The sequence below is a fragment of the Rousettus aegyptiacus genome, unplaced genomic scaffold, assembly GCF_014176215.1.
Source record: "Rousettus aegyptiacus isolate mRouAeg1 unplaced genomic scaffold, mRouAeg1.p scaffold_m13_p_10, whole genome shotgun sequence".
NCBI lineage: Eukaryota > Metazoa > Chordata > Mammalia > Chiroptera > Pteropodidae > Rousettus > Rousettus aegyptiacus.
Genome location: NW_023416285.1, coordinates 72,466,558 through 72,918,000, shown reverse-complemented (window position 1 = coordinate 72,918,000; position 451,443 = coordinate 72,466,558). Strand labels below are relative to the sequence as shown.

Genomic DNA, 451,443 nt, shown 5'->3' with positions numbered 1-451,443 from the left:
ATAAATTGAGGGCTGAATATATAGTCCAAAAGGAGATGTAATTCAAGAGAGGAATCCAAAACTGTTGGTTGAGCAGGCAGCTGTCTTTTAGGAAGACTGGTTTCAACTGACTTTCTGTGCTTTGCCTGTGGTGTCATTTTAAAATCTTACTGCCAGAAAAGACCTGACTTTTCTGAAGAACCAGAACTAGCAAGGATGGAAGATACAGTTTGATCATCTGTGATGTTAGACTTCAAACAAACAAACAAACAAACAAACAAACACAAACACAAATTCCAGAGCCACAAGAAGGAAAGTTGGTCTTCCCTGTTGAATAGAAATGGAGATGAACTAAATAGCCTGCAAAGTAAGTAATAAAGTTGGCAAAGGAAAATGGCCCCATGTTTCATCCACCATGTTAAGTGGAAATCAAGAAAGAACCAAGATTTGAAGAGGAGCAGTAAAAGCAGTAAGTAGGCAAAGAAAAACGAAAGGGACATTAGCACTTCTTAAGGGCTGTGATGTGCCAGGCAGGTAGCACTTATTTACCCCTCATATCAGAGCTATTATGTTGTTTATTATTATTATTATTATTATTATTATTATTATTATTATAAATTTGAGCTCAAAAGCTTTGAGCTATTATAACAGCCACTTTACAGATGGAAAAATAGAAGCTCAGAGAGGCTAAATGACTAAGCCCAAGGTGCCCAGCTAGTTAGGAATGAAATCTAGGTCTAAATGACAAGGGTTTGAAAATAATCCATGTCCAGTTCAAAAAACAAGATAATCATCGCCATTTGATTTAGGTTGTGTGCTCAAAATAGTCAGGAATCATATAATTACTCAAAACTCTGTGTACATATATTTTTTCCTCCTCTGAGCATTTGCAAATTAACTGCCTTTTGTTGCACCATGAGGTAGCATGACAACTGTGGGAGAAAGAAGGGGGAAAGGATCTTCTAGAGAATTAAGTTTAAAGAGGCCTAATTTTTGGAAAATCTCCAAATTTGAATCTAGCAGTGTGCTTGGGTTAAAGAGGAAGGAAAGAAGGAGGGAAAGAAGGAAGGAAGGAAGGAAGGAAGGAAGGAAGGAAGGAAGGAAGGAAGGAAGGAAGGAAGGAAGGAAGGAAGAAGGGAGGGAGGGAAGGAGGCTGTAAGCATAGGATTTAAATTTTCACTCTTCCTAATATTGGTTATGACCAGAAGGAGACACTGAAATACCATGAGATTGGCAAGTACTGCCCTACTTTCAATTCAGCCCAAAGCAGGAAGGCTTAGGTATGTCACGAGAAAACCTCTTGTTACTGCCTTAAGACCAGAACAAAAACACTGGGAGGAGACTCCCATTTTGACTGTGTGATTTCCAAAGAAGCCTTGCTGGTCTTATGACTGATGTCTCAAGTGTCACAATTGTGTAACCTGCTGATATTTAAAATGATCCTCAAATCCATCTCATGGGATTATGAACATAATGTACATTAGTGTTAGTAAAAGGGTAGAGGAGCAATAACTCCTAAGAACAAAGAGAAGAAGAAAGAAACCTGGACTGGAATCCTGGACATGGGTTCTAGTTCTGGCTCCTTCACTAGTTTGAACTTACAGTGGTAACTTTAACTCTTCACTTTCCTCTGCTTTCATGAAGGAGCTGTGCTAGATGTCACAGAAGAAAACTTCCAGTGCCAAAGATCTAAGAGATTGATTGGAGGCGTTCAAAGAGGTAAGCATTTGAATGTCAGTTAAAGCCGTTAGGCTATGAGTCAGAAACCAATCCAAGGACTATTTTTTATTGCTGTTTCTTTCAAATTCCCTAATTTTGGTTCAACTGAATGAAAGAGAAAGGGGGGTGGGGAACCATCGAGAGGTAAACAGAAAAAAAGGAAATAGAAAATAAAAATTTTTTTAAATAACAAATATATTTTGAGCAAGTTAAATAACAAAACTTGGCATTTTGGTGTACTAAAGGAGTTATTTTGGGTGACAATGTCATACTATGGAAAGAACACAGATGGGTTTTGAATCTAGAAGACCTACAATTGAATCATAGATTTATCACTTATGGCACAAAATAACCTGAATAAATCTCTTTATCTCTTTGAGTCTCAATTTCCTTGTGTAGAAAAGGAAGGTAATTGTAACAACACTATTAGTAGCTACCATTTATTGGGTGATTTATGTACCAGGCACTGAGCTAGGTTCTTTGTATCATGTTCTGAATCTACCCACACTGTATGAATTAGGTATTACTATCCTCATTTTATAGGTAAGGGCATTGGAACTAACCAACTCAAAGAGAAGAGCTGGGATTCATACCCAGTTTGGTAAAACTCTGAAGTTTATTGTCTTATTTACCCTCCTATACTTCCCCAAAGGATAAGAATATGGATTATATAAGGAAATATTTTAAAAGATACTTTGTGAATGGCTAATATTCATTATCAAAACAATGATGGTAATAATGCCATAGTAACAAAAATAATAATGGTGAATTTTCAAATGTTCATAATCAAAGTAAGGATCCAAATAGAAATATGTATGTATAATATATGACTCCACGCTAATCAGACGTAGGAGCTTCCCTCATCAGTTGTCATCATTGAATATCTCAGTTTCTGGGCTCAGAAAAAGAGTTTGCATGAGCAGAAATGTTGATATCTGAGAAACAATGAAGAGAAGATATAGAACATAGTGAAACCTCTTTGTTTTGTACAGTTTTATCACCGAAAGTGCCATCTGGCCAAGCATACCAGAAAATAACCAGAGATTACTAGCTAGCAAATTTTACCTTTTAAAAAATCAAGCAAAGATTCAATAATAGTGCAGTAATTCTGGATAAAATAGGTAGCAAAGTGTACCTATGAGTGATCAAAGCCCACGAAGAATCCCTCTGGCCTTTTAGAACAAGATCACCTTAATTTGAAATTGAATCTTAGTGCAGAGGAACAGTGCATAGTTCCTTTAAAAGAGGATGTGGGAAACTAGATGACTCAAGCAGGTGGCACAGTTGACCTGGGAGTCTCCATCCCACTGAGATATCAGTGCCTGTCTGAGGAACCCTCCTCCCTACTTACTCATTAATTTCTTCAGTTCTCTTAAAAAGTCTTGGCATTTTCAAACATGTTAAACAGAGATATAGAATGTTAAATGTGAAAGGGACCTTAGAACTCATCTGGTCAAATGTTCTCATTTCACGGGCCCAGAAAGGTAAAGTCTGAAGGCCCCAAAGCTCATTAGCAGCACAGGAGAACATGAATCGCCTACTTTCTATACACTGTTCTCCAGTATATAACCCTGTCCCATCTCATCCTTCACCCTTCAGTGCTTTAACACTGATTTTTACTTATGTACCTGCATCTCACTTGTGTATGCACTAAGACCTTCGGTAAGATAATAATCCCAGAGTATTATTCATAGAAGTAGATAGTACTGTCTATGTGCACAATTCTAAGCCGTTTATACATATGAGCTCATGAATTCTTTTACAACCCTATGAAGTAGGTACTATTATTATCCATATCTTACAGAGACACAGAGAGGTTAAGTGACTTGCCTGAGTTCATACAATTAGTTAGTCGTAGAGCCACTATTTAAACCTGAGCCAGTTAGCTCTAGTGTTCATGTTCTTATCTCATACACAGACGTATAGAAATGATTCCTGGTTGCTTCTGGAGAAGAGAAATGGGTGGCTACAGGATCTAGAAGGGGAAGACTTTCTTTTCTCTGTAAACCTTCATGGATTGTTTACATTTTTGCATATTCATGTTACTTATTCAATAAACAAATAAAAAATAACTACTGTGAGCGTCTTTTAAAAATAGTTCTAAAATGAGGAGTGGTGATGGTTGTGCAAAATTGTAGATGTACCTAATGCTGCTGAATCATGCATTTAAAAATATATATTAGGTATATTTTACTACCAAAAGAAAAGTTCCAAAAGCCTTTCTAGCAATGATGAAGAATACCCGGGGAGTGTTTTCCAAGACTACAAGCAGCATGTTTGGCTCTGGAGCCTAAATATTTCAAGATAATTCAGTAAACACTGATTGTATACCTAAGGTATATAAGGCTCTGTGCAAGGTATGGCAGAGTATATAAAAATGATAGCCATAGTCTTTACTCTCAAAAAATAAATGGAAGTCAGCTTAGGTGATGTAAACACAGAGTCAAGAGAAGGAACTGCTTTTCTGTGAACCATGATGCCTAAGGCGCCAAAACGGCATTTTTGTGAGGTTCAAATGAGATACTCTTTGTAATATCCCTAGGACAGCAGCTGGCATATAGTAGGAGTTTAATCAATGTCAACATTTATTATCACTGTTATGTGACTCTTATGAGACTCACTTTCCTTTTTTATAAAATCAAAGGCTTAAATTAGAAAACATACAGGCTCTACAGCCAGGAATAGGGGTGTTCTTCTCTGTTCTGTCAATGAGTAAAATGAGGCAAGGCATGCTAGAATGACTAGTCTCACAGAATGAGAAAATAGAAGTCCTGGATGAGAATGGGTGAAGTGACAGATCTAGTTGAATTAACAGATCAATTTGAATTCTCCTGTGCCCCACATCACACTTAAATTATATAAACTTATAATTAAATAAATTACATTTAAAATGAATTAGCAAATACTCAAAACATTATTTCTTAATTATTTCATTACGTTTTACTATTATCTATTTTTAAGTTTATTTATAACAATTATATTTGAACGGTGGAGTCTACAATGGTGTGCTACCATGCATCTCTTCCCAACTCCTCATTCAAAGATGTCAGATTAGTAGCTTGAAATCAGCCAAGATAGGAATATTTACAGTATGGAAATTGGTCAAGCATTGCAAATCGATCTTCCACCTACCCCAAGGCTGGTTGTTAAACATTTACCAGTGTACCACTGGTTCGAATCAGCATGCGCAATATGGGTCGTTTGGAAGGACCCTCCTGTTACTCTCCAACAGAAGAGTGTATAATTATAATCCTATTGCACATAAATCAGGGGCTCATGAAGAAACAGACTTTCAAACATGGTCCTCTTATTCTGTTTCCTTAACTCAAATAAAATAAATTCTAAGCGTTTGGCCCACAGCCAAGGACCTCTCATATCTGATTCTTCATCCTCTATTTTAAGAGCTAATTACAGTGTGGGGTGTGCAAAGCAACAGTTCTTTGTGTTCAGAATAAAATAATGGCTTAGTCATCCCTGAGAGCATGAAGTCTCTGTACTTCTCAGTGCAGTGAACACAAATCCCAATCTGAGGGCATGTGACTTTTTCTAAATGAATCAGACTTTATGAATAGAAATTCAGCTTTCCTCTGTCCGCTCTGTCCTCAGCATACCAGTTAGCACATTTTCTGTTTTTCTAGTTGAATTGATTCACCAACAGTTTTAGGAGCCTGTCGGTTCAGTACTGATAATATCAAAGGGAGATGGAATCCTTGCTTTGTAAACTCACTGATTATATAGTATAAAGTTGATTCTGTTTTTGTGTAGAGGAAACAAGATCCACTCTTAAGATAGACAACTAAGCCCTGCGATTGGAAGGGCAATTTTTTTTTTCTAGGTTTCTGGATTTCGGTGTTCTCTTCATAGATCCAGGACATAGTTGGGTGGGTTTGAGATGCCTACCTGGCCATGAAGGGACATAGTTTAAGGCTTAAAAGGTCTAATCCTTAAGACCCTAACACTGACAGATGTTGCTGCTTCTCCAAACCATAGGTAATTAAAAATAAAATTTCCAATAACACAAAAGCTATGTGGAGAACAGTGTATCTTGGAAAAAATGCATGAACTCTAGAGCCAGACTGCTTGGATTTGAATCCTGGCTTTCCCGTTTATCAATTTTGTGACCTTGGGAAAGCCACTTAAAATCTATGTTGCAGTTTCAAAAGGGAACCAATAGGGTTGGTGTGAGGATTAAATATGTTAAAATTTGTAACATGCTTAGAGAAGTGCCTGGTACATATTAAGTGCCATATAAATAAATGTTAGCTATTATTTGAATGTTGACATGCCTTCTAATTGTTTTTGGATTGAAAATTTGTACATAGGTTAATTGAAACTGAACTATTACTTATAGTACTTTTTTATACCAGACCCTGTTGTGAGCACTTCATCAATATAGTCGTTAAATGGTGATTTTGGGCGATGAAAAAAATTAAGCCAATAAAAGAGACTGAAAATCTATATGGGAGAAGAGTATGCACAATTTCAGAGCTTGATATTTTCAGCAATATATAACACATAATCAAGCTCATACCATCTTCACACATGGTATAATTCATTTTCATATTTCAAGACTTGGCCCTAGCAGATCACAGGATGCTGACCTAGCATCACTGTATTAATACTTCTTTTAAGGAAGGTTGTTTTTCTCTTTCTTTTGTTTGATATCAACATATTATAGGTAACTCAAGTGAAAGAACCACATACTTTATATTAAGAGTAAATAATGGAAGAATTCAATTATAGCATTTTAAACTATACTTCTCTAATGAAGACTTAAAGAGAGAAAAAAGGAATAAACATTGGATAATAGGTGACATTTGGGTTCTTGCCATTATGCTAGAAACTGTTCTCAGTGCTTTGCATATGTTTATTAATCAAATTTTCTCAACAATCCTATGATACAGTTACTGTTATTACCACCTCCATTTTACAGGGGAGCAAACAAGCGCAGAGGGACTAATTGACTTAACCAACATCAGCGAATAAGTGTAGAGCTGGAATTTGAACCAGGCAGTGTGTCTCCAGGATACTGCATTTCTTCACCCCTACAATATATGTAGGGTAATAACTCTCGAGATTCATATATTTTTCTTTCTCTTAAATATACTATGAATCTAATATATGTATTTTAAATATCCTAATAGAAAATGTTTTTTAATATACCACAAATCTAATATTTATTTTCTACCTCTTAAATATGCTATAAATCAGTATTTCTGGCATTTGCTTTTCCCCCTTTTTAGTCCTTTCAACACCACTGTATCTCTATACAGTCTACTCTAAACCACACTGATTAGTACTATGTCACATATCCTGCCCTGGATTGTTTTCTAATTGATTTATGTGTTGGGAAGCTCTATGGAGACAAGGATCAAGTCTTAGACCTATAGCCTATTCCCCACAGGGCAGAGCCCCAGGACAGAATTAATCTAAGGACTAATATTTTTGGACCATTTGATTTGTGCCTGACAATATTCTAAATATTTCATATTCATCCTCTTACTCATTCCTCAGAACAGCCTCTGAGGCACACACTATTATCATCTCCATTTCACAGATGAGGAAACTGGAATTAAGTGACTGTAGTCAGCCAGCTAGCGAAAGACAAAGCCAGGATTTCTACCAGTCTGTCCAACTCCAAAGCAGCTGGCTCAACCACTAGGTTATACTATATGCTTGCTAGTGCTAAATATATTGCAGATATTCAGTAAACATTTGTTGACTGATCAGTTGATTGGTTGCTTCATTCATTTGTTTATTCTTCTATTATTAATGAGGAAGGGAAGATGGAAAATCAGGAAGATGGAGAAAGAGACAGTCGATAAATGGAAATGGGCAGGAAAAATAAATAACTGAGCTGAGGGCTGGTGACCAGGTAGAGACTGATGCTGCGGAGTGTAGGGAAAAACAGAAAAGACACATAAGAGGGAACCAAGACAGTGACAGCCTTGGCTAATGTCATTATTGGAAGTCGCACTGGCATCATGCAGGGGTTATGCTACTATATCCTCTAATATGACTTAAGACTAGAGACGGCAGTTTCCATATTGTCTCTCCAACCTTCAACAACCTGATATTTTGTTAGTCTTGAAGTTTTATTTCATTCATTTATCTATGAGATGACAGATTAGTTCTAAGCCCTGTAGACATATAAGTGAACAATATAGATACAAATTCCTGCTTTCTCGAAGCTTACATTTTAATCAGGGGGCACCAGACGTTAAATATAATAAATAAATAAACTATATAATAGCTTTAGGGTGACGTGTTGCTGCAGTTTAAAAAAATAGAACAGGGTAAGGGAGACCAGGAATGATGGGTGTTGAGGGGGGTGTGGTCAGAATGGTCCTCACCTATAGGGTGTCATTTGAGCAAATATTTAAAGAAGATGAGGTTAAAAGAAAGATAATAGCAATGGTAGGACCCATATTACTAAATTATAGAAATTAAGAATGAATGTTTTATCATAAAATTGAGTACTTTCGCAGAGGAAAAGTTACGTATATCTCTTCCATACTTCCCTGTGAGATCTCAGAGATAACAAAGTATTTATAACTCAATTTTCATCTCAATTTGTTTAAAAATAAAATTTCCATCCCTGTCTAAGTGGTGGTAAGCATACTTTCGAAACTTCAATTAGTTTCATTTGTTCATGTACATGTTGTTTGTGAGTTTGTACATTAAGTGGTTTGTTCTTGTGAGCATATAACTAACTGCAATCCACAAAATGATAAGGAGAATCACCACAGAATAGCAAGAACTATCTTTCTGTTCATGAATCAAATGAAGTATAAAACTAGTAAATATCTTTCCAAGAATAGACTAAAAATTTGTTTTTAGTAGAAATATACAAAGAAGCACTGCTAAAATAGGAACATATAAAGTTGAATGTTTCCCAATTCTTATTCTAGTATAGCAACTGTTAACAGTTATTGAGTGCCTACCATGTGCAGATATTTTGTGAAGTATTTTGCAAGTATAATTTCACTTAATCTATTCACTCATTCAATAAATATTATTGAGTACTCACTTGTGCTAAGCATCATCCCAGACTCAAGGAACAAAACATAATCCTTGATATTATGGAAATGGATATATAACAGGTCAGGTGGTAATAAGTGCTATAAAGAGAAATCAAACCAGGCTAAATGGCGAGAAGAGTACCTTTGGGGTGGAGGTGGAGCTACTAATTTATTATAGAGTGATCAGAAAAGGTCTAATAGGATGACAATCGTTTTCTGGGAAAAATTATTTCTATGCAGAGGATACAGCAGAAAGTAAGAACATGTTTAGTATCTAACTCAATAAGATAAGTATTATTTCACAGGAAATTGAAGGCTCAGGAAAAAAGAAAAAAATATATATATATATGGCTTTGCCCTTTATTATTTACTTATGTAACATGGATATATATATATGTGTATATATATATATATCCATGTTACATAAGTAAATATATATATATCCATGTTACATAAGTAAATAATAAAAGGCAAAGCCATAACATGACTCCAGGTTTGACCTCAAAATTTATGCCTTACTCTCCCCAAATACAATCAATTTATTCATCCTAACAAAAAGAGTTACTCTTTTAAAAAATTGGCAGAGCACAGGATTATCAGGAATTAATTGGTGTTGCTGTTATTTCTATAATTTACTCTAGCCTTAGGCAAATTACTAACACTTGCTCTTCTCTAGAGCCTATAAAATGGGGTTCAGGTAATTAACAACTCAGAACAACTGTTACAAGAACTAATTAGTTACTGCTTACAAAATAATTTGAACATTAACAATGAGAGTGTCTTCACTCCTAGTAAAACATTTTTCTCCCAATGAGACTCTAGATACCTCTATCTCTGTTCTCCCCAACTTCCACATCCAGTCCTTCTCAGATTTCCCTCTGTTGGCAAAACTAATAACCTAGTTATTAAACCAGAAGCCCAGGAGTCATCTTTAACTCCTTTTCTTTCTCCACATACATCCCTTAGTCCAAAATGTATCTTGTATCCATCCACATCTCTCCATCTTCAGTGCCAACTGTCTATTTCCACCCAGCATCCTCCTTTGCATAGAGGATTGCAATAACTGGTTAATTGGCCTCTTCAGTCTTGCTCCCCCCGATGCATTTGCCACACAAAGCCAAGAGCTACCTTTGAAAACCAATCAAAACATATAATTTCCCTACTGAAAACCCTTTAGTGATGGCCTATTAAAGACAGAGTAAGTACAACTTCTACCATGGCTAGATTGACTAGCTCATCATGTCTTGCCCAGGACTTTCCTGATTTCAGCACTATAAGTCCCACATCCCAGGAAACTACTCAGCTCTGTGTGAACACAGACAGCTGAGCATCCTAACCATGGCCTGTACGGCCTCACTCACACAAAGGGCTCTAGCCTGACACTCATCTCATACCACTGTCCCTTCAATTACTACACTCCTTCCACAATGGCCTTTGTCAGGTCCTATAACATCCTGACCCTTTCCATTCTCAATGCCTTGATGATTGTGCTGGCCTTTCCCTTGGCCTAAAATGCTGTCTCATTATTGGATTTTTCTCATTCATTAAAGTTCAGCTTAAATGCTCCAAAAAAGCTTTCCCTGATTCAAGTTAACTCAATAGTTCTTTTCTGATATTTTTATTATAATATTCATCTATTTCCCTGTAGGAGTTATCATTAGTCTTGATTCATTTTCCTTTTACCTATTTATGTTTGTTTCCTACCATTAGAATGTAAGAGGGCAGGAACCTTGTCTGTAGTGTTTATTGTAGTATCCCCCAGAACATAGCACATAGCAAGTGCTCAGAAAATATTTTTTGAACCAACATTTTAGTCTTGAGCCTCACTCCCACCAAACAGGTAGCCCAGACCCTTTAAGAACAGAGATCGAGGTCTTGTGAAAACCCTGCAAACACCAGAACATCTGGCCTACCCCCCACCCCTATCCCCCACCTGGCAACTGAGACCTGACCTCAAAGGAATTTTGGTTTCTCTGGGGGCCTAGAGTGGTTAAAGCTACACATTCAGTTTACATTTTTTATAGGCAGGGGTAAAAACAATATTTTCTGATTACCTACCAACTGAATTCTAATTTCAAAGGATCTTAGTGTAGGAAAAAAACTCCAGACTTCATTTGCTTTAGCCTTTCAAATAAGACTCTATCCCCATTTAAAAGATAAGGCATCTGGAAACAGGAGAAATAAATTACTTTTCTAACATCACATAACTATTGAAAGGCAAGGACAGACTTCATTGTTATATCACACTGACTCTAGTGTTAATATGTTTTATTCTGTACTTTGTTCAACCACTCAATCAAGTACCTTTTCCATATTGAACAGGTTAACAAATGCTATTAAAAAAAGAGGGTAAAAATTGGATGCAGGGATACTTCAGGAGTGGCAAATTATTTAAACCAATGCATTGCTTTTGTTCCTGATTCATTAATGCAATCAATAAACATTTGAGTTTCTGCTATATGTTGTGAATTTGTTCTGAACACTAAGGATATAGCAAAGAATAAAACAAACACAACCTCTTCACCTTTCTAGAGCTTATATTCTAGTGTGGGAGACCAATGATAGCAAACAACCAAGCAAACAAATAAATATATATATATTTTTTATCTGTAAACTGTATAAGGTTGTCAAAGTGCTAGTAAGAAGAATAAAGCAGGGTAAGTCAAAGAGAGTGACTAGCAGTAAGCTGCTTGAAATAAGATGGTCAAAGTGTCCTCTGGTAAGAATGTCCCTTGAGCAGTGATCTGAGTGAATTAAGGGCAGGAACTCGAGGAAGAATGTTCCAGGCCAGGTGGAGCAGATGTGAAAAGGCCCTGAGGCAGCATAGAGTTTGGCACAATCTAAGGACTGCCCTAGGCCCTATGATTGGAATGGGGTAAACCAGAAAGAGGAAGGAAAGGTCACATATGGAGCTGGGGCCAGATTCTGATGGTAATTGCTCCTCAAAACTCCTCCTTTTAAAACTGATGTGTCTTTATAAGGCTAATATTTATAAAACCAGGCCTTGGAAAGAAAGGTTTTATTGACTGTATTTGTAGATGTTTCAGTATATTAACAAGTACCACAGGATTTGTGTTTTCTTCCCCTAACTGCCTCTTGCTGTTAGAATGTTAATCTGTCTAAATTCATTCAGCTTCATTTGTTTGGAAATCAGTCACCTAGTGCTCCTAGCCAAAAAGGGAGACCAACTAATACATTTAAACAGAGCAGATAGTAGAGGCCACTCTCACAGATCAAGATTACTACAGAAATCTGAGCTATTAGTCAGCCAATAGTTTCAGCTTGGTTTCTAAAAATAAATAAGAATCTGAGTCATCCTTTCCTTCTTTTTACCCTGTGGCTCCTGGTTGGTCGAAACATTACTTAGCGGTGATGTGGGCAGGTCTGTCTGCTCCCTTGTCATAGGTGGTGTGGCAGTGAGGAAAATGGGTGAACTGGCTCTGATGTCAGGACTAAGTCAAATCCTGCCCTCGCCATCTTCATGAGATAGTTTTAACCAATTTATTTAACTTTTTTGAGCATCAGTTTCCTCACTTGTAAAAGGAGGATATTAACCCTTTGATCGTTTTTCTTCTGCTGTGTAACACATCTAGAGGACTGGAAAAAGTCATTTATTATCGCACAGTTCTGTAGGTCAGAAGCCCCAGATGGCATAACTGAGTTCTCTGTTCAGAATCTTGCAAGGCTGAAATCAAGGTATCGGTCAGCTGTGTTCTCACCTAGAGCTCAGGGTCTTCTTCTAAACCTATTCCTATTCTTAGCAGAATTCAGTTCCTTTCAGGTGTTTCTTTGCTGGCTGTCAGCCAAGGGCCTCTTAGCTCTTTAAAGCTGCCCACATTCCTTTTCTGTGTTACTCTCCAACTTCAAAGCAGGATCTGTACATCAAATCCTTCTCACAGTTGTCTCTGACCTCTGCCTTCAGCCATTTTAGGGATATCTGCTTTTCAGGGCTCATGTATTTAGATCAGGCCCACCCGGATGACCTCCCCTTCTTAAGGTCAACTCTGTCATATAACATAGTATAATCACCAGAGTGAAATCTCATTATATTCACTGGTTCCAGGGATTAGGGCAGGACTTCTTTGGGAACCTTCTTAAAAACTTTGCCTTTAACAAGTGCCTTCCTCAGAGAACTTCCTTGAAAATTAGGAATAATATATATGTGTAAAATAGTAGAAAATCATTTTACCCACTGTTACACTTAAGGGACTCCTTTGGTGCAGGGAGCAGATAAATATTGGAGCTACTCAGTAAATCAAATATAAAACAGGACTCCGAAGTATCTATGGTAAATATTATTATCTTTCTCATGTTTATAAATGCTAAAATAGTATTTTGCACATAATAAATGTTCTCTCTTTTAATTGGAGCATTGATGTGATGACTTGATTTGAAAGTTCTATTTGATCTAACTTAACAAGACAGAGATTGAATTTCTCCTTTTTCTCTTAAGTACATTTCTTCTCTCTCCCTTATCAAATCATTTTGGCGAAACTGCCTCTTCTTCCTTCTCATATACCTTGGTGAATTTCATCAACATAGGACTTTGAGCTCAGGCTTTTATTGTATAGACAGCAAAAGAATTCTGAAAATTGACTCAAGTCCATTCGAATGGGGGAAGGAATGGCCTTTCTGGGCCTTATGAAGGCCCAGAAAAAATAAAAAAGGAGTGGAGTGGGGCTCTGAATTAATTTTAGAATATGACTCTTTTGGTTGACTATATTAAAGATGATTAAGGCCATAGTTTTTACATTCATGACATCCAATAGAACCATCTTCAGAATAAAAGGGCCCAAAGTCCATGACATTATGATACACAACACAGCATCCATAAAAAGTATAAATTCTAGAGCCACGCTGCTAGGGTTCAAGTCCTGTCTCTGACAGTTTCTTTCTGTGTGGTCTTGGGCAAGTTATTTAATCTCTCTGTGTTTAGTTTTTTCATCTGTAGAGCATTTACTTCACAGGGTTTTTATGAGGATTTAATTAAATGTTTATGAAATGCTTACAACAAGGCCTGGTACAGAGAAGTACTATATGTGTCTGTTATGCAAATAAATTTTCTCCATCACCACTTTCATCAGAGCTGCTAAGAAGTAGCAAAAAATGAGTCACTTAAGGCTTCTCCATTCTTCCGTGGCCTAGCCTACTCTTTTATAAGACAGTGATATGGATTTTTCAAATTATGTGTTATTTATTTAGTTAGTTAGTTTGAATGAGCAAAATTTGCATATCCTACAAAATTTAAAAGGGTACAAAAAGATCAACAGTAAAAGTAAGTTTTTTTCCAACTCCAGGCATCCAGATACTGAGCTGCTAGAAGCAGTCATTGATACTAGTTTCTTAAGACTATTTATATGATAATATATCATATAGATCACTTTCACAGATATGTTTTTAACACTGATGATAACATTATAGTCTTCAGATGTATCTCTTTGGACAAGGAAAACAAAAGAAAAAATAAACAAATGGGACTGTGTCATGATAGTGCAAATGAATGTACTGCTGCAAACCAGGATCCTTTAAGGCAAAGGCTAACTAAATCTGGCTTTTGTCCCATTCTCTATGGTAAGAGGTTAGCTGTCAATATAAGATTACAAAGACTTCATGAGGACAAAGATTTAGCTATGACCACAAAAGATCTTCCACATTCAAACAATATACCTTCTGCTTTGGCTGCTTAATGCGGATCCTCTAAGGTTCACATGGCATTGGGACATGTAAATGGTGTAGCACTTGCCATTTCTGAATGTAGACTTTGAACCCTTTTAATCTGAAGATGGCTCACAGCAAATACAACAGAGCTCTCTGAGTTCAGAAAGGAGAACAGCCAAAATGCCAAATTGCCTGAGCATTGCCAAACGTGTGCAGAGCCAGTTGGGAAATGCTGGAGTCAAGGAACATGTATCGGTGAACGACGCTTTGTTATGTGTGAGACTGATGCTCCTTGCTGAGAAGGAGCATGTACCTGGGCCTGGAGGGCCCAGTGGCTGCCATTGCACTTAGCTAGTGAAAGAGGTGTTCTTTCTTGGATTAATACTTAAAACTACACATTCCTGGTAATATCATACTTTATGATATTATTCATATGATAGTTGACAGCATGCAATACTATAAAAGTGATTTTATGTACCAGAATATGAACAATCCTGTTTATTTGGGCACATTAGAGAGGAGGGAAACTGCAAATCCAGATGAAAATCTACTTTTTTTAAGTAATAAAGTTTGAGCTATATATCATACATATTGGAATTATATATACCTATAGTTTAGATCTTTTTGTACCTCAGCCTTGTCTGGTAAGGACTTAGTTTTTGGAAAATTTATCTTCAAACTGAAAGTTCATATATTTGTTTTAAACCTTAGTCCAGGTTGGTTGGAAGTCTGATAAACTTCCAGATAAAATTTTGTTCAAATTTCAATCTTCATTAAATAACATGTAACTCTCCCTTCCTCCCTCCTTTTTTCCCATGATGGTGGCATCTAACCTATGAGAACTGATATTATGTCACTGGGTGAAGAATTTGTTTAAAGTCAACCATGCATACAATGTCCGCTTGCTTTTTCCTAATTTGGATGCCAAAAAAACAAAAACAAACAAACAAACAAAAAACCCAAGTGAATGAATTATCTCCATTTGGTTTTATATATATATATATATTCCATATAACAGCCTTGATGTGCTGCTAATTATGGGACACCTTGTTGATTGGAACTTTAAAATGGGCAGCTAGCGAAGTAGCAATATTTAAATCTGCCAGTAGGTGTTCCTGGGACAGTGATTATTTGGTGTTTGAGCTAATGAGTTATCAAAACTGTATAGTCCAACCTACTTTACAAGGTGCTCAGCCTGATGAAATTCTTGTGCTTTTGAGCAAGGGCAGTTTGTAAATCCTACAGAGAAAAAAACAGGTATAGTGTCCCTTATAGACTAAATTGTGTCCCCTCAAAATTCATATGTTAAAGCTCTAACCCCAATGTGACTATATTTGGAGTTAGAACCTTTAAATAAGTATTTAAGTTTAAATGAGGTCATAAGGGTAGGGCGCTAATCCAATATAACCGATGTTCTTAAAAGAAAGAGGAGACATCAGGCACACACACACACAGAGAAAAGGCCATGTGAAGACATAGAAGGAGGCCATCTGCAAGCTGGTGAGAGAGGCCTTGTGAAAAGCCAACCCTGTTGGCACCTTGATCTTGGACATCCAGCCTCTGGAACTGTGAGGAAAAAACTTCTGTTGTTTAAGCAACCCAGACTACAGTATTTTGTTACAGCAGCTCTAACCAACTAATAGAGTGTAACATTCAGGAAAAACTGTACAGTCTGAATGAGTTTTTGAGCCTGAAGAGCTCCTCCTCATAGGAGGTTGTAACCTTTTGGGTGTGCTGACTCTTATTCAATTGAAAGCAGTTTCCAGAGAAGGGGCAGCAATGAGTCATTTCCAGCCAACACTCAGCAGATCTGGGATGAGCACACCAACAGGAAAAGGGAACCTGGGCAGCGACCTATGGTATCCACTACACATAAAATATTAGGGGGGAATTTGGACTTGTTATAAAAATGGTGGCTCAAGAATGAATCTCCTACCTTCCCCTTTCAATCAAATTATCATCACTAAGTCCCTCCTATATAGGAATTATAGATGAACAGTGGCTAGACAAATATGTGCACTTTCCTGATATGTGCCTAAAATCTAATTTTTTTTGAAGAAGAGCAACTGATAAATTACTTTGGCCCCTGGCATTTTCATCTCTTGGAAGATGATGGAACAGGGGAAATACTATTCTGTCCTTAATTTTTTCTGCCAAAGCCAAATGGGACCATGAGAAATAAGTGTGACAGAAAGATACAGAATCCTAGACTTTGGGAATACCTGTGTTCAGAGAGTCCCCAGAAAAAGATAGCTCTGAGTCTCTACTCAGAGACTTTCAAAAGGACTTGTTCAAGAAGAAAGAAAAATTCTAAAAAGTGAAATGCCAATTGTTGACCCCAGTAGATAGCCAGGGGTGATCCCAAGCAACAATGTCTGTACTCTATGTCCTGCCTCCCTGGCCAGAGCTGGTCTAGGAGTGGATAACTGACCTAAGCTGGGTCAATAAGTTTCTGAGTCCAGGGAATCTGGACTGGTGATATCCATGCCCTGGACGGTAGCCATGAACTGCCACTGATTGTGACCCTGCCCTTTCCAAGTTCTGGTGTTCAACTCTTCCTTGGAGCCTTTTAATCTCTTCTGACCAGAGCTGGTTTCTACTACTTGCAGCCAAAAGAGACTTAAGAAATACAGGCTTCAAGTTTTGCCTGTAGAGTGACTATGTTTCATACATAAGTATTGTTTTAAAATGATGTCTGTAGATATCATTGATTAATAATTTACAATTTAATTCTCAATTTTAGGTTGACAGTAACTTTTTACCATTATTTAGTTTTCTCATTCAATAAATGCTAAAAGCCTAAATAAAGTAAAAATGTGTGGTGTTAATAAGGAGATTCCAATAAAGAAGGTTGGAAACCATTGCTCTAGAAACTTTCTGACAATGTAATGGTCCTCTTTGTGAGTAATGACAGTGAAAAGGTTAATGAGCATACATTTAAGGTAGGAAGTCACTGGTACCTGCTCAAAGTCTGGTAATCTAACCAGACCAGCTGCTGGCTCAGTGGATGTCTTGGGTGGAGATGCTTCAAGTACACTTGTAACAATTTTACAGTCTCAATCTGATCTTACCACACAGAGTAAGTTTTGAGTGGAGGATTCAGATAAGTCATGGTGGGGCTGTGCAATGTACTTGAAAGGGTCTGTGCTCCAGTTCAGTGCTTCTTATGAGGGTCTATGTGTTCTGAGAGCTCACTTTTCTTTTTGGACACAGTTCAGTGTGCGGTGGTAGAAGTAGCCTATCCTTTTAAGGTAGAGAGAATTTGCCTTCTATAGAAAAGGACTACTTGGGATGTTGGCTTTTGTCTCTTTTGCTACTAACGAAAGTGAATACTTTGAAGCAAAAGTGGAAATCCCTGTAAAGTAAAAATTAAAAGTCACTAGTGGTTAGATAGGAAGATTTTTATTTTATCATTTCTCTTGAGATTGTAGTTTTAAATGATTATAAATATTGCAACTCATGATCAATCTATTTAAAAGGCCAATCCTACAGTCTTTGCAAAAAAGTAGTCTACATGAGGGACCCCAATGGTCCTCATGCAACAAGTGGTACGTTTTAACCAATGCATCTGTTTAATCAACATAAAAATCTTACTTCCTGCTTTTAGATTATTTGAAATTTTAATATAAATTAGACATTATCATTAAAAGTATATAAAATCAATAATAATTTCAGAATATTAAAAGCTGTATACCGCGGCCCTGCCACTACCCTTACCAAACATTGCCCTCTGCTTGACCTACATGAGTCAGAGAAACAAATACTGAGTTCAGAAGCATTACTAACCGTCCATAGAAACTGTCCCGTATAGCTGTTAATCCTCAATCTTACCAATTTGCTGACTCCTTCCTCACAATGACATGCTCTTAAAGCATAATGCTTTTCAAGTGTATCATGAAGATGGACTACATTTAACTCAGGTCTTTCTTGGAAAAAAAAAAATGGACTTGGCTTAGTTCTCTGTCATAGACAACTCCTGAATCCCAAGCTTAAATCTACCAGTTTCAGCCTTTGGTCTTTCAAAAATTTTGAAACAATTAGAGAATTCTTTGACTTTTTGGGAAAAGTGCTATTCTCAGATAATATTACTCAGAATAAAAATGGTCTTTCATCTCATTCTAAAATTGGAAAAAAGTTACTTAGATTTTAACCTGAAAATACAAAGACACTCAGCTGGAGAAATATACGCCTTGGTCAGAGTAATACTTGACTTGCTTTCCAAGATACCACAGAGCAAACAGATGCAACAGTGCCTAACACAGGAAGAGGACATGTCTAAACTTCATACCAGCAAATAATTCTACAGTCCCTCATTTCTATTTCTGTTCATTCATGTTCATCTAAAATAACAAAGAGTGAGGGTGGCTCCATAATGTAGTGGTTAGCATGTCTGCTTTACACGCAGAAGGTCCTGGGTTTGTGCTCTAGGTCGAGCATGGACCATATCCCCAGTGCGGCAGGTCCCTGGTGCACGCTCCGAATGTGCGTGGGGGGAGACTCCCCGCCTTCAGAGATGCAGTTCTTAAAAAGGGAAACGGCAACATTCATAGATCAGGGGTGGAAATGGGAGGAGGGAATTAAAGAGGGGAAAATAAAATAAAATAACAAAGAGTAATCAGATCCCCTGGTCTATTATCTGAAACAAGTTTGAAAAATGGAAGACCAACAATTATAGTCTCAATCTGAATTGATCGATGTTGGGAACACTTTGTTAATAAAACTTTATTTTGCTATGTGATCTGATGTGGCCTCTCTTTAAAGTATATTTTAGTGCTAACAATAAATAAGCCATATAGTCAGTGTTTCAGACCCAATCTAAGAAAGAAATGACCTTGAAAATTATCTTCTTCAGTTGGTTTCTTATATCTATTCAGTTAGTTCCTTTATAAAAATAAAAATGGACATTTCTGTTCAGTGACCATTAAATGTTTGATTTGTTAGTCCCTCTCCACTGTGTGGTTAGCCAGGTAATATGCACTCCAAGGAGGTGGCTACTGGGATACAAGCGGCCACATTTGAAAAACAGCCTGTACTCCAAACTCATTTTCAATTGAGAGCATGTTTTCCAACAGATGCAATATGCTAAACACTGGATTGGTCTCCTTGATAATTCAACAGACTTATTTAAACCTAAAATGTTGGTGCATGTAGCACATCACATAATATGTTTTTCCAACCAGAGTCAACATGGCTGTGCTATTGCTCAAACTCTATTGTGGAATTTTAAATTTCCTTTTTGAAACTACTATGACTAACACCATTTTTGTCTTTGGAAAGAGGTGTCAAAAAACAAATAATCAAACAAACAAACAAACACATACCTCTGTCCTTGGTGTATGTGAGGAGATAAGTATTTTTGGAGGTGTCCTTTTGCCTTCCCAGATTGAGTTTTTGCGCTTCTCTTTCCCTTCCCTCTGCCAAAAGCAATCACCTCCAACTCCCAGGTCTAAGGACAAGCGCACATTGTTGGTGTCCCATTTTCTTCTCAGAAGTTTTAAAGTCCTGAGTAATGCCTTTCCTTAACTGGAAACTATACTTGTCTCTTTTGATTAGTTTGTTCTTTTTGTTCCTTAGATTCTGCATGTAAGCAAAATCATATGGTATTTATCTTTCTCTGTCTGACTTATTTCACTCAGCATAATAACTGCTATGACCAGCCATGCCATTACAAATGGTAGGATTTCTTTTTTTTTTAATGGCTGAGTAAAATTCTATTGTATATATGAACCATAATTTCTTTATCCAATTGTCTGTTGATGGGCATTTAGGTTGCTTCCATAGCTTCGTTATTGTAAATTGTGCTGCCATGAATATTGGGATATATAGATCTGTACGAATTATTGTTTTGGTTTTCTTTGGATAAATACCCAGAAGTGCAATTGCTGGGTCAAAAGTATATCCATTTTTAATTTTTTGAGAAATCTCCAGACTGTTTTCCATAGTGGCTGTATCAGCTACACTTGTCTCTTGATTAGCTATGTTTTCTTGTTTTCTGAAGACCTAACCTGCACAGACAGTTTCCCCTGTGAACACCATACCTTCTCCGAGACACTCTGGGCCTCTGTACCCTACTCTACACAGATGAATGCAGGTCGATTTATGCCTAGATTTCAAGGTTCCTTACTTATTAATTATTGCATGCCCTCCTTATCTCAACCTCAGCCTTTGTAATGGTTATGAATTTTATGGTGGTAGTAGAGGTAAAAGGTTGTAAAAACTCAACAGAAAAAGGCTATCATTCTTATCAAGAGAGACAATAAAGAGCTCCTAAGAAAGTTACAAATTAAAGGAATAGGAAAAATCTGCCATAGAAAGGGCAGCAATCCTTCTAGAAAAGTGACTATAGATATTCAAACCTACTAAAACCACAATTCGTATTAAAAAAAAAAAAATGCAGCCAGAGAAGTCAAATTAGAAATATATGCTTGAGGTATTTTATCTACTGATGGTTCTTTTCTTGTTACATCAAAAATATCATCATATAAAGGACCTCAGGTAGCCAAAAATGACAAAAAATAAGCTTTTTATGTAACAACTATTACCTCTACTTATTATATTATACTACCATTCATGCGACAACCATAGTATTGAATTTTGGGATCAGTACTGGAATCTTCAAAATAAAAAAAATATTAAGTTACAAGTTACTTAGTCTGCACTTTTATTTTGAAAATCTTTTCTATCTTTAGGTTCTATCATGTCTAAGAAAAAAAGTGGAAACTTTGCCCACCTTGATGTGTCTTTATGAATAAATTGTATGAGAAACAAAATTTTAATAAATATTCATTTATTTATTATTTCAATAATAAAGCATTAAGCACATATTTGGCCCATGCTAGGCACAGTGCTAGGCACTGGGGCTAAAAAGATGAAGAGGACACAAACTTTGCCATTGAGGGTCAATGTGTAATAAAAATAGACAAGCAAAAAAACAATTAGTGCACAAAAGAGGATTGTAACTAACTCTTACTGAATATATCAGGGTAGATTCAGAAGAGGCGGTCTTTGAGCTGTCTTCAAGGATGATAAGCAATTTTCCTTGTGGGTAAGGGAAGGAAGGCAGAGGGAAGAGCATTTGGGATGATATGAATTTAAGAAAGAACATCATAAGAATAGGCAACAATGGTTGCTTAATGTGGCTGGGTCCTAGGAAACCTTTGGGAGATTATTGGGAAATGAGGCTAGAAAGGCAAGCCAAGGTCCAAGCCATGGAAGGTCTTGACCCCTGCTAGGAAACTTAGGATTTATCAAGGTTAGGAGAAGCTGAAGAACTTTAAATAAGGAAATGAAATGATCAGATTAGCATTTTAGGAAGATCGTATTGATGGACTAAATGGGAAAGGGTCAGGGACCAGTAGTTAAGAGATTACTACATGAATTTGAGGAAGAATGATAATTACTAATATATTGAGTGTTAACCATGTGTCAAGCACTTGATATATGTTATCTCACTTAATCCTCACAATCTTCATAAGGTAGTATATTAGTCAGGACAAATTAGGTTATGCTGTGATAAGAAACAACCCCTAAATCTCATGTCACTTGTCCCATGCAAGTTGTCCAGCGAGCTCCGCTCCTCAGTCACATAGAAACACAGTATAATGGAGGCTTTATTTTAGTATATACCTCAGAGCAGTGAGAAGCGATCATTATCACAGCAGTGGGAAGGAAATGTGGTTCGTTGTGTCTGGGCTTTCAAAGGTTCTGCCCAAGTGTCACACAGACACAATCAACCTCATATGGGGCGGTGAAGTGTAAGTCTACCATGTGCTTAAAAGAAGAAACAGAAATATTTAACACCAGCATCAATTACTAACATGCCCTAGTTTTGAATATAGAGTAAAATTGCACATTCCTGACCTACTTTTAAAGTTGGATGTGGTCATGTGACCTAATTTGGCTAATGAAATGAGGGATGCTTCAGAAAGTAGGAGTCTTTAAGAACTAAGAATTAGAACACAATTTGTCAGGCTCTTGTTTTCCCTCTGTCATGGCAACTGGCAATATTCTGTATTATAGCTGCTCCTTTAGTCTGGGTTTCATAGTGAGAACAATACATAGCAGAGCCCCCATTGACTTTCAGTGGGCATGTAGTATGAGTTGCAATTGTAGGTCACTGAGATTTGAAGGTTATCTGTAATTACAGCTTAATTCGGTCCACTTGGGAGCTGTTGTAGAGAAGACAGAGAATATTTCTATGCAATTTTTAAAATTTCCACTTTTTTTTATTATTATTTTTGTTCCAATTTTATAGATCTGGAAACAGACTCAGAAAAGTCAAAGAATGTGCCCAAAGTTGCACTTAGTAATTCCATTGTCTTCTGTTCTCTCCGGTTGCCCTATATGTTACATGTCATTCTTCTCTGGCTGCTTTCAAAATTTTCACTTTATTTTTATCTTTGTATTTTTGTGGTTTTTGGCAACCTGATAATGATGGACCTACATTTGTTTTTGTTTTTGTTTTTTATATTGCCTGGAGCTCACAGAGCTTCTTGGATTTAAGTTGATAGTCTCATCAACTTTGGGAAATTTTTGGTCATTATTTCTTCAATCATTTTTCTGTCCCATTCTCACTATATTCTTCTTTCAGGACACCAATCACATGTCTGATATTATCCTACAATTTGAGAATCTATTTATCCTTCTTCAATCTTTCCTTCTGTTCTTCAAATTGGATCATTTCTGCTGATTGATCAGGTTTACTAACTCTTCTGTCATGTCCCATCTGCTGTTAAGCCTCTAGTAAATTTTGTCATTTTATTTTGAAAAGTTCTAGAATTTGCATTTGCTTCTTTCTTATAGTTTCTATTTCTCTGCTGAGATTCCCTATCCCTTATTTATTTACTCATTAAGACAATATTTTCCTTCATTTTGAATAAATTTACCTTTAATTCTTTGAATATCATTTTATATTTGCCTTAATGTCTTTTCTACTAAATCCAATATCTGAGTAATCTTAAGGTCAATTTCTGGTTACTGCTTTTTTTTTGCCAACTTTTTTTGCATGTCTATTAATTTTTTTATTGTAATGTTGGAGGCTACAGGTGATACGTTGTAGAAATTTTGGATTCTGGATTCTGTTATCTTCCTCTGAAGAGTTTTGACTTTTGTTTCAGTCGACAGTTCAATTATTGTCCGGCCACTTTGAACTTATGTAGGCTTTTTCTTTCCCTTGTTAGGCAGATCTCTGGAAAGTTCAAGATATCCTCCCAAGCCCCTCTAACTTAGTGTGCTCAGCCTTCGAAGCGTTTGTCTGGTTGATCTTGTCAAGGCTTGGTTTTAGGCATTGTTATGGCAGTTCTGGTATAGGTCTTCCTCTAGAGCAGTGGTTCTTGAACTGTAGCATGTATCAGAATCATCTGAAGAACTTGTTAAAACACAATTTTCCAGGCTTCTTCCCTGTGTTTCTGATCAATAGATCTGAGGTGGGGCCCTAGAATTTGCTTCCAATAGTATGTGTAACAAATTTTCAGTTGATGCTATTGCTACTGGTCTGAGGACAACAATCTAAGAGATATTGCTCTAGAACATGGTACTTACTTTTAAACATGACCTTTTCTGGTGTTGCAGCTGGATGCCTGAGGTGTTACTAACAAAGCATTAATATGGCTTTCTACTAAGGCTGAGCCAAAATTCTCAGGATCTCCATCATTGCTTAAACTCTAAAATACCTGCTCAAATTTCAACCCCACAGAAGCTAGTAGCTAGTCATTCTTGAACCTTATACATGTTCAACCTAGCTCCTAGCTGAGTACCCACATGAGACCACCCCCACAAGGATTTTGGAGCACTCCCTCTGCAAAGCTCCCAGCTATTGGGCTACTCCAAACTCCAATCTCTGCCTGCTTGGCACAGCTGGTCCTCCAGCTCGCTGCTTCCTGGTTAGGAAATTGATCTTAGATTTAAAGCCAGAGTGATTCTAAGGCTCACATTTTTTTTTTTTAAATAAACAGAAATTTATTTCTCACAGTCCTGGAGGCTGGGAAGTCCAAGAACAAGGTGCCAGCATGTTTGGGTAAGGGCCTTCTTCTCAGTTTATAGCTGATACCTTTCCCCTGTATTCTCACACAGTAGAAGGGGCTCGGGATTTCTCTGTGGCTTCTTTTCTTTTCCCCAGCTTTATTGAAATATTATAGACAATTAATTGCTCATATTTACATTGTACAATTCAATGAGTTTTTTTCAATTATAGTTAGTATATAATAATATGTTAGTTTTAGTTGTGCAGCATAGTAATTAGAGCTCAAGTGATCACCCTGCTAAATCTAGTTCCCCTCTTCCCCCTTACATATTTATTACAACATTGTTGACTATTTTCCTTATGCTATATTTCATATCTACATGACTATTAGGTAACTATCCATTTGTATTTCTTAATCCCTTTGCCCTTTTTCACCATCTCCCTCACCCCCACTCCATCTAGTAACTCTCAAAATATTTTCTATCTATGAGTTTGTTTCTGTTTTTATTGTTATTGTTTATTTTGTTCTTTAGATTCTGCATATATGTGAAATCACATGGTATATATCTTTCTCTATCTGACTTACTGCATTCAATGAAATACCCTCTAAGTCCATCAAGGCAATATCTTTTCCATCCCCTTCCTTTTAATCTGTGTGTCTTTTAATCTGAAGTGAGTTTCTTGTAGGCAGCATATGTAGGGGTCTTGTTTCCTTATCTATTTTGCTACCCTGTCCTTTGGTTGGAGCACTTAATTCTTTTCCATTTGAGGTATTTCTTGATAGATGTGTAGTTATTACCATTTTTTATTTATGATTTTTATATACGTTTTTTCTTTTTAAGGGTTTCCCTCCAACATTTTCTGTAATGGTGGCTTGGTGTTGATGAATTCCTTTAGCATATTTTTGTCTAGGAAGCTCTTTATCTGTTCCTTAACTCTAAATGATAACTTTGCTGGATAAAGTACTCTTGGTCATAGATACTGTGTTTTCATCACTGAATATTTTGTGCCAAGCCCTCTGTCCTATACGGTTTCTTTTGAGAAATTAGCCTCTAGTCTTACGGGTGCTCCCTTGCAGGTTACTAACTGCTTTTCTCTTGTTGCTTTTAAGATTATCTCTTTGTATTTAACCTTTGGCATTTTAATTACGATATGTCTTGGTGTAGGCCTCTTTGTGTTCCTCTTTCTTGGGACTCTCTGAGCTTCCTGGGGTTGTATGTCTATTTCCTTCACCAGGTGAGGGAAGTTTTCATCATTATTTCTTCAAATAGCTCTTCAACGTCTTGTTTTCCTTCAGGTATCCATATGACACAAATATTTTTACATTTAATTTTATCCCAAACTCCTTAAATTATTATTATATTCTTGGCTTCTTTTTTCTTGCTCTAATATTGTCTATATTGGCGACTCAATCCTCTTCTTCATCCACTCTTTTAACTCCTCTAATATACTCTTCATCTCAGTCTTATTAGTGTGGCTTTGTTTAGTAGGTGTTCAGTAGCACAGTCCTTAGAAGACTTCAGCTGCAGGCCAATTTTAGCTCCAGCCTGTGCCCCTCTGGGGCCACCTGTTAAGCAACCCACAGATGTTGTGCTTATAGTTGCCTCAAGAAACCACACCAAAAACCGAGGCCAGCTGCCACCAGTGTAGGTTTTGGAATTAGCTCAGCAAGTTGCAATGACACAACTGAATGTGGCTTGGATGGGGCCATGAGTTGGAGAAGGCAGAGTTTCAAGGAATCCCCTGGGCGGAGCAACCTCTGTTATCCATTTTGATAATGTCTCAGCTATCCTGGCACTGTGTTTGCACACTGGAAGCGGGGAGGGCTCAACAGAGGAACAATGGATACCACAAGCACTTCTGCCCAGGAGAAAGCCTCCCCTTTGGCCCTTACTCCGAAAACTGAGTGTCCCCCTGTAAAGCCCTGGTGCCCCTCCCTGCAAGCAGCCAACTGGGTACTGGTGCTCAGAGTGAGTGAGTCCATCACCACAGAAGTCTGCTCGGGGGCACGGCCCCTTTAAGAGGCGTCTGCAGCTGCAGGCTGCCACTGCCTAGCCTTTTTCCCATTCAGCTGCTGGGGACCAAGCAGCCTCACATCTTTGCCCTGTCTTACCTACCCCCATTACAGGGTGCTTTCTTTTTCTCTCTCTAGTTGTAGGGCTTCTTTTCACCTAGATCCCAGATGACTCTGCTTGCTGTTTGCTCCGTGTTTCTGTCACAACTTCAATGTGGTCGCAAGAGCAGATGAACAAAGCTTGTATCATCTATGCCATTTTGGCTTAATTTCTAAGGCTCACCTCTTGAGATTCTTTTTACTTATGGACCACAGATTTGTGCTGCCTGGAATAATTAACTCATAATTTTTGTCCAGTTTAATGATTTTTAATAAAATGATGGATGGCTAATCTAGTACCATTTTCCACACCATCATAGCTGTGGGTGGAAGTTCTGGTTTTAAGCCTTTTGAATTTAAGGAGCCTTGGAATATCCAGATAGAGATATCGACAATAAAATGTTAGCCTAGAGATAAAAGTTTGCAAGGCATCAGGGTATATGTAGATAGTAATTGAGACCAAGGGCACGAATCACATAGGTTATACAAAATGAGAAGAGTAGAGGACCAAAGATAGAATCTTGAGGAATTACCAATCTTTCATTGATGAGTGAAAGAAGAGGGTTGGCAAAAATGGCACAGAAGGAATGGTCCAATGGGAGGTAGAAGAGTCTGTCCCAGAAGTCAACAGAGAAGAGTTTTTAAAAGATATTTTGAATTCTTACTATGTATTCCCCTACGCTAAGAGATTTACACATTATTTTTAAATTTGCAATCGACCTAATAATATAGTACTATTATCAGTCTCATTTTATAGATGGAGATGAGGATGCAGATAAAGAAACTAACTGGTTAAGTAACTGGCTCGAGGTCATGCTGTTGGTAAGTGGCAGAGCCAGGACTTGAATCCAAGCATTCTGACTCCAGTAGTCAAATAGCACAATGTTCTGCCTTACCCCCAAATACAAGATGACAAATACTATAGGGCTGTCCAAGAAGCTGAGGATTAGATTAAGAATTAGGGCTACTGGTGAGCTCAGCAAAAACTCACTGCAATAAACAGTAATGCTAATTAACTGCTTGATATTATCAATTCTGGGGCTTAACTATATTTTTGGGCCATCGGCCCCTGCTTGCTTTGCCCTCATCCTCAGAAATCTGGTCCAAGTTTCTGTTCAGAAAGAGGAGACTCACTCCCTAACTGCATTCAGGGAAGACAAGGCCCACTGCTTGAGCTTTCTAAGATGGTAAAGAGAAGTGTGAGATGCCTATTGATAGCCCAGCAACTGCCCAGGCACAGCTTTGCATGTATTTGAACGTATCATAATCTCAATTACCTATAGTTCAGATTAGCCTCAGACAATCTTTAAGTGCTCACAGCTGTCTTCAGGTGTTCCTGGGATTATTATAGAGATGTTAATCAGCTGTTCTTCATGTCTCCCATGGGCAGAACGAGAGGCTTAAATGTTAGCAAGGGATTTAGATGTAAGTGAAAAATCTGTGAGGCAGGGAGGTCCTGTGTACCCAAGCGAGAGTTTCTAGCCTTTCTGTCTCATTTAGCCTTAAATATTCCCTTCCTTATCATGTCATCTCTTTTTTTGTTTCAAAACAAAAAATACAAAAACAATAACAATAACATAAAATGATTATATAGTTCTTACTTTGTGCTGGGCACTCTTATTACATTTTAAAATCATATTCATTCACTTAATACAACATGATGAGATAAATACTATTTCCATCTCTGTTTTACAGAAAAGAAAACTGAGACATGGGGTGAATAACTGTCCGAAGGTCATATACAACCAACAAATGGCAGAGCCAACACTTGAAACCTTGTGCCAAAGTCCAACCTCTTAACCACTATCCTCTACAGCTATTCTGTAGATATTGCACTAGAAGAGAATTCAAGATAAGGGAGAACATGGATAAATGCTAACAAATTGGCATGAGGGCTATAGTAGGTTGATATAAAATAGCCCTAAATGAACTGCGTATCTCTGAATTCACACTCATGTATAGTCAGTCTCCTTCCACACTGAACCCATGCCAGCATAATGACGTGCTTGACTAATTGCATGTGATGAAAACAAGTTTCTGGGATTTCAAGCCCAGGACTTAAGAGGTCTGGAGCTTCTGTCTTCTTTCTTAGGACCTAACTGCCTTGTAAAGAAGTACAGGCTGCCTATCTGCAGCGGGAGGCCATATGCAGAGGGAAGCTTCAGAGGTTGAAAGGCCATGTGGAGAAGAACAGTGGCACCTCAGCTAAGAACCAGCACCAACACAGTAAATGAAGCCATCTGAACTGTCCTAGGAGGTATCACATAGGGCAAAGATGAGCTGAACCTACTGAGCCCTGCTCCAAGTCTTAACCCTAAAAGCGTTGTTTTTAATTCACGATGTGTTTCTTTTTTATTGTGGTGAAATATACATATCATAAAATGTACCATTTTAACCATTTTTTAGTGTGCAGTTCTATGGCATTAACGACATTCACACTGTCATGAATCCATCACCAGAATCCATCTCCAGAACTTTTTATCATCTCTAACTGAAACTCTGTCCCCATTAAACACTATTCTACTTTCTGTCCCTATGAATTTAAGTCAGTAAGTTTTAAGATGGTTTGTTAGGTAGCAACATATACCTTTATGTAGATACTGATAGCTTTAATATTCTGCTTTTAGAATGCATGAATGTATGTGTTAGTTTATTAAAGACCAGAGAGTTATAGAAGCATCAGGAACCCTCCCAGAGCTTTAGATCACTGTGTCACTTCTACATTTAATTCTAATTTGTCACAGCCCACAGTGTTATAGGTAAAATTAAAATTATACCTAACATTTACTTGAAAGTTGAGAAGGCAGTTTCACATTTAATATATTATTTGCCTTTAACAACAGCCTTGTGAATTAGAATTAGATTTTTCATTTTATAGATCAGGGTACCAAGGATCAAAGAGTTTACTTGTTCAAGGTCATAGCATAGAGTAGAACAGGTTGATCTGCAACCATTTATTTATCATTCCTATTTGAGAAAGGAGTTGGGGAAGGGACCCAAAAGGAAATTTGGCAGCTTTAAAGAGGAGGCACAGGCCTGGTCCTCAAAGAGCATTTGCTCTCCTAGGACACACCCATGGATATGACCACAGAAACGCCCTTCGATCATTCTGAGTACTAACCAAGATGGCTTCCAATTAAATGTTTTATAGAGTGTGGCAGAGTCCCACATTAAGAAACAAATATGTATGGCTGTATTTTGGGGACAAATAGCATGAAGAGGCAAACCAGGTACATCCCCGTTAAGTAAAGCCATCGAATTATGTGTCATTCATGAAAGGGACAAAATCAAGGATCACAAACTACATATTTTTTGAATAAAATACAGAATTCATTCATTAAAATAGTAAGGGCAAGTGTTTTTCTGTGGAATATGTTTTATTTATATTGTATAGACATACTTGAATCTTCATAATCATGTTGTTTGGGATTTGGGTCATCAAATGAAATGTATTTATTACTGCAGATGCTAGTGAAAATGCTTGAAAATCATTGCCCTACCTCACTTCTAGCCACAGCTTTTCTCAAATTGCAGAAATATTCTGCAGTCTCTGGGGAAGTACAGCCTATATACATGAACCGGCCTTGGGCAAACACAGTAGAAAAAAGACACATGCTATTTTAGCACAACACTCCAGGACAGCAATCCAGGGGTAAGTATGGAATGATTGAAAATGTTGCATGAAAATTTTTCCCATCGTCCAAAGTGATTTTATGTTATAGCGACATGATTATACAATGCTGAAAGCAATGGGTTAGATAAAGGGAAACTGAGGTTCCAGTCTCAGTTCTCCAACAAATACCTATAATTCCTCAAGATTTTCTGGGCCTTCATTTACTTGTCTTTAGAATAGAGGGATCAAACTGAATTATCTTTAGGGGAAGTTGTCCACCAAGAGAAAGACTATGGGTAAGATTTATGTCACTACCTCCTAATTTTCCTAAGGGGGGGCACTGGGATAAAGAATGCAGATGGAAAGTCAATCTTTTTTTTTTTTAAATGTGTCCAGTTTTTTGTTTGTTTATATTATTTCCGAAGGTGATAGGGATAGATAATATACATTATCTAGTTAATAAGAAAGTTATTGAACATTTCTGGTTTGAGGCAGGGGAGTAACCTTGAGTACCCCACCCAGGTTCATATGTCTATAATCATAAAAATTCCATCATTTTATTCTCATGAATTAAGCAATAAACTGTAATCATCTGTGTTCAAGGTATAACAGTAAAGTCACTGTACTTCATCACATATAAAATTTTGTCCCTATAATGTATACAAGAGAGTAGTTGCAATTCCTCAGAACTTAAAAGCACATGATCATGGTGATTCTTTACCCTGAACTTCTTCTTCTTCTTCTTTTTTTAATTAGGTTTATTGGGGTCACATTGGTTAATGCAATTATATAATTTTTGGGTGTACATTATCATTTGACATCTGTATATTCTATTGTATGTTTACCACCCAAAGTCCAGTTTCCTACAGCTACCATATATTTGATCCACTTTACCCATTTTACCTTCCTCCTAAACCCTATATTTGATCTCCTTTACTCCCTCTACCTTCCCGCTTCTCTGCCACCCCACTAGTAACAACTAGTCTATAGTCCTCTGGTAACCGCTAGTCTATAGTCCATGTCCATGAGTCTCTGTTTGTTTGTCCTGCTGATTTGTTGCTTTTAGGTATATATCCCACATATAAGTGATATCATGTGATTTTCAACCTTTTCTGTCTGGCTTATTCGCTTAGAGCGATTATTTCAAGGTCCATACATATTTTTGCAAATGGCAGTATTTCATCTTTTCTTATGGTTGAGTAATATTCCATTGTATATATGTACCACTGCTTCTTTAGCCGATCATCTATCATAGGACACCGGTTGCTTCCATGTTCTGGCCACTGTCAATAATGCTCCTATGAACTTCGGTGTGCAAATATGTTTTTGGATATGGGTTTTCAAGTCTACCCAATAGAGGGATTGCTGGATCATACAGTAGGTCAATTCTTAGTTTTTTGAGGAACCTCCAATACCACTTTCCATAGTGGCCATACCAATTTGCAGGCCCATCAGCAGTGTATGACAGTTCTTATTTCTCCACATCCTCCCCAAGATTTGTTATTACTTGTCCTGTTGATTACAACCATTCTAACAAGTGTGAGATGGTATCTCATTGTAGTTTTGATTTGCATTTCCCTAATAGCTAGCGATGTTGAGCATCTTTTCATATATTTGTTGGCCATTTGTATGTCCTCTAGGGAGATGTGTCTGTTCAGATCCTCTGCCCATTTTTGATTGGATCATTTGGTTTTTTGTTGTTATTGAGCTGTATGAGTTCTTTGTATATTTGGGGTATTAGACCTTTATCAGAGGTGTTGTTTGCAAATACATTTTCCCATTCAAATGGTTGTCTCTTTACCTTTCTGATGGTTTCTTTTGCTGAGCAGAAGCTTTTTAGTTTGATGTAGTTCCATTAATTTCTTTTTGCTCTTACTTCCCTTACCTTTGAGGTCAAATTCATAAAATCCTCTTTAAGTCCAAGGTCCTTGAGCTTAGTTCCTATGTTTTCTTCTGTGCATTTTATTGTTTCAGGTTTTCTATTAAGGTCCTTAATCCATTTCGAGTTAATTTTGGTGTGTGGTGATAGATAACAGTCTAGTTTCATTCTTTTGCAGGTGGCTTTCCAGTTTTCCAGCACCACTTACTGAAGAGGCTTTCCTTTCTCCACTGTATATTTTTGGCATTTTTGTCAAAAATTATTTGCCCAGATAATTTGAGTTTATTTCTTGACTCTTGATTCTGTTCCATTTGTCCACGTGTTTATTTTTCTGCTAATATCATGCCATTTTGATTACTGACACTTTGTAGTGTAATTCAAAGTCAAGCAGAGTGATCCTTTCAGCCTTGTTCTTTTTTCTCAGGATGGGTTTGGCAATTCAGGGTCTTTTGAGCTTCCCTACAAATCTGATGATTTTTTGTTTTATTTCTTTAAAAAATGCCGAGGAGATTTTGATGGGGATTGCATTAAATCTGTATAATGCTTTAGGCCATATGGTCATTTTAACTATGTTTATTCTTCCAGTCCAATAACAGAGAACATCTTTTCATTTCTTTGTATCTGCTTCGATTTCTTTTAATAAGGTCTCGTAGTTTCCATTATATAGGTCCTTCACATGTTCTGCTAGATTTATTCCTAGGTATTTTATTCTTTATGTTGCAATCGCAAAAGGAATTATTTCTTTCGCTTCTTTTTCTGACATTTCATTATTAGACTATAGGAATGCTATGGATTTTTGAACATTGTTACACTTGCTAGGTCCTCCAATGTTATATTGAATAACAGTGGTGATAGTGGATGGCCTTGCCTTGTTCCTGATCTTAGAAGGAAGGCATTTAGTTTTTCACCATTAAGTATAATATTGGCTGATGGTTTTGTCATAGATGGCCTTTATTATGTTACGATACTTTCCTTCTATACCGATTTCGATAAGCGTTTTAATCATAAATGGATGTTGTATCTTGTTGAAGGCTTTTCCTGCATCTATCGATATGATCACATGATTCTTATTTTTTAATTTGCTTATGTGGTGTATCACATTAATCGATTTGCATATGTTGAACCATCCCCGTGCCCCAGGGATGAAGCCTACTTGATCATGGTGTATAATCTTTTTAATAGGTTGCTGTATTCAGTTCGCTAGTATCTTATTTAGGATTTTTGCATCTGTGTTCAAGAGATATATTGTTCTGTAGTTTTCTTTTTTTGTGTTATCTTTACCAGGTTTTGGTATCAGGGTAATATTGGCCTCATAAAATGAGTTGGGAAGTATTGCCTCCTCTTTGATTTTTTGGAAGAGTTTGATAATAGGTATCAAATCTTCTTTGAATGTTTGGTAGAATTCACTGGTGAAGCCATCTGGTCTAGGATTTTTACTTATTGGCAGGATTTTAATGATTGTTTCAATTTCCATACAGTTGATTGGTCTATTTAGATTTTGCAGTTCTTTTTGATTCAGTCTAGGAAGATTATATTTTTCTAAGTATTGGTCCATTTTTTCTAGGTTATTGAATTTGGTGTTATATACTTTTTCACAGTATTCTTGTATGATCCTTTGTATTTCTGTGATGTCAGTCATAATTTCCCCTCTTTCATCCCCGATTTTGTTTATTTGTGTCCTTTCTCTTTTTTCTTTAGTGAATCTAGCCAAGGGGTTGTCAATTTTATTAACCATCTCAAAGAACCAGCTCTTTGTTGCATTTATTTTTTCTACCATGTTTTTGTTTTCAATTTCATTTGTTTCTGCTCTAATTTTGATTATTTCTTTCCTTCTGCTGACTTTAGGCTTCATTTGTTCTTCCTTTCTAGTTTTTTAAGGTTGTTTATTTGGGCTCATTCTTGTTTCTGGAAGTAGACCTGTAATAATATGAACTTTCTTGTTATGACCACTTTTGCCATGTCCCAAAAGTTTTGATATGCTGTACTCTCATTATCATTCGTTTCTATGTATCTCTTGACCTCTCTTTTTATTTCTTCTCTGACCCAGTTATTCTTCAGGAGCATGTTGTTTAATCTGCATGTATTTCTGGTTCTTTCTGATTTATTTTTGCAGTTGATCTCTAGTTTCAAAGCATTATGATCAGAGAATATGGTTGGTACGATTTCCACCCTCTTATATTTGTTGAGGCTATCTTTGTGGTCGATTCTTGAGAATGTCTGTGTGCACTAGAGAAGAATGTATAAGTAGCTGTTTGGGGATGGAAGGCTCTGTAAATGACAATTATGTCCAGATGGTCTCATGTGTCATTTAAGGATGTTATTTCCTTATTGATTTTCTGTTTGGATGATCTGTCCATATCCGACAGTGGAGTATTTAGGTCCCCTACTAAAATAGTGCTTTGATCTGTTTCTCCCTTTAATTCTGTTAGTAATTGCTTTACATATGTCGGGGCTCCCTGATTGGGAGCATAGATATTAAGAAGTGTTATGTCTTCTTGGTGCATAATTCCCTTTATCATTATGAAATGTCCCTCAGTATCTTTCTTTACCTTTTTTATTTTGAAGTCTATTTCATCTGATATTAGTACCACTACTCCCACTTTTCTCTCAATGCCATTTGCTTGGAATATCATTTTCTACCCTTTCTCTTTGAGTCTATATTTGTCTTTGGAGCTGAGATGTCTCTCCTGAAGGCAGCATATGGTTGGGTTTTGTTTTTTGATCTACACTGTAGCTCTGTGCCTTTTTATTGATGAGTTTATCCATTAAGTTTTAGGGTAATTATTGAAATAGGAGGTCTTCTTATAGCCATTTTATTTTTTGCTTTCTGGTAGTTTGGTGTTTCCATTGCTTTCTTGTCCTTGTGTTTCTGTTTTCTTCATTTTGGTTGGCTTTTGTGTGTTTTCCCTCTGGTCCTTCTTGTTTTATGTTATATACAATGGTTCTGAATCTTTGGCTTTGGTTACCATTATGAATATGTAAAGAATAGTTTAAATACATACATACAGATATGTATATGTATGTATGTATGTGTATATATACATACATATATATATATATATATATATATATATATATATATAGAGAGAGAGAGAGAGAGAGAGAGAGAGAGAGAGAGAGAGACATCTATTTTCTCCTGCTCATGCCTTATCTCCAACCCCTTTGCAGATCTGGATCTTTTAATCCCCCCTTCTCAGTCATTGTTATCTCAATTTGTTCTTATGTATGCTGAACATTCATTACTATCTTGCTATAGCAATTTTCTTCTTAATGTTTAAGCTTGTAATTCCCTGTTCTTATTAAAGATTGTACTCCTCTGCTTCTATTTTCCTGATAGTCACTTTACTCCAAATTATGTTTTTTTGGATTTTTTTTTGTCTTTTTGTTTTAGGTGAACTGACCCATTTCAATATTTCCTGTAGTGCAGGCCTCGTAGTGGAGAATTCCTTCAATTTTTGTATGTCTGGAAAGGTCTTTATTTCTCCCTCATATCTAAAGGAAAGCTTAGCTGGATACATTATTCTAGGCTGGTAGTTCCTTTCACTTAATAGCTTGAATATTTGAATATTTGAGTATTTGATTCCACTCCTTTCTGGCTTATAAGGTGCTGAAAAGTCTGATGATAATCTTTTTCTTCATAAGTTACTGTTTTCTTCTCTTTTGCTGCCCTGAGAATTTGTCATTGATTTTTGGTAATTTTAATACAATGTGTCTTGGTGAAGGCCTTTTCGGGTTGAGATAATTGGGTGTTCTGTTGACTTCTTGTTTTCCAAGCTCCAGCTCATTCCTTAGCTTTGGGAAATTCTTGTCAACTATTTATCTGAAAAGGCTTACTAGTCCCTGCTCCTTTTCCTTGCTTTCGATAATGCCCATTATTCTTATGTTTCCTCTCCTGATTGTATCAGCTAGTTCTTGAATTTCTTTTTCATTATTTTTCATTCTTTGGTGTCTCTCTTCTTTCTTCTGATCTATTTCTAGATTTCTGTCTTGATATCTTTGATCTTTTCCTCCTTTTAGTTGACTCTATTTCCCAAGCTTGCTATTTCATTTTTCAATTCTTGCAGTGTGTTCTTCATCTCCAGAAGTTCCATTTGGTTCTTTTTGAGGATTTTGACCTCCTTGCTCTGCTCATCTAGTCATTTCTTCAATTCCTGAAATTGTTGATTTGAGTCGTTTTGGATCTCATTGAGTTTTTTCAGATGTACCATCCTGAATTCTCTGTTGTTTAAGTTGCATGTCTCTATGTCTTTAAGTGTATTTTCTGGAGATTTTTCTCTTTCTTTCTGAAATGACTTGTGAGCCTACACAGAAGAAGGAGAGCTCTGTGACCACTGGCAGCTCCTGGATGTTAAGCTAGCCTAGACTAGCTAGCTAGACTAATCCTTAGTGGCTGACAGTAACCGACATAGTTGTAAGTAATACAAAAAGCTGCAAAGTGAAAGGCAATTCCAAATAACTTAGGTAAGAAATCCCTTATTTTGAATATGAAAAAAATGGTGAGCAATTTATTTTTGTCAGTAAAAAATCAGTTTCTCTTCTTTCTTGCTAACAGTAAATAAATATTTAAAGAATATTGATTTGAAGCAATACCTGTAGTGCCCTCATGTCTAGAGCTAAATATGTTTACTGCCATTTTACAGATGGGAAAACTGAAACTCAAGGAAGTTAAATACTGTATTTCTTCAGTAATAAGTGGTGGAAACTTTGGATTCATCAGCTCAAAAATTTCATCTGACTCCCTATCAGGCAGAACTGCCTCTGACTCATGCTTGTTCGATTTTTGTGGTTAAATTCTGAATGAAACCAGAATATCAGAACATCAATTTAAAAACCTGAAATAAGACTTTAAAGAAGTAGCCAGGAAATTTTTGATATAAGATTATCTTAGCTTTTGATTTAGAATATTCTTTTTCTTAACCAAATTCATTTTAAATATTATACCTTAAATATGGCAAATATCTAGAATTGTTTTAGTTATTTAAAAGCCTACATATATTTTTATTTCTTATAGTTTAATAAAGCAGGGGTCAGTAAATTTATTCTATGAAGGGCCAGTTAGCAAATATTTTAGACTTTGAAGGCTGTATGGTTTCTGTCAACTACTCAATTTTGTCATTGTAGCATGAAAGCAGCTATAGAAAATACATACATAAATTACTCTGGCTATGTTATAATAAGACTTTATTTATAGACACTGAAATTTGAATTTTATATAATTTTGTATTCCATTAAATATTATTCTTCTTTTGTAAATATAAAAACTACTCTTAGTTCAGGGCTACATAAAAATACATGCTAGGCTGGATTTGGCTTCTGGTCTATAGCTTGCAAATCCCTAGCCCAGAATATAAAATCAAAACCTGGAGAATAAAGAAATTTGTTTAAGAAAATGGAAGACTAGGACCATGCTCTATTTTTTTCTACTTATTCAGCTTAATGGGTTGTATCTTATCATAAAAAATAAAAACAATAAAAGCCAGAAGAAGATAATTTAATTATATGTAGGGAAGGGGCATTTTAAAGCCATAAGTCAAAACTGCTATGAAATCTTTTTAATGAAAGCAAAGCCAGAATGCCTGCCATTATTACTCTACTTGCCTTATCCATAATATGGCAAAAACACAATACACTTTCCTTCCTTCTGCCACAAAATTGTATATTATTATTAATTGCAAACTCTGCAAATATTAAGCTAAAGGGAAGCACGGTAGGTTAAAATTTTAAATTACAATATTTGTTGTCTCAACATGGGATTAATGGATTTAATGGAATTCTTTAATCTTCTCCACTAATGGGTGTTATATATAATCTATATATAATTAATATATTATTACTTTGAATATTTGCTAATTGGACTCTTTTCTTACGTCATTCAATATTTATTAAGGGTTTAACATGTACTAGACACTATATTTAGGCTCAGAGTATACTGTAGTAAACAAATTGTCTTATATCCTCTTTCAGAGGAATGTACAATATGAAGTTCTTCATGTTGACAAATGATGATGGTCCACTATTATCGTTCTTTTTATACGACAACAACAAAGTGGATAAAAAACCACTAATAATAGCTACCTGATCAATTCCTTTTTTTTTTTTGAAGTGTTTGAAACACAAGGAACAATACTAATGTTGCATGAATTCAAATTAATAAACATTCACTTACTATTTGCAAGACAAACTGTAACTAGTAGACATTAAAAATTTGCAATATTATGTCTACCGAGCTTTGAAATAAACTCAAAGAACTTCACACTGATTTTCTCTCTGCCTCTCTCACCTCCTTCATTTTTTCCCACAATCTCTATGTTGTTAAATAGGATGAGGAAATCTGAGCACAGCAAAATACAAGGAGTTGTACAAAGAATCTAACTAGTTTAGGCAGGGGAAGTATTAGGGTCAGAACCCAGGTCTTCTATTATGAAGAATCTTCCTTTACCTATTATCTTCTATTCAAAAAGTTTTAATAAACCACTAATCAGAAAGGCAGCTCTAGCTGCACAACAAACTCTGTTAGTCACACACTTTCTGTTTAAAGTGAGTGAAAACAAGGAAACGTGTCTTTTCTTTTCAGTCTCATTCTACAAATGTAAAAAACTAGAAATACCAGATAGACCTGGAGGTAATTAATGCACAGTAAGTTGAACTTTTACCTGCAAGATCACTTTATATGTGCAATAAACAGCTATAATTGAAGTGTGAAGCTTTAACTAAACAGCTGGGTTAGATGGTTGACTTTTCCTTGAATAAATTGTCATTTTGTCTTTCCACTAATTCAATTCCAGTCTCCTGGTTCAACCACTGAAATGAAATTCCTTGTAAAAGTCATATCTTTATCGGTATGTTTTTTTCCACTTCTGATTTATGGTTTGGGGTGCCCACTATTTTTATACTTTTCCCAAAGCACTTAGTGGCAAACTAAAGGATGAACGTAATGGTGGTGGTGGTGGTGGCGGCGGCAGCAGCGGCAGAACACCACTGAGCATATTCTGACTCTTACCACAATCCCAGGTCTTGCTTCAAGGATGAAAATCTGAAATCAAGATGATAAGGAGCTGGCTAAGGGCCACCCTAGAAGTTTGAATCTAGTTTGAATCTCAGATCCTGAGAACCTGTGTTTTCATGTAAATTTTCAAGTCGACAATAGGTTGTCACAAGAAATTCTCTAGTCAAGGTCAGCTTCTGGACTGGAGCTAACCAGGACCTGGCATTCTAGTGGATACTGAAACTGGCATAGTTCTCTTCAAATATAGGGAGTGAAGAGATGGGGGCATTCAATGACCACACAGAAGCAGCCCCCTTCCCAGAACACATGTCAAGTCCCACTGCACCTAAGCCTACACTTACTGGGTTCCTCAATCTTTTTTTGTACTACAGATCTCTTCACTTATTCTAAGAGTAAAGTTTTTAAAAGAATAAAATAAAATATACATGATTTATAAATAAACTATATTGAAATACTGTTATCAAATTTTCTTACATAGTAATGTATGTGTTTCCTTGTTAACACATTAAATAATAAGATCTAGGTACTAATAAATACATGAATTTGAAGTAGCTAAAATGATATTTCTAAGATATCGGCAACAACCATAATGTGATATGAAATGTCTATTATTTATTTTAGTGAAAAGTCACAGGTACTGCTAATACTAGTGTGGTGTATTGCCTACAATCATTATTGAAGGAAATGCTAACTTTTATTTAGAGGTTGCTGAAAGCAAAAATTTAATATTTTTATTCAAGAGCACCCTGAATAATATCAATGGACCCCAAGCTAGCAATCCCTGTGAGGTTCGAAAACAAACAAAAACCCAACTAACAGAGTTAAAGATTCAGCCACCACCTGACAAAAAATTTCCAGGCTGGGGATGCCCCTTCTTTTCTAACCATTTTACTTTTAAATTTCAGTCCTAGTTATCCAGGAAAAGATTTCTCCTGCCCACTTTGTCTCCCAGATATCTGTTGCTGATGGTTTCAAGTATGTGCTGATGTTTCTGACCATTAGAAAGCACTCAGAGTAGATCCCTTTCTAAGAGAGACATTCCACACAAAGATAATTATTCAGACAATTTACTGTAAAATCTCCAAAATTTAGGAAAAATAGAACATTATCTTACTGATTTACATTATCAGTGATTCTGCTTTTAGTTTTTAATTGTGGAAAAATAGCATCAGTTAAAAGCTCTTTGTATCCTGATCAAGTATTCTTTTGCTGAACCGACAAATAGAGGTGAAAAGATGATGTTCTAGGAAAAACCAGCTTTTGGATGATTAAGATTGGGCCAAAGTAAAAGTCCTGAAGATTATAATCTTGAAGTCATTTTAAATATTAGTTTTTAAAAATTTATTTTATTAGCAGAAATGAAACAAAGAATGGTGAAGACAACTGTTATTATTGCCAGAACTAACAGCATCATCAACAACAATATCAATTAAGTCACTATTGTCAAACAATAAAAATATTACCACAAAGGTTAGTAAAAAGGACTTTTAAAATTAGGCAGTGATTTTTAAAAATAGGTTCAAAAACCTCAATTAATGGATGAGGAAACATAATTTCATTCATATTCTCGATTCAAAAAGAATCACTACAATATACCTGTAAAAGAAATAGCAATATGAAAGTATTATATGTAACTTTTATAAATGATTAGTACAGTTAGTACTGCTAGTAGAGCGACTGTTATAAATGAGTGTGTGTATAACGCTGCAAAAAAGATGTAAATTATTTAAATAGTTTTCAAGGACACAACTGCTTAGGTAGACAAAGGAGTACTATGCTTTATTCTAAAGCAAAAAGCAAGTCCAGAATGTTAGCTCATATCAAAAAATGCTTTTGCAATAATTATCACCCAAGTAAATAAAGCTTCATTTTTTTTAAGGTACTGATGTAAACTGGGGCTTTGTTCTTTAAAAATAAAATCTTGCTTAATCCAAAAAGTTAAAAAAACTATAAAAAATTGTGCTTGATATAAGCCTTGACATTTAGACTGGAGCACTCTGAATTCTAGTTATAACTGTTCAGAATAATAAGCAAACAAGTTTCCAGATATCTACAAGGTTCCTGACAAACCAAACCATTGAGAAATTGCTTGCTTTATAAGTCAATTTGTTAGTTAAGTGGAAACTGTTGATTTCATTTAAAATTGTGACAAAATAAACTTTGCAAATTGTATTTTGCTCTTTTTGTATTACCCTCTATACTCATGCTTTCAATTAGTTGACAAGCCAATGAATTTCCCTGAGAAAACATAACAGAAATAAAATTGGCTCTAAAAGCCACACTCATAAAATTTATATTAATTGAAAATGATTCATTTGTGCCCTCTACTTCAAGCATTTCAAAATGGTAACGTTTTGCAACAATTAAAAACTCTTTTGTTTTATAATTTCCTGATTCAAACACAAGTAAATAAAACTCAATGTGACAAATATGTACATCGAAGTCAAGATCATATTTTTGTTTACTGGAAATGTACAATTTAAAATAAAACGAATTAAGAAATTATTCCATTTCTAAAAGCATCAAAAAGAATAAAATACTTAGGAACATTTTAACAAAAGAAGTGCAAAACTTATACTCTGACAACTACAAAACATCATTGAAAGAAATTACAGAAGATCTAAATAATGGAAAGAAATCCCATGTTCATGATGGGAAGACTTAATATTGTTACAATGAAATATTCTCCAAATCAATTACAGATTCAACACAATCTCTACAGAAATCCCATCTGGTTTCTTTATGGAAATTGACAAGTTTATCTTAAAATTCATGTAAACTCAGGGGACCTGGAATAGTTAAAACAATCTTGCAAAAAGATAAAGTCGAAGGACTCACATTTCTCACTTTCAATACTTACTACAAACCAACATTATTCAAGTGTGGTACTAGTATAAGATACGAATGTACATCACTGGACTAGAACTGAGAGTCCAATAATAAACTTATAGATTGATGGTCAAATGGTTTTTGACAAGTGTGTCAAAACAAAAAGAATAGTCTTTTAAACAGATGGTGCAGGGATAACTTGGTATCCACATGCAAAAAAGTGAAATCGGATCCCTACCTCAAACCACATATTACAATTAATGCAAAGTGGACCAAAGACCTAAACGTAAAAGCTAAAACTATAAAACTCTTCAAAGAAAACACAGGAGTAAACATATACGACCTTATATTAGGCAAAAATTTCTTAGATATGACACTAAAAACACAAGCAACAAAAGACAAAATATACAAAAGTTTAACTATACATCTCCAAAAGACAAAACTTTACTGATGCAAAGGATACTACCAAGAGAGTAAAAAGACAACCCATAGAATAGGAGAAAATATTTTCAAATCACATATCTGATAAGGGGCTTGTAGCTAGGATACATAAAGAACTAAATAATAAGACAAATAACCTAATTTAAAAATGGGTAAAGGATCTGGACATTCTTCAATTGGACATTTCTCCAAAGAAGATATACAAATAGCTAATAAGCACAAGAAAACAGTCTGACAGTTCCTCAGAAAATTAAACACATAATTACCATTTGACACAGCAATTCAATTATTTTTAGGTGTATGCCCTAAAGAAATGAAAACAAATATCCACAGAAAAATTTGTAAATGGAACTTCTGGTCAAGATAGTGAAGTAGAAAAACACTGCACTTGCCTCCTCCCATGACCACATAAAAATTACAATTAAATTGTAGAATAACCACCCTTGAGAACCACCTGAAGATTAGCTGAGCAGATTGCCTGTAATTAAGACTATAAAGAAGAAGTCATGTTAAGACTGGTAGGAGGGACAGAGAAAACAAAATGGGGTGGCCCCACACCCACATGTGGTGATTAAAAATCAAAAGGGCTATCTCGACTGTGTAGGTACCTCCTGAGGATTGAGGTGCCCCAGCTCAGAGCATCAGTATCAAGAAAAGAAGTCTCCATAATATCTGGATGTGAAAATCAGTGTCTAGGTGAGACAGAGGGCTGTTATACACCAAGTATCCTCATAAAGAGCTCAAGCACAGACTCACTTGCTCACGAATATTTGTGTTAAGCTCTGGTGAAGGGACAGCAGCTTGAAAAGCTCCAGGGACATTGCAAAGGAACTGAGTTGTCTGGCTTCAGGGCCTAGCTTTCTCTAGGACTGAGGTGCTAGCAGATACTCTTGTTCTTTTGTTAAGCCTCCCTCCATGCACACACACACACACACACACACAGCTGGCAGGCATAGGTAGAAGTGCTGGCAGGCTTTATTGTTCTTTTGTTGAGCCTTCCCCAGTAGGCACAGGCATGCACAAGATCTGAGTCTCCATTAACCTGGCTAAGACCGCTTGCCCTTCCCTGGTGATTCCCTGGGACCGTACCCCACCTAACATATGGGCCAGCCTGAACCTCTTGCAGTAGCAGTTCCACACAAGCAGCTACCCTTGGCTCACAATGTGGACTTCCCTAAAATCTCTCAAAAGTCCACAAACTCCAAACAAGCAGTGGCTGGCCTTGACATGCCCTGTACCTCTTGCTAAGTGGCCTCAAGCCTGGCACTAGTGGCAGCCAGCCTTGGTTCTCAGCATAGTGTCTTCCAGGTACTTCCAAGCTCAGTACAGGCAAGACCAACTGCAGATCAATTTGCGACTTCTACCAGATAGCCCCAGGCCAAGCACTGGCAGTGGCTAACTTGGGCCTGCAATGGAACACCTCCCAAGAGGCCCCAGAATCAACACACCTGGTGGTGAGCTTTAGACCATTTGTGAGCATCACCCAATTCACTCCACAAACAAATATCCAAAAGGTGGACTCGACAGACACCAGAGCCCCCACTGAAGTGAATCCTACTCCATGAAGTCAGACCTTGCACTACAGCTCATCCACTGTGGTCACAGCTAGTCCTCACAGCCAGTCAGCCATAAGGTCAACCCCACCTATTGATGTGCCAATATCAATAAAGGCTCAACTATAACTGGAGGACATACAGAATCCACACAAAGGGCATACCTTAGCACCCAGCTTAGGTGACCAGGAAGACTGTACCACTGGCCCCATAGGACATCTACTATATAATGCCACCCTGTCAAGACCAGGAGACAAACAAACAGCGAGGCAGCCAAAATGAGGAAACAAAGAAACATGTCCCAAATGAAAGAATAGAACAAAACCAAAAAAAAGAACTAAATGAAATGGAGGCAAGCAATCTACCAGATACAGAGTTCAAAACACTGATTATAAGAGTGCTCGATGAACTTGGGAGAAGAAATCAGTGAGATAAACTCAGTGAGATGAACTCAGTGAGAACTTAAATGAAGAGGCAGAAATCATAAAAAAAAAAAAAACCAGAAATAAAAAAGTACGATAGCTAAAATAAGATTACATTAGATGGAATCAACAGCTGACTAGATGAAGCAGAGGATCGAATCAATGATTTAGAAGACAAAGTAGTGAAAAACATCCAATCAGAACAGCAAAAAGATAGAAGAATTTTAAAAATGAGCATAGTTTAAGGGACCTCTGGGATAACATCAAGCATGACAACATTTGCATCATAGGGGTACCAGAAGAAGAGAGAGTGACACTTAAAACCTTTTTTGAAGAAATGATGACAGAAAAATTCCCCAACATGGCAAAGGAAATAGACATACAAGTCAAGGAAGTATAGACAGTAGCAAACAAGAAGAACCCAAAGAGGACCACACTAAGACACAACATCGCTAAAATGCCAAAGGTTAAAGACAAAGAGAAAATCTTAAAATCAGCAAGAGACAAGCAGTTAGATACCCACAAGGGAGCTCCCATAAGACTGTCAGCTGATTTCTCAACAGAAACCTTGCAGGTCAAAAGGGAATGGCACAAAATATTCAAAGTGATGAAAATCAAGGACCTATAAGCAAAACTACTCTACCCAGCAAAACTATCATTTAGAATTGAAGAAGAGATAAAGAGCTTCCCAGATAAGAAAAAGTTAAAGGAGTTCATCATCACCAAACCAATATTGCAAGAAATGTTAAAGGATTTCATTAAGAAGAAATTTTTTTAAGATCAAAAATATAAATAAGAAAATACAACAACAAAATTCTCAGTGACAAAGGCAAACACATAATAAAAGCAGTGGATCAACCAACTGTAAAGCTAGTAAAAAGGTTAAAAGAGAAAACCAAAAAGATCATATGTAATTCAAACAATAAATTAAGGGATACGCACAAAATCAAACACACACAAAAAAGTAAAAAATAATGATAAAAACATAAAGTGGAGGAGGTGAGTAAAAAAGGTAGTGATTCTAGTTTGTGTTCGAACTTAAGCAACCATCAACTTAAAATAGACCGTTACAAACATATGAAGTACATGGTAATTACAAACCAAAAATCTGCAAGAGATATACAAGAAACAAAGAGAGGAATCCAAACACAACACTATAGAAAGTTATCAACATATCAGAAAGCAAGAGAATAAAAAAGGAAAAGAGAAGAACTATAAAAAAAAAAAATCGCAAAACAATGAATAAAATGGCAATAACCACATAACTTTAAATTACTTTAATTACTTTAAACATAAAAGGATTAAATGCTCCAATCAAAAGACATAGGCGGCTGAATTGATAAGAAAATAAGATGTATACATGCATATGCTGCCTAAAAAAGATCCACTTCAGCTTGAAAGACACAAACAGACTGAAAGTAAAGAGATGGATAAAGATATTTCATGCAAATGAAAATTTAAAAAGCTGAGGTCAGACGAAATAGACTTGAAAACAAAGGCTATGACAAGAGACAAAGAAGGACAATATATAATGATAAAGGGATCAATTCAATAAGTGGATATAACCCTTGTAAATATTTATGCACCCGATATGGGATATAGGAGCAGCTAAATATATAAAGCAAGTATTGATAGACATAAAGAGAGCTTGACAGTAATATAGTCATAGTAGGAGACTTTAATACACCATTGACATCGATGAATAGATCACTGAGACAGAAAATCAACAAAGAAACAGGGACCTTAACTAACACATTAAGTCACATGTGTTTAAATGATATTTTTAAAATATTTTATCCCAAAGAAGCAGAATATACGTTCTTTTCAAGTGTATGTGGAACATTTTCCAAGATAGACCACATGTTAGGACCACATGAAACAAGTCTCAATAAATTTAAGAAGATGTAAATCATATCAAGTGTCTTCTCCGACCACAGTCGCATTACACTAGCAATCAATTATAGGAAGAAAACTGAAACACACACAAACACATAAAGGCTAAATAACATATTACTAAATCATGAATGGATTGACAACAAGATCAAGGAAGATATCAAAATATATCTTGAGAGAAATGGAAATGGAAATACAGCCCCCAATCTATGGGACACAGCCTAAGCAATAGCAATACAGGCTTCCCTGAAGAAACGGGAAAAATCTCAAATAAATAATCTAAACTTACACCGAAAGGAACTAGAAATAGAAGAATACACAAGGCCCAAAATGAGTAGAAGAAAAGAAGTAATAAATATCAGAGCAGAAATAAACAAAGTCTAAAAAACAATCATAAAAGACCAATGAAACCATGAACTGGTTCATTTAAATAAACAAAATTGATAAACCTTTACCAGACTCATCAAGAAAAAAAGAGAAAGGACCCAAATACATAAAGTCAGAAATAAAAGAGAAGTGACAATTGACAATACAGAAATAACAAAGGATTATACATAGAAAATACTATGAACAATTATATGCCAACAAATTGGACAACCTGGAAGAAATGGACAAATTCCTAGAAACATAATTTTCCAATACTGAATCAAGAATTAATAGAAAATCTCAATAGACCAATAGCTACTAATGAAATCAAATCAGTAATCAAAAAACTCCCAACGAATAAAAGTCCTAGACCAAATGGCTTCATGGGTGATCTTTGCCAAACACACAAAGAATTAACACCTATCCTTCTCAAACTATTTCAAAAAATTCAAGAGGTAGGAAGGCTCAGAAACTCATTTTACAAGGCTAGCATTACACTGATTCCAAAATAAGACAAAGACATTACGAAAAGAGAAAATTATAGGCCAATATCCCTAATGAATATAGATGCAAAAATCTTCTGTCAAATATTAGCAGATTGAATTCAACAATACATTAAAAAGATCATACTCCATGAACAAGTGGGATTTATTCTTGGGATGCGAGTTTGATTCAATATCTACAAATCAATTAACATAATTTTCACATTAAAAAAATGAGGATAAAAATCATATGATCATATCAATAGATGCAGAAGACGCACTTGACAAAAGCTAACATCCATTCATGATAAAAACTCTCAGCAAAGTGGGAATAGAAGTAACATACCTTAACATAATAAAGACCATATATGACAAACCTAAAGCTAACATCATACTCAATGGTGAAAAGCTTAAAGTTTTTCCTTAAGATCAAGAACAAAACAATGTTCACTTTCACCACTTTTACTCAACATACTATCAGAAGTCCTAGCCACAGCAATCAGACAAGAAAAAGAAATAAAAACCATCTAAACTGGAAAGGAAGAAATAAAACTGTCATCATTTTCAGATGACATGATATTATAAAGGGAACGCTAAAGATTCCACCAAAAAAACTATTAGAACTGATAAATTAACTCAGTAAAGTAGCAGAATACCAAATTAATATTCAGAAATCAGTTGCATTTTTAAACACAAATAACAAACTATCAGAAAAAGAATTAAGAAAACGATCCCATTTAAAAAGAATTAAGAAAACGATCCCATCAAAAAAATACCTAGGAATAATTTTAACCAAAAAGATAAAAGACTTATACTCAGAAAACTATAGGACATTGAAGAAAGAAATTGAAGAAGATACCAATGAACAGAAGGCTATGCCATGCTCATGGATAGGAAGAATCAACATTGTTAAAATATCCATACTACCCAAAGCAATCTACAGAGTTAATGCAATCTGTATCAATGGCAGTTTTCACAGAACTAGAAAAAATAATCCTAAAATTTATATGGAACTACAAAGGACCCTGAATAGCCAAAGCAATCTTGAGAAAAAACAAAGTTGGAGGTATCATGCTACTTGATTTCAAATTATGCTACAGGGCTATAATATTCAAAATTGCATGTTATTGGCATAAAAAGATACACAAATCAATGGAACAAAATAGAGAGCCCAGAAATAAACCCGTGCCAATCAATCTTTAACAAAGGCGGCAAGAATATTCAATGGGGTAAAGACAGTCTATTCAATAGTTTTGGGAAACCTGGAAAGATACATGCAAATAAATGAACCTAGACCATTTTCTTATGCCATGTACAAGAATAAATTCAAAATGGATGAAAGACTTAAATATAAGACCCAAAACCATAAAACTCATAGAAGAAAACTCATAGAAGAAAACGGTAATATTTTTTGGATACATCTTCTTGGGTAAAGGAACAAAAGAAAAAAAAATAAACAAATGGGACTATATCAAACTAAAAAGTTTTGCACAGCAAAGGAAACATCAACAAAATGCAAAGACAACCCCCTGAATAGGAGAAGATATTTGTAATGATACATCTCATAAGGTGTTAATATCCAAAATGTATAAAGAACTCATACAGCTCGAAAACAACAAAATTTATTTAAAAATGGATGGAAGATCTGAATGTACATTTCTCCAAAGAAGAAAAACATATGGCCAGCAGACATATGAAAAGATGCTCAACAACGCTAATCATCAGAGAAATGCAAATTAAAACCATAATGAGCTATCCTTACACCTGTCAGAATGGCTATCATCAATAAATCAAAAAATAAGTGTTGGCAAGGATGTGGAGAAAAGGGAACCCTCATACACTGTTGGTGGGATGGCAGATTGGAACAGCCACTACAGAAAACAAACTGAAGGTTCCTCAAAGAATTAAAAATAGAACTACCATATGACCTGGCAATCTCACTTCTGTGTATTTACTGGAAGAAATCCAAAGCACTAATTTCAAAAAATATGAGCATCCCTATGTTCATTACAGTAGTATTTACAACAGCCAAGATATGGAAGCAACCTAAGTGTCCATCTGTAGACAAATGGATAAAAAGGTAGTATATATATATAATGAAATATTACTTGGCTATAAAATAGAATGAAATCTTACTATTTGCAACAACATGAATGGACCTAGAGGGTATTATACTAAGTGAAATAAGTCAGACAGAGAAAGACAAATACCATATGATTTCATTATGTGTGGAATTTAAAATAAGTATATAAACAAATAAAAGAGAAATGGATTCAGATACAGAGAATAAACTGATGGTTGCCTAATGGGAGAGGAGTTAAGGGTCTGGGTGAAAAAGGTGAAGAGATTAGGAAGTACAAATTGGAAGTTACAAAATAGTCATGGGGATGTAAAGTACAGCATAGGGAATACACTCAATAATACTATAATATGACTTATCAGGGGGAACACATCGTAAGTTATGTAAATGTCTAACTACTATGCTGTACACCTGAAACTAATATAATATTGTCAACTGTCATTCAAAAAAAGTTTAAAAAAACATATGTGAATGTTTATATTCATAGAAGTGTAAAAGTAGATACAACCCAAATGTGCATTGACTAATGAATGGATAAACAAAATGTGATTTATCCATACAATGCAATATTATTTATCCAGAAAAAGAAATGAAGTATTGATATATGCTACAGCATGGATGAACCTTGAAAACATCATGCTAAGTGAAAGATGACAAAAAGCTACATATTATATGTTTCTATTATTATGAATTGTCCCAAATAGGCAAATCTATGGAGACAGAAGATTAGTGGTTGCTAATAGAGATGGAGAGATTATGGTAGTGATAGCTAAAAATTGCAGAGTTTTTGGAGGAAAATAATGAATATTCTAAAATTGACTACAGTAAAGTTTACCTAACTGACTATATTACAAACCATAAATTGTATATACTTTAAATGAGTGAATTGTGTGGTAGGTAAATTATATGTCAATAAAACTGTTACAAAAAATATAATATGACTTAAATGACTTATTATCTTGAAATCAGATTAGTAGGTTCCTATGAAAAAGATCCAAGGTGCATTCATTTACTCATTCACTAATTCATTCATAGGCATAGAATAGGAAATAGGAGGAGGAGCAATTTTGTGGATAAAATTAGTTTGGGACATGTTGAATGAGAAAAGCCAATGGAATATAATCCAATAAGAGATGCCCAGCAGACAATCAAAGCTATAAATCATCACATCAGGGGAGAAGTCTAAATTGGATTTCTAGATCTGAGATCATTTGCATATGCTTATAGTAGTTAAAATTTTGAATGTGTAGAAAATGTGTGAGGCAGGATTTTTTTTTTTTGTAATTGTGGTAAAATACACATACTGTAAAATTTACCACCTTAACCATTTTTTAATGCATAGTTTAGTAGTTTTAAGTATATCATATATTTTCATGCACCCAATCTCCAGAACTTTCTCACCTTGCAACATTGAATCCCTGTACTCATTAAACAACTACTCCTCATTTCCCTTTCTCCTCAGTCCCTGGAAACTACCATTCTACCTCCTGTTGCTATGAATTTGACTACTGTAGATACTTCCTATTTTTCTTTTGTAACCGGCTTATTTTACTTAGCATCACGTCTTCAAGATTCATCCATGTTGTAGTATGTGTCCTTTATAAGGCTAAATAATATTATTGTATGTACATACCACATTTTGCTTATCCATTTCTTTCTTAGCTATTATGAATAATACTGGATGTACAAATATCTCTTTGAGATATGTTTTTAATTCTTTTAGTTTATACCCAAAGGAATTGCTAGATCATATGGTAATTCTATTTTTAATTTTTTGAGAAACCAGCATACTTCTTTCCATATCAGCTATACCATTTTGCATTCCCACCAACCGTGCACAACAGCTGTTATTTTGTTTGTTTGTTTTTTATAGTAACCATCCTATGTGTGTATGAGGTGATACTTTATTGTTAATTTGCATTTCTCTGATGATTAATAATGTTGAGCATTATTTTCCAAAATCTAGTGTGTATTTTATACTTACAGTATATCTCATATTGGAGTAGCCACAGTTCAAGTGCTCAGTAGCCACTAGCTTCCTGATTAGACAGCACATTCTGCAGTTACGATGGTAAATATAGCACAGCACACCCCTGGTCAGCTTCAGCATCCTTTCTTAATGAGTCTTGGTGTGGTTTCCCAACCCTTGTCAACAGAGCCTGACAGGTAGGCCCTCTATTAGAGTTGACACCCAAATGGAAGTAAAACCCCTATAGAAGGTCAGTTTCATGAGGACAGAGTTTTGGTCTGTTTTATTCACTGCTATCTTGCAATACCTAGAGCAGTGCCTAGAACATACTGAACATTCCATATATACTTATTCAATAAATTGTATCTATTTGCCATCCTATTTGTAGAGCTAGTGAACACAGCTCACTACTAGTAATTATTATTGTCTGAGAATAATTTTAAATTAAGCCTGAACATTATAAAGAGAACATTTTCAAAATCTGCAAATTAAAAGAAAATTCTAAATCGACTTTAAAACTGAAAGGAGCCAATCTCTCTTGTTTCATACTCATAATGTTACTACTGAATATGAATTTTAATTTTTAAAGATTTTCAAGTAGACATTACACTGTGACCAGAAAAAAAGGAAATTGACCATTGACTTTATTTATTACAAAGCCTACAATCACATTATTTGCTGAATATGTTACTATAATACTATATAATAAAATCCAAACATTTTTCAAAGTTCTCCATAATTTCAGTCTATTTCCTAATAAATTCCCTTAAGAAGCACAGGATCAGATGTGCAGGCTCATTCGCAGCAACTGGTCACAGCATTTCAGAGTTAAGTCATTGCCTTTTAGAGTTTGGGAAAAAAGTCCTAATAAAACTTTAATAATTATGATCATTATTATGATTATTATAACTATTCCTTGTTGAGAGCTTATTATATTCTAGAAATGATGCTAAGGGTTTCACATACATTATCTCATTAAAGTCTTAAAATAATGTTAATAGTCACTTGCTTAAAGTCATCCAGCTAATACATGGAATAGACAGAATTAAAACCCTGGTCTGCCTGATTCTCAAGTCTGGAATCTTATACACTCAGTTAGTCTACCCTCGTGTTTTTGTAGTGGGAATACTCAAACCCAGAAAAACTGTATTGTTTACCCGAGATCATATAGCTAGTAAGTGACAAAGCCAAAGCTAAGATCTACATTTCCTATCCTCAGGACCAGATGCTTTTCTATGTAAAACAGTCTGCTTGTAAGCAAAGCATGGGACACGTAATTTATTCACAATATTCTTTTAATCATTAAAATTAAAATTTGACCTTCACATAGAGAAAACTAACGATTTTTAGTCTATTTTGCCATGAACAGCAAAGTATTATATTTAACAGCCTGAATGGGAATTGGGAAAGCAGTATTAAGGCACTAAGTAGAGTACATGATCCTGGTCCCAAACTAAGTGAATGAAGTGAACCATTATCTGTGAAAGTGGTCAGTCATTAAATGTTACTGTGGCATAGCACAGTGGAGGAACTTCACAGAAGACCACATAAAGCCTTAGTCGGAGCCAAGAAGAATGAAATATGATTTCAAGGGGAGAGAGCTATCCTGGATTGCTCAGAGAGGGAACAGTTTCTCCAGATCCCTTTCAAGAGCTCTTTTCACACTTCTCTAAATCTTTGAATCTCCAGCACCTGGATGGCTGGGGGCCAGAGGACAGGGGCGTGTCCCAGCCCTGAGTGCTTTCAGCCCGCTGACCTGAAGGGACAGTTGTGGAAAGCAGCAGATGCCTTGTCAATCTTCATAAACCCAAAGAGAACTTAGAACAATGGACTTCTCAGTCCTGGTAGTCATAGCAGTTTTCCTCAAGGCCGGCTCCCTTACAATTAAGTCCCTTTTTATGGAAGCCAATTGAATATTGAAGCCAATTAAATGCTTTCTTATGTACTTTAAGGGGGCTTGGGCAGCTCCTGGCCATGATTAGATTTTTATGTCACCTGGGCATAAAAGTTTACTTCATTTCCAATGTCCCCACTATTCCTGTAGACGTTTTACTTTGAAGTTCACAATTTTTGGTCAGTAAATTGTTAGATTAAGGGAAAACTACACTGATTCATGGTAAAATACTAGGTGGGTTATACAAAAAGTGCAGTGCAAGTGACATGGTGAGTAAAAATTGTGAAAGTTATACTCAAAAGTGTCTCAGCTCAAACAGCTAAAATTGTTCCTATAACTCCCCTTGCTGGCCAATGTGAAGAGTGGCACAGGAAAAAAAATTATCTGCACACTTTCTTCTCTCCCTTATACTCTTCCTCTTACTGCATATCCAAATACGTCAAGGCTAGAAAAAACAAAACATTAGGGAAAAAAAACGGTAAGAAAAAATCTAGTGTGAGGGGACTAAAATCAATAGCTTTATTTGCTATGTGCTTTAGGGGTCAGCTATTCAAGTAGAAAATACAGTGAGGTAAGAATTACTTTTATGAAGAAGAAAGTGTCTTCTCCTGTATGAAAACTGCATGCCGTTCACTTTCACTTACTTCATAAGAAAGAAGTTATAGTGGACAAGATTTACACTGATAGCACCAGAGAATCGAGCTATTTCAAAGGCATGACATCCAGCTAATCTCAGGGGACTGGGTGAAAATGAATTATACTTGTTGAATCTGGTACTAATCATGATAAATTGTAAGCACAAGAGTATCATCAATTCAGTTATGTCAATGAAATGACATTTTTAATTCAGAAAGAAAAGTCTTGTAACATATACATATTGAGAAATTGAACATTGGCACTACACTCAGTTTACTGGAAGGTAACATGGGAAATGTAGTCCACCAAATACAGAGATTTCTGACAGCTATACTCTTTAGAATGATTTGGAAGATATAGGCAAGTATTGGCTATAAAAACACATCGTCATTTTAAATTAACGTACTAGTTGCTATGCCCTGGAGTCTTATCTTACAATAATAGATTTGTTATTTCTTACGGCTCTGCTATCATTAATAGTCCCATCATTAGGTCTGCCTCTGACCATGCCCCATAACAAATTCTATATAATCCAGAAAGGATTTTCCTCCCAGTGGTTAAACTATTCTAAGAAATAAATGTATTCCAAGGCCATTTTGAGATGTTATGTTAACTCTTTGAAGTTCCCCTGCGTTACTTAGTACTTTTATGTTCTTTTAATAATTTGCAAAATGATATCCTCATGGCAATTATATTTGCTTTTGATAATCTAGAGTGAATTTATATAAGATGTCGATGATTATTTTTGATTATTCATTGGTGATGTTCGTTAGCTAGCTAATGCTGAACCAAAAAGATTTTTGAATATCCAATCATTTCCACAAAAAAGTTTAAAAACTTCCCTATCCTTGCTTCGGCTCAGTTATCCTATGTGGTTAACAATGATTGTCAATTATTCTGATGACACTGGGCATCGCAATCTTTAAAGGATGATGTCCAACATAAGGACAATATAGTCTTTGATTGTCAGACAAAGCTGGAGCATCATATAAGATTTGAGGGGATTGGATCTGGATGCCACATTCTAAAAGTGATGTTGCCAAACAAGAGGGCTAAACTGCAAATATGAGACTAGGATAGTTAGGGGACTCAAAGCATGTGATACCAGGAAAACAATTACACCACCTTCTTCTTACCTATCACCTCTATCTTTACCTCTTTCCCTTTCCAGATTAGGTTGTATGGCCCGTTACTTCAGCTACTTTGTGCAAAGAACTTTATTATCCTTTCTCCATTTAGTTCTTCCATCACTACTGCCAGACAAAAGACTGGCTTTGGATCACACCACTTCTCTGCTGAGAAGCCCAGGCCACTGAGCTTACAGGAGAAATCATAAAACTGCATACACTGATTCCACCACAGACTAATGGTCTCCAGCTGGTCTCTCACTGCAGCCTAGTATTCATTTAGTATTTTCCTAGGTTTTCCTCTGTCTGCCTTGCTTCAAAGACTTCAGCCTCTCTTCAGCCTCTCTGATACCAGCATACATACAGTCTGCCTTCTTACCCAACAGAGAAGACAAGGCTATTCAGACAGTAACCTCACTTTCCTACTCTGACTAGTGGTGTGCTGGTAAATGCCTAATAACTGACTCTTCTGTGGGTTGGGAGAACTGAGGGGGGGGGGTATTCTGTTTATTGTGTTTGCCAATTTCCATGACATAAATATTCATATTGTGGCCAAATTCAAGCTGTTAATATATGTTAGCCAGATCTCAAAATTTCTAGAAATTTAACAATTGGCTCCTGTGAATTACAAATGCTCTTCAGCTCATATTGGGGTTACACACTGATAAATCCATCGCAAATGGAAAATATTGTAGGTTGAAAATGAATTTAATACTACACCGTAGAGCATGGCTTGTTTACCCTCATGATCACGTGCCTGACTGGGAGTTGTGGCTCACTACTACTGCCCAGCATCATGAGAGACTATTGTTACACATAGTGCTAGCCCAGGTAAAGATAAAAATTTTCTGTTGAGTTTCCGTAAAGTATAATTTCTACTGAATGCATATTGCTTTTGAACCATCATAAAGTCCAAAAATCATAAGTCAAACCATCATAAGATAGGAACTATCTGTAGCAGGAGCTGGCTCCAGCACACACTCATAAAGCCCAGAAACTGAAATACATCCAGAACATCCTCTCTTCCATCCCCATTTTGAAGGAAGACACACCTCTTTTATTCTCCTCCTGTCGAATGTAAAAGCCTCCTGTCATCTATATCTTGTTCTGTTTATTAAAATCCTCTCCTGTATCTTCAACTTTCCCCTCTTTATTGGCTAATTCCTTTTAATCATTAAATTTAACTAACTCTCTCCTACCTTTATTGTTTGTTTCTTTTAGAAAAACTTAATTTGACTCCACATTTCTCTCCAGCTAAGTCATAAGTCCATTTCTTTGAGTCGTTTCAATTGTCTTATCTTCAGATCACTCATCTACTTACTGGAATCTGGGTTTCCACTGAAAACCCAAAGTTACCAACAACTTCCTTGTTACTAAATTCAATAGAGAATTCTATCCTTCTCCTACCGACTTCACCTTTTGACACATCTCACCACTTTTTCCTTTCCTTGGTTTCTGTGACACAAAGATCCTCTGATTCTTCTCCTTCCTCTTGGTTTCTGTCTCTTGCTCAGGCTCTTCCCTTCTGTCTTTTTCTTACTTGTTAGTAAGATTCTATCCTGAGATTCTTTCTCTTCTCATGCTTTCCCAGGGTCTCACCTCCTCCCATGTCTTCAGTTACCATCTCTAGGTTGATAACTCATTGGTCTTTGGCTTCAGGCCAGTTCTTCTCTTAAGTTGTAAACATGTACCACCCACTGCCCTCTAGGCATATTCACTTGGATATCTTCAGAGGCACCTCAAGCCTAACATTTCTAAAGTTGAAATCTCCCCAAATCTCCTCCCTTTCTGTGCTCTCAGCTCAGTGAATGGCTCCAGGTTGCCCATGCAGAAACCTTGGAGTAATCTTTAACTCCTTTCCGATACTTCATTCCAATTCACCATAAAGTTCTGCTGAGTCATCTTCCCAAAGTATCTCTTCTATCTGTCTATCTCTCATCATCTTCAGTGCCACCACCCTAGGTCAGTTATACTATCTCTCACATAGATTATCTCTACTAACTAGGATCCTTGTCTCCAAGTGTTCCTCACCCTAATCTATTTTTCATTCTGCAGTGATCTTTTAAAAACTCAAATCAAATCATGTCACTTGTCTCCTTGAAACCTTTTGATGGTTCGCCACTACTTTTAGGATAGAGTCCTCACCCCCTAATAAGACCTCCGAACAAGCCCCTGTTTGGTTTGACCCCTCTCAAGAGTCTTTTTCTCCTTCCTACCTATTTCCGATAATCTAATTTTTTTTTCAGGTCCCTAAACATGCCATGTGCTGTTTCATTTCTGGGCCTTTTAATATATTGTTCACTTTGCTGGGAACACTAATTCCTGCTGCTTTCCATTCCTCTTCCTCTGACTACCTCTTACTCATTCTTAGAAGTTGTTTCCTGTATAAGTGCTGCTGACCCAACTCCCTTCATTTCTTCTACCATTGCATTTAACACACTGTACTGCAATGATTGTTTTACATGTCTGTCTCCCTCATAGATAGTAATTTCTATGAGGGCAGGAACCGTGTCACTGGTTCCCCATCACCCTACTGGTTTTAATCAAGAAACTCCATATCCATCAGCAGTCAGTCCCCAGCCCCTAGCAACCACTAACCTACTTTCTGTCTTTATGGAATTCACCCCTCTCAGGAAGTTGACAGTGAGAAATGTTGAGCCTGGACCAACTACTAACTTTTAAAATACGAATATTAAGTCAGTGACTCATGGCAAACTATTAAACCTTCTTGTACAACATTTTCCTTCACTTTGAAAGGATGCTTACTCATTCAAGGATGCAGGCCACAACACAACCTGCAGTTTTTAATAAACCAAGTATCAGCGACTTTCATATACAATTCTGCATTGTTCAGTTTTCTCATCCACCATTTTGGTCAATTTATAGAATTTCCAATTTCATGAGTATTGGTTTCTATTATGGAAGCAAAGTCTCTTATGCTTATGAACCTCCCATTCAGCCATGGCTGGCTCCTCAGGTCCCTGCCTTCTTCCTAGAGTCCTCTCTGTTCTCTAAACATGAGTTTCTTCCCCTCTGATCTCAAGGAACTTGGGTCCCTACAAACTGACGTTTTGAGCTTGTCTTACACACAATATTACACTGCTTCCATTTGAAACCTAGCTTTTAATTAATACTTCTTTAGGCTTTTCGTTTTTGTGTTCAGAAATATGTAATGAAAAATAATAGTGAGAAAATAACAGACATTATTTTAAGGGAAAAAATATATCTACCATCTCTAAGAATTTCATGGCTGCTTTATGAATTGTAATTGGAGAGAAAGACTAATTAATTAACCTTTACCCCAATAGCATAGTTAACATTAATTAAAGACTATGAGGTACCAGGTCCAATGCTAAAACTATTATTTACATTACCCTTAAACTTAAAGCAACCCAACAAGGTAGGAAATGTTGTTACCTTTTTTTTTACAGATGAGGAAACTGAAGCTGAGAGATTACATGACTTGCCCAAGGTTACACAGCTAGTAATTGAAGGTGAGAACTTTGGTCATTCTCTGACTATAGAATCCAGAATCCACCATGGTCTTTCTGGAGGAAAATAAAAAGTAATGGTAAAGTTAAATGATATCTTAATCTCATGCTGTCTACCTTGAAAAATAGCATTAAATTCTAATTTAAATCTTTACAGCATCCAGTTTAAATATATCTTTGATAATGGAAAAATACAAATATATATGTATGTTTAAACATGGGCCACCTGAGAAACATTCGTTTCCTAACTATAAATTTAATTGCTTCTCCATTTAGATTATTAATATAATTAGCACAGGATAGGACTGAACTGAAAAAGTTCAACAGTGAAACAGACCTGCTATTAAGATGATTGAAATCCTTCTTATTTCATTTCTACAATGTTAAATAAACATAGCTAAATTGTATCTTATTTTCATTTTTGTAGTAATTTCAATTATTGGGATTTAGATGCCTGGAATATAGTAGACACTCACTAAATATCTATTGAATGGATTGATATATTTGCCCCTTTTTGAAACTCTATCACACTTACTCCCTGAAGGACCTACAAAAAACAAAAGTTTGAGAATGAATAGTACTAAGAAACATTCAGCATTGCAATTCTAGGAGTCCGTACATAGCATTCAGTCCTAAAATATATACTATATTTGCTGCTTTAGCTATATTAGTCTTGTTTTCAAGCAAGGACTGTCATTCAATTTTTATATAAGCCCCATGGAGCTTAGCACAGTGCTGGTCTCACACTAGATAATCTACCAAATGCTCATTACTTTCTCTTACAGATGGTAAAGCTTTAATAAATATTTGTTAATACGGTTATAAAAATTATTTTGTTGATAAATTTTGTTAGAACCACCACCAGCTTCTTTTCTCCTACTTTCATAAATTGCAACTTAATTTCCCCTAGGTTAATGAGTACAATAGACAAAGTATAATTTTATACTTAAAATTTTAAGCCAGGTAAATAAATATATACGATGCAATAGCATTATAAAGAATTACTCTGATGTTACCTTTATGTTTATAAATCAGACAAAATTAATTTGATTACATGGTCTATATGGGTTTAATCTCATCCATTCACTAGCCTTTTTTTCTCATACAAATTTTTTATTGAAATATAATTCAAATGGTTAAAATTCAACTTTTTAAAATATATGACTCAGTGGTTTCTCATATATATATGAAGTTGTACAATAATCACCACTATGTAATTCCGGAACATTTTCATTACCTCCAAAAGAAATCTCACACCCATCAGCAGTCATTCCTTACTCTCCCTTCCTCAACTCCTAGCAACAACTAACCTCTCTTTTACCTCTATGGATTTGCCTATTTGGGGCATTTCATATAAATGGAATTATAAAATAGGTGACTCTTTGAATCTGATTTCTTTCATTTAGCATTTAGAATCTTTTCAAATTGATCTATGTTATATAATTTATCAGAACTTCATTCTTTTTTATGGTCAAATAATATTCCATTACATATATGAACCATATTTTGTTTACCCGGTCATCAGTTGATAGACGTTTGGATTGTTTCTGCCTTTTGGCTATTATGAATAGTGCTCTATAAATATTTATGCATTAAGCTTTTGTTTGAGAACCTTTTTTTGTTCTCTTGGGCATATACTTAGAAATGGAATTGCTGAGTATAATGGTAATTTTATGTTTAAGTTTTTGAGGAACTATCAGTCTGTTTTCCAAAGAAAGAGCACCATTTTACATTTCCATCAGCAATGTACATGGGTTCAAAATTTTCTCTTTTTTTAAAAAATTAATTAATTCATTTTTTATGGTGACGTTGTTAACAAAATCTGATAAATTTCATCTGTACACTTTAACAGTAAGGCACATAGATGTTAACACTGTTTGTTCACCTCCCATAGTTAGATTCCTTTCTGTCATCACATGACCCCTTTAACTCCATCTACAACCTCCCTTCCCCTACTCCCTACCCTTTGGTAACCACTAGTCTATAGTCCATCACCATGAGTGTGTGTTTGTTTGTTCTGTTTATTTCTTGCTTTTAGGTTTATATCCCACATATAAGTGACATTATGAGATTTTCAACCTTTTCTGCCTGGCTTATTTCACTTAGTATGGTTATTTCAAGGTCCATCCATGTTGTTGCAAATGGCAGTATTTCATCTTTTCTTATGGCTGAGTAATATTCCATTGTATATATGTACCACTACTTCTTTAGCTAATCATCTATTGTAGGACACTTCGGTTGTTTCCATGTCCTGGCCACTGTGAATAATGCTGCTATGAACATCGATGTGCAAATATCTTTTTGGATATGGGTTTTCAAGTCTTTGGGGTAAATACCCAGTAGAGAGATTGCTGGATCATATGGTAGGTCAGTTCTCAGTTTTTCAAGGAAACTCCATACTGTTTTCCAGAGTGGCTGTACCAATTTGCAGTCCCACCAGCAGTGTATAAGGGTTCCTTTTTCTCCACATCCTCTCCTGTTGATTACAGCTATTCCAACAAGTGTGAGATGGTATCTCATTGTGGTTTTGATTTGCATTTGCCTACTAGCTAGTGATATTGAGCATCTTTTCATATATTTGTTGGCCATTTGTGTGTACTCTAGGTAGGGAGAAGTCTATTCATGTCCTCTGCCCATTTTTTGATTGGATCATTTGTTTCTTTGTTGTTATTGAGTCATATGAGTTCTTTGTACATTTTGGACAATAGGCCCTTATTGGAGGCATTGCTTGCAAATATATTTCTCCATTTGGATGGTTGTCTTTTCACCTTGTTAACAATTTCTTTTGCTGAGCAGAAACTTTTTAGTTTGATATAGTCCCATTCATTTATTTTATTTTTCACTTCCCTTGCCTTTGAGGTCAAATTCATAAAATCCTCTTTAAGTCCAAAGTCTTTGAGTTTAGTTCTAATGCATTTTATCGTTTCAGGTCTTTAACCCATTTTGAGTTAAATTTAGTGTGTGGTGATAGACAACAGTCTAATTTCATTCTTTTGCAGGCGGTTTTCCTAGCATCATGTATTGAAGAGGCTTTCCTTTCTCCACTGTATGTTTTTGGTTTCCTTGTCGAAAATTGTTTGCCTATATAAATATGGATTTACTTCTGGACTCTCGATTCTGTTCTACTGGTTCATGTGTCTGTTTTGCTGCCAGTACCATACCGTTTTGATTACTATTCCTTTGTAGTATAATTTGAAGTCAGGCAGAGTGATGCTTCCAGCCTTGTTCTTTTTTCTCAGGCTGGCTTTGGCAATTAGGGATCTTTTGTGTTCCCATACAAATCTCATGATTTTTTTCTTCTATTTTTTAAAAATTTCCAATGAGATTTTAACAGGGATTGCATTAAATCTGTATAATGCTTTAGGCAATATGATCATTTTAACTATGTTGTTTTTTCCAAACCAAGAGCATGGAATATCTTCCCATTTCTTTATATCTTCTTCGATTTCTTCTAATAGGGTCTTGCAGTTTTCATTATATAGATCCTTCATTTATTTCATTAAATTTATTCCCAGGTATTTTATTCTTTTTATTGTAATTGCAAAAGGAATTTCTTTTTCCACTTCTTTTTTAGACACTTCATTATTAGAGTATAGGAATGCTATGGATTTTTGAACGTTGATTTTGTAACCAGAGATTTTACTGTATTTGCTTATTGTTACTAATAGTGTTCCTGTGGAGTCTGTAGAGTTTTCTATATAAAGATTCATGTCACCTGAAAACAGTAACAGTTTGACTTCTTTGTTTCCTATTTGGATGCCTTTTGTATCTTTCTCTTACCAGATTACACTTGCTAGGTCCTCCAATGTTATATTGAATAACAGTGGCGATAGTGGACAGCCTTGCCTTGTTCCTGATCTTAGAAGGAAGGCTTTTAGTTTCTCACAATTAAATATAATGTTGGCTGATGGTTTATCATAGATGGGCTTTATTATTTTAAGGTACTTTCCTTCTATACTGATTTTGTTAAGTAGTTTGATCATAAATAGACGCTGTATCTTGTTAAAGGCTTTTTCTGCATCTATTGATATGATCGCATGATTCTTATTTTTTAATTTGTTTATGTGGTGTATCACCTTAATCGATTTGTATGTGTTGAACAATCCCTGTACCTCTAGGATGAAGCCTACTTGATTGTGGAGTATAATCTTTTTTAATAGGTTACTGGATTTGGTTCGCTAGTATCTTATTTAGGATTTTTGCATCTGTGTTCAAGAGATATATTGTTCTGTAGTTTTCTTTTTTTGTGTTATCTTTACCAGGTTTTGGTATCAGGGTAATATTGGCCTCATAAAATGAGTTGGGAAGTATTGCCTCCTCTTTGATTTTTTGGAAGAGTTTGATAATAGGTATCAAATCTTCTTTGAATGTTTGGTAGAATTCACTGGTGAAGCCATCTGGTCCTGGACTTTCACTTTTTGGTAGGTTTTTGATGATTATTTCAATTTCCATACTGCTAATCAGTCTATTTAGTTTTTCCAGTTCTTTTTGATTCAGTCTAGGAAGATTATATTTTTCTAAGTATTGGTCCATTTTTTCTAGGTTATTGAATTTGGTGTTATATACTTTTTCACAGTATTCTTGTATGATCCTTTATATTTCTGTGATGTCAGTCATAATTTCCCCTCTTTCATCCCCGATTTTGTTTATTTGTGTCCTTTCTCTTTTTTCTTTAGTGAGTCTAGCAGGGGTTTCTCTATTTTACTTACCTTCTCAAAGAACCAGCTCTTTGTTGCATTTATTTTTTCTACCATGTTTTTGTTTTCAATTTCATTTATTTCTGTTCTAATTTTGATTATTTCTTTCTTTCTGCTGATTTTAGGCTTCATTCGTTCTTCTTTTTCTAGTTTTTTAAAAATGAAACAGGTTGTTTATTTGGGCTCATTCTTATTTCTGGAAGTAGGCCTGTAATAATATGAACTTTCTTGTTATGACCACTTTTGCCATGTCCCAAAAGTTTTGATATGCTGTACTCTCATTATCATTCATTTCTATGTATCTCTTGACCTCTCTTTTTATTTCTTCTCTGACCCAGTTATTCTTCAGGAGCATGTTGTTTAATCTGCATGTATTTCTGGTTCTTTCTGATTTATTTTTGCAGTTGATCTCTAGTTTCAAAGCATTATGATCAGAGAATATGGTTGGTACGATTTCCACCCTCTTATATTTGTTGAGGCTATCTTTGTGGTCGATTCTTGAGAATGTCTGTGTGCACTAGAGAAGAATGTATAAGTAGCTGTTTGGGGATGGAAGGCTCTGTAAATGACAATTATGTCCAGATGGTCTCATGTGTCATTTAAGGATGTTATTTCCTTATTGATTTTCTGTTTGGATGATCTGTCCATATCCGACAGTGGAGTATTTAGGTCCCCTACTAAAATAGTGCTTTGATCTGTTTCTCCCTTTAATTCTGTTAGTAATTGCTTTACATATGTCGGGGCTCCCTGATTGGGAGCATAGATATTAAGAAGTGTTATATCTTCTTGAAATGCCCCTCAGTAGCTTTCTTTACTTTTTTTATTTTGAAGTCTATTTCTCAATGTCATTTGCTTGGAATATCATTTTCTACCCTTTCTCTTTGAGTCTATATTTGTCTTTGGAGCTGAGATGTGTCTACTGAAGGCAGCATATGGTTGGGTTTTGCTTTTTGATCTAATCTGTAGCTCTGTGCCTTTTTATTGGTGAGTTCATCCATTAACATTTAGGGTAATTATTGAAATAGGAGATCTTCTTATAGCAGTTTTATCTTTTGCTTTCTGGTAGCTCTGTATTTCCATTGCTTCCTTGTCCTTGTGCTTCTGTTTTCTTTATTTTGGTTGGTGTTTGTGTGTTTTCCCTCTGGTCCTTCTTGTTTTATGTTATATGCAACGGTTCTGAATCTTTGTTGTGGTTACCATTATGAGCATCACCAATCCTTTCCTCCATTTGGTCAACTATTTCTCAAGCTTGCTATTTCATTTTCAACTCTTGCAGTGTGTTCTTCATCTCTAGAAGTTCTATCTGGTTATTTTTGAGAGGTTCAATCTCCTTGCTCTGCTCATCTTGTTGTTTTTTCAAATCCTGAAATTGTTGATTTGAGTCATTTTGGATCTCATCGAATTTTTTCAGAAGTACCATCCTGAATTCTCTGTCATTTAAGTCTCATATTACTATGTCTTTAAGTTTATTTTTTGGAGATTTTTCTCCTTCTTTTTGAGATGCCTTGTGACCTGGGATGTTCTTGGTGTTTAATGGACTATTTTTCTGCCTGGGTGTTAATGGAACTGTATTCTGGTGTTTTTCCAGAAAGAAGATTTATTATATAAAGGCCTGTTGCAAAGAAGGTGCTTTTAGTTTGGTTTACAGTAGGTGGCGTCTAAGCCTCTTGGATCCCTGCTTTATATAAAGTCTTAATATCCGTTTTTAAATTTTCTTGTAGATATTTAATCACACTTGCTACCCTCAGTTTCAGTCCTTGTTAGTGTCAGTGACAGTCAAGGCAGCATTTGCTCTGATTCCCCTGGGGCTCTACGGTGATCGGTCTTGGAGGGTATGGGGGAAGGGGCTCTCTGAGTTGGGGGTTGGGGGCTTCCGCTCGGCCTCGGTTTTGCAACCACAGCCGGGCTAAATCAACTGTTGTTCCTCTGTGGTCCCGTCCCACTTCTCTGCTTTCTGCCCTGATGACTGGGCCCTGTAGCGACCAGTCTCCGGGAGCTCACAGCTTCCTGAGGCAGGGCTGTTTAGGGAACTCGCCCCTCCTCCTCTTTCTACAGGGAGCTCCGGCGGCTTCCAGCTTGAGAGGCAGCTTCTTTATTGTCCCAGTCCACCACCGGATACTGGGGATTCTGACCTGTGGTAGCTCTTATGCGCAGATCCCATGCTCAGAAATGCTTGTGTGCTGGTTGGGTGGGGTTTTTTTGTTGAGTTTCAGATGTTCAGCTTATTGTTGTTTCAAGGGGAGAGATCTTGAGATGAGTTTCTCCAAAACTCTTGATCTATCTCTTAATTATGACCTATTGATAAAAACTTTGTAATTTGGACCTTGGCAAATTAATTCTGTAGTCATTGTCTTTGTGGCTCTGGTCAGTTCTAACACCTTCATTAGAGAGCTTTTATTTGCAGCAAAGATCAGAACTCCTTTCCTAATTTCTCTATGTCCTCACCAATGCTTATTTTCTGTTTTGGGGTTATTTTTTTTTAAATCATCATTTTAGTGAATGTGAAATGGTATCTCATTGTGATTTTGATTTGCATTTCCCTACTGACTAATGTCAAGCATTTTTTCATATACTTATTAGCTATTTGTATATATTTTTTTTTTGGACAAATGTTTCTTTAGATCCTTTGTTCAATTTTTAACACTTTGTCTTTTTTTCTTGTTGAGTTCTAAGAATTCTTTATATATTCTGCATACACATCCCTTATCAGATATATGATTTAAAAATACTTTTTCCCATTCCATGGATTGTCTTTTTTGTTTTCTCGACAGTGTCCTTTACATCACTAAAATTTTTACTCTTAATGATGTATATTTAAACTTTTGATAAGGTCTAATTGATCTATTTTTTCTTCTGTTGCTTCTGAGTTTAGAAATATACCTAAAAAACCATTACCCAATACAAGGCTATAAATACTCCTGTATTTTCTTCTAAGAGTTTTATAGTTCTAACTCTTACATTTAGGTCTGTGATCCACTCTGGGTTAATTTTGTATAAGATACATATACTAACATTTAAAATTTTCCATATATAATCATGTACATTATCTACTGTCATTTATATAGAGGTAGTACAATTACAGATTTAAGTAGCAGAAAATGACACTTTTCAAGTAATCAAGCTTATAAAATAAGAAGTTACAGCAAATACAGTTAATCCTCACAAAAAATTGATCAAAAATTTTCCTGTCTTGAGAGTAACAATTGAAAATATAATAACAAACTTCCTTTTATGAAACTCAATAACTTTTCATAGTACTTGCTTAATCTTTGTCTGCAGATATTCCTTTTGTAGTATTATGAGCAAGTAAAAGGAATTTCGATAAACCTATCATACATTCTCATAGATTTTCAGAAATACAGCAAATTTTAAGTTGTTCTTTTCAAATTAAGTATAAGTAATGAGGAAGGTTAGAGCTATTTCTTTATTCAGTATTTGATATGGGAAAATTTATTTGAAGCGCAGTGATGTCAGTGCTGTCAGGTAGTGATGTCGCCTGTTCATCAGACCTCTTGAATACCTTTCCAGGACAAACATTTCAATTTGAAAACATTTTAACAGTGTAAACTGTATACCCAGAGGAATGGAACAGAGCAGCAGAATTCAAGAAAAGAACAAAGAAACAAAGATCAAGCAGGTTTGCCAAACAGTAGGTCCCTGTGTTTAAAACAACTGGAGGGCTCTGTAGCAATTGATTTTAGAAGTTTTTGCAACTTTAAAGTTTAAAGTCCAAAGTACAAAGCTGCTTTTAGAGATAAAGAAACTTGAATTATTGAGTTAAATGTATCACAGTTACAGAATCCTCAATAATTAGCACTGCTTATTTTCTACTATTACAATTTATATTAATCCCTGTTAAATCCAAGTTTCTGAGAAAAAAAATCGACAATAATAAAAAAGTACCTTCTCCTGCAGAAGATTTCATTTAAAAAAATTAATGAGCAGAATTAAAGTAGAAAGATTTGCCTGGAGGTCGAGCAGAAGCTATTTTTAGTCCTCAATAAAATTTTTTAAATTGGCTGTAGGGCATTGGTGACTCCTGAAATATAATTTACTTCATGTTGTCAAATGCCTTTCAATAACTGTACCTTCCCTTCACAATAGAAAATCTCCTTCAGCAACTAGAGGTGAAAACATTTTGATACGGCACGCATACAAAAATCACATATAGCACTGTGGTCGTTCACTGTGAACAGTGGCATCCAATCTTTTTCCACTTTCTTTCAGATGAATATTAAAAATGTTTTGTTATCAGAGATTTTTCCATTTAAGTTTGACAGCAAGTTGGCAAGGCTATGGAAGCAAGCCTGCCTTGCTCGGGATGATCACTCTAGGTTCCCTTGCACCATGAAATTTGGTGTGTTTTTCTTTAAATTCTCTGAAACTCTTTATGGTGGTATTTATGTGTGACCTGGAACATACTATGGCTGTGCTTTTTCAATTGAGGTACAAATGTAAGCTTTGTGATAGCAGAAACTGTCTTGTTACTGCCATAGGCCAAATGTCTAGAATACCATCTGGTATAGTGCTCAATAAATAATTATTGAATAAAAGAGAAGAGAGAAGGAAGGGAAAGAGAAGGAGGGAGAAAGAAGCACAGATAATAGCAGCCTCCATGCAACCCACAAAATACCAAATAGCTCCCTCTCTCAGATAACATGAGTTACTACAGATTCTTTACCTTTAGAATTGAACCTGGCTCTAGACTGCTCTCCCTATAATATACCCAGTCATAGATTGACCCTGCATTCTGACAGCACTCAATCCAGAGTGCACCCTGCTTCTGTGGACCCACCCATAAATCACCCAAGCATGGAGCAAATTCCGTAAAAGGTTCTAACACCGCTTACTGCAGACCTCATCCTGTTCCCCATGGTGTGCATTCTCTCTCACTGTAATGAATAATAACTCTAACTTGTTTAACTGCAGGTGTGTTCTTGGTGGCTTTGGCTAGAAGGCATTGTCATTTTCAAATATATTATTTAATGTGAACTTCATAATAAGGGCATAAACCTGTATTTACAGTTGACCTTAAGACTCCTAAAGGTTAATTTAAGTAAGAATTACTGGCAGAAAGAGATAAAGCTGGGATATGAACACAAGACCTTTGAATGTTTCTTACTACTTTGAATGACTAAAGACAGGGAGAAGGCTACTGAGGGGAAAATGTCCAAAAAGAGACAAAATTATTTTTTCCTTTACCTCTTTAACTGTCACTTTCATGGAGCATTATCTCCATCTTGTGATATTTCATAATGCAGGTTTTTAATTAATTAGATTTTATAACCATAGGCAATCCTTCAGATGTAACCAAGATTTGAGAGAGTACATTTTCTTGTTATTTGTTCCTTGGGAAAAAAAAATTAAACCATTAAATTAAAAATCATAGCTATGAAGAATTATCATCTATAGTACTTTTTTTTCCTGAGAGACACTATTGTATCCACTCACTTGAGAATAATGTCCTTGAAGATGACTAAAGATCACATAGTGTATACTAGCTACCTCTGTATCAAGGAACTTTGGGTGCCTGAGGGATAGGGGTGGAGGACTTTCCTCTATAAATCTTTTTGTATTTTTAAAAAAATGTAACACCAAAACAAATTAAAAACTTAAAAGATCAAAAATAAAATATAAATTAATATCCTTTTTACTTTATTAAAGATAAATAGAATCTACAACTAAAGTACTACAGAGAATAAAAATTCTCTTTTAATTTTCATTTATAGTTATAATCGACCCAGATTCCTTAAATAGAAGACTGTAATATAGCAGCATGAAAAAAATAGAGTTAAAGAAGAGCTTAATTAAGAAATATCAAGGAGGCAGGCATACGATAGAGTATGAAAATACAAACACTTGGTATTGGTGCATGTGAGTATAGGAATGAACAGATTCCTAAATAATTATACTATATGCATTTCAAAGAAATCTTTTCTTTGAAGAGTGTAATTGTAAATTTACAACAAGATAGCATTGGCATATGGAGGAAGCATTGTATGTTGAAAAATCATTGGTTGTTTATCAGAAATTCAAATTTAACTAAGCATTCTTTATAAATTATCTGGCAACCCTAAATATATGTCCATTAAAAAAAAAAAAATCATAGACAGCTCATCAATTTACCAGCAGATGGCTCTCTCAATTTAGTTCAGAATGACAGAGTACACTCAAACCTAGTGAGGACTCATTATTGTATTAAGGTTTTTGTTGTCTTCAGTATATATTTGTTTGATTAGTGTGATGTTGTTGGGTTCATTTTTGGAGGGGGAGTGGGAATTTTTTATTGAGTTATATAAAAACATAAAACATCTCCCTTCCCACCAATTTATGACTCTTCGTGATCCTTAAATTTAGAATTAAAATAGAAAGGAAATAGTAATTTAATCTTTAAATATTTTTTATGTATGCTCATGCATTTAAATACTAAGTCAATATGTATCATTTCAGTGTAAAGTGACTGATATTTCATAAAGGAATTCTATACAATTATTCTGTATTCTGAGCATAAGGGTAGGAATCTCCATAAAAAGCATACCTTTACCTCTGCCACATAATCTGATTTGTTAGGATATTTCAGCATTGAGGCATGGCCACAACACATACCCAATTCTCCCAGTGAAATCATTGATCAACAGAATTGTTAGATGTCACAGTTTTACTAAATCTTTGCCAATGCCGGAATGTCTTGATATATTCAAGTTTGAATTTTTTTCTAAGAAAAAAGTATTCTAGAAATAATTGTGTCTTACTGTTTATTTTGTCTGATAATGGTATAGCCATTCAAGCTCTCTTTTGGTTCTAGTTTGTACATCCACAGTTTTCCATCTCTTCACTTTAAACCTGTTTGTGTCTTTGAATCTAAAATAATCTATTTTGTAGCCAGCATATAGTTGGGTTTTTAAATTAATTCTCATAACTCTGCTTTTTAATTGGCATATTTAATCTATTTACATTTACTGTGATTATAGATTAGGTAGGATTTACATTTACCATTTCTCTATTTGCTTTCTGTTTGTTTTATGTCTTTGTTCTTTTATTCCCACATTTCTGCCTTCTTTGATTGAAGTGAACTTTAAATAGACATTTTAAATAGATATTGTTAAATAAATAGTTAAATAGTTATATAAATACCTTTCTCCTATTGTTGTGGTGTGCTCAAATCTAAGACCCACGGAGCCAATTGAAATGAATTGTGAGCCTTTATTAGCGGCCGGTGACTGATTCTCCACCAGCAGGGTCAGAGAATCAGCCCGAGCTTCCATTAGAGGCAGCTTATAAAGAAACAAAAGCAAACAGATTACAGAAGCAGAAGTTGGCCATTAGCATATCTTTGAGATTACCACACCCTGGTTGGCCATTAGCATATCTTTGAGATTACCACACCCTGGTTAACATCAAACAAGCAAGCAGATTACAGAAGCAGAAGTTCGCACACTTGAAAATTTTCCACCCTTAACACTATTGACTGTCAATCTTAGTTTCTTTAAATCTTCTCCACTCACTTTTTTCTTAGTAATAAAGCATAGACTTGAACACACTAAGAAACAAATATAAAACATGAAGAGACTTGCCTGGAGTCATGTAACTAATTCATGACAACATTAGAACTAAAAACCAGGTCTTCTAATTCTACCTAGTTTTAAAATTTCCACTACCACTGTGCCATATAAGTGAACTGAATTCATCTGTGACATAAGATCTTTCTCCTTTCTTTCTCGCCGCTTCTGAATTTTGTTGTATTTTCTCCCTTTTGTTTCAGAGGAAGCATTTTTCCTCTAACTAACTCTTGAACTTAAACCTCTTAATGCAGTGTTTTCTCAAGTGTGTGGCCGGGCACTAGTGAAGGCATGAGCGATGATTTGAAGCGGTATGCAGACTTGGCATTGAATAACATTTAATCACACATTGAGAAAGCTGCTTTATTCAATGCTCTTCTGATCCTTCTGACTAGGAGAAAGTCTCGTTTTTTTTTTGTACCAATGTTTAACAGTTCTCTAACATTGCTCATTTCTCTTTTTAACCCAAAACAGTCCACCTCAGGCCTGGAGCCTTGACACAACTGTTTCTAGCTAGAATTTAACAATACTGTTTTGTTTCTGTTGTGTTTTTTTTTCATTTATGGGAAATCATGCTGATTTTCCATTTATAGTTCTACTTAAGTAAAAAAAAAATAAATCTGATTTAAAATAAAACATTGAGTAAATAATATAAATGGTAGTATATGAAAATGAGGGAGGGAATCTTGAAAGTGGTGCTTGAATAATCGACTGTGGGAAATTACTGTATTGGCGCAATCTATTACAATAATTGTTTATCATAATCCTTGTTTCTCCTGGGCCACAAAGGATGATCAAGGGCTCAAATGATAAGACTTCTGAATCTTCTTTTTCCCATACATCCTAGATAACTCAAATTATTCCTTAGTTGCTGCTGTCATTTTTGGCTTCTAAATCTCAGAACATTATTTCTAATGGCATTGTCTCTGAACTGTTATGTTATAGACTTTTGTTCCTCTCCACTTGCCCCATCCTTCAGGAATGTTCCCTCCTGGTCTTCTGCTGCTTCCAAATTAAGGGAGAGCCTTTCTTTCCCCTTTGCAAGTGGATATAGCTCTTTTGACTAACCTTGGTATTCTTGCGTTAAAAAACCCACCAACAATCATTTTGACTTTCCCAAAGGGATCTTTGAATTATCAGTTTACTATTTCCTGTTATGGGTGGACAATTTTCCAGTAAGCCAGCATTAAGGATTTACTTCTGATTCTGTTAACCAGGGTGTGGTAATCTGATCAAGGATATGCTAACGGCCAACCCCAACCGTTAACCAGGGTGTGGTGATCTGGTCAGGGATGTGCTGGTGGCCAGCTTCTGCTATATAAACTGCCTTTTCTGGGAGCTCCAGGCTGATCTCCTCCAACCCTGCATGGTGGAGAGTCAGTGGCCAGCTGGCTAATAAAGGCTCACAATTCATCTCAATTGGCTCCGTGGATCTTGGATTTGATCGCACCACAACATTTCCTTTTCAAATTGTTTGGGACAAGTTTCCACAAAAACTAGGCAAGAGGACACCTGAATAATGCTACCCTCTATGATTCTTTCATACCAGCTCTCACTTAGCATCACAGGATGATGTTCACCCATCTAGGGTGAGTTTCCTGCCTTCTTGAGTATCTGTCCTTCCTCCCCTCCTTTGGGGAGGAAGAAATTTTCAATTACAAATATTTCAAATACTCTACCCTGGGAGAAAAAAAAAATCATTCCTATAAGTTCCTCTGGCAGAAAGCTCTAAAAACTAACTTTTAATTTTCTACATGACCTCTGATTTAATATTCTGATTATATTACAGAGTGTGACTTAAAGACTACATTTTTTTACTACTCTACTCTCACAACAGTTGAATCCACGCACCTTTCTCTATGGTTGCTTTTATATAATGCTCACTGAGATTTAATATGCTACCCTGGAAAACTCTCCTCCACAATGAGGTCACAAACCAGGAGTGAGAGGTAAGGAGGCAGGATTACACACATGATTAAAGTTAATAGCAACCATAAATTCACTAACCCAAAACTTTTTGCCTAAACCTTACTTTGGGGGTACAGAGTCTCATTAAATCTTGTTTTTAATACAGTGAGTTGTCACTTATATTGATCTATCATAAAAAAACAAGAAGCTCCTCAAATTATATTTTGAAAGACAATAGTATTTTAAGTTTATATCTAGCTTTTGTCTCACATTTTTAACAGATTGTACCATGTACTGTGTATCTTGACCCCTTAAAACACACATCATGACCCTTAAGACACCTTATATTTATAATCTATGTATATGTGTGTACGAAAGAGAGTGATATTTTGCTAGCATCCAGGAATAGAAAGATATATCATAAAAATAAAAAGATATAATAAAACTGTTTTGGTGTGTGTGTATTGTGCAGGTTGTACAGATAGAAAGATGGCAGAAGGAGGGGGAATACAGATATGTATACAAATATTCATAATAAAAATAGAAGTATATCTGTCCCTGATAATTTCTATACATTCATTTTTTACTACCAGGGCTAGCATTTAACATATTCTTGTTTAAATAATGAATGCATGTATGCATTAGTTGGTAAAGAGGTCAGGGGTAGATGTTCGTAGCAGAGACTGCTTGCTAATTGCTCCCCAAAACCCAGTCTCGCCTTCTTTTATAGTAATAGTTCCCTAAGTTTTAGCTGGATACAATTACCAACTTCCTTATTAGGTATGCTAAGATAGGTATACTAAGTTCTGGTTAGTGGAATGTCAGCAAAAGTGATGTGTGCTCCCTTCATGTGATGTCCTTGAAAAGACTCAGCATGCCCTCCTTTCCCTCTTTATTTACCTAAACACTGTCTGGACCAGAAGGTAAGCCATCTTGAACTATGCAGACAAGGGCAAAGCCCTCGGATACAGTTTAAAATAAAAGTCTGGGTGCCTGATGACTTTGTAGAGGAGAGCCATTATGCCAACAGGAGTTTATGTGAGAAATAAAGTTCTGTATTATTGAATCCGGTGGTTATTTTGGGTATCTGTTGGAGAGACTAAATTTACATTCAAATACAAGTATCAGGAAGGTTTTTATAGAGTTGATCCTTGCATTGAGTTTCAGGATTGGGTAGGCATTCACTAGATGGACAAAAAGAGAATGACTTTCAAGACTGAGGAAATATATGTGTAAAGATATGGAAGTTCAGAGAATGATTTTAGGATACCAAGCAATGAAGCTGGAAAGACAGACAAGGGCCAGATCACAGAGTACATTGCCTTGCTGAAAGGTGTAATTTTTTTTTTTTTCTGGTATGTGTGCAGGAGAATGAAAAGATTAGAATCTCACCACTCACATGTGAAATAAGTCAGGATAATTCACCTGTTTTGTAGGAGAGGGACTAGAAATCCAGAGAACCTAAAGGACTTTTCCATGTCACAAACAAAAGTGGAACTAGAACTAGATGTCTTTGAATTATACCAGAATTTTTCAAACTGTGGTCTTTGGGCTGACTGCATCAAAATAACTTGGGTTACCTATCAAAACTGTAAATTCCTAGTTTGGTTCTGCTCCAGGTCAATTGGGAACTTCTAGGAATGGGTTCCAGAAATTTGTATTTTTAACAAGGACTTCAGGTGCTCGAAAGTTGAAAACCACTGAACTATATCTGTCTATCTCAAAATACCTCTTAACATTTATAAACAAACCAAGTACATGGACTCTAGTAAATCTTTCAGATGCCAGTTCAGCAGACTAGCTTTCTCAGTAATCTCATATCTTCTAGGATCTAAAGATTTAAAAGCTACTTTATACATAAAACTTCTAGAGGGGGAAAGGAGCTAACAATTACTGAGCACTTACTACTTTCCAGACACTCTTCTTGGCACACATAATCGAATTAAATCATCACAAACATCCTTAAGGGAAGCATTACAGTTGTATCCTCTTATCTAAGTTTTCGCTTACCCGCAGTCAACAGTGATCTGACAATATTAAGTGGAAAATTCCAGAAATAAATAATTCTTAAATTTTAAATTGCATGCCTTTCTAAATAGCATGATGAAATCTTGCTCTGTCCTGCTCTATCCCACCCAGAATGTGAATCATCTCTTTGTCCAGTAAATTCACACTGTAAATACTCCCCACCCATTAGTCACTGAGTAGCCTTTTTGGTTGTCAGTTCAACTGTCACGGTATTGTGGTGCTTGTGTTCAAGTAACCCTTATTTTCCTTAATAATATAAAGAAAAACACAAGAATAGTGATGCTGGTAATTCAGACATGCCAAAGGGCATAATGTGCTTCCTTCAAGTGAAAAGTTGAAAGTTCTTTGACTTGATAAGGAGTGGAAAAAAATCATAGGTTGAGGTTGCTAAGCTTTATGATAAAAACGAATCTTCTATCCATGAAATTGTGAAAATGGAAAAGGAAATATGTGCTAGTTTGCTGTCATACCTCAAACTGCAAAAGTTATGGCCACAGTGAATGATAAATAATTAATTAAGGTGGAAAAGGCACTACATTTGTGAGTGGAAGACACAAACAGAAAAAAATGATTTAGTACTATATGTTTCAGGCACCCACTGTGAGTCTTAGAATATACCCTCTATGGATAAGGGGGGACTACTGTGCTATGTCCACCTTACAGATGCAGAAACTGAGGCCAAGGATGTTAAGGACTTGCCTAAGATTACACAGATGTAAGTTATCAAATGTCAAAGTCTGTCCCTTCCTATTTAACACATTGAGGGAAGGACTACTAGAGAACACAATTTAGAAGCCCTGAGTGACCATAACTGATCTTAGTGTATATGTAAATTATGTTTATTTTCCAAATTGGACCACTTCTGCAAAGTAGTTGGATTTAACTATATTTGGCATGCTTTTTGCTAAATTTGGGGCTTGTACTTGGCAAGCTTCTCCTATGACTTTGATCTAAGTCCAAAATTGAGAACTTCATTCAACTTGAGGTCTTTAGTTCCTTTTGCCTTATGGAGAAAATGGAGACCAAGTATCTAGCAGAATTTTTCCTTTTAAATACACATTAACATCTATTTTATAGATTTTGAAGATTTTAATGTTTTTTTTTCACTTAAAACTTGAAACATAATTTGTCCAATTTCTTCTATAATCCAATGCCCAATTCTGTTTTACAAAAAGTTTTTCTCGATCAGGCAAGAAATGCCTGTATATACATGTTACATTTCATTACACGACCTTCATGTATTCACATTTGCATTAATTCCTTGAATTTTACTGTAAGAGAAATTAGTGTGCATGCAAACAGTCTCTAGATATTCCTACTGGTATTAAAATCATTAGACTATCACATCTACTGAAATTTACTGGAGAAGTTTCAAAGTGGCAATAGAAAAAAAAGGGCAATGTTTTCTTTTCCTTTTCAGTTTTTGAACATAAACTTTGAAAATAACAAAACAGGTTTAAAAAGGCCATTAATGAAGTGTTTAAAATGCACATAAACTCAATAGAAAACTTACATTTTAGTAATTTGGTTATTCCAGAAATTAATAAAGCATTTTTTCCACTACGTTTAAGAATGAACACAGCGGATTTTTCTTTGATGCAGACTTCGCTCTAGGGCTCTCAAAAATTAGCCATATTAAAACTTTTCGGGGAGGTTTACGTTCCCAGTTCCATTCTATAATTTGGAGGGTGGGGAGAATTCGATTTTTTGCAGCTCCATTTCAGCAACGCCATTCTTCGCGAGCAGCTGCTGGAAAGGAAGAATGCGGTCTTAAATGAGCAAAGATCTTTAAACAACTTACCCCTAAAGAGTCTGTCTAATATGAAATTTATTGTTCTAAAAAATACGGAAATAAAGTAGGCTGGTCTTTTTATTTTTCTCTTTTCTTCAATACTTCTATTCTCATCTGTTTTGACATTTCCTGTGCCCCCCGCTAAACCTGCTAAGTTAGGCGTTGTCAGAGGTAAAAAAAAGATTCTGGCTTTCAAGGAGAACGTAGGGGATGTGTCGGGAAAGAGGGACCACTGTGATTCTGGGGAAGTCGAGGACCCTCCGGACCGTGCGATACTGCAGTACAAACGGTCTTAGACTACGCGGACAAAGGGCGCTAGCACAGGTATCTCCAAAAGAGAGGACCAGCAACTCGCGCAGGGAGAGGCGGCACCGGCCAAATCCCGCGTGACCAGCCTTCGGGCGGCATCCGCTGGGCTCTCCGTTGCCATAGAGACCCGGGCACCGGGCGGGGCTGGAGCTGCCGGAGACTTAAGGGGCCTACCTTCGGCGGCGGCCTGCGCGCGTCCCCCGGCCCCGCGTTCCACCTCGCGCCGCCCGGCTCCGCTGCCGCGTCCGCGGCGAGGGACGGCGCGTGGCCTGGCGAAGCCCTGAGGCGAGTCCTCCTTCCGGGCACCGGAGCGAAGGGAGCGCCGGAGGCCGCCCCCACCCCCACCCCGGTCCCCCGCCCCGAACCCGGCGGGCGGGTGAGGCTGCATTTGAGCCAAACGGCCTTAGCTGGTCGCCGTCGCCGCTCTGCCATCCCGGGGCTCCCGAGGGCACTGTTTCAGACACCAGCCTTCGGTGCCTGAGGTGCAGCGGCCGCCGCGTCTCCGTCCCCAAAGCCCCGGGAAACATCCGGCCTCTGGGGTAAGGGAGGATTCGTGGGAACCCGTGGAAGGGACGCCCGTGGAGCCGAAAACGTGGCTCACTGAGGAGCTCTGCCCCCAAACCGGCCGGGGAAGAAGCGTCCACCGTCGCTCGGAGACGATCCCCAGCCGTCTCCACCTCTCTTCCTTTTTGAATGTGTGGAGGTTTCATTGGGGCTTGTCCAGCTGCTCAAAGTATTTAATGGTGATATGGGCCAGTAAATGCCACCTCTTAGTCGGTAAGGCCACAGTAGAGTGGGCCACCAGGTGTGGTCCTGCGGAAATAGTGATTTACTGAGATAACCTTTTCTTTGAACAGAGACGATGCTTACGGTACAAGGAAAACCATTTCCTGGAACATCTGAATTGTAATTCAAGCTTGAGTTACCGACGAGTCAAAGGGCAAACATGTTAAACTCCACCAATGAACTACAATTTTCCAAAGAAAATACAGAGATCTCCAAACTCGCTTCCCTGGCACTGTCAGATGACGCAGCATCCAGCGAAAAAAACTCACCTGGTGTACTCGAAAAAACTGGTTATCCGGACTCTGTTTACGTCATGGCAGCAAACATTTTTCAGGGTATTCGAATCGAAAAGTCACCAGAGAAAGTCTTAATAAAGTATGGGAATGAACCCCTGCGGTCCTCGTCTGAGTCTGAGGATGAGTCCTTGCAACGTTTGTCCTATGAGTTGGCTTTCAGTGCCCTGAAATGTGAGTAGTACCAGTCTTGAAGATCAGCACAAAGCGAAAATGAGAGGATTTGTGGAATGCAGTCCCCTCTTTCCGTCCCGTCTTACACATCATATTTTGTTTTTAGGCATATGCATATCTTTGGCCAGTTGCAAATGTAAAGGAATTAGGAGAGTTCCAGTGAAACAAGCTCTTTCAAGCCAGAACTGGTTTTCACTGTAGATTTTGCTTAGCACAGTGCCTTGTTCTTAGATGTAATTCACAGCCATTAAATTGAACAAGGAAACAATTCCATTAGCACGAAGTACAAGAATCCATTGAAGTATCCAATTACAGTTTATCTCTCTGTCCTTGGGTTATTTTCCATTCTCTATATTTACATTTTGTATTTTAGTGTGTGAACTTTCACAGATATAAAAACCAGTAAAGGGGCGGGGGAGAGAAACAGATGGCATACAAAGAAAAGGTGCAATATATTTAAAATAACAAAATTAAATCAACCTCAATAAAGACGATCCCATTCATAGCCATTAGCTTTAATTTTGGGAGCTCGTGAATTTATTCCTCCAAACTTTCATAAATTCCCCTTTCTGATTTGCTTCTATGATTTGAGATGCAATGTTTCCGAGTCCCATAATGATAGGTTAATTAATAGCTTCTGAGTGTGGAGCTGACCCTAGGGTAGAACCAAATATTTTTCTAAGAGCAAGCAGTAACATGGCCTGGGGACATTTGTTTTTGTACTAGCTATAATTATACTATATTAGTATAATATAGTACAGTGTACTATAATTTAAATCATAAAGTTCATATTAGTTTGTAAACTGACTCAATATAGTTCTAAAAAGAAGATCCAGAAATGTTTGGAGTATTAGCAGCATATTAAAATGAGCATATGGCTTCTAAAGAAACACCTTGAAAGGGCAACACTCATTTGCATATATATTTTTAGTATTAGTACTTACTGGGCCTCGCCCATCCTTGCACATAGGTAGGTAACAGTTGTTCAGTTGAATTCAAATGTCCCATTAGTTTCTTAGACATGATTTATATTTTTGGTTATCTGCAGAGATGATGTAAATTCTGAAGCCAGGAATTCGTTAACAGAAAACTTTGTTTTATGTTAAGAGGCAACTTCTCTTCAGTTTTCTTTGTTTTCTTTGGCTTGTGATTTTTTTTTCTTTTAAAATCTGTTTTAATCATTTTTCCTCCTCCAATTTAATCTTTCAGATTGTTTCATTCCTTCTGTACACCCTCTTTAAAAAATGTAGTTTTAAAGACCAACCAAAGTGTTGCACTTTAAATAATCAGTCAAATGAACAGATTTCTATTTCTCCTTGCAACAATGAAATGCAGACTGGGCATATATGTTGATTAGTTGGTATTTAATGTTAATGCCAAAACTCTATTATAGACAATTTGTTTTCTTAATATAATATTGAATCTTACCTTTAGAAATCAATTCTAAAAGCTTGAAATTATTTTATGAAAAATTATGTACTAACTAGATGGTTATGCTATGGTCATGTGTGTAGTAGATTTACCTTTTTCTTTCTCTCAATCTTTATTTTTGTTTTATGAAAGGGTCTTATTACTACTTCATATTTTTCAATGACCCAGAAAATCCCATTTAGATAAATTATTGCCTTTACAAACCTGCTTGTGTTTGAAATGTTCATTTTTATAACTTCCAATTCTAAAATAAGTTGGCTTTGGTGTTTACTTGGTACAGATACTTTCTTACAAGAATAATATATTGCTTAAATTATCTGTATGACATCTGAATGTTCAAATGGAATAAAACCAGAATTCCTAAATGCAGTGGTTTTCCAAAATAATTAAGAGCCTGATATTTTGCTTTAAAATATTGGAGGATCTCATTTATTTCATATTTACTTTCTGCATTTATTAGTGTTTTATCAATATTTTCACACGATGTTTTGTTAACTCACATTTGGCTTATACAGTATAAGTTCAGAGAATCACTGTTCAGGAAAAAAAACTCAAGATTTCTTTCCTCAGGTTTTTTTAGGAGCAGTAAAGCTGAAAAGGTTAATGTACAAGTTAAAGAGAGCTTAGGTAATGGTCCCTTTTATTGGTGATTTTGTGAACAGGTAATTTGATCATATTACCATATATTTTTTTTAGGAAATCCAAGGGGAAAAAAAATGACAAAAAAATTCTTATTTAATACAAGTGTTAAGTATATTCCTTTAGTTGTGTTTTATGTTTTTCACTCTTATTGTTTGCTCCTTTGTTGATGTCCTTCTTTGTTTATATGCTCTTTGAAAGCAGAGAGCATATTTATCTGATTAACCTTTTAAAGGTTTAAAGGGCTCAGTATAATGTTTTTTGAAGTAAAGACAGCCATTACTCCTGTTTTACTAAATAGCCGCAAGGTCAATTTTCTGCTAAAGGAAGTAATGAAGAGTAGCTTATTCCTATTTGACTTCTGTAAAGAAGTAAAGTACTAGCAGCTAATTTATTTTTTCAAAGAATCTCTGGAAGTTTCAAGGAATACTAAATATTAAAAAAAAAACTGGCAAAAGGATTTTTAAAAAAATAAATTATGAACAACAAATAAAGGAAAAAATAAAAAAACTTGAGGAAAGAGATGTCCTTGAAATTGTTTATCTTATCCTGGCCTAATTCTTTCTCTAACCTATCTAGTTGTATGTGGTAATTGGTGAACATTCAGTCCCAGGAACTGGCTGTGGCATTAACCTGGTCATTTCAGAATCATCTAACCCGTCAGTGAAAAACCTTGTAAATGCTTAATGTATGGTTTGGTTATGGTTTTAGGATTTAGTAATTGTAGTCGGGAGTCTCTAAGACACCCTTAGGGTCAATGATTTCACAAGGACTCATAGAACTCAGCAAAGATGTTATACTCATGGTTATCACATGAAAGATTAGAAAGTAAATCAGCACCAGGAAAGGGTATACATGGTAGAGTCCAGGAGAGACCAGATTCAAGCTTCCTATTGTCTCTTCTCAATGGAGTTATATGGATGGTGCTTAATTCTCCCAGCAATAATATATGACAACACAAATATTGCCAACCAGGGAAGCTCACCCAAGCTGCTGTCTAGGGTTTTTGTTGAGGGTCAGTCATGTAAAAACAAGGAGAGCCCTGTGGCTGACCTTAAATCTCTTTTTCCTGAAGTCAGACTTATACCACGTTGCCCAAGGCTCTAGGTGAAAAGGACTTGTATCAAATGGCAAGATATTCTAAGGGTTTATAGAGGTTATATCTCAGTCAAGGGCAAAACTGTTTTTTGGAATGTGCGAGGTTTGGCCACCTGGGCCTGCTGAGTTAATTCTCGATTGCACAGTGAATCATTAGAAAAATGATCTAGATCAATAACCTCTTTGGCTCTGGTTGTCATCTAAGAGGTTAAAAGCAATTTTCTTGAATGACAATAATAACTTATATTTACACAGCTCTTTGTAATTCACAAAACAATTTATATCATTTGATATACCAGTCCCTTGAGATGGAGGATTCTCATTTTGCAGGTGAAAATTTGAGGGAAGCTGAAGAAGATATTAAATGATGCACCTGAAGTACTGAGCAGGAAGAATAAAAAGAGAAAGTGTTGTATCTGTTTGAAATGGTGGTAGGATAGCAATCTCATGCCTAATTCTAGTTGTTTTTTTTTAATGTTTCTACATTGTTCCATTTTAACCGTATAATGATTTCATATTTGGTGATGCCAGTTTCTTTTCCCTGGTATTTACTTCTCTCAGATCTTTCAAAAATGTTAGTGGCTCTTACTAATTTTGCCAAAAAGACTTGAATAATTTTGTTAGTTCCCTCCTTCTGTACCTATAAAACCCTATCTATGTCTTACAATCATAGGAGGGCTTTGACATTCTTGAAGTGAAGGTTCTAGAGGTCCCTCCTATGAAGGATATTATGAATACATAATAAAAATAGGGAGAACCTAGGGAAGAGTCAAAAGAAGAAACATCTTCCTTTTTTTTTTTTTTCCAGAATGGAAGGGATGACCAGGTGGACTATGTGAGTTTTAGGGGTCCTATAAATAGCACTCTCCCTTCCAAATACTTGTATTTGGAACCAGTTGAGAGAGGAAAAAGATGTTTGGGGATAAGGCTTTAAATCTCCAATCAAGTGGCTTGCAAATACTTTACACCTGAATTAGAGACTTCCATCTAATCCAGGGGTTCCCAGCGCTGGGGCCTCAGGCCCGTTAGGAACTGCTGCACAGCAGGAAATGAGCAGCTGGTGAGCAAGTGTAGCTTCATCTGTATTTGCAGCTGTTTCCCAGCACTAGCATCATCTCCTCAGGTGTACCTCAGATCATCAGACATTAGATTCTCATAGGAGCACTGGTCCCTGGTGCCAGAAAGCTTGGAGACCGCTGACAAGGCTCAGCTGAAGAAGTGCAAACCCCTTCACCCCAACTTGCACAAGGCACATATCCCTCCTGCAGATATGCTGGCAGAAGGGGAGTAGATGGATGGGAGAGAGAAAGGAAGAGAGGGAAAGAGGGAGGGAGGAAGGTGAGAGGTGCTCTAGTCCCTTTTTCCAGTTTCACCAATCAAACACAATTTTCCTTTCATAGAGAGTGGTAAGGGGATGGAAGAGTCCAGCAATATTTTTCTAGGGAAGGCCTTCCACATTGAAAACATGAGGAACGGGATTTAAGAGTTCCCTTCAACAGAATAAAGAGAAGGGGGGGGGGACAAGGGAAATTGGAGCTATGGAGCCAAGATTTATGATCTTCAGGTAAGTCCTGATTACCCAGATCAGGCATCAGCAGTGTTTTTATTTAGCCGCTCTGGTTTCTTAGAAAAGTAAGATAAGGAAAGGCAGCACTGTGTTATGAAGAGCATGCGCTTTGGTGCCAGATTGTCTGGATTTGAACCACTAATCTGAAACTTGCTGTGTTACTATAAACATCTTACTTCACCATTCTGTGCCTCATTTCCTAATCTGTAAAATGGGTTAATGATGATACCTAAATCATAGGGTTGTTTTGAGAGTTAAATGAATTAATGTATGGAAAGCACTTGGAACAATGTCTAGCATATAGAAAGTACTATTGAGAGTATGTAACTGTTATTAATGTGGATATTACTATGTGAAATTGTACATATACAAAAATAATTCATTCTGTACAATATCAAAGGCAGCCCAAAGATGATATTTGACAAGAATCTGAGGAGGAAAAAATGCAGTGTTGACAAAATCGTGTTTTCTTTTCTTTTCATTCATTCTGCCTCTCCATTGCTCAAAGTTCTACAGCCTGTGCAGGTCTGCTATCTTAGAAGTCTTTCATTCTTATAATGACTCTATATACTGTGACAAAATTGGGACTCATGCTGAGAAACTATGAAGTAGATAGGAATCGGTTTGCAAGTACTAAGGGTATGAAACTTTAAACTTCATTTTCCTTCTAAGTGAAATGGGGATATTATCTTGTACAATATAGCCATAATTGGTAGCTAAAATATGGATAATGATTCCCAAAGGACTTCCTATGAAAACTGGAGTCTGTGCTCACAAGTTAGTCACTTCTTAGTTTTCCCATCCCCTAAATCAAAACTGAAATTGAATGTGCATATGGTAGGTGTCCCATAAATGTTGAATGAATCAAAGCTAGCCTAGCTCACTGTTCCACTGATTAAAGCATTTGTTATGTGATGTATATATAGCTTAAGTAGTTATAACAAAAGGAATACTTGTATCCTGTGGAGATTTTTAAGTATATTTATTTGCTTCTACTTAGTACCTTTGCAATTATCCCTCTGCTTGGAATGCTTTTTACATGGCAAATTATTAGCTCATTGTCATTTGGGTCTTAGATTAAATGTCATCTTATCAGTGTCTTCAGTAGTGAGTTTTACAAACTAAGAAATAATACCAATGTAACATAAACTCTTCAAGAGTATAGAACTTTTCCCACTCATTTTATAAGGCCAGCATAACACTAATTCCAACATTGACAAGGATACTACAAGAAAAGAATTATAGATCAACATCTCTCATGAGCATAAACATAGAGCAAAAATCCTAAATAAAATATTAGCAAGTTGTATCCAGTAACACATAAAAAAGATAAGACATTATGAATTAGATTTGTTTTGATATTTTTCAAAAGACATAAAGGTTGGAATTTCTTTATTAATACTTGAACTATTCAGATAATGTGCCTTTGACTATGATTCCAGGTGGAGCATGGGTCATTAGGATCTAGGATTTATAAAGATTACAAATATTTAATGTCATTACAATTTAAAGCTTTTTGAAGAATCGAGGTATATTTCAGATATGAAAGTAAAAGTGTTTTTATGATATTGTCTAAAGTGTAGTTTGATTCCAAAGTTTTTATTTTCAGCTTTGGTATATTCAGTAACAGACATTTTTCTTGTCTTGCAGATCAAGATATTTTAGAAACTATATTAATAGATAGCTATATCTTCCCAAGTACCACAATAGTAAGTAGACAACTTTTACATCATTAGCTGTCTCATGATTGTTATTTAGAAAGTACTAAAAAGCCTTCAGATTTAAGTCATAACTAATTTGCTTAATGCTGAAACTTCTTCAAAATATATCCTTAACTCTTTCCTACTTGTAATACTTCTAAGACTGACTTTAGTCCTTTCATTTTGATGAACATACCCAAAATTGTCTTTTTTGAAAGGTTAATTTTTTACTGGACTTTTTTTTTCTGTTTTGAAGTATTTATCTCTCGATCCAACCAGACTATGTAAAAATAGTCATATTCCTGGCTCTCTTATGAAAATAATGAAATGGAAATTATTGCTATTTGATATTGTTTGCATACTTTTCTTCATGTGTGTTTCCCCTTGGTAGCCAGATCATTTGAGCAGTCTAATTATTGTGATGCTGTATGATTTTCAAGATAGAAAATTTCAAGCTCGTTTTCTTTCTGATAATGAAGAGTCTGTAGCAGAAGTTCAAGAAGTAGAGAACCTTCTTAACAGGTAACTATAAAAGTGAAAAGGATGTTTTATATGAAATCATTATTAGTATTTTCATTGGTAAAATTCTATGCAGTATAATGTGTAGGTAAGTGGTAAAAGTTATAGAGAACAACATAAAGGTTCATAAGTTTCTTAAGTTCCTTTATAGTTGTGAACAGGTTAAATATTCTGTTTAAAATCAAATCATTTTTGAAATCTTGAATTGCAAGATTCAACTTGGAAGTATTTGGAAAATTATGAAAAATTCCTAGTAATTTTAGCACATACAGAAATTAAACTTCATTTGAAACAACCATTATTTACTTGGCTTTGTTTACAGCTCTTTTTTTAAAAAATGTATCAAATGAGAAAATTCCAAAAGTAGATAAGAACCCACTGCTTTGCCAAATTGAAAACTTTTGTTTAGTTAAGGACAAACTAATGTTTTAATATTGTTTTGTCGTTTATCCTAAATATCAGCAGAAACCTACTATGGTGATAACAATTAAAATTGGTGGAGAGAACTAACTAAATTAATGTATGTAAAATGCTTAGGTTAGAGCCAAACACATAGTGAATGGTCAATGAATGTTAAGCGCTACTGTTGTTAGAGCTTTTGTTATTATGCTGTTGCTTAATGGAACTCACAATATAGCAACAACAACAATATTGTAGGAAGACTTTTACCCAGTGAATAATTTGAAACAGTTGTCAGTAGGATATCGAATTTTGTATTGTTATGGGAAATTCAAGTAGTTTCATTTAAATCATTGAAGGCTCAGACCAGAGGACTCAAGTAATGGAGTAATGTTAATAGTTTACATTTATTGAGCACTTGATATGTATTAATTACTGTTACAAGAAGCTCTTTACATAACAGCCTTATGAGGTTGATACTGTTACCAACCCGTATTTTTACACCTGGGAAAATTGAAGCACAGAAAGGAACCTATCTAATGCCATAGACCTAGAAAGGGGAGTAGCCAGAATTTAAATTTCAGGAAGGCTGACTCCAGTGCCCAAGCTTTAACCATTTATATGCTATTACTCTTTCTACTTAGGATAGTGAGGCTTGGCTGAAGTACTCTGGAAGATTAAAGGTATGACTCAGTCATATCCCATGTCAGTTGTAGCCATGAGATATTTGGGAGATGTTTAAGCTTACGAATTACATAACCACAATTTAACATACAAAAAGAACGCTCTGGCTATATGTACAACAGGAATGCTGGTAAAAGATAATCGAACAACTTTCTATGCTAACATTTAAATTATAACAGGAGATGGACTTCTGGATCAGGAATGTTGGAAAAGCCTATTTTTGCTTCCATTTTTATCATTGCAGTCTGCCTTACAGCTATAGAAGAAGCTTTTTTAGTAACCACGGGATATTTCATTTACACAAGTAATATGTCTGGTTATCCTAATAGCATTTAGATTTGACCTTTGTCTTCAATCTGATATTGTATATTTATATAAAAATCTTTATAAATGTATATATACTTTATTTTTGTGTGATTAAATTATAATAAAATTCACAGTTTGAAATGTTTGCTATCTGGAAATTTTGAAAATTATTTTTTCTTGTACTCAACCCGTATACACAACATGTATATTTTTCTAGGCTTCATACACTAATCTATTTCCTAATTAAATAATTCAGTCAGTAGCATTAATTATGGTAACTTTGAACTACGTATTTGGAAAGACTGTCGAATCAAAAATAGCTTGTACTAGTGTATAATATAGAACAGTAACTCACCTCCTTTGTATTAATTTATTCTTTGATGTGCGTTAATGTATTATGTAATTGTTTTTAGTATTCCTTGCTGTAATTCTGGGACATTAGGACATAGCACTGCACAAATCTTATTTTATTGTAGCCCTCGAAGGCTTAATGTTTGATAACCCTTTCCTATCCTTCCCAAGCACCCCTATGTTCATTCTCTCCCTCCTTCCTTCTCCTCCCCACTCTCCATTCTCTCATACAAGTATGCATATTCACATATTCTTAGGTGAAAAATTCTCATTCTACTGAGTAGATAGATAATAAGGTTGATTTTGTTAGGTTTTCAGCAGCCACATACACCACTCTGATTGTACTTGACTCTTGTGGCATCTCTTTTCCATTTCTCAGTCAAGATTGTCCTTGAGATTTATTATTCAATTAGATTTCTAATGTGAAAATGATAAAATATGGGTTGAGTAAGTCCTATATTCTCATTTAAAAAAATTTGGGCTATGAGATCAAGAAAAATGATTGGGTCTTCATGGCGATGCTAACCAATTCTTGTTTTTCCTTTCTGTTATTTGGAACTTTGAGGCATGAGATTATCAGTACTGGAAAAAGGTTGATACAGTTTCATGAAAGTTCTTTAATCTTATCAAGACTACACTGTTGCCATCTTGAAGTCACACAGCTAGTAATTGACAGAACCTAAATTTAACTTCAGATTTGTCTGACTCTAAATCCTATCTCTTTTACTACATCAGATCTGTCAGTCCGCAATTGATATAAATATCTGAGAAGATGCACAACTATACAGGGGCAGCAAAAACCAAAAATAAAGGAAACAGGATTATTAGATTTCTATTTTCAAATATGGCACATTTTTATTTTAGACTACTAAGATTTGAAATAGAATGACTAAAGGCTTGTTAACAATTGAAATCTGTTAATATTTAATTTGCTAATATTTTTAGTGGAATATTTCAGTCTTGAATGCAGTGTTACCAAGAATGGATTTTCTTTCTCTAGTTTTAAGACAAAATTGGCTGCGGCATTGGCAAGATGTCGAATCAAACATGATGCCCTTTCAATTTACAACATTCTTCCAGAAACAGTTAGGAACCAGGAACTAAGAGCCTCCACTTTACCACTTTATGCTTGGATAAATACTTGTAAAATTAGGTAAGAGTTTAATCAAATTCTTTATTCATATTTCAAATTGCTAACCTTTCAAAATAATGTGGTAAGAAATATTACCTTTTTAATGGGTGGGGGCACATCTGGGGGAGTATTGGAGAACTATAATTTAGCCAAGATCTTACCACCAGATTACCAAAAGTAATTACATAACTATGTTAACTTTTCTGTTTTGATTTTTTAACTCACTATTGGCTAAAATTGTAAGTTCCATTACATGCACTATATGCAGTGACATTTTTATTGTAGGAAAATGATGCTAGTGTTAAATACATTTTTAATGTATTTGTAATTACAACCTAATATTGTATATTTATAGCCCTGAAGAAGTTTATCATAGTTTGAAGAAAAAAGGCTATAATAAAGTCAAATCTGTACTGCATATTGATGATAAAGTCTTTGCTGTGGACCAACATTGCTATGATGTCTTAATTTTTCCATCTCATCTTAAAAATGATCTTGTAAATATAGATCTTTTTAAAGATTATAAACTGATATTTCAGGTAAGCTAACATTTACATTCATTGTGATTTTCAATAATCCTACTTACCCAAAGAATCCCTCCACTTAAACTCTAACACACTGATTATATTGTTGTAGCCACCAGCCCCCAAAAGACACATGGACCACCAGAGCTCAGTAAGTTATAGGAAACACTCTTTATTCAGCCAGCTGGGTCTGCCAGGGGTACGCGGACCCCAAATTAAGCAGCCCCGAAATGTAGAGGTAATGGGTTTTTAAGCCCAAAATCCCTTTCTTCATTCTGTCTGAACACAAAGGGCTATCTTTCTTCTATTCACTACTTGACAACTCACAGGTCAGGTGTGTAAACGGGGTTACAGAAGCAGAAAGCTTGTTTAGAATGTTATGTTCCTATGGATGACAGCCTATGTTCCCATGGACATAGCCAAACAGTAATTTTCCAGCCAGCACAATATTTTTTATAGATTATCAGGGAAGTTTATACAGTCTCATTTTTACCTTGAATAAAGTTAATATTTCTACAAGCAGTGTTCTTATCATACTTTGGCATCTTTGTCTCATGTGAAGTTGTAAAAAACCTATTCTCCCCAAATTTCATTGATGGGAGACTTGTGTTCCTGGCAGCTATATTTTTCTCTCCCAAGGGAAGATTCAAGAGAAGATACAAGAATACCTTTTCTTTCTTCCATCTCTGGAGAAGATGCTAGTGCCTTCCTGCATTTGAAAATGCAGTGTGCAATACTTTCCCATTATCTCTTTAATATAGTCTTACAGCTTTGATTGTAAGAGGAATATAATGTCTATCAATGAGGAAGAAAATGTGAGGTATAATGTGGTTTCAATAAAATGAAAGATATAAGGTCCAAAAATTAAGTTAAATTAATTTCTATGTCCTTAGATTCCAATTCCTATAACATTCACCTTAGTCTTCTAAGGTTTATCCCTTCACTGCACCCATATTCTTTGGCAGAATCTCTTGGCTTTATGTCATAGTGACACCCTATTGAGAACTGAGATCAACTGCAGAATCCCCATCTGTCTAGCCCCTTTTTATACACTTGTCAGCAAGCTTTTAATTTCTGTGAACTAGCAGCAATTTAGATGACACTGTAATGGGGAAGAAAGAATAGCAGTAGCGGATGAGTGGGTTCTCATGAATGGATAAAAATGGGAGCTAAGGCAGGAGATCACTAATCTATTAATCATATATTTTTGGGATTTTGTCATTACCTTATCACTACATAAAAGTTAAATGACAACAGTCATAATTTAGGCTAAATAAAGTTAGGTATTTTGTTTTTAAATCAATTTATATCAGTTTGTTAACATTGTATTTTAACATGTATTAAGATGTTTTACAGTAATATGGGTTAGGGTATGTCTTCAAGATTCCTCCAAGTACTTTCTTCAGCTAAGGCAAAAAGAAATCAGTTCATGCTTTTAGTCAAACCTTTTGAAATTCTAATCATACCATTATCTTGTAGGACAAGTCTCGAAGTCTTGCTGTTCATTCTGTAAAGGCTTTATTAAATATGGATGATGATATCTTAATGGTCAATACTGGTTCATGGTATACAGTTGCCCATATGTCAATCTTAACAAATAATAATACCTCAAAAATATTTGTGTGTGGAGTACAATCACAAGCTAAGCATCCTGACCGGAAGAACCTTTTTACAAAAATGGGATGTAAAAGTATGTATGAATATTTATTTGTTTGATAATTAATGTTTTGAAAGATTTAGAAATATTAAAAATGTTTGAATTTGTTATTTTTTAGTGATGTAAAATTATATATAAAATCTATACTCTTAAAATCCTCACTAATCCATATTATATCAGTCTGTCCTTATTGCTTAATACTGGTTAAACAACTTCAGTTTAGATTAATGAACATATTGGCACTTTAGTATATTTTTGACATTTAGCTACTATATAGTTTTAGGTTCAAACAATTAGTTAAAGCGGGTGGTAGAAATGATCATCTTTTAATAAGTAAGAGCACAGTCATCGCAATGCTTAAGAGACAAAGATAATATCTAGGATTAGAAGCTAAATCCCTTAGGCTTCTTATTTTTAAAAAGTTTTTCATTGGATCATGCTGGTACTAAAGATAACATCTTATTATAGGCTCAATGAGGCTGAAAAACTAAAAAAACTTTTGACAGATTCACAGGGCTAGGGAGAGAAAAAGTAGAATTCAGGGCTTGACTAGGAGAGTTAGACTGGTAAATACCCAGGATTTCACGTGGAGCACAAACGTGGTATAACCTGGATCAGTCCTCCAGTGAATTAAAGCCCAAATGGCAATCATCTCAATTAGCATTGGATTAAAGTGATCTGGGATTGCTAGTGCTCAGATTTAGCTGCCTACCAGAAGCAAAAGAAAATTCTCTCTGGAAGAAAATAACATCATCTTAGGTCTCATATTATCTATTCGGTTTTTCCAAATGCAATTTTGGCACTCAGACAAAAAACCAGACAAACAAGAAGAAAAGATATAACTGAAATAAAGAGAATAACATTGCAATAGAAGCAAGCCCATGGTGGGTCCAAATAGTAGAGATATCAGACATGGACTTTAAAATAACTATGATTAATGTGCTGCAGAGACAATGCCAAGTTTTAGAATTTCAGTAGAGAACTGAAAACAATTTTTAAAAAGTCAAAAGAAAATTCTGGAACTGAAAAATACAATAAATGAAATTAAGAAATAGATTTAATAGATTAGCTAAAGAAAGAATAAGTGAACTAATTAGCCAGAAGAAAAATATAGACTGAAGCACTAGGAGACAAAAGAGTGAATAATATGGAAGAGATCATAAAACACAGGCGATGCAGTGATCTAGTGATTTCATGTATCAATTGTGATTGAGAACCTAGAAAAGAGAAGAGAAATTGAGAGGAAATAATATTTGAAATTCAGGCTGGGAATTTTTCAAAATGAATAAAATAAATTAAGCCATAGATTTAAGAAGCTCTATGAACTCCAAAAAAGAATAATATACAGAAAATATGCAAAAATATTCAGAAAATATACAAGGCACATCATAGCATAATTACTGAAAACCAAGACAAAGAGCAGTATTCAAAGCAGCAAGGGAGATGATGTGTATTACTCTCAATGGAATAACAATAAAACTGAAAACTAACTTCAACAGAACCTGCTATAGTACAATATCTTCATAGTGATGAAAGAAACTGCCAGGCTTGATTTTTATACTTAGCAGAAATATCCTTTAAAATAAAATGAAATAAAGATATTTCCAGACAAAATCTGAGAATTTGTCACCAGGAGACACAATAAAGGATATACTAAAGATTATTGTTTAAATAGAAGGAATATTATATAGAAAGTCATAGATGCTGGGAGAGATGAAGAACAATGGAAAAGGTAAGTACACAGGTAAATCTAAATTATAGCCTAATGTCTTGTGGGGTTAAAAAAATGTGTTATATGTAATTTTAAAAAATTGCAATAATGACACATAGAAGGAATTAATGTGTTCTGTCATCCTTGTTTTGCCCATGATAATTTACTACTTTTAAGTAAATTATTAAGTTAATGGTGTGTGTTATAACATTTGTAACAATTAACAAATAATAAAAGAATGTATAATTAATAGTTCAGGGGGGAGGGAATTGGAATATTGGAATATGAAATTGGAATATCATATTAACACATGTATGTTATATGCAACATATATGTTATATACTAAAGCCACTCAATTAGGAAGGAACCACAAATGGTGCTGGGACAACTGGATAGCCACTTGCAAAAGAATGAAGTTGGACTCCTACCTTGAACCATGTAAATTAAGTCAAAATTAAAGACCTAGGTGTAAGAAGTAAAACTATAAAGCTCCTTGAAGAAAAACACAGGGTTAAATCTTCATTACCTTGGATTTAGCAGTGGTTGTTTGGGTATAACACTGAAAGCACAGCAACAAAAGGAAAGCATAAGTAGATTTCATTCAGGTTAAAAGCTTGTTCTCCAAAGGTCACTATTAAGAAAGTGAAAAGACAACTCACAAAAAGTGAAAAGACAACTCACAGAATGAGAAAATATTTGCTAATCATATTCTGATAAGTGACATATCTAGAATATATAACAACTCAATAATAAAAAGACAAATATCACAACTAAAAATGGTTAAAGGATCTTAATCTGACTCATCAAGAAAAAGATCATAAAATAGTTCTGTGACCAGTAGTAGGTAAGGAGATATCGCTACAGATACTTAATGAAAAGCAATTTAATGCTAACAAACTTGAACATTTACATAACATGGGCATATTCTTGGAACAACACAACTTACCAAAACTGACAAGAAGAAATAGAAAACCTGAATACTCATATCTATTGAGATCTTAAAATTAGTGGATATTAATGTCTTTTGAATTCATAATTGAAAATCTCCCCCATCTACAAAGCAAAACAAAAATACTTCAATCCTAAAGGAAGAAATAATACTTTAATAGAAAAAGAGGGATTCCATCCCAGATTGTTTTATAACCTTGATAAAACCTGAAAAGGATATTAAAGGAGGGAAAATTACAGGCCAGTGTCATGTGACGGGTTGTAAAAAATAAATGCAAGCAAACTGAAATATTATAATAGACTATTAGCAAACTTAAGCAATATATAAGAATGATAATACATTATAAATAAGCTGGGTTTATTCTAGAAATGCAAAGTTGGTTTAACTCTTAAAAATCAATTTATGTAATCACAATAGGAGTAGAAAAAGCATATAATCTCTTTAATAGATGCAGAAAAGAAATTTGATAAAATTTAACATTCACAATATCTATGTAGCAAACATCATATACTTGACAATGCAGAGCATTGAGGAAGTGATGGTCTTTTCAGTAAATAGTGCTGGGATAAAATGAACCTGACCCTTACTTCATACCATATACACAAATCTAGAGTCTCCTAGAATTTATTATAGGAGGAACACTTCATGACGTGGGGTTGGTGAAGATTTCTTAAACAGGACACATAAAGCACTAGTCATCGAAGAAAAGATTGATAAATTAGTCTATAGTAAATTCAAAACAAAACAAAACTGCATTAAGGGAGTGCAAAGGCAAACTAGGAGGGAGCCTATGAACTGAGGAAGAGTTTTTATCCATAGTGTATAAGGAGTTCTTACAAATTAACAAAAAAATATGGACAATTAACAAAAGAGTATATCCAAATGAGAAAAAGTGTGTCAAAGTACCCAACCTCACTAGTAATCAAGGAGATGCAATTAAAATTATGACCTTCCATCATTTGTCCACAGAATCATTAAAATTAATGTATTGACAAGGCAAGGGGTATCAGGAATACTCAATGTTGGTGGGATTAGAAATTTGTACTACTTTGGAAAATTAGTTAATCACTGAAGTTGAACATATAACTTAGATGTCAGGGATTTGAATAAGAGGGATCTAGCAAAGGATCCACTAGAGAAGTGGGATAAGAATCAAGATAAACTGGGTTCAGAAGCCGGCCATGTATTACATTATTGCTTCTTAGCCCCAAACCCACATTTTGCCTACTTTGTGAGACTGCAACCATACTCCGCATACTCCATTTCTCTGTTGCTGCATTAGAAGGTGCTAGAGAGACATTGCAAGACTGCAAGACTGAGGCGGCCATGCAGAAGTCCTAGCCTTGCCCTCTTCTCAGAGATCTAAATCTTAGCCTTGCAGGAGCCCCACTCCTCGGACTTTCTAAGTCCTTCTTCAGTTTTCTCTCAGCCATAGTGGGTAGTGGCTACTCTGCAGTTAATTACCTGTGTACATATTAGAGTTCTCAAAAGTTGACCACCTTTTACCTAGTTAACAAGAGAAAATAAGAACCACTGTGTAACCAAACAGTAGAAGAAAGGAAGTTTCCCCTTTTAGAAGTATTCCAGGTAATAGGTGAAAAAGGGATGATGGAATCAGAATGCAGTAGTCCCCCCCTTACTCATAGAGGGTATGTTCCAAGACTCCCAGTAGGTGCCTAAAACCACAGACAGGACTAAATAAACCGTGTGTATAGTATATTTTCTTATACATTCATATTGATGATAAAGTTTAACTTATAAACTGGGCACAGTAAGAGATTAATTAATTAATAATAAATAGAATAATTATAACGTACTGTAATAAAGTTCTATGGATGTGGTCTCACTCTCTCAAAATATCTTATTGTACTGTACTCACCTTTCCTCTTGTGATGAGATATGAAACGATAAAATACCTCTATTCTGAAATGGAGTGAGATGAGTGATATAGCTATTGTGATGTAGCATTAGGCTACTAACAACCTGGCAATATCAGAGGAGGATCTTCTGCTTCATGTGATCCTGGATCATCAAGCCATGACAATGTCAATGGTTGGATGTCAGGAGCAGATGATGTTGATGGTTGGGGAAATTTAGTATTTTTGGACCATGCTTGACCACAGGTAACTGAAATCGTGGCAAGCAAAACCATGGATAAGGGAAGGACTATCATGTATATTGTAACCCATTTGCTGATACCATGAAGGCAAATTAGTTGATGAATATGATACCACTTGTGAAGTAGTTTTGCTCCCCTTTCCTCACACACACAAAAAGGAATAAAGAAAAGTAAAAAAAAAAAAAAAAAAAAAAAAAAAAAAAAAAAATAACCCCCGAATTTAATTAAGCTTCTCAAGATCCAACTACTAATTTATAGGAAGCACAGAAGACAGGAACATGTGAAACTACACCTTAGGGAAGCAGTTAGCAAAATCCAGACTGTGGGAAACTCTGGTTGTACAAATAACCAAATTTCATTAAGAAATAAATGGTAAGAAAAAGGAACCTATAAAAAGAAGTTTAAAATAAGACATGTCAACCAATTGCAGCATGTGTACCTTATTTAGATCTCAATTCAAACAAACTGTAAAACATTTTTGATGTGTGACTTGGAAAATTTGAGCCATGATTGGATGCTGTTATTTGAATATAATAAGGAATTATCTTAAAAAAATTTTTGTGTGGCTTTATTTGAAATGGAGTTTTTATCTTTTAGAAATATATAGTGAAATATTTATAGATTCAAAATAATATGGGGGTGATGGAAGCAGGTACAGATATAGATGAAACAAGATTGGGCATGAATGGTTCCCTCTTGAAGCTCCATCATGAGTACTTGGGAATTTATTACATATTATGTTTATTTTTGTATATGTTTGAATGTTTCCAATAAAAAGTTAAAAATGGGAAAAAGGAAAAGGCCTACTTGATAAAAAATTTTTTTCAAAAGAGACAAATAGGAACAGGGAAAAATTGACCAGGCAAGAGGAATGGGATTGGTGAAACAATTTCAGTGACTCCTCGGCAGGTGAAGGAAATGGGAGCCATTGTGAAAGTGGAGGGGTGGCCTTAACATAGGGGCATAGAGAATCATAACTTGAGGGAGGGCAAACCCCCTTAAGCTAAATTTCAAGGTCCCTACGGGACCTTACACAGCGCCTCATAAATACTACTGATAACCTATTTTTTTTCTGGGGAGGACAGAATAAAAAAGGGGAGAAAAATGGGAAAGGGAAATAACCATTACTAAACATTTAGTGTAGACTAGGCATCATGCTAAGCTTAACTACTTAATTTCAGTCTTCACCACACTAGGTGAAGTAGGCATCATTATCTCATTTTACGGATAAGGAAACAGAGGCTTTGAGAGATTTAGCCACACAGCTAGTAGATAATGAAGTCGGAATCAAACTTGGGTATTTCTGCCTCCAAAGCCATTTTCCTCCTATACGGCATACTGCTTTAAATGGAATCTGAAGTTCAGAATGGAAAACTTAAATTATATTTTATGTAGAAAATATTTAAACCTCAAAATCATTCTTTCGAGTGAGGGGAAAACACTAAGAATTCATATACTAACTTTGGGAAGTTATCAGAGAAGACTAGTCCTCTTTTCTGACTACATTAAAATAACTTGGTGGTGTTGAAGATTTAAAAATGTATAATGTTAAATAGGTATATTTATATACTGCATTGACTTTTAATTAATATTTTTACATTAATTTTTCTATTTTTTTCCTCCCAGATATTGAAATACTTCAGGAGACATTTCTTAACATTGAATCAAAAGATATTAGATTACAGAAAGTTAAAGTGATTCTGCTGCTACCTCGTTGTTCAGGACTGGGTGTTAGTAATCCAGTGGAATTTATTTTAAATGAGCATGAAGGTACTTGTTTTAATTTTTAATTTCTAAATTATTGAAATTCATTGATAATAATTTAAAAAATAAAATTATTTAAAATTATTTAAATGTATCAGATATATCTGATTTATTAATAGCTTCCATGTATAAAATATTATCATGTACTTTATATACATTACCTTATTTAATCCTTAAACCAATCCTGTGAGATATTGGTTTAGGTTATATTCAAAATATTTAGTAATTGGAATGATGTTGGTAATCAGAACAGATGCTGGCCATTGTGCTATTCAGCACATTCCAGAGTTCAAGATATAGGCATTATAATTTATCAGCATTTTATAGATTGAAAAAACAGAATCAGAAAGATTAATTCATTTTTATAAGGTGAAACAACTAGTTAGTAGCAGAGTTAGAAGTCAAATTTAGAGCTGCCTGATTCTAGAAACTATATTTTAAATACAATCCTAATTGAGTCATAATCAGGTTTTCAAACTCAAGACTTCCTTAACCCCCAGTATGTATGTTTTATGCTATGAATACCTCAGATTAAATATTAAATCTAGGAATATTTTCTTTGCTTATTTAATAAATTTTAAAATATTATTTAATATTAACATTTACTGAGCACTTATATGTAAGGCACTGAGTGAAGCACTGTACTTGGATTATTTCATCAAATCCTCAAAAGAATGCAATGAAACGGTCTTATTATCTCTATCTTACGAATACAGAATCTAAGTCATTTGACCAGTAGGTGTCATAGCCCAGATTTAAACACAACCACTCTGACTTTGAGGCCGGCACTTTGGATCACTATCTTAATCGTAGTATATTGCCCTGCATTAACTGAAACCAATCGTTACTCTAATCCTTTGTTTCTATTGAAAGGCATAGATAGGGTTAACTTGAATATTAGCCAAAGAAGACATTCCACTAATATTCAGAATATGGCGAGTGACTTTTCTGTTTCTAGCAAGGACATAATTAAAAAATGGAGGAAAAAATGGAGGGAAAGGAATTAATATTTATTGAGCACAACTATGTCTTAGTTAACATTGTAGGTAGGGCACATGCACTATCACTTAATATGCACAATAACTTTCTGAGTACAGTGTTATTTTTATTAACTCTGTTTTACAGAGGGGAAAAGTCCAAGACTCAGAGAAATTTAGTAAGTTGCCTAAGGTCATGTAGATAGTAAGTAGGAAAGCTTGGATTTAAACTCAGATCAGTTAGCATATTTTTCCCCCATTGAACTACATTATCTTTAATTGGACTTATACTGTATCATGTGGAATTTTGACCTACTATAGAAAATTTCTTTCCAGTGAGAGTTAAACAGAAGAATAACTAACTCAAGTGGAAGAGTGGTAGGCTGAGAAAATTCCTACACTAATTTAGGATATTATCAGACAATTAGACACTGAAAGAAGAGGGGAAGAAATAGCAGCAGCTATAATAAGCATCACAGTTAAGAGAAGCAAAGCTTAGAACTGTGAGACTCTGGCCTTATCCTGGGCCATCTTGAAATGGGAATGAAGAATTAAATAAGCCATGAGTAAAAATAAACTAGAGGATGGGGGAAAAGCGCAAGGGAAACTACAAATGATGAAAAGGGAGAAAGTAAAAAGTTTCCTAGGTAATGCTAATATATTGAGGTGACAGGATAAGACAAGAAGTGGTCTTTGGAAAACCTGGAAAAAATGATGGCTTTTGAAGGAAACTTACTCTGGGGAGGCAATAATAGCCAGAGCCCTTAAAGAGCTGCTGACTTAGAGACCATGGTGGAAATAGTAGCCATAAACTTAGAGAATGGATCCAGACTTATCAAACTTAGGTACTGGGTGGAAGAGAAGCAACCATAAATTCATTTTGGAAAACATTTTAACATTGAAAACTATTAGAACCATTGAGTAATATATGAAGTTGGTCATTGCTAACAACTTGTAATTATTTTAAAATGGGATGAAAATGTTATTGATATGGTTTTAGAGTATAATAATGTATAGTACTTTAAAGAGTGATGAATAATTTTGTCCTAGAGATAGAAAAATATGAAGTGTAAAACTAAATTGGGAAGAAATTGAGTTAATTAACCTTAGTGATATTACTGGAATAGGGAACAGTTAAATATATGGTAAAATAAAATAAAATAAATAAAAATAAAAATTGGCTCTCATAGTCCAGAGATTTACCAAGAAGCAGAATAATACAAAGGTTAGCAATTTGGGCTCTGTGGTCATATTTCTGAGCTAGAATCCTGGCTCTATACTAGTAGTGATATGACCTTAAGCAAGTTGTTCAATGTAAGTTTCAACAGTTTTCTCAGTGTTAAAAGGGTTGTTGAATGAATAAAATAATCTATATAAAGTAGTATTCAACATGTCTTAGTTAAGATTATTAAGAAATATGTTAAAATCATTTGGAAATGAAATGTTTCTTGATCTGTTGTTTCTTGATCTATTTTGAAGACATGCATTTGCTTTTCTGAATTTTTTTCTTCCAAAATTTCTTTTGTTAAGTTAATGTTTTTAATTATATTCTTTTGTATTCTTACTCAGATGTTACGTACAATAACCCATCAGTTTCTACCTTGGAAAATCAATATCTTCTCTTTTTCTCTATTAGTCTCCAGACCGAATGCATTTTCTCTTCTGTGCATAAATGATTTACTTGGCTAGTTGGATGACTATCTCATAAGAACTTGGAGAAAAAAATAAAAAACAAAATTAAAATTAAAATTACTTTTGTCAATTTAATTTTTAAATATTTAAGTCAGCATTTTATAATACTATACTTAGTTTTAATAAATATTTTTCATGTAAATTCTTATAATAGGGAAAATTGCTGAAAAGTTAAATAATGTGGTAATAGCAATATATGGAAAACATGTAATAGTGATATATTTTAAAGCATTGATTTGCTTTTAGATACAGGTTTACTTAAAGATTTCTCTCAAGGAGGCACATCAGAAGATAAACTTCATGTTCTTGCTCAACAGCAATATGAACAGCTAACACATGCAATGAAATGTAAGTTTGTCATCAGTGCAACCTTAAAATATGTTGTAAACCTTAGAAATATTAATATTTCATTTCTCTATTATATTCAGGTGGTGGGGCGTGAACCATAAGTGGATTTCCCAAAACACTCAATCTTAGCACCTTCAATTAACAATATTTATTTTTACCAATTTAATTTTTCTATAAAAATTATGCTTTACTATCATTTTAACAGAGGCTAGCAAGTATAAGTGAACTAATTATGTACATCCATTATTGTACAGTTTTATTTTCTCTATTTTTCTTTGTTTTCTTGATGTAATTTTTCTGTTGTCAGTGTGCCTGCCCCTAACAACTCTTTTACAATCCAAATTTTAATCAAACTCTTATTTCTCTTAGTGCTAAATTGAGAATAGAGAGATGCAATTACAAATAAAGCCTAGATCTCTTGATTTGGTGTCTGAGTAACAAGGCTCTTTAATAAGTATTTATATTATTGCTTTGATCACTGCATTTAGATTTGAGTACCATTTACTGGGTACCACTGCCTTTCTACACATGGAGATGTAAATCTAGGAGTCTCTGAGAAATTATATAAACTTTTATTAAATCAGTGCATGCTCATCAAATGCCTACTGTAGTTCAGGCATTAAGTTGTATGTTAGGGATATGAGTATGAATAAATCCTGACCTCCAGATGTTTAAAGATAATTATAGAGTATCAATAATTCAATATATAAAGATACAGCATACATGAGGTAGAAATAAGACAAAGTGTAAAGCACAGAAAAGGTCTGTCCTTTTAGTTGGTGCTACTAATAAACATTAATTTAAACATGATAGTGTATATATTTTATATATATATATATGCTATGAAATTAAGTTGGTTGGAAGACTAGGAACTTTGTACATATTTTTTAAATGTTTTCTCTACTTTAAATTATAGTATTGTTTCCAGAAACTAACCATTCTCCATTTGTTTTTCTCTATAGTATTTATCACCTCTTAAAAATATGATGTAATTTTTCTATTTATATCTTATTATGTCAACAAAACATAGAAAATAAGCTCCCCAGGGGCAGGGATTTTTGTCTGTGTATCTTGAATGGCTAGAACAGTGTCTACCACAGAATAGGTGCTTGATAGGTGTGAATAAATGAGTAGCATTACTTCACTTTACAGATAAAAAATCTGAGAGTTTAAGTAATTTTCCCAGGTTCATACAGCAGGAAGTAACAGAATTGGAATTTGCACCTGTCTGTGTTTCCAGAACCCTTTTAACTGGTTATGTGATACAGCTTATAGAAGCATGGATGGAAGTATCGAGCTCATGGTAACCTGTTTGTAACTAGGTTGGTCACGTTGATTGAATTTCCGATTTTCATACAATTCAGTTAGATTTACTTTACTTATAAGCCACAGACTACATTACTAACGCATGCAAGCATCTATGGAAATCATTCCCATAAAAACCATGCAGTATTAGTATAAATAAACAGATGTTTGGAAACATAGCAGATTTGTTTAAGGTTGTTAATGGAGTCATTTTGTTAATTATATCTTCTTTAAATATAGTTACTAAAGCTCAAGCAGTTGTTTACTGTACATGCTCAGTTTATCCAGAAGAAAATGAAGCTGTTGTTAAGAAAGCACTGGAATTTCAAGAGCATGGGATTAAAGTACAACCTTATAGGTAAGAAAGAACAGGATTTCTCTAAACAACTCAGCCAAATATTTTTGATCATGAAAAATTATGATTTTCTAAGTTGTATAAAGACATTCCATTTCCTTTTTGTTAGACTTTAATATCACCAAACGGCCTAACTTGTTACAACTTTAATGTAAGTTCTGTGGAGCTTTCACAATGGTTTAATATGAGCATTCTCTTATACACTAGATTTCTATTGTATTGTTAAAGCTAAATCCAAATCAAATTTTGGCTTTGACTTAATTGGTTTCTAGAAAAATTGAGTCTAAACTTATACGTCTGTGCCTCAGTAGAAAAATGAGTATGTAAAATAACTTTAGAAACTAGAGAGAAAATTGGATGTTTATTATCTGAAAACATACACTTTTTAGACCCTTTTAGCCTTTGGTACCCACAAGAACTGAAGTAAAAATAGCCTAAATAACTTTGTAGCTTCTGGGTAAAATGCTGCAGTAAACTAGGGGTAGAGAAGAAAATCAGTAATACTACATCTGAAATGTGGACATCAAGATAAAGAATAGATCTAAGAATCTGTGACACCAATTAGTTCTTCAAGACTGTGACAATTGACAAGATATTTTAAAATGTTTCCTTCTATTTTTTACTTATTGCTCATGTTCTGAACTTTCCCTTTAATGCTTATAGTAAACTCTTAATATGCATATGGTTTGCTTCCTTCTTTTAATTTGATAGTTTTCCTTTGCCCATTCACAGATGGACATGTTAATCATACCTGTAATTCCCTTCTTACTTTACTTCCTTATTTATTAACACCTGTTGGTGTTAACAGCCAACCTTATTTTCTAAGATTCTCAACATAGCATTAACTAAGTTACCACCTAGTGGCAAAGAAAATGATTACAGTATATAAACAAATTTATCAATGTGGATGACATCATGTGTCAGGAATAAGGTTTCTAAGGTGGCAAGAAATGGAGGAACATTTGTATTTTATTTCATAGAGTTTACTTCAGATAAGCCATGAATAATTATTAACATATAATATGGTATAAAATACACAAGTAATATTTAAGGACAGAATGATCTGGGATTTGGACTCAAATTGGAGAGTATATGTTTAAGAGATTTATAACTACTTTTTGGGGATACTGTCAAAAGAAATTATGAATTGCTTAGAAAAGTACACTATGTGGCTCTAGGAATCATTTCTTAATTCCCAAAGTAGTAGAATTTGTAGTAGGGTCGAAAGCAATATTATAAGCCATCTAATCTAATCATCGGGTGCTAACATTTCCTTTTAATATCCCAGAAATATTCACTTCATTTTGGACTTTAGCCACCATGATACTAACCTATGTCAATGCAACTTTTTTTTCTTGTCCCCTATTGTAAAAACTTCAAACATTACAGCAATACTAACTTAAAAAGAACAAGTTTTACCAAATGTCATCCTTTTAGATATAACCATTCTTAACAGTTTAACTTACAGTCTTCCAGGTTTACCAGCAACCGAGTTTATGCACGTTTTAAGTTTTAATTGGTATTGTCAAATTACACACCAAAATATACACTCTTATAAACCTCTTTCCTGACAGTTTCACAAATGCTAGATTTTATCAGACTTTAAAGTAAGTTTTACCAGTCTGGTGGGTAAAAAGATAGGATCTCATTGTTGACTAAATTTAATTTCTCTGTTAATGAATTTGGGCACATTTGCTCTCCACTGACTGGGTGGCATAGTGTGAGGGCATTAAGAATGAGGGCTCTAAAACAACATACTACTGAAGAATAACTGGGTCAGAGAAGAAATAAAAAGAGAGATCAAGAGATACATAGAAACGAATGATAATGATAGTACAACATATCAAAACTTTTGAGATACGGCAAAAGTGGTCATAAGAGGAAGGTTTATATCATTACAGGCCTATCTCCAAAAACAAGAACAAACCCAAATAAACAACCTAACACTTCATCTTAAAAAAAAAAAAAACTAGAAAAAGAAAAACAAATGAGGCCTAAAGTCAGCAGAAGGAAAGAAATCCTCAAAATTAGAGCAGAAATAAGAGAAATTAAATACAAAAAAAAAAAAATGGTAGAAAAAATAAATGCAACAAAGAGCTGGCTCTTTGAGAAGGTTAATAAAATTGACAACCCCCTGGCTAGACTCACTAAAGAAAAAAGAGAAAGGACACAAATAAACAAAATAGGGGATGAAAGAGGGGGAAATTACGACAGACACTGCAGAAATACAAAGGACCAGTACTTAGAAAAATACAATTTTCCTAGACTGAATCAAGAAGAACTGGAAAATCTAACTGGACAGATCACAGTATAGAAATTGAAACAATCATCAAAAACCTACCAAAAACTAAAAGTCCAGGACCAGATGGTTTCACCAGTGAATTCTACCAAACATTCAAAGAAGATTTAATACCTATTCTCCTCAAACTCTTCCAAAAAATTGAAGAGGAGGCAATACTTCCCAACTCATTTTATGAGGTCAATATTACTCTGATATCAAAACCTGGAAAAGATAACACAAAAAAAAACAAAATTACAGCTCATGAACACAGATGAAAAAATCCTAAATAAGATACTAGCGAACAGAATACAGCAACATATTAAAATGATTATATATCACAATCAAGTGGGCTTCATTCATCCCAGGGGCACAAGGATAGTTCAACATATGCTAATCAATGAATGTGATACACCACATAAACAAATTAGAAAGTAAGAATCATGTGATTATATCAATAGATGCAGAAAAAGCCTTCGACAAGATACAGCATCCATTTATAATCAAAACACTTAACGAAATCAGTATAGAAGGAAAGTACCATACCATAATAAAGGCCATATATGACAACCCCTCAGCCAACATGATATTTAATGGTGAAAAGCTAAACCCTTCTCTCTAAGATCAGGAACAAGGCAAGGCTGTCCACTGTCGCCACTGTTATTCAATATAACATTGGAGGACCTAGCAAGTGCAATAGGCAAGAGAAGGATATAAAAGGCAACACATAGGAAATGAAGAAAGTCAAACTGTTACTATTTGCAGATAACATGATTCTCTATATAGAAAACCCTAAAGATGCCACAAGAACACTACTAGAAACAATAAGCAAATACAGTAAAGTCTCTGGATACAAAATCAATGTTCAAAAATCCATAGTGTTCCTATACGCTAATAACGAAGTGTCAAAAAAAGAAGTGGAAAAAGAAATTCCTTCTGCAATTGCAACAAAAAAGGTAAAATACCTAGAAATAAATCTAATGAAACTTGTGAAGGACCTATATAATGAAAACTATAAGACCCTTTTAAAAGAAATCAAAGAAGATACAAGAAATGGAAAGATATTCCATATTCTCAGATTGGAAGAATCAACATAGTTAAAATGATCTTATTGCCTAAAGCATTATAAAGATTTAATGCAATCCCCATCAAAATCCCATCAGCATTTTTTAAAAAAGAAATAGAACAAAAAATCATGAGATTCTTATGGAAGCGCAAAAGATCTCAAATTGCCAAAGCTATCCTAAAAAAAAAAGAACGAGTCTGGAAGCATCACTCTGCCCGACTTCAAATTATACTACAAAGCGACAGTAATCAAAATGGCATGGTATTGTCAGAAAAATAGACACATGGACCAGTAGAACAGAATTGAGAGCCCAGAAGTAAACCCATATTTATCTGGGGAAATAATTTTTGATGAAAATGCCAAAAGTATACAGTGTAGAAAGGAAAGCCTCTTCAATAAGTGGTGCTGGAAAACTGGAAAGCCACCTGCAGAAGAATGAAACTAGACTGTTGTCTATCACCACACACCAAAATTAACTCAAAATGGATTAAGGACCTGAATATAAAACCTGAAACAATAAAATGCATAGAAGAAAGCATAGAAACTAAACTCAAGAACCTTGGGCTTAAACAAGATTTTATATATTTGACCCCAGAGGTAAAGGAAGTAAGAGCAAAATTAAATGAATGGGACTATATTAAACTAAAAAGCTTATGGTCAGTAAAAGAAACTGTCAAGGTAAAGAGACAACCATCTGAATGGCAAAATATATTTGTAAGCAATGCCTCTGATGAGGGCCTAATATCCAAAATACACAAAGAACTTCATATGTCAATAACAGCAAAAAAACCAAACAATCCAGTAAAAAAATGGGCAGAGGACCTGAACAGACACTTTTCCCTGGAGGCCTTACAAATGGCCAACAAATATATGAAAAGATGCTTAACATCGCTAGTTATTAGGGAAATTCAAGTCAAAACCACAAAGAGATACCATCTCACACTTGTTAGAATGGCTGTAATCAATAGGACAAGTAATAACAAATGTTGGACAGGATGTGGAGAACTAGGAACCCTCATACACTGCTGGTGGGACTACAAATTGGTACAGCCACTATGGAAAGTGGTATTGAGTTTTCTCAAAAAACTAAGAACTGACCTACCAATGATCTAGTAATCCCCCTCCTGGGTATTTACCCCAAAGACTTGAAAACTCGTATTTGAAAAGATATTTGCACACTGATGTTCATAGTAGCATTATTCACAGTGGCCAGGACATGAAAACAACCAAAGTGTCCTACGATAGATGATTGGCTAAAGAAGCAGTGGTACATATATATTACTCAGCCATAAGGAGAGATAAAATATTGCCCTTTGCAACAACGTGGATGGACCTTGAAATAATCATTCTAAGTGAAGTAAGCCAAACAGAAAAGGTTGAAAATCACATGATATCGCTTATATGTGAGATATAAATCTAAAAGCAATAAATGAGCAGGACAAACAGAGATTCGTGGACATGGACAATGGACAAGTGGTTACCAGAAGGATGGGGGGAGGGGAAATAAAAAAATAAAATGTTAAAAAAACCCTATATATATTATGAAAAAATAATAAACTGGCATAAAAAAGAATGAGGGCTCTAGGGTAGTAGTCTGCATACATTTTGCAATGTTGGACAAAATACTTTTTCAAATGCTTCCTAAAATTTTTTGAATAACTACATAACTTCTATATTTTATTTTATCCCTTCCAACTACTTCTATATTTTAAAGTTGACATCTAAGATTTTTCATCATAAGTTTAGACAGTTGAAAAATATGTTATTTTTGGAATATTATATTATAAATGTGATTTAAACATATTTCTGTTAAATCTTTAGGTCTGTAGTTATTCAATTTATGGGAAAATGCTGAATTTGTTACCTATTTTACAAAACTACTTCTCATTGTTAAAACCAGATTGACCTTGTCAGAAAAATTCTAACTTTATTCTTCAACTCAAATAAACATGTTAACATGCCCCCATGATTTTATCTACTTTTAATCTAGGATAGATATGTAGAAATAGGGATGGGAAGGAGAGAAAAGAAGGAAGGGAGTGAGAGAGGAAGGAAGGAAGTTCAAGAACAAAGCTTCTTCAGTGTTTGGTATCCTCTTAAAGATTTCTTACCTAAACTCTGATTTGCCATTGGAGAGGAGAGCCACATTCTTGAGCTGTGCTTTTGTTTAGCATCCTAGGAATTTTTAACACCCTAAGACAATGTATTATAATAAGGTAAGTGCCTTTTTTTTTGTAGGGGAAAGGTGTTGTGAAAGAAGGAAAGGTGGCTGTAACATATATGGATTACATTACCTACCTCATTGGATCTTTATGGGGATTGAATATATTAATACATGAACAGTGCCTGGCACATAAGTGTTCAATAGATGTAGCCTATTCATGTTCTTTACCACTTTTCAACTCTATTATTCATTTGTTCTTTTTAGATGTCTTGTCATTGCATGTTAGGGATATTAGCTATTGTCATATGAGCTACAAATATTTTTAAATAAAAATTTTAATTAAAATTTTGCTTTATAGAAGCAACTAATGAACAGAACAAACAAACAGAGACTCATGGATGTGGACTACAGGCTAGAGGTTACCAGAGGACTATAGAGTAGTGGTTGCTAGTGGGGTGGGGGAGGTGGGAAGAGGTAAACAAGGTAAAGGGAGTCAAATATAGGGAGATAGGGGGAAGAAAAAGGGAGTAAAGAGGATCAAATATATGGTAGCTGAAGGAAACTGGACTTTGGGTGGTAAACACACAATAGAATATACAGATGTGAAATGCTAATGCACACCTGAAAATTGTATAATTGTATTAAATAACATTACCCCAATAATCTTAATTAAAAAAATAATAAAATAAAATTTTACTTTATAGAAATCTCAAATTACTGTGTAGACAGTTGTATCAATATTTTCCTTATGGCTTCTGCATTTTGTATTGTATTGATCCTTGGCTTATAAATTCTTTTACCAGTTTTCCTTTTGTATTTTTATATTTAAATAATAGATTTATCTGCTGTTTATTTTGGTAAAGGAGTAAAGTACAGATCATGCTTTCCCCCCCCAAAATTCTTTCCCCCTCCTCCTACTGATTTAAAATGCCACTGTTTTTATATGCTATAATCCCATATATACTTCTGTGTGGTTCTGTAATTCTATTCTTTTGACGTTTGGCTATTTCTATATTAATATGAAAATGCTTTAATTACTATAATTTTAAGTGGCTTTCTTCTCAAATTTTATTAATTTTTAAAATTGCAAAAACCCGTATCCACATTTGTGTATCAGGGGGGGGGGGGGAAACAATCCAAAGATGCATAATGAAAAGGATAAAAATCCTATATCTCTCCGCCTCCAATCTCGAAGTGTCCAGCAGCTGGAATAGAGTCCTGGAGGTTTCTTAACGAGGCAGATGTAACCCATTTTTCCTTTCTATTATGTGAAGTCTGCTGGGGCACTAGGGGAGCTGGGGCAGCTAGAGGGCATCAATCCCAGAAGTAATGATGTTTTTTACCACTGGTGTAGCCATAGCCATGTGTACTGGTTGAATATCAGCCATATGAATGTGTGTGGGAATTGCAGATTTGGTTCCAGACCACCACAATAAAGCAAGTCATAATCTTTTTGCTAATGGAGGGTCTTGCCTTAAATTTGTAAAAAAAAATGCAACACCTGTGAAGCAGAATAAACTAAAGCACAATAAAACGAGGTATGCCTGTATATATTACGTTACAGATAATATATACACTAAATATATGAACGTGTTCTAACAGGTTTTTAAAATTGAAATATAATTCACAAACCATAATTCATCATTTTAAAGTGTACAATTCAGTGCTTTTCAGCATATTCAGAAAGTTGTGCAGCCATCACCACTAATTCCGGAACATTTTCATTACCTCAAAAAGAAACTTCATACTCACCGAACAGTCACTTTTCATTCCCGCATTCCCCAGCTCTTGTCAACTACTAATCTACTTTCTTTCTCTATGGACTTGACTATTCTAGACATTTCATTTAAATAAAATCATACAATATCTAAATCATCAGCTCAAAAGAAATCTCAAATGTCATCTTTTAAGTTAGGTGTGAGACTCTGGGTATAAACTTATTTTATTATTCAAAGAAATGGACTATAAACTGGGATTTGGAAATCATTGTTATGTATGGGCAATTTCTGTAAGATAACTTGACCAATCTTAATTATGGATTATTACCTCCATTAAAATTAAATAAACATTTATTGAATACCTACTATGTACCAGGCACTCTTCTAGGTGCTGGGAATATATCTGAATTAAAACTGACAAAAATCTCAGCCTTCATGTTTACATTCTGGAGTAAATATGTTCCAAATTGGTAAGAAATATTTTTTTCCAGAGAAATTCTTTAATAAGTGAATTTTTTTTGGGATGATTTCTATTTGTATAGAGAACAAGTATGAAAAGGCCTCAGAAATTCAGTATGTTGGTTACAAGGTTGGTGAGAGGAGCAACTAGGTCTCCTGCCTTTAGAAACTATGCAACTGTTATACTTCAGTTTAGTTCAGCATAAACATTCATTAAAGCCTCACCATTTATCAGACTCTTTGGCATGTCATTTGAAGTCATGTGTGTCTGCCAACATCTTAAGTAACCACTGTATCCCCTTACTCACCTTGTGACCCAGACATAGAAATATTTGCCAACACTTGTGCTTTTGTTCACGTTCTTCTGTCTAGAATCACCTTCTGTACTTTATTGTTAACCGACTTATTTTTTAAGACATAGTGCCAATACTGCTTCCTCTGTGAAGTCTTCATATTTGTTATCTCTCATGGCCAGAGTTAATTGCACCTTATTCTGTACTATTACATAATTTTGTCTCTCCTTGGCTCAGCATTCTTATTCGGGTTCTTTATATTATTATAAACTGATTAGCTTCTCTAACTAAATTGTAAATAATTTAAGATAATTAATATTTTATTTATATGTTTTGCACATAGTAGGCTAACAATGAATGAATGAATATAAATTTTAAATGGTTTTAAATTTCAGAATATAATATACAAAATTATTAAGAGTTCCTGATATCTTATGTGGAAAAGTACTTAATGCTTTGATTAAATATGTTTTAATTATAAAAGCATGGCAATAAAGGGTTTATTATTTATGAATAAACCACTTACTATTGAATGAGAAATTAAATATTAAATAGAAAACCCAAAATTTTATTTTAAACACATTAGTGATTCGAGATTTTTATACTTCTGACACAAAGTCTTTTCTTTGTTATGTACTTTCTTGAACACCACATAACTCATCTATTAATACTCAAAAAGATATTGGGAAGAATAATGTAGTTAAAATGATAGGCCAAATTTTTATATTGTAATTATGTAAAAAGTAACCAAAAGAAGGAAGTCCTACCTTTTATATTTTGACAATATATGGAAGTAAAGTATATTTTGGGTTGTACCTTTGTGATTACTATGTATATTTACCTGTTTTGATAATGGGAGCCTTTTTAACATATTAATGACTTTGAAAAGAATTTTTAATTTGTCGAAAGGTTGGTATTCTTGACATAGTTGTTTAAAGATGGAGGACTTAGAAAGTAGAATAAATATTAGAGTTTAAAAATATAATAGTATTGTACTGCTTCAGCATTTTATCTTTGTGTGGAATTATTGTTTAAGTGATTGGTTAAATAGAAGAAAATTTGTTGCAATTTACTGTCTCCTTTGATTGGCAAATTAGCCATTCTAACTATGAACTGTTTGCCCATATCTACTGCAGGCTTAGTCCTCCTGTCCTTCCACTGTGCTCCTTAAAGGAAATACATTTGTCTACTGATAAATTTTTCAGAATGGAACCATCTGAAATTACCAATGGTTGTTTTCTTTCTGTTCTAACAAGGGAGGTAAGGAAAAAAAATCCCAATGTATATCATACTTTGTGATTAAGAAACGACAAAGCCTCATAAAAAGAACCTAGGAATGTTATAAGCATTTTATAACGGTGTGCTTATTTTATAAATAACTAATGGGCAGGAAAAATTTTTACTGTGTAGAAAAAAAATTCCTATTTTTATCTTTATACTTCTCAGTTTTCCTCCCTTGCCTGCTTTCCATCCCCACCTTTACAAGTACTTTCTCAACATCCAGTTCATCTTTTTCTTATGTAAGAAATAAGTTGTAATTTTTTTTTTGTCAGTTTCATAAATGGGGAAGTACAGAAAAAGTCATTTGCTGAGGCTTATGAGATATATTAAGGACTAAGGCCTAAAAACCATCCATTTCTTTTAGTATAATATGCTTTTATTTTTGCTATATCAGTATTTACACTGAAAAATATTTGTAATATACACACTAATAGTTAACTCCCACATTTAGTAACTGCTTCTTTAATTGTAGCGGGACCCTTCTGAGACAGTGTCTGTGAAAGATGTTTTGGCCCGTGCTGCAGCAAAGGGTCTACTGGATGGGATCGAGTTGGGTAAATCTTCAAAACGAGAGAAGAAGAAGAAAAAATCAAAAACATCATTGCCCAAAGCTTCTACTACTGATAATAACGGCATCCAAATGAAAATTGCTGAGTTCCTGAGTCGAGAAACTGATGCAAAGGCTAATCGGTTAGATACATCAACAAGAAAAACATCTGTTCCACCGAAAAATACAACTCAAGTGGCTTATTCCTCACAGGTCAGAAAACCCAGCAAGCCTGTTACCAATCCTTTAGTGCCTACGTTTATGAAGAACACATCTCCCTCCAGACCACACCAACGCCAAGCAAACTTTGTAAGACCTCGTCCAGAGGACAGAATGGTTGTACTGAAACCTGTAGAGATTGTTTTGCCTCCAGTAATGTTGCCATTTTCAAATCCCCAAGGGATCAGACCTCAGATACCAACTCAAAATTTTTACTGTCGTTGGGTTGGACCCAAGACTATTGTGTCCAGCTACCTTTCTACACCATCAGTATCCAGAAAAGGGGAAAAGCCTAAAGAAAATTTACCTTCCTCCCTACTCAGACGTCCTCGCCCATGGCTTTGACTGTTTTGTTTTTTTACAGGGGTCAAGAGCAATTGACTTTTTTTCAAAGTCTGATATTTCTCTGAAGGTTAGACATCATTACACAAGTAACTAATCTTTTTGGTCACTTAGTACCTTCTAAGAGAATTAAGACAAGTGAAAACGATAATGTAGGTGGTTAACCAAAGCAGAATTCAGAGATTTCAATAGCTGAGGGCTTATCTGTTGTAGAATGTCCACTTGTAGACTCAGTGCCAGCTGTTAGAACTTCTCTCACTCTTTCAGTGTGGACTTAGGACACCACTTTTAAAAGAAAGCTGCAACAACTTTTCCTGAAGGAAAACACTGTCTGGCTTGTAACAGACTTTTTTCAAACTTAATTTGTGAGGCAATTTATTAGAAAGCATAGACATGGAAAAGAGGCTGACCGTCTCGCACTGACGTTAGATTGCTCTTCAGTGTCTACTTAGTTGTCATTTAACATTTTGTCACTACTGAGGTTCATTTTTTTCTTAAATATCAAAATATTCTTTAAGCAGGGGATGATATGAGTTTTATAATGTGGTTAAGGTCGAGTATGAGTAAGAAGAATGGGAAGTTCCAAGTTCCAGGTGTAGGTAGTTCAGATGTCCATTTACAGAGTGAAAACTGTTTCTCATTGGAAAAGCTTCCAGGATCCTGAGCAGACTGAACGTTATCAGTTCTCCCTTCTGTTTATGCCAAATACTGTGGTAAAAAAAGTGACTGTAAGCAAATTTCTATCCAAATAGTAATAATTCTGACAAAGAGGCAAAATTTCTGATTCTATTCAAAGATCAGGTCAAATACTGAAATCTACAAATCATTTCAAATGGCAAATCATTTCAAATTTGGTAAATCATTTCTGATGCACAATTAAAATATATTATAGCACTATGTTAATTATATTAAAAGTCAATTCATCTTGCATGTATTATCAATTGCCTGCCAAGAATTGGTATGATTATCATTTCTGGGTCTACTGATCTGTTTTTCATCATGGTGAAAGAAATTGCTTGACATTAAACTGAGTAAGTTACGACTATAAATCATATTGTTAAAAAAATATACATAGGCACATTCATAAAGTTTGAATTTAAATCTCTATATTCAGAATCCAGTTGTGTTGAACAGTGTTATATAAATTCCTCAATGTCCAATTCAGGAGGCATGATTTTAGTAGAATATTATCCTCTTCATGATGAATGTTTAGATCTACTTCGGCTCTAATATTCTATTCTTTCTCACTTGAAGTGAGGATAAAAAATGGTGAATATCACTTAGTAGTAATAGATTTTTACGTTAGCTAAGGATTTACATTTATCAGTAAACTGCGTCAGTGAAGAAAGGAAACTAAACTTTTTATATTTGAGCCAGGCTTATTATATTTTAAATCCCAAAATAATTCTCATATGTAAATTATGACTTAAAATATACAGAAATATTTTGAATGCTCAGCTTATTTTACTGATTTCAAAAATCAAAACCTATGTATTTCTTTGCTCTAAAATTATAGTGTTTCATCCTCTTACTCCTCCTATCTAGCTTAGATATTGCATGCATCTGGGAAGCCAGTGCAGTTGAACTTTGTTCAGTAAAGAGCTGGGATCTTATCCCAGGAATCCTTCATCTTTTTCCTACCTCCTTCCCCTTGCCCTAGACTGAAAAGTACTCCATTGTCCAAAATTAGCAGGTCTGAGATTTTCTCTTTTTTTGTGATAGAAACTACTATGAAAGTGTTCAGGGGTACTTTTCAGCTCTATCTATAGCAGCATGTGATTCATGCTTTAGCCACTTATATTTATTATCCCATAACATGCATCCTGTCACTAAATAATTTTTCTCTTTAGAAGTACATGGAGATTCTGAATTAAACCATTCACTAATTAATCCTGCAGTTTTGAAAATCTTCTAAGAGTGACATGATCAATTATTTAAATACTTCAGTAGAGTAAAAAGTACTTGGGATTAAAAGTGTGAGAATTCTAGTGGAGAATATTGACAACATTGACATTTTCTTTTCTTGAGCTTCTAAAGTGTTGCAAAAAATCTTAAAAAATTTAATTATTGGTATTTAGATACTCTAAGAGCAAATTCAGATTTTTATTTGAAATTATCACTAAGTAATACCTGAAACCAAAATAAAATTTTGCTCCTTGAGAGTAACTGCCTTTGATAGAAGAGATAAACTACCAGGGGAAATGCAAGATGAGCAAAAAATGGGTACATACTTTAAATTCTATTTATCTTCTTCCACATATCTAACAGTTAAACTAAACCAGATTCAACTGATTTTTCTAGTTATCTTTGATTTGGGATTTTGTGCCTGTAAAACTCTATTTTTCATCCTTTGATGTCAAGTTCTTAAAGGAAATCAAAGATAGCCTATCTTAAAACTAGAAAGACTGCTTACACAAGCCTCAAGTTGGTGACTAAAGAGGCTTGTGGCCACGATGCCAGCTGTCCTTCCTGATCACCAAATAAAGACAGTGTGATAAATTACTCAAAATTTACTTTTGTGATAGAAAACTATTATTTACTTTCTAGTTCTTACCAGGTGGAAATAGGTAATAACTAATCAAAGCAGAATCTTATATTCCTAAAATGATTTTTCATTTGAGGTAAGAATAATTTGAAAATAAAATGACTAGTGTGGAGACAGTAAACTTATATTTCTATTCCTGGATATATATGACTGAGATGTCAGATAAAGGAGTCAAACACTTTATGCAGCTAAGTTTATTCTTACAACATATTACATTTAAATGTGTAAAAGTGGTCAACAGCAAAAGGGGCAGAAAGCAAAACCAAATGTTCTTTCAGGATAAACAAGCTGCTTTGGAGTCTCATTGATAAAGTATGAGCAGTATCTTTTCCCTGAAGCTGAAATAAACCTCATTTTACTGGCTGTATAACACATGTTAGCTGTGTATTAGGTTAAGTAAGCTTGTCAACTAGAGAGCGAATGGTTTTACTAGTTCAACTGCTGATGTCAGAGAAATATTTTTCATGTTGTTTATGAACTCTTGTATTTGTGTTACAATACTTATGAAATGAATGTCATACAAGAAAAGGAGGAAAGATTTAGGGCTTTAGTAAATGACCTTCTGTAGAATTGTCTTACCATTGTCCATCATAAAGTCATAAAGTAGATTTTTAAAGAAGTAGCAGTGCCAACAGTTTATCATCAAGAACTTATTTTAATGGAAATGAGTCTAATGTCCCTTCATGCAGTGAGATAGACACAAACAAAAAACAATGGTCCTAATTAGTTATGGTTGGAAACAAAGGGCATGGGGATTTGTCTTTTAGATGAGATTACATGTGTTGTGAAGGATATAAAAATGAAGCACCAAGCAGGGCTTTTGTTTGCAAAGTAAAAAACTTAAGCGATAGGCATGTTAGTCATTCCCCTTGATGCTGCCAAGGAGCACATACAGGAGGAGGTGGCAAGTCTGTGTCTACCTGGCTGCTTTTAAAAAATAAAAGAAACTTTTAAGCATTTTGCCCTTTCTTCTACATATTCTAATAAAAATGTGACTACAAATCATTATAAAACCACCTTTTAGGCAATGTATAGTTCACTGAGATTACTTAGACCTGGATACATTGTGAGAAGATATCCAGTAAAGATAATACATTAACACAATAATGCAGTGTATTTCAGTAAAAATAGAATAAATAAAATATTTTAAGCTGTATTTAACAGGTTAATTAAAAAACGATAAGACATACAAGGCATAGTGAACGTGGCTGCCCGTTTACCAAATCACAGATATAAAGAATGCATAGATAACTGAAGTGCCACTACAATATCAGGTAAAACACTGGCATTCTTTCACAGAAAAATACACACATATTTTCATACATACTTTTTGGCCACGGCAGAAAGTGTCTGGATACACTGTTTAACAAAATTAATTTACAAAATTAATCGCATTTAGTATGCAAAGCTATCTTCAAAACAAAGTATCTGCAGTAAAGTTTTCAATATGTAAGGTCTATCATTCATCTTAATGTGTCCTTTAATTGCATATATAAATCAGTTTGCTACTTAAAGCTAGCTCAGTGTTCTTGATCCTGAAAAAAAACAACATAAGCCTTAAAAATGAATGGGATTTTAGTAGAGATTGCTGATATAAAAATGGATTATTCATAATTTTGAAGTTTATCATACTAAAACATTTCATTGTGGCCATCAAGGTAAAAGATGATCATGACTGAATTTTGAACAGCTTTCAAAGGGCACAGTAAGGATTTTCTTAATGCAATTTCTTAAGATGGCATTGGTTACTTCAGATAGAAGTACACAGGCTGGTAAAAAGTATAACTCATTTCAAGAGTGGCATCTTTTTCGTTATAACACTAGGGAGCTAGCAACAATTCTATAATTCTGAGAGGGAACAGAGTCAGGAGGCCACCTACTCATTCTGTCATGGTGGCTGAATATCATGAATTAGAAACATTTCTACCACATGTAACATCATCTCTGGAAAATTTGGTTGAGTTGAACAGGCTGTACTGCATGTAAAATCCTGTCCCCTACAACATGTTTGAGGCACACTGCAGAAAAACAGTCTTGGACTGAGAGAAGGCAAGGGTTTATAATTTACACCAATGCATGAGTAATTTGAACATATTTCCCTACTTACACAGGAATTTCTTGAAAATACCTGGCTAAGCCCAGAGTAATTTTGGAAAGATTTTCTAACTGGTATGCAAACAGCATAACTGATAACTGGGAGTTGGGAAGTGTGGAGTCTAGTCCTGGTTTTCTCACTGTTTTGTGGCATCTTAGACTAGGTGACTGAGCCTCTTGGGACTTCATATTTTTATTTCTCAAATGTGTTTAGTACCTTCTCTACCTTATAAGGCTCAAATGTGATAAGAATGTGGAAACCAGTTGACAAGTACATAGCAGTGGATAAAGCAGTTAACTTTTATTATTGGATATTGTAAAATGTTAATTTTGACATTAAAAAGTAAACAAGACTGATATTTAGATTGATCTCCTTAGCAAATTATTTTTAAAATAATGTCAACGAGAGTATAAATCAGAATCTTTACAGCTAAGTTTCTTATCTACAGAGAAAGAAGCAGGAAAGTGCTGTTTTTGGGAAACTTGTTAAATAGTCCATTGTTCTTATGCATATTTTGCTGATAGGAAAATTTTAAATTTTGAACATAAAATGGAAAAAATATAAATTTAAAAATATACCTACTAGAGTCCAACAAATTCCAATATCAAATACATAAATTCAAGGAAGGTTCAATTTAATGTAATTTGTTGCCATGGATGATACATGATGGACAGACATCTTTCTGGGCTAAAAAGCATTGGTGTAAGATTGAACTAGATGCAGAATCCTAGCAGAATGTTTAGGAGGTAGACTAACAAAATAACATGGTGGTAAAGATCTAAAATAAAAATGACATTTTATTAATTCCAAAATGCATATTGGCTAATTATCAAACTAAGGATGAAAGGCTTATGAGGACTATTTCAATGTTTATGTAGAGAATGGCTATACTGAATGATAATTCTCTAGCTGCACTGTATAATATAAGGCAGAAGTTTGAATATGTCCCACCTGAAATGCATTATGATTTTGTTACTCTTTCTTTCTCTTACTAATGAGTTTGAAAACTATCTGAAAAGAAGGGCTATTTTTGTTTGATTTTAATTTCTGAAATTTGGTTTTTCAATTTTGCAGTTTCACTTTTTATCCAACATCCCACAAACAGCTATAGACATGAAATGGTGTCCATGTATCCAAGAGCTCAAAGAAAGCTGCCAGTTGGTTTCTATACTGAAGCCAATAGCCAATTTTGTCAACCAAAAGGTTCAATTTTATGAATAACCGAAAAACTCATCATTCTATTTCTACAGCACTTCAATGGTATCTGGTATACAGTATCTACTCCAATGTGGAAAACAGGGCAAGTGCTGTAGGACTTCAAAGTTGCTTGTGACAGGTCCAGTCAAAGAGACAGTGAAACTAATTCAGGTGTCATTCACTCCAAGGACTCAGCATTAGTTCATTAGGAGGGGTGTGGCCACATTCTTCTCTGTGTGTGTGAAGTAATGTTCACGATATTTACAATAAGACCTTCCACTGCTCATGATGTAATTTACTGACAGCAAAATATGTCATGCTTCTTTTCATATCACATGATGGTGGCAAGACGAGAGAACATGCTTGTCTAACACTGTTTGGTTAAGGATAATTTCTCTGAAGACAAAGCATCAGCAACTGAATGGAAGGTCGGATATCAGTTCATCTTTAGTGTAGCTATTCAATCTTCAGGTAAATATTACAGAATCACTTAATATATGCAGCTATGGCGTTTCTGTGACAGGGCGTTTCTGTTTTAAAGTGTCAATGAGGGATAAGACCCCTCGTTTTACATTGGTTGTGACTCTTCTGGTCACTGAGTCTGCAGGCGGAGGAGGTGGTCGAACTTTCTGGGAAGGTGGCCTGGCTACCAAGCACTTCTGGTATCGTAACTGAAATAAAAAAAACACACACACATTTTATGATTGTTAATAATGTATCATCTCTTCTTGTTTTATGTGATTTTAATTCATCACCAACACATTTACTCCCAGAAGTTGACAACCTAGCTTCTAAAAATGAATCCAAGAGTTTATTTTTTTTTTTTAGAGTGTTTTAAATTCTAAGAGATTATTAGGCTTAACAAAGGTGTTTTGGCTTTTGCCATCCTTTTCTTCCATCCATCTCTACCCACTACTTGTCCTCTATATTGATAGGCAACAATTCACATACCTCATAGTCAAAGGACTAATGAAAGGAAAAAAGGATGGGAAGAGATGGTATTGATTAAATTTTTCTTAGAGACATGTCTGAGAGGTACGTGCTCATGGCTAATTGAGAGACAGCATGATAGAAAGGACACAGTTTGAATTTAGGCTTTATCGCTTATGAATTTTATGTCTCCAAGTTATTAAATCTGAGCCTCAATTTCTTCCATTGTAAAATGGCTGATGAATGGGACTTTTATGGTGTTATGATTAAGAAACAGTATGCCTAAACGAGGCGTAGAAACATGTTTGTTCCTGAGTTCTTGCTTTAAAAAAGACTAACGTCTTAACAGATCTTATGACACATTTTATATACAAGTCTAAATCTTAATAGATTAATTTTAAAAAATCCATTAGCACTGGTACCACAGTTTCTCTGCTTCAGAAATATGGCATACTCTACCTGCTTTTGTATTAATGCAATGATAAGTAATTCTTCAAAATTAGATTGAAAGATTAAAATGCATCAAATGTCTTTTTCTAATCCCAGCACTTTAAAATAATTCCGTGGCTGATTTTTAAAAATCTACTTAAATATTAGTAGGTTCCTTAGGACAGCTGTGAAATAGGCCAATGTTCTCTCTGAGAGGCACAAACCATTTACAGCAAGACTCTGGGTCACAATACTCTGTCATAGCTTGCAGGCCACAAAACAAGCCCCTTCCAACTCAACCATACGAACAACATTTTATCACATGCCTCCTCTGTGTAAAGTATCTTGCTAGATCTGCATTGCAACCCAGTCCACACACTTCTAAAGCAGTTATAAATGGGCAGTTGTAGCAATGTGGCACACTGGACTGGGAATTCCTAATGCTAGTCTTGTATGTCTAGTCTGAGCCAAAGCTGTACTTACTTTATGAACTTCATTAAAGATCCCTCTGTCTTACTCTAAATTTTACCAAAGTATCTTCGGCTAGGCCTCTACCACACAGTTGCAAACTATGCCTAAAAATTAAGTAGATTTAAAAGAAAGTGTTTTCGCCATAGATATTTCAGACAGTATAAATTCGTGCAGATATTTCAGATGGAGTATTATACAGATGTGAATCAAGAGGAAACCTTCTGAGTTAGAAATGCTAGATTCAGAGTGTAAAGAAAGGTCTGATTTTATTAGCACGCCTTATACAGGATTGGCTGGGCTACTTCAGCTGATTGCCTTAATACAATTAAAATAGTAAGCAAATGAGTAAAAATTCCTTTGAGAAAAAAATGGGTCTGAGAATCAGAAAACTAACTGTAATCAGTGATAAAGCTAATCACTTAGTTGTTAGCATTGAAAATGTTTAATTAAGGCTGAAAGCCATTCATTTTACGACTAAAACCATCTGTTAAGATCCTTTTCAATTTCATGAAATACTTAGTCATCCTCCATTTTTGGCTGACTGAACTCTCCCATTTTCTGTTTTCTTTACATAGGCCCTTCATCCAATCCATCCGCCTGATCAGGAGGTTTATCTTGACTCCTCTTCCACCCCTGCTCCCCTCTACCTGACCCTGCTCCTTTACACACAGTCATTTTTGAGTTAGAATTCTGGCTACACAGAATGAGGGGAAACTGTACCTCTAACAAAGGACAGTGGGAAGAATAAGGCCAGATAAGGAGTACAAACCACCAGGTCTTCCCTTCCCTGCCCCTTCCTCCTCCTCCATTTCAAAGTGCCTTTTATGATAAAAGTCAATCACAGCTCTCTTTTCTCATTCCCCACCTTTGCCATCTGCCATCCACCTTATCTTTTCCCCTATCCTTAACCTAGCATTATATTGTGCATAAAACCACAGAACTTCAGTTTCTCTGAACTCCACCTATTTTTGGATTCTTGGCATCTTGTGGCCAGTCTTCAGGTAAATTCTAATCCAACTGGCAGGCCAATCCGCTTCCCCAGGCTCTTAATCTATCACTAAGACCATGCCCAACTATATATATGACCCCATTTCAATCTGGCTCATTCCCTTAGTCTAAAAAATGCAAAAATCTCCCCCATCCTGAAACAAATGAGCAACCCCCTCAATGTTGTGCTTCAAGCTACCCTTCACTACTAGACTTTGTGTGATCCACTTCTTTTTCATCCCAGTCACTTCCCAATCCAGTGCAGTCTTACGCTTTTAGTTATAACACTCCCTATTCTAACCAAGTTTTGGTTTATGTGTCTCTTCCATATACTTGAACTCCATAATGCAAGGATCATATCTTAGTCTTACTTGAATTTCCCAGAGTCCAGGCTATAAAAGGTGGATTGAATTAAATGAAGCACAGGTGCTTCAAAATTTAGCATTCCTCATTCGCCGGCCAGGCAATTCTTTACAGCGTCTCTCAAATCATCTGCTCATAGTTATTCCCACTCCCACTCTCCTGGTTTAGAAGCTCTGCATCTCTCACCTGGCCCAATAACCAGGACTCCTGGCTGATCTCTCCACCTCAGCCCTGTCATTTCAACCCATTCTCCACTTCTTTTCTTTTGTTTTAGAATATACTTTTAAAACCTAATAGAATCAATTCGCTCTCCTGATTAAAAATTTTTGCTGAAGATAAGCACCTCGGCATGACATTACATGCCTTTCATGATATGGACCTCATCCTCTTCCACTTAGTTCTACCAACCCAACCTGCTGTTGCTAGAATATTCCATGAATCAAGTTTTGATGCCTGCATTCATATACTTCCCTCATTTTTCCCAGAACTTTTTCAGTGCCCAGCATCATTGGTGCTCAAAGGATATTTGTGGAATGACAAAATATTTTTGTTTGTTTGAAATCATATATGTGATGCAAAGAGCACTGGCTTTGTTACCCAGAAAATGTTGGGTTGAATGTAGATTCTGTCACTTACCAACTCTGTGCCGTGGAGCTGTTCTTTCCTCTGACCCTCTGTTTTTCGCTAAACGAAACAGAACTAACAACTATCTAACACGGTTGTTGGAAGGATTGAGTTCATAGATACAAAGTAAATAAAATATGTAAGAACGACGCACATCAGCCAGCTATCCGAACTAAAAATCATTCAGTACACTACATTTTAAAAAAATACTAAGTTGGTTCAAATTAGCACCAACTCATGCATGATCAGTATTTCCTGATCACATCCTGAAATTAAATAGGGACCAAGAGTTGAAAATCCTCAGATTTGTGGTTTTCGGCATTACTAGAGTCTTGACAGAATTTGGCTCCATCCAGCCCTGTCCTTTGGCAGGTGTCCTCGCCTCTTAAGATGGGAAGCTAACTGCTAATCGTATTGATCTAGTCACAGGATTGAGGGTGTTATATGGTAAAGCATTTCCTTGAAGGTTAGACTTTTCTTCTTTTAAATTGGTAGTTCTGCTCTGATTTATGGCACATAAAACAAAAGCAGGGGCGTGAGGGTCAAACAGCTCCCCACAGTGGGACTACTCACCATGCAGGCGGCCTGCACCGCCTCGGACACGTTTCCAGCGTTAGGCTCGCACCAGAAAACGTGGCACTCAAAGCGCTGGTTCCCAGTGTCCATGATGAAGGCAAATGTATGGACATCCTTCCCGACGCCCATGAAGGACAGGAACCGCACACGACACTCCACTAAGACTTCCTCTTCACTCTGTAAAACACGCTGTTCAGCAACCCACTCTCTGGGATGCCAGGCAATGGTCACAAACATGTCTGGATCTTAAATCATAGTGTCAAACTTAGAGTGGCCACCTATGGGAACTGGTATGAGAAAGTAGATAGATAGACTGAATTTAGGAAGGACTTGTATGATTCTAGAAAGGCACGTTTCTATGAGTGACCAGGGAGACCATCACTGCTGAGGGTGTCTCGTTTTGGCATTTAATCTTGCTCTGAACCACAGTGCAACCGCGAGGTGTGTTTTGTTCTCCGTCCACTATGCTCCACGTCTGTTAGTTCTCTGAAGGCAGGACGATGTCATGTTAACTTCTTACATCTTGCCCACCTAGGACCCTTAGTGGCTCGAAACCCATTGGCCAGGTGAACCCACTAGAAACAGCAGAGCGTTCAGAGGAAGGGAGCCAAGGGGTCTCTTTTCATCCACTTCCTCTTCCCAAGCTACACATCACAGTAAATCATATTTCACCTAAAACCATGTAAAACAAAAAGTTGCCATATCATTTTTTTTCTTTTCCACAACTGGTATCCATATGATGCAGTGTAAAGAATAGTTCGGAATTCATTCTTATGAATACGTCATTTACAGCAATCATGTGGGTTTTTTAAATTAGTAAACACATCTAGCATGGCAACTTTGGGGTCATTAACATCTTGGCTTATTAAGTATTCACTCAGGTGCTATGAGATTAACAGGTAAATTAAGCTAGTGTTAAGAGAACAGGAAGTTTTCTGGGGAGAAATGATGTTTAAGGTTGAAATCTGGGTAAGACAGAGGAGTAGCACTTGCAAAGAGAGAGGTAGAAAAGGGTTTGACATGTAGCGGCAAACAGGGTCAGTGAGTGTCTTATTCTTCTTTAGAAGGCAAATTGGGCTTGAAGTTGCCTTGCTAGTACACAAAAGTGCAGACCAAGGACTTGTGGTCTATGACAGGTGCTTTACAGAGGTGGAAAAGTGATAGAGTCTGGAGCCAGACTGCCTATATTCAAATCCTGACCCTGCTACTTCTAGATCTGTGAACTTGGGTAGTTACTTAACTTCTTTGTGTCTTAGTTTCCTCAACCACAACACTGGGATAACTTGAATTGACACTAATGCTGCCCTCTCAAGATGACCAATGGATCTCGCTACTACCAAACCACAAGAACTTCCATTATAGAAGCAACTCCTGTGCCCCAATCCCAGACAACAGAGCCCAGTCAATATTGGAGCCCTGAGAGTGACTGGCCAGGAAACCACACCATTAATGAGTCACTGCTGGTGTCATAGTCATCTATGCAAATGACTTCAGTCTCTTGGGCATATGAGGAAGAAGAATCAGGAGCCCAGAATAGAAGCTTCTGAGTTCAGAGGAAAGCAAAGGTGTGCAAAGATCCAGGCACAAAGGGTGAAATCTTTTTTTTTTTTTTTTTTTTTTTTTTAATGTAGGCTATTTTAAACACAAGGAAGCAGAACTCTCCAGAGGTCAAGCCTTGGATATAAATACATATCTAAGTTTCATGAAAGATTACTCTATCCAAAACCTCACTGTGACCGAGACAGACCAACTATGATTCTTCTTACCTTTTCACTGATGACAGTCACAGTAGCATCCGCCACGTTCATGTGCACTGATGGCCAATCCTCCTTGTTGGATGAGGTCATAAGACTTTCTATGGCATTGTTCAGGGTATCCATTCCTGTGGATAGAAGGGATAATTGTAAAAGCCCTAAAGCTATTTACTACTTTCAAATGTGGGTCCGAACTGATCTTTTTTTTTTAATAGCACCGGAAGACATTTCATTCCTTGCATTTGCTTAAAAGAAATGCTAGCTTTTACAGAAAGAAGGGTCATGAGAAGTTCCAGAGATTTAGTGTGTGATGTCCTATCTAATTGGACCATAGTACTCCTTTCTCTCCAAAGGTTCCTCAGGTGCAAGTGTAGAAATAGAACTCAAGAAAATGCTACTCCTTTCTAAGCATGGAGCCTTGGAAAAGGGGGCCCAACAGAAGCCAGCATCCACCAGAATACCCGAGTCTTCCTTCATCTTACTTTGTTACTTAAATAAGGCCAAGTGTGGGTGGCACCTTTATAAGAGTTGTATGTGCTATTCACTGGGGCACTTTTGTTGGGTGTTCCCACAGCTGCTTTTTAGGGGGATGGGGTAACAACTTTATTGAGATATAATTCACATAATATGCAGTTCATTCATTTAAAGTATATAATTAGTCTGATCTCAGAAACTAAGCAGGGTCAGGCCTAGCTAGTACTTAGATGGGAGATCACGTAGGAAGACCAGGTGCTGTAAGCATAAAAAAATAAAAAATAAGGGATTGTAAGCTGATAAGGTCCTTGCAATATGTGAGGTCAAACAAGGGTTGCCTTGCCTGAAAAAATAAAAATAAAAAATGAAGTATATAATTCAATGGTTTTAAATTCATTAAGTTGTGCAACTATCACCACAATCAATTTTAGAAAATTTTTATCACTCCCCCCAAAACTGCCCTATCTTTGAGGATATACCACTTCCTCCCAGCCCCTTAGCCTTAGACAATCATTTATTTAATTTCTATCTCTAGAGATCTGCCTATTTTGGATATTTCACACAAATGGAATCATAGAATATGTGGTTCTCCGTGACTGGCTTCTTTCTTTTAGTATAATCTTGTCAAGGTTCATCAGTGTTGTAGCCTGTGTCACTACATCATTCTTTTTCTTTGCCAAATTAAATTCCTTTGTATGGCAGTATCACGTTTTATTTATCCATTCATCAGCTGGACATTTGGATTGATTCCATTTTTTGACTATTATGAATGATGTTGCTGTGACCATTCATGTATACATTTTTGTATTAACACATGTTTTCATTTCACTTGGGTATATGCCTAGGAGCAGAAATGCTGGATCAAATGGTAACTCTATGTTTAACCTTTTGAGGAACTGCCAGACTTTTTTCTGGGTCACACCTTAAAGTAAAGCACGAGGGCTCCCTCAGCCCTTCCTATCTGTCCACCAGTTGACAAAAACTAAAGCAGGTGCTTTTAGTTTTTTTTTCCAGAGATGGAAGCCCCATCTGAGAACAGCAGAGCCCTTTATAGCCTTGGATTAAATGTCTCTGGAATGCTGGATAAATAAGAAATACGTGTCCATCTTGTTATCACATGCCAGAGCAGTGGCCTAATTCAAGACAAGGAAAGGGGTAAAACAGTAGAGCTATCCTTCTGGGAGGGTGAACACCTCCTATGAGCTCCCAAACACTTGCAAAGTGCAACGACATACATGTTTCACATACCGACTGGTTTGTCTACAGGTAGCATGCCCAAGTACTGCACGTGGAACTTCTGCACCAGCTCAGTCTTTGGTGTTGGAAAATCTACTATAGGGAACAAAAACAACACATCTTTCTCAGTGGTTCCAACATACACCATCACTCTGTGTCATCTGAAATGCACTCCCTTTGCCACAATAGTCCCATGTTTCTAGAGGTAAATGAGGCAATTGTTCTATAAGAACAGAGACATTGAGGTTCTGTCAGTCAAAATCCCATTCAACTTTCATTTCTAGGCAGAAAAACATTTGAAAGCAGGAACTGGAATCTATGTGTTAAAGCTGTTAACTGTATCTTTGATGTGTGTGCCAAGTAACAGCTTTTGGTGTCCTATTTGTTAGGTGTGGTTTCTGCTCGGAGAAATTTAATCACAAAGGGTACAATCAGGGAAAATAACTAAAATATTAAAAAATATACATTTTAACAAGCTGGTCCTTACCCCGGGCTCTACATGAGCTATAAAACCACTAAAGACAGTATTCTTTAATCCTGTCCAACAACAACAAAACTCATCTTGGCCCTTAATGCTTAACCCTATTGACACAAAATTAACTTTATGCCAAGGGAGGGCACCTACTGCATGCTCAGCACGTGTTCGTTGAGTGTAGTTTTTAAGATTAGAAGCACCAGGGAACCACCTGAAACCCTTTGGTTCCTGACTAGGATGGAGAGTGCCATCGTGAAGATGGCTGACCTACCTTGCAAGGGAACATCAAGATTCACATTGGTTCTTTCCTGTAAGGAACTGCAGGCCAGGGCTTTGGCATTCTTTCGTTCCGCCATAATCTGAAGAAAAGACCACTTTAGTTTATGGTTGCAGACTTCCTGTCTTCAGCTATTCGAGCCAGTAAAGTGCCTGAGCTCATTTCACTTCTAAGTTAAACCAGCTAGTTTATCTTATCGCTTGACTTCTCGCCCCTGAATCATTTAGCTGCATATTTTGAGAACTGTGCTCATTTTCTACAGGGTTAAGAGGAAAATGACTATCCTGCATAGTAACAGTATCCAGTCTGGTTAAAATTTATTCTTCCAGTCACTAGAATCCCATCTCTATTAAAGTAAACAGAACAAATATCCCTAGTTATGCGTGGACCTGCTGGCCCATTGTGGTCAGGGGAATGCAGAGCAATGGACTTCCCCCACTGCCTCTGGATGATGACTTTTAGGTACTTTTCAGAGCTCTGAGGACAGATTACAGTAGTCCCCCCTTATGCACAGGTGATATGTTCTGAGACCCTCAGGGGATGTCCGAAACCTTGGACAGTACTGAACTGAATATATACTATGTTTTTTCCTATACATTGATACCTATGATAAAGTTTAATTTATAAATTATACACAGTAATAAACAATAACTAATAATGAAATAGAACAATTATAACACTAGACTGTAATAAAAGTTGTGAATGGCTTTGAGGCCATTATTATTAAGTAAAATAAGGGTTACCTGAACACAAGCACTGTGATACCATGGCAGTGGATCTGATAAACCCAGAGGGCTACTCAGTGACTAGTGGGTGGGCAGCTTATACAGCATGGATACACTGGACAAAAGGATGACTCACATTTCAGGTGGGATGTAGCAGGATGACATGAGATTTCATTATGCTACTCGGAATGGTATACATTTTAAAACTTGAATTGTTCACTTCTGGAGCTTTCCATTTAATATTTTTGAACTGAGATTGACCATGGGTAACTGAAACTGTGGTAAGTGAAACTGCAGATAGGGAAGGACTTCTTACTGTACATGAGTTTAAATCCCACCTCCGCCACTAACTAGCTGGGTGATCCCTTGTGTCTCATTTCCTTCACTGTACATGAGATAATACTAATGTTCACAACAATGTTATATCACTTCTGAGGATTAAATATAAGCACTCAAGAGATATTTGCTGCTATTGTTGTTATTCTCAAACTGTCCAGATCTGTCAGCTGTCTTCCAAACTGTCTCTACTGTTAGAAACAATAACATCTCCTTAAGTTTAGGGACTGAAAGCCCATCCTTCAATGACCCCCAAAAGCAACTCATATCTTCATTCCCAACCCGAGCTTTCTACACCAGGTGGAACAAGAGTTATTTCCTCCCCATAGCTTCATTCTGCCCATCTCCAGATCTGTGTCTGGGACAGTGGCAATATTTATTGAGCATTTACTGTGCCATGCCATGACCTGAGGGCTTTATACTAGAATAAAGGCTCTACGTAGGCAAGGACTTTTTTTTTCCTGTTTTGGTCTCTGTTGTCTCCCCAGAATGAACAGTGCTAGGCACATAAATGGTGTTCAATTGTATTTGTTGCATAAAAGAATGAAGAAAATAAAACCTGGGGAGTGTGCTGCAATCCTGCAAAAGATATAGCCACGTCCCAATCTTATCAATGCAAGCATGTGAGTACGGGTGGGAAACATGTGATCCCCACGCCAGCACCCATACTGTATACCCCTGTCCCGTGGGTTAGAGCAGCAGGCTGGTGGGCTATATCTTTTGGGGCTAGGGACAGTTCCCTGCCCTACCCCTTCTGTAAGAACTGTGGCTTGTACCTTCTTCGCTCCTGCTGCTCAGATACTGGCCTGGACCATAGTGATGGCTGTGGCCATGACTTGGGCTTTTCCAGCTCAGGAGGAATTGTGAGAGTGAGGCTGGGTCAGAACATCAGCACAAAACCAGAAAGGTGATATTCAATAGATGTGATGGCAAAGTCCTGTTTTTAGGTTTGATAAATACATTGGATAAGTAAATTCTGGCTGAAGAAAGTTCGTGACAATGCCCTGGGGGTTTGGCTGCCTGCTATTTGAACACAAGCCAGTTGGTGATGTGGTTGCTAAGAACAACAATCATCGCAGTGTTGATTCTTTGGAGGTCATAAAACAAGGCGGTCTGTTCTCTGCCAGCCCACTTTGGGAATGCTGCATTCGGTCAGGGAAACTAACCAGATTATGCCCAGAGGAAGAAGGTTAGGAGCCTGGTAACCACATGACCTGAAAGTGGCTGAAGAGGCAGGGGTGGGGAATCTGTAGCAGGGAGGCAGTCAGGAGCAGAAAGACTTGACAAGAGACTTGACAAGATACTTGTGCCTGAATGTGCCAGGCACAATGCACAGCCTTAAATATCTTCAAACAACAAAGGGTGGCCCAGCAAAGAGACAAACTAGAGGAATCTTCCTCTGTTTCTTATAGATCACAGATCTCAAGTAAATGAATAGAGGTTTCAGAGAGGAAGATTTCAGGTTGGTCAACACCAGAAAGAACTCTGCAACAGCCAGATCCACTCAAAAACAGAAGAGTCTCCTGAAAAGTATAAGACCTCCACCAATGGAAGTCAACAGAAGTCAGTGGACATGCATGGATGTGCTGGGCAGAGGGTACAGATGCTTGTATTAGGATGCTGTGCTGGAGGGAGTGAGGAAATGGGAGTGGACTGGTGGTGCCCAACTGTTTTCATTCTGAAGCTCTATGACTCTGGTTAAGGAAGCAGGGCCCTTACCACAGCCCTGCCTCACAGCTGGCAGTTTCCATGAGCTGCTGTTTGCCCTCACGAAGTCAGTATATGTTCATGGGAACCCCCAGCCACCGACATTTTCACAGATGCCCCAAGTGGTTTCTCACTCCTCTCCCCTCTGTGTTTACTCTCTCAGATCAGGTGGTCTATTTCCTGGAAAATCTGCCCTAACTCCTTTGCCCTGTTTTCTAGCTGGGCTCCACGTACACATCTCTGCCACTGCACCTGCCACTGTTCTGTCCACCTGTTATACTCCCACTGTGGGTGGGACTAAAGGTCTACTCATTTTGTAGATGGAACACCATTTAGAGCGATGCCTGACACAGTGAGAGCATGCTCGCCATGCTGGCTGAACAAGCGGTCTGTCTGCTTCTCCAGGCCTCAATTTGTAGGTCAGCGGGCCCCCTCTTCTGCCCTTTCATACCCCTTTCCTTGCTCAAGCATTGAGAAAAGAGAGGGATGAACCACTGTGCCCTAACCCACCTTACCTTGGAACAGATTTCGTGGAGACTCGTGGCGATGGCTTTCGCCGGTGTGTCACATCGAAATACATGACATTTCAAAATTCTTGTATCTTTGTCTCTTGCTACATAAGCAAAATCTCTGTGCAAACAAAAATTATCAGGACATTAGAAAAAGGAAACTATCAATACCCAGTAACAGTTTTATGGATATTAAGAACTCATTTGAGTAAAATAACTGCAGACACATGTGTTACATGGCATTGAGTGGCTTTGAATCCTAGTGACTCTGTGAATTAGTGATGCCCACAAGGTCCTGTCCTCAGCGGCCCACTCGGCTCCTGTGGACTCATGCTTATGGCTTCCTTTATGGAATCAAACCATCTCTTATTTGGTCTTCCACATTTCTTGCTGCCTTCTATTTGTCCCAGAATTACTGACTTAAAAGAATCCTGACTTCTCATGATGTGTCCGAACTAGGACAGCTTCAGTTTTGTCATTTTTACCTCCACCGATGTTTCCGGTGTACCTTGGAGATACTGCTGGTTTGGTTCCAGACCACTGTAATGAAGTGAGTCACATGAAATTTTTGGTTTCCCAATGCATATAAAATTAGGTTTATACCATACAGTAGTCTATTAAGTGTTCAATAGCATTATGTCTAAAAAAATACATACATTAATTAAAAACTTTGATAGAAAATGCTAACCATCATCTGAGCCTGTTGGAAAAATGGTGCCTATAGACTTCCTTGACAATTTGTAAAAATGTAAAATATGCGAAGCACCATAAAGTAAAGTGCAATAAAATGAGGTATGCCCATACAGCGTTCCCCAACTCTGGTCTTCTGTACTCTTGGAATCTCTAACCTTAATGAAAACTGAGTTTTAAAGAAATCTTTCTAAAGAAACGACAAACATTATGATTATAAATATTTAGATTATAAAACGGAAAACAGGTTTGAAGAGAATATGATTCAGTATAAATACTATTGTGACAAAGACAGTGGTGTAGTAGAAACAAACCAACAGACTCTGATGTGTAAACATGAGCACAGAGAAGGGATCAGGCCCACAGCTGTTGGAGAAAGCTGACGGGCAGTCACGGGGTGAGCTGGAACACAAAGAGACACCCCAGGCTGAAATCGTGCCACCAGCACGTAGTCCTGTTAAGCACGTCTCGTACTCCGGAGCTCAGGGCAAGGGCAGGATTAGCTCAGACACCACAGTGAGCATGCAGCTGGAACTGGCTTTACTATCTATCTTACTGAGGAAAAGGATACTGTCTGTGACATTATCTGGCTTCAAAAGAACCATGTCAAATTTCTGTTATTACTGGAGAAGAGTGGTTTAAAGATCAAAGTGTTTATAAAAAACAAATGCCTAGATGTATCCATTTCGTAATAGATCACAATGATTTTATTGCATATATTGCTAAGCCAGGACACTGTCTGTAGATATAACTACAGGTTAATTTATTTTTAATTATTTCTCCTAATTTAAGAACTGGCAGTCTTCTCACAGGTTATGTTTGATGCTTTCTCCCAAACACCCTTGGCTTCCTTGGAAAGGCACAGGGATCAATGCACTGCAGGCCATCGGCCATTACAAAGACCCAGCTGGAAGAGCCTCTCCGCTACTCCACCACCCTGCTGCGCCCCAGGCAGTCCTGTAGCAGGGTGGCCCTCAGCCCTGGCCCCAGGTCAGGGGTATCTTTACCTGGCTGCTCCACAGGCCCTTCAACCTTAGCCTGTCCACATCTGGCTCAGTGTCTGCTTTCTACAACCTTCTTCTTCCTCGTGTCCCATCTCAGTCGGTATCCTTCATGTTAGAACCATCCTGACTCCTCACCATCTGTACCCAACTCCCAAGTTCAGCCTATATTACTTCCTGAAAATATCCTGAATCCACCCTTTCCTCACTGGCTCTACCACCATTTGGACATTCTAAGCAGGTTCTTGCCTCCCAGCCTTTGCTCATGCTATTTCCATACTCTTGCCATGGTTTAGGACACAGCTGAAGCTGGATAAGCACCCTTCCTGGTGCTGCATGGTTTCTTGTACACTGCATTTACCACTGGGTACCATAAGTGTCTGTTTATGAGTCTGTCTTCCCTACAACTCCTTGAAGCTCTGTGAAGATGATTTACTCCTTATTCATTCCCAGTACCCAGCCCAGGCCCTGCCATAACATGTATCGAATGTTCCTTCCTCCCATCAGCATGGGGCCTGCAGCACATATACTGAATTCCTGTCAGGAGAGCTGGCCCTTGGTCAGAGGCATGAAAGGATCCTAGGACACTGGGCTAGAGGGTGGGTCTGAGAGAGGAGGTGGGCCAGACTTTGAGGGATAAGCACAGTCTTCTTCCATGCTGTGTTTCTGAGGCCTTTCTATCCTAGTCTTAACTACCAACAAAGCAACATATTACTTGAAAAAGAGATGGAAAGCAGGCATCATCTTTGTAGTCCATGCTCAAGGGAAGCCCTGTTCTTGACTCCCCTCCTTCTGGCTACTCTTCTTTTCTAGATGGATCCTAAAGTAACACATATAGTGTCTGACCACACACAACTTCTTTCCTTCAAAATTCTATGTTCAGCCACAATTTTTCTGAGGTCAAATTTCTTCAAAGCCCTAAGGTCACCCAAGCAAAGTCCTATGTCTGGATTTTAGGAGCTCCCAAATCTGTCCCGTTAACTTTTCCAGTATTGTTCCTCCAACGAAGGGGCTCTCCCTTTCGCTCCAGAAAGGTGGGTCCCTATGTCCACTCATGGCATCTCCCCTCGCTTTGTGACCACTGGCCTCCTTGCCCTGTCTGGACTGCACTATTTCATCTACTCTGTATACTCCAGCCCAGAAGCCTGCCTGGCCCTCAGAACCTTGCTTGTGTCTAAATGTTTACAGCATTTAAATTCTTTTCAAGAGCTGTAGTCACTATTCAGGTCTCAACTGTGTCTGTCCTCTCTCAGAAACAGTAAGGAACAGCCAGAAGGCAATGAATCAAGACTCAGGCCACCTGAATACTAGTCTTACTCTCAATTCCACTGAGGTATGTAACTTTGGACATGGAGTCTAATCTCATCTCTCAGTAAGGGGAATATGCAAAAAAAAAAAAAAAATCATAAAAAACATGATTTTCAATGGCCCTTCCTTGTTCTGACACTGTGGGATAAGCTTCCAGATCCATTGTGTTCTCCTTGACTGCTGCTGGCTGACCTGCGGGCAGACGCTTCCAACGTTGCCAGCAGGCCGGGGGAGACTAGCCCTGATCAATAAGCAGTGGATTGTTCCAATCAAATTTGGCTCTGTGCCCTCTCTGTTCTTTCTTATTTTTTAAAAAAATTATTATTAATCTTCATTTTCTTCTGGCTCAGGAGATAGTGATTAACACCTAAGGCAACCATTTAGAACCTACATCTTCCCCAAGGGAAAGCTCAGTAACTGCAGGCTTTGATAGGGGAATTTGGACAATTTTTTTACTGCCTCATCTTTTCCTGTTCTGTCCCAGGCACCAGGCTAATGATCAGGGAGGTGGAAACCTATATGTCCATGAGTGTGAATAAACCTGATAACTAACTCTTTGTGTGTTCATTTGTTCCCAGGAAAAAGCAAGTCCTCACTATGGAGGTCAAGAGATTTGCATGTCTCTTCTATTTTATTCCCATGAAACATATTGTGTCATCCTAACGTAGCTGAAGCCCCAAACATGGGGTTTTGTTAGAGGTGGGGAGGCCTCTTTTTCAGACAAGTTGAACAACTTCTTTTATGTGCAATGAAGTATATGGCTGATCTAATCTCACCATCATTCAGAATAAAATCCAAACACCTCTTAACTAGTTGTTGCTTGGCTTTTTAGCACATGACTTCCAAAAAAGGGTGTTGTGGTAGACAGAATAATGACCCTGCCAAAATGGTCATGTCCTAATATCAAGAAGCTGTGTATATGTTATCTTACATGGCATAACAAGAGACTTTGTAGATGTGATTAAAGTAAGGATCCTGGTATAGGGCTATTATCCTGGATTATTTGGGCAGGCTCAACACAACTACAAGAGAAAGAGGATGCTTTCCTTATGAATGAAAGAACGGGAGCAGGGTCCACAAGCCAAAGAAAGTAGGCAACCTCTAAAATCTGGAACAAGTAAGGAACTGACTTTCTCTTGGAATCTCTAAGAGGAACGCAGAACTGCTAGCACCATGATTTTAGCCTGTAAGACCCATTTTAGACTTCTAACCTTCCAGAACTGTAGGAGAACAAATGTGTTTCTTTAAGCCCCAAAGTTAGTGATAGGAAACTCACAGAGCTTCCAGATGGCTTTTTGTTTTTTAAAAAATTACATTATAGCATTAAAGACTTATATTTAAAAAAAAAAGTATTCACTTTCACAAATACCTTCTGAGCTACTATGATGTACCAGGTACCAGAGATGCAAACACAAACAAGACAAGGTTCCAGCCTAGGAAGCCCATTGTCTAATTAAACTGACCTTAGTGAGATATGAGTTGCATCTTTAAATATTATAATGACATCACCAGAGTAAGAAGGGCAGTGGATGGTTCAAATGAACATGAGCAAAGGCACGGAGATAAGAAAGCCCACAAGAGTATTTGGGAGAACTCCCAGTCGTCCCATGGTGTGGCAGCTGGGGAGTTGTACAGCAGTCTAGAATCTGTTTGTAGAGCGCCTTGTGACCTGACAAGAGTCTAGTCCTTATTCAGAGCCAACTAAGCCTTGTAACATGGCAAATGACCCCCTCTGACATGTGTTTTAAAGTTCCTTCTGGTGGAATGAAGTGGGTCAAGAAAGGAGACACTGGGGGCTACTGCTATGGTCCAGGTGAGAGTGGATGAACAAGGTGCAGGCTAAGTCAGCATCCTGATAATAGGGTAGAGGAGATAGATGAAAGAGGTACTGAAAGGATGGTGTAGATGAGAGAGAGAATCAAGAATAACTCCGGGGTCCCTACTAGGACAACTAAGCACCCTCCTACTGGGGCAGGGAGCGGAGAGACATGGTGAAGGGAGTTGATGAGCTTCAGGTTGGACAACAGAGTAGGAGGTACTTGAGGGACACCAGGTGGCCAGGCCCATTGATCAGGTGGACATGTAGTCTCTGAAGTCAGGGGAGCAGATGAGAGTGTGGAAAACAAGACAAAACAAGGCCTCAACTCTAAGGAAGAAACTCATTAAAAGGCTTAATTGAGGCTGAGGGCCCAATGAATGGACAGAGACAGAGTGTGGGAGGGGGAAGGCCCAGAGACAACAAAGAAGGGTGTTTTGGAAGTCTCCAGAGCTGCAGAGGCTGAGCAGCAAGAGACGGGCAACACGGAGGTCTGCGGTGACGCTGGCCTCCTGCGCTGTTGCCCTGGAGAATAAAGTTTGAGACCCAGCTTCAGGAGACTAAGGAGCGCAGAAGTAAAAAAAAAAAAAACACACACACAACGAAAAAACCCAGAGGACATATTCCTGACTCAGCCTTTCAGATAGATGATTTTTCCAATCAGTGTTATGATCCTAAAAGACCATAAACTCTTTGCTCACACGTAAGAGCAATTTAATATTTTCTAGAGATTTTCTTGTATTCTGAGAGGGGACAAGAAATTGCTTTATGATAAACCTTCACAGCTAGAGTATTCCTCACTGACTGTGCAAACAGAACTGTCATATGAACCTAGCACCACTCATGTGAATTTGGCGGAAAGCACCCGGTGCCATCAGGTGTCACACAGCCAGTGGCTGTGCCACTGTGTGAGGGTGCAGGTCAGTCCACTGTAGGGCATTTTAGGTGACTTCATCTGTGGAGCCCTCAGTGGTGCTCCCTCATACCTTCACTCCTCAGAGCTGCCAGTGGCACTTGGGCTGCAACTACCTAGATTCCACAGCACCAGGGGTATCCTATCTTGGAGCTGAGATGGGCTCGGATGGGCTTCTACGCCACCTCCAAATGGCCAGATACCCCAGTGGTCACATACCTCCAGGGCCTCAGCATGCTCATCTATAAAACCACAGAGTTGGCCCAAATGACCTCTGAAGTTCCAGTCAAAACACAGGTCCTGTCTTTTCCAACAAATTCTTCTAGATATCTGTCTGTCTGAGACATTCTGTCTGACATTCACTAGCAGAAACCATTTTCGTCCTTTGTTCCAACTCACTCTGTTTATAACACTGGTCCAGGAGCCATCTGCTAAAAGAGGCATTTGCTGGGTGGGTCCCCTGCTCCCCACACATGGAGTTTCATCCCACTGCTTTCTTGAAGTCACGGGAATCACTGAGTTTCTTTTATAAACCAGAAAATGGAAGGTTTACAGCTGTCACTCCTTGTGTCCCTTCTGTAAACCATACCAGAAGCGAGTATCAGGAATCAACTACCTTTCACCATTGGTTTACTGAGCCCTTGTGTTTCCTGCTCTTTTTGTTCTTCTCCTTTTGCTGTTCTCCCTGGGTAATTATTCTGCCAGGGGACCAGCCTCAGGTTCTGCCAGGGAAAAATGTCAGTACTAAGATATCTTCACATGACAGGTTCACATTTCTTAATGGCAAAAAAAAAAAAAAAAAAAAAAAAAAGAGTAGCTTTTACTATTCTCACTTGAACAGCATTTTAATCAACCGTTGGATATTTTAATCCATCTTTATGGAACAAATGAACAATTCTTTATTCAAATGGACTTTATTAAAAAAAAATAGCCAAGAGAGAATTACTCACCCTTTCTCTAAATTGCTCCCCCAGAATTCCCTTATGTAAATGGGATTTGCGTAAAGATTTTAAGAAGAATCTGCAGATCTCTTACTACTTACCTAAGCTAACATTTCAAAGTTTCATCTACTGCAGCCCAGGCAGGTGGTACTGAACATATTTTAGTGACATGAAATCTTACTTAATGAATCAACCTGTTCATTTGTTGGAATGTTCCTGGTAAACCAAAATATATTTTTTTCCAAATAATGAACTGAAACTTGCCTACCTGCAGCTTTTGCTTGTGAGATTGAGCTTTGCTTTCTGGAGCAGCCCAGAACAGGCGATCTCATCAGCCACACAGCCCAGACTTGTCTGGCAGCAATTCCCCCTTCTTTTCTGTTAGACTCCATTCCATTTACTCTCTCACCAAATCTCCTCTGTTAGTGTTCCTTATCACATCTCCTTAATTTGATACCTTCTTCCACAGAATCCACATTTGCTCAGGTCAAATGCACATGTTTGATACTGGGAATTTGTGAAGGCTGACATGTGATAGCCTTTTGATTAATGGTAGTTATTATTATAATGTTGTAAAGAACTCAGAGAAAAAGCCCACTTTGAAACACTGTCTTCTTACCCATGAAGGATGCATAACCAGTTGCATGTCTATGAATTATAAAGACTTGCTGAAATGTACTTAAAGGCCTTTTCCTTCCAGGTTATCTCTTTGTAGAAGCTGTAAGTCACCAGAGTTGTTACTACTACAGAGGGCAGTGTCACCCTACATGCAAATAAGAACAAAACAGCAGCAAAGAGATTTGATGCAAACATCCCATTTCTAGTCCTTTATGATAAAGGGCTTTCTCTTCTCTTTGTTTCACCTCTATAGGGCCTGGAGGGAGGAAGAGTCCTGTTTCAAGACTGCCTGTTCTTCTTTGCCTAACTGCTTTTTTTTTTCTCATTGTACTTTGAAAATCTTGTTTTGGAAATGGAAGGAAGGAAGAAGAAGGTGCTGAGAAATGTTATCTTCCTAGACGGCCAGTTGAGAAAGTTACATACTCACAGACAGCGCTGCCTTTTCACTTTTATCCAGTGGCACAGACACCATGTGCAAGTGTCACTACTTTCACAAAGCTCAGGCTTTAGCTTGGTAAATCAACTCCCCCACCCCCTCCCCGTTTCCTACACGCTTAAGAAGATGCTAAGTTCGTAAACTCTAAAAGATGCATCCCAGGAACTTATCACCTGGGTAAACACACATTCTCCACAGGGAATCCTTCACCAGGCACCCTCATGAGACCACAAAGGCTGTGGAAATAGCAGATCTGAAATTCTAACACAAGCAAATAATTCAGGTGGCTTTTGCGGACCAGAATCTGTAGCCCTCTCTAAAATACAGTCTTACGGTTAATATTCAGAGCAACTGCTACTCAGTGGGGAGACCTGAAGGTAGGAAGCAGCAAACATCTCAAAATATCCTCACTACTGGCTTACACAGGACTTTCCCTCTCTTTAGATGAGGGAGCTCATGTCTGAACACACAGCCCTCATCCTCCAGAACCTTCCACCACCTCCAGAGGTCAACTCTGCAACTCTTAATCATATCTCCCAGAAGACTGAAAGTGTTCACCAACCAGTCTATGCCATCTCCCTTTCCATCCTCACCACTGAGCACAGACAGCAGCTCATCCTCAGGGAGGAAGATGGCTGCCAGCTGGAGATCGCTTGGCCTGCCAGGCGGGAGTTCGCCTGAGATTGGTGCTGACACAAAAAGGTGACTGCCTGTGTTTCTGTCACGCAGTAACTGCAGTCATTCTTTCAAGGAGGAAAACTTAAAAACTTTCTTCTTCCATCAAAAATGGGGGCTTTTATTACGTGACAGAGCTATGGAATAGTGAAGCATAAAGCGCCCAATTGGGCATGCTGACATTCAAAGCACACACATCTGAGGTATAAATGCCTTTCATTTCAGAGTTATATCCTTTCCATAGTTATCTTCTTTCGATGTGGGAAGGGAAAATAATTCCATATATTTTCGCTAATAATGAGATTGAAACTGAGTCAGCCCTTGTAGCTATTAGCCTAGAGCAAAACCTTACCAACAAAACTAGAGAATATATAATGTAAGTAAGTCCTGTTGATATTAATTCAAGAAGTATGAAGTCTCCTTATACAAGGTACATAACCTAAATATTACTATCAGGTCTACTCCCTAACATGCTTATTAGACTTTTTCAGCCATTAGTGAGAGTGACCAAGCTCCTGTTATACTTAATCACACTGCCTATCACCTTCCCCCCAACAGGGTCGAACTCAACAGAGGTTTAAGGACTCAGATGCAATTCCATATTCTATTTTAAATGTAAGACATATAAGAATGATAATGATATAAGGTTAAACATAATAAAGTTCTGCTTTTCAAAGACAACAATGGCTGTGATGACGGCAATATGGCATGAAGAAAGCAAGTGAGCTTTACCAGACACTTTACGACACAAGGAAGAGGGAGACGTGAAAATTGATTGGTTACCTCTCTCTGAATCCAGGAAGGCATGAGGGAACAGAGCAGAAACAAAACATTAGTAAGTAAAACAGTCATGTTAACAGCAACTCTGAGCACTGACATTCCATTTTATTTCCCAACTTTGCTGCAATTAATAGCCCTTCAGTGCTTATTTTAGCTGAACTCTTACATAGAAGTGTGTATTTTGAGCCACTTTACAATGAAGTCAAGAGATGCCAGCTGAGTTCAGAGGCAATATCTCAGCCAGGGGAGGTAATCGAGCTTAAAATAGCAAAGTCAAATACAGGAAACTGTCTGCAGTAAACACTGGCAGAACACTTATCTTCATTTTCCAGCTCCACCTGTTCCCAATAAAAAAACATGGAAACAATGACATGGAAACAGCCTTACCCACTTTACTAACACTCCTGACGTTCTATTAACAGGGCTACAACATTATAATTTAGGTAACTTAATTTTCTGAAATACATCATGAGAGGGCAACAGATAGGCGGGAGCAAAGGCAGAGCAGAAGGTCAAGGGCAGAGGTGGGGAGTGGGAGAGCCAGGAAATGAGCACTCAAAAGGGTGAGGAAACAGACATGTGCCAGGCAGAGGAGCAGCATGTGGAGAGAAGCCGACAGCGATTTGGGGTTTGGGGCTGAACACCTTGAGTTCCACCCCCAGACTGCTCTTGGGCCACCAGGATTACCCTAATGAAGGCAGTTAATCTCCTGAACCAGAGTGTTTATGTCACCATCACCTTCTGGTTTTGTCACAGCCAATTTGAAGGGGCGTGAGAGCAGAGCCCTCAAGTCGGTCACATGCATGCATTATATGTAAAGCAACTGGACTGCAGGGGCAGGAGAGCCAGACAACACGGAGGCCAGGAAGAAAGCCAACTTTCACAGAAACCAGTCTTTCAGGTGCCCTGCAGCCAGGGTCATGGAGCGGCCAGCAAGACCCTACAGATATGAGAGCTAAAAGCATGGTCTGAAATAGCAAGCACACCTGCCAGTGAACCACAGTCATTACATGGGAAGGCAGAGCTGTACATTCTGACATAGAACAGTGACCATGGCATGTTATTAAGTGGGAGAAACCAAATAGGTAAACAATCCAAGTCTGAAAAACAAAGTTCGAGTGTGCATATGCATAGTAAAAAGTCTGGAACATAACATCCAGACTGTCAGTTGTCATCTGGAGGAGGAATTATGGAGGATTTTATTTAGTCTATTTGTTTGAATATTACACAGAAGCACATGTGACTTTTGTAATACAAATAAGTGAACATCTCCACATTTCGGGGAAACCGCTGTGATGAGCGCGCGCCAAGGACCAGGTAACAGCACTGGAATATGAGTGACGACTATAGTCACATTCCCGACAACTACGCTTTATTGAGCTCTGGCTCTGTGTTGCCCTAACAGCAACCTGGCAAGGTAAATATTACTGTTCCCACTGATAGAAGAGGCAAATTCAGAGAGGCTGAGGAACTTGAAGCTCGCACAGCTAGTAAATGGTGAAGTCAGAGTTTGATGGTGAGTCTGCAGTACTCTCTAATTCTAGCCTTCTCAGGATGCACATATGATGGGTATGCCACACTTCTTCATAGCCTTGCAGAACCATCTTATGTTTTGTCTCACAAATGACCCAAGGTACTATGCACAGCTGTTCAAGAAAGGAGCAAAGGATTTGGTAAAGAACCTGGGATTGTAGATGAATGAGGAGCCTCCTTCTCTTTCCTTGGCCTGTGAACTTTTTAGGGGGAGAAAGTGGATGAAAATTCCCGAGAGGCCCTTTGGGCTGAGTAGACAGAACAGTGTTCAAATTCTGCTGGTAGTTGTGTTCCTTTGGGTATGTTACTTATCTTCCCTTTTTTCCTGGGCTTCCTCTATGCACCAGGTTAGATGGTGTCCCTTCTGGAATCTGCTTCTTCATCAATGAAAAAGGGGTAAGGAAAGCTGGCTCAGGGCAATCATGAGAAGAATTATATGTGTAAAAGAGTACCTGACACATAACAAAACACAGTAAGCTGCATCATTATAGTTAGTACTACTGAGTCACCTGATGGTTTCATGTCTCAGCTGAGTCGTGCTGGGCAGGCAACATCTGGGATGAAACATCGCCCATGGAAGGGAGGTCAGCTGGAGAAGGAATTGTGGCCTTCTCCTTGGATTTCCTGGGCAATGTGACCACAGAAGGAGGGGCAGTCACCTCCTGCTCACGTCCTTGTGCACTGCCTCAACCTCTCTATCAAAGTCTTTAGAGGCAATTCAGATAATCGGCAAAGGATCCCAAAACCTGGATTTCCAGTCTAATGCTGAGTAAACACTAGGCAAGTCACATAACCTCTTCCGAGTGTGGGGTTTCTCATCTCAGATTAGTCTAGGAATTGCCTAGTGCTCAGATTTTTATCAGAAAAGGATCTGTTAGGAGCTTCGACTCCTACTAAAAAGATCAGTAGGTGACAATTCTTTCAACTGCTTTTGATATATACCAAATGTTTTTAGTTTTTATTCTTTTGCTTTAAATTTTATTATTAATTTCAAGTATACAGTATGTTGGTTAGACATTTGTATAGTTTATAAAATGATCCCCCTAACTGATCTTTCTTTCCTCTGGCTTGCCACCTAGCCATCATATTAATGCTAACTGCACTGCCTATGCCGTGCTCCCCATCCCCATGACCATCTATCAACCTTGAATTTGTACTTCTTTAACCCTTCACCTCATTCTCCTAGTCCCCCAATGTCCCTCTCTTCTGGCCATCACTAGATTATTCTTTATATTTGTAAGTCTGTTTTTGGTTAGTTTGTTTTTTTGTTCTTTAGATTCTGCATATAAAATATGGTATTTATCTTTGTCTGATTTATTTCACACAGCTTAATAACCTCTAGTTCCATCTATGTTGTTGCGAATGGTAGGATTTCATTTTTTTAATGGTTGAGTAATATTCCATTGTATATATGACCTATAACTTCTTTATCCAATCGTCTGTTGATGGGCATTTAGGTTGCTTCCATATCTTGGCTATTGTAAATTGTGCTGCCATGAATATTGGGGTGCATAGATCCTTACAAATTATTGTTTCAGTTTTCTTTGAATAAATACTCAGAAGTGCAATTGCTGGGTCAAAAGGCATATCCATTTTTAATTTTTTGAGAAACCTCCAGACTGTTTTCCATAGCGACTGTACCAATTTGCAATCCCACCAACAGTGTACGAGGGTTTCCTTTTCTTCGCATCCTCACCAACACTTGTTTTTCGATTTATTAATGATAGCCATTCTGACAAGTGTGAGGTGATATCTCACTGTGGTTTTAATTTGCATTTCTCTGATGATTAGTGACCTTGAGCATCTTTTCATATGTCTATTAGCCATCTGTATTTCCTTTTTGGAGAAATATCTGTTCAGGTCTTCTACTCATTTTTTAATTGGATTGTTTGTTGTTGTTTTGTTGAGTTATATGAGTTCTTTCTATATTTTGGATATTAGCCCCTTATCAGATGTATCATAAGTGAATATCTTCTCCCATTCAACTGGCTGTCTTTTCATTTCATTGATGGTTTCCTTTGTAGCGCAAAAAGTTTTAGTTTGGTGTAGTCCCATATATTTATTTTTTCTTTTGTTTCCCTTGCCTGAGGAAATACGTCCAAAAATAAATTATCAGTAGCAATATCAGAGAGATTATTGCCTATGTTTTCTTCTAGAAGTTTTATGGTTTTGGGTCTTACATGTAAGCCTTTAATCCATTTTGAGTCTACTCTTGTATATGGTGTAAGAAGGTGATCCAGTTTCGCTTTTTTTTTTTTTTTGCATATATCTGTCCAATTTTCCCAGCACCATTTATTTTAGAGGCTGTCTTTACCCCATTATATATCCTTGCCTCCTTTAGTTTTTTATTAATGAAAAGCTTATGCATAGTGTATGGCAAAAACACTGCCCAAATAACCTTAAATCTAGAGTCCTGAGAATAAAATATTTTTCTTTTGTGTATAATTATTATTGGAGCCTTGGATATTTTAAATCAGACCCATTACTAGTGATTCACCTAAGGAAATAACATCAATACGTAACCACCGTGTTTCTTCCCGAAGGCAGAACTTGGAAAAATGACACTACAACATTTTAGCAAGGTTAATTCTTTTGGGGTTAATAGATATGCTTGATTTAAGTGTTAAAGTGAAAATAGGGACTTTAGAGTGATCTTTGAAATGTCATTTAAAAAATGCAGAAGAGTCACAGTGGCAGCCGCTGCACCAATTTGACACCTTATAAATTTGCCAGGGAAAAAACATCAGCCCAGAGCTGTGCTTCTGCCTGAGACACACCATCCTGAGAGTGGAGAAGGCTAAATTTAGAGTTGGGAACAAGCTTACTTCCAGAATTAACTCTACACCAGCCACATACCCAAGGCTGCCTAATCAGTGGTCTGTGTCTTGGGAAAATGAATGTGGGAGTAATTGGCATTGTTTTCATTAAAATAAGCCTGGAATAACAGAACTACCTGGCATGTGTAACTGGGCATCCAAATAAATAGGCTATTTCTCAAAATAAATAGCACACCAGAATGACGACGTCTGTTTTGGCTTTTTGGAAGAGGATGCATCTCCTAATTTCCAGCACAGCCACCTACTTCTTATGCAATATACAACCACAAACAGCTTTCCACAAACAGCTAGAAAAGCAGACTTGCCAGTGTACTTCTCGCTCCATTTTTGCACTGCTTTGTGCTACTTTTTAGATGCTTGTATTTCATCATTGGGATCTTTTGAGCACCACAAAAGCTATCATTCTCCACATGCAAAGAAGTAAAAACTATAAAACTTTTGTGAAAACTCTCATGCCAGCTCCTCTGACAGTTTCCCACACCACCCCCCAGCTTCAAGTGTTGTTGCTTTTTGCCTTTAACATTTATTAGCTGTTTGCCTTTGGTCAAGGCCCTTAGCCTCTTTGTTCTTCAGTTTCTTCATCTGCAAATGGGGATAACAGTGGTAACTCACTTCCTAAGAGAACTGTGACTGTTATGTTTGTTAATTCATGTAAGTCTTCACAGCATGATAGCGTGCAGTGTGGACTTGACAGTGTTTGGTGTGGACCTGATATGCCTGTTGCTAAGCTGTGTGGTGCCCAAATGGAGGTGGAGATCTGCCAAGAGGAAGGTTCCTAACCTGTTTTGGATCATGGATTCTTTTGGAATCGGATGAAAACACTCCAGAAAGAACTGTGCACAGACCCACAAGTTTATGTACAATCTTAGGAGGGTGGGGGCAAAGGTTCAGTAATTCTTGAAACTCATTAGCAGACCCCTTTAGCATCCATACCCTGCAGGTAAAGTCCTCTGACCTGAACTGAATTCTGATTTTATGTATATTCACCATCTGGTGTCTGATGAATTAAAAAAAAAAAAAAAAAAATCAGCTCAGGGAAGGGTTCTCTCCTTCCTACGACCAAACAGCAACAGAAACAATCATCTCTGACCAAGTGTGCCTCACTTTGCAAAGCAAGTTCTCTTCCCTCCTCCCTGCTCCTGTCCCCAGCACCATGCAACAGCCTGTAAATCTGTAAGGGGAGCTGGAGTTCCAACAGGGATAAGAGTGGAGCTGAGAATCTAAAGTGATGTAAGGTTATTGAAATTCAAGGCACACTCTTCTAAACAAAGGACTTTCTCATGCCATTGGAGAGAAGCCACAATAGTTACCACTCAGCTTACTAATGAGAGAGACAAGGATATTTGAGAACAACCAGGAAATGAGTATTTTTTTAAAACTCCATTTGCTAAGAGAGTACAAATTAACGAGTGTCTGCCTTCATCTGTTTGGTATTACAGTTAACAAAAACCAACAATCTTGCTTCTCTGAATATTTAAGTGAGAAGAGAATTCACTCACAATTTATATTTAGTTCTCAAATGAGAAATAACTCATGCCATGTTATGATTTCACGGTGTAATGTTTAGGGTATAATCAAAGGCTAAAATTATGTAAATTATACCTGAATTGTGAAACCATGGGCTCCATTCCTTTCTGAAACTTGATAGCCAGAGGCTCCTATCTGACAAGGTACAGGAATGAGCGAAAGTTTAAAGACTTTGATACAAAGGAGGGAAAGGGGACAGCTCTCTACACTGGGGAAGTGTTCCATGTGAGAAGTGCCATGAGGGCGCAAACCACTGGCAAAGCACAGACAAGACTCGTGGTTAAAACAACGGCGAGCCAGTGGGTGAATTCTCGTCAACTCCATGCACCTGGCCATGTGAAGGGCCTCCTGTGGACAAAGCACATGCTTATATCAGATTCTAAATTTTCAAGAGAATTTAGGATATAACTATATATCCGATTCCCATTTCTTTGTGCAGATAAAAGGAATACTAGTGTAATCCACAGAAAAAGACAAGATATTTGGCCTTCATTTGAATTTTGGAAACTTCGATATAGATACAAGTATTCCTAATATTCTGTAAACTCACAATACCGGAGCAAAAGTAGATGACAATACTAGGATGACTGATTCCAAAAATAAAATAATAGCAGCAGCTCTCATTACTGAATCTGCTTCTCCACCTAGGTTCTGCTCTTGGTGGATGTTATGGCCAAACCACACAGTAACACAGTATGGGAAGCATTTCATGGCTCTCATTTTTCAAATGAGGAATCTAAGGTTCAGGGAACCTTTAAGTTAACATGATTAAAACCCCCACAGCTAATGAGTGGTGGATCCACAAATGGAACACAGGTCTGCCTGGCCTGTCTCTTCTTTGTGCTGTGTTTTTGGGGCACCTGGCACCTACGCCTATCTCTGTCCCAATTAATGGGCTCCTCATGACCTCACCCCTAGATACAGAGAGGTGGCTTCAGCTCTCTGCTCCTGTCTCTGTCCCTATTAGATTTTTGGTTCCACCACTGCTGGATCTGGTGACAAAAATTAGGTGCCATGTTTGATTTAAGTAACTTTCCAAGGCAAAGGCTGAGGATTTAACCCTTTCCGCAGTGGCCTCTTATCCTGTTGCTTCCTGCTTATGAACCCCCTTCCCCTGAACTCCCCATCTATCTCTCTGAACTCACTTCCTGCCTTTCTCACACCTCATGGGCTCCAGCCACACTCAGATCCTTCAGTTTTCCAACACACACAGGCCTGTTTTCAAATTGGAGCCTTTGCTCCCTCTTCTTGCTGCCTGGATTGCTTATTCCCCCAGGTCTCCCATGGAGGACCCCTCCTTATCACCACAACTTCCAAAAGAACCATCTGGACCATCCAGTCACTGACAACACTTGCAGCTATCTAAAACTATCTTGCGTATTTGTTTATTGTTCTCCTTCCCCCCAGAAAAGAGTAAAGTTTGCCTTGTTCACTCACTATTGCCTGGCACATAGTAGGTAATCAAAAATATTTTTGAATGATTGAATAAATAGCTCAAAAGAGTAGACAAAGGACTTTGCACCTTATTCCTGATCATGCTGGTAGGAACCTGAGGGAATGAAGCCCAGAATAATAAGGAGTTGGTCACATTTCTTTTTCTCCTGCTACTATTTATCAGAGACAGCACTTTAAAAATGACTTTAGCTCATTTTTTGTTTTCATGTCATCTAAAACAATGTTAATAAGACATATTTTTCATCTCAATGGGTAGGAGGCAAGTTCTATGAAGATTATTAATCTCTTGTGACTCTCTCTGAAAGCAAAGCAAATCTATACTATGACCATCTCCTGTAAAAACAATATTGTTTCCAGAGCCCCTACTAGATTCCCTCTTTAGAACATCAGTCTAAATGAAAAACAGCTCTCCTGCTCCTGAAGAAATCAATATATAAATTTCCCTTGTATACTGATTTCTATCAATATTTACCAACTCCCCAGATAATTTTCTTTATAATTGTAGTCTTAAAAAAGAAAACTTTTGTGTATCATTTAGGGAAAAGTCCCCAGACAATCCATTTCCACACATGCTGAGGTAGAAAAGTAGAAAAAGCTTTACTCTAAGGCAGCACAGAATACCCCCATGTCCCCGGAGGTACTGCATGACCTTAGTAGGAGTTAACTTCTTGATACAAGGTGAAAAACTACACATCTTTCCTATTCAGAAAGGTTACTTTTTATATGCAGCTAGTCTCCTTGTTTCTGTATCTTTTTTCTTTTCCATCAAATATGAAATCTTTAAAAAAAAAAAAACCACCCCACAATCCCATCATAGTAGCATCCTATTTTTACTGTTTGAATTTATTTTCATTTTATTGTCCATATTGTCCATGTTTGTTCATATTTAACAAATAAACATACCATTTTGAAGAAGCTCAAGTGTGGGCTTGGGATGTTCAAATAATAGTTTGCCAGAGAACAGCCCAATCTTCCAGGAATTCTCTTTAGAGTGTGGTTTTCAGAATACCATAAAGCTGGCCCTGAGGTGACGGAGCTTTTTTACTCTCAAAGGACAAGGTTCCTATGTCAGTTATCACTAGGTTCCATTCAGGTCCTTTAAGTAAGGAGTTGCAAATTATGGCCCCCAATCACAAACCATCTGCCCCGTGACTGTTTTTATAAATGTGTCACTGGAACATAACTACACCCATCCACTTACAGATGTCCACGGCTGCTCCTATGCTACAATGACTACAATGACAGAGCTGACTAGTAAACAGAGGCCATATGGCTCACAAAGTTGCAAATATTTAATATCTCGGCTTCTACAGAAAATGCAGAACCCTGCTTAGAGGTACAATATACAATGTGGACAAACACCAAGATTAGGGCCATGAAATAATTCGTGAAGCCCAGTTCAAAATGAAAATGAAAGGCTCTGTTATGAAAAAATTACTAAGAATTTCAAGGTGTTAATAGCAGAGCATTAAAAGAAGTGTGCACTATACCTAGTGTGACTGGCTGAGATGGTGGAATAATCTTTGTCACAGGTGACAAACTCCAGGTCCATCTAGACGCAGGAACAGGAGTTCTAATTTATAGCTTCTTTAGAACCAAAACACCTTCTGCTCAACTGAGATCTTACATGGATTCCAACATGAGAACCAGAATCAATGTGGGGCTCTGCCCTAGTTGTTTCATTTCAAGAAGGTCACTAGCAGGCTATGACCCTTTTAAGAACATTTAAAGAAGGCAGGGGAAAAAAACACACACACACGACTCCTTGAAAACAGCACTTTCATGTAACCTGGAAAATAGATGCATGCTTTGACTTGACAGAATCAGGCCAAATCAGCCCCATTTGTCAACTGCGCTCTCTGCAGCTTTTCCTCTATCATAATTATTTAAACTGTCATAATTTATTCATCCCTAGAAGAGTTTACATGTTCTACGGTAACCAGTCCAGGTTTCCAGGTCAAAAGGGCTGGCAGCTCCAGTCACTTCTGCTCCTTCTCATCTGCCTAAAATTCTGACTGCAGAAGGAATATTTTCTGCATCAATATTTTTTTTTGCAAGACCAAACCAAAGTTAGTTTCAACAAGAAAGTTCCCTGACAAAGACAGTATAAGCTTTCAAGTACACAAATCTTAAGATAGAAGGAGGGTGCAACGAATCCTATCAGAAACCAAATATCTCATTTCTTTACTTTATAGATACGAGGAAATGTCTTTTCTAGCTCACAAAATGCTCAGTGAATTTCCTGCAAAGTTACTAGGAATTTTACTCTTTCTGATTTAAAATATATGTGGAACAAATTTTATTTATGACAGAATATCAGTTGTTGGAATCATGTAGGATGTTTCATGATAAATATGTAACTTCAAATGCAATTGTCAACGGTTTCTTATAAAACCAGGAGAAAAGGTGGAATCCATAATTCCATAGGATTAAAGCTTAACCCTGTCTTCTTTCTTACTTTGACCATTCAGTTTTATGACAGAACACAGAAAATGCTCACAGGTGTGATAATCAGTTGAGAAGGATAGTCAGGACACTGAAGGGTGAAAATGTCTTAGAAAAATGGCAAAATGAATAGCGTTTGCTCATCCACACTGGAGAATAAAACAAAATTAAGCCAAGGTCTTATTTTTCTTTAGGCAAGGCAACCCTTGGTTGACCTCACAGGTTGTAAGGTCCTTGTCAGCTTACAATCCCTTATTTTTATTATAATTTTTTAAATGCCTAACAGCACCTGGTCTTCCTAGGTGGTCTCCCATCCAAGTACAAACCAGGCCCGACCCTGCTTAGCTTCTGAGATCAGATGAGATCAGGTTTGTTCAGGGTGGCATGGCAGTAAACAAGTTGAGGTCTTGAAAATGAGTTGCTTCATTGCTTAATTATCCTTATATAGTCATTACTTCAATTAATATGTATTTCTAAGAGAAACAATAAATCTACAATTCCAGGTATGGTCCTAGATTCTTCTTTTACTTGCAGATTCTACACCAAGTCCTGCCAGTTCACTCTCTACAACCTGCTTCTCTTCGTCTCCTCTACCACTACTTTGATCTTTCCTAGACCAGGAAATGCTAACTGGTCCCCAGCTGCCACCTCTGCTCCTGACATTCATTCCCCTTAACAGCATTCACTGAGATCTTTTTAATGAAATAAATCGGATCATGGCATTCCTTTTGATACTCCCTTTCAAAGCTTCTCATGGCATTAACAATAGCTAAACTTTAAACCGTGGCCAAAAAGCCCTATAGGATCTTATTCCCGCCTACCTCTTCCACCTCAGCGCATCCCACTCGCCTCCTCGCTCCCGGTTTCAGCCTCGATGGCCTCCTTTCAGATCACTGAACATGCTGAGAACTCCTCTTCTTCAGACCTTCCTACTTGTTCCCACATGCCCAGCTCCTTTTCAACCTCCAAGCTCAGTTCAAACTTGGGATGGGCTCCCTCTTGGTGGCCCCGGTACCCACTGAGCTACTCTCTGTTGCATTGTGTTGTTGATTGTCTTCATGGCATGTATCCAAATCTGTATCATCTTGCTTCTAAATTGTTTTTCTGGCTTATCTCCTGCCTCTTTGAACCTTATATCTTAAGTACCTCAGAAAATGTCTGACACATAGCTGTTCCATATGTGCCAAAAAGCAAATTAATCTATAAATACAAAGTACATGTGATGGTCATAGTTAAATCCTAAATTTAAAAATATTTTCATCTACATTTATTCATCTGCCCATTCAACAATTCAATTATTTGTGGAGAGCATCCTATGCCGGGTAGTATGTTAGGACCAGTGAAATCCAAAGGTCTAAAAATTTCTCAAAGATGTTACATTTTGCATTTAAAACAGGCACTTAGAAAAGAACAAGTCACACTACTATTTAGTATGTTTTCATGTGACCCTAGGGATTTGTAGAATGAAAACTCAGAATCGTAAGAAATTATGTGTCACCAGTACTCTCCCCTAAACCCACGAAAAATAGAGTAAATCAGAGGTTTTCCAACTGTGTTCCAGATCTCTAAACCTAGGAGTCACCTCTTCACGCTTGGGAGACTATGGGCAGATGTAAAGCTTTGCTCATCAGTGGTACAGAATGAAATTCATTTCTCTGAGAGGTTGTTCAAGATGAAACTGTTGAAGTGAGACTAGGAGACTGCATGATGGAGAGTTTTCAAAACAGCCTGAAATCACCACATCCAAATAAACAATGCCACTGCTCAAACTCTTTAGAACTCAGCTTCTGGCCCTGTTTGCAAGTCTTACTACCCTCCTTTAAGAGGTATCCATGATCAAGGTAAGAGGTTCAAGAAAACAATTCCAGTGCATAATGACTCACTGGTCTGATTAATACCTCACACTGCTTCCCAGGTACTCTTCAGTTCAGAGGACCTGAAATGGGCCCTATGCCAACATGTGAGCTCCAAGAAAGCAAAAAGGTATTTATTATATTTACCATTTAATCATCACTGTCAATGTCCAGTACATACTAGGTATTAAATAAATACTTGTTATATAAATCATTCCCATTGTTCAAAAGCTAGGACCTGCTAAAATGACAGAAGTCATAAACAGTTGTCAGAAAGATGGGGTTCCTGACCAAACCAGAACATAGCCCACTCCTTCACTCTGAGTCTCACTCGCCGTGCCAAGAACAACGGCCCCTTCTTCATCAATAATGGTTGATGCTTTGTGGAAAGTCTTTCCCCCATAAAGCTTTTTATTCTAACATTTTATTTTGGCCAATGCAGCCATAGCTTTAAAAAAAAATTACAAAGTTTACAAATACACAGTTAGGGCTGTTTTCCTCACAGTATGTTATGCTTCTAACTTTTTGGGAAAGGTCTTGGGACACCTCAAGATTCCTTTCACAAAACAAATAACTAAAAGGCAGTAACAAAGATCTGAACTTTACAAAGAAAACTTATAAACTGCTTTTGTGTCAGAGCAAACCTGGAGGACAGAATGACTGCTCAATGGTCTAAGAAAACCAAAACGAACAACATGAGAAACGCAATCATAACCCCACTGTTCATGATATAAGTCAAAGCCAGTCTGTAGCTGCAGTTAAAAAAAGACTAATGGATCCATCCTCCTCTACCTTCTCCCACCCAGGACAGTAATGAAGACTCACAGCTAAGAATCGACAGATGTGCCTTCTTACAATATTGGTACAGGAAACAGAAAAGGTACATATTCCTTGAGAATCCAATAAAGCATTTAATGCAATATTTAAATCATGTTTCTTTTATTAAAACAAAACAAAACAAAACAAAACAAAACAGACGCCCCCTTTTCAATGCCAAGAGCAAGCATGTGGAAAGTTGGGTGCTTTTCTACATTCTGGGAATTTGAGGCATTTTCTTACATGAAGTCCCACTAATACTCTAAAGCATAACAAAATTATTTGAAAATGCAGTCTTTCTACACCTGACATTGCTTTTAATAAAAAAATCAGATTACCCAGATCCTGTGATTTCTCACTCCTAATAGACAAGAAGACATAAATGTGATTCACCAGAGGGCATGTGAGATAAATGCACTCATTTACTCAGTCCTGTAACATTGGCCACAACAGAAATGTCCAGTGCAGACCATGTGAACAGGCCACCACAGAACAGCTTTCTGCTCTGCTGGTAAATTGGCATAAAAAGACTCTCCCCCTTCCCCCATTTCACACAGTCCTCGTTCTTTCCTCCACCGAGGCAGAAAGACCACTCCTCAGCCGTCTGGGTCGCCCCGCACCGGGCCACTTTGCTAAGCGCCGATTCAGAGGAAGGAGGGCGCAGCCTTTGTCCCGCGAGTCTCCTGGGCCCACCTCGCCACACTTGCGAGGGAGCTCGGGCCCCGTCCCGGTTCGTTACCTCTGCACAGACCTGCAGACAAAGGGCGCAGCCCTTCCTCAAGTTCCTCACCTTGGTGTCCCCGGGCTTGGCGGGGATGCAGCCCCGGACGCTGGGAAGAGGCTGGGGCCCCGGCACCCGCTAGCTCATAGCGGCCACTCACACCAGCAGCACGTTCCTCGAGTTGAAGCGAGCGGCGTCCGCGCCTCCCGGCGCGCGGCCCGCCCTCGCTCCCCGCCCGCCACAGCTGCTGCGCGTTGGCTGCTGGAGAGGCGCGTGGGACTCCGCCCCGCCCACTCCGCCCGGCGCCCCGCCAGATGCCCCGCCAGATGCTCCCAGCTGCCAGGGGCCGGGCCCAGGGAGAGCAAAGAGAAGGGCGGAATACCCCACCGCCAACACACCCCTTCCTGTGACGAACATTTCCCTTTCTGGACTCCCAGGACTTGGGAAGGTCATTCTAATTCCACAGAACCTCTTTAGAAAGTTGGCATCCCGGGCATGTGTTTCTGGTTTCTAATACAACCATGCCTGAATGGTGCTGGGTGGAGGGTGGGGTAGGGGGAGGTGGACAGGCGAGGGGCGATACTGCAACCCACAGCAAGAAAGCCTCTGCGATACCACCGTAAAGTAGAAGCGAACTGTAGTTTGATCAATCGGGCAGTAAGTTTTCAACTGAGCTGAAGGTATTTCTCACGGATTCCCTGCCAGTTTACACGAAGCCCTTAACAATTGTTCACTCCTATACACCTTTCTGATCACCCATTCCTAAGGCACCTTAGGTTTATAGCTGATCTGAAGCCAAGATGGCTCTGGCACCCCAACGCTGTCATCTTCAGCTGAGAATTCATATACATGGAAGCAGAAAAGTGTCCACTTGGCCAAGCGACAGCATTTTAAATAAGAGTGGTTGCAAGCTACTGGCCAAAATAGAATTTGAAAGGAAAATCTAAGGTCTTTGACTATATACTGTGTGTGCACTGAAAGTATTTCTAATTGTTTCTGGGCAAGAGTAAGTAATTTGAGCAATTGACAAAGTGAAATAGGCAAGAGACATCAGCCACATTTTCTGCTATTTTCAAAGTTCCATACGCTCCTTTTAAAGGGAAATGAACAGAAAAAACTAAATATACATGGAAAATCAAGGAGGTCTTGTCTGAGATTAGTAAAGCACGTAACAGGTGCACTAGAAACTCTAATATTCATGATTTAAAAGAGGATTAAACATCCACTCATTTGTTCAACACTTACTAAGCTCTTCCTAGGTGCCAGGCTCTGTGCTGATAATTTCATATTAGGCTTTTCTGGTTAATGGTTATCTTTCAAAGTCAGGAGGGTCAAGTGTAGGGGGAGAAGGGCACAATTTCATTCATGGTGTATCTGAACCTATGACTAGTAATATTGCAGTTATTCAGAAGAGTTGTTAGCAATGAACTGCTCTGACAACCATAATTGATTGGAACACATTCCAAATTGGAAGTGGGGGTGGGTGGGTTTGAGGCTTGGGTTCAGCAGCTGGAACAGACATCACCAAGCCTGGAGGCATGAACTGATTTCACAGGATTGCACCTGACACCCTTTCAAAGGCTGCCCTTCCTTCCTTGCACATAATTCTAGTCAGTTTGGTTATCTGATTCTCTACCTACTGCTGAGTGGAAGCAACAAGTGAGATGGGGCTGCTAGATGTGCATAGGTGACAGTAGAGTGTGGCAGCTGAGAGTATGCTAGCAGGAAAGTCATGCTTAACAAGTCCTGCCAACTCTACCTCTAACTGTTCTCTCAAACTTATCCCCCTCGCTCCAACTCCACTGCCACCACCCTCGTTCTAGTTGCTGTCTCCTCTTATTGAGATAGCTGCAGTGGTCTTATAACAGTCACCTTGTTTCCACTCTTGTCACTGACTGGCAGGTCTCATAGCCACCCATGTGTTCCTTTGAAAAAACAAACCACAAATCTGAGCATCCATGCTTCTGCTTTAAAACTCTATAATGGCTTTCTATTGACTGGAGATACACCTCCGTAATTGTTTTCAGAGTATCTGAGGACACTTGGGAGTGGGTCTCTCTTTTCCCTCTAGTGAACACTGCAACCACATTCCCTCCTCTTTCTCTCTGCTCCAGCCTCATCTTCTTCCAGTTTCCGGAACATGTCCAAATACTTCTGACCTCATAGCCTTTGCGACAACTCTTCCCTCCTCCTGAAATGCTCTTCACAGCACTACTCACCTGGCTAATCCCTCTCATCCTTTAGATCTCAGTCCATTTCCATGGGAAGATCATCTTAACTGGCAGTACTCCCTCCCCTCACCCCCTAGCATACCGGACTTCTCCTTCATAGGCCTTGTCTCCTTTCACTTTATGGTGAGTTTTATAAATTTATAGTAATGTCTGGTTTTGTCTCTGTATAGTAAGAAATTCAACCTTGACCAAAAAGAGATCTGGCCTTTGCCCTTGGCTTCTGGGAGATCTAAAACCATGGTATGTTATTCTTGATAGTAGTGTTATTTACCTGGGGGTCTTAGGTCACACTAGATAGTCCCACGATGTGATTTAAGATAGGTAGGGATTTGGGGTCATTTGGCATCAGTTTCACCTCTGGAGGGACAAGAGATTGAGATCAGCCATGTGGGCAGCCAAACATACCTTCATGATAGAGCCCTAGTTAACATCCTGGACCCAAAGCTCCGATGAGCTTCCCTGGTTAGCAATACTCCATGCATATTGTTATACATCAAAATTGGGAAAGTTATGCTTTCCATGACTCTATGGGGAGAGGACAACTGAAACTCCATGTTTGGAACTTTTCTGGATTCTGCCCTATGCTGATTTTAATCCCTATCCTTTAGCTATAATAAACCATAATTGTGAGTATAATAGCTTGCAGTAAGTTCTGTGAGTCCTAATAAACTATAGAATCTAAAAGTGGTCTTGTGAACTTTTCCTCAGTGTATTTTTAGCAGCAAGCACATTTCCTGACACACAGTAAGTACTTAATACATTTAATAATGATCGATAATAAATTAGTATTTTTCTATAGGAACTTTAAAAATGAGCATGCAGTCAGCATGCAAAGGCTTTACAACTTCAAGAATAAATTTCTATTTTGCAAACTCCTACTTTCAGTCAAGGTCCAGATCAAATGTCACCTCTTCTATGAAGCCTTTCCCTACTCCCCAGGGCTTGTCATTCTTGCCTTTGTATTCTCTGGCCCATCGCTCTGCATTCACATTGAAACATCTGTTTTTGTGAAGACCCTATGTTAGGTGAACTCTGGATCCTAGCGTCAGGCCTGGTGCTTACATAGAGCAAACAAACAAAAGGCGTTTATAGATTAAAAGCAATTAAAAAAAAAAAAGGTTTGGTTTATAGAAAATAGGTTCAGTTATCTGTGAAAATCTGGTACATATTACAGTTCATTCTCTAAAAAATAAGGTAGCTGTTACTGTAGTAACTGAGTGTTATAATGGTATTCTACTCTATTATTTCCTTTTCTTCATTCTAAAAATAAAAATGTTCCTTAAAATCATTATGCACTTTAAAGGCTTGACATGTTTTAAATAAAAATGTGTAAGTAGATCATCATATTTTTAAAAAATTGTCTCACTCCCTAATTAGAATAAAATATTACAGTTTATTTATATAAATACATTCAGAAAATAAAAAAAGCCCCACCACTAATCTTTCTCTCTTCCCTACAAGCCTCATTAAAAATTCGACCAGCATACCAATAATCTATGATGTCCTCAAGTAGCACAGAAAAATCAATTTTATTTCCTTCAGGCCTGCATTTAAACTGGATAACTGCTATAACATGTAACAGCCATAATCCAATTTCAATTTGTTTGATTAGATGACTATAAATATTAAACAAGAAAGTCACAGGATCATCATAACAATGTTCACACTGTTAACTCATTATAGAAAAAAGCATTTTAATTTGCTCCTAGAAAATATGCTGCCAGAAAAATATATAAATATAAATTTGAACTATTCTTAGACAACATTCACAAATATCTTTATATTACCTCACCCGAAGGTAAAAGCAGTTATGCATGAACTCTTTCTGACTTTAGGATAAAAAAAATCCTTGAATGATTTTTAAATATTTGAGATTGTATTTAAACATTCCTTTTCATTGCACTGTGTAATCACTGAGGACACCAAAGCAGCACCAGGGTCAGTGGTTCTTGAATTATAATGTGAATAATCATTAAGATGAAGATACCAGGGTTTTACCCTCAAAGTATAAATCAATAGGTCTGGCGTGACCCCCTGCTCTTTTCACATTAGCATCACCCCTTCTGATCAAAAGGATTCAGAGGCAGGTGGCCTGTGGACTGTACAAAGAAGGGGACTGGTACTTTGTGTGAGTGAAGGAAGTCAAGTGGCACAGATAAAGACAGTGGACAATATAATGCTGTATCTCTTTCTGTGTCCCCCTACTAAATTCAGAGCTCCTTGAAGGTCAACTATGCTTTATTCAGTTTTGTATCTTTACGGACCAGCTCAGCTTAATAAATAAATGTATATTTCTTAACAAATATGACAAATAAAATAAATAAATTTAAATTAAGTTGATTTGTAGCAAAGTGGCAGGTACCCGCCGCACTCATTCACAGACATCAGGAGAATTTACCAGGGGCGTTATTTCCCCAACTCACTTTAAAGGGTGTGTACCTGATGATTGCTCTTGGAGGAATCCACAACCTGCATTTACAAACAAACAAACAAAAAACACACTGCCCCACAAAGCTAATTGGAAACATCAGGAACTTTGCTTGTACTCACATAAGGATGCAACTTTATTTTAAAAGACCCTCAGGTTTTAACATAGTATCCCTTTAATTCAACTCTAACAAATTTTTTTGAAAAAAAAAAAAATTCTTCTACCCAATAGCCTAAAGTCTTTTTGTTCTGCCCTATAAAACACAAAGTCTATTTAACAAATGTGTACAACAAAAATCTTTGTAAGTGGAAGACATTGTCAAGCTCTAGGGAGGGGGCATGGATTATCTTCTTTATGCAATATTTAACTAACGGAACCTTCCACTAAACCAAAGACAGTGGTCAATTTGCAGGCATCCCTTGTACTATAAAGAATTCGACTTACCCTCCTTCCCCCATTTCACCCAACAGTTCTCATGTTCCCAACTGCTAGGTGATGGGAGATGAGTAAAAATCATTACCCTCCATGATTCTGAACCCTAACAGAATCAGCACAACACTCGATTCTTAAAGGGCATCTGCTTGACCATCTCCCTAGTCACCCCACTGGCTTGCTATCTCCAGAAAGCAGAATCACAGGGAGGTACAGGGACACTGAAAGCCTGAGGAAGAAGACAGAGCCAGGCTGTCTTTGTACCTACCCAGGAACAAAAATAAAAGGCCAAGGGAAATGCCTGCTGTCTAGCAACTTCCATGATTAAAAAGAGAGAAAAATCACGTTTGTTTTTCTATATTAGAAATTCAAGCTTACATTGATACTAAGCCCATGGTTGGGAATGTAGAGGCAGGGGTATGAAGGTGGGGGCTGGCAAAGTGGAGCCAAGAGAAGTGCTTGGAAAAAAACTGTATTTTCTCTCACCTCTAGCCCTCCACTCATCTGGTTTCTGTCTCTATAGTTGAGCCTTTCCTGAAATGTCATTTGAATGGAATCAAATAAATAAAAAGCTTTATGAACCTTGCATCTTTCACTTAGCATAACTGTTGAGTGAATCAGCAGTCCATTCCTTTTAATTGCTGAGGCTATCATAGCATGGAGGGAACGTAGTTTATCCATCTACCAGTTGATAGATATTTATGTTGTTTCTTGTTTGGAGCAAGTATGAGTAACACCAATAATGAGAAAACAATCCAATTTTTTAAATTAGCAAAAAATTTAAACAGTTACTTCACCCAAGAAGATATATGGTTTTCATAAATACATTAAAGATACTCAGTATCATTATTTGTTAGGAAAATGCAGATTAAAACCACTATGGGTTACTATGTCACATTTAGAATGCTGAAATAACAACAAAAACCCACAAAACCCCAAAAACTTTGCAACATCAAGTGGTGGTGAGGATACTGAGCAACTGGAAATCTCTTATACTGTTGGTGGGAATGCAAAATGGTACAGCTTTTCAAAAAGTGGTCTGGCAGTTTCTTATAAAGTTAAACATACTGTTATCATACAACCCAGCAATCCTACTACTAGGTATTTGTCCCAAAGAACTGAAAACTTATGTTCACATAAAAACCTGTACATGAATGTTTATAGGAACTTTATTCATGGTTCATGATTAACCTCCCTTTTCAGATGTACAGGCAACTTTGTCTTTTACTGGGTTTCCTAAAACTCCTTTGGTTTATTCCAGTTTTCCAATGTTCACGGACTTGAGTATATCGGGGTTTAAAAAAAAAAAAACATAATTAGGAGATTACAAAATAGAACCCACTGGTGGTCACAAAACTTCATTCTTACAAGCTTGCTACCGAGGCTGAATCCCAGGGGAGAGCTCACCTTGTCACTGCCACGTATGGCACTGGGAAGCATAAAAAATAAAAAGACACGAGCTGGTGTTTGGACCCTTAACTGTTCTTAATCTTGACTTCCTCCTTCTCCCCACTCTGCCATCCTTAATCCATTTATATGCCCTCATCCCTTAAAGAGATATCGGCGACATGAGGGGACTGTGGAAAGCAAAGTGCATAAAATTTGCTAGCACTTTGATCCTTCAGTGTTGAGTTTAAATAAAAATATTATTTATAATTGCTAGTATTTGTTTTATCTTCATGCTCAACTGGAAGTTTCTAATTTTGAAGAACAGGCATTTTGGTTGAATCTTGGTATATCATCTAGCATAGCTGCCCTTGTTTTCATATCTTTTATATCTTGTCTAGGGTTGCTTTTGCCTAACATTGGCAGTTAAGAAAGAAACAGTGACCCCCCAAAAACCTAAAATATTTACAGTCTGGCCTTTTACAGGAAAAGTTTGCTGACTGCCAAATCTTGCAGAATAGTCCTTAAATCATTTAATTAATATAAGCTATTAGTGTACTATTTCTGTAGCATTGTAAAGCTACTAATTACTAACATTTGTGTAGCATTTTGTATCTTCAGATATAAAAAATTTCCTATCTTCAGATATGAACAAATGTCTGTTCATATTTATCATTTCATTATACCATTAACCCTGTTAAGTTGGCAATTATTATTATTACCATCTCCTTTTTACAGACAAAATAGCTTAGAGAGAATGAGTGAATTTATTTTTAAAAGATGAAGCCAGAACTTGAACTCAACTCTCATTCTTCAAACCTGCTCTTATTACAAATAAGTAAAACAAATAGATAGAAAATAAAATATAGCACACATAGCAAGCTCATCATTTAGTGGGCAAACTAAGACCAACTTGGATTTTCATCTGCCTAAATGCCCCATTGAGCTCATTCAATTAAAGTAAGTCTCACACAAAGATCACATATGTGGCTCATGTCCCATTTACCCTTATCTCTGGCACTTAGGGATTGCTTAACCTGTAAAAATCTTCTTTGTTACAAACTGTATTCCTCTCATATATATTAGTTAATTATATTAATTAATTATCAGAGAGTTGATTCAGATTTTATGGGAGCTAAAGCTTAGACAATTTCTGGGGCCTCCATTAAGAAAAAAAAATACAAAAATATCTTCCTTTTGCAAATTTTGCAAAAACCATGTGAGCTCACTGGGCCTGGAAAGGGGTCCAAAATTTAAGCTTCATCATCATAATAGTAAACCCTCTATGAACTGTCTTTCCCCCTTAGAGAAAGGAAAGCCATATACTTCAAATTGAGTTCCTAGTAGAGAGTGGAACCTTCTAGCTACACAGAATGGTTATTTAAATCTGCCACCTCGTGGTTTTCTCTTAAAGCTACAAGACAAAGCATTCTTGGCAAATTCCTTCTTCAGCCTAGAGCAGTGATTTTCAAAGTGTGGCCCACCGATATAATTAGCTTCATTTGGGATCTCATTAGAAATACAAGTCCTCAGGTCCTACTCCAGATATATTGAATCAGAAACTCTGAAGATGGGACCCAGCTGTTTGGGCTTTAAAGGCAAAGACCCACAGCTGATTCTGATGTGCTCAAGTTTGAGCTTCACTGATCTACAAGACCATAAATTCTTTCTCCACTCATGTAGAATAATTTCTGAGGAAATGAGGAGAAATTACATTATTTAAGCAAGTTTTATTATCTCACTTTAGGAACACAACAATCTAATGGTTGATTTTAACCTTAAGCAATCCCATTTTTTGAATTAAAAAAAATATATGACATGTGAGATGTGTCAGGATTAACCAGAAGGAGAGAAGCAAATGCTCACAGCTCAGTCTAGTTTGATGACTTCTGAGTGAAGTGATGATAAATTAAACAAACTCATGACTTATTGAATAGAAAATGTATAAACACTCCTGATCCAGTCAGAAGACTGAATTAGCAATTCTGAACTTCAAATCATCTTAGAAGTTGAATTACTTAGCTCAAGCAAAATTCTTATTTCAAAGAGCAGTGAGTTTGACAAAATTGATCATTTGAAACACCAAAAATCCATTTTATTATTTTTGCCATTAAAGAGCTCTTACTTTAAATATATAGGTCTTACACAAATAAACTGCTTTGATTTGTCCCCTCACTGCTCTTCTTGCTAATCAAAGTTATACTTAGCCACTAATCACAACTTCTGATCAGCATTAGCTAATAAGTGTTGCCACTCTGAATTGATATATTTTAATTTCCACCAAAAGTAAAGACCCCTCATGTTTTAGTTGGCCTGTGCATCTTCACATTGCACAAATTCATACTTTTTCCTACGTCTTCTTATCTACAAAATGCAAATAAAATATGCTTCCTAAGGCTGTTGAAAGGATTAAAATAAAAACAAACGGAACTAGATATAATGTAATTAGCACTATATTTCACAATGGTAGGCACCCAAATATGGCAGTTGCTATTCCTATGATTACTAATCAGGCTTGAAATCTTGAAATGAGCTCTTTCATTGACACTTGTTGGCTTGTCTGTCTTGGCCCCCTTTTCTGGGGAATATCACATCACCCAAATCCACGTGGGAACAGCAGGCCCCAAACTGACACCTTCATGAAGTGAACTTGGCCAGTTAATTTGGACAAGGGTGGGCATCTGGTCTGGTAGGTTAGAATCTCTTTCCTCAGGAATTTGGAATTGAGAGACTACACTCAGACTGGCTGCAAAAGATATATACACAGCCATTTTCTACCATATGAAGCAGAGAAAAGAATGAAGCCAAGAAGAGTTCATCCTGACACTACTTTTGGCCCTGTTCTGTCCTCCAATCTTAGCCACCCCCTGCCTTGGGGTTCCAGAAGATAACCACATCATCTTTTGCTTAAGATCATTCAAATTGTTTTCTGCTGCTTGTTTTCTTTAACAGCTCTAACCCCTACTGTGGTAGGATCCCCCTCGCCCCATAAAGTCTGAAGTCAGTCCCAATTTCTGTAGTCTATGACTACACTCCGTTTCCTCAGCAGAAATCCAAGAAGACTATCTTCCAATGTGTGGGAATCCACAAAAGAAAGGCAATACGCTGTAAATTCAGCGTAATTAGGGCTGAAGATACCAGCCCATCCAAAGGCTGGGATAAGGAGAGAAGGAGTGAAAAAGGTTTTACGGATCAGGAAAGTGAGACCCAGATTCTGGTTATTTCACCTCCTGAGTCTCAGTTTCCTTCAGAGTCTCCTCTGAAGTATATGAGACAATGTTGACAACAGCAGCAGCAAAGACAACAATAATAACAACAGTAAATGCCTGCCTAATCTTGAACAGTCAGGGCACAACCAGGAAAACAAAAGAGGACATTTAATGGAATTGGTGATCTGGGTGATCAGAGTTAAAAAGCAAACAGGAGCCAGTGAGGCACTCAAAGATTAGCAACCACAGGAAGGGCCCAAAGGGGGCGGGGTGGTAGAGCCAGGGCCCTGAGGTCAAAGCCACCCAGAGCAGCACAGCCAGGAGGCCCATGGAGGGGAGAGAACCCCTGGCGTCTCCTTCCTCCAGCCTTCAGCGCCTCCCAGTGACCAAACCCAGGCAGAGAGAGCCTGGAAATAGCCCACTGGAGTCAGAAGCCAGCAGGGGAGAAGGAGAAATGGAAAAGAGGGCAAAAAAGCCTAGTGTACTAACTAGATATGTACCAGACCCTGTTCTCGACTCTTAGCAAGAGTAACCCTGTTACTCCTAGGAGGTAGGTAATGATGTTATCCGATGAGGAAACTGAGGCACAGGGATAGTCATATAACTTGCCCAAGAACACATAAATAGTGAGCGGCAGGGCTAGAATTCAAATCTAATACGTCTTTCTTTCAGAGGTGTGGCAAACAAAACCAAAATGCCACATTGTTGCAAGCATTATGTGTCTGTTGTTTAGACAATGTAAATACTTTAAATATTGCATAGTAGAACTGCATTTATGCGGTTTATCCACAAATGAACACACTGCATGACATACTAAGTGTTCCTGGTCGTTCTGGACACCACACACCATGCTGTGTCTGGAGTGGCTACAAACTCAGAGCCCTCCTGATTCATAACCTGAAACAGGACCTGAAGATGAGTTTTCCCTTCACAACATGGTCACAGTTTTCTAGGCAAATAAATCTCATCTTCCTTTCTTTCTTCAATGGACATTTTTCAAGAAACGACTAAATTTCAGCTGCAATGGTATTGAGAGTATTTAATATTTCACTTTTTTTCTTTCTTTCAATTTTTACCTTTCCTGTATAAAAGTTCTTGCTAATGGACAACTCTGGGGGCAACCTGACTATGTAAGGGTCTAGATGAAGTACATTTCAATAATCACTTGTTCGACAGTCACACTGTGTCACACCTATGGCCTCTTGTTCCGCATCCATGGCAGACATGGCTTACAGATCACAGAACTCCTCACCAAGCCTGGTTCTGGTCTCATGGCTCTTCTCAACCCGGCACTTCAGGCCCCTAAAGTCAAGTAACCCCTACTTACGATTCTCGCATTAGGATAAAAGTTTCCTAAAAATAAGGCAAATGTCTGAAGGGACAGCTTTTTCAACAAACTAGGCCAGAATTTTTTATTCTGAAGAAGGACAGCGAATGTATGTGAAACCAACAGAAACTTCTAAGAAAAAAAATAGCTTTGATTATTTCCTCGTTCATACCTTTGTATTAGTTTCCTTACCAATTAGATGATTGTTTATTTTTCTTCATAGTTTTAATGCCGTGAAAGTTTATCACCTATGGGATTCATTACTAAACACTTAGTATTTAATAAATATTAAAATTTACTAGAATTTATGTGCACTAATATAGGCTCTACATATTGCTTTAGAAATGGAAAAATATGAGGCCACCCCACTATGCACATATGTATCTCTTAATAGCAACGAAGTGCAAATGAATATGCACTACACTACCTTCAAGTTTAAATGGCAGGGAGAAAAAACATCCAAGTGTCTAAAAATGTGGATACCAAATCATGCTATACATCATTCTGGAGGAAGACATAGTTCCCTGGCAGTAAACCACTCACCCATGAAATGAAATAACCCTTCTAGGAAAGGATGATTAATTATTTAATAAATATTGTGAGTTCTCAACTTCACTGAGAAAAACAAATGCAGGAAGTGCTCTAGGAATCCCAATGGGCAGCACTCTCTGCCTCGACTCACAACATCCAGTGCTGTGGGTGCAGAGGAGGAAGAGCCTGAGTGAGGGACAGTGCAGCAGGAGGGGCAGGGGCCTCTGCCAAGGGCCCATGCCAGGCCTGTTCTCACTTATTATTTCACAGCAAGCTGCATGCAGGTTCTAAAGCCTCCATCTCTCCACAGTAGGATACCGAGCTCTGAGTGAGCAAGCCGCCTGAAGCCACATGGCCAAAAGGCAGACCCAGGAATCCCCTGGGGGTGTGGGGGACTCCAGAGGTCCTTTCTGTACCACCTGGAGTGGAGAGAGGAGGGGGCAGGGGGAGGAGGAGCGTGCGGGAGCAAAGCAGGTGAGAAAAGAGCTGGGCTGGCAGAGGAGGTTCCCACTATCTGGACTGTAGTAGGTTGAAAAATGATCCCAAAGGTATCAGTCAGGTCCTAATCTCTGGAACTTGTTCTACCTTATAAAGAAAAAGGGTCTTTATGGATGTGATTCAATTGATGATCTTGACGTGGGGAGATTGCACTGGATTATCTGGTGGGCTCTAAATCCAATCACAGATGTCCCTCTGAGGGAGGAGCAGGGGGAGATCACATACACAGAAGAGAATGCAATGCACAGAGGGTGCGGAGACCGCAGTGATAACCTCAGCCAAAGATGTCAGCAGCAACTAGTAGCTGGAATTGGCAAAGACCAGATTCTCCCCTAGGGTCTCCAGAGGGAGTGACCCAGGCCAACACCTTGATTTTGGCCCAGTGAAACTGATATTGAACTTCTGGCCTCCACACTATGAGAGAATACATTTTTGTTGTTTTAAGCGAGCAAGTTTGTGGTAATAGTTATGGCAGCCACAAGAAACTAATACACTGATTTTGACTACAGTTGAGACTTATTGCTGTGTACCCTCTCAGCTTTGCTGGGATCCAAATACCAGGAGATAGACCTCCATCCTCATCAGGGGCTTTCAACTCTTTTTCTGAAGCCCCCTTCTCTCTTCTCCCATGTGATCCTCAGCAAAAGAAAAAACTGGGGTGTTCACATTACCAACTAAAAGGGTAGGAAAAGCACTGGTCTAGGATTTAGAACTCATGGTTTCAGACATAGCTCACTCACTTTGTGTGTGTGAGCGTGCGTGTGTGTGTGTGTGTGTGTGTGTGTGTGTGTATGCAACAGTGAGCAAGCCATGTGAAAGTTCTAGGTCTCACTTTCCTGATATGTAAAAGGCATGATATGTTCTTCAGTCTCTGAAATGAGTAAAGGAGATAGCATGCACAGGCCCTTAAGTAAACTATAGACTGTTATAGTAAAACATGGAAAGGATTCTGATTATTCTCCTTCATTCTCTCCTTGATACAATCAAAAGCATTTTAAGTACCTAATATACGAATAGCATCACACTGAGTCACATACAAGGAGGTATAAGACAGAGTGCTGGCTTACTGGTCTACAACATTAAGTAATGACACAAGGTTGAAAAGACTAAATTCCAATAAGACCTATATGAGTACAAAGATAAAAAGAGATCATGGGGCATGGTGCGACTATCTGGTCCCCTTCCTAGGGGAGGAATATATTTCTCCAACCCCTAAACTCAAGCTTGGTCATGTAACTTGCTTTGGCTGATGAAATGTGAGCAAAAGTAGGAAGTGTCATTTCTAGGCAGAAGTTTTAAGAGTCAGTGCATCTTTCTGTCTTGCCACCATGGCTGGCAATACTCTAGTCTCAACAATGGCTGCGCCATCAGACTTGGATGCAGAACGAGGACAACTACCACAGCAGCAGTGCCTGCAGCCAGGCTGCCATGGACAGTCAGTAGAATGAGTGTTGTTTTAAGCTACTGAGCCTTCTGATTGTTACTACAGCATAACCCGGGCAGTGCAGATGGATACAAATGGTGGAGGAAAGGGTAACTAAAGAGGTGAGACCTAGATGAAACCATAAGGATAGCAATATAACACTTATAGTGGGTTTGATAGTTATATTACAAAGTGCTTCATGGACTCAAGGACTCACAATTACTTACTATTCTGCTTAGTACCTCCAATGAGGACAAAGACCATGAAACTTCTTATTTATAACTAGCTATATCCTCGGTGCCAAGCACAGAGGCTGATATATGGTGGGGACTTAATACATGGATTAAGTTCCAAAGAGGGAGGGGCCATACAATAGAAGAAGAAGGAAGAAGAAAAAAAATTCCACAGCTTGAGACCTCAAGGTGGGAATGAGACGATATGGCCCTGGGCATGAGGAAAGCCAACTTGACAGATTACTTAAAAATACAGGTACAGCTATGGTTAAATTACAATTATAAACTTTTTTTTTTTTTAAAAGATGGTGCTCTTTCTGGATGATGACAGCCATTTCTATTCTCCTTCTACCCTGATTAATATACTTCTTTGGTATAACCTGTTCTAATAGCATGGTTCCAAGGCCTAAGAGAACAATTAACAACATTCTGATTAAAACATTTTAAGATACAGACCATCTTCTTTTTTTTTAAAGAAGCACTCTAATTTGTATAATACAGACATACAAACTTTATCTTTAAACAAATTTATCTTGTTTTCATCCTTTGACTTAGTGAATTTAATGAATACGATTTTCTTTCTTAATATCCTACATAGCTTCTCTTATGTAAATAAACAAAAGACAAAGCAACTCTTTAGCTAGAAGTTATATAGAAGATAAATTAAAACATTTTCTTTAGGCAAACAGTAGCATAGTTACTCTAGGCTAGCGGTCCCTAACCTCTTTGGCACCAGAGAATCTAATGCCTGATGATCTGAGGTGGAGCTGAGGTGGTGATGCTAGTGCTGGGGAGCAGCTCCAAATACAGATGAAGCTTTGCTCACTGGCCTGCTCACTTCATGCTGTGCAGCCCAGTCTAACAGGCCATGGGCTGGACTGTAGGTTAGGTACCTCTGCTCTAGGTCATTGAATTTGTGGGGGAAATATATTAAGAAAGTCCACACCTGATCCATTAGATGCAATGCTTTTAGTAATAGCTGCTTATCTTTGTTATGGGATCCTTCATAGGGGAGAAAAGTACTTTGGCAAGTAAGCACTTTTACAGCTAAGGTGGTTTTCTGACACTATTATTCTCTAATTCATGTATAATGCCACAAATGTCATTTGAATTGGTTGACAACTATTAATTGGCTGCAGAGACATATGTTTAATGTTGGTATTGTTTTAGCCACTTAGGAATTTTATACACACAAAATCACCATCTCAGAATGCTCCTGTTGCAGGATACATAGCATTTCCCATGTATTGAATAATAGGGAAGCCAGAGAAAAATCTGCATTTTAACCACTCTTGGTTAATGGAACATTACAGCTAGACTCTGTTTATTGAAATTTGTATCCCAAAAGAATTTGCTTCCCGAAAGTATTAAGTGATTTACAATAAAAGGGATACATTCTGTTGGGGTCTTAGATTAGAAAAGTAAAATTTAAAATCAAGTAGAAAGAAGAAAGAATTCTCTAAATCAATTATGTTAAACATTAATCCACAAATAGGACAGTAATGTAGTTCATTCTGATAGTATTACTGCAGTTGAGGATTTAACTTGAAACCTCCTGGCAAAAAGGGAGACATGATATGTGATGAATATGTAATATTCATCGACTGCAATGAAAGTTATGCTCATAAGAATAAAACACTTCAGTGAAGGCATGGGAGAGTAAAATGTAAAACAAAAAAAAGTCCAAAAATTTAGCTTTGTGGTAACAGAACGTGACATAGTGCTATCATTCAGACTTCCTAGATCAGTGTTCTTTAGTGTTTTCTAACCTGGCAAGCCTGAAAAGTGCTGATCATAGGAAGGTCACTGGTGTGAAGCAAACGATGAGTTTTATGTTTGCAAAGCGTTAAGTGGAGGAGCTCAGAGCCTTTGACAGCTAAGCTGTGTGTGCAGAGCTCTGAGTGCAAGGCATTGCATACGCTGTTTCCCAAAGTTATCTAACCATAGAAACTTTTTTTCTTTCTTTATGCACCAGTTATTAAGCTAGCAGAGTGTTTAGCTCCAAAACTTTTTGGAAAAATTAACCCAGATCAGTGTTATTCCAACTATGATCAATTAGTGGTAATAAGCAACATTTAAAAAGTTAAATAAATAGAATAGAGTAGCAAAGAAAAAAATCCAAAGGGCAGAACACAGAGTGAAGATTAGTGTTAGGTGAAATTTTTGTTAGTGAGAGAGGAGAAGAGGGTGGGTAGGGGGAAATCAGGTGATGTCATAAACTATTATTTCTTATGAGTCATGACAAAATAGTCTGAAAGCCAATGACACAAAAAAATAGATGACTATTAAAAATGTGGGGGTTCATGTAATTTTTAAAAAATCTAATAATTGTCCTTGCAAAATTTATTATGTGGGTAAACATAATCAGCAAGTTAAAGCTTCCTTCAATGTGAAACTATATACATATATATCACACTCACATATGTACATATATGTACATATACATACATACATACAGTGGAATACCATTTGTCCATAAAAAAGATTTTCATATTACCATTTGGGACAACATGGATGGATCTTGAGGGTATTATACTAAGTGAAATAAGTCAGATGGAAAAGAACAAGAACCATATAATTTCACTGATATGTGGAATAGAAAACAAAAAAAAGTAACAAATGAACTAACAAAACAAACAAAGATAAATTCACAGATACAGACAATAGAAGGGTGGTTATCAGAGGGGAAGAAGGGTGGGGAGAGGAGGGCAAGTAAGTAAAGGGGGTCAAATATATGGTGACAGAAGGAAGCTAGATTTTGGGTGGTAAACAGGCAATAGAGTATACAGATACCTAATTATAACGTGTACACCTGAAATTTATATAATGTTATTAAGCAATGTTCCCTCTATAAATTAAAATACATAAATAAATAAAGCTCTTCAGTGGTGCTGGAGTGTAAGTTTCCATGGGCTTTGACTGTGTCCCAGAAGAGGGAGTGGCTAGTTCAACTCAAGGAAACAAAAAGATTTCATAAGGAGGCTTTAGAAAATTAGCAGGCAGGAAAGGGCAGCCAGAGCAAGAGAAATACAGGGTGCTCACAATCCAGTACAGCTGGGTACAAGCACTAGGCCCCATGCTGGATGGAAGGGGGAGGAGCTGGGCGAGAGGCAGCTGGAACAGCAGGCAGGGGTAGTGAGACCCCATGTGTCCAACCATGGGGTCTGGACTCCATCCTGTAAGCAGCAAGGAACATGTCTTTACCTGTCAGAAAGATTACTTGGGTTGCAGTTGGCAGGTTATTTGCAGGGGAGCAAAAGAGGATGCAGAGAGAAGGATGGGGGGCAGAGATGAGGGTGGAGAGACAAGTCTAAGAAGAGATAAGAAAAAAATATCCCAAACTTGATAAAAAGCAAAAGCAGGACTGTATACTTTTCAATGTCATAGTGGAGCAATATTTAACAGGCCCTCTTAGGCACTGCTTAATTCTCTAGTGTTATGCTGTCCAACAGGAACATAATGCAAACCACATAGATCATTTAAAATGTTCTAGTAGGCACATTTTTTAAAAAAGGAAAAAGCAGCAAGTGAAATTCATTTTAATAATATATTTGATTTAATCTAATATGTCCAAAATATCATCATTCAACATGTAGTGTTGTTATGAGATATTTCACATATTTTTTTTTTGCACAACGTCTTTGAATTCTGGTGTGTATATTACCCTTTATGGTGCCTCTCAGTGCAAATTCACCACATTTCAAGTGCTCAGAGCAACCTGTGCCTAGTTGCTACTGTGCAGGACAGTTCAGTTTTAGGGAAATGGATCTTTGACTTTTTACTAGTGATTAGGGCTCAGATTCTGTGAGATTAGTTGTAAATTTGTAGAAGATTAATAAGTTGCAAAAAATTTCTGTAATTTTCTGCAAAAAAAAAAAAAAACCCAAAACCAAACAAAACCCAAAAGTGAAGATTTTATTGCCAGTAAAACATTTTCTTTTTCGTGTGCCTGTTGTAAGGATTTTCTTTATGCCTTTGGTTGCTACCATTTGACTTGAATGTGCTTAGGCAGAGGGAAGTGAGTGTGTGAGTGTGAGAGAGTGTGTGAGTGTGTGAGTGTGTGTGTGTGTGTGTGTGTGTGTGTGTGTTTAATTCATCCTGCTTGAGGTACTTTGTGACTCTTGAAATCACGTGTTTCCTGGTTGCCTGTTTATTGGTTCTGGAAGATTCTTAGTCTTTTATATATTCCTTTGATTTGGCTTTGGTGTCCTGCTGGTTCTCTCAATCATGAGTTAATAAATCTTTGACATATTACTCATTGCGTATTTTTTTAAATTATATTTTAAACAGCCTTATTGAGGTATAATAAAAATACAACAATATATTTAAAACTACAATTTGATGTTTTGATATGTACATATACCCGTGAAACTATCACCACAATCAAGATAGTGAATATATCTATAACTTTCAAAAATTTCTCTTTCCTCTTTATAATCCCTGCCTCCTGTCCCTTTCCAGATAACCAATGATCTGCTTTCCATCAGTAGAGATTAATTTACCATGCATTTTCTAGAATTTCATATAAATAAAATCATACAGTGTATACCCTTTTTTGAGGGAAGTGTTGGGATTTTTTACTTACAATTCTTTTGGGAATCAGCTATGTTGTATATATCAGCAGTTGATTCCTCTTTACTACTGAGTGGTTATCTGTTGCATGGATATACAACCGATTTATCTACCTACTGATGGATATCTGAATTCTTTTCCAGCTTTGCTTATTAGTTACTGCATATATGTCTGTTTTTAACTTTTTAAAAATTATAGTTTTGTCTAAGTACTAAGGAGACAGAATCATTAGGGCTGAACCCTCTCCGTAGGGTAACAGGACCCTCAAGTTGCTGACTCATGCAGCTGATTAGATGGCAGACCCATTAACCCAAGTGGACTCAGCAGGAGTTGAGTGAATGCATGCATACATACAGAAATGAGTGAATGCATGCATGAATCTAGAGCATAGGAGAATGAATAACTTGGAAAATGGGGTTGGGAGTGTGGATGTTTAAAGATGGTACTTTCAGTTTTGACCATATTGAGTTTAACAGATTTGTTTTGGCATTCCAGCAGACAGCTATTACTAAACTAAGAACAAATGTGACTTAGGCCTAGGTTAGCCATGTAGGTTAGGGGTCACATACAACTATCTGTGACCTCATGGTACGCAGTTAGGAGAGAAGCTTTTTTCAAAAGGCGGCTGAAATGGATTTCTGGGTTCTTTGGACTTCAGATAGTTGTTTATGGATTTAGGAACAACTTGTGCCCTCTCATGCTTATCTCAACCCCAATTCCAGTTATGTCCAAAGGCACATGGGTTGGAGGGCTGCTGAGGGCCTGGGGCCAAAGGGGACTGGACACTTTCAATTTGAACTAAATATCTATTTCACAGATTTGGTAATCCAAGAAAGGTTGACTTCAATAAATAAATAAATAAAATGATACTGGTGCCTCTAATGGTGCTATATGTAAAATGCCTGAAAAACTTATCCCACAGGAAGTTGTCCCCTATTTAGTTTGCTTCTTGAGACAGACCTGGTTTTAGTACCCACATAGAAATGTTTGGGTTCTATTGAGTGAAAGACTGAGACTTAAATTTTTCCATCTTTAGAGTTTCCAACAAATGTGTACTCAGGAATTCTCCTTTATAGGGTTGCAGGAAAGGATTTAGGGATCAAAAGGTGAGAGCATGAATGATTTTCCAGTAAGAAACTCTATCATGACCTGTCTCATCCTGGGCTGGGTAGCTCAGGGCACAAGGCATGGGCCCATGAACCCTGCCTGAGGGTGGATCACCAATGAACCTGGGTGCTCTATGCAGGAAAAATGGAGCCCTTGAAAATGCAGCTGTAGCCACTCATCAAAAGAGGCATGGTAGGCAAGACAGGATATGTGACTAGGCCCAGAGAAGCAATTAGAAGCACAAGGCATTGTCTGCAGAGAAGAAGGCAGCTATGTCTGGTCGGCTTTCTAGTGGCCAACCTCCCTCTCCGTTATAAGCTGTTTGCCATGTCTGTAAGCCCTGTACTTGGGCCTTGCTACTCCAGTCTCCTTTATAGCCTTGATTGTGCACCCTGCCCCAACCTGTTTCACTCCAGTATTTTCGAACACTTCCCCTTTGGTATGTTTCTGGTGTAAAATATCTGAATAACAAAATTTTCTAGATTGTATCTCTCTTAACCCCTCTAACTTCTCTAGATATGTGAATGGTGCTAGATCCAGTCTGTTGCCCACTCTATGTTCCCTAATTTATAGTCTAAGTGAGTCTTCCTGGGTTGAGACAGATTTACTCTTTCCATTTTAAATGAACTATTTGGCTCACTTATTTACATTTGGCCCAAAGTCTGATTTGTGTTTCTGTCCTCTGGCTGCTGTTGACCATCATTCAGCTCCCAGGACTTTTACTCTCAGAAACTGGGTCCTTGCTTGAGGATCTTGACTTTAATATCTTAATTCTTGTTTTTTATTCCCTTTCTCTTCTTACCTTTCATAAAGAGCAGTTCTCCAGGGTACTCTTTGGGGAACAGTCTAGAAGAAAAGAATTCTCAGTTGAAGTTATAAGAAAGAAACACGGGACACGGTGCCTATGCCCAAAGGTTGTATGCCACTGAGAGGCAGGGCGGGGAATGTCCCTGGACTGTCTTCTTGCCCAGGGACAGAGGCCAGTGACTGGGAGGAGACGAGAAACACTGGCAGCCGGTGCCACTCAGGCTGACACATTAAGAGAGCAGCGGGAAGGCACGGAACCCTAATGTCTGCACTGAAAACTCAATATGGGATAATTTTCATAAATTCTCCCTTTTCTCTATTATAAAATAACTCCTCCAAACACAATTCATTCCAAGGGTTTAATTCATAGCTGTGATACTTAAACACCAAGCCTTGCTTAATAAGAGGGTTAGAAAAATGCAAAGCTATTTTGGGGAGGTGGGTTGGTGGCTCTATATATCGACATTAGAGGAGAGGTTGTGGGAACCTCAAATTTACAGCTAGTCAGTCAGAGGCATGGGTGGCCGGGATGTGAATGGCATTCAAAGTGGGGGCAATCTTGCGGGACCAAGCCCTTGACCTGTGGGGTCTTTGCAACTCCAGGTATTGTGTCAGAATTAAATTAAGTTGTAGGACACCCAGTTGGTGTCTGCAGAGAACTGGAGAACTGCTGTGTGTAGAAAACACACACATTTGGGCTAGAAGTGTTCTGTGAGTAGAAACAGATCACAGGAGCTATATTATGTTTCCAATCATCAGATTCACCATGAGCCAAAAATCATGGATGATTACATTTGAGTAGAAGAAGGGTTCAAAGTCATGACTTGCATATGAAAAGCAGTGACTGCCCATTCATCTGTATTAACATGGGACTTTTAATGATTCATCAAATACCTAACTATTTATTGAGCATATGCCACAAGCCATTAACCACACTAGGCTCTAGGTTAGAGTGACAACTTTTTCTGCTTAGACACTAATCCATGTCTACGTGAGTTGTTAAGCTATTTCTCACTAAAACTACTCTTCTTTCTGTTCTTGGAATCTTCCATGTTCCAAGAAGATCATGGGACTTTGAGGGCTGACACAGACAATAACGGCCAAGCATGATTGATCACTGGCCTGTTGCATTCACACAGGCCTGTTTCTCATCTGACTTGGGACTCAAGGGAGCTGTGAAATGGAAGTTGTTCAGGGATCAGCACCAGAATTTTCTGCTCTCTCTCTTCACAGGACAACCTCAAGCCTCCACACTTCATTGGCTGGTGCTGAAACATGTTCATGAGAAATACTGGATTATGCACTGAACCAGTTACCAAAATGGATGATGTGATCTTCAGAAGATATTGCTATCTTCATATATTCACGAACAGGGACAGCATCACTATGAAAGATCTGCTTGAAACTGCCTTCATGCATTCCTTTGAGGGAACCTTTTCTTGGATAATTGCTTACAATATCTTTCCTTAAAGGTTATTCTAAGCTGAAAGTATTAGCAAGCCTCTCGGCATGATTAATAGAAGGCAAGAAAGCCACTTCTAAAGAGATAAAATGTAACTAAAGTGTAAGTAAGCAAAATGGTCAAGTAAATCCCAGTACTTCTGTTTATCATGGGGCTGTATTGAAAAGAAATTAACTCCAGAGGTCAAGACAACACTGTAGCATAGGGAGAGAATTAAAGCTTTTTCTCTGAAGGCCTTTCTCCCTGAGGAAAGATAACACATACCCTAGATTAAACTTTTATCAGCCAATCTTGGAATTCCATCAGTCTTTCATTACTGTCTGTCCCGAGAACCCTCTGACTTGACATCATTACGAAACTCTCCACCCTCCACAGGCAACGCCACCCCACCATTACTCCTAGGAAAAGAAACAATGGCAAAGCTAAAATAGAGTTAATTTTCAGATTAGCACAAAAGCCAAGAGGCCCACTATTTCTCAATCCCTGTCACCTAAAACAGCACTGCCCTTTAGTTCCGACTACTCTGCCAATTTAGAAAGGAAGTCTCCTTGGCACAAGAGCTGTTGTGTTACTTGCAGTGTGGTGCAGCTGAATGGGGCAGACAACCACACTTACTCACTTGCCCCCCAAAATCAGCTCTCTCCAATGTCTTCCCTTTGGCAGGCACACTCTGCACTGTGTGGAAGTGGCTGCCTCTCTTAGCACTAATTCAACTGAAAGGTCGACCAGGGAGAGTACAAGCAGGAGAGACAGAAACCACACTGGTTACTTTAATAGAAAAGAAATCATATAAAGAATCATAACTAGGAAACTAAAAAGGCCAAAAGGGAACATGGAGAGGTTATTGCGAAGGTAGTAATTACAAGGTGGGGCTGTGACCTTGAGGGTTGAGAGAACAAAGGACAGAGATGGGAGTTATCAAAACTCAGAAGACTGGAGTGGAGCCCCAGGGAGCAAAACCTCTGACACTGAGCAGGAAGCCTTGCTTGGCAGGTGCTGGGATCTCCAGACTTGAAAAAGGGGCCGCAAAGGCCGAGGACCTAGACCTTTAAAGAGTGCGTGCCAACCAGATCCACTGGTGGCTCTGAAGAAGGGGTGTGATAAAGCGTGAGTGCTGGAAAGACCTGCAAGGTGGAGTCAGACCGATGCAGCAGGATGAAGAAGCTTTTCCAGGATGATGCTCATAGAAACAGGAAGCAAGTTCCTTTTTCCTCCTCCAGCCTCGCAGTCTCCTTCTAGTCAGAGCCAGACAGGCAGCAAACTAGAGAAGGAGGAATGTGTTTTGCAGAGTCCCAGCCCCAGACTCACAAAGCAGAGCAGAGAAGGGCAGGTTTGGAGCTGAGAGACAACAGCTTAACAACTGGCACAGGAAGCTGGTCATGGGCTGGGAAATTGCGGCGATTCATTTCCACTTCAGAATACTAGTTGTTTCATCCCTTCTTTTTTGATAGCAGTTTTAACTTGAGAACTGTCAACCTAGCTAGAGACTCCATTTCCTAGAGTCCCTAGCAGCTACACATGGCCAATGGGGGATGTGAACAGAATGTGAGTGTAATGTGAGGTATGTAAGTTCCAGGTCACCTTCGACTCAGAGACAAGTCCCTTGGCCTGGTCATACTAAGCCCGTGTGTCACAGAGCTACCCCTTCTGACAGCAAAGCTCACTTAAGACTGCGAGAGAACAACGAATTTCCAGTATTTTAGCCAGTGGATGTTAGAGTACTTGGTTTAGCTGCCTGGCCCATACCCTGTTTAATACACAAGGGTTAGCTCTAGGAACAGCAGCAAGGCTGGGCAGTGCTTCCAGGTACTCTGGGTAATGCTGGCAGAACTGGGATACAGGCAGGGAGGAAGGAAAGAGTCAAAAGGACCTGCCATTTCCACAATGAGTTCCCACAGCAGCCCTATCGATTGCCTAATTCTACTCTGAATACATTATTGCTCTAATGGTCTTTCTATAAAGAGGTCGTCGTATTGGGCCACCCATGTCTGCATTCTTTTTAAAATTCTTCTTCTGTTAAACCACTCACTAAAGATTTAAAGCCATGCTTTCAATTCATACCTGTCTTATCTCCTCAATTAAGAAGCCAGATCCTTAAGGACAGGGATCAGGCCATAGAGTCCCATCTCCCTGCCGACCCCAGGTTATTTTAGACTATCCATCATCTCTTGTCAAGATCAACTGAGTAGCACCCTATCTCAACATAGGAAAATAACTGTTGTCAGTTCTTTGCCCTGACATACTAGATGGGTCATCTAAGGTAAATCACACCCTTCTGTCCTCAGCTTCCTAATCTCTAAAATAAAGAGGCTGAAAGACAGTGGTAACTAAACTACCTTTAAATTTAAAAGCCCATTAAAGTTTTCCATATTTTAACTGCAGTATTTTCTATTTTCTCCGGACCTTTTATAAATCCCTCCTCCCAAATTAAGCGATGTTTTCAAAAGGAATCAAAACAAAACAACAAAATCACACTGGTAGGAAAACAAGACTTCTGAAACCACTTAAACCATGGTCTTATGGGGAAAAATAGTTAGGAATATATAGGAGAATAGAAAAAAAATATTCAGTATACTATACTCTTTAAGTAAAAGTTCCCTGATATATTAACCATGTAAAACAATTAAGTCAGAGATAAACTCATTTGAAAATTCATGAATAACTTATCATATGGTAAGCTTTTATTAACAATTGTTCATCAAAAACAGAAAAGAGATGTATAAAACATTTTCTAGGAAGAGAGGTTTTGCTATAAAAACTATAAGCATAAATAATATCACAGGGTCAACATTTAACCTGCATGTTGAATGTCAACTGTAATAGAAAAAAAGTACTTTTTAAAAACACTTCTGCACAATGGCTGTGATGGCTGCAATTAATTATGAAGGAATTGTATATTCATTAGAGCAGGCCCAATGGGATCTCCACTTATTATAGTTGTTTATTAAAAGTAATTCCAATTTTTCTTAAAAGCAAAAATAGCATCCTCGCATTGCCACTACTGTAAACTACCAAGTTGCCTGACCCGAGAGGCACTTCCTAACGCACGTTCCCTGCAGCTGCGTTCCCGCGCAGAAAGTTCCCGTGCACAGAAGACCTCTGGGAGGGTCCAGAGCAGAGGCCTGCTGGGCTTCTTTTTTACCCAGTTTCCCAATTGACCCTAAAAGGCTTTCTCCCCCTCAGGGCGTCTGTGAGCATTTTACCTGATCCGTGCTCTATGGTCCACTCTATGGAAGCCGCATGGGGAAATCCCACTGACAGGGTCTGAAATGCTCTGATTATACTATTCGCTCTTTTCCCTTTCTCATGGGAAACAGGTGGGGTGACTACACTCTACTCTCTGTTGGCAACACACACAAGGATCTGTGTGCCCAGAAAATGGACCCTTACACGCCACAAGGGAGAAGAGAGACCCTGTTACAAGTCCCTGTGCTCAGAAATTATGTTGCTTGCTTCTGAGTCCTCTATAAAGCACAGGGAGGACGTTCTTCCCAGAGCCCCCGAAAGTAAAAAGAGAACCACTGCCAGGAGTGGCCAGGAGTCATGGGCTCCTGAAACAGGCTCCTGAAATCCCTCTACGCCATCCTGGAAAGGCAGCCTGGCAGGCCCCAGAGGCAAGATGAGAGGTGGCACTATAGCCTCTGCTCCCACCACTGGGGGAAAAACGCTGGCTCTAAAGCCCAGAGCCATTTATACCTAGAAGGACAGCCTCCTTTCCAAGAGGGCAGGGTGGAGCAGGTCAATCTGGGTGCTCCCCAGCGCTGCCTTTGATTGGAAATACAAGGATCTGAAAATCCCTTTTACCAATCTCCAGGTCTGAGAGCCTTCACTTGCATCTCACTGTGATCAAAAGGAACCAAAGTTCAGAATAGCCTAGGGAGAGAAGAGGTAGCTGCCCTTGGCCTGCCATAATGTAAATGCCCTTAGGAACAAAACAAAAACTTCAGTTCCATCAAGCAAGAAATAATACCCCCCAGTTGCAGTCTGATGTGACTGCAACTCCTTCTTAATAAAAGGTTTCTCCAGATTAATCTTGGGGATCAATGTAGGGCTAGATCGCCTCTTCACTCAAAGTAAACTTACTCAGTAAGGAATTTCTTCAGAGTAAATCAAAACCATTTGAAAGCCTTAAGAAAATACTAAACCTCAATAACTTTATAAATTCTGAAATTACATGGCTTAGCGAAGCACTCTGAATTTCAAGAAAGATGGTGTACCCTTCAAGCCTCTGGTATACACGCGTTTATTCTTCATTTGAACCACATCAAGAAATCTCCTAAGAGGTTCCATTTTCTCAGCAAGGGAAGTTACAAAAGGGAATGTAAAATAGGCTTGGTTTCACAAGCAAAATGAAACACTTATGTTTTATTCATGTAAAGCTCTTGTAAATTGCTGTTAAAAAAAAAAAAGAATCAAAAGCAAAAGAAAGTTTTTTTTCTTCCTTTTTTTTTTTTTTTTTTAAAGGCAGGAATACAAAAGCTCCTTCTTTAAGGGAATGAAAACTCAGGGGACCAATGGGAAGAAATAGAACCTTTCACTGGCAAACCTACTTTTTAATTTACTGCTTCCAAAAGCAATCCAGCTCAAGGGCCCCCAATTACTCCATGAGCTTGCTGAGGTCCTGACAGCTGACGTGGAACCCTGTATGAATTTCTAAGTTACACTTATCTGCCAACACTGAGTAAGAAAAAGAAGTTTAAGACAGGGATAACATTGCCCGCTTTTCAAAAACATAACCAAGGTAATATAACCTAATTTACACAGACGTACGTCATTGGGGGGCAGGGGGTGTGAGGGGGGGTTCTTCTTTCTTTGTAGGACAACTGAACTCATAGTGTCTGGAACAGCTTCTTGACCTTTGTATCAACTGATTCTTGAAACCTCCCTGAGGTCTGGCCCTCTCCCACACCCCAACCCTGTCTTTGAAAGAAAATCACGTAAATAGTATTCGCTACTGTCTGCCGCTTTAACAAATCAAGAGCTAATATTCATTAAACATTCACCATGTACCCATCACTATGCCAATTAGTAAACATACACTCAGGCATGTATACATATGCTTTGTAGTCCTTATTATAATCCCCATTTCACAGATAAGCGAAACTGAGGCTCAGAGCTTGAATCGTTTTGTCAGCTGGAGTTTGAACAGTTTTTTTCTCCCTGAACATGCAGCATTCGGCCTCACTTTAAAAAGCTGGGGTAGGCTGAAAACCTCATCGGTGAAATTCACTTACAACTTAACTAGTTGTATATGTATATAATGATCTTCACCTTGGCTCCTGACTTTAAAACAAACTTGAAGGACAAGAATCAGAGAAGGATCAAGTAAGCATCTTATACCCTCCATCAAGGCTAAACATTTTTAATGAGCAAACACCATCAGGTAGTTTCCTAGTAAAATTAACCAATTCATTTCAACACATCAACTCCAGAGCTACAGCTCTGCCAAGCAAGCGAATGACGAGTGTGTACCAGTAATCTATCCATTCATTTTCCCCAAGCACCTAGTCCAGGTGTCACCATTCAACACTCTTACAAAAGGTCAAAGACACAACTGTGTTCCCAGGAAGGTTTAATCAATTAGCAGCTCTTATGCTAACCATTACTCCAGTCTGGTTCCAGCAAAAATACTTGTTCCTTTAACTGACATCGATTTCCTATCTGGCTTAGGACTTGGAACTGAATCACTGATGCCCTGTCTTGTTAGAGCTGACATAAGCCAAGGCAGAGCCCTCCAGAGAGGACCACATAACCCAATAAACCAGCATGTCCAAGAATGGAACAAGAAGAGCCATCTCTGTCACTGGGATTTTCACTCACTTTTGTAATGCTCTTGTCCATTCTAAACAAAGTAGTAACCAATCATCCTATAGCTCATCCCTAAATGCTAGCACATCCTCAGGTGCCTTGAGAATCGTCAAAGAAATTATATAGTTGGCCCTTGAAGAATGTGGGGGCTAGGGGCGCCGATCACCCTAGCAGTCAAAAATCCATGTATAACTTAAATTGGCCCTCACATATTCAGATTCCCAGCCATGGACAGAAAATGTAGTCAACCTTTGAACACCATGGGTTGGAATGGCTAGGGGCCACTCATATGCAAACCCAGGCAGTTCAAACCTGTGTTGTTCAAGGGTCGACTATAATTTAAGAGTTAATACATTTAATGTAGCCTAATTACTTAATGATATCCAAGGGCGATATCTGTGATAACTCACTTTTTTAGTTAAGACATATATTTGAAAATCAGAACTTCCTTGTTTTCAGTCATCCTGGAGAACAGAAAATTCACAACACATCTAAGAAGCACTTCTGTAAATAACAAATTCTCAACAGAATTTCAGAAAAATATGTATTGAATAGAATTCTGATATGATCAAATGTTTCAGGTGTTAAAAGAGTTCAAACCACTAAAGTTCCTGATCATGATGACTTAATGATCTAAAGATTGTGACTGAAGGTTATATAACCCTTCCCTTCACATAAGCCCTCTACGAGGAAAATACCAGTAGTAGGCAACCTGAAATGGCTGAGACTCAATTGAATGAAATGGAGGATTAAAACGGACTGCAGAGAAGAGGGGGCGAGAGGTGGGGGCTCAGACAGCCTGGGTGAATTGAGAACTTAGATGAAGAGGAGCAGGAAGAGAAATATGCAGACTTCAAGGCAGGATCCAGAGCTGACAAAAACTTTGAGGTGCACGCATCAGAAAGGGAAGTAGTGTGCAGGGTTTACGAGGCAGGCAAACAGAAATGTGTTTTAGGTTTTACATTTCTAAAAACAGTCTACTGTCAAGTTTCACATTCAGTGAAGTGCAGTAACAGCGAGACCATACTTGAGTATTGAGCTAAAACTGGGGCACCTGGTGAGGTGACAAGCGACCCTCACATCACCCCAGGGCACTCACCGGCCATTGTCACGGCCCACGCCCCACACTCGGATGCTCACGATGGGCTGTGAGTGGAGCACAGTGCGGTCCATGGGGTCCACCAGGCTGAGCATGTCGTTCTCCAGAATGAGGTACATGTCTTTCCCCTGGATTCAATAAGAATACATGTTATCTTCCGCATGAAGCTACACACCTTCCAGTTTGTGGATATCTAGGGATGTCATTTCAATGATCAAAAGGAGCCACCCTTTGGATCTATAATTTGTTTTTCTAAGAGAGGTGGGGTCTCTCCTAACTAAAATCTTCATAAATCTTTCATATTTTCCTCACATACCCAATTTCTCTCTTCCTCTCCAAGTCCTCTAAAAAGTGTCCCTAGCCTGCCTTCTAGCTAGCTCTTATTTTTATTTACACTTCTGAATCTTTAAGGAAAAAGGGTAATGGCAGGTTCGCTGGAGAATCTGGCCATTTACCAACTCCATGCCTGGCATTCTCTCATAGCAACTCTCTCCCCGTTCCTTCACCCCCAGCCAGTCCGCACTGGGCATCCTCCGGTCAGCCTTTCCAGACCCATAACAACGTCCGTCTCTTCTTAACTTCTCAACCACTTTGTGTCTGTGTGATGTGGCTGGCAGATAGTAGAACAGCTTTGTGACATTTCTCGGTACTACTATAGCTAACATTGATGTAACTTTATCGCATCTTAGATATCACGCCACGTGCTCAGGGTACACTGGCTCGTGAACTCTCCAGCTTGCCCTGAGAGCTTGATTTGTTATTATTTCCAATTAGCAGATGGGGAAACCAAGGCTAAAAGGTTAAATCACTTGTTCAAGGTCTGACACAGAACCTGTGATGCCTTCAGCTACATAGGTGTTGTGTTAACACCAACGTAGGGGGAAGCCAAGGTTTCTCATCTCTTACACCAATACTTAGTTTTTGGTCTTCTGTCTCCCCACACATATTGGCTCTTTGACAGTAGGAATGCTAGACTTACACAACTTTATTCCTCTTGCTTGAGGAATTCCTCAAGGATAATTTAAAGACATTATTAAACTTTGCTGTACAACAGGAAGACTGTGTCTCCTGAAGGTCATGGTCAACCCTGATGCTGTGGTGTTGAAACCAGGGAGGTCTAGCTGGGCAGAACAGTGAGTCTTCTTGGTGGGCCTTCAATTCCAAAGCAGGATACATAAAATTACTCTGTGTTCTGTTTCAGGTTCCCATCCCAGGTTCTCAGAGGGAACACAAGCTCTGCTGCTCAAGTGGCAGACATGGGTTTTTCAGTGCTTCTGCTGGCCAGTGTTTAAGCTGAAAGTCTATGGCTGAGATGCAGCAGGATCTGAAGTGTTGCCAAAAGGTAGGAAAGCTATTTCCAGATAAGAGCCCTGGCAGAAAATGCAGCTTGTACAGGCTGTTGTACTGCACAGACTCCACAGAGCCTGGAGCAACAGGCTACTCACCACCTCAGACCTATAGCACCCCCAAATGTCTTTGTTGGGGAATGGTAGCTCATTCCATCTGCTGTGGGATAGGGCTTTTGTCTGTGTACACTTCAAGGTCATAGCTGTGTCCATGTCCAGACCCTGGGCAAAGAGCCAATTCTTAATTAATCAGGTTGCAGTCTAACCGTGATTGAGTTGCAGGTCCTAGAGGAATTCAGTTGCCCAGCACCTCACAGAAGCCAGGTAACTGGTCAGTGGCAGAGCAACAGTTGGCAGAGCCAAGATGAAGAGCCGAGCTGTGGTGATGGGCTGCCATCCGTACTCCGCCCTTCCATTAAAGTCCAAGCTTCTTTCCTCCAGTCTTTAATTGAGAGTTGCCAGGCAGCAGTGCTCAGGAGCTGCACGATCACAGAGCCATGGAGAGGTGGGAACCGGGAGTGGGGCAGGGCCCGAGTCCGCCGGGGCCAACCGGGTGCTGTGCTCTGGGATAACTCAGAGCTGTCTGAGGATTTTCGATGCCTTCTTCTTCTCTGTGTTCCTTCCCACCAGGAATCGAGCACTGAATGCAGCTGAAGGGTGATCTTCAGCCAGACCCAGTAGGGAGTGGCTCCCCATTTGACACCCACTGGGTAATCCCCACCCCCCTTCTGTGCAGGGGCTTACGGAAAACACCTCCCAGGTACTCTTAGACTCTGACAGGCTTGTTTTGGCTGACACTGTTACCTGTTATGTTAAACATGCTCTTCAGGATGTGATCCATAAGAAGGTCAAGACTCCTTTCTCTGAGCTGAGTGATACACTTCCTTCAGGCTGATGATAAGATATTAGAAACCACGCTGGTCCTCACAAAGGCAACAGAGGCCCTGTTAACTGGTGAGGGATCGAGGGCGGTGGATTCTTGTAGCACTGTCCCAGACGCTCCCAAGATGCTTGTTCTCCAGGTCCAAGAGCATGGTAGGAATATGGTTTTTCCTAATTCACGTGATTTTTATGCAAATTTGGTATTTTAATGTATTACTTTCTGAAGTTATCTCAACTAACATTTCAAAATGGAATTACTTTGTTCAAAGTGAGAAAGATTGTATACATATTGATTCCAAAATGTACACATCATGTTGATTTTCAGATTTTAAGTGAAGAACATGTTATAAAAGAAAAATCTGACAACTTTCAGAGCAGGACATCAACATTTTTGTGTGTACATGTGGGGGTCACATTCCACTTTGAGGATATACTTTGAGAGAGCTGTGGGTCTTCTTCCTGGAAAACTGCTCTTATATCCTGGCACAAACAATTCTGAATGCAAGTTTAAGGGGTTTCTGTGCCCTAAAGCAGCGTCCCCAACCTTTTTGGCACCAGGAACCAGTGGTCCTATGAGAATCTAATGTCTGATGATCTGAGGTGGAGCTGAGGTGGTGATGCTAGCACTGGAGAGTGGATGCACATACAGATGATGTTTTGTTCCCTCGCTCACCATTCACCACCTGCTGTGTGGCCCAGTTCTTAACAGGCCACAGATTGGTACCGGTTCGTGGCCCAGGGGTTGGGGACCCCTGCCCTGAAGTCCATCTACGGATCCCTGGGGATTCAGAGATATGATACGAAGTTAGGCCCTGTCACTTAGACACTCAGCAACATTCTCTCCCAGGGCCCCAGTCCTCACTGGAACCTGGCAGCACTAATAGGTAGATCACAGGATGCATCCTGCCTATGCTACCTGCCTTTATGGCAAAATGCACCTGATAAATACCTGCAGTGCCCTGCACTACCACATCCCACAGAGCTCTTGGATTTCCTGAAGCACAGAGGAATGTAACCAAGTCTGCCATTAATTATTTCCACGTGTTACTTACCTCTCCCCAAATACCGACTGTATCCCGGATGTCATTTTTGCAGTAAGAAAGCTGCCTGATGCAGTTGTTGACAGCAACGCTACTTTTACCAGGAGCGAGGTCCTCCTCTGCCATTTCTACCCACCCCAGAGAGCGCACCGCAAAACACTAGAAGACAAAGTCAGAGAACATGAAATTACTCTTTGGTCACAGGTCAATCTGTATCAATTTAAAATCCTCTACGAGGTATACCTAATGAGTATTTAATTGCTACATAATGTTTGGTCATCAATGTTCAATCATCTAATCCTCTATTATTGGAAAATTAAATTGTGACTTTTTTTGCTATTAAAAAGCACAGTGATAAATATCTTCTTGCCTAACTTTCTGTATGTGTGTTCAGATTTTTTTCTTAGAGCAGATTACTAAAAGAAAAATCAAAGGGCTAACAGACATTAAAATTTCTTAGCTCCTTTATTTATTAAAAGGCAGTTTTTCTATAGGAAGAAATTTAATATCCACAAGATCTGTTACTTGCACTTATAAAACGATAATAGGAGAGAGAATGAATTAAATCCATGTTAGGCATCTGTTTCAAAAACAATAAAGCAAATACATTCTCTAATACCCAGACATGAAGGAAAATGGGACGGGGGTGGGGAGAACGTGCTTTCACGCTAACAGATCTCAGGTCCTCTAGCATTTGTTATTAGCACCAAATCCTGAGAAACCTACAGAATGGACAAATTTGTGAGATATCTTAAAGCACAAGTTCTATTTATTCTTTTATCATTTACAGATATTTTATTTGAGATCATGTTCCTTGTCTTCCTTTTTAATGCTGTTACTCAATTTTTTTAAATATAAAAAGTATTATATGCATATTACAAGTAAAAAATCCAAAGATGTATAAAAAAGAAATTCCTGGGACATGTAATGGCAATTAAGCTATAGCATCTTCCCTGCTGTCCACTGCCAGGGTTGACAGGTGGCTGGAACTGGGGTCTCTCACCCCGCTCTGTGGCCTGGGGTCCCTCCTAGCTGCACATCAGTTGAAGAGACCACCTTCCCATGAAAGGAGGGGCAGACAAGATGCTACATTTCCATGGGAGCCAAGAGGCTGACTCTCCAAAAGCATCTCATAAAGTTTCCTAAAGTGAACTTCATAATAAAATGAAGAAATGCATTTTTCAGAGAGCTAGAACAAATGATCCTAAAATTTATATGGAGCCATAAAAAAACCCCAAATAGCCACGGTACTCTTGAGAAAGAAGAACAAAGTTGGAGGTATCACACTACCTGATACCAAACTATACTACAAGGCTATAGTAATCAAAATAGCATGGTACTGGCATAAAAACAGATACATTGAATAATGGAACAGAATAGAGAGCCCAGAAATAAACCCATGCCTATATGCTCACTTAATATATGATGGATGAGGTAAAGAATATATACAATGGGGTGAAGACAGTCTCTTTAATAAATGGTGTTGGGTATGGGTTTTTTTGCATGGTAGGTACACGCAAAAAAAAAAAAAACAAACCTGGACCACCTTCTTACACTAGATACAAGAATAGATTCAAAATGGATTAAAGACTTGAATGTAAGACCTAAAACTATAAAACTTCTAGAAGAAAACATGGGCAGTAATCTCTCAGATATTACTAACAGAAATTTCTTTTCAGATATATCTCCCTGGACAAGGGAAACAAAAGAAAAAATAAACATATAGGACTACATCAAACTAAAAAGTTTTTGTATAGCAAAGGAAATCATCAACAAAACAAAAAGACAACTGACTGAATGGAAGAAGACATTCGCTAATGATACATCTGATAAGGAGTAAATATACAAAATATTTGAAGGACTTATACAACTGAACAACAACAACAAAAAAATCCAATTAAAAAATGGGCAGAAGACCTGAACAGATATTTCTCCAAAGAGGAAATACAGATGGCTAACAGATATATGAAGAGATGCTCAAAGTCGCTAACCATCAGAGAAATGCAAATTAAAACCACAATAAGATATCACCTCACACCTGTCAGAATGGCTATTATCAATAAATCTAAAAACAACATGTGTTGGTGAGGATGTAGAGAAAAGGGAATCCTCTTACATTGTTGGTGAGATTGCAAATTGGTACAGCCGCTATGGAAAATAGTCTGGAGGTTTCTCAAAAAATTAAAAATGGATATATCTTTTGACCCAGCAATTGCACTTATGGGTATTTATCCAAAGAAAACCAAAACAATAATTCGTAAAGATCTATGCACTCCAATATTCATGGCAGCACAATTTACAATAGCCAAGATATGAAAGTAACCTAAATGCCCATCAACAGATGATTGGATGAAGAAGTTATGGTTCATATATACAATGGAACATTACTTAGCCATTAAAAAAAATGAAATCCTATCATTTGCAACAACTTGGATGGACCTAGTGGTTATTATGCTGAGTGAAATAAGTCAGACAGAGAAAGACAAATACCATATGATTTCACTTACATGAGGAATCTAAGGAACAGAAAGAATAAACTAATCAAAAACAGACATGGATATAGTAGACAATTTGGTGATAGACAGAGGACAGAGGGAAGGGGGCTGGGAAAATGGGGTGAAGGGTTAAAGAAGTACAAATAAGTAGATAGTTGGTCACGGGGATGGGGAACATGGCAAAGGGAATGCAGATAGGGTTAATACATTGGATAAGTGGAGGGCCAGGGGAGGGATAGAGCAATTGGGGGGATTGTTTTATAATCTATAGAGATGTCCAACCAATGAACTGTATACTTGAAACTAATTTAAATAAATATTTTTTTAAAAAATGAAGAAATGCAGCAAACTGTCCCAAAGTGACCTAGTTCATGACGAAGTGACTTGTGGTCTAGTTCAACCTTCCCCATCTCAGCCCCCAGGTCCAGACTGGACACACCTCTTTCCCCAGTTGCTAACTGCATTTTCTCAGGGGGCGGTGGGAGGGGGGCACACACCAAAATACCAAGGACAATCTATTTAAGCATGTGGATCCTCATGTCCTAGAGGGGGAAGTACTGAGGTACCTGTGTAATCACCGGGAGCAGCACAGCTGCCATACATTGAGGGTGCACATGGGCTGTTTACAAATACACCAAAAAGAGAAGGTCGTCCTTGTGACAACTGCAAAAGCTCCTCGGGACCCGGTCACCTGGAGAGAGGTTCTGGGAGTCACCTTCCCGTTTCACGTGTGCATGTCTATCTGCTGCAGTGCAAAGGCTCCAAGGTGAAGAGGGTGCCCAGAGGCACAGAGCTGGCTAGTGAGCAAGTGAGGCCTGGCCTCTGGTCAGCAGCTGAGACGTTTCTTTGCTGGTTTGCCTGCCCCTCTGCAGCTCTGCTTCCTTAGCCCCAGACTGACTGTGTTTCTCCAGGTACACACACCAGATGTGTCACAGGTGCACACCATAGTACACCTTCCCCGTTTTAGTAAGACCCACAACTTGATGGGTCTAAGCCCGTAAGTGCCCATTCTCGTGTCCTCCAGGGAACACTGTGAAGTTCACTACCCTCCCTGCCATGCTGGTTCTCAGCAGAGTCCCTAGTCAGTAAAATCATAATGCCATAATCTATCCCCTGGCCTGCCATTTCCATCTTGTTACCTACCAGCTCCACCGCCCACCCCCAACCGCCCCCCACCCAAAGAAATAGAAATTCTCTTGATTTGGAGAATAATTGATTTGCACTAGATAATTGTATTACCTGACCCAGCAAGCAAGGAATTCTTCATATGTCAAAGGTATTAACTCATTTCATCCTCATCTCAACCCTCTGAGGTTGACACTAAGTTAACTGTACCCATTTTATAGATGAGGGAAGTCAGTGAAGCACAAGGCTATTAAGTGGTGGACCTAGGATTCAAACCCAGGCAGTCTGACTTTGGCTCCCACTCCTAATCACTCTGCTTTACACCTGAGGTTTTACTGGAGGCCCAGTGTCAGATGGGGCTAGGCCCACAAAGCAAGCTCAAAAAGACAGTCGGTGATGTCGATAAAGTTTCGAGTATATATGGCTCTAGAGTAGGGAGAGCCTGGATTCAAATCTTAGCTCTCAGATTTATTGGCACTGTGATCTTGGGTAGATAATTTACAAAGTGCCAATTATTTTTTTTTATTTGTGAAAAGAGCAATAACAATAGTTACCTCAGAGGGTTTTCACCAGGACAAAACAATACAGGTAGAGAATCTAGCACACAGAAAACACTCAATGAACATTTGAATAAAAAAGCAAATGAGTACAGTGCCACAAAAATTCACTGGAATCATTAAAGGGGGAAATCATCACAGGGATTTGTAATTAGCTGTGACCAGACATTTCAACTGCCCCCAGGACAGCTCTGGTTTATGTTTGTTGTTCTGGCAACATGATTAATAAGAGGAGCTCCTTTTATTCTCTAGAGCGTCTCGGTTTGGATAATAAATAATTCTAGTCAAAATTCCAATGGATTCTGCCTCTGGTAAGGAAATAGGCTTGGGAAGGATGTTGTGATATGCCCAAGTGGAAAGAGGGTTCAAGGTCATGGCAGCTGCTATGAGCAGAGCATCCTGGAGATCCTGGGTGCTGGAACTGAACTCTAAGAAACTAGCATTTCTAGGGATGGCCGTATGCTCTTAAAACTAGAAGGCCGGTACACATTTTCCTCATTTTCTCTATTTGCCTACTAAAAAATCTACAGCCTGTGAATACTCAAAAGAATTTATTAACAATAAGGAAAGTAAAAAAGCATACTGGCTGGTTTTTGTCCCTTGAGTCCAAGAATATGTGGATTAAAACTAAACCAGCTAACTAAAAATCAAGGGTATTTTTGTTGGCTAAGAAATGCAAATGGCTAACTAACCCCATCACAGCACATTAAGTATATTGTTTATCATGCTGATAAAAATAAAACAAAAGCCCTAAGTATATTACAATGAACTTATTTTAAGCTATTTTTCTTGTACAATCCTGCTATTGTAATTTAGATTCTGATTTGAAAAGCTTCAGCACCAGTCCAACCAACCAAAATAAAAGGAACCGGATGTATGGGGAATGACGAGCTCCACCAAGGATTCTCCCAAATGATTGAGTAGCAAAGAGCAACCAGCAGTGTTTGGTGCTGCCCCCGTCTGGTCAGGAAGTTTTATAACCATCATCATTTCGACATGGGGATTAATGCTTATTGATCAGCTCTGAGAATAATTACTCGTTTTGGAGTATGCAAAGAGCTCAGTATTTAATCAATATGCCTTTAAAAACAATTTTCCAATTTCTAAATAAAGATAAACACTTGCACTTTGATTGATGTCCATTCTTCAACAGGTCTTAAACAAAAGGGCAAAAATGAATAATGGTTCATGGTATGGACTGTGTCCTCAGATAGATTTGGAGTCAAGTCATAACTGCTATTTTTCAGCTAGTAACTTTGGACTTGTCAATTCAGGTCTCTCAGTCACAGCTTCTTCATCTATAAAATGGGAATAATAACAGGGACTAAACTTTATAGTACTGTGGTGAGGACTAAATGAGATAATTCTGGTAAAATAATTAGCATGGCACCTAGAAGATAGTAAGAATTCAAAATGTTTATTATTATTGATAAATGCTAACTCTTTTCTATGTATGGATTTTAAAGACTTATCTAGTTTAACCGATTTCAGCTAAAGTTAGCATGTGGAGGGGATACTGTAGATCGTGGTAGGTGTGAACGCGCCACCCAGAAAGCCGTGGTGAAACACAGAAAACTGGGCCCATCCGCACAGTTTCTAAATCAGTAAGTCAGGGTAGGGTCCAAGAATCTGCATTTCTAACTAGCTCCCAAGTGATGCTGAAGTTGTTGATCTGGGGACCACATTTCGAGAACCACTGCTGTGGACAGATGGCCTCTTTTCCTCAAAGTAAAATCTGAGTTCACATTCTAGGACTGCCACTTACTATTTGTGATCTTGGGCAAGTTTGTTAACCTCTCTGTGCCTCAATTTCCTCATCATAAAATGTAGATACTAAAAATACCAGCCTCACAATAGCCTATCATGTGTTGTGAGGATCAACTGAGATAAATGAGTTTGCTGCTGCTCCTATTGCTGTCATTACTTATTATGAGCATAGAGTGGGACCAGGGTCATGGCTGGATTAGAAGGGACAGTTCTTGGCCTGAGGCTTCCTTCTCTCCCATCTGTTCTTTCTTCCTCCACATTGGAATCAAGTTGTCATATCTCGGTTGGAAACACACAACCTGTTTGAAACTTCTATTTCTCTGAGTCCTATTTTAATAGAGATGTCTGCCTGGAGAGAACCTGTTCCTATAATGTGTGTAGAAAGAACACAGTGCAGAGCTTTGATTTCTATGGCCAGATGGTCCTGGGTTCAAACTCTTACATACCCGTCAGCGGGTGCTCAGCCTCCGTGAATCTAAGTTTACTCAGTTGAAGGATGATTATACTACGAGGCTCACAGAGCTTCCAGAATACCCAGAGAAAGTGAGGAAGGTAAAATGGCTGGCACATTGTAGGCCCTCAGCAAATGTTCACTCTCTTCTCTTCTCTTTGGCTTGAGGATACTGTCTTATTTCGTTATTTGTTTTCCCATGGGCCTTTAGTTTTTCCTTCCCCAGAGCTTTAAGGAGAGCAAGCAAAACAAACGCATGCTGGCAGAAAACTAGGGGGCCTCATCCCTGGACCCTAAGGTAGGGTGTGGGAGGGGAGAGACAAGGGAACTGAAGCTATGGGAGAGTAGGGTGTGAGCCTCACCTCTATCCAGGTGAGCCAGCCCTGGTGCACAGCACCACGGGTGGTGCTTAACTCAGAGCTAATGTCCATGAATTGTAACTATATAATGCTCTATAACCTATTGAGGGATGACAAAAAGGTCATCAACAGTGTTGTTAAAATAGACAGCAACACTAAACTATAGATATTAAAAAACTGAAAGTTCACTGATAAAAACTATAGTTCGGTCTAGCATTACAAATGTAATCCTAATTAACACCCATTTATAGGGATTACTTACCACTTAAGCCTAATTATCTTGCAGCACAATAACAACTGCATATTCAAGTCAATAAACATTTATTGAGTGCCTATTAGTTCCCGGAGACACAGAGAGATGAGTCAGGCAGCGCTCTACTCTGGAGCAGCTTATGATGGAGTAGGCACAAAGTGGGGATCTACAACACGACAAGGTGAAATAAGGGAACAGAGGCACACATGCACGTTGGGAGTGCATGGAAGGAGTTTAACTCACAGAAAGGGAGTTATGGACAGCTTTCTGAAGAATGTGGTATTGAGCTGAGCCTTGAAGAATGGATGGATTCATTCATTTAACAAATACTGATACCTACTATATGCCAGGTACTGGAGATCATCGAAAAACCCAACAGAACAAATCCTTTGCTCTGAGTAGTATTTCAAAAAACTGGAATGGCATATTCATTTGGCTGCCACAGCAAAGGTCATATAGCTCCATCAACATGAACCAAGATGAGTAAGGGCAATGGAATGTTGGGAGGGCGGGGGAGCGAGGGGGGGCGGTTGGGGGAGCGAGGGGGGGCGGGTGGGGGAGTGGCACACAGCAGGAATAGTGGCTGACAGCCCAGGTTCCCAAGTCACTGACCTGGGATCAAAGCCCAGGTTGGCCACTTCTTGGTGCTATGATCTGAGTCAAGTTACTTAATCTTGGAGAGACTCAGTTTCCTCATCTGTTGCAGTGAGGATAATGGTATGGATCTCCCAGGGGACTGGCATGATTAGTGGGATAGCTTATGCTAAGTACATTGATAAGGCCTAGGCCAAAGAGGATGGTTGAAAAAAGCTGGCCATTATTTTCTCAAGATACCCGATCCCTGCCAAATGTGTCAGGATTGGTGAGTGCTGCTAACAGGCAGCCAGTCAATCCTGTTTTGTTTTTCCAACTAGAGATCAAGTGTCACTAAGGATACACCTTGAGTAGCTGGGGCAGGAAGAGATAAGGGTCCTTCTTAGGACCTGGGAGATGCATGAATGGGCTCTGGGAAGTTCTATATGTACTGAAAATATATCCAAAATTGAGTGTGTGTGTGTTTGCCTATTATGGGAAGAAGGTCTAGTGTTTCCAACAGCTTTTCAAAGGCTCTGAGACTATAAAGTACTTTAAAAGAATTCCAAGGAGGTTAGATACCAGAATACTCACTTATCGAGACATCCATTCAGGTACATGGATTGGGGTAGAAAATGCTTACTAGTTGGCATCAGAGTTCTTTCATGAGAAGTGAATGGGGAAATGGTCACATGATCAGGACTTTAGGGGAGAAGAGAAAAGATGAGTAAGAAAGGGAAGTCGGGGAGGGGGGTATGGTGAGAAAGGGCTGCACAGCTCCTGGGGAAGCACAACCTCTGGGGGAAAGGTGTGCCTGAATGACTTGTAAAGATGAGGAGTCCAGTACCCAGTTTTAAAAACCAGGAACTGTTCTGGACACAATGAAAGACCCTTGATATCACCGTTGATGCTCCATCAGAAGCCTATTACAAAGAGATGGTTAACATCACTGGGGGAATTAAAGCAGAAAGGTGTACCCTCCCAGGGGAGATTCTTGACAGAGAAAAAGCAACAGGCAAAAGTCTCAGAGTGGAGAACAGGACGTCAACCCAAGAGAAAAGTATATGTTCCCCCACAAAAAAGGGCAGAACTTTGGGGAGGACCCATGGACTTCCGCAGGACGTGGGACTAGGGTTGAAGTCTGCCTCACCTAGACCCTAAGGACATAGTGATTCTGGCTGCTGCCTGAGTTACGAAGAACTGCTCTGTGGAGACCTGTAGGTGGGAAAAAACCCCACAACATGTATTCTTGCTATATGTGACTATGTAGAAGAATCTTCTTAATAATCATACAACCCATATATGACCAGTGAGAGTACCCTTTTTAAATTTCATACTGGTGACCAGAATAACATAGCCATTTCAGGTACATTTATTATATTTGAAAGCCTGTGTTCTAGAATGTTTCCCTAAGTTTTAAGAACAGCCCTCTGCCCTTTCATTTTCCAGTTACTTTATGCATTGGAGACATGACAGATCTGATTTCTGCCCAGAGGCATGTCTTCTGACTGCCTGTATTTTGCTAAGAAATAAAGCAGCCAGCAAGCAAAGGCTATGACTTCAAATGACTTTCACAGAGTCTGTTCTAAACATGCACGGGCTTTTCAAGGTTCAAAATACCCTCCTTGGACATCACCTCCACAATGGGGAAGTCTTTAGTGAACTAGTATTAGCAGTCATTACATGGAGGGGGATAGATGATTGCTATCATGAACACAGGCTGAAATTTAGGCTATATTTGCTACTGCATTTCTTTGAAACACTAAAATGCTTTCCAAATCCAGCATCTTGGTGGGCTCTGTCAGAGAGGTGCCTGGGGACTCTAGAGTGGAGCCTGACCCAGTTCTCCATCCAGCCGAAGCAGCAAATCAGCCTGATTAATTATTCAGAGTGGCAATGACCTCGGCAGACAGGGAAGACCCAGGGCTTGTTCCTACACTGACTCCAATGAGCACCTCAGCTGCTCCTGCTGCACCCACCCCCAAACCCTGACTGCCTGCAACATGGTAAGCACTCGAGCAGAAAACAAGATGCCTGGCCCTTTGGGGCCCTGAGCCCACTAGTGCCATTTACTTAAAAGTTCCCTTTTCTATTTTTTCAGAGCAAGACGACCCTACTGGAAAAGTAAAATGCTAACATTCTATGCTGACAGGTTCTTCCACAAAGAGCATAGTCATAATAATTGGTAACATCTGTGTAGCACTCACAATGTGCCAGGCACTAAAGGCTGATTATAAACAAGGCATTATCTAGGACAGCCATCTCCTTGTCTGCCTGCTCTCCCGACTGCTGCTGGGGCAAGTATGTGTGTGTATGTGCGTGCGCCAAATTCTTTCACATATCGTATACAATCAACTTAACCCATATGGCAATATATGAAGTAGATGTTATGGCCTGGGTCCCTTCAGAATTCATATATTGTAGCCCTAACCCCCAACGTGGTATTTGGAGACAGGGCCTTTAAAGAGGTCATTAGGATTAGATGAGTGCATAAGGAGGGCCTAATCCGATAGCACTGGAGTTCTCATAAGAAGAGAAACTGACACCAGGAGTTTGTGCATATAGAGAAAGGCCAGGAGAGGACACACCAAGGACAGAGGCCACAGGAGAAGCCAAGCCTGTGAACACCTTGATCTTGGACTTCTAGCCTCCAAAACTGAGAAAATAAATTTCCAAGTATTTTGTTATGGCTGACCAAGTAGACTAATACAGTGGTGCATAAGGTAACCAGCTGGCGTATGGTGGAACTGAAAAATCACTATCACCGTGCCGCGCTGCCACCTAGGGGTGGCAATGATGCCAGTTTTCCTGGGGGAGAGACAGAGAGAGGCAGGCATACCTCACTCTGTGCCCGGGGAACCTCAGAGAGGACCTACAACCCCTCCCCAGAAATTCAGTGCACAGGGTCATGACACTGCCCTTCACAAACCTGAACTCGCCAGCTAGACCAGGCTGATACCAGAGGTCAGGGCGGCCTGGTCCCATTCTAAAGTGGCCCCAGAGAACTCGAGGCCAGGAGCACATGGAGAAGGAAATCTCCCTGGAACAGGGAATAAGTACTGTGGATTCCCCCCAGATCTAGATTCAGTGCTTCCGGCTGATTCTGAGACTTCTCAGAGGTGAATGGGAGGAAGCCTGCACCACAGGCACTAACTCGCTCAGAAGAGCTCTGGGTGCCCTTGTGCGCACTGTCCACCGGGGGCGCCATCTCCCTTTCTTCCTCCTCTCCTCCCTCCCGCCCCAACAGCCCACACCTGGTAACAGATAAGGGAAGGTAAGGAGTCTCCATGGAAACAGAGGAACTACAATTGCAATCAGCTGAGGCCAGTGCTCTCACCACACGCACTGCTCTGTTCTGAGATGGCCTAGCATTGTCAGGTTCGGGGACGACCTGTGGGAGGGGCCAAGGGGCAGCCAGAGTCCTGCTCTTTCTCTTACACAAAAGGCTTTCTGCCGCTGAAAAAAGGCCAGCGCTCCATAGCAATGACAAATCATTTATAATGCCTGGTCCACAATGACGCTCATTAATCTGAGTAGGGTGACTCGGCACCATGTTATAAGCTATTTATAGACATTTAAAAACAAATTTAAAAATGAATAAAAATAAATAAAAAATAAAAATAAAATCCAGAATGTCAACTTGCTAATTTACAGAGAGAAATGTTAAGTCTGACCCGATACTTGTATTGGCTAACAAGAAGCTTAGTTCTCTGGAAGAAATCTACTCCTGTTTTTAATCACCAGCAAAAAATACAAGCAGAGGAGCCCACTTCAACATCATAATGGCAAGGATCCTCAGAGATTCATTGCTAGTGTGACAGAGAGACAGGCCTCCAGGTTGTGATTTAGCATGTAAACAGTTAATTGTATTAGTTACTTCCTGTCCAGGCTGGCATTATGAGGCCTATTTTTATCAATGGAAAAGTTGAACAGAGGTGGATTCAACCAAGAGATGTAGCCCAATGTTTCAAATGTATATGTTCATATTTAAACACAAACTTGCAGGCATATCCCATTAGACATCTTCACATACGATCATCATCACTTTACTAGCAGTGACCATTTATCTAGTGCTTACTCAGTGTTTGGTATTTTACATATAAAATTAAAAGTCTGGATTTGGCAAAGAAAGCATGAAGGAGGACGCTGACATTTATAGATCACTTTCCAAATACTACATGCTGTACAGCATATAGCACACGTTCCCAAAACCCTACAAAGTCTGAGCTACATTTGTCATTTTAGATTCGAGAAACTGAGGTTCAGAGAACTTAGCTGAATGTCAATGTCACACGGTAAATAAGTGCCAGTTAGAGTTTCAACTGAGGTTTAATCCTCAAGGCAGATTATTATCTTGATTTTACAGAAGAAGAAACAAGCTCAGTAAAGTTCAGTAAAGGGGCATAACCGAGGGCCAGCTGGATCCTAAGCCTAGTGTTGATCCCACTATTCTTTGTTCTACAGCGGTTGTTCTATGAATAGGAATGCTCAATCTAAAGGAGGCTCTCTGTGGACCCCTAAAGGCCTATTCCCGAAAAGAGGCCCCAACACAAACTTCGTGCTCAATAACTTTAGTGTCAAATGGAGACAGACCAAGGTATAGTGGCAAGAGTGGACCTGATCTGGTTGGGAGTCCTGGCTGTGTCCTCAGCTTCGACATCCTTGGAGGGACAACCCTGCCCTTGCAGCCGGTGGTGAGGATTAGAGAGGGTGTGTGTCAACCCCGGCAGGGAGCCTGGCACAGCCATTTTTACTTTAGCAAAATGGAGATAACCCGGAGTCTGAAGCCAGAGTGTCCAGGTTTGAGTCCAGGATCCCCACGTAATTCCTGAGTGATACAGGGCAACAGCTGTCCTGCCCTGTGGCTCAGCTTTCTAAGCTGTAAAATGGAGACAATGGCAGTATTTATGTCCTAAGAAACATCATGTACAAAAAATGGTATCATACATCTAATGTACTTAGACTGGTATGTGGTAAGTATTCAGTGTGTGAGCTATTATTATAATTAGCTCTAAATTATCAACAAATCCTGATCTAGGCCATGCTTAATGATATAAAGCACATAAAAATATCCATTTAGCCAGTAATTGGGGGTGGCAGGATCAGGTATCAAGTTAGACCCAAGGGCCTGTCCTTTGGTGGGGCTAGTTTCTGCCTAGTGCCCAATACAATCCTTATTTGGCTTCTCAGGAGCTCCATCTTCACTTCTAGGTGGGGCTTTGACACAGGCTTACAGACTGGAGCCTACGTTCCAGGGTCCTGAGACACCTGGACCAAGAAGTGGCCTGAGCCCTTGCTACGTTTGCAGTCCTTTATCTGAGCTTTCCAGTTGCTTCCTGACCGATACTCTGGGCACCCAGCTGGACCCAGAGTCCTGTCCTAGAACTGAGTCTTCCAGCAGAGCTTTGTGCTAATTTCCTCTCTAGGTGCCAGTGGGATCTAGACATTTAATTCATGATCATGATGTCCCTCCATCCCAACCCTGACTCTGAGCTTCAGGCCATGGAGATGCTCATGCTACAAAGACCTGCTCATTAGATGGGACTGTCTGGACACAGAGCAGGCCTGCTGAGCCTTTGGAGAGTACGATTTGGACCATTCCTGCACTTATCCAAGCAATAAGGGACAAGTATAGAACTCAGGGTTTTGTTAAACTGTTCAAAAAATTCAAAAGCCTCCACAAAAGACTATTTCTTACATAATGTGAAATAGTAGCTCTCTTATGAAGGGCGAGGGTGGAAGAGGGACTTCTTAAACCTGACACTGGACATGTCCAACGAGGGAATCTGTCAAACCCTTCTAGTCGCACTCCCAATCACAACACCTCCCAGTGGTCCCAACCCAAGGACAGCTCAGAGTCACCACAGAGCAACTGAAATAATCATGGTCTAATAGTAGACACGGAAATTTCTCCTGGTGAGACAGTGACATTTTACACAAAAGGGAACTTCTGCTGCTGGAGACACTCAAATGCCAACAAAAGCCTGGTCTGCAGCAGTGAGCATCAGATTCACAGCCCACACTCTCCGAGCTTGAGTAAACAGCCTGTGCACGTCCAGGCCAAGAAGCCAGGCTGGTGGGATGCTACTTCTATTCCTGCCGGAGAGCAGCAGACGTCTTCACCACTGGGAAACCATTCTTACTCCCCGAAAATGTGAATGGTATTGCAGTTTTCCCTTACAGGAGTCTTGGAAAAAAACCGAAGGCAAGTTCAATGGTCACGGGGCAGATTTACACTAAAGATTCTATGTTGGCTGCTATGAAAAGGGTATCTTGATGTCTATGAACGAGTGTGGGCAGATGCCAATCAAAAGTTCTCCTTCTACATAGGGTATCAAGCAAGAGATGGGGCCTCAGAATTATGAGGAGAATCTGGAAAGTGTTAATAGTAAACTTCTTCAGGAAAAGAGATTTTAAAACATAGAACCCCCTACAAAGGGGCCGGTGGGCTCTTATCCCTGGGGCAGAGCTTTACAAACAGCATGTTGAGTTCACTGTCCCTAGTGATCTTCCTGTTTCAACAAAGATGACTAAACCAGAGTCGCTAGGTTTATTCTGTATCTAGGTGATGATTCTGTCACAAAATGCAACGTCTGTGAAACTTATTCCATGACAACGCATTAGAGCCTCAACCACACCATTTAAAAAATTGCTTTGGGAAGAGCTTTTACAGCTTGAAGGAGAGGATGGCAGTTCACACCTGAGCACATAAAAGAGGACACAAAATAAAAATTTTTATGTCTTCAGAACATTTTCACTTATTAATATTGTGATGTGCCCAGTGCAAGCCAGGCCACATTATCTTAATTTTACACAGCTTACTCTGGTGGGAAAGGGGATTAGCTTCAAAAGCACATCAGCACCCTGTCAAACAGTTATTCAGCACTGCCACCCCGTGTGTCTCTGCAGACTTCCCATCATTCACAGAAAGAGGTCCACAAAGAACTCTACAGGAATGGGAAAGTGCTCTGCATGTAATGCAATGCCAAAAACGTGCTGTGGGCTGCTGGGAAATCTCTCAGCTTCCTGAGTCAATCCCCTCTCCCTCGCCACGTTAAATTTTTAATAATTTTTTTTAAAAAAGGTTTTTGGGAAAATGTCTTATTGGTGCTACATCATTTATGAGTAGTCTTACTGACATTGAGTGCCCCCACGCTGTAGGAGGCAGCTGGCCAAGGACGCTGCAACCCCCCTTTTTGACCATCGCTGTTACCCTCTAAAAATCACTGCAAATGCTGGGGAGAAGTGGCAGACCAATGTACGGGGCAAGCAGACAAGTGACAGTTTCCTGAGAAATGGGACAGCTTTGAAGCCAATTAATATTTACAAAGAACTTGGGAATTTTTTAAAAACTAATATACAGCCCCTGATGACTAAAGCCCAAGTCTTTCAACTAGGACTCTGGAGCCTGAAGCCAGCCTGGGTTCAACTATGGGCACAGGGGAAGGAAGATGCAAGGTACCGAACATTTTAATCCATTCATCCATTGACACTTTGGATGCCCATCTCCGCCACTGCTGGTGGCTACTGCCTGTCACCTCACCTGTTCCCTGCCATCTTCCTGCAGGGGAAGAGGGAAGTCTGCCTTTCCTTAATTAGTCTTTCCAGCATCTGCCACCACAAGGTGCAGCTGCCAACATCTGGGTAACAATGCATCTCATTCCAACAGCACGCTTCAAGTCCCTAGGGCTAACATGGCTGCCAATTCCTTGACTGCTCATTCAGGCACGTTTAGTGACCAAAAGTTAATAAGGGAGAGGAAGCCAGGGTTCTGCCAGGAGCACAGCATTATGTCTAGCTGTGCGAGCAAATAAAGGGACGGGAACAGTTTTACAAACATAAAACTTGTCCTCTGAGCTAGGAGACAAACGAGCATCTAAGGCCAACAGCTCAAGAACAGAGCGCGTCAGCTCTGCTCAGTGGAAAATGACGCTGGAGCAGGGTCAGGACACCTGGCTTTAGGCCCTGCTCTTCTGAGACCAGCTGTGCGTTCTTGGGCAGATCACACTGCCTCTCTGTGCTTCTTCTGCTTCTCCGAAGGCTTGGATGAAATGGTCCTTATCTTCTCTTGGTGAATGTCAACCTAAAAGTCATGCATTCTTTCAGGGTTTGGTATGTTTGTCACTGGTTTGCACCTCTGTTTCTTGATTCAATGGTGTTAATAACCATGACCTTCCCTAAGGCATTTTCGTTGAGTGATTTAAGTGTTGAAATGACATTTGTCGCAGACTGTATGTCTCAAAGATAGCTACAAGAAAGCCTCCTATCCTATGTGCTCTCTGCAAAGTCACCTCGCCACTCTCCCTCGAGAGATGGCGTCCATGTTTCCACCTGGTCTGGGCTGTGAGCTCTCTGAACAAAGGAATATGCCCAAAGTCATGTGGTGCCATTTCTAGAAACAGCCTTGTCTCACCTGGCGGCCTCAAATTCCTGCTCCTTGGAAGCCAAACACCACATGGGAAGTACACCTGCCTACCCAGGGACTGCCACTGTGAGAATCTCAAGTCACATGGAGAGGCCCTTGAGGGTGAGATGCCACATGAAGAGAGAAGGGCCAAGAAGCCCTGGGCAGCCCGTCACAGGAGTGAAGAAGCCATCTTGGAAGTGGATTCTCCAGCCCCAGGTGCCCCCAGTGGATCAGAAAAGAACTGCACTCCTGAACCCCTCTCAAATTCCACAAAATTGTGTGTGAAATAAATGTTTGTTTTAATTTATCAATTTTCCACCTGGTCTGGGCTGTGAGCTCTCTGAACAATATGGCCAAAGTCACGTGGTGCCATTTCTAGAAACAGCCTTGTCTCACCTGGCGGCCTCAAATTCCTGCTCTTTGGAAGCCAAACACCACATGGGAAGTACACCTGCCTACCCAGAGACTGTAGTACATAGGATTAGATAGTTACATAGTACATAGGATTAAATAACAAACACAGTGTTACCTGCAGTATTGGACAAATAAGGATGGGCCTTACCTTATCTGTTCCTAAAAGAATTTGCTGAAAATGAACACAAAATTACACATACGATTATTTTTAAATAATCTGCACTTACATTTACAGAAAGGATGAGAATCACTAAATTCAGTTGCAATGCAAGTACACTTATTAGCTTAAGCATCATCTTTTCTTGGGAAACCACATAAGCCGCCCCTGGCACAGCCTCCATTCACGACACAATAGCTCAGCATTTAGCACACTACACTGAATTTGCCTGTTTGCTGCCTGCCCCTTGAAATAGGGGACATATCTATTCTTCTTTGTAATAGGAATAATAATATTGGCTAATGCATAAAGAATGCTCATTATGTGCCAGGGACAGTTCTAAGCACTTGGCACATATGGTTTTGAACCCATGCAGTCTGGGTCCAGAGTCCACGCTCTTGACCATTACAGCACACGGCCTCTTCTTTAGCCTTAGGCATTTGATAAATGTTTTTGATGCAATTCACAAATCTAAAACAGAAATCAAATCAAACCCAAACTTCTCAACAGATCAGGATTTCTGAAATAAAAAACACAAACCTATGCCACATGAATAAAAATTATAAGAACTGCATGCAGACAAAAAATCCCATATAAATACTAAATAATGATAATGAATTTGCTACACAGACCAGAAATAAATTTGAATGAGAAAATATACTCCCTACCCACTTCCTGTTTATCTGTTAGTACTAACTAATTGGTAGCCGCTAATTACTTCATGAAAATCTATGCTAGTAGGAACCAAGGGAGGGTACCGATAGAGCTCACGGATGAATATCAGAATCTCATGTGCATTCACCATTCATTTCAGAAAGTTTCTCTACCAAACCTAATTGACTGGTTTGTATCATCTCCTTCCCCTTTCTCTCCAGCTGGGACAGATTACAACGAACGAGTAAGGAGACAAATGAAGCCTTCACAAAATCCGGTGTTTGAATAAAAAAATCTGTGAGCAGCTGAGGACTGGTTACAAGTTGGAAGGTTTGTGAAGAAAGACTATGCCTACTTCCCCGCAGAAGATACAAGAAAATGATGCCTCGGTGATCAGTTTCAAATTCGTAAGTGTTGCTACTCAAGTTTTTGCCTGTAGAACAGCGCATCAGCAACACCTGAGAGCTCAGCAGAAATGCAGTCCCTCGTCCTGCCCCAGCACAGCTGAATTTGCCAACATGTGCAGGAAAGTGTGAAAGCAACTGCAAAGGTTAACCACATGAATCCGCGTGACACTGAAAAGAAAGGGGGCATCTGTCATGGAGCAGTGACACTCCAGTTCCCTTGCCATGCCTACCTCCAATATCTCTGCTACCTCCACCTAAGTACTCTGGTAGCCAAAGTGATCTTACAGCTTAGGGAAGCCATGACTGGGAATGAATAATGAATGGGTCTCAACATTTTCTTGGTCACGAGTCAAATGCATCTCAGTTCGAGCCTCAGTTCCACCAGTTATTAGCTGTGTGATAAAATGAATTTCTTAAGCTATTCAGAGCATCTGTTTTTTAACTATAATATGCAAGAAATAAAAGTGAACACTTGTATTTGCAGGAAAATTGCATGTAAGTACCTGTGCATAGGTCACAGGCAGACTGTGTTCAGCAGAGAGAGCCAGCAGCCTGTCTCTAGTCCTGGAGAGTACTTCAGAGCAAATTACTCATTTCCTTCTCCAGATTTCACAACGGATCAGGGTGTACTATTTTATCTCCAGATGCCACAGATCAGAATTACTACATTCCATTTTGAATCTTAAAATTTCTCAGACCGTAAATGACTTCTGAGATGATGACACATTCATTTTACAGATAAGGAAGCTGAAACCCAGAAAATTTAATGCTTGGGATAATATAATCTTCCTTATCCAGTTCCTTTATTACAGATTTCACAAACCAGTGTTCTAAATGCAGTTCTAAAAACCTCTTCTCACAAATATCCTAAAATGATTTGTTATTTACTGAGACGAGACAGTGGGAGGGGGGTGGGTGGGTGGGGGAGGTCAGAGGCCCAGGTGACCCACTTTCAAATGCTATCTCCATTACAAATTGTGTAACCCTAGGAGTTTTTACCTCACATTTTCTGGGACTTACTTTTTTTCACCTATATAGGAGGCCTGTTAGATCACCTCTAGCATAACCTTCAGCTATAAGAAATTCAATGATTCCAAACAAAATGTAGCTTTTGCCAATTTCTGTAAAGATGTAATTTACAATATTGTCCACAAGGTGGCAGAACATCTCCTTTACAGAAGTCCAAGCAGAGTGACACAAAGGATGGGAAAGAACTGTAAGAAACTAGGACATATTTTCCAAAGCATTAAATTTTCTACAATTAACTATAAAATTTTATTTTAGTTTTGACCAGCCTAAGCAAGTATTTGGGCAGTAATGCGCCACATGCCATGAGAAAAAAGTGTTATAGAGCTAAATTAGAATTTTAAGGGATTAAAATTGGATGAGCACAGGGAACAGACTGTAAAATAACAGGAATTTAGAAATGCAGGTTAGCTGGCCACCCAAAAATGGCAAGGAGTTTCCTTCTTGACAAATGAAACATGAGAAGCAATTATCTACAAAAGGTTGAATATACAGAAAAATTTACAACACCTTCACATGGGAGTGACACAATATAGAGAAAAAATGATTAGAGAAAAATATTTAAGGTTATAATAATGAATAAATTTTAAAATTCAAAAATGCATAGGGACAAAAATATGTGGTATCCTGAATAATATCTTGGAACAGAAAAAAGGACGTTAGAAGAAAAACTGATAAAATCAGAATAAAGTATTTAGTTAAGTTTTGTACCAATGTTAATTTTAGTTTTGACAAATATACTATGGTTATGTAAGAAAGGACATAAAGGGAAGCTGGGTGAAGGGTAGGAGAACTCTCTGTACTATCCTTGCAACTTTTCTGTAAACCTAAAATTACTCGAAAATAAAATTTAAAAAATGCATAGAAAAATAAGAGCGAAAAATAGCCAAGAAACACAGAGCTTTGTAAACAATATCCTGTCCTGATAATTGAGGAAGGGGACATTTTAAACTAGGAGGTAGTAGTAATAAAACAAAGATGAATAAATAAAGATGACAAAGCCTAGAGTAAAGTGGCTGTGGACAAAGAGGTATATTCTAGGTTATTACTGATGAAATTATATGTTGCTGTAGCCTTTCTGAAAAGCAATTTTGCAATAAGTGACAGAAGCCATATACTGATAGCCTTTGACCTGGTAATATCGGTTTTAGCAAGCTTTAATAATTTAATAGCAGTAATTAAAAAGAAAAAAAAAGTCACCTATTTTTATTAAGTTGCAGCTCTGGTCTATAGCACTGGAAATTGTTCCTATGGCCACTGGATACCTAAACAGCTTATGATGCTATGAATTAAATGGAATATTATAATGGAATTCAGAATGACAAATCTGAGAACTGTGGAATGGAATATATGAAATAATTTTTAAAGAGTTCACTATATGCAATGTAGTATCCTAGATTGGATCCTGGAACCGAAAAACTATACTAGTAAAAAAAATGAGAAAATGTGAATTAAGTCTTTAGTTTATTTAATAACATGGTATCAATATTAACTTCTTAGTTTTGACAATTGGACTATCATTATAAGACAGAGTATATGGGAGCTCAATCTTTGCTACTCTTTTATAAACCTATGTTTATTTTAAAATAAAAGATTAAAATAAAAAGCTCAGAATTATGTACAAACACATATTGCTATCAACTATAAAACATTTATTGTATAAACATTAGATAGGCTCGAAAAACATTTTCAGAGTTATAAAAATACATTGCTTTTTGTGTGGGGCGCTAGGGAGGATACGTGTGAGTGGTATGTGGCCATCTGATGCCACCACTGAACGGATGATTACCAAGATGCCCAGACCCAGAGCGGCTGGAGAGGATTTGGAAGTATCCATATCTCAAAAGGCTAGCAATGATTTTAATTTTTTTAGCAGGTAATTGCTAAATAAGGCAGTAAGGAAGATATTTTCTCTAATAATAATCTTTTTAGTAAACATTCCTCAGGGACTATCTTTAGAATTTCGTAGTACATGAAATTAAATATCTAATATATAAAGGACACTTTCTGCTTATTTTGGGGGGCACTCATGTCCCTGGTCCACAGCAGCCTGGAGAAAGTAAAGGATTATCTAAAGAAGGGCTTTACTTCTACAGAGCTTGAACCTCTGGAAAATCCTTGGTCTCGCCATTTGTCCCTTCTTAGGTGCCTTAGTCAGCAATAAATAGCCAAGGGGTGACTTAAGAGAGTAGTTGGGAGGGGAGGAGAGGGTGGTGGTGATAGGGAGGCTCCTCCAGAGTGGCTTCCTTAAAGTCACTTCTAAACTCACTGACTTCTTCAAAGTTTGTAAAAAATAATTGCATTTAGGGCAATAGGATTTTGAAACAGTTGTAATGCTGAAAGAACATCTTGGCTTTCCCCCCAGGGCTTTCCTTGGCTCACTTCCAATAGGGGGTGGCGTGACCTCGCAACCTGAAGAGAAGCACAGTGAGACACCTCCACTTCCTCAAAGGAATGTCAACCCCACCATCTGCATGGCGGTTCCAAAGTGTGTAGACCTGCCTGTCACCAGCGATGCAGATGATCTCTACTCCAATCCCAGCACCCCACTGTTCAGGGCTCGACTTTTATCATAAGACTTGTTGGTATTACACCACGGAGGGATGGTCTGGAAAAAGCTCTATCCATTCCACTTAAAGATTCCAGAATTATCTCTGCCTCAAGTCAGAACAGAAAGCTAGTCCACGCCATCGTAATCCTTCACTGATTCATTGGAAATTAGTTTTGTTTGGGTGTCTGTCCTTTGCTTCTAATGAGTAATACTATGAAATACTAACTGGAAACGGCCAAATTTCTCTTTATCTATAAATATTTGGAATATTGTTGAGGCCACTAATCACATTATTTGCTGGTGGCCCCTGTGTGAAGCTTCAAGTGAGACTTTTCTCTAGATAGCCTGGTGAACATAGGCACTGGAGCCAGATGGCCTGGATTCAAGTTCTGTGTCTAAAACTTATTAGCTGTTGAATTTTCTAAGCCTCTGTTTTCTCATCTGCAATGTGGAGATAATGATACGTGGCTCACTGAATTTTTGTGAGAATGAAAGTCAACAGAAACAGTCTTTAGGATGATGCCTGGAAAAAAGTTAGCACTCAAATATTAATTATTACAATTACTCTATAACAAAACACTGAAAAACCTATTACGTTCCATAAGGAACTGGGATGCTTCTGTCTTATGCACAATGTGATTCATATAAAGTAGGGTCTGGAAGCTCTTTTCCCCTCCCAACATGCGTGGGGTCCTCAGCAGTGACGGTGACTTTCTGCAGCATGGGAGACCTGCAGAATTCAGAATGGGCGGATAGTAAAGCAGATGTACTTTGCAGAAGTCCCTTCAGGATCCTGAGCTGCCCTTCCATGGATTCCTGCCATTCATCCTCAGTGTAAATACAAAGATGCATTGATTATTCCCTTATATATTCTGAGGCTTTTAAGAAAGGCTTTTTAAAAAAAGCTTTGGTTTTAAAAGTCTTCTCAGACATGTAAATAATGCATGTATTTAGTTTAGAACTAAGTACAATTTCAGTTAGTAACTTATGACAAAGCTCAGCCTCCTTACTAACATGAACAAATTCATAATAGGTATTGGAAGACCCATGCTGGCCACAGAACAGTGGCAGATAAAGAATTCAGTAAGCAATGCAACTGGGACGAAGCACTGATTTAGGTAATATTTCAGCTAGTCCTCCTATTCCTGGTACCAATTCCATCTCCACTCCAGGCATCACCGTCCCCACCCACTCTGTCAATTTTACATGGTGGCTTTACCGACCATCACTGCCTCAGCACCTCATGGGCAGAGAAAGATACTGCTGCTGCTCACCCCGCATCCTCCAGCCTATGCTAATCGCCCTTGTGAAACACCTAGTAGCAAAGCAAATTATTTGCAACCCACCTTCCTGTTATATTGCATCCCTTCCTTGCCATAAAATTTATCTTTAAATGCCAGCATGCTAGCCACAACCCAAGGCCTTGTTCAGAATACTGCTAGCTCTAGAGTGGCCTTCATCCGATCGGGCTGTGCTGAGAATAGAGCTGAGTTGATTAGGAGCAGCAGAGATTTCAACTGCGAGCCCCAGGAGTCTTACAGAACCAATAGAAATATGGCAGTTTCTGGCGAAGGAGTCAAGGTTTTGAACCTGCATGGTATAGCTAGCACTAAGGGAGTGTATTTGCTGGTTTATTCATAGGGTCAGATTTGCTTTGGGCTCAGAAAAAATATCTAGAACCAGCTTCATAATTTGCAAATGAAAATGAAATATGAAAAATGAAAATGCAGGGCCGTTTGTTCAAAAAGCAGGAACAAAATGCTGTAGAAAGCATTAAAACATGAAACTTTTCCCTTTCTTCTGCATTCCCTTTCTTGACTTGTTATGGTGTTTCTGACCTGTTATTTAATGTCATGCCTCCTCAGGCACAGGGATTCTTGCGGGGTGAACGCAGACCTGCACAGGTGCGGAGGGTCCTTACCCATCCCCACAGATCATCGTTCTGGGCTCCCCTTCCCAACAGCTGCTAGACAGATGTACCATGCTCTGGCCAAGGGTGGGAACACTGAGTCAGAATCCCTCTTTTTCATGGATTCGCCTGCCCCAACCCACAGCAGATGGGTGTCTCTCAAGTTTTTTTGCAACATCTGTGTGCCAGGACATGCGAGGTACCTAAATTGAGAGTAGGCAGGCCTCACCCTCCACTGAGTCACTCCCTGGACACCACTGGTGCTATCAGCCTGGCTGGGCAGGCCACAACTCTGACCCTTCCCAAGACACTATGGAGCTTGTATGCCCAATACCAACTCTCCCCATGCTCACCCCGAGGCCCCCACAGGGATGAAGGCTACTGAAGTCATGGGGTGGGAATGGGGGTGGGGAGGTCTGGCAGGGCCTGGATGCCACAGAGCAGGGGAATAGGAAGTCAAGAGCAATGTGAGGAAATAGGGTGTGGCAGGACTGTGTAGAAGCCAAGGCTCCAATGCCCTGGTACATGTTCCACGGCTCCACTGGGCTTCACATAATAAAACACAAAGTCAAAAATAAAATTAAAAATTTCAAGATGGCAACTGCATGGCATTAAACCTCAGGCCTGGGGCCCTGATTCTCAGTATGTGGTCCTATGCAACTGCATGATCGCTTGCCCGTAACCCTGGAGCCCATCGGAAGTCCGAAAGCAAAGGTTCGCTCTCACTTTCCAACATAAATCATACCTTTGTTTATGACAAGGATGGTCAAGAGGTTTTACGTTACATAGTTTGAGGCTGCCCTAGAGAAGGTGGGTGTGAGGGGTCTTGTACTACCTGTTCAGCTCTGCAAGGCTTTAAAGGCTTCTGAAACCCATCCCATCAAATGATAATTTTAACTTATTACAAAGAACTAATGTAGTAAGATACAGGCAGAGTTGTGGTGACTACAGAAATCCTCCTAAACCTGCCTTGGCCTAAGGACTTACTTTAAGTGTTGGGGAGCTCAGGGAAGAGAGAGGATTGAGGGATAATAATAAGAGGCTCTGGGTTGATGGTTTGTAAAAACTGGACCATTATCCAAAGTCATTATTTGATGCAAGACTATAACCTGGTTGCTGAAAGCATGTTTTTTACAAACCTTGGCTTCTGGGTCACTGTTGATACTACAAGAATCGTCATCATCAGCATGTGGGGCATTTCTAGAAAGAAACACAGAAAACTAGACTTAGAATTATATTGCAAACTGTTGGCACAAAGGCACACATCACGGCCAGTCCTTCCGATGCCTACCTGAGTTTCAAAGATGCATAGCGTAGTGTTGCTCCTTCAAACTCTTTTAGACTGGGGTCTGGGTTAACTGTGGCTGCATGCAAATCCTGGAGGAAAACAGATGCCTGTTAATGAAGACTGGGGGAGGGCTCATGACATAGATTCAAATGTCTGGGGCAGAAAAGTCCTCCCAGCCTGAGGCAGAGAGTGCACGTGAGCATAGGCAGAAAAAGGCATGCAGGGGCTGCTGGATGCTGGCTCAGTGCAAGCGCCGCTGCTTACAAGACAACAGGCAACCTGGGGCAACCAGCTTGAAGTCAAAAAAAAGGCAACATGTATGTGAACTGGGCAAGAAGCCCTGTCACTCCATCCCTGCAGAATGCATGACAGTCACAAAGAATAAGAAGGTACAGCCAGAGCCATGCAAAAAGGACAAAACATTAAATGATCTAAAAGCCGACATTGTACTTGCCTTCCAAATGTCACTATTAATCTTTCCCCCACTCAGAACAGCAAAATCACTCCATGGCTGTTTCTAGACATATAATTATTCACATAGGAAAAAAGCACATTGATTTAAAAAAAGAAAAAAGAAAAGGAAAGGGAAGGAAAAAAAGAAAAAAAAAAACACAAGACACTGTTGTTAGCATTGATATTCACAGGGTGGGTTAGGGAATAAATTCACTCTAACTGCAACTTGTAAGCTCTCTCTCTTTAGATCTAGATTATCACCTGAAGACTAGGAAGGAGGAAAGAGATGGCACTTTACTTACCAAAACAAATGACTGAACGTTATTAGCAGATAGTGAAGTTATTTTCTAAATGTGGTCTTGAAAGCAAACAAGATGTTTCCAGATAGTCAATGCCTAGTATACCTAATTCCACAGGAAACTTTTTCTTTCCCATTAACCAAACAGAACTGTTTTCTTGAGGTATGGGGAAAATTAGGGATGATACTTGTTCATGTGCTGGTTTGGAAATAGGAATGTCCATGGCTAAGGGCGTAAAAGGCTGAGGGGTCAAATTATTTTTACGTAAAAGGACAACAAATGGGGATCCAATAAGGAACACAGCCCGACATCAACATCTTGCTGAATTTTAACCTAAAAAAGAAGTCCTGAACAATCTAATGCACATTCCTCTACTTCATAAAAATCTCTACCTCCTTGCCACACAAGTCTCTTAACAAATTAATATTTGATCACAAAATGATTTTCTAAACATAATTATAGAACAAAGCATGAAGCCTTGCCTTGTTAATAGAACTCTTAAAAATAGATCTTTGAATCTAAATACTTTCATTCACCTCAGACAACAAGGAAATGTTTTTTTATTTTCGACTAGATTGAGTGGATATTGACATATCTTTCATCTAAGATTTGGGGAAATGATACTAATAAAACCCAGGAACATCCTTACGAACTTGTTTCACTGATGTCAGGCAAATCTCTTTTCCAGAAAATGACAGCAAATGGAAACTTTTCAAAGTTTTTTGAAAATGAGAAGAGAACATTGACCTATAACTTTTTCTCACATTAATATAATTTTTAAAACCACTCAAAGTAAAGAAGCTAAGTTCAAAATGTCCTAGGTATTGGAAGGTACATTTATCTAACTCTATGAGTGCAAAGTCACTGCAAATTTAGATCCATTATTACTCCTGCACAGTTGGTGTTACTGTTGCTTTCTTTTTTGAACTAGGCACCTGAACTGCAGTTTTTCAAAATAAAATAAAACTTAGACCATTGTATTTATTTATTTTAAATAATCTCTTTGATTGAGGAAAAGAGCAGGGATGTGGCCCAGGTCCCCACCTCTCTCCTTACTCTATCACCAAAAGCAGCGCTCAGTTCACTGAGGAGTAAATTAATAATGTAGCAGAGTTTTAACCTGTTAGCTGAGGGGACCTGCGAACCCCCTGAAATGGGTGTGGGTTCTGTGCATGTGTATTTTCCTGGAGAATACCCAACTTTTCTTATGTTTTCAGAGAAGCCAGTGACCAAAAATGGTTTCAAGTAACCTTTGTGGGGGTATCAAAAAATACTCAAAATAAGGACCTGAAATATCAAGTAGGAAATAAAATTTTAAGCTAAAATTTCTTTTTAAAGAAGAAAATCCTATTTAGTCCCAAGTCATCATCACTGTTTACATGTGAGCAATATTTGGTTTTCATTTAAGTTGAATTTGAAAAAAGATATCAGATAATGAATTAGGAAGGCTAAGATAACTGTGTCTTTTGTGGAAAAAAAATTTTTTTGTTAAATTCCTGACAAAAGGAATCTGAAATCAGAAATTATACTCAAGAGACACTGTGTTGGGACTAAACAGAGCGAAAGAAGGGAATTTTTAAAAACAAGTTCTCATAAAAACATTTAGCACTGAATAAAACAGTTTTCTCTTAGTGTGTGGCTTTAAATTTTTTTAATGTATTTACTCTTTGGGTGAAGAAATCCCTCTCTGCAAAGTGAAAGCTGACTATAGTTCTAAGACTATGAATCCAGCTCTTATGCTATGGAGACATGAGTCAGCTGGCAAACTTCCAACAATCACTTATTACAGATTTACATAAATAAAGGCCCTATCCAGTGATTTTGCAAAAACTTAAAATAACATGGGTACTCCTAAAAATATCAGCAAGGCAAAATGGAAACTGACATTTTATGTTATGATTAGGTCAAAACCTTTTTTCCTTCTATATTTAAAAATATTCTTTTAAAAAATTGTATCTCCCATAAATGACCATAATTTTCTTTTTAAAATTAAAGACAATGAAAGACAAAAATAATTTGTTTTAAATTTTAAGGACTACATATTCTATTTATGTAATTTTTTTTTAAATTGAGCAAATGCAACATCTTAGCTAATTTTTTTTTTTTTTTTTTTTTTTTTTTTTTTTTTTTTTTTTTTTTTAAAACAACCCAACAGAAATTATTTGGTTTTATAGAAAGTCTGTAGCTGCCCCAGTCTTTAGTCTGGGTGGTGGGAGCAAGAAATGAAAGAAAAGACAAAAGACACTGAAAGGCAAAGGCAGGTGGGGCAATATGCCTCAGGAAAGACATAGACACAAAGACAGGGAAAAAGGGTAGTACAGAAAGAACAGAGACCATCTTCCATGAGCAATGGCCTCCCACCTGGTAATCTTTTGGGCAGCGCAACTACAGCCTTGTACAGCTAAGTAATGTTCTGTTGCCAGTTATGGCTGGGGATATACTCTCCTGGTGCTTGTCCTGACCTTGCCCAGGCTGCAGCACCCCTGACCCTGACTGGGTTCTGGGAGAGCCCTGGAGCCTTAGCTCCTCAGAGACAGAGCAGGATGCCCTTCATGACCATACAGCAGGAGCTGTATGAGGGCAGACCCTCTAAGGGAATTCATTTGTATAACCTTAACGACTGAAAGCTTTCTTCTTCTGTCATATTTCTCTCCTGAGATCTTGGAAAGGAATTTCACAAACCAAACAAAAAAGGATGCATTGTCCTACTGCTGGGAAAAAAGCTAATCTTGGAGTTGTTCTTGAAGATGGGTTCTGAGGGGCTAGGAAAGTCCCTATGGGAATTAAGAAAGTTTCTAGAAGTGGTATCAAAATGCAAACTAGAGAGCAAGAGTAGAGGCTTGAACCTGCTGAGAACCAGGCAGAGAGGACAGCACTAGACAGATTGTTCCACAGTGGCTTTGAGAGAAACTATAATCGTAACATCTGACAGAAGTTCTGAAGTGAACGCAGCTTGCTGAAAAGCCTGGGTTCAAATTCTGCCTTAACTCTCATCTGCTCTGTGACCTCAGTTCCTCATATATCCAACAGGGCTAAGAAGACATTCCTTCACAGCACGAACAAAGTGAGATCAAGAACGTTAGCCCTTAGTACAGAGACCGGCTGCCCAAAGGTGCCTAGGAAATGCCAGTTTCCTTACCCTCTACTCTTTCCAAGGGAAAAATAAAAATAAAAATGAAAATGAGGCCATTTGTAAGGATAAAAAGTTTGGGGACCTATGGACTACAAAATGTTATGAATCATGCTTCTTAATTCTCTTTTGTCAAGACTTCAGCCTTGGTATGTGTGGCCCTGATGATAAATAGCAGAGCACCTGGAATTCTAGAATTCTAAGGGATAGGCCAGGCCATGTTAATGAGCTTTGCATCCATATATATGTGTATATTTTTCCTTCTTTTTAAAACACTTTCTGTGTTTTGTTGGGTGCAACACTATAATAGAGTTATGGTTTACCATGCAAACACAATCAAGCAAAGTAAAAATGATCAAACTAGTAAACAGAATGACAAATGTTTGTACAGTAAGTCTCCATGAGCAGCAGCTTTATGTATAAACTGTGACTAGGGCAGGGCTCTCATGCTAGGTTTGCCACCACAGAGGGTTGGCTCGCTCCTTCCGCTATGCAGCTGGTTTATTCCTTCATTCAGCAAACATTTAATGAACTTCACCAGGTACGGTGCCACATACTGGGGACAAAAGGTGAGGGGGATAGGTCCCCAGCTCCCAGGAGGAAGGCTGACATGCCACAAGTAATAATACTGTAAAGAGACACTATGGAATAAAGGGCTTTCAAAGAAGAAGTGTGAGATCAATAATTCTCAGGAAATGCTAGTATGAGGCCAAAAGAAATGACATATATATATATAAAAACAGGGAGAAGTGATTAACTAGAGGACCAGCTTTTATACTTACTTAGCATAGGATCAACTGGAAAGCTTTTGATAAAGGCAGATTCCCAGGCCCCACCCTTAGAAAATCTAGCCTTGCAGCCCAGGACAGGATCAAGAAATCAGCATGTGCTACAAGTCCTGGAGGTCATCCTTGGCTCATCCAGACTGAGAAAGGCCATAGCATTCACAGGCCCTTGATCGGGTCAAGAAGTTCAGAAAATGACAAACTGGCCCCTTTGTGTTAACATCTTAATTTTAAGTGTATATGAAAATCCACAGATTCTAACATAATATATGGATTTTGCCCCTCCTAGAGAGTTAGCTGCTCAGGGCTCCCACAGACACCATAAACAAATGCAACAAGAACAGAGTGAATCATCAAGAAGAGATCACAGTCCTGAGAAACAACTTGGCCTTCTCTCGTTTCAGACCCACTTTCTCCTCCATATTAGGGAACTGGGAAACACCTCCAGTTGGAAAGATTATAAGAAAGACTTGCCTCTGTAACTGCTGCCTATGGGCTAACAGTTATTCATAAAAATATTTTGTGTTGCTCCCTCTTCTAAAATTCAACATCCAAGTCATTTGGAACAAATCAATGGAGTGCGGGGAGATAATCATGGGTGAATTTCAGTAGTAAATGCTTCCTGGCCAGTTTATAAACTTTCAAAAATGCTGCTGGCATGTGCAGAGGAAACATTATCCGCTGTGCTTAACACTTCCCCAGTAAACTTTGGAATGTGATATGTAAAATTTTCAAACTGTAAGGAAGCCTTCCATCCTAAACTTTTGTGAAGCTTAGTCAACAGATTTGGCACTTATTTATTTGATTTTTTTTTTTTTTTAAGCCAGCTAGGGAAAAGCTGAATAAAATGTATATTTTTAACACAACATATTATAAGTTTCTTCTCTCCTTAACATTTTGCTTTTTCTAATGTTTGTAAATTAGTTTAAATAGACTCTATTTAGGGATCGAAGAAATGGTATCAGAAAAATAATTATTTCTCTTCAACTGTTATTAGCACCTGAGACAACATTATCAAGAGAAGCCATTTTCTAGAAGGCTCTGCATGTGACACAGCCCTCCCTTGGAGTGAGGTGAAGAGATTTGAGGCTCTTCAAGCCTTCTGATACATACTATAGTGAAGCTTAGGGTCAACAGACCTTCATTCAAGTCTGACTCCATCACAGATTAGGAGCCTGATCTTGCACAAGCTCCTTTACCTCTACGTGCCTCCGTGTTGTCAAATGTAAACAAATCCCACAACTATAGTACCAGATGCGTAAGGTCTTATGAGGAGCAAGGAGATAAGGCATGAGCCTGGCACTGTATTCATTCAATTACCATTAGTGCCTCTGATTTAATATCTGTTTCAGCATCTGAGCATCCTGGGTTTTGGCAGGTCTTTTCCCCAACTCTTGCTTTCCTCTTTTCTCTACCTGCTTACCCCTTTGCCCCTATCACTTTAATTTATTTCCCTTTAAATCTGTTTGGTTCTTTGACTTAATGGATGGCCCTATGTACAGGAAAAATTTGTATGAACAAACAATTGAAAGGATGATCTAAAGAACATCTAACCCATATTAAAGTGATGGGTAGCAGTCATTCTTGTTCTCTGAAACTTCAAAAGCTATATATTTATTAATAAAGCTCTTTGGAGGGATAAGATTTTTTCAACATAATGGCATAGTTAGCAACAGAAGAGTGGAACATAACCAAAAGCAAGGTGGAAGTTCACATGGTACTGGGCAGACCACAGGATCTGGAGTCAGAGAACTAGATGTATGTTCACCCCAATGCCAGCTGCATGATTACTCAACTCCATAAACCTCGGTGACCTCTTTTCTTAAATACAGAACATAACTGTCTCCTCTGCCACATTAAGAGTCTTGAAGGAACCAAGGAAATGACATTTACAAAAATACTCTGAAAGCCACAAGTCATGGATAGCAGCCTAGAGGCTGAGCGCTGAGGGTACGTGAGGGAAACATTGACCTCTAGGAGAGAAAGTGGGGCGTAAGAGCCACGAGAAAGGACCCTGAGCAGTGGATGGGGAGGGAGAAGGATAGGAAAAAGTGGGCATTAGAAGGAAGCTCAGGCATTACAGGTAGATTCTGCTACCTGACAATTTTCCCGAGAGCCAACTGCCCACTTGTGCTGCATGTTAATCAAAGAAATAAAAATCTGAGCCACATAAACCTCAGGATGCCTTCTTTGGACACCACCACACCTACATCCTGGCACCAGGAGGCAGGTTTTAAAAAGGATTTAATTTCTTCCACATCCAGAGGACAAGAGATTCACTGAACAGAAACAGTATCTCAAAATTACTTTAATCTCCTCATTTCTGGGACAATGAGAAAGCAGAGTAGGCTGAAATTCCAAAGCCAGGGAAGTCAAGTAACATGAACTCTGACCTAGAATTTAGGAAGATTCAGGAACTCTGAGTTCTCGACCCAGTGTTGCTGCTGGTCATTGACCTTTCTGTGACTCAATTTCCCTGTCTATAATGTCTGGAAACTGGTATCAAATGATCCCTTCTCACCCTGGCATTCTCTGATCATAAGTCACTTCCCATTGGTGAAGATAGCTAAAAGGTTGCAACAAGGGAATGAAGCCCTGGAATGGAAAAAGTGATTCTAACAGAGATGCCAAGAGCAAAGATATATACCTAAGGAAGAGAGAGGATGTCTGTGCCTTAGTGAGAGCAGAGGCTGCATCCTGGATGGTTGGCTTCTGGGAGCCCACTCTGTGGCTGGGGAGAAATGCCGAGATACAACTGGGCAGGGCTAGGAAGAGGGAAGAGGACTCCACTCCATGCTAAGCTCCTTGAGCACCAGGGCTGTGCTGGTTCATCTTTATTCCCCAGTGCACCTAATATGAGAGGAATAAATGACTGAGGAGAATTTGCTCAAGGAATAGGAATATGATGCTTCAGTAAAAAGTTATCAAAATTGCCTAATGATAAGCAACAAAATCTTATGTGGTTCAGTGGAACCAAAACATGTGCCTGATTATCAGGGCAGAATACCAACAAACCGAAGCCCGTGTCTACCGATGAAGGTACAGCTTATCCCAACTCATCACTCTAAAGATAGAGAATTTGAGGTCCGGGTAGGGTAAGTGAGATGCTGAAGTCCAGTAATGCAGGATGTAGTTGGAAGGTAGTTTTTACTGACTCCCAGAGAACAGCAAGTAAATAATCAAACATGTAGGGAACAAGCTGTATTTACCTTGTTTCCTACAGGAAAGGTGGTAAAAGTTGCAAATATAGGTAAGAGTTGCAGTTCAAATGCCATCCATGACCCCAAAGTAAAAGAAAATGGGTTGTTTAAAGAAAAAAAGGTTGTGATCAGAAAATGGTAGAAATGTTTTGGTGTTAGCAATCGAACCACTTTTCTCAAAAAGGGCCATTATTTAATTTTGACCTTTTCTAAATGTAATTCTCTTGAATATTTTGTTATCAGGATTCAAAAAGGTTCACTACAGGAATATTAAATTAATAAATATCACAATGGAATGTTTTTAATGCCTCAGTTCTTTGTTTAAACATTCAGATTCTTCCTCAAGGATAGCAAAAATTTATGCTGCTCATTATTTCTAAAATAATGCCACTTTGGCTAAATAAACACATCCTTTAAAAAAAATAGAAATTGAGCACTTAAGGGATGTCAAGTGTTATTCTTACAGACATCCTTTCCATGCAATCAAATAAAGCCAAGAATAATAAGGTATGCAATAATTATAAGATGTCTGGTCAAGAGACATTCTTCTGTGTGTAAATATTCTATGGAGTCAGCACCATGCAATGGCACCCACAGAGTAAAACATTGCCTCTGTGAGCCCTGTGGAAGCTTAACCACTTCTCATTAATCAGCCCCTCTTACTTTCTGTACCTGGAATGATGCTTCAAGAGATGAAAGCCATTAAAAAATGAAAACATCCCTGAAAGATGGTATTAACAATATTTACTAAGAGGAAGCATTACTGAGATTTCAAATGCAACATGCATGATAATCAAAAAGCTTACCTTGATGACCTGTTTGGGCAGAAGCACTGAGTCTAAAGAGAAATCACAAGATACATCCACTCTAAGTCATTAAAAAGACACGCCACTTTACCTCGTTCTCTGGGGTGGGAGATGATGTTAAAGAATTAAGTGACCCTTTCCTAGAGCTCCGAAGATCTGCTGGGATGGAGACAGGGCGTTCCCACTGAGTCGTTCCTGTTGGTATGTGCCAATAATAGGTCCCAGCAATGTCATTGATTCTTTTCCAGCCAGGAGGCAAATCTGGATCAGTCTGAAACGAGTGATCACTCCATATATCTGCTGAGATATGGGGAAAAAGAGAGGGTTTTTTTAAAAAGAGGAAACAATTTAGAATCTCCCAGTTTCAGTACTAATCATCAGAATTCGACAGGTAGATGTGTCCATAGCCCAAATGAGAACTACCACCATCCTAAAGATATGAAATATGGTATTTAAAAAAAAAAAAGACATGGAAAGAAACAAGGAAAGACCTAGAAAAGGAGTTTGACGCTTGAGAATATGCATGTAAATTCCCCACTATCAAGACATCCAACAGCTTCAAGAACCTTATGAACAAGCTAAAGCTCCAATGTTGTTATGACTATTGAGTTGGCTCCGATCCTGGTGACCTTGTAAATGAGTGATGCCCACAATGTCCTGTCCTCAGCAGCACTCATAGCTCCTGTAGACTCATGCCTATCTATGGCTTCCTTAATAGAGTCAATCCATCTCATATTTGGTCTTGCATTTTTCCTGCTGCCTTCTATTTTCCCCAGCATCATTGTCTTTTCCAAAGAACGTTGCCTTCTCATGACGTCCCCGAAGTAGAATAACTTCAGTTTTGCCACTTTTGGCTCCAGCGATGTTTCAGGCTTAATTTGCTCCCTTAGTCAGAATTAACTACCTAAGTGAAATCTGTACAGTTACACACAAAATCTACTGAATCCCATTGTAAATCAGTAAGATTTACTTGCTGGGATCATATAACATTCCTAGCAGTGAGTACAACTCATTTTCTTTCACTGCTTTTTATAAATGAATACTGTATTTATATCTTTCATTTGCTATAACAACTCCTTCCATTTGATTGTAAATAAAGGTAAAGTAGCAATGTCTTTTGTTAATACTCCAGAATTCTAAATTGCACGCATAAGATTCTCAAGGCGGCAGACTGGAAAAGCCTTATTAGAGTTCTAGAAAGGACCGGACTGATTCTATAACCAGGCCAATGATAAAAATATACAAAGTGGGTATGAAATACAACAGAGAATGGTGGGGACTGTGGCAAACTGGCAAGCATGTGCAAGGTCCAAAGGCATTCAAATTCAAAAATAATTTTTTGAACACTGTAGGGTGGAGTAAATAAACCTACTGGACAATTTCAGCCATCCCTGGCATATATTTTATAAGTTTACTAAATAACAATTTGCTCTTAAAAACTCCATTCTTGGCCTTTTTTGAGTTGAATTATGAAATGGATTAAACAGCTAGAAGATAGGAGAGAAAAGAGGATTAGAATAAGAAATTCATAGAGATGAGGGCATCATTGAGGAAATCAATGCAGTCAAGTAGAAAATCAAGAAGCTTGAACTCTAAACCTGGGGATGACTTTATTCTAAGGATTAGGCCCTTTTCTATGCGGCCATTCGGAAGAGGCCTAACTGCTTTACGGCAATTCAATTGAGAAAGCACGTGGGTCTTGCTCTGTGCAAATGCCACTGCATCATGTGGGGCAGCCGACCCTAAGGCTGTTACAGCTGCTACAAGAAAAAACGAAACGAAACAAAGAGGTTGATTAAGACTATGGGCACAGATGTGCATTCATGAGGCATTTGGGATCCCAGCTTCACTTTCTCATTTAAATCTGCCAGAGGCAAAATTGCCACTTGTCTCAAATTATGATGGAAATTTCCCCATCCCCCTACCAGAAATTAAGTATGATTAAATAATTTCAAGTTACCTAAATTTTGCAGAAACAACTTGAAACAAACGTGTATAAACTATGTCCTGTCTTTTCAGGAGGTTGTTTCTGCTGTGATTTTGTTTTAGGCAAAAATCACAGCTTGAAGGCTAAGTCATAGGCTGACAGGGAGTGAGTGGTTCAGTATAAGAGTTGACAACCATAGGTGCCTTTTCAAAGTTGCTCTGTGGCCATTCGTTGCTCTGTGGCCATTTGTTGCTCATGCTTTTGTTCTTTTCTGAGAGAACAGGATGCAGGGCCTGGAAGTCAGAGTGTAAAAATAGCAAGGCCCAGAAAGTCCCACTTGTGCTGAGAGCCTCTTGGGCCAAAAGCAATACTTGGCATGGGCACAAGGAGCCTATCTGTGAGCAGTAAGGACCCACCCCTTCCAGCCACCTCCAGTGTTGGTGTCTGTGCCACTGGTCTGGCTCCACCCCAGCATTTTCGCAGAGACCAGCTCCTGCTTCCCTCCCTGGCGGGGCCTGTGTGTGAGGCAAGACTGCCTCTAATCATCCTCTCCCCTGGGCTCACTTTCAAGAACCCATGGGTCAGATGAAAACAAATTAGAATCTACCAGCAGCAGCTGGAAATTTTCTCTCCTGACCCAGAGGCCACAGGAACAAGGAATGGGTGAACTGGGATTCTAAATTTGGCAAGATCTGCAGTGCCGAGCACAAAGCTTTCCCTCAGGACCATAGAATGGCACTCACTCCCTTCCTCAACATTTGTGTACCCAGTGCCTTTGGTGTGCGAGGCATGGGTGAGAGGGTGGGGAGGAAAGAAGAGACAGATTGATTCATTTGACAAATATTTCCTGCCTACTCTGTGCCAGGCATTGTTTCAGGGCTGAAGATACAGAGGTCATCGGATAGACCTGGGCCTTGCATCAGTAACCTGGAGCAGCAGTTCTCAAGTATCAGAGTCACCTGGAGACCCTGCTAGAACATCGACTGCTGGGTGCCACCCTCAGAGTTTCTGACTCAGTAGGGGTGGAGCAGAGAATATGCATTTCTAACAGTTTCCAGGTAGTGCTGATTTCATGCTGTTGGTTTCAGACAGAAAAAGTAATCATTCATTCTTCTGTATTGAGGGCCTCCTATTAATGTCAAGCACTATTCTAGAAGCCGTGAACATAGTAGTGAGTAAAACCGGCAAAATGGGTAATGTGATCAGTTGTATCTGGGGATGAGGTAGCTCAGCTGTTGCCAACCTTTTTGGCACCAGAGACTGGTGCTCCTATGAGAACCTATCTAAAGCCTGATGATCTGACATGGAGCAGAGGTGGTGACGCTAGCGCTGGGGAGTGGTTGCAAATACAGATAGATGAAGCTTCGCTAGCCCACTGCTCACCTCCTGCTATGCAGATCAGTACAGGTCCGTGGCTCAGGGGTCTGAGACCCCTGGGGTAGCCTACTTCAACAGGCTGGTGTGGAAAGGTCCTGAGGAACAATGTTGCCCTAAACTACAAGGGACCAGCCTTGGAAGAGTGAAGAGAACAGCATTCCCAATAGAGGGAATAACCAGTGCAAAGGCCAACTGACGAAAAGAACCTGTCGTTTCATTGCAGTAAGGTCACCTGAGTGAGGGATAAGGTCTAAGACAAGGTTTCAAAATCAGAAGAGTAATTTGCACAATGCTCCCACTCCTGGAGAAGAAAAATCTGTCTTTCAAAGTGTTAGTTACAGCTGCTGTCAACTACTCTTTTGGGTGATGTTATTCCTGAGGGAGTCAAATGCTTTAATGCAAATGATTTGAATTTAGTTTTCAAACTTTTTTTCCTGAGTACTCAGGGGTCTGTTTCCTTTGCCTCTCCCTCTCCTCGCTCATTATTTATTTTTACTGGATTCAGAATTCAATGTCATAAAACAGCAAGCAAGACTTCATTTCCTCCACCTTCATTATCACCTTTTGAGGACAACAGCACAGAGCCAGAGCACTCTAGGTCTAGATCACTAATTATAGGTTTGCTGAGGGGTCTAAACAGCACGCAGAGGCTGCTCAAAATTGGTGCAAAACTGTCCTCAGCCAAAGGAATTGGCGAAACAATGACTATGGAAGGAAGGGAATGAGCCCCAAAGTGCTTAAGATCTATGAGCTCTCAGAATCCTGGCCCACCAGCCTGCCAGAGGGGAGCAAGGCTCACCAAAAAGTTTCAGTGCCTTTTCTAGTTCTTGATATTTTCAGGGCATAATTAAGACCCTAAAATGTCTGTCATAGCTTTGGAAAAACTACCCGTGTATTCAACTGAGATTTCCTGGGGTAGCATTCTTTTAACAGTTGTGAAAAGACTCTTAACAGTTAATTTCCTAACACTTTTCTCCATAATTTTCTTTAAAAAACAAAACAAAACAAAACAAAACAAAAAAAGAGTTGGGAATGCCCCTATTTTAGTTGAGGATTTTTCTGTTAAAGATTCTTGAGTAAATATTCCAAGAACTCTTTCAATGGGCCTTAAATTTGGGCCTTGAAACACTACATACTTTGTATCTTTTTATCAAGTATTCTGGCATAAGATCCGCAAAGAATTTCTTAATTTAAACTCACTGGAGACATAGTCTTTGCTGGGCCCATGTTACTAAATTTGCTCTAGGACCATGTTACTATCATAGCCAGGAGCTCTGGAGTCAGCTGACAGCCTTGAATCTCAGCTCCAGTGCTGGCTAGCTGTGTGACCTCAGATAAACAGCTTCATTTGTAATGGCCTGCCTGCTCCATGTATGACAGAGCTGTTGACAGCAACTACCTCATAGGGTTGATTGGGAACAAAGTGCCCAGCACAAAGTTGGGCACATAGTAATCACTCAATAAACTGTTATTATTAATTACCTTTTAACTGCTTCATTCGAATGTGGCTTTGGGGAATAATATTCTGTAATGTAAAACATTTCTGAAATGGCATCAACCACAGTACATTTCATTTTAAAAAACTAAGATTTCTCAGAGTTTGCAACTAGTAAATGTGTTTTAACTAAAAAAGTAGTTTTTACTTAGATCAAGAAAACTAGATGGTAACTCTGGCCACTCCCATGGCCATGCAGAAACAATGCAGCCCGTGAGAACACACTGGTTTGAGTGTGTGCTACCTCTTTAACCAGCACGTGGCTGTTTTGTGTCATGGAGTTGAGCCACTAAAGAAGGAGCAATGAAATCCAAACAAAATAGTTTGTTAAGAATGCTGTACTATATAAGACATCTTTCTTTTGCAACTGCTTCTGCTCTACCTCATGTCCTCATGAAAGTATGAAAACAGCAGATCTGATGTTGGTGGAAGATAAAAGGGAAACTGTCTCTCTGTTCAAACACTGTTAACTAAAATCGAAACATAATACAAGAGTCAATGGGACTCTGCAGAGACAAATTTAAAACTAAACAGCATGAGATGTAAGCAGCTAAAAATTATTCAGAAGGAAAAATCGGTATTTGTAAATATCCATCTATACATGCATAACAATACATACATATAATTGAGATTAATCATACCATCTGGCTACAGAATATTTTAAATATCATCAGGTCTCATCTAAACACCTAAATACACAATAAAACAAATGTTTCCTTACAAGTTATGAAAAAAATACTAAAATCTTAAGATGATATGAAATATAGCTTAAGAACACAATTTCCTTTTAGAATGTGCATAAAGTAAAAAGTAGTACAATTTACAACCACTTTTGAGCAGCCATAGGCTTAAGGCCCCCCCGCTTAAAAAAGTAAAAAATAAAAACTTAAAACTTGAGTAGAGATACATATTTTACTTTAAGAAAGCTATACACCATTTTAGTAACTTCAATTTTGGTATTCTAAGAAGTGTTGGCAAAAACCTGTGGTGAAACCAACAAATGTCTGAGTCAAAAAGTCTAATAGTATTAATAAATGGAAAATGGGTACTGTCGGGCATATTCTTAAAATCAGCAATTATCAAATAATTTTAAAAAGTAAAAATCACAACATATTTATGTAAAATTGCTAAGCAGGTTTATTCCTTTTTCTTCCAGTTGTCTGATTATACCACTCACCTAGTGAATGGCAGCAATATATCTTGTTTAACACCAGATGGGATTAACCAGGTTTGGCAGAAAGATAAAAAAAATCGAGCCTAATATTCTTTGCTTTCAAGTATGGGTATTTAATGCCTAATCCTAAGACAGTGTTCCAGGAAGATCTATAATTACATGGAAATCAAGTAAAGGGTAACTGCACAACATCATTCAGAGGATGTGTTCAGTTGCCATATCCTCGGTCAACCCAACCACACAACTTCCTCATTTGATTATCCTTTCACAGTGAGCAGTTAGAGAAAACAAAATACCACCATGAGCATAAATCTTTCTTTGGCTTCCATACAATTAGATAGACAGAATCACTACTGGCACCATGCTCTTTCAAAGTAGACAGGTTTGAAAGTATAGTAAATAGAGCCGATTTTCTTTCCCGTTATTTTGGCAGTGTCTTCAATATACTTTTCTCTTAGAGCTATGCTCCTCCTTAGGCTGGTACACAATAGCAATGATAACAAGGTGGAAACTATTCCAGGAGTTGCCTTGACCAATTTCAAGGTCATTATTATTCTAAATGGTGGCATGCTAGGACTTGACTCCCAGCTGAATTAAGTATAGAACAGAATATGATTACTGAGAATCCAGGAAACAGATACAGTGTTCAGTGACAAACTACAATTAGGCTTTTCATCAGCACGTTAAAAGAGCAAGGTGAAGTGGATGCCATCTTTTCTAAAATAAAAATTTACATGTGGGAGCATATAGAACTATACTCCCATAGATTAAAATGCATATATTTTGTTTCTAATATAAGAACAAGAGTTTGTACTGCTAGACTTTCAAAATACTGTAACTAATCCAATCTCATTTGATCTCACAAAATCTTTTGACACAAGTAGAGAAAATAATATCCTCATTTTACAGGTGAAGAAACAGATTTCAGCAATATTAAAAAACTTGATCGAGGTTTAGAAACTGTTTATGATTGACTGGAGGGAAATCTCAGTGTATTTTTGTTTGGGAATCATTCTATTTGTTGTGTACTTTTAAAAGTCAAGTGTCTTTAAAAAAATCAATAGACTAAAGTAAATTGTTCAGTCTGCCAGAGTAGTTAGTGGACAAACTTTAATATCTAATGTAAAATAGGATTTTAGACTATGGATGGGTAGAGCAATGTAGAGAAAAATGTTTTTTTCTAAGATTTACTTTTAAAAACACATTTAAAAGGATCAGGATAAGAGCTGTTTTATATTACTCCTCTGATATGTTCTCCACCTAATTAAAAAAAAATTCGAAGCAGCTTATGTAAAAGATATTTTATAACCAATAAAATAATATGAAGAATATAGCCATGGAATTGAGAAGAAATTTAATTTTTTGTGTCCAAAAATTTATAAAATTTTAATTATCTAATAAAATAAATTTATCAAAAAAGAAACTTTTTCTAAGCACCAAATCTAAGAGGAACTTAGCATGTGGGAAATAGCACTGGAGGTACAAAGGCAGTAACTGATAATGAAGGTTTCACATTGCATCTGATGGTTTTACTTTGTAAATTTTGTTCTAAATTATCATTATGTTGCACAACAGGTAATTAATTATAAATAATTTTAAACATAAAGTTAACTAGGCAAATCATTCTGTACTTTTCCTTTTGTCTATGAGAAGCCTAGTGTTTGGGTTTCATAAATAAGGTACCTGTAGTAGACATCATAAGGTATTCATCAATATCTGATGTCTTCTTCAAAAACAATAAAACTTTAGATTGGACACATGGCCACCCAGAATACACAATACATTTACCAGCCTCCCTTGCAGCTAGGTATAGCCATGTAGGTAATATTCTAACCACTGGGGTGTAAGTACAAGAACTATATAGCAGCTTCTCAAAGACTTTCTTATAAAGCAGCTGGCAGGCACTTTATTTATTCATTCATTCATTCATTCATTCATTCATTCATTTATTTATCTGTCTGGAACAGACCTGCCACCTTAGATCATGAGGACACAGACTACTAGGCAGGATGGAGCAGGATGGTCAAGGAATTTGAGTTCCTGGGGTCTTTGTGGAACAGAGACACCATTACGGTGGACTACCAGGCTTCTATGTGAAAGGAAATTCAATTTCTATTGTAATAAGCCACTGTTATTTTAAAGTCTTATATTATGAGCAGCTGGAATTGATCCTCATTCATTTATCTTATGGTCAGAAACTGAATTCCAGATCTAGAACCTAGGAAAGAAACAGCTTCTAATGAATTAGTTTTGCAACTCTACATTCAATCTTAAACGACAGACATTTAAATTAGAGTTAAGAAACCCAGACTCTTGACTCCCAAATTCTCTAACACTCTTTCTAAAATGGCATATTGTCAGAACATGTAACTTCGTTGGTTATCATTCTTTCATTTTCCACCTCTCACCAATCTAAGCATCATAACCTCATCTCCAACTCTTGTCAAAAACAACAAATGCAGATACAGTGTTGGGCTTAATTTTCACAAACTTCAAGATATACCTACCAGGATTCAACCAACCACAAGCAACATCCAGCCATTCATTTGATTCAAGGTTTTAGTTCTTTGATCTATACCATCTTCCTCTCCCACCATCTCCAATTCTGGGTCAGGAGAAAAAAAGTAAAGATTCTCCAGGGGAAAACAAAATGGCAAAAACAATTAGCTGCTGCACACCTGTGCAACAGCTTGGTTTTTTGTTTTTTGATTTTTGTTTTTGTTTTTCCTTCCCACCAATAAAAGAGTCAGGGGTATTTGTGGATCCCATCTGCCAGGAATGCATATGTAGAAAGTGTCTTTTTTTTTTTTTTCAATGCTTCTCAAAATAGAATCCAGCATAAGACAATACTAGATAATTGAGTCAAAATTTCAGAAAAGGACAAGTAAACAAAATAATTATTCTCAAAAATCTCTAACAATAAATTAGTGCTCAAAGCTTAGGACTTCTTTTCTGTAAAGATTAGGATATGGAACTATTTGGTGTTTACATCGTGAATCCCCAATAGCGAAAAGTTCAGGAAAAAAAATGTCATAGAGATGCTATTAATCACAAATTAAACAGATATAAGTTCCTTAAACCAAAGCCAGGCTTGTTCCTCTTTTTATATACTCAACCAAGGTACCACAATCATGTCTCATACACAGCAAGTGTGCAATGTAAGTTTTCTGAATGTAAGTGATTATAGTTGGGAGTGGCTCCCTTTTTCATATCTCATTCTCTGACACTATACAGACTGCCTAGATAATACCTATATGAGAGCTATAGGCAAAAAGAGAACAATGAAGGGAAAGGAGGAAAGAGAAAAAAAGAAGGGAAAATGAGAGTGGGGGCATGTACCACTAAGCAGCCTGCCTGCTGGGTCTCAGTTGAGTTCTACTTTGCTATCGCATCCAAAAAGGAACTAGAATTACTGTTTGCTAGTTTTACTGGTTAACCCTCTAGGCCTTGAATTCCAGCCAATATGCTGTAATTATTCTACCAGAAAAATGTTCTTGAAGCATTAAAGATTTCTTATCTGCAGGGTGTCTGGGAAAGAGTCCAACTTTATTATGCTACAGAAATAGTTGTTTTTTTCTTCCCCTTCCATAGCAAAATTTAAGCCTCTCACATGTGAAAACTCTGATTCACACAAAATTTTTGTTCTTGGTTAGCTCCATTTCTTTCTTTCTAGATCTCTTGGTGTTTAGAGACCATTTGTAAATGAAGGTTTATCTGTTCTTGAATTCTGGTATGTTCTAAGCATTCTCCTCCTCAGCTCTTCCCTTTCCTTTCTCTCTGAAAGAAATTACTCTAACCTCGAGGCCTTTGAGGAAAGACTCTGCTCAGCACACACAGAAGATCCTTAGATTTCTGAAGTGGGCACAGAAGAACATTCTTTGGGAGCAAATGATTCAGATGCTGTGTCAAAGTCTTCCTGTTGCAGACAAAACAGTCAGGCATCGGTGGGGTCAAGTGTATGACTACGCGGAAAACTTTGCTCTAGACAGTTGTTCGTGCTTCCTTCTTTGGAGAACAAACTGTGTGTCTTCCTGTGTCACAGATATGCTTTGATGAATGAACTGAGGGCATTTACCCCTCCCTTTAGAAAATATTATCCTGTGGAGCGAGGAGCGGAAAGAAGTTGAGTGAAAGAAAATACTGTGATTTTTTTTTTTTTTTTTTACTCACTTGGGAGTAACAAACGGTATAAATTACTTTTAAAAGTAAGAGTGCATTTTCAGTGTAAATTTCCTATGAGTTTCTTTCTTTAAGGTAGATAACTTTTTTTACTTTCTGCTTCAATGACTAAATCATTTAAAAAATATATTATGCTCTGCTGATAGAGTAAAAATTACAAGTTTTCTTATTTCAAATAAAGGCTATACTTGCACTTGGCCCAGATTCCAACTGGCCACCCTGGAAAAGCTTGACTTCTTTCATGGACACTCAGTCTATTTGAGAAACATATCCATGAGAACAGACTCGGTTAGCTACTCCTAAAAAAATCTGTAAATTGATTTGCCTTACCAATCAAAAGGATCAGATTCACCAAACAACAACTTTATTTTTCACTGAACAAAATTATATAAAAGTGCATTATCCATCAATAAAAATAAGATAGATTTAAAAAAAAAAACAGGAAAATGATATATACCCTATGACTTGGCAATCCTGTATATATTCCACATGCCTTCTCACAAACTTCCATTAGTGGAGAGGTGCAAGAGTGTTCCCTGAGGGATTATTTGAGGTGTGGGGGAAATGAAGGCCCTCTGGGAGCCCAGCATTCTACGAAGGAAAAGGTAAAACGTATTGGATTCATGCTATGGAGCACCATATAGCAGTCAGAAACAATACATCAGATGTACACACAGCCTCATGGATACATACAAAAAACACAGCACATGGGGAAAAACACCCTTTAAATAAATTAAGAGCACACACACACAAGGTGCACATCGCAAGTACACCTTTGAACAAAATGTTATACTTCGGATATACTAGAATGGTTGCCCATGGAAAACGAGTGAAGTAAATGAATAAAAAGTAAATAAGTAAGCACATAAAAGAAGAGAGGTGTTTTATAAGGACCAATGATGAAAATATATCATGAAATGTGGCATATGATTAACTCCACTTTCTGTAACTAAGGTCCAAAACAAACTCACTTTCTCACATTTACGTATCTTTCTTAAAATAAAAACACTAATAAAAAAATCATCAAAGATAACAGCCATTGTTTAGATTACTAAAGTGGCCCAGGGCTCTGAAAAGCCCTAAATTCTATAACTGTGCTGTCCAATATGGCACGGCCATTAGTCTCATGGGGTACTAAGTACATGAAGTGTGGCTGGTCTGAATATGAGTGTGCTGTCTGTGTAACACACATGCTGGATTTGGAAATGTGCAATAAAAATATAAAATGTTTTATTAATAATTTTATATGGATTATGTCAAAATGATATTTCAATTATTATGTTACATAAAATATATGATCAAAATTAATTTTACCTGTTTTTTAAAACTTATTTTAATGTGGCTACTAGACTATTTAATATTACATATGGGGCTCACATTGTATTTCTGATGGACAGCACTGTTCTAGAGGCTTCCAGTGAACCAGAGTTCAACAGGGATCTTTTCTGTAAAAATTTCTTGGCAGTCTCACATTGGAAGGTCCTGAAAAATATAATGTGGCCTTTTGACTGAAAGGAGATAAAAGAAGTTCAAGATTAAATATTAAAATTCTAGGTCAGGAATTACCAACGATTTTGAAGTATTCAACATCTTCTGTTGCTCTCATTTTAAAACTTCTTTAGGATTAATGGCGCTCTTCAGAAATTCAAGTCCAGTTCTTAAAACTAGACTAAAAAAAATTTCTACTATGACTCATTCTGAAGCTATGATTTAAAATAATAAGATTCAGTTGGAAAAACTCGATATAATTTATCAATAGAGGTGCACGAATATATGATGTTAGCAACCAGGGAGGTGCTTTTACAATCAAAATGACCTCGGTATTAACAATTTAGAGATTATGTACTATTCGATAATTCCCAGCCCTACCTGTTCTCTTTCTGTGTCACATAGGGACTATTTTTCCTGCACTCTTTTGTATGGACCAACTGCCACTTATTAAAGGTATGCATGTTCCTTTATAACAAGACCCTTGCATTTTCATCTTTGTATCCCTAGCACTGAGTGCAGTGCTCAGCACATGACAGAAAGTCAAAAACTATCCATCAAGTTAACTAGAAGTAAATGTTTATAGAGGGGCAAATTGAGATGTTTGGTGATGAACAGAATCAGATAACTTACTCTTGTGAGACTTCTTAAAAACTATAAAAAAGGTGCCAAATACTCAGCAATGTTTCACATTTCAGCAACATCAGCATCCACATTAATGTTTACTCAGGAGTTTACCATGTGCCAGGGACTGTTCTAAGCACTTTACATATATTGATTAGTTTTCTCTTTATGAGAATCTTTTAAGGTTGGTGTTATCCCCATTTTATAGATGACGCATAGAGACAGTAGCAGACTAATGGTCTCGGACCTAGTAACAGCAGAGCTGGGATTAAAGGCATGCAGTCCCACACCAGAACACTTGTAAATACACGTTAGTCAATATACAAAATGAGCTCTTTCAGGAACTGGACCCAGAAGAGTACAGAGCTCTCATATTCATGCCCTGCTTTCAAACCTCCGTAGTGATGCATCGGTCCACGCTCTCAAACCTCATTTAGATTTGAAAAAGGTTCATAATCAGTTTTTGTGACAACACTGCTTCCTTTAGTCATACTACAGCTAGTAATTCCCAGAAAACACCCATTTCAATCATTTCTTACCCCCCTTTCTGTATAAAACAGACTTCCCTTAGAATGGCAGTGCATGCGATGCCCTCTTCAATGGCTTCCATTTCCTCTGCCATCTCACTCCCTTGTGCCCATTCCGATCCAGGCCAAATGGATACTCACTGGTCTCACAACATACTGTACATTTCTGCGTCCCTGTGCCATCGCTTATGTTGTTTCCCTCGACTGGAATCTCTTCTCTATTGCCCCCAAACCAAAACTTGTTCATTTGTTAAGGGTTATTTCTTCCATGAAACTTTTCTTAATCATTCATTTTACAAATTAACCTGTTCCTTCCTGTACTTTCATCTTCCTTTAGAAGTAAATTATTTAGGTCAAATTTCTACTTAATATTATAGTTTCCATTGTGAGACACCCATCTCCCTCAGCTCCCAAAGACTGGTTTGAAGGATTGTGCATGGGTGGGATTCACATCTGATGCTGTTGAGAGAAAGTTGAAAGTGAAGTGGAAGCCACTTATCACAGGGCTTCACGACCACATTCATGAGTTTGGTATTCATTATATAGCAACAAAATGCTACCAAAGGGTTTAAGCACGAAAATCCGTATGTTTTGAGAATATCATTGACAAGATAGAAAATAGATGAGATGGAATTGTGTGTATTAGTGTAAAAATTATCTCATAACACATATTCAAAAGTTACATCTCAGTAATAGAAGTGAAAATACAGAGCCAAAATAACATATAATTACAAATTTTACTTTCCTACTTAATTTTGCTATCACTATAAATCAGTAATTAAAAACCCAGTCACTAGCCATTTGAAAGAGTCCTTCCTTCCTGTGTGTAACTGTTGTCATGACAACATGACTTCTGGCTATATTTCTGTGAACAAGCTTATGTTTAAAGGGAGAAGATGAAGATCAATAAGGTTAAATAAAGAATACATTCAACAATTTTGGAATGTAAAGAAAACATGTTTTAATCCAAGGTTATCCAATATAATCTCTTTAAATCTCCTTAAATAAGAGAACCAGGCGGGGCTTTTTGAATCAATAAAATTGTGCTTAGTATCTATATTCCTTACAGATAACAAGAACACACACTTAAGTTCTATACACCAGCCTTGTAATTAGTCAAAGATTTTTAAAAACATATTCTGCCCTTACACTTACTGATATTATCCTATATCTTCCTATGTCAGAGGCCATTCATCTTTCTTCTGTTTCATCCTTTCTGAAGGGTGCACTTTCATTGGGAACTGATTCTCTGATTCAGAGGAGACAGGATGGGGAGTGGGATGGAGGTTGATTACCTCCAATTCATCCAGATTATCGAAATGTGGGACATCTTGTATGACTACACAAATTAATTTGAAAATACTGTGAGAACCAGTAGTTACTTGTGAATAAGAGCCACAAATGAATAAGAACTTAACTGAAAGTTTATATGCAGAATCCACTTCTTTATTTTTGCCACACATTGGATTTTTGATTAGCATTGCCACCTCTTCCTATTTCTCCTTTTTTGGTGCCAAAGACATCAGTGGCATTTGGGTGTTAGTTTGAAGACTGAATATTGCGTCCTACATCTACCTTACTTTAGCAGTTGTTTTGCCAACAGGACAAGGGTGCCCCAACACCCTGGGCTAGACTCACCAGGGACAGTTCCTACCTCTAGGGGGCATTTGGAAATGTATATGAGTGTTTGGGTTCTCGCAGCACCTTGGGGACACCACTGGTGGATGAGGACTAGGGATGCTAAATGTCCTGCAGTGAGCATGGCAATCTAGCAAGGGCAAAGGACTGTCCTGGTTTTCCTGGGAAACCTCCTAATCCCCGTCAAACTGTCACCTTAAGTCTCACACAAATGAAGAACTGTCCCTGACAAACACTAGAGACCTCCTCTTTCATAGACAGTATATATACATTTGCCCGGTCTCCTGAGAATTCCTCATAACTCATCCATCCCTTCTGCCTGTGTCGTTTATGTAGAATTTATATCTCCCAGAGAATTTTCCTAGTTCACCCATGCTACAAGTTCCTAGCATGGGTGAACCCTCAAGGCAGTTTTCGTGAGAGTAATTCACACACCAAGGCTACAAAATGTCTTCTTATTGCTCAGCATATTTCTATCAACTGATAAACTCCAGCACAACCTAAAAATCAGGGGCTGCTGGCACAATTCTTCCTTATGAGACTCAAACTGTAGGAGGAAGGAAATTTTTTTAATCTAAAAAGTCAACCTGTATATTGAGAAACAGACCAGTGCCTTCTCTTATCTTTGGTTTCCTTCATTAATGTTTTTACAAGTATTTTCCTCAATTATTCTTAAACTGAGGAGGCATTTTATACTACTGACAAGTTCAAAAACTAAGTTCTCTACTTATTCATTCAAATAAAAGATACAATAATCAGAGTGACAATCACTAAGGATCACATTCTACATCTTTATGCAGAAATGATAAAAACTTCCTGTAGGGAAATGAGGAAGTCAGGTGTTTTTCATTGTCTTTAAATATTCCCATCCTGAGACTATTAGATGACATGGCTGCTCCTGGATTCCATGATATTTTTCCTAGGAATGTTTTCCTTATGTGGTCACCAAAGGAACAATGATTTCTGTTTAGTAATGGTGCTTTGGAGGTCCCACAGAGGTCATAACCCTAATTAAATACCAGAAATGCTTTAAGAGCAGGGAAAGAAAGTCTATTACACATCTGCTCATTCTGACACCTTTTTGGTTCTTAATCTGACACTAGGTGGCAGACATTTTGTTTTAACATTAAAATTAGTAAAGGTATTTCTTCAAATTGTTGGTCAACATTTAAACCACTGATTTAGATGTTAAAAAAAAAGAGTATAGTGCATAAGAAATCTTTTCATATTCACACTCAAGTTTTAATTTAACTTCAGTACATATTCTAATAGACCAATCAGTTTATGAGAACATTGACCAAAGAAATCAAGAAGATAATATTTAATTTTGATCTCTATAATTGAACAAGAGTGCTCTCAACAAAAACATAAAACTCCCCCAAATTAAGTTATAAAATAAATTCTAGAAAATTTTGTTTTATCATGCTTGCTTAGTAAAAGATTCATTTAAATAATCCTTTCAAATAGTAAAATTCCCTTATAACTTGTCCAATTTTTATATTTCAAGCCACCCACCAATTTTAAGAAATTTCCAAATAGTAAAATGAAAGGGTCTACAATAAGCCACTGAGGCACAGAAATTACTTTGTGCTGAAAGCATGTGAGTTCCTGAATCCTTTATCTGCCTAAAACCAGAGCCTCCCAAAAGAACTTGATTGTCATATACCCCCTTCTGGGAAACAACTCTGATCTCTTCTGGCTGTTGAGAAGTTCACACCCAAATAGACTATCATCAAACTATCCTCTCTCCCACCTATTCTCCCAAAACTCCACTTATCTTTCCAAAAACTCATTTAATTTTCCATAAATGCTCTTTCTCCCCACTTTCTAAAAAAGTCTATGTTTTCCCAAAAGTGCCTCAATGGCCATCCCCATCCAAATTCTAACAGCCTTCTTGCGTCACATTTATTTAGGAACTCTCATGGGTGCATTAGTATGTAATTAAATGTTTTTTTTTTTTCTCTTGCTCTGTTTTATGCCAATTTAATTTGCAGGCCCCAACTACTGAGCATAAGAGGGTTGAGGAAAGGTTTTCCCTTTCTGACAAATACAAAGTATCTGTCTGTCCGTCCATCTATCCATTCATTTGTCCAATCACCAGTTCACTCAGTGAACATCTGCCAGGAGCCAGGCAACAGACCAGATGTCGGCCATGAGACCCCCTCATTGCCCTTGTGAAGCTTGCAGTCTACAGGGGAATTATAGGGTAAGAGCAACATCCAGTAAATAATTTAAAGTTACACTGAAATTACACTGTTATGAGAAAAGTAGAGTCCTACAGAAGTTAATACAGTTGGGACTTGCTAGACCGTCATTTCTATCAGAGTAAGGACAGAGTCTGTTTTGCTCAGTGATATCCCCAGGTCTGTCTAGTATCTGGCATTATAGTAGGTATTAAACAAGAACCTTTTGAATGAATTCCACCGCCTTGAATCTTGGACACCAATATAAACAATTCTAGGAAGCCTCTACCCACAATCACAGTATTTGATGAGAACCAGTGGGATGTACAATACTTAGACATTAGATTCCTTCCTTCTCATAGAGAGCAAATACATTGGAATAGCATATACCCGAATGCGTAGGATATTCCCCAGTTCCCCTTCTAGAGGTACTCTCCACTCTTTCCACCTACCCTAGATCCTAAGAGGCTAAATTCTTGGCAGGTTTGGCTGATGAAGCTCAGCAGGCAATAGGAGGGCAAGAAGAGAAAGAGGTCAGAGTATGAATTCCCCAGATCTCTCTCTCAAGGGCACAGGATGGCTGGGGCCACAGTGAGGACCATCTCCTATACCTGTAGCTGCAAATGTGGCTCTGCTGGGTTCCAGGAACCTTCCCTTCACTCAGCTCTTGGACCTGTTGCTGCCAACCCTGGAAGGCTTCCCCATCCCTTGGACGTTCTTCTTAATCTTGCCCAACACTTTGTGAACAGTGCCATCTTTAAACTCTCTTAAGTTACCCCACTGGAGCGATTATATATTTTCACCTAGAACTCCGATTCATAAAGATAAATATTATAGTTATATTCCATTCCTGGGAGCGCCGTAACAAAATGTCACAAACTAGATGGTTTATGGTAACAGAAATGTACTCTATCATGGTAAGTCCAAAATCAGGTGTTGGCAGGGCCATGCTCACTCCAAGGCACTAGGGGAGGGTCCTTCCCAGAGTTTTCCAGCTCCTGGCAGCTCCAGGCAGTCCTTGGTTTGTAGCACATACTCCAATCTCTGCCTCCATCTTCACATGGCTGCTTTCCTTCTGTGTCTGTGTATTTCTGTCTTCACATGGTGTTCTCCTGTGTGTCTATGTCCAAATTTCCCTTTTTATAAGGACTCCTGTCATACTGGATTAGGGCCCACCCTAATGACCACATCTTAACATTTGCAATGACTCTATTCCCAAATAAGATCATACTCACAAGTCTCAGGCAGTAGGACTTCAACATATCTTTTTTGAGGACATAATTCAACCCATAACCATAGTTAATGTATTTAGAGATAACTTCTAGATTCAGAATTGTTTGAGGACAGGGAAAAATCATCACCTATCTGCATCTACAGAAAGAGCAATAAATGTGTGCTCAAACAGACCCAACAAATTAGTAAATAAGTGAATGGATGGTATACGGAGTTTTTAAAAAATAACTTGTGGTTTTATTATAGTTAAAAAGATCATGTCAATAGAGACATGATAAAAGAACAGAAGCTGCAGAACCATTTCTTCTCTGTTACAGAATTGTGAGCAGGGATGCTGAATTTACAGTTTGCCTAAACATCTAGTTTCAGGCATATCTAATTCTAATATCTCCATGAAGATCTGTCTACAGAAGTAACCCTCTTTAAGACAATCAGAGAACATCTACTAAACAGCTCACTGCTTTGGGCTGGATTCAGATAAATTATGAGGATGCAGATATGAATGAAATATGGCCAGTGCCTTCAAGGAACACATAAACGTGGAGGATCTTTTGCTCATTGGTCATTTCTCTGCTTTATTAAAGGGCTGAAAGCATTAGTTTACCTCTTTTTGGTTACTCAGGGCCATTACTCCAAATATCAACTGCTACAATGAGACATGAAACTCTTTATATCTACTACTGCTAATTGACATATTCTTTAAGCACTTAAAATGCAATTTGGGACCCTTGCCTTCCTACCCTGTCCTACTGCTAAGCTATCACCTTGCTAGTATTGGAAGGCTTGGCTGTATCAGCTTCTCTTTTCTCCTGATCCTTCCTTCTACCATCCAGCCCCCTTCTAACCCACTAAATCTAATCCCTTGTCTACACAGCCATGTTAGAATTGTGTCTAAATTAAAGTAAACAGGCTTGAAGCAAGGGCCTGAAAACTCATCAGTAACTGAAAGTGGCTCAGGTACAGGGATAATGAGGTATCTGTTTTTGGCTTCTCAGAAAGTTTTTGCCCTCATTTCAACTTCTCATCACCAATCTAGTTCTGCTATTACCCCCTATTATCAGGGTGGTTTTCTATGTTAAGCAATGATCACAACTAATTTTGTTTAATTATATTTAATTACTGTCTGACTTCTGCAATAGAATTTCAGCTCCTTGAGGTTATCAGTGGAGTGGATGGATATAATGAATGGCTCTTTAGAATCTTGTGCCATACCTGGTTCATGCTATACATTGTTAATGAATATACCTTCATCTACATAGTGCATATAAACAGTTTTCAGGTAACTAAGAGATTTAAATGCAGCATGAAAAGAAAAAACCCCTACTTTCCCCTAGGTAAACCTTATTCCTTACAAAACAGAGAAACCCATTTTTTTTCTTATTTTTAACTCTGAACTTGGATTGACTCTAATTCTCGGGACTCTCAAGAATATGTTCATTCTCATCTAATTCAAACCAATTAATTTAAGTTACTCAAAGCCTTTTTAAAAACGAATTTTTATCCTTCTTTTTGGCCAAAATTATTAGGAAAACTATCATCGGTAATAAGGTTTATACAAACTCATAAAATATAAACAATGTTTAAGGCCATTTTTATTTCACATAAAGCAGTTATTATTTCTCTCCTCTACAAAATTCAGTGCTACAGTTAACAGTATGTAGAAAATTTACCAAAATTAAACTTTAATTCCAAATTATTTTTCATATCTGGAAAAAACCAATGATGTTGAATACAAATCCAACAATCCCAGTCTCACAGTAGCAAGTCAGGAGTAAATTCAGAATGGTGTTTAATTTCATGTGAAATGTATAATAATTTAGTGTAACAACCAAAAAGTAAAATTAATGGGACTCATTCACTATGAGAATTAGCCAAGATGCTAATTATTAGTTTTTGTTGTTGTTGTTGTTTTTTTTTTGGCTAGCCAAGGAAGATCATTATTTTTATTCCAGTCTCTCCACTCTCTCTCGGCAATGTTCTGTATATCTGTAGGTCTGTTTGTTTTATTTATTCATTTGTTGTTTTTTAGACTCCACATATAAATGAAATCATATGGCATTTGTCTTTCTGTTTGACCTATTTCACTGAGCTCAATACCTTCTAAGTCCATCCATGTTGTTGCAAATGACAAGATTTCATTCTCCTTTATTGCTGAATAATATTTCACTGTGTGTGCACACATACTACATTTTTATTCCTTAACCTACTGATGGACATTTAGGTTGCTTCCATATCTTGGCTATTACTAATAAGTCTGTAATAAACATAAGGGTGTATATATCTTTTCGAATTAGTATTTTGAATTTCTTTGCATAAATGCTCAGAAGTGGAATTGCTAGATCATACAGCAGCTCTATTTTTAAGTTTTTGAGGAACCTCCATACAGACTGCACTAATGTGCAATCCCACCAACAGTGTGTGAGGGTACTCTTTTTTCCACATTCTCCACGGCACTTATTTATTGGCTTATTGATGACAGCCATTCTGACAGGTGTGAGGTGCTAAGTCATTGTGGTTTTGATTCGCAATTCCCAATGATCAGTGATATGGAGCATCTTTTCATATGTGTGTTGGCAATCTGTATGTCCCGTTTAGAGAAATGTCTACTCAGGTCCTCTTTCTACTTTTAATTTGATTATTTGGTTGCTGCTGTTGTTTTGATGTTAAGTAACATGAGTTCCTTCATTTTGGATATTAGTCCTTTATTGAATGTATCATTTGTGAATACCATCTCTTGTTTGGTAGGTTGTCTTTTCATTTTGTTGATGGTTTCCTTCTCTGTGCAAAACTTTTAGTTTGGTGTAGTCCCATTTACTTTTTTCTTTTGTTGCTCTTGCCTGAGGAGACACATACAAAAAGATACTGCTAACAACATCAAAGAATTTACTGCCTATGTTTTCTTATATTTAAGTTTTTAATCCATTTTGAGTTTATTTTTGTAAATGGTGTAAGAAAGTGGCCCAATTTCATATTTTTTGCATGTATCTGTACAGTTTTCCCAATATCACTTATTGAAGAGATTGCCTTTACCATATTGTATATCCTTGCCTTTGTCATAGATTAACTTATCAGATAAGCAAGGATTTATCTCTGGGCTCTCTTTTCTATTCAATTGATCTATATAACTGTTTTTATTCAAGATGCTAATTCTTAATCTGACACCAGGTGGTAGACATTTTGCTTAACATTAAAATTTTTTTAAGGTATTCCTCTAAATCCTTTGGTCAGAGACTAGAGAATCATGTTACTTCGAATTCCCAATTTCTAAGTAGCAGAAAAATATGTACTACACATTAAAGAGTATTTCCTAAAAACACCTACCAGCTATGACCACAGAGCCTCTGACCAGTATCCTGTGTTACTATGTAGGGTCACTCTGTTAAGCAGTGGTCACAGACGGACATAGTCCAAGGGATTGGGAGCTTCCAGTCTAGGGGCGGAGGAGAACATTAATCAGATATTCATTCAAATAATTAATGAACTGAAATGGTTATTAGTGCTACGAAGGAGAAGCTTTCTTTGTGTACCTCACAGAAGAAACATGGGGCCAGAGGCTTGAGACAGGGAAATATCCTAAATACCTCAAAATGAAAAGTACCTAGTTAGATGCTGGCAGGCAGTGGCTCTCAACATGTAAGTAGGAGGGTATTTTTTATTGTTGGATGTCTTTTATTGTATTCTTAGTAAGAGAAAACATTCAAATTATAATGAAGTCAGTGTTACTTGAAGGAACTTGTGTTTTTTCCATCTCAAGAGCATCTAAATACATTTGAAAAAGAGTCAAATACATGTAAAACAATGGGTACATACACAGATATACAAACTCTGAAATAGCTCTGAGGCCCACAGAGTAGAAATTACTATATACTAAGATGTTCTCCAGAAAAACACTAGAGACACTGTCCCTGATCTCAAGGAAACTTCGTTCTAATGGAGATTTAACAAATAAGTTTAATTTAAGGTAGAGTATAAAACACAAATCCCAGTCTCCAGGGTGCAGGAGGTTGTGATATAGTGACAAAGCAAATAATAAGAGGCTTTGTGAGTGGCAGAAGAACTGGCAAAATGGTTGATCCACTCACGTGTATGTAAGAGATGTCCTCGTGTGTACCTGTAATCAGGCTCTGAGATATTGGAAGAGAAGGTTGTTAGAAATAGCCTATAACTGCATTGTGTTCTCAGTCTTGGGAATTTAGTCCACAAACATGCCTTGACAACTTCCAAAGAAGTGTGCTCAGACCCTAGTCAGTGAGCAGTCCATTGCTTCACCCCAAATCACGCAGCTCTGAGCCTGGGCTAAGTCACATATTATTCTAGTCATAATGCAGGCTAAAGACTTTCTATGCCCTCTTGATACATTCGCAGTCTCAGTACTGGGACAATAACTAGATTCTTATTTGGTAGCAGTCCTTTGTAAGCTAAGAGTGAGTCTCTCCACCTGTGAAGTCATTTATTAGTGAGTCATCTAGAGAGGAAGCTTGAATACAAACCACCATAGAAAAACACTGTTTTGCCAATGGTAAGACTTTATTGCAGAAAAAGAAATGTAAAAACATTCAATCATATTTATATTTAGGTTGGTATTTTTTAAAAGCTGCCAAGTATCACTGAACATGGGGTAAAAAGCATGGAAAATTATTATTTAATGAATGGCAATCTAATTGTCAACCATAAAAAAGGACTATGTGAGGCAGTTGGATCATAAAAGCTTTCTCTAGTTTTTATCCCCAACATCAGCTCTACAATTTTTTGACTGTGAATCATCATGTAAACTATGAAGATCATACAAATACAAATAAACAACCAAAAGCTCATTTTATCCAAGATTCCATTTCATTTTTAACTAGTTAGTAAACATATTAAAAGAAAATATGTTCTAATTGACAAGACGATAATGGGAAACAAAACTGTTCATTAATGTCAGTGAGCTCCAGGCTAATAAGAATACTTGGAACTCATCTTAAAAAAAAAAAAAACAAAACAAGCGACACACAAGAAAAGACCTGATAGAAAGGGCCAGCAGACTCCCAGCCTTCCTTTGTTCCATGACCTTGGGAAGTCTCTTCCACAGAGACTTGTTTCCTCATTTGCACAAGGAGTGCAAGTAACTGGATGAGCTCTGGGGTTTTCTAGCAGTCTGTGATTTCAAATTCTGGAAGGAAAGGCTAGATACTTTATTCAGCTTGGCAACATTTCTCCAAAAAAGTTGTAGATTAGAATTCAGATAGAGATCTCTAGAAATTAATATTTTTATAGAGTTTATAACCAATTAAATGGTCAAGATTTCATACCCAACATATAATAAACAATCTCTGGACATGTAATAGGCAGAACTCTAAGATGGCTCCAAGATTCCTGCTCCTTGATGTACAGACTCTGCACAGTTCCGTCCCCCTGATTATGAGCAAGACCTAGGAATATGATGGGTGATCGCTCCTATGATGTTATATTGTAAGGGGAATAGGATTTTGCAGATTTAATTAAGGTCCCTAATCAACTGACTTTGGGTTAATTAAAAGGAAGATTATCCTGGATTGGCTTTACCTAATCAAGTGAGCCATTACAAGACACAAGCAGCAGCAGAGGCTCACCTAAAAGTAAGCCACTGTGTATAAAGGAAGGGGCCGCATGGCAAGGACCTGAGGGCAGCCTCTGAAGGTAAGAGTGGTCCTGGCCAAGAACTAGCAAGGAAACAAACTCTGCCAACAAGCAGTGACTTGGAAGAGGACCCCATGGGCAGATGAGCCTGCAGCCCAGGCTGACTGCTCGACCTCAGCCATTCAGACTCTCAGCAGAGGACCTAGCTAACTCATTCCTAAAATTCAGACCCGTGGAAGCTATTGATAGTGTTTTAAACTGCTATGTTTGTGGTAATTTGTTTATTAGTAATAGAAAATGAATATAGGACACTTAGATTTTTGGAGCTAAGCCAAGGCTGCTCCCCCATTTCACCACCAGCTAGATCTTTCTTGGTCTTCTTCAGTCCTGGAAAGCACTCTCTGCCTCCTCACAATTTTTTCTTCTTCATCTGTTTTGGATTCATTTACTCTTCTACAACCCTAGCCAATCCTCTGTAGGATTTTAAGAAAAGAATGTCCACATATGATGTATGAAGAAAGAGAACAGAGCTCGTGACCATTCAGTTCAAAAATCTGCAATACCAGAGAGGAGAAAGTTTGGGACAGTATAAAAAACAGTAGAAACTATAAACCTAAAGTTAGAGAGATCCCTCTCCATTTTATGCAATCTTATAGACTGATTTATGATCTCATAGCTTTACAGCTGTATATGGGCACAAAATAAAATTCAAATTGTATACCTTTGGGGATAAGAAAAAAAAGGCAGTAAGAATTGTCTAAAATTTACCATTTCTCAAACTCAGGCTTTTTCTCAAGTCCATTCCAGTTCCCAATTTTGTCTCTTCCCATGACATGAGAGATCTCAGATCAGGTTCTCAAAGTGGGATGGGAGGACCCCTGTGTCAGAGTCACTTGGAATGCTTGCTAACAATGGAGATTCCTAGATCCCAACCCTACTGAATCAGAACCTCGATGGGGTGGGGCCCAGGAATAGGTACTTTTTAACACATTGAGTCTTTCTGCATACTAAATTTGCAAACAAATAATTTAACTTGGTCAATCCCATCCTTTCATAGATGAGGAACATGAGGCTAGGCAATTTGTTTATGGAGACATGGTTAGCAAGGAAAAAAGCTAGAACTGGAATCCAGAATATAAAACCTACTGATACAGATCAGGAAGCTAGAAATGAATCAGTGTCTGTGTTTTCCACACTAACATTCCCTCCATTAGTATAGATAATTAAGTAGTGAAGATAAAATGAGTTTGTAGTGACAGAAATATGGAAACACATAAGGAAAAAATACCATTGCGCCAAGGTCTGTGATTAATTAGCATTTTATAATTTATGTAAAATTTGAAAGTACACTATGTTATCACTGAAATGGCCTGTGAGAAAGGTTCTCCTTTGAACTTCCCCTCTCAACTACCTACCAGCTTGAAACAATGCGTGTCTATTCTGGTGGACAATGAAGCCACCATGAGGATGTGTGTAGGCTGCCCTTACTCACTCCTGTTGCAGCCTTATAATTCTTTCACTGCAACTGTCTCATTCTTGTTTGGGACCATGATTCCCTCATGTGCAGACACACAGTAAAGTAGAATATGCCTGTAAATATCTGTCAATTTCACTCAATTTCTAACAATACCTATTGTTATAGACTGAATTGTGTCACTTCAAAATTCATATATTGAAGTCCTAACCCCCAGGATAATGGAACATGACTATATTTGAAGATAGGGCCTTTAAAGAGGTAATTAAGGTTGCATGAGGCTGTTAGACCCTAATCCAATAGGACTGGTGTCTTTGTAAGAAGAGGATGGACATCAGGGATGTGTGTGCACAGGGCAGAGACCATGTGAGGAAGAAGCAAGAAGGTGGCCATCTGCAAGCCAAGGAGAGAGACCTTAGAAAACACCAACCTTTCTGCCACCTTAATTTTGAACTTCCAGCCTCCAGAATTGTGAAAAAATAAATTTCTATTATTTAAGCCACTCAATCTGTGGTATTTTATTACGGAAGCCCTAGTAAATTAACATCTATTTATAGTAACAATTCTCACTAAATATAACATCCCTTGCAAGACAATTAGAATCAACAAATTACCCGTGAGACTGCATTCTAGTCATCCCTCTCTTCAGATAATCAATTGGTTTTCTGATTGTAACAATCATTTTTTTTCAAGATTAGACAACATTTAGTCAATGAATTTTCAAAACTTTGTATTCTTCCTTCAAGTGTTCAAATGTGAGCATTTCTTTGGCCACGAAGTACAAAGAGACAACAAAAATAATGTATATTGATCACTTCTGTTCATCATCTCTTAAAAATAAATCTTAACTTTTAGCAATTAAACCTATACACATATACAGGAGATCAATTCGATGGAGAAAAAAGCAAAATTACTCTCTCCCTCCCTCAGAATGAACTTCAAAACCCATGAACAGAAACGTAAAGACTGGAGCGAACACCACGTGGGCAAGCTTTCTTCCTGCCTGTGCTCCCGCCAAGACACAGACCAGCAGAGGTGTCTCCTCTGCTTCCCTAGAACTTCCAAAAATCCTTCTATTGTTCAAATGCAGTAAGTATAAAAGCAGCAAACCATCCCCTTTTTGGGATCAACAGTTGATGGGTCCCTGATATGTCACTTTGTCCTCTCCAAGAAGCCGGAACTGCCCTTTGTCATGCCGTTCTAGCCTGACCCACTGTACCAGCTGCGGGAGGATAAGGATGGAAGCGGACAAGGGAGACACATTACCTATATTCAGGGTTATAAAAATAATATAGTGGCTGACATTTATTGAGCATTTACCATAAACCAGATATTGTTGTAAGCACTTTTTTAATATTACTCATTTAAGTCTCAAAATGTCCAATTTCATAGATCAGGAAAATAAGGAATAGGGAGGTTAAGTGGCTTGCTTGCCATCATAAAGCTAATAAATGGTGCCACTGCAACTCAAATCCAGATAGTCTAGTTCCATGGCTCTTCACCATTATACTATTTCTCCTAAGAACTGAGGCTAAAGCAAAGATGATTTAAAAGCATTGTTTCAGTAATTTGCCTTCCTGCCCATGCCCTGAAGAGTACTGCTTTTGGAAAAAAAGAATGAAACACACATTTCTATAATTTAAATATGAAATATTGAGAACTAGCAAACATTTCACAGATATTCTCTTCCCTACAATTCTAGGAAGTGGGTAAATATTACTTTTCTCATCAAATGACAAAACAGCTAAGGCTGACTTAGTACAATGTCACAGCAAGTCTGCATCCAGAGTCCTGTTTATTATGATTTTTTGGTCTCCAAGTCATGAGGTCTCTTATAGGTGAGAAAAAATTTTTACTTGCAATGATGCTGGTGAGTTTATTGGTTAATTAAATAATCCAAAGAAAAGCATGGATCAGTAATCATCCAGTTAAAGTGCTGGGGTGGACTATTCCACAGATTCATAACTAAGTTTTTATCCTTGGAGGCAGAAGAAAGCAGCAGTGTACAACAACCAGTACAAGGGATCGCTAGGTGAGGTTTAAAAATTGATGGCCTGTCAGTCCACATAAGTCATAGACACAAGAAGGCTTTCTTAGCACTAGGGCAGTAGTCACGCATGAAACCCAGAGGACGCTGACCTCCTGGGAAGCTGGCCAGTCTCAATACCTTTGGTATTTTGTTGTCTTACAAAATTTCATGTAACTGACCCTAGAACCAGTTACCTTTGAGTGAGTTCAGGGCTTTCTTTCTTCATTTCAGGGATCTTAAAGGACTTAATTTCTGAGAAAATGGAGGACAAAAAAGTTGATTAGGTAAAATAAGCATGGATTTGCAGATTTTGAAAGATAGTATGTGGTCATTAGCCAAAGGAGCTTCTCCACTAAAGCAGACGGCCAAGCAACAGTGGGCATCAGGGAGGCAGAGTTCCCTGATGCCCCCACTCAAGAGCACCTTGCTGAGAAAATAATCCAGGCTAGATGTGGTCATTTGGTTCGCCATAGAATGATGCCATCCAGATCCCTGGAACCCCAAGAAGACGAACAACACTACAAGAAGCAAAGAAGCAATGAAAATCTGCCCAAACAAGGCTGGGAATTCGGTGTGTTGCTGCTTCTTTTGTTTTGGTAAAGAATAGTTTGAGGTAAAGATGTAGTATTGATATTATGGGGAGTATATGAAATTAATAATAAAATATATTTTAATAAATTTAAAAAAAACTACCCTCTTGATGAATACTATATTTAACATTCTTGCTGAGACCCTTAAGTAAGAAAAACAGAGATTCATGAACTAACTGTTAGTCACAGGTTTGTTTATAATAGTAAACCTTTTTGGCAGAGGTATCTGTCAAAAATTCTTTATCTGGGTAACTATTCTGGAAAAATACTTGCACATATGCATGAGATGTATAAGAATATTCACAGAAGACTAGTTTGTCATGAGGAAAACAAGAAATAACCTAAAGGTCCATCAATAAGGAATAATACAATCAATTTAATATACCAATATTCTAAATTCTTATGCAGCAGAATGATGGAGGTCTTTGTACTAAACTTGGAATCCTGAACTAGACTTCTTGTATTTGAATCCTCTCTCTCTCCTTTTCCCTCCCTTTTTTGTATGTGCAGGCGCACACCCGTGCGCGCGCACACACACACGCACGCACACACCCCATTTATCTTTAGGGAAGACAGAAGGTGAAATGGGGAATGGGTATGAGAAGGAATTTTGACTCATAAGCCTATCCTTCAGAGCTGTCTGAATCTTTTAGAACCTGAATCATCTATCTGGCTTTCTCCAAGTTCTTACCTCCGACTCACTGCTAACCCTACATTGAATTGCATTCTACTCATATCACATCCCAAAATACTCTCCTTTAGCATCCCCAAAATTACTCTCCTCTAGTCATTAGTAACCTCTTCATGATAAATTCAAAATATATTTTTTTGTTCTTATTTTACTTCACTCCTTAGAGTCTTTCAACACTATTGAAAATACTCTTTAAAAATGGCTTCCAAGAAACCACATTCTCTTGGCTATTATCCTTCCTCTCACACTCTTCAGTCTTCTTGACTGTCTCATGTCTTCCTCCAAGGCCTTCAGTATTGAAAGCTTCCTCTGCTCACTTGATTCAACTCCTAGGCAACCTTGTCAGTGCCCAAGGCTCCAGTTACCATCTCCAGGAATATCCCTCTCACATTTACACCCCACCCCAGATCCCTCCTCTGAGCTCCTGACAAAATCAACCACCCACTTGGCATCACCATTTGGATATTCTAATGTACTATATCCAAGGCCTGGTCTTCCCACTTCCACCATTCTGTATATCATCCATCTAGTTATGCAAGCCACATACTTAGAGTTCCTCTTGACAAATCCCTCTTCCTCATACCCCCAAATCTAATCCTAGAAAGTTACTGTATCTCTTTCACATCCATCTTCATCCTTCCCTCCATCTCTACTGCTACCATCTTTAGGCTAACACAATATCTCACCTAGGATACTGCAACTGTTTCCTAACTCATTTCCAGATTTTACTCTTGTTTTACTCTCAGAGATTCTTAACCCAGGGTCCATGGATTCCCATCCCAAGAAGTCTGTGGATAGAATTCAGGTGGCCAGTAAACTTGGATGGGAGAGAAAAATTACATTTTTATTTTTATTAATTTCAAGATGAAATTTAGTATTTCACTTAATCATGAATGTCAGCAATAAACCACACTAGTATAAGGAGAGTATTAGTACTCCAAAATTGTTGTGACATTGCCACTAACAGAAATCAGATATTTTTATACCATATGACAGATCTTACTTATTGTCATCACACTTTAAAATTACAGTAGCTATTAGACTCCTCACTAATTCCTATTATTTATTGTGCTAATAAACACGTACAGTACTATATCACATGTGTTTAATATTTTGACAACTATATTTAAATGTAATTGGTCTCCTTTGTAATCCTACATGTTTTATTTTATAGATTTAAAAACATTATTCTTAGATGGTGTCCTTGAGCTTCATCAGATACCCAAAGAGGTAAATGGCACGAGAAAGATTAAGAATTCCTGCTAGTTGATTTTTTGTACTACGGTTACAGTTATTTTCTCAAAATACAAACCCAATATCCCTCTCACATGGCTGCCCACTGTCTTGCTAATAAAGACCAAAGTATTCCATAATCTGGACCTGCACATCTCTCTGGCTTCACCTGGCATCACTTGTTCCCTAGGCTATAGCTATACCAGCCACTTTTCAGCAACTCAAACTTGCCATCCCCACCTACCCAAGGGACTTTGCTCACGATCTTCTCTGCCCACTCATCCCTAGCCCCACCTGTTGACACAGTGAACCTTTTCTCAACCTTCAGACATTCGTGATCATCACCTCCACAGGAAGGCCCTCCTGGGATCCCAAGGCCACACCTTGGCTCTGTACTCTCAGAGCTACCAGAACTTTCCCCTCAAAGCAGATTTCATGATTGGTAATCAACTCTCCTGTGTGGCTATATCAGGTCCATGAGGCAGGGACTGTACTGCTTCGGAGTCTACTGTTGTCCCACGCTAGGAAATGGGTATTTGTCAAATGAATGAGTTGGAAAAAAACCCCAAAACCTAAACATCCAACAATGGAACTAATTAAATAAATTACGGTACTCTATATACAAGTTACTAGATAGGCATTAAGAATGTATAATAAAAGTACATTTGCTACAAGGAAATTTATCAATATACCTAATATTTAATGTAATAAATAAGTGAAAAGGGAAAGTTTCCAAACATTGAGCAATTTCACTTTAATTAAGAAGAGAAAAACAGATACATAAACATATAAAGAAATAGAGACAGTACCATAGCACAAAGTCTGAAAGGATATTCATAAAATATGTTTAATAGTTCTTACCTCTGGGTAGTATAAAGATCTTAAGTTGTACATTTATGTTTATCTATGTTGCCTTAATCTTACCTTCAATGAAAAGGTCCTGATTTATGCAGTTAATAAATTATTAAAATTTCAAACTATCCTCAAGTTAATTATACAACCCATAGATGGTTAAATTGGTTTAATTAAGTTAACTAAGGTCCATTTCAGCAAGATTAACCTTCAGAGACAAGCGGAAATTTCAGGAAGCTATGTAAAGGATTATAGAATCTTAAGTATACACCTGACAGTGAGCACAGTGTTAGCTGTGAGGTAATTGTGACCAGGACAGGTCTTTTCAGGCTGGTATTGATTTCATTATCTTGTAAAAGCTACTTAAGTTATATTGAATTTCATGTTCAATATATTGACTAAGCCACAAACCATAATAAAGGAGAAGATAAAATCATGGCAATTTTATTCAGTATTAAAGGCAGATTTCTTATCAGATACACTGAAATTAAAGTGATATTTTTTCATTCTGTTGCACTTAAACCACATTAAATCTCTAAGTATTAAAGCAATAAAAAGATAATGCTCTCAAATTAATTAATTTGAATTAGAGTGATGCTGGGTAAAACGATGAACATCAGTAACTTCTGGAAAGTCGAGGAAAGTAGCATTTCTAGATAAAAGTCAAACTGTGTGAGAAAAGCATCACTGGCAATAATCATAAGTCTTCAGATCCAGTTTCTATTTCATTATAGTAAAGTTACTTTGCCTTGCACATAAGCAATTTGGCTGAAACAAACTTGCTGATTCATATTATCCTGAGTGTAGGCTTTTTCTACTTGATTAACTTAATAGGCTGACCCACAGAAGAAATTAGTGACACATGAAAGAGGAAACTGAAGTTTTTGCAAAAGATTCTAGTTCTGTTTGAAAACCTCCCAGCTCCACGGACCACAATTTACAAACTTCAGCCCTGGACCACAGAAAAGCCAAGAACTTTAACTTGAAACAACTCTTTTCAAGCCACTCCATCAATTCAGCATTGCTCATTTCCTCTTTTTATGATTCCCCCTGCCAGCTTAGCCAAAAATAAAAATAAAAATAAAAATAAAGTTCCAAGGCAATCCAGACGCAAGCAATAACCAATGAAACACCATACAAAAATAAGGGATTACTTAACGGTCTCTCTCTGTGACAGTGTAAACCACTCTCAGCTAATCTCCTACCAGCATCCTTTAGGTTTTGAGTTCAATTTCTCAGTAATTCCCTATCCTCCTTCACTTGCCTCCAATGCAGCTCCCCACTGGAAGCAAGACACACATCTTTGTGTGAAAACAAGAATTTAGTTAATTAATCCAATTAGAATCTGATTTTGTGGGAGAGAATGAAACTACCTCTTCCAAACATGTTTGCCTAGACATCACGTTATTGAAGCTCCACAATCAAATGGCATCAATGCCTCCTCGTCCGAAAGAGATGAGAACAAGGCAGCTGAGACAGGTGCATTTACCACTGACCTGCTTCCAGTTTGAAAGTCACCACTGCATGATTTGACTTACTCTATTCAAAAGACAAGATCTAGATAGAAGACATTTGGCCCCTGGATCTATTGTATTAATGTCACCCATGACCGATACTAAACAGCCACCCAAAGAGCAAAACCCCCTCGCACACACACCCCTCTTTCAAGCACAAAAGAAACCATTCAAAAAAGATCTTTACTGTGACTGGTTGGGACAAACATGGAGGGGAGAAAAGGGAAAATAATGAAAAATTATAAAGACAAATTTGAGAGAAAAAAATCTTCCCAAGGTTCTTAACCTTCAATACTCTACAAGAGCACAGCAGGAATGGTAGAAATTGATTTTCTGAAAGGCTATTAAAGAGAGTGCTGCTCTCATTAAAAAGTTCCTCCCTCTTTCAACCATATCAATAATTTAAAGTGAAGCCAAAAATCATATCAGCCAAAATGACCAAGAAAACTTTTTTTGTACAGTACAGGAGTAAAATTAAATTGGTAGATTATTACTTTTAAGAGAATTATTAAGTAAAATCTTTGACTCTTTTCCACAATTTGGAATATACTCACCTGAAAAGCTGAATGTTAAACAATATGGTACCACGTATAGGTATCAAAATAACAATAAACGTACCCTTTTTATTACTCAGATGCTTGGTTTGTTGTCAAAGTTTAAAAGATTGATTTGAAATCTGACAGGCACAAAACATTCTTCAGAATCTGGCAATATAATTGTAGAAAGTTACTTTTTCCCTCAGTTTAGCAAATTTCTTAATCTAAAGTTACAAAATAATCAGCAGGAAGCTTTAATGGTTTGATTACAAATTATACTGAACCAGTTCTTTATTTTAATGTGCCTTGTTCTCTTTAGGTAATTTGTTTGTGCCCTAAGGGATAATATTAATATTTCATAGGACTTTTTTTTTACTTGACATTTCAATCCAATGACTAACTCTTTGAAATGTATTTAAAATTAGATACTCATCTTTTCTCAAAATGAAGGCTTAAGAACATAGTCTCTGTGTATATAACTTCATACTATGGCATGAGAATTCCCATATTTCTGCTGGTAATCACAAAATGGAAAAAACTGAGGAACTTTGGCAAGTAAGATGTGTACCACCATGTTCATGGTTGCTCCTGTTTCCAAAACTCTTTAAGTATGAATGATTCTGTGAGCCAACAAGTATCTCTGCAAGAACCTAATGTATTCATCCTAAATGTGCGCTGAACGACCACTTCTTTAGTATGGAACAGGAAGGGATTAGATGGGAATTGGAGTAGATAAAATCCAAAGTCCCTTCAAATTCCAAGATTCTATGGTTTTTCGCTGTATTAAAATGAGAGTTTACATTCAAACATTAGCATTCATCAGACAAAATTAATCTTTCCAAGCCTCAGTTTCCATGTGTGAAACAAGGGAATAATTACATCTTAGAATACTTTGTGAACTGAATGATAAAATGGATGTGGATGGACAGTTCATATAGTGGGAGAGAAACAAATGGTCACCAAGACTAAGTGCCTGTGCCCCGAGGATGACTCAAAGCCAATTCTTGACACAAGAATTTCAGAGCCATATTACAGCCACGCACAGAATCCCAACAACAGCTGAACTGAACTCAACCTAAGATGTGTTGTTCCCATTGCTCTTATGCTGAAAGTCCTTATTTCAACACACACTGTACTCAATTGCAAATGAATTAAAACAATTCTTCCCAACGACCCACCCTTTTGTTTTAAAATGTCAGGGGCTAGCACATGGCACATACACAATTAATATTGTTGTAACAAACGCTAAGTAAATGAAGGCGCTTTCTTCTGCTGCCCAAGGTCTTTCTCTGGATTTTTAAATTTTAATATAATGCATGAGAAACAAATGGATTTTTCAGTGGAGGAAAGAAGGCTGATGATGTAGCCTCCTTTCCTACCTCATCTACTAAGGCACAGGATCAACAGCTGGGTGATCATTATTACTTACTTGGACTCTCAAAGAAAGCAGCTATCCCATGATGCCTTGTCCTTTCCTGTACTTTTCAGTGGTCTGGGGCAGAAGGAAAGCTAAGCTCAGCTCAGACAGAATGCTATCTCCTCTCAACTATTCACTGGTGCGCACCAGAATAGACACCAAAAATGCCTTCCAGAGATGGACACTTCTCTGCAGAAAGGGTTCATGTCCTGGAAGCAAAAACAAAATCTCTGCATCTTAAAATCTATGCTTTCAAAAATTATGGCCTTTCTTTCATTCCTTAGCTTTTATAAAAACAATGTGCAGATGAGCTTAGTGGAAATCAATACAACACAAGTGTTCTTAATTTCCCTTGAGTAGACTAGAAAGTACATTTTTTTCCAAAGCCATCCCAAATGTCAGTTTTTCAAAATAGCTACGTATCTACTTTGTTTTATAACTTGCTCATTTGTGTATTTATTCTCTAGTTACTCTAATAAACAATTTATAATAACTTATAGAAGTACATGCATCACATAGACTATTATAAAACCTCCTACTGAATCCTGGTCTCTGTTATGCTGAGCTTTAGAGTAATCACTGTGCCATGAGAGCTTCATCCAAAGGGGAATGAGTTTGCTCTAGGGGATGGTGTCACAGATGACACATTCATAGATTAAATGTCACACAACCAGACTTTCTAATCCAATGGCAACAAAGATAACAATCACTGGGTATTCAAGAAGAGCAAATCTTGGTCTCAAAGGGATCTTCAGCGGACTGTCCAAGCAGGGAAGAAAAGAAGAAAATGAAAGAAATACATACAAAACGCTATACTGTGTCATCAAAGAAGTCCAAAAGATGGACTTAAGCACCCTATTTATTGTTCTGGAAACACTCCTTTCCCCTTGTTCCATTTTTGCACATCTGATTTTCATTTACATTTTCAGGAATTCAAAAAAAAAAAAAAGAGAGAGAGAGAGAGAGAAAGAAAAAGAGACTGAAAAGCGACAGACTTTGGTATGAATCCTTATCATTTTGGTTGCTTAGTTATATAACTTTAGGTATGAAACTTAGAGCTTTCTGAGCCTCAGCAGAGATTTAAATACTCTTCCCATCACAGACCAATCAAATCAGAGTCCATGGTAAAAATATCTCCACACAGATAATTTTTAAAGCTCTCTGGGAGATTATAATGTATAGCCGGAGTGAGAAACACTGGATTGGATCCTTAGCCAAAGATAATGATGCATTTTTTTTCTTATGACCCATCATTTATATCTACCATAGATCTCAGTAGTCTCAAAAGTGGGGATGGTGGAATGTGGAAGCAACTCAAGTGTCCATCAACAGATGAATGGATAAGCAAAATGTGGTACAGACATACAATGAAATACCATTCAGCCTTAGAAAGGAGAGAAATTCTGATACATGTTACAACATGAATGTACCCTGAGGACATTATATTAAGTAAAATAAGCCAGTCACAAAAAGACAAATACTGTATGATTCTACTTATATGAGGAAACTAGAGTAGTCAAAATTGTGGCAACAGAAAGTAGAATGGTGGTGGTTGCCAGAGGCCAGGGGGAGGGGAGGTTGGGAGTTATTGTTTCATAGGTATAGAGTTTCGGTTTTGCAAGATGAAGAGTTCTAAGGATGGGTGGTAGTGAGAGTCACATAACAAAACAAATGTACTTAATATAACTGAATTGTACAATAAAAATGGTTAAAATGATAAATTTTGTGTTATGTGTGTTTTACTATGATTTTTTAAAAAAACGGGAGTAGTACAAGATGGCCCACTGGCATTATGAAGAAAGAATATCTATTTATACTTAATTGTTATTCATTTGTTTCTATTTTTGTATGCTGTATTTAAGCACATAATATATTAGTATGTTGTAAATGTGTATGGTTTATAAAAAAATATACATATGGTCAGGATGTATCCTCAAATATCAGAATAGACAATGGAAACAATTGCAAAATGCTAGATTTCCTAGAAAGAAATGTGAAGCCTTAGAAGGCAGGCCTGAAACACATGCTATCATTAAACAGCAAAGTTTACAGACTGGGATGGGGAGGGCAAGCGGGAGGAGGGGTAGCTTACAGCACCCAGGCAACTTGCCTAACACAGACATTCATTTGGCAGAGCAAGCATTAGAATATGGATCCATAAAATCTACTTTCGTGCAAGTTCCATTCTGCTGGCTCCAAGATAATTACAGACCAATGTTAACACCAAATCAAATCAAATGAATCACCAATAAGCATCACTAAATTATTTAGGAAACTAGATCAAATGAAAGTAGGGAAGGAAAGACTATTAGTCCATGTATATATATACACATGTATTTTAGCACATATACTTTCCATAGAATATTAGCTCATTCAATCATTATAGGAATTTTATGAGGAAAGTGATATGAACCCATTTTATAAATGAAGAAACTGAGGCTTAGAGACACTTTAAGCTGCCCAAGGACACAGTGCAATGAAATAGATCTGGGCTTCAGGTATATCTAACTCTAAATACATTTTTTTTTTCATTATACCACTGGAATGTGCTGAGTGTAAGAAATATATTTTCTTACCATGATCCAATAGATATATGTATTTATCCAACTGTAAAAACTGCTTCATAAAATAACACTTAACCTAAAACTGAGCATCTGCCTAGTTTGTTGCCCAGCATCATGGGAACATTCCTGTCGTTTCAGGTGTCTAACCAGAGAAAAAGCATTCTTTTCATAAAAGTGCCAAAAACAAGTGGTGGGATTCCAAAGTTAATCATTTCTCATGAAAGCACTTGTACTATAACCATTTTTTATATAAAAACAAAAAACAAAGACCTCAGCAAACAGCTTAGCATTTCATTAGCCTACCATTCCAAGCCTTTCAGACTTTCAGAGACTCTTGACAGAACTATGGCGAGCTCCTGGGGGAAATGCCTCACTACAATGGAATCCAGACCAAATATGTCGTCATGCAGGAAACACATGGTAGATCTGGATGCACCCATGTGGGCAAAGTAACAGATTCAACAGTGACTTATTTCATCCCTAACTACATCCATCATTTTAAAACTATGTTTTGCTATGCAACTTCAAACTGTACATGGCATCTTCTCTTCCACTTCTGTCAAGGACAGCAAAGACTCTGGAATTTAGCCCATAAAGGTTTAAGACTGTTTCACATGCTCTGTGAAGGCAAGTGGAGGAAAAGAGAAGCAGGGAGAACCCTGCATAGTGAGGGCGGATAGGGGATTTAGTCTGCTGACTACATAGACTTCTGGTCATTCTGGATTGGGTTTTGATTTTTAAAATCTTATTTTGTTTCCTGACATTAATCTAAAAAAATCCTCTGGATAATGTCATGCACTCTGAAACTTTCATACCTGTTGACATCAAACTGTTCTCTCCTTAAGATTAAGAATATAGTGTTCAAACACTTTAGATAAAATTACAGTGGGTCATAGTAATATATACTAAGTGATGCTATTCACTTTTTAAAAAACTTTACAAAGAACACAGAAAAAAATGTACAATAAGTTCTATAGCAATTTCTACCTGCTTCTTGGTCCTGAGTTTGAAGTGAAGTGATTTTGTTTATCTGTGTTTTTAGCAAATGAGCAGAGAAAATAAAAAATTACAGAAGAGCTCTAAACCCCACTTCCCCAAATAGACATTTTAATTTACAGCTTTGAAAATTCTTCCTTCCTTAATTCAGCTTCTCTCTCATTTTTCCAGATTTCTTTTAGAATCTGCAGAACACCAGGGATATTTTAGTTGAGGATGCTACTTATCTTACCCTTTCAGAGGGTGGGTTGAGGCTTCTCTTAATCTTCTATGAGAATGTTTAGAACATTCTGAACCTAGAAAGTTATAAAAATCCTACCAGTGACAGCACTCAATCTGTAGAACATTCATTCTCATCCCATCTCTCCCTGTCCCTCTCTCTACCTCTCTCTCTTTCTCTTTCACACACATATATAATGCAAACTTATATTGAGATTAATGGAGTGAAAATTGTCCATTAAGACTAAAAATACTAGAGAAAAAAAGTATCTTTTCTAATACTTTCTCCAGTTAATGCTCAGAACAACTTTTTGAGACTAAAAATTATGATATCTCACCTGACTGGTTATCGATACGGCTTTTTACTTTTTATTTCACTTTAGCAGCTATATATTCATCTTCCAATATAATTAAACAACATTTTAGATACATCCTGGACAGCATTCTTAAAAACCTCATAAACATATATAGTAGGGAGGAGAGCAAACTGACACTGAGATAATTGTTCAATGAGGAGTGTGGAATGGCTAGATAGAAACACTGCGATTCTCTGCAGGTTATGCTGGCATGAAGCTAGCTAGCAGGAGTGTCAAGACCAGAACCCAGACCTCCTAACACCCAGACCCAGGGGACTGTACCACCCTCAGGACCCATGCTCTTCCCCATACTTTCAATTACAGCTGATCTTCATGGGCAATGACCTATCTACTAAACTCTATAGGGCTGGATAGAAAGCGGGCCAGCATTCCATTTGCAAGGTCTCTATTAAGAACTGTCTCCTTGTCCACATTCTAGTCTGCTGCTCATTTGAAAGAATTCCGTTTGTGTACACAAACACTTTCACTCTCATTCTGTCTTTCATTCAGTACGTTATTCTTCCATATAGGAACATTTGTAAAGTCAAATTTCTGCTGAGCCCTTATCGCACACCCAGCCGTGGGCATGTGCTAAAGTGCTCTGCATGCCTTGCTTCATTTAACCCTCACAGCCACCCCTGAGGCAGGTACTTCTAATAACCCTAAATTATAGAGGAAGAAATGCATCATGGGACTTGCTTACTACCATCCATTCAGTAATGACAGAGCTGAGGTTTTAAATATCCAATCTTTATGTTACATGAATACTTATGTAACGGATACAATTTTAGAGTCAAGATTGAGAGAAATTACTTCCAGTGGTATAATTTCTGAAGCCTACAACAATTAAGAACTTTTCTTGCACCTACCAAAAAACAACAACAACAAAACACTATTTTAAAAAAGAAAATGGATATTTTACATGTTTTTCATTAGGTTTATAATTCTTTTTTTTAATTTTTAATTAAGTTTATTGGGGTAACATTGGTTAATAAAATTATATAATTTTCAGGTGTACATTATCATCTGACATCTGTATATTCTATTGTGTGTTTACCACCCAAAGTCCAGTTTCCGTCAGCTACCATATAGCTGATCCCCTTTACCCATTTTATCCTCCTCTTAAACTATATTTAATTCCCTTTACCCCATCTACCTCCTTCCTCCTCTTCCTCCTCCACCCCACTAGTAACTACTAGTCTATAGTCCTCTGGTAACCGCTAGCCTATTAGTCCATGTCCAAGAGTCTCTGTTTGTTTATTCTATTCATTTGTTGCTTTTAGGTTTATATCCCACATATAAGTGATATCATGTGATTTTCAACTTTTTCTGTCTGGCTTACTTTGCGTAGCATGATTATCTTGAGGTCCATCCATGTTGTCACAAATTGCAGTATTTCATCTCCTCTTATGGCTGAGTAATATTCCATTGTATATATGTACCACAGCTTCTTTATCCAGTCATCTATCGCAGGACACTTCGGTTGCTTCCATGTTCTGACCACTGTGAATAATGCTGCTATGAACATGGGTGTGCAAATAACTTTTTGGATATGGGTTTTCAAGTCTTTAGGGTAAATACCCAGTAGAAAGATTGCTGGATCATATGGTAGATCAATTCTTAGTTTTCTGAGGAACTTTCATACTGTTTTCCATAGTGGCTGTACCAATTTGCAGTCCCACCAGCAGACTGCATCCTCTCCAACATTTGTTATTACTTGTCCTGTTGATTATAGCTATTTTAACAAGTCTGATATATTATCTCATTGTGGTTTTGATCTGCATTTCCCTAATAACTAGTGATATTGAGCATCTTTTCATATAGTTGTTGGCCATTTGTATGTCTTCTAGGGAGAAGAGTCTGTTCAAATCCTCCGCCCATTTCTTGACTGGATCATTTGTTTTTCTGTTGTTATTGAGTTGTATGAGTTCTTTGCATATTTTGAATATTAGGCCCTTGTCGGAGGTGCTTGCAAATATATTTTCCCATTTGGATGGTCCTCTCTTTAACTTGTTGATGATTCCTTTTGCTGAGCAGAAACTTTTTAGTTTGATGTAGTCCCATTCATTTATTTTAGCTTTTACTTCTCTTGGTTTTGAGGTCAAATTCATAAAATCCTCTTTAAGTCCAAGGTCCTTGAGTTTAGTTCCTGTGTTTTTATCCATGCATTTTTATTATTTCAGGTCTTATATTCAAGTTCTTAGTCTATTTTGAGATAATTTTGATGTGTGGTGATAGACAACTAGATCTATTTCATTCTTTTGCAGGTGGCTTTCCAGTTTTCCCAGCACCATTGGTTGAAGAGGCTTTCCCTTCTCCACTGTATGTTTTCAGCTTTTTTTGTCAAAACTTATTTGCCCATATAAATGTGGGTTTACTTCTGGACTCTCGATTCTGTTCCACTGGTCCCTATGTCTGTTTTGCTGCCAATACTATGTCGTTTGGATAACTGTCACTTTGTAGTATAATTTGAAGTCGGGCAGAGTGAGGCCTCCAGCGTCATTCTTTTTTCCCAGGATGGCTTTGGCAATTCGGGGTCTTCTGTGTTTCCATACAAATCTGATGACCTTTTGTTCTATTTCTTTAAAAAATGCCAAGGGGATTTTGATGGGGATTGCATTAAATCTGCATAATGCTTTAGGCAATATGGTCATTTTAACTATGCTGATTCTTCCAACCCAAGAACACAGAGTATCAATGTCTTTGTATCTTCTTTGATTTTTTTAATAGGGTCTTGTGGTTTTCATTATATAGGTCCTTCACGTATTTCGTTAAAGTTATTTCTAGGTATTTTATGATTTTTGTTGCAACTGCAAAACGAATTATTATTTTTTCCACTTCTTTTTATGATGCTTCGTCATTAGACTATAGGAATACTATGGATTTTTGAACATTGATTTTGTATCCAGAGACTTTACTGTTTTTGCTTATTATTTCTAGTAGTGTTCTTGTGGAGTCTTTGTGATTTTCTATATAGAGAATCATGTCATCCACAAATAGTGAAAGTTTGACTTCTTCATTTCCTATTTAGATGCCTTTTATATCTTTCTCTTGTCTGATTACACTCGTTAGGACTTCCAATGTTACATTGAATAACAGTGGCAATAGTGGACAGCCTTGCCTTATTCCTGATCTTAGAGGGAAGAGTTTTAGTTTTTCACCATTAAGTATAATGTTGGCTGATGGTTTGTCATATGTTAAGGTACTTTCCTTGTATACTGATATTGTTAAGTGTTTTGATCATAAATGGATGCTGTATCTTGTTGAAGCCTTTTTCTGCATTTGATGTGATCATATAATTCTTATTTTTTAATTTGCTTATGTAGTGTATCACATTAATTGATTTGCTAATGTTGAACCATCCCTGTGCCTGAAATGAAGCCCACTTGATCGTGGTGTATAATCCTTTTAATATGTTACTGTATTTGGTTCACTAGCATCTTATTTAGGATTTTTGCATCTGTGTTCATGAGAGATATTGGTGTGTAGTTTACGTTTTTTGCATTATCTTTACCAGGTTTTGGTAGCAGAGTAATATTGGCCTCATAAAATATGTAGGGATGTATTGCCTCCTCTTGGATTTTTTTTGGAAGAGTTTGAGGAGAATACGTATTAAATCTTCTTTGAATGGTTGGTAGAAATCACTGGTGAAGACATCTGGTTCTGGACTTTTACTTTTTGGTAGTTTTTTGATGACTGTTTCAATTTCTATACTGTAGATCGGTCTATCTAGATTTTCCATTTCTTTTTAATTCAGTCTAGGACAGCTGTATTTTTCTAAGTACTGGTCCATTTCTTCTAGGTTATTGAATTTGGTGTTATATACTTATAGTATTCTTGTATGATCCTTTGTATTTCTGTGGTGTCAGTCGTAATTTCCTTTTTCATCTCCAATTTGATTTGTGTCCTTTCTCTTTTTTCTTTAGTGAGTCTAGCCAGGGGGTTGTCAATTTTATAGCCATTTTATCTTTTGCTTTCTCGTAGTTTGGTGTTTCCGTCGCTTCCTTGTCCTTGTGTTTAACCTTCTCAAAGAACCAACCAGCTCTTTGTTGCATTTATTTTTCTATTTTTTTTTTTTTGGTTTGTTTTCAAATTCATTTATTTCTGTTCTAATTTTGATTATTTCTTTCCTTCTGTTGACTTTAGGCTTCATTTGTTCTTCCTTTTCTAGTTTTTTAAGGTTGTTTATTTGGGCTCGTTCTTGTTTTTGGAGATAGGCCTGTAATGATATGAACTTTCCTCTTATGACCGCTTTTGCCGCGTCCCAAAAGTTTTGATATGTTGTACTATCATTGTCATTTGTTTCTATTTATCTCTTGATCTCTCTTTTTATTTCTTCTCTGACCCAGTTATTCTTCAGTAACATGCTGTTTAATCTCCATGTATTTGTGGTTCTTCCTGATTTCTTTCTGCAATTGACTTCTAGTTTCAAAGCATTATGATCAGAGAATATGGTTGGTATGATTTCAACCCTCTTATATTTGTTGAGGCTATCTCTGTGGCCCAGTATGTGGTCAATTCTTGAGAATGTTCCAAGTGCATTAGAGAAGAATGTATATGCAGCTGTTTTGGGATGGAGGGCTGTGTAAATGTCAATTATGTCCAGTTGCACTAATGTGTCACTTAAGAATGTTATTTCCTTATTTTTTATGTTTGCATTATCTGTCCATATCTGACAGTAGGGTATTTTGGTCCCCTGCTTTGTTTTGTTTTGTTTTTCTCTTTAGTTCTGTCAGTAATTGCTTTACATATTTCAGGGCTCCCTGCTTCAAAGCATAGATATTAATAAGTGTTATGCCTTCTTGGTGCATGATTCTCATTATCATTATGAACTGTCCCTCAGTATCTTTCTTTACCTTTTTTATTTTGAAGTCTATTTCATTCGATATTAGTACCACTACTCCCGCTTTTCTCCGAATGCCATCTGCTTGAAACATTATTTTACACCCTTTCACTTTGAGTCTACATTTGTCTTTGGAGGCAGCATATGGATGGGTTTTGTTTTTTGATCTATTCTGCAACTCTGTGCCTTTTTATTCGTGAGTTCTGTCCATTTACATTTAGGGTGATTATTAAAACATGAGGTCTTCTTATAGCCATTTTATCTTTTGCTTTCTGGTAGTTTGGTGTTTCCATCGCTTCCTTGTCCTCGTGTTTCTGTTTTCTTTATTTTAGTTGGCTTTTGTGGGTTTTCCCTCTGGTCCTTCTTGTTTTATGTTATATACAACAGTTCTAAATCTTTAGCGTTTGGTTACCATTATGAATATGTAAAAGATAGTTATATATTATGTATATATACACACACACATATATATATTTATTTACATATATACATACAGTCATCCATTTTCTTCTGCATGTGTCTTATCTCCATTCCCCTTTGTGAATTTGGATCTTTGAATCCCCCCTTTTCAGTCACTGTTATCTCAATTTGTTCCAATGTATGCTGAACGTTCATTTCTATCTTGTTATAACAATTCTCTTCCTATTAGTTAAGCTTATAATGCCCTGTTCTTAGTAAAGGTTGTACCCCTCTGCTTCTATTTGTCTGATAGTCACTTTACTCCTAATTATGTTTTGTTTTGTTTTTTTTTTGTCATTTTGTTTTAGGTGAACTGACCGCTTTCAGTATTTTCTGTAGTGCAAGCCTCATAAGTGGAGAATTCCCTCAATTTTTGTATGCTTGGAAAAGTCTTAATTTCTTCTTCATATCTAAAGGAGAGCTTAACTGGACACATTATTCTTGGCTGGTAGTTCCTTTCACTTAATAGTTTAAATATTCGATTCCATTCCTTTCTGGCTTGTAAGGTTTGCGCTGAGAAGTCCGAGGATAATCTAATGTGTTTACCTTTATAAGTTATTGTGGTCCCACCCCTCTGTGGTCCCATCCCATTTCTCTGCTTTCTGCCCTGATGACTAAGCCCTGCAGCCAGCCAGCCCTGGGGAGCTCACAACTATCTCAGGGAGGAACGTTCAGGGAACTGACTGCAGGAACTCACTGCATCTCCCCCCCCTCACTCCTCCTGCAGGGAGTTCCGAAGGCTGTGAGAGGCAGCTTCTTTATTAATCCTAGTCCACCGCCTGACACCCGGGATTCTGACCTGTGGTAGCTCTTATGCGCAGATCCCCCACTCAGACATGCTGGTGTGCAGTTTGGGTGTTTTTCTGTTGAGTTTTAGATGTTCAGCTTATGTTGTTTGAAGGGGAGAGAGATCTGATATGTTTCTCACTCCACCATGTTTCCAAAATTCTCAGGTTTATAATTTTTGTTAAATTTGGCAGATCTGTATCAACTCTAATGGGAACACTGTACTTTAAACACCACTGAAAGGCCTAAGGCAGATGTTGTATCAGAGCTCTGCTTCTCATGTTTCATGTGTAAAGGAAGCCTCTGAAGAGCTGGTTAAAAAAAAGCACGTTTCTGAGACCCACCTTCTGGGTTTCAATCTGTAGCACAGGGGGGACCCAGGCATCCACACTGCAAGACACACCTAAGAGATTCTGAGGCAGGTAGAATACAGGCCAAACCTGGAGGAAATAGTGAGTTAATAGCTGCAACAAGATTTCCTCCAGAATTAAAAATGAAGGAGATAAAATTGTTCTTGGAATTATTATACAACAGTTGAATCAGCTGATGAATCAAAAGCAAGAAACAAACGCAGTGAGAATGAGACAGGATGACTCCCAAACATAGTATGACTGTGATACTGTGATATAATAAGCAATATATGTTTGGTCTTCATCCCAGTTCCTGGAAAGCTCCTAAATGCCTTGTTTTTCCTCAGTGATATGGGTCAGAGAGTGTCTTTTGTTATTTATAAGTCCCTGTCAACCACATCTGTGTCAATATTAATCAGATGACTCTAGATGGTACCCTAGATAGTTTCAGGATACGGATTGGATAGTTTCAGGATATTGCCAGAGAAGAGCAAAATCAGAGAGGGTTGCAACTTTCAGTTTGCGAGGGCAAAGGGCTGATGAATGAGTTAATCGCCAATGGCCAATAAATTAATCAATCATGTCTATGTAATGGAACCTCCATAAAAACCCAGAACAAAGGGGTTTGGAGAGTTTCCCAGGTTGGTAAACAAAACCATGTGCCAGGAGGTTGTCAGACCTCAATTCTGAAGAAAGAGAAACTCCTGTACTAGGGATCCTCTTGGACCTCACCCTGCATACCTCTTCATCTGCCTGTCCACTGGTATCTTTTATGATAAATCGGTAAATGAAAGTAAAGTGTTTCCTTGAATTCCGTATGCCATTATAACGAATTAGCATTCTGAGGGTGTCCTGGGAACTCTTGACTTGTAGCACAGTGGGTAACCTGAAGACCCACTACTTGTGATTGGCATATAAAACAGAGTGAGGGGCATTTGGTGTCAGAAACGGTCTGTGTATGTAAAAAAAACAGATTATAGTGATAGGAAAGACTTCTCTTTAACTTAGTAGAAAATATTACGGTATTTTAAGAAAAACTGTGTCAATCAGAAACATTAGGTAGCTTAGAAAAAGCAGATCATAGATTTAATTTCTGAGGAAGAGGGAATCTTAGCCAATCCAATTCAAAAATTCTAGTTTCCTGGTAGCATTCTCTCAAAGGGATGAAGCACAAACTCTCCAGCCTGATGCCATTTAAACATGTGATGCTCTGACTCCCCTTCAGCTAAGACCGTGTTCCCCAAGCAACCTTATGCTTATGCCTTGGTTTCTTATGTGGTTATCTAGAGGGAAAGAACGCCTCGGTCATGCAGTTCAGGGCAAATCAGGCATACGATAATGATTTCTGATTATGGACTAATACACTGGCATGGAAAGTATGCACTGACCTTGTCATATCAAAAAATGTAGAACCTGGGAGAGTAATTATTCTCATCACAAATTAATAAACTGATATTTTATCTGCAGTATTTCAGTCTCATGAATTTTGACTAATGAGTCCATCCCTAAGATACAGATCAGCTTTTAGAGCCTGGTTTGAAGCCTGTCAGATGGACCCTTGGCCAAAGTCATATACAGCACTTGCTAAAGTGTGCTGGGTGTCTTACCTGGCAGAGACTATCAACATCAACCCGTGAGTGCAAGAGTATGCTTGTCTTTCCACAATTGCCCTTTCACTTTACTATAAAGAAGTAAAAGTAAGAGAAATGGAATGTTTCATCAATGTACTTAACAGCTCAACCATTGGTGAATGAAATATCGAGCTATTATTCTAGAAGTATGGCTAAAGTTTAATAGTTAAAATGGGAAAAAAGAAGAGAGTGGTTCAAACCATCAAAACTATTTTATTGTGTGTGTGTGTGTATGTGTGTGTGTGTGTGTGTGTGTGTGTGTGTGTTGACAGTCCTTTAATACTGTCGAACCTGGTCAAGCCACCCATCTTACCACACCACCCTTATCTTATCACTCATCTAAATCTAAGTATGGTTAAAACAATGACACACCAAGAGAACATAAAAAATCCTAGGCATAGTAGAAGAATTTGGTGTCCCAGGAGAGCCACAATACCCCATGGCTATTCCCACATTGCCTCAAACAAACACATCTGAAATAAAAAAACATCACCTTTCTCCAAAAACTAGTTCCTTCTCCCAACTTCACTATTTCTGAAAACCAGCATTCTTTTAGTCTTCAAGCTGAAAATCTGACATCTTTCATTCTGCTCTCTCCCCTTCCACCCATATCCAATCAACCAGTAAATCCTAGAGATTTCTTTCTTCTACTTCTGTTCTATTTTTAAAGTTACCCTTCTTCTCCAGTCCTCACAATCTCAAACATGTTACTATGAGACTCTCATAACTGCCTGCCTCCTCTGCCCCTCTAACATAGTCTAGGCACCAATGTCAGATATATTTTCTTCAAACTTCATTTTATGAATGGCACTCTTTTTCTCATAACTTTCATTTTTCACTATCAAAAGCAAGTTCACAATTAAGCATTAGCCTTCTCCAATTTGGCCTCCACCTACCTAACTGACCTCTCTCACAATTATCCTACATATACTCTCCTCACCAAACTGCTAAAAGCAAGGATCCTCACACTGAGCAAAAGTTCCCCCCAAAAGATTCAAAATCATTTCCATAATACTAAGGTGTTATTTATGCCTTTTAAACTGTGTTGACATTTAACTGATAGGGTCCAAAAAAATAATGAATATAAAATGGATGGCATCTCAGCATGAAGCAAGACAATGGCACAAAATGTACTAGTAATTACTGTATTCCTCAATACTACATATTTCCAATAAAAACGCCAGTTGTTGAAGCAGTAAAATTTATTTGTTTTCAATTACAATTGACATTCACTATTATTTTCCATTAGTTTCAGGTATACAGCATAATGGTCAGACATTTACATAATTTATAAAGTGATCTCCCCCATTACTCTAGTATCAGATAGCGCTATACATAGTTATTACAGAATTATTGACTATATTCCCTATGCTGTATGCTACATCTGCTTGACAATTTTGTAACTACCAATTTGTACTTTTTAATCCCTTCATCCATCCTTCCAACCTCCCTCTTATCCAACAATCATCAATTTGTTCTTCATACTTAAGAGTTTGTTTCTGTTTTGTTCATTCGTTTATTTTATTCTTTAGATTCCACATATAAGATCACATGGTATTTGTCCTTCTCTGTTTAAATTATTTCACTTAGCATAATGCCTTCCAGGTCCATCTATGAAGTCTCAAATGGTAAGATTTCATTCTTTTTTTTATGGCCAAATAACATTCCATTTGTACATAGGTACCACCACTTCTTTATCCAATCATCTACTGATGGGCACCAACGTTGATTCCATATCTTTGCTATTGTAAATAATGCTGCAATGAACATAGGGGTGAATATATCTTTTTCAATTAATGTTTTGGATTTCTTTGGATAAATACCCAGAAGTAGAATTGCTAGGTCATAAGATAGTTTTAAGTTTCTAAGAAGCCCCCATACTGCTATCCATGGTGGCTGCACCAATTTGCAATTCTACCAACAGTGCATACTTGTCAACATTGCTGTCTGTTGATTTATTGATGATGGTCACTCTCACACATTGATAGGACTGAGGTAATTTCATTATGGTTTTAATTTCATTTCTCGGATGACTAGTGACATATCTGTTCATATATCTATTGGCTATCTGTATGTCCTCTTTGAAGAAATGCCTATTTAGGGGCTTTGCTCATTTCTCAAATGGATTGTTAGGTTTTTGTTGTTGTTGTTCAGTTGCATGAGTTCTTTATAACATTTGGATATTAACCCCTTAAGGAATGTATCATTGGCAAATATCTTCTTCCATTCATTAGGTTATTTTTTCATTTTTTTGTGGTCTCTTATGTTGTGCAAAAACTTTTTAGTTTGATGTGGTCCCATTTGTTTACTTTGTCTTTTGCTTCCTTTGCCCAAGATTACATATATAAAAAATATTTATAAGAGCAATGTCATTGAGTTTACTGCCTATGTTTCCTGCTGGAATTTTTATGACTTTAGGTCTTACATTCCAGTCTTTAAGCCATTTTGAGTTTATTCTTGTAAATGATTTAAGAAGGTGGTCTCATTTCACTTTTTTTGCATGTATATGTCCAGTCACCCAACACCATTTATTGACTAAACTGTCTTAACTGCCTTGTATATTCTTGCTTCCTTTGTTATGGATTAATTGCCCATATAGGTGTAGGTTACTTTCTGGGCTCTCTATTCTGTTCCATTGATCTATGTGTCTGTTTCTATACCAGTACCATGCTGTTTCAATTACTATAGCCTTGTAGTACAGTTTGATATCAGGTAGCATGATACCTCCAACTTTGTTCTTTCTCAAAATTGCCATGGCTATTCAGGGTCTTTTGTGGTTCCACACACATTTTAGAATCATTGGTTCTAGTTTTGTAAAAAATATCATTGGTATTTTGATGAGATTGCACTGAATCTATAAATTGCTTTGGATAGTATGGACATTTCAACAATGTTAATTCCTCTTATTCATGGGCATGGTATATGCCTCCATTTATTTGTATATTTTTCAATTTCTTCGATGTCTTATAATTTTCTGAGTACAGGTCTTTTACTTCTTTGGTTACATTTATTCTTAGGTATTTTTTGATGCAATTATATATTGCATCAAAATTATTTTCTTAACTTATTTTCTTAATTTCTCTTCCTGACAGTTTGTTACTGGTGTATAAAATGCAACTAATTTCAGAATATTAATTATGTCCCTTGATATTCTACTGAATTCACTTATCAGCTCTGACAGTTTTTTTTGGTGGAATCTTTAGCATTCTCTCTATATATTATCATGTCATCTGCAAATTATTACGATTTAACTTTTTTCTTTCCAGTTTGTATGCCTTTTATTTATTTATGGCTGCTGTGGCTAGGACTTCCAATACTATGTTGAATAGAAATGGTGAAAGCGGACATCCTTGTCTTATTCCTGATATTAAGGAAAACACTTTTGGCTTTTCACCATTGAGTATGATGTTACCTGTAGGTTTGTCACATACGGCATTGAGGTATGTTTCCTCTATTCCCAGTTTGCTGAGAGTTTTTATCATAAATAGATGCTAGATTTTGTCAAATGCTTTTTCTGCATCTATTGAAATGATCATAGGATTTTTATCCTTCATTTTGTGTATGTGATGTACTATGCTAACTGATTTGTGGATATTGAACCAACCTCACACCCCAAGAATAAATTCCACCTGATCATGGTGTATGATCTTTTTGATGTACTGCTGATTTTGGTTTGCTAATATTTTGCTGAGGGGTTTTGCATCTATGTTCGTCAAGAGATAATGGACTATAACTTTCTTTTTTGTAATATCTTTCTCTGGCTTTGGAAGTAGGTTATTTTGGGCTCGTAAAATATGGTTGGGAGTCTTTTATCTTCATTAACTTTTTGGAATAGCTTGAGGAAAATGGGTGTTAATTCTTCTTTTAATGTTTGGTAAAATTCACCTGCGAAGGCATCTGGTCTAGGACTTTTTTTTGTTGCGAGTTTTTTGATTACTGATTTGATTTTATTAGTAGTAATCAATCTGTTCAGATTTTCTGCTGCTTCTTGATTCAGTCTTAGAAGACTGTATGTTTCTGGGAATTTACCCATATGTTCCAGATTGTCCAATTAGTTTGTAGTATTTTCTTATAATCCTTTGTATTTCTGTGGTGTCAATTGCCACTTTTTCTCTTTCATTTCTGATTTTATTCATTTGGGTCCTCTTTTTTTTTCTTCTTTGATTAGTCTGGTTAAAGGTTTATGTATTTTGTTTATCTTTCCAAAGAATCAACACTTGGTTTCTTTTTTTTTTACTTTTTCTGTATTGTCTTCTTAGACTATGTCGTTTATACTGCTCTGATCATTATTATTTCCCTCCTTCTATTCACTTTGGGCTTTGTTTGCTGTTCTTTTTCTAGTTCCTTTCAGTGTAAAGTTAGATTGTTTATTTGAGATTTTTTTTATTTCAGAAGGTAAGCCTTTATTGCTATGAATTTCTAAGACTGCTTTCACTGTGTCATATAAATTTTGGCTTGTGTTTTCATTTTAATTTTTTTCAAGCTATCTTTTAAGAATTTTTTCTTTAATCTCATCATTAACTCATACATTGCTCAACAGTATGATATTTAAACTCCATGTGTTTATGTGTTTTTCAGTTTTTTTCTTATAGTTGATTTCTAGTTTCATACCTTTGTGGTTAGAAAAGACGCATGATATGATTTGCATCTTCCTAAATTTATTGAAATTTGTTATGTGGCCTAACATGTAGTCCATCTTGGAAAATGTTCCATGTATACTTGAAAAGAATATATATTCTGCTGCTTTGTTGTTAAACACTTCAAAAATATCAATTAAATCCATCTGGCCGAATGTGTCATTTAAGGCTCCCTTTTCCTTGTCGATTGTCTGAAAGATCTCTCCATTGACGTCAATGGGCTATTAAAAATCCCTTACAGTGACTGTATTACTGTAGATCTCTCCCTAAATATCCATCAGTATTTGTTTTATATATTTAGGTGCTCCTATGTTGGATGTATAAATGTTTACAAGGATTAGATACTCTTGTTGAATTGATCCATTTACCATTTTGAAATGTCCTTCTTTGTCTCTTATTACAGTCTTTATTTTAAAGTCTATTTTGTCCAATTAAGTATTGCTATCCTAACTTTTTCTTTGTTCCCATTTGTATGAAATATATATTTTTATCCCTTTACTCTGTGTATGTCTCTTGCTCTGAAATGTGTCTCTTGTAGAAAACGTATGTATAAGTCTTGTTTTCTTATCCACTCAGCTACCCTATGTCTTTAGATTGGAGCATTGAAGCCATTTACATTTCAAGTAATTATTGTCAGGTACATAGATATTGCCATTTTATTATTCATATTTGTGTTCTTCCCGCCACCCTCCCCCTTCTTTCTTTCTTCCTTCTTCTCCTTATTCCTTCTTCCTCCTCCTCCTCCTCCTTCTTTTTCCTCTCCTTCTTCTTCTCCTCCTCCTCCCTCTCCCCTCCCTTCAAGAATTCCCTTTAACATCTCTTGTAATACTAGTTTGGTGGTGCTGAACTCCTTTAGCTTTTTTTGAACCTTGTAAGCTCTTTAGGTCTCCTTCAATTTTAAATGATAGTCTTGCTAAATAGTATAATCTTGGTGGTAGGTCCTTGCATTTCATCACTTTGAATATTTCATGTCAACCCTTTCTGGTCTGCAATGTTTCTGTGGAGATACTAGTTGACAGTCTTAGGGGAGCTCCCTTGCAGGTAACTAACTGCCTTTCTCTTGCTGCTTTTAAGATTTCCTGTCTTTAACCTCTGACATTTTAATTATGACATGTCTTAGTGTGAGTCTCTTTTGGTTCACCTGGTTGGGACTCTGTGCTTCCTGGACTGGAAATATGGTTATTTCCTTTGCAGGAAAGGGAAGTTTTCCATCATTATTTCATCAAATAGGTTCTCAGCCCCTTGCTCTCTCTTTTCTCCTTCTGGAACCTCTGTGATGCGAATATCGTTACACCTGATGTTGTTCCAGAGGTCCCTTAAACTATTCTTTTTTTATAACTCTTTTATTTTTTTTGCTGTTATGATTGCGTATCTTCTGCTGCTTTGACTTCCAAATCACTGATTCGATCCTCTTCTTCATCTCTTCTGCTGTTGATTCCTTCTAGTATAGTCCTCATTTCAGTTATTGTATCCTTCATTTCTAACTGGATCTTTTTTATGGTTTTTGTTTCTTTTTCATGTTTACTATCTCCTTGTTCAAATTCTCACTATGTTCTTTGAGCATCCTTATAATCAGTGTTTTGAACCCTGTATGTGGTAGATTGCTTGCCTCTATTTCATATTTCATTTAGTTCTTTTTCTGGAGTGTTCTCTTCTTCTTTCATTTGAGACATGTTTCTGTCTCATTTTGACTGTCTCTCTGTGTTTGTTTATATGTATTAGGTAGATCTGCTATATCTCCCAGTCTTGGTCTTATGTAGTAGGTGTCTTGTGGGGCTCAGGGGTACAGTATCCCTGATAACCTGAACCAGGTGCTCTAGGAGTGTCCCTCATGTGGGTTGTGTATGCCTTCCTTTTATAGTTGAGCTTTGAGTGCTGTTGGCATGTCAGTGGGTGGGACTTACCCTCAGGCTGACTGATTGTGAGGATTGGCCGTGACCACAGCATACAAGCTGCTGTGGAGGGACAGATCTCATGGAGCAGGATTTGCCAGTGGGCTATGGTAACCGCCAAAATCACCCTTTGAGTGTGCCACTTGTGGGGCTAATTGGATTGTGTTCTATTGTGGTCTGAAGCCAGCTACAGGGTTTGTTGGTTCCAGGGCCTCTTGAGAGGAGCTCCAGTGTAGGCTAAGGTCACCCACTGACTCTGACCAGGCCAGTGCTACCTAGGAGCTACAAAGTTGGTCGCTGAATCTGCTGGACCTGAAGGTGTGTAGGAGAGCTCATGCAGTGAACTGGGCTGGATGCCACAAATACCAGGCCTGGGGAAGCTCAGCAAAATGCCTGTGGTACCCTGAGTACTGTTGCCACCTGCCGACTGCCTTTTATGTCTCAGCTGGTGAAAGTGACTCTTGAGTTTAGCAAGTTGGGTGAGGTGTGGAATTTCAGGGAGTCAATAGGGTGGGGTGAGTGGTGTTCATCAGGTTACTGCAGATTTAGATTTGGTGCCAATGTTGACCATGAAGCCACTTAAAAGGCTCAGAGCCCACCGCGGCCAGCCAGCATCTGCCTGGGACCCTCAGACACCTGAGAGTTTTCCAAGTAAGACTGTCATGTGGGCCAACCCCAGCTGACTGCCTGCTAGCTGCCAACCACCAAAAAAATTTCAGGCAGTGTGTGAGCTGGGTGTGGTGGTATACTAGGAAGTCAAGAGGGTGGAGCTAGCAGAGTTTACCAGGTCAATGTAGGCTCAGATTTGGCTGTGTGGAATGAGAGCTCAAGACAGGAAAGATGGCACCTGCTCCGTGGCTAAAAGGGAGAAGTCTCAACACAGGGACACTGGCAGCTGTCCCTACAGCCCTTGTCCTGAAACTACTCAATTCATTCTCTCCCTTTATGTCTCTGACACCTCCCAAGCTACTGTCTCTCCATCAGAGCCCAGGTGAGTACCTGGAAGTAAGAGAGTCTGTGTTTCAGCTCTATAAGAGGACATCTGGTTTTCCTGTAGCTTTCTGTCTCACTTGCACGGTTGGGATCCTGGTTTATTTTCACAGCCAGATATTGTGGGGACTCCTTTCCCCAACCCGGGTGCTCTGAGTTGGGGAGCTCAGTATGGGGCTGGGACCTCTCACTCTTCAAGGGGTGAGATATCTATAGCTGAGATATCCTTCTTGATTCTCATGTGAGTGTGGGACCAACTTGTTTTGTGTCTCCAACCCTCCTATCAGTCTCGATGTGGATTCTTCTGTACATCCTTAGTTACAGACTTCCGTTCAGATGGTTCTCCAGGTTGGTTGTTCTACATTTAGCTGTAATTTTAATATGGTCACAGGAGGAGGCAAGCACAGTGTTTTCCTACTTCACTATCGTGACCGGATCTCCCACAGTAGTAAAACATTTTAATTTTCTTAAATCTTAACCCGTAATTATATTCACTTTTAATGTAAGCATGCATCAAGTACTTCTGCTGCATAGAGAGGAGTAATTCTTGTTTCAAGGAAAAGCACATGGAACACTTTTTTTTACTTGAAAGAATGACTGTCAAACTATGGTTATTCAAATCTGGGTTCCAGGCAGACATTTTCTCAAAAATAAATGAGTTAAGTCAGTCACTTCAAGGAAAACAACTGACAGTATTTGTTACCAATGATAAAATGTGAGCTTTCAAACAAAAATTAGAATTTTGGAAAATTTGTACTCGCCAGAGAGCTTGACAGCTTTCCAACAATTAATGACTTTTGTGATGAGATGTGGTGAGATGAACGAATGTAATGTTTTCACATTGTATAATGAAACACGTCAACATTTGGAAGAGCTTCATAACTCACTGAACCAATATTTTCCAAATTACCAATGCGTGATGTTACAAAATTATGCATGAGTAAATCATCCATTCAAAATGTAAGACAGACCACTGAATTTTAATATAACAGAGTACAAAAAATTTTACTATTATTGGTTTCAGAGTTACATAATAGCTAACCTCTAAGAAACTACCAATTATCAAGTTTTGGTGCAACATCATAAAAGAATATCTACATTGCCTAAGAAGGCTATTAAAATATTCCTGTGTTTTCTTCCTACATATCTGTATGAAGTCAGCATGATTTTCTTCATCTACATCTATCTCGATATTTTATTAAGACACACTAAAGGTAGAAGCAGTTAAGAGATTCCAGTTGCCTTCAATTAAGCTATACATTAAAGAGATTTTCAAATAAAAACAACATGCCTTATCTCACTGAATTGTTGTTGGCTTTGAAAAAATGATTATGTTTCACAGAATGCATTTTATTTTGTTAATATTTATACGTTATTTATTATTTTAAAATAACTTTAAAATGTATCTGTTTCAATTTTAATACAGTAAATATTGATAGATATCATCTATAATTTGTAAACAATGATTCTTAGGGTTCTCAATAATTTCTGAAGGTTCTAAAGGGGTCTCCAAGGCCAAAAAATGTGAGAACACTGCCTTACGGCAATCTCTTCTTTTGCTTTCTTTCAGTTTCTATTTTCTGTGTGCCCATTACTTCTTTACTTTTCTAAACCCCATTTATCTTTCAAATCTGTCCTCTTCTTGCACCACATAAGCCCTCCAGATTAAGAAATGTCTTACCTGAAAAAAAAAAAAAAAAGAAAAAACAAAGAAATGTCTTACCTGAAACTTTATGACTCTTGTCTGTCCTACAAACTTGGCAAAAATCACCTGTTATCACTCACTAGTTATGCTTTGAGGTAAATGTATTTATTCTACATTATTATTTTTTTTTACATGGCATGTCCCAGGCACTTTTTATTCTATGAGCTCAGGATATAGCAGTGAACAAAACAGACTGTACCCCTTCCCTTACTACCTTACAGTCCAGTGTTACTACTCAAAGTGAGGTCAAGCACCAGAAGTATGTACCAACATCGCCAGAGTAAGCTTGTTAAAAATGCGGAATCTCCACAAATACAAACTTAAAAAAAAAACCTTTTAATGCAGAATCTCAGGTCCCAGCCCAGACCTACAAAATCAGAACCTGCATTTCAACAACATCCTCAGAAGATTTTCTTGCATACTAACATTTGAGAAGCAGAAGATGTCTGTAGCTCCCTGATATTGCAAACTTCTTAAAGGTATTACCTTTAATTCACTGTACAATTTATGTGTTATTTTAATCACTCACTCAAACTGAGTACCCAACGTATGGATTTATATCTGAGGATTTAAAAAAAAAAAAAAAAACAGAGGCAAAATAGCCTATCTCCTGAAGAAGTTTTCTATTTCAAAACAAAGAAAAGACGATGATGACAATGACAGCTAGCATTTCAAAAAATGCTTTCTGTAGGCCGGGTACTATGCCAAAGACTTTACATAACAATCTTATAAGGTAGGTTCTACTATTATTCCCAATTTAGAGATAAAAAAATTGGTTAAGAACGTGACGGAGTTTGAATGAGTCAGGATGTCTAACTTTCAAACCCAGAAAGTAGTTAATGCCATAGAGAGTTAAAGAGATTTAAAAGAACCTTGAGGAAGGAGATTGTGAGTTCCCTGAAAGAAAGATTATGCCTCAATCTTAGAATTATCCAGAACACTAGCTCAGTTCTTTACACATATTAAGAATTCAGGAGACATTCATTAATAAAAAGTGTATGAGTGAATTAAGGCTAACATATCATCCTTGTTAAAAGTATCCTAAAAAAAAACAACCTAGATTTTACCAATCCTATAATCCTTAACTCCATTAAAGATATAATGGACCTGAGTCCATTCTATGACTCTGGGCTTTTGTTCCACAGCACATGGAGGAAAAATAAACAGGAGACAGAGAGACAAGCCATCAATTAAAAGGTAAAAGCAACTCAGAAATCTTGAAAGAGCTGATCTTTGTTCTGTGGAAAGAAAAAGAAGGGGGGCGGGTCATGGAATGTCTCCCTTGTCCACACTGAGCAAGGGATGAAAGGAAATGCTGGTCAAAGACCCCTCACAGGAGGCATCCCCGGAGCAGACATAGAAAAAAAGCAAAGTAGGAACTGGAGAGCTGGCTCCTTACTAAGAAGTGTCCCTAGAGGCTTCTCTAGGAATCTCATCACCTCCAGCCCTTGAACTAACTACCTCTGGTATACCTCCCATCAGCCCCTTCCCAAAGATTTAGAGTTGGGGTCATCTCTGTTCTCTCACTTACTGACAACTACACATGGAACAGTGACCACATTTTCTAATATAACATACTGAGAAAAGGTTCTATGGTTCTATTACTACTAGTCTACATGCCTATTAGGGAGTAAATAGGCTTTCATGAGCCAGCCATCTTGTATACCTAATCATCACATATACTATCATGTGTATGAGAGAAAATATCTTGGTAATAAACAACAGACTAAAATCAGCTTCTTAAAGCCATATATAGGAAGGAACTACATCTTTATAATATCCCAGATATACTAATTCAGTGCAGTTCTATATGAAGACTTCTTCAAATAACACTGAGGGAGAAAAATAATCAACTAGCAATGCCCCTAATAATTCTAAGGAAGAATTTTGCAGGGATTAAATTCAATCATAGTCAAGAGTAAATCTATCAACGGCAAAACAAAAAGGAAAAAATGAAAGTTCATATACAATAAATACCATCTCCCCACTCAGGTACCAACACCAATATTTTGGAGGTAGGGCATCCTGTTTTCTCACTTTCTGACTGTCCCACACGGAATGCTGACCATATGTAATTTTCTAATAGTCAAATGATTTGATTTTTTTCCAGTGAAATTTGTTTGTATACAAAGCTTTTACTTCACTGTGTTGCATCAAGGGTTCCATGATAGGGAAACACAATATACAAATTATAAGCATAACTGGTAACTATCATCACATTTATGAAAGCAAACTGGGTACATTAACTGAGTCACATCTGAGGCACAAAATTTATAAGCCGCCCACATCTTAGCTTTTGAAAGCTAATATTTTCCCTCCTCTAACCTCCTCTTCTAAGATTAACAGACGGAGGATTCTGGAAAGTCACCTAAAGATGCCTCTGGAAATTTCAAGCATGTTTTGTTTAGCAGTTCATGCCATGCTTCGTAATTCTACCAGAAGGCATGGGACTGAGACTAGGGCAGTTGTGATTAAAGGAAGTCTGTAGACCCTAGGATGCTGCTACTGTGGCATTACATTTGTATGCAGTTGACACAGGCAAGACCAACATTAGCTTAGTTCTTCCTACCACAATCATTCCATGTGTACAGGATGGCTGAGTCCACCGACACAAGCCCATATTTTTATGTAAAGGCTTCCAATTTCTAAGCATTGGCATCTAATTCAAAGGTTTCTGAAACACTGTCTACTGGGCAAAATCTATCTACGGGTTGCCTACATACTTCCCAGCACTGCCCATTTGTGATCTCTGAAGCTTTCACAGTGTATTGCCTTTGCCCTAAAGTGAGCATCATATCTTTTTCTTTTATAGTCTACATAGCCCCTAAGGAAATCCTGTACATCTGGAAAGCAATGCCTCTAAACAAAAGAAAAATATGGCTATTATTTATATCCCTGTCTGTTCTTAGGCTTTGATCAAAAAGAATAACCCCATCTCCATAAGCGAAGAACAATCCCATCTCCATATACCAAGTTCCCTGAACTATCCCACCTTACAGAGATGAGCCATATTGTTAAATGGTAAGCTTTACTTTTATCTTTTTCACATTTTTCTGCCTTTTTCAACTTATTCCCAATCTCATTTAGATTTGTGGTTTCAGATCACCAGTATCAGGTCCATAGCTAAGTTTCCTCAACTTCATAGTGAAGAATTTAGATGAAGGCAACATAAAACTATCTTGAGTTCCCTTGCAGAATATTTTATTTGCTTACCAATTCTCACAAAATCTGTAAGTGTTAGCTTTCCTTCTTGAAAAATTTGAATATGATAGTTCTTGCAAATATCCTCTCACATCTCCCCTGTGTTGTTTACATTATGGCATTACCCATGAAGACATATGTACTGGGTTGAATAGTTTACCCCAAAAGTCATGCCCACTCAGAACCTCAGAATGTGACCTTACTTGGAAATACAGCTTTTGCAGATATAATCAATTAAATTAAGGTGAAGTCATATTGGAGTAGGAGGTGTCCTTATAACGAGTGGTTCTTGTTAGAAAGACATGGGAAGAGAAAGGCAGAGTTGCAGTGATGCAGCTATAAGACAAGGAAGGAGTCTTCCTGCTGACATCTTGATTTTAGACTTTTAGCCAGGACTGTGAGAGAATAAACTTCTGTTGTTTTAAGTTACCAGTGTGTGGTAATTTGTTATGGCAGCCCCGAAAAACTAGTAAACCATCTAAACGTCTCTCTTTGGCTTGAAAACTTAGGCCACCCAGGACCTGGGAGTAGGCTTTATCTTTCGTACTTATTACAATGTGATGTGTGCAAAATGAGACAAAGAACACATGGACACATTTTAGAAGGGATTCAACATAGGGTGGGGGCTTCTCCATGAAGACAGGAAACTGTATGTGAGCTACTTGAGGTCACAGACTGGTTCTAACTTATTTCTATGTCTTGGGCATCTAGCATAGTCCACAGAGTTGACTTTTAAAAAATGATTGGCACGTATATGTAAATATAAATGAACAAATGAGGGAGAATGAATGGATGAACTAGTGCACAAGGCAATGATGAACAAACTCTTGAACTATTAACTATACTGGATAATAATGCTTAGTGAAAATCATGGTCAAGTTACAGATTCATTTCAATTCTCCATGATGGATATCTGACCATCTGGATGTTTCTCTAGCCTCTTGGCTTTTAAAATCATAAATCTCTCTTTATATTTATTAATTGAAGCTCTTGTGTGAGTATGAGTCTGGGCAGATAATTCATGATAAAATTTGACCAGAATATTTCTAAAAGTGGTTAGAAATATTTCTATGCCTATGAGTCAATGAGTCATAATCTTAGAGGCTACATACCTCCACTAAGGGTATGAGGGCATCATGTGGCATTTCTAGGAGCACCTCATGCAGGACTACTAGAGAACTCCGCCCCACCACTTCTTAAGCAGCCACACTCTGTCCACACTGCCCTCTCCCACAAGCTAAACAACTTGCCAAACTAGGAACTAACTCTTTTTTTCCCCAAAATGCCAGTAAAGCAGAGAAAAAGAGTGAAGAAAAAAAAAATCATAAACTAAACTTCTCTAGTGTTAAATAAAAAAGAAAAGAGATTCATTTTTTTAACAGCTGTAAGGGGCAGTGATCTCTCCAGATCTCCATCCAATGAAAGTCTATTCAATCTCCAACACAGATAAGGTCCAATGCCCAGGCTTTCACGTCCAAGTCAACCGAAGCTGCTGCCCTTCAGTACCTCTACCTCACAGCACTCTGGCCTCTCAGAGCTCCTTCCTGGTTCCGTCTTGAATATATTTACTTTCTTATGCTCAATACCAGACTTTTGCTGCCACTCATTTCATTACATTTATCTTTCTGTCCCCTGAAGTACCTAGTATCAAATTTTATAATGGACAGCAACCAAAATCTACCTTGAATGTTCAATTGAATATTTTTTTTCTCTAGAACTTTCTAAAATTACTTAATTGAGCACAATCATTTTCTTTCTTAAGTTCATGGGGTGAGATAAGAACTATTTTTGTACATCTTGCCCCTGAGATACCAAAATCTAACTTAGAAATTACATGCCCTACCCCAGAACACAGTATGTCCGAACCATTTTGGAAACATCTCATATCTGCCTCCTTGAATTCCTCCTATCACATCATGGAATTCTCAGCTGAGAAGACAAGACAAGATCAACTAAAGGGTGTTTAAAAGATTTTTAAAAATTCAGCAGGGCAAGCGGACTGGAAAGTGGGCCTTTCCTATATCCTGGATTTTTTTTTTTTTTTTGAAGGGATTGGGAGCTTTTAAAAAGCAATTTAAAAATCATTTATGTTTGAAATTACGAGAAACAACTGGATATAAAATGAACATTTAGAAGGAGTTTCTAAAAGTGTTAATAATACAAACTTATCCAAAGCTCTACACTCTTAAGCTAGAGAAGGCCAGAAACAAGAAGTGCTGCCAATTACGTTGACATAATTAGGTCTGTGCCTTGGCTTTTGCCTTCACCAACTATCCAGCTTGCAAGGGGTCCACTTTGCTTACATTAAGACTGGAAACCAATCAGTTTATGACACCAAAGGATTTAAACTCTTGAGTAACAGAGATCAATTTGCAATGCAAGGCAACGTGTAAAGGCAAGTAAAGTCAAAATGGCCCTTTTCCTTGGCTCTGGTGTTCCTGACTTATAAACCTATAGACTCTAATGCAAAGAATGTTTGTGAAAGACTGAATGACTGACCCCAATTCTTCATCCTTCCCAGAAGACTAGATAAGTGAATCAAGCAGTAGACCCACTGCCACACCACCTAGATTGGTTGTCTCTGTGCATATCCTGCCTTTGCACATTACATTTAGTTATGAACCTAATTTTGAAATGGCTATTCCACAAGATCCACCCAGTTTCAAACTCCGTATCTTCAATTTTATTAAGCCCCAAATTAAACCTAAGGTACGTGTTGGTACCAACAAGGTACAGAAACCTGTACCCAGGTAGTATCAAAATGTTGTGTCTTTTTAAAGTTTTCATGAATCAAACATGAAACACCAGGTGATGAACAGAGAGACTACACGCAATATGACCAACCTGTATTTATCTGAGTCATTGTGCTTACCTGGGGCCACTACAGGAACTGATTCTCTGGCAAGATCCTAACAGAATAAAAGTTCTCACTTTCAAGTACCATAATGATGCAATCCCTTCTTTTAGAATCAGGGTCAAGGCATTCTTTTGAACTTTTCTAAATGCCTATGAAACTCAGTAATTTCAAAAATGCTTTTCTTTTTCCTAATAGCCTCTTGTTGTCTCAAAGGACAAACTATATAGGAAGAAAAGAGGAGCAACGTATTGTACACATGGGACTGTGCAAAAAAAATTTCACTGAGATGCTGGAGGGGGCAACTTAAGAAAGAAAGGGAAATAGAAAGTAGTGAATTTCTGGGTTAAGTGGTGCATTTTATTTTATAAAAGGCATTCTAACTTGAATGAGGCTGTTCTATTTTTCTAGGCTCCCCAAAGCACAGTCTATAGTCCAAAGATAATGTGTCATGATTTAGTCATAAAACACACACCGTGTTGAGTACTTACTTAATACACAGCGAATAAGCAAATATATACAGTTTTTATATATGTACTATGGCACAGAATACTACTATCTTATAAAATATTGGCTCTTATTTTTTCCTTTCAAAAGTATTTGTGTTTATTGCATATATAAGCACAGATAAACTATATAAAAATATAATAAACACTAATTTTACTATCATAAGTGAAACATACAATGTTTAATTTAAACTGATTGCTATCATTACAAATATTAATGGTACGCTCCACTGGAAAAATGCAATCAAAAGAGATACCAGTTCTGAATAGTCATTAATTTTACTCACTAATTTATGTAGTGGTCGTCACTACATGAAAATGAAGTGTGATCAAGAAGTAAAGAGGTTTCTTTCCAGTAGGAGTTCAAAACTGGCTTTGAGGAAATTCCAAAAGAATTCCCCAAAATTATTAATATTTGAGACATTGCACTCTGCTGAGGTAGGTACAGACATCCCAAAGTGAACATTTTGAAGGGCAGCACAGGTTTGGCTTCTAGTGTGTGTTTTTCAAAAAACTCAATCTCACTTCTTTAGAGTCACAGTTAACATAGTCTTTCAAGTATATTTGATTCAAAATGGCTATGCTAAGTGACCCATTAAGGGCCATTACCATTGTCACCTTTACTTTAAAATTCTAAGGTCTTCAAAAGCGACCTAAAGAGAGAAAAATAAACAGAAAACCAATCCAGTTCACATCATGGGCCAAGCACTGTAATGGTTCTGCAAAGAACCCAACAAGAAGTAACACCAGGACACTGAGGGAAGGAGAGGTGAGCAGAAGGGACCGGAAAGGTTTTCTGGAGAGAGTCACAGTGGATGGAGCGGGTGCACGGTGCTCAGCTTAAACGTCATGCTCTGCACAGGCCCTTACTGACATCAATACTCAGTAAGCAAAAGGGCTACAGGTAGAAGTGATCTAAATATCAACAGTGAGGAAACTTAAATAAATCACAGAACTTGGATGTGGCAGAACATGCCTAATACTTTAAAAAGCCTGATGTAAAAAAGTGGTGTATCTTGATATGGGCTGCTTTACAAAATATATACTTAAGGGAAAAAGTATATTTATAAAACAATCTAATGTAATTTTTTTAATTTTTTACTGTGAAAAATTTTAAACACAAAATTAGGGAGAACAGAATAATAAACTTCGTGTACCCATTTTTAATAATGATCAGCTTATGGAAAAAAAATTTTTTTTTTACTCCTGGCCCAATTATTTTGGAGAAAATTTCATATACAATATCACTTATATTACTTTATCTATATTGTTATGTTATATTTATATAGTACACTTACATTAGTATATATCTCTAAAAAGTAAAGACTTTATAAAAATCTCATCATAAAATTTGCTTAAGTTTTAATAATTTATTATAAATGTGGGCATATGCCTAAAATGTTTTCTGAAAGGAAATAATAACATAAAAAAAAGGTAGCAATCATCCCTGAAAAAGGGGGCTAGAGTATGGAGCAGGGGAGACTTTTCTGTTCATCAAATGACTTTCAGTAAAATTTAAAATTTAACTACAACTACAACAGAAAGCATAGTGTCTGGAAGAGCAGAGGAAAGGCTGCCACAACCTGAGGAAACTGTCTTTCTTGTATTATTTTGCTTAACAAAACCCAATATTTCTAGATAGTATATAAAAATAGTTCATCATACACTGGCAGAATACTTCCTAAGTAGATGTTTTACTGTAATAACACCAAGGACCTATTTCTTTTACAAAAACGCTTCCTAGAACAAATAAACCAAAATGAAACTGTTGAGGAATCTAACAGTATTTTCCACACAAACTGCCCAATTTTGCCGCGAGGCTCACATTCTTTTCTGCCTGCAAATGGATTTTTTGGGTTCGTCTAGGGATTAATATTAATAACTGAAAACACCAAAAGAAAGTGTCACCTTACTATACCTTTCCCAGGGGTACCTGTTTCATCCGGGGAGCTGGGTGAAGCACTGTCCTGGGACAGTGTGGTCCAACTGGACTCCTCATCGCTGGGTGCCAGGTTCTGGATCCGATGTAGTGCGCAATCAGTTTTGGCCCCTGTTTTAGGATGATCCTTCTTAGTCTCTGGGCTGGATGACACCGTGGCTACTTGGCCATCTTCAGGACTACACTGGGGTTTGTTTGGTTTCTGCAGCAGCAAATCGCCATTCCCTATGACAGTGGAGGCCTGGCCCTGGCCCGGCTGGGATTTCTCTTCCACAACTGCATGCTGGCTACCTAAGTTCTGCTCTAGTTCTCTGGTTGAGGTTTCCAGGTCTGCATAGTAATTTAGAAAGCTCTTGGTTCTCCTGGGTTGGGAGGGTAAAATGTCACAGCCCGAGGAATCCTGGGGGTGGGGCTCTTTACCTTCTAACTTCTCAGAAGTTATGTTGATGACTGCAGTGGGGCTGACATTTTTGTTGGGGTCCTGCTGCCCCTGTTCTGCAGCCTTCCGTAGCTGGTTCTCCCCGTTTTTCACCAGCTTGATATTGGCAGAGCCATTTCCCAGTAGGGGCTGGGCAGCCGGATCCGAGAGGCCCATCGCAACTTGGATGTTAGTCAATGCATATTTTTTCCTGCATTTGGGGGGTGTGCTGTTCTTAGTTTCTGTATGTTTTATTTCAGCGTTCAACAGTTCATTGTGGGAGCAACGGAGATTAAGGGTATTTGGTGGTGTGGCCGGACTGCTCCGATTCGTGACATCTGTGGTTCCGCTGCTGGCCATAAACACTGCCAAAGCGTCTACACCTGAGTCAGCTGGAAAAAAAGAAAACTGGTCATTAGAAGCCTGGCATTATTAAACCACTTAGCATACAGAGTGACTAAATATTTTTATACAGAAAACTGAAAGAATTAATCTTCCGGTGCATACATTCTTGTAGAATTGGGCCATTTTTCTCTTTATTTTCACCACTTGCTCATTTATCAAATAGAAGCAAATAAAAGGCCTAATGTGAGTATACAAAGGCCACTTTATTGAAAAGGTAAGAGAACTGAGGGTCCAAATTTTATTTAAAATTAAAAAGTATCTCTCTTTTGAATTCATAAGTAAGCATTTCCTTTTGGTGGCTGGTATTCATTTTTCGCAACTTTGAAAATCCTCCCCTTTCTAAACATTCATACCACATTTCTACTCCGTCATTCCCTCAGGCAACAAAAAAGTTGTTTAAAAATCCTCTGGGGCTCCAGGTTTATTAATTAACCTTGAAGGTCACTATTCAAGTCCAAGGTAATTTTTCTCAACCATGTTTGGAAATTGAATGCCTCCATTCGAGGGTTTTGCTAATGTCTATGTGAACATTTTTGACTCAAACTTAGTGTTCGTACTAAACAGAAATTTTGGAGAAATGCCTTAATTGCTCAAGAACACACACACACACACACATACACATACACATGCACACCCCTAATGATGTAGCATTGAGCCCATGGCTTTGGACATGTTAGAGCCCAAAAGGAGTCTGAATATGTTCCACTAAACTAAAATGTAGACTCAGCTGTTTGCAGTCACCATGTGTCCTTGCAGGACTCCTAGGAAACTATTTGACAGTTGCATTTATCTCAAATATTGTTCACACCATCAGAGTGATTTATTCCATGTGTCTCTTGCTAGGAAGAAAGAAAGGTTTCTCAGACTAAAAGGGAATAAAGTTCATCAGCAAGAATTCCTGAGGTTTCACATTTCTTGGCCTAGGAGGAATGAATGACTTTTTATCTGACCCTCTGCCCTCCACAGAGACCTCAGTGAGTTCTACACCAGCAGTGGAGCCAAAGTACAGCTCGTAACATTCCAAAAATTGTATTGTGACAACTCCCTCTTCCTCCCCCAGGGACCTTTGCAGGCACGGAAGGCAAGAATGTTCCATTCAGGAGCTCAGAAGCATCTTTCTATCATCAAATCCGCCCGATGGGCTATTGAAAAGAGTGCCCCACTCATCCTAGAACCTGCATGCTTTTAGGAAACTAGACAACGTCTGTACAGTCCAGGCACCGTCCACATGATAACAGAACTTGGCCCATAGAGATAGCTAAGGGCAATGCAACCCAAACTGGTTAGACCATGGGCCCCCTTTCTCAGAATTGTTATGTGTAAGGACTCTACCTTGCCCAGCACTCTGCCTCAGCACTTGGGCTTCATTTGGCAGAACAGAGAATCAAGTATGTTTCTTCCTTTGAAACAATACTCTGACTAAATTTTTTTTAATTAATACTATTTTGGCTATTACTACGATTTTATGGAAAACATATGTTTCCATTTGTAATTCAAACTGACTCCAGAGCATTTGATATGAGAACAGGCATCATGAATCCACATGTAGTTTTCCCTGAGGCACATATTCATAACAGAGGCACGCATTTAGAATCTTGGGGCATTTAGAGTGACATGATTATGAGAAAGCTGACAATCTGCTTGCTTTTAAAAGGCATGGCAAACATTTTCTATGAGGCTACTTTATAATGTTAGGTACATTCTAGCAATGTTATTAGGAAGAAATTTTTCTTTACTTTGTTTATAGCCCTAAACATTTTCAGAAAGAATACCAACAATTTTCTAGGTAGTTTAATATTTAAGTAACTTTCATATCCTGAATGTGACAGATAAAAACTTTTAGCCATCTTCTCACGTCTTTTGGATCTCATCTCTCTCCCTATTCCCTTTGTAGCCCTTGGGCTTATAAGAAATCATAGGGGGAAGGTTTGGGAGGGTTAAATTAAATTAGAACAGCAGGCCCACCCTGTACGAAACAACTCTGTATATGTTGTTTTTATAGATCAAAGCCTGAACACAATTTGAGTGTATCTTAGAAATTAAATGATGGTATCAACTGGAAGCAAAATTAAGGTTCAGATCTAGAACTAAGAGAACCAAGGTTACAGTTGAAGTCACAATTGTCTCTAGGAGTTAACATATCAGCTAGGCAGTCATTTGGGCCCCAAAGGGTCATGAAGTAGAGGGAGGTTAGCAAAATCCTAGAAAGACCAAGGCTGCAGAAAGGAGGCTCCCAAAAGTGAGAGGCAGTGCCCATGAGGATAAGGGCCCAGAATTCAGAGTCAGAGAAATGGGCTCATACCCTGTCCATGCTCCTTACTAGATGAATGGTCTAGGACACCAGACCTTCAGTTTCCTTGTCTGAAAAATGGGAACCATAATAGTGAGGATTGTGAGGATTAAAACGAGAATGCCAGAAGAAATTTTAGCATAGTACATAAATAAATGTGAGCAACCCTCATCCTCTTTTATCCAAGTGATGGATTGCAGGGCTGCCTGCGAAGGCCCCCAAATTAACTATCTTATTGGTCTGAGTGATAGAAATGGTCTCATTGTAGAGACACAAAAAGAGTAAACGGACAAGAGGAAGGGATAAAGAAGTTGGGTCTAGAGAAGTTTAATTATGAAAACAGAAAAACAAAAAAACATTCCTCAGGTTTAAGAGAAAAGAGGTTTGTGTTTTTTTTTTAAAGGAAAGAAAATCTTATAATGCCTCTTTAAACCTTCTAATGTTGAGATGTTTTCTTTGGAGTCAAAAAGGCAAGAATAAATCCAAAGAATAAGTCCAAACTCCTTGACATAACAGACAAGTTACTTAAACTCCCCATTTCTTTATTGTAAAATGAGGATGACGGTATCTACACCTCATTGAGCTTTGCTGGGGACTAAGAGGGATGACTGTCAAGCATTTAACACAAAGCCTGGCATATAGTACTACATACACTCCAGTAATGTTGGGGATGATTACCATCCTACAGCTCCCTCCTTCCCTGCACTCTTTTGTCTCTCTAACCACCACACCTCAGGCCACTGTCCATGGAGCACTTTCTTCTTGCCAGACACTGTGCTGGGAATGGAGAAATCAAGACACACAAGGTCATGCCTGCTAAGTACTTTCAGCCTTGTGGAAGACAAATACACAATAAAGTGATAAAAATCCACTAGGGCAGGAGTGGGGGAAGGTACGAAGGAATAAGTTGTCTTCCCACCTGAGGTTGGAGAGGATCTGAAGGTAAGATTACCATCTAGGGAATCTGAGCAAATCAAGATACGACAGAAGAGGTGGTAAAGAGGGAGGGGAGGGATCAGAGAAAGTTCCCAAGGTGTGTTCCAAGAGTTTAGATTTGACCCTGAGGCAGAGAAGATCAACTGCTTCAACAAAATCATGAAGAATCTGAGGCTGAAGTGTGTGTGTGTGTGTGTGTGTGTGTGTGTGTGTGTGTGTATTCCTTTATGTTGTAGGAGGTAAGGCATCTTCCCTTTAGCACATTCTTTAAGAAGGAGATGATTGATGAAAGGCATTAAAGAAGCAATGTAAATTAGGCAATTAAAACATCAGTGGTATCTGCGAAAGAGTAGAAAGAGGTAGACGGAAGGTGATTCCCTAATCAAAGAGGCAGCTAGCCCCATTTTCATTCTCCTCTATCCAGTGTTAGAGCCTAACTGTCATCTATGAGAAGGGAACAAAATCCAGCAGGAGACCAGCTAGAAGGCTACTGCAATAGTCCAGTGAAGGAGGTAGGAAGAGCAGCAGGCAGGCACAAGAGACTTAGGTATGGGGAAAGTCTTTCTTTTACCCCGTCAGTCTTTAGGACAGAGGTGGTTCTGCTCCTGGATTTCTGGAAGGTGGATAGGGGCCACGATTTTGCCATTACCTCCACATCTATTCATTATGAGTGTTACCTATGAAGAGCGAACATCAATTCAAGAGGACCGATTCCTATTCTAGAGCTCGGTATAAGTTCAGAGTGAAGAGTGTGACAAGACCTAGTATGACTACTGCCATCATTCCCCTGCATGATGCACGATGGAGAAACATCTACTCCTGCTTGGCACGTATGCCTTCCTTTTCTGGTAAAAGCCCCACAATTTTTATTGTAAAATCGTCCTTCCTCCACACTAACTTTATAGACTTTTTTTTTTTTCCTGTTTACTACCATGCAACAGATGTAGTTCTCACTGCTGAGGATACAGAAGTACCCAAAATGAACAAAATACCTACTCTCATGGAGTTTACATTCTAGGGATTCAGCCTCTGTGTTTCAGGCAGAGATGACTCTACCCCTTACTTTATGACACACATGCCAAAGCCCAGCCAGCCAAAGTAGCAAATTTCCATGATTATGGTAACTGGTTCAAGGTAAAGCATGTGACACACACAAAGCTCATCCTAAGAGTTTTGCCAGAATGATCAAAAGAAAGTGCTCTCTTTTTTCTTTTGCTTGAACTAGAAGATACAAGCTTCAAGGGATACCATGAAAAGACAACCTGCATAAGCAAGAACCTAACAAATGGGCAAGTAGAGTCAAGCAGCAGAGAGAAAGTGAGCGAGTTCTAATGACACTGTTAAGAGTCCTGGAAGCAAACCATGCCTGAAACATGATGCCCCAGGACTTTTAGGGTATTAAAGTCAATAGTTTTTTGTTGTTTTTTTCTCTTAAACCAATTTGAGCTGTTTTTCTCCTTTTAGGAAGTAAAGAGCCTTAGTTAATGGAGTATTTTTTTTATGATGCCTAAACAAAATTAGGTAAGCCAGGGTCATTGTTATTTCAAGGCTAACAAAGCTTTTTTTCAAACTCAGAGTCACAAAGATGCCCACACTAAGCTATAACACTATATCTCAGATGATATCCTAACACAAACTCGTGCTGGATCCTGTAGTTAAACCTGCCCCCTTCCCTTTTCTGAGACCTCTAGCCTTCCGTCAAAAAAAAAAAAAAAAAAAGAGAGAAGAAAGAAGGAGAAAGAAGGAGGAGGGGAGGGGGAGGGGAGAGGAAGGGGAAGGGGAAGGGGAAGGGAAAGGGGAAGAAGAAGGAGAAGGAGAAGGAGAAGAAGGAAAAAAAGAAGATTGGTCAGTAATGACAGGAAACTCCTCTCTTCAATAACCCATTCTCTCTCTGCTCCCATGACACGCTTATAAAATTAGAAACTGACAAATGGGCCCAGGGAAGCCCAATATTTGTCCCACCCTTAAATGAGACTTCACATTTTCTTTATTTTTATTTTCCTGCTACACAATTTTATTTCCATTGAGGAGTTAAAAGCAAAACTTCTACCCTGAGGAATGCTGCCTTTTGAACTAGACCTCAAAGTATTAAGGACATAAAATAAACTCAGATTTTTTTTTTTTTTTTTTGGCAAGAGAGGCAAAATAAAGCTAGTTTCCTGAAATTACTCATGAAAGGAAACTCTCAATGTGACAAAAATGATAAGAAGTTCTGTGTGAACTGTTAAGGGTGGAAAATTTTCAAATGGCCAACTTATGCTAATGTTAAGGGTGTAGTTATCCTGTGTAAAGAGATGCTAATGGCCAGCCCCTGGTTCTGTAAACCTGCTTGCTAGCTGGAGGGGATATTGGGGCTTATTAAGCTATTCCCTCTGGAGGCTCAGGACTGATCTCTTCTAACCCTGCGTGGTAGAGAGTCAGTTGCCAGCTGGTTAATAAAGGCTCACAATTCATCTCAATTGGCTCTGTGGGCCTTAGATTTGATCACACCACAACATGAACAAAAGAGAAAACAGTTATTTGGAGGCAGACCCTGGAAGTTTTTAAACCAGGAGAGCAACTTCACACAGCTGATTCCCAGGGCTGCTTCCCCGGGCTCTCTGAGATAAGAGATGACTTCAACAGCTAGGTCTTATCCACCAGAGGGTTTCTTATTCCCCATTCAACTTAACTGTCTGAGGGCTCACTGTTAGACATCCTAGGTGGAAATGAGGAGAGTCAATAAAGGTGTACCAAATGTTTTCCTTTAAGAAATACATCCAGATAGGGCAGCAAGAAGGATAAATTATTAAACAAACCCACAAAGTAGACAGAGGGTGTTATGAGAAGAAGGTGTTACAGATGAGGAGAGAAGTCCAAGGAAGGCGCTCTCACACTCACACTCATGCGTGCGTGCTCTCTCTCTCTCTCTCTCTCTCTCTACACACACACACACACACACACACACACACACACACACACACACTGCTGAGCTGAGAATTGAAGGGTAGGAAGAAGTCCACCAGTTGACAAGGAAGAGAAAGGCACTCCAGATGTAAGGAAATCTGGCTTTCCAACATCGCACCTAGCAGATGTGATGATTGGTTACTTGGGAAACAAATCAGAATATGTGTATTCAAATAAGAATTAAGACATTTGAAATAGTCGCTTTGGGATATGATGTTTTCTCTGTTCAATTTCTAATCTGTTTTCATCATTTAGAAGAGCCTCAATGTCTTCTGAAGATGACTGTATACATATTTTTAAAATAGCCCTAGACTTTTAGGGCCAACTCTGATGAATAAAGTCAGTGATCAAGCCTAGGAATCTGGTTTAGGTGAAAAAAAGTAGGTAGGCCATAAAGTAATCACATGGTTTTTTTTTTTTTTTTTTTTGAATAATGATAAACTGGCCTCAAGTCAATTCCAAAAGGGAAAACACATTAAACAATGAAAGAAGCCTTAAAATAGGGTAATTATGTGAATATGTCAAAGAGTAAGTACTTTTCAAAAGACACTCCCTAGTTGAATCTTGAAGGTTCAACAAGAATTTTTTAGCCAGACAATGGTATAGATTCTGGTATGTTTGTTTCTTAAAAGGCTCTCTGTTTTCATTGCTCCTAAGAGTTGGAACACAGGGTTGAGGCATAACTTATCCCAGTTATTGGTCCAGACTCTCTCTTACTAGCTGTTATTTGAATTTTCAAATAAAAAATGGCTGGAATATGATATTCCACTGAAATAAAAATACTGCTTTCTTGGAAAAATGTGTTACATCAATGCATGATGTAGTAGCTGTCATTTAAAAAACCATGCTGGATAAGAGTTTCATTATCTCATATATAACTACCAAGGAATAAAGCAATATGAGTACCAACAGAAAGAACGACTACATCAGCATATCAAAACATAGTGACAATAAGAAATTTCTACAAGTTCTTTGATTAGTTCACCTTCACTTTGAGGAAAACTCATTTTATATATTTGCCAGTTTTGTTACTGAAACTTTTCCATACTGAGTCTATCTTGCAATATAATAAAAGATTTTAAATACTAAACAATTCCTAAAAGGAATTATTTTCAATATCTAGAGTGTTTTTTAAAAGCGCATGTGTACTTGCCTTGATTTTCAAAAATTAATGCACCTGTTCAAATATGTATTGACATAGAAAATCTATGCTCTACCTCCAAATTTTCACAATATGATTAGATGGCCTCTAAGAAATCACCTCTAAGTTCTAATTTTCCTGTGTGAACTTAGGTTTGTCATATTAGTTTTGGTTGATTTTTATAAATAGGATATTCCTATCATTCGTATACTTCTATTGAGCTTAGTGGTTTTTTATTAGTTTTCTGTTGAAATGTAACATGTAGTGTTAAATAAAGCAAAAAAGGGCTTGTATATACTTAATGAGTTTAATTTAAAATCAAGAGACATTAATATCTATTTGACCATGGTTAAAATCTACTTCTTTAAAAACAGAATTTGCTGAGTGGTATATGTCCTAACAAATATGGAATCTACTCAGATGTATCTGCCACTTGCAGCCTTATACTATGTTTAATTCCAAATGTTATTGCAATTGCTTTTTCCTTATTGTTGCGGCGAGGCTAAGAATTAAATCCCACACCATGTTGTATATAGACTAACATCCATCGTGTCACAAAGAAATGGACATACAATAAAATTAAGATGGTTTTCTTAAGGCTTGAAATTAATTAGCATTAGATCTAAGGAGAATACTGAAATGGGTAGTTCTATTCTAGACAAACCTCATAATGGCTAAACTGCTGTTTACAGAGACTCACTACCAATAACTCCTTTGTTCATATTTAACAGTTTATAGGCTATCATGAACAATGCTAGACAGCAAAATTTGACAGTTTTAATTTCTTAGTTAACTAAAATATATTTGTATTATATTAGTAGAATTGTGAAATTATTACATGAGTACATGTAAGTTCAATTGATTGTCTTATCTTATTTTAAAGGTTCATTTTTCTATTACGTTAATGAAGAACAATGAAAACCAAAAAAATGTTATTTTAGCAAATTATAAGTTTTACCTCAAAACAATTATCTATTATTTACATTTGTTTTAATATTCAACTGCTTCTCTATATTGAAACATGTGAAAGTGCATCTGACCTGGAAGTACTTCTGACATGGATCACTGGACGTCAGCAATGGCGCAGGAAATCAGTTATAATTTGAAATCTGAAAAGAGGGATCATTTGAAAAATTAAAACCCTAAATAACAAAGCATAAAAGGAAAAAAATATAGCACTGAAAATCCTTCTAAAAGCTATTTAAAATGTTAAACAAATTTTGGCAGATAAAATCCAAATTTCTGTTTATTTATAGTTGGTCATAGTAAAATTTAAATTCCTGCTCAGCTACATCTCCCACGAACATTTCTTAAGATTTTTTTCCCATGCCTAAGTTTATCTCTCTCTCTTTCTCTCTCTCTCTATTTATCATCCATCTATCTATCTATCTATCTATCTATCTATCTATCTATCTATCATCAATCTATCAATCTAAAGTTTCCAACGCAGTGCTATTCACAATTCAGAAGCTAATAAGGAAAAAACTGATAGATTTCACCATATAAAATTTTAAACCTTCTTTTTAGGGGGAAAAAAAATGGCTATGAACACAGTAAAGACAAAAAACAAACTGAAAAAAAATTAACACCAAAAATAATATAAAAGAGTTAATTTCCTTTATATAGAAAGAGCTCCTTGAAATTAATAAGAAAAGTATGAATAAGCCTATAGGAAAAAATGAGTACAAGTCCCAAGAGAAACACAAATGTCCAATAAATGTATAAATAACCTCACCTAAAAGTGAAGAAAATGTGAACTTAAATATAAATAATAACTTACTGGTTTTCCTATACCTGCAAAGACTAGGTCTTGCTAACACATAACCTAAGGCAAAGGACACTGGAAATAGGAGTTATTAAGCCTTGCTGGTGGGAGTAAAAAAATGGCAAAACTCTTTGGAGGGCCATTTAGAAATATCTGCACAAATTAAAAATGCATGGACCTATTGCTGAGTAATTCTGTTTCTAAAAATTCATTATATAAACTCACATGGACTCTACTGTTCTACAAGTAAAAGATAACAACCTAACTGTTCCTCAGTGGACAGCTGGCTCATTAAATATAATACATACAAGCCACCTGCAAAAGAATGAAACTAGACTGTTGTCTATCACCACACACCAAAACGAACTCAAAATAGATTTAGACCTAAATATAAGACCTGAAACAATAAAATGCATAGAAGAAAACACAGGAACTAAACTCAAGGACCTTGGACTTAAAGAGGATTTTATGAATTTGACCTCAAAACCAAGGGAAGTAAAAGCACAATTAAGTGAATGAGACTACAACAAACTAAAAAGCTTCAGCTCAGCTAAAGAAATAGTCAGCAAGGTAAAGAGAACACCATCTGAATGGGAAAATATCTTTGCAAGCAATGCCTCTGAAAAGGGCTTAATATCCAAAATATACAAAGAACTCATAGAGCTCAATAACAACAAAAAACAAATGATCCCATCCAAAAATGACAAAGGATCTGAACAGATACTTCTCCCTAGAGGACAGATAAATGGTCAACAACTATTTGAAAAGATGCTCAACATTGCTGGCTAGTAGAAAAATGCAAATCAAAATCACAATGAGATTACCATCTCACACCTGTTAGAATAGCTATAATCAACAAGACAAATAATAACAAATGTTGGAGAGGATGTGGAGAAAAAAGACCCTCATGCAGTGCTGGTGGGACTGTAAATTGGTACAGTCACTATGGAAAACATTATGGAGGTTCCTAAAAAACTAAGAATTGATCTACTATATGATCCAGCAATCTCTCTACTGGGTATTTACCCAAAAGACTTGAAAACCCATATCTGAAAAGATATTGGCACACTGATGTTCATAGCAGCATTATTCACAGTAGTCAGGACGTGGAAGCAACTGAAGTGTCCTACGATAGATGATTGGATAAAGAAGCTGTGGTACATATATACAATGGAATATTACTCAGCCATAAGAGGAGATGAAATACTGCAATTTGTGACAACATGGATGGACCTCGAGATAATCATGCTAAGCGAAATAAGCCAGACAGAAAAAGTTGAAAATCACATGATGCCACTTACATGTGGGATATAAACCTAAAAGCAACAAATGAACAGGATAAACAAACAGAGACTCATGGACAGGGACTATAGACTAGTAGTTACTAGAGAGTAGGGGATGGGAGGAGGGGGAAGGTAGACAGGGTAAAGGGGGTCAAATATGTGGTGACAGAAAAAAAAATCTAACTATGGGGGGTGAACACACAGTGTAAATATATATATGCCTTATGTTAAAGTGTATAGATGAAACTTATTGGATTTCATTAACCAATGTCACCATAAAAAAATTAAATTAAAAAAATTGATACATTCGTATAATGGAAAATTGTGCCACTATTAGGAAAAATAAGCAGATCTACATGAGCCTATGTGAAAAGGACTTTGAGATATATCACTGAGAGGTGAATAATATGCATAGCATAGTATGACTAAATTAAAAAAATTTCAAAGCATATACATGTGCATACATGCACATGCATGCACACATGCACATATACACTTGCATTTATATAGAAAATTTCTTAAAGAATTAATAAAGAAGTAAATACAGGTGTAAACTGTCAGTTTACCAACATAGACATATAATAAGGAAAACTGAAAATAGATCTTGTTTTCAATGAGTTGCTATCAGAAATGGCACTTAGAATAATAATGTGTTATACTAATCTGAATGCGGATATTGCATGATTCCATTTATATAAAGTACAAAAACAGGAAAAATTTATCTATGTCAGGCTGATGATTTACAGGAAAGGGGGAAAAAAACAAGAGGGTAGCCTCTGGGATGCTGTGATGGTAATGTACAGTTTCTTGATCTAGATGTGAAAATTCATTGAGCTGTACTGTACCCTATGCCCACATTTCAATATGTTTATTACACTTCTATGAAACATTAATAGAAAGGTCAAATGCTAGAGGTTTTCTAAAGCATTACTCGAATTGAAAAACTTTATATTTGCAAAGACTAAATTCTAACTTTTCCAAACTTGTAGCTTTTAATGGGTATTACTTCCAACTTTATGATTCAGATAATAACCTGACAACCTGGTCAATTGGCCCACAATACATTTTTAATCATATTTTCAGATATTGTGGGTAAAGCTTATTACTCTAGTATACTTAAAAGGGTTGGTTTATGTTTAACTGTCCTGAAATAGCAAGAGATGCTTCTTCTATCACCTTTGCTTTTGCCCTATACCTTTTACAGCTCCCTAAAAGTATTTCACGATTCAGTTTTCTCTCTTTTAGTTTTTGTCTTCAGTGTACCTTCAGTAATAAGCAGAGACAGATGTGAGGTGATAGATATTTCAAGAAAAGGAATACCAATAAAGTAGAGATAAATCTAAGAAAAGGCATACTTATAGGAGTATTTTGAAAAGGCTAAGAACCTGCACAATTTTTAGTGTGTATACTCTTTAAAAAATAAAATATTCCTTTTTTTCTCCAAACACTAATTCCAATTCTATGAAGTTAAGAATTAGACAATCTGCTAATCGTTCATATTTTAAATGGTCATGTGGTATTATTATCTGACTAGTATTTATTCCATGCTTGCCATGTGCCATGCATTATGCTAGGGGCAGGGAAAACGTAGTCAACAAAAACACATTGCCATCTCTCATTGAACTTATAGCCTAGTCAGGGAGATAGATGGTTTGGACTCAGTTCTATAAGAAAAATGTAATAACGGAACACGTGCCAGACTGAAGAGTCAGAAACCCTTCCCTGAGAAAGTGAAATTTAAGTAAACCTGAGCACTAAATAAAATTTTCAGTTAGGTAAACATTTATTAAACCCTTGCTATGAGTAAGGCCCTCCCCAGCGCTGCAGAGCTATTTTTCCCTGGCACTGATATCCTTGATCAATAAGTCTAACCTGGTAAAACAGTTTCCAAGGATTCTGTGGCATGGACTAATTCTACATAAACAATAACCTAAGAACGTATCAGAGTACTTAAGCATGGTATGCAGAATAATCTATAGCTGTGCTGTTCAATTAGGCATAACTAACAGTTGAAAGGTGACTAATACAACTAAGAAACTGCATTTTTAATTTTATTTAATTATTGTTAACATTAATATAATTTATAAACTGATACCTGGAAAATATTAAAGTCAGTTTGGAACTCTCTAGGTAAGTGAATCTACCTTTTCAAGTATAAATTTTATGAATCTAAATACAGATTAAGTATTTCCAATGAAAATTTTGTATACAGGTTGAGTGCTATAAGTGTAAAATACAGCTGATTTTGAAGACTTTGCATGAAAATAAATGCAAAGTATCCCATTAATAATTCTTAAATATTGATTACATGGTGAAATGATAATATTTTGGATATAGTGAGTTAAATAAAACAGATTGTTAAAATTAATTTTACCCATTTCTTTTTTTAATATGAGTACTTGAAAATTTCAAATTACATATATGGCTCACATTATATCTCTATTGGAGAAGTGCTGGTTTAGATAATACAGACATATTCTGAAACTTTATCCTAAACAAAACATTAAAACTACAAGGGATAATGCAGATCCCAGAACTAGTAAAAACAAGTTACCACCCCAGGTGTGAAGGAAGAGAAAGCTGTGTACAGAGAGGGCACTGCCCAACACAGCCACCATCTTCAATGGAGGTTCAGAGCCAGCCCTCAGCAACCCTGTACAAAACTGAAATCTTTTCTGGGTCTCACTGCCTGATTTTTTGGCTATAAGGATGAGAATTTATTCCATAGTAAACTTAAACTGTGTGTAATTCCACTTTTTCTAAGAAAGAGATGAAAAATCAAAAATGTCTATCCGTTTAGATCTAGTTCAAGTATTACATCCTTGGTAAAATTTTCTTGAACTCTGTTGTAATCACTATCATCCCACTGCTAAACTTCGTACATAATTCTACTACAACACAACATGACATTACATTTTTATTTTTATCTTTTTTTCCTAATAGAGGATAAATCCCTTGAAGAAAGGACTGCCTTATTTTTATGTTATTATTTTTATTGAGGTATAATAGACATAAAATCACATTAGTTTCAAGTATATAACAAGATAATTCAATATTTATATTTACTGTAAAATGATCACCACAATAATTTTGGTTAACATAGAATACCATGCATAGTTACAATTTTTTTTTCTTGTAATGAGAACTTTCTATGTACTTTTAAAAGATGCCACACCTTCTTACTCCATATACAAGAATAAACTCAAAATAGATTAAAGGCTTAAATGTAAGACTGAAACCATAAAACTCCTACAAGAAAACAGGTAGCAAATTCTCTGACATTGGTTTTAGTAATATTTTTTTTGTGATATATCGCCTTGGGCAAGAAAAATAAAAGATAAATAAACAAATAGGACTACAAAGAATTTTTGCTCAGCAAAGGAAATTATCAACAAAATGAAAAGATAACCTACTGCATGGGAAAAGATATTCGCCAATGATATATCTGATAAGGGGTTGATATCCAAAATTTATAAAGAACTCATACAACTCAGCACCAAAAAACCTCAAACAATTCAATTAAAAAATCAGCAGAGGACTTGAATAGGCATTTCTTCAAGAGGACATACAGATGGCCCATAGATATATGAAAAGATGTTCAACATCACTAATCATCAGAGAAATGCAAATTAAACCACAATGACATATCACCTCATACCTGTCAGAATGGCTATCATCAATAAAGCAAAAAACAAGTGTTGGCGAGGATGTGAAGAAAAGAGAACCCTTGTGTACTGTTGGTGGGATTGCCAATTGGTGCAGCCATTATGGAAAACAGTATAGAGGTTCCTCAAAATATTAAAAATAGAACTGCCTTAGGAGCCAGCAATTCCATTTCTAGGTATTAATCTGAAGAAATCTAAAATACTATTTCTAAAAGATATATGGACCTCTGCATTCATGGAGGCACTATTTACAATAGCTAAGATATGGAAGCAACCTAAGTGTCCATCAATAGATTACTGGATAAAGAAGAAGTGATACATATATACATGGAATATGACTCAGCCATAAAAAAATGAAATCTCACCTTTCGGAACAAGATGGATAGACCCAGAGGGTATTATGCTAAGTGAAATAGGTTAGAAAGAGAAAGACAGATATCATATGATCTCACTTATATGTGGAATCTGATGTGTAACTAATATAAAATAATATTGAATGTCAACTCTAATTGAAAAATAAGATGTCGAAGAGGGACAAAAGATATAAATAAAAATAAAAAAATTTCACTCTGTCTTTCCCAAATATAGTCAAAAAAAAAAGTTTGACAAATTCTTCTCGGGTTACCTTACTCTCTGTTCTATCCATTCACCATCTGGACCTGACCAAGTCTCAGTCCTCCTCCCCACACCTCCTCCCTTATCTGTCCCAGCTCCACCGTGCCAGATAAACACTGCATAAACGCTCCATCCATGATCACTACTTTATCACAAAATCTCCAGAATAAAATTCTTTCAGCCATTGGCAATCTAACACCCAACTGATTCTAGAACCTCTCTTTACTCAAATCCTTCCTTACTTTCAAACAGCTACTACTTTCTTGAAAACGCAAACCCAGTGCAATCCTGTCAGATCCAACACTCTCTTGCTACAACAAGTGTTTTATAACATTCCCCTTTACTATCCTGAAATGAAATTCATAGATAATATAACTTATCTATACATGGTAACTACAGAAAAGGAGAAATAAAAGGAGAGATATATTTCAGTAAGCAAAGTCTTGGGCCTGATGACACTGGTGGTTATAATGAACAGTCATCAATGTTTGCTTGCATCTATGGGTAAAACCACTGACAGCTACAAATGCAAAGTGATAGAGGTGTGTGTTGTCAACCCAGAAGTAATATGCATTTCTGTCAATAACATCAATTTCAAAATGTTGAATGACTCTAAGAAAATTCCAAAAAAAATATTAAATATGTTTATCAATTAGAAGGCATTTCCACTTCTGGAATATATATTTATATTATACTAAAGCCATAAAAAACACTTTATGTTTAAAACTTACAGACTCAGATAATTAGAAGCATGTTATTCACCTACAAGAATATTCGGTAGCATATTTGCAAGTTTTGCAGAGTTAATACAGTCTTTGCCACACAGAGTTGTCTTGGGTACTGCGAGACATTTATCATCCCTGGTTTCTGCCCTTCCACACCCCCTAAGGGATGCTCCAGACACCTCCAACCCCCTCCCCAACTTTAAAATGTATAACCTTAGCCCAGTCTACTCTCTTCCTCTTCTTAACTCATTCAATTTTTAGATCCTATATGACCTTGAACCAATACTTAATGTCTGAAGAGCGTCATATTCAACTGCAAATTGTGGTTCTCATTGGTCTGTCAGTTATGAGGATCGAATGAGATAGATATATGTTGCTTGCCTGCCTTGCTCAGTGCCTAGCAGATACCAAATATTCAGTTAGTGCCAACTGCTATTACTATTGTTGTCATTGTTTTTTCTTATACATATGTCCTGTTTTCTGAATGAGGTTGTAAGCTTTCTGAAGAAAAGCAAAGTGTCTTGGCAATCTTTGCACATTCACCATAAGTATTCAATACATTTTGGTGGTCCACATCTTCTGTCTTCTTTCCCCGCCCTGTCCTGTCCAATCTCTTGTGAAAATGTTTTACAGAGAATAAGCTGAGTCTAAGAATGGAGCTAGTTTCAAACTGCACTTATAATGAAAATTTTTGCCATTATTGAAATCATTATTGTAACCTGCTATGCACAGGAAGGGCTGTCAAAAAAACTACTGTCTTACCCTTGCTGTGGAAAATATGCAGGGTTGTATTAGTAGATAATTTTAAAGTGGACATTGCATTCAAGCATTTGACCTGCCTCCAAATTCATACTGACTCAATCTTGCTTTAAAGTTTTAAGCATTTTCAACCTGAAGAGCTTAATCTCTACTTCCATATTTACAAAATGGAGCAGCTGCATCAGATGACTAGGGCTCCTTCCTGTACCAACATGACCTAACACTTACTGAGCACTTACTATGTGCCAGGCACTACGTGTGATCATTTATCACTTCCAATAACCTTATGGAAGAGGCATTAGTATTACATCAACTTTACTGCTAGGGAAACTAAGGCCCAAGGCATTAGGACCCACAACTGTTAGCTCATGACCAAGCTCATGACCCTATGTCATGTTTCTCAGGACTCTTTTTCTTGAAGTTGACTCAAATTATCTGAATTAATTAAGTCTGCAAGACAGTTCTTGCCACAGTATTATTCTTTTAAAGTTTATGATCAACATCCTAATTTACAGGTAAACAAAAAACAAAGGGGGCTCTCGACTGCTGGCAAGCAAAACCTGAGTCTTTTTTTTTTCCTTATAGCTCAAGACGGAAAAATAGAGCACAATTAAAAACAAGTGTGTGAAATTTTATCTCACTCTGGGGGTGAGTTCTAAAGTCAGAAAATGGAGCAAAACTTGACCAACAGTCTGACTTACTTTGAAAAATCCTTTAAATTGCCTACTTAGTACAATACACAGTTTCCATTAAACAACTAAAGTGTGTGTAATTTTGTGATACACACATAATGAAGAGTATTTAGCAAGTACATGTATATGCAAATTTTTATTTCAGTGTTTTATATTTAAACAGAGAAGAGAGTAGAGCACATAATATTGCACTCGATGAGAACAAACTTGATTTAAAAAAACTTTTGAGATATAATTACTAGTAACAATTTCTTGCCATCTGTCTACCTGGGTGCTGCATATCCGCTATTGAGAACCACTGTTCTGGAAGAGCCTAAATTTACCACTTATTATAATTTAAAGTAAAGAGAAAAAAAGTGATAAAGGTGTAGGGAACTCGTTCTATCTCTAATGTCTATATCTTAAGCAAAAACACTTAAGAGGGTTAATTTGTGACTCTAGCTCTTTATCCTTTCTTATTGTTGTTAACTGCCATTGTACTTTTTTTGTTTGTTCTTTTAAATTTACTTTTCAATTACAGTTGACATACGATATTATATTAGTTCCAGGTGTACAACATAGTGATTAGACATTTACATACCTTACGAAGTGATCACTTAACAAGTCTAGTACCCATCCGACACCATAGTTATCTAGCTCTTTATCTTACTTGATTCAATGTTCTCAAAGCCAGATTTCAAAACCAATTCCTAAAACACTATCAAAGAAAAATAAGCACAGAAGGGAAAGCTTTATTTCCTGAAATGAATCCCAAGAGAAACCACCAACTGTAATAGAAATATTTTCGAGACAAACTATAAATGTAGGTTTTTCCATTTATGAGTTACCTTTACAACTCTTAAGACATTTGTAAATGAAGCAAAAGTTTTATGCTTCCCCCACAAATATCCTTGATCCCCATTTTTCATATTTCAAAAGTATAACATCTCAGATTAGAAATAACAGCAATGTTTAATGTTTCTATGAAGAGCCAGTTTAAAATATGATGCTGGATAGCCAGGGAGGATGGTCTGCATTAATAGTCTTAATCAACAACCTCTCTGAATCCTCGCTCTCTGCCCTGTGACTTGCAACCTAGCTATGTGACTTACTTGAACAATAGGTTAGCAAATGAGAGACAATGAAGATTGAAAAGCATAGCTGGTTTTCAGCTCCATGCAAAATAAAAACGATCTGTGCCACTGCCACTAGAATGTGCCTCGGCTGGCCCGGCAGAAGGATACCTGAATCTTCTTGTCCAAGGCCATCTTGGATCAGCCTAAGCCAACTGACCATCAAACATATGGGAGAGTGTCACAAAGACCAGCACCTAGCTAACTGCAGGCACATTAGTGAACCCAGCCTGGTTAAGCCACTAAATTTTGGAGTCGTTCCTTATGCAGGATTTTTTTGTGGCAATAGATAAATGATACACTAATTATACCCACAACAACCAAAATGAGATAGGAGAAGAGCCGTTGGGATTAAACCTGAATTGATCTAGGGGAGGTATGATGCTATGTGAGGATCCCACCACAGCGAATCAAGGTGTGTGTGTGTATTTTAGGTTTTAATTTTCTACTCTTTAAGTGAGGAAACACTGGTTAATAACATTACCTAAGTTTCAGGTATACATTATAATTTGATATCTGTATACAATATAGTGTGCTTATCACCAAAAGTCTAGTTTCTATCCGTCACCATATTACCCTTTATCCATTTTACCCTTCCCCCACCCCTTTCCCTCTGGTAACCACCAATCTGTGTCTTTATTTATGGGTTCGTGGGAATCAAGTTCTTTCCTGGAGATTTATTCCCTCTGTAGATTACACAGGGTTATCTTGACCAAGATAGGCTGCGTCTTTGGTCACTACTGTTGTTCACTCACAACACACAACCAGTTGCATGTTAGAAGTACCTGTGACAGCACATTTAGGAATTTTTCATGAGGACATACAAGTGGCATTATTTCTAGTAGGAACACAATCAGAAACAAGTTAAATGTCTATCAATGAGAAACTGATTAAATAAAGCATCACATCTATATAATGGGATGCTAGTCATTATTTAAAAATAAGGATGTTCGTATATTTACTTGCATAGAAACATCTCTAATAAACATGATTGAGTGAAAAAACTAGCTATAAAAAAGTATGATAAGTATATTGGCATTCCATACACAGTGCTTTCAACTTTACTGCACGTTTGAAAATTATCATAATAAAAAGTTGGAGTAAGGAAGGATATGTAGTGTCATTCTTTCATAAATTTTTAAAAATGCTCTATGGTATGAAATTTTATAAAAACACAGAACACTAACAAAATTAAATTCCACATAAACTTAATGATTAAAAACATAATAAGGAACAGAGTGACATCCTTACAATGAAAACATACCAAAAAGCAGATTTTAAAAAAAATGAAAACTGTAATATACTATTATTTCAAAAGAAAAAGATTATTTAAAAAATTACATAAAACACAAAAGAATAGCATCCATCTGAACTAGAAGATATATACAGATAGTCCTTGGCTGATGATGGTTCAACTTAACAATTTTTTGATATTATGATGATGTGAAAGTGATTTGCATAATAAACTACATGAGACAGTCGACATTTTATTATAAAATAGACTTTGTTAGATGATTGTGCATAACTGTAGGCTAATTAGTGTTCTGAGCACATTTAAAGTAGGTTAGGCTAAGCTATGATGTTGGGTAGGTTAAATATATTAAACACATTTTTGATTTACTATATTTTCAACTTACTATGGGTTATTCAAAATATAATTCCACCATAAGTCGAGCAGTATCTGTATATAATTTATATAATCTATTTAATGTCTCGCTCTCTCCTATTTGGAAAAGCTCCATGAGGCCAGGGACTATGTCTCTTTCATTCATCAGCATATTCCCAGTGCCAGGTGCATGGAAGATGTTAAAAAATAGTTCGTAAAGGAATGAATAGAAAAGCTCACCAAAATGTTTACAGCAGTATTTTCTGGGTAGCAAGCAGGATTTAGAAAAATGTCTCCTAATGCTTTATATGTTGCTGATTTAAGTAATTTTATTACAATGAATATGAAGCATTTTCATACTCAGAGCAAGAGTTACTTTCAATGTGAAAAAAAATAAAGTTTAGTCTATGGCCATGTCACCCTGAACAAGCCCGATCCCGTCTGATTTCATAAGCTAAGCAGGGTCGGGCCCAATTAGTGCTTGGATGGGAGACCACCTAGGAAGACCAGGTGCTGTAGGCGTAAAAAATTAAAAAAATAATAATAAGGGATCATAAGCTGACAAGGTCCTTGCAATCTGTGAGGTCAACCAAGGGTTGCCTCGTCTAAAAAAAAATAAAAAATAAAGTTTTACATGAAGTTATATATATATGTATATACCATATAGCTTTTCAAATAAAGAAAAAAATAGCACACCAAGCCCCTACACTCACTGCATGTCTTCTATTCATAAGTGAAGGTTCTGGGATAAAAGATGATGAGGCTGAGTTTTACTAAGAAAGACTAGGTTTAGAGTTTGTGAAAAGAAAGACAACAACCACCCCCATCTGCTTTCCATGCTATTTTTGATAGAGTTTACTCTGTAGCTAAGAAAACATGTTAATAGGACTTCTTGTGGTGAGAGGAAAGGATTAAAAAAGCAAAGGACCCTGATGTGATAGTTTGGCACTATAGGGGAAAGGCTCACAGTGCCTGCAATTTATGGAACAAAGAATAACACCTTTTCATAAAATCTACACTCCAAGACATCCCAAATACACAACCAAGAAAAGCCAATGGCAGTGACATTAAAAGCGCCAAACACAACAATCTCAAACAAGAATGCGATGAAGCCTTAATCTGCTTAACCGGGCCCTCATATATCTATTGGAGAAAACAGAGATGAACTGCCTCATAAAGCAGATGGTCTTCTCCAGTTCTTTTCTTTTCTTTTTCTTTTTTCTTTTTTTTTTTAAAAAAAAAGATAATTAGAGGAAATAGAAAAAACGATCTCGTTAAATTGTCCAAGGAAAATGATTTCATTTGAAATTGAATGCATGACTTTCTGAAGAAAGAATTTCAAGTTTCCCCACAGAGCTGACGCAGGTCATCTGGTAATGCCTATATTAAAAAGGAAAGTCGCTCCAAGGGCAGTTGCCTCCTAGACAGTAAGGAACACCCTGGCAGGTCTCACTAACAGAGGCAAGAAGGAAGGGCTGAGTAGTAACTGGGCCCTGTTGAAAGAGCACTGGAATGGCAGTCAGGACAAAAGAGATTTGACTTCTGGATTTGTGATTCAGAGGAATCTAGTGTACTTCATCACTTGTTAATTTTTTTTAGAGAAACGCACTATTTATTCCCCTATTCCAGTGGTCCCCAAATTTTTTGGCACCAGGGACCAGTGTTCCTATGATAATTTAATGCATGATGACCTGAGGTGGAGCTGAGGCAGTGATGCTACACTGGGGAGTGGCTGCGAATAAGGACGAAGCTTCCCTTGCTCACCAGTCCACTCACCTCCTGCAGTGTGACCTGGTTCCTGTTAATGTTTGTGGCCTGGGGCTTGGACCCCTGCCCTACCCTATCTTGCTAGTAGAACAAATGAGATAATGGGGGAAATCTCTGTAAAACAAAGACTATAAATGCAACATTGTTAGTTTATAATGGGATTTTGTTTCATTGCTAGATATAAAAGTCCCGTTGTGCAGTATTGTTGAAAATTAAAAATCAAGGGAAGGGAAATAAAGATCTAGGAGCTTTGAATCCAACAAAGGAATACTATGTCCATTTCTGTTCTTCTCTAAGCTCTAAGACACTTTTCTGAGGAAAAAGAGAGGCAGATGAAAGTATACCTCAAACACGACTCAGGATTCCATGCCAGACTCTTGACTGAGACACTGATAGGAGTCAGGGGTCTTTTATGGCGTTGGCTGAGATTCAGCTAGAGAGCATTGCCCCAAAATGGTTCCGTGTATGGCCTTTCCCACTGAGCTTGAATTTCTACTCAAAGCCCAGGGGATACTATTAAACCCTGAATACTATTAACTAAAAATTGTTGAGGGTCCCTCTGGGCTAATCATAAACAGTGTGTACAATCTCTCTCAGCTCCCGCAAGTCCTAGGAGGTAGCTATCTTTATTCTCCTTGTTTTACACAGAAGACACAGAACTATAGTGACATTAGGAAACTTGCAAAATATCAGGCAGCTAATAAGCAGCAGGGCCCAGACCCCAAATCCAGTCAACGGATTCCAGAATCCTTAGTTTAATATTCTATGCTGAAAGGCCAGCAGTCCCAGAAAAGGCCCCAAGGCTTGCCCAGGGGCAGGTCCCCGCTCCTACCTTCCGCCTGCTAGCCACCTGAGGCCCATGGACCAATCCATGGGTGCCAGCAGTACACTCGTAGTGCCACAGCCACACCACTGCACCAATGAAAGAGCCCCACGCTGTGCTTTTGCCTTTTTTGAATCTTCCCCCTCCTGGATGCGACCCTTAAAACCCTGCCCTGACCTCACCCGGGTGCGACTTCTCTGGCCCCTTTCCTCGGGACCAGAGAACCTTGCCTGGGACCGCTTGCCTTTCAATAAAGGACGCCTGTTAGTCATGAGTCAGACTCTGTTGAGCGGCCAAACCTTACATATGAGACTGCCTACCCCAGGAAGCAGAAAGAAGGATAGAGTGGGTGAAACAGAAACTCCAAAGGCCCTATTTGCAGTTTATCAATCCCTCATCTACTGGAACTAGAAGGAGAGTGTCATAAACAAGCAGTTAAGAAATGGCTTCTCTTCAGCCACGTCACAGAACAACACAGAACTTTCCTTTTGATTGGCCTCCTAATTATATCTGGATCTCTCCTACTTTCCTGCACGCTTGAAATCCTTTCTCCTTTGGACTTTTCCTGATGCTTCTAACATCACTTTCCCAGTCCCTCTCCATGAAAACCAAATCTACTATATGTCTCAACAATTACAGCTAAATCCCATTTTAACACATTATGTATATGAATGATTCCTGATTTTACCATATAGTGGCTTAGGAGACACTTGGCACTTTTCTTAATGATAATAATTTCTAATACTTATATCACATTGACTATGTACCAGGCTCTGTATCAAAACTATACACATATTAACCATTTCAATCCTTATAACCACCCTATGAGGAGGGAACTATCATTAGCCCATTTTATAGATAACAGGCAATGAGATATGAAATAATTGTCCAAGGTCACACATCTAGCAGGTAGTGAAATTATTTTGTTTTCAACCTCTCTGAACTTCAGTTCTCTCATCTCAAAAATAAATATTTACTTTATATGGTTACTGAGCAGAAATGGGATATACATAAAGCAGCTTAAACTTATATCACCCCATCTCTCTCTAGTATTTCTGGGATCATTCTAAGGTATATCCAGAAAATTTTAATTAGATGAGAACAGGGAGATAAGAGACAGGCTCAGTATTCTTTCAGACATGTTGTCTCACTTGTGCATCACAACATCCCTCTGCAGTAAGTACTACCATTCCCATTTTATAGATGAGAGAGATTAGAGAACTTGTGCATGGACATTCTGCTAGGGACTGAATCAGAATTTGAACCCACAGATGCATACTGTCTTTCCAACGTTTTTTAGGGAGCTTGAGGACAGAGAGAGCCAAGTCTTCTAGTTCCCTGTATCTTCTCTATATAGCCATACCCAGAACTGTGCAGAGCTATGTAAATTCCACATGTGGCCAATGCTTACATGACTTGCAGATGTTACTTTTCCCTGAGAAAGCAAGATGGAAAATCAGAATCAAAGATAAAGACAGGTGCAGTCACATTTACTGATCCTGCACAATGAACAACTCCTCTGATTAAAAAAAAAAGAGAAGGCACAGAGGACGAAGTAATGATGAAAGGAAGCAGGGAAGAACAGAAGTAGGGAAGGAAGGAGAGAGGGAGGGAGGAGAGAAAGAAAAGGAGCGGAGAAAAAGTGTCCCAGACTGCAGAAATGGTAATGAAATATAAACCCCAAATTTTAATCTCAACATTTCTCATCCATCTCAGAATTTTCTTTTTCCACAGGGTATCAGCTACCATCTTAGAATAACCTGCTGTCCCTTCTGGGCCCTTCGACTGTGGCCTGCAGCTAGAAGTTTCAGGAAGGACACTGCCCACCAGGATGACCCTTCTCAGAAAAGCAGCAGGAGGGAAGAAATCTGCACTCAGCCCCAACCTGCAGGCTGAGGCAGCCACCAGGAAGAGGGCGTTCCTCTCAACACAGGATGCCCATTCACAAAGAAACATCAACCGTCTCCTCCCTCTCTAGCCACATTGGCTCTCCTTGTCAAAATGTAAGGACAGGAAAGCGGAAGGCAAGAATCATTGCCAGGAAAGCTGAAACAAAGGTGGCCACCCAAATGCAGAACCACACCTATCACCTCTCTGGTTTTCACACCCAATATTCTTAAACTGAGAAAAGGACTAGTGCCTTAAAGGTCACAAACTGTCTTAAAAAACTGTTTGGATCTATCATGGACCAAAAGCCACACCACCATGAGCTTGGGAGGGGCCATAATCTGCTTTATAGGACCCACATGGGTCTTTTCTCTAGTTTTCCCAGGTTAAGAAACACAGTGATCACAGTGAGAAAAGAGAGCTCTGTAAAAATAAATTATCACCCTCCCACACAATCTCCTTTTCAATTTCCCTAATCTGGTCAGGCAGACATCTATCTACGTGATGTCCCAACCATCTCTGACTCTGTCCCTCTGCAGCCCTCAGGTCCAGCTGGGGAGACCTGACACTGGTGATCCATGCTCAGAAGGTACTGGCATCTGTATTCTCTTCCCTTCATTTCCAAAGATATCACCTAGGCCAAGCTTTTATTAACTCTTCTGGAAGTCTGCAATCCACCTGACACCTCGTCTGCCCTCACCCGAGTTGGGTACGCTCCTACAGATTCATCTTCCTAAGAGAACTCGCCACCTTCACCACCGCCATACCCATGCTGCAGACCACTAAAGGAGGGACTCCTGGACCAGACCACCTGGGTTCGAATTCTGTCTCCATCACCTTTTATTAGTTTCTCTTTGGGTAGATCACCTAACCTCTCTGTTTCTCAGTTTCCTCGACTGTACAATAGAGATAATGAGAGTGCCTATGTCAAAGGTTTGTTATGGGTGAGGGCATGTGAAGCACTCAGAATGATGGCAGTACAGAGTCAGTGCTTTGTAAGTGTTTGCTATCATCATCATCATTGCCATTATTATTTTAAGAGCTCATGACTGGCTACCAAATAAAATCTTACTCCTTTGATAGGCTCTCAAGACCCTCCACATACTGGCCCAAATTGGCCTGAACTTGCCCCTAATCTCTATGGACATAAGCCCTTCCTCTATCTCCTGATCCTAAAGGGGCATGAACCCACTGAAAATGTGAGCCTTGCATGCGTCTACCATTTACTCTGCCTGGAATGTCCTGCCTTTTATGGGTGTCTGTCAACCAGCTCTCAAAAACACTGATTCCACCAAAGGCACTGCCATCAAGAATTCTGACAGACAGCACTGAAGACGTAAATGCATCTAGCAAGTTTTGTGGTCCTGTCCCTACCTGCCCAAGAGAGACTTTCTGGTCCACCTCAAAGAAATAACCTTTCTCCTCTCTGGGCTTCAGTTCCTGTCTGTAAAACAGGGCATCGGAACAGATGGCATATATGGCATACTTCTGACGGTCCTTGAGGCTACACAAAATGTTTCCTCATTCTTTTGGAACAATCTTTCATTATAGAAGAAGAGAGTGCATAAGGTAACCATATATATTTTTATTTGTTAAATAAATGATAAATTGTTTGAGGTTTCAAGTTCTGAGGTTATGGAAAAAGTAGAATTTTCCTAGACGATGTCTAAAATCCATTTCTCTTCACAATTTGCTGACCTTATGACTTATAGTTCCTATTCTCCTAACGGCTTAGAAGATAATTTTCATTTTATACCTTATGTTATCTCCATGATACATACCACAGAGCCATTTCTACCTTCCATGTGGAAAACAATATCTAAGCCAGTAAAAAAGAAAATCCAAATTAATTCCCTTTACCCCTCTTTTCAGCAATCAAAAATTCCAGGATAAACAGTTTTCCATAAAAGTATAGAACCATCCCCCAAAATTTCTTGAAATCACCAGGGTGAAACTTAGCCATAAAAAGTTTGAAAAGTAGCAGAAAATTTAATAATACCATTACCCTGAAATCCAATAAAGCCTGTTGGAGCTTCACATTTTTAAGAAATCAAACCATTTGCACTATGAACCCTAGTACTGCTATAGGTTCCTATAAAGCCATAAATATACACAGTGTAGTTCACCAGAACACTGACTATCATAAAAAAGGCCATAAGGAAGATACTGGCCATGAAGAATGGCTCTGTGGTACAGTAGGTTCACATGGACAAGTTCATTTATTTTGAAAATTACATTTCTAAGTCCACAACTCATCACTTTCAGTGTGAACAACTTTTAATATGTTAGAACTTCCTTTTCAGATAGTTTTCACACAGGCTAAAGGTCATACTGAACATCAAGAAACATTTATGATATGAGGCTATCGCAGCATACAGAAAAAAACTTATACTATCCGTATCTTCATATTTGCTTCACTTAGCACTGCGTTCAGCTTTAAGTCAGGAAAACTAAGAGTGGATTCAACAAGTAGGAAGTAGTTGGAAGGTCCAGGGTGCTGGTGTTGGTTCACTTGGAACAATGTCAGAGCAGGTTTCTCCAAGACGCTCTTGGCTTTTCCTTCATGCTTATCACCTCATGGTGACAAGAGGGCTGCTGTGAATTCAGACATCTTATTAGTATTCAAGGCAGAAAGCAGGGGGAAATAATGAAGGGCACTGGCAGCCTCATTTGTCAGGTTTCATCCGGACAATAAATGCTTTCCCGGAAATCCCGCTCTCATTCTGGTGGACTTATTCTTGAGTCTCACTGGCCAGAACAAGATCAAAGGACACACTAGCTACAAGGAATGTGAGGAGGTCAGGAGTCAGGACTGGAAATGCTGGCTTAGACCATCACAATCTCCTCTCTAAGGCTGATCACCATGCCACCTTGAATATAATCTAGGTCTGTTACCAAAAATGGAGCAGGCTATGGGGACTGAGTGGGCAACTCACTGTGCTTCCATTCTGAGTCTCCATCCTGGGAATAAGAAAGTTATCCAATAAATAGAGAAGATAATTATAGTATTTTCAAAGTGTTTTCTTTTCCTCATATCTAAAGTAATATGTTAGAAATTCTAATGCCTATATAAACAAACAAACGTTGTTTAATCTTTAGGTTCATATGCTCTGATTGAGATATATATATCTAAACAGTTATAAATGGGCAAATAGCTAAAAGGTAGGTGTGAAGTCTTGGTGTTGTGAATTCTGATCACAACCTGAACAGTAAGAAGCCCTACCGAAAATGAGGTTTACCTTTCCCCTGGCAGAAAGGCCATGAGAGCTGCGATGCAACTTCTAAGGTGCCAGATGGGGGAGAAGCATCCTAAATGTAATCTCCTCACACTGCTTCCCCTCTGCTCTGATCCACCTCCCTATCCCTGCCTGATCAAACAGGTACATGTATTTAGCACCCTGGATCTCCCATGGAATCTTGTCACCCATCTACTTAATGTTCGGTGGCTTCCCACTGCTCTTAGGAAACAACCTAAACTTCTTATCAAGGCCCTCAAGTCTGATCTAACCCAGCCTCCTTCTCAATCTCATCTCCCGCCAAGCCCGACCTGTCCACTAGGCTGGGGCCGCCTTGGCTTCCTTCCTATTCCTTGATTTGCCTCTATTCCAATGAACTGGAATGATCTTCCCTCAGTTCTTCACCTGGCTGGGCTTTTCCCATGCTTCCGATAGCAGATCATACATTACTTCTTCAAGGAGATCTTCCCTATGTCACCCTAAGTCATGTGGGCCCTGCCCAGAAACTGTCCATAATGCTACTGTTTCCTCCACAGCATGTACCACAATCCAAAATTATCTTCTCTAGTGGGTAGTTTCCCTATTGTCCATCTCCATCAGTAGAATAAATACAAATTCCACGAGAGTAGAGACCATTCCTACCTTATTCACTGCTCTACCCTTAGTGCACAGCACACAGTAAGGCCTCTAGACTGTCAGTTTTACATTCTTCCTTCCTGGACAGGCTTGTTGAAGTTGACCTCTAACTCCCCTCTATATCACTAACCCCTCAGTGTGGCCACCAAATGGACACTGCATCCCTAGGACCTACCTCCTTAGAATGTTCTCTCTCCCCAACAATTTCTATTGCTTGGAATTCCTTCCTATTCCTCTCACATCTACCAAAACAAGCAGCACAGTGCTTAAGACAGCCTAGTTTCACATTCCAACTACACCACTTACTATGTAGCCTTAAATAAGTTACTTATCTCCTCTATGCTTCAGTATAGTCATCTGTAATTGAGTGATCATAGTAGCACCTATGTCACAGAGAGTTGTTGGGCGGATTAAAAGAATACACATAAAAGTATGTAAAACAATGTCTGGCTATGTAAGTGTTAGTCATTAATAAAAATATAAATAGTTTATTATTATAAATGTGCTCTTTGTTCTCACTAGGATATGCACTCCCTTGGACTCTTATTGTGTCACTTTAATTAGGTCCTTCATTTCATGTGTCCCACAACCACCACCCACAGCCCCTGCAATCCCACAGCTGATCTTCCAATGACATCATCTGAATCACACCTATTCACAGATCTTTGTGTCCTACTGGAGGAAGATGCTCTCTAAATTTGACGTGTCTCCTTGAACTTCACTGAGTACACATATATTTACTGGCCTTCCTCTCCTCTACATTGCTATACCATATAACTTGATTCTCAGTGATACTGTTTCTACTTTTGGTCAAGTCTACAGATGAAAACATCAACTCTTTGAGGACAATTGTGTAACTCTCTTCAATCTTCCAGAGAAGCCAGAAGAGCATTATGAATACAGGACACAGTATCAATCGATCTACTGATTGGCTCCAATCACCCCTTCAGCTTTATCTCCACTCTGCCCCTCAACCAGATAAAGGAGAAACTCTTTTAAGCCTTACTTTACCGGACCCTTCCCTGTGAGAAATGGCGATTTCAAAAATGAAAAGTTTCTATCTCCTGATGTTCAAAACAGGAAATTGTCTTTACCCCTAACCAAGCCCCAGTCACAAGAACAAGATGGTGGCAGGTATGTATGATTTAGCCAAGTCATGTTGGATTTATTGGTATCAAGTTCCAAATAAGCAATATGTAACTTAAGCTCTTTGGGGGAATTTCTTGTATCCTAGGAGCAGGGAATCAACTTTTCTCGTAATTGGACACCCCTAAGAAAGAATTCAAAGGAGAAAACAAATGTCTTCCCGTGGTTTAAGTATCTTCCATAAAACTGAAAGAGAAAGAATCACTAAAAAGTTGAAATATACCTTTAATAAAAAATTCTCTATAGAATATTCAAAAGTACATGATTACTATTTTCATTTATATATTCTATCTACCCATCCATTTAAACACATATACACAAATTCATTCCCTCAATATCTCTCTCTCTCTCTCTCTCTCTCTCTCTCTCTCTCTCTCTCTCTCTCTCATAAAAGGAAGGTTTAGAAGGTTCAGAGGCTAACAAACTGACCTATCTTGTGACTCTGAAATATGCCAAGTCATACCTTTCAGAATTTAATGCGTGTCATCATGCAAGGATTTTTGTGACCTTCATTCAAGTCATCAGAATTCCCTTCCCCAAAGAACAATTTCAGGTTTGCATAAATGAGCAGAGTCCAGTAAATCGAAGGGGTGGGGCGGAGGGGGAGGCGCGGAGAACTACTCTATTAGCCTTGTTTTCAAAATTGCCGTGTAAAGTGCACATTTCTCTCCTTTCTAGAGGCTGCTCTCAGAAGATAGGTCTTAGGCTCCCAGAGTTTGGTTGTGGCATTTCCTTCCAGCTACACCTATAGCAGGAGCTCCCTTGGCCACCCACAGTGACAACATATTCTTCTCATCTCTCTCTGAGTGAAAGCCTGTCCTCATAGGCAGACGGGACCATTTCTAATCTACTCCCACCATCTAAATCTTCTCCATATGGAGTGGGGTGAAGAAGCTGCAGAGAACTCCCTACAGCTGTTATTCCAAAAATGCCAGGCATGAGGTCCGTAGATACCACATTCTACAAATGGGTTTCCTTGGAACGTACAAGAAAGCTAGTCTGTAGAAAGAGGAAAAGGAAATTGTACTTGGTTCCTTTGGAGGACTATTCTGCCATGTTTCCTAGGCTTATTCTGCAACATAGGCAGATATCAACCAGGCTTCATTCCAGGGCATTGATTCCTATTACTAAAGAAAATGGAAGGCTTCTTAGTTCTGCTCTTTTTGTTACTGCAGGGGAAAGTGGTAGATCTAGAGCATCCATGTGAAGAAAAGATGTTTTTATTACAACAAAATAAACTTTCAAATCTCCAATTCGGAAGAAGCAATTACAGAGCAGGGTTTTAAAAAAAGGGGTAAAAATTTACAAAGAAAGGATTTTAATTTGGATTGTAGAACTTTAATTTCTCTCTTTGGAGAAAGGTAAATATAGAAAAGTAACCTTTCTTTATTACTATTAATATCAAGATATAACCTTTTTCTTTATTAGACATGAAAATAACCTCTATATTTATGAGTAAAATATTGGCAGTAGATTGGCCTCAGATAAACAATTTCACAAGATGCCCACTTTTAAACCCAGAGTTCTATGCCCAAGGACTCTGTTTCCTATTTTAATTAAACTTCCCAAGCTACTGCCATGTGAAACCCCTGTCAACTTGTCTCCTTAAAGAATCAGACTTTTAGCTTAAAAACCAATATGAACTACATACAAGTCACATCATCATCAACACAAGTCAAACTGACTTTTTTTACATTTGCATCACACGTATTTAATGTGGCTATTTTTTGGTCACTGAACAGATAGACACAAATTAAGCCTCAATATTAAGAAAAAGCAAGGAAATGCAAACTATAACAATTATAGCATATTTCACCTATCATATTGGAAAGTGTTTTTCTCTCTCTCTCTCAATTTCCAGAGCAGGAAGAAGTGGGCAGTCCTCACACAAGGAAGACAAAACAAAAATAGATAAAACTTCTCCAGAGGGTGGTCTGGACATGTGCAGCAATGTCTTTAAAATGTGCAAATAACCCTTTAACTTAGCAATTTCACTCCTAGACATTTTTTAAGAAGAAAAAAGAGTTATGAGCCATGGTTAATCTAGAAAGACAGCAAAAGACCAAAAATAACTGTTCAGCAGTGGGTGATTGTTAATTATGATTGAAATACAATAAAATAAAAGATCATTAAAAATCACATGAGAATATTTAATATCAGAAATTTCCATGATTAATTAAGTGACACGTAGCATATCATAAAATAAGATGTACAGTATGATCACAATAATGCTTAACACAAAGGTACAAATGTGAGCACACACACATGGAGACTATAAAGAATGCAAAATGTTAGGATATTTTTCTCCTTGTGCTTTTTGGTATTGATACATTTTCTAAAATAAATGGATATTCCACCCACCCCCATTCCCTGGACAGAATAAAAATTTAATCAATGTTATTTTAAAAATCTTGTTGTCTTTAACATATCCCAACTCCTATATCCACTCTTCATCAAATCTTAGTACGAAAACTGTGAGATTCCTCGGGGGCCCCTTTGCTGCGATCACCTGCATCTGCAGGACTTCCTCCCACACCAGGAAAACCAATTAAAACCAGAGCAGAAAGCCCCTCTCTTGGGATATCACATCATATTCTGCCTGTTCTGGGCAGTGAAACCCACTGGCTGTTAATGATCTTGAGCACTGCTCTCAGGCTCCTGGTCTTAACTCAAACCCCAAACATCTCCTCGAACCCTGACTGAGTTCTGAACGCCCCCACCATACACCCTGACTCTGCCCAAGCATGCCCTCCAGTCCTGCATGATCTCCAGTCCTGCATGATCTCTTCAAACTGAGAGTTGAGACCTATTAATAGATGGTACAAATCCATTTAATGGGTCCTGACCAGTATTTTTTAACCACGATAAAAGTGCCTTCTCATATTAAGGTGACTCAGCCTCTGCATTCACCTGCTCTCACTGCCTCCCTCTGGAACATCCATAAATAAGTCCACCACAGGCTGCAGCTACTTTTGAGTTGCTATGAAAGTAAATGGACTGGTCTAGAAAGATATTTATGACACTTGCTTGAGTAAACGCACTGAGCAATGTTATCCCATTTCTGTGAATAAAGAGAGAATAAATAAATATATTACGAAAAGATATTTGAAGTATAGAAAAGTATTCAATGAAATGTCAAAAGTGGTTACCTCTTGGTATGTAGGGTTGTGAGACCTTGTTTTCTGTTTGATTTCAAAATTTTCTTATATCAAACATGTATTACTTGTATGAAGTTTAAAATGTTGTTCCTATTACTGCATTATTATTACTCTTTCTCTATGAAAGTGCTCTCCTAGGGCCTTCACATCACTTGTGGTTACTGGACTTAAGAAGTGGATAAAAGAGAAGATATGAAACAGGTATCAGCATCCTTTGATGATGAACCCTTTAAGACCCATGTTACCAAAGCCATGGTGGAGAAAACAAGTGAGTAAATATCAGCTAAGTACGTGATCGGCCCAGTGATCAGTCACTAGAAAGCCTGGTGGGAGGAAAGAACACAGACACGAGGACAGATAGACCTGGGCTCGAGCTGCAACTCTGCTCTGACAAGTTTTGTTGTTGTGTCAAGCCTCAGTTTTCTCATCTGTGAAATGGGGATAATAAGACAAACCTTTCAAAGTATCCAGTTAGAAGTGAAAAACTTATAGTAAATTGAGGACACAGTGCGTGACATGGAGTAGGAACACAAATAAAAACAATGTCTTCATCAGTGAGTGAAAGGAAGTCAATGAGGGAGGACAAAAGAAATAATCACACATGCCTGTTACTGTTCAAACTTTTTAAAAGGCAATTTCTTAAGTACAGAAAGGGAGGAAACACCCACCCTCTGAGTGAGAGCGAAGAAAAGGCAGACGGAGAGCCAAGGGCGGGTACGCAGCATGTGGCACGGCACATGGGCTGCCCTAGAGGCCTCCGCAGGCTCTGCCAAGTGCTCTGAAAGATGCTTTACAGGAGTTTCCTGAGAACAGTTATCACCCACTACCCCTCAGAACCCAAGGTGATGCCACAAATATTTGAAAATCGACCATAGATACAGCACCATCCTCATACACAGATGAGAAGATGGAAATGAAAAGAGTTTAGTGTCGAAGTTCAGACAAAGTATACACACGTGTCAAAATATAAAGAGTGATTTGGGAGACAAGCTTCAGGAGGCAGACTTAAGAGTTCCAGGAGAATGTGTTGCAAGTTGGGAAACTAGGAGGCTTCCCGAGAAAGAGGGAAACTCTGCTGCACCCTGAAGCCAGAGTGGGGTTTTAGCAGGTTGTCAAAAGATGGATCTACATTCCAAAGAGGGACTATCATGAGCAATGGCACAGTGACCCAAGACAAACGGGGCGTTTTGGCAGAGCCCCAATTAGGCTCACATAAGCTATCTACTGAGGAGTAATACTATTAACCAATAACAGCAATTATTAACCATGAGTAAAGGGTAGTAAAGTAAGGAATAGTGAAAGAAAATGTGGAGGACTCGCATGTCAGGGTGAACTTCTGGACTAGTTGGATGCATTAACATTCTGGACAGAGAAGTGACATGATCAGAGCTATAATTCAGTGAGATTAATCTGGCTTTTATGAATGAGTGAGATTAATCTGGCTTTTATGAATGAGGGAGAGGGACTTCAGGCTAGAGGTCAGGAGACTTTTGCAATAGTCCAGATCTTGACAGCCCAGATTAGAGCATGGCTGCAATCAGGCAAAGGAACAGATAGGTGCAAGCAAAAATAAATAAGGATGCAATCATATTAGCAGTTCCCAGGATAATTTAACTCTAGTCTTAACACAAGCACAAATATCTGTATGAAGCATTGGAGGAATCGGTTCTAGCTCTTGATTTCTTATTCTGGTGCTTAATGGATGCCATTCCACATTCTGCCAAAGAACAGCTTCCTGACCTGAAAGAAGATAGTCTTGAAAGGCAGATCAACGATCCCAAAAAGAAGGAAGGAAAATCTAAACTCCAAGTTGCCATGTGAGCCTCAAAAAACAATTTAGAGCACAGCAGTATGTACTACCAACTCCTGACTGATGGTTCTGACCACACTTAATGACAAAATTATAAACTCCAGAGAATTTCTTCCCCTGGAAGTAGTTTCCCTTCTCCCGGGAACAGCGCGTCCCTGTTCAGACCCAGGCCTGGCCCAGAGGCACCAAGTCATCTTAGATTTCTTGTCTTAGGTGACAGGACACAGAACACACAGAAGAGCTAAGGTTAATGCTTCCTACCACTAAGAGTGGCGGCTAAAGAAAGTCAGCTAGAGGCTTTAACAAGCAAATCTTATTTAATAATCCAGAGAAGGGAAGTACAAAGGGGAGGGGAGAATGGAGAACAAACCACATGAAATAAATGACAGTTTTAACGCAATAAACGAAGGAATCAACGATACTGGAAAAAAGAGAGAGAGAGAGAGAGAGAGAGAGAGAGAGAGAGAGAGAGAGAGAGAGAGAGAGAGAGAGAGAGAGAGAGAGAGAGATGGAAAGAACAAAAAGGTGAGAACCATATTCTAATTCCAGGAAAGGACATTTTAAGTAATACATTACATAGACACGCTACAGGCCAAGGGAACATCATGTGTTCCTCATGGAAATGGCAGCCACTCACCCTCCTTCCCACCAGAATAAAAGCACAAGTGACATGCTCATAAGAGGCCCGAGGGAGCGGTCACTGCCATCTCCATTCTGGGGATGGCTACCAAGTTTCTGGCACGCAGGAAGGGTAAGATAAGAAGACAGTTTTCTCCTAGAGAGTTCTTGGTGAGAAATAAGTCAAGTGAAAAAGAAGAGCTACCTTTTAACTACTTGACAACACAAGATTTTGCAGCTCAGAGCCTTCTGGAAAACTCTGGAGAGGAGAGACATAATGAATCATTCACTAAGATGGTAAAAAATGAGCAGGTCCACATTTGCGAATTTTCCCAGTAAATTTACATGTTCCACTCCAAGAGCACAAACTAGAATTTTAACCATTTGAAAAAACTTCCTCAAAATATATTAGATTGAACCACATGAAATACACTCTTTGGTAGGTCAAAACTGATCAAATAATAACAATATCATATGGCTCAACTATAGTACATGTCTTCCAACTTTCTTCTACAGCAGGAGAGGCAAAAAAAATTTTTTAATAGGCCAGATATTTTAAGCTCTGAGGGACAAGAGAAAAAAATAGAGATTATGTAGGTATTTATATAACCATTTAAAATGTAACCATATTAAACTATAAAAGTCATTGTTAGCGCCTCCAAAAACAGTCCTGGGCTAGATTTGGTCCATGGGCCATAGTTTGCCAACCTCTGTTCTACAGCATACAGGTAAACTTTTTCTGATGTTCACTATGAAAACTGCTAATTTTGGAGTAACATAATAATGTCCTTGGAGGATACTAAAGTATATGTGTGAAAGCTGTCTTTCCCAGCCCTGCTGGCTCTAGCCCTACTGGTTGAGCTGAACCCACACTCTGTTGTCAGTTCTCCCTTCCACTGCTGCCCCCAACAATCAGGCCTATGGTAGAAGCAATTGTCTGGGTGTGAGCTTGAGGGTAGTTCTAACTTTCCTAAAGAAAAAACTGAACTGTACAAGGAAAAGAGGACTGATAGGGGAATACAAACAAGCACAACTATGGACAGAATATGAAAGCAAAGGCACTCTGGAAAATTACCCCGAACTCCTGATTTGAAGCCAAAATTCCATAGGTCCAACGGGAAGCAACAAAAGTAAATAAATATGTAAACAACTGGCCCAAGCCTGAAAGACTAAAGGGAAGAAATATAAGTTTGGGACAAACTCTCCTTTATAGAAATAAGTGAAATCATTAAATGAGCAATAATCATTTTTTCTACGTTAATTAGGGGTAGTGATGAACAGGAAAAGGCTGCAATTGTAGCCATTCCCCAAAGATGATTATTGGAAAAACTTAAGGGTTTTAAGACACTGACTCTCATCACTGAGAGTTAAATAAGAGTGAGGGACTCTCTCCCTAACATGTAGTCAACAATGACATACCCATAGGACCTCACTTCTGGGTCCACGAACATTTTTTTATTTCAAAAGAATTAAAACAATCACTGGTAAATGTTTTTAATTTATGGCATTGCTATTCTTTCAAATGTTATATATTGTGATGGAAATGTAAAGTTTAAAAAATCTATGCACGACTAGAGGTGCTGAAACAGATAAGAGAGACTGGTGATATGTACCCCAGTCTCATTGGGCCACTAGATTATAAAAATACTAATTTCAATAACATTTCTCATCATTTGATGGTAAAAACTTAATCTAGAGTGATTTTCTCCAGCATTTCTAAACACTGTTAGTTAAATCTTATAAATCTTCACCAGCTTAATATCCTGCCGCAGTCTACAATGAAAATTAAAGGACAAAAGAGAGAGATCAATTCCATACGTACATGAGCCGCCTGGACGACTGTGAGCCTCTGGGTGCCGTCTGCCCATAGCGACTAGTCAGCACATTGGCAGGGGCCTCGCAGTTCCAAGTACTCAGGAAAGATTGAGATGGTTCGCTGTAGTGGGAGGGACAAAAAAAGCAGAAACAAAATATAGATTTAGAATAATGACTGCTTTTTTTTCCATTAAAATGCTGATCATGACCACAAATTTCCAGATAACTACATTTATGAATTATTCATACTCACATCCAAGATAAAGTCTCCCTGTCACTGCAGGCAGGCACCAAGCTTGCTGATATTAGCATGTGGCTCCTATTATAAGTGTGACAGAAGTGCAGGTCACTGAAAGTCTGCCCATCAGGGCTGGTCTCACTGGCCGTCTTTAGAAGACCAGGCAAGCCATCCATATTTCCCTGATGCTTTTCTTCTCACTCTTCCTTAATGTCAAGGGAGAGTATGAGCCTGGATCTTTGTTGTGAACATTTGAACTAATATCCTATAAAAACTCTAAAAGTTTGAATGGGAAAAAGTTGTCTGTTTTGGTTAGATAAGATGTCAAAGTGATTTTTCAAAAAACTTTTTGTGAAATAAAATGTATATATAGAAAAGTATAAAAAAGAAAAAGTACACGTGACACAAGTGAACAGCTCAATGCATTTTGCTAAACTGAACACACCAGAGAAAAACCCAGAATATTATCAATACCCTAGAAGCTTCCTAAAGGTAACTACTGTGCATAGACTACTTTTGTTCATTGTTATAAACATCAAATTTACTGCCATTATTAATTTTTCATTTAAAAACCATACGTTGAACACCTGCTATATTCTAAGCACTGTGCTAGACACTGGGGGTACAGAGATGAATAAGACACAGTCTCTGTCTTTAAGGAAAGTGAAGTCTAGTGGAGCCAAAAGATACACCCAACAGACCTGGTAGGACAGTCAGATGAGTCAATGATTCAGATTCATGTCAAGCAGGAGCACCTAGCCCAGAAATAAAGAAGCCAGGGAAGGCTTCCAAGTAAAAGGAATGCCTGGCATGTCCTCGGGCTGGGTCAGACTTAGCCAAGCTGCGAATGGAACACAAGTCAATGGAAAAGGTAGAGGTAATAAAATGCATGGTGTAATTCAGTGTTATGGATCCTGAAAGGTGAGGCCAGGAAAGAAGCCTGGAGCCAGATCATAACCTTGTACACATATCCAAAAACTTTGATTTTATCCTGGTTGCAGACAGCCACTGAGGGGTCGGATCTGGGTTTCGGAGGCATTACTCTCTCTAGACAGATTCAAAGGGGGCAGAGTGGATGCAGGGAGAGCAGTTGGGTTGTTGGTTAGAGAGGATGTGTAGGGATTAGGTCAGTGGAAGTAGGTGGAGATGGGAAAAGTAGAGATAAATTAGTACTAGAGAAATATCCAGACACTAAAAGCAGAACATCTTGGTAATTGACTACATGTGGGTAGACAGGAATGACAATTGAGGTAGAGAATACAGAAGAATGAACAAATTCAATAAAGAAGACAAGGGTTACATCTGGGGTGTTAGAAATTGAGGTATGGAAGATTCATGTAGGAATATCCAGATATTCTTGAGTGTGAAGCTTGGGGAAAAAAACCTGAGCAAGATGTAAAGGCATATAAGTGATCACTACACAGAGGGTGGCAGAAATTATGTTAGTAGGTAATATTACTGAAGGAACTTAGATAGAATGAGAAGATTAGAAGATTAGTGCTAAAAGCAAAACCATAGAGAAAATGAATAATGACAGAATGGGCAGAAGAAAGATCTTTTGAAAAAGACTGAAGAAGAAAGGCAGAGAGGTACCATGGGATACAATGAGATGAATAAAGATGTGAAATGAAAGATACGCCTCTGGATTTGACACTTAAGCACACCACCTTGATTGAGGCAGTTTCAGTGAAGTTGTGGAGGCGGATATAACACAGCCAGCAGAAAAATAGAGGAAAGAGAATGGACAGTTGTTGGAAGGGGTAAGTGCTAATGGAAGACCATACTGATAAGCTTAAAAAATTAGCAGAGTGAGAAAGGTTAAAGGTACTAGAGGGAGACAGTAAGGATGGAATAAGATCCCAAAGGAGTTGGGAAAAAGAGTCAGGATACAGGTGAAGGGGCTGACCTTGAAGAGGTAGGAGAATCTATAGCCCTCTGATATTAAAAGGCTATCAAAATTAGAAGAATAAAAACAAATCTGGTCATACTGAGTTTGTAGGTAACAGCACTGGGATGTTGGAGGCAATAGATAAAATGACATCAGTACTGTATATAAATCGACAAGGCTCTCTGCTGAGAATGAGTTGCCACATAAACAGATTGAGGACATAGATCTTGAAAATATTGGTTTCTGGCATGTTACCCTGCAAAATTAAAGTAGCCTAACTCTGTTCTGAGGTAAATAAACATATATGCCAGTAAACATCAAGGTGGAAAAGGGTGTTTGTGGAGTAAGCACCATAGAACTTAATAGGATAAAAATATGTATAAGCAAAAGATATAGAACTCTCTTCTAAAATGATCTTAGGTTTTGGGTGGAAATCTCTCCAAAGGTTCACATATGGTTTAATTAAGTGAAACGACTACCTAACATTTTATAAGGTTTCTTAACATGCTTCAGTTCAAAGATCTCTCATAGCATGACTAACCTAATGAAAATGAAGAGTCAGACATTTGAAAGTAAAGGCAAGAAGGGGAGAGTGGAGTTGGCAGCAGCATCTGCCCCTGCAATTTCTCAGCATAATGCCTCTTAAGACAGCACAAATGTCATCTCGCTTCAGTCTCCTGCCCACTCTTCAACCTCAAGTTTTGGCAAATGCAGAAGTGGGTGGAGTGACTTAGTTCTTGGAAAATACTCCAATAATGCCCAAAGTAGCGAGGATTGTTGAAAAATCTAATGCAATGAAAATGCCTTGAAAACTAGATTTTATGTTCTCCAGGCAGTCTTTGCGACATCAAAAGCTCTGAGGCTGCTCCACAGCACATCTGTTTTGTTAATATGAACATCTCCAAGCTATCTTTGGAAGATGATAGAATTCCAGAATTCCAGATAAAAATCTTATCATCATTGAAGTTAGCCAGGACGAGATAGTTTCACAGCCTTTGGATGCCTACTGACTGGGCCATTCACCTTGTACCCATGGGGCATGGAATATATAGCAAGCAGTCAATAAATACAGAACAAATCAATAAACCAATGCATAAGTGAAGAGTTTGCACAATCAAGGAGGCCAATTAAAGAGCAAGAACAGAAATAGTCTTTCTATTCCTTCCTTTCCCACCCTAATCGACTCAAAGCCAAGCTGCAAACTGCATTCAACTGCATTTCCTTTCCTCTTCACAGAAGAAAATCTTTATGAACTCATAAATAAATATTGTGTGTTAAGAGGATTAAGAAATAATGAATTACAAAAAAACAAGATGCCTCTTAATGAGAAATAGGTAGGTGTGAACATTTTGAGCATACAAAGAAATAGAAATTGCCCACTCTACATCTGCCTGCCTTCTTTGTTATCCTTCTGTGTGAAGGACAGGACGCCATTACTCTAACAGCATGACGCCACTCCTCCCAGATGCTCACTCATACAGCAACCTGCTCAGGTTCAATCCACTGGGACAATAGATGGCAATAAGATAATCAAGTCTCGCTTCCTTGAAAATTCTGAAAATTCACTCAGTTACAGGTTTATGGTTTTGTCCTAATCTATATTTCTATTATTCATCTTTTCATTTCTTTTATAACACATAACCTGTGAGGGATCACTGATCATATTGAACACATTTTACACATCACACAGTGGTATTGTCTACAAATAACTTTAACGATAAAGTTTCCAAAAGTGAGGAATAGTGGTTTTGTTTATTTGTTTTTAATATATACTGTGTGATAGTTTTCTGAACTGTTAAAAAATAACTTGGTCCAATCTGTTTCTGCCCATCTGATCATCAAGATCTCAAGAAGGAAACAATTCTTTGAAGTTCCCATCCTTTTTGCTGTTCTTGGTAAGAAAGCTAAGAGACCAAGATGAATAATACACTATTCACTTGAATCCAAGCCATCAAGGAGAGAAAAGGAACATTTATGCTAATCCACAAAGTGCTTAGTTTGCAACTTTTTAATTACTATAGTTATGGTACTACCCATACTATATTCACTAGCACAAATGCTCTATAAGGACACTAATCCTCGGCAGACACATTAATGCCTCCCTCTTCTTCTACAAATTCCCATTATGCTGATGTGGCACAAAAATGCTAAGAATGCTCTCAAAGTAAATATTTCATGTCAACAACACTTATTCTACCATCTCCCTTTCCAACTATTTTATGATATCATAATGTCTCTAGGTAAGTATTAGTTGCTATTGACTTCAAAGACACATTTGTAAACAAAATGGTTTTTTTTTAACAAGGCTTCATTTAATGCAACATGGTTTTGATATGAAAGCTGTGTGAGCTACTGATAAAGTTGGTTATGTTATTCAAAAATAATATACTCTATTTCTATAATATTAAACTAAAATTCTCTGAATCATTCTGCAGTTATTATGCTGTATAATCTTCCTTTTTAAAAGCCTCAAGGAGTAAGATGTTGAGAATGATGAAGATTTTCATAATAGTTGAAAGATTACCCATCTAAGTAATAAAGTAGGTTTATTTTCAACGATACTGAATTGATTTTTTTTTCTAAAAGGTAACGGCTTCACTGAGAATACAGAATATGATTAATCTTTGGTGACACAGGACCATCAATATGACTATCAATGATCTTGCTCTGTCAGAACATGAGAATACTAACTCTGAGGAAAAGGAGCTGGCCCAGTGGATACTAGGCAGAAACTGAGTTTCAATCCCCATGAGGAGAGCTGGGTGGGGAGTTCTTACCAAAGCAACAGGACACTCTTGAGAGTCAAAAGGCAGAGATTGCTGAAACTCAAACGCCAAGGAAAGCACAGATATAAATACACTTTGGAGAGCCAAAGGTGAAATCAAGTTACAGATACAAGTCCAGAGCCAAGTTGAGTCAGGATCTGAGTAGATAAATCAATGGAATAGAGGAACAAGGCATAAGCCTGGCTTTATGCGTGCACTCCTAGTAATCAGACTAAGCATCCTTATAGAGACAAGACAAACTTCCAAGGCGCAGAGGGCTGTATGCTCCTCTAGTCAAAGGCCGCTGACTACTTTGCTTTGGGAGATATTTTGTCTGCCTTTAATAGTTTGGTTATCTCTTCTCCCTCAAAAGTCAAGTCTTATTTCTGTCAAGAGTACCAATCCTTCCTTTCTTCAAGTCAGCTATGATTTTGGAAACCAAACGAAGTAAAAAAATATGAGAACAAAACTTAAAATACCAAGCTTCAGATAAGGTCTGAAGGGTACACTACACAGACTCTGAATTCACACTTGGGCAGTTGAAATGTCTTTTTTGTTTATTCCTTGGTTCTTAGATAATTCAAATACCAATCCTTAAGTAGGATTCATTTGAAGTCATTTAGTACAAATAGAACCATGCCTAAAACATGACATGGAGGTGTTATTTATAAGTGATCACTGTTATTTAACAAGAACTTTTTAAAGAGAAATTCAATAAGTTGAATATCTAGAAACACAACGGATCAATTGCTTTAATGTGAAGTATGCGGAAATGTGGGAATAAAAATGCTGGTGAAGGGAGGGCTTTGTCACTGGATAGAAAATGTTTGTAGGTAAGACAATTAGCCTTCAACGCCTCATCTGTAAAATGAGTTAACTATATCTACCTTGCAAAGGTATGGATGAGAACAAAATGGAAGGCTCAGACAATATCAACAAATGAAAATTAAACCTTAACTAATTGGGAACACAGTACATAACCCCCATGACACACATCTTTATTCCGAGCTGAGAGAGTCATCTGCCTACAGGTTTCTATCCAACTCTCACCACCTCACATGATAATATTTTTTTCCCAAATTACTTTCAACGGAACTTTCCTTTTGGATAATAAAATGTTTTAAGATTAACTGCAAGTACAAGTACTCATTTTAAACTTAAGTACAAGTACTCATGTATTTTCAGATAAAAAAATTAGAATGCAAAACTCCCCCATTGTGGCAATCTCATTTTGTTTCTTAACTTTTTCTTATGTAAGCTATTTATTTTATTTTATCTTTTTTCCCATTTTTCTCTATTGGATCTTTGTGGATCTCTTTTCTCACTTTAAGCAAAACCCTTGCAGTAATAGTAAGCAATATCTTATGTTATTCAGCAGTTTACAAGTCACTTTCATATACATTACCTTATTTCTCTTAAATTACTTCTGTTTTCTTAATTTTGTTTTCCCTTGCCCCACTTTCCAAAACACAGGCAGAACTTTCTAAAATCAGCAAAGAAGCAATTTTTCTCCTTCCAACTGCCAAGACATTAATGCACAATACTTTGCAGAGCTGTGTAATGCAAGTTAGACTATATACAGCATATCTAAATCCTGACACATCCAATTCTTCTTGCAAATAATTTTTTCTCCCTTTGTGATTATCTCTTGAAGTGAAAATACAGTGAGAAATGTGTGTTAAATATGTTAAAATAAGACAGGTGAATCCCTTTAAGAATAAAAAATAAAAAATAAAAGGAAGGAAGGTCAAAAGACTTGAAAAAAAAGATAAAGAATAAGTTGTTGCTGTTGTTATAAATTTCAGTAAAATTTCCATTATCTATCTTACCAGAGCTATTTTTCTCCAAGCTGTGCATTAATTTGTGAAAACCACAAGGGATGCGCCCATCTCATTAAAAAAGATGATCTTTTGAGTTATGATAATGAGAAAGAGCATCTATTTTTGGTTTTAAGGACAGAAGTTCTTCCTCTTCGTTGCTCAGAAACGGTGACACTTCTAGTAAGCTTCAGCACAAAACAGATCCCTAGAACTCTTTACCTATCATGATGAAAATAGGAACCTCAAAACAGAAATGTTTCCTCTCAGAATCTCTACATGCTCTCAATCTCAATTCATCAACAAAGAACATGAAGTGTCAGAAACAGAAACTATCTGAAGGTAAACATTATTTTTTTAAAAATTCTGTATGCCTGGATTCCTGTCCCAAAGATTGCTCTTTTGTTTGGGGATCTTGCTAATCTCTGCTGCCAGTATTATGATAACTCTTTGGGGACTTTCCTTTCCCATTTTCTACTCTATCCCTATGCTGGAAACATGTTCTTAAGTCCCGATAGCAGATAAAAGTTGAGTTTATAACTTTGAACAAAACTGCATGAGTCCCATAAAATTGGCTACTAGATATGGAAATTGGATCAGATTAGCATATAATTCATTCAAGCCCTGCTGGACACAAAATCTTTAAAATTCGAATTGCCTTCCCTTTGCTTTAAAATGGTTGAATAAGGCCCATAGTAATTTATAGTTATCCATGATATTCCTTAAAATAGTAAACATTATTTAAAAAATCAGTTGTTACTATTAAAATTAGAGTACTAGTAAAATTTAAAGAAAAAGTTGAAAGAGAGATCACATTTGGTCCTAATTCTGCTGTGGTGTTTACATGTTTAATAATGTAAGCCTTTAGCGCATTCTGTATTTTGCAAGAGATACTCCTGAGTGATTTTATCCTAGAAATTGAAAAGAATGCTTTGGTCCAAGATTCTTACATAGAATCTTGAGATGTCTCACAGAAACTCAGTATCCCACAGAATACAACTGGGACCACTGTATAGAATGGTTCTTAGAAACTCATGTTGTTCCAGATTGGACACAAACCAAGTCAAACTAGTAGGAAATCTAAGAAATACTGACCGAACTGGGTAATTATGGCCATAGAAAACTCCAGGCAGTGAAAATCATTTCTTTATACTGTTGAAAACTCTATGTCATTCTTGTGAATGGGTTTGAGTTCTGCTTGAAATTTATACCTTAGACATAACTGACCCTTCTTATTATATACTCGAATTAAGAAAAGAAGACACCAAAGGTTCCAGTCAGGATGGTGGAGAATGAAAATGCTATACTCACTTCCTTCCAGGTCAACTTTAAAATTACAACTAACTTATAGAACAATCAACCTGGAAAACCATCTGAAGACTAGCTAAACAGAAATCCTATAAGGATATAAAGAAACCATGTCGAGACTATGGTGAGGGGGTGGGCAGAGATGCAAAACAGTCTGGCCCGATGCCCACATTCAGTGATTGAGCATCAGAGGGATATCGCAGCTGCAGAGGTAACCCCTCTAAGGAGCAAGAGGTCTCGGCCCAAAACCGGACTCCCTAGGCAAGAGGACCAGGACAGAAAGAGGAATCCTCACAATAGCTAGCTGTGAAAAGCAGTGGGGATTCCACCCAACCAGGTGAGACAAAGGCTGCTGGAAACCCAGGCATCCTTTTAAAGGGCCTGTACACAGACTCTCTTGCTCCCAGGTACTCAACCTGGGCTCCAGCAGAGGAATTGCAGTTGGGGAGGCACCAAAGACATTCAGGAAGAGAATAAGTTGTGTGGCTTTCAGGGCAAGGGCTAGAGGAACAGCCAGCACTATCGCTGTAATGAGCCCTCTTCCCACACAGCCAGAGGGCAGCCTTCATCTTTCCTGTGTTGAGTCCTCCCCCCACATGGCAAACTCTGAACCTCCAATGGTCCAATGAACTCCATTTGCCCAACCCTAGTGACTCTCTGGGACCCTTCTATACTCAACTGTCACACCACTGGAGGCTGTTTTGGTAGTGGGCAGCCAGCGTTGGCCTTTCTTAGACAACTTTCAGGGGTCTGTCTGCAGGCCTCAAGCAGGCAGCTACTGGCCTCAAAGTATTCTTGTCCCCAAGCTCAGCACTGATGCCAAATCTAAATCTGCGTTAACCTGATAAACACCACCCACCACACCCTCATAACTCACTGAGACCCTGCCTCACCCAACTCCTATACCTCCTGAAGCTCTTTCACAGGCTGAGTGTTACAGGCTGCTGGCAGGTGGTAGCAGGCCACGGGGTATAATGGGCCTTACCCTGAGTTACCCCAGGACTGGTACTGGTAGCAGCCAGCTTTAGTTCGTAGCCTGGCCTCTCCCACACACCTCTAGGTCCAGCATAGGCAGGAACCACAGCAGATCGCTTTGTAGCTTCTATCAGGTAGCCCTGGGCTGGTCACGGGCAGTGGCTGAACCTAGGACTACAAAACAGCCCCTCTCAAGAGGCACCAGAACCAACATATACAGTAATCAACTTCAGACCACACAGAGCACCATCTGATTAGCCCCACAAGCGGCACAACCAAAGGGTAGTCTCAGCAGGCACAAGAGCCCGCTGAAGCAAATCCTACTCTGTGGAGTCTGTCCCCATACAGCAGTTTGTATACTGTGGTTGTGGCCAGTCTTCAGTCAGTGCAGGTTGTGGGTCAATCCCACCCACTGACATGTCAACATCAATCAAGGATCAACTGCAACAGGAGGGCATATACCACCCATACTACTGAAGCACCTGGCTGAGATGATGATTGAGAATGCACCACTGGTCCCCACAGGACACATACTACATAATGCTTCCCTGCCAAAACTGGAAGACATAGCAGATCTACCTAACACATTAAACACACACACACACACACACACACAGAGAGAGAGAGAGAGAGAGAGAGAGAGAGAGAGAGAGAGAGAGAGAGAGAGAGGGGCAGCCAAAATGAGGAGGCAAAGAAACATGTCCTAAATGGAAGAACAGGAGAATACTACAAGGAAAAAAAAAAAATGAAACAAAATAGAGCCACAAAAGATACCTCATACAGAGTTCAAAACAATGGGTTTAAGGATTTTCAAGAAACTTATAAGTTTCTTGAAACGAAGAGACAGTAAGCATGAAAAAGGACATAGAAACCATAAAAAAGAACCAGTCAGAAATAAAGAACACAATAACTGAAATAAAGAATACAAGAGAAAGAATCAACAGATTAGATGAAGCAGAGAACTGAATCAATGATTTGGAAGGCAAGGTAGCAGAAAACACAACTGAAACAGCAAAAAAGGGAAAAGAGGAAAGAATATTTTTAAATAAGGATAGTTTAAGAAACCTGTGGGACGACATCAAGCATGCCAACATCCGTAGCATAGGGGTATCAGAAGGAGGAGAGAGCAAAAGAGTGAGAACGTATTTGAAGAAATAATGGTGAAAAACTTTCCTAACCTACTGAAGGAAGTAAACATACAAGCCCAGGAGGCACAGAGACCCAAACAAGATGAACCCAAAGAGGCCCACACCAAGGCACATCATAATTAAAATGCCAAAGCTTCAAGACAATGAGAGAATCTTAAAAGCAGCAAGAGAAAGGCAGTTAGCTGCAAGGGAGCTCCCATAAGACTGTCAGCTGATTTTTCAACAAAAACTTTGCAGGCCCGCAGGGACTGCAAAGTGATGAAAAAGAAAGGACCTACAACCAAAATCACTCTACCCAGCAAGTGTATCATTTAGAATCAAAGGACAGAAAAACAGCTTCCCAGATTTAAAAAAAAAAAAAAAGCTAAAGGAGTTCATCACCACCAAACCAGTAATACAAGAAATGTTAATGGGACTTCTTTTAGAAAAAGAGGTAGAAAAAACATAAATATAAATAATAAAATGGCAATAGCTAATGTATCTACCAATAATCACTTTAAATGTAAATGGCTTTAATGCTCCAATCTAAAGACATAGGGTAGCTGAATAGATAAGAAAACAAGACCTATACAAATGGTGTCTACAAAAGATCCATTACGGATCGAGAAAAACAAACTAAAAGGAAAAGACATTAAAAATATTTTGTGCAAATGAGAACAAAGAAAAAGCTGGAGTAGCAATACTTATATCAGACAAATAAACTTTAAAAGGAACACTATCATAAGAGGGGGAAAAAAGATCACTTCATAATGATAAAGGGATCAATCCGAAAAGAAGATATAATCCTTTTAAACATTTTGTAAACATTTTTGCACCCAACATAAACATATAAACAAATACTGACAAAGGTAAATGGAGAGATCTAGTAATACAACCATGGTAGGGAAATTTAACACCTCACTGACACCAATGAGTAGATCTTCCAGACAGACAATTAACAAAAAAACAGTGGTCTTACAAGGTACAACAGATGAGATTTTAATTGACATTTTTAGAGCATTTTACTCTACAGCAGCAACATTTTCCAAGCTAGATCACATTTTTAGGGTACAAAACAAATCTTAATAAATTTAAGAAGATGGGAATCATATCAAGTGTCTTCTCTAACCACAATGGTATAAAACTAAAAATCAATTGCAAGAAAAAAACTGAAAAACATACTAACACATGAAGGCTAAAAAACACGCTACTGAACAATCAATAAGTTAACAACGAGATCAAGAAAGAAATCAAAATATGTCCTGAGACAAATGAAAATGAAAACATGATAACCTCAAATCTATGGGATATAGTAAAAGCAGTTATATGAGGAAACAAGAAAACCCCCAAACAATCTAACCTTACATTGAAAGGAAGTAGAAAAAGAACAGCAAACAAAGCCCAAAGTGAGTAGAAGGAAGGAAATAATAAAGATCAAAATGGAAGTAAACAAAACAATAATAATAATTTTTTTTTAAAAAGTACAAAAGATCAATGAAACTAAGAGCTGGTTCTTTAAAAAGATAAACAAAATGTATAAACCTTTAACCAGACTCACCAAGAAAAAAAAGAGACCTATATAAATAAAATTAGAAATAAAAGAGGAGAACCACTGACGACACAGTAATACAAAGGATTATAAAAAATACTGTGAGTAATTATATGCCAACGAATTGGACAATATGGAACAAATGGATATATTCGTAGAAACATACTATCTTCCAAGACAGAATAAAAAAAAAAAACAGACAGTCTGAACTGACTGATTACTAGAAATAAAATTGAATCAGTAATCAGTAATCAAAAAACTCTGAACAAACTTTTGAACCAGATGGCTTCACAGGTGAATTTTACTAAACATTCAAAAAAGAATCACACCTATCCTTCCCAAACTATTCCAAAATAAATGCAAGAGGAGAAAAGCCTCCCAAGCTCATTTTATGAGGCCACGATCACCCTGATTCCCAAACTAGACAAAGACATTACAAAAAAAATTATAGGCTGATATCCCTGATGAACACATGCCAAAATTCTCAACAATATATTAGCAAACCAAATTCAGCAATACATCAAAAAGATCATATACCATGATCAAGTGGAATTTATTCCTGCGATGCAAGTATGGTTCAATATCCACAAATCAATTAACTAGATATACCACATAAATAAAATGAAATCATATGACTATATCAATGGATGCAGAGAAAGCATTTGACAAAAGTCAGCATCCATTTATGATAAAAACTTTCAGCAAAGTGGGAATAAAAGGAACACACCTCAACATGATAATAGCCACATATGACAAACCCATAGTTAACATCATACTCAATGGTGAAAAGTTAGAAATGTTTCCCTTAAGATGAGCAACAAGACAAGGATGTATACTTTCACCACTTTTATGTGACATAGTATTGGAAGTTCTAACTACAACAATTAGACAAGAAAAAGATATAAATGTATATAAATTGGAAAAGAAGACGTAAAACTGTCATTATTTGCAGATGACATGATACCATATATAGAGAACCCTAAGGATTCCACCAAAAAATTATCAGAACTGATAAATGAATTCATTAAAGTAGCAATATACAAAATTAATATTCTGAAATTGGTTACATTTTTATACACCAATAACCAAGTATCAGAAAGAGAAATTAAGAAAACAATCCCATTTACAATTGCATCGAAAAAATAAAATACCTAGGAATAAATTTAACGTAGGAGATAAAAGACCTAAACTTGGAAAATTAAAAGACATTGAAGAAAGAAACTGAAGATGATACAAATAAATGCTCATGGATAGGAAGAACTAATGTCATTAAAAATGTCCATACTACCCAAAGCATCTATAGACTCAGTGCAATCCCTATCAAAACACTAATGGCATTTTTCACAAAACTAGAACCAATGATCCTAAAATTTATATGGAGCCAAGAAAAACCCCAAATAGACATGAGGAAACAAAGTTGGAGGTATCATGCTACATGATATCAAACTATATTACAAGGCTATAGTAATCAAAACAGCATGGCACTGGCATAAAAACAGAAAAACAGATTAATGGAACAGAATAGGGATCTGAGAAATAAACCTATGTCTATATGGTCAATTAATCCATGATAAAGGAGACAAGAATATACAATGAAGTAAAGGCAGTCTATTCAATAAATGGTGTTCAGAAAACCAGACAGATGCAATTTTACTTACATGTAAAACCTGAATCCATAAAACTCCTACAAGAAAACAGAGGCAGTAAACTCTCTAGCATTGCTCTTACTAATATTTTTACGCTATATCGCCTTGGGCAAAAGCAACAAGAAAAATATAAATAAATGAGACTGCTACGAATTAATGTTTTTGTACAGCAAAAGAAATTATCAACAAAACGAAAAGAACCTACTGAATGGGAGAAGATATCTGCCAATTATATATCTAATAAGGAGCGAATAGCCAAAATTTATAAAGAACTCATACAATGGCCAAGATATAGAAGCAACCTAAGTGCCATCAATAGACGATTGGATAAAGAAGAGGTGGTACATATATACAATGGAATATTATTTGGTCATAAAAAAAGAAAGAAATCTTACTGTTTGTAACAATGCAGATGGATCTAGAAGGTACTATGTTAAGTGAAGTAAGTCAAACAAAGAAAGACAAATACTGCATGATTTCACTTATATGTGAAATCTAAAGAACAGGTGAACAAACAAAACAGAAACAGACTCACAGATATAGAGTACAAACTGATGGTTGTCATGTGGGGGAGGATGGGGCACTGGGAGAAAAAGGTAAAAAGGATTAAAAAGTACAAATTGGTAGTTACAAAATAGTCGTTTCGTAAATTGTAAAGCAAAGCATAGGGAATACAGTCAATAATATTGTAATAATGATGTATATGCCAGGCAGGTGCTTGACTAATTAGGGAAGTGGGGGGGGGGGGTCACTTCATAAATTATATAAATGTCTAACCACTGTGCTGTACACCTGACACTAATATAAAATAATATTGAATGTCAAACTAGTTTAATTTTTTTAAAAAAGGCAACACCTAATTTAATTTGACAGTAAGAGTAACAATCTCTGAATGAAATTGAAAAGTATAGTAAATGGCATCTATCCTAGAGTAACCAAAATGACTCTTCTTTAATGGACAAGACAACCACATACCAAATCGAAAGACCAAATCTCAAAAGTTCATTAATAGGGATTTTCAGTTGTATATGGTATATGACAATCATGTGCTTAGCTCCATTCCCCCAAAACTCCGCTAAATGACACTAAGAGGCAGAGATAAACTCACAAGAAGAAAGAGAATGAAAGAGCATAAAATTAATAGAAAAATATTTCAGAAAATGAAAAGCACGTGGGCTGGTAAAGAGTTAATTTTCAAAGCAGTGACAGAAAAAACTTAAATGCCTATTGACAGAACTGTCAGGAAGAAGAAAGCCAATATGGAGCACAGAAGCTTAGGAAAGTGTAAGTTCAGGCACAGTTACATCTAATATGGGGGCTGGATGGAGGGGGTAGTAAGAAGGTGGCATTGAAAACTAGCAGATTGTTTTCAAGATATAAGGAGGAAACCTCCAGATCCTTCCTCAGCCATGAAGCTTGTCAACTATCTCCTTCTACCTCAGGTTTGCTCTTCACGAAGGTTAAACCTGAGAAGGTCTAGACTAAGGTTTAGTTACAGGGTAGAGGCACCATACTGAAAGGGAGAACTGAGTGAAAGTGTACACTCTGGAGAAACTGACAGCTCCCGTCCTTACTGGGAATTCTAGAGAACAAACCAGGTGGGAGGTTGGAAGACTTTTCTAGAGAAAGTAACCAGCCCCCCACCCCCAAAAGTATCTACAGTTAGCAAAACTAAGGAGAAAGAAGGCTTCTGAAAAATAGGAGATCACTAAGGTAAGGCTAGCAGTTGACAAGAGAGAGAGCTTGTCAACTTTCGTCATGCACAGTGCTTCCAATCAGTTTTCAGTGCCTCCACATAAATAAAAAGACAGCAAATAATTACCAGAAATGTGATGAAGAGTCTAACATAACAAAAAGAACTTAAGGAGAAAAAAGTCAATGCTGGCAGCAGAAAAAAGACTTCATATATACATGTTATCAATAACTCCAAGGGGGTAAAAGATATTGTATCCATAAAGCAAGCCAAAAAACAAAAACAAAAAACAAAAAAGGCTGCTACAAAATAGAAATATTGTAAGAATAAGAAAGAGCTCCTAGAAATTAATATTGTGATTATAGAAATAAAAAATCCACAGAAGGGTTAGAAGATAACAGAGGTGAATGTTCCCCAACAGTAGAAAAAAAAGGACAGAGACTAGAAATGTTTTTTAAAGTTAAGTACGCTGGAGGAAAATCACAAAAGTTCCAGCATCTGATAAATAGCAGTTCCGGAAAAGAGAATACAGAAAATAGTGAGAAGAAAGTTATCCTCCATCACCCACCACCAAAATCTTCACAATGAATAAAAAAGTTATACATCAAAGCACATTATGATGAAACCTCAGAGTATCAGAGGATTTTTAAAAAACTCTAAAAGTTTCCCCCTGCCCCACAAAAGTAACATATAGAGTAACCAGAATCAGAAAAGTATCCAACAATTCAATAACAAAATTTGAAGCAGAAGAAAATGGAACAAGGCCTCCAAAATTTTCAGGGAAAATAATTTCCATCTTTAAATTCTATATCAATCATATGTTATTTTCATACACGCCAGATCTCAAGAAAATTATGTCATACACACTTTTCTCAAGAAGCAAATAGGCAATATGCTCCCCCACAATGAGAGAAGAAACCAAAGGAGCTGCCGTCCAGTAAACAGGTCAATCAAGAACTCCCAACATGATAGCAAAGAAAAATTCTAGGTCAACAGCTATGCATAAGGCCTCAAGAGTAAACAGTCCAGAATGAAGCCAGCTAGCAGAAGGCTCCAGGGAAAACGTCTGTCTGTCTGTCTGTCTGTCTGTCTGTCTGTCTCTCTCTCTCTCTCTCTCTCTCTCTCTCTCTCTCTCACACACACACACACACGAACTGAGAGCCAAGCCACTGTGTTTGACCTTATCTGAGAGTTTGGGGATGAATAAGTAGTACATAAATAGAATATGAGGCAAAAAAATTATCTTTAATATGCTATACAAGAAAGTAAATAAAATCATAGTACACATAGTACTCTTATAGCTCAACTTTGAAAAATATTTACAGTGAAAACGAATCAAGATATAACTATCTTAGAGAGTGAAAGAGATATTTGAGGGAGAATAAAAGAGAGATAATCCCTTATCTTCCTTAATAGGAATTCAATGTTTAATGTCTAAATTTTTTTAAAAAATTCAAGAAATATCAATATAATTAATTAGCTATATGAAAGTAAATATTAGAAGAAGAGCTAACTAAATTTAAAGTAGTTGCCTCTGAGAAGCGGAATATTGCAATATCAATAAGCAGGTAGAAATTTATAAGCTATCTATATGTATTATTATAAATAAAAAAATAAAAATTTTAAAGGGTAGAAATCAATAAAATATATAAATTACCAAACTATATAAGATAAAGTGACAATATGAAATTTCATTTTATACTATAAATAAGGAACCAGATAATCCTTAATCTGTTCCTCCTAGTTAATCAAATTGTTAAAATTCAATTTAATGCATTTTATCTTAAAGCAATAGGGAACATACTGTGAGAGGTCAAATTATGACTAAATCGTCAAGTCACACTTCTAGCTTTAATTAACCCACGGTCCCTGAACACCAGTGCACAGGAAGAATCAGCCATCTTTGTTATCCAAGAATTCACTAACTGTAGCTTCAGATAGATAAACATGTTGGTCATTCTCCTCTACCAAGGTTCCTACCGTGATTTCTTATAGTGAAGATTCGTTCTTATAGAGAGGGACAGGATGGGAATATTCTGTATCTGAACCCTTTTCCTATATCATGTGAGTACTGACAAGAGCTACACCTTTAGACATAGAGGCAAAAATGGCTGGACACTCACCTTCCCAGACACCTTTGCAGGTAAGCAATGGGCACATACATGACATAGCCTTAACTAATCCTGACTCTCGAGCTGGAGATACAAAGAAGCAGGGCAAGAAGATATTTTCATGCCTGAGGGCAATGGTAGCAAAGATCCAGTGCCCAGAAGCAGCAAAGGCTGAGGTGGCAGAGTTGGTAGGAAGTGTCTGGGACCTAACAGTGCAGTTGGTGTGAACCAGCATGGTCCAGTGTTCAGTGACCAGGTTCATCCTGCAGAGACCTAATCATACCATATGACCCAGGCTATAAATCTGGCTGTAGTCTCTATTTACTCCTGCCCTTTTACCAACTTCCAGTGGTTCCAGAAACTACCTACTATTATCTTCTCAATAAGTTATTTCTCTGCTTAGCTCATCTAGTCAGTCTCCATTGCTTCTCCTGAAGAACCCTGCCTAATATACTGCCACAGGACACACAGATAGGTGGCTGCATACTGAAGTTAAGAATAAGATGCTTATATTCCTTAAGACACCAAAGCAGAACCAGGAACATTATTCTACAGGAAAACATGTGGGGAAGTTTAGGTTTTAAGGTACATGCTGCTAGAATGTTACAGGTTAAAGAATTTTCAATAGGCTCATCTATTTTTCAAATTGTTTTCTCCCATTAGAAAATATTCCAAGTTCAAAACCAATAACTGAATTTACAACAAGCCATGGGAATGTAATCAGTCTGTGAATTGGGAGTTGCCGCCACTTACATGTGGCCAAAGGCTAAGCTCACAATTACTGTTATGAGTGGGCAGAAGAGTTAAAAGTGAGGAAGAACAACTTTCTTTGTCTTTCTACTTAAAACAGAGCTTTCTGAGAGATGAAGCCATTTGAAAACCAGTGGTCAAGAACTGCATATGAATATGAAAATGCAAACCAAGGCACCCAAAGATTTCTATCTGACTGTAGCAACATCGATATTGCTGCAAAGCTGCATCCATTAGTTCAGCACACTGCAGCGTATTTGTTCCGAGTCTGAGAAAGCTGAACCCTAAGCAATTTATCTGCATATGTCTCAGGCTAACCACATAAATTTTGCAGACAAAGCTAGAAGATAGATAGCTTAGAACAAACTGTTGATGTGACCAAAAGGTTTTAATAAAAGAGTCAAATCCAGTAACGACATTAATAGAAATGTGAATACAAAGAAAAAAAAGCCTTTCTCCATGGTGCCCATTGTTTGTGGAAACTGAGGAAGTCTTTCACAACAAAATACAGCTACGGTGAAAATCATGACACAGTATAATCACATCTTTTGTTAGTTGCACAGAACAAGACTATACACATTCCATAGAAAAGGTTTACAAAATAGACGTAAAGCCTAATGAAGGCATATGATTTCCCTGCCTGTGGTGACATGTCACAAAGACATGTCAAGAGATCAATCCCTCGGTCACACAAGTCAGGCTATTAATCATCTTGGCAAAAAATTAATTTTATATCAGTTGGTGATGTAACTGCTACTTTAAATCCTATCAACTGCCAAGCCCTCTTTACCATATATTCTGTGTAGTCAGTTCCCATGAAATATCTAATGGCCATTAAAACAAGAGTTTCGTCGCACAGTTGTCCAAGGGAATTATACTGTGTTCACACAGTGTTCTGAAAGCTGAGATAATATTTATCTCAGCCAATCCCAGATCCCCCCTCCCTTTGTTTCATTTGGGGACTGCAGTGGACAGTGATTCCGCATAGCAATATATATGTGTATCAATGTAAATATACAATCTAAACACCAAGACTCTGCAGGGAATAACGTTTTAACCTGCTACTTAGGTTTCAGAAATGAAAAAAGAAAAAGGAGAGGGAGGAATCCTAAAAAATCAGTCTCAAAAGCTGTTTCCAAGACTACTTTTTGAGAAGTTCAAAAATAAGGCTCAGTTTCTTATGCACAAGTACAAAAGAAGCAAATTCTTCACTAGCTAAAGAATTTGAAAAGGTGGAACCCTAAATAGTTATTTCCAAAATAGACTCATTACACCCAAAGCCTGATTATTATTTAAGTAAATAGAAATCTTTCATCTATGGCCCAGAAATTTACACAGAGGGTTTTTATTTTGTCCTATGTAGGCTCTTCCAACTATCAAAGGTAGCAGATTTTAGATTTTACTATAAGAATTTCTATGAGATTACATAATCTCTCAAACACAATGACATGATGTAATTAAAATGGCACTGATTTCACCAACATCACAGAATGTAAACTGGTATTTCATCAAATCCAAGTGCTATGGGAAGATGCGCCACTGCTGTACAAAGAATAAAGACAAAAGTGCTGCCCATAACATGTAAAATGTCAGCAACTGCAAGATACACTAAATATTAAGAATGTTAAAATATGAAAGATGTATGTCTTAGAATAAATGAAATAGAATATATTAGAAAGCAACTGTGTAAGTAATTATTTTACTAGTAAAATAAAAGTGATTATTAGTAATGATTAGGTAACAAGAAACTAACACATTATGGGAAAATTGGTAGAAAACTCAATGAAATAAATTATTTGATTCATAAACAGAAAGTCTATATAGGAACTGGGATAATGAAAAGAACAAGAAAATCACGCAACAGAAAGCAAGTCTTCTTCATGCCCAAGATTAAATGTTTCTGGTCCAAATGGACTGAGGAAATGGATTATCAAGGCCTGAACAAGATTTTTCGCTCCTGTATAAAAGAAGCTATGAAATGAATTGTTTTGAGTGGCATTCCCTTGAAAATAAGACTGAAACTGCCTATTGGCTCATAATTGCAGAGAAGGCCGCTCACACTGAATTTTGGTAATGACAAAGTTTTGCACTACTGAGCTTAAATTTAAATCTTAGTGTTTCTGTAGAAAAAGTGTCCACACAAAACTATTCCCTCTCCTCAATTTTATTAAGATACAATTGACATATAGCATTGTATTAGTTTAAGGTATATAACATGATGATTTGATATATGTATATATTAAAAAATGATCACCACAATAAGTTTAGTTAATGTCCATCACCATACATAGTTAAAAATTTCTTCTCATTATAATAACTTTTAAAATCTAATCTCTTAGCAAATTTCAAATATACAATACAGTATTTCTCTTTTTTTTAAATACACAATACACTATCGTTAACTATAGTCACCATGCTGCATGTTACATCCTCACAACTAATTTATCTTACAATTGGAAGTTTGTACTTTTTGACCACCTTCACCCATTTCTCACTCCCCACCCCTCACCCCTCACCTCTCACCTATCATCTCAGGCGATCACCAATGCGTTCTCTGTTTCTGTAAGTTCAGGGTTTTTTAAAAAAAAATTTCACATATAAGTGAGATCATACAGTACTTGTCTTTCTCTGTCTAACTTCTTTCACTTAACATGATGCCTGAAGTCCATGTATGTTGGTGTAAACGGCAGGATTTCCTTATTTTTTTTATGGATGAATAATAGTCTACTGTATATATGTACCACATTTTCTTTATCCATTCAACCGCTGATGGACACTTCAGCTGTCTCCACGTCTTGGCTATTGTAAATGCTGCTGCAATGAATGTGGAAGTGCAGATATCTCTTCTAGACAGTGATTTAATTTCCCTTGGATATATACCCACAGTGGAATTGCTGGATAACACAGTAGTTCTATTTTCTTTTTCTTTTCTTTTCTTTTTTTTTTTTTTGAGGAACCTCCATATTGTTTTCCATAATGGCTGCACCAATTTCTATTCCCACCACAGGGCACAAGGGTTCCCTTTCTCCACGTCCTCACCAACACGTTTTTCCCTTGTCTTTTTGATGGCTGGCCAATAGGTCTGAGGTGATGACAAAGCGATTTCTTAAAGACTATTAACCACATTGGCATATGGCCAAGTAGTTACACCAGCTCAACTCTGCTTTAGAAACCTCCTAGGATTACATGGAAGCTTTTGTACTGATACTGAACTTTTTGATAGCTGTAGCTATTGCTGTCCCATCCCTGTGGAAGGGGGTTAGAGTCTGCCCTGTGAAAGCTGGACTTCCCAATGTTAAGAAGGGGCAGAGCTTGAGGTAAGAAATGGAAACTAGCAAGGAAATCCTCCCTCTTCCAGGGCCTCAATCTCTTTGATGTCTGGACTTACATCTACATGTGCTGACCGGCACTTCTGGGGTTGGAGTTGGGGGTTGGGTCTAGGCCAAGGAGGCAGCCTTGTACAGGGCACAATGAGGATGGGTCTTGATACTGATAATCCAGGCTGATGTGCAGTGAGTGGGCACTGTGATGGCCACTCGGAATGTTTACAGTTAAGCATCCATTCTGAGTGGCCAGAAACTGGATGTTAAGTATTCTGAGTCTCATCCTTCCAATGATAAAATGTCTCTATTCTCAGCATCTACTATGGATTTCTAAGCTTTGAGAACACTAACCTTTGTATTATATGCTTAGTGTTTATCCACAATTCAGGAATGAATAAACATCATATTAATAAGATCTAAGTAATAGATATCTCTATTCCCATTTTATAGTAGGCTGGAAAGCTGAGGCTCAGAGAAAGAACACACCCATAGATAGCCGGTGGCAGAGCCCGAATTTAATTCCAAAACAAAAAGAATCTTAGGACTGTATAGGAACAGTTCTTCTGCTCTAGAAATCTACCCTTTTATGAAAGATAACACTTCAGGGAATAAGAAACAATGGGACTTGAAGCTAAATGCATCACTATCTCATAAAATATTAATATAGAAAAGATTAATTAAAAACATAATTTTAATCCTACACTGTCCAACTCTTACACTGCAATTATTGTCAAGCATTACCTGAATACCTAAGGCATTTGTATATATCTGTATGATAAAATACTTGTTTCTTTAAACCCATGATATGACTATATAAACCAATTTAACCCTATTTCGTAAGGGAAAAAAACATACATTTTACTAATGCTCTTGAAGTCCCTATGTGAATGTCTCATTTGATTAAAATATTGCCATATTTTTCCATGAAAGATACAATTTAACATAAGACTTAAGGAGAAAAAAATATGAATTTACCAATTTTCCATCTAGCCATGTCTTTAAATTTCTAATAAAACTTCTGTTCTAAGAATTGTTTATGTTACTTTCTACTCAGAAAACAAATGAAAACATATTCGAATTCAATTACCACTGTTGTGGAAACACTGAAACTAGTGATGATGACAAAATTTTCTCAAATGCTACCGATCATCCTAACATTTAAATGTCCTTTCTCATGTGGCTATACCAGCCACTCGCCAAAATTAAAGTGATTTTTGTTAAAATCAAATAATTTTTCTCTAAATCTGATTCTTTTCAGCTACTGCTCATTTTCTCTTCTTCCTACGTATTATAAGAGATCAGACACTAGTCTAATACATAGGTTTACTGGTACTGCATTGTTAATTCATCAGAATAGTATAAATGCTATAAAGGTTTTCCTTTAAAGATATAGAATGCCATTTTTCAGACAGCTAGAACAAATAATCCTAAAATTTATATGGAGCCATAAACAACTCCAAACAGCTACGGCAATATTGAGAAAGAAGAAGAAAGTTGGAAGTATCACACTGCCTGATATCAAACTATACTACAAGGCTACAGTAATCAAAACAGCATGGTAGTGGCATAAAAAAAGATACACTGATCAATGGAACATAATAGAGAGCCCAGAAATAAATCCGCACCTATTTGCTCACTTCATATATGATAAAGAAGGAAAGAATATAAATGGGGTAAAGACAGTCTCTTCAACAAATAGTGTTGGGAAAATTGGACAGATATATGCGCAAAAAAAAGAAAGAAGAAAGGAGGAGGAGGAGGAGGAGGAAGAGGAGACGACGAAGGAAGAAGACGATGAAGAAGCAGCAGCAGCAGCAGCAGCTGGAACACCTTCTTACACCAGATACAAGAATAGACTAAAAATGAATTACTTAAATGTAAGACCCAAAACCATAAAACTTCTAGAAGAAAACATAAGCAGTAAACTCTTTGATATTACTAATAGGAATTTCTTTTCAGATATATCTCCCCAGGCAAGGAAAACAAAAGAAAAAATTAAAAAATGGGATTACATCAAACTAAAAGTTTTTTGTATAGCAAAGGAAATCATCAATGAAATGAAAAGACAGACAATTGAATGGAAGAAGACCTTCGCTAATGATACATCTGATAAGGGATAAATATACAAAATATTTGAAGAACTTATACAACTGAACAACAACAAAAAAAACCAAACAATCCAATTAAAAAATGGGCAGAAGACCTGAACAGATACTTTTCTCCAAAAAGGAAATACAGATGGCTAATAGACATATGAAAAGATGCTCAAGGTCGCTAACCATCAGAGAAATGCAAATTAAAACCACAATGAGATATCATCTTACATGTGTCAGAATGGCTATCATCAATAAATCAAAAAACGAGTGTTGGCGAGGATGCAGAGAAAAGGGAACCCTCATACATTGTTGGTGGGATTGCAAATTGGTACAGCCACTATGGAAAACAGTCTGGAAGTTTCTCAAAAAATTAAAAATGGATATACATTTTGACCTAGCAATTGCACTTCTGAGTATTTATCCAAAGAAAACCAAAACAATAATTCGTAAAGATCTTTGCACTCGAATATTCATGGCAGCACAATTTATACGAGACAAGATATGGAAGCAACCTAAGCATCTATCAACAGACAACTGGATAAAGAAGTTATGGTACATATATACATATATACAACTCAGCCATTAAAAAAAATGAAATCTTACCATTTGCAACTACATGGATGGACCTAGAGGGACTATGCTGAGTGGAATAAGTCAGATAGAGAAAGGCAAACAAAACACCATATGATTTCACTTACATGTGGAATCAAAGGAATAAAAGAAACAAACAAACTAAATGAAAACAGACTCACAGATACAGAGAACAAACTTGTGATTGCCAGAGGGGAGGGGAGTTAGGGGGCTGGACAAAAAAGGTAAAAGGATGCAGATGTACAAATTAGTAGTTATAAAAGACTCACGGGGATGAGAGCAGATCATAGGAAATATTGTCAATATTAGTGTAACAGTTGTGTGTAGTGCCAGATGGGTGCTAGAATAATAGGGGGGATCACTTCATTAATTATATAAATGTCTAGCCAAATAAATTTTAAATAAAATAAATTTTAAAAATAAAATACAGTTTGTACATATGAATGAAGTCCGTCATATGTCATGTGCTCTTTTTGGTTATTTGTTGGTTTGTTTTATTGCCACCCTCACACTCCTCCATGATATTACCTTAACTTTTCTCCCTCCCTATGAGTTTCATTTCTCTTCTCTCCACTATTTGATTTCCCAACACTGAGCCAATCAACCAGAGGTATTGGTACTTGCTTCATACCGGCAGTATGCTAAGTACCTCCTACATAAAGTGGGGAATCCAAAGCTGAAATAGAAATAGTCCTTGCCAGGTAATTGTTCAAATTTTTGTGCAACACTTTGTTTAAAACTCAAAACAGTTTCACTCTAACCTCCAGTTCTGCATGTCCTAAGCAGCCAAGGCAGGAGTACAATTGCAAAGTACCCTAACGAAGCCATTCGTCTGTTTATTTGTGGATAATTTTATATATATACTGATGTAAAAGGATAATAAACAACTTTAGTTAAGGTGTCAAATTTCTACACCTTGGAAATAAACTTATAAAAGCCCTCCTAACCAAGACACTGCAGCTTTTAGGAGGAGCACGCTCTTAAATCCCTGTTTCCTCATTAAAGCTGGTGAGGGATTGATAATGTCTTGCCCCACCACTGAATCTATAGCACACTGCAAAGTGTCTAGCACAAAATATGTACTAAATAAATATCTGTTGAATAAATGAATAAATGAAGAGCTCTTGGTTAACTACTTTTTCCTGATTCCAGCTCCTCAAAATCTTTGCTGCATTGATTATCTCCTCTTAAAAGGCAATAATACCATTGTAGTATCAACTTTTTGGCGGGGAGGGATGAGGATAGCACATCTCTGGCCACTTAATAGCAATATAACCATGAGCAAGTTTTCTAATCACTTTGCTTTCTTTTTCTTATCTATAAAACAGCACTAATCACTCTATATGCATTATTTTTTTTATCTATTAAACAGAGATAGCACTATCTAGTTTGCAAGGTTTTCTGTGGCATTTATGAAATTTGAAAACAATTTATGTAACAGGCCATGGAAGGAACCAAATGAATGTGAATTGAATGAAAGAATAAATTACCATTCCATTCTGTGGCTCCAGATCAAAAACGTAACCATCAAAATCTAATTTGCCAAAGCTGATCTTTACTCAAACAATAGGTATGTACCAAAAGCTGTAACATACAACTGGAGTCTGCTGTTGAACATCAAAGAAATAGTTTAACATCTGCTTTTAAATGCAGGAAAACAATAATTAGTTCACAAGTAAAAGGGAAAGGTATGCAACCTGATTTTATTTTCCCCACCGAAGTATCCATGTATTAAAGATTACTAGCTTATAGCAGACTGAAGCTTTTTTACAGGAGTCACATAGTAAGGAAAGGTAACCCTGGAAATAGTTTTTAAACTCAACATTTATTAATAGCTCCTGTTTTCCACTGTCAAGAATGCACAGGCCAAGTCTGCCCTTAATCTGAATTGCAAATCTAAGACCTCCGAGATCTGAGGAGTATTGTTATTCGACTTGCCTGCTCTTCTAACAACCCAAGATATAAAACCTAAAAAGGGCATCAGACACGTGTAACTTCACTTTTATGAAAGAACATAAACTCTGTGACAGACGGGCGTGCTTTTGCTCCTGCCGTGGAGCAGAGCTCTGCGGCTGTTGTGCTTCCCCTCAGGCCAGGCAGCGGCAGCCGGAGTAAGAACAACCCTCGTGTTCTCTTCCCACCATCCCCGATCTCACCATCGACTGGGGCTGTGGGAGCTGCTTAAGGGCCCTTACCTCCCTCCTTGCCAGTAACAGTGGCAGAAACGAGCTATGAGACTTCCCTAGGGTTTGGTTTCCTTTCTCACTGCGCACTTGTGCTACTCTTCTGGAAGAAGAAAGAAACCTGTGAGTTTCTCAAATCCCAGAGGAAATGTTGATCTTGAATAACATTTTCCATTTTCTTAAAAGCCATCATTTCCTACTCTCTGTGGGCATACAGAGCATGGAGCAAAGCCTAACCTGCCTCCTTAGGGTTCACAAAGTAGATGCAGCAGTTAGAAGAGAATGTAAAGTCAATTTTAAAAAACAGAAAAGGGTCATCCTGGGATAAACATGCACTCCAATACTGAAGCATCATTCTGTTCTGGTCTCCTTTGAAGAGTATCTGAGCAAAAACGGCTCCCATCGGGTTGAGGACGTCCCCCAACCCAAATTCCCAATAAACCAGGCACATGAATGTATAATTGCAATCTGTTTTCTTATCCATTGTCATTTTACAGGCAAGGATCACAGAGTTCACACACTGAGAAGCTGGGATGCAAACCTAGGTAGTCTGACCCCAGCACCTCTGATAATATGCCCTGACCTAGGATAGCATCTCAGTTTGTTGTCAAAATCTATGTCCAGCTGGGACCAAACAAGAGCAACCTTTAACAAAGTCCTCCATGTGAGTTTACAAACTGAGGTCCTATCTGCTTGAATGACATTGTAACATTTTTTTATGGACTCGAAATTATCATTTAAAATATCCGAGTTTTATAATTACCACAGCAATGCAGCAGCAAGCACAGCTTTAGAGACTTTAAAAAGAGCTGGCAAAGGTGCATTTTAGTCTTGGCTTCAGTCTTTGACAGCAAGCCACAAATTATTTTTCAGATAAAATGGCAATTAGGAATTTCCTCAAACTTTAGCAATCAATCCACATATCAAACTAAAATCCAATGACTCCTTTTCAAGTTCTATTTGACTATAACTGCAACTGAAGTTTACTTATCTATTATTACTATTTACATATTAAAAATTGTTGAATTTTAGGAGACAAAAAATCTTAAGATTATTCATCTTACCCACATATGCTTTATTGAGCAAAGAGTTATGAAAGGCAAAAAGAAAATTAATGAGACCGGATCTCAGTCTTTAGGATCTCACAGCCTAGTAAATTCAACATTATTTAAATCACCATTACTCAATTCAAGTTATAAACAAAAGATAAAATCAGAATATGTCATCAAAGAGATTCAAGTGGGACATTAAGGGAGTTCAACATAACGGAAAGATTATCTCTAAGCATAGCAGGGTGGTTAAGAGCATAAACATGAGAGTCACATAGACCTGGGTTCTAGCCTCGACTATGCCACTTCCTAGCTGTATGACATTAGACAAGTCATTTAACATCCCTGAGCCAAAGTTTTGAAATCTTTAAAATGAGGCAATAACATCTGCCTCTCAGAACTAATACAGGACTAAATAAGACAAAACATGTAAAAGTCTTAATACAGTTCCCAGCACACTCAGGGTTGACTACTAGCAGTGGCTTCCAGTCCGAGATCTATTATTTCTCCATCTTGCCTTTCTAGCCCATTCTCTTACCAATGCCCCTTAACTGCTTTGTCCAGGGCCTGCTAGATTTTTCTTATCAACTCTCCCATAAATATGAAGAAATAGCTTTTGAGAGGATGGGGAACATGTCTAACATCATATAATTAAGAAACAGACCACCATGTCCAACTCCAGGTTCTTAAGCCTTAGGGTCCATGATTGTTTCTCTGACTAATCTAATCTCTCCTATTATTTTATAAGCAATCAAAAGGCAAGTAGAGCATCTTAATGTGAAAAATTTTAAAGATGCCCTCTCTATGCAGGCCCAACTCCAAGAGCACACAGCTTGGTGAGTAATATGCTAGATGGCTGTCAGACCCCACAGCCCACCACTCACTTATACCCTTGTGCAGTGAACAATCTATACAACCTCTCAGGGCAGCCCTGGGTCTCCTGTCTACAGTTTTCTCTTTTTCAGTCTATATTTCACACTGCTGCTCAAGTGATCTTTGTAAAACTCCCATCTGATTATGAAGTTTCTTTACCTTTAAATTCTCATGGATCTATGGCCATGCCACTCTGAACAAGTCCGATCCCATCTGGTCTTAGAAACTAAGCAGGGTCGAGCCTGGTTAGTACTTGAATAGGAAACCACCTAGGAATACCAGATGCTGCAGGTGCTGTAGACACAGACAGACAAACAAACAAACAAACAAATAATAAGCTGACAATATCTTTAAAAAAAAAAAAAAAACTCTCATGGCTATATATTACTGCGAAATCCCAAGTCTCTAGCATGGCACATCTGGGGCCCTTGTGACTCTGGCACCAAGGCTTTGCAATCTAAGCCTACTCTGTTCTCTAACATGCCCCAAACCCCAACCACAGGAGAGTTCTTGCCACTCTGAACAGGCCATGAGCTTCTATTCCTTTATGCTTTTTCACATGCTTTTCCTACAGCTCCAAATACTCTCCCCTTTTCTCTCTGTCTTCTAACTCGGCCCACAAGACTTATTTCATAGGCAGGCAGCTCTTCAGTGCAGCAAATACATTTCCTGATTCCTCAGCTGAAATAACTGTCCCTTTCTCAGCAGGCCCAGAGCATCTGGGAGTCCCCACCAGCTCACGGGAGTCAGGAGGATATTGCATGAGCACTGAAGTTATATGGATTGGAACTAGAATCCTAACGCAAATGTTTTCTAGCAGTGTAAATGTGGGCAAGTTACCTTCTCCCTCTAAGTTTCAATAATACCTATAGCAAGGACCACAGTGATACCTGTTAGAATAGCTATCATCAACAGGACAAGTAACAACAAGTGTTGGAGATGTTGTGGGGAAAAAGGAAAACTTATACATTGCTGGTGGGAATGTAAATTGGTACAGTCATTATGGAAAGCAGTATGGAGGTTCCTCAAAAAATTAAGAATAGAATTACCATATGACCCAGTGATTTCTCTTCTGGGTATCTGACAGAAAAATTTGAAAACATTTATTCATAAAGATATATGCACCCCAATGTTCACTGCAACATTATTCACAGTGGTCAAGACATGGAATCAACTGAAATGCACTTTGATAGATGACTGGATAAAGAAGATGTGATACACACACACACACACACACACACACACACACACACAATGGAATATTATTCAGCCATAACCAAAGATAATTTAACTTAGCAGTTACCAAAAGTTTGAGAAAATATAATAAAAGAAAAAACTTAAAGATTAGAAAATTCTATTAATAAACTTATTTTGGAGGCGATGAGTCAATAAATATCATCACTGAATGTTAGTGGTTAACTACCTTATTTTAAGAATATCCAGCCTACTGCTTGTCACATGCCAAATACATGTTATTCGAATTCAGAATTTGAAATTCAAATTAAGTTCCTTGTAAGGAAGAGCGTTTCTCATTACTCTTTGAATAATGAGCTTCTAACACAGTGCCTAGCACATAGTAATTGCACAGCAAAAGTTGCCTTAATAAGTAAACTTAAAATTGAGAAAGCATGCAAAGGTCTGTAAAACATTTTGCATCTCTAATTTGGGTTGCAATTTACTCCAATAAATTATATTCCAAACTCAATGAAATGTTCCTTCTGTACCCATCACCTCATCTGAGAAATTTAGACTTTCCCACAAGAAAACAACATGTAGGTAGAATCCTTCTTTAAGCACAGATATATTGAAGACAGCTAAGAGACAAGAACATGGCACCTGCACTCTTGTAATACAACAAAGAGCCCAAAGAAAACACAGCACTTTATACACAGTACCTGACACACAGTGACAGCTACAATTTCGAACACATATTTACTCCTACAAGTCTCCTATTTGGAACATGTCTGGTTACAGCAAACACTGCAGAGATTATAGAAGGAGAATCCTATCCATTCTGTTTGCAGGTAGAAAACCTGCACCATGTATTTCATATGTATACTCCTAACTGAAAGCCAGGATAGCCCAAATGAAACAAAAAGATCCAATTGTTTCGCTTTCACCAAAAATAACATTATAGATAAATACTTATTAGCGTAGGATTTCATCATTTATTGTTAAATGGAAAAGACAGGATACCAAACAACTTATAGTATATTTTACTTTTTGAGTATTAACATAAAATATATATTCATTAAATAAGATAATAAAAAAAAGAAGCTATTTTTTACTTCTTTTAAAATAATTCATGGCTAACTTATCAAAAGTACATCCACATTTTTGTCAACATTACAGATTCAAGTTTCCAGAAATCTACATCGAATAATTAAATAAAATGCTTGAAACAAGAAACACCTTGAAAACATATTTGTGATTAAGAAAAAAATTAGAGGACAAAGGGGAGTTAAAAAAAAAAAAACTGTGAAGGTTGTTTAAGGTTCTGAATTTTCCCTGAAATTGTAAGTTTGCCTCCCCGGAAAGATATCCCCAAAACATTTCAGTACCCCGTACCCTCCTCAGGGTACTGTCCCGCACATTCTCTCATGATTTGTAAGTTTCAGAAAGGTCTGCCCACCTTCTCCTCCCGTCCCTCTACCCATCTTCTCCTTTAATGCTTACTTCCATATATAATCAGTTTTTTAGGACTCAATTTATGTGGAGCATACTTATACATTATAACTTTCTTCTATTTTTTTTTTAACTTAAAAGTAAATTGTGAACATCCTTCAGTGCATATAAATATTCACCTATGACATTAGGTTTGGTAAACAGGGATCTGTTTGACATGGTCACTCTGGTAACACAGTGTCTGTCTTTAGCTTATTATTATTAGATGCTTTGCCTCTACAAAACAGAAAAATATCTTTACAACAATGTCACAAAGAATATATTTTGATATAATGGAAGGAAAATATTTCACCAGAGACAATATTAAATTATCAAGAGATACTAAATTATTTGAAAGGCAGTTTAAGCAGCTTACTTCCTGGGGCTGTTATATTTCCAATCTAAACACCACTGAAAATATCTGGATCCTGAAGCCCAAAGAATTAATCTCTTGCCCTTTTCATTCCATTTCTGTGGACAGATTGGTAACTTCTGAGATAAACCTTTTTCAAATATCCTTCCAAGATGGAATGACAACTACACCACACAGGATTTCCTTTATTTTAGGTTAATATGTGAATACAAGACTACAAAATTCAACTAAATAAACTGCTGTCATTTTTTAAAATTCAGCTGACAATGGTATTTCACTACTATAAATATTTCACTATAACAAAAAAAACCGCTTTTGGAGAAAATTTCCAAAATTTTTTCTTTCAACAGATTTATATTAGCAAAGACTTGACAGCCTTCCAAAATTATATTCATGGTGTGTATATACAGTGTGTGTGTGTATAATATTTTTTCAGGGCAAATATCTTATTAAATTTCAAATAGGTTTCATAAATAAAGATCCTTACCTGATTATAATTATTATAAAATACACAATTTGATTTATAGTAATTACAATATAACAATAAATTTGATCTTACTATATAATGCACCTATGGGAACTTCTAGAGCAAAGTTCTTTTCTGCCTTGCTTTATTTTAGACATGTTTCAACTAGCTTATTTATACTGCTGCAAATGTAGGATAGCTATAAGACACAAGGCATAACAAATTTAGAAAACTATCTAGTAATTTAATATATGAACAGTTCCTATTGTCAATGATATTGCTTCTGAAACAGAAAGGTGCATGCGTGCATATGTTTTGTTTTGCTTACATTCTTATGAGTCATTCATACTTTCAAATGGTATCTACAAAACAAAGTAGACTGATCTTTAAGCTTCATTTTACCTTTTCAAAAAGATCAGAGAATAAAACTCAACTTTATAGCCCCAAGCGATTTTCCTAAAGGAGCAAAACCATTCGTGTAGTTGTCATAATTAGAATACCTTAGAGTACCTCAAAAAAGGTATAAAATAATAAAACTGGCAGGTGCATCAAATCTTCCACGACCATCCTACATAAGAGACTTATTGAACGAGTGACTTTACATTTTGTTTTCCTTTCCAGACAAAAGAACCAAATGGATTTCATCCTTATTCTAAAAACTCAGACCCAAAGAGCTTATGTAAAAGTCTAAAACACCTGAAATTCAGCAAACGGGGCTCACTTGCCTGTCACACCCTGTTACATTCTCTTACCTTTAAAGTTTAGTTCATCTACTGTACATCTGATAAAGATTTTATCACAACCTTGAGGATTCAGTTAATGACATGCAGAAGAAATGACACAATGCAAGAGTCATTCTAATCTCTTTTGAAGGTTTTTTTAAAAGGTCTCTTGAGTTTCTTTCCATGTTTCAAATCCATAAGAGCACATTAAAACTTACAAAACAAGAAAGGAACGAAAGAAAAGCCACAGACTCACTGTTAACTTTCTGAGAGAAGTATAACAAAAAAAAATTTTAGAGCGAGTTAGAAACTTACTTACTTTTCCCAGGTCTTTGGTACAAAGCTCAGAAGGCAAGTTTCCTTTTCCCAAAGTCTTGTTAATAGCAATCACTCAATGAGTTCAAGCAGCCCAAATATATCTAAAAATTATGTAGAGACAAAAAGTTAAAATTCAACATCAGATTAGAAATTAGAAATCAAAACACCCCATTGCTTTTCGGTCTCTTTGCATAATTAAAATAGATTTCATTGGAATATCTAAATGATGAGCTTTGTTAGTTATTTTTCTTTCAGAATAATACTAAAAAGGCTTGCTAAATCTAGAAGGTATTCTGATCTGTTGTCTTATTAAAGTTACTAAAGCAAGAATTAGCAAGGCTTCTTGGCAACCGTTCACTGTAAAAATGTCTTTCTCAGGGAATCATAAAAAGCAACTGAAGGAGGATCTGGACTTCTAATTATACTGTAACTTGGGAGGGAAAGTCTTCTGAAATCACACTTGCCTGCCCCACCTTCCAAAGATGAGCTCATCTCTCAAAGACAGAGATGGTTGTAAATAGAAGTGAACAATAACAACTTAAAGAAACAATTTAAATCAACAACTTTTAAATGCCCATCAGATATATTCATTTAAGCACCATTCTCTTCTGCAGGTGGTAATGAAAAGAGAGACTTCTGTTATTTTTTTTCTAATAAAACAGAAAAATCCCCTAATTCTGCAGACTAATAACTCCACTTAAAACGTCAGTTACTTCTCTAACAATCCTGTGAATGGATACATAGGTAATAACTCATTCATAAAATAAAGAAGTCTGAGTAGGTAAAACACAGGTAAACCATAATCTAAAGTCTGTGCTCTCCCACTTCAGGCTTTATATTAGATATAATTCTTAGAAGCATGATAAACTCATTTAAGAGCCACAAGAGATTGAAAAATAGGTCAATTTGAAGGAGGCAGAAAGAACTGCTACAGTAGGCAGTCATAACTGAAAAGTAGACAGAATCCCAGAAAAATTAATAGGCATTGCTTATTATTGTCATTGTTACTGCCAATACTTATGCAGTGTTGATTCTTACGCTAGATTTTTCTCTATGTATTTTACAAGTATTAACTCTAAGTAGAACAGAGACAAGCAGAATATCCCTTACATATCACCGTATTACCACACAGTACACTCAGTTCTGCTATAAGCTTGTGTGATTCCAAGACTGATATAGTAGGTAACAATTTGAGCTTAACTCAAATTTCACATTTGTTTATACATAATTTCATTGTAAGCACTGCTAGGTAATAGCAGAAGATTGCACCCAGGCAGAACCAACCCAGCTGCATAAGGATACACAGAATGCACAAAACCCATGCCTCAAACATCTACTGTCAACCTCGGTTTCCACCAGTGTGCTATGAGCCACGACCGTCCACATCAGGTACCCCAACTTTCCTTTCAATTTCAGGTAACCCTCTTCCACTACTGCAGAATAACTCACAAGCTGCAATCCTTCCAAGGCCTCAGTCCTCAAGAAAAGGTCAGGACTTTGTCAAGGTAAAATGCCATATTTATTATATTATTTATCTACACCTCAATCACCTAATATGTGTAAAATTGTGCTACAATTTTTATTCAGTTCTTATCTTATTTTTTTTATAATGTATCACCGGTAAAAGTTTTTGAGTATTGTGTCCCTGACCCTATTTAGCCCCTAAGTGCTATGGGTTTTTACTACATGATTTTGCACAGCATGGTAGTTCTTAGGAACGCATATATCACATTTTAGCGAACTGACTGCACAATAACTAGTGTTTATAATGATGCTTATAATTCAAACCAGAAGGGGTTAAATTGTGATTTTCAAACCTTTTAATTATATTACAGGAAGGGGATAGCAACATATGTAATACAATTTTAGAAAGATTCTCATTCACAATGTTTTATATTACCAACTATGGACCCTTAAGGGTCAGTTTCAGTTATGTGAAAAAATTATTTATGATAAGTTCCCTAATGGTGTTGATAAATGAGGTATTACTGCACCATTCTGTACAGACCAAAAATATGATCTTATAAAAATAGATTCTTGCAGTCAAAAAGGCTTAACTGTAATTACTGAAAAGAACAATTACTTTTTACTCCTTAAAACCAATAGTTGAAAAAAAGACTCTGAAGTTATCCTAAAAAAGTCTGTATACAAAGAAGTTTTCTCTTATAAGTAATATTATTTTAAGCAATTTATAAAATATAAATATCTAACATGGATAAACAGTTTTTAAAAATCTATAAGATATTTAATTAAATTGGAAAATGTTTTTAAGCAACGTTCTTTGGGAATGCAGACTAGAAAGCAGTATGTTCCATACGGTCCCTATTTTGCTTAAAAGTATCTATATCTGGAAAAAAACACTAGAAGGAAAAAAGTCGACATTTGAATAGCTGCTAATTAGAGATAACGAAATTAGAGTAATTTTACTTTCTTTGTATTTTCCTGTGGTACCCAAGTTTTCCACAAGAATCACCTCTACTTTTACGATTAAAAATAACAATATACTATATAAAAATAAGACTAAGGCATTTAGTGGGAAAATTTCTTTTTATCCCCACTATAATTTCACATGTGAATCCAGCCAATAGAATGAAAGCCAATCCAGCAACAAGGACACTGGAAGCTTCCTCCACAAGTATTAACAGATCAAGTCTCATGACTGAGCTTCTGAAAGTATTTTCTACCTCACAATTCAAAAGCAAACACAGCCCCAAGGGGGATGTTCAAAGTACATAAATCCATTAGAAAGGCCAAAATATAATTCGCTTTTACTGGCTAATACAGTCATGAATTTAGTAAAATCTAGATGAAAGGAAATTTTCAATTATATAATTGTACACAAGCTTTTTAATGTCTAAAAGCAATTTCATTCTGAATGAAGAAACTGTGTTCTGGATAAAGCTCCTTTCAAACAAGATCAAGATTAAAGAAATACAAGCAGTGATGGAATTGAGCGTAGGGATGAATACCTCACTTGGGCAGTTTTAAATAGAACATAAGACAAGACAGATTCATCTTTATGACCTCCAAAAGAACTGCATTATATTAAAATGTTCCCAACAACGACAAAACTTGACTTTGAAAATAATCCATTTGCCAAAAATGGTGACTCCTTAGTCATGAGTGCGCTTGGTTTGATCCCATACACTGACATCACATAAGCACTGAATGGTGCAATTACTCAGGAGTCAAGGGACAATTTAGGACAATCTGGCCACCACACACCTGAGATCACTCACCTATGCTTGCAAGAAGCACATCTATGATGTGTCTCTTTCCATTTTCAATTGAACCTTCCTCTCATACCATACATTCAATAACTACTTGATATAAATCAGTTGCTTGAATAAAACTTTCCATTCTCAAGAATGTACTAAGGATTAAGTCAGGGGTTCTATGTGTGTATGTACGTGCATGTGTGCAGTTTTATTTCATAAAATTACAAAACATCTGTAACATTTAGTGTGCACATCTGAATAACAACCATATTTCTACTACAGGAAGTATAGATGTAGTAGTCTTTGGGGTTTTTTTTTTTTTTTTTTTTTTTCCAAAAATGCTGACTTCGATGAAAAACAAAAACAAAACCCTTCTGTTTCAAATCTGCTTTTGCATTTTTAAGCAGTTTTCATAGGCTCCCTATCAAATGGAAACAAAAGCTACTAGTATCATGTTTTGTTTTGTTTGAAAGAATAGAATAGGCAAATGAACATTTTAATTATGCTATATTATACATAAAAATAGATCACAGAGGAGATACTGAGTTCCAGACAAATCAGTCAGTTCAAGTTCACGATCTCTCTCAGAGACTTTCATTTTATCAAATGCATCCTGATTACTTTGGAAAATAACTGAAATTCTTGGTTTCTGTGTCTCACAAGTTGCTGCCTAAAATGCTACACATATGCACCTTTAATAATCTGCAACAAAATATTATATTCAGCAAGTAAATAGTATACTCAATTGTGAATACTTGAAATAAAAACAATGAATTTTCAAAAGAAGATATGCTGAAATATTCATCCATCTACACATGCCTCACACTGACTCTGAAAATACAGCGCACTTAGGAACTCTCAGTATGAGACCTATATTTCTTAAATCGCTCTAAGAATTAGCATATGTATAGCTCAGGGAAATACAGTCTCTTAGCATTACCGGATATAAAAAAGGGCAACCAATGTTTTCAGAGTCTACCTGTAAAACAAACAGTAATTGTTTTCTCAGGCTCTCTAGTCACTTCCTTAGCATAATATCAACATAATCTAAATTGGCCTTAGGCACCACCTCACATCCCTTATTGTATCACTGTGCCACTTTCATCCAAAGCCCAAAGGCCTGACTTTCGATGAACCACTTCCTCTCACCAGTCCTTTCCTTCCAATTTCTAAACTCCAAGTGCCTCCAAGGGAATATTTTAGCTGGAGCTGGGGTACAGAGGAGCTTAAACAAATGATTAATGACTTTAACTTTCTCTGGATTAAACACATTTTTAAAGAAAAGTACCTAGATCTTTGTTTCTATATACTTTAGTTCTTTGGGGAAATAGTTGGGTCCTGGCCTGAGGCAAGGAAAGCATAAGATAAGCACATCTTACTATGCCAGAAAGCAAGGAAGAACTCAAATATTAGTCCAGACAGGATAAAAAGACACAGATGCTACCTTGAAAAGACCCCCACTAACCAAATGCGAGACCGTTAGATATGGATGGATTAGAACACATTGAGTAAAAGAGGAACCATAAATCCAAAGATATTCATGAGAAAAGAGAATAGTAAGTAGCTCACCTTTGTAAAGAATGCCAGCTAATAAACACCAAAGGCGTAGTAGAAATATAAAACTCCATTTTGCGACCAACAGGTAATAATTGATTCGGTCGAGGATCCTTAATGGATGCTAAAACCATTAGGGAAAGGGTTGTTACGGGACAGGATGCCCACGGTCTCAGAGTATCACCCTGTAGATTACCTATCACTTACTCAAGGATAAGCTCTGGCAGAGAACTGTACCCAAGTGACAGTTGGTATAATCAGTTATAGGACAATTGAACTATTATGTGTCTCCACAGGGACTACGTAGTATATTTGTCAAAATACTTAATGCTTAATACTTAATCATAAAATAACAAACAAATCCAGATTGTGGTACTTTCTACAAGACAACTGTTTTGAAATTTTCCAAGATATCAGTACCATAAATGACAAAAACAAAACAAAAACGGGGTAACTATCCTAGATTAAAGGAAACTAAAGAGACAAAATGCAACGAATGATTGCTGATGGATCTTAATGAGGAGAGGAGCTATAAAAAAACATTACTGTAATAAGTGGGGAAGTCTGAATAGGTGTTCAAATATTATCTATATGTGAGATAATATTTCTTGGTGATAATGGTATTATGGGTTATGAAGAAGAATATTCTTGTGCTTGAGAGATACATGTTCAAGTATTTAGGGCTACAGGATCATGATCTCTACAACTAACTCAAATGGTTCAGCAAATAGTTTTTAAACTAACTCAGATGGTTCAGCAAATAGTTTTTAAAGCGGGAAAGAAAAAGACAGAGACATAGATACTAAAACAGAGATAGATAAAGCAAATTTGGCAAAATGTTAACATCTTTTATGGCAGGCCAGACATAATGTATAAAAACTAGTAACCATGGTTACTTGTAGGCTCTATCTATTTCATATTAAGAGAGATCATAAAGGAGCTTATGGTTGAAAGGAAACTGACAAAGAAAGGAATATAATTCACTGGTGTTAGAGCATTTAGCCCATTTTTCAAAAAAAAAATAACTTTTCCAATTCATTTCTATTCTGTAACAATTAATAGTTGTTGGCTGGAAGGAAGAAGATTGAAAAAGAAACCCAAGGGAGAGGATGAATATGGTAAAATTAGCAATAAAAATATTCAGTTCTCCTCCACCTGTTCTGAAAAAGAGTTGGTGTCAAGGTTTTAAAAAATCTGCCTTGTTTCCTGTCCTGGTGAGAAACCCTGTGTGGATATAGACATTTCTAATGAGCCAGAGAGAGTTCCTTTGCAAGATTTATACTGACCAAGGGAAGGCTGTGCACTTCATTTCATGTCCACCCCTGGTCAAGCCTAGAACAGCAGTATTCACCTGAATAACCCTTCATGTAAGCACATGTGCGTTCCTGACCTACAGCTTTCAGCTGCTGCCTCAAACTCAAAGTGCCTGAAACAGAGTTCTCCTCACCAAACTTGATCCCTTGTCTCTATTACCTCTTTTCGTAGTCTATCCAGTGTCAAAACTGCAGCTTCATCTTTCATTTCATTTCCCAATGGCCCATTCTTCATACCCTCTCTTTGTCCACATCCTCAAGGCCATCTTGGCCACAAGGTCTCTCATATTCCAGGCAGAAATGACCTCTCTTTATTCTTCCTCAATATTTCTGTCTATGGCACTTACCTGGCACTTTTTAAATATCTTTGACATGCAGCTTTGATTCTGTACCCACAGTAAGCAAGTGCTCTGCTATGTTACCTCATTTTAAATCACTGTAATTCTGTGAAGTAATTTATGTTATTTTAATCCTATTTTACAGAAGAAATGGATACTCAGACAGATGAAATAACTTGTCCAAGGTCACCAAGATGTAAAGCCGATATTCAGATCCTGGTATTAAGGTTCTACTCGAATGCCAAAGTGTTTCATACTGTTATTTATAGTTTTAAACATGGTCTCCTTTCCTTAAATCCAGCATACCATCTTGAAGGAAGGGATCCATTTTATCCAACTTTGTGCTCTCTCCAGAGCCTAGCATACTCATAATTCATGTTCATTGACTTAAATTTCAAGATTCGGCCCAGAGATCATTTGTCTTTCTGACTTCCAGCCCTCATCCCTACAGAACCAAACACTCAGTCCTCCTTGCCTTCTGTATGCTTCTACTGTAATATATTCAAGTCTTAACTGCAGGGTGCATGACTGCCACATGTACGCCTGGAACCCAGCAGGGACTTAACGAATGTTCACTGAATGAAGTGTTTATGCATGAGACAGTTGGGTTTCTCAACAAGGCTGCTATGGCCTGCTTAAAAAAAAAAAAAAAAAATTGACCTCATTTTTATCTTTATTATATACTGAGGAAAATTATTTTAGGAAACAGTGACCAAGAAGAAATGGAGAGAATTGGGAGAGTACGGATCCTGGCTCTTTGGGTCATATATGCTTTACTTGCTATACTGGGAATACTACGTTCTACAGCTTCCAAATTTTAACGTATATGTAACATTGTTCAATACAAATTATGTCGGGAGCAGAGCCCAAGATTCCACATTTCTAACAAGCTCCCAAAAGATGTCAAAGTCGCTGATCTATGGACCACACTTCTGAGTAGCAAAAAGTTCTAGACAGTTATAGTGAAATTATGCCCACTTAAAGAGATAACAGCATATATACTAAAGTGACAAGATATAAATTCAAAGTGTTAATGCTAGTTATCCCTAGGCTTGTTCTTTCTGTTTTCTATAATTTCCAAGTATTCTATAATGACTCTTGCATTAGAAATAAATTTTTTAAATGCTGTAATACACATACATAGAAATTATACATTTGGACATTTCACTCTGCATGGCTACATCTTTATTTAAGCAACAAACATACTTAAATGAACTAGACTTGGGAGATAACAGGTTGGTGAATTTAGCAATTTCCTACATACTCATTTAAACATGCAGATTAACATAAAATAGCAATTATACTTAACGAGCAGTCACTACCACAAGCATTCTTTTTCTCAGGTTTCTTTCCCTTAAAAGAAAGAGAAAGAATCCACTCATTTGGAATATAATAAAAGGCAAACCAAATCAAGGACAGAAGACAAAACAAGCAGGCACTAAACTGAACCTCTTCCAAGTGGGTCAACAGAACTGCATGAAAGTTGAAACAGGGGTAGAACTGTGTTTCTCCCAGCAGATGCGTGGTGGGCTGGGTTCCACAGATTAGATGGAATAAACTAAAGCAGCACTTACTGTGCACCTGCAAGTGAGGTGAGCAGTGATCCTCAAAAAGGCCCCAGTTCCGAAGCAAAGCAAGGAGAGATCATTAGGAAAAGGCAATTGAGGGTACACATTTGCAAGAAACCATTCTCCAAATACCCAACTCCCCTTCAGTGGCGTTCCAAAGGATGCCAGGTTTATTCTGTAAGTTGTAGAAGCTGTAGCCCTGGGGGTGGGCATTTCACACCCACTCCAATACCTACATAAATTCTAGACACTTGTCCAACCATATATGTCTGTGACTCGGGGAGGGCCAAAAACAGAAAAGGAGCGCTACCACCCCATGGTATAACGAGACATTCCTAGTTAAAGTGAGACTAACCACACTCTGCATCCTCCACTTTCCACCTCAACTCTTCCAATTTCCAGGTAAGAGTTTCCTATCACAGTCTTAGGTCATTCATACTACAATTTCCCCCAGAGTCCTAACTAATTTTTGCCCTTTAAGAAACATTGTGAAACACACTGTGAAATTACCCTCAAGGATTAGAATTTAGTGTCTGGAAGACTTATGTATACAGTGTAACTGAAAAATCATTTCTATGTATCTATACAGTACTATTAAGTACTGTGGTTTAATATCTGTTAAGTTTAAGTACACTGCATTTGGCTCAACTGGAAACACTATGTCATTGTATCTCTGTTGAATTCTATGAGGCTAGTGCCAGAATACTTGAGACAAGTAGGCATATGATGAGTTATTTAAAAAGTGTGATTACTCGAGATTTCGAAACGCATCAAAGTTATCGTCTTGATTGGGGGAAATCTGAATCTATTTGGACTTCCTTATAGTTATTTTATTGAAATTCAGTATTGTTTCTATTTTAAATTATACTGATAGTAGATAGGGGCAGGAAAGGGAGAAAGCACCATAAACTTCTCAGTGCTCTAAAGCCTAAAAGTCTTAATATCTTGGAATTTTAAATTTAAAGAAACTGAAGAGGCATGACAATAAAAAAAAATGTTAATATGCAGTCTTTTGCTTGGTTTCTGGATTAAATGTTTTGTTTTGTTTTGTTTTGTTTTCAAATGCTAAAGACTTAAGGGATAAACTTGGTGAATTTGACTAGGGGCCGTTATTAAGTGATATTTGGGGATTATTGTTAATTTTGTTAGGTGTCATAATGGTATTATATATACTTAAGGCAGCTTCCTTATTTCTTGGAGATGCACGCTAAATATTTAGAGATAAAATGTCATGATAGCTATCATTTATTTTAGCAAAATATATGAAAATTTATACAGATGAAATAGGAAAGAATATTAATAATAAAAAGAAAGAATGTTAATAAAATTAGATGAGGTTCTATGAGTATGCACTGTAGTGTTCTTTCTACTTTTTTATATTTGAAAACTTTTACAATTACAAGTTTAAATTTGTATCAATAAAAAAAATCTATGCCCTTAAAGTTTATCTCCCTAGTCTTACTATCTTGCCAAAATTAGTCTACAGTCCATCTATAGTAGCTGATTTTCTTTCCACCAGAAGACATTCTCTCACACCTCCCAATCTTTGTATCTTTGTGTACTACATTCTCCCAACCTGGTATTTTCTCTCACTGGTCACTATCTCTCTGGTGAGAGCTGACATTCTTTTAGGTACATTTCAAATGTTGACTTTTCTAGGAAAACCTTCCTAACCCCCCAACTTTATGCATCTCTCCTTTTCTGACTCTCTATGATACTTTGTACCTCTCATCACACTCATCATATTCTATCTTACATGATAAAAATTGAAGTTGACATTTACTGAGAGCTTCCCATATGTGAGGCCCTGGTCTATATATCCTCACATGCGGCCTTTCATTTACTCTTTATATTCCTACCCCACTGAGGTTGAAAATGTTATTACCCACTTTTCACAGGTGAGGAAACAGGCTTTGAAAGGCTGAGTAACTTACCTAAGTCACAAGTTTAATAAATGGCAGTTTCAGGCTTCAGTCAAACAGAGCTCCATCTGCTCCCAAACTCTTAAGCACCAGTATGCATGTCATTTGCATCGTGGCCTGATCCTTCCCTACTACATATAACAACTTAAGGCAGGGAGAGCACCTTACTTATTTATTCCATCAACCAATATTTGTTTAAAAGCCACTACTGTCAGCAAACAATAAAGTGATGAGTGAAAAAGGACAGTTTTTGACCCAGATAAAAAATAAGAAAATCTGAACAAATTATGGCCTTTAGTTAATAATAATGTGTCATTATTGGTTCATTAATTGTAGCTCAATGTACCATATCCGTGTTAGATGTAATAAAAAGGGAAATGAGATGAGAGGGTATATGAGAACTCTGTAATATCTTCTCAATTCTTCTGCAAACTTAAAACTATTATATTAAAAAAAAGTCTATTTTAAAAAAGAAAAAAAGAGAGTGACTATGAGGCTCATTTTCCTAACTGGCTCATATACTACCTCTTATGCCAATTCCAAAGAAGAGTGATACAGTCATCTTTAGCACACGGTGTGGCACTGAAATGCATAGATGGGCCTATTTGGGGACTGAATTTGAACTGAGACCTCCAACTGAATGTGAAACATGAGTTTTAAAACCTAATCTCCTACATTTATATCCCTCCCCTTTATACAATGGTAACACGTTTTAGGCTTCAAGTCCCCCAGCTTAATTCACTATGTTTTAATCAGTATTTCCAGAAAGGAATTTACCACATTTTCTGCTTCTCTAAGCCAAATCAAGTTCTTTAAAAAAAGTCTCAAAAAGACTCTAGAAGTTCAATTTTTAAACAAAAAGAGTTGGTACTTTTTCTTAAAAATAAGAGTCCCAATTCAAAAGTTATGTAGCCATCTCAAACTGAAACTTTAGGCATCTGCACATAAACATACTCAACCATACTATGCCTGATTCCTCCTTGAAAAAAGGAATTTTCAGGTTCCTTTTCTGGGAAATTCTCTCCACTGTAATAAGTGACTCTCCACTGCATTTCCGATATCTGCTAGACTACCACATATAAATACCTTCCTATGTGGAGCTAGCCTGACAGATGAGTAACGGTAACTCTTTTTTAGATCAAACTTCTAGAAAACTACAGACCATCCAGGAAAGACACAGAACAGAGCATGACAGATATGTTAATATTTAACAGACATCATCTGATAACATTAACCGCAACAATAAGTAACAGCATTAAGAGTATTTCAGCAGTTACAGTGTATTTTGTAACTGAGTCTCATGAAAGGACTGTGATATGGGTGGTAAAGATATCACCATTTTATAGTTAAGGAAAACTGAGGCTTATAATTGAAGTCAGAACTCATTCAGCTCCACCTCTGCTGACTTTACTCCACGCCGGACCCTTCCAGGCCTGGCTCGGTACCAGCTGTGTTTTCGCTCTCTCCCTTGTAGTTTTCCGCAGTACTGCCTTCATCTTGGGAGGTGCGCTCTCTCACTCTCTCTCTCTCTCTGCAGGTCATAATACATCTATCTGTTCACACATCCGATCTCCTGAGCAGAATTATATAAACCAACTCCAAACTAGGGCACAGCCTCACCCATGCTTACAGCCCCCATTGTGTTAACCCAGTGCCTTCCACAGTGGGTGCTCCCCAACCTGATGGCCCACGACCTTGTGAATGACCCTGTGCTGCAAAGCTTACCCCTGGGCAAAAACCATAAGATAGAAAAAGATACTCTGTTTTGGTTCTTGGAAACTAATGGGAAGTTCAAGATGACTTTTTTCCCTTAATATTAAAGCAAAATAAACTATAATTCTGTTTTACAATATGGCTGATAACCATAAATAGAAAAGAAAATGAATTTTGTTTTTCTTGAGTCCTCAGCTAGACCTTCCATCTAGAGCCAAGAACATTTTGGGGATCGTACCACAGGCCTTGGTTCTCATCCAGATCCCAGAAAGGGGGAAGGGGAAGATGAATTTTACTATCCATATAGCTTGAATTCCTCTTACAGGAACCACTTTCTACAAAATAACACCTAAAATTGGCCTGTGCATATTTCTCTTTCCATAAATCTGTTGGCCAAGTTGACCATTTTGTTATTAGAACCTTTGATTATTCTTAGAATCCAAATCAAATGAAAGTCAAATATCATTAAAAGAGCAAATCATCAAAAAAAAAATTCTTCTCTCCCCCTTGGTATGAAATATAAAGCTCCTGACTTTGCACAGAAAGTAACTAATTCAGAGTTAACTGCTCCTGCCTGAAAGGAAACCAAGGGCTTCCAGTGTGCCAGGATATCACAGAGGTTGCTGAAAGAAGCAGTATGCTGAATAGTACTTCTTGTGTCTTCAAAGTTTTAATATGTCCAACAGTAGAAAACTAAAACCATTTAGATCAAAGAGGCTAAAATTCAATGCTTGCTTTGTTTTTAACCAGAATAATCAAAACTGAATATAGTTCACCAAGGTTTTAAATTTCTGCTTCACTCTGTATTTTCCCTTCTGTGTTCAACTCTAAGAGACTTTTAAAAAATAATAAAAGGTTTAATTCTACCATCAGTAACACACATGCGCTTTGAATTTTTTTAAATCAGGAATGAAAATGAATGATGGCATGCATAGAGCTATCAAAACCCTTCCTTGCATATCCAATGGCATATACTGTAGAATCAAACACCACAGGAATAATAGAAACGTCCTCAAAATTCACAGTTAATGAACTGTTCCTCTGCCCTCATCAGAAAAGTGGTCACAAAATACCAGAGGGGATTTAGGAGGGAAGGAGAGAGAGAGAAAGAGGGAAGGAGGGAGGGAGAAAGGGAGGGGAAGATAAAGAAAGGGAGCAAAGGAGGGAGGGAGGGAAAGAGAGAGAGAGAGAGAGAGAGAGAGAGAGAGAGAGAGAGAGAGAGAGAGAGAGAGAGAGAGTGTGTGTGTGTGTGTGTGTGTGTGTGCGGGCACAGAGCTCTCAGTCTCCCTATAATTGCTCCCCGCCTTATCCCTCAGGTGCAGAGTAGAAGCCCCAGGGCACTGTACAACCCTATGTAGTTTCCTTACACCCTACCCTGAATGTGTCACTTGTTTCTTGATGGAATTTGGACTGGCATGTAGACCTAAAACCTTTGAATACTCACCTAACAAGATAGTGCCCTGTAATTAGTACTGATTTGGTCTCGTTTTTATGGCAACCTGACATCAATTGTGTCAAAGAAGAGTCACTGTACAATATTTTAAGACCCTTTAAAAGCTAACTGTTTTGGCTGGTATACTGACATGTTTTTGTTACCTTGTTTTTAAATCCACAAACCATCATCATCTGGAATAAACTATACAGTAGAGGAAACATACTTTAGCTTAAGTGACCCTTCTTTTTTTTCAGCCTTATTGAGGTATTACTGACATATAAATAGCGATAAAGTATACATCATGGTGATTTGATATATGTATACATTGTGAAAGGATTCCTCCCATCCAGTTAGTTAACACATCCATCACCTCACATATTTATGTTTTTTTGAGACACTGTAAGTTCTATTCTCTTAGCAAATTTCAATTATATAATACAGTGTTATCAACTATAGCCACCATGCTGCACATTAGATCATCAGGCCTTACTCGTCATAACTGAAAGTTTGTACCCTTTTATCAACCTCTTCCAATTTTGTCCGGCACCCAGCAACCACTTTTCTACACTCTGTTCCATGAGTTTGACTTTTTTTGAGTCGATGTATAAGTGATACCATGCAGTATTTGTCTTTCTCTGACTTACATCACTTAACATAATGCCCTCAAGGTCTACCCATGTTGTTGCAAATGGCAGGATATCCTTCCTTCTCGTAACTAAGTAATATTGCATTGTACATGTATTCATGTGTATTTGTATGTATGTACATAAGTGTGTATATGTAATATGTAATTTATAATACATATAAGTATTTATCACATCTTTATACATTCATCTGTTGACAAACATTTAGGTTGTTTCCACATCTTGACTATTGTGAATAATGCTACAATGAACATGGAAGTGCAGGTACCTCTGAGATACTGATTTCATTTCCTTCGTATATATACCCAGAAGTGTGATCGCTGAATCGTAAGGTAATTTTAATTTTTTGAGGAACCTCCATACTATTTTCCATATTGGCTTCACCAATTTACATTCCCACCAATAATGCACAAAGGTTCTCTTTACTCCACATCCTCAACATTTATTGTCTTTTGTCTTTTTGATAATAGCCATTCTAACAGATGTGAGGTGACAATCTCATTGTGGTTTTGATCTGCATTTCCCTGATGATTAGTGATGCCGAGTATCTTTTCATGCACCTGTTGGTCATGTTTAAGTTTTCTTTGGAAAAAATGTACATTCAGTTCCTCTGCTCGTATTTTAATTGTTTGGTATCTATCTATCTATCTATCTATCTATCTATCTATCTATCTATCTACCTACCTATCTATCTATCATCTATTTATTTATTTATGCTATTGAAATGTATGAGTTATCTATATATTTTTTATATTAACCACTTATCTGATATATGATTTGTGAATATTTTCTACCATTAAGTAGGTTGCCTTTTCATTTTGTTGATAGTTTCCTTTGCTATGCAGAAACTTTTTAGTTTGATGTAGTCCCACTTGCTTAAGTGATTCTTTTAAAAATGCAAGTCAGATCTCTCAGACATGGATATTTAGGTCTTTTTTTTGACCTATAGTACCCTTCACAACCTGTCCCTCATTCTGACCCTGCATTTTTTTTTTTTTTTTTTTTGCTTCACCTCTGCATCACTCTTCCTTTTGTTCACTCTGTTCTAGCCTCAAGGGCAGCTTTGCTATTTCTCAAACATGCCAAGTTGGCTCCCCACTGAGGGCCTTTGCCCTTGCAGTTCCCACCACCTAGAATGCCACCTCTTGGGTCTTCACATCACTGATCCCTGCTCATTCGTGACTGCTCGAGGAGGCCCCTGCCCATCACCAACTCTTAAGCAGCCCTCTCTTGCCTCCAGCTCTCTCTCTTCCCTTGATTTCTTCTTCACTGTGCTTATTACACTGATATATTACATACTGGTTTACAGTCCGTTTCCCTCCACAAGAATGCATGGTCCCAGAAAGCAGGGATCTTTCCTTTGAATCACCATTCATCCCTACTGTTTGGACCAGTGGGCGGCATTTGGTCAGCATGCACTAAATATTTGTTGAATAAATGAATAATTTTGTTAGGGCAAAATAAAAAGAACTGCTGGTCTGTTTTCTTAATGACTGTGGCTAAATTTCCCATGACAAGATATTCAGTGGCCATCTTTTGAAGATGTTATAATTCTGTTTAATTTAAGGATGAGTTTACGAAATAACATGCCATTCTATGTGAGAATTTTCCACACTGCACATGAAAACCAGCAGAGTACATGGTAAACAATCAAAAATATGAATAAATTTAAACAACTGTTTAAACCAAGACAGCAAAGATTTCCCATAAAGCGCCAGACAGTAACTTACACTCTGCAGGCCACAGAATCTCGGTTACAACTACTCAACTCTGCTGTTGCAATATGAGAGCAACCATACACAATACACAAATGAATGAGCATAGCTATGTTCCAATAACATTTTATGGACACTGAAATATGAATTTCATATAATTTTCAGGTGTTGTGACACATTATTCTTCTTTTGATTTTTTTCCCCCAACTACTTAAAAATGTGAAAACCATCCTTGTGGATTATATAAAAACAGGCAGCAGGCTGAATTTGGCCTCTGAGCTGTAGCTGACTGACCCCTGGTTTAAATTATTTCTAACGATGGCTTTCATTCTACAGATTAAACACGTCGAGCCCATGAAATCTGCTGGATATCTACAATTAATTAAGCATGGAATAACTGCATTTGTTAAAGAATAATAAGCTGAAAAAGCAGATTACTGGGTGAATAAGCATTACTAATTCATTCTTCTAGGACTGTCTTTCCACCCAGATTTGATCATTTCAAACACAAGTTCTGTTAGCATCTTTTCCTTCACCTAAGTATCTTCATTTTCCATCCTAGTGAAAAAAAACCTGTACTGGTCCTTCTTCCTTTTTCAGAAAGGGGAACTGTAACAAAATCAGAGAGAAGAGGATGGCTTCCTAGGCTTTGGGGCAAGGCAGATTCCAGCATAATGTTTTATGATTAAGTATAAAATGTGTCGCTTACACTTTGCTTTCAAGTACTTTCAAACACGCCCTGTTGCATGGGCTCTGGAATGAGAACTATTCTGATTGCAGGTGCTGCTAGAAGTCAGGGTCATCTGCCCCATGAGCCATAGAATTTGCTGAAAAGGCCAGGCTGAGAAATGGCATGACCAAAACATATTATTTCATAACTGAAAGCAATTTCAAGTTTTGCTCAATTATAATAATAGCCTCATTTCTCTTACATAATAGCAATACGTAAAAATAAAGGATTTAAAGAACTCTTCATGGCATTACTCAGAAGAGTCAACTAAACATAGCAAAGAGGTCTGATCAACATGAAAGATGTCTATTTGACCCTTATTACACAGTAAAGAATAGGAACACTTTACTTTAGGTCTCCAGATGTTTCAAATATCCAGAGGTTGGGTGTCCCAAAACCTGATCAAGATAGAAGAAAGGAAAGTTCTCAACATTTACACATCTAATTTTCTCCAAGCCTAGGAGACATGGTACAAAGCTAAAACTTAATATAACTTAATTAATTACAGACTACATTTGCCCTATCCATTTTGAAAGTAGATCTACTGAAATGTAAGGTGAAATTTTTTTAGGTTTTTTTGAAAGATATCTAGTGTTCTGCTTCCTGAAGAATTTCCAAGTAAATCAAATTCAAACAAACAGGTCAAAGGAAGACAATAGTTTTCCAACTCCTACTGTACACACCCTACATTTACTGGGAAAAAAATTAAATTAAGCTTCACTTAAATTCCGAGTGTTCAGGGACAGTCTCCTAAGAAAGCAGACTTGGCGTGAGATCCTGGCTTCTCACACACACTGGCCCAATACGCACCAAAGACAGCCATCACAAAGCCTCGCTGTCTCTGCAGGAATCTCCTCCATTCTGCTGATCATGGGACTATCCACATAAATGAAAGCTGAGGCATCAAATCATAGAAAGCTGTAAGATAAATGCTTCTGCTTCATCTCACACTCCTGAGTTTCCGAGGAAATGAAAATGCTGACAAGGAATGCAGTTTCACATAAAAATTATCAGAAAAGAATGACTAAAACCAAGGAATCACCACAGTAGCTGCCTGGCAATCCTGTGAACATACAAATCCATTCTTTTTGGGAAGACCCACGGTACCACTGAATCACCCTCTTCCAGATATCCAGGGAGACTTGATGCTGAAACCAGGTGAGGGAGTAGGTCACCAGGAGGACGTTTCCCTAAACAGCCGTGGCTCCTGTTTGTATTAGTCAGCTAGGGTTGCAGCAGCTAACTACCAGACTGGGTGGCTTAAACAACAGATTTATATGTCTGAGATCAAGATGCCAGTACAAGGTTTCGGCCAAGTTGTTTTTTTTTATGAGGCCCCTCCCTTGGCTTGTAGATAGCTGCCTTCTCGCTGCATCCTCACGGGGTCTTCCTATTATATGTCTGTGTCCAAATCTCCTCATCTCACAAGGACACCAGTCATACTGGATTAAAGCCCCCCTTAATGACTCATTTTAACTTAATACTTCTTTAAAAATCCTATCTCCAAATATAGTCACATTCTAAGGTACTGAGGGTTAGTTAGGACTTTAGCATGTGAATTTGGAGGGGATACAATTCAGCTCTTTATCCTACTGGAACCACTGCCATGGCAAGGCTGTTCATTCATTCTTACTAGTGCCAGAAGCTAGACTTAATAAACTATTAACTCAATTCATACTCTTTTGAAAAGTAACTATCTTTCTTTTATAATGAAAGGACATTATATTTAACAATATCTCAACACCACTATGATGTTGATTACCAAAAAAAAGCAACATATCATTTTTACTGCCTTTATGAAATACCTCACTACATACCAAATGCAATCATAAAGAAAAGTCTTTGGGGGTGAGGTCACACCCAAAAGATTTCTAAGTACCAGGTGCCAGCCCACATTTTAAAAACAATCTGCACTGCAACAAAGATTCAACATAAGTAAAAACCATGCTATTTACCTGATATTCATCATAATGGAAGGCAAGTGTAAACACACTCTTACTCATTTCACGTGTGCCTTTTCGTGTCAGCAGTCATGTCTTTGCATGAAGCACTACCAGTGCTGTACTAATCTGCACTGCAGGCTCCTAATATCAAAATGGGTTAAAAACTAATCCTGTAGAGATCAAGACTTCTATTCAAATCACATGAATAAACAGGAACATCATAAGCAAAAGGTAACATTTTTAAGTCCTATACCCACAGGATCACCGAGGCCCCCCTCAGTCTTTCTGGCCTCTCCATCCCCACCACCACAATCCAAGTCGTTTTTCTTCTCCACTAGTACCACATTCTTCTAGAAGAAACCCATACAGCAGGAACAACAAACTACTCACATTTGAATCCTAAGCACCTAGCACAGTACCTGGCACACAGAAGGCGCTCAATAAGCATGGGAAGTCAACACTCCTGTGCATCTAGGCTCCTTTCATCCCAGCCCCACTTTCCATTTCTAGCCCATCTTCAGTCACCACTCCCACCCACACAGACCCTCTGACTTCACAGGCACACACATTCGCCTTTGAACACCTCCGTGCACACTCCTGCCTCCACACTCGTTTACACTGCTTCCCCTCCCTAACATGTCTTCAAGTCGTCCCCCATCTGTGTGCCTTGAAAAGTCCAAATTAACATTGTAGGCTTGGCTGAGATAGGAAGAATTACTTGCTCTTTTACTTGTGGTGCACAGAACTTTGAACACAATGTATTAAGTCAAAACACCTTGTTTCTTGCTGTCTCCCCAAAAGACCATACGTTGAGGGCTAGGCTTGTCTTTTCTTTTCTTTTTTCTTTTCTTTTTTTTCAGTGAATGACATGTAGGAGATATTAAGTGACTCCTGAAAGCTACTAATTCATTCATGTGACAAATATTTATCAAGCATCCACCCTGGATGGATGTGGATTAGTCAGCCATATGGATATGTGGGGAACAGCATACAGGAGGAAGGAAGAGGGAAGGTAAAGACCTTGAAGCAGAAACATGCCCAGTGTGTTCGAGGCCAGTGCACGTGGAATGGCATTAGCTAGGGGGAGAATATGAGGAGATGAGGTGACAGAGGAAAGGAGGGGCATCATATGGGGGGCCTTTATAGGGACTAAATCTACTACTGTGAGGACAGAGAAGTCACTGAGAGTTTTGAGTAGAGGAGTGCCACGGTGTGACTTGACTTTTAACAGAAGCACTCTACTGAGAATACAGTGTAGAAGGACAAGGACAGAATTAAGGAAAACACTTAGGAGGTCTTTACAATCCAGGTAAGAAAGAATTGTGGCTTGGGTTAAGGTGGCAACAATGGACATGTTTCTGACAGACTGGACCTTGGACGCAGGTCTACATATCTTCCTTTTAATAGATAATAATGAAGCCCCAACCTAGACACTTCTCCTCATTCCTAGACCGCTGTGAAAGTCTCCAATTTGTTCTCCCCATCCTCAATTCCCTCCTCTCTCCACCCTACAAACTGCAGCAGGATTTGTATTCAGCAGAGCGCTCCCGTCGCAGCAGCAACTGCTCACAGCGGCTCTCTCGTCGGGGTGCAGATCTGCTCCAAAGCCCTCCACCCGTACCAGTCTACTCAGTTTTTGTCATTCATGATACCTGGCAACAATGGTATTATTTCAGACTTTTCTATATTATAAACATATTATAAACATATATAATCAATTACATACCTACATAAATATACACACATATATGTATTTTGGACACTATCTCCTTAATCTCCCTAATAGATAACAGGTCCTGCACTATGGTGTCAAATACCTTGAAATATGGGGGTTATAATTCCTGCCATTAATAGGTAGAAGAATAAAAGGAACACCAAAAATACATATTATTAATTCTGATGAGCTATCGAACCACTTTAGGAAAAAAAGAGAATAATAAAAATTCTTTTGAAATTAGAAAAATTATATGGCTTGTTGATTTTTGAAAATGAAACATCATTATTATAGATTGAAATATGCATATATAAAAGGACAGCACAATGTGTTTATTCTCTAGACCACCACTGCCTGCCTACATTCTGAAGAAAAATGGTCATCTTCCTATCTATTATTTAATTTCAGCATTCACACTATGACCAAATACAACAGTTTCCAGACAAGCCTATCAAAAGCTGAAGAGTTTAGTAGTTGTTGCTATTGGAAGAGTTTAGGGGCATCATCTCCTTTGACCTATGACCCATGTCTGAGGTATTTAATTAAGAGGAAAGCAAAGTCTGGACACAGAAGTCAAAAGATATTTAAAAGGCACACTGGTTTTTTCTGTGCATCAGTCATTACTTCTAGTCCACACAGGCAGGCCTTTCTTAGCAAACAGCTTTCCTGATTAGTAATAAGATTTTGGAGACTTCTGAGGCTACCTCTAGCCTTATGGTCTGAAAAGCAAATACAGTTCAGTCCAAAGCTCATATTTAAAGTAAACAAACAGAGCATAAAGGTACACTTACAGACACATTTCAGCAAGATGGGATTCTTTGTCCTTCAAATCACATTTGGTAAATATCTGTCTTTTTCCTTTCTCTTTCTCAACTCAATGTTTTAACTAATAAGCTTTCAAGGGAATATTTACTGGCTTAGCACATACTTTACCGCTCTTCTCACAAAAATTACTTTTAAAAGTAAAATAAATAAATGAACATGATTAGAAAACTCAAATAACACAGAAAAGAAAAAAATTCCAGTATATTAACAGTTCATATCTTTTTAAGAAAAAAAATGTATATACCAGCATACATGTTTTTAAAAAAATTTACACTAAAGAGAACGGTATTCATATAATTCTGCAAAACATTTCTTTGTTTTTTATAGATATATGCACATACATATCTATAAATAGTTCCAAACCAGAACACAGACAGGGCTACTTCATTCTTTACAAACATGCTATAACTTATAAATATCTTAGCATAGTTTTAAGTGAATCTATTTATGTAACTGCTGGCAATTTTAAGTTTTGAAATACATTGCCAAATTACTCTCCAATGATGTCTATTTTAGAAGATAATTTAATTCCACACAGTAGTTCTTTTTCTGCATGTGTTATAAGTATCACAACTGACCTGCTTTGTCTCAAACTGGATCACAAAACTGCCTGACAATGAACCTACTACAGACCATGTCAAGCTCTTCTAGACAACACAGACTGAACCAAACCGAAAACATCTTATAGCAAAGCTAGAGGTTGGCAATCACAGCTTTGCAAACAGTTCTCACCTTTTACTTCTCCTGCATCTAAGACACAACTTCAGGAAAAGAAGTTTGGAGAAGAGGGATAGTATCATCTGCTGGGTACTTATCTTAGTCCGCTTAGGCTGCTACAACACAATACCACAGACTGGGTGGCTTATAAACAACAGAAATTTATTCCTCGCAGTTCTGGAGGTTGGAAGTCCAAGATCAAGATGCTGGCATGGTCACATTATGGTGAGGACCCTCTCTCTGGTTCATAGCTGGCCTAGGGATCTCTCTGGACCCTCTTTTATATGGCACTAATCCCACTCATGAGGGCTCTAACCTCACAACTTAAGAACCTCCCAAAGTCATCACCTCCTCATACTATCATCTTTGAGAGTTAGGATTTCAGCATATGTATTTTGTGGGGACACATTCATTTAGACCATAGCAGTACTTAACGAAGAATACCAGCAGTTGAAAATACCAGGAAAGCAGTAGATGGATGGGAGTCTCAAACCATTATAGAGTTGAACCTTCCCCACTGTCAAAAACTGAGGAGCTTGGCAGAAAGCACAAGAAACCTCAAAGTCCCCAAATAAGGAATGCAGAGTGAGGATGGAGACAGTTAGGAGTGTCCAGAAGGATTATTCTTTCTCCTTCCTTCTCTTTGCTGAGGAGTGTCTGCCTCCGCCAGCAACCAGACACTCCTGGTAACACAAAGTCGGTGTAGTGCAAGGCTGGGCCACATACCTTGGCTATAAAACCTGGGACAGGTTCTCGAACATTCCTAGCATTTTTACTTCCACCTCCGAAGGTCTGATTAGGTATTTTCCTCAGGTAAAAGGGCTTGAAAACCCCATTCACTAACAAGCTTCTATCTCCTATTTATTTATCAAAAATAAGAAAATGCCACTTCTTTAGATTAAACTGTATCTACATTAGCACTCTCTCCTTGGAAATTCCAAAGCATTCTATTCATATATTACTGTGGGCCTTTAATACCTCCTTAATTATAAGACTAATTAAAGACATATAAAGAGAGAGAGTTTTCTACAGGTTAATCACTTTATAGACAGTGCTTTTATTTATACCGGTATATAATTAAGTTAGAGAAAAAGTTCAGATTTAAATTTAAATTAGCAGATGTGAGACTTGGATAAAACCATTTGATCTTTCCAATCCTCAGATTCTTTACCCATTAAACAGGGTAATACTGTCTTCTTATAGGGTTAATGTGAAGATTGAATAAAGTTCCTTGCCCCGCCCCTACCCCATCAGAGGCTGAAAAGTGCTTAAGCACTTAGCATATGGGACATGCTCAATAAAATGTTAGCTCTCCCAAAAGAGTTTATATCTGGCTTCCACAGAGGATTATTAACAAGTTAACTTGGAATTTAACCAAATTGCACTGAGCTAAGTAAAATTAACTCAGCATCTCTTATCACTCATAAATGAATGCCTGCTCAAGATCAGCGATCATTTTAAATCCAATTTTAGAATCGTCGAGGGCCTAAAGTCATGGCTGGAACTCCAAACTTATTTCTGAAATAAGTCTTTGGTAAAATCACTAATTACCCTCTTACTTTCCTGGGCACTGTCATGCTTTAATCAGACACCAGAAAAAAGCTACAGGGCTAACAAACTATTTTCCACCTTAAGTCTGCAAGAAACTCACCCTTAAGAAACCAAGCATGGAACAGTTATTAAGATTCTAAAATCTGTCCTGAAAGGCCTCAGCTATATAATGATTGCAGGAAAAACTTTTAATTTTTAAAAAGGGTATACTAGCGAATTGCACAGGGCAATTTCTTAGGTCAAGCTAGACTGAAGCTGATATTCATTTTTACATAAATTACTGGGTTGGGATACTATGTAAAAACATCCAATATACTATTTTTATTTATGAATAAAGCTAAAGATCAATCTTATTTGAGCAGATAGTAATCAATTTGAAAATTTCAGAAGTTCTGAACAGTTACTGTGTCATGAGTTTTTTGGACAACACAATCAAATTAACTGTTTTATCCATTATAAGTCACTACTGGACTAAGAAACTATTGCTTGTTTGGTAACTACATTAAAATAAATAATAATTGATTATATGTCATTCAAGTATGAAATCTTTGAATGCTTTTAAAGGAAACCTAAAATACTTCAAAGATTATTTAACATAAAAATATAAAGACAAGGAAAAAATAAAACCATGTAATGTTCCAAACTCTATTAATGTATTTATCATAAACATTGTTATTACATATTTACACAAAAATGGTGTCTCCTAATGAAAGCTAAGTTCCAGATACGCTCTTTATTCTTGCATTGGCTCACTGAATGTGACTAAGTTGACCTGATTTTTCTTCACCTGCAACCAAATGATTATAAATAGGCTGGAGCCTTCACAATGGAATTGTACAACAACTCGAACTTAAACAGCTCAATCATTCTGAATCCCTAACTTTTGTCAGCACAACACTCTATTCAAAGCAAAGGGCAGCTAAGCAGTTACCATCACCCAGCTGCATTTTGTTTCAACTTTCTACAAAAAGCAAGACAAACCAATAAGATCAAATCCTCCTAGAACATTATATTACATTCCTCATAGGATCATTCATCATTCTGCAAACAGGTCATGAAGATTTGTAAAAGGTCATCAGAGAGAAAGAAAAGATTTAAAGGAGAGACTGGGTTAAAGGATGCATGATACCGATACCCAGGATCCTAGAGATACAAAGCTTATCTATGGCTTTTTCTTTTAAATGAATAAAAAGAATAACTCCACATTGCTCTGTAGATGCATTTTTACGAAGAGACATTATCAGCCAAAAGACTGCCAAGAAAAGCAAAGGGGCCAGGTAGCAAACATGTCAGTTCCCATCCAGCTGTCTCCCAGCTTGAAATAAGATTACAAAGAAAGAACAGGAAGCAGATAAGCCATCCTGGAGGACCGAGCCCTCTGGGAACTGGAAAGGATGGCCTGACCTACTAATGAAACTGAAGAAAACATGTTCTATATCTAATAGTGTGATTTGAATACCCGATTACAGTCCAGTGGCAGAAATGAGCTTTCGGTTATATGCTAGAGAGGAGAAATGACTGTATTTCACCAATAGCAAGTTTACATATTTTTTCCCATTAAAAATAAAAGTCAGTCCCCAAACAAAATTAAAACTTTAAAGAAAATGGCCAACTGGAATCCAAATATCCCAATAAAGCACTGACTTTTTTATTCCCTTTCCAACTATGCATTCATAATTTTTACTGTTGTAACTAAAAAAAAAAAACTTTACAGTTTCCATGTTTCCTATATAAATACGTTCATTTTTGCACAGTAGTTCATTGAGAACCATATCAATACAGACAAAAAAAGCACAAGTATAAAATAAAAATACAGCTAGTATTTTAATTATATTATGAAAAATGTCCCAATTTCATAAAACATAAAACCATACTATGTTCCCAAAACCCAAGACACTGTAATTCATAATTTTCCATTTAGTAAAAATAAAGTTTTGTGAAATTTAGCTTTTTTTTTGTATAAAAGACCCAAATCATATAACCGTTAATGAAAATTCTTGAAATTACTGAAATATGTATTTCTTGAAACTTGTCAATCTTTAAGTCAGTAGTAACTGGTAATGATAAAGACAGAGGTAACGAAAAAAATTTTAATTTAATCTCTTATGCAAATGGATAATGGGCATAAAAAATGCTTACGACTTTTATGAAAAAAAGCATTTAAAAAAGTTTTAAAAATATTTTCAATTAAGGTTGATATTTCAGTATATTAGTTTCAAGCGTACAGCAGTCATCAGACATTTATGTAACTTCGGCAGCGATCCCCCCTGTATGTGACACCACACACAGTTACTGCTGCACTACTGTCTCTATTCCCTGTGCTGTACTTTACATCCCTGTGACTATTCTGTAACTGCCCATTTGTATTTCTTACTCCCTTTACCTTTTTCAACCAGCTCCCAACTCCCTCCCATCTGACAACAGTTTGTTCTCTGCATCTATGAGTTCGTTTTGTTTGTTCGTTTATTTTTTTTTAGATTTCACATTAAAGTGAAATTAGAAAAAAAGTATTTTTGATTTAAAGTAATATATGTAGTAATACAGAAAATGCATTTGGATATATTTGAATTCACTTCTACCTCTGCAGATTCCCAGTTATACCATGGAGAAATAACCAAAGAATCAACAACAACAAAAACTCCTGGAATTAATAAGCAATTATAGCAAATTTATAGGATACAAAGTTTATATACAAAAGTCACTTGCTTTCTTATACACCAGTAACAATCAATTGGTATTTAAATTTTAAAATACAATACTACATATATGCACAAAAATAAATGAAATGCTTAAATATAAATCTAACAAAATATGTACAAGACCCATATAAGGAAAAATACAAAACTCAGATGAACAAAATTAAAGAAGTTCTAAAGGAACAGTTAGTCCATATACATGAATAAAAAAAAATATTGTCAAAATGTCAGTTCTTCCCAACTTGACCTATAGACTCAACACAATCTCAATTAAAATCCCAGCAAGTTTTGTGAATATTGATAAACTAATTCAAAAGTTTATATGGTAAGGCAAAAAGCCCAGAACAGTCAAAACAGTATTGAAAGAGAAAAACAAGGTCAGAGGACCCACAATATCTGACTGGAAGATTTACTGTAAGCTACAGTAATCAAGACAGTATGGTACTGGTGAAAGAACAGACAAATAATAGATCAATGGAACGGATCAATGGGACAGAACAGAAAGCCCAGAAATAGACCCATACAAATACAGTCAACTAATCTTTTATAAAGAAGCAGAGGCCATTCAACAAAAAAAGAATAATAATTTCAAAAAATGGTGCTGGAATAACCAAACATCCATGTACAAAAAAATGGATGTAGACAAAAACTTTACACCTTTCACAAAAATTAACTCAAAATAGATCACAAATCTAAAAATAAAATGTAAAACTATGAAACTTCTAGAAGATAACACATGAGAAAATTAGATGACTTTGGGTTGGCAATGACTTTTGAGATACAAAACCAACAATGCATGAAGGAATTCATTGACAAGTTGGACTTCATTAAAATCAAAATTTTCTGTTGTGAGAAAGAAAATTTACGAGAATGAAAAGACAATCCACAGAACTAGGAGAAAATATTTTCAAAAAGACCTATTTGATAAAGGATTGATATCCAAAATATACAAAGAACTCTTAAAACTCAACAATAAGAAAATGAAAAGTCCAATTAAAAAATGGGCACAAGATCTGAACAGACACCTCATCAAAGAAGATATACAGGTGGCAAACAAGCCTATGAAAATATGCTCAACATCATACATCTCTAGGGAACTACAAATAAAAAGTACAATGAGATACCACTGTACATGTATCAGAATAGATAAAACCCAAGCACTGACAATACCAAAGGCTGGGGAAGATGTAGAGAAACCGCAGCTCTCATTCCTTGCTGGTGGTAATGTAAAATGGTACAGATGCTTTGGAAAACAGCTGGCAGTATCATACAAAACTAAACATACTCTTATTATACAATCCAGCAACCATGTTCCTTGGTATCTACCCAAAGGAGTTAAAAAATTTATGTCCACACAAAAACCTGCACACGATGTTTACAGAGGCTTCATTTATAACTGCTAAAACCTGGAAGCAATCAAGATGCCCTTCAGTAGGTAAAAGGATAAATAAACTGAGGTACATTCAAAGAAGAGAATATTATTCATCATTAAAAAGACCTATCAAGCCATGATAAAACATGAAAGGACTTTAAATGGATATTGCAAAGTCAAAGAAGCCAAACTCAAAAGGCTACATACCATGTGATTCCAACTATATGACATTGTGGAAAACCATGGTGACAGTAAAAAAGATCAGTAGTTGCAAGAATTCGGGGAGAGGGAAGGAGAGAAGAATAGTAAGAACAAGAGATTGTCAGGGCAGTGAAAGTATTGTGTGCGGTACTGTAATGGTAGATACATATCATTAAATATTAGTGAAAGCCCATAAAATGTATGACACAAAGAGTTAATCTAATGTAGAGTATGGACTTTAATTAATAATTGATATTGACACTGGCTCCACAATTTTAACAAATGCACTCAACTAACGCAAGATATTAATAATAGGGAAACAGGAGTGGGAGGTTGTGGGGTATATATGGGAACTCTAGACTTTCTGCTCAATTTTTCTATAACCTAAAACTGCCCTTCTCCAAATAAAGTTTATTAATTTTTTTAAAAAGCAGCATCAATTATAAAAAATAATTATAATAAAGTCTAACATTAAGAAGAAGAAATAAATTTTTAAAATTCATGACACACTTGGAATTCTGCTTAGAATGGAAAGCCAATAGAGGTTTTGGGAGAAAAGCAGCTGTTACTCTGTGGTGTCAAAATAAACTCTGGACAGCTCTCTGATAACCGCTCATTTGGCTGCTCCTAAACAACCGTGTTTGCAGTAAATACCAAGATTCAATACTAGGAAGCTCTGAAATTATCTTCCTTATCTCCAATTTATTTTAACTTTAGACTCTGGAAAGCCTTCCTTTCTTTCTGACTCAAAAAGCAAGAATTGAATCAAATACATTTTTTTTAAATGTTCCTGAAGACTAAATCCTATTTCTCCTTTGTTAAATAACAGCTCTCTGCTAGTCTATCCAGCAAGCAGCAGTGTTCGTAATGCCATGTCTTCTCCTCCCACAGAATTTAGTTCTTTCTTCTAGTGATACATTTTTCATACTTACATTTGTCATTTTTTACATTTTATATTTGTCAGCTGGCTGAATATTGATCTGTCCTATCTCCTGTGAGCTCCTGAAGACAGGGACTGTGTCACAGTTGTTTCATGCTAAGACCCCAACCTAAAAAGCATTACCAATCAAAATGTTTGCAAATGTCAAGTGATGGACACGTAACACTAACTAACTAACCTGCCAGGAAAATGAAACCGGGAGTTGCCAGCTTTAGGTGCTGCAAAATCCAGGACGTGTGTGTGTGTGTCTGTATAAGTGCGTGTGTGTCTGTGTGAGTGTGTGTCCCTGTGTGTGTGTGTCTGTGTATGTGTGCACGCCCCTTCCTCCCTCCCCATTTCATTTCCTTCATCTTCCTGCTCTGATTTCCTCTGTGTTACTTCATTCTCAGAAAGTCTTTCCCTAATGGTAGCAAAGAGTCACCAGCAGCTTCAGCTTAACAAACCTACAAGGAGAAAAAACTTCTTTGCAACAGTTTTCGTGAAAATACTGAGGCTCCTCCATAAACTGATCCTTGTGACTTGACCATGACTAGACAAGCTTATATCACATGCCCAGGACACAGCGAGGTCACCTCTTCTAACTACATAGCCTAAAAACAAAGTAAGGGTGACTGACTGCCTAGGGAAAATCTGGGTCATTTGTTGAAAGAAGGATGAAAAGGATGCGAGGTAGGCAGAGTCGACAGACATTTACTACTTCAAAGGTTCTCAAGACTGCTGATCCGCTCTCCTCTAACTGTGTATTATGTATAATATCGAGTTATCCACTGAATATCCAATACAAAATGTTTGTAGTGCCTGTCCCTGTACAATATACTGTTTTAAAATGATTTTCCACCTTATTGCCACACATGAGGTTGTTTATATAGTCTCATTCCCCCGGCCTACAGTAAGACTATTTTGCACTTATTTATATTCCTATTATTTTCAGGTCATTTCTTCTCCTTTGTCCTATATGAGTTTATTAACCCCAAAAGCATGCTGCTGAAACCAAATGTGTTGCTAGCTTTTGTTTGGGGGTAGATAAAATAAAAACTTGCCATGGAAAGGAGCACAAAATATCACCCTGCCTCCCCCACCCCATCCCCTCCACCCCCCAAAATGTCAGGTTTCCATGGTCTAAACTTCACAGAGTAAAAATATAAACAAGGGCAAGTCCCTGAAAGTACCAATGCCAGTTCGTGCTTTCTCAGAGACACTGCTCTCTCTCCAAAATAAAGCCAATACCATCGAGGTTGCTGTGGGTTGCCTCCTGTTATGGCTTCATATACATTTGTGCTTGAGATCTTCCTCTCTTCTCCAAGAAGAGACTAGTGTGAAACAGAGGAAAGGAAGACGGGAGAGAAAAAGAGGAAGACAACAACATACCATACACAGAAGTTTGTCAGGCTATATCTGCCATTTATACGATGCTAGGACTCTCTCATATAACCGAAATGATTATTTGGGGTTGTCTCAAAAATACTTTATGAAATAAACAAAGCAACTTTTTCCATTCAAAGCCAATCCACTTTATCCAGCCTCTCTTATCTTATACCAACCTGATTTTGCTTAAGTTATGGTCTGTCTCAGGCTTTCACAGCAGCTTTCTTTTATGGATTTTCCATCCAGCAAATGTTTCTGTTCCACGGCTGGGCAGATCCGACCACAGCATGCTTGGCTACGGATCACTGCAGCTCACCCACAGCAGCTCTAACCTGGAGGGGCAAAGGCCAGAAGCCATTATAGGGATTCAGACACACACACACACACACACACACACACACACACACACACACACACACACACACACACACACACACACACACACTCTCTCTCTCTCTCTCTCTCTCTCTCTCTCTCTCTCTCTCTCTCTCTCTCTCTCTCTCTCTCTCTCTCTCTCTCTCTCTCTCTCTCTCTCTCTCTCTCTCTCTCTCTCTCTCTCTCTCTCTCTCTCTCTCTCTCTCTCGTATGTTTGGCAGAATGACTCTTAATATCTCTCATATATTTAAAATCATTAATGAACAGAAACAATAGCTTATAAGGTACCCCAAAGGCAAGGCTGGGCTATTCTGAGGGGAGGATTGAAGTATTTAATCATTATTGAAAAGGTTTGGCCAAACAATTATGCTCTGTTAGTGGAAAATTTAAAAGCCAGATGTTTTAATTAACCACAGAAAACACAAGCTACAACTAAAATTTCATGAACACACTGATCTGCCCTGTGGAAAACCACAGGAATGTTCTGGCAAGGCTCAGTATGAATTCTTGGGACACAGAGGGCTGGAACCATTCCCTTTAGGAACTTGAACAGAAAATTAACTTGCTCAATATGTTTTTTAAAAAGTAAAATGAAACCCAGATTTAATCTTAATCAAGTATAAAAAACATTTCAGGACTTCAAAGGGTACCACCAAAAGACACATAAGGGAAAGGTCATAAAAAATTCCAATGTGATTCAGGATTTAGAATGTATTTCCAAGGCAAAGTGAATGGTGCAACAGAAATTTGTATAGGCTAAATCATCCAAAATAAAACTAATCATATTTCATTTCATAATAAAGGAAAATGATATATGAAAACAATATTCAACACATCAATCATAAATATCATCAAAAGTATAATATATTTGAGCAAAAGGAATCTCTTAAATATCCTACTTCATGCCAAATCTGTGGCCTAGTTCACAATAGCTATCATGTCTCAACTTGAAAAATCATGGCATCCAGAGACAGTGTTAAAGCAATATATGCTCACTAATGTTACACCTAGCAATATTGGCAGAAATGTAAAATGAGAGAATCTTATAAAAGCAATTAGTGAACAATTAAGAACTAACAGACTAGGAAGTCTCCATTTGTTAGTTATGGTAATAACTATGACAACATCAATACATGCCAAATATTGAAATTCTATTCAAGAGGGAACGGGACAAATGTTATTTTCAGATACTGGGTCCATAATTCTATTTCTGTAAGTCAAAACAGACCCTGTCACAAGTGTGCCAACCATAATATTACATTTATTCTCTACCTTCATTTGGAAACTTAGTCACAAAAATCATCTCAAAAGGAACACAGCAGGGAAAAAAGCAAGATACCAAGTTATACATGTATGGTATAATCCCAGTTTTGTTCTACATACTGAGTGTGTATAATCTAAAGGCACCAAAGTATGAACAATAACTATTTCTGGGTCATGGAATTAGAGGAAATTTGTATTTCCTCCTCGGTGCTTCCACATTTTCTACAATTAATATGTATTGTTAGTAGTATTAGAATATTTTTAAATAAGGTTTTTATTAAATAGTATGGGAATACAAATCAGAAATGGGATATGACACTATATTAGCCTGATCTGTGGGCTTCCTCTGATCCGAATAATAAGAGCTAATAACTTAAGAAGTCTTTGTTAATCTGAACTCAGTAATTCGTAATTTAGAAGTTCAAAACCCAAGTGTCCAATAACACTTCCAGGGCTAACAACAGTACTTTCCTAGAAGTAAGGAAAACATTTTCTTATTCTGCAAACTTGCCATAAAAAAGACAAGAAAACCACGGTTAGTTCCCTCCCTAACTAATGCACCCAAACTTCTCTATCGCTGGCTGTGCCATACAAGTGTCATTTAATTAGAAAGTGCCTTGTTGGTGGTACCTACAACTTCACAGGAGTACAGCCACATTGGCATACCCCACTTTCTGAGACTTAGCATCTCAGAAAACACAAAACACAATGGTGGAATCTTAGCATTGGGAGACTTGAAAATCCAGCATTCCAAGAAGCCCAAGCCTACCCCCATCTCCGGTTTATAAATGAGGACACTGATCCTGAGAAGTCAAATGTATTTCCAGAGGCCACACAGCCAGTGAAGCAAGGATGACAGTCCAGATCATCTGCTTCCACTTTGACCAAGTGCTCTTTCAAACACCACAACATCTCAACATGCACTCTTTGAAATGCAAGTTTGTATGAACCATCCTCACATGTTAAATTCGTATCAGCAAAACCTGAAAAACAAGATAGAAATTTGTTCTACCAAAAATGAAATGCATGCAGGAAAAAAAGCCAAGACTCAACCACAGGCTAAAAAAGACCACCCAGGACACATTCAGTAGGGGAAACAATGGGGGCAGTGTGCTCAGGCAGCAGGTGTCCTGAACAGAAACTGCCTATCCCGCTGAAAGCTTTCTGGTCCTAGGAGTTGCTCTGTTGATAACAGTACATTCCCACTGCTCAAAGCAGGACAAAGATTTTCAACAAGATAATACTACACTTGCACCAAGCCACCTGTAAGAGATAAGTAGGATGCACGCTCAGCCCAGCGTTGGAAATAAGTGATTTACTGGCATCAAGTCCTGGTCTCTTCCTTCCAAAAGGGCCCAAGTCTTAGGTGAACGATATTAATGATTTCAAAAATTAAGAAAACAAGTCACTAAGAACTAAACTAAAATAATTCAAATGCTTCATATCTTATATCTGATGTGACCTTACAGAGTAAGCAGGATTTTTATTTCTTCTAAATGACTTATTAGAAATATTACTCACCTCCACTTCTTTCTTAGTATCTATATACACTGCCCATGCCCACCAATCAGAAAACTAAGAGTCTCACAAAATGTAAACAGCCTGAAAAGAAGGGAAAAGGACAGATGGCAATGGCAAACTCAGAAACGCTCCCTGAAATGCCTTTATAGAGCTCACTTATTGTCACCTTTTCCCTACTGTGCAACAGGACAACAAAGGCATGAACTGTGAAGCTACTAATAAAAAAGCTGCATCGAGGGATGATGTGATCTTGCTTTATAAGAGCCAGAACAAACACAATGGCTCATCTGGGAAGTCAGGCACCCGATGAGAAAATAAAAGGGTTTTTTTTTCCCACCCCAAACTACTCCTCAAGTCCCCATATATTCCCATGGCTTGAACCTCAAGAAAAGACTATTAACAGCAGTTTATTCCCATCTATGCCTCACTTCTAATACTAAAAGTCAATGCCCACCATGGGCACAAGGAATTAGATTCTTGTTGCTATTTCATGATGAAATCAAAGCTTTGTGGTGAGTACTGTTCAAGTAACTCTTTTAAGTCACTTGTTTGGTAATGGCAGCAAGTTTAAAACTGGCAATCTGGCACAACGAACCCTGACCTACTAATCAAATTGGGTATAATCCTGCTGAAGTCACCAAATTATTTTTCTCAATAGAGACTAAAAAGAAATTCAACTTAGATCAGATTCTTAGATTTTAATAGGCTTTCTTATTTGGAACCTTGGTTGTGTGTTGATTGATTTTTGCCCTTGGCAAAATGTGTGCCCAGACACTGCCACCATATGAGAATCTTAAATGTTTGGCCAGTATTTTATTTTTTCTATTCTAATGTCACAGCAAAATTTCTCCATCTTAAGTCTGATTCCAATAATATCTGCCAAGCCAATTTGACACCTCTCAAATTTCTATCCCAAAATGACCAGGAGGACTAGCAAAAACATGTTAAAGAATGTTCCTCTCATGGTTTTGGAAACTTGATTTTAAAAACTTAGATTCATGGTATCAACAAATTTACATCTTAAAATGTTTGGCAAAAGAGAATATAAATTCTATGAAATAATGAGGGCTAGGTCCCCACCCCCTCCCCCCCCCCAAAAAAGAATCAATCATAGCTACCCATCACAGGCAACCGAAAAGAATAACCCAAACTGGCACCCAACAAAGTTTGTGGCTGATGAAGGAAGACATTATGGCAGTTAGGAAAAGGTTTCACATAGTAACTTCCCTGTCATACTCTCAAGTAATGAGAATTTTAACTGGGTGTTGCCGGGGGGGTGGGAGGATAAATTTATGCTTATCAATGTTTTAAAGACTGTTCTGGAAAGAACAAGGGATGAAGAAATTAGCATATTTAGAAATTATAGTCCCAGCCCTGATACTTATGACCCAATGCTTTCTGGAACAATTAACGTATTCCCTTTAACCTTTGTTCCATCATTTGCAAAACTGGGATGATACTATGAGCCAAGTTAAGGAACTGTTAACCAATAAAACTAAATATAAAAGCAGTATAGATATTTTTAAGGCACTGTGGATACAACCAGAAGGACCTAAGTTAAGGGATGCAGTGTAATTTTTAAGAAGCACAGGGAGCTATGGAACCATATAGGAAGCCTCTAATTTGAATACCTGACAAATATCAGGTATTGTTACTTTTACGAGCCCTTGAAGAAGTTTCTTAGTAAAAAGTAGTAGATATGGCTTTTAGCTTTGGTTGTCTAATTGTTAGCTCATTTAGCACAGTTTTAAAAAATCTTTTAATAATTCTTTCTTTTTTATAATTAAAATTATTGAGGTGACATTGGTTAATAAAATCAAAATAGTTTTAAGCAAGATGTCATGTTTACTACCCAAAGTTAATTTCCTTCCATCACCAAAAATTTGACCCCTTGTACCTCTATCTACCTTCGCCTTCCCCCCTTCCCTCTGGTAACCACTAATCCACTATCTGTGTCCGTGGGTCTCTGTTTGTCATATTTGTTTGCTGCTTTCAGTTTTATATCCGACATATGAGTGAAATCATATGGTTTTCAAATTTTTCTGTTTGATTTATTTGGCTTAGCAAGATTGTCTCAAGATCCAACCATGTTGTTGCAAACAGCAGTATTTCTTTTGTTATGGTTGAGAAATATTCCATTGTATGTATGTGCCACATGTTCTTTATGCATTTATCTATCTTAGAATAGTTTGGTTGCTTCCATGTCCTGGCCACCATGAATAATGCTGCTATAAACATCAAACATATCTTTGTAAATAAATGTTTTCAGTTTTTTGGGTAAATACCCAGAAGAGGGATTGCTGGGTCATATGATAATACTATTCTTAGTTTTTTGAGGAACATCTGTACTATTTCCCATAGTGGCTGTACCAATTTCCACTCCCACTAGCAGAATATGAGAGTTCCTTATTTCCCCCACAACCTCTCCAACACTTATTACTTGTCCTGTTGATTACAGCCATTCTAACAGGTGTGAGGTTGCAGCTCATTGTGGTTTTGATTTGCATTTCCCTAAAAGCTAGTGAAGTTCAGCATTCTTTCATATGTCTGTTGCCCATCTGTATGTCTTCTTGGAAGAAGTGTCTGTTTAGGTCCTCTACCCATTTTTTTAATTTTTTTTTTTTTTAATTGTTAGTACAGCTTTTACTGAACACTCACTATATGTCAGGAACTATTCTAGGAGCTGGGGATTTAGCACTGAGCAAAATCCCTGCCCTAATGAAACTGACATTTTAGTCATTCCTCATCCATGTGAAATGTAAAATACATGAACTAAATAGATTTAAACAGCAAGGCTATTTCTGCTGCAGTACAAAGGTTTTTTGTTTTTGTTTTTGTTTTTAACCAAAATATCCACACACAAAAGTTAAAAGGAATATTCTATTCTTAATCTCCAGGCCATATTTTACAATATACCAAATAACTACCATCATATAAAAACTGCTCTTAAATTTGAAGCATTATGATTTGTGTTATGTGTTGGCATGGAATAGAATATTCCTCCCATACTGTTCTCCCCTCCCATACCCCAAGGAAAAAGAACACATGCTGGAATCTAGCCAATAACAACCACAGTTTTTGAACAAGGGGACTATCAGTTATTTTAGAAGCATTTCCTGTAATCATTTTTTTAAGGATAAAAAAAGTTGAATTATTTATCTTAGAAACTAAAAGTTCAATTTTAACATGCCAAATGTCTGCCTTAGCAAAGTTTCTTTTAAAATATTTTTATTTAAGGGGAAAAAAGGCCTCAGAACCAGGCTGTCCAAAGCATAGTCAACCTGACTATCTAAAAGTTCAATATGGGATGGAGGGGAAGGGAAGGAGGAATGGGGAGAGAAAGAGAAAAGAAGGTATAGGAGTGAAGACCCACAGTTATCAGGATTAATAACCTAGAAGTTTACATACTCAATAAATATTAAGGGCCAATATTCAGAATACTGTATAGCAAGGAAGCAAGTAAATATCTACGTAAAACTGACCAAAATGCTATTCGACTCCAGAGCAAGGATTCCCAAACTTAGGGTGCCCTCAAAAAATGCAAAGTTCAAAGCCCAAGTACTCTGAATACTAGGTCTGGGATGGGATCTGGCAATCTTTATTTTGTTAACTGTTCCACAAATGATGCTGATGCACAGACATGGTTAGGAATAAATTTCCAATTTATTATTGGGAATAAATAGTTTTACTGTTTTTCCTTTTTAAAAAAATATCAGAATACCTATAATAATGGGTAAATGTTTTTGCTAAGGGCTTTTCATTAATCCTCATGTTCATCCTAAAATAAGAACTATTGTTATGCCTATTTTTTTAATTTATTTTTTATTATGGTGACACTAGTTAATGAAATCCAGTAAGTTCCAGGAGTACAATTCAACAGTAAAGCATATATATATACACTGCATTGTGTGTTCACCGCCCATAGTTAGATTTCTTTTAAAAATTTTAAATGTATTATTTATTCGTTTGTTTATTATGGTGACACTGGTTAACAAAATCCAATAAGTTTCAGCTGTACACTTAAACAGTAAGGCATATGTATGTTTACACTGTGTGTTCCACCTCCCATAGTTAGATTTCTTTCCGTTACCACAAATTTGACCCCCTTTCCCCTGTCTACCTCCCCCTTCTCACCTCCCCACTAAACTCTGGTAACCACTAGTCTATTGTCCATGACCATAAGTCTTTGTTTGTTTGTTCTGTTCATTTGTTACTTTTAGGTTTATATCCCACATAGGTGACATCATGTAATTTTCATCCTTTTCTGTCTGGCTTATTTCACTTTGTATGATTATCTCGAGGTCCGTCCATGTTGTCGTAAATGGCAATATTGCATCTCTTCTTATGGCTGAGTAATATTCCATTGTATATATGTACCACATATTATGCCTATTTTTAAATGGAAAAACTTGAAGCATGAAGAAGTCAAATAACTTAACCAATGTTACATAGCTTTATACCAAGGACCTGGGATTTTAACCCAAGTTTTATCTGCCCCATAGTTTCTTAGCACTCTGATCTGGTGAATTTTGGCAAGCTAAGTCTCTTTTCCACTCTATTGTCTAAGGATGTCATATGATTACTCGTTTTAATACATTATAGTCATTAAAGTTTTTAATACAGAACTTAAATCTCAAAATTCAGCAATAAATTCTGTAATTTAAGAGAATGTTGTAAAATCCATATATAAAGTACAGCCTATTTAGAGCACTGGGAATGTATTTGGTTGTGTCTGCAGCTATTTTAATTACCTTCCATTCCAACTTACATCAGCAAAATGTATGCTTCTGCTCTTAAGGAACGTATGCTCCTTCATCAACACCAGATCTTTACCTAGAAAGAAGCAGGACACAGTGAAGTCCAGCCCATTAGGAACTACCACCAAGGGCCTCGCATCTTTTCATAATGTCGTGCTTTTGTGTTACTCCTTCTACCTAGACTGCACCACCCTACTACTCTGATGTGCCAATTATTCGTCTTTCGAGGTCCAGCCCAAAAACCACCTCCTTCATGATACTTCTGTGATTTTCAATGCTTCACCTATCACATATGGCAAGATGACACTTATTTCAGGAACATGTATGCCTTACCTTGACTGACTTTGCAACCTCCTCATCTTGTAGTCTCAGACTGCCTGAGTTCTCTTTGGTTCGCGGGCGTCCTCTTAGGCTCCTTTCTACATGACTACTAGAATATACATGGTGGGCATAACAGCTTTATCCTGACCCTCCTCATACATCATACAAACCTTTCTGGTAACTTCAACCACGTTGCCAGGCCCAGCTACCAGAGTGTTCTGATGACTCCCATCCAGCCATCCAGTAAATCACCCATTCATTTATCCAACATTTATTGGTATGTACTTTCTGTCAAGTATGCACCATGCTGTCTCCAGGACAGACCTCTCTCAAGTACTCTAGACATCCATGCCATTCACACTCTAACCCCATACCGCATCCATTCTAAGAGGAGTATTTCTTCACATTTTCACACAGGTAATATTGAGATGTGTCTTATAAAAAAAATAAAATGGCCTCTTAAAAATACTTGGCAGTGTTTTCCTAAAAATTTTTTACACATACTATAACAGTGGCTTGTACTAACAACAGCATCTTACGGTCGATAAACTGCAGATAATTAGTGTATTTCCTTCCCATTGTTCTATAGCAGTGCTGTCCTATATAACTTTCTTCAGTGATGAAAATGTTCCATATCTGTATTGTTCAACACAGTAACTATTAGCCACATGCACCTTGAAATGTGGCTAGTGTAACAAAAGAACTGAATTTTTAATTTTATTTAATTTTAATTCATGAGATTTATCTACATGATCACCAACTTCTTTGTTCATCATTCTTTCTGGCATCTCAGTTCTTCCTAGAATAACGCTATTCTTAAGTATATCTTTAAGAAGTTTCTTGGTAAAATTCTGCTGTGATAAGTTTTAGTATTTTTGAAAAGTTGTATATTGTCTTTTTCGTCAATTACAGTTTTTGTTGGTATACAATTGACAGTATTTTCTTTTAGCATTTTGAAGATATTTTCCCAATTTCCATTACTGCTATTGAAAAATTAGCTGTCATTCCATTATTCCCTTGAGAAACAACCGATCTTTTCTTTCTGAAAATCTTCTGCTCATCTTTTTAATTTTGATGAAATGAAATTTTCTCATTTCTAGATGTGGATCTCTTTTTATTTATCCTTCTTGGTATATATTGTGCTTCCTTTATCTGTCCATAAATTAATTGAGTTTAAGGAACACTGGTTATTTGTATCCTTCAGAAGCTCTCTCTGGAAATTATTAATACAGTACATCTTCAAATATTACTTCCCTCCATTGGCTCTACTATCTTTCCAGGACTCTGAAGAGATCTTATGTTTCTATGTTACATTCTGGTTAATTTCTTCAAACTTTTTCCTAGTTTGTTAATTGCTTCTTTGGCTGTTTGTAATCTAATTTATTAAATTTTTATTTCAACACGTATTTTTTCCTTAGGTTTTGTTTTTGTTAGTTTGTTTTTTCCCAAATCTGCCCTGGTCAATATATTTAAACAAGAAACACACCTAGATTTATGTTGCCCTTGTACACATTCTTTTTCCCTTCTGTTTATTTGAGACATAACTGATATATAACATTGTATTAGTATAAGGTATATGACAGAATTTGATATATGTACTATTGAGAAATGATCACCATAATAAGTTTAGTTAACATCGATCACCTCAAATACTTAGAATTTTTTTCTTGTGATGAGAATTTTTAAGGTCTACTCTCTTAGCAGCTTTCGACTGTACAATATAGTACTGTTAACGATAGTCACCAAACCGAACATTATGTCCCAGAACTTATTTATCTCATAACTGGAAGTTTGTACCTTGACGGCCTTCGCCTGTTTCCCCCACTCCCAAAACATCTGCTACTGGCAACCACCAATCTGTTCTCTGATTCTATGAGTTTAGTTTTTTTTTTTTTTTTTAGATTCCACAAATAAGTGAAACCATACAGCATAGTTTTTCTCTAACTTATTTTCCTTAGCATAATGTCCTCGAGGTACATCCACGTTGTTGCAAATAGCAGGATTTCCTTCTTTTTCATGACTGAATAATATATTTGGTCAACTTTTATCTCATGCTATTTGCACTTAATTGTGATTACATATTTTTTTCTTAAAACATTTCAAATATAGCTACTTTATATTCTGTATCAGATCATCTTAATACCGAAAGTCCTCAGGGTTCTAAATCTGTTGTTTTCTATTTATATCTGGTGACTCTTACTCCTGGTGGCTTGTTTTCTAGTAGGACTGGAGATCTGTAATTCTGAACTCACATTTGGTTGATCTTAGAAGAATCCTAAGGTCTAAGGTAGAGATGCCTTCCTCAGAAAGTATTTGCGTTTGCTTCTGCCCAAAGCCAAGAGGCACTATCTACCAGAAGCCACTTTAACTTCTTTTACAGGTCCGAGTAGAATGCAGGCTCTTCTACCATGCCACTGACCCAAGGCTTAGTCTGCAACCACAGTGGTAATATCAGCATTTGCACTTGAGGCAACCTATTCTGCATTTGTTTACATGCAGATCTCCCAGTTTTGATGGTTGGTTAATATGACTGCAGTAAAAGACTTTGGAGATACCTTAGACCATAATTCCAAAAGTACACTAAAAAATGCTTTAACCAGAACACAATGTTTTAGTGAGGGAAGTGTGCTAGAGTACCCAGTCCACCATACTGCTAGAAACCTGTCTTGAACTAATCATATCACCTCAAAACCCACTTTTCTTCTTTTGTTCCACATTTTGAAGGGCACCATGCACTCTCACCCAAATCTGAAACTCAATACTGCAGGTACCAGGTACACTTCTCTTTCCTCCACCATCTCATGTGCAACCAGGCAACAAGTCCCAACTTCTTGCTAAAGCAAAATTGGGCTTACAGTTATGTTTCTTGTCAATGTGGCATCTAACAGTATAATTTTAATTATCAAGGACAAGTAAGAAAAATAACGATGCAGAATGAAAACCAAAAATCAAGTATCCCTGCCAATGAAGGTGCTTTATATGAAGAAAGTTTCAAATACAGGGAAGTGGAAGGAGAACTGAGTTTTCACAAGGATCTCAGAACTGTAACTCTGCCTATCAGAACGTTCCATAGTCACATTTCAAGGAGAAGCTTAATTTTAGTCCAACAAAATTATATCATAATAAATTATTAATCTAAATTTTATTAGTTTTATAGTTTTGCTTGAATTTACTGTATAACTTTGGCATTGTTTTATATTTATATAAGAACTTAGAAGCATAAGGAGTTTATATATAGTTTTATCTTCAGGCATATTTAAGCTATTTCATAATAAAAATATTTACGTCACTACTGGGGATTTATGAGAAATTTTTCCCTTTAAGTAAAGAGGTCCATAAATTACTAATATTTAAGGAACACTGGTCTTTACGTATTTTGCTGCCTTTGACACATTCATCATTCTCTTCATAAACGAATATAGAGAAATGGAATATAACAACACGAGCAAGAAATAATTTACTAAACTCCAATGTCTCCCCAATTCTCTAGTTCTCTAGCCATTTGAATTAACTCGATACTAATTAATGAATCTTTTAAGATAGCGTGCTCTGTTTCTTTACTCTAATAGAAGTGGTTTCTAATAAGACAACTAGCATCACTGCTCTGCTCAGCTACTACCATCACCTACTTCTACTAAAATTTATAAATTAGTACAAATGTACCTGGCAACAGGACAACAAATGAAACGCGTCAAACAAAGCATAGTCCCTGCCTTAAGGAAGTCCATTTCCTGGTTGGGCTTCAATAACCAGGAACTTGAGTAAGGACAGCATTGTTGTTCTGAATGATTACAAGAAACTCTCAATCACTTCTTTTTAACTTCTATATTCTTATTCTCTATGGTCTGAGGGACTGTAGTTCCTACGAGCCCCACCCATTTTGTTTCAAACGAACAAGATAAAACTTTCTCCAACATATTGACTTATGTGTCAACATCTTTAATTTCTCTTCCCACGGGGTCTAACTTAATCAGAACCAGAATGGAGGTCACGCCATAATCATGCAATCACTTACTCGTCAGAGGAGCACACTGGAGCCCCAGAACATTGAAAAGACTTCCTTGGGGCCATGTGGCTGATAGGGAGAGCCTAGAACCTGCTTCTATCCAGTCCAGCCACCCAATCCAACCCTGTGACTCATCTGACTCATTTTAAATCATAACTCATTTGAACTAGAACTTCCAATAATGATTTTGGTCATTAAACTTTTTTTTTAAGTCAAGTAATTTGATAGTTTGCTAAAACAACTTGAAAATATCCACACTGTTCAAAACACAATCTCATGTTTCAATAAAAGTCTAATGAAAGTATCTCAAATTCTGAAACCTAATTCCAAGATTCTTATTTGGAAGTGTTTTTTGTTTTTGTTTTTGTTTTTTAATCAGAGTACATTAACAGGGCAGGAAAGGAGATGAGATAACCTTTTTTTTAAAGAAAAAAAAAGAACATTTTATGCATAATTTTAAAATTATATAGTGACCATATATAACTCTAATTCAACAATTATCAAATTCAGATCTGGGGTAGGGCACAAGAATATGCATTTTTTTAAATTTTATTATTAGCTTCAAGTATACAGTACATTGGTTAGACGTTTATATAGTTTATAAAATGACCCTCCCTGGTTGCTCTTTCTCCTCTCTGGCTCTCCTCCACTTAGCCATTACATTACTGCTGACTGCAAGGAAAATACATTTTTAACAAGTGACTATAACGCCAATGGTCTGAAGGACATCTGATGGGAAACACCAATCTATTCAATTTTTTACAAATTAAACTGGCTTCAGTACTATTTCTACCTAGCCAGGAAAGTAAAACAAATAAGGGAAGAAGAATAAGAGAGAAGCCAAAGACACACTATATAGACAGATGAGAAGACAGACATGGTGTTACTCTTCAGGCATGTGGAAAAGTGGCTTTCACGGGATAACATGCCAAAACTCTGGCCTAATAAACTATGCTGAGAGCTGCTGCTAAGAATTTTAAAAACCAACTCAAAGCGGATATGGCACTATCACCCTAAGAACAGGTGAAATCAAAGGCTTGCACTGGGTTTGGCATACTCCAGGCCCTCAGGAAATGTTTGTTTAATTAAGAAGCAACTCCAGCTCTAGCTGGAAAGCTATTTAACCACAAAAGTGAAATCATAATTAATATGATCACATCTTATTTTCCCCCTTATTTATTTCCTCGAGGCATCCATAATAGCTGAATTGGAAATGGAACCATAAGTATTATAACAACATTTGATGGACAGCTCATCCTGTATTTTTGTAATTCATAAATTAATGGATATGACTTCTCAAGACTTTTTCAAAAAAAATCTGAACTTCTAAAATTATATACATTATCCAGCTAAAACAAGTAACACTGGCAAGCAAAACCTTGTACTTAGAAAGGCAAAATAGAGGAAAAAAGAGGAAAGGAAAGGAAGAATAACCAAGGGAAAAATATCAAGAGTAAAGAAGTAAGAAATTAAAATGTAGCTTAAAATACAAATTGCTACTTCATGATCCACGGACACTAGAATAGTATCATTTTTAACAAAAGGAGGAATAAAAATCTCCGAAGACTTGTTCAGAAGAAAATTATCAGAGCTCTGAGGACACTGTGGGAGAGGTGTCCCTAGGTTCAATATGTCCACACCAGTCCAGCTTGTTTCATTCATTCATTCATTTATTCATTTCTTTTTACTTATTTCATTTCAGAATAACATTTAGCAGTGTTTATTTTATTCATTTTGTCCAAAAGAAAATACTGATGTTTTATTAGGAAAGACAATTTTTATTTACAAATTAATGTCTGCTGTGAAGCTGAGTGCACAGTTTTCTTTCACAGAAAAGGCAAAGTATTATGGAAAGTTCGTGGGCTTTGGAATCTGAGAGAAATGGTTTCAAATCCTGACTGCACGACTTATTCGCATGACCTTGAGACTCATCATTTAACTTTCTGAGTCTATTTCCTCCTCTATACAATGAGAAGCAAAACATCTACCTTCTAGATGAAGTGCAATTAGGGACAAAGTGTCTAAAGGACCTAGCACAGTGCCTGACACACAGCAAGTGGCCATTTTTATTGTTATTTCGCACCTGCTACATTTGCCCAAGGGCTCCACAATGTTTTGTTGTGGCAGCACAGTCTAAAGGAAGTCTTCCCCAGACCAACAAACATTCTGTTCCAAGCTACAAAGGGCTCTCCAATGAAAGCACCCTCAAATGACCATTAAACATCAGCAGGTTTGTTAAAGCTGTGAGCTCACAAGTCCTCAAGAACTGTGTTCTGTTCTCCCCCAAGTACTGAGGAAATGAAAACTGCTCTACTCAGGCTTTCTTAAAGGACCATCCACCCTTGAAGACTGCCCTGTCTATCACTTTAGCTACAGTGAAAGAAGCCAAAGAAATGACCCCCAAATTTTCACCCCTGGAACAAACCAATCCTACACTTGAATAGTTAGGGGGAGAGTAGAAGGAGCAAATGTGAGAAGCAGGGTTGTGCATTTGCTCTACCACCTCCATCCCTGCCTGCGAGCACACACAACTGCTCTGATGTATGGATTCTCTTGAAATCTGGACCAGGCCAGGATATGTCAAGAAACAATACAGGGTCAGTGTAGAAAGAGGTTACTGGTTCCTACCATATTTCCATGCCCTTGGGTAAGAGCTACATGCTCCAAAGCCCATTTCCAGGGGATTATTATCTGCAGTTAAAATAGACAGATAAGTCCGGGGACAAGGGCACTGACTCCAGCACCAGGTTGCCCGAGTTCAAAATCGCCTTCCTTCCCATCTCAAACTCCGACGTGTCATGTAAATGGGGCATGATCACAGTATCAAACTTGCAGGGCTATTATGAGAACTGAATGGGTTAATATATATAAAAATGACTCAGTTGGCTATTATTACTATGAAGGAATCATACCCAATTCTCATTGATGAGGCAGAGGATCAGAGGACACACTCTCTCAGAAAAAGACTGCTGCAACCCTAAGAGGCTACACCCAAACTAAAGTTCCATAAATTGAATTGTATTTTAGACAGTCAATCAGGGTTTGTATAAAGCAGTGGATCTAGGGCAGGGCGGCATCAGGAGCACCTGGGAAGCTTTTCCCAAAGGTACATGCCTGGGCAGTAGGTCTGGTTTAGAGCCCAGAATGTGTATTTTGACAAAACAATGTCAATCTAATGCCCACCTGGAGGTGAAAAACTTCGACTGAAAGCAAGTCCCAACTCTACTAACCAGCCTTTCTTGACAGGGTGAGGATAGTTCCGGGGTGTTACAAGGGTACCACTACCCACAAAAATGCCTCTGCAACCTACCTGTCTGCTGCTGCCTGAAACACCCTTTAGCAGGAGCTTTCCACTGCACTAATCAGAAATACATTTTAAACTAGAAAAGAAACTAACATTAGTTGAGCATCTATAGCATGTCAGGTCACACATATGTATATGTACATATATGTATATATACACATGTACATATATACACACATATATATACACACACACAAACATATACATATATGTGTGTCTGCGCATGTGCAAACACACACATATCCTGTTCCTCATGTTCACCCTGTGGGCCAGTTACCGTGCAAAGGAGAAAACTGAGGAGCAGAGAGGTTCCCCGGAGGAGCCAAGAATCCACCCCAGGTGAGTGCTCACTGTACCACACTGCCTCCGGGCCTACCACCTGCATTCAAGGCTCTAAACCAAGGACAGTGTGAACCTGGACTGCAGGAGAAGCTCCATGCAGACACCATATCCCACTCCCAGGTCTTCTCAAGTTATACTGAACCAGGAATAAGTTGAAGTTTAAAGATGCAGGAAGGGGTCTTCCACTCACCGCTCATCTCTTCCTCCAGGAGATGTAGGATAAATCTCGAACTCACTAGTCTTAATGCTATATCTATGCAACAGAAATGTATTAGCCTTAAGTCTCAGTCCTTCTCCCTCCCCCTCCCCCTCCCCTTCTACCTTTGCCTTCTCTCTTTCTTATTGACAGAAAGGAATAGGTGAATTAATGAAAAATAGTCAGATAAAAGTGAAGAAAATGACCTGATATACCTCAAAAACCTACTTAACGATGAAGCTCAAATAAGATCACAATATCCACAGTAATATTAGCTAACATTCATTGAACTAAATTGGTGTCAAGATTATCTCCCAACAACCCCCACCGATTCTATTTCTCAAATGAGAAAACTGAGATAGCAAAGGTCAAAATAACTTGTCCAGAGACCCACCATTTGTGAATGGGAATTCAAACCCAGAATAAAATCTAGCCTTTTCAACTCTTAAGTCTAGTATGTTATTTTGCCTATAAAATCACCATGAAATCTGTTAAGTCTTATAGAGATATTATTTTTCCTGTCATTAGGAAACTTCCATGAGCCGTAACATACCTCAAAGCTGCAGAAAATGCGAAGGGATGTGAATAATATATAAACTGGAATAAATAAGAGAAACTTGTAAACCTATTTTCAGTCTAATGAATAGAAAACAATTAGAAGTATCCCAAAACATGAAGACAATCAAGAAATAAAATTAAGAAGAAAAGAATAGGCTTACAGGAAACACACACACACACACACACACACACACACACACACACAGGATGCTCCTTTGTGGGTGCTGTAGAAACAATGCTATTCACTGGGAAACTGCAAAGATGAAAAGCAATACCAGAAGGTAATTCAGACAACTGTAAGACGATGATTCAGAGACCAAAGCAAGCTGGCTGTGAAGAACTCTGGGCCTGGTAGGTGCTGCCGGCCTGGACCAGGACAAGGGCCTGAGGTCACCAGGCACGCAAGCAGAGGAAATGACCAAGCCCTGCTGCTTAAGCAATTAGTCTGAGCCATAGGGCCACCAGGCTTACTCTCATTTCCCCTCTCGCAAAAGCTAGTGCATTACCAGACATCTCAACAGAAGAGATCATTTTTTAAATACTAGAGAGACCAGACAGACAGAATTTCTCCCTCCACACTGCACCCTAGTTAGCAATTAGGATGCCAGAAGAGAGGTCAGGAAGCTGAACTACACAGCAGAAATCACTGGCAGTCAGAAGACCAGATTCTAGATGGGGCTCCACTAAGGCCCTGGCTGTCCCCGCTCAGGCAAATCCCCCAGCAGTTCTGGCCATCAGCAGCCAAGTGAAGGGCAGACAGGCCGACCTCTAAGAGTCAAGTTCTGTCCACTCACTCCCTTCCCAGGTTACCTTGGTCTCCCTCTTACCTCCCACGGACTGCAGCGAGCTCTGCAGTGTGCTTCTAAACCAAAGAATGGGAGGGAGGAAGAAGAAACTGAGGATAGTTCCTATAAGAATTAAAAATCCAAAAAATAAACAAAACTAAGGGAGCTGATAAAAACGACAACTACCATTTACTAAGCCATCACTATGTGCCAGGCATGTATTAGCTCATTTACTCCTCATACCAACCCTCTCAGGAAGTTAAGTTAAAGAACTTGTCCAGGGGACACAGCTTGTGATTAAGCTGGGATCTGAACCTGGCCCTCACAGCCTGAGCTCTTAATCACTGCACGCACAGCATTAACTTCGGAGGTGGGACTATCCAGCTAATTATATGACACTTCTTTGCTCTTTGGCTGAAATTCTATCAACTCCAACTGACAACATGTATTACGGAACGCTGCTGGTTTCCCTGGGGCAGAGGAGCTGACAAGTTTAGAACTACAATCTGGCAAATACACTGCTTGAGTGGAACCATGCCCTTGACAGAATCTTTCTCCCTGAGCAAAGGCCCAAAGTCTCTTTCAAGAGGACAGCATTCCAGGGGACTGCTGACAATGAGGACTCCACCCAGTGACCTCATTTACTCAGGGGCTCAATGAGGGGCTCCAAGTCAGGCAGGGCAATAGAGAGCAGAGAGCTAGAATCTGCATCCCCCATAACCCGTTTCCTGTTCTTTCAACTCTAAAGACAAGATCCATGTCTTATCCCTTATATTTCTCCAATATCTTTTATTATAAAAACATCCAAACACATTTAAAAAGCAGAAAGAACGAATCTCCATACAGCCACCATTCAGCTTCTACAATTACCAACTCACTGCCAATTTTGTTTTATCTCCACACCTACCTGGTTCCCACCACCTTCCACTTGTAAGCAAGCATTTAAACCACAATCTGAATCTTTGAATGTAGAACTGATTTTGAATGTACATACAAAATACAATCAGTAGTTTAGGACTACAAATTTCTAAGACACTGATATAGGGCACAAGAAAAAGCTCCTTTAATTTAGAGATGATCTCAAGACACATAATTTCACTTTATCTAATTAAGAAAACACAATACTTTCTCTTTGTATCAGACACCGCAAACTCAATTAAGTGCTTAATAGATACTTTTTGTGATGATAAATCCCTTTTAAAAAACTAACCAGGAGGGGGGAAAAATAAGTAAATCAAATGTTATAAAAAATAAAAATAAAAGTGAAAAATAAAAAATAAAAAATAAACCAAAAATAAAAACAAACTATAGTTTGTAGATTGCCTGAAAAGGTGAAATGTCACTTCTCCTTAAATGTTAACTTTTAAAGAATTAAAACAGCTATTTTAGCCTGTGGATTTCAAATCCTATATCACACTAGCTTTAACACAGGCACAAAGAGTAAATTCCAGATGTTTTCAGAACCAGCAGAAGCTTATAACTTAGAAGTTGATTCTTTTCACTTGGGAATATTACTAAGTGATTCCTTAAAACATGGCTATTTTTCAGAGGACTAGATTAAATCTGAGTGTTTAGGTACACATCACAGTTAATACAATGCCCACCTTCTAAGAGTACGTCCAGATTTTCATTTTCCTTTTTAAGTCTTATTTTACAAAGGATTTTAAGTAGGTATATTAATATTTTAAGTAGGTCCCATCTGCAAATTTTTATCATCAAAGCAATAAGTCACTTCCCTAAACCTTCCCTCATAAAAATATCAATTATTTTATATTTTATTTGAACACTGGAGATGTCTGCAACACACCCATGCAGAGGAAGACAATTTGAGCTTTAGAACCCCAAGTGTGCAATCTTTAGCTGTGTAACATTCAGCAAGTCACTTACATGTTTCCCCACTGTACACTAGGACCATATTAACACTGTTAAAATACAAGCAAGGATCCAGCGCCACTCCACTAATCACTGTGAAGGGCTCTGAGTTAGTCCAACCAAGTTAAGGCTCAACACATTTAAACAATAATTGGGAAAACTCTTTTCCTAGATATGAACAAAGATACACATCATTCTGGAAGCTACTGGCAGCCATTTTGCCACCTCGAAGAGAACCACACTGAAAAAAATGTTGGCAGGTCATCACCAAACCAGTGCTTTTCAATAGCCTCTAACAGTCTATGAAGAGGTCAGAATAGAAATTAAGAATAAGTATATTTAGAAACATAGCAATATAACAATAATTTACAGCTCTTGAAATTAATAGTTAAAAATCTTTAGTTTTTGTCTTTTAAATTTCACTTTTCCAGTAATTCATTTGCATTGTATTTTATAAAAGTATTCGTTTATATTGATTTAGAAATTTACAAAAGGTCCTTTCCTCAGGCAGCTTGAGAAGCACTGGCCTAAAGACCAGAAAAGTAGAATTCGGGCATGAGCAAACAATACCTAAGCCTGACTCTTAATCCCTACTTTTTAGTTAGGTGAGCCAACAGATACCCTTTGCTGCTTAAGCCTGTTTGAGTTGAATTTCCTGCCATTTACAACAGAAACTATTCTGATACAAGGAATTAACTACCAGCCCAAGTAAGGTGAGAGAAAGAATAAAGATGGAGGTAAGGTATAGAGCAGGCAAAGGTACCAAGAATACCAATCATTATATAAAACTCTACATGAAATTAAAGAAAATACCCATTCAAAGATATATAATCAGATAAAGGTTTTTCACAGCCTTGCAATTAAATGGCCACCCTGACTGATTTCCTTCCTTTAAACAATGAACCCACGCAAACACTGCATTGTCTCACCCATTTCAACAACTGCCAATTTTGAGCCAAATGAATTATCTTCAAGCAAATGTCACACAGAGTAGGTAATGATTTTAGTTTCCTAAATCATTGTAAAAACTTTGCATACTGAAGCTTCCAAAAAGGAGCTAGAAAAATGACAACTTTGAGATAGGAAAGAAACATGAGTTATTTTAAAGCACCAACCTGTGATATGGTGAAATATTTCTTCTAAAGTGCCTCTATCTAACATTTTTCCCAGCTTTAATCACCTCAACGGCTGGCTTTCACTATACTTATGCTAAAATTTAGCTAACTTATTTTTACAGTATTTTGTCAGGGTGAAAGGCCAAAAAATAAACAGGGGAAGAAAAGGAAAAAAAAATTACTATGGCTTTTTTAAAAAGTAAAGAGAAAAGCTATAAATGGGAGGGATTAGAAATGAAGAATAAACTTAGTTAAGAAAAATGTTAATTAGTTTTATTTGTTTTATTAATCTAAAACAATCTTAAAACAAAATGAGGTTACTCTAAGTTAAATGTCCATGTATAACAGATGAGGTGAGTAGCCACTGGGGGGAAATACCCACCCTACATAATCGGTTCAAGGCCAGGAACTCCCAAATCCCTTAACAATATAGTATAGTACAGTGAGTGAAGCGATGAGGAAGGGCAATACCAGAGCCCCCTCCAAAGGTTCCCTAACTGTGCAGTACGGGAACATTTTCCCCAGGAGTCTGAGATTTAGAAACTTTCTATTTCTTTTCTTAGTTTTATAATGATTTTTAAATTGATATATAATAATAAAGCATATCCTAGGTCATCCAGATGTCAACCTTATGACAGTCAAGTAATCTCAATTCCTGGTTCGTAGCCCGGGGATTGGGGACCCATGATGTAATCTCAATTCCTACATTTGCATTTATAAGCACACTGGTACCAAGGTCACTTCAAATGAGAGCATTGAACTCTAGTGATTCTCAAGCTGTGGTACCCCAAACATGGTCTCAGAGGTAGCATTATCTCAAGTCTGAGAAACTTCAGGCTAGTTAACTATATCATATCCATTTGGAAGTAAGAATAGGTAAACTACATTACTTAACTGACGTCCTGAGAAGCACACATCATTTCCATAATATTCTTAACAAAAATGCACAGCCTTCTTTTGCCACAGGGAAACCATCAACAAGCTCAAATTGAGGGGCATCCTACAAAGTAACTGGTCAGTATTCTTCAGAGCACCAAGGTTATAAAAGACAAATAAAGGATGACGCATTGTTCCATATTAAGAAGACAACCGGATGCAACATGTAGTTCTGGACTGGATCCTAGACCAGAAAAAGAACATTAATGGGCCATTAACTGGCAAAATTTGAAAAAGGTCTCCAGATGATAGTAATAAATCAATGTTTATTTCCTGATTTTGATGACTGTAAAGTGATTATGTAAGAAAATCTGGTTGAAGAATGTAAGGAAATTCTTTGTACTATTTTTCTACTTTTTTAAAGCCTGAAATTATTTAAAAAGTTAAAAACAATAAAATTTTTAAAACAAAGAAACCCAAACAGCAAAGAAAGAACCTGTTCACTGTCTGTTAATGTCCAGTCTGCTAAAGAGCATGGTTTTCTCTGCAGAGACTCCCACTGTGGAGATGTAACCAGAAAGCGATGACAAGTTTTCACTCGGCTTCCCAGAAAAGTGCCCCTCCAGAACTGGTGTCCAGCCCCTTCCTAGCTCTAATCTTCATTGACATTAACCATCTGGTGTTTTAGTTTACATAAGTCTCTTCTGATTTGGATTAATCCAGTGTCCAATAACTTTACAGGTATACTGAGAAGAGAACTAATTTTCCAGTTATCAAAGCTGAGAGCCAGGTACCAGACTATAGTGATAAGGAGCCACTCACCCAGTAGGCCCTGCTCAACAACCAATCTGCAAGCCTGTAACACCCACAAATTGTTATTGTTCCACTGCCTCCTGCAAAGATGACAGGCAGCTCCAACAACAACAACAACAAAATACATATTCCAGGTACAGTAACCTTGTCAGGTAGGGGATGTTGTCAACAGCAAACTTTGAATCATGTCCAATAAAAAGGATTTGGAAGGAAAGAAGAGCTAAGAGCTAAGAGTCAAATTCATATACAACTCAGCAAGGGTTTAGCAGATTATTATTTGCTTCAGTTAAGTAACCTTTTTATAAGGCTCTATGAGGACTTGTATCCACAGTGACCCTGAATCATCCTTATGAAACATAAATCTATCCATGTCTCTCCCCAACCTAAAAATCTTAAGTAGTTTCTCACTGCATTTAAAATAAAGACCAAAATCCTGGTCATAGCCAGTGTTCCGGCCCTGCCTATTGCTCTAGCCCTTCGGCAGCATCCTACCCTCTTGCACACTACAGTCCCTGAGTCACTCTGCACCATTACTTCCAAGACTTAGTGCAAACTGTCATCTTTGTCCAAAATATCTTCGTCCAGAATATCTTCCCACCCACACTCCTCTCCCCACCACACACACATTTTGGCCTAGCTAACTTCCACTCATCAATATTTACCCAGGTTTCAGCTTAAATATCACTTAATTAAGAAAGCCTTCCTTGACCAACCTTGGAGACTGGATGAGTGGCCTCTGCTTTACATTCTCATAGCACCCTATAATTTCTCTTCATAGAACCCAGCCCCCCGTTTCTCAATATATATTTCTAAGGCTCCTGGTCTCCCCAACTAGATTAGGAGCATCCAGAGGCCAGGGGCCTAATTCTGCTTTGCAAACTCCCACAGCCCAATGCCTCGTACAGAACTTTGCACTTCAGACATTCGGGTGCATGATCCAACCCCACATCCTCAGCTTATTTCAAAGATTAAATGAAATAAAGTATACCAAGCATATGGATACAGAAAACAATAAGCACTAGCTATTAAAATTACAACAAATGATTTTGCTCTAAATATGTTTTTTCTTTTACCTGATGGTGGGGGTAAAAATTCTAGCAAAAGATGCCAAGTCATCATTTTTTCAATGATATTTTTGACTGTCAAGTTAGCTCATTATAGGATGCTGAAAAATTTCAGATTGCAAGGTATAACATCAAGAAAGGAAATGCTTCTAAAATTAACAAACTGTACTTTTTCTACTCTGAGGTAAATCTGTACTCATCAGTACCTTTTCATTTCCCTCTGCAGTCTTCATTGTTGCCTTCTCTTTCAGAATCCTGGTTATTACCACTATAAGGACATCTGCTCCCTTTTCAAACACCAAAGACTCTACTAATAACTTTCATATAGATGAATTTCAACTATGGTTAAAATTTCATTTGCTTTAAAAACAGGAAAAATGTGCTTCTATAATTTAGTTAAAAGATAAAAATGAATGACTGAAACACCCAAATTAATCGTTTTTTGTTTTCAGGATATGTTTCAGTGTAACAGCAGCTAAATTCCCCTGGGCTCAGGCAATATACTCAAGCAAAGGAAACGGGCCAAATACTAAGATTTCTTAAGGGATAGATAACTAGATGGAATCCTATTGACCAGAGGAGAAATGAGAATTCAAGAGTATGTTGTTTCCTTAAAAGAAAACTATACTTTAGGAAAATGTAGCTCTAGAAAATGTCTCCACTGAAATGGTTACATTCCAGGTCTATGTATTACATGCAGCAAAGCCTAGCAGCTCCATGCAAAGCTCAGAGGGTAATTCGAAGATGGACGGTGGAGGGGAGAAAAGACTTTCCTTCTACCCTCCTAGGTGTGGTATCTGGGTCTATGAAATAAACACAACAGGCAGATTAACATGAGAAAAGGTATACAAATGTATTAATTTTTACATAATTTTTTAACACTTTATTTTTTAATTTTCCCTCTGTCCCCTTCCCCCTCCCTTCTTGGAATAAATGTGTTAATTTTTAGTATTATGTGCACGGGAACACCTGGGGAGAGGGAATGAATACTCAGGAAAGTGGTGAGATTTGAGAGTTATCGACCATCTTAATACAGGAAGTGGGGGACTGCAGACCTCTCAGGAGAGAGTAAATGATTTTTAGGAAAGATGAATGGGAACTGAGAATGGGTATGATATTTTGTGATAAAATCTGCCTAGGTATGGTATGTGTTAACAGTCAATCTTTCATGGTTGATGAATCCACCTCCCACCCCCGCCTCCCAAGAAAGGAGATGTAGGACAAGTGAGTTCCTTTTGGAGGATCTGTCTTTAGCTAGGTAATAGTTTATAAAAAGCCTCTCATTGCATTTGCTGTTGTTTTAAATGCCTTAAGTCCAAAATAATCAATACACCAACTGAAGGACCAAATTTTGGTGTGGCATGTACTAAACTCTTTCATACAAAATCATGACCCCTATACTCACAAAGAAGGGATAAACAGATATATAATAGATACAAATATGCACACACATACAACTGATACTTTGAATCTCATGAAAGCTATGAACCTTCTGGGAGGGGGAGGAGACACATTTATACAAAAGAGGATCTCTTAACTGATCTCCATTTAACCACCTTGTCAAATTAACCAGCACATCACATTTCCTCTGCTGAGCATAATGACTAGCAGCTCACAACTAATAGGAGATGCTAGTTGTGCACAGAGCTTCTCAAAGTGTGGTCCAGACACAGATGTCTGTCTGCAAATTATTTGTTTCCAGCTGTCCAGGAAATGGAGATTGGGCATGTAACCATTAGCCATGATTAAAAATCCAAGTGTATGACTAGTGGATTCCTCTCATAGACTAGCTCTGGTGGTGCTGACCTTGTAAGGTGGGTTGCATGTTGCACCAGCTGCCTACTGATCAAGTGCTATGGAACCATGTGACCACAGTGATAGTTTAAGGTTCCTCTGTCAACTATAATACAAAAGTATTAAAATCCAGAACCTGTTTCCTCCACTGAAAGATCTTTTAAATTTGACCATAAATTTAAAGGATAAAGTTAGAACTGGCTACTGAGGAAGGATTGAAAGTAAATTTTGACATGGTAGCATCACTTGCTTCACTTTGGAGAAAAGTGAAAACTAAAGATCTTGACTTTGCTGAAATTGCCTTAAAATGTCTTTTTTTATTCTCATCCACATCCCATTATAAGACTATGAGTGTTATTAAAACAAAATAATAAATAATTTAGATACACACTATACATTAGTCCTAATATAAGCTGCCACCAACCCTAGAGTAGATAGGTTAACAAGAAAGAAGTTCATTTGTGATACCAAACCAAACAAACAAACAAAGGGAGGGTTTGTTTAAAGTATGCATAGAATGTTTAATATGGGAAATCACCATCTTACTCAGAACTTTTTGTTTAGTTACAACTAGAATAACAAATTAATAAGAAAAATAGTGATTCTTTAAGTGAACTGCCTATATGCATGCTTTTGGAAAACATGCACAGCTTTTATAATTGTTTTCTTTTTTCCCTACATTATGTTTGTTTTGATTACATTTAATAAAATATAATTTTATTTCTGTTGTTTCTAAAACTAAGTTAAAAAATTAAATATATATTTTTATGTCTTTTTTGCTTCTTTTTTATTATTTATAAAAGTGCGGGTTCATAACAGATTGAAAACCTGTTAGACCTTAACCACAGAGAGGCGGGGAAGCAGCGACGTGCTCCCACCAGCTATGCTGTGGTGCTCCCTAAGGTCAGATGTGTTTATTCTTAACCCATTTATGCCAGTTCTTTTCATTTAATTGTATGAAAACACATAGTAAATTGTATATAAACACATAAAATGAGTTCAGAAAAATTAATGTTTCTATGAAAATAAAGCTGAGTTTTTGAAATAATTCAATAAAAGTGAGATACTAAAATAACTGCCACTATATTTTGTGTGAGGAAGAAATGGCAAAGGACTGAGAGGTAAATCATAAAAATCTGCAAGAATTCTATGCTCAGTTCACAAATATCTTAAAGGTCTTGTAATACTTTAGAAGAGCCCAAGTGGAAAACAGGTAGACAGTACATCACAGGTGCAGTTTATGTGCAAAAATCAATGTGGAAACCATTTACATCAGAAACCAACAAACAGATATACATCTATATGTTTGAATTTAAAATAAAATGTTTGAGATATGAATATAACATTTGCTTTTACATTTCTTCACTTTAACTGACCAGCAGCTTATCATGAAAATCCCAGAATAAGAGAGCTTTTACAGTAACTACAAAATTTTGCACAAAATATTCAAGATATTCTGGTTTCCTGGCTCTGTAACTGAGACATAACTGGTAAGTGATAAAACAGGGACAAAATACAATGTATGGTAAGACTCACACCAATCACAAAAAGCACAAGGAATCCAAAAAGAGATTCTAACCAAATAAAGAAAATGAAACAATCTGTGAAATTGCAAAGCATATGTTTCTTTCTAAGTAACATATCCACACCCAATTCCTGCAAAGAATGTGCTTTTCAGCAGTTGACAACATTAACCAAATTAAACCAGAGCTTTCGGGGCACAATTTTCCAGGCAGAGCCCAAAGGCTGAGAAACAAAAGCAGCCTCAAAAAAGAAATATATTAAAAGTCCTTTAAGAGATACTGTAAAATATTTCCTCTTAATATAAATATTTTAAAAAGTCAGTGACTCTGAGCCATAAACCAAACTAATCCAAATACATGGGTTTACTTTAATTTCAAATTCACTTTTTCTAGCATATTTACACTGGCCCACAGTTTAAGATTAAAGTTTTAATTTAGTGTTTGTAAAAAAGCAAAACAAATGAAAATAATAATAGTGTGCTAAGGGAAATTAACACAGCAAGGCTGTTAATAAAGCATCTGGATTGACAAAAACTAAAGTTATATAAAAAATATTTTAACATTTTATTAATACTCTGACTGAAATAATTTTAACACAAATTAATTTTGAACTACAACCAGAGTGTATCCTATCCCCACTTCATTGTATTGCAATTTAGTTAAATTAATACAAAATTTCACTGTTACTTATATTACACAAATGAAATGGAATGGAAATAATATTTTTAAAAGGACATGGGAATAAGTATAGGAAAGGGAAAATAATTTTCGTTCTACTCTTCTGAGTTCTTCGCTGAGATTCCTGCAATAAAAGCCAGAGTAATAAGATAAAAACAAACAAGTTTATTAACATGCATACCTAATGCATACATGTGAGATATCCAAGGGAAAATGAATAACTAAAAGAGATGGCTTAGAATTCAGGCTTAAATATCATCTTAATAGGGAAAGAAGGGGAAAATAGATCTTTTAGGAGAGAGTAAAACATTTTTTTTTTTTTTTTTTTAGAGAAACTAAGATATATTGAAAGTACATTTTAGAAGGAGACAGGCCATGCTCCCCGGGCGGTGGGCAGGGGTGGCGGCGGTCAATGACAACTGTGCTCCTTTTGGAGCATCTGTCTTCAGGCAGATAAGGGGAGTTCAAGCCTCTGCCTACATTTGTTGTTTTTCAAGGTTCTACCGTTCAAAATAATCAGTACATCAAAGTGACATGTCCTGAACTCCTACAGTCATATTTTGGGGTTGCATATTAACTGCTACCCTGCAAATGCAAGGCCTATACAGGCAGGGAGGGTGGCGGGGAACACTGGGCTGATGTTCCAAGTCCTGATCTCCATTTCTGGCTCTGCCCAAAATTAGCACCATGGCCCTTTGGAAGCGGCTCACTTTAACTTTGGGGTCTCCATCTGTGAACTCAAGGAGTCAGCTTATGTATACACCACTGGGACTATCCATACTAGGATTCTACTGCCCTAGAACTAAATATACAAATGACATTGAATGGAAGCTCTTACAGACAATAAGAAGGGAGCCAAATGTAAGAATCTACCATAGTGAGTAGATCTGGACACTCACTGACTCGGCTGATAGTTATTCTGTTATGAAACAAAGGAAAAAATTGGGAAATATGCAGTCCAGAGAGCAACATCAAGGTCTACCAAACTTACATGACAAAATGCATATAATCACAATATAACGTTTAAAATTTGACATTAAAATAGGTTTTCTTCCTAAATTCATAATTAAGAAAAATGTCTTTTTAAAAAAACAAGAACAAAATGTATTGAGACAAAGGGATTCACAGTGGTTATTTCAAAACTGCTTTACTGGCATCTTTTATCTTCCCTAAAGGAATGTTACATTGATTCTCTCTTTTTAAGTGAAAGGTGATAATGAAGTGATTAAGAACACACACTTGAAACTAGATGGCCTGGGTGCAAGTCCCAGTAATCAGCTGTATATATATAGCCTCGGGCAAATTTCAGTTTCCAGTTTCCTCATCTATAAAATGAAGATAATATAGTCTGAACACTTCATGTGGTTGGTTAAAGTTAATAGGATATATACACACATACATAAGCATACACATAGCACTAAGCAGTGTTCTGGCACACAGAAGAAATAATATGTGTTTGTTAACATTTTATGGTAACTTCACATTTAACTAAAAATAGATGTTCACTAACATACCAAATGAAAAACCATATAAATATCAAGTTCCTAGAAAACCTCACATAAAATAGCAACATTAAACATTTAAAACAAAACAATTCCAAGGACTATATATGTCATATGACAGATTTAGAAACTATATGACAATAGTTTCATTTAATTATTCTCTCAGACTCCAAACTCTTGTCAATCTATCCTATATATAGGCACTACATTAAATTTACTAAAACAATGTTGGGTTTAAGTCACTCCATACAAGAGCCTTTAAAGATGCCACACAGTACAGGATAAACCTCAAATCCTAGGACCAAGCTCTATCCCTGCCCAGACTAGAATGAGCCTCTAGCACTTTGTACTTCACAGTTCTTAAAACAGTTTGTAATTATATATTTGAGTGATTGGTTAATACCTTTCTCACCCACTAGAATGAAAACCCAAGAGGCAGGCCTGTGTTTTATCTACCACTGTCTATCACAGGTCATGGCCTGCTGCAGGTGCTCATTAACTATTTGATGGATGAATGAACCTCATCATCCATCAAGGCTCACAACACCACCTAATATGTATGTTCTTTCACAGTTTACAAAAGACTCTCATAAATTTTCTTGTCTGAGCCTCACGGTAAGCCCTGGGGGAAGGCAGAGCAGAGGAGAAAACCTAGGCCTCAAAATTCAGGGCTACCCAAGATCACATCCTTTGTAAGTGGCAAAGAACCAAAGTGTTAACGCCTAGTCTAGAGCTCCTTCTAGAACATTCTGCTACCTGAGTTAAATTCAATACAAAATATACAAGCCTTGGTCTTGCCTTGCACTTTCCACTCTCCACAGTTTTTACTCTTCCTTCCTACCCACCTAGAATATCCTCCTGCCTCTTTTCTCACTTTTTATTCATTAAACAAATATTTATTAAGGACCATGATTAATGGGCAAACTCTCCTCCTTCCTTCAGGGCCCTCCACAGTATCACACATGCGCCACTTCTATTGACTGGAGATGCATTTATTCACTCAATGAAACTTTTTCACATGAATGGACCTAGAGGTTCTTATGCTGAGTGAAATAAGTCAGACAGAGAAAGAAAATATCATTTAATTTCACTTATATGTAGAATCTAAGGAACAAAAAGAACAAACTAATCAAAAACAGACTAAAAAATATAATGGATAATTTGGTGATGGACAGAGGGGAGGAGGGTTTGGGGCCTGAGAGAATGGGGTGAAGGGTTAAAGTACAAACTAGTAGTTAATAGATGGTCACAGGGATGGGGAGCATGGTATAGGGAATGCAATTAGCATTAATATGTTGGCTAGGTGAAGGGCCAGGGGAAGGAGGGAGCAACTGGGTGGATCATTTTATGAACTATATAGATGTCTAACCAATGTACTGTACACTTGAAACTAATTAATTTTTTTAAAAAACTTTCATTGCAGGGACAGTTATTTGTTCTTTCAATACAACAGTAAGCATCTGCTAAGTGTCATACCGTATGAGGTTCTAATGATAACTGTACAGTTGGGATACTGGGGCCCTAGTAGTCTAAAAAAACTATTGAGATTTCTAGAAGGGTATAACAATGTAAATCAACTAGATTTCAAAAGCAATACAACTACTTCCATTCGTATAGCCTGAGATGTCCCAGGTACCTTGAGAGGTAAAGCAAACACTAATATACATCAAAATAATACTGACTATATGAAATTACATGTCAATTTAAAAAGGAATATAGATTAAATTTATCCATCATTATAAAAAAAGAAGAGATGGACTCCCAGTTGAGATGGTGTTAGTAAGCAGACACTGTGTTCACCTCCTCTCATGATCACATCAAAATTACAACTAAACTACAGAATAACCATCATTGGGAATTGCCTAAGATCTGATCAAATAGAAGTGTTACAACTGGGGAACAGACAGAAGAAGCCACCTCGAGACCGGTAGGTGGGGCAGAGACACGAAATGGGCTGGTTCTATAACTAGGTGTGGCAGTTGAGAATCGGGAGGAATATCTTAGCTGCAGAGGTTCCCCTGGAGGAGCGAGGGGTCCTGGCCTCACTCTGGGCTCCCCGGCACACGGTTCCAGTGCCAGGAAAAAAAACCCCACAACCCCTGGCTGTGAAAACCTGCAGAGATTGTGGCTGAGTACAGCAAAGAGCTAAGGAAGTCACAGATTTTCCTTTTAAAGGGCCCACACCTGGACTTACCTGCTTTTGGACTCACATGCTCTGAGCTCCAGCACTGTGACAGCAGCTTAAAAAGCACCAGAAACATACAGCGAGGAACTGAATTGTCTGGCTTCAGGGCAAGAGCTAGAGGGGCGGCTTTCTTTCAGAGAGAAGTGCTGGCAGAACCTAATGTTCTTTTGTTGAGCTTACCCCTCCCAGTGTGCAGGTATAGGCAGCCATCATATCTGAGCTACATCAACCTGGCTAACAAAGGTTGCCTAGCCCTGGTGATTTTCTGAGATTCAGCCCCATCCAACTTGCAGGTCCATGAAAGCTGCTTCCAGTGGCTTTTCCATCCAAATGGCCTGTCTTGGCTCATGCTATGGGCTTTCCTAAAATCTCTCAAAGGTTCACAAAACCAAAACAAACAGCATCTGGCCTCAGTGTGCCCAGTGCCTCTTGTTGAACAGCCCCAAGCCTTGCACTAAAAGCAGCTAGCCTTGGTTTATGGCTTGGTCGCTCAAGGCACCTCTAAGACCAGCATGGGTGGTGACCATCTGCAAATTTCTTCGTAACTTGACAGGTAGCCCTGGGCAGGGCACAGGCTGCAGCTGAACTTGGCCTGTGACAGGGCACTGCCCAGGAGGTTCTGGGGCCAGCACACTTGGTGGTCAGCTTCTGACAGAGGTGGAGCACCACCTGGGGTGGCAACTGGAGATGCACTCAAAGGACAGGCTGAGCAGGCCCCAGAGCTCTGCTAAAGAGAATATTCCTCCGTAAGGTCATCCCCTCACCAGCTAGTCCTCACAACTAATTATCCTGAGGATCAATCCCTCCCATTGATGTACAAATAGCAATCAAGGTCAACTACAATAGGAGGGCACACACAACCCACACAAGGGACACACCTGGAGCACCTAGCTCAGGTGACCAGTAAATTTTGACTGTGCCACTGGGCCCCACAGGACACCTACTGCAATAGGCCGTTCTACTGAGACTGAGAGACATAGGAGCCCTACCTCAAACATAGATACAAACTCAAAGAGGCAACTAAAATGGGGAGACAAAGAAACATGCCCCAAACGAAAGAACAGAACTAAGCTTCATAAAAAAAGAACTAAACAAAATGCCAAAGATTCTTAAAAGCAGCAAGAGAAAAGCAGTTAGTTACCTACAAAGGAGCATCCATAAGACTGTTGGCTGATTTCTCAACAGAAACTTTGCAGGCCAGAAGAGATGAAAAACAAGGGCCTACAACTAAGATGACTCTATCTACCAAAGCTATCATTTAGAATTGAAGGACAGATAAAGAGATTCCCAGACAAGAAAAGGCTAAAGGAGCTCATCATAACCCCAAACCAGTAATACAAGAAATGTTAGAGAGACTTCTTTAAAAAGAAGAAAATATATATATGTATTAAGAATTGGACTGATAAGATGGCAATAACTATATATCTATCAATAATTATCTAAAATGAAAATGGATTAAATGCTCTAGTAAAAAACATTTTTACTAAATGGATAAGAAAACGTGACCCTTACATATACTGCCTATAAGAGACTCACATGCTCTGAGCTCCAGCACTGTGAGCTCCAGACTCACTTTAGATTGAAAGACACACACAAACTGAAAGTAAAGGGATGGAAAAAGATATTTCATGAAAATAGAAATGAAAAAAAAAAAAGATCTGGGATAGCAATACTTATACCATACAAAATAGACTTTAAACAAAGGCTATAACAAGAGACAAAGAAGAACCCAGTAATCCCAGTCCTGGGCATTTATCCAAAGAAACCCAAAATAATACTTTGAAGGAATATGTGCATCCACATGTTCACTCCGGCATTATTTACAAAAACCAAGATATGGAGGCAATCTGGGTGTGCATCAATGGATGAATAAAGAAGAGGTGCTACATATATACAGTGGAATACTACTCAGCCATTAACATGTTTTAAAAGAATGAAATCTTGCCATCTGCAACAACATGGATGGACCTAGACGGTATTGTGCTGAGTGGAGTAGGTCAGAGAGAGAAATACAAATGCCATATGGTTTCACTTACATGTGGAATCTAAAGAACAGAATAAATAAAACAAAAATAAACTCGTAGAACATTTTGAGGGTTGCAAAATGAGAAGAGGGTTGTAGGGATGGGTAAAAGGGACTAACAAGGACAAATTGGTAGTGACAAAACAGTCATGGGGATGTAAAGTATACTATAAGGAATACAGTCAATAATATTGTAATATGTGATGGGGATTAGGCTAATCAGGGTGACCACTTAAGTTATATAAATGTCCAATACTATGTTATACATAGTTACTATATTATAACTAATACTGAAAATCAACTGTAATTGAAATCTTTTTAATTAGAAAAAATATTTCTTCCTAAAAGTGGTAAGTCAACTATAATTGAAATATGAAAAAATTATTTTAAATAAAATAAAAAATCGATTCACATTTAATGACATTTTGAAGCAAAGTATCCCTAGATCTGTGCCATCAAAATGTTTGGATTTTTATAACTGTTTTTTTTTTTTTTCATTTACATCATGGTGACATTGGTTAACAAAATCCAGTAAGTTTCAGTTGTACACTTTAACAGTAAGGAATATCTATATTTACACTGTGTGTTCACCACCCATAGTCAGATTTCTTTCTGTCACATCATATTTGACCCCCTTTACCCAGTCCACCTCCTCCATCCCCTATAGTCCATGTCCACGAGTCTCTGTTCATCCTGTCTTTTGTTGCTTTTAGGTTTATATCCCACATATAAGTGATATCATGTGATTGTCAACATTTTCTGTCTAGCTTATTTCACTTAGCAGGACTATCTCGAGGTCCACCCATGTTGTTGCAAATGGCAGTATTTCATCTCTTCTTATGGTTGAGTAATATTCCATTATAAGTATGTACCACTGCTTCTTTAGCCAATCATCTATCGTAGGACACTTGGGTTGCTTCCATGTCCTGGCCACTGTGAATGCTGCTGCTATGAACATTGGTGTGCAAATATCTTTTTGGATACGGTTTTCAAGTTTTGGGGGTAAATACCCAGTAGAGGGATTGCTGGATCATATGGTAGATCAAGTTTTAGTTTTTTGAGGAAACTCCTTACTGTTTTACATAGTGTCTGTACAAATTTGCAGTCCCACCAGCAATGTATGAGGGTTCCTAGTTCTCCACATTCTCTCCAACATTTGTTATTACTTGTCCTATTGATTATATAGCTATTCTAACAGGTGTGAGATGGTATCTCATTGTGGTTTTGATCTGCATTTCCCTAACAGCTGGGATGTTGAGCATCTCTTCATATACTGGTTGGTCATTTGCATGTCCTCTAGAGAGAAGTGTCTATTCAGGTCCTATGCCCATTTTTTGATTGGATTGTTTGTGGGGTTTTTTGTTGTCATTGAGTCATATGAGTTCTTTGTACATTTTGGATACTAGGCCCTCATCGGAGGCATTGCTTGCAAATATATTTTCCCATTCAGATGGTTGTCTCTTTACCTTGACAGTTTATTTTACTGACCATAAGCTTTTTAGTTTGATGTAGTCCCATTCATTTATTTTTGCTCTTACTTCCTTACCTTTGAGGTCAAATTCATAAAATCCTTTTTAAGTCTAAGGTCCTTGAGTTTAGTTCCTATGTTTTCCTCTATGCATTTTATTGTTTCAGGTCTTATATTCAGGTCCTTAATCCATTTTATGAGTTAACTTTGGTGTGTGGTGATAGACAACAGTTTAGTTTCTTTTGCAGGTGGCTTTCCAGTTTTCCAGCACCACTTATTGAAGAGGCTTTCCTTTCTCCACTGTATACTTTTGGCATTTTCATCAAAAATTATTTTCCCAGATAAATATGGGTTTACTTCTGGACTCTCAATTGTGTACTACTGGTCCATGTGTCTATTTTTCTGACAACACCATGCTGTTTTGATTACTGTCGCTTTGTAGTATAATTTGAAGTCTGGCAGAGAGATGCCTCCAGCCTCGTTCTTTTTTCTCAGGATGGCTTTGGCAATTCGGGATCTTTTGTGCTTCCATACAAATCTCATGATTTTTTGTTCTATTTCTTTTTTAAAAAATGCTGATGGGATTTTAATGGGGATTGCATTAAATCTGCATAATGCTTTAGGTAATAAGGTCATTGTAACAATGTTGATTATTTCAATCCAAGAACATGAGAACATGGAATATCTTTCCATTTCTTTGTATCTTCTTCGATTTCTTTTAATAGGGTCTTGTAGTTTTCATTATATAGATCCTTCACATATTTTGTTCAATTTACTCCTAGGTACTTTATTCTTTTTGTTGCAATTGCTACAGGAATTATTTTTTTCCACTTCTTTTTCTGATGCTTCATTATCAGAGTATAAGATCACTATGGATTTTTGAACATTGATTTTGTATCCAGAGACTACTGTATTTGCTTATTGTTTCTAGTAGTGTTCTTGTGGAGTCTTTAGAGTTTTCTATATAGAGAATCATGTCATCCGCAAATAATGACAGTTTGACTTCTTCATTTCCTCCAAATGGTTTTTATCAATCAAGTCCATTAAACAGTTAACAGCCCTTCTCAAACTTGTCAGCTCAAAAACACACACAATTAAAAATAGGAAAAACAGATTCAGGGATCCTATTCTTCTGAATTGCTAAAACCACAATTCTAAATTCAACAGCAATAAACCTGCAATAATCATCATGAAATACAGCATCAATTAAATGTTGGTACGCAAAATATAATGCAGAATTACTGCCATATTAACACTCCCTGAAGATAAATCATCAAGACTTTAAAGAAGTGAAAACTGATTATATGAATATTTAACACAGCTGGCTTTACTTAAAACTTTGCATAGCAGACACACACTGGCATCCAAAAGAGCTACAAATGGTTAATAATCCTAGACTATATATGAATTCAAAAGAAAGAAAGACAGTAGCTTGTGAATCTTCCTTACCTGGTAAATGACAATATTTTACAGCCTAGAGGAAACGCATACAAAACAGTATTCAATAATATGTTAATGCACTATAGGACTTAATAGAAACAATCCCCAACTAATTCTCCTCTTCCTTTCCCACCTAATTTCCAATGCTGAATACAAAAAGGCAACCACAGTTAAGATAAGAGGGCAGCTGCAAGAACCAAATACCACTTGGAATGAACAGAAACCTAAGAAATCATTTGTGTGGGCAAAGGTTTGAGTCCATGATGAACTTCCTTCCATATAACGCCCTATGTCTGTATCTCACACCCCACTATCTCCTTCGCAGACACAACTGCTTTCAAATACTGTCATCCCATGGGTCCTGAATTAGCCTAAGTAAACCTGCAAGATGGTGGGGTTGAGCTTATTTGCTTGCTTGGGGATCTTAAAAGTAGAGTTACACTTGTCTAGATATTTTCTTATATCTTCCAATGGACCAAATGGACCTCCCCACCACCTTTAAGGTCTCCTGATCAATGCCCTTCCCACCCTTAATCATCTATGAGGAAGTGATTTATAAATCCTACAGAGAAGCTATAACCAGCCTCAAGGCCTCATTAGGAAAAGTGTCCCTTTTATTAAATCTAAAGCTTTTCTCTTTGTGTAGTTTAATTTCATTTCCTTTCCCTCCCCCCTATGAATTCAGTGGAAGGGAATAAACCCCTGAAAGAAAAAGAAGCTTACAACTCACAGAAATAACCAAATTTGGTCAAATGCATTTTGTGAGTTAATAGATGTGCTCCTAAATTGGTGACCCCTTCAAAAAAGGAAGGAAATCAATGATTGAATTTAATTCTATTTATGTTGAAAAAAATTCAGAAATAACATGGCCTTATAGAAACTAAACATTTAATACTTCTTTGATCCTGAAATTATACAGGTCTCCCTGAAAGTTTAAGTTCACACTTTCACCCATATTCAATTCCAGCAGGCGTACAGAGCTTTTTCTAAATGGCTTCACTGAGCATTGGGGAGCAGGAGGACACAACCCAAAGCCCTTTTCTTTCACTTTACTTTTTCGGTTGTGTTTTTGGATCTTCTGCTCCCTTACCTTGGTAGACTAGGAATATTAGAGGAATAAAATTCAAGTCTGTTCATTATACATTTCTCATAACTTTTGATTTTAAGATATGTGAAGAAATTGAAATGCAGCTAAAATTGTTTTTGTATGTAAATTATCCTGTATAATTTCTTTATTTTTCTTTATTCAAGCAAGTGAATCCCAGATAAGTTTCCTTTTAGATCAAATGTTTCTACCCTTATGACTGACTAATCCTATATAACCCCAATGCTCCCTTTCTCATCCCTCAAGAATTCAGTGTTACTACACTATCCTGTTAGAAGGAAAGGTGCTAAAATTTGCCCGAGAGGTGCTAATGAATGTTACATACTTCAGCATGAAGTTATCATTACTGGACAGAGTTGAAGTTAAATAACCTCGTTAAAGGTGGGGGAGTCTAAGAAGTACCTGACCTCCATTCTAAGACTTATATAAAGGTTTCCTAAAGGATTTTCCATCTCTAGCATCCTAGTTACTGTGCATCTCTGGGGTGAACATGGGTCCTCGAGCAAGCCAGTAAAAGACCTAATTATAAGATCAAGAATTGTCTGCACTTACAGTCTCTACTTTCTCTCCTCCCATTGAGTTCACTCCCATCAGGCTTTCACCCTTACCATTCTAACAAAATTGCTTTCATCAAGGTTAGCAATGACCTCCATGTTGCCAAAGCCAATGGTAAATCTGAATCCTCATCCTACTGGACAATTACTGTACTGAAACACACTCACTGCATGCCTTTTGAGATCCTCTTCCTTTCTTTGAATTCTCTTCTTACTTCACAAATTCATCCCCAGGCCTTCTTTCCTGGTCCCTTCCCCTCTTTGAACTCCAGAGTTCATTCTCTCTCATATATCCCACTGGGCACTCAATATCTCTACATGAACATCTAACTGATATCCTAAATCAAATTCTTAATATTACTTCTAAACTGACAACTCCAAAACCTTGTCCATCTCACTAAATGGCAACTCCATTCTTCCAGTTGCCGAGGAGCCATCCTTGCCTCTGTGCTCATTCTCATCTTCCTTCCCCCACTTCTCTCGTCTCCTTCCCTCCCCTTCTCTCTCTCTCTCTCTCTTTCTCTCTCTCTCTTTCTCCCTCTCCTCTCTACATCTAACAGAAAACCAGCTCCACCTCATATCTAGAACCTGACACCTTGACCACTTATACTGCCACCTTTTGCACCCTGGCCCACCTATCATCACCTTTTTCCAGATTATTGCAATGGCTCTACTTCCTCCCTTCATTCTAGTCTCTACGAAACAGAGGGATCCTTCTTAAAACATAAATCATATTATACTATTGATATGTTCAAAACCCTCTACTGGCTTCCCAGCTGTTGTGTGTTTGTGTCTCCCATGAATTCATATAATGAAGTCTTAATACCCAGCACCTCAGAATATGACCTTATTTGGAAATAGGATCATTGTAGATGCAATTAATTGAGGTCATTAGAGTGGGCCCTAATTCAATGACAGATGTCCTTATAAGGGGAAATTTAGACACAAAGATATGTACATAGGGAGAACACCACACGAAGATGTAGGGTGAGATCTACAAGCCAAGGAACAACAAATATTGCCAGCAAACCACCAAAAGCTAGGAGAAAGATGCAGAAAGATGGCTCTCCCACAGCCATCAGAAGGAGCTCTACCTATACCTTGATCATGAACTCATAATATTTAACATGTTTATTTTAAGAAATAAATGAGAAACACGTGCATTTATGTACACACGTACACATTCATAAACTGTAAAGTGGCATCTAAGAGCTATTTATTATTAACAAGATTTTTTCATCTAAAATGAAAGAAACTTAACTAGATAGTACTCTCTTATTTCTATGACATGACTTTATCTGTTCCTATTTTAGCTTCTCATATAAGCCAAATACTACTGCAGAGGCAAAAAGCAAAACTCTGTGTGTGTGTGTGTGTGTGTGTGTGTGTGTGTGTGTCTCCTAAATGATATCCTCAGTAGACTGAAAAATCATTAGTCTTTAACTCTTTCCAATATATATTTATGCAAAGGACTTTCAAGTTTACTTGACAGCCAATTTTAAATTAGATTCCCACTCAATTCACATTACATTAAAGTGCCTACGAGTTGTGATAGGTGCTTTTACGTATGTATCTTTATATTCTAGAAGAACATTTGGAAATTGACTTGTAGAAAAGAAAATCTAGAGACAGAACAACCAATTTGCAGGTGAGGGGGGAACACAGGAAGTCCTAACAGGGTTAAAAAGTGGTTCCATCTTACATAGCTAGTAGGAATGTAAACACAAACCACCACTTTGAAGGATTTTATTAAAGCTAAACAACATATGTATGCCTTACAACCCAGCAATCCCTCACCTAAGAATACATCTAACAGAAATGTGTGGTAAGTATCTACCAAAAGACATACACAAGAATGTTTGTAGCACTGTTAACATCAATAGCCCAAAACTGGATCAACAGCAATGTGGATAAGCTGAAATATATTCACATGACAGACTACCACACACCGTGTGAACTACTCCTACTCACAACAATGTAGACGGTTAAGCAGAAGACAGCCCTGGGGGAAAAAGAAACTTTCCTCCACTCTTCTAGGTTCTTTCAGCTAGTCTAATTACATGAGACAGATTAACAAGAGGAAATGACCAAATTTAATTATATACATAGATGTGAACAGAGTCAGAGACCCCAATACATGAGAGGTTCAGAGAGAGAAAGGGAAACTGAGGTAAATACGACATTCCGAGCTAAGGATGGGGCAAGGAACCTCAGGGATTCAGAGGAAGTCATTCGCAGGGCAATAAGAAAGGCAGGTGTTCAGTAATTAGAAGTTTGCCCTGTTCCATGTATAGAACTCTATAGGTCATATAGAGTTATTTCTGGTGATAACTTATATTATGGACAAGGCACCTAACCTAAATTCCTTAAGAAGGAAGTAAAAGAGTTTCATGAACCTGCAGGATCTAGACTGCCTTCAGCTCAAAATAATTCACATGGCAAGTAGTACTACATCTTGGGGAGGCCCGTTCCAAACCCCCTCCACAGACAACATGAAAGAGCATATATTATATGAGATATCCACTCCATTCACATGAAATTCAAAAAAGGAAAATTCATCTACAGTGACTGAAGTATAATGGGAGTGGTTCTGTGTGGAAGGAGACAGGAAGAAAGCTGTAGGACAGATGGAAAAGTTCTCTATTTTGATCTTGCCAACTGCTACATAGGTGCATGCATACAGAAAAACTCACCAAGCTGTACATTTAAAATGTGTGCCTTCCCTGTATAGAAGCAATACCTCAATTTTAAAAATGTAATGAGTAAATAGCATGTCTCGACACAGAGTGAGTAAATAAATAAATAAAATTTAATAAGTAAATAAAATGCTCTTAACCCTACATCATAGTCATAGCAAATACCCTCCCCAAAACAGGTCAATGAACACTGCTACCTGATAATAAAACTAGCTTCACTTCAAAAATCAAGCAATAAAAGCATCTCAAGAAACTGAAGTCTACAGTACAAGTGAATGTATGTTTATGAACATTTGTATGTAATGTATGTAACATTTAACTTTCATGGGGAAGTCATTAAGTGTTCTGGACCTGGCTCAGAATCTTTAGATGCAGAACCATGGCCCTGACATAGTATGTCATCTCTCTCTTTCACTTTCTTTAAAATCCTCCAACAAAATTTATTGATCCCACTCGTGTGTTAGCAGAACAGGTTATCTATGGGGTAACACTTATCTGTCAGCCTCTGAAAGATACTCCCAGGGATCATGCACTTTTGTCTCCCAAGCACCTCATACACTACTGTAGCACAGGGCTAATGTGCAATAAATGTTTACTGTGCTTTGTTTGAACAAGCCAACACATCCTCAATAAAATGACCTTAAAACTTCAAGGCTTTCTTCCAAGACTGAATCAAGAAGAAACAGAAAATCTGGACAGACTGATTACTACAAATAAAATTGAATCAGTAATCAAAAAGCTCTCAAGAAACAAAAATCCTGGACCAAATGGCTTCACAGGTGAATTTTACCAAAAATTCAAAGAAGAATTAACACTTATCCTCAAACTATTCCAAAAAACTGAAGAGGGAGGAAGGTTCCTGGGCTCATTTTACAAGGCTACCATTACCTTGATTCCAAAACCTGACAAAGATATTACAAAAAAAGAAAATTACAGGCCAATATCCCTGATGAACATAGATTTTAAAACTCCTCAACAAATTATTAGCAAGCTGAATTCAGCAATATATCAAAAAGATCATACACCATGATCAAGTGGGATTTATTCCTCAGATGCAAGGTTGGTTCAATATCCACAAATGAATTACCATGACATACTACATAAACAAAATGAAAGGAAAAAAAAATCACATGATTTATCGATGGATGCAGAAAAAATATTTGACAAAATCCAGCATCCATTTATCATCCTCTACAGCTTCACATACTACTTAGGCTAATTTCCTTATAATACATTTGCTTTCTAAAGAGACCCATATCAAAACAATTTCCTACATAGACTATTTCTTAAAGTTTGGTCTGTGATCACCTCATCAAAAGTGAGAAAAAAAGAGCAAGTATCAATCATGTACAAAATCCTCGTTTGTACAGTCAGGTTAGGTTACTGAGTGTATTTTAGTTTCCAATGTTTTGTTGTACAGATTATGCATCATAGACAACCTCATAGTAGTCTTACATACCTGGCCATAAAAATATTGTTTCATTCCTGCAGTTAGCTAAGCTTTATCTCTCAGTAAGATAAGGCAACTGAGCCAATGGTAGACCCCAAAAAGTAAGATCCTTCTCCAAGAGATCTCAGAAGATACTGGGGGATAAAAAACTTATACCTTATATATTTTCCTCCTCTGTCTACTTTAGTTCATACACAGCCTCCCCTTCCTCTTATTAATGCCTGTATGCTTAACATGATCAAACTATGGTTATAAACTATCAGTAACAACCTATTTAATTCCTCTTCCTAACAGGGGATCCATTGACAATGTCAACAGCTTTTACATTCTTTTCAGTTTATTTCTATGCATTCATTTATTTTTATTTTTTCCCCAACCTTCCCTCGAAAGCCCAAGTGTAAAAGAAGTTGCAAGCCCCTCACCAATATGGGGTGGCCAGTCTGACAGCAATCAGCGGGAGTGCCATTTGACTGTGCCTCTGGTCTGCTGGGTGGTACTGACTCAGTCACATCCCAGTGCAGTGGTCAAGGCATCATACTGAATAGTTGGCCAATACTAAACATTTGCAGGACTCGTTATTTGTTAGCAATGGCAAAATAAATGAAGTCTTTTTACCCCCTTGTTCACTTTCAACCCCTTCATTTCACCACCATGATTAAGGACATGTTTTCACAAACCATAGGTGATGGCACCCAGTCAAATGATGTTTATAACAACTGAGAGCACACCATCTGATGCTGAGATAGATCCTCTGAACTGTTATTCTCTTCTAAGGCAGAAAAATAGCATAGTTGGGCACAGCAGTAGTAATAGAGGCTAGGTTATTTGCTACTAAACCTCTGACAGTATGAGCTTGACAACAAACCTGTTCACAGTTAAACGTAAAAGTTTACTCGCTAAGAAATTGGATTAAAAAAAAAAAACTAGTAGAGCTCTAGTCTCAGGTCAGCTACTTTATGCCCTCAGATTCTTTAATCTCATTATTCCTTTCTAGATAACCAGAGTATATTAAATAATATATTTAAAACTTTATTCATCCACCAATTACCTTAACAGTAAAATAGGAAAAAGATAAGAAATAGGAAAAGAATGAATGAAATTGGTACCTACTATGTGATAAGCCCTCTTAGCACTTTCCCTATATATGTTATCTCCTCCAATCCTTACGTTTTAAGGTGGAACTGGTGCCTCCAGTCTGTGGATGAAAAAAACTAAGGTGTGAATTGTCCATGATCACACTCAGGGAAAGAGCTAGGATTTGAAGCAAGGACTGAAAGACACCAAAGCCTCAGACTTTCCCCTAGACTATGATCCTCACACTGGCATTCCTGAGCTCTCCAAATGGAAACCTGTGAATCCCCAAGGCGACTTTCCTCAGCAAGCTGAACACATCCCTTATGCGGGCTGCCGTTTTCTGCATCATTACTTCTGTGGCTCTCCCAGGACCCAGCTGGGTACAAGACCACTGCTGCTGCTCTTATAGCAGCTGTTGGAAAAATACAGCACAGCCTTGGGCAGAGTAGGAGAGTCTGAGTAAGGAAAGAGAGAACACACGCAAGGGAGATGTATGTGTATATAAAAATAAAATAGTAGAACACAAATAAAAATAGTAGAACTGCAATAATAAAAAGATAAAATTTAAGACATCCAGAAGAGTGGTCACATTTCTTTAATATGGATAGTGGACACATTAGTATCTAATGCCTCTACTTACTGGGATACTTGCATAATGATATATTTTGTTGAGATGGATACACAGATATCAATGCAGAAATAGTCTCTCACACACACACATCTGGAAGGCAATCAACTAGCAACAATGCTATCTACAGGGAGCAGAAAGAGAGAATGGGGCATTTATACTTAATACAATTCTCTATATCTCAAGAAATAAATAAGATAGAACCTAAAGAACATGCATACATTTACAATAATTACTACAGTTTTACATAGAGATGTGAGTCATTTTTAGATTTGACCTAGCTGGCCACTCCTTTCCCTTGAAATGCATCTTCACTTGGCTTCTAAGACACAGATATCACACTCCCACCTCAGTGGCTACTCTTTCTTGTTCTTCTTTGTTCTTCTTCATCTCTCCAACCCAATCTGTCAGTGTGAGGCTTAGCTATTGCAAGTCCTGGATGACCTTTACATTGCCAAACATATAGTTGCAGCTCAGACCTCTCCTCTAAGCTCTAGACTCCGAGGTCCATATCTCCTATTGGATGTCTAATAAATACTTCAAATTATCGTACAGGAAGCTGGACTCCTGATCCGCCCTGTCTTTGTCCATTCAGGCTGCTATAACAAAATACCACAGACTGGTGGCGTAAAAAGAACAAAAATTTATTTCTTAAAGTTCTAGAGGCTGAGAATCCAAGATCAAGGGACCAGCTGATTCAGTGTCTGATGAGAACCCTCTCCTAAGTTGCAGACTGCCAATTTCCTGTGGTATCTTCACGCGGTGGAGAACAAAGAGGGTTAGCAAGCTCTCTCAGGATTCACAAGGGCACTTATCTCATTCAGAGGGCTATACCCTCATGCATCCTAATTACCTCCCAAAGGCCCTACTTTCTAATATCATCACATTGGGGAGTAGCGTTTCAATATATGAATTTGGGGAAAACACGAATATTCAGTCCACGACACTCACTCACCAAAACCTGCTTCACAGAATCACAGTCTTCTCCATCTCAATTCAAAGCAGCCTCACACTTCCAGCTCAGACTAATTTCCTCAGAATCATCTGATTCCTAACTTTCTATCACACTCCACATTAAACCCATCAATAAATCTTGTTGGTTCCACTTTGAAAACACATCAAGAAACTAGACAAGTTCTCACCATTTGCACTGCTACACCCTTGTCCAACATGTCATCATCTTTCAAACCAGATTACCACAAACTAGATTACCAGATTATCAGTATTTGATTTATCTTCCCGATTCAGCCTAGCACTCCTAAAATCTATCCTTACCACAGTCATCAGATGACCATTGTAGAATGTAAGTCAGACTGTTCCCCTTGGCTGGGAACACTTCCATCTTCACATCTTAACTGGTGTGAAAGTCAACATCCTATCAATGGCCTAACCAGCCCTGCAGGATAGTTCACAACCTTCATGCTCACCTTTTTATCTATCTGATTCCAATTTTGCCTTTTCCCTTCATTCACCCCATTCTAACTATGTTGAGATCTACCCACTCCTGGAACGCTCCTTCCCCAAATGGGCCCAGCACTGGCCAGCCTCTCTCACCGCTTTCAAGTCTTGAGACAAACATCGCCTTCTCTATAGACTCTTCTCTGACTCCTCCCCCCTTTTAAATTGAATCCCTTCCTTCCAAGCTCCTCCTTCCCCTCTTCTCCACCGCCCCAGTCTGGTTCGTTTTTCCATACAGCACTTATTCCTCGTAATGTTATTTCTTTTATTTAGTTACTGTGTAAAATCCTGACCATGGGTGTAAGTCCCACAAAAGCTTGGATTTTTGTCTGCTGTGTTCACTACTATATCCCAGCACCTACATGGCACTCCATAAATATGCTGGACTAAGAAATAGACATGACTTCTGCTTAGCCACTTATTATCATCAACATTTTAAATTTAATATAAAACGATTCCATGATTACTATTATGTTGTTTCTGTCTTGAATTTCCCAGAATGATTTCTAATTAAGAATCTCTCCCAAAACCTCACTCATTAGCCTGTCCCATGTCCAACGTTGCTCTCAGCTGTCCCGGCAATCAAGAAAGCCTAATTTTTTTGCAAGAAAGAGGAGGCTTAAAAGGCTCTAACCCAAGTGTTAACAGTTATTATCTCCAAATGTTGAAATTTTGAGTAATGTTTATTTTATTTATTTATTTTTCCTGAGTCTTGTCATAATGAGCTCATTATGACCAATGAAAACCACAACTGGAAATGACCCCCCTTCAAAAAATAAAAGTAAAAGCAGGTGGGACCATGGCTGAAATCAAGCATTTGCCATCCACAACTCTGAGAACTGCAGCCAGAGAAATCCTGACACCACACATCTCCTTTCACCTCTGAACACACGCCAACTGAGGTGGCACCACAAGCAGACTGCGCCCCAGTGGTGGCTTTTTTAAAACCTACATTGGTTTAGAACATAATCGGATGTCACCAGGTAATTTGGAAACAATTAACAACAAACTTAAATCATTTTTAAACTGATCGCTGAAAGATACAGGTGGTCCACCAGATTTTAAAACAAGACCATGTTGGCTCAACATTATGTTTATTTTTTTATTTTGCGTAATCGGCAATCTGCACATAGCTTTGTGCCAATGTCTATTTTAATCATTTTTTCCCTCTATTTAAACAATGTGTGTCGCATTTTTTTCACCTCCTAATCACAATGTTTAAATGGTGAAAGTTGTTTTCAAGAGAATATGTGGACTCAAGGGTGCAGCATTTATGTAAGTCCATAGAAATAACTGCACTCAGCTAAGAAAATTAAGTGAGCCTTCTAAATTGTCTTCTAATAGTAAATACAAGAGTAATGACATTAATTAAAGCCAATACTTTTTGAACACTTACTTTGGCCAAGCACTGATCAAAGCACTTCAAATTAATATACTCATTTAATCCTCCTAAAGCCTCTCATCACTATTTAAAAAATAAAAATACGGCAGCACAGAAAAATCAAAAAAGCTTAAGGTCACACAGCAGTAAGTGGCAGAATTTGAATCCTGACTCCAGGACCCATACTCTTGTGCCACTGTGGGTGACCACTGGGTGTCCGGTACTTGCCGTGGTGTTAAGATTCCCTGCCTTTCGAGACACTGCTCCTACTTCCCCTAATGCTCTCTACATCCTTTTCTGTCTGGAAAACTCCCATTTAACCTCTAAAACTCATCTTCAAGAAACCATCCTTGACATTTCCAGGAGAATTAATCATGCTCTTTCTACTACCACCATTGTCTTTGTTCATATGTTATTTCACTAACAAATAAATAAATCTCCCCCCAACTTGACTAAGAGTTCTATGTGGAAAAGAGCTGCATCTCATTCATGCCTGAATTCTCCATGCTTAAGAAGTATCAAAAGAATGAATTAATTTACAAATCTGAGATATTTGGGGTTTCATTTAATAATATAACAAACTTTACTACTGTCTCCATTTTGCAGATGTGGAGGCAGAGAAAGTTCAGAATTCTATTATCGCCCAAGGTAAGAGCTCGTAAGAACCAGAGTTTGACCCCAGGCAGTCTGGCTCCACGCTCAGAGCCTTCCCAAGACACAGATTCTGTACTAGACTCTCCAAGGTCCAGAGGAAAGGTTACACTCAGTTCTTGCCCATAAAGATGCCCCATGGAACCACTTTTCTCTCTTCCTCACATCAATAGTGGAAATGGTCAATGAGGGTGGGATCCTGTCTGCTTTGTTCATCTGCACACTCATAGGGCTGTCATTAAAAAAGAAGCTCAATGGATATTTGACAAATGATCAACTCATTTCTAATTGCTTTGAAATGATTGGGATGGGAACTTTTTTTTACATATAACAGCACCAGGCACTGTTCAAAATATTATACATATATTATCTTCAAAACAACTATATGAGGAAGGTATTCTTTTTAGTCCTATTTTATAGATGAAGAAACCGTGGCACCATGATGTTCATAACTTGCCCAAGATGACAACATTAGAACATGAATCCAGGATTCAAACTTGGGTAGTCTTACTCTTAAGTCCTATAGTTACCTTGGCTGCTATAACAAACATAAATCAGGTGGCTTAGTATAACAAAAAATTATTCTCTCATAGTTCTAGAGGCTAGAATTCTGATACTAAGGTGTTGGCAGGGCCATCCTCTCTCCAAAGACGCTAGGGGAGGGTACTTCCCAGACCTCTCCAGCTCCTGGCAGCCCCAGCCATTCCTTGGTTTATAGCAGCAAACACCAATCTCTGTTTCCATCTTCACAGGGCCATCTTCCTTCTGTGTCTCTGTATCTCTGTCTTCACATGGCATTTTCTCTCTGTGTCTGTGTCCAAATTTCTGTTCTTATACAGACACCAGTCACAATGGATTAAGGGCCCACACTACTCTAGTCTGACCTCATCTTAACTTGAAGACATCGTCAAAGAACCTTTTCCAAATAAAGTCACATTCACAGGAACCGGGGGTTAGAACATCAAGGTATCTTTTTGGAGATGACACAATTCAACCCATAACAGATAGCCTATATAGAAGTGACTCCAAAGATAGAGGGAAATGACTGTTTGCTAGTTACCCTGCTGACTGATGCAAGGTCTGCCAATTCTCAAACCACTCTTCTGAATAAGGGAAAGATTAAAGTTTGAGATTCAAGGGTTTCTTTACATACAAGCTAAAGAGAATACAACCAAAATGTAAACATACTTTAAGAAAATCAGATACTTTATCATTAAAAAGCAAGTATTTCCCTAGAATAGAAACCAGTTAATATATCAGACAAATGTAAAGAAAAATACTTATAATAATCAACTTACCTTCCACTCTCTTAATTCATTATACAGCCTCATTTCTTTCAATTAAGGCAATAGCTTTGAATTTTGACCAATGAACAATAATCAAACAATATTCTATAATAGTGATCTATAAATTTGCTATTTTATTTTTTAAATTCTTAATAGAAGTACTCAATTCTTTTGAAAACTAATGATTCTTTGGGGTCTATAGCTAATGGTTTAAGATTATATGCAACCTTTGAATTTTGATTAACAGAAATTAGCCTTCAAGGAAAAAATGTAAACAAAGTACACAGTTATTCAAGCAGATGGTTATGTTTCAAACTTCTCCCATTGACAGCTTCCCTATTCTTCCAGAGTCTAGAGTCAAACTTACACATTCATGCTACATCAATTGTGCTTTATTCATCTGTTAATCAAGATAAATGCATCCACCAAACACTGGCAGCCTGATTTTCTCTATATGCTAGGGAAGCAAACAAATTTCCAAACAAGCTAATTTAGAATCTAGCCCTTAACTAGACTTGGGGGAATTCTCTGACCTGAATAATTGTTAACCAACTTATTACTTAGGAATTGTTCTTTGAAATGGTTTTCTTGGAAGACATCACTGATAACTAACTAAATAAATACATTTTGTTAGTATCACATTGACAGCAAAAAGGACCACATAAGTTGACTTAATTCATTTTAAATACTAAAATATAGCATTTAGATCAAGATGCACTATAGGCAAAAGCTACTCAAAGCAAACATTGTAGGGAAAATGGTATTTCCTAAAATCAAATTCTTAACCTAAAATTTGATCTGCTTTCTTGTATTCCATCACTTATTCTGACTCAAACAGAAATGAAAGTACTAACAGGTTATTCCAAAGGACAGTTCAATTATTTTGAAAGGAATAAATGACCTGTATTTTAAAAAATGATTAAAAAGTAGCCTTTTTCTAGAAAAACATCATTATTAACATGGAATAATTTAGCGAGTAAAATTATTTTAGTAGTACACCACATTAAAATGCAATTTTCAGGCTAATATATTTACAGAACATTTCAAAACCACCCGTTGCTCACCCTTGGTAGCTAGAGCTTATCCTCTGTAATTATACAAAGTATATTCTCAGGACAGAATGCTCAACATTTAGAGAAATAACTGATGTTTTCCTAAAGAAAAACATAACAAACCCATTCACATCCTTTAAAAGTATATTATCACCCTGCAGAGTATAGAAATTTTATTTTAAAAAAGCAATTGGAAAAATATGCAAAATAGCTACAATTACAACCAAACACAGTTTGTGCTTCTGACATGAGCTTTCTCACACTAGTTGGTCCTTAGACTCTCACTACCTTCCCGGGGAATTCTCAATTTTGCAATCTGGTAGCTCTTGTGTCTTAGGGAAATATTAATTGAAGAGAGTATGAGGAAGTCTGCTTTCACATTTATTGAGTGCCTTCCGCAACATTAAGTTCTGTCCTCATAATCTATATTCAAACCAGTCCTATCACCTGCCCTAGCTGTGTGCCCTTGGACAAACTTGGTGAGCCTCAGCTTCTGCACTTATATTTGAGGATAATTAGAGCAGCTACCTCATAAAGGTGTGATGTCAAATGATATCCTCTATGTAATGCAATCATCACAGTGACTATTGTCACACAGTAAGAGCTCAATATTAACCCTTATAATTTCTATAGGATCTTCTTACAGGTGAGGAAAAACAGGTAACTTGTTCAGAGTCACCATGCTGACAAACTGACGCAGGATCAAATCTCAATATATAAGTCTTCCAAGCCTATCAAACTATAATCCGAGTCCTCAAACAAAACTGAGGGGCTGTTTTCCATATTCTGAAGATAATAAAAGGGGAGAGGAGGTAACAATAAAAAACCAAGACCACGTAGTTGACTATAAAGCATTAAAAACTTACCACCAGCTACGAATGTCTCCCCGTCAGCCTTTCCTAAAATAATTATCTTTTAAAATATTTTAATCCTAATAGTATGTAAATTATTGAAAACGATCATCTTCTTTAGCACAATAACAAACATGGAGTTAATCTAGAATGGCTGGCAGCCTACCGACCATTTCAACAACTGGAAATTAAGAAAATAAATATATTGATCACTTTATAGCATGCATTTTCACATGTTATCACAGTAAACCCTCCCAACCAGGTAGGTATCATCCTAAATATTTTACAGATGGAGGAACTGTGGCTCAGGAAAGGCGCCGCCTTTCCCATGGCAGGGCCCAGACTGAAATGCAGCTCTGTCTAGATCTAAAATCTATGTTCTATTTAGAACATGGACAAGGCAAAAGAAAGGCTAGGCCACCTCGTTGCGTGACTTTGAGTGTACAATCAACAGAATGAATAGGAAAAGTGTCATTTTCTGAGGACATTCCAATGAAGATTAATTTTTACCAAACTATTTCATAACCAAAGTAGAAATCAATAACAGACACAGCCAAAAATATGCCCCACATAGAGCATACCCAATTCACAATTTTAAAGTTGTCTGGATTATTGTCAGTTTCACAGAAGCAAGTTTTTGAAAAGACTGGAGCTCAGTATCAGGTTCACGTGAGTGGCACATATACTCTTCTCAGCTCTTGGAGTCTGTGCTCTCCCCATCCCCTCAGAGACTGCACTGAGGTTAAGACAGACACCCAGAGCAGCTGCAGTCAAAGGCAAATTCCTCTTTAGGTTCTAAACTGACAATAAGGCAAGACTCCTTGGGTAATAGTCCCTGGGCTGGATGAGGACACAAGACCAGATCACTCTCTTTCTTTTTTAAACTTTATTGTGGTAAAACATACATAACAAAATTTACCATTTTAATCATTTTTAAGTGTATAGCTCTGTGACATTATTACATACATTCATATTGTTGGGCAACCATCACCACTCTTCATCTTTATAACTTTTTCATCTTCCCCAACTGACACACTTTGGACCCCTTAAACAATATCTCCCATTACCCCCAGCTCCCACCCCTGGCAACCATCATCCTACTTTCTGTCTCTACTAATTTGACTATTCCAAGTACCATAAGTATATTTACATGATTTGTCCCTTTGTGACTGGCTTATTTCTCTAAGCAAATGCCAGTTCTCTTTTGTTTCAAGTTAGCCTTATTGAAGAAATGCCCTGAAATGCACATCCTCTAGAAGAAATAAAAATGAACACTTGAGAATTATTTTTTATATGAGTAAAAATTATTTTACTCATTACTAAAAGTATATAAAAACCCTAAGGAAGGTTAACGAGAAAGAAGAGAGAGAAAATCAATAAAATCATCCTTAATCCCACCATGGAACCACTCCATTTTCATTTCTTCTCATTCTTTCATAATTTTTTTCTTTATGCAAATGAAATTTTTATAATTATATCACACTGCATGTCTTCCTTCTTTAACTTAACCATTTATCAAAATAATATATCCCTAAGTATTTCAAAAATTAACTTTTAAAGTCAACAGTAAGGAAAAATAAATGCAGTTTCATGAAAACTTGAATACCAAGTTCTCTTATGATAGCAATTGGTTAAAATTGCCCAAAGTTTCACTACGATATAAGAAAACTATTCTCAGCAAGAGAGTAACATTGTTTAATAGTTACACAGAAAGAAGACAACACTTTCATAAATAATCATATAAATGTTAAGTAAAAATGTATATAAACCCCAAATGTACCCATCTGTCTTACTAGTATATCTCTCAGCGGAAAATAGCATAACAGCATCTAATGAAAATCCTGTTTTCTTTACAGGAAATAATAATGCCACAAATCAACATATTCCCCAGTTGTTGTTGTTGTTGTTGTTTTTAATTGGTTTTTCGTGCAATCCGCATGTTCTCAGAACTAAAGGCGGGGGGGGGGGGGACAGTAGGATAAAATTCAATAAAACCCCACATCTTATTTTTGTTTCTTATTTCTATTTGTGGCTTGTAAAAATAACATATAACAGCAGGATCTAGTACCAGTAAAAGAAAACAATTGAAGCAGCAATAAACCTCAAGCCAACAGATGACTTTGATTGGGAGACAATTATATATAAGTTGATAAAATGCAAGACTTCCTTTATTTATTTTAGTAGAAATAACCTCAAGTCCTGGGGGGGGGGGGGGGAAGCCATTTTTAGAAAATGACGCTGACCCAGTTGCTAAGTCTCATGAATAATAGCAGTGAGTGTTACTTTGTTGCACCGATGCTCATACATTTTCTGTTCAAATCATTGGAATACATTTAATTTAAACATGGAAGTTTTCTCCCTGATAGTAGGATATGAGATGACTGAATCACAGAGATCCTGTCCACGGTAATGGGATCCAACATATCCAACATTCACACTAAACTTGTCTCATTTAGGAAGAGCACAAACGCCACGAAAACAAAATGCACGAAAAGAGGGAGCCAAAAGGACCAATCATTCCAAATTTAAAGTTTAAGTTCCCAAAACTGGAAGGAACATCAAGCCTGAATTCTCCCTACCACTCCGGGCCTGGTTCCTTCCCTGGGTAGACTGCTTTTGGGCTGTTGCATTTATAGCTGCGGCTTCTTTAAGTCTTCCGAGTTCCCCCTGCATCTTTCTGGAAATTGCCTGAAGCATAAAAAATCAGAAGCACAGGCTAGGGGCATCCTCCCATGTCTGACAATTGACCCAAATGCTCTTTTATTCTCACTTATTACACTTACATAAATATTCTTTTCAAAAAGACTTATCCTGGGCTGTCCCTCAAATGAAAATTTTCAGGTGTGCTTGTCCCATCTTGTCCCTTTCCCAGTTTGCTGTGCCAAACTAGAACCACAAAGATTATCAGAGAATAAAACTCTTCAAAAAGACATACCCAGTCTATCTGCTCTGACTTCAAGAAGGACCAAAACTAAACATACCTTAACCAAAGTAAATCTAAAAGTTAATATTTCTAAGTTAGGATTAAGATTCCAAAATGTCAGTAAAAATCCAGTATAGTGTTAACTAAGTCTGAAGTCAAGTTTATGTTTCTCATACCTCTTACCCTTAGCAACTCCAACAGGTCAGTCCTCTCTCCCTACTTCTACTTAGAGTCAGCTGGTATCCAAGGTGAGGTCTAAATATCCAAAAGAAGGTAGGATAAAGTCTAATTTGAACAATTCAAGTAAAAAAAAAAAATTCTCTGTTAAACTGAGGCACACGTACAGAGCAGCTTGAGTCCCCACATGACATTATAACCAACTCTTTCCTGAATGTAGTAAATGAGCAATGATCTCCTGTACTCTAAATGCCATTCACCTTTGGACTTGAGTCAATGGAAATGACCAACTGGGCACAATTACTGAGGAAAACATGTGAAATCCTGTCTCTACCAAAGACCCTACAGTCCTCTATAACGACCAGAAAGCCACTGAAGGGCGAGTGGAAGGTGGAGGGTAGAGGGAGGTCTCCATCAAAGCGATCATTCTGTTAGGTGTGTGCAAAGCTGTGCCTTTAGAGCTGTTGTCCAATGTGCACACTAAGAAACTCTAGTTCAGGGGAGGTTATGCAAAATGAGCCCATAAGCAAACATTGGATTAAATAAAGTTAACAATTTCTTTTCAGGAGGACTTCTTGAATATGATAATGGGAAAAGAAGATGAACTTGATGGCAGAAACCTTTATTCACTATATATTTCCAATCACTTGCATTTCAATGAATACACTTTGGGCAGCACTGCTTTAAAGGCCATGGAAATAAGGTTAGAGCTGAGGCCTGGAGAAGTAGGCACAATAGTAAGATGACATCAATTCAGTGTTCAGAACTACAGGGGCAGTAAGGCTCCCTAAGGAGATGGTTTAAAATGAGGCTCTCTGCACCATTCTCTTGGCCTGAAATTGCTTCTCTCTCTGTCATGATCTTGACATGGTCATCACTTACTGTCACTCAGGACACAGCTTAAGTAACTCACCTACTCAGATCATTTGACTTAAAGGAGCCCACTTCACCCATCTCTATTTTCCTCAAATAGAAAATATTTCTATTTTTTAGAAACAGAAGCACCTCCCACAAAAACAGAGAGTGTTTTACTTGTTGCCATATCCCTAGGGTCTACTGGCACATAGTAGTATGTGCTCAATAAACATATGCGGAATGAAAAAGTAAATGAAGTACTCTAGCTATCCCTCCCTCTGGCCTCTTTATGTTTAATTTCAGTTCAATATGATTTATCATTTCAAATAAAGAGGTCATGCTTATGCTATGGTTGCTAAATTAAATGACATCTGCATTTCCTGTGGATACATATTTTTAGACTGAGGTACCACACACACACACACACACACACACACCCCTACGTATTTTTGAGTCATTCCAGAAACAATATTGGGTTTAAAGTGAGCTTCTCCCCTAGATCTTTCTAGAATTTAGACACAAAATCACAAAATCACAAAATTAACTAACTGGGTTTTATAATAACCAAACTCACATGACATCTTATAGTCTATAAAATAAAACTATGCCACCATAACTGGAGAGAAACTCAGAAAAACAAGCTGCTAAAAATGTTTATTAAAGCCTCCGATGACAAAATTCTTTTTCATTCATGTATTTATTCTTTGATAAATGTTTATTAAGTACTCAGGACTTCCTAAGCACTGGGAGCACAGAGGTAGAAAAGCAACAGCGCCACCCCTCCAGGTGCTAACAGACTAGAAGAGAAGCCAGGAAAGTAAAGCATTGCGATCCAGTGAGACAACAAAGGTGTGATGTAAGTGGGTGTGAGGAGCTCACAGTGGGAGCAGGGAGAACCAGTCGTCCTATAATGATGTGGCCCAGTGCCCTTCCAAGTGTGGTCCTTGGATCAGCAGCATCACCTGGGAAATTATTAGACAGGCTGACTTTCATCACACCACACCGCAGACCTACAGAATCAGAAACTCTGGAGGTGGAGCCAGCAATGTGTGTTTTAGCAAGCCCTCGGATCATTCTGACACACACTGAGGTGGATGATGAGTAAGCTGCTTCCTGAAGGAGGAACAAAAGTCAAGCAGGTAAAGAACAGACAGTAAAGGATGGCTGCCGGCAATGAGAACAGAGAATGAAAGCTGGAAGGCCAGAGAAAAACTGGCATGCTGTGAGAACAATGTGGCTCAAGCTCCAAGCATGAGATGAGGAGCACAGCACATCATGAAGCATGTCAGGGGTGGCGTCAAGGAGCTGGGACTTCACCCTGAGAACAGCAAGTAAGGAGCCTATGAAGGGTTGGTACGGACATGCCCAGATCTGCAGATTTCAGATCACCTTGGAGGCAGTGTAGAGAATAGAGAGAGGCCACAGAGAAGGCAGGTATAGACTCCTAGGTTAAAGGAGATAGTGGTGGGAAGGAAAGTGGAGGCACACTATCAGAAACAGCAGAGCTCCAAGAAGGACCTATGAGTGAGGAGTGCCTTATGCGGCCTCATAGATGGACATACAAGGTGCGCTACAGGATAGATTGGCCAACCCTTCCCCTGGGAAGCTGTACCTGACCCACTTCCCCCCACCCCAACACTTAACCATGTCAGGTGCTGGTCCGAGAAGCACTGAGTACTTCTCCTTCTGGTAGCACACATGACATCTTATTGTAGTTAGTCCTTTAGCTAGCAGTCTTTTCCTGCAGACTGACAGCTTCCAGCAGACAGAGGCAGTGGCCATCCTGATCAGTTTCCATCCTAATCAGTTTCCACATTTGGAACAATGCCCAACCTCAGCCTGGGAAGCCAAACTGAAAGGATGGCGTTGGAAAGCCAGGAGACCACTGAGGGGACACTGCTCTCATTCAGGGCAGAGATGACTATGTCGTGGGGAAGGAATAAGAATGCTTCTAACAAATGAATTTCTTAATTTTTCTCTAGTCTGTTAATACGATTCAAACCATTGAATAAAATCTTTATAAGTCAATTACGTTATAAAAATTCAACAGTAAATCTGATATTTTTAGTGGAATCCTTGAGCCCATACTCCTGTGGAAAATCAGAAGAAAACATGGTTTGAGCACTTTTGTAGTGAAAACAAGATACAGTTCTAGGCCACGGAGAGAATGCCGTCTGAGATAAATTGCTCTCTTTTGTTTTCAGGACAACTCTGCACAGCCTAGAAATAAAAGATGGAGACGTTTCAAATCCACTGACATAGTCTACATCTTTGCTTTGATTTTTAGAAATGATTTCAAGCAGGCAGATAATGTTGCGACCCAATTACAGAGTATTTTGGAAGCAGGAGGCACCTAACCTGGGGGTGGGGTTAGTGGGCGTAGAAGGAAGAGCTTCTAAGCACACACTACCACCTGCCTTTCAATCTTGCATAGAATTTTAGAGAAGGGAGCTGTGACAATCAGGAAGTAATGTGACATCTTCCCTGACCCACTTCCTGTTTTCTCACCATTCCCAAAATAGAGCTAAGGAAAATCATTAATATATTTCTTAGCCCTCTAGGGGAAGGTTTATTAAGGGCATACATTTTGGTCTATGGAGCAAAAAAAAAAAAAAAAAAGGATGAAAGGCAAAGCGATCAAAAGTCCTAGAATGCAGAAATGAAAATAGTGTTAAATAAAACCTATGGACAAAAAGGAACCAAAGAAACAAAAACTGTGGCCAGTTCTTACACCAAAGTTTACTGTAAAGTGGTACCACAAATTCAGCTGCTCTGGATTCTTGAAGCTCAAGCTCTTTAGAGTCAAAATTTTAAGATTTTCTTTAAAACTAAAAATAATAATAATTGCTAAGATCTTAACTCATGCCAAGTATAGTTCACGTATCATATACTAATTTATAAAATCCTCAGAGGCACCATTAGTATTCCTATTGACGAATGAGGAGACTAACCACTGTGAATTCTGTTGTCCAAGTATAATTATATTGTCCACAGTTATATTACTATTAAACTGCAGAGCAGTATTGGAACCCTGAGTCTGGCTCTTAACCACCAAATCCCTACTACCTCCACAAAGGACTGTCCTCTGCATGCACTGTAGAATGTTTAGTAGGATGTTTCATAGGATGTTTAATCCTTGGCCTCATTCAATAAATGCCAGTAGTATTAGTCCCACAGTTACGGTGCTGTACAGGTGGAGCACAATCAAAAATGTCTCCAGATATTGCCTAATGTTCCCTGGAGAGCAAAACTGACTGACCACTGCTAAAGAGATTTGAAACGCTAAATCTCTAGGTCCTGTATAGAAAGCGTAGCAAATCCTAGGTGTTGAGTAGAGTAGGCTACAACAGTTGTACTGAGGGAAGGAAAAATGGAAAAAGAGATAGCTGAAGAGTTTTCTGTGGTACGGTTTTAAACTGGGAGTAAGGTACCCCTACTCCAGTAGAGTGAGAACAGCCCTCCTTCTCTCCATTCCCTTAGAACCTCACATATATGTCTCTACTGCAGCACCTTGTCACCAGCAATCTAGTACATTCCTCCCTGTCTTCCTGAACTTAACAGAGTGACTGGCACAAAGTAAGTGCTCAACATGCATTTGCTGAACAAAAGCATGAATACATGAAGCTGAGGTTTCTGGGTGTAACCAAATGAATGCACCTCTGTAATCAGTAGGGACCTGGAAAAGGCATAAGTAAACAAAACTCGGTTCTTGGGAAAGATAGAGGTTCTGGTCAGATCATCAGAGGTTGAGTCAGTGCTTCCTGAAGTATCTACACCTCCTGAGCTCACTGTGAGTCCACACCATGCCTGTTATGTTCAGAAATTCAGTTGTATTCGCTCAGGAATGAATCAACTCAAGAAACCTAACTCATGCTAAGGAAATACTAATTTATTCACTTCCGCCAAGAAATAGCACTGCCTGGCAAAATGGGATATTCAGTGTGGCAAGTTCATTGACTCTCTTGCCTTGAGGAAAAGTCTGCTTGGGAAATCAAATGACGATCAGAAGGTAAGAACAGACCCAGTACCCAGGAGCATGCTGGGTGCTCGCAAGGAGAGGCCCATCATCCAGACCCACCACTCTAGCAGTCAGAAGTCTCAAGTCAGCCCTGAGGCTGCTGGAGAAGGCCTAAAATTATCATCTCGCCCTTCCCTGTCATCAGAAGCCTCTGTCATCTCAACATTGCCTCATGATTGGCATGTGACAACTAATCAGATTCTGGTACATTTTATTTACAACGAAAACATTCTAGACCGGAATCTTCCCAGAGAGATTCAACCCAGCAACCCCTAGTTAGAGACATATTTAGCAATTATAGTTGGATTTTCCTACTACTCAAGTTGTATTCAGATGAAAGAAATGCACGCTGAGGCCATAATTTAGAGGAAATAGTTACACCATTAACTATGCCAATTTAGGTTAATATCCATTTTGAAAATGGATGAGAGGTAAAATGTCCACCTTTTCCCAAAAATGCAGAATTTAGGAAGGTTTCATGGTGTGGTGGAAATAACATAGGCTTTGTTTAGGCCTGAGCAAGCCCTTTAACTTTTCTGAGCCAAGGTTTCCTCACCTTAAAAGAGGAAGTAAGGAGGTAGCCCAAAAAACTAAAGGGAATGTTTCCTGTGTAGCACCAGATACAAAGTGGCCCTTAATAAATGTTCCTGCTTCGTCCTGTCAGTCCCTCAGCAACCCATGAACTCTCTGTATTGACTACAGCTCCAAGGCAAGCATCAATGTTTACTGTGTAGCCTTGAATAAAAATGACCTCAATGACCTTATAACTAAAATGGGAACAGCACCATAGTATTTTATAAGAATTAAATAGGGTGACAGCTATAAAGCTCTTAGTATAAAATAAGAGCTCCACAATATTAATAATATATTATTATGATGACCAGTGATATTCAGATATCACTAAGCATGGGTTTTTTAAGCATTATCTATAATACGTTACTTTCTCAAGCTATTTAAAACTCAGAAATAATATGGGTTTGCAATTCCATGAACAAATTATCTTAAGCTTCCTCTAGAGATTCATCAAGGCTCACCCTGGATGATATGACACTGGACATGTCCAAACTGAGCTGGCTATCACACAACTCTTGGTTCTATGGCTTTGATTCTATCGGCATCTCCTAGAATCACCAACCTTCAATTGCTAAAGCATGTTGTTTTGACAGAGAGGCCTGCATGCAAAGAAACAAATATCAAGATCCATATTTTGAGGCCTGGTAAAATTATGTTTCAGTCACTTGTCCTTTTTGCTCTTCCAGATCCTCATGTTTCATCTTGGTGCTTTCCTTTCACTCTTCTGCTATAATTCAAAAACAGTAGCTGGTTCCCAAAGCACTTTCAAAATTCGCTTATTCTCAGTTTCTAGGACCTTGTGTCTATATTAGCAACTCTACATTCCTGGAAGGCCTAGAAGCTCCATCAGACTACCTACAAGCTCCAGTCTGACCTGGCCTCTACTATTCAACTTGACCCTGAGGGCAAGGTTTTCTACATTTCAGGCCTGGATTCCCAGATTTACCAATTTCAAAGACCATTAAGCTGCCAAGTAAAAATATTCCCATCAATTCATTAAAAAAAAAAAAAAATCTACTCCCAAATCAGAAGTATAATCTCAAGAGAAAAGGACACATCTCTTAATTCGAAGACATTTATGAAATATTCACATCATCATCATTATCATTTTGATAAGGACATGAAAACCTCACAAACAAACAATGGCCCATGGGAATAGCACTGTGCTTTGTATATAGTAGACACTCAGTTACTTTTAGACTGCACAGAAACTAAGCTCTGATTCACTGAGCAGCAGTTTTATAAATGCTACAACCCATATACTCGGAAATGCCAGGCCTTCCTTCTTCAGTAAGGACATTTCCCCTCACTCTCTGGAGCTTTGCAAGTTCTCCCCAGCCCCATCCTCCTAGGAGCACACTTTTAGCTCAGTTCCAAAACAGCATTTTTTCAGTTACCTTTGAAAGGAAAAAACAAAACCACTCTCCTCCCACTCCAAGCATTCTTGAAGCATACTTGCCAGTAGAGTTGCACTTGAAAAATCTCAGTTATTACCTAGCAGACAAAATTTTGCAAGACTTCCACAAGAGGCAAAAGACAGAATGGTTCACTCTATTTGTAAACACTATCAAATTAGCAATAAACAATAAAGAAAAACTTTAATCATAATTCCATATTATTCATTTTTTCCATGTTCTCTTCCTATCTTTGTCCATATGAATCTGTAAATTATACACTGGGACTTTTTTCCTGACGATGAAAGCAATGCCTGTTGTAGCATCTGTTCAGTGCTTAGAAGACTGGGAGAAACACACATATTAGGGAAGTAAGATTGTCTAGAAAGGAAAGGTCTCCTGTAACTGCACACCCAAAGGCCTCTAAATCCGATCTAGACTTCTTACTTGACAATGACAGCTTGACTTTCTGCCGTCTCTGCCCTTCCTACTACAGTTCTCATGTCATGTTAAGAGTTATTGCTGCACTCCTACCGGGAACCTAATAAACTCTGCAGCCTGGTTCTGATCAGAAGCATCAAACTCACAGTCTGTTTATTATCAATTATTTAAATGCAGATAACAATTTTGGCTTTTCCTTACCTACCTCACTTAAAGGTTAATGATAAGGCTGAGTTTTGTGAGCATCTTGAAAACAAAGTGCACTAAAAACACGAAATGGGATTGGTTTCCTTTGTTCTCTGCCTCATCATCATAGCTTATCAAAAAAAAAAAAAAGAAGCAGCCGCAGCTCATGATCTTGCCAACGATGTGTGGGCACAGTCCCATAGCCATCACTCCTCCTACTGCCAGCACCTGACCACAGACACTTGCCCAATATAGCGATAGTGTTAACATAAAATGACAATGATAAGTTTAGTCCAGAGACCAAGGGCTACATTTCTGATCAAGGTCTGAAAAGAGAGACAGGGACATGGGAAAGGCTTGCCAAAATGTCATGTGGGTAGGTCCTGGCAACCAAGTTACAGGATACCCTCTTCTGCAGCCCCTGTAGATGGTTCTTTCTCAGAATGTGCAAAAGTAGAGTCTCCCCTCTGAAGATGCTATAAACCAGCTTAAAATTTAATCATTAAATTTGTACCTTATCTCCTACCTAGTCTTGGCAGGGCCACAAAGAGTTAACTTTATGATAACCATAAACTAAAGGGAGCTAGGAATTGGGAGGGAGGGGATAGGAAAGTCACTCAACAAAGCAGGATAGAGCGGACCTAGTGAAACACAAAATCAGCTTCATCTATTGCTTTAAATGAAGCCCGCCCCTCTTCAAATGGCTGTATCACAGACCCTCAGAGTGGGACAAGAAGAACCCAACAGACACCCAGCGGGTACATTCTACAGAGACTCCCACATTTTATAAATAGCAAAAACTAAGGCCCAGAAAAGTGAACTGACTTACCCAAGATCACACTATAAATTAAAGTAGCAAACGAGCCTGCCCAGACGACAAGTCTTTCTACCAAATCCCACTAGACTCTTAATTATGGAGAGTCTGTCACTTTGCCTCTGACAAACCATTTCAACTGAGAGAAATGCCATCAACACACGTAAACATGCAGAATATGTACTAATAATACATTAAAGTTAAAATGGGTAATCTGGGTTTATCGTCCTTACTTTTACATTTATTTGTTGGTAGTACAACATTGGTAAAAATAAATGAACACAAAACAGTCTTATAATCTGGATGAAAGCTTCTAAAAAACATTCAAATCATTTTTGAAGACAGTGTTCCAATCAAATCTAATTCTAATAACAAGTTAAACATGTTTTACAAGAGAAGTCTTATTGAATAGCAATGAAACCACATGAGAAAACTTTATAAAGTTCTATTGCTGTGCAATCAAAGGACTGTACACCATCTCAGAGGGGTTTTCATTAGAAGTAGACATTGAGGTGGTCAAAGTTACTGACACAAAAGATAACATGTAAGGAGCTTATTATCAGACTTGTGGTCAAATTTACTGACACAAAAGATAACATGTAAGGAGCTTATTATCAGACTTGATACTTAGTAAGCATTGAATAAATGCTAGTTTCCTTAACCCAGGGTAAGAAAAGAAGTATCACCCACATAACTTGTAAAACTTTCTAACATTTTCCACCGGGGCATTATATTTTATTTTAACAGTGTAACTGAAAAAGGCATAAAGAGAAAACATTATATTTTTCTTAAAAGACAAATGTAGATATCCTGATATCAGGGTAATCAACATAGCACTCCTCTAATATTCTGGCAAGGTTTTCAGTAGTAAGTCCTACTCTTAACAGAAAAAAAAAAATTCAATGTTTATTGTTGTCTCTCTGGTAGCAGGAAAAGAAAACTGTCATTAAAAGTTGAAATGACATAAAAAGAGAAACAGCTTTAAAATATTTTATCTTTGCACATGTTTTAATAGTCTTTTCCTAAATAATTTTGTTGCCGGTATTCGTATTACTCAAGTTAAGTGTAAAACGTCAGTCTTTCACACTCAAGCTCTTCAAGCTTTTCCACTATCACTTTATAAAAGTTTCAGAAAACAGGATCTTGCTGGCTTCACGGAGGTGAATTATTTAGTTAAAAGTATGCTTTGAAAGAGAGAATAATAAATATAATTAACATAATTAAAAGAGAGAAGACACAAGCACCTTCCTTAGAAAAGGATCTCAACTTTGGAGTCCTTTCTTTAAGGCTCTGAGCAAATATGTAGGGACATCCCAGTTTTTGAAGACCCTGAGTGATTTTTCAGGGTCACATAATAAGCATATGACAAAAGGACAGCAACAGATACTCTGCATCTGCCCCTCCTGGGGTTCTGACTACTGGGTCATTGTACTCTACTGCCACCTGTGTTCTCTCAGCATTTCCCCCAGGGTGGAGGTTCTCATCCTCTTGATAAATGTCATCCTTTCGAAACAATGCCATTTCTAGGATTCTGCAAGTTACAACAAACAAGTGTTGAGCAAATGTTGCTGTCAAGCTACGAAATGAAAATACAACAAAGCTGCTATCTACATTCATAAAGAAATGCCCCTTCAAAGATTCTGTCTGTTCCTGAAAGTTCAGAGACAGGAATTCTGATACGTAATTATCATGGCCATTTGAGGACAAGATTTGAAATATAAATTCATGACAAGAAGAGGAGTAGGGAGGGGAATCAAATATTTAAGAGACCCAAATCCAGAACAACGGATCAGGATGCCAGTTTGTTTTTTTAGATCAGTGAAATATTAAAACAAATGACAAACCAATGCCAACCTCATAGTTTCCTCATTTCTTGGAATTCAAACACCACCGCTGGCATCGTTTTATCATCCTTTAGGTATTTCACTCAAGTCATCAGGCACAATGCAAAGCCAGTGACTGAGGGACTTCTTTAAAAAAAATAAAATAAAAATAAATAAAAACTGTGCCCTCCCAGAGCCCTTTCTTGTCAGAGCTTCTGACACTGACCTTATTCTCCTCTTAGTGTTAGCCCTCCCCAACCGCTTAATCCATCCAAAAACGTTTGTGACAGTGTAGCTCTAAACTGCGCAGAACTTGACTACAAAACGGCCACAACTCTAAATTTGATTTCTCCAATTTATTTTTTTTTTTTAATTCAAGTCCCACGTTCCCTTGCCATTCGCCAGTGACTCCTCAGTTCTACCTCTTCACTCGCTGTCCAGACCCTTTCATTGTTTCAATGGAACTCCGCATTCCTCCTTCCATCCAGCAATGTTTTCATCGCACGAATGTCATCTCTAGCGTTCAACCCGCCGTTTCGCCTGGCCGGCAGCAGAGGGGCTTTTTGAAGCCAGTGGCCAGCTTTCCTGACTTGAACAGCCATTTTCTAGTTAAAACGCTCTCTACCTCCGAGGGGGCAAATGAACTTTTCCCCCTTTGATTTCGCTGAGGCTGGTCTCTGAATCCCCAAGAAGCCAGTCCTGTCTCCAACTCCCCGCGAGCGCGCTGCCGCCCGGGATGCGAGAGCCCAGCCGCACAGCGGAGGCCGGTGCCAGGGCAAGAGGGTGTGCGCTCTTCCCTGCCGGCGCCCATCCTTACTTTTCCCCTCCGCAGCGCCCCCCGGGTGCACCCCCTCCAACCGGTCTCCCCCGCCCCAGGCCCTGCCAAGCCAGGGCAGCCGAAGGAAAGAGGGCGCCAGGAAGCAGGAGGGATGCAAGTCAAGGAGTGAGCCCCCAGTCGCCGTGCCACCTAGCCTTGCGGCGCGGGCTAAGGGCGCACGGACTCCGCAGAGGACGCCCGCTGCAGATGCGGCGGCAGCTGCTGCAGCTGTGGCTGCGGCTGGGCGGGCGGCAGTGGCCGCGCAGCCCTCGGGGCCGAGAGGAGAGGAGCAGCCGCCCGAGCTACGCGCAGCCACTCGCCGCACGGCGCTGCCGCTGCCTTCACCCGTGTCTCTCGCCAGCACTCCTGGGCCGTCCCGGGGTCCAGGGCAAAAGCAAAGAAGAAAGCGAGGCTCACCAGCGGTGCGCACGGCAATCGCCTCTGCTCCAGCGCCCGGCAGCTTTGCTCCAGTCCCGCCCTCCGCGGAGCGCCCGGATCAGCTGCGGATGCGGCGCACGAGCTTCCTACTTGAGACCAAGACGAGCTCCGGCGACTGAGCATGCCCAGTGCCGCTCCGTGAGTCCCTCGCAGGGAGCGGCGCCGGCGAGATTCCACTTCTCCAGGCTTTGGCGGCGGCTGTGCGAGGAGAGACCGGAGGGGCCTGGCGGGGCGGGGGCCGAGCGGGAGAAAGGCGGGGCCGGGGGTGGAGACCGAGGAGGCGGGGGAGGGCCGCGCTACTAGTGCGACCCCTGCAGGCAGAGGCTGCAGGGCCTCTGGGACGCACGGTCACCCTACAATGTCTGGGAAGATATCAAGGAGGCAATGGAGGCCAGGGTGTCGAGACCCAAAGGCTGAGATTCGGGGTGCAGCCGGGTTTCCCCTTCATGTAGCTTGGCGCCTGTCTGCACCAAAAGGCAGTTGGGTAACCTTATACCTGGGTAGTCTTTCCCCCCACATATCTGCATTCCCTTGTAATGGGAAAATATCCTCGTATGAGAGCTGCCCACACCCTCCCAGATGCAACTTATAGGCAAGACCTTCTCCTTCCTTCTGCCTCCTCACCCAGAATCCTAGGCATGTGCGCGCCCCACCCCCACCCCCGCCACACACACACACACACACACACACACACACACACACACACACACACACCAGATCACCGCAGGGGAGAAACACCTGCTGGAGAGGAAAAGTATAATTTCCTTTGCACCTCCAGGAAGATTACCTATAACTCAATTGTAAGCAAATAAGCAAGGTCCTGATAAGACTGGATATTCAGTAAGTGGTAATCAGTGCTCTGCCCAGACACTGAGTGACATCCCAAGGCATCCTTAGGGTTGTTCTTTCCCCAGTGCAGCGGTTGTCAAACTTGAGCTTGAGTCAGATGGCCTGGAGGGTTTATGGAAACACGACTGCTGGGTTCCACTCCCAGAGTCTCTGTGTGTAGGTCTGTGGTGCGGCTCAAGTATCTATATATCTAACAAGTTCTCTGGTGATGCTGGTGATTCTGTTCTGAGGGCCACACTTTGAGAACCATTACTCTACACATACAGCTTTAATTATAATCTCCTTCAGGAAGATTATGCTAAAAGTAAATTAATAGCAATGACAAAGTGATGACTCCTCACACATCCTTATCCCCAAATCTCAGAATGCACTCCTTCCTCAAATAACAAACTTACACCAGTTGGTCATTCTTCATGAGAGGACTCTATGCTTTGGGTAAAGGCAACTTTATCCCTTCGAACATAATGGATTTATTGAGGACCCACAGGGTCTTATAGTAAGCCTGCAATAGCAGTGGTTAAAAAAGTCCAGACCGCTGCCTTCATGGAGCTTACAGCCCAACGAGGTGGACAGACATCCATCACATAATTACTCAAAAATGTCTTTTCAAGCATGGAGAGTGCTAGAGGGAAATCTACTAGGCTTGTAGAAAAGAGTGTATAATGTATAATGGGACCCTGATGAAGATCAGAATGGGATTGGAGGGAATGAATGGTGGGGGTAAGCTGCCTCGTGGAAGAGGGATTTCTGGCGTTTGCACAATTTCTCTCAGACTTATCTGGAAGCCAACAATCATGTGGCTCCTTCCTGCGACACAAAACAATATTGCCACAGAAATCCCCCTAAGTCCATGAAAGTGCTCACCCTTGGGGCTAAGTCTCTGCACCCGAAGAACTGCCTGGCGAGCCTGCGGACCCTGGATAGCCGGGGGCCCAATTTGGTAAATGTAACTCACTTTGGGAAAATGCAGACTAAATTCGAAAGCCTTCTAGTACTAATCTATGTCCTTCAGGCCCAGAGAGGCGAGAAATTAGCCCAAGGCAACTCTGTCCTTTTGTAGCAGAGATTGGATCGGCCTCTTGCCTTCCAAGCAGGTTTTCTTTCCGCACTCTATTCCCTTGGACCCCAGAACGCCCCGTTGTTACCTAGGAGTCCTGCCCAGCTACCCCTTCTCTGAAGAGACCGTGGCGGGGTGGGGGGGAGCGGTGGTAAAGGAAGCCTGCCCCGCCCGGCTGGGTCTCCTTCGGACGCAGAGGAAAACCCGCGGTGGAGTCCTGGTTAGACGCGCGGGGCGAAGTGCGCAGGCGCAGTGGCCGCTAGGTAGGGCCGAGGAGGCGCCCAGCTCCACACCTGATGCAATCAGCCTTCCGGAAACGGGTCTGGCCGTGGCGCTCGCCCAGGAAGCGCTTTTGCGTCCTCCACCGGCCGCTGTGTCCCCTGCCTCGGTTGCGAGCCTCCTTGTCGCCCGACTTAGCCTCGGGCGGAGGGCGACGTTCGGCGTCCCACTGGAGAACCGCAGGAGGAGTTGGGAAGGCACCGCCTGAGAAAGCAAAATCCCTGGCTGCCTCAATAATGACGTGGAAACGGCACGGAGCGTTCCTTGGCTGCAAGAGGAAATTCCCTTAATTCTGTATTTCTAGAGAAGATGGGCGGGGGTTGGCGGTGGAGGGGAGATTTTTAACCTTTCTTTGCTTCCTTCCTTCGTTAATTCGTCCGCCTTCCGACCCACGTTTTCTTTCTCCCTCCCTAAATGGAACGTTTATAGTAACAACAGTTTTAAGGCAATATTGGGAGGATTTCTTGATCTCTCGCTTCGTATAGCTAAATATGTAACAGCACGTTAGCTCTACTACATAAAGCCTTCCACTATACAGTCATTTTATAAATAATTGGTTTCTTTACATCTCGTCATTTCAGTTTACAAAGAAAATCATTTCTCGTTTCTCGACCTCATGCAATTTGATATCTATTGTGAATGGAATTCTTCATACTGTTTAACTGATGTTTTCCAAGGAAATGATATATTCCAAGAATTTTCCAAGAGCATGTTTTTAAAAGCATGAAAGTAAAAATTACCTCTGTAAGTTCTTTAAGACCAAAGAGAAAAGGAAAAGACAGATTCAAAGAATTTTAGTTGAAAAGATTTTGAGGAGGTCATAATACAATTCCTTCCAGATCAACATAGATTTGACAGAGGACGTTTACGTATCTGTGGCCCAAAGAGGTAAATGACTTTTCCTAACTTAACAGTCAAATCAATGTCAGACCTGGCACTTGAATTCAAGATTTCAAGACACCTCAGCCTAATGAAAAACTGTATTTGTTTTTACGCAAACACTACACAGAATACATGACTACATTAAAATGCTCTTTATGCAATCCAGAAGTTACAAAGTACAAAAACAATGGGAACAAAGGGAATCCTGTTGTTTATATCTCTGAAATTATTAGTCTTTAAACAGTCCTTGATCTATCCAACCACTATACAAACCTATCCAACCGCTTCTAAGATAACCAGAGACCACGCATTAAACATTTCAATTAAACTATGAAATTCTTCAGAACCTCAAGACATCAGGACTCTTTCGAGTCAATATTTAGAGCCTCTAGTATTTTTGCTTGATTGTGCAGTCTTCAAACTGAGGTTAAGCCAACGGAATTATGATGATCACAACAAACTATCAAGGTTATTATTTGCCACTATACTGATTTAAAATAACAAAATGGAAATCAAAGTGAAAGACAAAAATAATTGCAAAACTTAAGACTTATCAGAACCCTTACCTACTTTTTTATCTTGATGAACATGTGTTTCTTTCTGGAATAATCTGACATTTGGAGAGCTGGAAGAATACCTTTACTTATGCAAAAATAGAGTTGAGTAAATGTCAAAATACAGAAGTGCAAAGTACAAACTAATCACAAGGTACTAGTTACAGAATAGCTACCTTTACTGAGTGCTTAGCATGTGCCAAGTACCAGCTCAACGTTTTACATATTATTTAATTTAATCTTTGAGGAAAGTGCTATTGTTATTTTACAGGTAATGAATATGATGGTTGAGAATGTAGAGTAACTAACTCAAGGCACAACATATTCAGTGGCAGACCCGAGATCTGAACCCTGGCATTTGTCTGGAGGTTGGGCTTTTAAATAACACTCTACACAGAAAAATCTAAATACAGAAAAAATGATTTTATCTCATATAAGAAATTAAATGGAGCACTGTACTTACTCTCCTTCCAAAGATAAGATGATAAAATTACTTTGTTATCCACATTAAGGAAAAAAAAACCTTCCTAATTGTGGTCCCTAAACTTGAGACCAATCTTACAGATATGAGGGAAGATGATCAAATACCTAGTGATTTTTCAGAGGTACCAGCAAGTCCTCCCCTCTGATGGACCTTCTCCGTGTTTGACTGGTTTCTCTAGTCCTAAACTATACAATATAGTAGTCACTAGCCACTAATGTTTTATTTTAAATTAAAATTAGAATTAAAATTTCAGTTCCTCAGTCATATTAGCCACATTTCAAATGCTTAAAAGTCACATGGGATAATGGCTACTGTATTTATGCAAGTATGAAGCAATTCTATCACTGCTGCTCTAATATTTTACCTCAGTAGTGTAAGGCTTAATCTCTCTTCACTCTGCACCATTCCTCCTCTGAGAGGACCATGTTTTTAGCTCTGCCTTTCTCTTGAGTTTCGGTTCTATTTTTCCAAACTAAAATGACTTTCAGAGTGTAGAATATTATCATGGAAAGACTGAGCTTTGGAGAAAGACCTTATTTCATATCCCAACTCTTTTATTTACCATCTGTGTGACCTTGAGCAAGTTACATAACCGCACTAAACCTCAATTTTCCTATCTTTAAAATGGGCATCTTAATTTTTATCATGAGTTTGTTTAAGATTAAATAAAATAATACATGTAAAGCTTCTAGCAGGCCTCACAGAGATTTCCTTCCTTCCATTCCTGTTTCAGTTAATGACATCAACAGTTACTCAGCTTTCCAAACTAGAAACCTCAGTCATCTTCAATTCCTCCTTCCTCCTCAACCAACCACTTCAAATTAGTCATCAAGCCTTGTTGCTCTCACTTCAGGGATGTCTCTCAAATCCAGACCCTCCTTTCTGTCACACTCCCACTGTCCTCACTGGCTTTTCATGCACTGTTTCAGTATCCTGCTAACTGACCTTGGTGACACCCATCACTTCTAATCCAAGCCCTTCCTCCCTGCCGTTGCCCGCTGCCAGAGTGATTCTTCTAAAAAAAGATGCCGATGATGTCACTCCCCTCCTTTGAAATCATTGATGACTTCCAGTTGCTTAAGAATAAAAACTGCTAAACCTAAGGACTCACTTGACCAACCCCTCATTCCATTCCAAACTTATATTTGGACTCCTCTATTACCAATTTCCCTTTCAACTACCTCTCCCTCAGCTCATAACTCTCTCTACCCCAATTCCCTCTCACTATACCCCCTATACCAGCAATCAGTGCTCTATGAGGCATTTCTGGAACAAGTAGTGAATGGTTTTTCATGTTTTTGCCCTTGTACATACCCTTTCTCAGGCTGCATTGACCCTTTTATGTCTTCTTTATCTGGCAAATTCCCACTTATTCCTTAAGATCCAGTTCAGGTATCACCTCTTAAAGGTTAGTCAACCTAAGGAAGGATGGTGACTAGCTCATTTGTGGTGCCATTGATTTAAAAGTATAGATCTTATATCTGGGCTACCCAGTCATAAATCTTGGCTGTATCATAATCCTATTCATGATTTTGGGAGAGCGACTTACCCTCTCCCAACCTCGGTTTCCTCACCTAAAAATTTTGATAATCATAGCATGTACAATTTAGTGTTGTTGAAAGTATATAATGAGATAATGCACATTAAGCTTGTAATAATGTACCCAGTCATAGGTAAGTCTTCATTATATATTATCGTAAAATTATTACTGTTATGATTAATTATTCATCCATTTTATCCTTTGTCTATGAGTCTTTTTTTTACATTTTTAAATAAATTTTTTACTTAAAAAAAATGTTTATATTTCACCCTTACATTTGATTTTACGTTAAATAAAAAGTGTTTTACTGGCTATTCGCTGAACAAAATTTAGAAAACACTGATAGCAAACCAAAAGAATTAAATTCTCTATTGTTTGAGAACTTCTTGGTTACAAACAAAAGGAATCTTCTCTAGTTAACTTACCTGGGGAAAAAAATTATGGAAAGGTTGTCTGGTAGCCCACTGCATCAACACAAAGATGGAAAATTGGTTCAAAAAAGTTTAGGCTCTAGGGAAGGCTGGCAGCAAATAACACAGACTAGACTACAGCACTGTTTGTCACCAATGATCCACCCCACTGGCCACTTGCCACGGCCACTGTTCCTAAATCTTTGCGGTTTATCACATTCTTCCTATCCAAGGTCACAGGTAGAAATATCCAAGGTCACATGCCTATACATTTGCAGCCACAAGACAGAGAGAGGGAATGTTTGCCTCTCTTCAAAACCTTTATCGGGAGATAGAGCCCTTCTACCACACAAACTCAAACAATAGGGGATTCACCAAAAATAGAAAGAGGATCTTATTCCTCCCCCCAGCTCCCCACACCCTTTCCAAGATGCTTCACTCATATTTGATCACTCACTGGCAAACATCATGTACCTCCATACTTTCATGCCTTTGCTTTTGCCATTCCCTTTGCCTGCAGTGTACTCCCTACTTTACACAATGACCCACTCCTACCTCTTTCACCTTGTATACTTTTCAAAATCATTCCTCGAAGGCCAAGATTCTTTCTTGAATCTACTGCACAGGTTAATCACTCACTTCTTGGTTCTAGAGCATGTCATATGTTTTAGTAGCACCTCATACATACAGTTAGATGTTGTATCATTCTTTGTTGCTATATTGTGAATTCCTATTTCCAGTTTTATCACATAGAAGACACAATGAATATCTGTTTGATGAATAAAGGAAAGAAAAAAAGGAAAATTGGCTTTTATTAAGGTACTGTACTAAGAGCTTTACAATATTAATTTATTCTCAATTTATAATTCATTTTTTCCTCAGATAGGCTGTATCATCATTTTATCAGAGGAAACTGAGGAACAGAGAAGTTAAGTTACTTTCCCAAGGTCACACAGCTATTAAGAGACAGCCAGAATTTGAGCAAGGCAGAGATTAGGCTCTTACCTAATGAAGTGTCATAACTATGAAAGGTTGTACATGGTCCTTTTTCTAGAAAATTCCACTACAGTGTGTTTTTTTTTGTTTGTTTGTTTTTTAAACCCTATATCCTCTGATAAGAAAGAAGAGAAAGCTAACTAAATTTCTCTGTAAATTTTCACTATTATTTAGAAAATTTTATAAATACTTATTTCATTATTCTTGAACAATGATAATGGATAATGGTCTCTATAAAGGAAGTCACAGAAACTCAGTTTTGAGCACAAAAACACACAATAAAATTTATCACACTCTTTGACTCTGTCCTTCTCCCAGGTTACCAAGAGTTATTACTGTAGACACTTGCATTTTACTGAACTAGCTCTGGCTACAAAAAATGTATGTTCTTATTCTCAAGGCAATCTCCTTCCCTATCCATATTATACCTTCTCACCCCTCCCAAAATTCTTGTTTTGCTTATCTTTTGACAGTAAAAATTTAAATCTGGAGTCTCACGTTTAATAGTCTGCATAGATAAGGGCAAGAATTTAAATCTTATAAGTGGAGAAAAAGCATTACCTTCATGTTCAAAGGGAGTAACATAAGTAATAGTACCCAACCTGGAGAAATACTCATTTTAAAATTTATATGAATGTAGTTAAATAGAGGGGTGGAAATCTGAAACAAAGAATGCTGGAAAACAGAAAAGATTACAAAAGAATTAGAAATTATTGACGAGGGAAAAATGCTTCACTCATACCAGAGACAGACTAGAAATATACTGCTAAG

General features: G+C 37.7%; 3 protein-coding genes and 2 pseudogenes across 29 annotated transcripts; 2 read left to right on the top strand and 3 right to left on the bottom strand.

The window, feature by feature from the left end:
- Nucleotides 1-74,789: 74,789 nt before the first annotated feature.
- On the bottom strand, nucleotides 74,790-77,277 carry LOC118608686. Of its 2 annotated transcripts, none has more exons than XM_036228013.1 (2): nucleotides 76,601-77,277; nucleotides 74,790-76,074 (listed from the first exon to the last, which is right to left on the bottom strand). In XM_036228013.1, the coding sequence occupies exons 1-2, from the start codon at nucleotides 77,134-77,136 to the stop codon at nucleotides 75,981-75,983; spliced, it is 630 nt and encodes a 209-aa protein (XP_036083906.1). In that variant the 5' UTR covers nucleotides 77,137-77,277; the 3' UTR covers nucleotides 74,790-75,980. The 2 variants fall into 2 exon arrangements, with proteins under 2 accessions (XP_036083906.1, XP_036083907.1); XM_036228014.1 differs by having other exon boundaries at nucleotides 74,790-76,071.
- Nucleotides 76,581-114,775, top strand: NSUN7 (NOP2/Sun RNA methyltransferase family member 7). 2 transcript variants are annotated; one of them, XM_036228012.1, is made up of 12 exons: nucleotides 76,581-76,711; nucleotides 77,284-77,679; nucleotides 84,065-84,123; nucleotides 84,506-84,636; nucleotides 87,374-87,526; nucleotides 87,861-88,044; nucleotides 89,509-89,719; nucleotides 96,092-96,235; nucleotides 99,145-99,246; nucleotides 100,792-100,909; nucleotides 110,021-110,144; nucleotides 110,638-114,775. In XM_036228012.1, exons 2-12 carry the CDS (start codon nucleotides 77,373-77,375, stop codon nucleotides 111,274-111,276), a joined length of 2,172 nt encoding a protein of 723 aa, XP_036083905.1. In that variant the 5' UTR covers nucleotides 76,581-76,711; nucleotides 77,284-77,372; the 3' UTR covers nucleotides 111,277-114,775. The 2 variants fall into 2 exon arrangements, with proteins under 2 accessions (XP_036083905.1, XP_036083903.1); XM_036228010.1 differs by lacking the exon at nucleotides 76,581-76,711 and adding an exon at nucleotides 76,824-76,965.
- A 180-nt stretch (nucleotides 114,776-114,955) lies between these two features.
- On the bottom strand, nucleotides 114,956-443,824 carry APBB2 (amyloid beta precursor protein binding family B member 2). 25 transcript variants are annotated; one of them, XM_036227996.1, is made up of 19 exons: nucleotides 443,601-443,823; nucleotides 379,372-379,527; nucleotides 349,723-349,822; nucleotides 317,204-317,317; nucleotides 289,119-289,187; nucleotides 279,922-280,752; nucleotides 216,327-216,535; nucleotides 208,017-208,079; nucleotides 207,566-207,651; nucleotides 207,414-207,474; nucleotides 183,182-183,328; nucleotides 179,902-180,029; nucleotides 138,165-138,170; nucleotides 128,990-129,104; nucleotides 125,701-125,788; nucleotides 124,967-125,050; nucleotides 123,257-123,372; nucleotides 121,488-121,667; nucleotides 114,956-117,781 (listed from the first exon to the last, which is right to left on the bottom strand). In XM_036227996.1, the coding sequence occupies exons 5-19, from the start codon at nucleotides 289,135-289,137 to the stop codon at nucleotides 117,614-117,616; spliced, it is 2,301 nt and encodes a 766-aa protein (XP_036083889.1). In that variant the 5' UTR covers nucleotides 289,138-289,187; nucleotides 317,204-317,317; nucleotides 349,723-349,822; nucleotides 379,372-379,527; nucleotides 443,601-443,823; the 3' UTR covers nucleotides 114,956-117,613. The 25 variants fall into 25 exon arrangements, with proteins under 25 accessions (XP_036083889.1, XP_036083892.1, XP_036083891.1 ...); XM_036227999.1 differs by having other exon boundaries at nucleotides 216,327-216,532; nucleotides 279,937-280,752; XM_036227998.1 differs by having other exon boundaries at nucleotides 279,937-280,752; nucleotides 443,601-443,822.
- On the bottom strand, nucleotides 148,236-148,354 carry LOC118609055 (annotated as a pseudogene).
- Nucleotides 300,704-300,822, top strand: LOC118609121 (annotated as a pseudogene).
- Nucleotides 443,825-451,443: the final 7,619 nt, after the last annotated feature.

Bases quoted from the DNA above. Each gene is read 5' to 3' on its own strand.
- LOC118608686 (XM_036228013.1), bottom strand. From the start codon at position 77,136: ATGAAACCTCCACACATTCAAAAAGGAAGAGAGGTGGAGACGGCTGGG. The intron at 76,075-76,600 runs GTAGGCCCCTTA...CTTCCTTTCCAG, and splicing joins CGCGCAGGCCGCCGCCGAAG to CAGCTGCTCGCGAAGAATGG.
- NSUN7 (XM_036228012.1), top strand. From the start codon at position 77,373: ATGTTAAACTCCACCAATGAACTACAATTTTCCAAAGAAAATACAGAG. The intron at 84,124-84,505 runs GTAAGTAGACAA...TCCCCTTGGTAG, and splicing joins TCTTCCCAAGTACCACAATA to CCAGATCATTTGAGCAGTCT. The intron at 84,637-87,373 runs GTAACTATAAAA...TTCTTTCTCTAG, and splicing joins GTAGAGAACCTTCTTAACAG to TTTTAAGACAAAATTGGCTG.
- APBB2 (XM_036227984.1), bottom strand. From the start codon at position 317,249: ATGGGCAGACGGCACCCAGAGGCTCACAGTCGTCCAGGCGGCTCAT. The intron at 183,329-207,413 runs GTTTGTAAAAAA...TTTGTCTTCTAG, and splicing joins ACAGTGACCCAGAAGCCAAG to TGTTTTGCGGTGCGCTCTCT. The intron at 125,051-125,700 runs GTAGGTCAGCCA...TGTTCCCTATAG, and splicing joins TCTTGATGTTCCCTTGCAAG to TAGATTTTCCAACACCAAAG.